This window comes from Pseudophryne corroboree, chromosome 4 (genome assembly GCF_028390025.1).
Source record: "Pseudophryne corroboree isolate aPseCor3 chromosome 4, aPseCor3.hap2, whole genome shotgun sequence".
In the NCBI taxonomy this organism is placed as follows: domain Eukaryota; kingdom Metazoa; phylum Chordata; class Amphibia; order Anura; family Myobatrachidae; genus Pseudophryne; species Pseudophryne corroboree.
The window spans coordinates 338,210,370-338,787,085 of NC_086447.1; the positions used below are offsets into that span (position 1 = coordinate 338,210,370).

At 44.7% G+C, this 576,716-nt stretch overlaps 1 protein-coding gene and 3 pseudogenes across 1 annotated transcript; 1 reads left to right on the forward strand and 3 right to left on the reverse strand.

Annotated features, from left to right (window-relative positions):
- Positions 1–12,487: 12,487 nt before the first annotated feature.
- LOC134909505 (probable cation-transporting ATPase 13A4) lies at positions 12,488–344,915 on the reverse strand. The gene is made up of 30 exons (XM_063916442.1): positions 344,806–344,915; positions 315,453–315,626; positions 308,504–308,638; positions 305,015–305,085; positions 304,848–304,928; positions 304,255–304,324; positions 287,517–287,651; positions 287,342–287,414; positions 283,024–283,155; positions 280,507–280,677; positions 279,966–280,123; positions 275,303–275,491; positions 260,242–260,303; positions 231,874–232,024; positions 229,457–229,543; positions 186,428–186,584; positions 165,718–165,835; positions 161,897–162,021; positions 125,961–126,130; positions 124,553–124,684; positions 119,691–119,770; positions 119,398–119,440; positions 81,208–81,317; positions 78,998–79,094; positions 77,615–77,687; positions 77,314–77,488; positions 75,336–75,505; positions 56,086–56,174; positions 31,595–31,675; positions 12,488–13,006 (listed from the first exon to the last, which is right to left on the reverse strand). Exons 1-30 carry the CDS (start codon positions 344,851–344,853, stop codon positions 12,746–12,748), a joined length of 3,618 nt encoding a protein of 1,205 aa, XP_063772512.1. The 5' UTR covers positions 344,854–344,915; the 3' UTR covers positions 12,488–12,745.
- LOC134913107 (5S ribosomal RNA) lies at positions 136,624–136,742 on the forward strand (annotated as a pseudogene).
- On the reverse strand, positions 183,074–183,191 carry LOC134912223 (5S ribosomal RNA; annotated as a pseudogene).
- A 133,733-nt stretch (positions 344,916–478,648) lies between the features above and the next one.
- On the reverse strand, positions 478,649–478,767 carry LOC134912786 (5S ribosomal RNA; annotated as a pseudogene).
- Between the last annotated feature and the right edge of the window lie 97,949 nt (positions 478,768–576,716).

Sequence of the window (576,716 nt, forward strand, 5' to 3'; positions counted from 1 at the left end):
ATAATATAACGTACAGTGCACACTTTTGCTGCCAGAGTGCCAGCCACACTGCCATTGTTTGTGACCACACTGACCACCAGTATAATATATATTGTGATTGTCTGCTTAGGACTCAGGAGTACTACTTGCAAGTTGCTGATAGTGTGACCAGTGACCTGACCACCAGTTTAATAATCACCACCAGTTTATGAGTTTAATATATATTATATATATATATATATATATATAATTGTATATAATATATATATAATATTGTATACCACCTAGCACCTACCCGTGTTTTTTTTTTTTTTTCTTTCTTCTTTATACATACTACTATAGTAGCTTACTGTAGCAGTCTGCGGTGCTGCTGAGCTGACAGTGTCCAGCAGGTCCGTCATCAGTCATTACATAATAAATATATAATATATATACCTGTCCGGCTGCAGTACTAGTGATATTATATATACATATATATTGATTTCATCTCATTATCATCCAGTCTATATTATCAGCAGACACAGTACGTTAGTCCACGGCTGTAGCTACCTCTGTGTCGGCACTCGGCAGTCCATCCATAATTGTATACCACCTACCCGTGGTTGTTTTTTTTTTCTTTCTTCTTTATACATACTACTATAGTAGCTTACTGTAGCAGTCTGCGGTGCTGCTGAGCTGACAGTGTCCAGCAGGTCCGTCATCAGTCATTACATAATAAATATATAATATATATACCTGTCCGGCTGCAGTACTAGTGATATTATATATACATATATATTGATTTCATCTCATTATCATCCAGTCTATATTTTCAGCAGACACAGTACGTTAGTCCACGGCTGTAGCTACCTCTGTGTCGGCACTCGGCAGTCCATCCATAATTGTATACCACCTACCCGTGGTTGTTTTTTTTTTCTTTCTTCTTTATACATACTACTATAGTAGCTTACTGTAGCAGTCTGCGGTGCTGCTGAGCTGACAGTGTCCAGCAGGTCCGTCATCAGTCATTACATAATAAATATATAATATATATACCTGTCCGGCTGCAGTACTAGTGATATTATATATACATATATATTGATTTCATCTCATTATCATCCAGTCTATATTATCAGCAGACACAGTACGTTAGTCCACGGCTGTAGCTACCTCTGTGTCGGCACTCGGCAGTCCATCCATAATTGTATACCACCTACCCGTGGTTGTTTTTTTTTTCTTTCTTCTTTATACATACTACTATAGTAGCTTACTGTAGCAGTCTGCGGTGCTGATGAGCTGACAGTGTCCAGCAGGTCCGTCATCAGTCATTACATAATAAATATATAATATATACCTGTCCGGCTGCTGTACTAGTGATATTATATATACATATATATTGATTTCATCTCATTATCATCCAGTCTATATTATCAGCAGACACAGTACGTTAGTCCACGGCTGTAGCTACCTCTGTGTCGGCACTCGGCAGTCCATCCATAATTGTATACCACCTACCCGTGGTTTTTTTTTTCTTTCTTCTTTATACATACTACTATAGTAGCTTACTGTAGCAGTCTGCGGTGCTGCTGAGCTGACAGTGTCCAGCAGGTCCGTCATCAGTCATTACATAATAAATATATATACCTGTCCGGCTGCAGTACTAGTGATATTATATATACATATATATTGATTTCATCTCATTATCATCCAGTCTATATTAGCAGCAGACACAGTACGGTAGTCCACGGCTGTAGCTACCTCTGTGTCGGCACTCGGCAGTCCATCCATAAGTATACTAGTATCCATCCATCTCCATTGTTTACCTGAGGTGCCTTTTAGTTGTGCCTATTAAAATATGGAGAACAAAAATGTTGAGGTTCCAAAATTAGGGAAAGATCAAGATCCACTTCCACCTCGTGCTGAAGCTGCTGCCACTAGTCATGGCCGAGACGATGAAATGCCAGCAACGTCGTCTGCCAAGGCCGATTCCCAATGTCATAGTACAGAGCATGTAAAATCCAAAACACCAAATATCAGTAAAAAAAGGACTCCAAAACCTAAAATAAAATTGTCGGAGGAGAAGCGTAAACTTGCCAATATGCCATTTACCACACGGAGTGGCAAGGAACGGCTGAGGCCCTGGCCTATGTTCATGGCTAGTGGTTCAGCTTCACATGAGGATGGAAGCACTCAGCCTCTCGCTAGAAAAATGAAAAGACTCAAGCTGGCAAAAGCACCGCAAAGAACTGTGCGTTCTTCGAAATCCCAAATCCACAAGGAGAGTCCAATTGTGTCGGTTGCGATGCCTGACCTTCCCAACACTGGACGTGAAGAGCATGCGCCTTCCACCATTTGCACGCCCCCTGCAAGTGCTGGAAGGAGCACCCGCAGTCCAGTTCCTGATAGTCAGATTGAAGATGTCAGTGTTGAAGTACACCAGGATGAGGAGGATATGGGTGTTGCTGGCGCTGGGGAGGAAATTGACCAGGAAGATTCTGATGGTGAGGTGGTTTGTTTAAGTCAGGCACCCGGGGAGACACCTGTTGTCCGTGGGAGGAATAGGGCCGTTGACATGCCTGGTGAAAATACCAAAAAAATCAGCTCTTCGGTGTGGAAGTATTTCACCAGAAATGCGGACAACATTTGTCAAGCCGTGTGTTGCCTTTGTCAAGCTGTAATAAGTAGGGGTAAGGACGTTAACCACCTCGGAACATCCTCCCTTATACGTCACCTGCAGCGCATTCATAATAAGTCAGTGACAAGTTCAAAAACTTTGGGCGACAGCGGAAGCAGTCCACTGACCAGTAAATCCCTTCCTCTTGTAACCAAGCTCACGCAAACCACCCCACCAACTCCCTCAGTGTCAATTTCCTCCTTCCCCAGGAATGCCAATAGTCCTGCAGGCCATGTCACTGGCAATTCTGACGAGTCCTCTCCTGCCTGGGATTCCTCCGATGCATCCTTGAGTGTAATGCCTACTGCTGCTGGCGCTGCTGTTGTTGCTGCTGGGAGTCGATCGTCATCCCAGAGGGGAAGTCGTAAGCCCACTTGTACTACTTCCAGTAAGCAATTGACTGTCCAACAGTCCTTTGCGAGGAAGATGAAATATCACAGCAGTCATCCTGCTGCAAAGCGGATAACTGAGGCCTTGACAACTATGTTGGTGTTAGACGTGCGTCCGGTATCCGCCGTTAGTTCACAGGGAACTAGACAATTTATTGAGGCAGTGTGCCCCCGTTACCAAATACCATCAAGGTTCCACTTCTCTAGGCAGGCGATACCGAGAATGTACACGGACGTCAGAAAAAGACTCACCAGTGTCCTAAAAAATGCAGTTGTACCCAATGTCCACTTAACCACGGACATGTGGACAAGTGGAGCAGGGCAGGGTCAGGACTATATGACTGTGACAGCCCACTGGGTAGATGTATGGACTCCCGCCGCAAGAACAGCAGCGGCGGCACCAGTAGCAGCATCTCGCAAACGCCAACTCTTTCCTAGGCAGGCTACGCTTTGTATCACCGCTTTCCAGAATACGCACACAGCTGACAACCTCTTACGGCAACTGAGGAAGATCATCGCGGAATGGCTTACCCCAATTGGACTCTCCTGTGGATTTGTGGCATCGGACAACGCCAGCAATATTGTGTGTGCATTAAATATGGGCAAATTCCAGCACGTCCCATGTTTTGCACATACCTTGAATTTGGTGGTGCAGAATTTTTTAAAAAACGACAGGGGTGTGCAAGAGATGCTGTCGGTAGCCAGAAGAATTGCGTGACACTTTCGGCGTACAGGCACCACGTACAGAAGACTGGAGCACCACCAAAAACAACTGAACCTGCCCTGCCATCATCTGAAGCACGAAGTGGTAACGAGGTGGAATTCAACCCTCTATATGCTTCAGAGGTTGGAGGAGCAGCAAAAGGCCATTCAAGCCTATACAATTCAGCACGATATAGGAGGTGGAATGCACCTGTCTCAAGCGCAGTGGAGAATGATTTCAACATTGTGCAAGGTTCTGATGCCCTTTGAACTTGCCACACGTGAAGTCAGTTCAGACACTGCCAGCCTGAGTCAGGTCATTCCCCTCATCAGGCTTTTGCAGAAGAAGCTGGAGACATTGAAGGAGGAGCTAACACAGAGCGATTCCGCTAGGCATGTGGGACTTGTGGATGGAGCCCTTAATTCGCTTAACAAGGATTCACGGGTGGTCAATCTGTTGAAATCAGAGCACTACATTTTGGCCACCATGCTCGATCCTAGATTTAAAGCCTACCTTGGATCTCTCTTTCCGGCAGACACAAGTCTGCTGGGGTTCAAAGACCTGCTGGTGAGAAAATTGTCAAGTCAAGCGGAACGCGACCTGTCAACATCTCCTCCTTCACATTCTCCCGCAACTGGGGGTGCGAGGAAAAGGCTCAGAATTCCGAGCCCACCCGCTGGCGGTGATGCAGGGCAGTCTGGAGCGACTGCTGATGCTGACATCTGGTCCGGACTGAAGGACCTGACAACGATTACGGACATGTCGTCTACTGTCACTGCATATGATTCTCTCACCATTGAAAGAATGGTGGAGGATTATATGAGTGACCGCATCCAAGTAGGCACGTCACACAGTCCGTACTTATACTGGCAGGAAAAAGAGGCAATTTGGAGGCCCTTGCACAAACTGGCTTTATTCTACCTAAGTTGCCCTCCCACAAGTGTGTACTCCGAAAGAGTGTTTAGTGCCGCCGCTCACCTTGTCAGCAATCGGCGTACGAGGTTACATCCAGAAAATGTGGAGAAGATGATGTTCATTAAAATGAATTATAATCAATTCCTCCGTGGAGACATTGACCAGCAGCAATTGCCTCCACAAAGTACACAGGGAGCTGAGATGGTGGATTCCAGTGGGGACGAATTGATAATCTGTGAGGAGGGGGATGTACACGGTGATATATCGGAGGATGATGATGAGGTGGACATCTTGCCTCTGTAGAGCCAGTTTGTGCAAGGAGAGATTAATTGCTTCTTTTTAGGTGGGGGTCCAAACCAACCCGTCATTTCAGTCACAGTCGTGTGGCAGACCCTGTCACTGAAATGATGGGTTGGTTAAAGTGTGCATGTCCTGTTTATACAACATAAGGGTGGGTGGGAGGGCCCAAGGACAATTCCATCTTGCACCTCTTTTTTCTTTCATTTTTATTTGCGTCATGTGCTGTTTGGTGAGTGTTTTTTGGAAGGGCCATCCTGCGTGACACTGCAGTGCCACTCCTAGATGTGCCTGGTGTTTGTGTCGGCCACTAGGGTCGCTTATCTTACTCACACAGCTACCTCATTGCGCCTCTTTTTTTCTTTGCGTCATGTGCTGTTTGGGGAGGGTTTTTTGGAAGGGACATCCTGCGTGACACTGCAGTGCCACTCCTAGATGGGCCAGGTGTTTGTGTCGGCCACTAGGGTCGCTTATCTTACTCACACAGCTACCTCATTGCGCCTCTTTTTTTCTTTGCGTCATGTGCTGTTTGGGGAGGGTTTTTTGGAAGGGACATCCTGCGTGACACTGCAGTGCCACTCCTAGATGGGCCCGGTGTTTGTGTCGGCCACTTGGGTCGCTTATCTTACTCACACAGCTACCTCATTGCGCATCTTTTTTTCTTTGCGTCATGTGCTGTTTGGGGAGGGTTTTTTGGAAGGGACATCCTGCGTGACACTGCAGTGCCACTCCTAGATGGGCCCGGTGTTTGTGTCGGCCACTAGGGTCGCTTATCTTACTCACACAGCTACCTCATTGCGCCTCTTTTTTTCTTTGCGTCATGTGCTGTTTGGGGAGGGTTTTTTGGAAGGGACATCCTGCGTGACACTGCAGTGCCACTCCTAGATGGGCCCGGTGTTTGTGTCGGCCACTAGGGTCGCTTATCTTACTCACACAGCTACCTCATTGCGCCTCTTTTTTCTTTGCGTCATGTGCTGTTTGGGGAGGGTTTTTTGGAAGGGACATCCTGCGTGACACTGCAGTGCCACTCCTAGATGGGCCAGGTGTTTGTGTCGGCCACTAGGGTCGCTTATCTTACTCACACAGCTACCTCATTGCGCCTCTTTTTTTCTTTGCGTCATGTGCTGTTTGGGGAGGGTTTTTTGGAAGGGACATCCTGCGTGACACTGCAGTGCCACTCCTAGATGGGCCCGGTGTTTGTGTCGGCCACTAGGGTCGCTTATCTTACTCACACAGCTACCTCATTGCGCCTCTTTTTTTCTTTGCGTCATGTGCTGTTTGGGGAGGGTTTTTTGGAAGGGCCATCCTGCGTGACACTGCAGTGCAACTCCTAGATGGGCCAGGTGTTTGTGTCGGCCACTAGGGTCGCTTATCTTACTCACACAGCTACCTCATTGCGCCTCTTTTTTTCTTTGCGTCATGTGCTGTTTGGGGAGGGTTTTTTGGAAGGGACATCCTGCGTGACACTGCAGTGCCACTCCTAGATGGGCCAGGTGTTTGTGTCGGCCACTAGGGTCGCTTAGCGTAGTCATCCAGCGACCTCGGTGCAAATTTTAGGACTAAAAATAATATTGTGAGGTGTGAGGTATTCAGAATAGACTGAAAATGAGTGGAAATTATGGTTTTTGAGGTTAATAATACTTTGGGATCAAAATGACCCCCAAATTCTATGATTTAAGCTGTTTTTTAGTGTTTTTTGAAAAAAACACCCGAATCCAAAACACACCCGAATCCGACAAAAAAAATTCGGTGAGGTTTTGCCAAAACGCGGTCGAACCCAAAACACGGCCGCGGAACCGAACCCAAAACCAAAACACAAAACCCGAAAAATTTCAAGTGCACATCTCTACTTCAAATATTTTTTTCTAGAACTGTATATGGGCAATGCTGTACTAGCATCTCATTGCGCTATTTAAAATACACAGCGGCAGTGGGGACAATTGAGCTCTGGGCTATGTACAGTGAATAGTCCCATAGACAAATCAATAAATAAAAACAGTGTATACAGTACAGATGCAAACTAACGTGTTAAAGCTATGGTCCATTGACATTAGGGATATATGAGCGTCCACGTCCCGTAGACAAACCAATAAATAAAAATAATGTATACAGATGCAAACTAAAGTGTTAAAGCTATGGTCCATTTACATTAGGGATATGTGAGCATCCAAGTACCGTAGCCAATACCGCATAAAAAAAAAACAATTGGAAGGGATTACTGCTTACATTTACATATGAGCTTGCATCTCTGTCACCAGGCATTGTGGCCTAATGGTGAGGTGTGCAGCGCCCCATGCTCATAGTCCCGGATTTGATTCCCAAAGTGCGAATGAGCGGGTTAACATAATGGCTGAGCGGGTTAACAAAGCTGGTTAACAAAATGGCTGACTAGCATGTGTCATGAGCCACTGCTGTGGCTCATTCCTGTTTGTATTCTGTTTATGTATTTTATATTATATTTCTGTTTGCATGCCAGGTTTTCTCATGTGCTTGTTTAGAGTACTGTTGTGGGATGTCTATGGTGAGTCTGTGTAACTGCAGCCTGTCTCCTGTATGTGTGGCCTGTGCAGACTCACCTGTCAGATAATTAGGCCATTATGTGGTGAGTTTGTGTAACTGCAGCCTGTCTCCTGTATGTGTGGCCTGTGCTGTCTCACCTGTCAGTTAATTAGGCCATTACCTTGTGTCTGGCTTCCAGTCATCCTGATTGGGGCGTGCTTCCTTTATTACCCAGCCTGCCCTTCAACTGACAGCGGTGTTAGATACATGTTCCTGTTTGTACCTGTGTCCAGGCCCTGTCCTATGGTGGAATCTTGAACCTGTAAGCTCGAGACAGATCCTGTCTATCTATGTTGTACTCGTGACCTGGAGACCTTGCTCGATTGATCACCTGATCAGTTCCAGCCAGCCTTGTATCAGGTTTTTGCTAAGCAGTGTGTGGAGTTTCCACACTCTGTCTTGCTTACATTTCTGTATTATAACATCTTAGAGCATTCAGTGAGAACATATCAGCTTGTATTAGATACTGTCTGCCTGTGTTGAACCTGTGACCCGGAGACCTTGCCAGATTGATTACCTGACAAGAACCAGCTAGCCTTGTACTCAGGTTTTTGTGGAATTTCCACACAGACACTGATTGCCTGTATTTCTCTATTATAACATCTTCATGCATTGTTGCATTCACAATCACTCATATATTCAGTGTCTTAGCTTTCAACACTCTGTGCCTTGGTCCCTATGTTGGGATTTCAGCAACCACGCCGCATTAATCTGTTAATCATCCTTTCTGTATTTTCTCCCGTTGGTAGTCACACTAGTCTTAGTTTTCCCCTTATTCACTGGCAGTCTTAGTTGGTGCCTTGTTACCTCATAGGACCTGGGGACATCGGAGTCTGGGCGGACCTAATTTGCCCATTCAAACACGACTGCTATAGGAGAAGACTAGCTCTGCAGGCACCAACTGACCACTGGGGGGAGTAATGGAGCCAGGGGTTAGAGTAGGCATTGCTGCTGTCATTCATAACTGCCACCAACTCCCCAGAGTTCCAGGTACTCAGTTTGTAACAGCATGAATCAGAGCCTCATGGAAGCTCACAGCTGTGGAGCGAGCGATGGCATAGGTTTTGCATTAATCAGGGCATTGCTGTACAAGCATCTCATTACGCTATTAAAAATACACCATGGCAATGGGGATAAGTGAGATCTGGGCAACATATAGTATATAGTCAACATCAATGGACTATTGCTTTAACACATTAGTTGCATCTGTATACACTATTTTTATTTACCGATTTATTGGTATTTTTTTGAGGTTCCGACAGAGAATTAATATTTTATACAGCATCCCTGAAGCCCAGCATTCACACAGTATTGTAGGCAGGCTACACACTCCACTGTTTAACCCCCACCTCCCCCCTTCCCCCATCTCCCTCCCCTTGGAGACTGCTCATTTCAAAGACAGGGAGGACAGCTTTCAGTAAATAAATTGACAACACATTATGTAAATTAAGGGCTAATACTATTGTTGCTTTGGTTAGGTGAAGGGACTAGAGAGACCAGGAGTGAATGTACATTCAACAGTACTTTAAGTGCTTATACTGCATGAAGTACAGTACTGTGCTACGGATTTTGTTGGGCAGATGCTCAGACATTTAGTTATGGAAACTGGTCTTTTCCTGTGTGCATAATTCTATTGAATGTAAGGTTTTTAAATATATGAATGTTAAAAGAATCAAATAATTAATGAAGTGTAAAAAAAAAGGCAATAGCACTTTGGGAATCGAACCCAGGACTATGAGCATGGGGCGCTGCACAGATCACCATTAGGCCACAACACCTGGTGATAGAGATGCAAGCTCATGTGTAAATGTAAGCAGTGATCCCTTCCCATTGGTTTTGCTTATGCTGCATTGGCTATGGGACTTGGATGCTTACATATACCTAATGTCAATCAACCACAGCTTTAACACGTTAGTTTGCATGTGCATACACTATTTTATTTATGATTTGTCTATGGGACTTGGACGCTCACATATACCTAACGTCAATGGACCACTGCTTTAACACATTAGTTTTGTCTGTGTACACTATTTTTATATATTGATTTGTCTATGGGACTTGGACGCTCACATAACCCCAATGTCAATGGACCATTGCTTTAACACATTAGTTGCGTATGTATACACTATTTTTCTTTATTGAGTTATTAGCTTATATTTTTTATAGACTCTCTCCGTCTGAGCATTGGTCTGTGTGTACAGTGTAGCATTATAGTTGTCACTGGCCATTTGCCAGAGCTTGTATATCCATCTGCCACTATTCACTCCACAGTACAGGAATAGTGGAGCATTTACCACCTAGTGGTGAAGATGTGTATTGCATGCTGTGTATGTTGTCATGCCTCAATGCGCCTGTCCGTGCAAAAACTCAACAACCTGAGCTATTGCCTAGGTGTGACTAATCCTCCATTTAGGCGGAGAAACAGCAATGTTTAGGGAGGATCCATCTGTATGTATAATTTTGAGCAGGGAAGGGAAAGTGGGGACATAATAGAAACTTTCAAATATATCAAGGGTTTTAACAAAGTCCAGGAGGGAAACATTCTTCAAATGAAGAGACATAATAAGATACAAGGACATGCACTGAAACTGGAGGGAGGTGGGTTCAGGGGAAATTTGAGGAAAAATGTATTCACAGAAAGTGTACTGGACAAGTGCAATAGCCTCCCATCAGAGGTGGTAGAGGCTAAGACAGTAGAGCAATTTAAACATGCATGGGATAGACATAAGGATATCCTTACAATCAAATAAGGCTTGAGGTAAATATATGGCAAAAAAGGGGCAGACTAGATGGGCCAAGTGGTTCTTATCTGCTGTTAAATTCTATGTTTCTATGATGGTAACTGACCATCGCATCAAAATAATTCTATAGAGGAAAAAAATAATATGGTTAGCGCAAAAAAAGTCCTCTTTGCGCATGCTCAACCCTCTGCAGTATGGTGGTCAGGGAAGTGACTTGGGGCGGAACCATCAGTACACCATCAAATGTTTACCATTTCATGGCGGCAAACATTGGAATGCCACCATCAAATGGTAAAACCACTACCATAGCAACAAAAACATTGATGGTTGCAAACCATAGTGATGCGATGTCCATCCCTATGCTGTACCCCAGTGTACTATACAATTTTTATTTTCATGCTCATACATGTATTGTGTGACACTTTGGATGAAGGTGTTACCACAGTAATACATTTTCATACTTATACACATATTTTGCTACACTGTGTGGTGAAGGTGGTACCACAGTAATATATTTTCATGTCATACATGTATTGTGCGACACTGTGGGTGAAGCTGGTACCACAGTAACCTATTTTGATACTCACACACGTATTGTGCGACACAATGGGTGAAGATGATACCACAGTAATATATTTTATTTCATACTCATACACGTATTATGCAACACTGTTGTTGAAATTAAACCACAGTGTTTGATTACTATTTGTGACTCATACACGTATTGTGTGACATTATAGGTGAAAGTAAACTGTAGCATTAGATTATTATCTCTGAGTCACACGTAGGTGGTACATTTTTTGCACAAATTGTCAGTGTGTGCTGTACCCCACATGGTTCATGTTTGTTGATAGATATGGAGGATGAACAACTGAGAGTAGATGCAGGTGGTTCCAACAGATGATACAAGTCCGTCAATGTTATCTACTAAGGCCGATGCCCAAGGGCATAGACAGCTTAAATCAGGGCATGTAAAATCAAAGAACAAGTAAAAGATTAGTAAAAGTCAGATTAGTGCAATAACCAATAAAAATTGTTGCCTATGCAAATAAAGACCGTCACCAATGCACCCAATAATTAATTTACATTTTTAAAATAAAAAAATAAATGAAATTACTAATCAATCCTTCCTTCCACTACATACATACTCTACCTCATTTGGGCCCCTAATCTAGTTAAAAAATACAAAAATGAGTTGCGTATATTGGTCAAAAACATACATATTTACAACATGGTACATACTGTGTGTAAAACTGGCTGAGGCAACCTGAGGCGCTCCACCCATTGCTGACAAACAACTTCCAGCAGGGCCGACAACAGCATGGATCCTTGGAGTTATATTTCAGCTGGAGAGCAAGAGGCTGCAAATCTTGGTACTATTATCCCCAACAACCACCCAGAGCTCAAAATAAACATCTGAAAACAAGGCCACCACCTTTCTATTAGATGTACAAAAATATATAGCATACTGTAGCTATCACTTATTCACACTGGGAGCAGCCATTTGTGGTCTGCTCCTTATGGTTATCAATATTCATGAGGATGTGACATAAAATGGCTGCACACACTGTGTGTTAGTGACAGGTGCTCTGTAGATGTCACTCAGATGATCATGTTTTAGATGTTTTGTTTTTTTAAAGTTAGGATTAGACACAACTTGGCTTCAGTGAGCTTACTCCAATATACGCCCAAAACATCTCTGCGCAATGGAACAAACAAATCAAACACTGCATGATATCTTCTGACAAACTCTCTACACTTAATTAGCAAACCTCCTGCAGGTCAAAGATATTTTTCAGGAATAGAAGAACTTGATTCTATGTTGAAAATAATTTTAACAGATGATTAGCGATCCTTCTCCAGGTCAAAGATATCTTTCAGGAACAGAAGAACTTGATCCTACTTTGAAAATCATTTTAACGGATGATTAGCGAACCTTCTCCAGGTCGAAGATATAATTCAGGAACAGAAGAACTTGATCCTGCTTTGAAATAATTTTAACAAATAATTACAGCATCTACAAAATGCCCACTGTTGTCGCTTAACTTAGTCATCTGGCTATCTCGGTGCAACCTTTTTGCTTAAACTGGATGAAAACAATATTGTGAGCTGTGAGGTGGTCAAAAATGTCTGGAAATGAGTGGAAGTGAATGTTATTGAGGTTAATAATACTGTAGGAACTAAAACAGGCCTAAATTCTTTTATTTTAGCTGTTTTTATGATTTTTTAAAAAAAAATTACAGATCCAAAACTAAAACTCGGAAAGGGCAGTATTAGCAATACCAATACAGATCCAAAACACAAAGGAAATACAGATCCAAAACACAAAGGAGATACACTTCCCTAGCTGTAGTATATATAAATATTATATTTGATGACAAGTATATTGAATGAACTTCAGCAAAGAGTATTTCTGATATTATTACAATGCTTAAAAGTATTCAGTTGTTACTGAATAACAGAATTAATCACAATCACATCAATTCTAAGTTTTTTGTAAACTTTGCAATCACATCATCGTTACAAATGTCTGTTCTGATGGAGATTCTTTTACATTACGTCGGGGTGTACAGTAAATTGGGTTACTGTACACAACAGCGTCACAGTCCTTTACAGGAACAGCCTGCATTGCATAGTCTGTTCTGCTCTGAAGAGGCCAATCTGTCTCTTTCTGTAATTTCCTTTGCAATTTTCTGTACTGACTTTTCGACTTGTAGTTAAATAGTCTCTTTATCCAGAGCCAGAGATTTCTGTTTTCAATGAACCCTTCCTAGAATAAAAGACACAGGGATAATTGTTAGGAAACTTTGCAGTGTAGTATTTTTACTATTACTGACCTTCTTTAACTTTTAAAGGTTTATTTACTAAGCAGCAGCTTGTAAATTCTGCCACATCCACATGGCCGTAATTTAAAATAGGATTTTAATTGCCTACCGGTAAATCCTTTTCTCGTAGTCCATAGAGGATACTGGGGTCCATTTAGTACCATGGTGTATAGACGGGTCCACTAGGAGCCATGGGCACTTAAAGAATTTGATATTGTCTGATGGCTCCTCCCTCTATGCCCCTCCTAGCAGACTCAGTCTGGGAAACTGTGCCCAAGGAGACGGACATACTTTGAGGGTAGGATAGATAAGGATAGTGGTGAGATTCCGAACCAGCACACACAAACCAGAGGAAAGCTATGCTAACCCAACATTAAACAGGAATAGCAACAGCTGATCCAACACTACTTAACCAAGTAACAGTGCAGGAAGATAGAAGCACTGGGCAGGCGCCCAGTATCTTCGACGGACTACGAGAAAAGGATTTACCGGTAAGTAATTAAAAAACTATTTTCTCTTATGTCCTAGAGGATACTGGGGTCCATTTAGTACCATGGGGATGTACCAAAGCTCCTGAACTGGATGGGAGAGTGCTGAGGTTCCTGCAGAACTGATTGACCAAACTGAAGGTCCTCAGAGGCCAAAGTATCAAACTTGTAGAACTTAGCAAACGTGTTCGAACCAGACCAAGTAGCTGCTCGGCAGAGCTGCAAAGCCAAGACACCCCGGGCAGCTGCCCAGGGAGAACCCACTGACCTAGTCGAGTGGGCCTGTACAGATTTTGGAACCAGCAAACCTGCCGTGGAATAAGCATGCTGGATAGTAAGCCTGATCCAGCGTGCAATGGACTGCTTTGAAGCAGGACATCCAATTTAATTGGGATCATAAAAAACAAACAGGGAGTCCGATTTCCTGTGACAAGCTATTCGCTTTACATACACCTTCAAGGCCCTCACAGCATCCAAGGACTTTGAAGTAGCAGAGGTGTCGGTGACAACCAGAACCACAATAGGTTGGTTGACGTGAAAAGCAGACACCACTTTAGGAAGAAATTGCTGACGAGTTCTGAGAGGAGCTCTGTCCTCATGGAAAATTAAATAGGTGCTTTTTTGAGACAAAGCCCCCAGTTCCGACACACGTCTTACCGAAGCCAAGTCCAACAGTGTGACTGTCTTCCACGTAAGATATTTTACGTCTACCTCCTGTAACGGTTCAAACCAGTCCAAGTGGAGGAACTGCAGCACCACATTGAGATCCCAAGGTGCCGTAGGAGGCACAAAGGGAGGTTGGATATGCAGAACACCTTTCAAGAACGTCTGGACCTCAGGGAGAGAAGCCAATTGTTTCTGAAAGAAATTGGACAAGGCCGAAAACTGGACTTTTATGGTTCCCATACATAGGCCCACATCCACACCTGCTTACAGAAAAAGCAGGAAATGTCCCAGATGAAATTCCTCCGCAGAATAATCTCTGCTCTCACACCAAGAGACGTATTTGTTCCAAATACGGTGGTAATGTTTAGACGTTACCCCCTTCCTGGCTTGGATCATAGTCAGGATCACCTTGTTAGGGATTCCTCTCCTGGCAGGAATTAGCCGATCAACTTCCATGCCGTCAAACGTAGCAGCGGTAAGTCCTGATAGACGAATGGGCCCTGTTGCAGAAGATCTTCACGAAGAGGTAGAGGCCACGGATCTTCGAGGAGCATCTCCAGAAGGTCTGCGTACCAGGCCCTTCTTGGACAGTCTGGAGCAATGAGTATTGCTTGAACCTTTTCCCTTTTTATTCTCTTAAGAATCCTTGGGATGAGAGGAAGTGGAGGAAACACGTACACCATCTGATAGACCCATGGAGTCGTCAGGGCGTATACCGCCATTGCCTCTGGGTCTCTCGACCTGGAACAATACCACTTGAGCTGCTTGTTGAGATAAGAGGCCATCATGTCAATCTGTGGATATCCCCATTGACATGTCAAGCACCTGAAAACTTCTGGGTGAAGGCCCCACACCCCCGGGTGCAGGACGTGTCTGCTGAGGAAGTCTGCTTCCCAGTTGTCTACTCCCATAATGAAGACCACTGACAATGCCACGGCGTGTTTTTCTGCCCAGAGGAGAATTCTGGACACCTCTGACATTGCTGCTCTGCTTTTCATTCTGCTCTGCCAGTTAATGTACATCACTGCCGTCACATTGTCCGACTGGACCTTAATGGCCTGATCTTGAAGCAGAGAGGAGATGTGCAGAAGGGCGTTGTATAAGGCCCTGAGTTCCAGAATGTTGATTGGAGTGATGACTTTCTGACTTGACCATCTTCCTTGAAACTGCACCCCCTGTGTGACTGCTCCCCAACCTCTAAGGCTTGCGACTGAAGTTAACAGAATCCAGTTCTGAATCCCGCACGTCTGACCCTCAACGAGGTGAGAAGTCTGTAGCCACCACAGAATGGAGATCCTGGCTTTTGGCGACAGACAGATCCTAACATAGAAACATAGAAACATAGAATTTGACGGCAAATAAGAACCACTTGGCCCATCTAGTCTGCCCCTCTTTTTTATCCTTTAGGCAATCTCAACCCTTTTTGAACCTTAATTCTTTGTAAGGATATTCATATGCCTAGCCCAAGCATGTTTAAATTGCTCGACAGTCTTAGCCTCTACCACCTCTGATGGGAGACTATTCCATTTATTCACTACCCTTTCTGTGAAGTAATTTCTCCTTAAATTTCCCCTGAACCTCCCCCCCTCCAGTCTCAGTGTATGTCCTCGAGTTCTAAGATTTCTCTTCCTTTGAAGAATGTTTCCCTCCTGAACTTTGTTAAGACCCTTGATATATTTGAAAGTTTCTATCATGTCCCCCCTTTCCCTTCTCTCCTCCAAACTATTCATATTAAGATCTTTTAGCCTTTACGGGCATGTTTTGTGCTGTAGGCCATGCACCAGGGACGTGCAGTCAGCGGAGGCAGGGGAGGCAGTGCCTCCCCTGTCATAATGATTACAATAATACAAAGAAGATACTAAACACTACTTTGTATTATTTTAATCATTTTTAACTGACACTGCAGCAAAATCTCTATGGGAGGCAGCGAGAGCGCTGCCTCCCAGTGACAGTAATAAAGTGTCTGAAGAGGGGGGCGGGCAGGGGGCGGGGCCAAATCGCGGGCTGGAAAAGCCAATTGAAATACTAGTGGAAAGCGGCACCACCACAATTGCCTCATTGACAGGGGCTGTGCCTTTAGCTCACATCAAGGCACACCCCTGTCAATAATTGGACAGCGGCAGGGGGTGGGCTAGAACGAACGGCAGCCCTCTTACCACCACTTCCTAGTTTGATGCACAACACAGCAGCAGCCAACGGATAGCATAATCATTCAAAAGAGCTGTTCACTCTCTCCACAATCCTGCAGTGAACTGGCTTGGCTTAGGTCGCGTCCTTTCCCTTATCTTTATTTTACCACCAGCTTCAGCTCTTTTGAATGATTGATTAGGCTGTCGTCGGCTAACGCTGTGTTGTGCACAGAACTCAGAAGTGGAGGGAGGACGGCTGCACTTGTCTGCTCACATGCACCAGAGGACTACAGAACAGGTGATTGCAGGGTTGCTAGGAGCAAAAAACACGTATTGCCCTATAGGTTACTTCTTTACCCTGCACATTGAGGGTACCTATCTATCTATCTATCTATCTATCTATCTATCTATCTATCTATCTATCTATCTATCTATCTATCTATCTATCTATCTATCCTGTCTGTCTGCCACAATGTGTAAAAAGGGGGACGGCTGCCTTAATGTATAAAAAGGGGACGCTGTCTGCCGTAGTGTGTAAAATGGGGACGCTGTCTGTCGTAATGTGTAAAAAAGGGGGACCGGCTGCCTTAATGTATAAAAAGGGGATGCTGTCTGCCGTAATGTGTAAAAAGGGGGACGTGGTCTGCCGTTATGTGTAAAAGGGGGACGCTGTCTGCCGTTATGTGTAAAAAGGGGGACGCTGTCTGCCGTTATGTGTAAAAATGGGACGCTGTCTGCCGTTATGTGTTAAAAGGGAACGCTGTCTGCCGTTATGTGTAAAAAAGGGGATGCTGTCTGCCGTACTGTGTAAAAAGGGGACGCTGTCTGCCGTAATGTGTAAAAAAAAGGGGGACTGTCTGCTGTAATGTGTAAAAAAGGTACGCTGTCTGCCGTAATGTGTTAAAAAGGGGACGCTGTCTGCCGTTATGTGTAAAAATGAGACGCTGTCTGCCGTTATGTGTAAAAAGGGGACGCTGTCTGCCGTTATGTGTAAAAAGGGGACGCTGTCTGCCGTTATGTGTAAAAAAGGGGATGCTGTCTGCCGTACTGTGTAAAAAGGGGACGCTGTCTGCCGTAATGTGTAAAAAAAAAGGGGGACTGTCTGCTGTAATGTGTAAAAAAGGTACGCTGTCTGCCGTAATGTCTAAAAAGGAGACGCTGTCTGCCGTAATGTGTAAAAAGAGGAATCTGTCCGCCGTAATGTGTAAAAGGGGCTCTACCTGGTGTAGTGGTGCTACTGTGCGGCATAATTTGAATAATGGAGACTACTGTGCACCGTTATATGAATTGGTATTATTTTGTGGCCACGCCCCTATATTTTTTGCGCGCGCCTGCGGCGCGCACTGCCCCTGTTTTGCATAGAGGGGTGGGGGTCTCCAATGCCATTTCTTGCACACACCACTAAAATGTCTAGTTACGGCACTGTTGCTAGGTATCCATTTCCCTGGGGTACAATGGTACTGTGTCTCTTTACATTGAAGTGGGTGATAGTGATATATCCATCTACTGCTGCAAGTACAGTAAGTGCAGGGACATGTGAACAAATTGTACAGAGGGTGCAATAAATGAAACAATAGTAGATGCAGATTAATATAATACTTTAGGATGATGGCCTTTTTTTTTAATTGCCAAGACCCTAAAAGAGTCATAAAAATTAAACATTACTATTAATGCCCCATTAATTCCACAAATAGTGCTGTCATTCTGTCATGGTTTTATATTTATTGCACATGGTTTTTTTTTATAGCTCCTGCACAAGCCAGGCACTGATTCCGGGGCAAGGGCAGAGGGTTAGCTGCTGCAAGTTCAGCTTGTAGAGCATTTGCAGCCATGTGGAGGCAGGGTGGCTTCATGTATTCAGAGTTGCATTCTTCACAATTGAATTGCGATCACATCGGTGCCCGCCATTAGCATGTTGGGTGGCCTTGACCTGTGCTGGGCGGCCCCCAGCATTGAAGTGATAGCAGTTGCAGTATTGCTATTTTAGCAAAACTGCAACAATGCTGAATAAGGCCCCTAGTATAACACCTCCTGTCATAGCTTCTAGGAAACCTCTGGCTGTAACGGAAAATAACTTCCCCATCGCTGTTTATATACATGTGCTGCTGCTCAGTTTAGCCAGTGCCTCCCCAGCCATTTACCTCACCGCACGTCACTGCCATGCACCATTTTAGTTGCCCTTCTTTGTACACACTAATGTATTTATATCCTTCTGGAGATATGGTCTCCAGAACTGGACACAGTATTCCAGATGGGGCCGCACCAATGACCTATACAGTGGCATTATCACTTCTTTTTTCCTACTATTGATTCCTCTCCCTATGCAACCAAGCATCTGACTTGCCTTTCTCATTGCTTTGTTGCATTGCTTTCCTGCCTTCAAGTCACTTGAAATAGTGACTCCTAAATCCCTTTCCTCCTCAGTAGTTTCCATTATAGTACCCTTGATACTATATTTAGCCTTTGGGTTTTTAAGACCCAAGTGCATGATTTTGCATTTTTTAGCATTAAACTGTAGTTGCCACGTTCTTGACCATTTCTCAAGCCTACCTAGATCATCAATCATTTGTTTTACCCCTCCCGGTTGTCTACCCTGTTGCATATCTTTGTATCATCTGCAAAAAGGCATACCTTCCCTTCAATACCATCTGCAATGTCACCAACAAAGATATTAAAGAGAACTGGACCAAGTACAAATCCCTGGGGTACTCCACTGGTAACATTTCCCTCCATAGATTGCACTGTATTAACTACAACTGTCTGTTTTCTATCCTGCAACCAGGTTCTTATCCATTTAACTGTTTTATAATCCACACCCACACTTTCAAGTTTATTTAGCAGTCTGCGATGTGGGACAGTGTCAAATGCCTTACTAAAGTCTAGATATGCAACATCCACAGCTTTCCCCGTGATCTATTATTTTCGTCACAGAGTCAAAAAAGTCAATAAGATTTGTTTGGCATGATCTCCCACCAGTAAATCCATGCTGTTTTGGATCCTGTAAGTGGTTTGATTTAAAATATTCCACAACTCTTTCTTTTAATAGTTTTTCCATTACTTTCCCTACTACTGATGTAAGGCTTACTGGTCTGTAGTTACTTGCTTCTTCCTTGCTTCCACTTTTGTGCAGTGGAACTACATTTGCTCTTTTCCAGTTCTCTGGAATAGCACCTGTATTAAGTGACTGATTAAATAATTCTGTTACACATCTTTTAGCTCTTGAGTATCTTTGGGTGTATCCCATCTGGTCCCATTGATTTATCCACTTTTAGTTGTAAAAGTTCTGTTAGGACCTTCTCCTCTGTAAATGTACTTTCATCTACCTTATTTTTATGAATGTCCTTGCAACTTAACTGTGGCCCCATACCTTCTTCTGTAGTAAATACTGAGCAAAAATAATTATTTAGGTGATCTGCTATTGCCTTGTCTCCCTCCACCAAATGCTCACTCTCTGTCTTAAGTCTTATTATTCCTCCATTTGATTTTCTCCTTTCACTTATATACTTAAAAAAAGTTTTGCCCCCTTTATCTACTAACTGGGCCATTTTCTCCTCTGGTGCATGTGAAGAAGTGATCCATACCATTTGTCCAACAGATCGAGCTGGAAGGGTCTTGCATGAAATCTTCCATATTGAATAGTATATCGTAATAGGCCACCATTTTCCCCATAAGGCGAATGCAAAGATGCACCGATATCCGGGTTGGCTTCAGGACATCCCGATTCATCTACTGGATTACAAATGCCTTTTCCAACGGAAGGAATACTTTCTTGACTCCGTGTCCAGTATATTCCCAGGAATGGGAGCCTCTGTGTTGGCACTAGGTGAGATTTCAGAAGGTTCAGAATCCACCCGTGATCCTGGAGAAGTTTGGTTGAGAGACCAATGCTGTCCAGCAACCTTTCCCTGGACGGTGCCTTTATCAGGAGATCGTCCAGGTTCGGAATTATGTTCACTCCCTGTTTTTGGAGTAGAAACATAATTTCTGCCATAACTTTGGTGAACACCCTTGGTGTAGTGGAGAGACCAAATGGCAGGGCCTGGAACTGGTAGTGACAGTCCTGTAGTGCAAACCGTAGACAAGCCTGATGAGGTGTCCAGATCGGAATGTGAAGGTACGCATCCTTGATATCCAGAGACACTAGGAATTCCCCATCCTCCAGACCTGAGATCACAGCTATCAGAGACTCCAGCTTGAATTTGAACACTTGTAAGTACGGGTTCAACAACTTGTGGTTCAGAATCGGAAAAGGAATCTGACCCCTCAATAAGGTTACCCGACCATTTAACAATGGCTTTTGTGATCCACGCACATGTTAAATAGTGGGTCTCTGGGCCACCCCAGCAGCTGTGTACAATGATTTGAGTGTAGTCTCAATTTGCCGATCAGCCGTGTCTTTTAGGGAGGCTGCTCCAGGAACAGGCAATACAATTTTCCGTGATAGCCTAGAGACTGATGCGTCCACTAACGGTGGATTTTCCTATTTCTTCCTATACTCCAGAGGAAAAGGAAAAGATGAGAGCAAACTCTTAAGGATTTAAAATTTCTTATCAGAATTAACCCACGGTTCTTCAAAGAGGGTATTCAGTTCCTTTGACACAGGAAAAGTGACTGAGGATTTCTTTTTTTACATTAAAATAAGATTCCTCACACTCCTCTGACACCATATCAGGAATATGTAAAACATCTCTGATAGCCTCTATCAGACCCTCTATTCCCTGTGACAGAGCCACATCACCACCCTCCAGGGGTGTCTCTAGAGAGAAGGGGACGCGTGTGCAGACTCCGTGTGTTACCGTCACGCTGCTGATAGCGCTCTCAGCGCTCTAGACTCTGGCAAAGTGCTAGAGTCTACGGCGCATGCGCAGGACTACGAAAAATGGCCACCGCTCCATTTTTCCGGAGTCCTGCACATGCACTGCAGACTTTGGCACTGTGCCAAAGTCTCTAGTGGTCAGTGCGCTAGCAGCGGTGCGATGGCTACAGTAAAGGAGGGGGCCCACACACAGTCAGCGATGGACTCCGGAAAGGTAAGTATAGGAGAAATGGGTGCAGTGTGGCTCCCCCGGGACTCAGGGGTCCACGTGCACCGCACACACTGCACCCATTATAGAAACGCCAATGCCCCACCCACATCCACCTCACCCTCCTCCATGTCTGACCCGTCAGCATCAGAGTCAGACTGCGGGATATGGGCCAGAGATCGTTTTTGCGGACAAATGGGAGGGGATTGAGATGCTGTTTTGGGGACTGAGTCTCTGTTCATCAATTCATCCACAGTTTGTCTTAAGTATTGAGTCTCTTTCTCATTGCGGGACAATTTTCGTAGAAATATTGGAGATCATTCCTTTAAGGGAATTAACCCACTCCGGTTCAGTCCTGCTATTTTTGGACGGTGCACTGCCCTGAGTACCCAGTAGTGAGCCCCCTGGTGAAGTGAAACACTTCGCTGTACAAGAAATACACTCTTTGCCTGATATAATGTAAATGTGACAGCACACACATGCACAGGAAAAGGTTAAGCACAATTAACCCACAAAAAGCCCTTCAGGGAGACACAGAGTAGTTCGGAGCAAGCCCCCACCGCGCCCTTATCGCTAATGCCAAGCCTAGCTGGGTCGCAGACTAAGTACCCTGATAGGGGACTTAGTATACCAAAAATTGCTCCCCCCTTGCTATGACCCCCTGGTACCACTGAGGTTATTTGGAGTCACACTGGTGGAACTACGCGTCCCTTTCAGTCAGCGTCTGTGTCCATTGCAGAGGGAAAATGGCGCTGGTGAGCTGCTGGATCCTCCCATAGTAAAGCCCCGCCCCTTCAATGGCGCGCGGTCTTCCCGCTTTTTTATACTCGCTGAGGAATTTGGTGCTTAAAATGGAGAGAAAACCGTTTTAAGGCTGTTTTTTGCCAGTGTGGGTACTGTGTACTGAGACGCAGCTGTTTACTGTACCCTCATGCCGCCATAATGGCCAGCGCCCCACTAACTGGGACGAGGGCTTAGTGCTCACCACTCTTCTTTCTTCTGGATCTGTTAGAGGTGACGGCGTGCCATGGGAATGTACGCTCGCCATGGTGGGGCTTGCGAATAGTTCCCTCAGGAGCTCAGTGTCCTGTCAGCGGGGAACGGGACCATTAACCCTTCAAGAGGTGGGCCATTCCCCCCCTAAGTCCCACGAAGCAGGCAGGCTGGTGCCATTCAGACCTGCCTGAAAATAACAAACAGAAAAATAAATGCATAAAACTCTTCAGGAGCTTCCATAAGCGTGACCGGCTCCTCTGGGCACATTTTCTAAACTAAGTATAGTAGGAGGAGCATAGGAGGAGAAGCCAGCCCACACTATCAAATTCTTAAAGTGCCCATGGCTCCTAATGGACCCGTCTATACCTCATGGTACTAAATGGACCCCAGTATCCTCTAGGAAGTAAGAGAAAGGGGCAATGACCCTTTTAAATTTTAGCCTTAAACACATCGGAAAGCAACAGCTTTTACATACCATCGCTTAGTAAATAAACCCTTTACTGTACATTTTCTGAACACTTAATAATGACTGGCCAATTTTGGCATCAATATAAAAAACAAACCACTCCCCTCCCCCCATCTTTTATGAGTTCCTCTAAGATATTTATCACAGTAACTTTACATTCATCCCCAACTCAAATGTCTAATTTTTGTAAAGATAACAATGACCTTACACAACAAAAGGCTCAAATTCAAAGAAAGCATTCCAGTTACTTCAGTAGAATATGTCTGTAATTTTAATAAAGGACTTGGACAAAATGTTGTCCTTAAACTGCAGGTGAATTTAGGTTTGCATGTCAGTTTAGCAGTTACCTACTCAACCCTGAAACAGCGTATAAAGGAAATGAGCTCCCGTCTCCTCTTTTTCTCACAAATGTCTATTTTTCCTTCCAAATGTTCTCTCCTTTTGGTATGTTCTTAATATAAGTTATACTCTTAATTTGAGAGTAGGAGAAAGAGAGAAAGCCAGCACATGTTCCTATTGGTGAAATCCAAATGGACCAGCATGACGTGAATTTGATATAGGATGGAAAGCTCAAATTATTAAGCCCTGCAAGATAAATCTATGAAATCGGGTGTGGATCATTAGGTCGACAGTGTCTAGGTCGACAATGTTTAGGTCGACCACTATAGGTCGACAGTCACTAGCTCAACAGGGTTGGAAGGTCAACAGGGTTTCTAGGTCAACGGGTCAAAAGGTCAACATGAGGTTGTTGTTTTGTTGTGTCGTTTTCTTCGTAGAGTGACCGGGAACCCCAACAAGTGCACCGTGTCCCCTCGCATGGCTCGCTTCACTCGACATGCTTTGGGCAGATTACCGTTCCAATCGTAGTCCACGCCGATGGTTAAGTATGAAAAATTAAAAAAAAAGAAAAAAAATGTGAAAAACTCATGTTGACCTTTTGACCTAGCACATGTCGACCTTCCAACCCTTTTGACCTAGTGACTGTCGACCTATAGTGGTCGACCTAAACATTGTCGACCTAGACAGTGTCGATCTTCAGACCGCATCCCATGAAATCACGTGCAATGCCCACGTATGTATGTTTACCAATCTTCAATCTGTACAGAGCAGAAATGTTTTATCAGATGAGGGAGCTCATATGCGGTCTACGTGCAGGTCCCCTCGCACTGGCGCATGTGCTGAGAAGACTCTAGCACTGTGCCAATGTCTTATTGCGCATGCATCTAATTCTGGGAAACTATCACCAGTGATATCTGCAGAGCTGGTAAAAAGGCAAGTGGGTACAGGGTGAGCTGTGTGAACCCCCCTTGACTCTTGTAACACCTGGCAGATGTAGTTTTATTAAGTAGCCCAGCAGGGAAGAGTGCTGACCATCCCACAATAATGCTAATTGCAGTGCTCAAGTCTTAGGGGCCTATTTATTAACATTATTTTTACTAAAATAATGTGAAAAAGTATGTTTTCACACCCTACATTATTTTAGTACTATTGAATGTATTAAAGGGTATTTAGAGAAGTTTTCGTGAAAAACTGCCCCAAACCCTTTAATTGTAATTTTTTTTAGTAACCCACATCGCATTTCCCATACTTACTGTACAATGGGAAATGCCGAATTTAGTAAAAAAAAAAAGTGGACATTTTTTTTCAGTATGCCCTGTGATATTGCCAGCTCAGGCAGGTGAAATCACAGGGAAGCACTGCGATCTGCAGCCTTTTGCCCAGCTTTCTCTGCCCATTAGCAGAAAAAGCTGTGCAGGACCCGGCTGGTGTGATCAGCTCTGTGTTGGACACACAAGCTGATCACCTTTAAAAAAAAAATTCAAAAAATCATACTTACCAGTGCCAAAAGCCAGGGATCGGTGCTCCCGTGAGCACTGCCGGGCACTGGGGATCCTCCATGTGCTGCGCTGTGACCCCTGTGCAGTAAAGTGACGCTGCAAAGTGACAGCTCACTTAACCGAACCGGAGGTCATAGCACAGAAGCAGGACCCAGCACCCGACAGCCTCCTGGAGCAGCGGACACTGGCTCCTGGGACTGGTATATATAAATCTGTCGAATGCTCTTTTGTGGTGCGGTCGTACCAGCGGGGGGGACCCGGCAGCGGTGGTAGTGATGGAATGCAGCACATGCGCAACAGGACATGGGGGATGCAGGGCATACTCTACCCCAGGCCCCCATTTGTCATGGGACCCTCTGGCCAGAAAACACTGATATCATGATCTTTCCCTCATAAGCTGAAGTAGAACCAGCAGACAGAATGCGAGCAGGACCATATGAGGTGCAGGCTTAGACACAGGAATATCATCTTTTATGAGCTACCGACAGAGCTTTCTAACCAGAGAGCTAGGAGGGTGGAGAGAGCTGTAAGTGACACAGGAATCCCAGCTTTTCCTCCTTCCTGCCTGGGTAAACTGTTATGCGACTAAACCATATGGGCCTAGAGATAGAGACACACACACAGAGTCCTCCTTAGTCCTGTACCAGTGTGTAAGTAGTACAGAGGCTGCTGCTATTCTTGCATGTGACAAGATAAATGATTTTATTTTTCTATGTACAATTTAAGATTAAGTTGTCTTTGTTCCACTACAAGAAAAGTTTATAAAATAGTTGTCTTTTAATTAGGTGGAGCTATAAACAGTACCAAGGCATTATTAAACTATAAATTAAAACTAGAGATGAGCGGGTTTGGTTCGTCAAGATCCGAATCCCCCGAACTTCACCTATTTTACACGGGTCCGAGGCAGCCTCAGATCTTCCCGCCTTGCTCGGTTAACCCGAACGCGGCCGAACGTCATCATCCCGCTGTCGGATTCTCGCGAGATTCGTATTCTATATAAATAGCCGCGTGTCGCCGCCATTTTCACTCGTGCATTGGAGATTGAACGGCGAGGACGTGGCTACGTTCTCTGTCTAAAAAGCTCCATATCTGTGCTCAGTGCGCTGCAAATATCTGTTCTCAGTGTGCTGCAAATATCTGTGCTCAGTGTGCTGCAAATATCTATGTTCTCTGCCTGAAAAGCTCCATATCTGTGCTCAGTGTGCTGCAAATATCTGTGCTCAGTGTGCTGCATTTTGGTGACCAACAGTATATAGTTGTACAGTACAGTAGGCCATTGCTGTATCTTGCAGCTCCGTGTCACTGCAAGTATCCATTCCATATTTGTGCTGCATTTTTGTGAGCAGTATATATAGTAGTACAGTGCAGCATTTTGGTGACCAGCAGTGTATAGTTGTACAGTACAGTAGGCCATTGCTGTATCGTGCAGATCCGTGTCACTGCAAGTATCCATTCCATATCTGTGCTGCCTTTTTGTGAGCAGTATATATAGTAGTACAGTGCAACATTTTTGGTGACCAACAGTATATAGTTGTACAGTACAGAAGGCCTTTGCTGTATCTTGCAGCTCTGTGTCACTGCAAGAATCCATTCTATATCTGTGCTACATTTTTGTGAGCAGTATATATAGTAGTACAGTGCAGCATTTTGGTGACCAACAGTATATAGTTGTACAGTACAGTAGGCCATTGCTGTATCTTGCAGCTCCGTGTCACTGCAAGTATCCATTCCATATCTGTGCTGCATTTTTGTGAGCAGTATATATAGTAGTACAGTGCAGCATTTTGGTGACCATCAGTATATAGATGTAGAGTACAGTAGGCCATTGCTATTGATATAATAATATTACTGGCATATAATTCCACACATTAAAAAATTGAGAACAAAAATGTGGAGGTGAAATAGGGAAAGATCAAGATCCACTTCCACCTAGGGCTGAAGCTGCTGCCACTAGTCATGGCAGAGACGATTCAATGCCATCAACGTCGTCTGCCAAGGCCGATGCCCAATGTCATAGTAGAGAGCATGTAAAATCCAAAAAACAAAAGTTCAGTAAAATGACCCAAAAATCTAAATTAAAAGCGTCTGAGGAGAAACGTAAACTTGCCAATATGCCATTACGACACGGAGTGGCAAGGAACGGCTGAGGCCCTGGCCTATGTTCATGGCTAGTGGTTCAGCTTCACATGAGGATGGAAGCACTCATCCTCGCGCTAGAAAACTGAAAAGAGTTAAGATGGCAAAAGCACAGCAAAGAACTGTGCGTTCTTCTAAATCACAAATCCCCAAGGAGAGTCCAATTGTGTCGGTTGCGATGCCTGACCTTCCCAACACTGGATGGGAAGAGGTGGCTCCTTCCACCATTTGCACGCCCCCTGCAAGTGCTGGAAGGAGCACCCACAGTCCAGTTCCTGATAGTCAAATTGAAGATGTCACTGTTGAAGTACACCAAGATGAGGATATGGGTGGTGCTGGCACTGAGGAGGAAACTGATGAGGAGGATTCTGATGGTGAGGTGGTTTGTTTAAGTCAGGCACCCTGGGAAACACCTGTTGTCCGTGGGATTTATAAGGCCATTGACATGCCTGGTCAAAATACCAAAAAAATCACCTCTTCGGTGTGGAATTGTTTCAACAGAAATGCGGACAACTGGTGTCAAGCCGTGTGTTGCCTTTGTCAAGCTGTAATAAGTAGGAGTAAGGACGTTAACCACCTAGGAACATCCTCCCGTATACGTCACCTGGAGCACATTCATCAGAAGTCATTGACAAGTTCAAAAACTTTGGGTGACAGCGGAAGCAGTCCACTGACAACTAAATCCCTTCTTCCTCTTGTACCCAAGCAGTGCAAACCAAACCACCAACTCCCTCAGTGTCAATTTCCTCCTTAGACAGGAACGCCAATAGTCCTGCAGGCCATGTCACTGGCAAGTCTGATGAGTCCTCTCCTGACTGGGATTCCTCCAATGGATCCTTCAGTGTAACTCCTACTGCTGCTGGCGCTGATGTTGTTGCTGCTGGGAGTCTATCATCATCCCAGAGGGGAAGTCGGAAGACCACTTGTACTACTTCCAGTAAGCAATTGACTGTCCAACAGTCCTTTGCGAGGAAGATGAAATATCACAGCAGTCATCCTGATGCAAAGCGGATAACTCAGGCCTTGGCAGCTGTGTTGGTGTTAGACGTGCGTCCGGTATCCGGCGTTAGTTCACAGGGACTTAGAGAATTTCTTGAGGTAGTGTGTCCCCGGTACCAAATACCATCTAGGTTCAACTTCTCTAGGCAGGCGATACCGAGAATGTACACAGATGTCAGAAAAAGACTCACCAGTGTCCTAAAAAATGCAGTTGTACCCAATGTCCACTTAACCACGGACATGTGGACAAGTGGAGCAGGGCAGACTCAGTACTATATGACTGTGACAGCCCACTCGGTAGATGTATTGCCTCCCGCAGCAAGAACAGCAGCAGTGGCACCAGTAGCAGCATCTCGCAAACGCCAAATTGTTCCTAGGCAGGCTACGCTTTGCATCACAGCTTTCCATAAGAGGCACACAGCTGACAACCTCTTACGGAAACTGAGGAACATCATCGCAGATTGGCTTACCCCAATTGGACTCTCCTGGGGATTTGTGGCATCGTACAACGCCACCAATATTGTGCGTGCATTACATGTGGGAAAATTCCAGCACGTCCCATGCACATACATTGAATTTTTTTAAAAACGACAGGGTCGTGCAAGAGATGCTGTCGGTGTCCCGAACAATTACGGGCCACTTTTCGGCATTCAGCCACCGTGTGCCGAAGACTGGAGCACCAGCAAACACTCCTGAACCTGCCCCGCCATCATCTGAAGCAAGAGGTGGTAACGAGGTGGAATTCAACCCTCTATATGCTTCAGAGGATGGAGGAGCAGCAAAAGGCCATTCAAGCCTATACATCTGCCTACGATATAGTCAAAGGAGGGGGAATGCACCTGACTCAAGCGCAGTGGAGAATGATTTCAACGTTGTGCAAGGTTCTGCAACCCTTTGAACTTGCCACACGTGAAGTCAGTTCAGACACTGCCAGCCTGAGTCAGGTCATTCCCCTCATCAGGCTTTTGCAGAAGAAGCTGGAGAGATTGAAGGAGGAGCTAAAACAGAGCGATTCCGCTAGGCATTTGGGACTTGTGGATGGAGCCCTTAATTCGCTTAACCAGGATTCACGGGTGGTCAATCTGTTGAAATCAGAGCACTACATTTTGGCCACCGTGCTCGATCCTAGGTTTAAAGCCTACGTTGTATCTCTCTTTCCGGCAGACACAAGTCTGCAGATGTTCAAAGACCTGCTGGTGAGACACTTGTCAACGCAAGCGGAACGTGACCCGTCAACAGCTCCTCCTTCACATTCTCCCGCAACTGGGGCTGCGAGGAAAAGGCTAAGAATTCCGAGCCTACCCGCTGGCGGTGATGCAGGGCAGTCTGGAGTGAGTGCTGACATCTGGTCCGGACTGAAGGACCTGCCAACGATTACTAACATGTCGTCTACTGTCACTGCATATGATTCTGTCACCTTTGAAAGAATGGTGGAGGATTATATGAGTGACAGTATCCAAGTAGGCACGTCAGACAGTCCGTACAGATACTGGCAGGAAAAAGAGGCAATTTGGAGGCCCTTACAGAAACTGGCTTTATTTTACCTACGTTGCCCCCCTCCAGTGTGTACTCCGAAAGAGTGTTTAGTGCAGCCGTTCACCTTGTCAGCAATCGGCGTACGAGTTTACTTCCAGAAAATGTGGAGATGATGTTCATCAAAATGAATTATAATCAATTCCTCCGTGGAGACATTCACCATCAATTGCCTCCAGAAAGTAAACAGGGACCTGAGATGGTGGATTCCAGTGGGGACGAATTAATACTCTGTGAGGAGGGGGATGTACACACAGTAAAAGGGGTGAGGAATCGGAGGATGATGATGAGGTGGACATCTTGCCTCTGTAGAGCCAGTTTGAGCAAGGAGAGATTGATTGCTTCTTTTTTTGGTGGGGGCCCAAACCAACCAGTCATTTCAGCCACAGTCGTGTGGCAGACCCGGTGGCTGAAATGATGGGTTTGTTAAAGTGTGCATGTCCTCTATACAACATAAGGTGAGGTGTTCAGAATAGACTGTAAATGAGTGGAAATTATGGTTATTGAGGTTAATAATACTATAGGATCAAAATGACCCCCAAATTCTATGATTTAAGCTGTTTTTGAGGGGTTTTTGAAAAAAAAACACCCAAATCCAAAACACACCCGAATCCGACAAAAAAATTTCAGGGAGGTTTTGCCAAAACGCGTCCGATTCCAAAACATGGCCGCGGAACCGAATCCAAAACCAAAACACAAAACCCGAAAAATTTCCGGTGTACAGCTCTAGTTAAAACTAATATACACCATTGGTTTAAATTGAATATACACAATCTATACCTCCCACCATGAGCCATTCCGTGAGGGACAAAATGCTCTCTCTACCTGGACTTCCTTCTTAATTTATGATTGCAGTCACCTGTGTTGAAATACCTTTCTTAACAATTATGTATAAATAAAATATATTAAGTGGGAAGTCCAGGTAGATAGAATTTTGTCCTTCCTGGAATGGGACATGTTGGGAAGTATGCACAATTTAATATACATCCTCCACCGTCCACAGGGGCCCCCTATCTTAAGTGTCCCAGGCACCCCCAAGGTTTAATCGAGCCCTGTACCACGATGATGCTGCGGAGAGGCATCGCAGGGACATATATATCCATGCAATGTACTCAATTATCGCATTGCGAGTTTGGGTGATTTTATTACACAGCATCCGCATCATCGGATGTGGATGGTAATAAATCGGCCCCTTAGTGTGCTAGACTGTAAGCTCACTTGGGTAGGAAACTAGTTATTTTCTTTATATTATTTAGCTTATTAATAGACATGCTCTTACATATACAGTATTAATGCTAATACATATATTAATGACTAATACCCCTATCATACATGCATCTAAATCCCAGGGTTTTGCACATGAACGCGCATCAACCCAGGATTCCTGCATGTGTGAATGCAAATTACTTGGGACCAGTGGTGTAAGTAGAATTTTTTTCTAAGTGGCACTGATAGTAAAACTGGGCATGGCCACGTGTCATGGGGGAGGGGGGGGGGGGCTTACACAAAACTAGTGGAGTGGCTACATGACAATAGGGGCATGGCCACATTATGCCACACACGTAATGCCCCGTAGACATTATGCCAAACACCGTAATGCCCATTAGACATTATGCCACACACGTAATGCTTATTGCACATTATGCCACACACTGTAATGACCATTACACATTATGCCACACTGTAACACCCATTACACATTATAACACACACCGTAATGCCATTACACAATATGCCACACACCGTAATGCCTATTACATATTATACCACACACCGTAATGCCTATTATATATTATGCCACACATAGTTATGCCACTGACACTGTTTTACAAAAATGCTCCTTATTAATTATGCCCCAGTGGTGGGCTGGTGGTACTATATTTCTTAATGGTACTCCGTACCACCCTACTTTCAGCACTGCCTGCGACTAAGTCTTGGGTTCCAGACCCTGCTCTTTACGAGGGTCAGGGATGAAACCCAGGAATTTGTCGGCTTGCTAGACCCGAAAAATTCCCGGGTAATAAGTCTGAAAGGGGTATCAGTGGCTCTGCTAGGTCATTAGCAGCAGAAGCCAAAAAACATTTTTAAAATATAGTCTTTAATTCAAGGTATTGTGATGGTTAGCAGGCATAAGTATTGGTATGTTACTATATTTTGTGGTTTAACCAATGTTGTGTATTAGTATGCATTTTGTGTGAATGTCACGGTATGTACTGTAGTATTTTATTTGCTTACACCACTGCAAGGAAAATATTTACCTCTGCCACGTAAGACACAACGAACTGAACAAGGGCCATAATGAAGATATTCACTCTCCAGTAATATGGGGTGCACGCAAGCTACATGATTAAAACAAACAAAACCGTAAATATGCATTTCTTTCAGAAAATATGCAAAGAAATGACATTGTAAAAGCAAGAGAAATGTAGACAATAGTGCCCATACTGCCATACTGTAAAATGGTTAAACATCACAAATTATTTTTACCTTGACAACAGGGAAAATGTTGAAGCAGACACAATATAGGACATCTTTGGGATATTGCAGGAAATATTACAGAAATCAGAATAAAACCTTTTAGATGGAGCTGAATTATTTTCCATGGAATGAGTGCTGCTGTCATACTGTAGTGGAACCAGTTCAAAATGAGGTTAACTATTTTTTTTAAATACATATTAAAGGAGCTGTCCAAAAGGGACAAATACGATATCCCAAAAGACAGGATGCTGGCTGTCACTATACCGCCAGCAGCATCCCGTCTGCCGGCAGCAAGTCCCCTTGTACACGATCGGGCCACGCATCAGGCCTGGTGGCTCGCTTAGCTCGTCACAGGTTCTAGTCCCACTCAGTTGGTGGCGTGGACCTATCAACCGAGTGGCCAGTGGCGTAACTACTGTGGGTGCAGGGGGTGCAGCTGTGGGGCCTGAGCTGCTTCCAGGGCCTGCTGCTCCCCTTGAACCCAAGCATTGGCTGCCTCCAAGCCCAGCTGCTCCCCTTTTACCCCCCCGTCCACGGTAAGAACAGTGGCTGCAGCCGATAACACCCTCCTCCCTCGCAGGCAGGGCCGGCGCTACCATTAGGCAGCTGTCTATGGGTGCCAGCGCTTGAAGGGCGGCACTGAGTGCAAAGAAAAAAAAAAATATGAAATGACTAAGCTCATCATGAGGGATGTGAGTGGGACACGTTCCCTGCTCACCCAGTGTTTCATCTGCTGGTTAGAGACACTTTTCCCGGGGCTGTTCCCACCCCCCCCCCACCCCTTCTGTATCACTCGCTCGCTCTCAAGACTCCCCCACCTACGGCCGACCTGATGACGTGTAGCTTATGATTTGGTCCTGCTACTGGGACCACAAAGCATGTAACTAGGCCAAGGAGCTGCTGGAGCCCGAGGAGGAGGCTGGGTGCCAGTGCTGTTAAGGAGATTATTTATAATGCTGCCCGGCACCCAGAGGCAGAATTTTCTTTAGAGGATGACTGTGACTGTCTATTAGCCGGCTCCAGTGCACATCGCTGGGGCCGGCTAAGCTTACCATACACTTCCAGATGGCTGGTTGACCCCTCCCAGGGACCAGCGGCCACCTCTCTTCAAAAGCTCCTCTGACTCCAATCATTCATCACAGATGTGGAAGGCAGTGATTCCGTCCTGCACAGGACCTTCCACGGGGAGTGGACATTTCAGGAGCCCTAGCATTGGATACAGGAGGAAGGGGGCACCGGGACTGCTGCTGCTTCAGGTCAGTCACTGTCTGAGCTCTATGCCCTACAATCAGAGGTGTAGCTAGGTGTCATGGTGCCCAGAGCAAGGGTTTGTTTTGGCGCCCCCTCCCCTGTACTGAATTGGGGGCCTGGCCAATATGTAGTGGCATGTTACACAGGGCCGGTGCTAGGGTGTTCGGCGCCCCACTGCAAACTATAAATTTGCGCCCTCCCATATTTTACAAAGGGACAGTGTGCGGCAAAAATGGATGTGGTTTCACAAGAAAGGGCATGGCCACACAATAGTACCCCCATTTCAAATTACGCCACATAGAAGCACAATCTTATTCACATTACCCCGCACACAGTAGTGCTATTTATACACATAATGTCCCCAGTATTGGCGCCAGTTATACACATAATACCCCCTGTAGTAGCGCTGCTTATACACATAATAGCCCCTGTAGTAGTGCCGCTTATACACATAATAGCCCCTTTAGCAGTACCGCTTATACACATAATAGCCCCTGTAATAGCGCTGGTTATACACATAATAGACCCTGTAATATCGCTGGTTATACACATAATAGCCCCTGTAGTAGCACTGCTTATACACATAATAGCCCCTGTAATAGCGCTGGTCATACACATAATAGCCCTTGTAGTAGCGCCGGTTACATATAATGCCCAGTGGTCGAAGTGGAAATTTTGAAGTGGGAGTATGGAATGAAGGTTGCAATTCTACGCGCTCCGGAAAAGGGGGCATGGTCACTCAAAAGGGGTCATGTCCATAAGTGTAGTGTACCACACCATATACCCCTTATACACACCTTATACACATTATGCACCACAATAGTAGGACCCCTTATACTATCTAGTACTGGTGCCCCTTTCACATTATACCACACAGTATGAGCCGAAATTCACATTATACCACACAGAATGAACCGAAATTCACAGTATAGCACACAGAATGAGCCAAAATTCAGAGATCATCTCTGCGCCGCCTCTCCCTATGCAATGAACAAGTCCTGGGTCGCATTGACTCGGGGAACCCGTTCACACTGCACCTGACCCAGTAATAATCCGGGAATAACACTTCCTTATTCCTGGGTTAAATTACCTGGTCAGGCAATATACTGGATTATTTGTACGTTGTGAAAGGGGTATAAATGATCAGGTGGTGACTGTGGAACTTATAAGACATGCCATGTCACATATTTTCACCTGAGGATCCCTGAATTTTGGTAGTGGTGGTGGGGGGTTGGGGGGGAGGGTGCTGTCGATTTGCCTACGGTGGTGACAATCCTTGCTGCGGCCCTGCCCGCAGGATGCAGCTTATGCTGAGGCTGTAGAGTGGTCAGCTCCAAGTCCCGACGGCCGGTGCCACGATTCACGGACATTTAGGGGTCGGGGCCTAATTCAGTGACATGCCCGCCTCCATCAGAGACCTCTGCTGGGTTTCTGGAGGTACAGGTAATATATCTCCTGCTAGCCCCCCATCTCTCTCTCTCTCTCTCTCTCTCTCTCTCACTCTCCCTGACACACTCTCACTCTCTTTTTGAGACTTCCTCTCCCTGATACTGTCTGTCTGTCTGTCTGTCTCTCTCTCTCTCTCTCTCTCTCTCTCTCTCCCTTATAGTGTCCCCCAGTGCTGCAAGTATGGCAGTACAGGGTGGTACTGCGTACCGGTAAGAAATTGCCAGCCGGCACGCAGTACTGCCGGACCGACTGCCATGCTTGCAGCTGCTGCTCTGCTGTGTGTGAGGGGAGGAGAGCACAGCGCGCACCTCTCCTGCCCCCCCAGTGTTCAGTCCTGTCTCCGGCGATGTCGGTGGCATGTATCTCTAATAAGGCGCCGGTTCGTTAGTCAATCAGAGCTTGGGGACCAGCAGCTGCAGCTCCTGATTGGCTGCCAGATCTCAAGCTTTGATTGGCTTACAAACCGGTGACTGATTGGAGATACATGCCGGCGTTGACTGTACTGAGCACTGAGGGGCAGGAGAGACGAGTGATACGCTCTCCTACCCTCACAGACAGCAGCCAGTACCAGCAGCGTGGTAAGAAGCACTAAGGAGAGGGGGTGTACTTGGCACTGTGGGGGCATATGTGTATCTGGCACTGTGGGGAATATGTGTATTTGGCACTGTGGGGCATATGTGTATTTGGCACTGTGGGGCATATGTGTATCTGGCACTGTGGGGCATATGTATATCTGGCACTATGGGGGCATATCTGGCACTGTGGAAGCATATGTGTACCTGGCAATGTGGGAGCATATGTTTATCTGGCACTGTGGAGAATATTTGTATTTGGCACTGTGGGGCATATGTGTATCTCGCACTGTGGTGGCATGTGTGTATCTGGCACTGTGGTGGCATATGTGTATCTGGCACTGTGGTGGCATATCTGGCACTGTGGGGGCATGTGTGTATCTGGCACTGTGTGGGCATATGTGTATTTGGAACTGTACTACTAGGGGCATGTGTGTATCTGGCACAATGGCGGGCATATGTGTATTACACCCCCATTTTCAATGGCCACGCCCCACGTGGCATGCGGCCACACCCATTTTTTGTCATGCTTGCCTTCGGTGCGCACACACAGTACCACTAAGGATTTTTTTTACTTGCACCAATGCTGTCGCCCCCCCCCCTGACACTTTCTGTGTCTCTCACTGACACTGTCTCTCTTTCCCTCCTGACACTGTCTCTCTCCCCGACACTATCACTCTCCCTCCCTCTCTGACACTGTCTTTCTCTCCCTGATACCTCCTCTCTATCTAGCTCCTCTCTCTCTTTCTCCCCACCAGCACCCCGTGTGTGTGTGTGTGTGTGTGTGTGTGTGTGTGTGTGTGTGTGTGTGTGTCTCTTACTCCCCTCACTCTCTCTCTCTTTCTCCTGCTTCCATAAGGGGTATTGTAGTGAAAATAGTGGGGGGGAAGGGGGCCCTTTCAAGATTTTACTATGGGGCTAGTTAAGTTCTAGTTACGCCCCTGCGAGTGGCAATAAAGAGCATTTATTGGGATTCCAGGTGTTGGTATTTCACCGGCTGTTGGGATTCCGGTGTCAGCCTCCTGAATGCCAGGATCCCGAATGCTGGATTATTGACTGCATCCCATCCAAAACATTAGTAAACAGTGCTCCACTTCTATAAATGAAGAATACATGTGCCAGCATTTTATTACACATTAATGTTTAGTAACACTTTTATATAAATTCTAAATATTGTAAGTAGTGACCCGTTATATAATTAAAAATATTATGTCTCCTTTATATGAATAAAAAATTTGCATTGATACCTCTTTATAAAACTAAAGCAAACTGACCTTATATTTGTTTTTCTTCATAAAGAGTCACTATTCATCATGTAGGGCAAGTGCCATTCATCATTATGATAAAGTGGACACCTATTTATGTTGTTAATTAGGAGACACTACAAGCTATCAGTGCATGCTGGCATCTGTAGTGCCACATATTCTTGCAGTAGATTTTTTTATTTTTTTTTATTTGATACATACTGGCAAGAGGTACAAGAAGGAGCTACTCAGCATTTCATCTCTAGTTGCAGGGGCCTGATCATTTCTTTGGGCCCCACCTAAAAGACTATGGACCTGATTCAGCATGAGTTGTAGTTACTACAGCTCATTCCACTAACATGCGGGGGGCAGCCAGCACAGGTCAAGGTCACCCCACATTTGAGTACTGCTCCTCCCGCTAAAATGCGAGCTCTTCACTACACTGCATAGTGCTCGCATTTTTAGGGAAGTCTCCGCAGCCTAGCTGCGAAGGCAGTCTCCGGGATGCCATGTTTGGGTTGCAGTGACTGCGTGTGACATCACACAGCCACCATGGCCCACCCCCAGTGCCGTAACTAGGCATTTTAGCGCTGTGTGCAAGAAACGACATTGGCGCCCCCCCATGTAAGATAGGGGCAGTGCGCGCTGCAGGGGGGCGAAAAATATATAGGGGCATGGCCACAAAATAATAGCAATTCATACTACGGTGCACAGTGGTCTCCATTATTCAAATTACGCTGCACCGTAGCGCCACTACACCAGGTAGAGCCCCTTTTATACATTACAGCAGACAGCGTCCCCCTTTTTACACATTACAGCAGACAGTCCCCCTTTTTACACATTACGGCAGACAGCGTCCCCTTTTTACACATTACGGCAGACAGCGTCCTCTTTTTACTAGAGATGAGCGGGTTCGGTTCCTCGGGATCCGAACCCCACTGAACTTCACCCATTTTACACGGTTCCGAGGCAGACTCGGATCTTCCCGCCTTGCTCGGTTAACCCGAGCGAGCCCGAACGTCATCATCCCGCTGTCAGATTCTCGCGAGATTCGTATTCTATATAAGGAGCCGCGTGTCGCCGCCATTTTCACTCGTGCATTGGAGAAGATAGCGAGAGGACGTGCAGCGTTCTCTCAGTTTCTGTGTTCAGTGTGCTGCAAATATCTGTGCTCAGTGTGCTGCAAATATCTGTGCTCAGTATGCTGCAAATATCTGTGCTCAGTTTGCTGAAAATATCTACGTTCTCTGCCTGAAAAATGCTCCATATCTGTGCTCGATTGTAGTATATAGTAGGAGGACAGTGCAGAATTTTGCTAACCACCAGTATATATATAGCAGTACGGTATAGTAGTACATTGCTCTACCTGTGTGTCGTCAAGTATACTATCCATCCATACCTGTGCTGCATTTTAGTTGTGCACAGTATATAGTAGGAGGACAGTGCAGAATTTTGCTGACCACTAGTATATATATAGCAGTACGGTACAGTAGTCCATTGCTCTACCTCTGTGTCATCAAGTATACTATCCATCCATACCTGTGCTGCATTTTAGTTGTGCGCAGTATATAGTAGGAGGACAGTGCAGAATTTTGCTGACCACTAGTATATATATAGCAGTACGGTACAGTAGTCCATTGCTCTACCTCTGTGTCATCAAGTATACTATCCATCCATACCTGTGCTGCATTTTAGTTGTGCGCAGTATATAGTAGGAGGACAGTGCAGAATGTTGCTGACCACCAGTATATATATAGCAGTACGGTACAGTAGTCCATTGCTCTACCTCTGTGTCGTCAAGTATACTATCCATCCATACCTGTGCTGCATTCATTGTAGTTGTGCGCAGTATATAGTAGGAGGACAGTGCAGAATTTTGCTGACCACCAGTATATATATAGCAGTACGGTACAGTAGTCCATTGCTCTACCTCTGTGTCGTCAAGTATACTATCCATATCTGTGCTGCATTCATTGTAGTTGTGCACAGTATATAGTAGGAGGACAGTGCAGAATTCTGCTGACCACCAGTATATATATAGGAGTACGGTACAGTAGTCCATTGCTCTACCTCTGTGTCGTCAAGTATACTATCCATCCATACCTGTGCTGCATTTTAGTTGTGCGCAGTATATAGTAGGAGGACAGTGCAGAATTTTGCTGACCACCAGTATATATATAGCAGTACGGTACAGTAGTCCATTGCTCTACCTCTGTGTCGTCAAGTATACTATCCATCCATACCTGTGCTACATTCATTGTAGTTGTGCGCAGTATATAGTAGGAGGACAGTGAATTTTGCTGACCACCAGTATATATATAGCAGTACGGTACAGTAGTCCATTGCTCTACCTCTGTGTCGTCAAGTATACTATCCATCCATACCTGTGCTGCATTTTAGTTGTGCGCAGTATATAGTAGGAGGACAGTGCAGAATTTTGCTGACCACCAGTATATATATAGCAGTACGGTACAGTAGTCCATTGCTCTACCTCTGTGTCGTCAAGGTCAAGTATACTATCCATCCATACCTGTGCTGCATTTTAGTTGTGCGCAGTATATAGTAGGAGGACAGTGCAGAATTTTGCTGACCACCAGTATATATATAGCAGTACGGTACAGTAGTCCATTGCTCTATCTCTGTGTCGTCAAGTATACTGTCCATATCTGTGCTGCATTTATTGTAGTTGTGCACAGTATATAGTAGGAGGACAGTGCAGAATTTTGCTGACCAACAGTACATATATAGCAGTACGGTACAGTAGTCCATTGCTCTACCTCTGTGTCATCAAGTATACTATCCATCCATACCTGTGGTGCATTTTAGTTGTGCGCAGTATATAGTAGGAGGACAGTGCAGAATTTTTGCTGACCACCAGTACATATATAGCAGTACGGTACAGTAGTCCATTGGTCTACCTCTGTGTCGTCAAGTATACTATCCATATCTGTGCTGCATTCATTGTAGTTGTGCGCAGTATATAGTAGGAGGACAGTGCAGAATTTTGCTGTCCACCAGTATATATATAGCAGTACGGTACAGTAGTCCATTGCTCTACCTCTGTGTCGTCAAGTATCCATCCATACCTGTGCTGCATTTTAGTTGTGTGCAGTATATAGTAGGAGGACAGTGCAAAATTTTGCTGACCACCAGTATATATATAGCAGTACGGTACAGTAGGCCATTGCTATTGATATATTACTGGCATATAATTCCACACATTAAAAAATGGAGAACAAAAATGTGGAGGGTAAAATAGGGAAAGATCAAGATCTACTTCCACCTCGTGCTGAAGCTGTTGCCACTAGTCATGGCCGAGACGATGAAATGCCATCAACGTCGTCTGCAAAGGCCGATGCCCAATGTCATAGTAGAGAGCATGTAAAATCCCCAAAAAAAAAGTTCAGTAAAATGACCCAGAAATCAAAATTAAAAGCGTCTGATGAGAAGCGTAAACTTGCCAATATGCCTTTTACGACACGGAGTGGCAAGGAACGGCTGAGGCCCTGGCCTATGTTCATGGCTAGTGGTTTAGATTCACATGAAGATGGAAGCACTCATCCTCTCGCTAGAAAAATGAAAAGATTTAAGCTGGCAAAAGCACAGCAAAGAACTGTGCGTTCTTCTAAATCACAAATCTCCAAGGAGAGTCCAATTGTGTCGGTTGCGATGCCTGACCTTCCCAACACTGGACGGGAAGAGGTGGCGCCTTCCACCATTTGCACGCCCCCTGCAAGTGCTGGAAAGAGCACCCGCAGTCCAGTTCCTGATAGTCAAATTGAAGATGTCACTGTTGAAGTACACCAGGATGAGGATATGGGTGTTGCTGGCGCTGAGGAGGAAATTGACAATGAGGATTCTGATGGTGAGGTGGTTTATTTAAGTCAGGCATCCGGGGAGACACCTGTTGTCCGTGGGACGAATATGGCCATTGACATACCTGGTCAAATTACAAAAAAAAATCACCTCTTCGGTGTGGAATTATTTTAACAGAAATGCGGACAACTTGTGTCAAGCCGTGTGTTGCCTTTGTCAAGCTGTAATAAGTAGGGGTAAGGACGTTAACCACCTAGGAACATCCTCCCTTATACGTCACCTGGAGCGCATTCATCAGAAGTCATTGACAAGTTCAAAAACTTTGGGTGACAGCGGAAGCAGTCCACTGACCACTAAATCCCTTCCTCTTGTAACCAAGCTCCTGCAAACCACACCACCAACTCCCTCAGTGTCAATTTCCTCCTTAGACAGTAAAGCCAATAGTCCTGCAGGCCATGTCACTGGCAAGTATGACGAGTCCTCTCTGGCCTGGGATTCTTCCGATGCATCCTTGAGTGTAACGCCTACTGCTGCTGGCGCTGCTGTTGTTGCTGCTGGGAGTCGATCGTCATACCAGAGGGGAAGTCGGAAGACCACTTGTACTATTTCCAGTAAGCAATTGACTGTCCAACAGTCCTTTGCGAGGAAGATGAAATATCACAGCAGTCATCCTGCTGCAAAGCAGAAAACTCAGGCCTTGGCAGCTGTGGTGGTGTTAAACGTGTGTCCGGTATCCACCGTTAATTCACAGTGAATTAGAGAATTTATTGAGTTAGTGTGTCCCCGGTACCAAATACCATCTAGGTTCCACTTCTCTAGGCAGGCGATACCGAGAATGTACACAGACGTCAGAAAAAGAGTCACCAGTGTCCTAAAAAATGCAGTTGTACCCAATGTCCACTTAACCACGGACATGTGGACAAGTGGAGCAGGGCAGACTCAGGACTATATGACTGTGACAGCCCACTGGGTAGATGTATTGCCTCCCGCAGCAAGAACAGCAGCGGTGGCACCAGTAGCAGCATCTCGCAAACGCCAACTCGTTCCTAGGTAGGCTACGCTTTGTATCACCGCTTTCCATAAGAGGCACACAGCTGACAACTTCTTACGGAAACTGAGGAACATCATCGCTGAATGGTTTACCCCAATTGGACTCTCCTGGGGATTTGTGACATCGGACAGCGCCACCAATATTGTTCGTGCATTACAAGTGGGCAAATTCCAGCACGTCCCATGTTTTGCACATACATTGAATTTGGTGGTGCAGAATTTTTTTAAAAACGACAGGGGTGTGCAAGAGATGCTGTCGGTGGCCCGAAGAATTGCGGGCCACTTTCAGCATTCAGCCACCGTGTGCCGAAGACTGGAGCACCAGCAAACACTCCTGAACCTGCCCCGCCATCATCTGACGCAAGAGGTGGCAACAAGGTGGAATTCAACCCTCTATATGCTTCAGAGGATGGAGGAGCAGCAAAAGGCCATTCAAGTCTATACAGCTACCTACGATATAGGCAAAGGAGGGGGAATGCACCTGACTCAAGCGCAGTGGAGAATGATTTCAACGTTGTGCAAGGCTCTGCAACCCTTTGAACTTGCCACACGTGAAGTCAGTTCAGACACTGCCAGCCTGAGTCAGGTCATTCCCCTCATCAGGCTTTTGCAGAAGAAGCTGGAGAGATTGAAGGAGGAGCTAAAACAGAGCGATTCTGCTAGGCATGTGGGACTTGTGGATGGAGCCCTTAATTCGCTTAACCAGGATTCACGGGTGGTCAATCTGTTGAAATCAGTGCACTACATTTTGGCCACCGTGCTCGATCCTAGATTTAAAACCTACGTTGTATGTCTCTTTCAGGCAGACACAAGTCTGCAGAGGTTCAAAGACCTGCTGGTGAGAAAATTGTCAAGTCAAGCGGAACGTGACCCGTCAACAGCTCCTCCTTCACATTCTCCCGCAACTGGGGCTGCGAGGAAAAGGCTAAGAATTCCGAGCCCACCCGCTGGCGGTGATGCAGGGCAGTCTGGAGCGAGTGCTGACATCTGGTCCGGACTGAAGGACCTGCCAACGATTACTGACATGTCGTCTACTGTCACTGCATATGATTCTGTCACCATTGAAAGAATGGTGGAGGATTATATGAGTGACCGCATCCAAGTAGGCACGTCAGACAGTCCGTACGTATACTGGCAGGAAAAAGAGGCAATTTGGAGGCCCTTGCAGAAACTGGCTTTATTTTACCTAAGTTGCCCCCCCTCCAGTGTGTACTCCGAAAGAGTGTTTAGTGCAGCCGGTCACCTTGTCAGCAATCGGCGTACAAGATTACTTCCAGAAAATGTGGAGAAGATGATGTTCATCAAAATGAATTATAATCAATTCCTTCCGTGGAGACATTCACCAGCAATTGCCTCCAGAAAGTACACAGGGACCTGAGATGGTGGATTCCAATGGGGACGAATTAATAATCTGTGAGGAGGGGGATGTACACAGTGAAAGGGTTGAGGAATCGGACGATGAGGAGGAGGTGGACATCTTGCCTCTGTAGAGCCAGTTTCCGTAGAGCCAGTTTGTGATTGCTTCTTTTTTGGTGGGGGCCCAAACCAACCAGTCATTTCAGTCACAGTCATGTGGCAGACCCTGTCGCTGAAATGATGGGTTTGTTAAAGTGTGCATGTCCTGTTTATACAACATAAGGGTGGGAGGGAGGGCCCAAGGACAATTCCATCTTGCACCTCTTTTTTCTTTAATTTATCTTTGCATCATGTGCTGTTTGGGGACTATTTTTTGAGGTGCCATCCTGCCTGACACTGCAGTGCCACTCCTAGATGGGCCTGGTGTTTGTGTCGGCCACTTGGGTCGCTTAGCTTAGCCATCCAGCGACCTTGGTGCACCTCTATTTTTCTTTGCATCATGTGCTGTTTGGGGACTATTTTTTGAAGTGCCATCCTGTCTGATATTGCAGTGCCACTCCTAAATGGGCCAGGTGTTTGTGTCAGCCACTTGGGTCGCTTAGCTTAGCCATCTAGCGACCTTGGTGCACCTCTTTTTTTCTTTGCATCATGTGCTGTTTGGGGACTATTTTTTGAAGTGCCATCCTGTCTGACACTGCAGTGCCACTCCTAGATGGGCCAGGTGTTTGTGTCGGCCACTTAAGTCGCTTAGCTTAGTCATACAGCGACCTCGGTGCAAATTTTAGGACTAAAAATAATATTGTGAGGTGTTCAGAATAGACTGGAAATGAGTGGAAATTATGGTTATTGAGGTTAATAATACTATGGGATCAAAATGACCCCCAAATTCTATGATTTAAGCTGTTTTCGAGGGTTTTTTGTAAAAAAATACCTGAATCCGACAAAAAATTTTCAGGGAGGTTTTGCCAAAACGCGTCCGAATCCAAAACACGGCCGCAGAACCGAATCCAAAACCAAAACACAAAACCCGAAAAATTTCCGGTGCACATCTCTACTTTTTACACATTACGGCAGACAGCGTCCCCTTTTTTACACATTACGGCAGACAGCATCCCCCTTTTTTACACATTACAGCAGATAGCGTCCCCATTTTTACACATTACTGCAGACGGTATCCCTCTTTATACACATTGCAGCAGCCAGCGTCCCCCTTTTTACACATTGCGGCAGCCAGGCCCCTTTTTTACATATTACGGCAGACGGTGTCCCCCTTTTTACACATTGCAGCAGCCAGTCCCCCTTTTTACACATTGCGGCAGCCAGGCCCCCTTTTTATACATTACGGCAGCCAGTCGCCCTTTTTACACATTGCGGCAGCCAGTCTCCCTTTTTACACATTGCGGCAGCCAGGCCCCCTTATTACACATTGCGGCAGCCAGGCCCCCTTTTTACATATTACGGCAGATGGTGTACCCCTTTTTACACATTGCGGCAGCCAGTCCCCCTTTTTACACATTATGGCAGATGGTGTCCCCCTGAGAGAGAGAGAGAGAGAGAGAGAGAGAGAGAGAGAGAGAGAGAGAGAGAGAGAGAGAGATACTTACCATCTCCCCGCTGACAGGCTCCTCGTGCTGGTAGCTCCCTCGGTGCAGGTATCGGACAAGGAGGAAGAGGGAGGAGGACTGGAGCCGCAGCAGCGCTATTTCATTGGTAGTAAGCGCCGCTGCAGCTGTCCCCTCTCCTTCCGTATTGGCTGCCCGGCGCTGCTGTGGATGCTGGGATGTGGTTCCTCCATCCCAGCATCCACAGCAGCGCCGGGCAGCCAATACGGAAGGAGAGGGGACAGCTGCAGCGGCGCTTACTACCAATGAAATAGCGCTGCTGCGGCTCCAGTCCCCCTCCCTCCTCCTCCTTCTCCGCTTCCCAGCGCTGCTCTCTTCTCCCTCCACAGCGCGGCGGCGCACGGCACCCAGCAGAGGCGGCATGTAATGAGTCAATTTGACTCATTACATGGCGCTGGCCGTGCGCCCTCAGGGCAACTGCACTGTGTGCCAGGCCCACTTGGCACACACGTAGTTATGGCCCTGCCAACCCCAAACATGGTCCGGGCATATCTGCATTTTCCAGACCTCGGCCCCACCCCAATGCTGCAATGTCACCCCAAAAACACATTGTCAACGCCCCTGCCCGCTCTGCAAAAATGCTTCTGCCTGTCATTCAAGCAGAGACGTTCGCATAAGTGAGATACCATCACATCTCACTGTGTGCGCATGCGCAGTGTGGCTCCTGCGTATGAGCACACTGCACAAGGGCTACAGCATGCGACCGCATTCAGGGGCAACTGCAGGATTTATAAGGGGAGTTTTCCATGTGTGCTTTGCTATGTTGTTGCTGCATATAACAGCGTTTAATAGCAACACTGCGATGCGTATGCATCATGGTATGCCACGCTCAGTCGAAGTTAATGGATAGTGGGAACATGCATCCTACATTATGAATGACGCAATGTGGCAACAACATAGCAGGACACATCTGTATACAGTATTTATACAAACGGGATCCCGGCGGTCAATATACCGATGCCGGGATCCCGATGGAGGACACCATCCTGGCATCAATGTACTGACATGAAACGGGATGCCGGCGTCAAAATACAAACAGCCTGCATCCCAAACATCCGCACAGCGGGACGCACTGGAAGGGGGGAGGATAGGTTCAGGCAGCAGAAGGGGGGTTAGGCTTAGGGTACACTCCCGGGAAGGTTACGGTTAGGGTCCGGAGAGGGAGGATTAGGCACATATAGGGGGAGGTTGGGTTAGGCACCTAGCGGGGCGGGTTAGGTTTAGGCAGCGGGGAAGGGAGGGTGAGGGTTAGGCACCAATGGAGAGGGTTAGGGTAGGGAAATCATGAGGGTTAGGGGCAGTGGCGGAACTAGCGAGCGGTGGGCCCAGGTGCGACAAAATGCTTTGGGGCCCCCCCCCCCACATCCCCCCCACACACATCCCATCCAAGTCCACCCCCTCACCCCTGGAGAGGATCTGGTGAGGGGGACCTGCTCAGGGCCAGAGAAATGGATACCTAGCAACAGTGCCGTAACTAGACATTTTAGCACTGTGTGCAAGAAACGGCATCGGAGCCCCACCCCTGCATGCAAAACAGGGGCAGTGCGCGCTGTAGGCGCGCGCAAAAATACATAGTGGCGTGGCTTCGTGGGGAAGGGGTGTGGCCACAAAATAATACCAATTCATAAAACGGTACACAGTAGTCTCCATTATTCAAATTACGCCGCACAGTAGCACCACTACACCAGGTAGAGACCCTTTTACACCTTACAGCGGACAGATTCCTCTTTCTACACATTACAGCAGACAGCGTGCACTTTTTACACATAACGGCAGACAGCGTGCCCTTTTTACACATAACGGCAGACAGCGTGCACTTTTTACACATAATGGCAGACAGCGTGCCCTTTTTACACATAACGGCAGACAGCGTGCCCTTTTTACACATAACGGCAGACCGCGTGCCCTTGTTACACATAGCGGCAGACAGAGCCGGCCTTAGGCATAGGCAAACTAGGCAGTTGCCTAGGGCATTTGGTATGCTTAGGGGCACCAGCAGCTTCTGCTGATTAAAATGATATGTGGCATGCCTATATTCTGTGTGTGACTGCGGCTGTATCTACATACAAAATGCTACGTTGCAGTGTAGTCCTGGAAACCACTGTAATATAGCATTTCATATGCAGATACAGCCGCAGTCACCCACATAATATAGGCATGCTGCATATCATTTTAATCAGCAGAAGCTGCATGTGCATCCTAGCCACATAGTAATGCAAATAAGATGCATTTTTATAAACAAAAGGCGCCCGACATTAGCAGAGCTACCAGATGACTCATGCCATTATCTCCTGCAGAACTAGCGGCGGTGCTAGGGGGCACCAGCCAAAATCTTGCCTAGGGCATCATATTGGTTAGGGCCGGCTCTGGCGGCAGACAGCGTCCCCTTTTTACACATTACGGCAGACAGCGTGCCCTTGTTACACATTACGGCAGACAGCGTCCCCATTTTTACACATTACGGCAGGCAGATTCCCCATTTTTACACATTGCGGCAGGCAGATTACCCCTTTTTACACATAGCGGCAGGTAGATTACCCCTTTTTACACATAGCGGCAGGCAGCAGTCCCCCATTTTTACACATTGCGGCAGGCTGATTCACCCTTTTTACACATTACGTCAGGCAGTCCCCCCTTTTTACACATTGCGGCAGGCTGATTCCCCCTTCTTACACATTACGTCAGGCAGTCCCCCCTTTTTACACATTGCGGCAGGCTGATTCCCCTTTTTACTCATAGCGGCAGGCAGTCCCCCATTTTTACACATAACGGCAGGCAGGCCCAAGAAAAAAGAAAGAGAAAGAAAGAAAGAAAGAAAGAAAGAAAGAAAGAAAGAAAGAAAGAAAGAAAGAAAGAAAGAAAGAAAGAAAGAAAGAAAGAAGAATTATACTTACCCTCTCCGCCGGCTCAGGCTCCTCAGTGCAGCCGCGTCAGACGATTCCCGGGCAGTAGAGGAGGTGGAGGACGGAGGTGAAGAAGGGAGCTGCAGCAGAGCTTTGTTACTGGTGGAGGCGCTGCTGCTGCTGCCCCTCTGCTTCCCTATAGGCTGTTCTCGGAAGACAGCCTATAGTGAAGCAGAGGGGCAGCAGCAGCAGCGCCTCCACCAGTAACAAAGCGCTGCTGCGGCTCCCTCCTTCACCTCCCTCCTCCTCCTTCCCCCGTCCGTGCCGCTGCTCCTCTCCTCTCCGGGCGGCTGTGCGCTGCGGGCAGCGGTTGCCTGCAGCGCACAGCGGCATGTAATGAGTCAGTTTGACTCATTACATGCTTGGGCCCCTGGACAGAGGCGGGCCCCAGTGCAACGCACTGCTTGCACTGCCGGTAGTTCCGCCTCTGGTTAGGGGGCTAAATGTGGGGCTGTCAGGATTATAATAGATGGGATGCCGCTGTCGGTATACTGGCAGCTGGCATCCCATCTAGCGGGAACTTATACTGATCCCATATAGATAGATATATATAATGGAAACCAGTCGATAGATAGATAGATAGATAGATAGATAGATAGATAGATAGATAGATAGATAGATAGATAGATAGATAGATAGATGTAGAATCCAGATAGAAAGATAATGTAGATAGAAATGTAGAAGCCCTAGAGAGCAAAAATAGGATTTTAATACCTACCGGTAGATCCTTTTGTCCTAGTCCGTAGAGGATGCTGGGGTCCACTTCAGTACCATGGGGTATAGACGGTTCCGCATGAGCCATGGGCACTTTAAGACTTTTCAATGGTGTGAACTGGCTCCTCCCTCTATGCCCCTCTTCCAGACCTCAGTATAGGAACTGTGCCCAGGGAGAAGGACATTTCGAGGAAAGGATTTACTTTTAATTTAACGGTGAGATTCATACCAGCTCACACCTCAACCATGCCGCACAACATGGCATTCAACATAACGCACGCCAACAGGCATGAACCATTTGCAGCAACATGCTGAAAATAATTGTAACACAACACTTGTGTAACTACAACAAAGTAACTACTGCAGGTAAAGTACGCACTGGATCGGGTGCCCAGCATTCTCTACGGACTAGGAGAAAAGGTTTTACCGGTAGGTATTAAAATCCTATTTTCTCATACGTCCTAGAGGATGCTGGAGTCCACTTCAGTACCATGGGGTTATACCAAAGCTCCAGTGCGGGCGGGAGAGTGCGGATGACCCTGCAGCACCGATTGACCAAACTTGAGGTCCTCATCGGCCAAGGTGTCAAACTTGTAGAACTTTGCAAACGTGTTTGACCCTGACCAAGTAGCTGCTTGGCAAAGTTGTAATGCCGAGACCCCCTGGGCAGCCGCCCAGGATGAGCCCACCGTTCTAGTAGAATGGGCATTTACCGACTTCGGTATCGGCAATCCTGCCGTGGAATGAGCGTGCTGAATCGTCCCTCTGATCCAGCGCGCAATAGTCTGCTTAGAAGCAGGACACCCAATCTTGTAGGGAGCATACAGGACAAACAGAGCCTCTGTTTTCCTTATCCGAGCTGTTCTTGCGACATAAATTTTCAAAGCTCTGACCACATCAAGAGACTTTGACTCAGTGAAAGTGTCAGTAGCCACTGGCACCACAATAGGTTGGTTCATATGGAAAGACGAAACCACCTTTGGAAGAAATTGTTGGTGAGTTCTCAACTCTGCCCTATCTTCATGAAAGATCAGGTAAGGGCTCTTGTGAGACAAGGCCCCCAACTCAGACACCCGCCTTGCGGATGCCAAGGCCAAAAGCATCACCACTTTCCAAGGGAGAAACTTCAATTCTATCTCCTGTAGAGGTTCAAACCAATCCGATTGAAGGAACTGCAACACCACATTAAGGTTCCATGGTGCCACTGGAGGCACAAATGGAGGCTGGATGTGCAGCACCCCTTTCACAAACGTCTGAACTTCTGGAAGGGCGGCCAATTGTTTTTGAAAGAAAACTGACAAGGCCGAAATCTGGACCTTGATTGAAACCAATCTTAGGCCCGCATCCACACCAGCCTGCAGAAAATGGAGAAAACGTCCCAACTGAAACTCCTCCGTAGGAGCCTTCTTCGATTCACACCAAGACACATATTTTCTCCAAATACAGGGGTAATGTTTAGACGTTACTCCTTTCCTGGCCTGAATAAGAGTGGGGATGATTTCTTTGGTAATAACCTTTCGGGCTAGGATCCGGCGCTCAACAGCCATGCCGTCAAATGTAGCCGCGGTAAGTCTTGATACACACACGGCCCCTGCTGCAGCAGGCCCTCACGAGGAGGAAAAGGCCGAGGATCTTCTATAAGCAACTCCTGAAGATCTGAATACCAAGCCCTCCTTGGCCAGTCTGGGGCAATGAAGATTGCTTGAACCCTTGTTCTTCTTATGATTTTTAGAACTTTTGGTATCAGTGAAGACATATACCGACCGAAACACCCACTGGGTCACCAGTGCATCCACTGCTATTGCTTGAGGGTCTCTCAACCTGGAACAATATCTCTGAAGCTTCTTGTTGAGACGAGATGCCATCATGTCTACTTGAGGAACTCCCCAAAGACTTGTCACCTCTGTGAAGACTTCTTGGTGAAGGCCCCATTCTCCTGGATGGAGATCGTGTCTGCTTAGGAAGTCTGCTTCCCAGTTGTCCACTCCCAGAATGAAAATTGCTGACAGACCTCTTGCATGCCTTTCTGCCCAGAGGAGGATCTTTGTCACCTCTGCCATTGCCGCTCTGCTTTTCGTTCCGCCTTGACGGTTTATGTACGCGACTGCTGTTACATTGTCCGACTGGATCTGCATGGGTTGATCTTGAAGAAGATGTACCGCTTGTAGAAGGCCGTTGTAAATGGCTCTCAATTCCAGAACGTTTATGTGAAGGCAGGTTTCCTGACTTGACCATTTTCCTTGGAAGCTTTCCCCCTGTGTGACTGCTCCCCAGCCTCGGAGACTTGCATCCGTGGTTATTAGGACCCAGTCCTGAATCCCGAACCTAGTAGGTGAGAACTGTGTAGCCACCACAAGAGCGAAATCCTGGCTTTGGAGGACAGGATTATCTTCCGGTGCATGTGTAGATGGGATCCGGTCCACTTGTCCAACGGTACCCACTGGAATACTCTGGTATGGAATCGGCCAAACTGTATGGCCTCGTAGGCCGCCACCATTTTCCCCAACAACCGAATGCATTGATGTATTGACACTCTTGTTGGTTTCAAAATCTGTTTGACCATTCTTTGGATTTCCAGAGCCTTTTCTTCGGAAAATTCATGATCCAACTGTGTTGTTGGAGTACAGACAGGGAGAGTGCAATGTTCTGCATCAACCCTGGATCTCGCTTTTATCAGGAGATCGTCCCAGGTAAGGCATTATATTGACTCCTTGTTGTCGAAGGAGGACCATTATCTCTGCCATAAACTTGGCAGGAGATCGTCCCATGTAAGGCATTATATTGACTCCTTGTTGTCGAAGGAGGACCATTATCTCTGCCATCACCTTGGTGAAAACCCTTGGTGCCGTGAAGAGTCCGAACGGCAACGGCTGGAACTGGTAATGGCAATCCTGTACTGCGAATCTCAGATAAGCTTGGTGAGGAGGATAAATGGGAACATGCAAGTAAGCATCTTTTATGTCTACTGACACCATGAATTCCCCTTCCTCCAGACTGGAAATCACTGCCCTCAGAGATTCCATCTTGAACTTGAACCTTTTGAGGTAGAGATTCAGATTTTTTAGGTTTAAAATTGGTCTGACCGAGCCGTCCGGCTTCGGAACTACGAAAAGGCTTGGATAAAAACCTTCTCCTTGCCTTGACAAGGGTACCAGGACAATGACTTGATCCTGACATAATTTTTGAATTGCAGCTGTTACGACTTCTTGTCTGGAAAAGAAGCTGGCAAGGTCAATTTGAAAAATCGGCATGGGGGGACGTCTTGAAACTCCAGTTTGTATCCATGGGACACTAATTGTCAGACTCATGGGTCCAGGCCAGATTGAAGCCAGATCTGACTGAAAAGTTTCAGACGTGCTCCCACCCGAGCGGACTCCCGCAAGGGAGCCCCAGCGTCATGCTGCAGATTTGGCAGAAGCAGGGGTTAATTTCTGCTCCTACAATCCTGGAGACGCTGCGGATTTCTTTCCTCTTCCCCTTCCTCTACCTACAAAGAACGGGGGAACCTTTGGCCTTTTTGTATTTGTTGGGCCGAAAGGACTGCATGTGAGAGTGCTGTGTCTTTTTCGCCGGTGCAGGAGAATAAGGCAAGAATGTCGACTTACCTGCGGTAGCCACAGAGACTAACGCATCCAGCCCATCTCCAAACAAGGCCTCATCTTTATACGGGAGAGCCTCCATATTTCTTTTGGAATCTGCATCAGCATTCCACTGGCGAATTCACAACGCCCTCCGAGCTGATACTGCCATGGTAGCGGGTTTTGAACCCAAGAGTACAATATCTTTCATGGCTTCTAGCATGTATCTTTGATATGACCTAACGTTAGGAGTATCTCGTTTCTATCTATCGAGTCAATTTCCGATGACAAGTTATATGACCATTTTTCGATAGCCCTACTCACCCACGTGCAAGCAATGGTGGGCCTGAGCAATGTACCATTGGCCACATAAATAGATTTTAACTTGCGGTCTGCCAACTCCTTCAGTGAAGCCATCCCAGGTGCAGGGAGAATCACCTTTTTAGTTAACCTTGACAGGGCACTGTCTAAAACGGGGGGTGACTCCCATCTTTTCCTGTCCTCTGCCGGGAAAGGATAAGCAACCTGAATCCTTTTGGAAATCTGAAATTTCTGTCGAAGTCGGAAAATATTACAGTACACACATCACGAACAAACTCCACACAGATGGCCTCCGTGCGCGTACTTGTTCTGCCGTGCATGCACATATCCGCAAGTTGCGTATGACCGCTCATGCGGTCCTACGTATTAGCGCGTAGTATGAGTAATTACGGTAGCATTTGTACTCGCATGGAAAAGCCACAAAGACATATCACATATTTAATCCACATTGGGGGTCATTCCGAGTTGTTCGCTCGTTGCCGATTTTTGCAACGGAGCGATTAATGCGAAAATGCGCATGCACATGGTACGCAGTGCGCATGCGCTAAGTATTTTAGCTCAAAACTTAGTAGATTTACTCACGGCAGAACGAAGAATTTTCACCGTTGAAGTGATCGGAGTGTGATTGACAGGAAGTGGGTGTTTCTGGGCGGAAACTGGCCGTTTTCTGGGAGTGTGCAGAAAAACGCAGGCGTGCCAGGATAAAACGCGGGAGTGTCTGGAGAAACGGGGGAGTGGCTGTCCGAACGCAGGGCGTGTTTGTGACGTCAAACCAGGAACGAAATGGGCTGAGCTGATCGCAGTGTAGGAGTAAGTCTTGAGCTACTAAACTGCTAAGAGTTTTCTGCTAATCTTTTGTTCGCAATTCTGCTAAGCGAAGATACACTCCCAGAGGGCGGCGGCCTAGCGTGTGCAATGCTGCTAAAATCAGCTAGCGAGCGAACAACTCGGAATCACCCCCATAGTGCACAATGAATACATAGCCCACATGCACCACACCAGCAATTCATACTTGTTTAAATGGTACAACAACAAAGGGATTCACCTTTACAGGATATGAGGGGACAGCATTAGGTTATGAGGTGGTGTTTGGTATCCAGCTGTAGGGTATTTTAAGGGCAACATTCCGGTAGCAGTTTGCAGAAGATAGCACGCTCCTGCGCATAATTATGCGCAGGAACAGAATATTACTATTATACTGTATTTACTGTACTCTGATATTCAGCGGGAACCCAGTGGAGACCAACTGCAAGCACACCTGGAACAGACATCGCCCACCTATTCAAACCAACCTATGACCCCTCCTGTACTGTAAATGACCAGCCCTTTGACCTATGGATGAAGAGGTTACAGTTTCCATTGTATTGTGTTTTTACCAACTGTATAAAAGCCAAAGCTGCCTAGCCAGTCACTCTCTCTCTGAAGGTCATCTTGTTTGATTGATCTGAGCACTGGACCGTGTGGCGCTGGCGAAACCAAACGTATGTACCATTGTATTGTAGCCTCTTTTCTCTTATTGTAATTGTATATCTGTTGTAACCCCCTTTCAGCAATTATATGTTGGTGGGTCGGATCCCAACATCTTAAATACAATTGGTGTCATGTCTCCTCCCTGCTAAGGTTATAAGTGTACTTCAGACATACGTGTAGCTGCATTGTGCTCACGGCGTGTCAGTGTGTGTGTACGCTAAGTTAGTAAAAAGTATGTATGTTAAAGATTACTTCCAGCAGCCACAGCTGCTCGAATTTCAGTGTAAAATGTATTGCTTTTTCTGTCCTGTATCCAGCAGCCACAGCTGCTCAAATTTCAGTGTAAAAGGTATTGCTTTTTCTGTCCTGTATCCAGCAGCCACAGCTGCTCGGATTTCAGTGTAAAAGGTATTGCTTTTTCTGTCCTGTATGTTAATCAGCATTCACATTTCTTTTCAGGGTTTACCCAAACTCCCTCAAATAGATTATTAAGCTCATGAGAAGGAGGGAAAGTTACGTTCATTTTTCTTTTTTTATAAAAATAAGCCTTCTCCTGAGGTACAGGAGGTGCTTCCGTAACTTCCAAAACTTCCTTTATAGCAACAATCATATATTGAATGCTTTTTGCCAATTTAGGATCTATCCCCCTGGAATCACTATCGTCGACACAGGAATCAGAGTCTGTGTTGGTATCAGTATGTACTATTTGTGCAAATGGTCTCTTATGTGACCCAGAGGGGTCGCCTGCGGATGAAAAGGTAGAACTATGAAAAATCACATCTTCCACTGATTTTCTCCAGCTCTCTCCATGAGACTCAGACTTATCTAATCTCTTACTGATATGATTCACACTATCACGTAATTCTTTCACCCATTCAGGCTCGTAGTGTGCCGGCAGCGCCACCACATTACAACTCTGTGTCCCTAAAATGGCTCCCTCAGGGGAAGAGCTCCCTGCCTCAGACAAGTCACACACGTGCACAAACACACCACAGACATTCCGGGGCTTATAGGGGACAGACCCACAGGAAATTCTGTCTGAAGGACACAGATAGGATTTGCCAGTTCACAACCCAGCGCCAGTAATAAATTGTCTGTGAAACACAAAATGCCCACTGGTAATCACACAATATATAGCACCAAATTTCACTGTGCCCCCCCTGTTTTGCACCCTGATACTTGGTTCAGCAGTGGAGGAGGACCAGCGTTCTTCTCTGCAGCCTGGAAGGAGAGAAAATGGCACTGAGCAGTGTGCTGGCTGACTGAGGAAGCCCCGCCCCCGTAATGGCGCGTTTCTCCTCAGCATTTATGAGGTCATTTTTTATACTGGCGGGGGTAGGACTGTGCCTCAGCATCTTATGTCCCTTTATTTGACAGTTTTACTAGGTTTCATGCTGCCCATGGCGCCTCCGTGACCTGCACCCTGCAGTGCCTGTGTATGAATGGGTAGCATAGCGCACAGCATTCCCGACCGCTGCGCGGTACCTTTTAGCCATCATGATGTCTGAAGATTTCTTCTTACACTCACATGTCTTCTGACTCCTGGCTCTGTAAGAGGGGTGATGGCGGACTGTGGGAGTGAGCACATAACCACAGCTAACGTTCAGTTCCCTTCAGGAGCTAATGGTGTCCTGTCAGCCAGAAGCAGAGCCATGAGACTATTCAGGAAGTTGGTTCCTACTTCTGCCCCCTAAGTTTCACGAAGCAGGGAGACTGTTGCCAGCAGTTCTTTGTGAAAATAAAAAACCTAACATAAGTCTTTTCAGAGAAGCTCAGTAGAGCTCCCCTGGAGTGCATCCAGTCTGCCTGGGCACATTTTCTAAACTGAGGTCTGGAGGAGGGGCATAGAGGGAGGAGCCAGTACACACCCTTGAAAAGTCTTAAAGTGCCCATGGCTCCTGCGGAACTGTCTATACCCCATGGTACTGAAGTGGACCCCAGCATCCTCTAGGACGTATGAGAAAGAGACACTGTAGATAGATAGAAACCCCCTAGAGAGAGATAGAGACTGTAGACAGATAGAGACAGAGGGAAACAGAGTGAGAAACTGTAGATAGATCACACACAAAGCCAAACCTACTCTTCCTCTGTAGGATCCCAGCTCCTGAGTGTGATCTCTGGAATCCCCTGTGTCAGGTCTCTCCCCGACACTTCGTACTTCTGCCTCTGAGCGGCATGCCTCATTTCAGCTCAGCGTTCAGTTTGTGCTCAGGGACGATTTCTTGCAGCGTGGACAGCACAAATGGAGATGAGGGCCTCTAGAGGCACCCATCAGTACTGCACTCGGCAGTGGCACTGAATGATAGCTGCTCTCTGTCAGTGTCCGGCCGGCTCATAACAGTCGTCCTCAGGTCAGCGATGCAGACAGAGTGTCTGATGGCCAGCACTGATCGGGGGGAGGGGGGGGTTCTGGGTACTCAGAAACCCCCCTGCATGCGCTACTGCCATTGCAGATTTCTTTCATCCTGAATTAGGCCCTATGCACAATGTTGAATAGTATTGGGATTGTCTAGAATGTAATGAATTGTCTGTTCTTTTATAAGTTTGATTGGTTTTTTTTTCTCATATGAATCATGTTTATTTTCTTTAATCAGAAGTGACATTTTCCATGTGATTTTGCAAACCACCCTATAATATTTGGGACAGTTTGCATACTTCTCATATATGAACATTTGGCGGTGAAATAGGGCTGATTTAAGTGCAGTTTTAGCTTTAGTAACAAATCGTACTTAGAAACAGCAAAAAATATCCTATGTACAGTACAATACATCTCTCCTAGGATCGATTTTCTTTTCTTTTTTTATGTATTTATTCCACTATTGCAAAATAAACTTGCCTGTGAAGTGATAATGAAGGTGTTCATTGAAATTAACATTTTATTGACAATGTTGTAATTAGGTGAGTGTGTACAATAAAATACTATACCTCCATAGTAGCATACACAGACTCAATATCAGCAAAGAGGAGAAATACAAAGACTGCCACTTGTGCAGTGATCAAAAAGGAATACAGATCTGCAAAACAAAGATGTATCATTATTTATGGAAACACATGAGTAGAGTGAATATTTTAATCCATTTATAATCTGTAAACTAGGAAATGCCTAATCCATGCACAAACCTATATATAATGGATTTAGCAGTTATTCGTAAAGGGCCTCATTCTAAATCGGAAGCTTCTGTGGTTGCTTTTATGTTTGCCCGCAGCACCTGCTTTCTGCCTTACTCTGCATAGATGAGCAGATAAATGCATTATATCTGTCCATGTTCATGCTGAATGTTGTGTTGCACACTGGTTTTCCATCAGCAGCTCTGATCATTAGTATTGGGACCTACATCCACTACATTTTGGGTGAAAGAGATCCGTCACTAACAGGTCATCCCATTTCAATTCACGCACCACAAATGAGCATACAGTAGTAGTCGGCCTACATGCTCACGACACTACAACTAGTGATGAGCGGGTTCGGTTCCTCGGAATCCGAACCCCCCCGAACTTCACCCTTTTTACACGGGTCCGAGGCAGACTCGGATCCTCCCGCCTTGCTCGGTTAACCCGAGCGCGCCCAAACGTCATCATCCCGCTGTCGGATTCTCGCGAGATTCGGATTCTATATAAGGATCCGCGCGTCGCCGCCATTTTTCACTCGTGCATTGGAAATCATAGTGAGAGGACGTGGCTGGTGTCCTCTCACTTTGTTTCAGGGGGCTGCAGTGCAAATATCTTTATTCTGGGGACCAGCAGTATTATAGGAGGAGTACAGTGCAGAGTTTTGCTGACCAGTGACCACCAGTATTATATGTTGTCTGCCTGAAAAACGCTCCATATCTGTGCTCAGTGTGCTGCATATATCTGTGCTCACACTGCTTTATTGTGGGGACTGGGGACCAGCAGTATTATATAGGAGGAGTACAGTGCAGAGTTTTGCTGACCAGTGACCACCAGTATACGTTGTCTGCCTGAAAAACGCTCCATATCTGTGCTCAATGTGCTGCATATATCTGTGCTCACACTGCTTTATTGTGGGGACTGGGGACCAGCAGTATTATATAGGAGGAATACAGTGCAGAGTTTTGCTGACCAGTGACCACCAGTATTATATGTTGTCTGCCTGAAAAACGCTCCATATCTGTGCTCAGTGTGCTGCATATATCTGTGCTCACACTGCTTTATTGTGGGGACTGGGGACCAGCAGTATTATATAGGAGGAGTACAGTGCAGAGTTTTGCTGACCAGTGACCACCAGTATACGTTTTCTGCCTGAAAAATGCTCCATATCTGTGCTCTGTGTGCTGCATATATCTGTGCTCACACTGCTTTATTGTGGGGACTGGGGACCAGCAGTATCATATAGGAGGAGTACAGTGCAGAGTTTTGCTGACCAGTGACCACCAGTATACGTTGTCTGCCTGAAAAACGCTCCATATCTGTGCTCAGTGTGCTGCATATATCTGTGCTCACACTGCTTTATTGTGGGGACTGGGGACCAGCAGTATTATAGGAGGAGTACAGAGCAGAGTTTTGCTGACCAGTGACCACCAGTATTATACGTTCTCTGCCTGAAAAACGCTCCATATCTGTGCTGCATTGTAGTATATAGTAGGAGTACAGTGCATAATTTTGCTGACCACCAGTATATAATATATAGGAGTACGGTACAGAAGGCCACTGCTCTACCTACCTCTGTGTCGTCAAGTATACTATCCATCCATACCTGTGGTGCATTTCAGTTTTGCACAGTTTGCTGACCACCAGTATATAATATATAGCAGTACGGTACAGTAGGCCACTGCTCTACCTACCTCTGTGTCGTCAAGTATACTATCCATCCATACCTGTGGTGCATTTCAGTTTTGCACAGTTTGCTGACCACCAGTATATAATATATAGCAGTACGGTACAGTAGGCCACTGCTCTACCTACCTCTGTGTCGTCAAGTATACTATCCATCCATACCTGTGGTGCATTTCAGTTTTGCACAGTTTGCTGACCACCAGTATATAATATATAGCAGTACGGTACAGTAGGCCACTGCTCTACCTACCTCTGTGTCGTCAAGTATACTATTCATCCATACCTGTGGTGCATTTCAGTTTTGCACAGTTTGCTGACCACCAGTATACAATATATAGCAGTACGGTACAGTAGGCCACTGCTCTACCTACCTCTGTGTCGTCAAGTATACTATCCATCCATACCTGTGGTGCATTTCAGTTTTGCACAGTTTGCTGACCACCAGTATATAATATATAGCAGTATGGTACAGTAGGCCACTGCTCTACCTACTGTACCTCTGTGTCGTCAAGTATACTATCCATCCATACCTGTGGTGCATTTCAGTTTTGCACAGTTTGCTGACCACCAGTATATAATATATAGCAGTACGGTACAGTAGGCCACTGCTCTACCTACCTCTGTGTCGTCAAGTATACTATCCATCCATACCTGTGGTGCATTTCAGTTTTGCACAGTTTGCTGACCACCAGTATATAATATATAGCAGTACGGTATAGTAGGCCACTGCTCTACCTACCTCTGTGTCGTCAAGTATACTATCCATCCATACCTGTGGTGCATTTCAGTTGTGCGCAGTATATATAGTAGTAGGCCATTGCTATTGATACTGGCATATAATTCCACACATTAAAAAATGGAGAACAAAAATGTGGAGGGTAAAATAGGGAAAGATCAAGATCCACTTCCACCTCGTGCTGAAGCTGCTGCCACTAGTCATCGCCAAGACGATGAAATGCCATCAACGTCGTCTGCCAAGGCCGATGCCCAATGTTATAGTAGAGAGCATGTAAAATCCAAAACACAAAACTTCAGTAAAATGACCCAAAAATCAAAATTAAAAGCGTCGGAGGAGAAGCGTAAACTTGCCAATATGCCATTTACGACACGGAGTGGCAAGGAACGGCTGAGGCCCTGGCCTATGTTCATGGCTAGTGGTTCAGCTTCACATGAGGATGGAAGCACTTATCCTCTCGCTAGAAAAATGAAAAGACTTAAGCTGGCAAAAGCACAGCAAAGAACTGTGCGTTCTTCTAAATCACGCAGTCCAATTGTGTCGGCTGCGATGCCTGACCTTCCCAACACTGGACGGGAAGAGGTGGCGCCTTCCACCATTTGCACGCCCCCTGGAAGTGCTGGAAGGAGCACCCGCAGTCCAGTTCCTGATAGTCAAATTGAAGATGTCACTGTTGAAGTACACCAGGATGAGGATATGGGTGTTGCTGGTGCTGAGGAGGAAATTGACAAGGAGGATTCTGATGGTGAGGTGGTTTGTTTTAGTCAGGCACCCGGGGAGACACCTGTTGTCCGTGGGACGAATATGAACATTGACATGCCTGGTCAAATTACAAAAAAAAATCACCTCTTCGGTGTGGAATTATTTTAACACAAATGCGGACAACAGGTGTCAAGCCGTGTGTTGCCTTTGTCAAGCTGTAATAAGTAGGGGTAAGGACGTTAACCACCTAGGAACATCCTCCCTTATACGTCACCTGGACCCCATTCATCAGAAGTCAGTGACAAGTTCAAAAACTTTGGATGACAGCGGAAGCAGTCCACTGACCACTAAATCCCTTCCTCTTGTAACCAAGCTCCTGCAAACCACACCACCAACTCCCTCAGTGTCAATTTCCTCCTTACACAGGAAAGCCAATAGTCCTGCAGGCCATGTCACTGTCAAGTCTGACGAGTCCTCTCCTGCCTGGGATTCCTCCGATGCATCCTTGAGTGTAACGCCTACTGCTGCTGGCGCTGCTGTTGTTGCTGCTGGGAGTCGATCGTCATCCCAGAGGGGAAGTCGAAAGACCACTTGTACTACTTCCAGTAAGCAACTGACTGTCCAACAGTCCTTTGCGAGGAAGATTAAATATCACAGCAGTCATCCTGCTGCAAAGCGGATAACTCAGGCCTTGGCAGCCTGGGCGGTGAGAAACGTGTTTCCGTTATCCACCGTTAATTCACAGGCAACTACAGACTTGATTGAGGTACTGTGTCCCCGGTACCAAATACCATCTAGGTTCCATTTCTCTAGGCAGGCGATACCGAAAATGTACACAGACCTCAGAAAAAGAGTCACCAGTGTCCTAAAAAATGCAGTTGTACCCAATGTCCACTTAACCACGGACATGTGGACAAGTGGAGCAGGGCAGACTCAGGACTATATGACTGTAACAGCCCACTGGGTAGATGTATTGCCTCCCGCAGCAAGAACAGCAGCAGCGGCACCAGTAGCAGCATCTCGCAAACGCCAACTCGTTCCTAGGCAGGCTACGCTTTGTATCACCGCTTTCCAGAAGAGGCACACAGCTGACAACCTCTTACGGAAACTGAGGAACATCATCGCAGAATGGCTTACCCCAAATTAACTCTCCTGGGGATTTGTGACATCGGACAACGCCACAAATATTGTGCGTGCATTACATCTGGGCAAATTCCAGCACGTCCCATGTTTTGCACATACATTGAATTTGGTGGTGCAGAATTATTTAAAAAATGACAGGGGCGTGCAAGAGATGCTGTCGGTGGCCCGAAGAATTGCGGGCCACTTTCGGCATTCAGCCACCGCGTGCCGAAGACTGGAGCACCAGCAAACAGTCCTGAACCTGCCCTGCCATCATCTGAAGCAAGAGGTGGTAACGAGGTGGAATTCAACCCTCTATATGCTTCAGAGGATGGAGGAGCAGCAAAAGGCCATTCAAGCCTATACATCTGCCTACGATATAGGAAAAGGAGGGGGAATGCACTTGACTCAAGCGCAGTGGAGAATGATTTCAACGTTGTGCAAGGTTCTGCAACCCTTTGAACTTGCCACACGTGAAGTCAGTTCAGACACTGCCAGCCTGAGTCAGGTCATTCCCCTCATCAGGCTTTTTCAGAAGAAGCTGGAGACATTGAAGGAGGAGCTCAAACAGAGCGATTCCGCTAGGCATGTGGGACTTGTGGATGGAGCCCTTAATTCGCTTAACCAGGATTCACGGGTGGTCAATCTGTTGAAATCAGAGCACTACATTTTGGCCACCGTGCTCGATCCTAGGTTTAAAGCCTACGTTGTATTTCTCTTTCCGGCAGACACAAGTCTGCAGATGTTCAAAGACCTGCTGGTGAGACACTTGTCAAGTCAAGCGGAACGTGACCCATCAACAGCTCCTCCTTCACATTCTCCCGCAACTGGGGCTGCGAGGAAAAGGCTAAGAATTCCGAGCCCACCCGCTGGCGGTGATGCAGGGCAGGCTGGAGCGAGTGCTGACATCTGGTCCGGACTGAAGGACCTGCCAACGATTACAGACATGTCGTCTACTGTCACTGCATATGATTCTCTCACCATTGAAAGAATGGTGGAGGATTATATGAGTGACCGCATCCAAGTAGGCACATCAGACAGTCCGTACGTATACTGGCAGGAAAAAGAGGCAATTTGGAGGCCCTTGCAGAAACTGGCTTTATTTTACCTAAGTTGCCCACCCTCCAGTGTGTACTCCGAAAGAGTGTTTAGTGCAGCTGCTCACCTTGTCTGCAATCGGCGTACGAGGTTACATCCAGAAAATGTGGAGAAGATGATGTTCATCAAAATGAATTATAATCAATTCCTCTGTGGAGACATTCACCAGCAATTGCCTCCAGAAAGTACACAGGGACCTGAGATGGTGGATTCCAGTGGGGACGAATTAATAATCTGTGAGGAGGGGGATGTACACAGTGAAAGGGGTGAGGAATCGGATGATGAGGAGGAGGTGGACATCTTGCCTCTGTAGAGCCAGTTTGCGCAAGGAGAGATTGATTGCTTCTTTTTTGGTGGGGGCCCAAACCAACCAGTCATTTCAGTCACAGTTGTGTGGCAGACCCTGTCGCTGAAATGATGGGTTTGTTAAAGTGTGCATGTCCTGTTTATACAACATACGGGTGGGAGGGAGGGCCCAAGGACAATTCCATCTTGCACCTCTTTTTTCTTTCATTTTTCTTTGCATCATGTGCTGTTTGGGGACTATTTTTTTGAAGTGCCATCCTGCCTGACACTGCAGTGCCACTCCTAGATGGGCCAGGTGTTTGTGTCGGCCACTTGTGTCGCTTAGCTTAGCCATCCAGCGACCTTGGTGCACCTTTTTTTTTTTTTTTTTGCATCATGTGCTGTTTGGGGACTATTTTTTTTAAGTGCCATCCTGTCTGACACTGCAGTGCCACTCCTAGATGGGCCAGGTGTTTGTTTCGGCCACTTGGGTCGCTTAGCATAGTTACACAGCTACCTCATTGCGCCTCTTTTTTTCTTTGCATCATGTGCTGTTTGGGGACTATTTTTTTGAAGTGCCATCCTGTCTGACACTGCAGTGCCACTCCTAGATGGGCCAGGTGTTTGTGTCGGCCACTTGAATCGCTTAGCTTAGTCATCCAGCAACCTCGGTGCAAATTTTAGGACTAAAAATAATATTGTGAGGTGCGAGGTGTTCAGAATAGACTGAAAATGAGTGGAAATTATGGTTATTGAGGTTAATAATACTATGGGATCAAAATGATCCCCAAATTCTATGATTTAAGCTGTTTTTGAGGGTTTTTTTTAAAAAAAACACCCGAATCCGACAAAAAATTTTCAGGGAGGTTTTGCCAAAACGCGTCCGAATCCAAAACACGGCCGCGGAACCGAATCCAAAACCAAAACACAATATCCGAAAAATGTCCGGTGCACATCACTAACTACCACTAGACAGATCTGTTCTGTGCAATTACATGGCCACTGCCCATTTGCTGCACAGTAACACCCATTAAAAAGATATACTGTAGTTATCCATCAAGGGATGAATCACATCATCAGCTCTTTCAGTCTTCATCCATATGTGTATGCATGGTGCAGTGCATGTGCAGTCTGTAATCAATTTGTACGGCATATGCACAGTTTACAGATATCTACAGGATCTGTCTGTATTTGAACTTAGGTCCAACTCAGAATCAGCCCCATACTAAGAATAAGGAGATCTATGGTAGACTTACCATAGTTAAATCTCTTTCTGCGAGGTACACTGGGTTCCACAGGGAATACATCAAGGTGTAAAGTTGGATCTTGATCCAGAGGCACCAACAGGCTAAAGCTTTGACTGTTCCCAGGACGCATTGCATGACCTCCTCTATAACCCCGCCTCCGGACACTGGAGCTCAGTTTCGTTAACCAGTCCAATGCAGTAGCAGGTAAAAGAGAAGGCAGATGTTAGTCACATAGAAACACATTCTCACGACAGGAGAAGGGACCAGCGGTTAATGCCATACAAATCCAAAGAAGCTAAGTGCGTCAGGGTGGGTGCCCTGTGGAACCCAGTGTACCTCGCAAAAATAGATTTAACTATGGTAATTCTACCATAAATCTCCTTTTCTGCAGCGGGGTACACTGTGTTCCACAGGGTATATATCGGAGATGTCCTAAAGCAGTTCCTCATGAGAGGGGATGCACCGTAGTGGGTACAAGAACCCGGCATCCAAAGGAAGCATCCTGGGAGGCAGATGTATCAAAGGCATAAAATCTAAGGAACGTGTTCACTGAGGACCACGTATCAGTGGCGTGCGGTGAGGACAGTGGCTGGTGAGGCATAATGTCCGTCGAGTCCCGCCAATGTTTCGAACCACCGCAGGGCCAATGCCCAATACTGCTGCTGTTAATGGGTGCTGCCCCTGCCAACGGCCTACAAAATCACCACCATCATCTGCCCGGCCCTCAGCTGCTAATCTACATCTCAGTCTGATGCTGCCGCCATTGCCCACAGCCTGCCTTCTCATCAAACTTATGATGAGCAGGCGTCTAATATATTGTCAATTTTTATAAATGTATGGGAGAGGTGGAATATGGGAAGATAGGAGAGAGAGGAGAAATATGGAAACGGGAGGAATAGGGGGAGACTGGAGAAATAGGGAGGAGGAGCAGGGGGGCAGACCGGGAGTAGTAGTGGAAAGTGGGGGACAGGATTGGAGTAACAGTAGTGCAGAGTAGGGGGTCAGGCAGGGGGTAATAGACGGGGGGCAGGATGGGAGTAGTGGTGGGAAGAAGTGGGCAGTATGGGAGTGGCAGGGATTCGGCGACATTAAAATAAGCTGAAAATGGATCTCACCTCCTCTTAGACAGCTCCTGGGTCCCAGCCACCATTGCTCCCTCCATGCTGATAGCAGGCTCACACAGGACGGACAGCCTGAGTGGAAGCGATGGGTCCCGCTCCTCTGGAAGCTCACACCAGTCTCTTCCCTGCATGGTCCAGGGGAGCTTGGACGGGTTGGGTATGCATGACGCCGGAATCCCGGCTTGCAGATGGCCGACAGGGGAGGGGTGGGGGGAGCGGAACGAAGCCCCTTGCGTCTCGCTGTGCTAGCCACATTGCGGGCTCGGTATTCATGACTGTAAGGGGGCGGGTTTCCGGCATCGGTATTCTGACCGCCGATCACATAACTGCCTCCTGCTTGGACAGAGTGGTGGATGTGATCGGGTAGGATGTGGTGGCAGTACATGATAAGGCTCTTTATGTTTAATGCCTGGCTGGCTGTAACAGTGCCCTCCTCATTACTTGTGACAGACAAAGTTTGTGTGCTGCAGCCTACAGACATTCCCCTGAGCACGCTGGTGCTGTCTGTCCAAGCTCCCTTTGTGTCAGCGGCGGTGGTGGGTGACGTTGGGAAGAGGGCATAACCTCTTCTGCAGCCCCTGCTCTCACTGCATATGTCGCAGCAGTAAACTCCAGTGGCAAAGTGGGGGGCACTATCAGCCACCACTATTGTAAACACAGCGAGGTGGGGGGTGGTTAATAACCGCGGAAGTCTGCCCGGCAAAGGGGGTGGTTTTTTGAAGAGCAGCCCCAGATGAGTCAACATGACGGGGCGGCGCCGGGTGACGCTGGGAAGAGGGCAGCCCCAGATGAGACAACGGGACCAGCCAATCCCACTTTTCCAAATAGCAAAATTGTACATTATTGTGTCCAACAAACACAGGTTTCACTTAGTGTCAAGGAAAATATGTACCGTATATACTCGAGTATAAGTCGACCCGAATATAAGCCGAGGCACCTAATTTTACCCCAAAAACCTGGGAAAACTTATTGACTCGAGTATAAGCCTAGGGTGGGAAATGCAGCTCTAGCCGTACACAGCCCTCAGTGCCAGATATGCCCTCATACTGCCAGATATGCCCCCACAGTGAAAGATATGCCCCACAGTGCCAGATGTGCCAGATATGCCCCACAGTGCCAGATGTGCCAGATATGCCCCACAGTGCCAGATGTGCCTGATATGCCCCACAGTGCCAGATATGCCCCACAGTGCCAGATGTGCCAGATATGCCCCACAGTGCCAGATATGCCCCACAGTGCCAGATATGCCCCACAGTGCTAGATGTGCCAGATATGCCCCACAGTGCCAGATGTGCCAGATATGCCCCACAGTGCCAGATGTGCCAGATATGCCCCATAGTGCCAGATGTGCCTGATATGCCCCACAGTGCCAGATATGCCCCACAGTGCCAGATATGCCCCACTGTGCCAGATGTGCCTGATATGCCCCACAGTGCCAGATATGCCCCACAGTGCCAGATGTGCCAGATATGCCCCACAGTGCCAGATGTGCCCCACAGTGCCAGATGTGCCCCACAGTGCCAGATGTGCCTGATATGCCCCACAGTGCCAGATATGCCCCTCAGTGCCAGATGTGCCTGATATGCCCCACAGTGCCAGATATGCCCCACAGTGCCAGATGTGAAAGATATGCCCCACAGTGCCAGATGTGCCCCACAGTGCCATATATGCCCCACAGTGCCAGATACTTACCCTCCGTCGCTCCCGCGCTGTCTTCTGAAGGAGGGACACGGAGAGCGCAGTGTGCGGCTCTCCTGTGTCCCTCCTGCGTCTCCGGCGGCAGCGGCGTGTGTTAAAGGAAGTGCCGGTTCGTGCACTTCCTTTAACACACACACCGCCGGAGATGCAGGAGGGACACAGGAGATCCGCGCGCTGCGCTCTCCGTGTCCCTCCTAACGCTGACTCGATTATAAGCCGAGGTGGCTTTTTCAGCACAAAAAAACGTGCTGAAAAAGTCGGCTTATAATCGAGTATATACGGTAAGTGTTCCGGTCTGCACTTGGCTGGACTTGTTGTCTCATCAGAGTACCCCCCACTCTGCCACTGGAGTTTACTTCTCGGCATATGCAGTGAGAGCAGGGGCTGCAGCAGAGGTCATGCCCTCTTCCCAGCGTCACCCACCGCCGCTGCTGCCTAACACAAAAGGAGCCCCAAACAGCGCCAGCCGATCTGCCCCTGCCGCCGCCGCCGCTAACTCAATCATAAGGAGCCCCAAACATCGCCAGTCGATCTGCCCCTGCCGCCGCCGGCGCCGCTGCCGCTAACTCACTCATAAGGAGCCCCAAACAGCGCCAGTCGATCTGCCCCTGCCGCCGGTGCTGAGCACAGCTTTGCAGCTCGGCTGGACTGGTCCTGCCCACTGCCCAATCACATCTAATTCAGTGACAGGGGCGTGCTTTCAGCTCATATGAAAGCACACCCCTGTCACAGAATTAGATGTGATTGGGCAAAGAGGCACTTCTAGAGGTGCCGCTTACATACCTTTTTTTAATGGGCTTTTACTGCCCAATGCTTGGCCCGCCCCCCCCGCTTCCTGCCCTCTCACAAATGACAGCAGGAGGCACCGAGAGCGGTGCCTCTGACACATTTAAAACGTTTTTTTTTAACACCATAAAATTGATTAACATAATATAAAGACTAGACTACATACTTATAACACAGTAGCTGTGTCATAAGTATCTTATTTGAATTATTTTGATCAATAGACAGGGTAGGCACTGCCTCCCATGACTGCACGTCCCTGCCACGTATCCGCATTGCACAATTGTTCATCGGACGCGCCTCGGCGGACCGCCCAAAAAGATCCAAAAACTGAGTAGAATGGGCTTTGATAGCAGCAGGAGCTGGAAGACCAGCCTGTGCATAAGCTACTGCAATCACCATTCTAATCCATCTGGCCAAGGTTTGCTTATTCGCAGGCCAGCCACGTTTGTGAAAACCAAAAAGTACAAAAAGGGTACCTGAGAGAGGCAGTTCTCTCCACGTAAATACGGAGAGCCCGTACCTCATCCAAAGATCACTCTTTGGAGGACAATCCAGAAGAGATAAAAGCCGGAACAATGATCTCTTGGTTAAGGTGAAAAGATGACAGCACCTTAGGCAATTAACCAGGGCGAGTTTGAAGAACTGCCTGGTCACAGTGAAATGTCAGAAAGGGCAGACGACAGGACAAAGCTCCTAAGTCCGACACGCTCCTAGCAGAGGCAATAGCCAGCAGAAACACAACCTTAACTGTAAGATATGTAAGGTACACAGACTCAAGAGGTTCAAATGGAGACTCTTGTAGAGCATTCAAGACAACAGACAGATCCCATGGAGCCACAGGAGGGACATACGGAGGCTGAATCTGTAAAACGCCTTGAGTGAAAGTATGAACATCAGGAATAGACGCAATCTTCCTCTGAAACCACACCAACAAGGTAGAAATATGAACCTTGAGGGAAGTCAGACGAAGGCCTAAGTCTAGGCCCTTTTGCAGAAAAGCTAAAAGTCTGGAAGTTCTGAAATTGTATGCATCGTAATTCTTAGCAGCACATCAGGTGAAGTAAGAATTTCAAACCATGTAATAAATCCGTGCATAAGCTGGTGTGCAGGCCTTCAACATAGTTTAGTTAATCGCCTCGGAGAATCCTTTCGCCCTCAGGAGTGAAGCTTCAATAGCCACGCCGTTAAGCCAGTCTGGCCAGGTCTGGGTAGACACAAGGGCCCTGAATGAGGAGGTCTGGGAATTGAGGAAGTAGAAGAGGACACTTGATCGATAGACCCTGCAGGTCTGAGAACCAATGCCACCTGGGCCACACTGGAGCGACTAGAAGTAGTATTCCTCCTTCTTGCTTGAACTTCCTTAGTACCCTGGGAAGGAGTGACACTGGAGGGAACACGGATGGCAGCCGAAAGTTCCATGGATTTGCTAGTGTGTCCACAAACGCTGCTTGAGGATCCCTTGTCCTTGATCCGAAGACCGGAACCTTGTGATTGTGTCGAGACGCCATCAGGTCTACATCTGGTAGGCCCCACTTGTCCACTAGGAGTTGAAAGACTCCCGGATGAAGACTCCACTCTCCGGCATGTACGTCCTCATGACTGAGGAAATCCGCTTCCCAGGTGAGGTCTCCGGGAATGAACACCACCGATATTGATGGCATTCCACCCAACGAAGGATTTTTGATACTTCCGTCATTGCCATGTGGGTTCGAGTGCCGCCTTCATGATTTATGTATGCCACCGTGAACACTGCCCGCAATTCTAGAATGTTTATCGGGAGGAGAGATTCCTCCTTGGTCCACTGACCCTGGAGAGAGTGTTGCTCTAACACCGCGCCCCAACCCCGCAGACTGGCGTTCGTTGTCAATAAGACCCAATCAGAGACCCAGAAGGGCGGCCCCTGCTCAACTGTTGATCCTGTAGCCACCCAGCTCAGTGACAAATGAACCTCCGGAGTCAAGGAGATCATTTGAGACCTGATCCGATGGGGCAGGCCATCCCACTTGGCAAGCATTAACCTCTGCAGAGGGTATAAATGAAATTGAGCGTACTCTACCATGTCAAAAGCCAACACCATGAGGCCTAGTACTTGCATCGCCGAATGTATCGACACCGTTGAGTGAGAAAGGCAGTATATGATCCTGTCCTGAAGGTTTGGGACTTTCTCTGAGGACAGAAACAGTCTTTGTCTGTGTGTGTCCAGCAGTGCCCCCAGGTGCACCATGCCCTGAGCAGGGACCAGCGAGGACTTCTTCCAGTTGATGAGCCACCCGTGGGCTTGTAGTAATTGGGCCATCAGGTCCAGATGACTGAGGAGAACATCTTGGGAGTTCGTCAGGATCAGCAAGTCGTCCAGATACCGGTAGGATCCTGATTCCCTGATGACGGAGAAGGCCCGTCATCTTGGCCATGACCTTGGTGAAGATCCGAGGGGCCTTGGCCAGTCCAAATGGCAGAGCCTGGAATTGATAATGTATGTTGCTAATAGCAAACCACAGATATTGCTGATGCGATATGGCAATAGGTATATGCAGGTATGTATCCCGTATGTCCAGGGATACCATATAGTCTTCGTGTTCCATGGCCAGTACAATAGCGGGCAGCATTTCCATATGGAATTTGGATACTCTCACAAATTTGTTCAATGATTTGAGGTTGAGTATAGACCGGGACTAGAAACAGGGTCAAATAGTTTCTCCTGCCTCTTTGGGACAGAGGTACTGGCACTACTACTCCTGTGTCCAGGAGGAATCACACAACCAGGTGTAGAGCTTGCGCTTTCAATGGATCCGTAGGAATAACCCTCATGCAGAACTTGCGAGGGGGACGTCTCTTGAAAGAGACAGTGTACCCATGAGAGACAAATTCCCACACCCAGGCGTATGAAGTGGGCCTTAACCAGACCTGGCTAAATTGTAGAAGTCGGCCTCCCACCCTGGGATCCCCCAGGGGGAGGCCCGGCCCATCATGCAGCAGGCTTGTCTTGTTTGAAAGCAGACTGATGGGCAGCCCAGGATTGTTTAGGTTTGGGCTTAGTGGTTTTGGAAGCATGAGCCTGTCTCTGGTACACCTGACCCTTTGCTTTCCCTGGAGGTCGAAAGGAACGAAAAGTGGTACTCTTAGCCTTTGGCGCAGAAGGATTAGTATTTGGGAGAAACACAGTCTTAGCAGTTGCCAAGTCAGTCACAATCTTGTTCAGATCCTCCCCAAATAGGATGTCTCCCTTAAAAGGGAGCACCTCAAAGGTCTTTTTGGAGTCCAGGTCCATATATGCCAGTATAGACATAGTAGATGCCTTTGCCGCCATTACACCCGCCTCGGAGCTCTTTTCAGGGCTGCCTAGCACAGCCCCCCCCCCCCCCCCCCCTCTGTTAAGTGACCTACTCTGCAGGCACCAACTTACAAACTGATCTCCAGTGTCCGTAGGCGGGTTATAGAGGAGTTCATACAATGCATCCTGGGAACAGTCAAAGCTTTAGCCTGTTGGTGCCTCTGGATCAAGATCCAACTCTACACCCTGATGTATTCCCTTTGGAACACAGTGTACCCTGCTGCAGAAAATTTCATTTCTTCAGTCTTAAGGTGTGTACACACTGTGTGATTTCTCCTTTCAATTTTGACTATATAGTCAAAATCGCAAGGAAAGTTAGTGGAAATCATAAGGTGTTAGGCAGCTTGCAATACCAATTCTTTCCCAATGCGCAGTCCCATGGGGTCGGTATCCCAAGGCTAGATAGACTGTGCAGGCAAGTCAATCTTGACTAACTAGTGTACTATCTAGTACAAAGTATAGACAAAATTGGCACTCAGTCAAAATCTTACATAGACAAAATCGAAAGTGCAGATAGTCAAAATTGGTGGTTTTGGGCTCTGGGCGAGTTCAAGGGAAATTGCATAGTCAAAATCGGGCATAGGAAGGATCTCACCATGTGTATTCACCTTTACATTTCTCTCCTACTGGTATTCAACATAGTAGCACACATTATTTCACGCAATGTCCTTAAACAAATGCATTGTGTTTTGCAAAGCTCCATATAGATATTCCCTGCACAGGGCTGTAACTAGGGGTGTGTGAGCACTGCCACCACCAAGGTAAAGGGGCTTGGGGATGGTACTGTTGCTGCCCCAGAGGCACCTGTATTTGGCTGGCATGGAGCCGGGAATGGCACCTTGCAGCCTGGACAGCTGTTGCACAGTTGTCTAGCATGCATTTGGACAATCCTGATGCTCAGGTGTTTCTGATCCTGGTGACCACAACCCATCATTGTGGTAACATGATGTCTGGACTGGCCCAAGGTGCATTATCACCTTGCTATGGTCATTTTCCTTCAATACATTTTTCTGCACCAGATGGTAGACTTTGACAACACTGTAGTGCACATAACAGATGAGTGAAAAAATAAGAATTTACTCACCGGTAATTCTATTTCTCGTAGTCCATAGTGGATGCTGGGGACTCCGTAAGGACCATGGGGAATAGACGGGCTCCGCAGGAGACTGGCCACTCTAAAAGAAAGATTAGGTACTATCTGGTGTGCACTGGCTCCTCCCTCTATGCCCCTCCTCCAGACCTCAGTTAGGGAAACTGTGCCCGGAAGAGCTGACACTACAAGGAAAGGATTTGGAATCCAGGGTAAGACTCATACCAGCCACACCAATCACACCGTATAACTTGTGATAACCATACCCAGTTAACAGTATGAACAACAACTGAGCCTCAATCAACAGATGGCTCATAACAATAACCCTTTAGTAAGCAATAACTATATACACGTATTGCAGAAGAAGTCCGCACTTGGGACGGGCGCCCAGCATCCACTACGGACTACGAGAAATAGAATTACCGGTGAGTAAATTCTTATTTTCTCTGACGTCCTAGTGGATGCTGGGGACTCCGTAAGGACCATGGGGATTATACCAAAGCTCCCAAACGGGCAGGAGAGTGCGGACGACTCTGCAGCACCAAATGAGCAAACTCAAGGTCCTCCTCAGCCAGGGTATCAAACTTGTAGAACTTAGCAAATGTGTTTGAACCCGACCAAGTAGCAGCTTGGCAAAGCTGTAAAGCCGAGACCCCTCGGGCAGCCGCCCAAGAAGAGCCCACCTTCCTTGTGGAATGGGCTTTTACTGATTTTGGATGCGGCAATCCAGCCGCAGAGTGAGCCAGCTGAATCGTGCTACAGATCCAGCGAGCAATAGTCTGGTTCGAAGCAGAAGCGCCAACCTTGTTGGCTGCATACAGAATAAACAGCGAGTCAGACTTTCTGACTCCCGCCGTTCTGGAAACATAAATTTTCAAAACCCGGACTACGTCCAGCAACTTGGAATCCTCCAAGTCCCTAGTAGCCGCAGGCACCACAATAGGTTGGTTCAAATGAAACGATGATACCACCTTAGGGAGAAATTGGGGACGAGTCCTCAATTCTGCCCTGTCCATATGGAAGATCAGATAGGGGCTTTTACATGACAAAGCCGCCAATTCTGACACACGCCTAGCCGAAGCTAAGGCCAATAGCATGACCACTTTCCACGTGAGATATTTTAGCTCCACGGTCTTAAGTGGCTCAAACCAGTGGGATTTCAGGAAATCCAACACAACGTTAAGATCCCAAGGTGCCACTGGTGGCACAAAAGGAGGCTGAATATGCAGCACTCCCTTTACAAACGTCTGAACCTCAGGCAGTGAAGCCAGTTCTTTTTGAAAGAAAATGGATAGGGCCGAGATCTGAACCTTTATGGACCCTAATTTGAGGCCCATAGTCACACCTGACTGTAGGAAATGCAGAAAACGACCCAACTGGAAGTCCTCTGTAGGGGCCTTCCTGGCCTCACACCAAGCAACATATTTCCGCCATATGCGGTGATAATGCTTTGCTGTCACATCCTTCCTAGCTCTTATCAGCATAGGAATTACTTCATCCGGTATACCCTTTTCCGCTAGGATCCGGCGTTCAACCGCCATGCCGTCAAACGCAGCCGCGGTAAGTCTTGGAACAGACAGGGCCCCTGCTGCAACAGGTCCTGTCTGAGAGGCAGAGGCCATGGGTCCTCTGTGACCATCTCTTGAAGTTCTGGGTACCAAGTCCTTCTTGGCCAATCCGGAACAATGAGTATCGTTCTCACTCCTCTTTTTCTTACTATTCTCAGTACCTTGTGTATGAGAGGAAGAGGAGGAAACACATAAACCGACTGGAACACCCACGGAGTTACCAGTGCGTCCACAGCTATCGCCTGAGGGTCCCTTGACCTGGCGCAATATTTTTTTAGCTTTTTGTTTAGGCGGGACGCCATCATGTCCACCTGTGGCCGTTCCCACCGATTTGCAATCTGCTCGAAGACTTCTTGATGAAGTCCCCACTCTCCCGGGTGGAGGTCGTGCCTGCTGAGGAAGTCTGCTTCCCAGTTGTCCACTCCCGGAATGAACACTGCTGACAGTGCTTGTACGTGATTCTCCGCCCAACGAAGAATCCTTGTGGCTTCCGCCATCACCACCCTGCTTCTTGTGCCGCCCTGTCGGTTTACATGGGCGACTGCCGTGATGTTGTCTGACTGAATCAGCACTGGTTGGTCTCGAAGCAGGGGCTCCGCTTGACTCAGCGTGTTGTATATGGTCCTTAATTCCAGTATGTTTATGTGCAGACGAGTCTCCTGACTTGACCACAGCCCCTGGAAGTTTCTTCCCTGAGCGACTGCCCCCCATCCGCGGAGGCTTGCATCCGTGGTCACCAGGACCCAGTCCTGTATGCCGAACCTGCGGCCCTCGAGAAGATGAGCACTCTGCAGCCACCACAGAAGAGACACCCTGGCCCTTGGGGACAGGGCGATCAGCCGATGCATCTGAAGATGCGATCCGGACCACTTGTCCAACAGATCCCACTGAAAGATCCTGGCATGGAACCTGCCGAAAGGAATGGCTTCGTATGACGCTACCATCTTTCCCAGGACTCGCGTGCAGTGATGCACCGACACCTGCTTTGGTTTCAGGAGATCCCTGACCATGGTCACTAACTCCTGAGCCTTCTCCCCCGGGAGAAATACCTTCTTCTGTTCTGTGTCCAGAATCATGCCCAGGAAGGGCAGACGCGTCGTAGGAATCAGCTGTGACTTTGGAATATTCAGAATCCAGCCGTGCCGTAGCAACACCTCCTGAGAGTGCGCTACGCTGACCAACAACTGCTCTCTGGACCTTGCCTTTATGAGGAGATCGTCCAAGTACGGGATAACTGTAACTCCTTGCTTCCGGAGAAGTACCATCATCTCTGTATTATCAGACTGTATTATGTGTCTTTTTTATGCCAAAGGTATTCTTATTGCTGCCCAGGGCGCCCCCCCCCCCAGCGCCCTGCACCCTACAGTGACCGGAGTGTGTGGTGTGCAGTGGGAGCAATGGCGCACAGCTGCAGTGCTGTGCGCTACCTTAATGAAGACAGGAGTCTTCAGCCGCCGATTTCATCACCAACTTCTGATCTTCTGGCTCTGCGAGGGGGACGGCGGCGCGGCTCCGGGAACGGACGACCGAGGACCTTTGCCTGTGTTCTAACCCTCTGGAGCTAATGGTGTCCAGTAGCCTAAGAAGCGCAACCTAGCTGTGAACAGGTACGTTTGCTTCTCTCCCCTCGGTCCCACGTAGCAGTGAGTCTGTTGCCAGCAGATCTCACTGAAAATAAAAAACCTAACATTACTTTCTTTACTAGCAGGCTCAGGAGAGCCCACTAGGTGCATCCAGCTCTGGCCGGGCACAGATTCTAACTGAGGTCTGGAGGAGGGGCATAGAGGGAGGAGCCAGTGCACACCAGATAGTACCTAATCTTTCTTTTAGAGTGTCCAGTCTCCAGCGGAGCCCGTCTATTCCCCATGGTCCTTACGGAGTCCCCAGCATCCACTAGGACGTCAGAGAAATATACAGATACAAATATACAGATAAGTGAAAAATATGCAGCACATGTGTACTCTGCATTGTGACTCAAGTCACTCTGCTCACATGTGTAACGTCATGTGTGTCTCTCAGAAGATGGAGGGACAAGTGCTTATGTGTGACTCCTATGCTTGCCAACTTTATAGTGATACCCTCCAGGAGGGAGAGGTCTAGGTGTGAGTAGTGGGGGTATGTTGATTTCCAGCATTACACATTCGAGGGTGGCCATGATGATGTGATTTACAGCAAATATCATCATCATGCCCTGATCCACTTTACTGGAGAAGTGGAAGGGACACTGGAGGGGATGTGGTTAAAGTGCCAGCTGTCAGGAATCCGGTGTTTGAGATACCGATGCCGGAATCCCAACATGACACCCATAGAGGGAGAATATAACCTGTGGCGAGTGCAGTGAGCAACCGTGCCCACAAGGGGCTTTCTAGTGCTCACACCACTGCCGGCATATTGGCGGCCGGGATGCCACTGTCGGTATCTAGACAGCCAGCATCCCGGCCATCGGTAAAGTGTATGTATTTCCCACAGGCATGTGGTTTTTGTATTGACATATATACAACATAACCTTCATTTTCAAAATGGTACTAAAAAGCAAAAGTATCTTGTCAGTGGTTCACACATGAATGTTTCACTTTCTCATTTTACATGCTACTTACAGTTGGTATACAGGCGCTGTCTGAATGGTCTGCCTTTGGAGAACACAAATTCTACAATAATTAGGTTGAAGCATGTGACAGGAAACATTGTAGTGGTATAATAATTCTCTGAAAATCCTTGTTCCCTCATTGTAACATTTTCTGTGCTGAGGTTTAAGGGAAGACATGCACTGTGGATCAAGGAAACAAAGAGTTATACAACTGCTCGAGGAGTTCATGATGTTTCAGGAACATGTCTTATTTGTATTCATTTGTTATTGTGACAGCATTGCCATGCAATACTTCTTTTGGGATGATAACTTTATAAAGGCAAACACGGTGGGGAGGGGGGGGGGGGGGTTACAGTTGCCCGGAAATCCCCATGCCCCACAGCCTGGCCAGCGGCCACTACATGCAGTACACATGCCCAGTAGCAGATTTTCCTACCAAGTCTGTTGTGTGTGTCTGTGGGGAGCGCAATCATTTCCCCAGAGAGAGAATCTGGTTAGTGGCTTACCGTATGCATTAGGCCTGCATGTGTCTGACCTACTGTATTACATAAACTGCACTATGTTTAGGGCAGACTCTAGCTTGTTACATGATAATTATGAATCCTTCATGGACTTATGATAATCGCTCTATGATTAAACATTTGGAAACCCCCCCTTCTTTCAGAAATCCTGTGTTTGCTGCTGCTTTGTGTTAGTAAAAGAACAGCAAAGATCATCTGCTAATAACGCAATACGCAGACTGTTTGCACCGACTTATCTGCCTAATGCACTGTGCAGCACTTCTCAACCTGTGGCCCTTGGTGTATTGCGCACGATAAAAGGTCAAAAAAATGTCAGCCAATATTCCTTATGCTCCACTGGATACTGCGTTGGCTCCTGAAGTGACTAGCTACAAATGTAAGGAGTGGAGCATTGGCACAACAAAACCCACAGCTGCCATGTGGGGGGCAGACCCCACAGCAGGGTCATAACTAGGGCAGAGTAGGCTTTCCAAAATAGGACCCATCTACCACCTGGCAGACATCTCAGCACCATGACATCTGTCATGGACAAAAGCTGGGAGCAAGCAGCCGTTGGCTCAGTAGAAATGGAGACTAAGAGGAACGGAATAGTAAAGATGCCCTATAGTAAGTAAACTACAATGGATAAGAGAACAGGGGGTAGTTGGTATGTAAAGAACTACTGGTAGTGTGTGCTTTGGGTACAGACAGGTTTATTTACATTCATTTTTATAGCTTTCAGATTTTGTGTCACATGTGTGGAAGGATGTCACTCTTCAGTGGGTCACTGCAGAAAAGTTTGAGAACCACTGCCTAGTGAATCATACAAAGGTGTAAGTCATCCCCAACCACCATCCACTAGTGTGAAGACAGATCCCATGCAAAGAATCTATGTGACCGTGTAAGGGATTGCACTTGTAAGGCCACATTCCTCATTAACATGTCCATTTTTCTCCTAATGTACAGTACTATTAGTCCAAACCTCATGCATGCCTTACATCATTGCATATACATGATATTGAGACTGTATGTGTTCTATGTGTTTCATTAGTAGCTTTTAAAACCCATTGACAGTGGGGATGCCCAGTTACAGACACCTCCAAGAACATGAACTCACTTTTCATGCAGGTAGGCTTGCTTGCAACCCACAGCAATAGATCACAGTCTAACTTGTACATTATCTAGCCTCTAAAGCTTTTAAAATTCATCTAGAAATTGATCTTGTTGTAGAACACAGTAACAGCAACATGTGAGCTAAACCATTTGTGCTAAAATAAGTGAATGGTCTCCAATAACTGCATTGGCACTTCAAGCCTCCAAGTTATCAGCTTTGAGAAAAGCCTTACATTATGTCAGCAATGCAGGGATCTGTATGCTATGCAAAGAAATTTAGTCTGCTGGCCTGAAACCAGACATGCTTCCGTAAATGCCATAAATGCTCATCAGATGAAAAAAATAAGGGAATTCTACAGTGGATATAGCTCTTACCTGAACACGTCAGTTTCACTGAACCATGGCTGCTGCTGAAGCAGGAGGAAAGCAGTAATCTGTACTACCATGTTGAAAATAAAATGCATCAGAATTGAGAGTAACAAAGGAGGAGAAAGAAGATGTCCTGATGGTCGGTGTCGAGCAAGCTTCGGTGCAGGAGCATTCAGACTCACTAGAGGAAGAACAGAGCAGAAACATTGCTGCAGATCACTTGTGCTATTAGGCTGTTCTCTGCTCTAGTTCTCTGGATCTGGACAAAAATAACAAGACGCTAATAGAAAAGAAAAAGAATACTTACTAGTTAAGGTGACTGAAAAGCTTATAGACAAATCTTGCACAAGGAACTGATTGTTTCCAAGAAGGGTTTGTTTCTGATAGAAGGAAATTACAAGTGAGATTATGTACTGTATGTATGAATACAGCTTAAAGATCAAGCACTTTAGACTTAAGGGGCCTACACACTGGGCAATATCTTGAAAGATATGAACGATATCATACATAATTGAATGATAAATTGTTCATATCTTGCAGTGTGGATGCATCAACGATGCCCGCAATCGTTCATCATTGATCTCGATTTGGACGATATAGATGTATGTACTCTCATGTCATCAAAATTGACCATCGATATCGTCCAGTGTGTAGGTAAAATCGACCATCAATAATATCATTGGATGATAATATCGATTGTCAAAAATATCGCCCAGTGTGTAGGCCCCTTTAGTTATATGCATTATAATAAATGACGGTACGTGCACAAAATTCTGTCTATGATTCTATCAGAGTACATGTAATACCCAAATATATCAGGCAATGGAGGGCTAACAAGGTTTGGCCTGTCACTGTGTAGCTATAAAAACAAAATATAGTTACTGCGTTGATATAGAAATAATAATATTGCCGTGGTAGAATGAGCATCAGCACACATTTATATTTTAAACACTTAGGGTGATAAAAAGTAAAAACAGTGATAAAAGTGGAGAAGTGAGCCAGTGGAGAAGTTGCCCATGGCAACCAATCAGCTGCTCTGTATAGTTTTATAGTATGCAAATTCTAAATGTTACGTGAATGCTGATTGGTTGCCATGGCCAACTTCTCCACTGGCTCACTTCTCCACTTTTATCACTCCTCAGTACATGTCCCCCTTAATGACAATGAAAATGTATATGTCAATTTCATATTTAATACACAATGGGCTAAAGGCCTAATTCATACCTGATCACTATAGAGTGAAATTGCAAGGCGGACAGTTATTGGATGACTGCACATGCGTACGGATTGTAATGGGCAGGTGCGAGGTCAAACTGCGTTTTTCTCTTTATTGCTAGGCGAATGCAGGTTGATTGACCGGAAGCAGACGTTTGGGGGTAGTAACTGGCCATTTTCTAAACATAAGCATGTACAGCAGCTCTATTGCCAATGGTTTATATTCCTATCTATCTAATGTAATTATGTGCTGCAGTTAATTATTTAATGCAGGCAATAAATGAAGCAGTAAAATTAGTGAAGCCCAGAGAACACAATTCCAAGCAGAATATAATGAGCAGGTGAAAGTATTATAGCTATGATAAACCTTTCATCTTAGTAACATTTAAATAAATAATACTTTCTTTTTGTTGTGCTTAACAAACATCAACATCATTGGATGGTACTTCTATGGAGGGTAGAATGATAGCCATACCCAAAAGAGAAGCATAGTGCAAGGTAAAACAATCAGGGTGTGCATCGTCAAGAATTTAAAGAGGGAGAATGATGTAACAAGCGTATTCCGGCCTTCCCTGCCAGAGAAAACAACATGTTGGTTAATAGTCATATACAGTATATTTAGCTTCATAATTCACTACAAAGATGGATAAAACCAGAGATGGCCCTGACCAATTTGTAGCCCTAGGTATGATTTTAGCTGGTGCCCCTTAAATTGCAGCTAATTCTACCACCAAGAATTGTATTTCTACTGCTGATGCCACCTGGAGCAATGGCACCCTAGAGATAGTCTATTTGGCCTATGTCCAGGGCTTACTCTAGGTTCTACTATGCATATAGATAAATATCGACATTTAGTTTTTAGAATGCAATGCAGATGCAATTAGTATTCATACCCAAAGGGCCTTATTCAGGTTTGTTAGCAAACCAAGAAAGTTAGCAATTGGGCAAAACCATGTGCAGTGCAAGTGGGACAGATGTAACATGTGCAGAGAGAGTTAGATTTGGGTGGGGTGTGTTCAAACTGAAATCTAAATTGCAGTGTAGATTAAGCAGCCAGTATTTACCCTGCACAGAAACAATATAACTCACCCAAATCTAACTCTGGCTGCACATTTTACATCTGCTCCTCTTGCAGGACAACATGATTTTGCCGAATTGCTAACCTTTATGGTTTACTAACAAACAGTGTCGGACTGGGGCATAAACCTCCCACCGGGGGAATGCAGTGTTAGGGGCCCATACTTAAGGTTGTGGCCAGCCTACAAAGGGAGTGTGGCCAGCATCCACAGAGGCTTGAAATACACAATAGTCTAGTGCAGAGTAATGCAACATATCCACCATGTATAATACAAGTGCACAGTCTGGAACCTGATACCTAAAGGAAGCAGAGGCAGAACTCTGGGAGGCAACGGAGTCATCTGCCGCCGGGCTTCTGCTCTGAAGGGGGGCACCTCTCCTCCCATTCTGTGACACCATTGAATTAAGTTAATTGATAGCTGCCGCTATCTCTTCAGTGGCCGACTTCCTCACTGGTCCCTGCACCTTACAAATCACACCCTCTTTATTATACTGAATATACACATTTTACAAGTGTCATACCCAGGATTAGAAACCACGACCTATTACACTGGAAGCAGACACCTTACTGATGAAGCTATTTGCTCCTGTATCGGAAATATGAGAATTCTAACTATATGAAGATACTTCTCTGACAATTACACGTAACTTCATATAGTTAGAATTCTCATGCTTCCTCTACAGGAGCAAATAGCTCCATCAGTAAAGTGTCTGCTGCAGTGTAACAGGTCATTGATTCTAATCCTGGATATGACTGCTAAGAAATGTGTAATTTAAAACAAAAGACAATTAAATGTATAAATATAGTATATACTTTTTTTCCAGAACACTCCACACACACACACACACACACACACACACACACACACACACACACACACACACACGTATATATATATATATATATACATACATATATATATATATATATATATATACGCACACATACATACATATATTTATCTTAATATAGGAAATAGGGGGGGTTCCAATATTTTTCTTGCATCCGGGCAACTGTGACGAACTTACGCCACTGAAAGGAAGGAGTGGGCATTCAGGCAGTGGGGCTTACCAGTGGTTTCCCTGGTACCCCTGTGGACCAGTCCGACCCTGCTAACAAACCTGAATAACCCCTAAAGTGCGCTAATGTATATACCCAGACAAATCATGATGAGAAGCAAGTTGGTGTTTTTGCATTCACACACAATACAGCTTTATTTTCACAGTTAGATTTAATGTTTTGTTTATTTTTTGGCAGTTTTGCAATGGGAATTATGATTTTTTTACGCATTCCATGCTTTTTATCTACCTGCAAAATCACATTATGATAACTCCTTAGAGTTAAAAATAAGATGCACCCTCTCAAAAATCCAAATATGTCAACACAGTTTAAATATAAATGAGGTTCCCTTTGTCAAGACTTCAATGAAACAGTGGTTATAGACTGTGAATTACACAATACAGTATAATACATTGAGACGTTCTTGCTTAGTTATAGTATCTTTTAGACACAGTAATACTTTATTTTTATTTATTTCAAGTCAAAAACAGTTCCCAACATTCTAGGTTGTATAACTGTTGCAGATGAAGGACAGAAGGACAACTTACTTGATGAGCTTTGGAACACATGTAATATTAGGAATATTTGAAGTGAAAGGAGATGCAACAGATGCTTCTAACTCTGACAAAGAAATTCCAGCATGTGCCATTTTAAGTGCCTTTAAAAGAAAATGTATTAAGTATTATGAGATTGAATAAACAAAATGATTCTGTATCCATATAATTTCATACATACATGCTGTATGTGTGAGAGCGTTTGCTTACAAAATAATATAAGACGTATTGAAAACAAAGGCGTTAATGGCTAAATCTGTGCCCACTTTGCCATTAATCATTGAGAAATAGCTGGATTGCATATGGCCAATAAATACGGTCAAATGTGAAAAGATGTCAGATTGTCATAGTTTTGTAAAAAACATGCAAGCTCAGGGAGGTTTCATTTTACATCAATGCACATATTTGCCTTTCATATACATACAGTATATAGGTACACCAGTGATGTACTGTGAGATAAATGGCTCAAGAGGCACTGGCTAGTACCAGAGCCAGAATTACACACAACATATGAGCCAAAGGGTTCATGTGGGCATTATACACAGGTATACTGCTGGAAATTTGATGCGTTCTGACCAGAGATGTGAAACCTGTCACAGACTTTTTACTCCACAGTTTTCACTATAAAGATGATTAGAATAATACAAAGAAGATATTTCTAATTTATTCTTTGTATTTGTCATATAGTTTATATAGTTAAAACTCTGGTGTATATGTTAGTATGACAGGAAAGGCTCTGCCTTACCTCACCGCATGTCACTGAGGTACACGTCCAGATTCTGGTTTTGAAAATTGCCACCAGAAAATGAGTATGGCCTAATTTTGGGGGATTGCTGGTCCCATTGGAAATGCACATGGTGGAAAAAGTAAAATGTAGCTTCATAGTCCATTCTGCTGCCAATTTACGACTACCTCTTTATTAATTTCAGATGCTCTATTTTCTCCAAAATACAACTCAGATTAGTCTAGATTTTTTTTTTAATTATTCATGAGAATGAGTTTATGCAATGTGTCACTTATATACTGTCAAAGTCAAATTGCATATTTTGATATTTAGAATACACTATGGCATTTACTAATGGATGCATCTACGATACATGCGTCAAATATGCGTACTATAAGGTAGGGCATAAATGACAGTAACGGCAAGTTACTGTGTGCATTACGGTAGAAGACGCATTTGTTAATATATATCATACTGTAACACAATAGCAAATATTTCTTACTTACAGAAAATATACTGTACACTCAAATGTATTACAGCCAGAAATACAAATTCCTATAGTATCCTAAAACATACAGTATCAGATTGCTCTGTCCAAACAAGCATTGTGTCCATGGAAGATAGAACTTTGACTGAGTTAATGTGTAAATACCGTTGTTTGCCCCAATTGTTAACATGAACAATTGAGGCTTGGTAATGTTCCCATTTATTCCGTGTTACCATTGTCTCTAACAAACAAGAAGCCAGATACGATACAACAGCTAAAGATATGCAGATTCTTGATTGTGTGCTTCCATGCACATGAGAATCCTGTGTGTTTATATTCAATAAAATACAGACCAGATATTGATACTTGAATTACTAGTGATATGTCATATGTATTCTGGCTTATGGTTTACACAGCACTGACCTGTCCCCTACACAATGTGTTATACATAAGACAACTGGTCAACTGCAAATAAATATATATATATATATATATATATAAAAAGGTATTTTTCCATTAAATATCAAGCCATACGTGTAGTTCAGTGATTGCGAGGATATTGTCAGATATTGTGGCAACAAGTTATTAGCGATACCGGATTCATGTATATTCCTGTATGATAGTGTGGTCAGTTTAAACTAGAGATGTGCACCGGACATTTTTCGGGTTTTGTGTTTTGGTTTTGGATTCGGACGCGTTTTGGCAAAACCTCCCTGAAATTTTTTTGTCGGATTCGGGTGTGTTTTGGATTCGGGTGTTTTTTTTTCAAAAAACCCTCAAAAATAGCTTAAATCATAGAATTTGGGGGTCATTTTGATCCCATAGTATTATTAACCTCAATAACCATAATTTCCACTCATTTACAGTCTATTCTGAACACCTCACAATATTATTTTTAGTCCTAAAATGTGCACCGAGGTCACTGGATGACTAAGCAAAGCGACCCAAGTGGCCGGCACAAACACCTGGCCCATCTAGGAGTGGCATTGCAGTGTCAAACAGGATGGCACTTCAAAAAATTGGCCACAAACATCACATGATGCAAAAAAAGAGGTGCCATTTAGAATATCAAAAATCGTTTTTCCTCTAAGTACTTTAATAAAACTAATGATAATCACAGGAAGTGATGTCATCATTAATCACCTCCTTTGGGCATAAATAGAGCAAAGCCTGCTCAGTGTGGTCATCCCCTTGATGAAGTCCTGTTGCTGACGGACGAAACGCGTTGGGAGTACCTGCAGACATCTCCTTTTATGGACAGATAAGCTTCAAACTATTTTAAATTCTGTATGCATGCATTCCAGCCATTGTTATGGACAGATAAGCTTGATATAATTTTTTATTCTGTACGCATGTTATCCAGCCATTTTATGTGTATTTTTATGTGATTATGTGTATTAAATTCTTTGTATTTTTAATATATACACTGCTCAGGCTATATATTGATCTCATTTGGGAATAAGCTAGTTCCCTAATTAGGCCTGTGAAACTAAGCAGTAACACAATACGAAATTCAAACGGTATACACTATGTTAGTTTTCTTCTGTTTTATCCGCATGTTTTAAGCCACAAAAGAGTGCTGCTTGAGCTGAGCTTCTCTTTACCAGATAAGTGTTTTAAGCGGATCCTTATCATCCCTTTCTTTATACCTTCTCTCCCCCTGAATTTAATCACTACACTCTTGGGCGCTTGTTTTCACTAATTCTTGCAACAGATTTTATATGCATGCCAAGCATATGTTTATGTATTACAAGCTGCCACTCAAATAATTTATTGAGAAGTGTTTTTAAAAAAAGGTTTTTTTTATTATATTTTTATAATTTTATACTTATGGTATAATTATCACAAAACTGCACCCGAGCGCCGTAGTCTTCAATTCTATATATATATATATATATATATATATAAACAAATGTAGAACTCAGCGGCACTCACGGCTCCCAGTCAGGGAATGAAAGAAGACACAGGCGTTGTGTACCAGTCAACGTTTCAATGTTATTTAGGTAAACATTTTCCTCAGGTTTACCTAAATAACATTGAAACGTTGACTGGTACACAACGCCTGTGTCTTCTTTCATTCCCTGACTGGGAGCCGTGAGTGCCGCTGAGTTCTACATTTGTTTATGGATATCCATCACTGGGATATTACCGGGAAAGCACCGGCTGTATTTTACTACTTATGAATGAATGGAGTGCTGCTGACTACTACATTACACACTATATATATATAAAGGTATTTTTCCATTAAATATCAAGCCATACGTGTAGTTCGGTGATTGCGAGGATATTGTCAGATATTGTGGCAACAAGTTATTAGCGATACCGGATTCATGTATATTCCTGTATGATAGTGTGGTCAGTTTAAACTAGAGATGTGCACCGGACATTTTTCGGGTTTTGTGTTTTGGTTTTGGATTCGGACGCGTTTTGGCAAAACCTCCCTGAAATTTTTTGGTCGGATTCGGGTGTATTTTGGATTCGGGTGTTTTTTTTTCAAAAAACCCTCAAAAATAGCTTAAATCATAGAATTTGGGGGTCATTTTGATCCCATAGTATTATTAAGCTCAATAACCATAATTTCCACTCATTTACAGTCTATTCTGAACACCTCACAATATTATTTTTAGTCCTAAAATGTGCACCGAGGTCACTGGATGACTAAGCAAAGCGACCCAAGTGGCCGGCACAAACACGTGGCCCATCTAGGAGTGGCACTGCAGTGTCAAACAGGATGGCACTTCAAAAAATTGGCCACAAACATCACATGATGCAAAAAAAGAGGTGCCATTTAGAATATCAAAAATCGTTTTTCCTCTAAGTACTTTAATAAAACTAATGATAATCACAGGAAGTGATGTCATCATTAATCACCTCCTTTGGGCATAAATAGAGCAAAGCCTGCTCAGTGTGGTCATCCCCTTGATGAAGTCCTGTTGCTGACGGACGAAACGTGTTGGGAGTACCTGCAGACATCTCCTTTTATGGACAGATAAGCTTCAAACTATTTTAAATTCTGTATGCATGCATTCCAGCCATTGTTATGGACAGATAAGCTTGATATAATTTTTTATTCTGTACGCATGTTGGCCCTCATTCCGAGTTGATCGGTCGCAAGGCGATTTTAGCAGAGTTACACACGCTAAGCCGCCGCCTACTGGGAGTGAATCTTAGCTTCTTAAAATTGCGAACGATGTATTCGCAATATTGCGATTACTAACTACTTAGCAGTTTCAGAGTAGCTCCAGACTTACTCTGCCTGTGCGATCATTTCAGTGCTTGTCGTTCCTGGTTGACGTCACAAACACACCCAGCGTTCGCCCAGGCACTCCCACCGTTTCCCCGGCCACTCCTGCGCTTTTTCCGGAAACGGTAGCGTTTTCAGCCACACGCCCCTGAAACGCCGTGTTTCCGCCCAGTAACACCCATTTCCTGTCAATCACATTACGATCGCCGGAGCGAAGAAAAAGCCGTGAGTAAAAATACTTTCATCATAGTAAAGTTACTTGGCGCAGTCGCAGTGCGAACATTGCGCATGCGTACTAAGCGGATTTTCACTGCGATGCGATGAAAAATACCGAGCGAACAACTCGGAATGAGGGCCGTTATCCAGCCATTTTATGTGTATTTTTATTAGAGATGAGCGCCTGAAATTTTTCGGGTTTTGTGTTTTGGTTTTGGGTTCGGTTCCGAGGCCGTGTTTTGGGTTCGAACGCGTTTTGGCAAAACCTCACCGAATTATTTTTGTCGGATTCGGGTGTGTTTTGGATTCGGGTGTTTTTTTCCAAAAACACTAAAAAACAGCTTAAATCATAGAATTTGGGGGTCATTTTGATCCCAAAGTATTATTAACCACAAAAACCATAATTTACACTCATTTTCAGTCTATTCTGAATACCTCACACCTCACAATATTATTTTTAGTCCTAAAATTTGCACCGAGGTCGCTGTGTGAGTAAGATAAGCGACCCTAGTGGCCGACACAAACACCGGGCCCATCTAGGAGTGGCACTGCAGTGTCACGCAGGATGTCCCTTACAAAAAACCCTCCCCAAACAGCACATGACGCAAAGAAAAAAAGAGGCGCAATGAGGTAGCTGTGTGAGTAAGATTAGCGACCCTAGTGGCCGACACAAACACCGGGCCCATCTAGGAGTGGCACTGCAGTGTCACGCAGGATGGCCCTTCCAAAAAACCCTCCCCAAACAGCACATGACGCAAAGAAAAAAAGAGGCGCAATGAGGTAGCTGACTGTGTGAGTAAGATTAGCGACCCTAGTGGCCGACACAAACACCGGGCCCATCTAGGAGTGGCACTGCAGTGTCACTCAGGATGGCCCTTCCAAAAAACCCTCCCCAAACAGCACATGACGCAAAGAAAAAAAGAGGCGCAATGAGGTAGCTGACTGTGTGAGTAAAATTAGCGACCCTAGTGGCCGACACAAACACCGGGCCCATCTAGGAGTGGCACTGCAGTGTCACGCAGGATGTCCCTTCCAAAAAACCCTCCCCAAACAGCACATGACGCAATGAAAAAAAGAGGCGCAATGAGGTAGCTGTGTGAGTAAGATTAGCGACCCTAGTGGCCGACACAAACACCGGGCCCATCTAGGAGTGGCACTGCAGTGTCACGCAGGATGTCCCTTCCAAAAAACCCTCCCCAAACAGCACATGACGCAAAGAAAAAAAGAGGCGCAATGAGGTAGCTGTGTGAGTAAGATTAGCGACCCTAGTGGCCGACACAAACACCGGGCCCATCTAGGAGTGGCACTGCAGTGTCACGCAGGATGTCCCTTCCAAAAAACCCTCCCCAAACAGCACATGACGCAAAGAAAAAAAGAGGCGCAATGAGGTAGCTGACTGTGTGAGTAAGATTAGCGACCCTAGTGGCCGACACAAACACCGGGCCCATTTAGGAGTGGCACTGCAGTGTCACGCAGGATGTCCCTTCCAAAAAACCCTCCCCAATCAGCACATGATGCAAAGAAAAAGAAAAGAAAAAAGAGGTGCAAGATGGAATTATCCTTGGGCCCTCCCACCCACCCTTATGTTGTATAAACAAAACAGGACATGCACACTTTAACCAACCCATCATTTCAGTGACAGGGTCTGCCACACGACTGTGACTGATATGACGGGTTGGTTTGGACCCCCCCCAAAAAAGAAGCAATTAATCTCTCCTTGCACAAACTGGCTCTACAGAGGCAAGATGTCCACCTCATCTTCACCCTCCGATATATCACCGTGTACATCCCCCTCCTCACAGATTATCAATTCGTCCCCACTGGAATCCACCATCTCAGCTCCCTGTGTACTTTGTGGAGGCAATTGCTGCTGGTCAATGTCTCCGCGGAGGAATTGATTATAATTCATTTTAATGAACATCATCTTCTCCACATTTTCTGGATGTAACCTCGTACGCCGATTGCTGACAAGGTGAGCGGCGGCACTAAACACTCTTTCGGAGTACACACTTGTGGGAGGGCAACTTAGGTAGAATAAAGCCAGTTTGTGCAAGGGCCTCCAAATTGCCTCTTTTTCCTGCCAGTATAAGTACGGACTGTGTGACGTGCCTACTTGGATGCGGTCACTCATATAATCCTCCACCATTCTATCAATGTTGAGAGAATCATATGCAGTGACAGTAGACGACATGTCCGTAATCGTTGTCAGGTCCTTCAGTCCGGACCAGATGTCAGCATCAGCAGTCGCTCCAGACTGCCCTGCATCACCGCCAGCGGGTGGGCTCGGAATTCTGAGCCTTTTCCTCGCACCCCCAGTTGCGGGAGAATGTGAAGGAGGAGATGTTGACAGGTCGCGTTCCGCTTGACTTGACAATTTTGTCACCAGCAGGTCTTTCAACCCCAGCAGACCTGTGTCTGCCGGAAAGAGAGATCCAAGGTAGGCTTTAAATCTAGGATCGAGCACGGTGGCCAAAATGTAGTGCTCTGATTTCAACAGATTGACCACCCGTGAATCCTTGTTAAGCGAATTAAGGGCTGCATCCACAAGTCCCGCATGCCTAGCGGAATCGCTCCCTTTTAGCTCCTTCTTCAATGCCTCCAGCTTCTTCTGCAAAAGCCTGATGAGGGGAATGACCTGACTCAGGCTGGCAGTGTCTGAACTGACTTCACGTGTGGCAAGTTCAAAGGGCATCAGAACCTTGCACAACGTTGAAATCATTCTCCACTGCACTTGAGACAGGTGCATTCCATCTCCTATATCGTGCTCAATTGTATAGGCTTGAATGGCCTTTTGCTGCTCCTCCAACCTCTGAAGCATATAGAGGGTTGAATTCCACCTCGTTACCACTTCTTGCTTCAGATGATGGCAGGGCAGGTTCAGTAGTTTTTGGTGGTGCTCCAGTCTTCTGTACGTGGTGCCTGTACGCCGAAAGTGTCCCGCAATTTTTCTGGCCACCGACAGCATCTCTTGCACGCCCCTGTCGTTTTTAAAAAAATTCTGCACCACCAAATTCAAGGTATGTGCAAAACATGGGACGTGCTGGAATTTGCCCATATTTAATGCACACACAATATTGCTGGCGTTGTCCGATGCCACAAATCCACAGGAGAGTCCAATTGGGGTAAGCCATTCCGCGATGATCTTCCTCAGTTGCCGTAAGAGGTTTTCAGCTGTGTGCGTATTCTGGAAAGCGGTGATACAAAGCGTAGCCTGCCTAGGAAAGAGTTGGCGTTTGCGAGATGCTGCTACTGGTGCCGCCGCTGCTGTTCTTGCGGCGGGAGTCCATACATCTACCCAGTGGGCTGTCACAGTCATATAGTCCTGACCCTGCCCTGCTCCACTTGTCCACATGTCCGTGGTTAAGTGGACATTGGGTACAACTGCATTTTTTAGGAGACTGGTGAGTCTTTTTCTGACGTCCGTGTACATTCTCGGTATCGCCTGCCTAGAGAAATGGAACCTAGATGGTATTTGGTAACGGGGGCACACTGCCTCAATAAATTGTCTAGTTCCCTGTGAACTAACGGCGGATACCGGACGCACGTCTAACACCAACATAGTTGTCAAGGACTCAGTTATCCGCTTTGCAGTAGGATGACTGCTGTGATATTTCATCTTCCTCGCAAAGGACTGTTGAACAGTCAATTGCTTACTGGAAGTAGTACAAGTGGGCTTACGACTTCCCCTCTGGGATGACCATCGACTCCCAGCGGCAACAACAGCAGCGCCAGCAGCAGTAGGCGTTACACGCAAGGATGCATCGGAGGAATCCCAGGCAGGAGAGGACTCGTCAGACTTGCCAGTGTCATGGCCTGCAGGACTATTGGCATTCCTGGGGAAGGAGGAAATTGACACTGAGGGAGTTGGTGGGGTGGTTTGCGTGAGCTTGGTTACAAGAGGAAGGGATTTACTGGTCAGTGGACTGCTTCCGCTGTCACCCAAAGTTTTTGAACTTGTCACTGACTTATTATGAATGCGCTGCAGGTGACGTATAAGGGAGGATGTTCCGAGGTGGTTAACGTCCTTACCCCTACTTATTACAGCTTGACAAAGGGAACACACGGCTTGACACCTGTTGTCCGCATTTCTGGTGAAATACCTCCACACCGAAGAGCTGATTTTTTTGGTATTTTCACCTGGCATGTCAACGGCCATATTCCTCCCACGGACAACAGGTGTCTCCCCGGGTGCCTGACTTAAACAAACCACCTCACCATCAGAATCCTCCTGGTCAATTTCCTCCCCAGCGCCAGCAACACCCATATCCTCCTCATCCTGGTGTACTTCAACACTGACATCTTCAATCTGACTATCAGGAACTGGACTGCGGGTGCTCCTTCCAGCACTTGCAGGGGGCGTGCAAATGGTGGAAGGCGCATGCTCTTCACGTCCAGTGTTGGGAAGGTCAGGCATCGCAACCGACACAATTGGACTCTCCTTGTGGATTTGGGATTTCAAAGAACGCACAGTTCTTTGCGGTGCTTTTGCCAGCTTGAGTCTTTTCAGTTTTCTAGCGAGAGGCTGAGTGCTTCCATCCTCATGTGAAGCTGAACCACTAGCCATGAACATAGGCCAGGGCCTCAGCCGTTCCTTGCCACTCCGTGTGGTAAATGGCATATTGGCAAGTTTACGCTTCTCCTCCGACAATTTTATTTTAGGTTTTGGAGTCCTTTTTTTACTGATATTTGGTGTTTTGGTTTTGACATGCTCTGTACTATGCCATTGGGCATCGGCCTTGGCAGACGACGTTGCTGGCATTTCATCGTCTCGGCCATGACTAGTGGCAGCAGCTTCAGCACGAGGTGGAAGTGGATCTTGATCTTTCCCTAATTTTGGAACCTCAACATTTTTGTTCTCCATATTTTAATAGGCACAACTAAAAGGCACCTCAGGTAAACAATGCAGATGGATGGATTGGATACTAGTATACAATTATGGACGGGCTGCCGAGTGCCGACACAGAGGTAGCCACAGCCGTGAACTACCGCACTGTACTGTGTCTGCTGCTAATATATAGACTGGTTGATAAAGAGATAGTATACTCGTAACTAGTATGTATGTATAAAGAAAGAAAAAAAAACCACGGTTAGGTCACTGGTATATACAATTATGGACGGGCTGCCGAGTGCCGACACAGAGGTAGCCACAGCCGTGAACTACCGCACTGTACTGTGTCTGCTGCTAATATATAGACTGGTTGATAAAGAGATAGTATACTCGTAACTAGTATGTATGTATAAAGAAAGAAAAAAAAACCACGGTTAGGTGGTATATACAATTATGGACGGGCTGCCGAGTGCCGACACAGAGGTAGCCACAGCCGTGAACTACCGCACTGTACTGTGTCTGCTGCTAATATATAGACTGGTTGATAAAGAGATAGTATACTCGTAACTAGTATGTATGTATAAAGAAAGAAAAAAAAACCACGGTTAGGTCACTGGTATATACAATTATGGACGGGCTGCCGAGTGCCGACACAGAGGTAGCCACAGCCGTGAACTACCGCACTGTACACTGGTTGATAAAGAGATAGTAGTATACTCGTAACAACTAGTATGACGACGGTATAAAGAATGAAAAAAAAACCACGTTTAGGTGGTATATAATACAATTATGGTTGGACGGACTGCCTGCCGAGTGCCGACACAGAGGTAGCCACAGCCGTGAACTACCGCACTGTACACTGGTTGATAAAGAGATAGTAGTATACTCGTAACAACTAGTATGACGACGGTATAAAGAATGAAAAAAAAACCACGGTTAGGTGGTATATAATACAATTATGGTTGGACGGACTGCCTGCCGAGTGCCGACACAGAGGTAGCCACAGCCGTGAACTACCGCACTGTACACTGGTTGATAAAGAGATAGTAGTATACTCGTAACAACTAGTATGACGACGGTATAAAGAACGAAAAAAAAACCACGGTTAGGTGGTATATATTATAATACAATTATGGATGGACGGACTGCCTGCCGAGTTCCGACACAGAGGTAGCCACAGCCGTGAACTACCGCACTGTACACTGGTTGATAAAGAGATAGTAGTATACTCGTAACAACTAGTATGACGACGGTATAAAGAACGAAAAAAAAACCACGGTTAGGTGGTATATATTATAATACAATTATGGATGGACGGACTGCCTGCCGAGTGCCGACACAGAGGTAGCCACAGCCGTGAACTACCGCACTGTACTGTGTCTGCTGCTAATATAGACTGGTTGATAAAGAGATAGTATACAATACTACTAATATACTGGTGGTCAGGCACTGGTCACCACTAGTCACACTGGCAGTGGCACTCCTGCAGCAAAAGTGTGCACTGTTTAATTTTAATATAATATTATTTATCATGTACTCCTGGCTCCTGCTATAACAACCTGCAGTGCTCCCCAGTCTCCCCCACAATTATAAGCTTTATATACAATACATTGATGTGCAGCACACTGGGCTGAGCAGTGCACACAGACTGAGTCACTGTGTGACTGTGTATCGTTTTTTTCAGGCAGAGAACGGATATATTAAATAAAACAAACAACTGCACTGTCTCTGGTGGTCACTGGTCACTGTGGTCGTCAGTCACTAAACTCTGTCTGCACTCTGCACTCTCTTCTAATCTACAGTATCACAGCAATCTCTCTCTCTCTCTCTCTCTTCTAAATCTAATCTAAATGGAGAGGACACCAGCCACGTCCTCTCCCTATCAATCTCAATGCACGTGTGAAAATGGCGGCGACGCGCGGCTCCTTATATAGAATCCGAGTCTCGCGAGAATCCGACAGCGTCATGATGACGTTCGGGCGCGCTCGGGTTAACCGAGCAAGGCGGGAAGATCCGAGTCGCTCGGACCCGTGAAAAAAAAAGTGAAGTTCGTGCGGGTTCGGATTCAAAGAAACCGAACCCGCTCATCTCTAATTTTTATGTGATTATGTGTATTAAATTCTTTGTATTTTTAATATATACACTGCTCAGGCTATATATTGATCTCATTTGGGAATAAGCTAGTTCCCTAATTAGGCCTGTGAAACTAAGCAGTAACACAATACGAAATTCAAACGGTATACACTATGTTAGTTTTCTTCTGTTTTATCCGCATGTTTTAAGCCACAAAAGAGTGCTGCTTGAGCTGAGCTTCTCTTTACCAGATAAGTGTTTTAAGCTGATCCTTATCATCCCTTTCTTTATACCTTCTCTCCCCCTGAATTTAATCACTACACTCTTGGGCGCTTGTTTTCACTAATTCTTGCAACAGATTTTATATGCATGCCAAGCATATGTTTATGTATTACAAGCTGCCACTCAAATAATTTATTGAGAAGTGTTTTTAAAAAAAGGGTTTTTTTATTATATTTTTATAATTTTATACTTATGGTATAATTATCACAAAACTGCACCCGAGCGCCGTAGTCTTCAATTCTATATATATATATATATATATATATATATATAAACAAATGTAGAACTCAGCGGCACTCACGGCTCCCAGTCAGGGAATGAAAGAAGACACAGGCGTTGTGTACCAGTCAACGTTTCAATGTTATTTAGGTAAACATTTTCCTCAGGTTTACCTAAATAACATTGAAACGTTGACTGGTACACAACGCCTGTGTCTTCTTTCATTCCCTGACTGGGAGCCGTGAGTGCCGCTGAGTTCTACATTTGTTTATGGATATCCATCACTGGGATATTACCGGGAAGGCACCGGCTGTATTTTACTACTTATGAATGAATGGAGTGCTGCTGACTACTACACTACACACTATATATATATAAAGGTATTTTTCCATTAAATATCAAGCCATACGTGTAGTTCGGTGATTGCGAGGATATTGTCAGATATTGTGGCAACAAGTTATTAGCGATACCGGATTCATGTATATTCCTGTATGATAGTGTGGTCAGTTTAAACTAGAGATGTGCACCGGACATTTTTCGGGTTTTGTGTTTTGGTTTTGGATTCGGACGCGTTTTGGCAAAACCTCCCTGAAATTTTTTTGTCGGATTTGGGTGTGTTTTGGATTCGGGTGTTTTTTTTCAAAAAACCCTCAAAAATAGCTTAAATCATAGAATTTGGGGGTCATTTTGATCCCATAGTATTATTAACCTCAATAACCATAATTTCCACTCATTTACAGTCTATTCTGAACACCTCACACCTCACAATATTATTTTTAGTCCTAAAATTTGCACCAAGGTCACTGGATGACTAAGCAAAGCGACCCAAGTGGCCGGCACAAACACCTGGCCCATCTAGGAGTGGCACTGCAGTGTCAGACAGGATGGCACTTAACAAATTGGCCCCAAACATCACTTGATGCAAAGATAAATTAAAGAAAAAAGAGGTGCAAGATGGAATTGTCCTTGGGCCCTCCCACCCACTCTTATGTTGTATAAACAGGACATGCACACTTTAACAAACCCATCATTTCAGCGACAGGGTCTGCCACACGACTGTGTCTGAAATGACTGGTTGGTTTGGGCCCCCACCAAAAAAGAAGCAATCAATCTCTCCTTGCACAAACTGGCTCTACAGAGGCAAGATGTCCACCTCCTCCTCATCGTCCGATTCCTCACCCCTTTTACTGTGTACATCCCCCTCCTCACAGATTATTAATTCGTCCCCACTGGAATCCACCATCTCAGGTCCCTGTGTACTTTCTGGAGGCAATTGCTGGTGAATGTCTCCACGGAGGAATTGATTATTATAATTCATTTTGATGAACATCATCTTCTCCACATTTTCTGGAAGTAACCTCGTACGCCGATTGCAGACAAGGTGACTAGCTGCACCAAACACTCTTTCGGAGTACACACTGGAGGGGGGGGGGGCAACTTAGGTATAATAAAGCCAGTTTGTGCAAGGGCCTCCAAATTGCCTCTTTTTCCTGCCAGTATACGTACAGAATGTCTGACGGCCTACTTGGATGCGGTCACTCATATAATCCTACACCATTCTTTCAATGGTGACAGAATCATATGCAGTGACAGTAGACGACATGCCAGTAATCGTTGGCAGGTCCTTCAGTCCGGACCAGATGTCAGCACTCGCTCCAGACTGCCCTGCATCACCACCAGCGGGTGGGCTCGGTATTCTTAGCCTTTTCCTCGCAGCCCCAGTTGTCTCACCAGCAGGTCTTTGAACATCTGCAGACCTGTGTCTGCCAGAAAGAGAGATACAACGAAGGTTTTAAATCTAGGATCGAGCACGGTGGCCAAAATGTAGTGCTCTGATTCCAACAGATTGACCACCCGTGAATACCGGTTAAGCGAATTAAGGGCTCCATCCACAAGTCCCACATGCCTAGCGGAATCGCTCCGTTTTAGCTCCTCCTTCAATCTCTCCAGCTGCTTCTGCAAAAGCCTGATGAGGGGAATGACCTTACTCAGGCTGGCAGTGTCTGAACTGGCTTCACGTGTGGCAAGTTCAAAGGGTTGCAGAACCTTGCACAACGTTGAAATAATTCTCCACTGCGCTTGAGTCAGGTGCATTCCCCCTCCTTTGCCTATATCGTAGGTAGCTGTATAGGCTTGAATGGCCTTTTGCTTCTCCTCCATCCTCTGAAGCATATAGAGGGTTGAATTCCACCTCGTTACCACCTCTTGCTTCAGATGATGGCGGGGCAGGTTCAGGTATGTTTGCTGGTGCTCCAGTCTTCGGCACGCGGTGGCTGAATGCCGAAAGTGGCCCGCAATACTTCGGGCCACCGACAGCATCTCTTGCACGCCCCTGTCGTTTTTTTAAATATTCTGCACCACCAAATTCAATGTATGTGCAAAACATGGGACGTGCTGGAATTTGCCCACATGTAATGCACGCACAATATTGGTGGCGTTGTCTGATGTCACAAATCCCCTGGAGAGTCCAATTGGGGTAAGCCATTCTGCGATGATGTTCCTCAATTTCCTTAAGAGGTTGTCAGCTGTGTGCCTCTTATGAAAAGCGGTGATACAAAGCGTAGCCTGCCTAGGAACGAGTTGGTGTTTGCAAGATGCTGCTACTGGTGCCGCCGCTGCTGTTCTTGCTGCGGGAGGCAATACATCTACCCAGTGGGCTGTCACAGTCATATAGTCCTGAGTCTGCCCTGCTCCACTTGTCCACATGTCCGTGGTTAAGTGGACATTGGGTACAACTGCATTTTTTAGGACACTGGTGACTCTTTTTCTGACGTCTGTGTACATTCTTGGTATCGCCTGCCTAGAGAAATGGAACCTAGATGGTATTTGGTACCGGGGACACAGTACCTCAAGCAATTCTCTAATTCCCTGTGAATTAACGGTGGATACCGGACACACGTTTAAAACCACCGCAGCTGCCAAGACCTAAGTTATCCGCTTTGCAGCAGGATGACTGCTGTGATATTTCGTATTTCTCACAAAGGACTGTTGGACAGTCAATTGCTTACTGGACGTAGTACAAGTGGTCTTCCGACTTCCCCTCTGGGATGACGATCGACTCCCAGCAGCAACAACAACAGCGCCAGCAGCAGTAGGCGTTACACTCAAGGATGCATCGGAGGAATCCCAGGCAGGAGAGTACTCGTCAGACTTGCCAGTGACATGGCCTGCAGGACTATTGGCTTTCCTGTCTAAGGAGGAAATTGACACTGAGGGAGTTGGTGGTGTGGTTTGCAGGAGCTTGGGTACAAGAGGAAGGGATTTAGTTGTCAGTGGACTGCTTCCGCTGTCACCCAAAGTTTTTGAACTTGTCAATGACTTCTGATGAATGCGCTCCAGGTGACATATAAGGGAGGATGTTCCTAAGTGGTTAACGTCCTTACCCCTACTTACTACAGCTTGACAAAGGCAACACACGGCTTGACACCTGTTTACCGCATTTCTGTTAAAGTAATTTCTCACCGAAGAGGTGATTTTTTTTTAATTTGACCAGGCATGTCAATGGCCATATTCGTCCCACGGACAACAGGTGTCTCCCCGGGTGCCTGACTTAAACAAACCACCTCACCATCAGAATCCTCCTTGTCAATTTCCTCCTCAGTGCCAGCAACACCCATATCCTCATCCTGGTGTACTTCAACAATGACATCTTCAACTTGACTATCAGGAACTGGACTGCGGGTGCTCCTTCCAGCACTTGCAGGGGGCGTGCAAATGGTGGAAGGCGCCACCTCATCCCGTCCAGTGTTGGGAAGGTCAGGCATCGCAACCGACACAATTGGACTCTCCTTGGGGATTTGTGATTTAGAAGAATGCACAGTTCTTTGCTGTGCTTTTGCCAGCTTAAGTCTTTTCATTTTTCTAGCGGGAGGATGAGTGCTTCCATCCTCATGTGAAGCTGACCCACTAGTCATGAGGAACATAGGAGAGGGCCTCAGCTGTTCCTTGCCACTCCGTGTCGTAAATATATTGGCAAGGTTACGCTCCTCCTCAGATGCTTTTAATTTTGATTTTTGGGTCATTTTACTGAACTTTTGTTTTTTGGATTTTACATGTTCTCTACTATGACATTGGGCGTCGGCCTTGGCAGACGACGTTGATGGCATTTCATCGTCTCGGCCATGACTAGTGGCAGCAGCTTCAGCACGAGGTGGAAGTGGATCTTGATCTTTCCCTATTTTACCCTCCACATTTTTGTTCTCCATTTTTTAATGTGTGTGGAATGGATACGTACACTCAGTGACACAGAGCTGCAAGATACAGCAATGGCCTACTGTACACAACTATATACTGTTGGGTCACCAAAATGCTGCACTGTAATACTATATATACTGCTCACAAAAATGCCGCACAGATATGGAATGGATACGTGCACTCAGTGACACAGAGCTGCAAGATACAGCAATGGCCTACTGTACACAACTATATACTGTTGGGTCACCAAAATGCTGCACTGTAATACTATATATACTGCTCACAAAAATGCCGCACAGATATGGAATGGATACGTGCACTCAGTGACACAGAGCTGCAAGATACAGCAATGGCCTACTGTACACAACTATATACTGTTGGGTCACCAAAATGCTGCACTGTAATACTATATATACTGCTCACAAAAATGCCGCACAGATATGGAATGGATAGGTGCACTCAGTGACACAGAGCTGCAAGATACAGCAATGGCCTACTGTACACAACTATATACTGTTGGGTCACCAAAATGCTGCACTGTAATACTATATATACTACTCACAAAAATGCCGCACAGATATGGAATGGATACGTGCACTCAGTGACACAGAGCTGCAAGATACAGCAATGGCCTACTGTACACAACTATATACAGTTGGGTCATCAAAATGCTGCACTGTCTGTAATACTATATATACTGCTCACAAAAATGCCGTACAGATATGGAATGGATACGTGCACTCAGTGACACAGAGCTGCAACATACAGCAGTGACCTACTGTACTGTACTACTATTATACTGGTGGTCCCCAATCCCCACAATTAAGCACACTGAGCACAGATATTTGCAGCACACTGAGCACAGATATGGAGCGTTTTCAGACAGAGAACATAGATATTTTCAGCACACTGAGCACAGATTATTTGCAGCACACTGAGCACAGATATTTGCAGCACACTGAGCACAGATTACGGAGCTTTTCAGGGAGAGAACGCTGCCACGTCCTCTCCGTTCAATCTCCAATGCACGAGTGAAAACGGCGGCCACGCACGGCTTCTTATATAGAATACGAATCTCGCGAGAATCCGACAGCGGGATGATGACGTTTGGGCGCGTTCTGGTTAACCGAGCAAGGCGGGAGGATCCGAGGCTGCCTCGGACCTGTGTAAAATAGGTGAAGTTCAGGGGGGTTCCGATCCAGAGGAACCGAACCCGCTCATCTCTAGTTTAAACTGGTCTTTAGGTGGGAGCCCAGAGGTAAACAACTGTAATCACATTACAAGATTAGGTATTGCCCAGTGTTCGAGCTGACCAATCACCCACGGTGTACTGAATATGTCCCACCCCTGGACCAATGGAAGAAGATCTTACATTCCCCATTGAACTGTTATTGGAACATTGTATAAAAGGACGCACCTGGCCCAGGTTTCAGTCACCTTTCTCAGAGGTCATCTTGTAAGACGACTGAGGCCTGGAATCCAGTGGCGCAGCGTATGTATGACGGTAACTGTTACTATTGTATTGGTATAGTTGTATTGCTAATTGTACTCGCATTTATTTCCCCTGTGTCTGTTGTATATTATTGTATGTATTATTGTATCTTTGAATTGTATTGTGTTGCCACAGTGTAGTATTGTTATCCTCTTGTGTCCGCTAGGGACTAATATATAAGGTTATTGGGTTGGACCTTTGATTCAAACTTACCCGTCTGTCTCGACTTAGTTATTTTGTTAATCTGGCGAAGCATCAGGGATGCTTCCAATTAGAGATAAGCGGGTTCAGTTCTCCGAGATCCGAACCCCCCCGAACTTCACCTATTTTACACGGGTCCGAGGTAGCCTTGCTCGGTTAACCCGAACGCGCCTGAACGTCATCATCCTGCGGTCGGATTCTCGCGATATTCGTATTCTATATTAAGAGCCGCGCGTCGCCGCCATTTTCACTCATGCATTGGAGATTGAATGGAGAGGATGTGGCTGGGTTCTCTCCCTGAAATGCTCTGTATCTGTGCTCAGTATGCTGCAAATATCTGTGCTCAGTGTGCTGCAAATATCTGTGCTCAGTGTGCTGCAAGTATCTGCATTCTCTGCCTGAAAACGCTCCATATCTGTACTCAGTGTGCTGCAAATATCTGTGCTCAGTGTGCTGCATTTTGGTGACCAGCAGTATACATATGGTACAGTACAGTAGGCCATTGCTGTATCTTGCAGCTCTGTTTCAAGTATACTATCTCTGTGCTGCATTATTGTGAGCAGTATATAGTAGGACAGTGCAGCATTTTGGTGACCAGCAGTATACATATAGTACAGTACAGTAGGCCATTGCTGTATCTTGCAGCTCTGTGTCAAGTATACTTTCTCTGTGCTGCATTATTGTGAGCAGTATATAGTAGGACAGTGCAGCATTTTGGTGACCAGAAGTATACATATAGTACAGTACAGCAGGCCATTGCTGTATCTTGCAGCTCTGTGACAAGTGTACTATCTATGTGCTGCATTATTATGAGCAGTATATAGTAGGACAGGGCAGCATTTTGGTGACCAGTAGTATACATATAGTACAGTACAGTAGGCCATTGCTATTGATATATTACTGGCATATAATTCCACACATTAAAAGATGGAGAACAAAAATGTGGAGGGTAAAATAGGGAAAGATCAAGATCCACTTCCACCTTGTGCAGAAGCTGCTGCCACTAGTCATAGCCGAGATGATGAAATGCCATCAACGTCGTCTGCCAAGGCCGATGCCCAATGTCATAGTAGAGAGCATGAAAGTCCAAAAAACAAAAGTTCAGTAAAATGACCCAAAAATCTAAATTAAAAGCGTCTGAGGAGAAGCGTAACCTTGCCAATATGCCATTTATGACACGGAGTGGCAAGGAACGGCTGAGGCCCTGGCCTATGTTCTTGGCTAGTGGTTCAGCTTCACATGAGGATGGAAGCACTCATCCTCCCGCTAGAAAAATGAAAAGACTTAAGCTGGCAAAAGCACAGCAAAGAACTGTGCATTCTTCTAAATCACAAATCCCCAAGGAGAGTCTAATTGTGTCAGCGGTTGCGATGCCTGACCTTCCCAACACTGGACGGGAAGAGGTGGCGCCTTCCACCATTTGCACGCCCCCTGCAAGTGCTGGAAGGAGCACCTGCAGTCCAGTTCCTGATAGTCAAATTGAAGATGTCACTGTTGAAGTACACCAGGATGAGGATATGGGTGTTGCTGGCGCTGAGGAGGAAATTGACAAGGAGGATTCTGATGGTGAGGTGGTTTGTTTAAGTCAGGCACCCGGGGAGACACCTGTTGTCCGTGGGACGAATATGAACATTGACATGCCTGGTCAAATTACAAAAAAAATCACCTCTTCGGTGTGGAATAATTTTAACACAAATGCGGACAACAGGTGTCAAGCCGTGTGTTGCCTTTGTCAAGCTGTAATAAGTAGGGGTAAGGAAGTTAACCACCTAGGAACATCCTCCCTTATACGTCACCTGCAGCGCATTCATCAGAAGTCATTGACAAGTTCAAAAACTTTGGGTGACAGCGGAAGCAGTCCACTGACAACTAAATCCCTTCCTCTTGTAACCAAGCTCCTGCAAACCACACCACCAACTCCCTCAGTGTCAATTTCCTCCTTAGACAGGAAAGCCAATAGTCCTGCAGGCCATGTCACTGGCAAGTCTGACGAGTCCCCTCCTAACTGGGATTTCTCCGATGGATCCTTGAGTGTAATGCCTACTGCTGCTGGCGCTGCTGTTGTTGCTGCTGGGAGTCAATTGTCATCCCAGAGGGGAAGTCAGAAGACCACTTGTACTACTTCCAGTAAGCAATTGACTGTCCAACAGTCCTTTGCAAGAAAGATGAAATATCACAGCAGTCATCCTGCTGCAAAGCGGATAACTCAGGCCTTGGCAGCTGTGTTGGTGTTAAACGTGTGTCCGGTATCCACCGTTAATTCACAGGGAATTAGAGAATTGCTTGAGGTACTGTGTCCCTGGTACCAAATACCATCTAGGTTCCACTTCTTTAGGCAGGCGATACCGAGAATGTACACAGAAGTCAGAAAAAGAGTCACCAGTGTCCTAAAAAATGCAGTTGTACCCAATGTCCACTTAACCACGGACATGTGGACAAGTGGAGAAGGGGAAACTCAGGACTATATGACAGTGACAGCCCACTGGGTAGATGTATTGCCTCCCGCAGCAAGAACAGCAGCGGCGGCACCAGTAGCAGCATCTCGCAAATGCCAACTCGTTCCTAGGCAGGCTACGCTTTGTATCACCGCTTTCCATAAGAGGCACACAGCTGACAACCTCTTACGGAAATTGAGGAACATCATCGCAGAATGGCTTAACCCAATTGGACTCTCCTGGGGATTTGTGACATCGGTCAACACCACCAATATTGTGCGCGCATTACATGTGGGCAAATTCCAGCACGTCCCATGTTTTGCACATACTGTACATTGAATTTGGTGGTGCAGAATTATTTAAAAAACAACAGGGGCGTGCAAGCGATGCAGTCGGTGTCCCGAAGAATTGTGGGCCATTTTCGGCATTCAGCCACCGCGTGCCGAAGACTGGAGAACCAGCAAACACTCCTGAACCTGCCCCGCCATCATCTGAAGCAAGAGGTGGTAACGAGGTGGAATTCAACCCTCTATATGCTTCAGAGGATGGAGGAGCAGCAAAAGGCCATTCAAGCCTATACATCTGCCTACGATATAGGCAAAGGAGAGGGAATGCACCTGACTCAAGCGCAGTGGAGAATGATTTCAACGTTGTGCAAGGTTCTGCAACCCTTTGAACTTGCCACACGTGAAGTCAGTTCAGACACTGCCAGCCTGAGTCAGGTCATTCCCCTCATCAGACTTTTGCAGAAGCAGCTGGAGAGATTGAAGGAGGAGCTAAAACGAAGCGATTCTGCTAAGCATGTGGATCGAGCCCTTCATTCGCTTAACCAGGATTCACGGGTGGTCAATCTGTTGCGAGGAAAAGGCTAAGAATTCCGAGCCTACCCGCTGGCGGTGATGCAGTGCAGTCTGGAGTGAGTGCTGACATCTGGTCCGGACTGAAGGACCTGACAACGATTACTAACATGTCATCTACTGTCACTGCATATGATTCTGTGACCATTGAAAGAATGGTGGAGGATTATATGAGTGACAGTATCCAAGTAGGCACGTCAGACAGTCCGTACGTATACTGGCAGGAAAAAGAGGCAATTTGGAGGCCCTTACACAAACTGGCTTTTCGTTACCTAAGTTGCCCCCCCTCCAGTGTGTACTCCGAAAGAGTGTTTAGTGCAGCCGGTCACCTTGTCAGCAATCGGCGTATGAGGTTACTTCCAGAAAATGTGGAGTAGATGATGTTCATCAAAATGAATTATAATCAATTCCTCCATGGAGACATTCACCAGCAATTGCCTCCAGAAAGTACACAGGGACCTGAGATGGTGTATTCCAGTGGGGACGAATTAATACTCTGTGAGGAAGGGGATGTACACAGTGAAAGAGGTGAGGAATCGGACGATGAGGAGGAGGTGGACATCTTGCCTATGTAGAGCCAGTTTGTGCAAGGAGAGATTAATTGCTTCTTTTTTGGTGGGGGCCCAAACCAACCAGTCATTTCAGTCACAGTCATGTGGCAGACCCTGTGGCTGAAATGATGGGATTGTTAAAGTGTGCATGTCCTGTTTATACAACATAAGAGTGGCTGGGAGGGCCCAAGGACAATACCATCTTGCACCTCTTTTTTTTATTTATCTCTGCATCATGTGATGTTTGGGGCTAATTTTTTTAAGTGCCATCCTGTCTGAAACTGCAGTGCCACTCCTAGATGTGCCAGGTGTTTGTGCCGCCCACTTGGGTCGCTTAGCTTAGTCATCCAGCGACCTCGGTGCAAATTTTAGGACTAAAAATAATATTGTGAGGTTGGAGGTGTTCAGAATAGACTGGAAATTAGTGGAAATTATGGTCATTGAGGTTAATAATACTATGGGATCAAAATTACCCCCAAATTCTATGATTTAAGCTGTTTTTGAGGGTTTTTTAACAAAAAAACACCCGAATCCAAAACACACCCGAATCCGCCAAAAGATTTTCAGGGAGGTTTTGCCAAAACTCGTCCGAATCCAAAACACGGCCGCGGAACCGAATCCACAACGAAAACCCGAAAAATTTCCGGTGCACATCTCTATTTCCAACACTATACTAAGGTTTAAGTGTATTATATTGCTGTAGCCATATATAATCACCAAGGTACTGTATTACGAGAGCATCACAAATGCTCAAAAGGTACACTAAGTGTCGATACGCATAGGTACGCCTGTAGCTAGGAATAAAGCGTAAACAATTAGCGTAACATTGAGGAAACTGCACAACTGACTTATTGTCCATCGGTCTACTTTAAAACAGAATTTAATACAGGTTGAGTATCCCATATCCAAATATTCCGAAATACGGAATATTCCGAAATACGGACTTTTTTGAGTGAGAGTGAGATAGTGAAACCTTTGTTTTTTGATGACTCAATGTACACAAACTTTGTTTAATACACAAAGTTATTAAAAATAATGTATTAAATGACCTTCAGGCTGTGTGTATAAGGTGTATATGAAACATAAATGAATTGTGTGAATAAACACACACTTTGTTTAATGTACAAAGTTATAAAAAATATTGGCTAAAATGACCTTCAGGCTGTGTGTATGAGGTGTATATAAAACATAGATGCATTCTGTGCTTAGATTTAGGTCCCATCACCATGATATCTCATTATGGTATGCAATTATTCCAAAATACGGAAAAATCCAATATCCAAAATACCTCTGGTCCCAAGCATTTTGGATAAGGGATACTCAACCTGTAATATGTTTGAATGTTTCTGCATTGGTTGAAATATACTGAACCAAGAAAGTCCCACATAAAGTTGTATTGGGATGATCAAAAGGAATCTCATGAAGAGACTTCCCAGGGACATGAAAAAAATATTTTTTAACCATTTCCTTTCCAACCAGTCTATCCATTACTCTAAATACACCTAGCAATCTCCACAAAATGCCATACATTCCTCATTCATAATCTTTATGCTTTGAAAACCGTGCGTAATGATGTGCACCGGAAATTTTTCGCGTTTTGTGTTTTGGTTTTGGGTTCGGTTCCGCGGCCGTGTTTTGGGTTCGGACGCGTTTTGGCAAAACCTCACCGGAAATTTTTTGTCGGATTCGGGTGTGTTTCGGATTCGGGTGTTTTTTTCAAAAAACACTAAAAAACAGCTTAAATCATAGAAATTGGGGGTCATTTTGTTCCCATGGTATTATTAACCTCAATAACCATAATTTCCACTCATTTTCAGCCTATTCTGAACACCTCACACCTCACAATATTATTTTTAGTCCTAAAATTTGCACTGAGGTCGCTGGATGGCTAAACTAAGCGACATAAGTGGCCGACACAAACACCTGCCCCATCTAGGAGTGGCACTGCAGTGTCAGGCAGGATGGCACTTCAAAAAAATAGTCCCCAAACAGCACATGATGCAAAGAAAAAAAGAGGCGCAATGAGGCAGCTGTGTGACTAAGCTAAGTGACCCTAGTGGCCGACACAAACACCTGGCCCATCTAGGAGTGGCACTGCAGTGTCAGACAGGATGGCACTTGAAAAAAATAGTCCCCAAACAGCACATGATGCAAAGAAAAAAAGAGGCGCAATGAGGTAGCTGTGTGACTAAGCTAAGCGACCCTAGTGGCCGACACAAACACCTGGCCCATCTAGGAGTGGCACTGCAGTGTCAGACAGGATGGCACTTGAAAAAAATAGTCCCCAAACAGCACATGATGCAAAGAAAAAAAGAGGCGCAATGAGGTAGCTGTGTAACTAAGCTCAGCGACCCAAGTGGCCGACACAAACACCTGGCCCATCTAGGAGTGGCACTGCAGTGTCAGACAGGATGGCACTTGAAAAAAATAGTCCCCAAACAGCACATAATGCAAAGAAAAAAAGAGGCGCAATGAGGTAGCTGTGTGACTAAGCTAAGCGACCCTAGTGGCCGACACAAACACCTGGCACATCTAGGAGTGGCACTGCAGTGTCAGACAGGATGGCACTTGAAAAAAATAGTCCCCAAACAGCACATGATGCAAAGAAAAAAATAGGCGCTATGAGGTAGCTGTGTGACTAAGCTAAGCGACCCTAGTGGCCGACACAAACACCTGGACCATCTAGGAGTGGCACTGCAGTGTCAGACAGGATGGCACTTGAAAAAAATAGTCCCCAAACAGCACATGATGCAAAGAAAAAAAGAGGCGCAATGAGGTAGCTGTGTGACTAAGCTAAGCGACCCTAGTGGCCGAAACAAACACCTGGCCCATCTAGGAGTGGCACTGCAGTGTCAGACAGGATGGCACTTGAAAAAAATAGTCCCCAAACAGCACGATGCAAAGAAAAAAAGAGGCGCAATGAGGTAGCTGTGTGACTAAGCTAAGCGACCCTAGTGGCCGACACAAACACCTGGCCCATCTAGGAGTGGCACTGCAGTGTCAGACAGGATGGCACTTGAAAAAAATAGTCCCCAAACAGCACATGATGCAAAGAAAAAAAGAGGCGCAATGAGGTAGCTGTGTGACAAAGCTAAGCGACCCTAGTGGCCGACACAAACACCTTGCCCATCTAGGAGTGGCACTGCAGTGTCAGACAGGATGGCACTTGAAAAAAATAGTCCCCAAACAGCACATGATGCAAAGAAAAAAAGAGGCACAATGAGGTAGCTGTGTGACTAAGCTAAGCGACCCTAGTGGCCGACACAAACACCTGGCCCATCTAGGAGTGGCACTGCAGTGTCAGACAGGATGGCACTTGAAAAAAATAGTCCCCAAACAGCACATGATGCAAAGAAAAAAAGAGGCGCAATGAGGTAGCTGTGTGACAAAGCTAAGCGACCCTAGTGGCCGACACAAACACCTTGCCCATCTAGGAGTGGCACTGCAGTGTCAGACAGGATGGCACTTGAAAAAAATAGTCACCAAACAGCACATGATCCAAAGAAAAAAAGAGGCACAATGAGGTAGCTGTGTGACTAAGCTAAGCGACCCTAGTGGCCGACACAAACACCTGGCCCATCTAGGTGTGGCACTGCAGTGTCAGACAGGATGGCACTTGAAAAAAATAGTCCCCAAACAGCACATGATGCAAAGATAAAAAGAGGCGCAATGAGGTAGCTGTGTGACTAAGCTCAGCGACCCAAGTGGCCGACACAAACACCTGGCCCATCTAGGAGTGACACTGCAGTGTCAGGCAGGATGGCCCTTCAAAAAAATACTCCCCAAACAGCACATGATGCAAAGAAAAATGAAAGAAAAAAGAGGTGCAAGATGGAATTGTCCTTGGGCCCTCCCACCCACCCTTATGTTGTATAAACAGGACATGCACACTTTAACGAACCCATCATTTCAGCGACAGGGTCTGCCACACGACTGTGACTGAAATGACTGGTTGGTTTGGGCCCCCACCAAAAAAGAAGCAATCAATCTCTTCTTGCACAAACTGGCTCTACAGAGGCAAGAAGTCCACCTCATCATCATCGTCCGATTCATCACCCCTTTCACTGTGTACATCCCCCTCCTCACAGATTATTAATTCGTCCCCACTGGAATCCACCATCTCAGGTCCCCGTGTACTTTCTGGAGGCAATTGCTGCTGGTGAATGTCTCCACGGAGGAATTGATTATAATTCATTTTAATGAATATCATCTTCTCCACATTTTCTGGAAGTAACCTCGTACGCCGATTGCTGACAAGGTGAGCGGCTGCACTAAACACTCTTTCGGAGTACACACTGGAGGGAGGGAAACTTAGGTAGAATAAAGCCAGTTTCTGCAAGGGCCTCCAAATTGCCTCTTTTTCCTGCCAGTATACGTACGGACTGTCTGACGTGCCTACTTGGATGCGGTCACTCATATAATCCTCCACCATTCTTTCAATGGTGAGAGAATCATATGCAGTGACAGTAGACGACATGTCAGTAATCGTTGGCAGGTCCTTCAGTCCGGACCAGATGTCGCACTCGCTCCAGACTGCCCTGCATCACCGCCAGCGGGTGGGCTCGGAATTCTTAGCCTTTTCCTCGCACCCCCAGTTGCGGGAGAATGTGAAGGAGGAGCTGTTGACGGGTCACGTTCCGCTTGACTTGACAATTTTCTCACCAGCAGGTCTTTGAGCCCCTGCAGACTTGTGTCTGCCGGAAAGAAAGATACAACATAGGTTTTAAATCTAGGATCGAGCACGGTGGCCAAAATGTAGTGCTCTGATTTCAACAGATTGACCACCCGTGAATCCTGGTTAAGCGAATGAAGGGCTCCATCCACAAGTCCCACATGCCTAGCGGAATCGCTCTGTTTTAGCTCCTCCTTCAATGTCTCCAGCTTCTTCTGCAAAAGCCTGATGAGGGGAATGACCTGACTCAGGCTGGCAGTGTCTGAACTGACTTCACGTGTGGCAAGTTCAAAGGGTTGCAGAACCTTGCACAACGTTGAAATCATTCTCCACTGCGCTTGAGACAGGTGCATTCCACCTCCTTTGCCTATATCGTGGCCAGATGTATAGGCTTGAATGGCCTTTTGCTGCTCCTCCATCCTCTGAAGCATATAGAGGGTTGAATTCCACCTCGTTACCACCTCTTGCTTCAGATGATGGCAGGGCAGGTTCAGGTATTTTTGGTGGTGCTCCAGTCTTCTGTACGCGGTGCCTGAACGCCGAAAGTGGCCCGCAATTCTTCGGGCCACCGACAGCATCTCTTGTGTCGTTTTTTAAATAATTCTGCACCACCAAATTCAAGGTATGTGCAAAACATGGGACGTGCTGGAATTTGCCCAGATGTAATGCACGCACAATATTGCTGGCGTTGTCCGATGTCACAAATCCCCAGGAGAGTCCAATTGGGTTAAGCCATTCTGCGATGATGTTCCTCAATTTCCGTAAGAGGTTGTCAGCTGTGTGCCTCTTATGGAAAGCGGTGATACAAAGCGTAGCCTGCCTAGGAACGAGTTGGCGTTTGCGAGATGCTGCTACTGGTGCCGCCGCTGCTGTTATTGCTGCGGAAGGCAATACATCTACCCAGTGGGCTGTCACAGTCATATAGTCCTGAGTCTGCCCTGCTCCACTTGTCCACATGTCCGTGGTTAAGTGGACATTGGGTACAACTGCATTTTTTAGGACACTGGTGAGTCTTTTTCTGAGGTCTGTGTACATTTTCGGTATCGCCTGCCTAGAGAAATGGAACCTAGATGGTATTTGGTACCGGGGACACAGTACCTCAATCAAGTCTCTAGTTGGCTCTGAATTAACGATGGATACCGGAACCACGTTTCTCACCGCCCAGGCTGCCAAGGCCTCAGTTATCCGCTTTGCAGCAGGATGACTGCTGTGATATTTCATCTTCCTCGCAAAGGACTGTTGGACAGTCAATTGCTTACTGGAAGTAGTACAAGTGGTCTTCCGACTTCCCCTCTGGGATGACGATCAACTCCCAGCAGCAACAACAGCAGCGCCAGCAGCAGTAGGCGTTACACTCAAGGATGCATCGGAGGAATCCCAGGCAGGAGAGGACTCGTCAGACTTGTCAGTGACATGGCCTGCAGGACTATTGGCTTTCCTGGGTAAGGAGGAAATTGACACTGAGGGAGTTGGCGGTGTTGTTTGCAGGAGCTTGGTTACAAGAGGAAGGGATTTAGTGGTCAGTGGACTGCTTCCGCTGTCACCCAAAGTTTTTGAACTTGTCACTGACTTATGATAAATGCGCTGCAGGTGACGTATAAGGGAGGATGTTCTGAGGTGGTAACGTCCTTACCCCTACTTATTACAGCTTGACAAAGGCAACACACGGCTTGACACCTGTTGTCCGCATTTGTGTTGAAATAATTCCACACCGAAGAGCTGATTTTTTTTGTATTTTGACCAGGCATATCAAGGGCCAAATTCCTCCCACGGACAACAGGTGTCTCCCCGGGTGCCTGACTTAAACAAACCACCTCACCATCAGAATCCTCCTTGTCAATTTCCTCCACAGCGCCAGCAACACCTATATCCTCATCCTGGTGTACTTCAACAGTGACATCTTCAATTTGACTATCAGGAACTGGACTGCGGGTGCTCCTTCCAGCACTTGCAGGGGGCGTGCAAATGGTGGAAGGCGCAAGCTCTTCCCGTCCAGTGTTGGGAATCAGGCATCGCAACCGACACAATTGGACTCTCCTTGGGGATTTGTGATTTTGAAGAACGCACAGTTCTTTGCTGTGCTTTTGCCAGCTTAAGTCTTTTCTTTTTTCTAGCGAGAGGATGAGTGCTTCAAGCCTCATGTGAAGCTGAACCACTAGCCATGAACATAGGTAAGGGCCTCAGCCGTTCCTTGCCACTCCGTGTCGTAAATGGCATATTGGCAAGTTTACGCTTCTCCTCAGACGCTTTTAATTTTGATTTTTGAGGCATTTTACTGATCTTTTGTGTTTTGGATTTTACATGCTCTGTACTATGACATTGGGCATCGGCCTTGGCAGACGACGTTGATGGCATTTCATCGTCTCGGCCATGAGTAGTGGCAGCAGCTTCAGCACGAGGTGGAAGTGGATCTTGATCTTTCCCTATTTTTTTAACCTCCACATTTTTGTTCTCCATATTTTAATGCGCACAACTTAAAGGCACCACAGGTATACAATGTAGATGGATGGATAGTATACTTTATGGATGACGAGTGACGACACAGAGGTAGGTACAGCAGTGGCCTACCGTACTGCTATATACAGTATAATGGACCTGGTGGACACTGTCAGCAGACTGCTAAACTACTAGTATAAAAAAAAAAGCCACCACAGGTATACAATGTAGATGGATGGATAGTATACTTTATGGATGACGAGTGACGACACAGAGGTAGGTACAGCAGTGGCCTACCGTACTGCTATATGCAGTATAATGGACCTGGTGGACACTGTCAGCAGACTGCTAAACTACTAGTATAAAAAAAAAGCCACCACAGGTATACAATGTAGATGGATGGATAGTATACTTTATGGATGACGAGTGACGACACAGAGGTAGGTACAGCAGTGGCCTACCGTACTGCTATATACAGTATAATGGACTTGCTGGACACTGTCAGCAGACTGCTAAACTACTAGTATAAAAAAAAGCCACCACAAGTATACAATATAGATGGATGGATAGTATACTTTATGGATGACGAGTGACGACACAGAGGTAGGTACAGCAGTGGCCTACCGTACTGCTATATACAGTATAATGGACCTGGTGGACACTGTCAGCAGACTGCTAAACTACTAGTAGGAAAAAAAAAAGCCACCACAGGTATACAATGTAGATGGATGGATAGTATACTTTATGGATGACGAGTGACGACACAGAGGTAGGTACAGCAGTGGCCTACCGTACTGCTATATACAGTATAATGGACCTGGTGGACACTGTCAGCATACTGCTAAACTACTAGTATAAAAAAAAAGCCACCACAGGTATACAATGTAGATGGATGGATAGTATACTTTATGGATGACGAGTGACGACACAGAGGTAGGTACAGCAGTGGTTTACCGTACTGCTATATACAGTATAATGGACCTGGTGGACACTGTCAGCAGACTGCTAAACTACTAGTATAAAAAAAAAGCCACCACAGGTATACAATGTAGATGGATGGATAGTATACTTTATGGATGACGAGTGACGACACAGAGGTAGGTACAGCAGTGGCCTACCGTACTGCTATATACAGTATAATGGACCTGGTGGACACTGTCAGCAGACTGCTAAACTACTAGTATAAAAAAAAAAGCCACCACAGGTATACAATGTAGATGGATGGATAGTATACTTTATGGATGATGAGTGACTACACAGAGGTAGGTACAGCAGTGGCCTACCGTACTGCTATATACAGTATAATGGACCTGGTGGACACTGTCAGCAGACTGCTAAACTACTAGTACAAAAAAAAGCCACCACAGGTATACAATGTAGATGGATGGATAGTATACTTTATGGATGACGAGTGACGACACAGAGGTAGGTACAGCAGTGGCCTACCGTACTGCTATATACAGTATAATGGACCTGGTGGACACTGTCAGCAGACTGCTAAACTACTAGTATAAAAAAAAAAGCCACCACAGGTATACAATGTAAATGGATGGATAGTATACTTTATGGATGACGAGTGACGACACAGAGGTAGGTACAGCAGTGGCCTACCGTACTGCTATATACAGTATAATGGACCTGGTGGACACTGTCAGCAGACTGCTAAACTACTAGTATGAAAAAAAGCCCCCACAAGTATACAATGTAGATGGATGGATAGTATACTTTATGGATGACGAGTGATGACACAGAGGTAGGTACAGCAGTGGCCTACCGTACTGCTATATACAGTATAATGGACTTGGTGGACACTGTCAGCAGACTGCTAAACTACTAGTATAAAAAAAAAGCCACCACAGGTATACAATGTAGATGGATGGATAGTATACTTTATGGATGACGAGTGACGACACAGAGGTAGGTACAGCAGTGGCCTACCGTACTGCTATATACAGTATAATGGACCTGGTGGACACTGTCAGCAGACTGCTAAACTACTAGTATAAAAAAAAAGCCACCACAGGTATACAATGTAGATGGATGGATAGTATACTTTATGGATGACGAGTGACGACACAGAGGTAGGTACAGCAGTGGCCTACCGTACTGCTATATACAGTATAATGGACCTGGTGGACACTGTCAGCAAACTGCTAAACTACTAGTATAAAAAAAAAGCCACATGAGTGTTTTTCAGGCAGACAAACGTATACTGGTGGTCACTGTCAGCAAAACTCTGCACTGTACTCCTGCTATAGCTGCTCCCCAGTCCCCACAATTAAGCAGTGTGAGCACTCAGCACAGATATATCATGCAGCACACTGAGCAGTGAGCACAGATATGGTATGGAGCGTTTTTTTCAGGCAGAGAAGAGAACGGATAAAAAACTGGTGGTCACTATCAGCAAAACTCTGCACTGTACTACTCCTAACAGCTGCTCCCCAATCCTCCCCACAATAGTAAAATAAACAAGCAAAGCAAAGCAATCAGATCAACTGTCTCGTATATAAACGGAGAGGACGCCAGCCACGTCCTCTCCCTATCAATCTCAATGCACGTGTGAAAATGGCGGCGACGCGCGGCTGCTTATATAGAATCCGAATCTCGCGAGAATCCGACAGCGGGATGATGACGTTCGGGCGCGCTCGGGTTAGCCGAGCAAGGCGGGAGGATCCGAGTCTGCTCGGACCCGTGTAAAAAAAGGTAAAGCTCGGGTGGGTTCGGTTTCTCGGAAACCGAACCCGCTCATCACTAGTGTGCATCTGCACATGTGTGCCAGAAACAGCCTCAGCTTATATAACCCACATGGGCCAGTAATTTAGGGCTCACATACAAAGTGCATTCCCAGATGTTATTGATAGTGCAATTGGGTGCAGTACTGACACAAGGCTTCCATCTCTATGGCATAATGGGGGTGATTCCGAGTTGTTCGCTCGCTAGCAGATTTTAGAAGCAATGCACACGCTAGGCCGCCACCCTCTGGGAGTGTATCTTTGCTTAGCAGAATTGCAAACGAAAGATTAGCAGAATTAAAAATAAATAATTTTTAGCAGTTTCTGAGTAGCTCCGGAACTACTCACGATTAGTAATCAGTTCAGTCAGTTTCGAACCTGGGTTGACGTCACAAACACGCCCTGCGTTCAGACAGCCACTCCCCCGTTTCTCCAGACACTCCCGCGTTTTTCCCTGACACGCCTGCGTTTTTCCGCAAACGCCGTGAAAACGCTGAGTTTCCGCCCAGAAACACCTACTTCCTGTCAATCACACTACGATCACTTCAACTATAGAAATTCTTCGCTCTGCCGTGAGTAAATCTACTAAGTTTTGAGCTAAAATACTTAGCGCATGCGCACCGCGTACCATGCGCATGCGCATTTTCGCATTAATCGCTCCGTTGCAAAAATCGGCAACGAGCGAACAACTCGGAATGACCCCCAATGTGCTCAGTAGACAGACTGCTAAATGGTTAAACTAAATATCTGCTTTTAAGCTTTGGAGGAAGCTTATCTACATTATTACAACTGTACAACAGTATTTGTTTTATTAACAGTTATTTATATAGTTATTTAGACTCAGGCAATGTTGGGAAGTATGAAGTCATATATAAAGGAGCTGTGATATAAATTATGTTCAAGTGGCTCATAGAGCACATTGCCTAGTGTGTATCCACCTTATGAGAGTGGAGCAGCATGGTGAATGTTAATGATCATATGCAGCAGTAGTGTTTTCCAGGAATTATACTGGTGTATCACTGAAACCTCAGAAAAGCCTACTGGAGAAAAACACCTCACATTTATTATATTGCTGTGACCCAAATTACTCCCTAACCCCACTTTCCTCATGATGTTACAGCCAGAGCCCTCATATGTCCTGGGCAATGTATTCTACTACTTAGGGACTTCCTTCACGGTATCCATTCTTTTATTTTTATCTTAATGAATAAGACTTATAATGTATGAGTAGTTTCCTATTCTGTAGATCAGAAAAAATGACAGAAATCAAAGTGTTATGTTTCCCTGCCATATTCAGATTCAGCTACAGTTTGTGGTGTTGGACACAGCTGCGCCAACATTTGTCCATATCGCAGATACCAGTATGCCATCAATTTCAGAAGAAGAGGTAGAAAAATGTAATGTTTGAAGAGAGAAAAGATATAATAATGGGGAGGGGGAAGGTAGAGCACAAGAGGAAAAGTGGTTTGTGAGGGCGCACAATGGAAAAGGGAGTGTTGCCCATTGGTAGAAGAAGGTTTGGGGAAAGACATGATAAGAGAGGTAAATGGGACGGACTCATAAATGGTAGAAATAAAGGACAGACAACCATGGGGTTGTTAAAGAGAGAAAGGTAAACAAACAAAATATAGGCAGACCAACAGATGTGGAAAGATAGGAACATACACATAGAAGAGGAGACAGATGCAGAGACACACAGAGGGCCCTGCCGCAGACTCCTGTGAAACCAGGCAATCTGGGGGAGGGCTTAGAAGGAGAAGAGAAGCTGAATGCTTTGTCCCGGGCAGAGGTGGCTCTGAAACGCACAACGCTGCTGATCCCTGTGGAAAGGCAGCTAGCACATATATTACACACAACCATAGGTGTTTCTATAATGGGTGCAGTGAGGGCGGTGCACACGGGCCCCTGGGTCCAGGGGGGACCCACACTGCACACACTGCACCCATATATTATACTGATCCCTCCATTGTCCTAAGACAGCAGCCCTGCACTGTGGACCGAAATCCCTCAAAAAATGTCCGCCACTGCCATTTCCAAGTAATTTGCGCATGCGCACTGGAGATTTCTCCGTGAACAAGGCGCGGGCGCTATGTTTCAGGAGACCTGTGCATGCGCAGTGGACTATGGCATTATGACAGAGTCTACTGCTGCTGGAGAGGAGGGGGCCCGCAATAGAGGGTGCATGCGGGTCCCTTCTTCTCTTAAAATGCCCCTGCATACAACGTTGCATGTATGTTTATATGTGCTAAACATCTCCCTCCCCCCCTCCCCTCCATGCAATGCGTGGTCTGTGCAGCAGTCCATGGGCAGCTGCCATCACTGGCAGCAATGGATGAAGGGTTTGTATACATGTCCGTGAGTGGGCTGGAAACCAGGTAGTAAAATAATCAAGAAAGCAGGGAGGAGAAGTGCATAAGAGAACCACACACCCATTGGAGTAGGAGTCAGGGTCACAAGCTGACACTATATGGCAATAGGAAGAATGTGCAGAGATGGTGGGAGAGACAGAAAGGAGCTTTATGGGTGGAAAGTGTCACACAGGAGATTTACTGAGAGGTGTGGGGGAGGCAGGAGGTATGCAGAGGAAAAGATGCATGCAGGAGTTTTACTGACATAGTGAAATAATAAAATGTTATGTTGATAAGGAGAGCCACTAATTAGGGTTAGGGGGATTTGGGGATTAGGGCTAGTCTCGTTACCACCTTGTTGTCAGAATCCTGACTTTTGGGATGCTGCTGTCAGTATTTTGACTGCCGGCATCCCAATCGTTGGGATCCCGATACCATCCCACATAAAAAATAACAATATCAAAACTTAATGTTATCACAACATAAATTGAGGTGTTTTCTTATCTATAATAATAATAATAATAATAATAATAATAATAATTTTATTTATATAGCGCTCTTTCTCCAATAGGACCCAAGGCGATTAACAGATACATAGCATAATATAGTACAGAAAATAATGAAGTACATTTTCATAAAATACAGAAGCATGTAGATACTAAGGGGACATGGAAATGCTTGAGTAAACAGGAAAGTCTTGAGTATACTTTTGAAGGATTCTATAGTTGGGGCCTCTCGCACTGTGCGGGGAAGTGAGTTCCATAGAGTTGGAGCCGCATGACTAAAAGCTCGACCCCCAGATGAAATACGGTAGATTCTAGGTACTGCTAAAAGTCCTTCATCTACAGATCGCAGTAATCGAGTGGGGCAGTATGGGGTCAGAAGCTGTTTCAGGTACCTTGGGCCCTGGTCATGTAGTGCTTTGAAATTCAGTAAGCCAATCTTGAAGATGATTCGCCATCTTACAGGCAGCCAGTGAAGGGTGTAGAGGATGGGTGTTATGTGGCTAGAACGGGGCTGGTTGGTTAACAGCCTGGCAGCTGTGTTTTGCACCAGCTGTAAGCGTTGCAATTCTTTTGCTGAGAGACCAAAGTAGAGGGCATTACAGTAGTCTAATCAAGAGGATACAAATGCATGTATGACTTTTGGCATATCATCTGAGGGAATTAAGTGCTTGATTCTGGCTATGTTCCTCAGGTGAAAGAATGAGGATTTGTTTGTGGCTGATATCTGATGTTTAAGTGTCAAGCCACCATCCAGGACAACGCCAAGATTCCGCACACGATCACTGGTCTGTAATTCTGAATCCCCGAGTGTAAGTCCAGTTGGTTGGCTATGCTGCAGTCTTGTCCTTTGATGTTGCGGTCACATCATAAGGACCTCTGTTTTATCCGGGTTCAGTTCCAGCCAACTGGCGCTTATACACTCCTGTAGCTCAGCTAGACAGCCATTTAGGGTTGCTATTGGGTTATCAGTGCCAGGAGCAAAGGACAAGTACAGTTGTGTATCATCTGCATAGCAGTGGTAGACCAGGCCATGGCGCCTGATTATTTCACCCAATGGCAGCATGTATACTGCAAAAAGCATGGGGGATAGTATAGAACCTTGTGGGACACCACATGGCAATGGCACTGGTGGTGATGAGTATAATCCAGACGATACTCTCTGTGACCTGCCTGTGAGAAATGATTTGAACCTGCTTAGGACTGTGCCATCCAGGCCACAAAAATGTATCAGTCGCTCAATCAGAAGCCTATGGTCCACGGTATCAAATGCTGCAGAGAGATCCAGAAGGATTAATATTGAACAGTCACCTCTGTCTCTTGCCATCAGAAGATCATTTAACACACACACCAGGGCTGTTTCAGTGCTATGTCTTCTCCTGAATCCTGATTGAAATGGATCATAAATATCATGGGTTGTCAGGCGGGTTTCCAGTTGATTTGCAACCACTTTCTCAATAACCTTTCCTAGGAAAGGAAGGTTTGATACCGGTCTGTAGTTGGTCGTGCAGTCGGGATCTAAATTAGGTTTCTTAAGAAGCGGTCTAACAATTGCTTCCTTTAGGGGTACAGGAAAAATGCCTGTCTGCAAAGAGCATTGAATAATTTTTGCAAAGACAGGACCAATTATATCCATACAACCTATTAGAAGCTTGGTTGAGGCCGGGTCCAGATCACAGGTGGTGGGACGCAAAATCCGAGCAATTTCAGCAGTGTCCTTTACATCCACTGGGTCAAAGCTGGCCCATGAAGGCAGGTAGCTTATATTGGCAGGCTTTGTAATTTGGTACTCCTTTGATGGCACTGTGGAGATTCCAGCCCGGATGGTGGATATTTTATCTGCAAAGAAGTATGCAAACTCGTTGCATCTTGCCTGGGAGAGGGTTTCATCAGTCTGCAGGCATGCTGGCTTGCAAAGCATCTCCACTGTGCGGAAAAGGTGAGCTGGCCTATTGTTTGCTGCTGTGATCTCATTTGACAGGAACTGTGATTTCTTACGAGTGATTGTCGATTGATATTCTTCGTTATGCTGTATTAGTTTTATTTTGTCATCCACTAGGTTAGTCTTCCTCCATCACCTTTCCAGTCTACGCCCCCTTTTCTTGAGCTCACTAACACTGATGTCGAACCATGGAGCTTGACGTTGTGGTTTACGAGGTCTTATACGCACAGGGGCGATAATACCAATTGCAGCCATAACATCCTTATTATAATAACGAACTAGGGAACAGGGATCTTCACAGGCACCCAGTATAGCAGAGAGATACAGATTTGCTGCAAGAGCCTGGGGAGTCATACCCCTCCTTGGACGATACCTGGTCAACTCCACGGGCAGAGATCTTATTTGAGGGGTTGCAACTGAGAACCAAAGGGAGTAGTGGTCTGACCAGATGACTGGGTTTATTTTCAGGTCAGTGACTTCTAATCCAATCTGAAAGACAAGATCGAGAGTGTGACCACCTTTATGTGTAGCAGAAGGAATGACCTGTGTGAAGCCCAGACCATTCATTGTGCACAGGAGGTCTTGGCCAAGGCGTGAGAGCTCATCATTCACCCATGCATAGAAATCCCTGAGGATGAGCCATCTTTGATCTTCCAGAACCAGGCCAGCAACAGTGTCTGCAATTTCTTGTAGAAATATCTTTCCATCTCCAGGTGGCCGGTAATGAGAAGTACTCTGAAACCTAATCCTGTCGAACTCCGAGCAGCAATGCACTCAAATGAGCGAGTAATTTCAATAGGGTGGACCCTAAGTGTAATTTCTTTTTTGAAGCAGATAGCCACCCCGCCACCCCTGCGGTCCAGTCTTGGGTTGTGGATGACAGAGTAGTTTTTTGGTACTGCAGCCTCCAAAATAGGTGCTGCATTTTCATCTAGCCAGGTCTCTGTAATACAGGCTAAATCTGCAGATTCAATAAGGTCAGCAATTGTTGCAGTCTTGTTTCTTATAGATCTGGCATAACAAAGGACTGACCTGATTGGGCATACCAGAGGGCCTTCAGTTTTCTTTATGTTAAGTGCAGGAGCTCTGGGTATGGGGGTCACAAAGCGAGAGTTGACAGTTCTGTTCTTCCAAACACAGGGCCGTCTTTTGGGTATCACTTCTATTTGATTGTTCTTTGAATATGAGGGTGAGCAGGTGGGCAAAGGACTTAGGTGGTTATCAGGGGAAATACATTTCTGGCCTGTTCGCTACCCATGAATGCGCCTGTGTTTTCTTTTTAAAATGTCAAGGGATTGGAGAGCAGTAGCCTGTGATAGTGTGATAGGAACTGCAGAACGTGGTGGGTGGAGTGAGAGAATGAAGCTGGAGGAATACGTATACATTTGGTCATCAATGACAGATTATTATAAGTATGAGCTGCATATGATGATGAGAGAGGGAGAGAAAGCAGTGTTTTTTTTTGTTTGTTTGTTTGTTTTGTTTTTTCCTTTTTGTGTTTTGTTTTCACCCAATTCAGTATGTGATCCAAAATTATAATGGGTTTATGAACAAAGTTATTGCTATAACCTATTGGGTATATTTGAAGCAAGCGATACATAAAATAACTGCTGATTTAGTCAATTATCCTAGGATAGGCAGTCTTTTGGACAGGTGTTAGAAGCCGATTCCTACTGTGTAGGTGTGAAAAGTCTCAGTGTGAGAGGCCTTTGAAGTATATTTCTTTAATATTTATAATATTTGCTTACCCCACAGTCATTTGCTCCATCTCCACACATCCCAACCAAGTATCTAAAACAATGAAAGCTTGTATAAATAGTAGTTCAGACACATTTTACTTTTAATCTTTTCCTTTTATTTGTTTACTAATGTTTTAGTTTAGTAGTAAAGCAGCTATAGCACAAGGGTTATTTTACATGGAAAATGTTAGTCAACAGATTTTGGAAAACCAGGAAAGGGACTCAATCACAATAGTCAGTAACATCATGTAGGTTTATATAACAACTAGAATGCTTAGTTGTAACTTTATCTTTACACTTACTCTAATTTTTGAAGTTCTTCAATAAGATTAGATTTTTGACTCGGGGTCATTCTAGCAAAAATGGTTCCATTTAGCAGTATCTTCAAGACAGAAAAGTGTCAAAAAGGATGAGCAAAAGTGCAACATGCTAAGTTCCAATACACTACATCTAATATATCCATTACTACTCAGTTTGTTATGAAGCACGTGTTACTGAAGCAGTACTTCTGATGTTGGCAGGAAGTAAGTTTCTTGCAAAAACAAAAAAAATCATGTAAATAACCGCAATGTACAAACCTGGGACTACTTGATCCCGGTTATCTGAATTAGCTGCAGACCACTGCATTCAATGTAACTCCATGCACAGTATGCTGTCCATGAGGCACCAGTGGGGAATATGTAAAACCTTCTATAAAGTACTAAGTTGTTCATACCAACCAATCAGCTTCTAAGGTCCATACACTGGATTTACTGGCAGTGGCTTCCCAATGGAAGCATTATCTGCTCATCACATGCCATTCAGGCACTCCCAGGAGAAGGTGTTTTCTCCACATTGGATTGTTTGTCCAGTGTGTAATGAAAGTGATGCCAGTGGGAAGCCCTCCCCTGTCTTTCTGTCAGCCATGCCATGCTTCTCAGGGCTGGCTGACCTCTCTTATCTTTTGTGCAAGCACAATGGGTCTGGCAGGTGCCACAGCCATCTGAACCCCCAACTGGACTGCAGCTTATTCAGTCACCATCACTCTAAATGGTAGTAGCCACCACTGCTCTCTAATGCTTTTTTTATTCTATAAATACATAAGAATGAAACGTCTGCTTTGATACAGTAAATGTGATATCTTAAAATTTTTTAATTCTGTTTGATAAATGATGTCCTGAGCACCTTTATGAATAGTCTGAAACACCCAGGACTTAATAGGAAAAAGGTGGAATTTGCCATGACTCATCCAGAGGGGATTAGTACGTAATCCCGCTGGACGGGATCCCGGCGGTCGAAATACCAACGCCGGAATCCCGACCACACAATCCCGACAGGGGTGGCGATGATGTCCTGAGCACCTTTATGAATAGTCTGAAACACCCAGGACTTAATAGGAAAAAGGTAGAATTTGCCATGACTCATCCAGAGGGGATCAGTACGTAATCCCGCTGGACGGGATCCCGGCGGTCGAAATACCGACGCCGGAATCCCGACCACACAATCCCGACAGGGGTGGCGAGCGGAACGCAGCCCATTGCGGGCTCGCTTCGCTCGCCACGCTGCGGGCACGGTGCCTCGCTACGCTCGGCACACTATTATATTCTCCCTCTATGGGTGTCGTGGACACCCACGGAGGGAGAATATGTCGGGATTGTGGAGGTCGGGATTCCGGCGTCGGTATTTCGACCGCGGGGATCCCGTCCAGCGGGATGTTGACCGCATCCCATCCAGAGAGAGGTCCCACCACTTTTTTTCCTAGTAACGGAGCCAAAAGCTTGAGTTGCTTGACCAACGTGATTCTCAAATGGGGAACAAGTTGTACCAGGAAAAGAGAAAACAGTAAGTGCATCTCTTAGGATACAATTGCAGTTACCACTATGTATTATTCAAATCATGTGGGCCCACTATTGATACATTTGCTAAGGGCCAACTCATAAAAGAGGGCCTGGTGATATAATTTTTTATTCTGTGCCACTATACAGTGTGATTACGTAAGTCATATTATCATGTCATGCAGAAAGTAAACTGTATTTTTCAGATATTTTCAGAGGGTATAATAAGTATTAAACACATCAACACTTTTCTCAGTAAATATATTTGTAATGGGGCTATTGTAATGACATTTTCACCAAATGTCAGTAACAACCCATGCAATCCACTCAAAGAAAATTAAACCATAGATGTCCATAAATTACGTTATGTATAATAATGTGAAATGACACAGGGAAAAAGAATTGAACACATGAAGACAGGGAGGTGCAAAAAGGCATGGAAAGCCAAAACACCAGCTGAAATCTGTCAGTAATTAGAAAGCAACCCTGCCCCTTGTCAGTGCAAATTAATATAAGCTGGTTCAGTCCCAACTCATGGCCTATTAAAAGGTGTCTCATTACCAAGGTGTCACACAAGAAACCTCTCATGATGAGTAACAGCAAAGAACTCTCTCAAGACCTTTGCGACCTTATTGGGCAGCACAGATGGTGTAATGGTTAGTATTACTGCCTCACATCACTGAGGTCATGGGTTCGATTCCCACCATGGCCCTAACTGTGTGGAGTTTGTATATTCTCCCTGTGCTTGCGTGGGTTTTGTCCAGGTACTCCGGTTTCCTCCCACAATCCAAAAATATACTGGTCCCTACATATTAACCTTAGCGTGAATGTGTGTGCATGTATGTGTGGTAGGGAATATAGATTGTAAGCTCAACTGGGACAGGGACTGATATGGCCAAATACTCTCTGTAAAGTGCTGTGGAATATGTGTGCGCTATATAAATAACTGGTGGTAATAATAATAATTGTTGCAAAATATACTATTGGCATTGGAGCAGAAGGATTTCTAAACTTCTGAATGTGCCAGTGAGCACTGTTGGGTCCATAATCCAGAAGTGGAAAGACTGGCGATTCTATAATGGGTGCAGTGTGTGCGGTGCACACGGGCCCCTGAGTATAGAGGGGACCCACACAGCACACTGCGCAGTTGAGAAATCACTGAGAAAATGGCCACCACACCATTTTCCCGGAGATCTGCGCAGGCGCAGTAGAGTCTAAGCCCTCTAGTGCTCAGACTCTAGAGCACTCCTGCAGAGAGGAGGGGGCCTGTATGGAGGAGGCAGCACATGGGCATTCTCCTCTCTTAAAGCGCCCCTGAGTGGAAATAACATTATTTCACCATAAACCGGCCATGACCAGGTGCTTCTCGCAAGATTTCTGACAGTGAAGTAAAAAGAATTATCATAAGAGTTGTCCAAGAGCCAATGACCACTTGTGGAGATCTTCAGAAAGACCTGGTATTAGCAGGGACAATTGTTTAAAAAAAACAAATCAGTAAGTAATTCACTCAATCGCAATGGCCTGAATCACCATGTAAGACTCCATTGCTGAAGAAAAAGCATGTAGAAACTTGTTTAAAGTTTGCTGCAAAACATTTGGACAAGCCTGTGAAATATTGGGAGATTACAGAGGGTCATTCCGAGTTGATCGCACGTAGCAACTTTTTGCTGCCCATGCGATCAACTAGACACCGCCTATATGGGAGTGGATTTTTGCATAGCAAGGCTGCAAACGCTTGTGCAGCCCTGCTATGCAAAAAAAGTTTACGGTAAAAGAAGACCATGGTATGAGTTACCCTGTGCGATCGATCCAGCAATGCAGATCCCGGAATTGATGTCAGACATCCGCCCTCCAAACGCCTGGACACACCTGCGTTCGCCGAACCGCTCCAGGAAATGGTCAGTTGACGCCCTGGAACGCCTTCCTCCTGTTAATCTTCTTGCAGTTGCCGCTGTGACCGCTTTCTTCGTTTGCAGCATCGCTGCCTTGCAACGGGCGTCACGGACAACGACGCGCCTGCACAATGCGGCCGCAGTGCATGCGCAGTTCCGACCCAATCGACGAAGAAGTGCAGTGTGCGAACGGGTCAGAATGACCCCCATAGTCTGGTCAGATGAGACCAAAACTAAACTCTTTGGAAGCCATAAAAATCTGCTGCCATCTACTAGGATGCTGAAGATGAAACAAGGGTGGACAGTTCACCAAGACAATGATCCCAAAACACAGCCAAGGACACTCTCAATTGGTTTCAGAGAAAAAAAATAAAGCTGCTTGAATGGCCCAGCCAATCACCTCACTTGAATCCAATTAAAAATCTCTGGAAAGAACTAAAGATCAGAGTTCATAGAAGATGCCCAAGGAACCTTCAAGATTTGAAGACTGTGTGGAAGAATGGGCCAAAATCACACCTGACCAATGCATGCAAATAGTTTCTCCCTGCAGGAGGCATTTTGAAGCTGTCATCAACAAAGATTCAATACAATACAATTTCCCTGTGTTATTTCTTATTATCACACATAACTTAATTTATGGACTTCTGTGATTTGATTCCTTTGCATGTGTGAATTACATGGGCTGTTGCTGACATTTGGTGAAAATTTAATTACAATAGCCTCATTACAAATATACTGTATTTTATTTAAATGTTGATATACTTATTTTACCCACTTGCATACATAATATAGATAGATAGATAGATAGATAGATAGATAGATAGATAGATAGATAGATAGATAGATAGATAGATAGATAGATAGAATATGGTTTGGGTATTTTGCCTCATTTTAATGTAATTTAATGCAATATTTTAAATTTCACTTGCACTCATCTAATATAAATAATAAGAGATGAATGCATTAAATATTCTTGTTACAGGACTAGTTTCTATGATGCTGCTAGTACATATTCTTACAGAGCTCACCATTTAGTCCAGGATTTCCTTCAATAATACCAGTATATTATCCAAGTGCTCTCCTGACAACCTAATTAAGGTGTGATAATCCTCACAATACAGTAGCCAATGGTAAGGCATGTGTATGACTTCAGTGGGAGCAGCATATAACATCATCTGAAGGTGTGGTGAGATCCAGAAAGGTCCAAACGTATGACGGGGGCAGGCAAAGAGGTTGCAGATGTCATGCACTATGTTGTTTGAGGAGTCATATATAAAGGTGCTTATGACTTTAATATATTTGCCCCTTAAGATGCCCATGGTGGCATATGTAAAGCCACCTGTGTAAAAGATAGCATAACTTAATAAAATATTGGGGTCCCGATAAAGTTTGATTTACCCATGTACAGTAGCAACATGCAGAGTATACAGTTAATGAAAGTTAAAGTTCTATACTTACCTTTGGTAGTACATTGTAAAAGTGTTCAGCTATAATCGCGTAGGACTTTCCAGTCAGTACAAAGTGAAAGTTCCCCAAAATAGAGGAGTTTTTTTTATTTATCCACTCATCACTAACAGCAATACGGGAATCCTGAAAACAATATGCAGTCCTATTATCAAAGCAATTAAGTCACTAGTTATTGACATCAAGACAATTATTACCAATAAAGCTATTAAATATAAAGCATGTATATGCATCAATTCTGGGATGGAAACCAACATGTATATGCATAAATTCTGGAATAGAAACCACAATGCTCTACAATGCCCTTGGCCAAGGCCTTTTAAGGGATATGCAGCAAACCATCTAGGAGCGATAAAGTGTAGAAGTTGCCCATAGCAACCAAGCAGCTTTAACCTATTATTTATCTAGCACAGTTTAAGAGATGACAGCTACTGTAGAATCCAATTGGTTGCTATGGGCAACTTCACTTTATCTTGGAGGTTTGCTAATTCTCCCTCATGCATTATAAAATACCATAATCATCCTACCGGACAAAACCTTTTCATAAAAATGATTTGTCCAGGCAGAGGTGCCAACAGCTCCGCTGGGCCCTGGTACTGGAAGGGGGCATGGCCAACTCAGCACTTCCCCTTTTCTCGGCGCCACTGTGTCCAGTATTAGTTCTTCCAGGGGATTTCCCTCATTACTGATCTCACCCTGCATACTACAGTATAGCATCAAATCCAGAGCAAAGTTTCAATATGAAAAGCTGGCAGTCGGGATGCCGGTAGTCAGTATCCTTATGCTGGCATCCTGATCACAGCAATGCCGACAGGGGTGCATTAGGTACCGTAACCTTCCTCCCCTAATCCCTAACCCTAACTCTCCCTGTCCACAGCCTAACCCTAAACTCCCGTATTGGTGCCTAACCCTAACCTCCCCCGGTGGTACCTGAACCTAACCCCCCTTTCCCACAGCCTAAGCCTAACCCTCCTACCTTAGTGCCCAACCCAGTGGTGCCTAACCCTAACCCACCCCCTCCTCTCTGCAGCCTAACCGTAACCTTTACCACCCCGCAGCATAGCCCTGACCCCTCCTGGAGTGTACCTAATTCTAAGGCAGCTATTAATACTTACCTTTGGGATCCTGATGTCGGGATTCCATTGTCATGATTCTGATCCTTTCGGGATTCCATCGTCAGTGTTCGAAAGGCTGTCGGGATTCTGGTGTTGGTATTACAGCTACCGGGATCCCAACAGCCGGGATCCTGAACATATGCCCAGAGCAATACAAATAGCAGAAAATTGGATTCTGGTAATGAAAATCATATAACGCAAAAGTAGTTAAGCAAATTAAGTCTGCCATTAAATTATACTGACTGTGCTGCCTTAATAAGTTATTTTATGAAAAGTACAAAACATACTTTTGGTTTTGAAAGGTTTCCATCAGTTTGGTTTTCTGTCATGGATTTCCAAGTAAGTGATGCCGGTAAATCTTTATCAGGTTCACAGGCCTCCAACATAATGATGTTACCGTTATCAGGAATCATCCCTGAATTTTTCCCAACTGTTACAGCTGTTTGAAGGTTATCACCTATAATAAGACAGGATATATGGTAGTGTGTACAAGTAGTAACCATATTTATTTGTATGAAGAGATTTTTCTTTTAGCAAAAGCACACTGGAACTGGCCATATCAGCATGAAGAGGTATGTAGAGCCATTGAGAGTAGGGACGGGATGGGGTACAAGGTGCGGCCTTATCATGGAGACATGGCCACTCCCTCTACACAAAATGGGGGAAAACAGTAGTATGTGCGGCACTTTGAAGTGCCACAGTGCTTTACAGAGGGGGGCATTGTGTGCCACTGTAACACCCAGGTGTCACAACTGAGGGCCTGAGCTGACGGGAGGCAGCCTCAGTTGTAGGGGCTGAGATGTACCGGAACCTGGGAGGTTGTATCAGACCCCTGGACATGTAAGTAACATGAATAATAACTGCCCGAAGGCGTGACCACGACAACTTAGATAAAAGTCAATGATGTTTATTATGACAACTCCGCATCACAGCAGCAATAAAAGAAAACGTAAAAGTCAGCAAAGAATAAATACAGTTCCTGAGTACTACAGCATGGCAGGAGCCACAGGGCACTGGTAGTGTGAGATAGTTCTTATGATCTTCTAGATGGAAAGTCCTTACCAGGCCCGGCTGTAGCAATGGAGATAACCCAGGATTGTACCAGCTGGTGTTCCAGGAAGAGCTGGGTTGCTGAAGGTAAAACAGCTGCTGTGGATACTGGCTGGAACCAGACTGTTGTTAGCACGGAGTGGATACTGGCTGGAACCAGTTAAATAATAAATGAACTTTGGGAGCGATGAAATGTGAACTGAAATGTAGAACTTGAGAGCGGAGAAATAATAATTCCGGTGGAGAGTGGTAAAGTGTAGAAAGGACACCGGCCCTTTAAGGGAAGCTGTATTCTGCTGGAAGCTGAGGCTGGAAGCAGGTAGTGTTGTAGCTGGAAACAGATGAATCCACAATGGATTGGAGAGTCAGGCTACACCGCAGGTGGAATGCTGGTGCGGGTCTCTATGGTGGAAGTCTTGAGACAGGAGCTGGAACCTGGAAGACAATCATAGAAGAGAGACAAACAGGAACTAGGTTTGACAACCAAAGCACTGACGTCTTCCTTGCTCAGGCACAGCTTACTTATACCTGCAGCAAGGAAGGGGTTGGCTAGGCAATTATGCAAATCAACAATACAAACAGCAGATTGGTGGAAATGATCAGATGACAGAATCCAAGATGGCTGCGCCCATGCAGACACTTGGAGGGAAGTTTGGTTTGTAATCCATGTGGTCTGGGAAACAGTAATGGCGGCGCCGGCCACCGGAGACAGGAGATGCCAGGCTGATAGATGCACATTTAACCACGCGGGCACAGCGGAGGCCGCGGCTGATGAAAACACCACTCTGACACTCTGCATGTGGAAACTCAGGAACAGCGGAATCTGGTCCTGGAACGCTGAGCCCGCCTTAGGAGGCATCTGAAGGGTAAGTAATGGCGTCCAGATACCCGGATCGTGACAGCACCCCCCCCTTTAGGAGTGGCCCCAGGACACTTCTTAGGCTTTAAAGGAAACTTTGCGTGGAAATTTCGGACCAAGGCAGGAGCATGGACGTCAGAGGCATTGGTCCAAGAGCGTTCTTCAGGACCATAGCCCTTCCAGTCAATGAGATACTGAAGTTGACCGTAACGGTGACGTGAGTCCAGGATCTTGGCCACTTCATACTCAACGCCTCGTTGAGTTTGGACTTTCGGAGTTGGTGGAAGTGAGGAATGAAACCGATTCAAGATTAGCGGTTTCAACAGGGAAACATGGAATGTCCTGGGTATTTTTAAGAAGGGAGGTAACTGGAGTCTGTAAGCAACAGGATTGATGACTTGATCAATTTTAAAAGGACCGATGTAGCGAGGTGCAAACTTCATACTGGGAACTCTTAACCTCAAATTCTTCGTGGATAACCATACCCGATCACCCACCTTGAGAGCAGGAACTGCTCGACGCTTCTTATCCGCAAACTTCTTGTACCTGAACGATGCCTTGAGCAGAGCTGATCGTACGCTCTTCCAGATATTGGCAAACTGATGCAAGGTGATATCCACTGCGGGAACAGAAGTTGCTGGAAGCGGTTGGAACTCAGGGACTTTAGGGTGGAATCCAAAGTTGGTGAAGAATGGTGTTGAAGAAGATGAAGAATGATACTGGTTGTTATGACAGAACTCGGCCCAGGGAAGTAATTGAACCCAGTCATCTTGAGAGGAGGACACATAGATGCGGAGGAAGGCCTCCAAGTCCTGATTCACCCTCTCAGTTTGACCATTGGTCTGAGGATGGTAAGCCGTGGAAAACTTTAACTTGACTTGGAGGACTTGACATAAACTTCGCCAGAATTTGGCTGTGAATTGAACTCCTCGATCTGAGATAATTTCTTCTGGAAGACCGTGGAGTCGGAAGATCTCTTGTATGAATACTTGAGCCAACTTGGAAGCTGACGGAAGACCGGTGAGAGGAATGAAGTGTGCCATCTTGGTGAACCGGTCAACTACCACCCAGATGGTATTGAACTTGTTGCACATGGGCAAATCTGTAATAAAATCCATCGACAAATGGGTCCATGGTCGACGGGGAACAAATAGTGGAACCAGTTGCCCCGCAGGCGACTGGCGGGATACTTTATGTTGAGCACACTTTGGGCAAGATGCAATAAACTCCAAAACGTCCTTTTTCAGAGTTGGCCACCAATAGGACCTAGAGATAAACTCCAGGGTTTTTTGGATACCTGTATGTCCGGCAAAACGGGAAGCATGGGCCCAATGCATGAGCTTCTTCCTTAGTGTCGGCTTCACAAAACTTTTCCCTGATGGGGGCGTAGAGTCCATCCCTACCGTGGAGAATGCCAACGGATTTATAATAGGATGCTTGTCTGAAGACTCTGACTCATTTTCTTGCTCCCATGAGCGGGAAAGGGCATCGGCCTTGCGATTCTGAGAGCCCGGACAGAACTGGAGTTTAAAGTCGAACCTGGAAAAGAAAAGTGCCCATCTGGCCTGACGAGGGTTGAGACATTGTGCGCCTTTTAGATATAGAAGGTTCTTGTGGTCTGTAAGGATGGTGATTGAATGAGAAGCTCCCTCCAACAGATATCTCCACTCCTCTAGAGCGAGCTTGATGGCTAGCAACTCCTGGTCGCCAATGGCATAGTTGCGCTCCGCTGGGGAGAACTTCCGTGAGAAGAAACTGCAAGGATGTAAATGGCCATCTTTAGCCCTCTGAGATAACACCGCTCCTACTCCAACGGAGGAGGCATCCACCTCTAAGATGAAAGGAGAGTCGACGTCAGGCTGTTTCAGGACAGGTGCAGAGATGAACCTCTGTTTTAAAAGATGAAAAGCTTGCATGGCTTCTTCAGACCACTTGGACGGGTTAGCACCCTTCTTGGTGAAAGCAGTAATAGGCGCCACAATGGTGGAAAAGTCTCGTATAAACTTTTGGTAATAATTGGCGAACCCTAAGAACCTCTGGACCCCTTTGAGGGTTAAGGGTACTGGCCAATTCTGGATTGCTTGTAGTTTCTCAGGATCCATCTCTAGTCCGGAACCGGACACAATGTACCCTAGAAATGGAATGGACTTGACTTCAAAGACGCATTTCTCTAATTTGCAGTAGAGACGATTGACACGGAGACGGGACAGAACCTCCTTTACCCAGAAACGATGTTCCTCTAAATTGTTGGCAAAAATGAGGATATCATCTAGATAGACCACGACATGACGGTATAGAATGTCTCTGAAGATCTCATTGACGAAATGCTGGAAGACAGCTGGAGCATTGCTCAATCCGAAGGGCATGACGAGGTACTCATAATGTCCGTCACGGGTGTTAAATGCGGTCTTCCACTCGTCACCCTCACGGATCCGGATGAGATTGTATGCACCTCTCAGGTCCAGCTTTGTAAAGATGGTAGCTCCGCTAACTCTGTCAAAGAGCTCAGTAATCAGGGGTAAAGGATAACGGTTCTTGATGGTAATGTCGTTCAACCCTCTGTAGTCGATGCACGGCCGCAGACCACCATCTTTCTTCTTTACAAAAAAGAAGCCTGCGCCGGCTGGAGAAGAAGAAGGTCGAATGAACCCCTTTGCTAGGTTCTCTTTTATGTATTCCTCCATAGAATGCGTCTCGGGGAGAGACAACGGATAAGTTCGGCCTCGAGGTGGAACCTTCCCTGGAACGAGATCAATCGGGCAGTCCCATTCTCTATGAGGGGGAAGGATATCAGCAGAAGCTTTACTGAACACATCCGTGAAATCTTGATATGGAGGAGGTGGAACATCAGACGACCTGGGGGAGGAGGAACAGACAGGCAACACTTTAAACAAACATGTCTTAGTACAGGAGGAACCCCATGCCAGGATTTGCGTAGTCGTCCAATCAATTGTAGGATTGTGAAGACGGAGCCATGGAAGGCCCAGGACCACAGGATGTGTGGCTCTTGGAATCACTAAAAGTGAAATAAGTTCGGAATGAAGAACTCCCACTCTCAGACGAACTGGTAGAGTCCTTAGAGAAATAACTGTATCAAAAATTTTACTGCCATCCACAGCAGTTAAGGAAAAGGACGAAGGAAGTCTCTCGGTGGGTAGGGACCACCGTTTAACATAGGCTTCGGTAATAAAGTTCCCAGCTGCTCCGGAATCCAGGAGGGCAATGACGTTCTGATAACGTTGAGCAACTTGAAGCGAGACTGGGAGGTTACAATCTTGAGGAGATGGAGAGGAGATCATTACTCCTAGCCGGCCCTCTCCTTGGCGAGCTAGGATTTGGAGTTTCCCGGACGTTTGGGACAGGCATTAATGGTGTGAGACGGAGCTGCACAGTACAAACAGAGAAACTCGGAGAGACGTCTTCGGCGCTCAGCAGGAGTTAAACGGGAACGGCCAATTTGCATGGGTTCATCTTTAGTTGGTGACAGTTGGCGAGGAGGAGGAGCAGAAGATTTTGGAGCAGATGATCTTCCACGCTCAGTTGCTCTCTCTCTGAAACGTAAGTCAACTTTCGTACAAAGTGAGATTAACTCATCTAACTTGGAGGGTAAGTCTCTGGTAGCTAACTCATCTTTAATACGCTCAGATAAACCATGCCAGAATGCAGCATACAGGGCCTCGTCGTTCCATGCCAGTTCGGATGCCAGGATCTGGAACTGTATAAGATATTGTCCTACAGTACGTGATCCCTGGCGTAAACGGAGAATCTCAGACGAAGCTGAAGTTACCCGGCCTGGCTCGTCGAAGATGCGCCTGAATGTTGACACGAATGCAGTGTAAGAATATAGCAGGGTGTCGGACCTCTCCCATAACGGTGATGCCCAATCGAGGGCTGAGCCACTGAGAAGAGAAATAATGTAGGCAATTTTTGTACGGTCACTGAGGAAATTGCCAGGTTGTAGCTCAAACTGAATCTCACACTGGTTGAGAAATCCCCTGCAGAATCTTGGAGATCCGTCAAATTTTGCTGGCGTTGGAAGATGAAGACGTGGAGCAGGAATGGGTAAGGTGGGTGGGGTTATAGCTGGAGTCACTGTGGTTGACGCACCAGACGCGCCTGATCCACGGAGAGTGGTCTGAATCCCATCCAGCCGAGTAGAGAGATCCTGGAGACAGCGGATGATGTGGCCCTGTGCAGCCTCCTGATGTTCTAGTCGGGCTGCCAGTTCTTGCATCGGCCTGGCCGCTTGATCCTGGCCTCCGGCTGGATTCATTAGGTCAGTGCTTACTGTCACAACTGAGGGCCTGAGCTGACGGGAGGCAGCCTCAGTTGTAGGGGCTGAGATGTACCGGAACCTGGGAGGTTGTATCAGACCCCTGGACATGTAAGTAACATGAATAATAACTGCCCGAAGGCGTGACCACGACAACTTAGATAAAAGTCAATGATGTTTATTATGACAACTCCGCATCACAGCAGCAATAAAAGAAAACGTAAAAGTCAGCAAAGAATAAATACAGTTCCTGAGTACTACAGCATGGCAGGAGCCACAGGGCACTGGTAGTGTGAGATAGTTCTTATGATCTTCTAGATGGAAAGTCCTTACCAGGCCCGGCTGTAGCAATGGAGATAACCCAGGATTGTACCAGCTGGTGTTCCAGGAAGAGCTGGGTTGCTGAAGGTAAAACAGCTGCTGTGGATACTGGCTGGAACCAGACTGTTGTTAGCACGGAGTGGATACTGGCTGGAACCAGTTAAATAATAAATGAACTTTGGGAGCGATGAAATGTGAACTGAAATGTAGAACTTGAGAGCGGAGAAATAATAATTCCGGTGGAGAGTGGTAAAGTGTAGAAAGGACACCGGCCCTTTAAGGGAAGCTGTATTCTGCTGGAAGCTGAGGCTGGAAGCAGGTAGTGTTGTAGCTGGAAACAGATGAATCCACAATGGATTGGAGAGTCAGGCTACACCGCAGGTGGAATGCTGGTGCGGGTCTCTATGGTGGAAGTCTTGAGACAGGAGCTGGAACCTGGAAGACAATCATAGAAGAGAGACAAACAGGAACTAGGTTTGACAACCAAAGCACTGACGTCTTCCTTGCTCAGGCACAGCTTACTTATACCTGCAGCAAGGAAGGGGTTGGCTAGGCAATTATGCAAATCAACAATACAAACAGCAGATTGGTGGAAATGATCAGATGACAGAATCCAAGATGGCTGCGCCCATGCAGACACTTGGAGGGAAGTTTGGTTTGTAATCCATGTGGTCTGGGAAACAGTAATGGCGGCGCCGGCCACCGGAGACAGGAGACGCCAGGCTGATAGATGCACATTTAACCACGCGGGCACAGCGGAGGCCGCGGCTGATGAAAACACCACTCTGACACTCTGCATGTGGAAACTCAGGAACAGCGGAATCTGGTCCTGGAACGCTGAGCCCGCCTTAGGAGGCATCTGAAGGGTAAGTAATGGCGTCCAGATACCCGGATCGTGACACCAGGTAAGTATCATGAAAGCTACACCTTGCTGGTTTTTGTTAACTCAGCTCAGTCAATTAAAGTTTTAATGCACTGTAACTTGTCGGTGAAGTCTTTACTTGCTGTAAAAGCTTTGTAATGTATCACTTTACCTTATATACATTACTCATCACAGTAGTACTCCTTGTTCACATTACATCACACTGAATTGATCCTTATTCACATTACACCACACCATATTGCTCCTTATTCACATTAGACCACACAGTAGAGCACCTTATACACATAATGCCACACAGTAATGCTTTTATACACATAATACCACAGAGTAATGCCTCTTACACATATGACACACATTATTAATGTTCTTTTAAACATAATGCACCTTACACATTATGCCAACCTTTATTATTGACACACATAATGCCCTTACACATATGCTGCACATTATTAATGAATTATTACATGTGACACAAATATGCCGAACGCTATTGCACAACCATTGTACCCAAACACAGCACTCACACGGCCGCTAACCCTGTGACATCTGCCTCTGCTTGAATACAGATTTGTCCTCATACATCTTGCCTGAATATGCCATGCAGCTCCCGTCCATCTCTGCTAATGATGGCCGCCTTTTTTTGCAGAAAATGCCTCTTATTTTTACTGCTATGTGACTAGGACGCACAAGCAGGTTCTGCTGACTAAAATGATCATTAACATGCCTATATTCTGTGTGCTACTGTCGCTGTATCTGCATACAAAATGCTACATTACAGTGATTTCCAGGAATACACTGTAATGTTGTATTTCGTATGCAGATACAGTCACAGTCACACATAGAATATAGGCATGCCGCATATCATTTTAATCAACAGAATCTGCTTGTGCCCCTAGGCATTCCAAAGCCCTAGGCATTTGCCTAGTTTGCCTATACCTAGGACCGGCTCTGGCTGCAGGTCTCTGCTTACACTATATACTCTTTCTACGCTGCTGTGCTTTAGAGGTGCTGAAAGAGGACTGCTATTGCAGCTGTAGTCAACTTGCTGTGCTGGGCCTGGTAAGCCTGTGTAACATTGTTTAGTAAATACTCTGTGGAGTCTATAGTTCGATCTTGAGGAATGAGGAATAATAACTGGGGCTCTCACTGCTTGTAATAAGCGCCTGTGAGCAGTTGTGCATCTGTCCTCTGACTGCCGTTGCCACACTTCCTTCGCTCTGGTCCCCAGGAACACCGCTGAATTGGGTAAGTTACTGCACAGCCCCCCTGCTCCAATTTGCTGCTCGGTGTCCTCATAAGATAGCCAATGCCCAACTGCCAACTATCCCGGCACATGGCTGTAACTGCCACACCACAAGCCTTGTCTCTCCCTGAGATCCATAAGCCTCTTGCTGACTCGTCAGTGTCCATGTGCCAGACGCAGCACTCAGGGCACAGTTAACCGTTTCCCTGCCACAAGTTTAATAGTGTCCAGCCAGGGATGCAGTTACCAGGGAAAGGGGCACAAAAGTTGCACTAGAGTTCATGGCAGGTGCCACACCCCTCAGCTAGAGGCAGATCTGGGGGTGGGGGGCAGTCATTGCAATCACTCCCACCTATACATCATGCAAGCAGAGGAAACCGATGCTTCTCAGTGGCAGCAGCCTCCCTGGATGACCCATAGCGGCCCAGTATACAGCAGCCTGTGCTTGTCTGAGGAGAAAGGCTGCTGCCACTTACAGGTTAAAATGGGAGGGCAGCAGACCTGGGCACCTTCAACAACAAGCCTGGGCCAAGGTAATTAGTATCCATTTCCTCCCATCTTGGTGCCCCTGAAGGTACGTAACAGTGGTCAAACTCCTAAGGTTTAATTAAGGCATGGAGAATGGAGACATGATTGTTGCAAGTCATCCTCTGGTATTTTCACGGCAACTACACCATATGTGTAAACAAATAATTTATTCCAAACTCACAGTATATTGAACAAAATAAGGAAAATGGTGAAAGTTGCAATCACAGACATTTACCCACACTTTCCACTGCTGATTGACTGTCAGTGAATCTTTTGGTTTTGGATCTCTAATAACTTTGTGTTTTGATTTTGGTTTTGATTTGGATTTGTATGGGTTTTTTTTCCAAACATTTATAAAAACTGCTAAAATCACATAATTTGGGCCAGTTTTTGGTCCTACAGTATTATTAACCTCAATAACATTAATTTCCAGTCAATTTTGATCACCTAACAGCTCACAGTATTGTTTATATCCAGTTTAGGCGAAAGGCTGCAAGAGTGCGGGTTGTTGACTGAGTAACAGAGCAGCGGCACAAACAGAGCAGCGGTATACAGTATACTCGTTTGTCCCTGTGTACTTTTAATGAAGCTTTAACTTACATACTGTCAATTTGACCTTATTAATAGGCTACCTGCCTCCCCCCTTTTTATTTTGTTAACACTGCAAAACGTGCACTTGGTTAAGTTACTGCCTCCAGCAGCATACCAGCGGGGAGCACGTATGTCAGGATCCTGAACGTTGACAACGGGATTGTCATTTAACTGCCACTGTTCATATCCACCATTGATTTATTAATAAATGTTTTGGTGCATTACTCAGTCCTATATAGTATATGGGATGGGTTAACACTGGTATTCACAGAATCTCTTGCTTACATTGGTAGACAATTTATTTAGACCTATACCAATAGCCATATCCATGCTTATTATGTCATTTGACTAACCGAAATTTGAACTGATTGCATATTGCATTTTTTGTATAGTTACAGTGAGGTATACACCTATTGGCCCTCATTCCGAGTTGTTCGCTCGGTATTTTTCATCGCATCGCAGTGAAAATCCGCTTAGTACGCATGCGCAATGTTCGCACTGCGACTGCGCCAAGTAACTTTACTATGAAGAAAGTATTTTTACTCACGGCTTTTTCTTCGCTCCGGCGATCGTAATGTGATTGACAGGAAATGGGTGTTACTGGGCGGAAACACTGCGTTTCAGGGGCGTGTGGCTGAAAACGCTACCGTTTCCGGAAAAAACGCAGGAGTGGCCGGAGAAACGGTGGGAGTGCCTGGGCGAACGCTGGGTGTGTTTGTGACGTCAACCAGGAACGACAAGCACTGAAATGATCGCACAGGCAGAGTAAGTCTGGAGCTACTCTGAAACTGCTAAGTAGTTAGTAATCGCATTATTGCGAATACATCGGTCGCAATTTTAAGAAGCTAAGATTCACTCCCAGTAGGCGGCGGCTTAGCGTGTGTAACTCTGCTAAATTCGCCTTGCGACCGATCAACTCGGAATGAGGGCCCTTGTTTGGTACTTTTATTCCACCTGTCTGCATGGGTTTATTCATCTTGTTCATAAATACCCATATTTAGTTTTCTTACTACCTTTCTGGATTCTCACCAGCGATCCATAGGTATATGGGTGGTTCACCTTTTATACCCTTGCCTAACGCTGGCAGCAGAGCCGACTAATTTTCTATATTTTCTGATCTTTTCTCTTACTCCTATTTTTCACAAACTTTTCATTTCTGTGAACTCTCATCAGCGATCCTAGAGTAATAAGGGTGTTTGTACCCCTACTATCATACCACACTGTAAACACCTGATTCCGTCCGAACGTGGAAGCTAAGCAGTGTTGGGCTTGGTCAGTACTTGGATGGGTGACCCCCTAGGAAGACCGAGTTTAGTAGAAGTTGAGCGCATACTCTGTGCCTTACGCTGACAGCAGATTCATTGTCTTTTTCTATTTTTTCTTGCAACAAGACGTATGATTGCCTAGATTGTTCTGTGAAATATGACATCAATGGCTAATTCAGTTCAAACGCTGATTTTTTCATATGTGGAATTGTTCCATTTTTCATGTTCAGTTATCTTTAAGACTAATTTTGGATATTGACCAGTAATCACACCCGTGAGTTCACACAATATTGACCGATTTGGGGTTTTGATGACCACCACTTACCACTAACATCACATATCTGGTCCCCCTATTTAGTGCTACTATATGCCTAACTATCAAGCGAGTGACCAACTATGTGACGTTTTTAACCATTTTGTTTGTTTATTTGCCTAGGACACATCAACTGTAACAATTTTTAATGATGGATTAATAAATCGTTTTAAATTTTCAACACTTTACTTTCCTTTGACTAAATCTAAGAGTGCACCCACACAAGAGTCTTCTTTTTCTCCACGTGTAACTGTTCAGTACAATACTGACTCAGGGTGCACCACCAATATAAACATTGAGAGGAATTTACTCATGTACTTGTTTAAATTTTGGTTTGTTTATGCTGGTTAGCAAAGTATCATTGGTCAGTGCGGTATTCCCTACAATTGTCATGGATAGACACTCGACAGGTGCGTCAGCAGCACTGGAGCAGATGGTTACACTGAGAGCACAGGAGTGAATGGACACAGCTCAGCACTGAGCACAGGAGAAGCCACTGGAGTGTATGGATGGAGCAAATCATAGCAGCACAGGAGCAGCCTCTATATTGAATGTACAATGGAGTTGGCGGACACAGAAGCAACACAGCTAAGCAGAGTGCGCAGCAGTGTGGGTGAGGGGAACTGGCACAAGAATCACAGCTGCAGGGTCTTATATAGAATACAAAACTCGGCTGATGACATTTTACTTTGATCTGAAGTCTGGTGGGGAGATCCAAGCGGCAGGTCTGGATTTCCCAAGATTAGGTACGTTAGGGTGGGCTCGATCTTTGAGATGCAATCCCCCTCATGGCTAATATTCAGGGAAATAGACCTGTTTACCTTTGAATAGCTGTTATTTACTACCCCCTCCCCTCCCACCAATTTCAATTACAACTTTGCTTCCTAGCTCCCTCACTTCCTCACTTTCTCTCTTCCCTCCATTATCTTAGGTGACTTCATAATCCGAATAAATATCCCACAAAATCCCCTGCCTCTAAACTCCTCAATCTTAACCTCCCACGTGGGTGTGCACTCAAATGATCTGGTCTTCAACCACCGTTGTGATATTTTCGAATACACCTATCCCCCATTCCGATCTGTGACCATCTTCTTCTCTCTTTTAACTTGTCCCTCTCTCCTTCTCGACCTCAGCGACCTAAGGCTACCAATACTAAGTGTAACATTCATGCTATCAACATGATATCCTTAGCATACTTGCTCAACTCACTTCTCTCCCCTCTCCTATTCTCTCTCTCTCTCTCTCTCCCTCCTGTCCTGAGCAAGCCACTTCCCTATACAATGCCTAACTTTTTTCTGCTCTTGACTCTATTGCACTGGAGACCACTATTCACTCTTCCAGATCCATACCTCAACTCTGGCATTCTAGACACCTGCAAAAGTGTTCACATATCATCGATCTAAAGCAGAGAATATCATTCTCTAAGGCTGACTCTATTTCAAATTTATACACTCATCCTACAGTGCTGACTTTTCTCTCTCTAAACAGTCATATTTAAAAAAGGTCATCCTCTCCCAGTCCTCAAACTCTAATGTCTGTTTGCCATTTTAAACTCTCTCCCTTGCCCACTCCCTCCTCGCCTTCTCTCCAAACTCTCTGCCATTGACTTTGCCACCTACTTCACAGCTAAAAATTGCTCTATATATCACATCCTCCCAGACCATCAGTACCCCACCCCCTCCTTTCACAGACTACTCCTCCCCATGTACTCACTAACTCTGACTTATTTTTCATTAATATGGTGATGAAGTCATGACCATAATCTGGTCTTCACTCCTTCCCCCCTTCTTTTTGATCCAATCCACTCCACCTCCTACTTTAACTCTCTACTTCTGCCAGTTCCCAACTTGTCCACCTCCTCAATCTCTCCCTTCCATCAGCCATTGTTCCCTCTGCATTCAAGCATGCAACCTATTCTTAAAAAACTACCCTTGATCCCAACTCTCTCCAACTACTGACCCATCTCTCTAGTTCTCCCCTTTGCCTACAGTATCCTTGAGCACATTGTTTACAACCACCGTACTGCCTTTTGTTCCTCACACTCCCTGCTTGACCCATTTCAGTGTGGCTTCCATCCTCTCCACTCCACTGCAACTGCCCTCATGAAAGTCTGCAATGACCTCCTTGCTGACAAATCCAATGGCCATTACTCTGCTCATTCTACTTGACCTACCTGATGCTTTTGACACTATGGACCACCCTTTCCTTTTTTAAACCCTTTACTCACTTGGCCTATGTAATACTGCCCTCGCCTGGCTGTCCTCTTACTTCTTCTATCATTCCTTCTCAGTCTCCTCTCATGATCAACCTCCCCCCCACTTCCACAAACAGTTGATGTCAACCAAGGTTCTATTCTGGGACCTCTTCTACTCTCCCTCTATTTGTCCTCTTTTGGTGAATTCATAAGCTCTTTTGATTTTCAGTATCATACCTACACTGATGATACTCAGATATACCTTTCCTCCAATGACCTTTCCCGCGCTCTCCTCACTCATATCTCCAACTGTCTCTTTTCTATATTTTCCTTGACATCCCAGGAATTTCTTAAACTAAACATGTCTTAGCCAAAGCTGATCATATTACCTCTCTAATACACAACCTCTCTTCCCACAATTTCATTATATATTATATTACCTAAATGTACTCTCTTAAAGTTATCCTTGATTCCTCAATCTTCTTCAAACCACACATCCAGTATCTTTCACAGTCTTGCCATTTCCCGCTCAAAAATGTTTCTAGGATCACACGCTCTGTCACCCTGGATGCTACTAACACCCTCATCCAGAGGCAGAACTCTGGGAGGCAACGGAGTCAGCTGCCGCCGGGCTCCTGCTTTGAAGGGGGGCACCTCTCCTCCTGTTACATGTGTTCAGCGACATTAACCAATTAAGTTAAATGGCAGCAGCCGGTATCTCTTCCGTAGCCGACTTCCCTACTAGTCACTACACATTACAAATCACACCCTCTTTATTATAGATACACTGAAAGCAGATACCTTATTGATGTAGCTATTTGCCCCTATAAAGGAAGCATGGGAATTCTAACTATATGAAATTATTAATGAGACAATTACAAGTAACTTCATATACTGTAGTTAGAATTCTCATACTTCCTATGCAAGAGCAGATATCTCCATCAGTAAGGTGCATGTTTCCAGTGTAATAGGTTGTGGGTTCTAATCCTGGATATGTCACTTGCAAATTAATTGTCAGAAAAATGATCAGCATTGTGAGTGACTGAGCAGATCTATGTAGTGTGTGGCTGGACCCCTACATAGATCTACCTAGTTGCAACGGTTTTGTAGTAGTTTCATATAGTAAGAATTTGCAGGCTTGCAATGCAGGAGCAAATATGTGTGTATATATATTAGTGATGTACACCGGAAATTTTTTGGGTTTTGTGTTTTGGTTTTGGATTCGGTTCCGCGGCCGTGTTTTGGATTAGGACGCGTTTTGGCAAAACCTCCCTTAAAATTTTTTGTCGGATTCGGGTGTGTTTTGGATTCAGGTGTTATTTTTCAAAAACCCATCAAAAACAGCTTAAATCATAGAATTTGGGGGTAATTTTTATCCCATAGTATTATTAACCTCAATAACCATAAGTTCCACTCATTTCCAGTCTATTCTGAACACCTCACACCTCACAATATTATTTTTAGTCCTAAAATTTGCACCAAGGTCGCTGGATGACTAAGCTAAGCGACCCAAGTGGCCGGTACAAACACCTGGCCCATCTAGGAGTGGCACTGCAGTGTCAGACAGGATGGCACTTAAAAAAAATTGGCCCCAAACAGCACATGATGCAAAGAAAAGAGAAAAAGAGGTGCACTGTGGTTGCTGGATGGCTAAGCTAAGTGACACAAACACCTCAATATCACAGGAATTATTAGTTCTAATCAATGGTATTATTGGTCCAAATCACTAGAAGATAATGACAAAATCACAGGAATTATTCGCTCTAATCAATTGTATTATTGGTCCAAATCACTGGAAGAAAATGACAAAATCACAGGAATTATTTGTTCTAATCAATGGTATTATTGGTCCAAATCACTGTAAGAAAATTACAAAATCACTGGAATTATTTGGCAAGATCACTGTAATTAATAATTATAAATCACTGATATTAATTGGTAAAATCTCGCTATCGCCTGCCTAGTGAAGTGGAATGTAGATGGGATTTTGTACCGGGGACACAATAACTTCATCAATTGTCTAAATCCCAATGCACTAATGGCGGAAAATAGGGACGCACGTCTAACAGCGCACTGATTATACTGAGAACTGATTATACTGATCACTGATGATACTACGGAGAACTAACACTTAGCAGCGAGAACAGCACTGGACTATTGTACTGTAGTATACTGGTCACCACAATGCAGCACTGACACTGAGCACAGATATTAAGCACTGATCAGGATACTAGAAGTGACACGGTGCAGCAAGATAACGCTATGGCCTACTGTACTGTACTACTATATACTGGTGGCCACCACAATGCAGCACTGTACTACTATATACTGGTCACAACAATGCAGCAGATATTGAGCACTGATCAGGATATTAGAACTGAGTCTGACACGGAGCTGCAAGATACAGCAATGGCTTACTGTACTGTACTATTATATACTGGTGGTCACCACAATGCAGCACAGATATTGAGCTTTTCAGGCAGAGAACATATCCACGTCCTCTACGCTCAATCAACAATGCACGAGTGAAAATGGCGGCGACGCGCGGCTCTTTATATGGAATCCGAATCTCGCGAGAATCTGACAGCAGGATGATGACGTTATCCCCTGTTCGGGTTTTGCATGTTAGGCGGGAAGAACCGAGGCTGCCTCGGACCCATATAAACCACGTGAAGTTCGGGGGGTGGTCTGGATCTCGACGAACTGAACCCGCTCATCTCTAATATATATATATATATATATATATATATTTTTTTTTATATATATATATATATAAAAAACAGTTCAAAGTGCACTCACCAATCCAATATAGCTTCATCAGAGTTTTATTTGTGGCAAATAGGCATAGACATCATTCCGACATTTCGGTCCCCCCTTGGGACCTTTGTCAAGGTTCAGGTGCTATGTACAAACTGCCCCCCTATATACCCCAACCCCCCATAAAACATATAGCGATCCCAAAAACATGACATGAATCGGGATCCACTATCACCAAACAAACCTGGACAAACAATTCATATGCATAGATAAATATACCAGATATAACTGGTCCATTTCCAGCTCTTACCAGCGACTACAAAAATCTCTTAGATCTCACCTGTAAAATCATATACACGCGCGTCCCGCTGGTGGAACGCACGCAACCGGAAGTAAGCCGAGCGGTGAACCACATGGTACTTCCTGCAGTATCATCAACAGAGGGGGAAGGCATCATTCCCAAAATGCCTTCCCCCTACAACATATCACCACAGGACAATAGTCCACATGTATAAATGTATTACTTATTAAGCAGCACGTCTATCGATAAGTGCATAACTAATCCTGATATAATCACATATAGTTCAATATAATAGTAAACAAACAATGGTTATGAGCTGAAAATATGACCAGAAAAGTAATAAAGAAATAATAATAAAAAATAAAAAAATATATAAAATAAAAATAAAGTGAAAAATAAATAGAAGGCACTAACTAAGAACTATTATAGAATACAACCTCAGATATATTATATATGAAATATCAGCGGCCTATTTACAGCTTCATTATGGACACAACACTGCACAGCTCCACCGATCGCCCCACACTTCAAAAATATCATATATATATATATATATATATATATATGTAAAGAGCACATATATACATACAAAACACAAAGTAAAAAAAAATCAAAAAATCAAAAAGATGTGTAAATGAGAGTGATTCACCCCATTAAGATATCACATGCTTATAGAGGTCCGGACATGTCACAGGAAAATGCTCCAATGAATTGTATCATTCAAACCTTTTGGCCACACAGTATCAAGTCTGTGTATCCAATATGCTTCTCTACGCAACAGGATTTTCGCACGGTCACCCCCTCTCGACAATGGAGGTATTCTGTCAATTAACATGTATCGCAATGATGACAATTGATGCTGTTGTTGGACAAAATGCTTTGCCACAGGTTTGTCGGAGTTACCAGACTTCAATGCCAGACGTATATTGGATCGGTGGTTGGATTTCCTTTCACGGAATGATGTTGTTGTTTTGCCCACATATATCAATGAACACGGGCATATTAATATATATACCACAAAATCTGATGTGCATGTCAATCGGTGCCGGATTTGTATCCTCTGACCACCATGTGGATGAGGGAAGGTGTTACCCATTATCATACTTCTGCATGTGACACAATTCGGACATTTGTAGCATCCCAGCTTTGCAGAGGGTAACCGACCCTCTTTTTCTTTACCAATAGACATGTCGGGGCGCATAAGTATGTCACGAAGATTCGAACCCCTTCTGTATGCAATAAGGGGTCTTTTAGGGAGTGACTTCTTGAGGACATTGTCAGTGGCCACAATATCCCAATTTTTCTTAATAGCAGATCTTGTTGCATAACTTCAAGCATCGAATGTAGTGAGAAATACAAATCGATCACTCTCCTTACCATTGCCAATTTGCCTAGCCTGGCAGTCTTTATGCCGATTTTTGGCCTTCTTTAGGCATTGTTCAATAACATCAGGGTGATATCCTCGAGCCAGAAATCTATGTTGCATTTCCAGCAATTGAATATTCATTATTTCCTCATCAGAGTTGTTTCTCATTACTCGAATAAATTGTGAAATGGGTAGGCTTTGTTTTAACGGTTTAGGATGATAACTGTTATATTGCAAGAGTGTGTTGCGATCGGTGGCCTTTCTGTACAGCTTGTGTCCATACCCCCCATTGGTGGCGAATACAGTCACATCAAGGAAATTAATTTGTCTATGATCACATTCCATTGTGAAGCGGATAGGTGTGTCTAATGAGTTCAAGCTCATTACCATATTCTCAACTGAGGTCCTATCTCCTGACCACAGGAGGAATATGTCATCTATGTAGCGTTTATAGTAACCGATACTACCCCCAAACCTCGGGAATATATAGTTCTGTTCATATTCATCCATATATAAATTAGCATACGCCGGGGCTATATTACTCCCCATCACGGTCCCAGAGGTCTGGAGGTAGCATCGGTCACCAAACTTAAAATAATTGCATACAAGGGTCATTTCTAATAATTCCAGCAGGAAATCTATGGGTGGTCGTTGTTGGTGATTTTTCAGGAGAGCTCTACGAATAGCTGCGATTCCAGCCTCATGTGGTATCAATGTAGCTTTGTATCCCTTTCACACAAGGTTGGAGATATGTGTCCAGATAGCGAGCTACTGGTTGGAACAGTGATCCCCTGGCCGATATAATCGGTCGGCAAGGGGGATCATTCATGCTTTTATGTACTTTCGGTAACGTATATATTATCGGACATATTGGAAAGTCCAATATATATATATATATATATATAGTAGTGATGTGCACCTGACATTTCACGGTTTTGTGTTTTGGTTTTGGATTCGGTTCCGCGGCCTTTTTTTGGATTCGGACGCGTTTTGGCAAAACCTCCCTGAAAATTTTTGTCGGATTCGGGTGTGTTTTGGATTCGGGTGTTTTTTTTACAAAAAACCCTCAAAAACAGCTTAAATCATAGAATTTGGGGGTCATTTTGATCCCATAGTATTATTAACCTCAATAACCATAATTCCACTCATTTCCAGTCTATTCTGAACACTTCACACCTCACAATATTATTTTTAGTCCTAAAATTTGCACCAAGGTCGCTGGATGACTAAGCTAAGCGACCCAAGTGGCCGACACAAACACCTGGCCCATCTAGGAGTGGCACTGCAGTGTCAGACAGGATGGCAGATTAAAAAAATTGGCCCCAAACAGCACATGATGCGAAGAAAAAAAGTGGCGCAATGAGGTAGCTGTGTGACTAAGCTAAGGGACCCAAGTGGCCGACACAAACACCTGGCCCATCTAGGAGTGGCACTGCAGTGTCAGACAGGATGGCAGATTAAAAAAATTGGCCCCAAACAGCACATGATGCAAAGAAAAAAAGTGGCGCAATGAGGTAGCTGTGTGACTAAGCTAAGGGACCCAAGTGGCCGACACAAACACCTGGCCCATCTAGGAGTGGCACTGCAGTGTCAGACAGGATGGCAGATTAAAAAAATTGTCCCCAAACAGCACATGATGCAAAGAAAAAAAGAGGCGCAATGAGGTACCTGTGTGACTAAGCTAAGCCACCCAAGTGGCCGACACAAACACCTGGCCCATCTAGGAATGGCACTGCAGTGTCAGACAGGATGGCACTTCAAAAAAAGTAGTCCCCAAACAGCACATGATGCAAAGAAAAAAAGAGGTGCAATGAGGTAGCTGTGTGACTAAGCTAAGCGGCCCAAGTGGCCGACACAAACACCTGGCCCCTCTAGGAGTGGCACTGCAGTGTCAGACAGGATGGCACTTCAAAAAATTAGCCCCAAACAGCACATGATGCAAAGAAAAATGAAAGAAAAAAGAGGTGCAAGATGGAATTGTCCTTGGGCCCTCCCACCCACCCTTATGTTGTATAAACAGGACATGTACACTTAAACCCATCATTTCAGCGACAGGGTCTGCCACACGACTGTGACTGAAATGACTGGTTGGTTTTGGGCCCCCACAAAAAAAGAAGCAATCAATCTCTCCTTGCACAAACTGGCTCTACAGAGGCAAGATGTCCACCTCCTCCTCATCCTCCGATTCCTCACCCCTTTCACTGTGTACATCCCCCTCCTCACAGATTATTAATTCGTCCCCACTGGAATCCACCATCTCAGGTCCCTGTGTACTTTCTGGAGGCAATTGCTGGTGAATGTCTCCACGGAGGAATTGATTATAATTCCTTTTGATGAACATCATTTTCTCCACATTTTCTGGAGGTAACCTCGTACGCCGATTGCTGACAAGGTGAGAGGCTGCACTAAACACTATTTCGAAGTACACACTGGAGGGGGGGGGGCAACTTAGGTAAAATAAAGCCAGTTTCTGCAAGGGCCTCCAAATTGCCTCTTTTTCCTGCCAGTATACATATGGACTGTCTGACATGCCTACTTGGATGCGGTCACTCATATAATCCTCCACCAATCTTTCAATGGTGACAGAATCATATGCAGTGACAGTAGACGACATGTCAGTAATCGTTGGCAGGTCCTTCCGTCCGGACCAGATGTCAGCACTCGCTCCAGACTGCCCTGCATCACCGCCAGCGGGTGGGCTCGGAATTCTTAGCCTTTTCTTCGCAGCCCCAGTTGCGGGAGAATGTGAAGGAGGAGCTGTTGACGGGTTACGTTCCGCTTGACTTGACAATTTTCTCACCAGCAGGTCTTTGAACCTCTGCAGACTTGTGTCTGCCGGAAAGAGAGATACAACGTAGGTTTTAAATCTAGGATTTAGCGGTTGCCAAACTGTAGTGCTCTGATTTCAACAGATTGACCACCCGTGAATCCTGGTTAAGCGAATTAAGGGCTCCATCCACAAGTCCCACATGCCTAGCGGAATCGCTCCTCCTTCAATCTCTCCAGCTTCTTCTGCAAAAGCCTGATGAGGGGAATGACCTGACTCAGGCTCGCAGTGTCTGAACTGACTTCACGTGTGGCAAGTTCAAAGGGTTGCAGAACCTTGCACAACGTTGAAATCATTCTCCACTGCGCTTGAGTCAGGTGCATTCCCCCTCCTTTGCCTATATCGTAGGTAGCTGTTTAGGCTTGAATGGCTTTTTGCTGCTCCTTCATCCTCTGAAGCATATAGACTGTAGAATTCCACCTCGTTACCACCTCTTGCTTCAGATGATGGCAGGGCAGGTTCAGGAGTGTTTGCTGGTGCTCCAGTCTTCGGCACGCGGTGGCTGAAAGCCGAAAGTGGCCCGCAATTCTTCAGGCCACCGACAGCATCTCTTGCACGCCTAGGAACGAGTTGGCGTTTGCGAGATGCTGCTACTGGTGCCACCGCTGCTGTTCTTGCTGCGGGAGGCAATACATCTACCCAGTGGGCTGTCACAGTCATATAGTCCTGAGTCTGCCCTGCTCCACTTGTCCACATGTCTGTGGTTAAGTGGATATTGGGTACAACTGCATTTTTTAGGACACTGGTGACTCTTTTTCTGACGTCTGTGTACATTTTCGGTATCGCCTGCCTAGAGAAATGGAACCTAGATGGTATTTGTTACCGGGGACACAGTACCTCAATCATTTCTCTAGTTCCCTGTGAATTAACGGTGGATACCAGAAACACGTTTTTCACCACCCAGGCTGCCAAGGCCTGAGTTATCCGCTTTGCAGCAGGATGACTGCTGTGATATTTAATCTTCCTCGCAAAGGACTGTTGGACAGTCAATTGCTTACTGGAAGTAGTACAAGTGGTCTTCCGACTTCCCCTCTGGGATGACGATCGACTCCCAGCAGCAACAACAGCAGCGCCAGCAGCAGTAGGCGTTACACTCAAGGATGCATCGGAGGAATCCCAGGCAGGAGAGGACTCGTCAGACTTGCCAGTGACATGGCCTGCAGGATTATTGGCTTTCCTGTCTAAGGAGGAAATTGACACTGAGGGAGTTGTTGGTGTGGTTTGCAGGAGCTTGGTTACAAGAGGAAGGGATTTAGTGGTCAGTGGACTGCTTCCGCTGTCACCCAAAGTTTTTGAACTTGTCAATGACTTCTGATGAATGCGCTCCAGGTGACGTATAAGGGAGGAAGTTCCTAGGTGGTTAACGTCCTTACCCCTACTTATTACAGCTTGACAAAGGCAACACACGGCTTGACACCAGTTGTCCGCATTTCTGTTGAAATATTTTCACACAAAAGAGGTGGGTTTTTTTGTAATTTGACCAGGCATGTCAATGGCCATATTCGTCCCACGGACAACAGGTGTCTCCCCGGGTGCCTGACTTAAACAAACCACCATCAGAATCCTCCTTGTCAATTTCCTCCCCAGCGCCAGCAACACCCATATCCTCATCCTGGTGTACTTCAACAGTGACATCTTCAATTTGACTATCAGGAACTGGACTGCAGGTGCTCCTTCCAGCACTTGCAGGGGGCGTGCAAATGGTGGAAGGCGCCACCTCTTCCCGTCCAGTGTTGGGAAGGCAGGCATCGCAACCGACACAATTGTACTCTCCTTGGGGATTTGTGATTTAGAAGAACGCACAGTTCTTTGCTGTGCTTTTGCCATCTTAACTCTTTTAAGTTTTCTAGCAGGAGGATGAGTGCTTCCATCCTCATGTGAAGCTAAACCCCTAGCCATGTACATAGGCCAGGCCCTCAGCCTTTCCTTGCCACTCCGTGTCGTAAATGGCACATTGGCAAGTTTACGCTTCTCCTCAGACGATTTTGATTTAGATTTTTGGGTCATTTTACTGAGCTTTATTTTTTTGGATTTTACATGCTCTCTACTATGACATTGGGCATCGGCCTTGGCAGACGACGTTGATGGCATTTCATCGTCTCGGCCATGACTAGTGGCAGCAGCTTCAGCACGAGGTGGAAGTGGATCTTGATCTTTCCCTATTTTACCCTCCACATTTTTGTTCTCCATTTTTTAATGTGTGGAATTATATGCCAGTAATATATCAATAGCAATGGCCTACTACTATATATACTGCACACTACTTAAATGCACCACAGGTATGGATGGAATAGTATACTTGACGACACAGAGGTTGGTAGAGCAGTGGACTACTGTACCGTACTGCTATATATTATATACTGGTGGTCAGCAAAATTATGCACTGTCCTCCTACTATATATATACTGCGCAAAAATTAAATGCACCACAGGTATGGATGGATAGTATACTTGACGACACAGAGGTAGGTAGAGCAGTGGACTAATGTACCGTACTGCTATATATTATATACTGGTGGTCAGCAAAATTCTGCACTGTCCTCCTACTATATATACTGCGTACAACTAAAATGCACCACAGGTATGGATGGGATAGCATACTTGACGACACAGAGGTAGGTAGAGCAGTGGCCTACTGTACCGTACTGCTATATATTATGTACTGGTGGTCAGCAAAATTATGCTCTGTCCTCCTACTATATATATACTGCGCAAAACTTAAATGCACCACAGGTATGGATGGGATAGTATACTTGACGACACAGAGGTAGGTAGAGCAGTGGACTACTGTACCATACTGCTATATATTATATACCGGTGGTCAGCAAAATTCTGCACTGTCCTCCTACTATATATACTTCTCACAACAAATATGCACCACAGGTATGGATGGGATAGTATACTTGATGACACAGAGGTAGGTAGAGCAGTGGCCTACTGTACCGTACTGCTATATATTATATACTGGTGGTCAGCAAAATTATGCACTGTCCTACTACTATATATATACTGCGCACAAAAACTTAAATGCACCACAGGTATGGATGGATAGTATACTTGACGACACAGAGGTAGGTAGAGCAGTGGCCTACTGTACCGTACTTCTATATATTATATACTGGTGGTCACAAAATTATGCACTGTCCTCCTACTATATATATACTGCGCAAAACTTAAATGCACCACAGGTATGGATGGGATAGTATACTTGATGACACAGAGGTAGGTAGAGCAGTGGTCTACTGTACCGTACTGCTATATATTATATACTGGTGGTCAGCAAAACTATGCACTGTCCTCCTACTATATATACTGCGCAAAACTTAAATGCACCACAGGTATGAATGGGATAGTATACTTGACGACAAAGAGGTAGGTAGAGCAGTGGACTACTGTACCGTACTGCTATATATTATATACTGGTGGTCAGCAAAATTATGCACTGTCCTCCTACTATATATATACTGTGCAAAACTTAAATGCACCACAGGTATGGATGGATAGTATACTTGACGACACAGAGGTAGGTAGAGCAGTGGACTACTGTACCGTACTGCTATATATTATATACTGGTGGTCAGCAAAAATTATGCACTGTCCTCCTACTATATATATACTGCGCAAAACTTAAATGCACCACAGGTATGGATGGATAGTATACTTGACGACACAGAGGTAGGTAGAGCAGTGGACTACTGTACCGTACTGCTATATATTATATACTGGTGGTCAGCAAAATTATGCACTGTCCTCCTACTATATATATACTGCGCAAAACTTAAATGCACCACAGGTATGGATGGGATAGTATACTTGACGACACAGAGGTAGGTAGAGCAGTGGACTACTGTACCGTACTGCTATACATTATATACTGGTGGTCAGCAAAATTATGCACCTTCCTCCTACTATAAATATGTTGCGCAAAACTTAAATGCACCACAGGTATGGATGGATAGTATACTTGACGACACAGAGGTAGGTAGAGCAGTGGACTACTGTACCGTACTGCTATATATTATATACTGGTGGTCAGCAAAATTATGCACTGTCCTCCTACTATATATATACTGCGCAAAACTTAAATGCACCACAGGTATGGATGGATAGTATACTTGACGACACAGAGGTAGGTAGAGCAGTGGACTACTGTACCGTACTGCTATATATTATATACTGGTGGTCAGGAAAATTATGCACTGTCCTCCTACTATATATATACTGCGCAATACTTAAATGCACCACAGGTATGTATGGATAGTATACTTGACGACACAGAGGTAGGTAGAGCAGTGGACTACTGTACTGTACTGCTATATATTATATACTAGTGGTCAGCAAAATTATGCACTGTCCTCCTACTATATATATACTGCGCAAAACTTAAATGCACCACAGGTATGGATGGATAGTATACTTGACGACACAGATGTAGGTAGAGCAGTGAACTACTGTACCGTACTGCTATATATTATATACTGGTGGTCAACAAAATTATGCACTCTCCTCCTACTTTATATATGCTGCGCAAAACTTAAATGCACCTCAGGTATGGATGGGATAGTATACTTGACGACACAGAGGTAGGTAGAGCAGTGGACTACTGTACCGTACTGCTATATATTATATACTGGTGGTCAGCAAAATTATGCACCTTCCTCCTACTATAAATATGTTGCGCAAAACTTAAATGCACCACAGGTATGGATGGATAGTATACTTGACGACACAGAGGTAGGTAGAGCAGTGGACTACTGTACCATACTGATATAATACTGGTGGTCACTGGTCAGCAAAATTCTGCACTGTCCTCCTACTATATACTACAATGCAGCACAGATATGGAGCGTTTTTCAGGCAGAGAACGTATAATACTGGTGGTCACTGGTCAGCAAAACTCTGCACTGTCCTCCTACTATATAATACCTGTGGTCCCCAGTCCCCACAATAAAGCACACTGAGCACAGATATTTGCAGCACACTGAGCCCAGATATGGAGCGTTTTTCAGGCAGAGAACGTAGATATTTGCAGCACACTGAGCACAGATATTTGCAGCACACTGAGCACAGATATTTGCAGCACACTGAGCACAGATATTTGCAGCACACTGAACACAGAAACTGAGAGAACGCCAGCCAGGTCCTCTCACTATCATCTCCAATGCACGAGTGATAATGGCGGCGACGCGCTGCTCCTTATGTAGAATATGAATCTCGCGAGAATAAGACAGCGGGATGATGACGTTCGGGTGCGCTCGGGTTAACCAAGCAAGGCGGGAGGATCCGAGTCTGCCTCGGACCCGTGTAAAATGGGTGAAGTTAGGGGGGGTTCAGTTCCGAGGAACCGAACCCACCCATCACTAATTTTTATATATGCAAATTGTTTGGCATCTTATTTATTATGTCTATAAATAGGACCACATGTCCTCAAACAAAACAGGCCCACCGGGGATCTTCCCTGTAGACCCTATGGCCAATCCGCCTCTGCTACTACCTATGCAGCATTCATGAACTTAACTTGAGAGCTCTTTATTATTCAGTCACACTGTCCTTTATTACATTTCAAGATGTTGACATACATGGGATTCTAGAGAATTCTAAGTATTTGAAAATTAACTTGTACTTTGTGAAAAAATTATTAGCATTGCAGCAGAACAGATCTCTGCAGTGTGTAGCTGCAAGGGATTGGATGTGTGGCTGCATACTACAAAGAACTATTCAACTGCAATGCTGAATTTTTTTTCCAAAGTACAAGTACAGTAGCTTCATGTAGTTAGAAATCTCAGTTTTTATGCAGGATCAAATAGCTGAATCAGAAGTGTGTTTGACTGGAGTGCAACAGGTTATAGGTTTGAAATCTGTGTATGGCAGTATATTAAAATGTGTTATTTATTGGGGGCATGGCCTGACTGGAGAAGCAGCAGGAAGCGGCGAGACTGAGCTCCTGCTCCCAAACGTGCCTATTGCTGTATAACTGGGCTTTCAATATCCCCTGTGACCCCCATCTAAGTCCCTGTACGAACGGACACCCTGGTGTGTGGTTACTGAGCCATGGGGCTGTTATTTTGGCCTCTGCAGGTTGTGGCCTACACTGGGACTGAAGCCGTGGCCTAAATTTCTACAGCTTCCCCGCAGGGAGGCTCTGTATGGCGCAATCTCCACTGCGCTCCCCTTGACCGGGCAACCCCTCTACAACCTCCTCACAGCCTACCTTGCCTTCCCCAGGGTCTCCCCAGTGCTGCTGCTGATGGCCCACGAGCAGTGTGATCAGGTCCCGGCGGATGAAGCTGGGAGAGGCAGCGGGACCGCGCTTCCATGGGGAGCCATCTCATCGAGGCTGCATGAGTGTCGCCCGCCCTGACATAGCTGGCGTGGAGCCGCCCGCAATAGCTGGCCTTGGCCCGTCCCATTGGAGTTGCCTTGCACTTGCTCACCTTGGCCAGCCAGGAGACACCTTATCGGAGCTGCGTGCGGGACGCCAGCTACAGCCAACCATCCATTCTGATCTTGTCCTGTCCGGGAGCGTGTCACTATGACCAGCGGTGACTCTTCTCGGTGTAACCATCTGGGATGGTTGGGTGGTACGTACCAGTGGAAAACTACCTGTACCTTTGCTCCCCCCCTTCCTCACCCATCCTTTTACTTAGGAAGACGCAGCGGTGCAAGGCTGCTTGCAAGTAGCGACAGTGCCTCATTGAAGCCCACCTTGTCCAGTTTTCAGCTAGCTGACATCTACCTCCTTAGCCCGCTGATATTCTCTCTCGGGTCCCGAAAAGGTTAGTGGCCCAGGATTGGAGGGCGAGATCTATTGTATCAAGAACCGTCATAGGTTTTCTGCAACCCCACCGTGGGTAAGAGGCCGTGTTTGATTCAGAGCAAGTTTGAAAAGCACGCAAAGATGTAATTGTCTCATTATGCTCCCTCCCTTGCTACCAATTTTTTTTAAATCACTCCCCTGCACATGTGATCATGCATTGAGAAAGTATTTCCTTTCCTACCCCACCGATTTCATCATTAGACATTAACTCTTGTATCCCTAACTATGCCTCCTAAACGTCAGAAGGACCAGACCTCGGTCCCCACTGTGAATTTCTTCAAACATTCCCCGTCTGAGCAGAATTCAAAAGCCACTGGAAAAAGTGACACAGGTTCAAAACTTACACAGGAACACTGCTCCAAAATGGATTAATTTCTTACAGATCATTCAACCAAACGTGATCAAGGAGATGACTCACCGCTGACGCTTGGTCTCATGAAACAACCTTTTGCATCGTTCAAATCGGACATTGTAGCTGACTTTACGGCCGCACTACAGACTTGTCAACAGTCTGTGGACGCAATTGGACAATGAACAGATCATCTCAAAAACAAACTTGAGGAAGTGTTCAAGTCACATAATGATCTGATCGACAAATACAACGATTTGCAATCTGAAGTCACAGAACTCAGACGAAAAACGTGCGCCTTAGAAGACCGATCGTGATGTCAAAATATTAAAATCAGAGGAATCCCTTAAGACATCTCAAACTCTGACTTACCACAATTTGTCATTGATATTTTTATGAAGCTACTTCCTACGGTGACGATATACAAATTTTTGATAGACCGCATCTATAGATTATCAAAGGCAAGAAACACTCCGAGGGATGTCCCAAGAGACACCTTGATGAGAATGCACTATTTTCATATCAAGGAGAAAATTCTCAGAGCAGCTCTTCCTTTGGATACTTCATCCGCTATCCTGGGTGACCTTCAAATATTTGGTGACCTCTCTGCGGCAACACTTGCTTTACGGAGATCCTATTAACCGGTCACTAAAGCGCTCCGAGCAGCGGATATACCTTACAATTGGGCTTCAATTACCACCCCGTATGCGGGTATTCAGCCTTTGGCAGCCTGGAACTTGACCTACGTCTCCACTAAATCTCCCCGAAACCTCAAAGTGGAACAAGACTGGGAAGTAGCAGGCAGCCCGAAATGATCCCTGCTTCAATCTCTCAGGTCGTATGATCCAGAGAACTTGTTGTATATTGCTTCTCTTTCAGGCATAGACTTTACCTGAAACTGTTTGAAATGTACCTGGACTCATATAACTCCATAATTTCAAACCTAGGATCTGTTGTCCTCTCTTCCTCTTTTCCTTAGTTACAGGGAACTGTTAGAAATATGTTAATTCCGTTTTACTGTATGTTTTATGTATATGCTGACACACTAGATCCAGATTGCATTGTTTGCCGGTTCCTCCACCTTGCATAACGTATATGTTTTTATGCCCTCAGGCTATTTGGTCGCTAACCTACTTTTTTATACCTTTGTTCACGATGGGTCCCTCTGCCTGTTGGATGCCACAAATGGCTGTATCTATTTAGACAGTTGCTTTATTCAAGGTGCTGAATTGGACTTAACACTTACATTGGGTTAGGATGTTTGTCCATAATTTGGGCCATACTTCCAGACATATGTCAGATATACTCAATTTATCCGGTCTAGAAGTTAAAGTATTTGTTACTGGTAGCAAGGGGTTACACTTGCAATGTTGACTATTATGTAGCGAGGGTGGGCTTATATCCCCAACACATCCCCGTTGTTTTGCCCTCGCTGGCAGCCCATAGTGGCACTTACCTGGTGCCTTTTTTTTCCCTCTCCCCCTTTCCCCCCCCCCCCCCACTCCCTGCATGTGATAGATTTAATACTTGCACAAGAGACTTTGTTATAATTGTTGTTCAGCTCATTATACTCTTTATTGTAATCATTTCCACTACAGGAACGGCTCGGTTCTCATTCTTTAGCAACTCTCTTTTTAGGTGTCAATATGGTTAATATACTTTCAATTAATGCTAAGGGTCTAAATTCCCCAAATTAATGCAAAATAGCCTTGAATCATTTCGCAAAACAAAAAGACCACATAGTGGCAGTACAGGAAACTCACTTCATAAATTCTGTCACCCAATCATTTATTAATAGCAAATTCCCTAACTGTTATTCAGCGAACGGCCCCTCCAAGAAAGCGGGGTAGCTGTTCTCATATCTAACTCTTGCAACTTTGTTCTAGATAAATAACATTCTGGTCTGGAGGGTAGATACATATACAGGGGAAACTAGAAGATAAATCTATCACTTTAGCTTCTGTATATGTCCCCAATACCAAACAAATACCTTTTCTTGGAAATTTTGTAAAGTTCTTCAGTAAAATGTAGTGGGGTCCCTCTTAATATTAGGCGACTTTAACATCGCTCCCAATCCACTGCTGGATAGATCATCTACTCATTGCCTGTTGTGCCCGACCACAACATATGATGGTTCCCGAGCCTTTCAACATATTCTTCACGAATATGAACTGTATGATATATGGAGGGCTAAAAATCCTTCCGGTAGGGACTATACCTTTTTTCCCCGGTCCATTCCTCTTTCTCAAGAATCGATCTAGCCATTTCCAACAAGTGGACCTTACAACAGGTAAAAAATGCCTGTATCTTGCCAGTGTTCTTGATGGATCATTCAGCCCTTTTCTTAAAATTTTTAACTTCTCCCTCTAAAATACCCAACCAGAATATGGCGCTTTGGAGATTACTTACTGGAAGACTTAGTAGCCAAGCAATCCCTTACTCTAGCCATCTCTCAATACTTAGAGATGAACCATCCTGAGGATACGTCTCAATTTAATAATTGGTGTGCTTTGAAGGCAGTGGTCAGGGGTGTGGCTATTCAGGCTGCTGCACATATTAGAAAAATGTCCCTTCAGAAAATTTAGAAAATAAACTTAAATTATCTCCAGATAATAAAAAGATTTATCGAACTCTCATGACTGCCAGAGAAGAAATGAATAAGATATCACTTCATGAGGTCCATAAAAATCTAAAATCTATTTAAATTAAAGCAAAAATTCTACACCCACGGTGACAAAGCAGGCACAATGCTTGCAAGAAAACTGAGGGGGAAAGCTGCTAGAGACCGTGTGAAATCAATAAACACCTTAGTCTCGATAAAGTTATCTGATCCCTCAGACATAGAAAATGCCTTTGCTGAATACTATTCATCCGTATATAACTTAAAGGAAGATCCCTTGACCCCTCAACCCACTATACCTTTAATTGATAACTTTTTAAATGGAATTAAACTCCCGAATCTAACTGAGGATACTTTGCAATTCTTAGCATCACCATGGTCTCAAGAAGAAATTTCTGCTGTTATTGATTCCCTCCCATTGAATAAATCCCCAGGCCCCGATGGGTATACTAATAACTTCTACAAAAGCTTTAAGGAAGCCTTGGTTCCTCCCCTGACTGCTGTCTTTAACCATGCATATGAATATGGCTCATTCCTGGATGAGATGTTAGAAGCCCGTATAATTGCCTTCCTAAAACAGGATAAAAACCCGGTGTTTATGTCTAGCTACCGCCCGATCGCCCTTTTGAACACGGACATTAAAATTTATGCGAAACTTATATCAAACCGATTGTGTCCTCATCTTTCCTGGTTTGCTACATAGGATCAGGTTGGATTCGTCCAAGGGAGACAATCCTCTGACAATACTAGATGGATTATTGACCTGATAGACATTTATTCAAACACTAACTCTCCCCTCTTGCTGTTATCATTAGACGTGAAGAAGGCATTTGACCATGTTCATTGGGGCTACATGCGAGCGGTGTTGGGTAAGTTCGGATTCACTGGTAGAATCCTATCCTCCATATTAGCCCTTTACACTAACCCATCAGCCAAGGTGTATGTAAACGGCATGCTTTCACAGAAATTTCCTATTACAAACAGGACACGCCAAGGATGTCCTCTTTCTCCATTGGTGTTTGCACTACTGATCAAACCCCTAGCAGAAAAAATCAGATCACATCCTAATTTAAAATGACCAGAATTATTTGGTAAAGCTTACAAAATCTGTCTTTTCGCTGACGACGTATTACTCACATTAGTTGACCCTCCCTCTGCGCTTTCCCATATCTTCCCCATACTGGAAGAATTCTCTATAGTTTCATATTATAAATTGAATAGTACTAAAACTGAAGCTTTGCCTATTAACCTTCCTGTGAATGAGATCCATAATTTGAAAGCTATATAAACGTTCGACTGGCAGGATAGAGCTCTAAAATAGTTGGGCATACAGATTACACCGAATGTTTCAGATTTGATCTCAGCTAATTATTTACCTCTGTTATGACAAATCACACAATTGACAATGGATTGGATGATGTACCTTGTGTCGTGGTTCGGGTGTGTGGCAGCCTTACAGATGATGATCCTCCCCAAAATCCTATACCTCTTTCGAACTACTCCTAGAACTACTCCTATCCTCCACCCCAACTACCTGATAGATAAACTTTAGTCTGTTTTCAACAAATAAGTCTGACAAGGTAAAAAAGCAAGATTGTCGAGAAAAATTATGTCTTTTGCTAAATCAGATGGGGGCTTGGCTTACCTGGATCTTCATAAATATCAATCGGCATGTATATTAGCACAACTAGGTCCCTACTTTACTCTAGATAACCCCATGCTTTGGGCCAAACTAGAACGTGATAAGCACTACCTCTGGCAGACTTCTGTGGCTCCCATCAGCTGAGGGAAAATCCTTAACTAACAGACTACACTCTGTGAAGGTTTCAAGGAAAATCTGGTTAAACTTTGTACATAAATCCGGGGACGTATTTTTAAATTTCTCCGATTTATCTTTAATTGGCTTGGCGTCCCTCATACCGGATCTCAGACTTGATGACTGGGTTTCTCGTGGAGTGCTTACCCTGAGTGAAATTATGGGAGGTTACTCCCTCGCCTCATTCTCTAAAATTAACTCCCAATATTCAGTGTCCCATAGAGATTTCTTTACATTTTTACAAATATGACACTGGTGGAAGCAGACATCACCATATCCCCATAAACCCTCTTCTATCCCTATTTATATTTGTGAATTACTTAGCAAAAGCGGTACTAGGGGTTTTATATCATGTTGGTACACTATTTTGAATGCAACTTAGAGCCAGCATAAATTACCCTGTCAAACTAAATGGGAGGTAGATTTGAATTGTGGTATAACAAATGAAGAATGGGAATTGCTGTTTCAACAAGCCCAATGAATATCGAAATGCACCAACCATATTGAAGAATTCTATAAACTTTATTTATCTATTATTTATTTATTAGCAGTTTCTTATATAGCGCAGCATATTCCATTGCGCTTTACAATTTAAACAACAATTATGGAACAAAACTGGGCAAAGACAGACAGACATAGAGGTAGGAAGGCCCTGCTCGCAAGTTTACAATCTATAGGGAAAAAGGCATTAATACACAAGGATAGATGCTACCTATTGCATAATGGTCCACGAGATTGCTAGGTTCTTAATGGGTTGTATGATATGATCACCCAGCAATGTTGGAAGACAAAATGTGAGGTTATGTGGACTGTACAGAGAGGATGTAATTGGATAGGGAAGCATTGAAGGTTATGTGTGTGGGTCAGGAATTTGGTAGGCTTGTCTGAAGAGATGAGTTTTCAGGGAACGTTTAAAGGTTTGGAAACTAGAGGAAAGTCTTATTGTGCGTGGGAGGGCATTCCACAGAGTGGGTGAAGCCCGGGTAAAGTCCTGTAATTTTGAGTGGGAACAGGTAATGCATGTGGAGGAGAGACGCAGATCTTGTGCAGAGCGGAGAGGTCTGGTAGGGAGATATTTTGAGATGAGTGAGGAGATGTATGATGGTGCAGTTTGGTTAATAGCCTTGAATGTAAGTAAAAGTATTTTATATTTAACACGGTAGAATACCGGTAACCAATGGAGGGACTGACAGAGCGGATCAGCAAACTTTTACGCAGAGTATATTTAACTCCAATTCGGTTACATAAAATGAACAGTGACATATCACGTAATTACTGTCGAGAATGTGGCAATATAGGATCTTTATCACATATCTTCTGGTCATGCCCAGCTATCATTAATTTATGGATCTCAGTATTCTCCCTTATATCTAAAGTGTTACGCTTTGGGGTATCCCCTCACCCCAAATTAGCCCTCCTACTAATCTACACAGGACACCTATCGAATAATGACAGATGCATAATGAATCATATCTTAATTGCCCTTACCCCTACCCTTTTTATTTCTGTACCCCCATTTTCCTTTCTATTACACATGTTAAAACCTCAATAAAAATTCAATTTGAAAAAAAAAGTGTTATTTATTAAGGTGTATTGTAACTGAATAACAGCAAGCTCTCAAGCTAAGTGCATGAATATGGTATAAAGAGGATTTGTGTCCTAATCTGTTTTCTTGCAGTGTTCTATAAATGTCTGTGTATTATATATATATATATATATATATATATATATATATATATATATATATGGAGATCAAATAAGGCGGCACTCAGGAGACTGTATACATGTGAAACAAGCGGGTGCTTTATCAACGTTTCGGGGCACTGAACCCCGTCTTCGGGGTTCAGTGCCCCGAAGACGGGGTTCAGTGCCCCGAAACGTTGATAAAGCACCCGCTTGTTTCACATGTATGCAGTCTCCTGAGTGCCGCCTTATTTGATCTCCTTGTATGTACGGACCACCAGCCCGGAGGGAGGGCACCGGAGCACATTTACCACTTGCTGTACACATTTGTGAGTGCCGGACCAGTTCTTCATATATATATATATATATATATATATATATTAGCCCACTGCACCCCAACCTGGGGTTGGGAAGTACATAAGTGCACCCCTCTCCTGGGAATGGCGAGTGCAGTGGATTCCCGTACTGTATGTGTATAATAGGGTCAATTTTTAATTGGCCCATTTGTGATCATATCTCTCTCATGCACCCCTAAGCTCATTGACTTTTAACCTGGTCAGCTGCTGTTTAGGTGTGTTGGTGGCTGTCTCACTTTGAAAGCCAGAAGTCAGTTGGCAGGTGAGCCATAAGTGCGGCAGGTAAGCTTTAAACCAGGTAAGAACATTTGCCCCTATAAGACAGCAGTAGACAGGTCCTTAAATAAATCTAGGTGAAAGTTTATGTGACAAAGTAGGACTTGCGGTGAAATGGGGTCCCGTGGAGTGGGCCGCAAGCTTACATGCATTGTACAATTCATAAACCATTACTCCATTGTTTATTCAGATGTATACTAAAGAATTAAGGTGAATGAAGCTGCTAAGGAGATTGCAGGGTTCTCTGTATGTATGTGTGTGTATATATATATATATATATATATAAATATATATGAAGGGGTATCTTAGCATGGGCTTTCTCTTTTTGTCATGTCCCTTCCTCATTAAGCATTTGCATCATGTCCCTATTAGAAAAAAGTGAGAGGGGGATATGGGGGGGGGGGGGGGGGGGCGCGTGCCTATTCTCTTTTTGGCACAGGTCCCCAAATAGTCTAGTTATGGTTCTGAGTCGCAGGATAAAGTTGTTGTCAACTGTTAAAAAAAATGAAAAAAGTAGAAAAAACCCACTTGTGTGTGTTCAGGACAAGGCCGTGCCACTGCGTTAATATAAGCGCTGTGAGTCTCATTGTAAAGTTGTTGTCAATTGTCAAAAAACAATTTTAAAATAAAATCCAAATAAAAAAAATAAAAAAATTGGATGTGTGTAGGGACAAGCCATGTCGCCACACTAATAATATTTAAGCACTGTGAGAGTAGCAGTATAAAGTTGTTGTCATTTGTTAAAAAAAGATGTGCTGTAGATGTGATATAAATTTCTTTGTGTTTGTTCTGCTGCTCTGACACTTAGGGCCTAATTCAGATCTGATCGCAGCAGCAAATTTGTTAGATAATGGGCAAAACCATGTGCACTGCAGGGGGGGGTTGATATAACATGTGCAGAGAGAGTTAGAGTTGGGTGTAGTGTGTTCAAACTGAAATCTAAATTGCAATGTAAAAATAAAGCAGAAAGTATTTACCCTGCACAGAAACAAAATAACTCACCCAAATCTGACTCTGTCTGCACATGTTATATCTGCCCCACCTGCAGTGCACATGGTTTTGCCCATTAGCTAACAAATTTGGTGCTGCGATCATATCTGAATTAGGCCCTTAGTAATCAGCCAGCTCGCTCCAGCCTTTGGTCATTATTGGTGAACAAAATATTATGAGCTGTGTTGTGGTCAAAATTGACTGGAAATGACTGGAAATTAATGTTATTAAGATTAATAATACTGTAGGAACAAAAACAAGCCCATCTTTTGTGACTTTAGCAGTTTTTATTAATAAAAAAAAAAATACAGATCCAAAACATGTGAGGGCAGTTTTGGTGAAACCAAAATCCAACAACGACTTTAAACCAAACTACAGAGGTTGGCACACATCTCTAGTAATAATGATGGGTCATCATTAAACTAACTTGTAGAGTTATACAATTGTTCAGATTTATAACATGTATTGAATTCTAACGCCTACCAGTCTAAAACTACAGTTCTTATTATCAATTACAATAAATATATGAATAAATATATACAGTACCTGTCACCATCACAGTTCTAATGTTGGCTTCGTTGAGCTCCTGCAATACCGCATTTGTCTCTGGCTTAAGTCTGTTTTCTAGGATCAGTAAGCCTAGAAATATGAGGTCACACTCAACTTCTTCCCTTTAAAGAGATATCAAATTTTCAATATAAATGAAATGCAAGCTACAGATCAACTAGCAGTCACACATATAGGATATCTACATTCTATACATGATGCAAAGAATGTGCAGGATTATTTACCCCATTCTCACATAAAAAAAAAACATATGAATGGCATTACAGTTAAGCTGGGTACACACCTTTACAATTATCGGATTGATCACCCGATTTCGGCTTACCTGATAGGTACAGGTGAAACTCAGAAAATTTGAATATTGTGCAAAAGTTCATTTATGTCAGTAATTCAACTTAAAACTAAGGTGAAACTAATATATTATATAGACTCATTACATGCAAAGTGAGATATTTCAAGCCTTTATATATGTTATAATTGTGATGATTGTGGTTTACAGCTTAAGAAAAACCCAAATCCAAAATCTCAGAAAATTAAAATATTACATAAAATTCATTTAAAAAAAGGATTTTAAATAAAGAAATGTCAGCCCTCTGAAAAGTATAATCATGCATATGTACTCAGTACTTGATTTGGGCCACTTTTGCATGAATTACTGCCTCAATGCGGCGTGGCATGGATTCTATCAGCCTGTGGCACTGCTGAGGTGTTATGGAAGACCAGGATGCTTCAATAGCGGCCTTCAGCTTTTCTGCATTGTTTGGTCTCATGTCTCTCATCTTTCTCTTGGCTATGCCCCATACATTCTCTATGGGATTCAGGTCAGGCGAGTTTGAGGCAGCAATTCATGTTCAAACCAAGTACGGAGTACATACGCATGATTATACTTTTCAGAGGGCCAACATTTCTGTATTTAAAATCCTTTTTTTATTGATTTTATGTAATATTCTAATTTTCTGAGATTTTGGATTTGGGGTTTTAGTAAGCTGTAAGTCACAATCATCAAATTATAACAAATAAAGGCTCAAAATATCTCACTTTGCATGTAATGAGTCTATATAATACACTGCTCAAAAAAATAAAGGGAACAATTAAACAACACATCCTAGATCTGAATGAATGAAATATTCTTATTAAATACTTTGTTCTTTACATAGTTGAATGTGCTGACAACAAAATCACACAAAAATTATCAATGGAAATCAAATTTATTACCCCATGGAGGTCTGGATTTGGAGTCGCACTCAAAATTAAAGTGGAAAAACACACTACAGGCTGATCCAATTTTGATGTAATGTCCTTAAAACAAGTCAAAATGAGGCTCAGTAGTGCGTGTGGCCTCCATGTGCCTGTATGACCTCCCTACAATGCCTGGGCATGCTCCTGATGAGGTGGAGGATGGTCTCCTGAGGGATCTCCTCCCAGACCTGGACTAAAGCATCTGCCAACTCCTGGACAGTCTGTGGTGCAACGTGGCGTTGGTGGATGGAGCGAGACATGATGTCCCAGATGTACTCAATTGGATTCAGGTCTGGGGAACGGGCGGGCCAGTCCATAGCATCAATGCTTTCGTCTTGCAGGAACTGCTGACACACTCCAGCCACATGAGGTCTAGCATTGTCTTGCATTAGGAGGAACCCAGGGCCAACCGCACCAGCATATGGTCTCACAAGGGGTCTGAGGATCTCATCTCGGTACCTAATGGCAGTCAGGCTACCTCTGGCGAGCACATGGAAAGCTGTGCGGTCCCCCAAAGAAATGCCACCCCACACCATTACTGACCCACTGCCAAACCGGTCATGCTGGAGGATGTTACAGGCAGCAGAACGTTCTCCTTGGCATCTCCATACTCTGTCACGTCTGTCACATGTGCTCAGTGAGAACCTGCTTTCATCTGTGAAGAGCACAGGGCACCAGTGGTGAATTTGCCAATCTTGGTGTTCTCTGGCAAATGCCAAACGTCCTGCACGGTGTTGGGCTGTAAGCACAACCCCCACCTGTGGATGTCGGGCCCTCATACCACCCTCATGGAGTCTGTTTCTGATCAATTGAGTAGACACATGCACATTTGTGGCTTGCTGGAGGTCATTTTGCAGGGCTCTGGCAGTGCTCATCCTGTTCCTCCTTGCACAAAGGCTTGAGGTAGCGGTTCTACTGATGGGTTGTTGCCCTCCTACGGCCTCCTCCACATCTCCTGATGTACTGGCCTGTCTCCTGGTAGCGCCTCCATGCTCTGGACACTACGCTGACAGACACAGCAAACCTTCTTGCCACAGCTCGCATTGACGTGCCATCCTGGATGAACTGCACTACCTGAGCCACTTGTGTGGGTTGTAGACTCCGTTTCATGCTACTACTAGAGTGAAAGCACCGCCAGCTTTCAAAAGTGATCAAAACATCAGCCAGAAAGCATAGGAGCTGAGAAGTGGTCTGTGGTCACCACCTGCAGAACAACTACTTTATTGGGGGTGTTTTGCTAATTGCCTATAATTTCCACCTGCTGTCTATTCCATTTGCACAACAGCATGTGAAATTGATTGTAAATCAGTGTTGCTTCCTAAGTGGACAGTTTGATTTCACAGAAGTGTGATTGACTTGGAGTTACATTGTGTTGTTTAAGTGTTCCCTTTATTTTTTTGAGCAGTGTATATTAGTTTCACCTTTTAAGTGGAATAACTAAAAAAAATTAGATTTAGGACGTGAGAAGGGAGGGTTTGGGGGTTAGGGGGGTTAATTAGAATTGTTTCTCATTACCTTGCACGGCGCCGTATGCGATATTGTCTAATTGGCCGTGCAACACGGCTGGCCGGACAATATTGCATGCAACACTTTAATATAATATTTAAAGTTAGAATTATGTGGATAACATGGTTTAGCGAATATTACTACAGTAACATGTCGGCATTGTCCCTTCTGCATTATACTGTCGACAGCATAAATGTTGAAAAACATATGTATCCCATTTATAAAACATGTTACATCCTAACTTGCCAAACTATTGTTCTAAGAAGTTAAGCAAGTAAAACATAGAGATAAAAGAAATGAAAGGCCTTGCCTAATACAAAGACTAAAGAACAAAAAGAAAAAAAAAATTACCGATTGGACAATTGGGGAAAAGTGTTCTTGCTAAGGATCCAATTGACTGAAACGCTCAGTTACATAAATGGTAACTGATTGATAGTTACTATTACTACAGCAGGGCAATTATTACAGTATGTTCCTTTGGACCAGATGGTAGATATAAGACCCTAACTCTTGTCTGGAGGGGATCGGGCCAGGATCTTGATGGTCGGGATCTCGGCTATCACAATACTGACGTAAGAATCCCAACATGGATCAGAATGCCAGCGCTGGCATCCCAAATAGGAGGGTTAAGGTTATGCTGCAGGAAGGGATGGTTAGGTTTAGGATGTGGGGAGGGGGGATTAGGTTTAGGCACCCCCATAGGAGGGTTAGGGTTAGGCTGCATGGGTGTGGAGGAGGTTAGGTTTAGGCTGTGGGAAGGAGGGTTAGGGTTAGTCACCACTGGGGAGGGTTAGGCAAAGGGGGGGGGGTCAGAGGGGGGGCAGAGGGAGTTACGTTTAGACTGCGAGAAGGGAGGGTTAGGGGGGGTAATTAGAATTGTTTCCCAACCCCTGTTGGGATTCTAAGAATCAGGATGCTGCAGCTGTTGTTATGACAAGTTTTTGTACAGCAACCTACTCACCTCAGTAAACACCAGTGGCGGGAGGCTGCTTGGAAAGACAATGCAATATGATACTTTTTATTGATCCCAGTAGTATAAAAATCGATATAACTTTTACCTGTCTATGTCTAGTGAATCTGGAAGTCCATTATTCTGCAGTGATCGATACGCCAATCCAATAACTCTGAAACCTTGCTTTGTGTAGAAGTCAAGCATCTTGGAAAAACCTCGTGGAACTATTTAAGAAACATGACAGGTTTATGTCTTAATTAAGTGCAAAACTAGTTGCCAGTATTGGAAACAACAGGGGGTTAATTTATCACCCATTGTCAGTGAAATTGCCCTTCAAAGTGTTAGATTTATTATCCAGCATTTAGGAATGTCAAAATTGAATTTGCTAGCAATGTACAGTGGAAAAGAATCCTCTAACCTCCGGACCCACCCACAAAACCTTCAATGCCTCCCTATCTAATTACATCCCCTCTGTACAGTCCACACATATCCACACATATTTTGTCTTTCTTCACTTTCACATCCTCCTGACCCCTGGGCGAACATTGCCTGGTGACCGTGTCATACAGTCCATTAAGAACCTTTGCAATCTGGTGGACCATTATGAAACAGACAGCATTTATCCTTGTGTATCAATACATAGGGCCTAATTTAGATCTGATCGCAGCAGCAAATTTGTTAGCTAATGGGCAAAACCATGTGCACTGAAGGGGGGTCAGATATAACATGTGCAGAGAGAGTTAGATTTGAGTGTGGTGTGTTCAAACTGAAATCTATATTGCAGTGTAAAAATAAAGCAGCCAGTATTTTCCCTGCACAGAAACAAAATAATCCACCCAAATCTAACTCTCTCTGCACATGTTATATATGCCCCACCTGCAGTGCACATGGTTTTGAACATTAGCTAACAAATTTGCTACTGCGATCAGATCTGAATTAGGCCCCTAGTTTCCTATAGATTGTTAGCTTGTGAGCAAGGCCTTCCTACCTCTATGTCCAGTGGCATATCTATAATGGGTGCAGTGTGTGCAGTGCACACGGGCCCTTGGGTCCAGAGGGGGCCCACACCGCACCCATTTCTTCAGTACTTACCTTTCTGGTGTCCGTGCATGGGCTCCCTCCACTCCCATCACCATAGCCAGCAGCAGCACTGTTAGCACTCTATCTGAGCACTAGAGACTCTGGAAAAGTGCCAGAGTCTACAGCAAATGCTCAGGTCTCCATATATATGGCCGCTGTGTCATTTTTTCGGAAACTTGCGCATGCGCTGTAGACTCTGGCACTGTGCCAGAGTCTCTAGTGCTTAGACAGAGCGCTAACAGCGCTTATGCCGGCTATGGTGACGGGAGAGGAGGGGGCCCACACCCAGAGACTGAACACGGGTCCCCTCCTGTCTAGATTCGCCCCTCTCCATGTCTGTTATTACCCAGTTATGTTCTCTTACGGTTGTTCCAATCGTAAAGCACAACGGAATTTGCTGTGCTTCATAAGAAACTGTTAATAAATAATAAATAAAATAACTCACATATATCTTAGTGATTTACATGCAGTTTATGGTAGAGATGAGCGGGTTCGGTTCCTCGGAATCCGAACCCCCCCGAACTTCAGCCTTTTTACACGGGTCCGAGGCAGACTCGGATCTTCCCGCCTTGCTCGGCTAACCCGAGCGCGCCCGAACGTCATCATCCCGCTGTCGGATTCTCGCGAGGCTCGTATTCTATTGCGAGACTCGGATTCTATATAAGGAGCCGCGCGTCGCCGCCATTTTTCACACGTGCATTAAGATTGATAGGGAGAGGACGTGGCTGGCGTCCTCTCCGTTAGAATAGATAGAGACACTTGAGTTGATTACTTAGTAATTTTGGGGAGCATTAGGAGTACTCAGAGTGCAGAGTTTTGCTGATAGTTAGTTACTAGTGACTGACCACCACCAGTTTTATTTATTATTTAATATAATCCGTTCTCTGCCTGAAAAAAAACGATACACAGTCACATACCATATCTGTGCTCAGCCTCAGTGTGCTGCATGATAATATCATCTATGTATATCTGACTGTGCTGAGTGCTCACTGCTCACACAGCTGAATTGTGGGGGAGACTGGGGTGCAGTTATAGCAGGAGTACAGTGCACACTTTTGCTGCCAGTGTGACTGACCAGTGACCACCAGTATATTGTCTGCCTGAAAAAGTTAAACACTCCTGTGGTGTTTTTTTTTTTTTATTCTATAAACGCATTCTGCTGACAGTGTCCAGCAGGTCCGTCATTCATTATATTATATAAATATTTACCTGCAGTAGTGTTATATTTTTTTTGTTCATCTCTATCATCTTTATCATCTCTATATTAGCAGACGCAGTACGGTAGTCCACGGCTGTGGCTACCTCTGTGTCGTCAGTGCTCGTCCATAATTGTATACCTACCTGTGGTGGGGTTTTTTTTTCTATCTTCTTCATACTAGTAGTTTAGGAGTCTGCTGACAGTGTCCAGCAGGTCCGTCATTATATTATATATACCTGCAGTAGTGATATATATATATTTTTTATATCATTATCATCTCTATACTAGCAGACGCAGTACGGTAGTCCACGGCTGTAGCTACCTCTGTGTCGTCAGTGCTCGTCCATAATTGTATACCTACCTGTGGTGGGTTTTTTTTTTCTATCTTCTTCATACTAGTAGTTTAGGAGTCTGCTGACAGTGTCCAGCAGGTCCGTCATTATATTATATATACCTGCAGTAGTGATATATATATTTTTTATATCATTATCATCTCTATACTAGCAGACGCAGTACGGTAGTCCACGACTGTAGCTACCTCTGTGTCGTCAGTGCTCGTCCATAATTGTATACCTACCTGTGGTTTTTTTTTCTATCTTCTTCATACTAGTAGTTTAGGAGTCTGCTGACAGTGTCCAGCAGGTCCGTCATTATATTATATATACCTGCAGTAGTGATATATATATATTTTTTATATCATTATCATCTCTATACTAGCAGACGCAGTACGGTAGTCCACGGCTGTAGCTACCTCTGTGTCGTCAGTGCTCATCCATAATTGTATACCTACCTGTGGTGGGTTTTTTTTTTCTATCTTCTTCATACTAGTAGTTTAGGAGTCTGCTGACAGTGTCCAGCAGGTCCGTCATTATATTATATATACCTGCAGTAGTGATATATATATATTTTTTATATCATTATCATCTCTATACTAGCAGACGCAGTACGGTAGTCCACGGCTGTAGCTACCTCTGTGTCATCAGTCACTCGTCATCCATAAGTATACTAGTATCCATCCATCTCCATCCTTTTAGTTGTGCCTATTAAAATATGGAGAACAAAAATGTTGAGGTTCCAAAAATAGGGAAAGATCAAGATCCACTTCCACCTCGTGCTGAAGCTGCTGCCACTAGTCATGGCCGAGACGATGAAATTCCATCAACGTCGTCTGCCAAGGCCGATGCCCAATGTCATAGTACAGAGCATGTAAAATCCAAAACACAAAATATCAGTAAAAAAAGGACTCAAAAATCTAAAATAAAATCGTCGGAGGAGAAGCGTAAACTTGCCAATATGCCATTTACCACACGGAGTGGCAAGGAACGGCTGAGGCCCTGGCCTATGTTCATGGCTAGTGGTTCAGCTTCACATGAGGATGGAAGCACTCAGCCTCTCGCTAGAAAAATGAAAAGACTTAAGCTGGCAAAAGCACAGCAAAGAACTGTGCGTTCTTCGAAATCACAAATCCACAAGGAGAGTCCAATTGTGTCGGTTGCGATGCCTGACCTTCCCAACACTGGACGTGAAGAGCATGCACCTTCCACCATTTGCACGCCCCCTGCAAGTGCTGGTAGGAGCACCCGCAGTCCAGTTCCTGATAGTCAGATTGAAGATGTCAGTGTTGAAGTACACCAGGATGAGGAGGATATGGGTATTGCTGGCGCTGGGGAGGAAATTGACAAGGAGGATTCTGATGGTGAGGTGGTTTGTTTAAGTCAGGCACCCGGGGAGACACCTGTTGTCCGTGGGAGGAATATGGCCATTGACATGCCTGGTGAAAATACCAAAAAAATCAGCTCTTCGGTGTGGAAGTATTTCAACAGAAATGCGGACAACAGGTGTCAAGCCGTGTGTTGCCTTTGTCAAGCTGTAATAAGTAGGGGTAAGGACGTTAACCACCTCGGAACATCCTCCCTTATACGTCACCTGCAGCACATTCATCATAAGTCAGTGACAAGTTCAAAAACTTTGGGCGACAGCGGAAGCAGTCCACTGACCTGTAAATCCCTTCGTCTTGTAACCAAGCTCACGCAAACCACCCCACCAACTCCCTCAGTGTCAATTTCCTCCTTCCCCAGGAATGCCAATAGTCCTGCAGGCCATGTCACTGGCAATTCTGACGAGTCCTCTCCTGCCTGGGATTCCTCCGATGCATCCTTGAGTGTAACGCCTACTGCTGCTGGCGCTGCTGTTGTTGCTGCTGGAAGTCGATGGTCATCCCAGAGGGGAAGCCGTAAGACCACTTTTACTACTTCCACCAAGCAATTGACTGTCCAACAGTCCTTTGCGAGGAAGATGAAATATCACAGCAGTCATCCTGCTGCAAAGCGGATAACTGAGGCCTTGGCATCCTGGGCGGTGAGAAACGTGGTTCCAGTATCCATCATTACTGCAGAGCCAACTATAGACTTGATTGAGGTACTGTGTCCCCGGTACCAAATACCATCTAGGTTCCATTTCTCTAGGCAGGCGATACCGAAAATGTACACAGACCTCAGAAAAAGACTCACCAGTGTCCTAAAAAATGCAGTTGTACCCAATGTCCACTTAACCACGGACATGTGGACAAGTGGAGCAGGGCAGACTCAGGACTATATGACTGTGAGAGCCCACTGGGTAGATGTATTGACTCCCGCCGCAAGAACAGCAGCGGCGGCACCAGTAGCAGCATCTCGCAAACGCCAACTCTTTCCTAGGCAGGCTACGCTTTGTATCACCGCTTTCCAGAATACGCACACAGCTAAAAACCTCTTACGGCAACTGAGGAAGATCATCGCAGAATGGCTTACCCCAATTGGACTCTCCTGTGGATTTGTGGCAACGGACAACGCCAGCAATATTGTGTGTGCATTAAATATGGGCAAATTCCAGCACGTCCCATGTTTTGCACATACCTTGAATTTGGTGGTGCAGAATTATTTAAAAAACGAGAGGGGCGTGCAAGAGATGCTGTCGGTGGCCAGAAGAATTGCGGGACACTTTCCGCGTACAGGCACCACGTACAGAAGACTGGAGCAACACCAAAAACGCCTGAACCTGCCCTGCCATCATCTGAAGCAAGAAGTGGTAACGAGGTGGAATTCAACCCTCTATATGCTTCAGAGGTTGAAGGAGCAGCAAAAGGCCATTCAAGCCTATACAACTGACCACGATATAGGAGGTGGAATGCACCTGTCTCAAGCGCAGTGGAGAATGATTTCAACGTTGTGCAAGGTTCTGCAACCTTTTGAACTTGCCACACGTGAAGTCAGTTCAGACACTGCCAGCCTGAGTCAGGTCATTCCCCTCATCAGGCTTTTGCAGAAGAAGCTGGAGACATTGAAGGAGGAGCTAACACTGAGCGATTCTGCTAGGCATGTGGGACTTGTGGATGGAGCCCTTAATTCGCTTAACAAGGATTCACGGGTGGTCAATCTGTTGAAATCAGAGCACTACATTTTGGCCACCGTGCTCGATCCTAGATTTAAAACCTACGTTGTATCTCTCTTTCCGGCAGACACAAGTCTGCAGGGGTTCAAAGAACTGCTGGTGAGAAAATTGTCAAGTCAAGCGGAACGCGACCTGTCAACATCTCCTCCTTCACATTCTCCCGCAACTGGGGGTGCGAGGAAAAGGCTCAGAATTCCGAGCCCACCCGCTGGCGGTGATGCAGGGCAGTCTGGAGCGACTGCTGATGCTGACATCTGGTCCGGACTGAAGGACCTGACAACGATTACGGACATGTCGTCTACTGTCACTGCATATGATTCTCTCACCATTGAAAGAATGGTGGAGGATTATATGAGTGACCGCATCCAAGTAGGCACGTCAGACAGTCCGTACGTATACTGGCAGGAAAAAGAGGCAATTTGGAGGCCCTTGCACAAACTGGCTTTATTCTACCTAAGTTGCCCTCCCACAAGTGTGTACTCCGAAAGAGTGTTTAGTGCCGCCGCTCACCTTGTCAGCAATCGGCGTACGAGGTTACTTCCAGAAAATGTGGAGAAGATGATGTTCATTAAAATGAATTATAATCAATTCCTCCGTGGAGACATTCACCAGCAGCAATTGCCTCCACAAAGTACACAGGGAGCTGTGATGGTGGATTCCAGTGGGGACGAATTGATAATCTGTGAGGAGGGGGATGTACACGGTGATGAATCGGAGGATGATGATGAGGTGGACATCTTGCCTCTGTAGAGCCAGTTTGTGCAAGGAGAGATTAATTGCTTCTTTTTTGGTGGGGGTCCAAACCAACCCGTCATTTCAGTCACAGTCGTGTGGCAGACCCTGTCACTGAAATGATGGGTTGGTTAAAGTGTGCATGTCCTGTTTATACAACATAAGGGTGGGTGGGAGGGCCCAAGGACAATTCCATCTTGCACCTCTTTTTTCTTTCATTTTTCTTTGCGTCATGTGCTGTTTGGGGAGTGTTTTTTGGAAGGGCCATCCTGCGTGACACTGCAGTGCCACTCCTAGATGGGCCAGGTGTTTGTGTCGGCCACTAGGGTCGCTTATCTTAGTCACACAGCTACCTCATTGCGCCTCTTTTTTTTCTTCTTTGCGTCATGTGCTGTTTGGGGAGTATTTTTTGGAAGGGCCATCCTGCGTGACACTGCAGTGCCACTCCTAGATGGGCCAGGTGTTTGTGTCGGCCACTAGGGTCACTTATCTTAGTCACACAGCTACCTCATTGCGCCTCTTTTTTTTCTTCTTTGCGTCATGTGCTGTTTGGGGAGTATTTTTTGGAAGGGCCATCCGGCCTGACACTGCAGTGCCACTCCTAGATGGGCCAGGTGTTTGTGTCGGCCACTAGGGTCGCTTAGCTTACTCACACAGCTACCTCATTGCGCCTCTTTTTTTCTTCTTTGCGTCATGTGCTGTTTGGGGAGTGTTTTTTGGAAGGGCCATCCTGCGTGACACTGCAGTGCCACTCCTAGATGGGCCAGGTGTTTGTGTCGGCCACTAGGGTTACTTATCTTAGTCACACAGCTACCTCATTGCGCCTCTTTTTTTTCTTCTTTGCGTCATGTGCTGTTTGGGGAGTATTTTTTGGAAGGGCCATCCTGCGTGACACTGCAGTGCCACTCCTAGATGGGCCAGGTGTTTGTGTCGGCCACTAGGGTCACTTATCTTAGTCACACAGCTACCTCATTGCGCCTCTTTTTTTTCTTCTTTGCGTCATGTGCTGTTTGTGGAGTATTTTTTGGAAGGGCCATCCGGCCTGACACTGCAGTGCCACTCCTAGATGGGCCAGGTGTTTGTGTCGGCCACTAGGGTCGCTTAGCTTACTCACACAGCTACCTCATTGCGCCTCTTTTTTTCTTTGCGTCATGTGCTGTTTGGGGAGTGTTTTTTGGAAGGGCCATCCTGCGTGACACTGCAGTGCCACTCCTAGATGGGCCAGGTGTTTGTGTCGGCCACTAGGGTCACTTATCTTAGTCACACAGCTACCTCATTGCGCCTCTTTTTTTTCTTCTTTGCGTCATGTGCTGTTTGGGGAGTATTTTTTGGAAGGGCCATCCTGCGTGACACTGCAGTGCCACTCCTAGATGGGCCAGGTGTTTGTGTCGGCCACTAGGGTCACTTATCTTAGTCACACAGCTTCCTCATTGCGCCTCTTTTTTTTCTTCTTTGCGTCATGTGCTGTTTGGGGAGTATTTTTTGGAAGGGCCATCCGGCCTGACACTGCAGTGCCACTCCTAGATGGGCCAGGTGTTTGTGTCGGCCACTAGGGTCGCTTAGCTTACTCACACAGCTACCTCATTGCGCCTCTTTTTTTCTTCTTTGCGTCATGTGCTGTTTGGGGGAGTATTTTTTGGAAGGGCCATCCGGCCTGACACTGCAGTGCCACTCCTAGATGGGCCAGGTGTTTGTGTCGGCCACTAGGGTCGCTTAGCTTACTCACACAGCTACCTCATTGCGCCTCTTTTTTTCTTTGCGTCATGTGCTGTTTGGGGAGTGTTTTTTGGAAGGGCCATCCTGCGTGACACTGCAGTGCCACTCCTAGATGGGCCAGGTGTTTGTGTCGGCCACTAGGGTCGCTGAGCTTAGTCACACAGCTACCTCATTGCGCCTCTTTTTTTCTTTGCGTCATGTGCTGTTTGGGGAGTGTTTTTTGGAAGGGCCATCCTGCGTGACACTGCAGTGCCACTCCTAGATGGGCCAGGTGTTTGTGTCGGCCACTAGGGTCACTTATCTTAGTCACACAGCTACCTCATTGCGCCTCTTTTTTTTCTTCTTTGCGTCATGTGCTGTTTGGGGGAGTATTTTTTGGAAGGGTCATCCGGCCTGACACTGCAGTGCCACTCCTAGATGGGCCAGGTGTTTGTGTCGGCCACTAGGGTCGCTTAGCTTACTCACACAGCTACCTCATTGCGCCTCTTTTTTTCTTTGCGTCATGTGCTGTTTGGGGAGTGTTTTTTGGAAGGGCCATCCTGCGTGACACTGCAGTGCCACTCCTAGATGGGCCAGGTGTTTGTGTCGGCCACTAGGGTCGCTGAGCTTAGTCACACAGCTACCTCATTGCGCCTCTTTTTTTCTTTGCGTCATGTGCTGTTTGGGGAGTGTTTTTTGGAAGGGCCATCCTGCGTGACACTGCAGTGCTACTCCTAGATGGGCCAGGTGTTTGTGTCGGCCACTTGGGTCGCTGAGCTTAGTCATCCAGCGACCTCGGTGCAAATTTTAGGACTAAAAATAATATTGTGAGGTGTGAGGTGTTCAGAATAGACTGAAAATGAGTGGAAATTATGGTTATTGAGGTTAATAATACTTTGGGATCAAAATGACCCCCAAATTCTATGATTTTAGCTGTTTTTTAGGGTTTTTTGAAAAAAACACCCGAATCCAAAACACACCCGAATCCGACAAAAAAAATTTGGTGAGGTTTTGCGAAAACGCGTTCGAACCCAAAACACGGCCACGGAACCAAACCCAAAACCAAAACACAAAACCCGAAAAATTTCCGGTGCACATCTCTAGTTTATGGGAAAGTGCTATTATTAGTGTAACAAAAAGCATTCCTTAACATTGCCACGTATTGGTGAATAATTAAATGTGTGTACCCAGTATTTGTAAAATGCTAAATAATTATTAGTATATTCAATACTTAAAAAAATATATGAATTTGTCTCTGTACAGTTACATACTTACCTACTGTTTTTTTTTTTGTCTTAATAACATGTGATACATGGGTATCACATTTTAATGAAGATAGATCTCTGATCAGAGATTTTCAATGTGAAGAGTCAACATCCGCGTGCTCATCTATGTCAGAGATGAGAGACCGCACCTAGATTATCTGGCCGCCTTTTAGGTAAGCAGGCTCCTGGATATTTGCTCAATCTAATGTGTTTTTTTTTTACATCCAAGGATATTTTGGGTGCAGCAAGGGCATATCAGAAGCACTAGGCAGTGGCGTAACTAGGGGTCCGCAGCCACTGCGAGCACTTGGAGGCGCGCAGGGCAGTGGGGCGCCCTAGCTGCTGCCACTGATTCTATTTTGTGAAGGAGGGACACGGAGGGCACAGCATGCGCCTCTCCTGTGTGTCCCTCCTGGGTCTCCGTCTGCAGCGGCGTGTCTGTTTAATGAAGTGTCCGTTCATGAGCCAATTAGAGCTCACGAACGGGCACTTCATTAAACAGACACGCCGCTGCCACCGGAGACCCAGGAGGGACACACAGGACAGGTGCGCGCTGTGCCCTCCGTGTCCATCCTTCACAAAACAAACAGCACAGCAGCGGGGAAGCCCGGAGGGGACTGGAGGGATGGGGGTGTACCTGGCACTGGGGGGGAGCATATTTGGGCACTGGGGGAGAGCATATTTGGGCACTGGGGGAGAGTATATTTGGCACTGGGGGGAGCATATTTGGGCACTGGGGGAGAGCATATTTGGCACTGGGGGGGAGCATATTTGGGCACTGGGGGAGAGCATATATGGGCACTGGGGGAGAGCATATATGGGCACTGGGGGAGAGCATATTTGGCACTGGGGAGGAGCATATTTGGGCACTGGGGGATAGCATTTTTGGCACTGGGGGAGAGCATATTTGGGCATGGGGGGGAGCATATTTGGGCACTGGGGGAGAGCATATTTGGCACTGGGGGTCCAGGGGCGGATCCAGGAAAAAATTATAGGGGGGGCAACTTGTCACGCCGAAGGCGCGTGGTCCTATGAAGGTGCGCGTGGCATCACAACAAGGTGACCTAGCAACAAGGGTCATGGCCTCAAAGGGAATGTCGAATTCGTAAGACTGGAAGAGGGTGACACTTTGGAGAGGCAGAGGGTGACAGGAGAGAGAGGGTGATGGGTTTATAGTGACGCAGGGAAGAGGCAGAGGGTGAGGCAGTGGGTGAAGGAAAAAATAGTGCTGCTGCCTGGCTCATCTTCCTCACCAAACGCACTACGTCCACCTCCCCTCTCCTACAGGCCCTTCACTGGCTTCCCTTCCCTTTCAGAATCCAATTCAAACTTCTCACACTCACTTACAAAGCCCTCACCAACTCCTCTCCCATTTACATCTCTGACCTTATCTCCCTTTACTCTCTCACCCGTCCTCTTCGCTCTGCTAATGCACGCCGACTCTCCTGTCTTCTGATTACTTCCTCCCACTCCTATCTCCAAGATTTTTCACGTGCTGCTCCCTTTCTCTGGAATTCTTTGCCTCTCCCCCTCAGACTCTCCACCTCTCTACAAAACTTCAAACGGGCTCTAAGACCCACTTCTTTACCAAACCCAGCCAAATCTCATCCTAACCCTCTGTTCCACGCTCTCTATGTACCCCATCTGTGTCACCCCTGTCTGTCTACCCCTTAGAATGTAAGCTCTCACGGGTAGGGCCCTCTTCCCTCATGTGCTTATACTTTTCTTACTTTAATAATCCTCAAGTGCTCAAATCCCGCAGTTTTTTGGCCACCTGGAACTCATCTCTACGTCATTTACTGGTGTAGATATGCTTAGTTACCCTGTACTTGTCCTATATTGTCTTCAACTGTAAGTCACTGTTTTCCTGTTTTGATTATGTGCATATGTACTCTGTAATTGGGTGCTGTGGAACCCTTGTGGCGCCATATAAATAAAGGATAATAATAATAAATAATAATAGTGGGAGACGGAGAGGCAGTGGGTGACAGTGAGAGGCAGTGTGGGTAACACCAGGAAAAGGGTGACGAGAAAAAGTGGGTGATGCCAGGGGGAGGTGGCAGTGGGTAACAAGGAGAGGGGGACAGGGAGAGGCAGTGGGTACCTAAGGTCTCTGTAGGAGTAGGAGGGAGTAGTGAAACATTTGTAGTGAGGTTTACAGAGACATGAAGGGAAAGTATCACTGGGGAAACAGACAGAAGAAAACATGGGAGCTTAACACAATAGCTGAGAGGAAAGGGAACAAGAGAGGGAGAGAGAGAGAGAGAGAGAGAGAGAGAGAGAGAGAGAGAAAGAGGAAGAGAGAGAAAGGGAAAGGGAGAGAGAGAGGGGGGGGGGAGAGGCAGGGGCTCCTAATCCCAGCAAACAGCCTAATATATCCTATCTAAGAATTAATAAAGCACAAGTGTATCCTGGCACTGCAACTGAGTGCCAGGTAAATTTATATATATATATATATATATATATATATATATATGTATAACTTGTGGTGGGTCCGGCACTCCAATAACTGAAGAGAATGTGTCCTGTTGCCTTCACTGTCCAAATGGGTAAATACAATCAAGCGATGTGCGGCACTCAGGTATTGAAATAAATAGTCACCACTATCTGTCCGTCTTCAACGTTTCAATTTTTACTCAAAAAATTGTCATCAGGAAGCATGTACATACAAAAACTACTCACCTTATATCCCCCACCATTGTGCTCGTGTGATGCGCCCGTCCGGCGGAGTCCGTCCGGCGCCTGTAGCGCTGAAAGATGACGTCATCGCGTATAGCGTGATGCACGTCCAAGTGTACCCATCACCATGGTAACCCGGTGACACTCTCCTGTATACATATAAACAAAGTGATGTACTGCTGGCAATGTGAAAAGTGCAGACATCTAGTCCAACAACAGTAGCTTAAAAATAAACTATGGAAGCAATGTGTGAGAAGGGGATCATGATATCCGTCATATATAAATAATGCATTACAACACCTGTAATGCAGGGAAATAGTAAGCTAGCTCTGCCCGGATACATGTAGTATTTCTGTGATATTCCCAGATACTGGGTGCATTATACATAAAGCTGACAGTAAATAAAGGAATATCCTCCTACAGTCTGTATACTGAGTAAATGCTCCTTACGGGCTATAAGCTGGAATGATGGTGAGAAAAAATATAATTATAATTGACTGAAAATCAGAAAAAGCGTAATTAAATAGCTAATAAATTAGAAAATGCAGGTGGGGCCACTAATCAATGGTGGAAAAACCATAAAGTCAGATCAAAAAAATCAAGTAATCAAAAAAATCAAAAAAATATGAAAAATATTCAAACAAATATATATAATGAATTTTCAAAAATGTTTTTTCAGAAAAAACATGCTAATGATACAGCTTCATTTAGTCCTCTTGGTGTGATCACATCCATCTTTCTGATCCATCTGATCTCACATCTGAGTAAGGCCTTGTGCCTGTCCCCGCCTCTGGTTCTCATAGGTATATGATCGATCATTCGATACCTTAAACTAGCTAAGGGATGTTTCATGGTGGCAAAATGGCGTGCCACTGGTTGATCACTGGTTCCTTTGGTGAAGGCCAATCTAATCGCTGATCTGTGTGCCGTCATTCTTTCCTTGAACTTCCTCATTGTTTTACCAATATAGCTTAAGCCGCAGGGGCAAATTATTTGGTAAATCACGTATGTCGATTCACACGTTAAATGATGTTGAATGCGGATTTTATAGCCAAGGTGTGGATGGCAAAAGGTGTCCCCAGTAATGAGGTACTGGCACGTCGTGCAGGAACAGCGGAAGCAGCCCATCTTGCGTGTTGGTAAAAAGGTATTGCTGGGCGGTTTCGTTTTCTCAGATATGTCCGTTTTAACCAAGATGTCTCTTAGGTTTTTAGAGCGCTGATAACACGGCATGATGTCAGTATCTTGCATGTTAAGTTTTTTGTCTGTTTGAATAAGGTTCCAATATTTTTTAGTTGCTTTATCTGTCTCTTGTGATGCAATGTTGAATACACTCTTCCAAGGGAATTTGGATCTTGATGTATCTGAGGTTTTCTTCTGTAGGAGTTGACTTCTTTCCATTGATAACACCTTAGATTTAGTAATGCTGAGGGTTTTGGGATCATAGCCTCTCAAAATAAAACGGTTGATCAGTTCGTCTATTTGGGCAGCTGCTATAGAAACATCTGTATTTATTCTGAGGATCCTAATCATTTGTGAGTAAGGCAAGCCTCGTTTTAGCCCTTTAGGGTGACAACTCGTGTTATGAAGGAATGTATTACGGTCTGTCGGTTTTGTAAAGACAGTAGTATTGATAGATGAGTTAATAATGGATATCTTGACATCCAAAAAATCAATGGTGTTCTGATCCATTTTATAAATGAGTTTCATCCAGTAGCCCCGTGAAACTCATTTATAAAATGGATCAGAACACCATTGATTTTTTGGATGTCAAGATATCCATTATTAACTCATCTATCAATACTACTGTCTTTACAAAACCGACAGACCGTAATACATTCCTTCATAACACGAGTTGTCACCCTAAAGGGCTAAAACGAGGCTTGCCTTACTCACAAATGATTAGGATCCTCAGAATAAATACAGATGTTTCTATAGCAGCTGCCCAAATAGACGAACTGATCAACCGTTTTATTTTGAGAGGCTATGATCCCAAAACCCTCAGCATTACTAAATCTAAGGTGTTATCAATGGAAAGAAGTCAACTCCTACAGAAGAAAACCTCAGATACATCAAGATCCAAATTCCCTTGGAAGAGTGTATTCAACATTGCATCACAAGAGACAGATAAAGCAACTAAAAAATATTGGAACCTTATTCAAACAGACAAAAAACTTAACATGCAAGATACTGACATCATGCCGTGTTATCAGCGCTCTAAAAACCTAAGAGACATCTTGGTTAAAACGGACATATCTGAGAAAACGAAACCGCCCAGCAATACCTTTTTACCAACACGCAAGATGGGCTGCTTCCGCTGTTCCTGCACGACGTGCCAGTACCTCATTACTGGGGACACCTTTTGCCATCCACACCTTGGCTATAAAATCCGCATTCAACATCATTTAACGTGTGAATCGACATACGTGATTTACCAAATAATTTGCCCCTGCGGCTTAAGCTATATTGGTAAAACAATGAGGAAGTTCAAGGAAAGAATGACGGCACACAGATCAGCGATTAGATTGGCCTTAACCAAAGGAACCAGTGATCAACCAGTGGCACGCCATTTTGCCACCATGAAACATCCCTTAGCTAGTTTAAGGTATCGAATGATCGATCATATACCTATGAGAACCAGAGGCGGGGACAGGCACAAGGCCTTACTCAGATGTGAGATCAGATGGATCAGAAAGATGGATGTGATCACACCAAGAGGACTAAATGAAGCTGTATCATTAGCATGTTTTTTCTGAAAAAACATTTTTGAAAATTCATTATATATATTTGTTTGAATATTTTTCATATTTTTTTGATTTTTTTGATTACTTGATTTTTTTGATCTGACTTTATGGTTTTTCCACCATTGATTAGTGGCCCCACCTGCATTTTCTAATTTATTAGCTATTTAATTACGCTTTTTCTGATTTTCAGTCAATTATAATTATATTTTTTCTCACCATCATTCCAGCTTATAGCCCGTAAGGAGCATTTACTCAGTATACAGACTGTAGGAGGATATTCCTTTATTTACTGTCAGCTTTATGTATAATGCACCCAGTATCTGGGAATATCACAGAAATACTACATGTATCCGGGCAGAGCTAGCTTACTATTTCCCTGCATTACAGGTGTTGTAATGCATTATTTATATATGACGGATATCATGATCCCCTTCTCACACATTGCTTCCATAGTTTATTTTTAAGCTACTGTTGTTGGACTAGATGTCTGCACTTTTCACATTGCCAGCAGTACATCACTTTGTTTATATGTATACAGGAGAGTGTCACCGGGTTACCATGGTGATGGGTACACTTGGACGTGCATCACGCTATACGCGATGACGTCATCTTTCAGCGCTACAGGCGCCGGACGGACTCCGCCGGACGGGCGCATCACACGAGCACAATGGTGGGGGATATAAGGTGAGTAGTTTTTGTATGTACATGCTTCCTGATGACAATTTTTTGAGTAAAAATTGAAACGTTGAAGACGGACAGATAGTGGTGACTATTTATTTCAATACCTGAGTGCCGCACATCGCTTGATTGTATATATATGTATATATATATATATATATATATATATATATATATACAAACGGAATGTGCGTATATACAGTATATATATATATATATATAAATACACAGACGATGTGACAATGATCCACAAAAACCAGCACACCTTGTGTAGCAATAAACAATTTACTGAATTCTCATTTTAAAGTGCACCATGCAAAAGGTAGTACAAATCGTATACTTAGCAGTTCAATTCACAATGGTAACCCTGCATATTGGCAACTCCACAAGGTGTGCTGGTTTTTGTGGATCATTGTCACATCGTCTGGATGTTAATATTTGACCGAGCACCCTGCCAAAACGATTGAAGGCGTGTGCGTTCCAAATTTGCATATATATATATATATATATATATATATATATACACAAACAGTGTGTGTGTGTGTGTGTGTGTGTGTGTGTGTATATATATATATATATATATATATATATAAATATATTTATATGGCTGCAGCAGAGAAAATAGTAAGTGCTGCCCACTTCCCTATCCTGAAACCCACTCACCGACCTTATGCCCATGAGGGCTCCTGCTGCCCCTCCGAGTCGAGGTGCTGGTGAGTCACCTGCATGATTCATGTACGGCGAGCAAAGCACCAGCGGCTGCCGGTCAGTGACCCCTTCGGCAGTTCGCATGTCGCTTGTGGCTGGACCATGTAGGAGGGAAGGAGAGAGAAGGGGAAAGCCTCTCCTCTCCTCCGAGTCTTCCGGCTTTACTATAGCTGGCTGCAGCATACTGTAATGAGTCAGTCTGACTCATTGGTACTGCTGCCGCCACTACTAGTTCCTTCATCGCGGTGGGCGCCAGTGAACTGCACCGTCTGCGCCATCGCTTCTTTTTTCAAGAGACTGCTGTTTTTTTAAAGTGTCAGACATGACAGGGGAAGCCCAGGCCCACGTAACCCCCCCCCTGGATCCGCCACCAGGGGGGCATATTTGGCACTGGGGGGTATATGTGTACCTGGCACTGGGGGGGGGGGCATAAATGGCACTGGGGACATATGTGTACCTGCCACTGTGGGGGAATATCTGGCACTGGGAGCACAGCCTTAGCAACACGCATTACCCCCTGGTTACAAGCACAACACCCAGCTCATGAAATCCCTGGCTACAAGCATTACCCTAAAAGGGGTTGGTGGAGTCTGCACAGGATCACTCAGTCTAAGTGCTTGGTACTTTAGATGATATCAATTAAAGCTATAGCTCTAATTTAAACCAACGTATGGCCATATATCAAACAAATAATTGGTATTCGGCACTGGGTTGGCGGTGCTCCCAGAAATAGTTCAGTAAACTAGTTATAAAAAAGTGTATGGTTCTTGTATAGTACAGGAGCCAAAAAGAAAAAAAGAAAGACTATTTGTCTCTTCTGGGGCACACTTTTATTGAAAATTATGTGGTCTTGTAATACTTAAAATATAACTTTTATTAGTAACCCTCTTAAAAAAATGGCTATAAGGCAAAAGAAAAATAATAATAATAATAATAATAATAATAGCAACAATTATCATAAAGTTTGTCTATCCAAATAGATATCAAATTTGGTAATACAAGTTTGACATGATGGCTCTTTGGGCGAAATTATGTATGTGTCTCTGATGTTAGAGAAAATATGTCTTCTTCCGAATTTGTAACAAAATCAACTATAACTATAATAGAAATAGAAAAATCCCAGAAGGAAAAGGTATTATTCAATCTAATATATACCGGGCTCCACCCTGATAGTTGATAGTATGTGAAATTCCAAAATTTGGATGGAAAATAATACTTTGGTTCTAGGTCCTATGTCCTGGATTTGGATATAAATACCTGCAGCACCAGGTATTCTCTGGTGGTCTCCCACCCAGGTACTGACCTGGCCCACAGTGCTTGGCTTCCAAGATCAGACGAGGTTGGGCATACTCAGTGTGGTTTGACCGCAGGTAGGTATATCCCACCTGGTGACACCTGGAACCATGTATTAAGGCTCTGTGAGAAATCCCAAAGTTTTTTGATGAGATTGCTGGATGCTCCTGAATCAAGATACTGGCGGTACCTGATATTCGCTGATGGTCTCCAAAATCAGGTGCTTCACCGGCCCCCTGGGCTAAACTTCAAAGAGATAGGATGAGGTTGGGCCTCTTCCGTATTGTTGACCTTGGGTGAATAAATAGCACCTGTGGCTATTAGAGGTCAATAGGGAAACAAAATTGGCTGGGGGCTAATTGAATCTGATCTGAGGTGTATATGGGGACTCCCCAGATTTTAAGAGGAGTACTGAGTAGATGATAGTGTGACACTGCTGTGAAGAAATTTGAGTATAGGAGAATGAGTATCGGAGAAACAGAGAATCAGGTCTAGGTTAAACACCACTTCTGCTTTTTGATCATCTGCCCAGATATTTTGTTTCCCTATTGACCTCTAATAGCCACAGGTGCTATTTATTCACCCAAGGTTGAGATGTTATGGGTAGAAATTGCATGCGGGATAAAGGAATAAAGAAGTTGGTATTGGGGTTATGCTACAGGCCGCCTGGTATTAATGTGTCTGATAAGGAATTGTTACTGAAACAAATTGAAAGAGCAGCAGGAGTAGGAGACCTATAGGGTAGTAGTGATGGGAGATTTTAACTATCCAGAGATAAATTGAAAAAAATGATTCATGAGATACTGCTAGGGTAATATGTTTTTAAACATGCTAAATGATAACTACTTAGTTCAATCAATCGAGGAATCAACTAGGTACAATGTAATCTTAGACCTGGTATTAACAAACAATGGGGATTTCGTATCAAATATTATAGTAGGGGAGCCCATAGGAAACAGTGACCACAATATGGTCACATTCAATATCAGTTTTCATAAGTAGTCCTATACTGGCTCAACTAGGACTCTAAACTTTAGCAAAGCCAACTTTGACATGTTGAGAGAAGCTTTTAGGGACATTGAATGGGGAACTATGTTTCAAGAAAAAAATACAACAGAGAAATGGGATGTATTAAAATCACTGCTAGTTAAAAATACTCGCAACTTTATTCCCATGAGCAGCAAAAGAAGGAATAAAAACCCCAAACCAATGTGGCGTAACAAAAAGATAAAGGAACTAACGGGAAAAAAAAGTCGAGCATTCAAAAAATACAAATCTGAAGGGAATGCAGAGTCATTTCAGCACTATAAGGATTGTAACAAAATAAGCAAAAAAGAAATAAGAGCGGCAAAAGTAGAAACTGAAAAAACTAGTAGCAAAGGAAAGCAAAGCAAATCCCCAATTTTTTTTTAAATATATCAACAGCAAGAGATTAAAGAAGGAGTTTATAGGCCCTTTAAAAGACAAGTCGGGAGTCTTAAGCAAAAATGATAATGACATAGCGAACAAACTAAATGATTTTTTTTTCAGTGGTATTTACCAGAGAGGACCAAAAGCACGGTCTAACACACAATCTCAACAAAGATAATGTCCCACTACTAAGTGCTTATTTAAGTGAGGAGGTAGTCTGTGACCGATTAAAAAATGTAAAGATTAATAAGTCACCTGGTCCCGATGGAATTCACCCAAGGGTTCTTATGGACCTTCACTCTGAACTAGCAAGACCACTATTTTTGATCTTCAAAGATTCATTTCTATCAGGTATGGTTCCCAAGGACTGGCATATAGCGGAGGTAGTGCCAATATTCAAAAAGGAAAGTAAAGCTGAACCTGGTAACTAAAGACCAGTAAGTCTTACATCTATAGTGGGAAAAGTATTGGAAGGTATTCTAAAGTATAGTATTCAGAAGTTCCTTGAAGCCAATAAGGTCATTATAAGGAACCAACATGGTTTTATGAAGGACAGATCATGTCAAACCAACTTACTTGGCTTTTGTGAAACAGTAAGTGCAAACCTTGATCAGGGTAAGGAGGTGGATGTAATCTTTTTAGACTTTACATAGCTTTCGACACAGTACCACACATGCGACTTATCTATAAGCTACAAGAAATAGGGCTAGGGAGCACAATATGCACTTGGGTCAGAAATTGGTTAGATAATAGGGAGCAGCGCGTTGTGGTTAATGGATCTTTTTCAAATTGGACTGAAGTGCTAAGTGGTGTGCCACAAGGGTCTGTACTTGGACCACTATTGTTCAACATTTTCATTAACGACTTAACTGTAGGTCTAGAGAGCATGGTGTCAATTTTTGCAGACGATACCAAATTGTGTAAGGTTATAAATATGGAGGGGGATGCAGAGTATCTTTAGAATAACTTAGTTAAACTAAATGCATGGGCAGCAAAATGGAGAATGAGATTCAATACAGACAAGTGTAAGGTAATGCACTGTGGTAGCAAGAACAAAAATAACACCTACATACTAAATGAGGTAATATTAGGAGAGTCTGTACTGGAAAAAGACTTAGGTGTTCACATACAGTAGATAGCAAACTAAGCAGCGGCGCCCAAAGTAGGATGGCAGCGAAGAAGGCTAATAAGATATCAGAATGCATAAAACGGAGAATTGATGCAAGGGACCAGAATGCTGTACTCCCATTATATAAATCACTAGTAAGGCCACATCTTAAATACTGTGTACTATTTTGAGCACCATACTACAAAAAGGATATCCTGGAGCTAGAAAAAGTTCAGAGGCGGGCGACCAAACTAATTAAGGGCATGGAGACGCTGGAATACAAGGAAAGGCTTGCAAGGCTAGGCATGTTTACACTGGAAAAGAGGAGACTAAGAGGGGACATGACCAACATCTACAGATATATAAGGGGACCATACAAAGAGCTTGCGCGGGACCTGTTTTTGATAAGATCTGCACAGAGGACACGTGGACATTCTCTTAGGTTAGAGGAGAGAAGATTCCGCACAATGCAGCAAAAAGGTTTTTTCACAGTAAGGACAATACGTGTTTGGAATTCCCTGCCTGAGAAAGTAGTAACGGTGGACTCAGTCAACACCTGTAGTTATTAAAACACAATGGCTGACATTGAAGCACAACTGCTGACATCAGCATCAGGCAAAATTTGTCCTAAATTAAAACTGCATAGGAGACCACAAATGGGTTGATCTTAATGGACAAATTGTCTTCTTTCAACCTTAGATACTATGTTACTATGTTACTAATTTCATTATGATGCTACATTTTAGCATTAGCCTTTTTTACCTTTATATTATCTTTTGCTTATGTTGCTTTATTACCTGTTTCAGGCTTACAGTAACGGATGACCATTTCTGGTGCACCTTTCATGAACAATGCCAGGTTTCTTTCGCCAATAACCTGAGTGATCACAGACATGCGTTGCAAATTGGAGGAGAAGGGGAACTGATGCAGAATGGTGATTCCTTCCACTGGCACCTAAATGATTAAAAAATAATATAACATGAACTTATTATGGAGACTATCGATCAATACCACAAAAGAGGCCAGTTACTTATCATTGGCTACTCAAGAAACCTTCCTGTGAACCTTGAACAATACTTTTATAGAATTTATACACATCAACTATTTTGGTATGTAAATTACCTTAAGAAATTCCTTAGAATCTTTAAAGTTTTCTACAAAGATTAGAATTGTGTTTGCAGGTAGCAGGATAGAGCCAGCACTAAAATTTAAAGACTTACCTGATCCCCTTGTTCTGATAAGTATTGGCCATCCACACAGACTCCTGGCTATGCTAGTAGTGAGTCTGTAAGATTCACTATTGTTAGCAGTGGATTGGATTACAATGGTAGTTTAAATTTTGGGACTGTGAGCCAATCTGGGCTGGCAATGTTACCACCTCGCCTACAGTACTTGCAATATCTAGCATTCTGATAATTGAGAACAGAAAAAGAGTAGCTCCAGTGAAGAGTAAAAGCCACAAGACATCACAGAAGGAAGAAGAAGCAGCATGATCTGGAAAGAAGATTCCAGAGAACAAGGTAAAAGTTGCCAGAGAGAGGATCGGTTAGGGCCTCACCTGGGTGTCATTCAAAGTCTGCATCAAATGCAGATACAAATGTATCCATGCTTATCTTACTGCAATGCGGCATGCTGCATGATGTGCCAGGCTGTGATTATTCAGAGCTGGTGATTAGTCCATTAATTCCATTAGAAATTTATGGAGAGATTACCAGCTGCGAATAGTCGCAGCCTGGTGTGCCATGCAGTAAGCTTTACTGCAATGTGCGGCACTGCAGCAAATATGAGCATGGCTACATCTGTAAGCTAAATCTTTTTGTCATCCAGGTGCACTAGGCCACCAGGGTGGAATCCTCCTAGATCAGGCATTCCCAACCACGGTCCTTAAGGAACATTAACAGTGCAGGTTTTAGTGATATCCAGGTTGCAACACCGATGGTTAAATCAAAATAACTGAGCTATTAATTAAGTCACCTGTGCTGAAACCTGGATATCACTAAAACCTGGACTGTTAGTGTGCCTCGAGGACCGTGGTTGGGAATGCCTGCCCTAGAGGCTCAGCCCTAGACAATTAATAGCCCCAATGTCTGTGCCACACTGCCATGCAGGGGCACTGCCCCAACCCACTATGCTGTGAACAATTAGAGCCTCTGTGCTCCTATTACCATGTGCATGCAGGTAGTCTTTTTGTCAACACAGATACTAGGCCTTGCATGTGTTCTCCTGTATTGATTTGACCTGGGTACTTAGTGTCCACTGTGCCCCCATTCACTAACCTACTTTACAAAGTTAGAACAACAAAATTAAAAAAATACCAAGCAGAGAGGTGAAGAGACAACTACAAGCTCTAAGATCACAATTACAAAAAATCTTCACAGAGCGAATGCAAGTACAAAACTAAAATGATATATACATTTTATACAGCAGCTACTAAGGTGGGAAAAATGTTTGCTTTGAAGCTAGGGGGGCAAAGAGCAAGAAATAGGATTCACCATCTACAGGATGATGAGGGTAGGAAGTCATACAACCCACAATGTATCACTAATGTTTTTGCAGAATACAATGCAAAGTTACATAATTTAGCAGCTGATTCGTTAACTCCCCAACCAAATCAAGATACTATATCAATATTTTTCTAACATTTAGACCTACCAACTCTAACTCTAGATGATCTTTCTTTGCTTATCTTTCTTTGCTGAATTCTGCATGGTCGGTTGATGAGATAACATCAGTTATTAAAACACTACCTAAGGGTAAAGCCAAGCGGTCAGATGGCTTTTATAGTGACTTCTATACTTCTTTCTCGAGTACTTTTGACCCTATTTTGACCAATCTATTCAATGCAGCAACTAAAACGGGGTATTTACCTAAGGAACTTTTGGAAACACACTGAATATTCCTAAACTAGGTAAAGGGCACTCAGAATGTAAAAACGCATACCCATAGCCCTTCTTAATAATGATATTAAAATATTTGCTTGTCTTATTTCAAATAGGCTATCCACAATATCCCTAGATTAATACATCCAGATCAAGTGGGTTATATGAAAGGACGAAAGCCTCAGACAACACGCAAAGATTCATTGATATTATTCGATTGTCATCTAGAGCACAAGATCAGTTAGTATTACTATCATTGATGCAGAAAAGGCCTTTGATAGACTTAACTGGCAATATATGTGACTTTTGTTGTTAATTTATGGATTTATTGGCCCTATTTTTGAATCAATATTGGCTTTATACCAAGCACCCAGTGCAAGAGTTTTTAATAACGGTTTTCTTTCAAGCTCATTTCAGATCAATAATGGTACAAGACAAGTGTGCTCTCTTTCTCCATGGATCTTTATCTTAGCAATGGAACCCTTGGCTCAGAAAATAAGAAATCCAGGAGACTTTCCGGGATTCCCCACTGTAAATGGTACTCATAAGCTATGTCTCTTCACAGATGATGTTTTATTATTTGCCAATAAGGGGCCAATCAGCTCCTAACTGTCATTTTTCAAACCTAGCCTGTGACAAGCCACTTTATCTCCATCCAAGGCTTAGTAAATAGACCCTTAAACCTCTTATGTCACAACCCACCTTAGATACTATATTAGGTAAATTCTGTAAAATGTCATATTACAAGATTAACACATCAAAGTCGGAAACATTACCAATTAACATCCCTCCAAAAACTATGACATTACTCAAACATCCCAGTGTACATGGAAGTCTATGTACTGTATCTTACATATTTGTTACTAAATATTCCTGCTAATACTAGAGATGTGTTTAAGGTTAATATGAACCCGATGCTGAAATATTTGTCCCAACTAAAACATACATGGGACTCCTATGAGATTTCTTGGTTGGTGAGAATAGCTGCCTTTAAGATGATACTATTACCTAAACCAGAGATTTTCAACCTTTTACAACTCGTGGCACACTGAACAAGATTTAAATATTGCCAATGCACACTCAAATATAATGGTGATGCATGGTGCAGTTGCGTTTCCTAGGATGTTATGTTGCAGCTTCTCCATAGGTAACACCTGAGCCACATCTAAGAAAGCCAGAAGAGCCCAACACTGCCTAGGCCCAAAAGTAGAACTGGCTCTGCAACCACTAAACCCAATGGTATTGATCGTTCCAGGGCCTCAGTAGCGGCAAAACACTGACGGGTCTGGCTCTGCTTCTCTGGCGGCACACCTGGAGACTGCTCAGGGCACACTAGTGTGCCACGGCACAGTGGTTGAAAAACACTGACCTAAACTAATGTATCTTTTCAGAACAATTCCTTATATATGTCCATCTCATTATCTCTTAAAATGTAGATGGCTTATGTGTCTTATGTGTGGAAAAATAAGCCTCCTAGGTTAGGAACACACACTATGACATTATAGCAGAAATATTGGGGTCTTAAACGTTCAGATTTACAGCAATACCAATACACACGGCTCCTAGCACAACTACATAACTGGTCTCTCCCTACTGGAATGAAGCCATGGGTAGATGTGGAGTCTGCAGCTACAGCAGGCTTTCCATTAATAGATTTATTGTGGATACCAAAAACAGACCGCCTTTGTATTAAGAACAATTTACATACAATCACAGTTGTCTTAATGGTCTAGGAGAAAGTGATAGTTACGAGAGCAGAGTTTGGGTTATCATCTGGAAACCTATTGATCAAGGCATTGAACACCCTGATCCCATATCTCTCACTGGAGAGGTGGATTATACAGGGAATTAACACTCTAAGTGACCTGTAAATTGGTAACACATTATTACCCTTTTCTCACTTGCAGTTTTATTATGGACTCCATAACTCAGCACACTATTAATTTTTTCAAGTCGCTCACTGGTTTTGTACTATGGGCAAATTGAGTAAAGCTTTTTAAATGCCTGAAACAATAATTATGAGTTGAATATCTCAGCAAAACTTACAGAGAGATATTTCTTTCTGGTACTAACACATACAATTAAAACCACTACTAAATTCCGTTCCCAACTTAGATGGGAAACAGATGTGAAGTGTGCATTTACCCCATTACAATGGGATAAGATCTTTGCTAAAGCTGCCTGTAGCTTTATCTTACAAACCATTGAGAAATGTATCTTAAATTGCTTCAGAGACTGTATCTCACGCCAAATAAATGGCATAAAATGTGGACCTCTTGCTCAAAATATTGATGGTTGCAGTGCATAGAGTAAGGACCGTTGGGGCAGATGTATTAAACCTGGAGAAGGGATAAAGAAGTGATAGAGCAGTGATAAGTGCAAGGTGATAAAATACCAGCCAATCAGCTCCTAACTGTCATTTTTCAAATCTGTAATGATTGGCTGGTGCGTTATCACCTTGCACTTATCATTGCTTCATCACTTCTTTATCCCTTCTCCAGGTTAATACATCTGCTACATTATTTGTTGGGCTCCTTCAATTATTTCTAAAAGAGAGAGATACTGTACCTGACTGGGCAGATATTAGTAGCAGCCAGGATGACCCTAGCCCAGAGATGGAAATCTCATATTCCACCCACTGTAACAAAAGTAATTGATAAGATACAGCAGAAAAAGGAATCATCAGAGACATACGTATTTTATCAAGCCTCCCCTCCTTCTGCTGCAATAACAAGAAAGTGGTAATTTTGGTTGGCATTTATCTTACTGATAGTGAGAGCTCTAATGGGTCTAGAACAGAAGGTAGTGCAGCTACACGGAGAGCTATCTCACCCAACTGAGACAAGGCTTGAGGATCGGAGCAGGGTATACTAGATAATTGCTAAAAGTAACACATATGAAACCATTTCCTAGATTTATATTAAGCTTCTGAATGAAGTTTGTTAAGAGCTCTGAAGATGTGCTGCTAATCAATTATTTTTGAATGCAAAATAACCTGTAGCAAATAATATGTATAAATACTGCGTATTGATTGCCTGCTAACCACCCCCTCCCCTTTTATTTTTTTTTTTCTCCCTTTATTTTGGTATGTTTAATATTTTAGTTTTTTACATGTAAGGAAAAACCAATAAAAATAATGTTGTTAAAAAAATGTCAACAATGAAAAAAGAAATGTCGACAGTAAAAATGTCATCAGTCATAAGGTTGACAACCAAAATATAGACAACAGTTAAAAAGTCATCAGTCATAATGTCAACAGCCACAATACATAAAATAACACTGCTATATGTTGTACAATACTGGTTGTATTTGGGACCCCCCATTTATTGGGGGGTCCCAAATTTGTGAGGTATTCCAGCCCTGGGTTGACCAATTTGGGGCAGGATAATATTATGCCTGGGCATACCATGTATGTGTCTCCCTGCTATAGCGATATCCCCCTAGCTGGTTCAGCCGGGTGCTGGTTATTGGAAAATAAGGGGAACCCCACGCTGTTTTTCCCCCCAACTTTCCAATACCAGGGCAGGCTGAGAGATCTGGGGCTGGTTCTTGATTTTGGGGGGACCCTACACATTTTTCTTTTTAAATTTAACTATTTAGCTGCTCCTAGCCTAGCATCTGAGACACCGGCTATTAGCAGGCTGAGACCCCAGCTTTTAGCAGTGGCTGTATTATTTATTTATTTATTATTTTCCATTTCTTAAGTCATCAGAGCATATACATGACATATCACATGGTAAGACAAAGATCAAAATTATAATAAGTACATAAATACTTTAAGGAAAGCAACAATACAAAAGGGATCCACAGAAACCATTTGAAAAATAGTAATGTGCAAATACTATAAATCAGTAAAAAGAATGCAGTACCCCCACCTAGGCATGGTTTGCAGTCTTCCCCCTCTCGCCCAGGTTATATTCTCTAAATACAGAGCATAATTTATCTTGAGGGTCGCTCAACAAAATACGTGTCTCATACCAAGATGTATATCGGAAGTAGTTATATATTTGGCATTGAGGGGTTAAAGAATCTATAAAGCCTTCCCACAGCTGAAAGAAGGAAGACATTTTGGATTCTTTATGCATAGTAGCTTCAAGCCAATCCATGTGAAATGCATGGTCTAATTTATTCCTAAATAAGGAGAAAGATGAAGGTTTGACACTTTTGTAGTATGCATTTGCGTGCAACCACTGAAATTACCAGTAACAATTTTCTACTTTCGCCCTGTGCTTGGAAAATCAGAGGCATAAGGCCCAGTATAGCACATTCCGCCGATAAAGAGGGTAACTCACTAGATACAGTGCATCCAGAAAGTATTCACAGCTCTTCACTTTTTCCACATTTTGTTACAGGTTTATTCCAAAATGGAATAAATTAATTTTTTCCCCCCAAAATACTACACACAATCGGGGTCATTCTGACCCGATTGCACCCTGCAGTTTTTCGTAGCGGTGCGATCGGGTCAGAAATGCGCATGCATCGGCGGATGGCCGCCCATCGCTGCACTACGATCGTCCCTGCCTGATGGGCGGGAGGGGGCGAAACAGCGGCGTTTGGCTGCCGTTTCGTGGATGCGGTCCGGCCAGTGCAGGCGTGGCCGGACCATGCGGGGAGTGGCCTGCAGCAACTACGTGACATCACAGGAGCTACTCTTGAAGTGCAAAGGCATCACCGCTGTGCGATGCCTTTGCACTTCTGCAGGGGGTAGGCGGCACTGACATGCAGGGCGGACTAGCCCTGCACTGAGCATCCACCCGCATGTCTGAGTTCATGATCGTAGCTGTGCTAAATTTAGCACTGCTACGATCAACTTAGAATGACCCTCAATACCCCATAATGAAAATGTGAAAAAAGTTTTTTTTTGTGATTTTTGCAAATTTATTAAAAATAAAATACTAAGAAACATAAGTATAAACAGCCTTTGCCATGAAGATCAAAATTGAGCTCAGGTTCATCCGATTTCCACTGATCATCCTTGATATGTTCCTACAGCTTAATTGGAGTCTACCTGTGATAAATTCAGTTGATTGGGCATGATTTTGAAAGGCAAACACCTGTCTATATAAGGTCCCACACTTGACAGTGCATGTCTGAGCACAAAGCAAGCATAAAGTCAAAGGAATTGTCTGTAGACCTCTGAGACAGGATTCTCTTGAGGCACAAATCTGTGGAAGGGTACAGAAAATAATCTGCTGCTTTGAAGGTCACAATGAGCACAGTGTCCTCAATCATCCGTAAATGGAAGACGTTCAGAACCACCAGGTCTCTTCCTAGAGCTGGACCGTCTAAACTGAGCGATCGGGGGAGAAGGGCCCTAGCCAGGGAGGTGACCAAGAACCCGATGGTCACTCTTTCAGAGCTACAGCATTCCTCTGTGGAGAGATGAGAACCTTCCAGGAGGACAACCATCTCTGCAGCAATCCACCAATCAGGCCTGCATGGTAAAGCAGCTAGACAGAAGCAACTACTTAGTAAAAAGAACATGGTAGCCCGCCTGGAGTTTGCCAAAATGCACCTGAAGGACTCCTAGATCACGAGAAACAAAATTATCTGGTCTGATAAGACAAAGATTGAACTCTTTGGCGTGAATGCCAGGCGTCATGTTTGGAGGAAACCAGGCACCGGTCATCACCAGGCCAATACCATCCCTACAGTGAAGCATGGTGGCGGCAGCATCATGTTGTGGGGATGCCTTTCAGCGGCAGGAACTGGGAGACTAGTCAGGATAGAGGGAAAGATGTATACAGCAATGTACAGAGATATCATGGATGAAAACCTGCTCCAGAGCGCTTTTGACCTCAGACTGGGGCGACAGTTCATCTTTCAGCAGAACAACGACCCTAAGCATACAGCCAAGATATCAAAGGAGTGGCTTCAGGACATCTCTGTGAATGTCCTTGAGTGGCCAAGCCAGAGCTCAGACTTGAATCCAATTAAACATCTCTGGAGAGATCTGAAAATGGCTGTGCACCGATGTTTCCCATCCAACCTGATGGAGGTTGAGAGGTGCTTCAATGAGGAATGGGTGAAACTGGCCAAAGATTTGTGTGTCAAGCTTGTGGCATCATATTCAAAAAGACTTGAGGCTGTAATTGCTGCCAAAGGTGCATCAACAAAGTATTGAGCAAAGGCTGTAAATACTTACAATCCTGTCTCGTAGTTCTACAGACAATTCCTTTGACTTCATGCTTGGTTTGTGCTCAGACATGCGCTGTCAAGTGTGGGACCTTATATAGACAGTTGTGTGCCTTTCCAAATCATGTCCAACCAACTGAATTTACCAAAGGTGGACTCCAATTAAGCTCTAGGAACATCTCAAGGATGAACAGTGGAAACAGAATGCACCTGAGCTCAATTTTGAGCTTCATGGCAAAGGCTGTGAATACTTATGTACATGTGATTTCTTAGTTTTTTATTTTTTATAAATGTGCAAACATCACAAAAAAACTTTTTTTACATTGTCATTATCGGTTATTGTGTGTAAAATTTGGAGGGAAAAATTAATTTATTCCATTTTGGAATAAAGCTGTAACATAACAAAATGTGGAAAAAGTGAAGCGCTGCAAATACTTTCCAGAAGCACGTAAGTACAAGCAAATCAGTTAAGCGATGTCCAAAATTGCCATGTCAAAGGCTGCCAAATACATAAATGCCCCCGGCAGTGCCAGATACATATGCCCCCAGTGCTGCCAGATACATATGCCCCCAGTGCTGCCAGATACATATATGTCCCCAAGCTGCCAGATACATAAATGCCCCCAGCGGTGCCAGATACATAAATGCCCTCAGCAGTTTTAGATACATATGCCCCAAGTGGTGCCAGATACACAAATGCCCCCTGCGGTGCTCACCCTCCTCTGCTGCCACCAATTCCCATCTCTGATGCTGAGGGGAGGAGAGCGCAGCGCGCTTCTCTCCTGTGCCTCATCTCACTCACTGTGTCCCTGGCTGTCAGCCAATCAAAACTCACGGGCCGGCAGCCAATCAAGAGCTGGTCCGCAATCTCTGATTGGCTGAAGGCCAAGAGACATTTTTAATGACTGCCAGAGACGGGGACACAGTGAGGGGCAGGAGAGCCATGTGCTGCGCTCTCCTCCCTTTAACTTCAGAGACGGGAATTGGCGGTGGCAGCAGCAGAAGGCGTGTGTGGGGATGCCGGACATTAGGGGGTGCCTGTGCGCACCAGGCACCCCCCGTGCACGTGCCTATGAAAGTGGCTTTGGAAGCACCACATTAAGGCAGCTATCAGTGTCAGACGATCCCATCACAAACCTGCGGTGGGGAGAAAGATACCCATTGTGGTAAATATTATAGAACATTTCCCTATACATACACGAGTAAAGCACCAGTTGAGAATAACACAATGACAGGAACAATTTGCCCACTGAAAATCAACCATGAGTCAACCTATACTGGTGATGTGGCAAGATATTTGATATAACGGCTTGAAGCCGATTGGCTATTATTTGCTGTGTTATTTTATAATGACTGGTGACATTTTGACTGTCAACATTTTGACACTGTCTATATTTTGACTGTCTACATACTGATTATTGATATACTGTCCATTTCAACATTACAGGTGTCTAAATACTGTACCTGTTTACACTATGATGTTTATGGCTCATTTATGTGCAATTTACTTACAACCCAGTGAAAAAGAAAGTACACCCTCTTTAAAATTTGTGTAAAACTAGATTATAATTAAATATGTTCTAACGTTAAAAAAAAATTTTTTTTTAAAGAAGCTACACTGTAATTTTTATAACTATGGATAGAAAATTAGCGCTCATGCAGTATAAGCTGCTTTTCTCTGTCTTGCATAAGTTAGACAATGAAAGAAAGGGCCTGATTGGTTGCTATGCTTTAGTGAATATTTGGTTTGTAAATATATATATCTTAAATAATTTGCTCTAATTCACCTATGTTAATCATGAATAGAACACTTAGTGGATCATGGGTGTATACCAGAACAGCTCTAGTATATTCTTTTATTCAAGCAATGAGTGAAATATTAAACTGCCCATATTATTTGTACATTACCATAATTCTAAGAAAGTCTGTCCCACATCTATAATAATTGTTTTTCTTTAACAACAAGACTGCAGCATAGCCAACCAACAGAACTTACACTTGTGGGTTCAACATTAAAAATCACTCATCATGTACAGAATCTTGGCATTGTCCTGGATGGTGACTTGACACTTAGGGGAACATTTACTAAGCAGTGATAAGAGCGGAGAAGTGAGCCATTGGAGAAATTGCCCCATCAACCAATCAGCAGCTCTGTATCATTTTATAGTATGCAAATTATAGATGTTACTTCAGTGCTGATTGGTTGCCATGGCCAACTTCTCCATTGGTTCACTTCTCCGCTCTTATCACTGCTTAGTAAATGTTCCCCTTAAACATCAGTTATTAGCCACAATCAAATCCTCAATTTTTCACCTGAGGAACATATCCAGAATCGGGATCATGACAGCCGGCATCCCACCTGCCGGGGAATTGTATGTATGTATTCCTGCATCAGTGCTAATGCCAGTGCATACATTGCTTGATATATATATATATATATATATATATATAGAATTGAAGACCTCGGCGCTCGGGTGCAATTTATGTGGTAATAGTGCACAGTAAAAAAGTATTATATATTAAAACGTAGTAAATATAATAAAAAATTTTTTTAAAAAAAGGATACGTGAGGTAAAAAATCCCTATTTCATATAAAAGCACTTCTCATTAGATTATTAGAGCGGCAGCTTGTAATACATATAAATATGCTTGGCATGCATATAAAATTTGTTACAGGAATTGGAAGAACAAGCGCCCAAGAGTGAAATTATTAGGGTTAGGGAAAATGAAGGTATAACAAAATATATGATAAGAATCGATTAAAAAACTTATCTGGCAGGTAGAGACTTGACTCAAGTAGTGGTCTTTTTGAGGATTAAGAACATGCGGATAAAACAGAAAAAACTAACATAGTGTGTACCGTTTATGTTGCATATTATGTTACTGTTTAGTTTCACAGGCCTTATTAGGGAACTTAGCTTATTCCCACAAAGCAACAATTTGTAGCCTGAGTAGTATACGGTTTAAAAATACAAACAGGTTTTTAATAACATAATCACATAAAAACACACATGAAAATAGCTGTATAACATGCGTACAGGATAAAAATTAAATCAGGCTTATCTGTCCATGAAATGATTAAAATGCATGCGTACAGGATTTAAAATAGTTTTAGGCTTATCTGTCCATCAAGAGGGGGTGTCTGCAGGTACTCCCAACGCGTTTCGTCCGTCAGCAACAGGACTTCATCAAGGGGATAACCACACTGAGCAACCTTTGCTCTATTTATGCCCAGAGGGAGGAAATTGACCATGACATCACTTCCTGTGATATTCATTAATTTAGTTAAAAAATTCGTATAACTACAATCTAATATGCACTCAAAACAGTAGGACATAATTAGAGTTGTAGTGAGGTAAGAAAGAACCAAAACTTTAATGTAGAACATGAATCAGTAGTGAAAAGGGTGAAGGATTATATATTTTCCGTCGGAAATGATGGTGGAACGCATGTGGAACGCATGCGTCATTTCCGGTCCGGCGTGATATGGGTTTATATAGTGAGTTAGTTATACTATTTATAATAGCCCAGTGGAGTGCTAAATCACAGGGAGAAGAAGAGGTGGTGATTGGCGGTGTGTACCGCTACAGCAGCCACCCCTTATCCGTGAGAAGCACGGAGAGGAGCGCAGTGCGGCGGTGGAACGCACCGCCATTAAATGAAGATAGCGGTGGAACGCACCGCTATGACGATACACGGAAGTGGGCTCAGTCGGACGGTGGAACGCACCGCCATTGTAAAAGAAGGAAATATGACATCGCGATGGAACGCTATGCCGCTGACGTCACTTCCGTGAGCGGCGCGATGCGGAAGTGATATACTATGGAACGCACCTAAATCTAGTGGCGTTAATAGGTGCATAATTTTAATAGGGTACATTTATCAGTGAACAAGATGTGAAAGATTCTATGCATGTATATATATACACACATTTCATGTATGCACATATATACATACAAGTGGATACATACACATATCTAACATATGTGATAATTACTAAAGGTGACAGTGCCCTGGAATAATTTATATTTAAGGTGCAAGTGTTGTGCTAATTTATTTTGAGTGCAATTGGATGTTTAAAATTAATATAAAAATTTTTTTTAAAAAATAAATGTGTGTAATTTTTATGCTTCATAAAAAATAGTTTTTTTTTTTTTTTTATAAAAAATATTTTTTTTTTTTTTTTTTATAAAAAATAAAGAGAAAGAAGAAAAATTCTTCTATATCCGGGACAGTCATGTGGATTAATTCTTCTTCAGTCTTTATAGAAGATGTCCATAATTTTTGTTGTATCAATAAACTCAGTCTTATTCATCGCTTGTTTAAGTCTTGTGGTGCTTTTCATATTTGTTAGCGGAATTGTCCATTGAATACTTCAACTGGAAAAGACCATAAAAATGGCTTATGTCTTAAATCAATACCGATATACAAGAACCAATTTCATAAATCAAGAAAGGTATATTAAGAAAGGTATATTAAGAATTATATAGATATAATGTGATAAAAGGTGATAAAAAAGGGGGTAAGACTAATGTGATAAGAGAATACAAGGATGAATTATCAGAGGAAAGGGGCAATTTCAAACACCTCATTAAGTCCTAGTGGGGATAGGGTCTTGAGTTCATATATCCAAAACATTTCCCGTCTCGACAACTTGTTTAGGACATCACCTCCTCTTTCTCCAAGTTTAACCAATTCAATAGCTTTGAACGAGATGTCTTCAGGGTTGGATTTATGTTTTTCTGTGAAGTGTTTGGAGACGGTGTGGTTGTCTACCTTATTTTTAATATTTCTGATGTGTTCTTGGATTCGTAGCTTAAGAGCTCGTTTTGTCTTTCCGACGTATTTTAATCCACATGTACACTCCAACAAGTATACTACCATGGTTGAGTTACAATTAAGGAAATCCTTAATGCTGTAGTCTTTGGTGCCGTCGTGGTTACTGAATTTCTTCCTATTCGGGTGAAGAAATTTGCAGATGTTGCAGCTACCACATTTGTAACATCCTTTGCAATTAATGAATGTGTTATTCCCGGATTTATTCTTACTCTGTAAATGACTTGGAGCCAGAATGTCTTTCAGGCTGCTAGTTTTTCGAAATACAATGTCTGGTTTTGATGGAAGAATGTCTTTCAGTATTGGATCCATTAGTAGGATGTTCCAGTGTTTGTTAATGGATTTTTTAATGATGCGTTCTTGGTTACTAAATGTAGTGATGAACGGAATGAACTTGTCAGATTTCTTTTGTGTTTGTTTTTTGAATAAATCCGTTCTTTGTACATTAGCCGTCTTCTCCAACGCTTCACTTATCACGTGTTCCGGGTATCTCCTTTCCTTGAATCTTGTAGCATAGGTTGGTAGTTGGTTCTTGCAATCCTGTTCGTTACTACAATTGCGTTTAATGCGATGGAACTGAGAGTAAGGAATGTTTGTTTTCCAATTCCGAGCATGGCAACTTTTGAAATGAAGGTAGCTGTTAGTGTCTACTTCTTTTATGTGATTACTGGTTATGACCATTGAATCGGCACTTGAAAGGGTAAGATCCAAGTAATGCACACTGTCTTTACTGATCTCGTAGGTGAATTTCAAGTTATATTGGTTTGCAGTAAGTATTTCAAAGAAGTTTTTGAATGTTTCTTCGTCTCCTTCCCAGATGATCAATATATCATCTATATACCGTTTATAGATGATCAGATTTTTCAAGAATGGATTGTTGTTGTAGATGCACTCATCTTCCCATGAGCCCATTAGTAAATTAGCAAAACTGGGAGCAAATGATGTGCCCATGGCTGTTCCACAGATTTGTAAATAAAAAGTCCGCTGGAATGTGAAGTAGTTGTGACTTAAAATAAATTTTATAAAGTCACAAATTGCATTCCTATGATTTATTGATAGTTCAAGATCTTTATCCAGGAATCTTCTGCAGGCTTCTATTCCTTTATCATGGATAATGGAAGTATATAAGCTTTGCACATCAATCGTAATCCATAGGTAGGAATCTTTCCATTCCACTGTGGACAGTATGTTGATCGCGCTGTTAGTATCCTTCAGAAATGATGGTAAATTGGTCACATATTTACACAAAAATATGTCAACGTATTCTGATAGGTGGCTGGTGAGGGAATCAATCCCTGCGATGATAGGTCTGCCAGGGGGTTTGGAGAGATTCTTGTGTATCTTTGGTAAGTGATAGAAAGTTGGTATTACCGGTGTTGTTGTCATAAGATACTGGAATTCATTCTTATCAAGGGTATTTTTTTGGAAGTAGTGTACCAGTAGTATTCTGAGTTCTTCTACAAAAGGATTAGTAGGATCTTGTGGAAGCTGTTTATAGGATGAGGCATCATGTAGAAGACGTAAGGCTTCGCATTCGTATGCCTCTCTGTCGAGGATGACAATACCACCTCCTTTATCTGCTTGTTTTATGATAATATCATTGTTGTCTTGTAATTTTTTAAGAGCTTCTTTTTCTTTATTCTTTAAATTTGAGAAGGTGGATTTTTTAAACTCGACATCACAAAGGTCCTTTCTTACTAATTCCTGAAACACATTTATGTGATTCCCTTTCGATTCAAGAGGATAGTACTTCGATTTCCTTTTTAGTCCTGATTTTGATGGTTCCATTAGATCCGGTTGTTGTTCTTTCTTTGCAAAGTGTCTCTTTAAGGTGAGTGCCCTTGAGAACTTGTTAAGGTCTATGAATGTATCGAATTTATTCATCTGTTTGTCAGGTGCAAATTTTAATCCTTTGCTTAAAAGTGATATCTCTGCTTCATTAAGGATGTAGCCCGAAAGGTTAAATATCCCTTGTTCCATCGGGTTCTTTATGGTTGATAGCGTCTTTTGTTTGTTCTTCCTGTGCCCGCCCCTTGTCCCTCTTCTTCTTGGAGGCTTCTTTTCATGGGGGAATTCCCTTTCAGTCTCTCTCTGAAGAATGTTTTCCTTGTGGAGAAGATGTTGTCTGTTGTCGGGTCCGGGGATAAAAAATCTGAGTCACTATTTGATTCTAATCTTTGTAGTGCTGAAAATCTGTTGTATGTGGCCGTAGTTTTTGAAGTTGTAGGATAAGTTCTTTCTTTTTCGTGGTGTATTTGTTGTCGATTTTGATTATGATAATTTTTATTCCTATATGGTGTCTTTTTCCATTTTCTCGCTCCTGGGTCCTGATATACAGGAATGTGCTGGTATTGCTTGTCTTGGAATCTGCTCCAGTTTTGTATTTTGTTGTGCAGATAATCATGCTTATCTCTTAAAAATTTCTTTTGTTTACCTTTAATGACATCCTCCTCAATGTGTTCAAGTTTCTTTGTTAATGTAAGATCATTTGCCTTAAATTCCTCCTTGTCTTTATGTAAGACTAATTGTTGTTCCTTCACTTTGAGTTCGTCCTCAATTTTAGCCAGAATTTTTTGTTTTTCTAGGATTATGAGATTCATCAGGTTAATTGAGCAATTGTGCAGAATCTCATCCCACTTAGATATAAATTCGATGTTGTCTAGGCCAAAGGTAGGCCTTTTTATTAATCTCAGGCCTCTTGGAATCCTGTTGACCTTTATATATTGTTCAAGACCCTTTATTTCCCACCATGCTTTAGTCTCTTTGGTGAGAAGTCTTTCTGCTTCCCAGAATAGGGAATCTATATCAGTCTCATTATGAGTATTTGTATCAACATTTGTGGAACCTTCATTAAATATTTGGTGACAGAGATCATTCCTTTTCTCATGACCTCTGTTTTTAAACATTTTTGGTAGATACACACAAGAAAAGCCCCAGCTGCCGACAGAAAAGAACCACAGAACTAGAATATAGAATTGAAGACCTCGGCGCTCGGGTGCAATTTATGTGGTAATAGTGCACAGTAAAAAAGTATTATATATTAAAACGTAGTAAATATAATAAAAATTTTTTTAAAAAAAAGGATACGTGAGGTAAAAAATCCCTATTTCATATAAAAGCACTTCTCATTAGATTATTAGAGCGGCAGCTTGTAATACATATAAATATGCTTGGCATGCATATAAAATTTGTTACAGGAATTGGAAGAACAAGCGCCCAAGAGTGAAATTATTAGGGTTAGGGAAAATGAAGGTATAACAAAATATATGATAAGAATCGATTAAAAAACTTATCTGGCAGGTAGAGACTTGACTCAAGTAGTGGTCTTTTTGAGGATTAAGAACATGCGGATAAAACAGAAAAAACTAACATAGTGTGTACCGTTTATGTTGCATATTATGTTACTGTTTAGTTTCACAGGCCTTATTAGGGAACTTAGCTTATTCCCACAAAGCAACAATTTGTAGCCTGAGTAGTATACGGTTTAAAAATACAAACAGGTTTTTAATAACATAATCACATAAAAACACACATGAAAATAGCTGTATAACATGCGTACAGGATAAAAATTAAATCAGGCTTATCTGTCCATGAAATGATTAAAATGCATGCGTACAGGATTTAAAATAGTTTTAGGCTTATCTGTCCATCAAGAGGGGGTGTCTGCAGGTACTCCCAACGCGTTTCGTCCGTCAGCAACAGGACTTCATCAAGGGGATAACCACACTGAGCAACCTTTGCTCTATTTATGCCCAGAGGGAGGAAATTGACCATGACATCACTTCCTGTGATATTCATTAATTTAGTTAAAAAATTCGTATAACTACAATCTAATATGCACTCAAAACAGTAGGACATAATTAGAGTTGTAGTGAGGTAAGAAAGAACCAAAACTTTAATGTAGAACATGAATCAGTAGTGAAAAGGGTGAAGGATTATATATTTTCCGTCGGAAATGATGGTGGAACGCATGTGGAACGCATGCGTCATTTCCGGTCCGGCGTGATATGGGTTTATATAGTGAGTTAGTTATACTATTTATAATAGCCCAGTGGAGTGCTAAATCACAGGGAGAAGAAGAGGTGGTGATTGGCGGTGTGTACCGCTACAGCAGCCACCCCTTATCCGTGAGAAGCACGGAGAGGAGTGCAGTGCGGCGGTGGAACGCACCGCCATTAAATGAAGATAGCGGTGGAACGCACCGCTATGACGATACACGGAAGTGGGCTCAGTCGGACGGTGGAACGCACCGCCATTGTAAAAGAAGGAAATATGACATCGCGATGGAACGCTATGCCGCTGACGTCACTTCCGTGAGCGGCGCGATGCGGAAGTGATATACTATGGAACGCACCTAAATCTAGTGGCGTTAATAGGTGCATAATTTTAATAGGGTACATTTATCAGTGAACAAGATGTGAAAGATTCTATGCATGTATATATATACACACATTTCATGTATGCACATATATACATACAAGTGGATACATACACATATCTAACATATGTGATAATTACTAAAGGTGACAGTGCCCTGGAATAATTTATATTTAAGGTGCAAGTGTTGTGCTAATTTATTTTGAGTGCAATTGGATGTTTAAAATTAATATAAAAAAATTTTTTTAAAAATAAATGTGTGTAATTTTTATGCTTCATAAAAAATAGTTTTTTTTTTTTTTTATAAAAAATATTTTTTTTTTTTTTTTTATAAAAAATAAAGAGAAAGAAGAAAAATTCTTCTATATCCGGGACAGTCATGTGGATTAATTCTTCTTCAGTCTTTATAGAAGATGTCCATAATTTTTGTTGTATCAATAAACTCAGTCTTATTCATCGCTTGTTTAAGTCTTGTGGTGCTTTTCATATTTGTTAGCGGAATTGTCCATTGAATACTTCAACTGGAAAAGACCATAAAGATGGCTTATGTCTTAAATCAATACCGATATACAAGAACCAATTTCATAAATCAAGAAAGGTATATTAAGAAAGGTATATTAAGAATTATATAGATATAATGTGATAAAAGGTGATAAAAAAGGGGGTAAGACTAATGTGATAAGAGAATACAAGGATGAATTATCAGAGGAAAGGGGCAATTTCAAACGCCTCATTAAGTCCTAGTGGGGATAGGGTCTTGAGTTCATATATCCAAAACATTTCCCGTCTCGACAACTTGTTTAGGACATCACCTCCTCTTTCTCCAAGTTTAACCAATTCAATAGCTTTGAACGAGATGTCTTCAGGGTTGGATTTATGTTTTTCTGTGAAGTGTTTGGAGACGGTGTGGTTGTCTACCTTATTTTTAATATTTCTGATGTGTTCTTGGATTCGTAGCTTAAGAGCTCGTTTTGTCTTTCCGACGTATTTTAATCCACATGTACACTCCAACAAGTATACTACCATGGTTGAGTTACAATTAAGGAAATCCTTAATGCTGTAGTCTTTGGTGCCGTCGTGGTTACTGAATTTCTTCCTATTCGGGTGAAGAAATTTGCAGATGTTGCAGCTACCACATTTGTAACATCCTTTGCAATTAATGAATGTGTTATTCCCGGATTTATTCTTACTCTGTAAATGACTTGGAGTCAAGTCTCTACCTGCCAGATAAGTTTTTTAATCGATTCTTATCATATATTTTGTTATACCTTCATTTTCCCTAACCCTAATAATTTCACTCTTGGGCGCTTGTTCTTCCAATTCCTGTAACAAATAATATATATATATATATATATATATATAGGGATGGATTAGGAGTTGTGGGGCCCCCAAGACAAGCTTAGCTACACAGGGAGTCATTCCGAGTTGATCGCTAGCTGAATTTGTTCGTGTCAGTATCCGGGGTCTTACCGGTACACTGGGGCCACGGGGCTGGCTTTGCAGGCGGCTTACGGGCAGCGGCGGAGGAGGGCTGCCGCGCCAGGTCCGTGGGCAGCGGCACCGGCGGCGAGGGGGTCCGCTCCTGATGGCGGGACGCCGCTGCAGCGGGTCTCTCCTTGCCAGGGCGGTTGCTAGGAGACATGGGGCAGTGCACTGTGTGGCCTTACAGGGAGGTCTGCATTACAGGGTGCCGCCATGTTGGAGACCAAAGTTTGAGGCATAGTTCTGGCTTCCTGTCCCTTCCAGCCAATCCAGGGAGAATTCTCCTTATTAAAGGGGGCTGGTTTATGACAGGGAGGCCAGTGTTTCAAGTTAAAATCCTGTTGTAGGTGCTTTAGCCCTGTGATCCAAGGATTCTTGCCGTATTCTGGTTACTCCTAACCTGCTTAGCCGGTTCTCAGTTGCTGCTGCAGGCCTGGCGTTCCTAACCTACAGCTTACTGTGGAAGCGCTCCTGGAAACCCCGGTCCAGTAAGACCCTTTGGGCATGGACGGCCCCGTGCTTTCTGCCTCGTCTTTCAAGCCACAGTCCGCAGATCTTTGTCTCCAGCCACGTCTCTGAACCACCGCCCACAGTCCGCAGTTCATTATCTACAGCCTCGTCTTTCAAGTCACAGTACACAGTTCTTTGTCTCCAGCCTTGTCTTTAACCACCATTCACAGTTCCGCAGCTCATTATCTACAGCCTCGTCTTTCAAGTCACAGTCCACAGTTCTTTGTCTCCAGCCACGTCTTTAACCACCATTCACAGTTCCGCAGTTCATTATCTACAGCCTTGTCTTTCAAGCCACAACCCACAGTTCTTTGTCTACAACTACGTCTTTAAGTCATCGTTCACAAGCCACAGTTCTCTACCTCAGGCTCATTCTCAAGAACTACAACTCACTGACTCTTAGCTCCACCTGCCTTCATCACTGCCCCCTTGTCCCATGAGAAGAAACTATATCCATCCCTCTCGTCTTATTCATCCGCAGACAACTACTTCCTTGGGCAAGTCTCAGCTGCCGGATCCTCAAACCTTGCTAGGCATGACAGTAAGCACTGGCCCCATGGATTCGACAGGTGATCAGGCCTCAGGAGGTGATTCAACTGCAGATATCTGGTCTCGCTTGAGTAAGCAGGAGGCCACACAATCTCAAATTGTGCAGTTCATGCAGAATATGTCCGAACGTCTTGATTCTCTCTGTGTTGCCATGACTGCCCCTCAAGTATCTACGGCTGCTCCCACTTTAGCACCCCTGGTCCCACTTCCTCCATTACCAGTACCACTTCCATGGTTACATTTGCCATCACCCAGTTCGATGGGAACCCAAAACATTGCTGCAGGTTTCTCAACCAGTGCGAAATCCAGTTCGAACTACAGTCTGCCAACTTCCCATCAGCACGAACCAAGGTAGCCTATATAATTTCTTTGCTTACTGGGCAAGCGTTGGCATGGGCTTCACCTTTGTGGGAGAAGACGGATCCCATCCTGTCTAACTATTCAGAGTTCGTGGCCACCTTTCGAAGAATCTTCGACGAACCGGGCAGGACTTCTGCCGCCTCATTGGAGATCCTGCGCCTGCGTCAGGGCACACGTACGGTCAGTCAGTACGTGATCCAGTTTCGTACACTCTCCTCAGAACTGAACTGGAATGAGGAGGCTCTCATTGCAGCTTTCTGGAGTGGTCTCTCCGAAACGATCAAAGATTACCTCGCAACTCAGGACGTACCTGATAAGTTGGATAAGTTAATTTCCCTATGTAATAAATTAAACCTGAGGTACAGAGAACGCTGTATGGAGAGATCGTGGTCAGATCGTCCTAAGCCTCGAGTCGTTCTCTCACCATGACCATTATCACCAACTGCCGAAGAACCCATGCAGATCAATCGTTCCCGTCTCTCCAACGAAGAACGTCAGAGACGGCGACAAGGGAACCTATGCCTGTATTGTGGTGCATCTGATCATTTTGTCAAATCCTGCAGTCAACGTCCGGGAAACGCCTGCTCCTAGCCTGTGCCGGAGAGGTCAAGCTAGGAGAATTCTCAGAATTACTTGCCAAGAAAGAGTCTGTCTTGTTAACTCACCTGGAGCTCCCTTCTTCCTCTCTTCTCATCCCTGCACTACTCGACTCCGGAGCCGCCGAAAGCTTCATTACATCAGCTCTGGTTAAACCGATCTGGAATACAAATGATCTGTTTGGATCGTACCATTTCAATTACTGCGGTGGATGGAAGTCATATTCCTGAGGAAATCATATCCTTTCGTACTGTTCCTCTCAAGATGAAGGTCGGAGCTCTTCATTGGGAAAATATCTCTTTCCTTGTAATTCCTAAAGCCTCTCACAAACTGATCCTAGGATTTCCATGGTTAATAAAACACAATCCCCACATAGGGTGTAGTACTGCTGACCGGCGGTCAGGAGACTGCCGGTCAGCTTACCGACGCCAAGATCCCGGCAGCATACCGACGCCGGGATCCCGGCGGGGAGGGGCGAGTGCAGCAAGCCCCTTGCGGGCTCGCTGCGCTTGCCACGCTGCGGGCTCAATGGCGACCTGCGGTCGCCATTGGTTCTATTCCCACTCTATGGGTGTCGTGGACACCCACGAGTGGAAATAGTCCCTGTTGGTCGGCATGCCGACCATCGGGATAGTGAGCCGTTGGGCTGGTGGAGGAGGTCATGTGACTGTCGGTCAGCTGACCGGTGGTCACATGAATACCACCCCCCACATAGACTGGCAAACCACGGATGTTCTTTCTTGGGGACGAGACTGCTTCCAGAACTGTTTGCCCTCAGTAAGACCCCTCTGTTCTTCCAGCCCTTCCAGCCTTCCTGTGGAATACCAGGCCTTTCAAGATGTTTTCAGTAAGCATGGGGTGGACACCGTGCCTCCGCATCGCACTTGGGATTGTCCCATTGATCTGGTACCAGGCAAGACTCCTCCCTGAGGTCGAACCTACCCTCTCTCACTCCCTGAGACACAAGCCATGTCGGAGTATATCCGGGAGAATTTTGATAAAGGGTTCATCAGGTCTTCCACCTCTCCGGCCGGGGTGGGGTTTTTCTTTGTCAAAAAGAAGGATGGGGGTCTGCGGCCCTGTACTGACTATAAAGGTCTCAACGACATAACAATTAAGAACAGATATCCGTTGCCTCTAATTCCAGAACTATTCGACCGTGTTAAAGGAGCTACGTTGTTTTCCAAATTGGACTTACGGGGGGCCTACAATCTTATACGTATTCGCCCAGGTGACGAATGGAAGACGGCATTTAATACCCGTGACGGGCATTCCGAATACCTGGTATTGCCTTTCGGCCTGTGTAACGCCCCAGCTGTCTTTCAAGCAATCGTTAACGAAATTTTCAGAGACCTCCTCTATGACTGCTTGGTAGTGTACTTGGATGACATCCTCATCTTTTCTAGGGATTTGAAGACCCATCGAGAACAAGTCAAGGAGGTTCTAACTTGTTTACGGAGGAATCAATTATTCTGTAAATTAGAGAAGTGCACCTTCGAAGTACCCACGATTCCATTCCTCGGTTACATCCTCTCAGGACAGAAGTTACAGATGGACCCCGCTAAAGTCCAGGTGATCCAGGATTGGTCGCTTCCAGCTACCCTTAATGGAGTTTAACGTTTTCTGGGTTTCGCTAACTTCTACAGAAGATTCATACAGAATTATTCTTCTGTCATAGCCCCCATTACCGCATTAAGTAGGAAAGGATCAGATCCTGCCAAGTGGTCTCCGGAGGCTTTAGAAGCCTTTTCATACTTAAAGGAAGCCTTCATGACTGCTCTTGTCCTTCGACAACCCGATCTCAGCCGTCTGTTCCTGGTGGAGGTTGATGCCTCCACTGTAGGAGTAGGAGCAGTATTGTCCCAGCTCTTCGAGGACAAAAAGGTCCATCCTTGTGCGTTCTTCTCGTGAAGATTTTCTCCCGACAAACAGAATTATGCTATTGGGGAACAAGAATTACTAGCAATTAAGTTAGCCTTTGAGGAATGGAGGTATTTGTTGGAGGGAGCTCAGCATCCATTCTCGGTAACCATGGATCACAAGAACCTCCTATATCTACAGTCAGCTCGATGTCTGAATCCACGCCAAGCAAGATTGGCACTCTTCTTTACCCGTTTTAACTTTAAACTTAGTTATCGACCAGGTTCCCTCAACAAAAAGGCAGATGCATTATCCCGTTCCCTAAGCTCTAAAGAACCCTTTGATCGTTCAAAAGGACAATTTATCTTGGAGTCCACCTCTTTCTCAGCAACTACTGCTTCTCCACTTCCTCCTTCTGGAAAAATATTCGTTGCACCAAATCTATGCAAGAAACTTCTTACGTGGGCTCAGTCCTCCTCCTTCATGGGCCATGCGGGTGGTCATAAAATGTTAAAATTCATTCAGCGCTCCTACTGGTGGCCTCATCTCAGGACTGACGTTCAGGAATTCATGGGTGCTTGTCTGAAGTGTGCTCAACATAAAAGTCCCAAAGGTCCTCCAGCCAGGTTACTCCATCCATTACCTGTGCCACAAAGACCATGGACGTATATTTCTATGGACTTTATTACTGATTTACCTGCGTCTGGCAGAAGAAATACCGTGTAGGTCATTGTTGACCGGTTCTCTAAAATGGCACACTTCGTTCCTCTGGCTGGTCTTCCATCAGCATCCCAGTTAGCAAAATTGTTCATAGCAGAGATCTTCCGACTCCATAGTCTACCGCAGGAAATCGTATCTGATAGAGGTACTCAGTTTGTGGCCAAGTTTTGGAGATCCCTATGTTCTGCTCTCGGCGTGAAATTGAATTTCTCCTCTGGATATCATCCCCAAACTGATGGACAAACAGAGAGAGTGAACCAGGACCTGGAGACATTTCTACGTTTATTCATGTCCTCCTCCCAGGACGACTGGCTGGACTTTCTCCCATTTGCAGAATTTGCCAATAACAATCTCTATCATTCTGCTACAAAGTCTTCTCCATTTTTCATAACTTATGGTTATCATCATCGAAAGTTCCAGACTTCCAACTTCTACCTATGCTTGAGGTTCCTGCCGCAGAATCAGCACTTCGACAATTTACCAAAACTTGGAGACAAGTTCACGATGTCTTGCTTAAGACATCTAAGAGGTATAAGACCTACGCGGATCTGAAGCGAAAAGCTGTACCAAGCCTTAAGGTGGGAGATCGGGTTTGGGTTTCCACACTAACCTAAGGTTGAAGGTATCTACTAAAAAATTTGCTCCCAGATTTATTGGGCCCTACCCAATTGAGAAAGTATTAAATCCTGTGGCTTACAAGGTGAAGTTGCCTCCGCATTTGAGAATCCCTAATGCATTTCATATTTTTTAAATCCGCTGGTACTTAACCGACTCAGAGCTGTTCTGCCTAAACCTCCCAAGATCCAATCAGCACAAGGAGACGAATTTGAGAATCAAAAGATCCTCGACTCTCGCAGACGATATGGTCGCCTCCAGTACCTTGTAGATTGGAAAGGATATGGACCTGAGGAAAGGTCTTGGATAGGAGCAGAAGATGTCTATGCTCCAAGACTTCTTCGGGCATTTCATGACAAGTTTCCAGCTAAACCATATAGGTGTCCAGAGTCCACCCGCAAAGGGGGGTTACTGTCAGCGTCCGGGGTCTTACCGGTAAACTGGGGCCGCGGGGCTGGCTTTGCAGGCGGCTTACGGGCAGCGGCAGAGAAGGTCTGCCGCGCCGGGTCCGTGGGCAGCGGTAGCGGCAGCGAGGGGGTCCGCTCGTGGTGGCGGGACACGACTGCAGTGGGTATCTCCTTGCCAGGGCGGTTTCTAGGAGACCAGGGGCAGTGCACTGTGTGGCCTTACAGGGAGGTCTGCATTACTGGGCGCCGCCATGTTGGAGACCAAAGTTTGAGGCATAGTTCTGGCTTCCTGTCCCTTCCAGAGAATCCAGGGAGAGTTCTCCTTATAAAATCGGGCTGGTTTATGACAGGGAGGCCAGTGCTTCAAGTTACAACCCTGTTGTAGGTGCTTTAGCCCTGTGCTCCAAGGATTCTTGCCGTATTCTGATTACTCCTAACCCTGCTTAGCCGGTTCTCAGTTGCTGCTGCAGCCCTGCCGTTCCTAACCTACTGCTGCCTGTGGAAGCGCTCCTGGAAACCCTGGTCCAGTAAGACCCTTTGGGCATGGACGGCCCCCGGGCTTTCTGCCTCGTCTTTCAAGCCACAGTCCGCAGATGTTTGTCTCCAGCCACATCTCTGAACCACCATCCACAGTCCGCAGTTCATTATCTACAGCCTCGTCTTTCAAGTCACAGTCCACAGTTCTTTGTCTCCAGCCTCGTCTTTAACCAGCATTCACAGTTCCGCAGTTCATTATCTACAGCCTTGTCTTTCAAGCCACAACCCACAGTTCTTTGTCTACAACTACGTCTTTAAGTCATCGTTCACAAGCCACAGTTCTCTACCTCAGGCTCAATCTCAAGAACTACAACTCACTGACTCTTAGCTTCACCTGCCTTCTTCATTGCCCCTTGTCCCATGAGAAGGAACTATATCCAACTCCCTCGTCTTATTCATCCGCAGACAACTACTTCCTTGGGCAAGTCTCAGCTGCCGGATCCTCAAACCTTGCTAGGCATGACAGTTCGCAGTGCAGCATTCAGGCTAAAAATTGGCAGTTCTGCGCATTCGTATGCGGCACAATGCGCATGCGCAATGTATGGGCACAACGAACGATGTCGTTTTGCACAGGGTCTAGCGATGCATTTCAGTCACACTGCTTGCCGCAGAGTGATTGACATGAAGTGGGCGTTTCTGGGTGCCAACTGACCGTTTTCAGGGAGTGTGTGGAAAAACGCAGGTGTGCCAGGAAAAATGCAAGTGTGGCCGGGTGAACGCTGGGCGGGTTTGTGACATCAAATCCTGAACTGATTAGCCTGAAGTGATCGTAAGCGCTGAGTAGGTTTTGAGCTACTCTGAAACTACACAAAAAAAATTTGTGGCCGCTCTGCAATACAACCGTTCGCACTTCTGCTAAGCTAAAATACACTCCCAGTGGGCGGCGGCAGTAGCGGATCTTGCCACGGGCAAGCAGGACTTTTGCCCGGGGCGCCGCCTTCCGGAGGGCGCTGGCGCCTTCCGGAGAGCGCCGCACCATGGCAAGATCTGCCACTGATGTGCCCTCCGCTGCCCGCTGTGTCCCCCGTCTGTGCCTCCTGTGACGGGAACTAGACGCGTAGCATCTAGTTTCCCTTCGTGGAGAGTACCTTTGCTGAACGGTGCGCGATTACGTCATCGCGCACCGCACAGCAAAGGTCCTCTCCACGAAGGGAACTAGACGCTACGCGTCTAGTTTCCCATCGTGGAGAGGACCTTTTGCTGTGCGGTGCGCGATGACCTCATCGCGCACCGCTCAGCATTCAAGCGGCGCTACTAATGTACAGGGGGCGTAACCAACCACGCCCCCTGTATTAAGACACGCCCCATTTCCTGCCCGGGGTGCAGAGCGGGCTTGAACCGGCCCTGGTCGGCGGCATAGCGTTTGCATGGCTGCTAAAACTAGCTAGAGAGCGATCAACTCGGAATGACCCCCACAGTCAGGTACTAATTAAGCAGAACCAGTTTATTGCTGTCTCACGTCTGTGTCCCATCCAGACCATGCATACACAAGTCAGGCAAGCTGCACAATTCTGTCCGGGATTGTCAACGCATCATGCAAATGAACTGTATAATTGTCTCTGTACCACTTGCCTAATAGTGTGCCCTTGGAAACAGGTATTAATTCACAAGCGCTGCTTAGTATAGTCATTCATCATATCAAAGAATACAGTATGTTGAATGTTCATTTGGTGGTAGCTGCATAACAAAGTTTTCAGAGATTCTCCAGGATACTTTCCATTGCACTCCTGTGTGCATCACTACAGTAGGTAGTGTACTCAGGGACGTGCGGTGAGCTAAATTACTCAGGAGGCACTGGCAGGCCCCAGAGCCAGAATTCCATGCAATATATGAGCCAAAGGGTACATCTGGGCATTATACACAGGTGCAGCAGTTTAAACTCCTGGAATTTGGTGATATTTGATCAGATATGTGCGGAGAAGATAAGCAGGTGAGGCACTGCCTCACCTGCCATAGACTTTTTACTCCAGAGTTTTGGCTATAAAAATGATTACAATAATGCAAAGAAGATATTTCAAAAAAATAATTTGTATTTTTCACATACTTTATACAGTCAAAACTCTGGCACAAACGTTAGTTAGGCTCCGCCTCACCTGCTTCACCCCACCGCACGTCACTGATGTACATTATAATGAGAATAGTAATTCCATGTATACATAAACTTTTCTTAAATCCTATGTGTACATTTTAATTAATGTGTGCTGCTAGAACAAAATATAGTTCTAAGATTTCTTTGCTTTGACATGTAGAAGAGATACTGTAAATACCAAGCTACAGTAGCTGTTCTACTCCTAGAATAAATACATTAAAGTGGCAGTGCTACTCTCTCTTACTATTCTATAACAGGGTAACGCCACAGAGCTTATGTAAATTGCTGGCCAGTTGCTAACATTATAGAAATGTATTACTGTATATACTGTAGACTGCAGATTTTTAGATTGATACTATACACAGGAGAAAACTAGTGGTAAAACATGAAGTATAACCAATATGCTTGCATTTTAACGTTTTTGTGCTGCATCAGGTTCACTAATGACTAGAGAAGAGCGTGTTTGGGGGGTCATTCCGAGTTGTTCGCTCGGTAAAAATCTTCGCATCGCAGCGATTTTCCGCTTAATGCGCATGCGCAATGTCCGCACTGCGACTGCGCCAAGTAAATTTGCTATGCAGTTAGGATTTTTACTCACGCCTTTTTCATCGTTCTGGCGATCGTAATGTGATTGACTGGAAATGGGTGTTACTGGGCGGAAACAGGCCGTTTTATGGGCGTGTGGGAAAAAACGCTACCGTTTCCGGAAAAAACGCAGGAGTGGCCGGAGAAACGGAGGAGTGTCTGGGCGAACGCTGGGTGTGTTTGTGACGTCAAACCAGGAACGACAAGCAGTGAAATGATCGCAGATGCCGAGTAAGTGTGGAGCTACTCAGAAACTGCTACGAGGTGTGTAATCGCAATATTGCGAATACATCGTTCGCAATTTTAAGATGCTAAGATTCACTCCCAGTAGGCGGCGGCTTAGCATGAGCAAATATGCTAAAATCCGCTTGCGAGCGAACAACTCGGAATGACCCCCTTGGTTCCCTGAGAACTGAACCCTACCGGACTTCACTGCCCGAGACAGAATCCGAGTCAGGCTCGGGTTTTCCCACCTGACTCGGAAACCAGAATGGCGCAAAACGTCATCATCCCGCTGTTGGATTCTTGTGGGGTTTGGATTACATTTTCACTCCGGCATTGGAGAGTGTAGAGAGAGGACGTGTCTCCGTCCTCAGTGTCCTGCATCAGTACAGTGGTAGTGTCTTGTTATGCATCAGTCCAGTAACAGTGGTGGTGTCCTCTGCTGCCATATGTCCAATGCTGCTGTATAAGTCCAGTCCAGTGGTGCTGTATTGTGCTGCATCAGTTCAGTGGTGGTGTATTGTGCTGCATCAGTCCAGTCACAGTGGTGGTGTCTTCTACTGCCATATGTCCAGTGCTGCTGTATAAGTCTAGTCCATTGCAGTGGTGCTGTGTTGTCCTGCATCAGTACAGTGGTAGTGTCTTGTGCTGCATCAGTCCAGTCACAGTGGTGGTGTCCTCTGCTGCCATATGTCCAGTGCTGCTGTATAAGTCTAGTCCATTGCAGTGGTGCTGTGTTGTCCTGCATCAGTACAGTGGTAGTGTCTTGTGCTGCATCAGTCCAGTCACAGTGGTGGTGTCTTCTACTGCCATATGTCCAGTGCTGCTGTATAAGTCTAGTCCATTGCAGTGGTGCTGTGTTGTCCTGCATCAGTACAGTGGTAGTGTCTTGTGCTGCATCAGTCCAGTCACACTGGTGGTGTCCTCTGCTGCCATATGTCCAGTGCTGCTGTATAAGTCCAGTCCATTTAAGTGGTGCTGTGTTATCTGTGCATCAGTCCAGTGGTGGTGTCCCTGTGCTGCTGTATATGTCCAGTGGGACTACCGTATATGTCCAGTGATACTGCCGTATATGACCAATGAAACTGCTGTATATGTACAGCGGTACTGCCGTATAAATCCAGTGATACTGCCGTATATGTCCAGTGGTACTGCCATATAATTCCAGTGATACTGACATATATGTCCAGTGGTACTGCCATATAAATCCAGTGGTACTGTCGTATATGTCCAGTGGTACTGGCGTATAAATCCTGTCCAGTGATACTGCCGTATATGTTCAGTGATACTGCCATATATGTCCAGTAGTACTGCCGTATAATTCCAGTGGTATTGCCATATAATTCCAGTGATACTGCTATATAATTTCAGTGGTACTGGTGTATAATTCCAGTGGTAATGGCGTATAAATCCAGCCCAGTGATACTGCCGTGTATGTCCAGGTGTACTGCAACATAATTCCAGTGATACTGCCATATATGTCCAGTGGTCATGCCGTATAAATCCAGTGGTATTGGCATATAAATCCAGTTCAGTGATACTGCCGTATAAATCCAGTGGTTCTGGCATATAATTCCAGTGATACTGCCGGATAATTTCAGTGGTACTGGCGTATATTTCCAGTGATACTGCCGTATTATTACAGTGATACTGCCGTATAATTCCAGTGGTACTGTCATATAAATCCACTGATACTGCTGTATAAATCCAGTACAGTGATAATGCCGTATAAATCCATTCCAGTGGTACTGCCGTATTAAGTGCCATCCTGTCTGCCACTGCAGTGCCACTCCTAGATGGGCTAGGTGTTTGTGCCGCACACTTGTGTCGCTTAGCTTAGTCATAGAGCAACCTCATTGTACCTCTTTTGCTTCTTTGTATGATGTGCTGTTTGGGGACTAGTTTTTTAAAGTGCCATTATGTCTGACACTGCCGTACAAGTCCAGGGGTACTGCCGTATAAGTCCAGTCCAGTGATGCTGTATTGTGCTGCATCTGTCCAGTGGTGGTGTCCTGTGCTGTATATTATTTACTCCAAACAAAAGGGTTATATACATTACTTATAGTATTATCCAAATCATTTTTACAGGGTTTGCCCTGTGTGGTGTAGGGGTATGCTTGCCTGTGCTGCATATTATTATAATAGCTCCAAATAAAAGGGTTATTATTATCCAAATTAATTTTACAGGCTTTGCCGTGTGTGTGTGTGGCTCTCCTGTGCCACCAATATTGTGCGTGTATTACATCTGGGCAAATTCCAGCATGTCCCATGTTGTTTGTGCCACACAATTGTGTCGCTTAGCTTAGTCATAGAGCTACCTCATTGCACCTTTTTTTCTTCTTTGCATGAAGTGCTGTTTGGGGCCTAGTTTTTGAATAGTGCCATCCTATCTGACACTGCAGTGTCACTCCTAGATGGGCCAGGTGTTTGTGCCGCACACTTGTGTTGCTTAGCTTAGTCATATAGCTACCTCACTACACCTCTTTTACTTCTTTGCATGATGTGCTGTTTGGGGACTATATTTTTTTTAAGTGCCATCCTGTCTGCCACTGCAGTGCCACTCCTAGATGGGCCAGGTGTTTGTGCCGCACACTTGTGTCACTTAGCTTAGCCATGCAGCTACTTCATTGCACCTCTTTCTCTTACGTCCTAGAGCAGGGGTGGCCAACCAGTCAGTGACAAAGAGCCAAAAACCTTGTTAGGTACGTCAAAGAGCCGACATCGAGCCAATGGCACGCATGCAAAATTGGAATGTGGCCTTGTGCTTGCTTGACCACACCCCTGGTATAAAATACATTGAAAAAGCCAGAACGACATAAAATAATTTTTTTAAAGCCAGATCCATTGACAAAGCCACTTTCAAAAAAATAATTGAAAAAGCCAGATTCAAATAATAAACTTCAGCTCCCCCATGTGTCACTCCAGCCAACACCCTCCTGTCACTCCAGCCAGCTCCCCCATGTGTCACTCCTGCTTGCACCCTCCTATGTCACTCCAGCCAGCTCCCCCATGTGTCATCCCTGCTAGCACCCTCCTATGTCACTCCAGCCAGCTTCCCCATGTCACTCCTGCTAGCTCTCCGATGTGTCACTCCAGCCAACACCCTCCTGTCACTCCAGCCAGCTCTTCCATATGTCACTACTGCCAAGACCCTGCTGTGTCACTCCAGCCAGGTCTCCCATGTGTCACTACTGCCAAGACCCTGCTGTGTCACTCCAGCCAGCTCCCCCATGTGTCACTCCAGCCAACACCCTCCTATGTCACTACAGCCAGCTCTTCCATGTGTCACTCCTGCTAGCTCCCTCCTATGTCACTCCAGCCAGCTCCCCTGTGTCACTCCAGTCAGCTCTCTCATGTGTCACTACTGCCAAGACCCTGCTGTGTAACTCCAGCCAGGTCTCCCATGTGTCACTACTGCCAAGACCCTGCTGTGTCACTCCAGTCAGCTCCCCCATGTGTCACTCCAGCCAACACCCTGCTGTCACTCCAGCCAGTTCTCCTATGTGTCACTCCTGCTAGCACCGTCCTATGTCACTCCAGCCAGCTCCCCCGTGTCACTCCTGCTAGCTCTCCCATGTGTCACTCCAGCCAACACCCTCCTGTCACTCCAGCCAGCTCTTCCATGTGTCACTCCAGCCAACACCCTCCTGTCACTCCTGCTAGCATCGTCCTATGTCACTCCAGCCAGCTCCCCCATGTCACTCCTGCTAGCTCTCCCATGTGTCACTCCAGCTAACACCCTCCTGTCACTCCAGCCAGCTCTTCCATGTGTTACTCCTGCTAGCACCCTGCTATGTCACTCCAGCCAGCTCCCTCATGTGTCACTCCTGCTACCACCCTCCTATATCACTCCAGCCATATCTCCCATGTGTCACTACTTCCAGCACCCTCCCACGTCACTCCTGCCAGGACCAGAGCCGGCCCTAACCAATATGAGGCCCTCGGCAAGATTTTGGCTGGTGCCCCCTAGCACCACCGCTGGTTCCGCCTCTGACCTTGCACCTCTTTCCCAGCACCATCACCCCTCACCCATAGCAGTCCTTGTACCCCCTATATTTTAAATAGGAACAGTTCGCACATTTGATGCACAGCCCAAAAAGGGGCATCTTCTTGCTGGGAAGGGACATGGCCACACAATAGTAACCCCAATTCCAATTCAGCCACACAGTACTGCAACTTTATTCACATTTTATCTTGCGATAGTGTCCATAATTCATATTACATCCCACAGTAGTATCACTTTACCTTATAAACGTTACTCCTCACAGTAGAGCCCCTTATTCACATTACATCACACTGAATTGCTCCTTATTCACATTACACCACACCTTATTGCTCTTTATTCACATTAGACGACACAGTAGTGCCCTTTCTATTTGCAATGCCACATAGTAGAGCACCTTATACACATAATGCCACACATTAGTAATGCATTTATACACAATTCCACACAGTAATGCCCCTTACACATATGAGACACATTAATGTCCTTATAAACATAATGCACCTTACACATTATGACAACCTTTATTAATGCCCTTTTACACATAATGTCCCTTACACATATGCCGCACATTATTAATGCCCTTATACACATAATGACACACTTAGTGCCCCCTACAGATTTGCTGCACATTATTAGTCCCCCTATGCACATAATGACACACATACATTAGTACCCTATTACACATATGCCGCACATTATTAATGCCCTTATACACATAATGACACATATAGTGGCCCTTTACACATATGTTGCACATTATTAATGCATTTTTACATGCCACACATAATGCTCCTTACACATATTCTAAACACTACTGCACAACCAACCCACTCACATGCACACAGCACTCACACTGCCACTAACACTGTGACCTCTGCCTCTGCTTGGATACAGATGTGTCCTCACAAATCTTGCATCAATGCTAACGTCGGGCACTTTTTTTTATGAAAATGCATCTTATTTGCATTGCTATGTGGCTAGGATGCACAAGCAGCTTCTGCTGATTAAACTGATATGCAGCATGCCTATATACTGTGTGAGACTGTGGCTGTATCTGCATATGAAATGCTACATACAGAATATAGGCATGTCGCATATCATTTTAATCAGCAGAAGCTGATGATGCCCCTAGGCATATCAAATGCCTAAGGCAATTGCCTAGTTTGCCTATGCCCGGCTCTGGCCAGGACCCTCCTGTGTCTCTCCAGCCAGCTCTGCCATGTGTCACTCTAGCCCACCCTCATGTATCACTACAGCCCCCAACATCAACTCATGCCATTGCAGCAGTCCCTAATGTGTCCTCTGTTTGCTTGTGGGTGTCTCACCTCTAGTATCTGGCTCCTTCAGTTTTCAGTCCCTGTAGTGCTGTTGCGTGTCTGGCTGGAGTGCAGCGGTTTCTGTATCTGTTGTGGTCACATGATTTAGAGTGTTGGGAGCCACATTTGAATAAAGAAAGAGCCACAGGTTGGCCACCGCTGTCCTAGAGGATGCTGGCGTCCATTTTAGTACCATGGGGTATAGACGGTTCCGCAGGAGCCTTCGGGACTTTAAGACTTTTCAACAGTGTGAACTGGCTCCTCCCTCTATGCCCCTCCTCCAGACCCCAGTTTAGAAAATGTGCCCAGGAGACTGGATGCACAGTAGTGAAGCTCTGCAGAGCTTTGCTGGAAAAATACTTTCTTAGTTTTTTATTTTACGGGGAAGGTGCTGGCAACAGCTTCCCTGCTTCGTGGGACTTAGGGGGGGAAGTAGGAACCAACTTCTCAATTAGTTAATGGTTCTGCTTCCGCTGACAGGACACCATTAGCTCCTGAAGGGTACTGAACACAGCCCAAGCCTGGCCAGCATTCACTCCCACAGCACTGCCACCACCCCCTAACAGAGCCAGAAGTCAGAAGGCTGGTGAGTATATTACCGGAGTCCTGCAGAGAGGGGATCATCGTTGGCGGCATACAGGTACACGTGCAGCGCGTGCCATGTCTCTCAGCACAAGGGTGCAGAGCCCGTGGGGGATGGGCGCTCTGAGGGCATGTTTTAAAACCTTACTCTCACTGGCAAAAAGGGTACATACATGTACAGCCGCTGATGTGCCATCCCCAGCCAGTATAAATATTACATTGTTGAGGCTGAAGGGAGGGGCTTCTCCTCAGACTTGCCAGAACACTCACTGGGTGCCATTTTCTCCTGCAGAAACTCCAGTGTGAAGCTCCTGAACGCTGTTTCTCCTCATGACAATGCTGATACAAGTACAGGATGTTATAGAAGGGGCAGAGAGTGTTCATTATAATTAGGTCTGTGGGCCTATTATTGGTATATGCGCTATAAGTGGGTAATATTTCCATAATTCACAATAAGGCACAGTGTGTGCACTGGCAAATCCCTCTGTGTCTCTCTGACAGACTTTATTGTGGGTCTGTCCCCAATAGCTCCCCTGTGTGATAAGGGTGTGTGTGCACAAGTGTGTAACATGTCAGACATTGGGGAGGGTTCTTCCCAGGAAGAACCCATTTTAGATGCACAAGAGGGTAATGTGGTGGCCCTTCCCTCTCAGAAGGAGCCGGAGTGGGTGAGAATGTTGCAAAAGAATATGTCAATGCTTGCAAAGAAATTCTCTGAGTCTGAACAACAGACTAAATATTGGAGGCAGTCTGTGGAGGATGCACTGTTTACTGACCCCTCCATATCATCCACTCGGGTCCCATCCAGTTCCCAGAAAAGGTCTCTGGCCCAGATAATGCAAGGGGACACAGACACAGATTCCGACTCTGACATCGACACTGGGTATTTGAGAGGGGTAGACCCCAAATTAGCCAAAAGCATACAATGTATGATAGTTGCTATAAAGTAAGTGTTGGAGTTTCCTGAAACAACACTGGTCCCAGAGGAAAAGGATTATTTTAAATTAAATAAAAAGCAGGTTGTCACTTTTCCTCCTTCAAAGGATTTAAATGCGTTCTTTGAAGAATCCTGGGCTAACCCTGATAGACACCTCAGTTTCTCGGCTGTCTAAGAAAATAGTTTTGCCTGCCCCTGGTTTAGCCTCGTTAAAAGATCCAGCTGACCGTAAATTAGAAACATCCCTAAAATCCATATATACGGAACAGTGCTCAGGCCCACCATTGCTTGTGCGTGGATAGGTAACGCTGTGGAAAAATGGTCTGACAACTTGCTTTTTAACATAGACACAGTTGACAGGGAATAAATAGTCCAAACTCTCGCCCATATCAAGGATGCTGCAGGTTACTTAGTTGAAGCTATGAAGGATATTGAGTTGCTGAGTTCAAGATCCTCCGCTATGGCGATTTCAGCCCGCAGGGCGCTAAGGATCCGCCAATGGAATGCTGATGCGAAATCAAAAAAGAATATTGAGGCGCTTCCTTACAATGGAGAAGCCCTCTTTGGAGACAAGATGGATGCCATGATTTCAACAACTACATCAGGTAAGTCAGCATTTCTGCCTTCCGCAGCTGCTCCACCTAGGAAAGGATTTAATTCTCATGCGATGCAATCCTTTCGGCCCAACAAGTCCAAAAAGACAAAGGGTACCCCCTTCTTTGCAGGAAGAGGTCGAGGAAGAGGTAAAAAATCTACAACACCATCAGGCTCGCAGGAACAGAAGTCAACAGCTACTTCTGCTAAAACCTCAGCATGACGCTGGGGATCACCTGCGGGAGTACGATCGGGTGGGGGCATGTCTACTGTCTTTCAGCCAGGTCTGGGTTCACTCAGATCTGGATCCTTGGGTATTGCAGATAGTATCCCATGGGTACAAATTGGAATTTCACGACCTTCCCCGTGCCGATTTTTCAAATCAGCCTTACCAGCTTCTGTTCAGGACAGAGCAAAGTGCTGAATGCAATACAGAAATTATGTCAAGACAACGTAATATCCTTAGTTCCTGTGTCACAACAGTAAAAAGGGTTTTATTCAAGCCTGTTTGTAGTGCCGAAACCAGATGGCTCAGTCAGACCGATTTTAAACTTAAAGACTCAGAACCTTTATTTGAAAAGGTTCAAATTCAAGATGGAATCCCTGAGAGCGGTGATCTCCAGCTTAGAGGAAAAGGAATTTTCTGGTATCGATGGACATCAAAGATGCTTATTTACATGTTCCCATCTACCCGCCGCATCAGGCATACCTGAGGTTTGCGGTGCAGGACTGCCACTACCAGTTCCAAACATTGCCTTTCGGCCTCTCCACGGCTCCGAGAATATTCACCAAGGTGATGGCGGAGATGATGGTTCTTCTTCGCAAGAAAGGAGTCAAAGTCATCCCATACTTGGACGATCTCCTCATAAAAGCGAGATCCAGGGAGAAACTAGTGCAGAACATTGCACTTTCCCTGACGGTGCTTCAACAGCACGGTTGGATCATAAACCTTCCAAAATCAATTGTAACCCATAATGAGGTTATAATTTCTGGGAATGATATTGGACACGGAAGCACAGAAAGTATTCCTACCGGTGGAAAAGGCTCTGGAGATCCAGAGGATGGTCAAACAAGTTTTAAAACCAGCACGCGTATTGATTCATTAGTGCATCCGCCTGCTGGGGAAGATGGTGGCGGCCTACGAGGCTCTACAATTTGTCCGATTCTACGCCAGGGTGTTTCAATGGGACCTACTGGACAAGTGGTCCGGATCACACCTACACATGCACCAGAGGATAATCCTGTCAACAAAAGACAGTATTTCACTCTTGTGGTGGCTTCAAAGTTCTCACCTCCTGGAGGGACGCAGGTTCGGGATTCAGACTTGGATCCTGGTGAACATAGATGCAAGCCTCCAAGGTTGGGGAGCAGTCACGCAAGTGAAAAGCTTCCAAGGAAGATGGTCAAGTCAAGAAGTACTCCTTCACATAAACATTCTGGAATTGAGAGCTGTGTTCAACAGCCTTCATCAAGCGGCACACCTTCTTCAAGGTCGTCCCATACAGATCCAGTCAGACAATGTAATGGCAGTAGCTTACATAAACCGCCAGGGTGGAAAAAAAAACAGAGCGGAAATGGCAGAGGTGACAAAGATACTCCTCTGGGCAGAAAGACATGCAAAAGCTCTGTCAGCAATTTTCATTCCGGGAGCGGACAACAGGGAAGCAGACTTTCTCAGCAGACACGATCTCCATCCAGGAGAATGGGGCCTCCACCCTGAAGTCTTTGCAGAGGTAGCAGATTGTTAGGGCGTCCCTCAAGTAGATATGATGGCATCATGTCTCAACAAGAAGCTTCAGAAATATTGTTCCAGGTCGAGAGACCCACAAGCAATAGCAATGGATGCACTGGTGACCCAGTGGGTGTTTCAGTCGGTGTATCTGTTCCCTCCACTTCCACTAATACCAAAAGTTCTCAAGATCATCAGAAGAACAAAGGTTTGAGCAATTCTCATTGCTCCAGACTGGCCAAGGAGGGCTTGGTATCCAGATCTTCAGGAGTTATTACTGGAAGATCCTCAGCCTCTTCCTCTTCATGAGGACCTGCTTCAGCAGGGGCCATTTGTTTATCAAGACTTACCGCGGCTGCATTTGACAGCATGGCTTTTGAGCGCCAGATCCTAGCCCATAAGGGTATTCCCAATGAAGTCATTCCCACACTTATTCTGGCCAGGAAAGGGGTAACGTCCAAACATTACCATCGTATTTGGAGAAAATATGTATCTTGGTGTGAATCCAAGAAGTCTCCTGCGGTGGAGTTAAAATTAGGACTTCTTTTCCTATTTCTACAGGCGGGTATGGATGCTGGCTTGAGATTAGGGTCTATCAAGGTCCAAATTTCGGTCTTGTCCATTTTCTTTCAGAAACAGTTGGCTTCCCTTCCTGAGGTCTAGAAGTTCGTGAGGGGGGTTCTGCGCATCCAACCTTCCTTTGTGCCTCCTGCGGCACCAGGGGATCTTAATGTGGTGTTGCAGTTCCTTAAATCGGACTGGTTTGAGCCTCTACAAGAGGTAGAGTTGAAGTTTCTCACTTGGAAAGTGGTCATGCTGTTGGCCTTGGCCTCAGGCAGATAAGTGTCTGAATTAGGACCTCTGTCACACAAGATTCCTAATTTAATTTTTCATGAAGATAGAGCTGAACTGCGGATGTGTTTTACAGGTTTGACACCTTGGCTGCTGACGACCTTTCGTTTGGTCAGTCAGTTCTGCAAGAACATTAGCACTTTCCCGCCCTTACTGGGAGCTTTGGTACATCCCCATGGTACTAAAATAGACCCCAGCATCCTCTAGGACGTAAGAGAAAATAGGATTTTAATTACCTACCGGTAAATCCTTTTCTCGTAGTCCATAGAGGACGCTGTGCGCCCACCCAGTGCTCATTTTTCCTTCAAATTATGTTTTGTCTTTTTACACAGGTTCTCATGTGTTAAGATGTTTTACAGCAGTTGCTGTTACATTATGCATGCACGTTAGCATGGGTTATGTTAAAGGCCATGTTAGGCGACATGTTTTTGGTATGGTGTGAGCTGGTGTGAATCTCGCCACTAGTTTAATGTAAATTCTTCTAAGTTGTCCGTCTGCTCGGGCACAGTTCCTATACTGGGGTCTGGAGGAGGGGCATAGAGGGAGGAGCCAGTTCACACTGTTGACAAGTCTTAAAGTGCCAAAGGCTCCTGCAGAACCATCTATACCCCATGGTACTAAAATGGACCCCAGCATCCTCTACGGACTATGAGAAAAGGATTTACCTGTAGGTAATTAAAATCATATTTTTTCTTCTTTGCATGATGTGCTGTTTGGGGCCTAGTTTATGAATAGTGCCATCCTGTCTGCCATTGCAGTGCCACTCCTAGATGGGCAAGGTGTTTGTGCTGCACACTTGTGTCGCTTAGCTTAGTCATACAGCCACCTCGGTGCAAACTTTTGGCCTAAAAACAATATTATGAGGTGTGAGGTGTTCAGAATAGACTGGAAATGAGTGGAAATTAATGTTATTGAGGTTAATAATACGGTAGGATTAAAATTACCCCCAAATTCTGTAATTTTAGCTGTTTTTATGGGTTTTTTTCCAAAAATCATCCAGATCCAAAACCAAAACCAAAACACTAAAGGGTGGTTTTGACAAAACCAATCCAGATCCAAAACACGAGCATGGAACCAGAACCAAAACCAAAACACAAAACATGAAAAGTGCTCTCCGCACATCTCTAATAATGACTGTGTACTAACCTTGGCTGCAGAGTTTCTTAACCCAATATTTTGTACAGTTCCCTTCGTTGACTAATTAAAACACATTTTATCTTTCGCTGAACACGTATTAGGTATTAAACCTGAAAAAGGTATAATTTGCCTTTTTTAAAACCAGTAAATTCTTAAACAAGTTATCAGAACTAGAGATGAATAGGTCCAGTTCTCTGAGAACTGGATCCACCCGAACTTCATGATCCGAGTCGGGTTCTGAGTTCTGCATGGGTGTTCCCTCCTGACTCAAATCCCAAAATTAGGCAAAACGTCATCCACTATCTGCCAGATTCTCACGGGTTTTGGACTCTATATTAGGCCCATGGGAATCGACGCCATTTTACTCCTGGTGTGAAGCTTGTATAGTGCAGAAGTATCCTGCTTGTCTGTCCAGTTGTGCTGTGTTGCCATATAGGGGTGTTACAGTGTTGTCCATCAAGGGGATGTAGCTGTGTTGTCCATCCAGGGGTGCTGCAGTGTTGTTCATCCAGGGGTGCCTCAGTGTTGTCCATCAAGAGGCTGGAGCTGCTAAGGGGTACTCTCTCCATGCTGTGTCCATCCAGGGGTGCTGTGTTGTCCATGCAAGGGTGCTCTTTCAAACTCAGGGTGCGACCCCAATGTAAAAAAAAAAGAAAGGCAAAAATATAATTTGAAAAAATATAAATATATTTCTTTTTGTGCTATACTCCAGTGTACTATACTTTATCTTTCTGTGACACTGCCGGTCAGACTGCAGAGTATCACACACATATTGTGTGACACTGTAGGTGGTCCGTCCACAGGGGTGCTGTGTTATCCATTCAGGGGTGCTCTGTCAAACTAGGGGTGTGACCCCAGTATAAAAAAAATGTAAGCCAAATATACAGTATCATTGGAAATTTTTATATATATATTTATTTTTGTTCTACACCCCAGTGTTCTATACTATTATTTTTCTGTGACACTTTCGGTTAGACTGCAGTGTATCATACACATCTTGTGTGACATTATGGGTGGTCCATCCCCAGACGTGCTTTATTGTACATAAAGGGGTCTGTGCCAGACAAGAGATTGCTGTGTTCATCCAGGGGTCCTCTGCCAAACTAGGAATGTGACCCCAGTGTGCAAAATATTAAAGCCAAATATATAATTGGGGAAAAAATTATATATATATATATATATATATATATATATATACAGCAAAAAAAGAGAGGCGGCACTTCCAGGCTTGTAAAAGTGAAAAACTTCACTTTTACAAACCTGGAAGTGCCGCCTCTCTTTTTTTGCTGTACATGTGGGAGTCAATATCTCTGGGAAGGCACTCCAGTAAGTTTTTTCACTTGGGGCCACGCTGTCCCTTATGAGTGCCGGGTTTTGCACATGGATATATATATATATATATATATATATATATATATATATTTGTGCTATACCCCAGTGTTCTATACTATTATTTTTCTAGTGTCAAGCCATCTGTTTCCTTCGTAAAGCCCTAGTAAGTGGAGGTAGGGACCGTAATCATCAAGGACTGATTCCTCTCTTATCCGGGCATACTGAGAAAGATCCTTGAGTGCTATGCCATCTGCTGCTGCAGTGAGTAACCTTCCTCCTTGAGGCGACAAGGAACACTTAGTCATTTAACAAAACAATTGACTATTAACCAATCCTTTGTTGAATGAGGTGGAACAAGTATGACAGCAGTCACCCAGTTGCACAGCGGATTGCTGATGTCACAACAGCTATGCTGGCATTAGATGTGCTATCTGCCATTAATGCAGTGGGTTTTAGACAGCTAATTCAGGTCCTGTGTCCCTACTACCAAATCCCATCTAGATTCCATTTCACTAGAAAAGCAATTCCTAGTATGTACAAGGACTTTAAAAAAACCTAATTAGTGTCCACAGATATGAGAACAAGCAGAACGGGGCAAACTAAAGATTACATAACTGTGACAGCCCACTGGGTAGTTGTATTGCCTTCAGCAGCACCAACAGCTGCAGCAGCATCTTACACATGCCAGCTCATTCAGATGCAGGCTACTCTCTGTATCACTAGTTTTATCAACAGTCCCTGCTTGGACAATAATCAGGATTTGTGATTTTGGACAATGCCACAAATATTGTGAGAGCAGTACAGTTGGGTTAATTCCAATATTTCCCCTGATTTGTTCACACAATTAATTTGGTTGTGTAAATTTTGTTTAAAAATGACAGGAGCATGCAGGAGATGCTCTATGTGGCCCCAAAAAATGTTGGGACATTTTTGACATTCAGCAAGGGCATGGCGAAGATTGCAGTACCTGCAAATACTGCTGAAGCAAGAGGTAGTAAATAGATGGAATTCTAGCTTTACGTGCTCCAGCGGATGGAGGAGCAGCAAAAGGCCATCCAAGGCTACACAACAACCTATGACATAGGGAAAGGAGGGAGGATGTACCTTACTCAAGCACAGTGGAAAATACTGAACATGTGCAAGGTTCTCAAACCCTTTGAAGTTACCACATGTGAAGTTAGTACAGACAGTGCCAGCTTGAATCAGATAATTCCTCTTATTACACTCACAGAAAAGCAGCAGGAAAAACTGAAGGAGGAACTGAAATTAAGCAATTCTGCTAAGTTCTTCATTCGCTTTCCCATCTATATTTTGGCAACCATACTTGATCCTACGTTTAAATCGTACGCTTTGTCCTTTTTTCCAACAGACACAAAGCTAAAGAGATGCAAAGAGCCATTGGTGAGAAAATTGTCAGCTCAAGTAGAACATAACATGGCAACATCTACTCCTTCAGTTTCTCCAGCAACTTCGGCTGCCAGGAAAAAAAAATTTTTTTTAAGAAACCCACTGGTGGTAATGCAGATCAGTCAGCAAAAACCTATGCAATCGGCGGAGGACACTTCCTCAAAATGTGAAAAGAAAATGAATTACAAATTCCACGAGGAAGACATTTACCAGCAATTATGTCCAGAAAATACTGAGGCACCTGTAATGGTGGATGCCAGTGAGAATTAATTAATACTGTAGTTTGTGAAGAAGAGGATAAACACAATGATGGGGGTGAGGAATCAGACAATGGTGACAACATCTTGCCTATGTAGAGCCAGTTTGTGAATGTAGAGACCATTGGCAGCTTGTTTTATGGCAGACCAAACAAACCAATCATTTTAGCCACAAGTGGCAGACTCTTTCGCTGAAGTGATTGGTTTGGTAAACTGTGCATGCCCTGTTTAATATATACAACATAAGGGTGGGTGGGAAGGCCCAAGGACAATTCCATCTTGCACCTCTTTTCTTTGCATTATGCGCTGTTTGGAGCATTGCTGACTGTCTTCTTGTGTAGATGACAAACATGTTAATAGTTTATTAAACTGCCACCATGTCTTCCACTGCAGTGCCATTCTGTTTCCTAGATGTGCCATGTTGGAAGTTTAAGTGCCACATGTTTGTGCCACCCATTGCTGTTGCTCAGCTTAGTCGTCCAGCTACCTTGGTGCAATCTATTGGCCTAAACTGGATGAAACCAAAACCAAAATCCACAAGGACGGTTAAGGCAAAACCAAATACAAATCCAAAACACGACACAGATACAGATTCAAAACCAAAACCCAAGATTTAGGCTGGTGCACATCCCTAAATTTTATCCACTAGAGTTTCTGACAATAGCCGCCCTGACTACTAAATGAAGGTCAGGACATTATATATCACAGTACTCTATGGGTTAAACAGTTTCATGTAAGTTTACTTATTTATTCAGTTTAAATCACATGTGCTTGCCAGGCATTTAGTAACAAAAGCACAATAAAAAGATTATGTTGAAAATTTAAAATCAAAATCTGCCGAAAAATGCATGCAGTGCATGTAAAAAAATTAAGGCAATATATATTGTACATTATATAAAAATACACATTTGACTTGCCTTTTTAGCTCTTGGTCCAGGTTTTACCATTGTGCAACTAAGCATATGACCATCTTCATTAACTGTAGCCTCATAATTTTCAAGTTCCTGTGACAAGTGATGACAGCAAAAGGCAAATTTATATCTTTATACTGTAGCTCTTCAACAGAGTGTAACATTTATCCGTTGATATGCCATTCATGGGGGGGGGGGAATTGAATTGCCTCCGATGATCTAGCCCAGGCAAGTCTGCACGACACCAGCCACACTTTACAGTGGTGGGATCTTGCACAAAAGTGTTCACTATCCCATAGGGTGGCAAGCACTTTTGAGCAAATCAGGGTACTCATTGGTCAGACGAAGGGTGTGACCTGTCTAACGCAGATCGACTTTAAACTACATTCTAATCTGGAAACCATTTCACTGACTCCAGCACTGCACTCCATTTCCCTGATTTCACTTTAGAATTTTTAATCTCCACTCATCTATTTCCCCCCACCTTACTATACCACCAATAACCTACTAGTCAAACCCTTTTGCTGGGTGAACTCTCATGAGTGATCCCAGAGGGGGCAAAACAATTACTTGAACCTACTATCACACCAAACTGCGTAAGCCCGATATTGTCCAATCTTGGAAGGTAAGCAGTGGTGGGCTTGGCTAGTACTAGGATGGGAGATCTGCTGGGAATACCGAGTTTATAGGTTTTGAGAAACTAAGATACTCTGACCCTAAAACTGACAGCAGATTCACCACTTTTCTTCCTTCACACTGAGACTTAGCATCAGTGTCGGACTGGGGCATGCAGGGCCTACCAGGGGAATGCAGCGATAGTGGCACATGTTTAGGGGTGTGGCCAGTCTTAAGAATAACCATTAGAGAGTGCATGCTCTGGGCCCTTTGATAAATATATATAGTAAATACTGCCAGTGTATACATGATAATGTACCAGACTAATAATTGCAATGCACTGTAGAAACTACACCATAGTCCTGTGAAGTATAAGGTAATATGCATAATGTATAATTTAAGTGCACAGTCTGGAACCTGATCCCTAGATGAGTAGGTAGGCCCGCAGGCAGTGAAGCCTTCCGAGAGTTTACCTTGAACCCTGTAGGCCAATCCAACCCTACCTAGCATTGGCACATCTTGGCATAATCTTGGCAATACCGACCTGTCACCTACCAACATTCATTGTTATCATAATAAATTGTAATTTGGAGAATAGCTAACTTCAAATATAAATCCTAGAGTGTTTTTGAAAGCAGTAATTATAATACTCTATGGGGCCCTTTCTGAATTATCAACCCAATTTGGGTAGAATCAATTGAACATTCACTTTACTTGTAGTTCCATTTAATGCAGTACTTTTACCATCAGCTATGATACTGTAGGTGGCCAAACATAGTATTTTATTCTTGTTTCATCATATTTATACACACAATATATCTGTATAAGATATAAGATACTGGATCTATTGAAATTTCTGTTTTGATTATTGTCAAATTTAACTGAATTTCCTTTTTGAAAAGTAAACCCACAAGAGTCTAAGTTTTCTTTTTCTTGTAGTTACAGTGAATGTATGTGTTCAAGCTTTTCCAAATCAAATTTGTCCAACTTTTTCTTGCAGTTTTATTTTAAAGTATGTACTGTTAAATATGCTGCTATTTAAATAAATGACTCATCATTAGATAAATGCACGATCTGTGAACATATTTTTGCTAATTGTATGTTTGCCTTCTCTCCTGGAGTGTCCAGAAGATTCTCAAATTTAAGGATTTCACAAACTTGCATTAGAAATATAGAATTTGACAACAAATAAGGACCACTTGGCCCATCTTGACTGCCCTAAACACATATACATGCATACACTTACACACTAGGGTTTTTCTTTTTCAGGAGCCAGTTAACCTTCCAGTATATTTTTGGATTGTGGGAGGAAACCAGAGTACCTGGAGGAAACCCACGCAAGCAAGGAAAGAATATACAATCTCCATACAGTTAGGGCCATTGTGGAAATCGAACCCATAACCTCAGTGCTGTGAGGCAGTAATGCTAACCATTACACCATCCGTATTGCCCTCATTGAAAGCTATGTCTTGCTAATACTTTATCCAATTGTAAAATGTATACTAATAAAATGTGACTGAGTTTATTCTTAGTTAGTGCAGGGCCTTAACCTGTGGAAGCAGAGCTTGACAAACTTGTATAGAAGCATGTGAAACATATAGCTCTTTTTCACTAAACTCCCAGGATCAGCCCAGGATTTTGAACGCGGTCTGAACCCGAGCCAGACCCTGTTCACTCCACACCTTCAACTCAGGTTATTCCCGGGTCGACCCCGTTTACACTGCACCTGTTTGTAGTCTCTCTGTTCTGTCGGCACCTGAAGATGATATCATCCATTGAATGATCCATGTTATTTTTCTATCACTTACCCAACCAGTTACTTCAAACATCTTCAAGTCTAGTGGATCTCCCTGTAATTTTCCATCCAGCATGATAAGTGAATGACAGGTAGTCATTGCTTTAAGTATGTGGGACCAGGTCAGAGTATGAAAAGAATTGAACAACATCACATCCTGAAAACTGAAAAAATGTGTGATGAATATTATCTGGCGGTGTAAGTATAAAATCCTGAAAGATCACCGAGATGTAATGACGCCCGAGTCCGGTGGCTATGCGGGATGCAGGCCGAACTCGGACATTTTTTGAAAGGGGCAAACACTCATGAGACAAAACCATGCCTTGTAAGTAATTGCCCCTTTTAAAAAACGTCCGGGTTCGGCCGGCAGCCCGCACAGTCGCCGGGCTCGGGCGGCATTACATCCCGCCGCATATCTGATTTTGTATAAAACTGAAATATTATATAACTGACTAGGAATCAAACAGAAACCACCATGAAGAACATTATAATTGACCTTCAAATAAGTAAAGAGCATCCATTTACTATTAGAATATGGAAAGACCTTTCCAGCCTTGTCCATGTTTGAAAAACAACACAAAGAAATATATTGTAACTATTTACATTAACTAAAATGACAATCTACACATTATAAACAACATTAAGTTTATGATGTATTTCTTTTATGTCTTTTAAATCTACAGTATTTGCCCTTTCCATCTTTGCTCCCCTCTATGGGGTTGACCCAATTAGGTGTGAGTTGGGTTCTGCAAGCTGCTCCCACGACGAACTGTAATACAATTCCAAATTCACATTTGCTTTTTTAGAGGAAATTTGTGTCCCTGAGGGTGTGAAAAGGAAGAGAAAATTTGTAATTGAAGGTAAAATTAAGGGACTTATTTCAGAACCCCTTGGCCAGGGGCGCTGGCCAAGGAGGGTGGGGGTGGAATGGGTGCCGGCCAACATGACAGCCTGTCAACAGGATAGAACTATTTCTCCCTCTAGTCGAAGTGCCTGCCTCTCTATGTTATCCGCTCACAAATGTATCTTCTTCCCATTACTTCCATTGGCCACGTGCTGCTCAAGAAATGTGAGCTGATGCTGTGGCTGTACTGCACTGCCAGTTGTTCATGTTTAAACCGTGAGGTGTACACTCTTCGCCACTGCCCCTCCCCCTTAAAATCTGCCAGCCTCTGCCCAGCATATACTTTTCCCAGGCAGTATTGTGCGAGGTCCCACCTTCTTGCTCCCCCAAGTCCCTACCCCCTCCCACTCTCATACTCCGCTCGGCTAGTCCTCCCATGCAGCGATGTGTAAGGACCCCTCCTGCCCATCCCCTTCCAGAGTTCCACACCTTCCCTCTCTCCAGCTCTGCAGTCAGCATGCCTGGTCCTTCTCCTACCCAGCAGCAATGTGTGAGGAACCCTCTCCCAGTCCCCTCTCTCTCCTGTTCTGCCTGGCTCGTCCTTCTCCCCCAGCCTGCAGCCAGTGTGAGGGAACATAGGGCCTATTGCAAGACTCAGAGCATAAGTTATGTTCCTGGGGTAGACTGTGTATTTATTCATATTATTTGGGAGGTGTAATGTATCTCAGGGGTCTATTCTTGTATTATATGGGGAGTGATGAGGATTGGGGATATAGTAATGTAACCCTTGCAGCTGTAAATAGAATTGTCTGTCAAATAGGAAATAAGTCCTACATAATGTCAACTCTAATAATGCAAGGAACAAGTCAGGATTGAATAAAGAACAATGCGAGAAGTTATTTAAAAACTCCCTCATTGCTATCATACCTCCATTGTGAGGTATAGATGTGTACAAGCTGGACACATCCAAATAACACATACATGTATTAGAGGGAACCTCTTTAAACTCCAACAATTTGTTGAGAAAAGTAGTTGTGTTCTCTGTCACTGCTGCCCTGCAGTCAATAATATGAACCCCTCCCACCTGTGTGCAATTGACACTCCTGTGGAACGCAAAAAACGAGCCCTGTGAAACGCAACTGCGGCGGTTCCCATGGTATCCCAGGTCCATGAAACCGGAAGTGCGGCTACTTGATCAGCGGAGAGGGGGTTACCTGATTTTCTGCATGGCGGCAGGTAAGTATCTTGTTTGGGGGTATTTAGGAGTGGGGTTTTCTTATTGTGTATGTGTTACTGGTGTGGTCCTGAGAAATGGGCTGTGTCCTTGAAAACATTAGACTGTTTGCCAGGTCTAATACAGATCTTTTGCACATGTAAGTCTCTAGAGTATAGCAAGACACTACAAGGTCAGAACTATCACGGGAATTTATTTTGACAGCAATCAATTATATACTTACGCACAATTATTTTCTGTTCGACACACAATATTTTTCACAGCTACACGGGACCGCCATGGGGACCAGGTTCGCTCCGAGTTTCGCCAACCTCTATATGGGACTATTTGAGGAACGTCTCATTTGGGGTGGCGGTTTCGGGGCGAGCCTGGTCCTTTATGGTAGGTTCATAGATGATTTGTTTTTATTTGGGATGGGGATTTTGAATCTATTACACGATTTGTAGAGCACCTTAATACTAATGATTTTGGATTGAAGTTCACCAGTACGTGTAGTGACACGGTTTTGAATTATTTGGATATATCGATAAATATAATTGACGGTAAGATTTGCACGTCAACTTTCACAAAAAGTGTAGATTGTAATAGATATTTGAATTTTCGAAGCTGTCACCATAAAAAATGGAAGGAAAATATCCCGAAGGGACAGTTTCTTCGTTTAAAAAGGAACTGTTCCAGACAGGATATTTTCAAAACACAATCAGATGCATTATATAAATCCTTTGTGGAGCAAGGGTATCCGGATCATCTCCTTCAAAGAGCAATTAAAGATATAGAAAAGGTAGAAAGATCAACACTGATCAAAGATAAGACACCTAAGAAAATTAAAGCCAATAGCACGATGTCCTTTGTAACCCAGTATAATTCAGCGGCATATCAGATAAAAAATATTGTAGAGAAGAACATGGTGCTATTGAAACATGACAGAGTATTAGCCCCCTTGCTAGAAGACCAAAGGAAGGTAGTGTTTAGAAAGTCTAGAAATTTAAAGCAAAAATTGGCACCCAGCATGCTACAACGAAAGAAAACAGTTAACCCGTTGACAAATACATTGCATTGGCTACCTCCAAAACCTAAAGGATTCTTTAGATGTGGGAAAAATGGGTGCATAACCTGTCCACATGCAGAACATAGGAGTACGGTTATTGTGTCAAATACGGATGGAAATTCTTATCCTTTGGAAGATTTTATGAATTGCCAATCCTCTTATGTTATCTATGTTCTGACATGTGGATGTGGAATCCAGTATGTAGGTAGGACAATTCGTACTTTGAACGTTAGGTTTCTGGAGCATAGGAGGGGGGTTATCAATGGGTCTAAGATCCACAATCTACCAAGACACCTTTTGAATTGTAATAAGGGTAAGATTGGAGACTTGAAAGTAAAAGCAATTGAACAGGTAAAGGTTACTGCTAGAGGAGGGGATAGGTATCGGGAGCTATGCAGGAAAGAGGCATTCTGGATATTTAGGTTGGGATCTTTAGAACCACATGGTTTGAATGACACCATAGAATTAAATAATATATAGGGTAAATAACAACTAGTAGTTGGGAGAATATAGAGGATATAGATATGCTTTGAGGTAATGAAAATACCAATTGATCAACAACTGGGGTTTTAGTGTTAGGTGGGGATTATCTATAATAGTGTTAGTGAAACTATGAATTTTCATGGTATGTTTAACAATTTATCATAAGATGAACTAAGCATGGATATGTGGGATTATAGAGCTCCATGCGCGTATACAAGGATGTGCATATATATTACATGTACCTTTGTTTTTAGGTATATGGTAAGAAATTAGCACCATGTGTCTCCATATGTAATAAGGCTGTGTGATATACTAGTCTGATGAAAGGCCTGTGTATTCATTTCTGTATAATTAAATTAAATTAGAAGAACTGAACAAAAGAAAAATAACAAATGAGATACTTGTTTAATATTATATCTAGTACTGTCTGTCTCTATCCTAAGAAGTTGGAAAAAATATGAAAAAATATAAAAATATATGAATTTAAACAGATGTAATTTGATATATGCAGTGTGCAATCTAGCACATTCTGAGTGATATATATTTTCTTTTCTCCCTCTTTTTCTGAATTAAATAAACAGAATAAAAATAAAAATAAAAACAAAAACAATAGTATAATTAAATGTCTGTTTTTTTGGGAAGCAGTAGATTTTAATTATCTACAGCTGCATTAGAATCTCTATCTCTAGTCTGCTTTGATAAACGGTAAAAGAATATAACGACTATATCTGATAAATAGAATTTGGTATACATAGTGTGCATTTATAGTGATGCAAGTAGTAAATAAATAGATATCTCTCCTTTTTTCTGAACTATATTAACAGGATGAAAATAATAGTATAATTAAATGCCTGGGTCTGAGGGAAATAGTAGATCCGTGATTATTTGCAGCTGTATCAGATTCTTAATTATTTGAGCCTGCTTTTACAAATGGTAAAATAACAGGACTATTATAATTGGAGTAGTTAGTCACCATTTTGAATGGATAAATTATGTTTTGTGTGTGTCGGTTATTCTAAACAAACCCTAATGAATAATGAGTATAAATATGTGTTAGAAATTTATAAATAGGTTTTATTGTGGTTAAACACGTTTAAATGCATTATAATCAAAGGGTTAAAATAAACTAATGAGGTGCTGGGTGATTGGTACACCTGGTAGATAAAAGAAGTAGATGGGAAAGGGAGTGTATTCTTCTGAGGAAACAGCCGTTGTAATTTGGCTGAGAAACGCGTCAAGAGTTGCTCCCGAGCAGTGTGGACATCAGTCTTTTGAAAGCGGCATAGGAGCCTCCAGCACGGGCATTCATCTTGCCATTCCAAGCAGACCTGACATCGTGAGCCCAGCCGAGGATACAGCCGTCTGTCCAGAGGTTTTGCAGTGAATGCTGTTATCACGACCGGGGCAGCGGTAGGCGGGCCACTACACTTTGGAAGGCAGTAAGGTGCTTCTATAGACGGAGCCCAAAGATCTAGTAAGAGGCGCAACCGTAGAGAATATCCTGCCGAACATCACGAGGTGGTCGCTGGATCACTAACGGCAGAGAGACGATGCAGTGCGCACGGAATAGAACTTCATGCCTGACAGGAGGCGCACCGCTAAATGCATGGTGAGACACAACCATTTATTCTATACAGCCTGATAAAGAACTACAATTATCAAGGAGCATGATAAATGATCTCTCTAAAAGTGGAACCTAGATAAAATATTTGTACAATTAATACACGGGGACGCCCGTGGGAAACATCAGAGTCACCTGGTGAGAGTACCCCCGGTGAGGAAAATTCATTGATTGGCAAACGTTTAATGCTCCAATTAATTAGTATGTTCTAATTCCAGTGATATTGCTGAATGTCTGGAGTTATATGATCTTCCCAGTGGAAGGATTCAAGCGATAATAAATCATCATATATCTATACAAATATAACTGGGACTGTGACCTATTGATTATACAATTTTAGGAAGTTATAATTTATATTGAAAGGCTGTTGATTAGAATATTTTAATTGATGCATATTGGGGTGGAATATTTGTAGTAATACTCTTATGAGCCACAGATACAAATGTTGCTTTTTAATGAGGTATATTTGTTATAATAAAATTGTATCCACTGTGCACAGTTGTGTTTCTAAAAAGTACTGCAAGGACAAAAGCAGTCTTTGAAATACTTTATGTCCATTGTCAGACTTATTAACCACAGAGACCTTTTGGATTAGTATTTAATGTGGATGTATTTAATTTTGTTGTTTTTAAGAAAATTCTTTTAATAAAATACTCTTTAAAATTGGACAGCGCTTTCAATAAATTTTCTTCAAGTCTCTAGAGTGCCTTTATTCATTGGATGTATATATATATATATATATATATATATATATATATTTAAATATATATATATATATATATATGTAAATATATATATATATATTTAAATATTTATATATATATGTATGTATGTATGTATGTATGCATGCATGCATGTATGTATATATATATATATATATAATCCCAATAGAAGACAGCGGCACTCAGGGATTTTGGAATCAAATAGATGTATTCAAAATGTGCAAAAAAGCTGACGTTTCGGGGCTCACCTGCCCCTTTGTCAAGGTGTGTAACAGTGAATAAGAACAAACACATACCTTATATCTAGAAGAAGCCCGCCAGTGCTCTGTGCGTGACCGGAGACGCGGCTTCCCACTGTGCTTCCGGTCCCTCTGTGATGACCTCACCCCGGCTGCGCCTTGCGGTTATCTAGGCAACCTGGACGCTCCTCTGAGTACAGGTCTAGCTGTGAAATAAAAAATCATTGACAGTCGTGCCCTCACAGCCTCTAAGAACCCACCACCTTACTCTATGTTATTAGTACACCTGTCATTACACCATAATGGTGGCCCGGCCCTACTATATCAATTAGAGCAATAAACTTACGCATTTAAAAAAACGGAGTCCCTAAGAGAACGGGTACTGTTAGTGCAAGTCTGAGAAACCCATAGCATAAAAACTGTGCAAAATTATTGAGTAAAACTATGTTGTGTACATAAGAGTCCCCATGTGTCAGGACAACGATATGAAATAGCAGGTGTGAAAAATTAAAATATATGCAAAGAGTATATATTATGTGTATACAATATGTGTAAAAAAAGTGCATAATACAGGCTAAAAAATTTACATGAAAGATAACTAATATTTGTACGTTAAAGACTCAGTTGCGTGCAATCAGAAAAAGCTCTATATGTCACTCCCTCTAGGTGGACAATATTTTAAAAAATACTAGAATGGGTGAAAAAGAGGTTAAACACCCTTAATACGTAATTAAATTGACTATAGTATAATAAATTAAGGTCTCAAAGCGGAGGCCCTAGTACACATGTGCAAAATACGGACTCCATCAAAAACCGATGATCCATTATATAAGTCTCTACATAGATAATTAATTAACAAGTAAGGTTAAAAACCTAACGGGCCCCCTTAGGGACATGAGAGGTGTACCCAAAGCAAACAACATTCAATGAACTATGGTTCAAACCGACAGGTATCATATAAAGCGGCTGGAGATCCCCCACTAAGAAATTAACGATTAAGAATTAACTTGAAGCCACTAGTCACAGACTCAAGTTTCCATGGCATGCTAAAGACTCTATAGTGTCCCCAAGTGTCCAATTCCACTGGCTTCCCAAATCTCTCTTAACATTAACAGAAGACTGATCAACATTAAAATAATAGGAGCAGCCACTGGACTGTGCTTTCAGGCAGACGCTCTTTACAAAAAGACATTCCACGAGAACTTCTCATTCAGTCCACCCAGACTGACGGTGCCCAACTCATGGATCCACTTGGATTCGATTTGTAATAGTTTGTGGCCACGATCGCCTCCTCTGATATTCCTAGGAACGTGGTCGATGATCTGATGTTTCATGTCATTGAGGGAATGGCCGACAGTCGCATAATGACGTGCCACCGGCTGTTCAGATGCTATACCTAATAGAGCTTGCTTGATTGCCGACCTATGCAAGGCCATCCTCTCTCTCATCGTCCTTATAGATTTACCAACATAGAGCATCCCACAAGGGCATATTAGTAAATATACTATATGCGTCATAGTACACGTCAATACATGCCTAATCTGGTATGTTTTCTCTTTGTGGGGATGTTTAAAGAATGTCCCAACTATCATACTAGCACAAGTTGTGCATTTGAGGCACTTATAGCACCCTGGTGCTTTGGTCAAAAAGGAAGAGGATTTTTTCTCCACCTCTCCTTGGAATCCCGTAATATCAGTATGAACTATGGTATCTTTGATGTTTTTACCCCTGGAGAAACACAGCATAGGTCTTTTATCCTTCAATGACGGTAGCGACTTGTCTGTTGAGATGATCGGCCACAAGGCCCTAGCCACTCTTTGAACCTCTGGGCTTGCAGTATTGAAGGTGTTTACAAACGGGATCACTGCCTTAGTAGGCTTGAGGGTGGATTTAAGGAGTGTTTCCCTCTGGATCAGAATAACCTCTGCCTTTTGTTGTTGTAGTCTACGTGGATCATAACCCCTCTGTACGATCTTCTTCACCTCTAACTCCTGATCCAGGAGGGAACGGTCACTAATTATTCTAGAGGCTCTAATCATTTGTGACCTTGGAAAGCCATCTTTGAGCGGCTTGGGATGGTGACTATTGGCCCACAATAATACGTTTTTATCAGTTGGCTTAGAGTACAGACTGGTTGACAGTCTGCCTTCTGTTAAAGTCACTCTGACGTCCAGATAGTTTAATGTCACCCCATTTATTTGATAAGTATACTTGATTGTTGACTGTCTGTTGTTGGTATCCGCCATCAGGTGTTCAAAGGCCTCCCGGCCCCAGTCCATAGCAGGAACAGGTCGTCTATGTACCTGGTAAACATCAATATATGTTGTACTATTGCCCTGTTGTCGAAGAATACTGACTGTTCTTCCTGGAACATAAATATATTCGCAAATGATGGGGAGACGTTGCTCCCCATCGCGCAGCTGGTTTTTTGGTGATAGAACTTGCCGTTAAAGAGAAAGAAGTTCTTTTACAGGGTCATGGCTAAAAGCTCCATGAATAAGTCTGTATAATAAGTCTAATAACATAGAGTAAGGTGGTGGGTTCTTATAGGCTGTGAGGGCATGACTCTCACTGATTTTCATTTTCACAGTGAGACCTGTACTCGGAGGAGCATCCAGGTTGCCTAGGTAACCGCAAGGCACAGCAGGGATGAGGTCATCACAGAGGGACTTGAAGCACAACGGGAAGCCGCGTCTCCGGTTGCGCACAGAGCACTGGCGGGCTTCTTCTAGATATAAGGTATGTGTTTGTTCTTATTCACTTTTACACACCTTGACAAAGGGGCAGGTGAGCCCCGAAACGTCAGCTTTTTTGCACATTTTGAATACATCTATTTGATTCCAAAATCCCTGAGTGCCGCTGTCTTCTATTGGGATTCTACAAACTGTTACCAGAGGGCACCGGGGTATACTAAAGCAGTTGGGATGAGTGCCGGCCCATACACAATCTATCCATTTTGAGCAGGACAGGGTTTCCTGCTGCTCAGCCGGGGGCAAGGCACCGACGTCTTCACAGAGACTTTTCCTTGTTATGAAAAATACCCCTTCTAGAGGTGAAGTTTTCCAGACACTAGCACTGTTGGCACTTGAGCACTTTCACGGTTAATTTTTTAAAAATATACCTCCAGCAACCATGGAATCCACATCCACCACAGCGTACCATGATGATATTCCAGGATGCAGGGGCATGCAGTCAGTCCTGGGGGAATCCTTCAGTTTTACAGATGATGACGCGGAGCGTCTACTGTTTAAAGAGAAATTGGGAGTAACAGAAAGGACGGGTGGCATTGAGGACATTTACCATCAGCTTCTCAAGCTTAAGCGGCGTGAATGCGACTACCTACTACATGGGATATCTTTATCCGAATACCATCGGGAGAAACTGATACCCAGAGGGTTCAGAGTGAAAAACGTCCCCACAATTGGCCGGTATAATCCGGATTTCTGCAAAAAATGGGTGGGCATCCTAAATAAATGCAGACTAGACCTTATTCTGCTGGTGGTGGAGGAGGCAGGCCGAGAATTGAAGTTAACCAGAGAGAAAGTTTCCAGACTTGAAAATGAACATAAAAATGTATTACAGTCTGATTCTAATCAAGAATGGTTACTCAAATTGCAGAAACAATGTGAGGACTACAGAAAGGCTCTCATTAAATTTAAACGCAATAAACATCAGATTGTGAAAGAGGACTATGACCTGAATAAAGTGTATAGGTGGCTGATGGGAGGTGAAGGGGGCCAAAGTACCGCCTACAATCCCAGAGGCAAGCACAGCTGGCGGAAAAGGAGAGAGATGCGTTTTAACGCCACAGGTACTTCTAACAGCGATAGTGATAATGCCCCCCCCCCCACTTTAAGTGCACTAGTCCCTTTAGGGACACCCGCGGGGACCCCAAGAGAAAAAGGAAGAAGGGGATGCCCACCCGCCGGGGCGGGCAGTGTACACGAATCAAGAGGGCGGTCGGCCAACAAGAATCGCTAATATATAACCTTTCTAGCAGATCCTTTTCTGAGGTGGAACTCAGGGTTCTGGAAAAGGGTCTTTCTTTCGTCCCCACCAAACCATTCAATGATCTCAAATGGCAGGTGGAGTTGCACTGTTTTTCTCGCAAGCTGTGACTACAGGAATTCTTCCAGCGATCTAATTTGGAAGGGAATATGAGTACGACCGTCGATCCTCCACATGAGAAATTTTAGAATACACGTCACAAATCATCTTTTGACCCACCCTCCACTAATCCGTCAATACAGTCTTTTACTAGACTACTGAATGACTCAGTCTTGAAATACACGGCAGCCTCGGCAACCACACATCAGAATCTATCAAGGTCTGAACGGGTGGCGCTCAAACAGCTTGGTGCATATCGGGACGTGATATTTCGTCCCGCAGACAAGGGGGGTGGCCTTGTAATTTTAAACCTCACTGATTTCATCAATGAAATTGATAGCCAACTAGCAGTGATGGATACATATGAGGAACTGGTGCAGGACCCGACGGCCGGATACCAACAGGAACTGTTTCGGCTCTTAGATCAGGCAAAATCCAACGGTCAGCTATCTACCAAATTGTGTGAAGCGCTCAAGCAGGATCATCCATTGGTCCCTATTTTCTATACAGTACCCAAGATACACAAAAGTGCCAGTGCACCACCGGGAAGGCCGATAATAGCAGCCAGGGACTCAATCTTTCAGCCAATTTCAATTTTACTCGACGGCATTTTACAACCACTCATCTTGAAACACCGTAAATTCATTAAAGATACCCCCAGCTTTCTAGAACGGATTAACAGCATGGGGCTAGTGCCGCCAGAAACCTTGATTTGCGTCATTGACGTTAATAGCTTGTATACAAGCATCCCCCATGAGGCAGGTCTATGTGCCATGAGGAACTTTTTTGTTGCAGAAAAAATGGAAGTCATCAATATAGACTTATAAATGGAGCTTTTAGCCATGACCCTGGAAAAGAACTTCTTTCTCTTTAATGGCAAGTTCTATCGCCAAAAAAACCGGCTGCGCAATGGGGAGCAACGTCTCCCCATCATTTGCGAATATATTTATGTTCCAGGAAGAACAGTCAGTATTCATTGATAACAGGGCTATAGCACAACATATATTGATGTTTACCAGGTAGACGACCTGTTCCTGCTATGGACTGGGGGCCGGGAGGCCTTTGAACAACTGATGGCGCGGACACCAACAACAGACAGTCAACAATCAAGTATACTTATCAAATAAATGGGGTGACATTAAACTATCTGGACGTCAGAGTGACTTTAACAGAAGGCAGACTGTCAACCACTCTGTACTCTAAACCGACTGATAAAAACGTATTATTGCAGGCCAATAGTCACCATCCCAAGCCGCTCAAAGATGGCCTTCCAAGGTCACAAATGATTAGAGCCTCTAGAATAATTAGTGACCGTTCCCTCCTGGATCAGGAGTTAGAGCTGATGGTGAAGAAGTTCGTACAGAGGGGTTATGATCCACATAGACTACAACAACAAAAGGCAGAGGTTATGCTGATCCCGAGGGAAACACTCCTGAAATCCACCCTCAAGCCTACTAAGGCAGTGATCCCGTTTGTAAACACCTTCAATACTGCAAGCCCAGTGGTTCAAAGAGCGGCTAGGGCCTTGTGGCCGATCGTCTCAACAGACAAGTCGCTACCGTCATTGAAGGATAAAAGACCCATGCTGTGTTTCTCCAGGGGTAAAAACATCAAAGATACCATAGTTCATACTGATATTACGGGATTCCAAGGAGAGGTGGAGAAAAAATCCTCTTCCTTTTTGACCATTGCACCAGGGTGCTACAAGTGCCTCAAATGCACAACTTGTGCTAGTATGATAGTTGGGACATTCTTTAAACATCCCCACAAAGAGAAAACATACCAGATTAGGCATTTATTGATGTGTACTATGACGCATATAGTATATTTACTAATATGCCCTTGTGGGATGCTCTACGTTGGTAAATCTATAAGGACGATGAGAGAGAGGATGGCCTTGCATAGGTCGGCAATCAAGCAAGCTCTATTAGGTATAGCATCTGAACAGCCGGTGGCACGTCATTATGTGACTGTCGGCCATTCCCTCAATGACATGAAACATCAGATCATCGACCACGTTCCTAGGAATATCAGAGGAGGCGATCGTGGCCACAAACTATTACAAATCGAATCCAAGTGGATCCATGAGTTGGGCACCGTCAGTCCGGGTGGACTGAATGAGAAGTTCTCGTGGAATGTCTTTTTGTAAAGAGTGGCTGCTCCTATTATTTTAATGTTGATCAGTCTTCTGTTAATGTTAAGAGAGATTTGGGAGGCCAGTGGAATTGGACACTTGGGGACACTATAGAGTCCTTAGCATGCCATGGAAACTTGAGTCTGTGACTAGTGGCTTCTCGTTAATTTTTAGGGGTATATGCAATTGCCGGCGAATTGCCGCAAAAATCGAAAAACAGGCCATTTTCGACAAAAAAAGCATGTTGAATTGGATTCGACAATGCAATGTAGTGCTTTTCGACAAAAAAACGGACGTTTCAGATTCGACTTTTTGCAATTCGACATTTTTTAAATTCGACATGTCTGCAGTGGTAAAAATGCGGCTTTTCGACAAAAGTATATTCAATTGAAGAATGTCGATTCGACAACGGTGCTTTTCGACAGTATTTTCGTCAATTTCATTCCACCTCACTTTGATGGCGGAATCTAATAAAAAAAAAATAAAACATGTTTTTTTTGTGTTTTTTTTTTATTGCTAATAGCATATTTATTTACATTGGAAGGGATTATGTACTTGGTTTGTCTATTAGGAGACACAAGTATTATTTATATATTTTTTTAAATTTTTTTTTTTAATGGAATGGGTTAAAATCCCGGAAACAAAATGCGTGGAGTTCCCTCTCCTAAGCATAACCAGCCTCGGGCTCTTTGAGCTGGTCCTGGTTGTAAAAATACGGGGGAAAAAATAACAGGGGATCCCCCGTATTTTTAGAACCAGCACCGGGCTCTGCATCCGTTCCTGGTGCAAAAAATACGGGGGACAAAAAGCGTAGGGGTCCCCCATATTTTTTACACCAGCACCGGGCTCCACTAGCTGGAGAGATAATGCCACAGCCGGGGGACACTTTTATACCGGTCCCTGCGGCCATGGCATTAAAACCCCAACTAGTCACCCCTGGTCGGGGTACCCTGGAGGAGTGGGGACCCCTTCAATCAAGGGGTCCCCCCCTCCAGCCACCCAAGGGCCACGGGTGAATATTGTTTTTTTGCAGCAAAACTACAAGTCCCAGCAAGCCTTCCCCACAAGCTGGTACTTGGAGAACCAAAAGTACCAGCATGCCGGGGAACAACGGGCCCGCTGGTACCTGTAGTTCTACTGCAAAAAAAATACCCAAATAAAAACAGGACACGCACACCGTGATAGTAAAACTTTATTACATACATGCCGACACACACATACTTACTTATGTTGACACGATGTTTGGTCCACTTCTCCAAGTAGAATCCATGGGGTACCTGAAAAGAAAATTATACTCACCAAAATCCAGTGTAGATCGGTCCTGTTCTTTTTTGTAATCCACGTACTTGGCAAAAAAACAAACCGCATTTACCCGATCCACGAACTGAAAGGGGTCCCATATTTACACATGGGACCCCTTTCCCCGAATGCTGAGACCCCCCGTGACTCCTGTCACAGAGGGTCCCTTCAGCCAATCGACGTGGCGCTCCCTGATTGGCTGAAGGGACCCTCTGTGACAGGAGTCACGGGGGGTCTCAGCATTCGGGGAAAGGGGTCCCATGTGTAAACATGGGACCCCTTTCAGTTCGTGGATCGGGTAAATGCGGTTTGTTTTTTTGCCAAGTACGTGGATTACAAAAAAAAAAGAACAGGACACTGGATTTAGGTGAGTATAATTTTATTTTCAGGTACCCCGGATTCTATCGACAGATGGAGACGTGGCCAGAGTCGGTGTGTCCACATAGGTAAGTATGTGTGTGTCGGCATGTATGTAATAAAGTTTTACTTTCATGGTGTGCGTGTCCTGTTTTTATTTGGGTATTTTTTTTTTGAAGAAGAACTACAGGTACCAGCGGGCCCATTCCCCCTGCATGCTGGTACTTGTGGTTCTCCAAGTACCAGCTTGTGGGGGAGGCTTGCTGGGACTTGTAGTTCTTCTGCAAAAAAAAACAATATTCTTGGATTTTACACAAGGCTATCAGCCCCCCATCCGCAGCCCTTGGATGGGGTGGACAGCCTCGGGCTTCACCCCTGGCCCTTGGGTGGCTGGAGGGGGGAGACCCCTTGATTTAAGGGGTCCCCACTCCTCCAGGGTACCCCGGCCAGGGGTGACTAGTTGGATATTTAATGCCACGGCCGCTGGGACCGGTATAAAAGTGTCTCCCGGCTGTGGCATTATCTCCCCAGCTAGTGAAGCCCGGTGCTGGTTTAAAAAATACGGGGGACCCCTACGCTTTTTGTCCCCCGTATTTTTTGCAGCAGGACCGGACGCAGAGCCCGGTGCTGGTTCTAAAAATACGGGGGATCCCCAGTCAATTTTCCCCCCATATTTTTACAACCAGAACCGGCTCAAAGAGTCCGAGGCTGGTAAAGCTTAGGAGGGGGGACCCCACGCAATTTTTTTCTGTGTTTTTTAACCATTTTTGCGCCATCGGAAAAGTCGAATCCAGGACGCACTTTATCCGTCAATTGATCCGATTTTCGACAGCGGGACTGTCGAATCCGTTTTTTATTGAATATGTCGAATTCCGGCCCCGGCGGCCGGAATTCGACAGTCGAATTGTGTCGAATTTAAAAACGGTCGAATTCCAGCCGGAATTCGACCGCAATTGCATATACCCATATATCGCTAATTTCTAAGTGGGGGATCTCCAGCCGGTTTATATGATACGTGTCGGTTTGAACCATAGTTCATTGAATGTTGTTTGCTTTGGGTACACCTCTCATGTCCCTAAGGGGCCCGTTAGGTTTTTAACCTTACTTGTTAATTAATTATCTATGTAGAGACTTATATAATGGATCATTGATTTTTGATGGAGTCCATATTTTGCACATGTGTACTAGGGTCTCCGCTTTGAGACCTTCATTTATTATACTATAGTCACTTTAATTACGTATTAAGGGTGATTAACCTCTTTTTCACCCATTCTAGTATTTTTTAATCTTTAACGTACAAATATTAGTTATCTTTCACGTTAATTTTTTTAGCCTGTATTATGCACTTTTTTTTACACATATTGGGGGTAATTCCAAGTTGATCGCAGCAGGATTTTTGTTAGCAGTTGGACAAAACCATGTGCAGTGCAGGGGAGGCAGATATAACATGTGCAGAGAGAGTTAGATTTGGGTGGGGTGTGTTCAATCTGCAATCTAAATTGCAGTGTAAAAATAAAGCAGCCAGTATTTACCCTGCACAGAAACAAAATAACCCACCGAAATCTAACTCTCTCTGCACATGTTATACCCGCCCCCCCCCCCCCCTGCAGTGCGCATGGTTTTGCCCAACTGCTAAAAAAAGTTCCTGCTGCGATCAACTCAGAATTACCCCCATTGTATACACATAATATATACTCTTTGCATATATTTTAATTTTTCACACCTGCTATTTCATATCGTTGTCCTGACACATGGGGACTCTTATGTACACAACATAGTTTTACTCAATAATGTTGCACAGTTTTTATGCTATGGGTTTCTCAGACTTGCACTAACAGTACCCGTTCTCTTAGGGACTCCGCTTTTTTAAATGCATAAGTTTATTGCTCTAATTGATATAGTAGGGCCGGGCCACCGTTATGGTGTAATAAGAGGTGTACTAGTAATAACTAGTGATGATCGGGTTCGGTTCCTCTGAATCCGAACCCCCCTGAACTTCACCCATTTTACACGGGTCCGAGGCAGCCTCGGATCCTCCCGCCTTGCTTGGTTAACCCGAGCGCGCCCGAACATCATTATCCCGCTGTCTTATTCTCGCGATATTCGTATTCTATATAAGGAGCCGCGCGTCGCCGCCATTTTCACTCGTGCATTTGAGATGATAGGGAGAGGACGTGCAGCGTTCTCTCTTCTGTGTTCACTGTGCTGCAAATATCTGTGCTCAGTGTGCTGCAAATATCTGTGCTCAGTGTGCTTGCAAATATCTGTGCTCAGTGTGCTGAAAATATCTACGTTCTCTGCCTGAAAAATCCTCCATATCTGTGCTCAGTTTGCTGCAAATATCTGTGCTCAGTGTGCTTTATTGTGGGGACTGGGGACCACCAGTATTATAGTAGGAGGACAGTGCAGAGTTTTGCTGACCAGTGACCACCAGTATTATACGTTCTCTGCCTGAAAAACGCTCCATATCTGTGCTGCATTGTAGTATATAGTAGGAGGACAGTGCCGAATTTTGCTGACCAGTGACCACCAGTATTATATCAGTACGGTACAGTAGTCCACTGCTCTACCTACCTCTGTGTCGTCAAGTATACTATCCATCCATACCTGTGGTGCATTTTAGTTGTTGTGTGCAGTATATATAGTAGGAGGACAGCGCATAATTTTGCTGACCACAAGTATATAATATAGAGCAGTACGGTACAGTAATCCACTGCTCTACCTACCTCTGTGTCGTCAAGTATACTATCCATCCATACCTGTGGTGCATTTAAGTTTTGCGCAGTATATATATAGTAGGAGGACAGTGCATAATTTTGCTGACCACCAGTATATAATATATAGCAGTACGGTACAGTAGTCCACTGCTCTACCTACCTCTGTGTCGTCAAGTATACTATCCATCCATACCTGTGGTGCATTTAAGTTTTGCACAGTATATATATATAGTAGGAGGACAGTGCATAATTTTGCTGACAACCAGTATATAATATATAGCAGTACGGTACAGTAGTCCACTGCTCTACCTACCTATGTGTCGTCAAGTATACTATCCATCCATACCTGTGGTGCATTTTAGTTGTTGTGCGCAGTATATATAGTAGGAGGACAGTGCATACTTTTTCTGACCACCATTATATAATATATAGCAGTACGGTACAGTAGTCCACTGCTCTACCTACCTCTGTGTCGTCAAGTATACTATCCATCCATACCTGTGGTGCATTGAAGTTTTGCGCAGTATATATATAGTAGGAGGACAGTGCATAATTTTGCAGACCACCAGTATATAATATATAGCAGTACGGTACAGTAGTCCACTGCTCTACCTCTGTGTTGTCAAGTATACTACAAAAGTTCAGTAAAATGACCCAAAAATCAAAATTAAAAGCGTCTGATGAGAAGCGTAAACTTGCCAATATGCCATTTACGACACGGAGTGGCAAGGAACGGCTGTGGCCCTGGCCTATGTTCATGGCTAGTGGTTCAGATTCACATGAGAATGGAAGCACTCATCCTCTCGCTAGAAAACTGCAGTGCCACTCCTAGATGGGCCAGGTGTTTGTGTCTGCCACTTGTGTCGCTTAGCTTAGCCATCCAGCGACCTTGGTGCACCTCTTTTTTTCTTTGCATCATGTGCTGTTTGGGGACTATTTTTTAAATCTGCCATCCTGTCTGACACTACAGTGCCACTCCTAGATGGGCCAGGTGTTTGTGTCGGCCACTTGGGTCGCTTAGTTTAGTCATCCAGCGACCTCGGTGCAAATTTTAGGACTAAAAATAATATTGTGAGGTGTGAGGTGTTCAGAATAGACTGGAAATTAGTGGAAATTATGGTTATTGAGGTTAATAATACTAAGGGATCAAAATGACCCCCAAATTCTATGATTTAAGCTGTTTTTGAGGGTTTTTTGTAAAAAAACACCCGAATCCAAAACACACCCGAATCCGACAAAAAATTTTCAGGGAGGTTTTGCCAAAATGCGTCCGAATCCAATACACGGCCGCGGAACCGAATCCAAAACCAAAACACAAAACCCGAAAAATGTCTGGTGCACATCACTACTAATAACATAGAGTAAGGTGGTGGGTTCTTATAGGCTGTGAGGGCACGACTGTCACTGATTTTTTATTTCACAGCGAGACCTGTACTCGGAGGAGCGTCCAGGTTGCCTAGGTAACTGCAAGGCGCAGCTGGGGTGAGGTCATCACAGAGGGACCGGAAGCACAGCGGGAAGCCGCGTCTCCGGTCGCGCACAGAGCACTGGCGTGCTTCTTCTAGATATAAGGTATCTGTTTGTTTTTATTCACTGTTACACACCTTGACAAAGGGGAAGGTGAGCCCCGAAACGTCGGCTTTTTTGCATATTTTGAATACATCTATTTGATTCCAAAATTCCTGAGTGCCGCTGTCTTCTATTGGGATTCTACAAACTGTTACCAGAGGGCACCAGGGTATACTAAAGCAGTTGGGATGAGTGCCGGCCCATACACAATCTATCTATCTATCTATCTATCTATCTATCTATCTATCTATCTATCTATCTATCTATCAATGATTTGTTGTTAAATACTTGCACACTCCAATGTTCCAGCATTTACGGTGCGCCTTTAAGTCTGTTCCATTGTGGTCCAGATAAACAAAAAAGGTTGTAGAAAAGGGCACTCACTCAATTCTATAGTTATACTTTTATTATCACCCACAATCGGGCATATCGATGAATGAACAACAAACCACGGTGGCTCAGCATTGAATATCAAAAAAATATAATTCCAACAACTGTGGCATCTTCAATGCCTACGTAGTGTTTTCCATAATAATATATCACATAAGCAGAATTTGATGACTTAGCTGTCCGTCGACCTCGGTCACTAAATGACCGTTCAAGACTATCACATCATGTCACTGCCACCATGCTTAGTGTAGAGCCTTCTGTGTATGAACACCACAACACCCCACCTAAATACCCAATATTAAATATCAATAACTTACAGGTGAGCTGGCCGTCCGTCCCTTTTCGCCCAGCGTGCGTTCCACCCATCTGCGCCTGCGCTAATATAGCCTCAATGCATTCCGACTCACATGACTCCTCTGCGTTCCACTGGGCTAAATGTTTCCTGGTTATGCGCCGCAGATCCCGCTACGTCACTTCCGGTGACGAGCGCTGGGCGCACCCACATCAGGAGTTAGAACCAAGTCATCTCCATGGAAACAGGGTGCCGTGAGCGTCAGGTTCCCACCTGCACATCACTGCCCTGCACTCCAGATCTCTTCATGACTGTCATACACTCTGCCCATATTGAATATGCATATATATTCTTCAGTAATACATCAGTAGTTAATAAATAAATTGTTAATAGTGCTGAGGCATTGTCATGGGGTCATATGCAAAATGGTCAAGTATAGCAAAGACAGGGACCGCACTAGCCTCAGGGTCATCAGGGACCACCTGCGCCAATCTCAGCTGCAGTCATATATTAATAAACTTCCAAAACCAACATCTGATATAAGTAATGAATGTAGTCGTGTCCACACACAGAAGGCCACACCATATGTGTTCATCACCAAATGCCCACCGCAATATTGACAAACACATATATACTTTGGTTCAATCAATTATACAAATTACATATACAAAACCTAATGGGGCCATACTGAAAAATCTCTCAATGGCCCACACAGGCAGGACACTACAATACTAACAAACATGTAAACAAACATAAAAACATAAAACAGGTATCGAATAATCAGTGTCAACCCTATTTGTTCTTATAAAAAACACTTCATATCGATGTTTTCATTTAAACCCCTGGGTACCTTAGTACCAAGCTTATATATCCATCTGGACTCACTTTGAAGAAGTTTCCTACCACGGTCACCACCCCTCACCAATTTAGGAACATGATCTATGATCATACATTTGAGTGTTGCCAGTTGGTGTCCATTGGTCAAAAAATGCAGAGCCACCGGCTTGTCACTTTGTTTGTTGATAAACGCTTGCCGAATCGAAAGTCTATGGTTTGCCATTCTTTCCCTAAATGTGGTAGTGGTCTTTCCAACATAATAGAGTCCACAGGGGCACATCAGGATGTAAATCACATAATCTGTGGTACAAGTGACATGATGTCTGATAGCAATCTTCTGGCCAGTATGAGGATGGGAAAACGTTTTGCCAGTAAGCATACTGTTGCAAGTTGTGCACCCTAAACAACGACAACAACCAAGTCTGTTAGACCTAAACCAAGTGGTCTTGGATTTATTCCTATTATCAAAATTCTTCATTGGCTGCATTAAGAACTGCTTCAAATTCGGACCTCGTGCAAATGATATTAATGGTTTCTTAGTTATATTCTTGAACGTGGTGTCTGTAGCAATGATAGGCCAATGTTTTCTCACCGAGCTTGCAAATGACGGGGCTTTCACATCATACTGTGTAGTGATAACCATTCTATCATTCTTCTGTGTTTTAGGCTTACTCCCCTCATGGGCAAAGATGTATCTAGCCCTCTTTAATGCCTTTTTCACCAAATTTTTGCCATAGCCTCTCTGTTCAAATCTGGACGCCATTTCAACAAGTTGTTGTTCTCTTAGCTCACTTTCTGAATTATTACGCATTACGCCAAGAAACTGTGAAATGGGAAGTCCATTCTTAAGTGCCCTGGGGTGGTGACTAGTGGAATATAAAAAAGTGTTCCTGTCAGTCTTCTTTCGATATAAAGTGGTTCCTAATGAACCCTCCTTTTTAAATATACACACATCTAAAAATTCTATTTGGTCGGTCTGAATGTTGTGTGTAAAACGGATCGGGCTATCCAGCCCATTCAATTCCGTTACCATCTGCACAAAGCTATCACGAGTGTTACCCCACACTATAAACACATCATCAATAAACCTATAGTAGTGCAGAATGCTGGGACCATATCTGGGATAAATGTTCACACTTTCATAATGCGTCATAAAGATGTTAGCGTAAACCGGCGCCAAATTTGATCCCATCGTGGTCCCAGCATTCTGCACATAATAGGCATCAGCATAATGGAAATGATTCTGGGTCAGAATGACCTCAATCATCTCACACACAAAATCAATCGGGGGTCCCACAAAATCAAAATTAGACAACGCCAATCTTACTGCCAAAATACCCTGGTCATGGGGTATTACTGTATACAAGGATGGTACATCTATAGTAGCAAACAAACAATCTGTGGGTAATGAACCAATAGAAGTAAGTTTATTCAAAAAATCTCCGGTGTCACGTATATAGCTCCTGCTACTTGATACTACCGGCTGCAGCAGAAAATCAACATATTTGGCTAAAGGTTGCAAAACCGATTTCTCTGCTGACACAATTGGGCGACCTGGGGGTCTATCAAGGGACTTGTGGATCTTAGGTATACAATATAATATTGGACAGACTGGATGATCAACAGTCAAAACCTTCACCAAACGTACATCCAACAGGCCCCCTGATAGACCCCGGTCCAGCAATTGGTCAACACTGTTCTTAATCTCATACATCGGATTGTATGACTTCCTCGTATACGTAGCAATGTCACTCAGTTGAGATCTAACATCATCATCATGATACTGGTAATCCAGTATCACAACTCCTCCCCCTTTGTCCGCCATGCGGATAACAATCTCATGGTTATTCTGAAGCGATCTAATCGCCTCTCTTTGTTCATAATTAATGTTTTGATAACAGCCAGAATTTCTAGAGGACACTTTGAGATCCTCATCCACCATCCTCAAGAAGGTTTTAATACTTGGGTTGGCAGACGGGGGGTCAAAGTCACTAGAGCCTTTCATTGTAAACGTGTTACTGTCAACAACGGTATTGCCTGTATCCTTAAAGAATTCACGTAACCGTAGCTTACGTCCCATCTTGTACATATCGAGTTGCGTATCAAATTCCTCACGCTTAAAAGTGTGTGCAAAGGAAAGTCCCAAAGACAAAACAGAGGTTTCAGCTGATGTTAATGTATGTCTGGACAAGTTGAAAATATTCTCAATTATCACTTCCTTCTTCTTCCCCTTCTTCCCCTGGCCCCTCCGCGTGCGGCCCTTCTTTCTAAACTGCCACCTATCCCCTTGGGATCCAGTTGTGCCCCTAAAAAATTCTGACCACTGGGGGGCAATGTATCATTATTTTCTGCTTCAGATGAAGAATATGAGGAATCCACGGAATAAGGTACCCTGTGTCTATTATCAAAATTTCTATGCCTCGGTACTCTCGCCACCTCATCAGTTAGCCGTCTGTATACTGCATGATTCCTATAATCATTCTGTACTGTCTCAAGCTTATTTTTCTTAAAAGTAATCAAATCTTTTTTATACCGGTCAATTTGTGTAGTTAATTTTTCAAGCCATTTTTCAGACTTATCCTCAATCAATTTAGGTTGTAACTGTGACCTAAAGAGAGGCGATTAGATCGCTTCAGAATAACCATGAGATTGTTATCCGCATGGCGGACAAAGGGGGAGGAGTTGTGATATTGGATTACCAGTATTATGATGATGATGTCAGATCTCAATTGAGTGACATTGCTACGTATACGAGGAAGTCATACAATCCGATGTATGAGATTAAGAACAGTGTTGACCAATTGCTGGACCGGGGTCTATCAGGGGGCCTGTTGGATGAACGTTTGGTGAAGGTTTTGACTGTTGATCATCCAGTCTGTCCAATATTATATTGTATACCTAAGATCCACAAGTCCCTTGATAGACTCCCAGGTCGCCCAATTGTGTCAGCAGAGAAATCGGTTTTGCAACCTTTAGCCAAATATGTTGATTTTCTGCTGCAGCCGGTAGTATCAAGTAGCAGGAGCTATATACGTGACACCGGAGATTTTTTGAATAAACTTACTTCTATTGGTTCATTACCCACAGATTGTTTGTTTGCTACTATGGATGTATCATCCTTGTATACAGTAATACCCCATGACCAGGGTATTTCGGCAGTAAGATTGGCGTTGTCTAATTTTAATTTTGTGGGACCCCCGATTGATTTTGTGTGTGAGATGATTGAGGTCATTCTGACCCAGAATCATTTTTGTTATGCTGATGCCTATTATGTGCAGAATGCTGGGACCGCGATGGGATCAAATTTGGCGCCGGTTTACGCTAACATATTTATGACGCATTATTAAAGTGTGAACTTTTATCCCAGATATGGTCCCAGCATTCTGCACTACTATAGGTTTATTGATGATGTGTTTATAGTGTGGGGTAACACTCGTAATAGCTTTGTGCAGATGGTAACGGAATTGAATGGGCTGGATAGCCCGATCCGTTTTACACACAACATTCAGACCGACCAAATAGAATTTTTAGATGTGTGTATATTTAAAAAGGAGGGTTCATTAGGAACCACTTTATATCGAAAGAAGACTGACAGGAACACTTTTTTACATTCCACTAGTCACCACCCCAGGGCACTTAAGAATGGACTTCCCATTTCACAGTTTCTTGGCGTAATGCGTAATAATTCAGAAAGTGAGCTAAGAGAACAACAACTTGTTGAAATGGCGTCCAGATTTGAACAGAGAGGCTATGGCAAAAATTTGGTGAAAAAGGCATTAAAGAGGGCTAGATACATTTTTGCCCATAAGGGGAGTAAGCCTAAAACACAGAAGAATGATAGAATGGTTATCACTACACAGTATGATGTGAAAGCCCCGTCATTTGCAAGCTCAGTGAGAAAACATTGGCCTATCATTGCTACAGACACCACGTTCAAGAATATAACTAAGAAACCATTAATATCATTTGCACGAGGTCCGGATTTGAAGCAGCTCTTAATGCAGCCAATGAAGAATTTTGATAATAGGAATAAATCCAAGACCACTTGGCTTAGGTCTAACAGACTTGGTTGTTGTCGTTGTTTAGGGTGCACAACTTGCAACAGTATGCTTACTGGCAAAACGTTTTCCCATCCTCATACTGGCCAGAAGATTGCTATCAGACATCATGTCACTTGTACCACAGACTATGTGATTTACATCCTGATGTGCCCCTGTGGACTCTATTATGTTGGAAAGACCACTACCACATTTAGGGAAAGAATGGCAAACCATAGACTTTCGATTCGGCAAGCGTTTATCAACAAACAAAGTGACAAGCCGGTGGCTCGGCATTTTTTGACCAATGGACACCAACTGGCAACACTCAAATGTATGATCATAGATCATGTTCCTAAATTGGTGAGGGGTGGTGACCGTGGTAGGAAACTTCTTCAAAGCGAGTCCAGATGGATATATAAGCTTGGTACTAAGGTACCCAGGGGTTTAAATGAAAACATTAATATGAAGTGTTTTTTATAAGAACAAATAGGGTTGACACTGATTATTCGATACCTGTTTTATGTTTTTATGTTTGTTTACATGTTTGTTAGTATTGTAGTGTCCTGCCTGTGTGGGCCATTGAGAGATTTTTCAGTATGGCCCCATTAGGTTTTGTATATGTAATTTGTATAATTGATTGAACCAAAGTATATATGTGTTTGTCAATATTGCGGTGGGCATTTAGTGATGAACACATATGGTGTGGCCTTCTGTGTGTGGACACGACTACATTCATTACTTATATCAGATGTTGGTTTTGGAAGTTTATTAATATATGACTGCAGCTGAGATTGGCGCAGGTGGTCCCTGATGACCCTGAGGCTAGTGCGGTCCCTGTCTTTGCTATACTTGACCATTTTGCATATGACCCCATGACAATGCCTCAGCACTATTAACAATTTATTTATTAACTACTGATGTATTACTGAAGAATATATATGCATATTCAATATGGGCAGAGTGTATGACAGTCTTGAAAATATCTGGAGTACAGGGCAGTGATGTGCAGGTGGGAACCTGACGCTCACGGCGCCCTGTTTCCATGGAGATGACTTGGTTCTAACTCCTGATGTGGGTGCGCCCAGCGCTCGTCACCGGAAGTGACGTAGCGGGATCTGCGGCGCATAACCAGGAAACATTTAGCCCAGTGGAACGCAGAGGAGTCATGTGAGTCGGAATGCATTGAGGCTATAGTAGCGCAGGCGCAGATGGGTGGAACGCACGCTGGGCGAAAAGGGACGGACGGCCAGCTCACCTGTAAGTTATTGATATTTAATATTGGGTATTTAGGTGGGGTGTTGTGGTGTTCATACACAGATGGCTCTACACTATGCATGGTGGCAGTGACATGATGTGATGGTCTTGAACGGTCATTTAGTGACCGAGGTCGACGGACAGCTAAGTCATCAAATTCTGCTTATGTGATATATTATTATGGAAAACACTACGTAGGCATTGAAGATGCCACAGTTGTTGGAATTATATTTTTTTGATATTCAATGCTAAGCCACAGTGGTTTGTTGTTCATTCATTGATATGCCCGATTGTGGGTGATAATAAAAGTATAACTATAGAATTGAGTGAGTGCCCTTTTCTACAACCTTTTTTATATATATATATATATAAACAAACACGAGGAACCACTGCACTCGCCATTCCCAGGGGTTGGGGTGCGGTGGGCTGTGACCACCGAACTCAAATATACACAAACAGAAAACCCTGCACTCTCCTAAGCAGTTGTTATTTGTGTTGGTTTTTATAAAATCTATGTGAAAGTTTATGTGATAGAGTAGGACTTGCGGTGAAATGTGGTCCCGTGGAATGGGCTGCAAGCTTACATGCATTGTACAATTCATAAACCAAAACCCCATTGTTTATTCAGATGTATACTAAAGCATTAAGGTGAATGAAGCTGCTTAGGAGAGTGCAGGGTTTTCTGTTTGTGTGTGTATATATATATATATATATATATATATATATCCAATGAATAAAGGCACTCTAGAGACTTACATGTGCAAAAGATCTGTATTAGACCTGGCAAACAGTCTAATGTTTTCAGTGACACAGCCCATTTCTCAGGATCACACCAGTAACACATACACAATAAGAAACCCCCCCTCCTAAATACCCCCAAACAATAGACTTACCTGCCGCCATGCAGAAAATCAGGAAACCCCCTCTCCGCTGGTCAAGTAGCCGCACTTCCGGTTTCATGGACCTGGGATACCATGGGAACCGCCGCAGTTGCGTTTCACAGGGCTCGGCTTCCGCGTTCCACAGGATATATATATATACAGATGGAGACGTGCTCATCTGAGGAGGCTCCAACACATAGCAGCGTTCCCGGTGTGACTAGGCAATCCGTCTGCCTAGTCACGCTGGGAGTGCACAGAGATGCTACCGTTCAAATGAATGGGGCACATGTACATCATGGACGCAGTGGAAGGCAGGCCCAGGCACAGATGGAGCCATGATTAGCGTGGATCAATCTGTATATATATATATATATATATATATATATATATATATATATACAAACACACACATACATATAAACACATACTGTACACACACACTCACACATGCACATTCTGGAGTCTCACCTTGTAGCAGTGTATTGTAGATACTGAGGGAAGATAGTGAGCACAACATTAAGGACTGCCCCCTCAGGGCAAAATGACGCAATTGATGGATACATCAGGAGTGGGCGGGGCTAAAATTACATAATTCTAATGGAATCTAGTCATATTGGCTCCGCCCCCTCCCCGGGAATCGTGGCAATTTGCTGTGAGTGGGCAGAGCTTTGTAATATTGTTTCTGTTCTCTCTTGTCTGTCGGGGAAGGGGGGTTCTATGTACTCAGAATCCCCCCCCCCCCTCCCTGTATGCGCTACTTAGTGGAGGATCCATTCAATTCCATTAAACTCCTATTGCAAATGTGTGGTGGCCATTTTTTTATTGCAACTGGAATTCCGGCTAGGGACTCTGGAATGGAGTAATAAAACATGAGTGCAATGTGTGCAATGTGGGCCCCCCTGGACATGGGTGCAATGTTTGCACCGCACACATTGCATCCATTATAGTAATGCCAATGAGTATAGTGTATAGAGGGGCCAGTGAAGTAGTGTAGGGTATAAGGATATTTGAATTGGGTGTACTATGGTGTGGCCATGCGTCTTCCGCATGCTATCATGCCCCTTTTTTGGTGCACAATGAAAATATGGGGGAGCCAGTCCTTTACTTTGACAGGGGCGCTCAGAACCCTAGATATACCCCTGCCCCTTGCCGCCTCCCCTAATGACTAATTAGGCATTTGGAGGGTTCTAATTAGCTTAATTGTTACATGTCATTATTGTGGGTTAAAAAAAATGGCCTCAAATTACTCCAAAATCAACTTCTCTTATGTGTATGCATCCTAAATGTAATTATATATTTCAATGAAAAATAATTCAATCTGCCATATGACACCTTTTAAGAGCAACCAATACTTTCCTTGTGCCCAGTAACAGCCTGCTGTATGATTCTTGTAACAAAGTTGTCACATTTTTTGGAGTCCAGGAAGTTCTTCCCAGTTTGTCATGCACTTCTCTCAGTTCGTATTTTGTAGAAAATGTGCACATTCTCGATTTCCACGAATTGGCATTTCTACTTAGAGCTCATATTTCTTGGTTATGCGCATTTGTCTGCTTTTCATGAAACAAACTCACATTAGCAGACTCACACCTAACTGGATCAAGTCCTATGTCTCCAACCATAGCTCCTGTAGAATGTAATATCTTTGTGAGTTCCTTTTGTGGTCTATATATAATTGTTTAATATGCATATTGTAATTATGTATAAATTTAACTTTATAAACTTGTCTATTAAATGTCCTTTATGACCTCACATGTTTTGTAATGTCACTGTATGTTCTACACAATGTCTAGGTCGACCACTATTGGTAAACAGTAAGTAGGTTGACATGGTTTACAGTTCGACAAGGACTCTAGGTCGACATGTACTAGGGCGACATGACAGAAGGTCGACATGAGTTCTTGCACTTTTTTTGGTGTTGTTTTCTCCGTACAGTGACCGGGATCCCCAATTAGTGCACCGTCTCCCCTTGCATGGATCGCTTTGCTTGCCAAACCTCGGGCAAGGTTCCCAATTGTAGTCCACGTGGATCGTAAAGTATGAAAAAGGTAAAAAAATGAAAAAATGTGAAAAACTCATGTCGACCTTTTGTCATGTCAACCTAGAACATGTCGACCTAGAGTCCGTCGATCTACTTACTGTCGACCAATAGTGGTTGACCTAGACAGTGTCGACCTAAGTGTGGTCAACCTAGAGACTGGATACCGTGTCACCATACCAGAAAATTGACAGTTAATAATAACAATAACAGAAAGAATAAGGATTGTGGGATCATCTGTTACATATTTTCCTATTGATTAATTACCTGAAACTTACCGACTGTTATCACAAGGAAGAATGCCATATAAATCTAAGATGTCTTCTGTCAAAGTGCCTGTCTAGGAAAATATAAAAAGATACATTTTATTTCATTAAAGTTGATACTCCATTGTATGTATTATAGTGTAGTTTAGACTTTTACCATATGCCCACTATTACTATTACTATTCATATAGTTGCTCATTGTGAGAAGCTTGCATTCTAAAGTGTTGGCTTGGCTTTTTAAGTTAATTGTGAGTTTGAAACAGCAGCAGGCAAGTTAGAATACAGAAAAAGGTGAGTTTTATAATACAGAAACAGGAACACAAATCTTTGGCAATTCCATTAACATCTGATACAATGTTTGGGATAGTGCAGTGCAATGGATATGGGGGGTCATTCCGAGTTGATCGCTAGTTGCATTTGGTCAGAGGGATCAGGCTAAAAACTGGCAGTTCTGCGCATGCGGCGCAATGCGCACACGCGACGTACGGGCTCAACGAACGATGTGGTTTTGCACAGGGTCTAATGATGCATTTCAGTCGCACTGGGTGCCGCAGAGTGATTGACATGGAGTGGGCGTTTATGGGTGGCAATTGACCGTTTTCATGGAGTGTTGGAAAAAATGCAGGCATGCCAGGAAAAACGCAGACATGGCTGGGCGAACGCTGGGTGGGTTTGTGATGTCAAATCTGGAACTGAATAGTCTGAAGTGACTGCAAGCGCTGAGTAGGTTTTGAGCTAATCTAAAACTACACAAAAAAATTCTGTCGCCGCTCTGCGATGCAGGAGTTCACACTTCTGCTAAGCTAAAATGCACTCCCAGTGGGCGTATGCTAAGAGTTGTGAAGGCAGCAAGAAAAGATGGGGGGATGGATGTCATTGTCCACCTAGGGACAAATGACCCGGCTAATGCTGAACTCATGGCCATAAAAGATTTATTTAGGGGCAAATGTATTAAGCCTGGAGAGAGCATAAGAAAGTGATAAACAAATGATAAGTGCAAGGTGATAAATGCAACAGCCAATCAGCTCCTAACTGTTGATTTACATATTGGAGCTGATAGGATGGTGCGTTTGTCACCTTGCAGTTATCACTGGTTTATCACTTCCTTATGTCTTCTACAGGTTAATACATCTGCCCCTAATTTAGGTAGGCTGACCATATTATCCCTTTAACCTGGGACACTCATGAATTGCACAGGTTGTGTGGATGCTTAAAACTAGGTGAAATGCAGGCTTGTAGTCAGCCAGCCACAGAACCTGTGTAATTCATGAGTGTCCCAGGTTAAAGGAATAATATGGTCAGCCTAAATTTAGGATGTTAGGGACTGCTCTGAAGCAGGTGGCAACCACTGTAACTTTTACTGAAACATTGCCAGTACACAGAGAGGAAGACAGAACTCATTGCATCAGAAACATCCATGTTTCGCTAAGGACATGGTGCAATGAGGAGAAATTTAGAAAGGAATTATAAGCCATAGTCACACCATCTGGCAAGATAGGAGCTTATACAAAAGTGATGGCCTTCACCCATCTTCAAGGGGAATGAGAATACTAACTAAACAGTTTGGATGCTTCATCAAGAACTATTTAAACTAACAGAGGGGGGCAGTGAACCAAATTGGAATAAAGAAATCTGTTCCCCAAGCCCAGAGGTGTGGTTTCTGCAGGAAGAGGGAATAGGAAGCATATCAACAGCAACAGAAGATAATTCAAATCAAACCCAAATAAACATAGGCAGAGAGAAGAAAATACTGTAGCTAAGAACTCCTGTCACACAAAAACAAAGGTGTTGGATTTTTAGAAATGCTGACTTTGCAAAAATGGGGAGATGTTTAAGTGATTCATTGGCGGACTGGAGGAACTTGGAAGGGGTGCAGGAGAGGTTGAAAAAACTGAAAAGTGCAATACTAAGGGCAACAGACCTTTTGTATCAAAAGGGTTAGGAAACGCACCAGGAAAAGGAAGCCAGTGTGGTTCACAAAAGAAGTATCAACTAGTGTTAAAGCAAAAAAGATGGCTTTTCGGAAACACAAACAGACTCAAAATAATAATGACAGAGAGATGTATCTTGACAGACGGAAGGATTCTAAGAAAGGGATCAGACGTGCAAAGGCAGAAGCTGAGGAGAAAATGGCCCAGTCAGTAGATAAAGGGGGAAAAACTTTTTTTAAGTATATAAATGAAAGGAGAAAATCAAATGGAGGAATAATAAGACTTAAGACAGAGAGTGAGAATTTGGTGGAGGGAGACAAGGCAATAGCAGATCACCTAAATATTTATTTTTGTTCAGTATTTACTACAGAAGGAGAAGGGAAGGGGCCACAGTTAAATTGCAAGGACATTCATAAAAATAAGGTAGATGAAAGTACATTTACAGAGGAGAAGGTCCTAACTGAACTTTCAAAACTAAAGGTGGATAAATCAATGGGGCCAGATGGGATACACCCAAGGATATTAAAAGAGCTAAAAGATGCGCTGGTGGCACCATTAACAGAATTATTTAACCAGTCACTAAATACAGGTGCCATTCCAGAGGACTGGAAAAGAGCAAATGTAGTTCCACTGTACAAAAGTAGAAGCAAGGAAGAAGCAAGTAACTACAGACCAGTAAGCCTTACATCAGTAGTAGGGAAAGTAATGGAAAAACTACTAAAAGAAAGAGTTGTGGAATATCTTAAATCAAACAACTTACAGGATCCAAAACAGCATGGATTTACTGGTGGGAGATCATGCCAAACAAATCTTATTGACTTTTTTGACTCTGTGATGAAAATAATAGATCAAGGGGTAGCTGTAGTTGTAGCATATCTAGACTTTAGTAAGGCATTTGACACTGTCCCACATCGCAGACTGCTAAATAAACTTGAAAGTGTGGGGGTGGATTATAAAATAGTTAAATGGATAAGAACCTGGATGCAGGATAGGAAACACAGTTGTAGTAAATGGAGTGCAATCTATGGAGGGAAATGTTACCAGTGGAGTACCCCAGGGATCTGCACTCGGACCAGTTCTCTTTATTATATTTGTTGGTGACATTGCAAATGGTATTGAAGGGAAAGTATGCATTTTGCAGATGATACAAAGATATGCAACAGGGTAGACACACCAGGAGGGGTAAAACAAATGATTGCTGACCTAGCTAGGCTTGAAAAATGGTCAAGAACATGGCAACTACAGTTTAATGCCAAAAAATGCAAAATCATGCACTTGGGTCTCAAAAACCCAAAGGCTAAATATAGTATCAAGGGTACTATAATGGAAACTACTGAGGAGGAAAGAGATTTAGGAGTTACTATTTCAAGTGACTTAAAGGCAGGAAAGCAATGCAACAAAGCAATGAGAAAGGCAAGTCAGATGCTTGGTTGCATAGGGAGAGGAATCAGTAGCAGGAAAAGAGAAGTAATAATGCCACTGTATAGGTCATTGGTGCGGCCTCATCTGGAATACTGTGTCCAGTTCTGGAGACAATATCTCCAGAAGGATATAAATACATTAGAGAGTGTACAAAGAAGGGCAACTAAAATGGTGCATGGCCTACATCACAAAACTTACCCGGAAAGGCTAAAAGATCTTAACATGTATAGTATAGATGACAGAAGGGAAAGGGGAGACATGATAGAAACTTTCAAATATACCAAAGGTTTTAACAAAGTTCAGGAGGGAAACATTCTTCAAAGGAAAAGAAGTATTAGAACTCGAGGACATACACTGAAACTGGAGGGAGGCAGGTTCAGGGGAAATTTAAGGAAAAATTATTTCACAGAAAGGGTAGTGGATAAGTGGAATAGCCTCCATCAGAGGTGGTAGAGGCTAAGACTGTAGAGCAATTTAAACATGCTTGGGATAGGCATATGAATATCCTTACAAAGAATTAAGGTTCAAAAAGGGTTGAGATTACCTAAAGGATAAAAAATAAGGGGCAGACTAGATGGGCCAAGTGGTTGTTATCTGCCGTCAAATTCTATGTTTCTATGTAAGAACAGGAAAAGCACAAACAAAACTCTAAAAGCTATGTGTGCAAATGCTAGGAGCTTAGGAAATAAAATCCCAGAACTAATTGCAATAACAACAAGGGATGATCTAGATATTGTGGCAATTACAGAGTCATGGTGCAATGAAAATCATGACTGGGACATAGCTATACTGGGATAAACTTTATTAAGGAAGGACAGAATGGGAAAAATTTGGAAGAGGGGGAGTAATGTATGTAAAAAAAAATCATAAATACTACCTTATTACAAAGTTATTAAAGAGGCTCTTTGGGTGACCATATAAACAGGGGAGAAGTCAATTCTTTGTATTGGCGTGATATACAGGCCACCAGGTCAGAACTGGACAAGAACCTTTTCAATGACATAACTAAAATGGCATTGAAAGGAGAGGTAATAATAATGGGAGACTTTAATCTTCCTGGTAAACTGGGAAGTGTCTGTTGCTAGTTGAAATAGAAGTAGGGACATTTTAAGTTACCTTCAGGCAGTATCCCTCCAACAATTGGTGAGGGAGCCCACACAGAAAGATGCAATATTAGACTTAATACTTACAAATGGAGACAGAATAACACAAATGGATACAGAATATTGGAGGTAAAAGTGGGTAAAAACCTGGGTTAAAAGCATGGTTCAGCATAAATACAGAGACTGACTCATCCCATACAAAAACAAAGGTGTTAGATTTTAAGAAGGCTGATTTTGTAGGAATTGGAAAATGTGTAAGCAAGTCTTTGGCAGAGTGGAGGAACTTGGAAGCAGTGCAGGAGAGGTGGGAAATATTAAAAAGTGCAATAATAAAGCCAACAGACCTTTGTATCAAAAGTGTTAGGAAAAACACAAGGAAAAGGAAGCCAGTGTGGTATGCGAAAGAAGTAGCAAATATTATGAAAGCAAAAAAGATGGCTTTTAGGAAATATAAGCAGACACAAAATAATGAAGACAAAGAGATATATCTTGTTAGAAAGAAGGAGACTAAGAAGGTAATCAGATGTGCAAATGCACAAGCTGAGGAGAAAATGGCCAAGTCAGTGGGTAAAGGAGGCACAACTTTTTTTAGGTATATAAGCGGGATGCGGTCAAGATGCCGCCGGCCGGAATCCCGGCGGTCGAAATACCGACGCCGGAATCCCGACCACCACAATCCCGACATATTCTCCCTCCGTGGGTGTCCACGACACCCATAGAGGGAGAATATAATAGTGTGACGAGCGTAGCAAGGCACCGTGCCCGCAGCGTGGCGAGCGAAGCGAGCCCGCAAGGGGCTGCGTTTCCGCTTGCCACCCCTGTCGGGATTGTGTGGTCGGGATTCCGGCGTCGGTATTTCGACCGCCGGGATTCCGGCCGGCGGCATTTAGTACTGATCCCATATAAGCAAAAGAGGAAAAACAAAAGGTGGAATAATAAAACTAAAGACAGAGACTTGGAGTTTTGTTGAGGGAGACAATGTAATAGCAGATCACCTTAATAACTATTTTTGCTCTGTAGTCAATACTGAAAGAGAGGGGAAGGGATCACAGTTAAGTTGCAGGGATATTCAGGAAAACGAAACAAGTACATTTACAGAGGAGAAGGTCCTAACAGAACTCTCAAAGATGCAAGTGGACAAATCTATGGGGCCAGATGTCCAGTCCACCCTGCATGTCTGCCCCCCCCAAGGGTACAAAAGCATTGCACAGTGGCGATGCTTTTCAATCAGCTGAGTAGCTCCCTGCCAGTGCAGATCCTGCACTCTGGCAGGCCACTACTCCTCACGTCCCGGGTTGTAGCAGCTGCATGTGACATCACGCAGCTGCCGTGGCCCACCCCCGCAAAGGTCCGGACACACCTGCGTTGTCCAGACCTCATCCCTCCAAAGGCGTTCTAACACCGTTGGCATGCCCCCTCCCTACCCTTGACAGCCTCTGCCTGTCAATCAGCCAGAGGCAATCACAGCCCTGAGATGCTCTTATCATCTCACTGGGCTCCCGAGCACTCGCTCAGCAGGTGTACTCCACAAAAGGATTTAGACTACATTAGCTGCCGCTGCAGCGATCCAGTCTGAATTAGGCCTTTTGTTCCACATCGCATACTGCTAAATAAACTTGAAATCTTGGGATTGGATACTAAGGTTATTGAATAGATAAGATCTTGGTTGCAGGATAGAAAATAGAGAGTTGTGGTAAATGGAGTACATTCACAGGAGTGAAATGTTGCCAGTGGAGTATCCGAGGGATCTATACTTGGACCAGTGCTTTTTAATATCTTTATTGGTGACATTGCAAATTACATTAAAGGGAAAGTATGCCTTTTTGCAGATGACACAAAGATACAGTATGCAACAGGGTAGACACACCAGGATGGGTAAAACAAATGATTGCGGATCTAGATAGACTAGTGGAATGGTCAAGAGGGTGGCAATTACAGTTTAATGCCAAAAAATGCAAAACCATGCACTTTGGTCTCAAAAATCCTAAGGCTAAATATAGTATTAATGGCACTATACTGGAAACTACTGAGGAGGAAAGGGATCTAGGAGTCACTATTTCAGGTGACTTAAAGGCAGGTAAGCAATGTAACAAAGCAATGAGGATGGCTAGTAAGATGCTTGGCTGTATTGGGAGAGGAAAGAAAGAAAGAAAGAAAGAAAGAAAGAAAGAAAGAAAGAAAGAAAGAAAGAAAGAAAGAAAGAAAGAAAGAAAGAAAGAAAGAAAGAAAGAAAGAAAGAAAGAAAGAAAAAGAAAGAAAGACAGACAGAAGTAATACTGCCACTGTATAGGACATTGGTACGGCCTCATCTAGAATACTGTGTTAAATTCTGGAGGCCATATCTTCAAAAGGATATTAATACATTAGAAACTGTACAAAGAAGGGCAACTAAAATGGTGCATGGCCTACATCACAAGACATACCCAGAAAGACTACAAAATCTCAATACGTATAGTTTGGAGCAGAGAAGGGAAAGGGGGGACATGATAGATATTTTCAAATATATCAAGGGTTTTAACAAAGTCCAGAAGGGAAACATTCTTCAAATGAAGAGAAGCAGTAGGACACGAGGACATGCACTGAGGCTGGAGGGGGGGAGGTTCAGGGGAAATTTGAGGAAAAATTACTTCACAGAAAGGGTAGTGGACAAGTGGAATAGCCTCCCATCAGAGGTGGTAGAGGCTAAGACAGTAGAACAATTTAAACATGCATGGGATAGACATAAGGATATCATTACACAGAAATAAGGATCAAGTGGTTCTTTTCTGCTGTCAAAATCTCTGTTTCTATGTTTAAATAATTGTAGTGCTCTGAATGATGATTTACTAATATATTCTGATTTAAAGCTGTGTGCACACTAGAAAGATATATCATTTGTACAAGTGATGAACAATATATCTGTAGTTGATCAGCTGGTGTGTACACCCGAAATGTTTGTGAACGATGCCGATCACAGACTTATCAGGTCGGTCCTGCATCTCAGACAATGTGAAATATCTTGAAGATCCTGTACATCGGCATGTCTGACTGTGAGTATGACCGTCCCATATTCCAGCGACAGGAACCACCGAGAGTGACATCACTGCTGGCCGCCAAATTGTGGTGTCTGGCCTGACATAGCAAGCGGCCGATTGGTAAGTGTTTATGTTTACCAAATTGGCTGACAGCGTGTCAGCGGAGCCGGCAGTTGGTGGAGAAGTCAGCCAGGTGTATACTCAGCATAAGACAAGTCAGTCTGTTTATCATAGGAAGAAAAGCCCTAAGGCACGCATATAAAGCTAATATTGTTCTTAAATCAAATGTGTGCAGTTGTGCGGCTGGCTCTGAACCCAAAAGTAAAATTATCCCATATGCTCATGTGACTGATAGTGATGAGCGGGTTCGGTTTCTCGGAAACCGAACCCCCCCGAACTTCACGCTTTTTACACGGGTCCGAGGCAGACTCGGATCTTCCCGCCTTGCTCGGCTAACCCGAGCGCGCCCGAACATCATCATCCCGCTGTCGGATTCTCGCGAGGCTCGTATTCTATCGCGAGACTCGGATTCTATATAAGGAGCCGCGCGTCGCCGCCATTTTCACACGTGCATTGAGATTGATAGGGAGAGGACGTGGCTGGCGTCCTCTCCGTTTAGATAGAGAGTGAGACACTTGATTTACTGGAGCATTAGGAGTACTCAGAGAGTGCAGAGTTTTGCTGATAGTTATACTAGTGACCACCAGTTTTATTTATTATTTAATATAATCCGTTCTCTGCCTGAAAAAAAACGATACACAGTCACATACCATATCTGTGCTCAGCCTCAGTGTGCTGCATGATAATATCATCTATGTATATCTGACTGTGCTGAGTAGTGCTCACTGCTCACACAGCTTAATTGTGGGGGAGACTGGGGAGCAGTTATAGCAGGAGTACATATTTAACAGCGCACACTTTTGCTGCCAGAGTGCCAGTGTGACTGACCAGCAGTGACCACCAGTATATTGTCTGCCTGAAAAAGTTAAACACTCGTGTGGTGTTTTTTTTTTTTATTCTATAAACGCATTCTGCTGACAGTGTCCAGCAGGTCCGTCATTCATTATATTTCTATCTTCTTCATACTAGTAGTTTAGGAGTCTGCAGTGCTGACAGTGTCCAGCAGGTCCGTCATTATACAATATATACCTGTCCTGCAGTAGTGATATATATATATTTTTTATATCATTATCATCCAGTCTATACTAGCAGACGCAGTACGGTAGTCCATGGCTGTAGCTACCTCTGTGTCGGCAGTCACTCGTCCATAATTGTATACCTACCTGTGGTGGGTTTTTTTTTCTATCTTCTTCATACTAGTAGTTTAGGAGTCTGCAGTGCTGACAGTGTCCAGCAGGTCCGTCATTATACAATATATACCTGTCCTGCAGTAGTGATATATATATATTTTTTATATCATTATCATCCAGTCTATACTAGCAGACGCAGTACGGTAGTCCACGGCTGTAGCTACCTCTGTGTCGGCAGTCGCTCGTCATCCATAAGTATACTAGTATCCATCCATCTCCATTGTTTACCTGAGGTGCCTTTTAGTTGTGCCTATTAAAATATGGAGAACAAAAATGTTGAGGTTCCAAAAATAGGGAAAGATCAAGATCCACTTCCACCTCGTGCTGAAGCTGCTGCCACTAGTCATGGCCGAGACGATGAAATGCCATCAACGTCGTCTGCCAAGGCCGATGCCCAATGTCATAGTACAGAGCATGTAAAATCCAAAACACCAAATATCAGTAAAAAAAGGACTCAAAAATCTAAAATAAAATCGTCGGAGGAGAAGCGTAAACTTGCCAATATGCCATTTACCACACGGATTGGCAAGGAACGGCTGAGGCCCTGGCCTATGTTCATGGCTAGTGGTTCAGCTTCACATGAGGATGGAAGCACTCAGCCTCTCGCTAGAAAAATGAAAAGGCTTAAGCTGGCAAAAGCACAGCAAAGAACTGTGCGTTCTTCGAAATCACAAATCCACAAGGAGAGTCCAATTGTGTCGGTTGCGATGCCTGACCTTCCCAACACTGGACGTGAAGAGCATGCGCCTTCCACCATTTGCACGCCCCCTGCAAGTTCTGGAAGGAGCACCCGCAGTCCAGTTCCTGATAGTCAGATTGAAGATGTCAGTGTTGAAGTACACCAGGATGAGGAGGATATGGGTGTTGCTGGCGCTGGGGAGGAAATTGACCAGGAGGATTCTGATGGTGAGGTGGTTTGTTTAAGTCAGGCACCCGGGGAGACACCTGTTGTCCGTGGGAGGAATATGGCCATTGACATGCCTGGTGAAAATACCAAAAAAATCAGCTCTTCAGTGTGGAAGTATTTAAACAGAAATGCGGACAACATTTGTCAAGCCGTGTGTTGCCTTTGTCAAGCTGTAATAAGTAGGGGTAAGGACGTTAACCACCTCGGAACATCCTCCCTTATACGTCACCTGCAGCGCATTCATCATAAGTCAGTGACAAGTTCAAAAACTTTGGGCGACAGCGGAAGCAGTCCACTGACCAGTAAATCCCTTCCTCTTGTAACCAAGCTCACGCAAACCACCCCACCAACTCCCTCAGTGTCAATTTCCTCCTTCCCCAGGAATGCCAATAGTCCTGAAGGCCATGTCACTGGCAATTCTGACGAGTCCTCTCCTGCCTGGGATTCCTCCGATGCATCCTTGCGTGTAACGCCTACTGCTGCTGGCGCTGCTGTTGTTGCTGCTGGGAGTCGATGGTCATCCCAGAGGGGAAGTCGTAAGACCACTTTTACTACTTCCACCAAGCAATTGACTGTCCAACAGTCCTTTGCGAGGAAGATGAAATATCACAGCAGTCATCCTGCTGCAAAGCGGATAACTGAGGCCTTGGCATCCTGGGCGGTGAGAAACGTGGTTCCGGTATCCATCATTACTGCAGAGCCAACTAGAGACTTGTTGGAGGTACTGTGTCCCCGGTACCACATACCATCTAGGTTCCATTTCTCTAGGCAGGCGATACCGAAAATGTACACAGACCTCAGAAAAAGACTCACCAGTGTCCTAAAAAATGCAGTTGTACCCAATGTCCACTTAACCACGGACATGTGGACAAGTGGAGCAGGGCAGACTCAGGACTATATGACTGTGACAGCCCACTGGGTAGATGTATTGACTCCCACCGCAAGAACAGCAGCGGCGGCACCAGTAGCAGCATCTCGCAAACGCCAACTCTTTCCTAGGCAGGCTACGCTTTGTATCACCGCTTTCCAGAATACGCACACAGCTGAAAACCTCTTACGGCAACTGAGGAAGATCATCGCAGAATGGCTTACCCCAATTGGACTCTCCTGTGGATTTGTGGCATCGGACAACGCCAGCAATATTGTGTGTGCATTAAATCTGGGCAAATTCCAGCACGTCCCATGTTTTGCACATACCTTGAATTTGGTGGTGCAGAATTATTTAAAAAACGACAGGGGCGTGCAAGAGATGCTGTCGGTGGCCAGAAGAATTGCGGCACACTTTCGGCGTACAGGCACCACGTACAGAAGACTGGAGCACCACCAAAAATGCCTGAACCTGCCCTGCCATCATCTGAAGCAAGAAGTGGTAACGAGGTGGAATTCAACCCTCTATATGCTTCAGAGGTTGGAGGAGCAGCAAAAGGCCATTCAAGCCTATACAACTGAGCACGATATAGGAGGTGGAATGCACCTGTCTCAAGCGCAGTGGAGAATGATTTCAACGTTGTGCAAGGTTCTGCAACCTTTTGAACTTGCCACACGTGAAGTCAGTTCAGACACTGCCAGCCTGAGTCAGGTCATTCCCCTCATCAAGCTTTTGCAGAAGAAGCTGGAGACATTGAAGGAGGAGCTAACACAGAGCGATTCCGCTAGGCATGTGGGACTTGTGGATGGAGCCCTTAATTCACTTAACAAGGATTTACGGGTGGTCAATCTGTTGAAATCAGAGCACTACATTTTGGCCACCGTGCTCGATCCTAGATTTAAAACCTACCTTGGATCTCTCTTTCTGGCAGACACAAGTCTGCTGGGGTTCAAAGAACTGCTGGTGACAAAATTGTCAAGTCAAGCGGAACGCGACCTGTCAACATCTCCTCCTTCACATTCTCCCGCAACTGGGGGTGCGAGGAAAAGGCTCAGAATTCCGAGCCCACCCGCTGGCGGTGATGCAGGGCAGTCTGGAGCGACTGCTGATGCTGACATCTGGTCCGGACTGAAGGACCTGACAACGATTACGGACATGTCGTCTACTGTCACTGCATATGATTCTCTCCCCATTGAAAGAATGGTGGAGGATTATATGAGTGACCGCATCCAAGTAGGCACGTCAGACAGTCCGTACTTATACTGGCAGGAAAAAGAGGCAATTTGGAGGCCCTTGCACAAACTGGCTTTATTCTACCTAAGTTGCCCTCCCACAAGTGTGTACTCCGAAAGAGTGTTTAGTGCCGCCGCTCACCTTGTCAGCAATCGGCGTACGAGGTTACATCCAGAAAATGTGGAGAAGATGATGTTCATTAAAATGAATTATAATCAATTCCTCCGTGGAGACATTCACCAGCAGCAATTGCCTCCACAAAGTACACAGGGAGCTGAGATGGTGGATTCCAGTGGGGACGAATTGATAATCTGTGAGGAGGGGGATGTACACGGTGATATATCGGGGGATGATGATGAGGTGGACATCTTGCCTCTGTAGAGCCAGTTTGTGCAAGGAGAGATTAATTGCTTCTTTTTTGGTGGGGGTCCAAACCAACCCGTCATTTCAGTCACAGTCGTGTGGCAGACCCTGTCACTGAAATGATGGGTTGGTTAAAGTGTGCATGTCCTGTTTATACAACATAAGGGTGGGTGGGAGGGCCCAAGGACAATTCCATCGTGCACCTCTTTTTTCTTTCATTTTTCTTTGCGTCATGTGCTGATTGGGGAGTAGTTTTTGAAAGGGCCATCCTGCGTGACACTGCAGTGCCACTCCTAGATGGGCCAGGTGTTTGTGTCGGCCACTTGGGTCGCTTATCTTAGTCACACAGCTAACTCATTGCGCCTCTTTTTTTCTTTGCGACATGTGCTGTTTGGGGGGTGTTTTTTGGAAGGGCCATCCTGCGTGACACTGCAGTGCCACTCCTAGATGGGCCAGGTGTTTGTGTCGGCCACTTGGGTCGCTTAGCTTACTCACACAGCTACCTCATTGCGCCTCTTTTTTTTCTTCTTTGCGTCATGTGCTGTTTGTGGGGTGTTTTTTGGAAGGGCCATCCTGCGTGACACTGCAGTGCCACTCCTAGATGGGCCAGGTGTTTGTGTCGGCCACTTGGGTCGCTGAGCTTAGTCATACAGCCACCTTGGTGCAAATTTTAGGACTAAAAATAATATTGTGAGGTGTGAGGTGTTCAGAATAGACTGAAAATGAGTGGAAATTATGGTTATTGAGGTTAATAATACTTTGGGATCAAAATGACCCCCAAATTCTATGATTTAAGCTGTTTTTTAGGGTTTTTTGAAAAAACACCCGAATCCAAAACACACCCGAATCCGACAAAAAAAATTCGGTGAGGTTTTGCCAAAACGCGTTCGAACCCAAAACACGGCCGCGGAACCGAACCCAAAACCAAAACACAAAACCCGAAAAATTTCCGGTGCTCATCACTAGTGACTGAAGGACCATACATTCCCCTAAAAAATGATTTCTTATTGGAGCAATTTGCGCATATACAGAGTGACAAGGATTAATCAGAGGTGAAATACTGTAAGTGTCTTCTTACCGCTACGGTATTGGTGGAGAGATTTTCCGTAGCTGACATAGGGGGTCATTCCGAGTTGTTCGCTCGTTTGCCGATTTTCGCAACGGAGCGATTAAGGCGAAAATGCGCATGGTACGCAGTGCGCATGCGCTAAGTATTTTAGCACAAAACTTAGTAGATTTACTCACGTCCGAATGAAGAATTTCCATCGTTGAAGTGATCGGAGTGTGATTGACAGGAAGTGGGTGTTCCTGGGCGGAAACTGGCCGTTTTCTGGGAGTGTGCGGAAAAACGCAGGCGTGCCAGGATAAAACGCGGGAGTGTCTGGAGAAACGGGGGAGTGGCTGGCCAAATGCAGGGCGTGTTTGTGACGTCAAACCAGGAACGAAACGGGCTGAGCTGATCGCAGTGTAGGAGTAAGTCTCGAGCTACTCAGAAACTGCTAAGAATTTTCTATTCGCAATTCTGCTAATCTTTCATTCGCTATTCAGCTAAGCTAAGATACACTCCCAGAGGGCGGCGGCCTAGCGTGTGCAATGCTGCTAAAATCTGCTAGCGAGCGAACAAATCGGAATGACCCCCATAAGCAGTAGTAGAAAAGTTATACTGTGCTATCATCACAAATTAATAGAGACCTAGATCTACTAAACTGCTACTGTTGTTTTATGTAATCTTACAATCTACACTAAAGCATGGCAGCAAATGTCAGTTCTGTTAAAGTGGATGAGCAGTTATAACTGGCACAAGAAGCGATCATGAGTAGATATTACTGTCATGTAACTGGCTCATGTACATTCATGTGTCACCGCTGCTGCAGAAATAATGAATCCTTTAACATTTAGGGTCTGATTCTGAGTTGCACGCTATGCCAATATTCGTGCAAATGGTTGATGTTTTCACCTGTGCATGTGTCTACGTTTCTAGCATGCATCCTACGTTTTGTACGCACAGAGTTGTAGTAGCAGGTTACATACTATTTACCGGAGGGCAGGATGCCAGCTGTCAAGATCCTGACAGCAGTAGCCTGACCGCAAGGATCCCAACAGCTGGCAAATTGATTGCATCCCATAGTAGCACTTGATGAGTATTTGTATTGGGCATCCCTGGAAGGTGGCTATTCAGACATACAGAGATGCCCTGACTTGCTATGGGAGTGTCGCAGGCATGTCGCATAACTCAGTTGCTTAATCACGCACACTGGAGGCCATTCTCTAATGGAGAATCTGCAGCTAGCATGAGGCTGGTGAAGTGTTCAATGGTAGCATTTAAAGATGCACACAATAGTATTGCTGCATATGGACCCTCCCTCTAGTGCCTAACACTAACCCCAACTCCGGTACTTACCTCTGGGATGTGACGGGATTAGGGCCGTCTGGATCCCGACTGCTGTAATTATGACCGCATACCACCGGCATCCCAGTTCTTACATTCAGATGTACACATGTACACCAGTAGAAGGACTGATACTCGCATAAGTATAAAGTTGCAGACTTGACTAAAACTATCACAACAGCGTGCGACTCTAAATCTACACATTATGCCTGGTTCATGTATTTCTGCATCATTTACTACATGCAGAATTGTATTTTCTGGATTTCCTCCTTGGGCTAGGCTAGGCCTTTGTTATCTTTGTTTATCACATACCTGTGCTAAATTCTGTACTGCAGACACAGTCAAGAGGCATTCTATATACAAAGCCCCAATAAAAACATATCTGCCCCATTATATAAAAGTATTTACAAATGGAAATAACAAGTCCACAAAAACTTAAGGAATGTGCTCAGTGAAAGACTCAGCAGGGCATGTCCAAGATGATGGAAATTGTCTATGGAATGTGTTAAATGACACAATAAGATTAAACTTACTTTATCAAAACACATGAGATTTAGTTGCCCGGCTAAATTAATCCTTTGAGGACTGATGCAGAAAATGCCCAGCTTCTTCAGCCTCGTCTGAGCATAGAGAAGAGCCAGCGTAAGAGAAGCAGGAATAGCTGCATTCACCGTAACGGTTGGCATCAAAAATGACATCAATACTATGTCCTGAACACTGGCCTAAGGGTTAAAAAGATGTGAAAGAATTGTTAATCTATGGTTAGCATTATTTTCATTATTAATTTACAGTATGCACTGTTTTTAGGCCATATTTGTTTAAATCACATAAGCAAAAGATGAATATATAAGTATAGACAATTTAAAAAATATTGGCACACAAAATGGGAAAAAAATAGTACATAGTTTTGTTTTTATGTCATTAGGGAAACATGGGTACCTAGCTAAATACCTGAGATAATTGTAAACATTTATTATGTATTACTATTATTATTATTATTATTATTATTATTATTATTACAGGTTGAGTATCCCCTATCCAAATATTCCGAAATACGGAATATTCCGAAATACGGAATTTTTTGAGTGAGAGTGAGATAGTGAAACCTTTGTTTTTTGATGACTCAATGTACACTAACTTTGTTTAATACACAAAGTTATTAAAAATATTGTATTAAATGACCTTCAGGCTGTGTGTATAAGGTCTATATGAAACATAAATGAATTGTGTGAATGTACACACACTTTGTTTAATACAGAAAGTTATAAAAAATATTAGCTAAAATTACCTTCAGGCTGTGTGTATAAGGTGTATATGAAACATAAATGTATTCTGTGCTTAGATTTAGGTCCCATCACCATGATATCTCATTATGGTATGCAATTATTCCAAAATACAGAAAAATCCGATATCCAAAATACCTCTGGTCCCAAGCATTTTGGATAAGGGATACTCAACCTGTATTTGTTGTTGTTTTTGTTATTATTAGTATTATGATTAGAGTTTTGTATCAATTGATAGGTGTCTACTAATGAGTTTTTCAAACCAAAGCATTGAAATAGCAAACAGAATAATGTGATATTTAGCTTCATGGTACATGAGTGTGCATGGTAGGAATAGGTACACAAATGTAGTGAGCTCTTGGGATGGGTTGGGCATTGCCCTTTTATACAGTAACATGAAAAAGGCAAGATGAGACAAACTTCTTGTGACATGTCAGAACAAGAACACAAAAATATGCAGAGCAGTATGTTGCAGTGAACCCTTCCCTTATACCATTATCTGGACAGATAATGTAACTTACTGTACAAACTAAATATATGCTACATACGAGGGGTGTGCAATAAGTTTCCTGGATGCACAAAAAAGTATTAAATTTAACATCAAAGTGAACATTACATTTTTTCAACGTTTTTGCCAGGGGTGTCTATGCAAAGTTGTATGGGCTCAAACCACTTGCTGAAGCAGCTGGACCAGTCTGAAGCAGGTATGTCTTCTACATGCTGGATGAAGGTCTCCACTGCAACTCAAAATAAATCCTATGCATCATTGGTTGGAATACCAGTCAGCTGCATAGCTGAGCTAAGCTATTCATGGAGTATTAAGTGGATGGATCCTGATGAGATGCCTATCTCCTTTTCTAACTGAGCCACGGTCATCCTGTCATCTACCTCAACTATGGCACGCACAGCAGCAATGTTGTCCTCGTTATGGAGGACACAGGCCGGCTGCAGTGCTCCTTATCTTAAAGGGACCATCTCCCATGCCAAATTTCAGCAAACCACACAAGCACAGTGGGTTTGGGATGGTGCTTCCTTCCCAAAAGCAGCTTGCAGTTGGTTGTGTAAATGCCAAATTGCTTTCTAACAAATATTTAAAATGCCAGCTCTAATATATACTGCGGATGCCAGGTGCATCTTATTACCATATACGATAAAAGTGCGCTGTACGTCGCAAAACACTACATCCCTTAAGAGAAAACAATACACCCACACATTGTCTGAGTTCCAAAGCTCATTGATGTATATATTTGTTATTAAAAGGATATGTATTCAATATATCACAATGTACAGTATATATATATATATATATATAGTTACATGGTTACAATTTATACAGTAAGCAGTTAATACAAACTAAATCAAATACATACAGTTACAGGCCAGCGATACAATTACCATATTTTGCTCAATGCTTTCTACGCTCCAGTTCCTCCTTCTTTAGCTCTCAACTCCAGTTAACAGAAGCAAAATATTACCAACACTCGATCTCGCTCAGGACCCAGGGGAAAAAGGGCAGAGACTTCTGTGTGTCTCATCAGCAATGTACTATGTAGTTTGGGGGAGTGCACAGACTAGTCTAAGGGAGGGAACTTTCTCATTCATGATGAGTCACTGGTCAATTCATATGCAAACGAGGTTCAGCCTTGATGGACAAATTACAGGAGATAGCCACTGGTCAAGCATGCTGTTTTCCAGGAAATCCATTGTTGTAATAAGAGTGACTTTAGCTTTCATACATTTAATCATATCTACTTGTTGCAATAAGCTACATCTTAATAACAGGCATCAAATTGATATACACATTAATCTGGTTGCTTTAATACCAAACACGACATGTCTATCTTGCTTTGTTCCAATAATACACATACATGATGTTACTCCATTAAATACATTTAAAACATTATGATGTCTGGCGCTTGATATGTTCAACTTATGTGCTGTATGAAATATGTGTTGAATCTATCTCTGTGGCATGTCTGTGTAAATGCGTATGGTACCGTATATTGCTGTGCTCGCTGCGCGTATTTGCAAGCATAGCGACTCATATGTGTGGAGTCTGTATGTTCTCTCTATGTAATATTTTTGACTTTGACAGTCGGTACTCTCCAGCTCTCATAAACTACTCTTGTAGTCATAGAAGATCATGGTGCTCCATAATGAGTTTGTGAAGTAAGTGAACATGCTGACTTATTCGGTGCGCAGTGCTACTTATGTACAGTACTGCTCTGTGCCTTTACATTTCACAAGAACTTTAGTCAGATATTACAACCAGACAGTCAGATTGTGTCTACTCTACCTATGCACTGCACATCTGGAAACTTACTGCACACCCCTCGTATACAGCAGTTTCAATATTTTTGTACAGCTGCATAAATTTTGACATATTCCGGGCAAAGTGAACATCTCATATGCAGACAGAGGGTTACTGAGAAATGAAGTGGTATCATACCACCATGGGAAGTCTGCGTTCAGCTCAGGCTCCTCGCTATGAATGGCCACATCAGATTAGTGTCACAGCATCGTAAGCTGGACAGTTCCACCAATAGTAACTATAAAAGTTGCCTAGGGCATTATAGCAGGAAGAACAATGCAGGGGTTGATTTTCTTATTTCTTCTATTTATATTAATAACACATTGTAAACTTTTGCTCAAAATTAAATGTTAAGGAACTAGTAATGACCAAGTCAGGTAAGTAATCTATATTTTAACAGGTATACATTCAGGATCCCGGGATACTGACAGCCAAGATCCCGAAGGTAAGTATACATAGGACAGTTAGGATTTGGATGCTGGGGGGTAGTGTTAGTTATAGACACTACCCGGGGGGGATTAGGGTTAGACTGTAGGAGGAGAAGTTAGAGTTAGGCAGTGGGGGGGGGGGGGGGGGGTAGGGTTAGGCACTACTGAGGGGGGTTAGGTTTAGGAACTAATGGGGGAGGGTTAGGGTTAGTCTGCAGAAAGGTAGGGTTAAGGTTAGGCACTAAGGGGGAGGTTAGGGTTAGGCTACGGTAAAAGAGTCTTAGGGGGTTGAGGGGGTAGAATACTTACCTCACACCTGTCGGGATCATGAACATCAGGATGCCGGAGTTGGTATTGTGACCGCTGGCATCCCATCCGCCGGGATCACATACCGATTCCATTTTAAAATCTAAATTTGTTTTGTTCATTGCGTACCAACATCACTATTCAAAATATTGACTAATACAATGTTCTGCTAAGCATCCCAGACCTTTATTATATCTAATATTACTATACAAATGTGGGTGTTGTTTTCAGTTTTTGTGGTATCTTTACTAAGCCTTGGATGGAGATAAATTGGACAGAGATAAAGTACCAGCTAATCAGCTCCTAACTGTCATGTTACAGGCTGGGTTTGAAAAATGGCAGTTAGGAGCTGGTTGGTTGGGACCATGGGGTCTATTTCCTAAACCCTGGATGGAAATAAATTGGGCGGAGATAAAGTATCAGCCAACCAGCTCCTAACTGTCATTTTTCAAACCCAGCCGGTAACATGGCAGTTAGACACTGATTGGCTGGTACTTTATCTCCGTCCACCTTATCTCCATCCAAGGCTTAGTAAATAGACCACTATATTTGTTGTTACATATATTTATAAATGTAACTCCATTAAGAAAGATTAGGGAACACAGAGAAGGATTAGCTTTGCTGAATACATACTTTTAGGCTCATTTATTAATGAGTGATACATTTCACTGTGAGTGATACATTGCACCAGCCAATCAGCTCCTAACTGTTATTTATCAAACACAGTCTGTAACATGGCAGTTAGGAGCTGATTGGCTAGTGCAATTTATCACTCAAAGTGAAATGTATCTCTCATTGATAAATGAGCCTACTTATGTATTGCATGTACAATTTGCACCGACTTGTTTGTATGCACAGGAACACTTACCTCATTCTTTGTGAAGACAATCGCTGTATAGATAACTCCAATAATAGCAATACCCACGAGTCCCATGAGGAACCTAATGGCATCTCTGTGCAGCTTCACATCGACTGGCTTGTTATATAGAATGGATCTCACTAGGTCTCCCTTTGCTGTATTAAATCCTAATTAAAGATGTTTTATGTTATTGACATCTGTTATTCACACCACTAGATTTTGCTAAATAATCACTTCACAATAATACAAATGTTGCATTCCTTTTAAAATCTAATGACTAAATAATTATAGACAGTGTATCATAAATCAGAATCAATCGCTTTGAGACAATGAAGCTGTGTTGTATTGTGTAACAGCAGTAACATCAGTAGTGGCATACTAGTTATTAATTATGTGCAATAATTAGTCCTCTTCACTGGATGTTGTTTTGTGACACAAAGTTGACTGTAATAATACAGTGTGACTTGTGTAGTATATGCAGTATTTGTAAATAGGTCTCTTTAAGTGTTTCACTCTTCCTGCGACTAATTGTTAGAATAGGAAAACCCACCAGTTTGTAGGACAACAGCTTTCACAAGTTCTTGACCACTTCCCTTGGTCTGGATGACCTCAGTTCCACAAAAGAGAATATGTTTCTTGTAATCATCACCGCTGTGTGTTATCCATGGGATGCAGTTGTTTATATTAGGTAGTGTAGTCTTTGTCACTGGAATGCTTTCTCCTTAAATTTGAAAAATTATATTAGTAAATGGAGAGAAAAGTAGTTCACTAGGTTAATATTAGACGCTATAGGCCTAATATGTATAAAGATGTCACTGCATGTTTGTTTTTTAAGCATTGAAGTTCCAAAGGTTCCTGTGATCAGTGAATAAGAATTCATTTTAATGACCAATGCCAATTTCAAGTGCAAATATTAGGGCATTCCTGTTTCAAGTCATGAAGGCCACTAAAAAGTCACACCATTTGCCAATGTGTTGTTCACTGAGGGCCTATTCACTAGAAAAGTCCATAATTGATAGAATATTGCTATGGTTAAGTGGTTAACAGCCATACTACAATGCAAGTTGTAAATAATAATGCAAGTTTCCCCCTCTAACCACAAGCTCAATTGGGGCTGCCCCCTGTGATTTTACCAATTTAGCGGTTCCCACCATAGAAATGAATGGAGCCGAGCGTCTCCATTAATTCCTGTGGGCAAACAGTGAGAGGCTGTGCCATGGGAGAGCAAAGCCAATAAGGAAGCTGTTGCTATGGCAGCAGCTCTTAATTGACTGGCGGGTCCCCTCTAGTGACAGTCAAGTAGAGGGTACACATTCACGTAGTAGAAGTGTTTGTGTAAACATACACTTTTACTAGTCCATTCTGGTTCGGGTTTGTTTTGGTTTGTTATTTATAACCCTGTGGATGCTTACATGGAATGAAAAGGACCAATCTACACTGGAAATAGGTGAGTATAGGATTTTTTTTTTTTTTTTTTACAGATACCCTATGGATTCTACATGGACATTTATTTATTATTTATTACCAGTTATTTATATAGTGCACACATATTCTGCAGTGCTGTACAGAGAATATTTGTCCATTCAAATCAGTCCCTGCCCCAGTGGAGCTTACAATCTATATTCCCTATCACATGTACACAAAGACACATTCACGCTAGGGTTACTTTTTGGTGGGAGCCAATTAACCTACCAGTATATTTTTGGATTGTGGGAGGAAACCGGAGTATCCGGAGGAAACCCAAGCAAGTACGGGGAGAATATACAAACTTCACACAGTTGGGGCCATGGTGGGAATAGAACCCATTACCTCAGTGCTGTGAGGCAGTAATGCTAACTGTTACACCATCCGTACTGCTCCCCATGGGCATGGGGACAAAGTGGCTCCGTGGGAATGTAGGTATGTATAGTATATGTAAGTGTGACTGTGAGTGTGCATTTATGTTTTATTAAAGTTTTCGTTTGTACGGTGTGTATGTCCTTTACTGTGTTACTACAGATGCCAGAAAGGCGCTTTAATGCACCTCATGATGGTACTTGTGGTTCTCCAAGTACCAGCATGCAGGGGAGGCTTGCTGGGACGTATGGTTCCACTGTAAAGGTCAATACTTTATTCTCATTTTGCACTTAATGGCTGTCAACCCGGCACCCACTGCTCTCTTCCCCCCTCTCCCCCCGTATTGTTGGAACCAGGACCGGTCCAAGAGCCGGGTGCTGGTTCTTAAAAAACTGTGGACCCCTACACAAATTTTTCCCAGTATTTTAAGAACCAAGACTGCCTCAAAGAGCCCAGGGGTGGTCATGCTTAGATTGGGGGACCCCACACAATTTCTGTTCTGATTTTTAGCTATTTCAAAACTTCACACAATGAAGCCCTGCATGGATCTCATTGATCCGACCAGGCTTCATTGTGTCATGTTCAGTAGTGTTTTACTAAAATCCCCCGTAAAACACTGCTCTGCATTACAACTCACATTGACATAAGAAAGCTCGAATGATAGAAACACGGGAGCTTAGTAAATTAGTTTCGTTTTTTCAAAAAGTTGCAATAAAAAATGGCCGATGTCAGCCGAGATTGATCTTGGCTAAAATCGTCAAAAACATAAATCTTAGTAAATTTACGCACTTGTGAGGGACCTAATAAATATGTTATTTGTTAAGGAAACAATCCCTTAAAAATCTTTAAAAGGAAAAACAGACTATCTTAATAATGAAACAATTAATATACATTCAGAAAGAAGAAGGCAATGACTTAAGAGACCAATATATCAGGGGAGAATTGGGACAATTTCCCATTCTACCGATGCCTGGGTAAGGGGAACAGGAAAATCCAACATGTTGGAAATCCCCAATTCTCTGATTCTGACCAACAAATGGTCAGGATTGGAGAGTCAGGGATTTTTAACATGCTGGATTTTGCTGTTTCTCAGATGGATCGCCGATCATCCAAATCTACTGATTGGTGGACAGGAGCGAAGTCGGGGAATCAGGGAATTTCCCAGCTGATGTATGGCCACATTATTATCTATAATATGATAATTTTTTATAAAACTAGGGAATGAAAATACCTGTTAACATTGCTTCATTCACAGTGCATCCTCCGCTAAGTAAAATAGCATCACATGGCAAAAAAAGCTTTGTTCCACCAATAACAATCACATCACCGGGAACCAGCGACTGAGACTGAACTTCTTCAAGGTCTGTATAAAATGGGAATTACACAGATTCATTAACATTACTGATTAATAAACAACTGAAACAACTTTATGGAAATATCCGGTAATGGAAAAGTATATTTGCTAGGAGTGTTTAATAATTGACAGCATTGCTTTTTGTGGTGGTATTCAGGGATACACAGCACATTTTTTTGCCCAAATTTTAATTCTTATAACTAGTTCCAGAAACCTGAGTCAACATGAGTAAATCAGTGAAATAATTTAAAAAAAAATTAATAAAATAGGAGTCTTAACGCTTGCTGTATCCATAGCGTGGAAGCTCCTCTAAACTGTGTATCAACTTGCAACTTTAGGTGAAGTCCTATACCTCTTTTCTGTGTACAGCCTCCTAATAACAGGTCGGGATAATACTTAGCCTAATACTTGCTCTGGAAGATTAAGTACACAGTGGTGAAAATCACATCGTATATGGTTCAGTGGTTTCAGAGTTTATCTCAATCAAACAAACAGGCGTTCCTGTTTCTAAGATGCATAGATTTATAACCCAAGGCAAATATGATTCTGTGTCTCTATTTTGTCGGAGATAATAAAAAGAAAAACTGCGCCAAGAAAATAAAATATATTAAACAGAAGAAGGAACAGAACTGAATAGAAAAAACAAAGGGGGTAATTATAAAAAATTAGAAAGTGGGCAGTGTAATGTGGTGAAGGTCTTCCCATGCAGTGGCGCATGCCAGGAGGGGTTTCTGAGTCCCAGAAACACACCACTGACAAACGGCAAGAGCGGAAAGTGCGCTGAGGGAAATAATATTTGGCTGTCACCTGTATGTCCTTGACTGCAGTACTTCTGATTCGAGTGGGCAGCGGCCATCTTGCAGCTTCTGGCTTGCTACTCAGGGTCCTGACTAACCTGTATTACTTCCCTCAGCATACTGTACCCCACAACACTGACTGGCACCCACTTGAATTAGCAAAGAAGGTAATATAAACTTTTCTAATAAAAACGGTACTTGCAGATGATGAATATTATTAAGCTGTACATGTACAAGTGTTGGCTACTAGAGAGGGTTCCAAAAAGTAAATGTGTGGTAAAAAAAAATGATATTCATTATCAAATTTTCCAATTTCTAATTATAAATAATAATAATAATAATAATAATAATAATTATTATTATTATTATAGAATTGAACCCTGATAAAAATTAGGTCATCATGTTTGCATGACAGCATAACTGTAGATGTGGTGAGCTCATGTCACACCCTATCTCCTACTGCATTTGCATGTGATAGCAACAGGACAGAAGAGGACAGGAATATGTAATTTAGGATGGGAGAAGGAGGGGCGTGGCCGGACCGTTCGGGGGCGGGAGCGACAAGTAACTCCCGGCCAGCCGCAGGAGCTGCGCTGGCCGGGAGTTACTCCTCAAATACAAAGGCATTGCCTCTGTGCGATGCTTTTGTATTTGTGCGGGGGTGGGGCGGCACTGACATGCGGGGTGGACTCGCCCTGTGCTGGGCATCCCCCCGTATGTCTGAGTTTACGATCGTAGCTGTGCTAAATTTAGCACGGCTACGATCAACTCGGAATGACCCCCTTTATGTTTAAGAACAAGAGAAGACATTAGAAATGAATTTTTCCTTGTATGGTAACAGCTTCAATCTGTAATAAATTATAATTGGCTAGAGACAACTCTTCATACTGGTACTTGGGGGCAGGGCTGTCATTAGAAGTTATGGGGCCAGAGACTGTCAAAATAAGCCCGGGATGAGGGGCATGACAAGAGGAAAAATGGTTGTGAAGGGCACAAGTGGGTGGTAGAGACACTGGGAAAAGGTGGGTGCTGGGGGATAAACGTCAGAATTTGGTAGGGGACAGATAAAATAAGAGGTGTAATTGGAGATGCAGGCAAAGAAAGGAGGGAAAAGAAAGGCCAGAAACACAAACACAATATATTGGGCAACTCCTAATTGGCTGTTGGTCTGCAAGCTCTGATTGGCTCACATCTGTCTCCAAATTCAAAATGCTGATAGTGCTGTTTCTGCATGGCTGCCTGCCAATGTGCTTGCTACAATCAGCTGGTGACACCAATCCACACCCCTGGCAGTACCAATCCACACCGCTGCTACCCAGACCCCCTCTCTGTCCAGGCTTGGGACTCCAGGCCTGGCAGTCCTACCCTGATAGTGCTCCTACTTGGGGGTAAGAAAGCATGCTTTCAGGCTCTGTGATCTGGGAAAGCCATATTGGAATTTGTACTTATGGATTTAATTGTAACTAAAGATTTTCTTATTTAAGGAGTTTCTTCATTTATCCTGGGCAAAGAGAAAACCCAAGGGACTTAAGGGGAGATTTACTAAGCAGTGAAAAGACTGGAGAAGTAAGCCAGTGGAGAAGTTGTGCATGGCAACCAATCAGCTGCTTTGTATAATTTTATAGTATGCAAATTATAAATGTTCCTTCAATGCTGATTGGTTGCCATGGGCAACTTCTCCACTGGCTCACTTCTCCACTTTTTTAATTTCTTAGTACATCTCCCCCTAAGAATGCAATATTGTCGACTTTAGGCTACAGTGGCGAAAATGGCTAATGCCATCCAAAGATGGTATTAGCTATGGGTGCCAGCTCCACAGAGCTAAGCTTTTTGGATCCTGGTAAATTCACAGTTCTAATAGAAAGCTGCGCTGAATACTTTTGCTAGTGAATATAGACAGAGGCGTAAGTTCATATCATGTGCCCGGAGACACTATTGACAGTGGTGCCCCCCCCCCCCCCGAACAGCAACGGTGACCCCCATATACTACTGGCAGCATCAGTGACCCCCGTTTACCATAGACAGCATTGGTTACCCCCATATACTGCAGACCGCATTTGCTGTATCCCTCAATCTAATTAAAAAAACAAACTTTCAAAAGTATTGATTTATCTTGGACTGACAGGCCAAGAAAATTAAATTGCACACTGGACACACAAGACAGATACACACACACATACATACATATATACATACACACACACACACACACACACACACACACACACACACACACGAATAGATATAAATACACACATATATATATGCACACACACACACACACATATATATATATATATATATATATATATACACAGATAGATAGAATCAATGCAGGGGTGTCCTCCTAATGAGTGTATAAATGGCAATCATCCTGGGACCATGGCATAGTCCATTACGGAAAAAACAGAGCCGGCACTCCATGGGCTTCCATATTAATACTGTATTAAGGTCCAGGAGGATTGCCACTTATATATGTTGAGTATAACAGACCTCTCAAGTATGCTGGCTTGGAGAGCTGTCGCTGGCTCCAGTGGGACTCCAGAGACATAGACCTCCGCGATCCAGTGCCAAACCTCCTCCTAGCCTCCCTTGCGGGCAGCAGAGCTGAGGAGAGTGAGAGGGACAGCTGCAACGCCCCCTCTGTCACATGGACCAATGGCAGCGCAGCGGTGAGACGGGCTCCCGGGACTCTGCTGTGATGACTGCAGCAGCAGCAGCAGGTGTACTACTGCTCGCTGCAGAAGTCATCACCAGCGCGCCTAGCACACACAAGTAGTGGTTATACATGGATTCATCTATAATCTCCAGTGTCCGTTGTCCGGTGCCTGCTCCTGATGGCTAACGCCCGGCGGCAAAAGTCTCCACTGCCTTCGGGAGTTACGCCACTGAATATAGAGGTATATCTCTAACATCTGCAACGGTACCCTCCTAGTAAATAAATAAATAAAGCAGCAATCCTCCAAAAACCTTTCACTGAATGCAAAAGCTGTGTAATAAATACAGCGGCGCTGAGAAGGGGGAGAACCAGGTACTAATTAACTGTTGAAGAGGCCCAGCGGGTCCTGGGTTCTGGTGAGTCCAGGGAGGCTGCTGCTGCTGAGTGCAGCAGTCTCTTCTGCCTGTAAGGGGGGTTAGCAGCAATCGCACTGATCGCGCCCCCCCTTCCCTGGATCTGTGTCTGGCTGAGGGGTGCAGGCCAGCGATGCTCTGCATCATGTTAGCAGTAGGCTTTTCATGTGTTTTTACCAGGGCCCGGCAAATCAAGATAGACAGTCTGTGATCTCTCTGCTCTAAGGTATCTTTATCCCTTTCCAGAATGCTAAGGTTTTCCGCTGTAAAACAGTTTTGCTCACTAGTATTACAATAAACGTATGTCATGTATCCTTCTCTTTTACCTCCATTTTCATGAAGTACGGTAACCATAATGCTGTTATAGGATGCTGACATTTTGTGCAGTTTGACAGATTGCTAGGGAAAATGAAAACAAAAACATCTTAGATATTTTATACTTTGTGCAGGAAATAATTGAATAAAACATTTATCATCTAATATTATAGATTAGATACATACCACTCTTAGATTGTATACGGTTGCAGCAATAGACAATAGGGTCATGGCCAATATAGCCAAGCTATATTCAAGGTATGATATAGCTATCCATATGCTTATAGAGTAAGCTTGAAAAACATAAAATGGATTGAGAACCTGCAAAACAAATGACACATGAGTAATAACATATGTTGTAGATAATCACTTGTATAACAAAACCTTGGTAAAGAGTTCAGTGGGAAAAAAAGGAATATGAGCACCAAATCACATCATCAGTCCAAGATGCACATGGTCCACCGGTCACATAACTGCAACCCCACATGCATACAGTAGGAACCTGAAGGCTCTCGTTACTGAATCCCTTATACAATATGGGTACAGTTATTTGACATTACATTATATATAGTATACATAGAAACAGAAATGCCAATAATACAGTGCATGAGTAAGAGCTTGTTTTGCACACAGAGGAAGATAAATCCGGATTATGGGGGTAATTCAGATCTGATTGCAGCAGCAAATTTGTTAGCAGTTGGGCAAAACCATGGGGGTCATTCCGACCCGTACGCACGCAGCGGTTCTTCTCTGCGGTGCGAATGGGTTGGAACTGCGCATGTGCGGCATGCGCATTGCTCACGCGCAGCGTTGCCTGGCGATGGATGTTACCAGGCAACGGAGCGCCCAGCGAAAAAATGACGCAGCGCTGGAGGCGTTCCGGGGCGGATACTCACCATTGAAGGCCGTTTTCGGGGAGTGGTTAGAAGAATGCAGGCATGTCCAGGCGAACGGAGGGCGGATGTCTGATGTCAGGACCGGGACCTTCATCGCTGGATCCGTCGCACAGGGTAAGTAGCTGCAGGGCTGGTCTTGTTTTGCAGAAAACTTTTTAAGCATAGCAGGGCTGCACAAACGATTGCAGCCCTGCTATGCTAAAATACACTCCCCCATAGGCGGGGATTAGTTGATTGCAGCAGCAGCAAAAAGTTGCTGGCTGCGATCAACTCGGAATGACCCCCCATGTGCACTGCAGTGGGGGCAGATATAAAGTTTACAGAGAGAGTTAGATTTGGGTTGCAGGGGGTGCAGACATAACACATGTTATGTCTGCCCCACCTGCAGTGCACATGGCTTTGCCCAACTGCTAACAAATTTGCTGCTGCGATCAACTCTGAATTACCCCCTATGTCTGAAAAATAATAATTAATAATAATAATTTTATTATATAGCACTCTTACTCCAATAGGACTCAAGGCGCTTAACAGATACATAGTATAATATAGTACAAAAAATAATAAAGTACAGAAAAGCTTTTCATAAAATTGTAGATACTAAGGGGACATTATGGAAATGCTTGAGTAAACAGGAAAGTCTTGAGTCTACTTTTGAAGGATTCTATAGTTGGGGCCCCTCGCGCTGTGCGGGGAAGAGAATTCCACAGAGTCAGAGGTGCATGACTAAAAGCTCGACCCCCAGATGAATTACGGGAGATTCTAGGTACTGGTAAAAGTCCTTCATCTACAGTTCGCAGTAATCGAGTGGGGCAGTATGGGGTCAGAAGCTGCTCCAGGTACCTTGGGCCTTGGTCATGTAGGGCTTTGAAACTCAGTAAGCCAATCTTGAAGATGATTCGCCATCTTACAGGCAGCAAGTGAAGGGAGTAGAGGATGGGTGTTATGTGGCTAGAACAGGGCTGGTCAGTTAACAGCCTAGCAGCTGTGTTTTGCACCAGCTGTAAGTGGTGCAATTCTTTTGCTGGGAAACCAAGGTAGAGGGCATTACAGTAGTCTAATCGAAATGATACAAATGCATGGATGACTTTTGGCAGATCATCTGAGGGAACTAAGTGCTTGATTCGGGCTATGTTCCTCAGGTGATAGAATGAGGATTTGATTGTGGCTGATATCTGTTGTTTAAGTGTCAAGCCACCATCCAGGACAATGCCAAGATTCTGCACACGATCAGTGGTTTGTAATTCTGAATCCCCGAGTGTAAGTCCAGTTGGTTGGCTATGCTGCAGTCTTGACCTTTGATGTTGCGGTCCTATCATAAGGTCCTCTGTTTTATCCGGGTTCAGTCGCAGCCAGCTGGCACTCATCCACTTCTGGAGTTCAGCTAGACAGCCATTTAGGGTTGCTATTGGGTTATCAGTGCCCGGAGAAAAAGACAAGTACAGTTCTGTATCATCTGCGTAGCAGTGGTAGACCATCCCAAAAATAAAAAAAATAAAAAAATAAAATGTGGTTCAGAATATGTTCTAACATTGTATTCTTGTTAGAGATGAGCGGGTTAGGTTCTGCGAGAACTGAACCCCCCCCAAACTCCACATGGTTTACACGGGTCCGAGGCAGGCTCAGTTGTTCCCGCTTGACTCAGAAAACCCGAACGAGGCAAAACGTCATCATCCCGCTGTCGGATTCTCGCGAGATTTGGATTCCATATAAAGAGCCGCGCGTCGCCGCCATTTTCACTTGTGCATTGTAGAGAGAGCAGAGAGGACGTGGCTACATTCTCTCAGTGGCAAATCTCAATATCAGTGCTCAGTATCAGTGCTTATTGCTGCTCAGTGATACAAGTACAGTGTCTCTCTTGTGCTGCATCTTGCTGCTCAGTGTCAGTTCTCAGTAGTATCATCATCAGTGCTCAGTATCACTGCTCATTGTTTTGTGCTGCATTGTGGTGCTCAGTAATACTACAGTACATTACTAATATACTAGTCCAGTGTTGTGTGCTGCATCTTGCTGCTCAGTGTCAGTTCTCAGTAGTATCATCATCAGTGCTCAGTATCACTGCTCATTGTCTTGTGCTGCATTGTGGTGCTCAGTAATACTACAGTACATTACTAATATACTAGTCCAGTGGCTTATGCTGTATCTTGCTTCTCAGTGTCAGTTCTCAGTAGTATCATCATCAGTGCTCAGTATCACTGCTCATTGTCTTGTGCTGATTTGTGGTGCTCAGTAATACTACAGTACATTACTAATACACTAGTCCAGTGTCTTTTGCTGCATCTTGCTGCTCAATGTCAGTTCTCAGTAGTATCATCATCAGTGCTCAGTATCACTGCTCATTGTCTTGTGCTGCATTGTGGTGCTCAGTAATACTACAGTACATTACTAATATACTTCTTCAGTGTCTTGTGCTGCATCTTGCTGCTCAGTGTCAGTTCTCAGTAGTATCATCATCAGTGTTCAGCACCACTGCTCATTGTCTTGTGCTGCATTGTGGTGCTCAGTAATACTACAGTACATTACTAATATACTAGTCCTGTGTCTTGTGCTGCATCTTGCTGCTGTAGGGTGCTGTGGTAGTGTCCTGTCACTGTGCATAGGTCATCATCATTCCAGTCACAGTGGTATCTGGTATCTATCTAGTGGTATCTAATTCCAGACATTACTGCCGTCTAATTCCAGATATATTACTGGCATATAATTCCACACATTAAAAAAATAAGATTTTACTTACCGGTAAATCTATTTCTCGTAGTCCGTAGTGGATGCTGGGGACTCCGTAAGGACCATGGGGAACAGACGGGCTTTGCAGGAGACATGGGCACTTTAAGAAAGAATTTAGATTCTGGTGTGCTCTGGCTCCTCCCTCTATGTCCCTCCTCCAGACCTCAGTTAGAGAAACTGTGCCCGGAAGAGCTGACAGTACAAGGAAAGGATATTGGTAATCCAGGGCAAGATACATACTAGCCACACCAATCACACCGTATAACTTGTGATAAACTTACCCAGTCAACAGTATGAACAACAACAGAGCATCAGTTCAACCCTGATGCAATTATAACATAACTCTTATTGCAGCAATAACTGTATACAAGTATTGCAGAAGAAGTCCGCACTTGGGACGGGCGCCCAGCATCCACTACGGGCTACGAGAAATAGATTTACCGGTAAGAAAAAATCTTATTTTCTCTAACGTCCTAGTGGATGCTGGGGACTCCGTAAGGACCATGGGGATTATACCAAAGCTCCCAAACGGGCGGGAGAGTGCGGATGACTCTGCAGTACTGATTGAGCAAACACAAGGTCCTCCTCAGCCAAGGTATCAAACTTATAGAACTTTGCAAAATTATTTGAACCTGACCAAGTAGCCGCTCGGCACAGCTGTAATGCCGAGACCCCTTTGGGCAGCCGCCCAAGAAGAGCCCACCTTCCTAGTGGAATGGGCCTTAACTGATTTTGGCAGCGGCAATCCAGCCGCAGAATGAGCCTGCTGAATCGTGTTACAGATCCAGCAAGCAATAGTTTGCTTTGAAGCAGGAGCACCAAGCTTGTTGGAAGCATACAGGATAAACAAAGACTCTGTTTTCCTGACCCTAGCCGTTCTGGCTACATAAACCTTCAAAGCCTTGACCACATCAAGCAACTCGGAATCCTCCAAGTCAGTAGTAGCCACAGGGACCACAATAGGTTGGTTTATATGAAAAGATGAAACCACTTTCGACAGGAATTGTGGACGGGTCCTCAATTCTGCTCTATTCGCATGGAAAACCAGATAGGGGCTTTTATGTGATAAAGCCGCCAATTCTGACACACGCCTAGCCGAAGCCAAGGCTAGCAGCATGACCACCTTCCACGTGAGATATTTCAATTCCACCGTTTTGAGTGGTTCAAACCAGTGGGATTTCAGGAAACTCAACACCACGTTAAGATCCCAAGGTGCCACTGGAGGCACAAAAGGGGGTTGAATATGCAGCACTCCCTTTACAAACGTCTCAATTTCAGGTAGAGAAGCCAGCTCTTTTTGAAAGAAAATGAATAGGGACGAAATCTGGACCTTAATGGAACCCAATTTTAGGCCCAAAGTCACTCCTGACTGTAAGAAGTGAAGGAAACGGCCCAGCTGGAATTCCTCCATAGGGGCATTCCTGGCCTCACACCAAGCAACATATTTTCGCCATATACGGTGATAATGTTGAGCTGTCACGTCCTTCCTAGCCATTATCAGCGTAGGAATGACCTCATCCGGAATGCCTTTCTCTGCTAGGATTCGGCGTTCAACCGCCATGCCGTCAAACGCAGCCGTGGTAAATCATGGAACAGACAGGGCCCCTGTTGCAACAAGTCCTGTCTTAGAGGAAGAGGCCACGGGTCCTCTGTAAAGAATTTATTGCAGATCTGGATACCAAGTCCTTCTTGGCCAATCAGGAACAATGAGTATTGTTCTCACTCCTCTTTTTCTTATGATTCTCAGCACTTTGGGTATGAGAGGAAGAGGAGGGAATACATAAACCGACTGGAGCACCCACGGTGTCACCAGGGCGTCTACAGCTATCGCCTGAGGGTCTCTTGACCTGGCGCAATACCTCTGTAGCTTTTTGATGAGGCGGGATGCCATCATGTCCACCTGTGGCAGTTCCCACCGACTTGCAATCTGCGTGAAGACTTCTTGATGAAGTCCCCACTCTCCCGGGTGGAGGTCGTGCCTGCTGAGGAAGTCTGCTTCCCAGTTGTCCACTCCCGGGATGAACACTGCTGACAGTGCGCTTACTTGATTCTCCACCCAGCGAAGAATTCTGGTGGCTTCCGCCATTGCCACCCTGCTCCTTGTGCCACCTTGTCGGTTTACATGAGCCACAGCGGTGATGTTGTCTGACTGAATCAGAACCGGTAGGTCGCGAAGCAGGGTCTCCGCTTGACGTAGGGCGTTGTATATGGCCCTTAGTTCCAGGATGTTGATGTGAAGGCAAGTCTCCTGGCTTGACCACAGACCTTGGAAATTTCTTCCCTGTGTGACTGCTCCCCACCCTCGGAGGCTTACATCCGTGGTCACCGGGACCAAGTCCTGAATGCCGAATCTGCGGCCCTCAAGAAGGTGAGCACTCTGCAGCCACCACAGGAGAGACACCCTGGCCCTGGGGGATAGGGTGATTAACCGATGCATCTGAAGATGTGATCCGGACCATTTGTCCAGTAAGTCCCATTGAAAGGTCCTCGCATGGAACCTGCTGAAGGGAATGGCCTCTTATGATGCCACCATCTTTCCCAGGACTCGAGTGCAGTGATGCACTGACACCTGTTTTGGTTTTAATAGGTTCCTGACCAGTGTCATGAGTTCCTGAGCTTTCTCTATCGGGAGATAAACCCTTTTCTGGTCTGTGTCCAGAATCATGCTCAGGAAAGGCAGACGAGTCGTAGGAATCAACTGCGACTTTGGAATATTTAGAATCCAGCCGTGTTGCTGTAACACTTCCAGAGAACGTGCTACGCTGATCAGCAACTGCTCTCTTGACCTCGCTTTTATGAGGAGATCGTCCAAGTATGGGATAATTGTGACCCCTTGCTTCCGCAGGAGTACCATCATTTCCGCCATTACCTTAGTAAATATTCTCGAAGCCGTGGAGAGACCAAACGGCAACGTCTGAAATTGGTAATGACAATCCTGTACCACAAATCTGAGGTACGCCTGATGAGGTGGATAAATGGGGACATGAAGGTATGCATCCTTTATGTCCAGAGACACCATAAAATCCCCCCCTTCCAGGCTTGCGATGACCGCTCTCAGCGATTCCATCTTGAACCGGAACCTTTTCAGGTACATGTTCAGGGATTTTAAATTCAATATGGGTCTGACCGAACCGTCCGGTTTCGGTACTACAAACATGGTCGAATAATAAGCCCTTCCTTGTTGAAGGAGGGGAACCTTGACCACCACCTGTTGAAGATACAATTTGTGAATTGCAGTTAACACTATTTCCCTCTCGAGGGGGGAAGCTGGCAGGGCCGCTTTGAGGTATCGGTGAGGGGGCATCTCTTCGAATTCCAGCTTGTATCCCTGAGACACAATATCTATTGCCCAGGGATCCAACTGGGAGTGAACCCACTTGTGGCTGAAATTTCGGAGACGCGCCCCCACCGGGCCTAGCTCCGCCTGTGGAGCCCCAGCGTCATGCAGTGGATTTTGTGGAAGCCGGGGAGTACTTCTGTTCCTGGGAACTAGCTGTGTTGTGCAGCTTCTTTCCTCTGCCCCTGCCCCTGGCAAGAAAGGACGCACCTCGGACTTTCTTGCTTTTCTGTGATCGAAAGGACTGCATTTGGTAATACGGTGCTTTCTTAGGCTGCGAGGAAACATATGGCAAAAAAATTTAACTTTCCAGCAGTAGCTGTGGAGACCAGGTCCGAGAGACCCTCCCCAAACAATTCCTCGCCCTTGTAAGGTAAAACCTCCATGTGCCTTTTTGAGTCGGCATTGCCGAGTCCACAGGACCCTTCTGGCAGAAATCGACATAGCATTTATTCTAGAACCCAGTAGACTAATGTCTCTTTGAGCATCTCTCATATATAGGACAGCGTCTTTTATATGCCCCAGGGTCAATAATATAGTATCCTTGTCTAAGGTATCAAGTTCCTCCGACAGGGTGTCCATCCATGCTGCTACAGCACTACACACCCAGGCCGACGCGATCGCCGGCCTCAGTAAGGTACCTGAATGTGTATAAATGGACTTCAGGGTACCCTCCTGCTTTCTATCCGCAGCATCTTTGAGGGTAGCCGTATCCTGTGAAGGCAGGGCTACCTTCTTGGATAAGCGTGTTAAAGCTTTGTCCACCCTAGGGGAGGATTCCCAGCGTAACCTGTCCGTTGGCGGGAAAGGATATGCCATAAGAATCCGTTTGGAAATCTGCAGTTTTTTATCTGGAGATTCCCAAGCCTTTTCACATAACTCATTTAGCTCGTGTGAAGGGGGAAAGGTTACAACCTGCTTCTTTTCCCCATACATATGAACCCTCTTGTCAGGGACTGGGGTTTCCTCTGTGATGTGCAACACATCCTTAATTGCTATAATCATATAACGGATGGATTTAGCCAATTTTGGCTGTAACTTTGCATCATCGTAATCGACACTGGAGTCAGAATCCATGTCGGTATCTGTGTCAACAATTTGGGATAGTGGGCGCTTCTGAGACCCTGACGGTCTCTGCGACATAGGATCAGGCACGGGCAGAGACCCTGACTGTCCTGAGGCTTCAGCTTTTTCCAACCTTTTATGCAAGGAATTAACATTATCATTTAAAACCTTCCTCATATCCATCCAATCAGGTGTCGGCGCCGTCGGCGGAGAAACCACATTCACTTGCTCCCGCTCTGCTTCCACATAGCCTTCCTCGTCAAACATGTCGACACAAGCGTACCGACACACCACACACACAGGGAATGCCCTTTTTGAAGACAGTTCCCCCACAAGGCCCTTTGGAGAGACAGAGAGAGAGAGTATGCCAGCACACACCCCAGCGCTATAAACCCAGGAATAACACAGTAACTTAATGTTAACCCAGTAGCTGCTGTTATGTTGATTTTTGCGCCTAATTATGTGCCCCCCCTCTATTTTTACCCTCTTCTACCGTGTATCTGCAGGGGAGAGCCTGGGGAGCTTCCTCTCAGCGGAGCTGTGGAGAAAAAATGGCGCTGGTGAGTGCTGAGGAAGAAGCCCCGCCCCCTCGATGGCGGGCTTCTGTCCCGCTTAAATATGCATTTTCTTGGCGGGGGCCCATACATATATACAGTACCCAACTGTATATATGTTCACCTTTGCCAAAAAGAGGTCCAAATGCTGCCCAGGGTGCCCCCCCCCCCCCCCCCTGCGCCCTGCATCCTTACAGTGACCGGAGTATGTGAGGTGTGTGGGAGCAATGGCGCACAGCTGCAGTGCTGTGCATTACCTCAGTGAAGACCGGAGTCTTCTGCCGCTGATTTCGAAGTCTTCTTGCTTCTCATACTCACCTGGCTTCTGTCTTCCGGCTCTGCGAGGGGGACGGCGGCGCGGCTCTGGGATCGGACGACGAGGGTGAGATCCTGTGTACGATCCCTCTGGAGCTAGTGGTGTCCAGTAGCCTAAGAAGCAGGACCTAGCTTCAGAGAGTAGGGCTGCTTCTCTCCCCTCTGTCCCACGATGCAGGGAGTCTGTTGCCAGCAGAGCTCCCTGAAAATAAAAAACCTAACAAAATACTTTCTCACAGCAAGCTCAGGAGAGCTCACTGAAAAGCACCCAGGTCGTCCGGGCACAGATTCAAACTGAGGTCTGGAGGAGGGACATAGAGGGAGGAGCCAGAGCACACCAGAATCTAAATTATTTCTTAAAGTGCCCATGTCTCCTGCGGAGCCCATCTATTCCCCATGGTCCTTACGGAGTCCCCAGCATCCAATAGGACGTTAGAGAAATGGAGAACAAAAATGTGGAGGGTAAAATAGGGAAAGATCAAGATCCACTTCCACCTAGGGCTGAAGCTGCTGCCACTAGTCATGGCAGAGATGATTAAATGCCATCAACGTCGTCTGCCAAGGCCGATGCCAAATGTCATAGTAGAGAGCATGTAAAATCCAAAAAGCAAACGTTCAGTAAAATTACCCAAAAATCTAAATTAAAATCATCTGAGGAGAAGCGTAAACTTGCCAATATGCCATTTAAGACACGGAGTGGCAAGGAACGGCTAAGGCACTCTCCTATGTTCCTCATGACTAGTGGTTCAGCTTCACATGACGATGGAAGCACTCATCCTCCCGCTTGAAAAATTAAAAGAGTTAAGCTGGCAAAAGCACAGCAAACAATTGTGCGTTCTAAATCACAAATCCCCAAGGAGAGCCCAAATGTGTCGGCGGGTGCGATGCCTGACCTTCCCAACACTGGACGGGAAGAGGTGGCTCCTCCCACCATTTGCACGCCCCCTGCAAGTGCTGGAAGGAGCACCCATAGTCCAGTTCCTGATATTCAAATTGAAGATGTCACTGTTGAAGTAAACCAGGATGAGGTGTTGCTGGCGCTAAGGAGGAAATTGACGAGGAGGATTCTGATGGTGAGGTGGTTTGTTTAAGTCAGGCAACCGAGGAGACACCGGTTGTCCGTGGGATGATTAAGGCCATTTACATGCCTGGTCAAAACACCAAAAAAATCACCTCTTCGGTGTGGAATTATTTCAACAGAAATGCGGACAACAGGTGTCAAGCCATGTGTTGCCTTTGTCAAGCTGTAATAAGTAGGGGTAAGGAAGTTAACCACCTAGGAAAATCCTCCCTTATACGTCACCTGGAGCGCATTCATCAGAAGTCATTGACAAGTTCAAAAACTTTGGGTGACAGCGGAAGCAGTCCACTGACAACTAAATCTATTCTTCCTCTTGTACCCAAGCTCCTGCAAACCACACCACCAACTCCCTCAATGTCAATTTCCTCCTTAGACAGGAACGCCAATAGTCCTGCAGGCCATGTGACTGGCAAGTCTGACAAGTCCTCTCCTAACTGGGATTCCTCCGATGGATGCTTGAGTGGAACGCCTACTGCTGCTGGTGCTGCTGTTGTTGCTGCTGGGACTCGATCGTCATCCCTGAGGGGAAGTCGGAAGACCACTTGTACTATTTCCAGTAAGCAATTGACTGTCCAATAGTCCTTTGCGAGGAAGATGAAATATCACAGCAGTCATCCTGTTGCAAAGAGGATAACTCAGGCTTTGACAACTATGTTGGTGTTAGACGTGCGTCGTGTATCCATTGTTAGTTCACAGGGACTTAGAGAATTGCTTGAGGTAGTGTGTCCCCAGTACCAAATCCCATCTAGGTTCCACTTCTCTAGGCAGGCGATACCGAGAATGTACACAGACGTCAGAAAAAGAGTCACCAGTGTCCTAAAAAATACAGTTGTACCCACTGTCCACTTAACCACGGACATGTGGACAAGTGGAGCAGGGCAGACTAAGGACTATATGACTGTGACAGCCCACTGGGAAGATGTATTGCCTCCCGCAGCAACAACAGCGGTGGCACCAGTAGCAGCATCTCGCAAACGCCAACTCGTTCCTAGGCAGGCTACGCTTTGTATCACCACTTTCTATAAGAGGCACACAGCTGACAACCTCTTACGGAAACTGAGGAACATATTCGCAGATTGGCTTACCCCAATTGGACTCTCCTGGGGATTTGTGATATCAGACAACGCCACCAATATTGTGCGTGCATTATATGTGCGCAAATTCCAGCCCGTCCCATGTTTTGCACATACAAATAATTTGGTGGTGCAGAATTTTCTGAAAGACGACAGGGGCGTGCAGGAGATGCTGTCGGTGGCCCAAAAAATTTTGTGCTACTTTCGGTATTCAGCCACCGCGTGCCGAAGACTGGAGCGCCAGCAAACACTCATGAACATGCCCTCCCATCAGCTGAAGCAGGAGGAGATAACGAGGTGGAATTCAACCCTCTATATGCTTCAGAGGATGGAGGAGCAGCAAAAGGCCATTCAAGCCTATACATCTGCCTACAATATAGGCAAAGGAGGGGGAATGCACCTGACTCAAGTGCAGTGGAGAATGATTTCCATGTTGTGCAAGGTTCTCCAACCCTTTGAACTTGCCACACGTGAAGTCAGTTCAGACACTGCCAGCCTAAGTCAGGTCATTCCCCTCATCAGGCTTTTGCAGAAGCAGCTGGAGAGATTGAAGGCGGAGCTAAAACGGAGCGATTCCGCTAGGCATGTGGGACTTGTGGATGGAGCCCTTCATTCGCTTAATCAGGATTCACGGGTGGTCAATCTGTTGAAATCAGAGCACTACATTTTGGCCACCGTGCTCGATCCTAGGTTTAAAGCCTACGTTGTACAGTATCTCTCTTTCTGGCAGACACAAGTCTGCAGATGTTCAAAGACCTGCTGGTGAGACAATTGTCAAGTCAAGCGGAACGTGACCCGCCAACAGCTCCTCCTTCATTTTCTACTGCCACTGGAGCAGGCAGGAAAAGGATAAAATTTCCAAAACCACCCGCTGGCGTTGATACAGGGCATTCAGGAGCAAGTGCTGACATCTGCTCCGGACTGAAGGACCTGCCAACGATTACTGACATGTCTACTGTCACTGCATATGATTCTGTCACCATTGAAAGAATGGTGGAGGATTATATGAGTGACCGCATCCAAGTAGGCATGTCAGACAGTCCGTACGTATGCTGGCAGGAAAAAGAGGCAATTTGGAGGCCCTTGCACAAACTGGCTTTATTTAACCTAAGTTGACCCCCCTCCAGTGTGTACTCTGAAAGAGTGTTTAGTGCAGCCGGTCACCTTGTCAGCGATTGGCGTAGGAGGTTACTTCTAGAAAATGTGGAGAAGATGATGTTCATCAATATGAATTATAATAAATTCCTACGTGGAGACATTTACCAGCAATTGCCTCCAGAAAGTACACAGGGACCTGTGATAGTGGATTCCAGTGGGGACGAATTAATACTCTGTGAGGAGGAGGATGTACACAGTGAAAGGGGTGAGGAATCGGGGGATGAGTATGAGGTGGCCATCTTGCCTCTGTACAGCCAGTTTGTGCAAGGAGAGATTGATTGCTTCTTGTTTGGTGGGGGCCCAAACCAACCAGTCATTTCAGCCACAGTCGTGTGGCAGACCCTGTCGCTGAAATGATTGGTTTGTTAAAGTGTGCATGTCCTGTTTATACAACATAAGGGTGGGTGGGAGGGCCCAAGGACAATTCCATCTTGCACCTTTTTTTATTTATCTTTGCATCATGTGCTGTTTGGGGACTATTTTTTTTAAATGCCATCCTGTCTGACACTGCAGTGCCACTCCTAGATGGGCCAGGTGTTTGTGCCGTCCACTTGGGTCGCTTAGCTTAGTCATCCAGCGACCTCGGTGCAAATTTTAGGACTAAAAATAATATTTTGAGGTGTTCAGAATAGACTTTAAATGAGTGTAAATTATGGTTACTGAGGTTAATACGACTATAGGATCAAAATTACCCCTAAATTCTATGATTTAAGCTGTTTTTGAGGGTTTTTTGAAAAAAATCACCCGAATCCAAAACCCACTCAAATCCGTCAAAAATCCAAAAGGGTGGTTTTGCCAAAATGCGTCCGAATCCAAAACACGACCGCGGAACCGAATCCAAAACCAAAACACAAAACACGAAAAATGCCTGCTGCACATCTCTAATTCTTGTGTAGAACTAATTATTTTTTCTTTTCAGCAGATTGATATTCATCAGCTGTACAAAGTGTAATATGATCTAAGCTTTCAAAAAACTATTTATTCTTTCTTGACCATATAACCTTTTTTAAAGTACAAGCAAAACATATAGGTCAATTTTATTATGGTAAAAAATAATTTGCAAGTTTATGATCTGCCAATTGTCTCACTTTTGGGCACATTTATAAAAATCTTCAGAAAAAAAGCTGTATTTAGAAGATAGTACTGTACCTGCAAAAATTGAGTATCCCCAGATATTAAGTATCCTCAAATAGGGGAGCCTGAGTTATAGGATGCGGGGATTTTGAATGTATAAAGCTGGAGTGATAAGAGGTACACCTTAACAGGTGTGATCTGACCCAACCAGGAGATGTAAAGGGGTATCAATTCATCTAATTAAGCTTTAATTGTAGAGAGGCATTGGGGGATGATAGCTGAGAAAGTTGAAGGGTGATGAAGCGACACCATTGACTGACACCTTTGCAGTAAGGAATTGACATACTGTAAGGCCAAGATCCCTGGGAGGAATAGCTTATCGAAACCCATCCATCTGAGCACTGTGCTCAGGTCAGGAGACATAAAAAGCTTTTCCTGCATCAAACATCATAACCATCAGATATCTAGGGCCTGATGGCCAAGGATAGAAACATACTTAATCAGATGAATCAAATGGGAAAGGGAGAAAATCTATTAGCTAATATTTTTGGCCAATAGTTAGTACATGAGGTGGGGTCCAACCCAGTTTGGGTATTATAATAATTTTAGCTAGTGATGCTGCCTGGTCTAAAAGGGCATCCTCCAAGATTTTGTTAAAAAATTCAGTTAGTACAGGGGACAGAACATCAACAGATTTGTTTGTAATACAAGGGGTCCCAGTCTCTTCAGGCAACATTTACTAAATGTTTGGTTCTAAATTCTTGTGAATTTGCAGAGGTATTGCTAACCTGCGATTTATTAAGGCCAAAACAATTGTGAAACCACCAAGAAAATACAATTTACGCAAAACGGGTCTTGTGCCTGCACAGATCAACAACCATCGTATTTGTACGCAATCCAACAGGTTTGCATACAAATTTGAATTAGTCCCTTTACACACATATTTGTTTTCTCTTTTTTTATTCTGGTTCGTGTCGATCTTTTTAAATTTCTGAAAGCTAATTAAGAGGCTTCTCACATAATTTCACCTTAAACTCTTATGGGGATATCCTATTAGCAGCGTTACTTTACAGCTGCTAATAGGATTGCCGAAGGCTATTCTATTAGCCCCGATGCGTGTATCCTTTTCCCCCGATGCCAGCACTTATTGAGGATTATGCCCATATAATCCCTGATAAGCAGCCACCGGAGCCGCAATAACACATGGAATCGGGGACTTATCCCTGATCCTATGTGTTATTCATTTATTAACAGTTTTATATATATACTAGCGTAGAAAGCCCGGCACTCCTCCAAAATGACACTTGCCCCGGTGCCTTCAGTGGAGAAAGTAGCAATATTGAAGAAACAGCTGCGGCACTCAGGGTCTTGTGAAAAAGTCGAATTGTATTGTTACATCACAACGTAAAACACCAACGTTTCGGGGTGTCTAGCCCCTTTGTCAAGATGTGAGAGTGTGTGTGTAAAAGAAAAGACTTACCCATATAGAGACAGAGCCCGCCAAACTGAAAGAGGAAAGCCGCCCGTGGCTCCGGCGTGTGTGCTGTGCGGCGATATGTGATGACGAGTGAGTGTGTCAAAGGGAAACCTGTGCCGGTCCGTTGCTAGGCAACGGTCGAAGCACTTGAGGGCCGGATACCGTGCGGCTGTGTGAACAAACAAATGATAGAGAAACACCACTAGGTTAAATGCCATGCAAAGAAGCCCACAGAGAGAACATATACATAGCAGCTGGATAGATTAAAAAACGTAATGTGCACACAAAGAATGGTACAAATAGAAAGACAGTCACTGGGACAATTAACCCAATGCGAACCGTGACCTATAGGTAGTACTAATAATCCAGAGCTAGAACCATAAATCTAGATATAAGGCGTGTTGGAAGAGCCCAATCTAAACAACTAGACAGGCAAGCATGATAGCTTGAAAATAGAAAAAGAGTAAGGGGAAGCAGCATAACAAAGAATAACAAAAATTTGATATAATATTATATATACAGCAGCAGCAATGTTTAAGCATAGAGCCAGTGTGTAAATTTACGTTGTGATGTAACAATACAATTCGACTTTTTCACAAGACCCTGAGTGCCGCAGCTGTTTCTTCAATATATATATATATATATATATATATATATATATAGTGCAGTGAATTCCATTGCGCTTGACAACTGGACACAATGATAAGATACAACTGGGTGATAAACTGTCATAGAGGTGGGAGAGCCCTTCTCGCAAGCTTACAATCTATGGTGAAAGAGTGTTATCGTGCGATCGGGGGTCCAATTTCCTCCATTAAAAATGGTGTCTAATTGGATACCGCAATAATGACCATTAGTCATAAATCGCAACATCCAGCCATTTTTAATGACTAAAATGGCATTGGGGCTAATTGGATACCCCCCTTATTTGTTATTATATTATTATCATCAAAAGATACTTGAACTCTACTTATCTTTTGGCATTGGCCTGACTGTACTATGCTTGTACTAGCCAGAGCTTGCACATGTGAATCCAGGCTAGCAAGACGCACTAGTTTGTAACAGCAAGAAGAATCAGAATCCTTGTGAGTCACCATAAGTTATTTTTCATTGTCTTTGATATATTTTATTATTTTAATTTACATTTTTAGTAAATAATTAAAATTCTAAAATGTATTTGTAGATTTAGATTTTTGAAGAATTTAGGACCTATTTAAGACCTATTAATTCAAGGAATTAATAATGAGCGGATTCGGTTTTACTCGGTTTTACTCGGTTCTCAAAACCGAATCTTATTGGCTATCCAAAACACGTGACATCAGTGAGCCAATAAGATTCGGTTTTGAGAACCGAGTAAAACCGAGTAAAACCGAATCCGCTCATCACTAGGAATTATCACAAGAGATTGGGGCCCCCAATATACAGTATACAAAAGACCTGGTTTTACTTATGCATATTAAGATTCTCTGAAGGAGACAGCCTCTTGGTGTGTAGTGTATAATGTATAGCACTAGTGTCATTCTAAGACCTGTGCAGTGGAGAGATGAAGCAAAAACTGGTTACAGTACAAAAACACATGGCAATCTTACCTACAGTAGGTGATAAATCATCCCTCCAATAAATGCCTTTATTATACATGAAATCATAGGACAGGTGAACCTGGCTTGGTGTCATCCTGTGTGAGATTGAGGAAGTGGGACAAGATGTATGATGATACAGTTGCATTACCATTCCCCTATGGGAGGCCATGTGCATCATACAGTTTGTGTCTTCATTGCACATCTTCACCCACATTGCATGTCAGTGGGAGCTCCTCCAGGATCTTTACCTGATTTCACGGGAGGTCTCCCATTGATCTAATAGTCTCTTGGATATATACCAAAACTATTGTAGTAACTGTGAAATGAATGTCCTTTCATCAAGTCCCATGTTATCTTGATTTTGCAATTGATCGACCAGCATTGTGGACTAATGCGTAAACCAGTTCTACTATGGAAATGTGTCTGTGTTTACCTTTTTATAAAATCATGAGTGACAGGTATAATCTTTAGGACTATTGCAAAATCCCTGTGTCTATGTGGAATATACAGAATATTGATACATTGCTGGTAACCAAATTGAATGTGCGCACACAGAGGTATTTCTATAGCATTAGTCCATATTATGATCCTACCTCTTTGACCAGTAGTGTCCAGATTGGCGTGATCTTCACTGTGATTGTGTTGAGCCCACAGATTTGTCGTCTGCCCAAACATAAGATGAAAAATAACTGTACAACAGTTGCAGAAAAACATTCATAACATTAGCAAAGCTGGTAAAAAGAGAAGGTCCACTATAATTATCCTTTATCTATATTTTGCAAGCAAATTACGTAGATTTTAAAGCCAGAAATGTTTTTATACATCTTAAATCCTTTCTCATTGGAGTTTGATACAAAATTTCTCTACTACAGGGAGTAGGACCCAGGAACCTGGAGAAAGCCCACAAGAACATTGGTAGAACATACATTCTCTATGCAAATATCTCCATGATAACAATGGAACCCGAAGCCCCAGTATTGGCCGACAGCAATGGGGGAAATGTACTAAAAATTCTAAAAATGAAACTATAATTTTCCAAGATGCAGCAGAGAAAGATAGATCAGTCTATATGGGTGAAACCTCCAGATATTAAATCTACCCCCATGTCTTTGTGTGCTCCTCATTATTAATATCCAGAAAATAAGATAACGTGACTGCATATTAAGGTATGTAGAATGTTTCATACCTGATGTCTTGTTCTTCTTTGGAGAGACCAATACCATATTTTGAATGGATGTCTGAGCATGAGAGGCTATCATCTAGAACTCTGGGACAAAACACCACATAGTTATCCTTACAATATGGATTTGATGCATGAATCTCTATTTCACATTTTAATTCCATTTGACTCACCCAATTTTTGTAAACTTGAATTCAGGAGGGACCCATACATAGCGTATTTTTTGTACTTGTATGTAGCGCACCTAAAAGTTATTCATTTTTTCTTATTAATCAGTTCATTGAAACAAATAAGGCATCTCTTATTAATCAGTTCATTGAAACAAATAAGGCATCTGCTGCATGGTATCTTTAAAAAACGAAAAGAAAAAAAAACCTAACTATATACGTGTTTCACTTTCTACCCTTCTACCCTTCTGTGAATTTTTTCAAATGTGTTGTTTAAATGATTATCTTATTGTGATGATGGCTGTTACATCACTGAACTTTTTATATGGTGTAAAGAAATTACTGTATGGCAGAACAATATAAGTACAGCCATTCATATTGAAAATTCCAAACAAGGGGGCTATTCAATTAAACACACTACCGAACAGCATTAGGTTGAGTGCCTGGAGCTATTCAATTAACCACAGATTTCTGCTCGCAGCCTCCTGAAGTGATCAAACAAAACTAGCACAACAATGTGACTTGTTGGCTTACCGTCCGCGCTAACAGCATCACACCAGGCACTTAAGACGTAGAATTCTGTTTACTGCACCTAAACAGCATTCTTTAGGAGCAGTAATTTGCATCTCCCTACTCAAGTGTGGGGTACAGCTAATGTAATACAGCAGCTACCGGCACTCATTCCCAACGCTATTATATAGCACGTTTATTTGAATTCCTCCCACGGTATGTTCTTTGTATGCAATAAATTATCATCATAGGTTTTGTTACAAGGGAAGATAAATCCTCAAGTCCATGACATATACTATACTGTATTTCCATTAATGCTGGCATTGTAAGTAAGAATTTTATTCAGCTTACAAACCATCTGCATATTAAGAATGTTGCAGAGTTTCAATAGTCTATATGGATATTCTATACTAGAATAGCAAAAGTGTGGTAAGATCAAGTTCATTTTATATTACTCTCACAAAAGACACTTTAAGTGGAATGTGATAGGTTGCAATTTGTAAGGATAAGCGAGTTTTCCACAAAAAAACATGCAAGTTTGTAATAGGCTTCGAGACTATAGGGGGTAATTCTGAGTTGATCGCAGCAGGATTTTTGTTAGCAGCTGGGCAAAACCATGTGCACTGCAGGGGAGGCAGATATAACATGTGTAGAGAGAGTTAGATTTGGGTGGGGTGTGTTCAATCTGCAATCTAAATTGCAGTGTAAAAATAAAGCAGCCATTATTTACCCTGCACAGAAACAAAATAACCCACCCAAATCTAACTCTCTCTGCAAATGTTATATCTGCCTCCCCTGCAGTGCACATGGTTTTGCCCAACTGCTAACAAAAATCCTGCTGCGATCAACTCAGAATTACCCCCATTGTAAACACATCAAATTTACAAAAGGCATTCTCGCACCAGCAAATCACGGAAACTTGGAAAAAAATTGGTATTTAAAAAAAAAAAAAAAAAACTCTGAAAAAAATAGACTTGTTTACGGTTAGTGAGATAGCCTCAGCAGCAGTGTGTTTAGCAAAGGCCTGGACAGATCAGTAAGATCTGTGCAGACTTCTATCTGTTAAATGTTAATGAAAGTGTTATAAAAACAAAAACAAAAAATAACAAATTTCGGGCTCTGTGAGCCGGCTCTGGTTGTAAAAAATATGGGGAGAGGGGAACAAAGGGGTCCTCCATATTGTCATCAACCAGCACCAGGCTCTGCAAGCCCGGAGCTGGTTATGCTTTATTGTTTTATTTTTTTAACACTTTCATTAACTTTTAACACATAGATCTCACGGATCTCATTGATCTCATTAATTTTACTTACCGTATATACTCGAGTATAAGCCGACTTTTTCAGCACTTTTTTTGTGCTGAAAAAGCCCCCTCGGCTTATACTCGAGTCATTGCAGTGGGAAGGAGGGACACGGAGGGCACAGTGCGTGCCTCTCCAGTGTCCCTCCTGCGTCTCCGGCAGCAGCGGCGGGTCTATTAAATGAAGTACCCATTCGTGAGCTCTGATTGGCTCACGAACCGGCACTTTATTTAACAGACCCGCCGCGGCCGCTGGTGACGCAGGAGGGACACAGGAGAGGCGCGCACTGTGCCCTCCGTGTCCCTCCTTCATAAGACAGCATGGGAGCGGCGGAGAGTAAGTTATACCAGGCACTGGGGGAGCATATTTGGCACTTAGGGGGGGGGGGGGGGGGCATATGTGACACTGAGGGGGCATGCATATCTGGCAGTATGAGGGCATATCTGGCACTGTGGGGGCATATCTGGCACTATGAGGGCATATCTGGCACTGTGGGGGCATATCTGGCAGTGTGAGGGCATATGTGGCACTGAGGGGGCATGCATATCTGGCAGTATGAGGGCATATCTGGCACTGGGGGGCATATATGGCACTATGAGGGCATATCTGGCACTGTGGGGGCATATCTGGCACTATGAGGGCATATCTGGCACTGTGGGGGCATATCTGGCACTATGAGGGCATACAGTATCTGGCACTGTGGGGGCATATCTGGCACTGTGAGGGCATATCTGGCACTATGAGGGCATATCTGGCACTGTGGGGGCATATCTGGCAGTATGAGGGCTGCGTACGGCTAGAGCTGCGTTTCCCACCCTAGGCTTATACTCGAGTCAATACGTTTTCCCAGGTTTTTGTGGTAAAATTAGGTGCCTCGGCTTCTATTCGGGTGGACTTATACTCGAGTATATACGGGTACTCCAATTAGCAGGCTATTACACACTGTGAGCTATGAAACAAACGCACATTATACTAATAGCTAGATGATGTGAGTCCATTCTCGCATAAAAAACTTGACACTATTACATTAACCCTTGTAAATGAATGCTTTGAAAACCATACCAACTTTTGTTAATAATATGGCAATATGGATAGTGTAATGGTTAGCATTTCTGCCTCACAGCACTGAGGTCATGGGTTCGATTCCCACCATGACCCTGTGTGGAGTTTGTATGTTCTCCCCGTACTTGCATGGGTTGCCTCCCACAATCCAAAAATATACTGGTTGGTTAATTGGATCCCAACAAAATTAACCCTAGCGTGAATGTGTGTGCGTAAACATGTGGTAGGGAATATAGATTGTAAGCTCCACTGGGGCAGGAATTGATGTGAATGGCTAAATATTCTCTGCAAAGTGCTGCGGAATATGTGTGCGCTAAATAAATAATAATATTTAACGTTTAGATTAGTTTTCAGTGGTGGGAATAAGCCCATAAGAAACTGAAAATCATAATTCATTTGCAGATCTTAGACATACGAATGTATTTTCAAATCAAAGCCTTTAAAACATTTTGCGCTACATTTTCTCAGTGGGTTGGAGCTGAAAATTCAAAGCCATACTAACATTTAGTGTAAAGCACACCGCGCGTGTCAACTCCAACCAGCCTGAGAAGTAGCAGCATACAAAAGATGCTGCTTTGAAAAGATAGCCCCTTTAATAGTTTAATCCTGGGCAAAAAAAATTACCTTGCTGTCTGGCTTCAGAATGGATTTGCTTATAACTGAATTTTTATCACGGACAATCAGATGACCTGTTTTTTTGCTGGCTACATTAATATTGGTCTCTTTCACAGGTTTTCTTATGTACTCCTTACTTTCACCCTGTGCAAAGATTGAACCATTGTATTATTATGCATGTTCAACATAATACATTCAGAAAGCAATGGGAGAAAAATCACATTGAATGATCTGCATACAATATGTCCTAATAGTTTCTTTTTAAAATTAGATTAATACATTATTAGCAAACTGATAAAATGTAACTAAAAGTTATTTTTTCTTTTTGAGACAAAGTTGCTTTGAAAATGTATTTGCTGCAGGGGCGGAACTACTGGCGGGGCAGGCAGTGCAGTGCACTGGGGCCCCGCCGCACTAAAGGGCCCACAGCCGCCGGCCGGCATTTAGAACAGATTAACATGCGGACGAACGTCCGCATGTCAATCTGCGGTCTCCTCTCCCTCCCTGCTGTGGTGCCTGCTCCCCCCCCCCCCCCCTCCTATGTGTTGGAGGGACACGAGCGCATCGCGCGTCTCTCCTGTGTCCCTCCTGGCTCTCCCCCGGCCGATCTAAGGAAGCATGTGCCGTTCGTGAGCTCTGATTGGCTCACGAACGGCACTTCCTTCATTAGACCGGCCGGGGGGAGAGCCAGGAGGGACACAGGAGAGACGCGCGATGCGCTCGTGTCCCTCCAACACATAGAGGGGGGAGGGGGGGGCCGGGGGAGCAGGCACTGCGGCATATACCTGGCACTGGGGGGACAGATCTGGCACTGGGGACATATACCTGGCACTGGGGACATATACCTGGCACTGGGGGGGCATATACCCGGCACTGAGGGCATGTACCTGGCACTGGGGGGGCATATACCCGGCACTGGGGGGGGGGGGGCATATACCTGGCACTGGGGGCATGTACCTGGCACTGGGGGGGGCATATACCTGGCACTGGGGGGGAGGCATATACCCAGCACTGGAGGCATATACCTGGCACTGGGGGGGAAGCAGGCACTGGGGGGGAATATCTGGCACTGGGGGCATATACCCGGCATTGGGGGGGCATATACCTGGCACTGGGGGCATATACCCGGCACTGGGGGGGGAAGCAGGCACTGGGGGGGAATATCTGGCACTGGGGGCATATACCTGGCACTGGGGGCATATACCTGGCACTGGGGGGGAATATCTGGCACTGTGGGAGAATATCTGGCACTGGGGGGGCATATACCCGGCACTGGGGGCATATACCCGGCACTGGGGGGGAAGCAGGCACTGGGGGGGAATATCTGGCACTAGGGGCATATACCTGGCACTGGGAGCATATAACTGGCACTGGGGGGGGGCATTGACCTGGCACTGGGGGCATATACCTGGCACTGGGGGGGAATATCTGGCACTGTGGAAGAATATCTGGCACTGGGGGGGCATATACCCGGCACTGGGGGCATATACCCGGCACTGGGAACATATACCTGGCACTGGGGGGGAAGCAGGCACTGGGGGGGAATATCTGGCACTGGGGGCATATACCTGGCACTGGGGGCATATAACTGGCACTGGGGGGGCATGTACCTGGCACTGGGGGCATATACCTGGCACTGGGGGGGAATATCTGGCACTGTGGGAGAATATCTGGCACTGGGTGCATATACCTGGCACTGTGGGGGAATATCTGGCACTGGGAGCATATGTGGCACTGGGAGCACGGCTCTAGCAACAAGCACTACCCACTAGCAACGAGCATGACACCCAGTGCATGAAACCCCTGGCAACGAGCATGACATCCTGGCACCGTGCATGGAACCAAGTGCATGAAACCCCTGGCAACAAGCAGGTAATTTAAAAGTAATTGGAAGCCTTACTGTAGAACTTAATGTGTAATGGGCATTACGGTGTGTGGCATAATGTATCACGGACATTGCGGTGTGTGTCATAATGTTTCAGGCATTACGGTGTGTTGTATACTATATCACGGGCATTGTGGCATGTGGTATAATGTCTCAGGATCATTGTGGTGTGTGTCATACCGTGTCACAGACATTGTATGTGCTATAATGTATCAGGGGCATTGCAGTGTGTAGCATAATGTATAACGGGCAATGCGGCGCACGCATTTTTCTACCTTTGCTAGTGCCAATTACGGGGTGTATGGGGGGGGGGGGCGCCGAAGGATTTTTTGGCTTGGGGGAGAAAAATTTCTAGTTACGCCACTGGTCACAATGACTCATTGTATGTCATGCCACAGCCGCACACCAGCGCTCCCGTGACCCGCCCGTCATAAGGAACGATTCTGGCCACCCGCACACGAAGGAGGGAGGTGGGTCCGTCCGTCCCTCCCTCCCTCATATACAAACAGGTCACAGTCTCTCAGTGAAGGAGAGAGCCGCAGCAGCGCTTTGTTACTGGTGGAGGCGCTGCTGCTGCTGCTCCTCTGCTTCACTATAGGCTGTCTCTGAGAACAGCCTATAGGGAAGCAGAGGGGCAGCAGCAGCAGCGCCTCCACCAGTAACACAGCGCTGCTGCGGCTCCCTCCTTCACCTCCCTCCTCCTTCTTCTCTACTGCCCGGGAAGCTGCACCGAGGAGCCTGAGCCAACAGAGAGGGTAAGTATAATTCTTCTTTCTTTCTTTCTTTCTTTCTTTCTTTTTCTTTTTTTATTTGTTGGGACTGCCTGCCGCAATGTGTAACGAGGGCACGCTGTCTGCCATTGTGTAAAAAGTGTATGCTGTCTGCCGCTATGTGTAACGAGGGCACGCTGTCTGCCGTTATGTGTAAAAAGGGGAATCTGTTCGCTGTAAGGAGTAAAAGGGTCTCTACCTGGTGTAGTGGTGCTACTGTGCGGCGTAATTTGAAGAATGGAGACTACTGTGCACCGTTTTATGAATTGGTATTATTTTGTGGACACACCCCTTCCCCACGAAGCCACGCCACTATGTATTTTTGCGCGCGTCTACGGCGCGCACTGCCCATGGGGTGGACTTGGATGGGATGGGGGGGGCCCAAAGCATTTTGTTGCACCTGGGCCCACCGCTTGCTTGTTCCGCCACTGGCACTGGGGACATATACCTGGCACTGGGGGGGCATATACCCGGCACTGAGGGCATGTACCTGGCACTGGGGGGGCATATACCCGGCACTGGGGGGGGGGCATATACCTGGCACTGGGGGCATGTACCTGGCACTGGGGGGGGCATATACCTGGCACTGGGGGGGAGGCATATACCCAGCACTGGAGGCATATACCTGGCACTGGGGGGGAAGCAGGCACTGGGGGGGAATATCTGGCACTGGGGGCATATACCCGGCATTGGGGGGGCATATACCTGGCACTGGGGGCATATACCCGGCACTGGGGGGGGAAGCAGGCACTGGGGGGGAATATCTGGCACTGGGGGCATATACCTGGCACTGGGGGCATATACCTGGCACTGGGGGGGAATATCTGGCACTGTGGGAGAATATCTGGCACTGGGGGGGCATATACCCAGCACTGGGGGCATATACCCGGCACTGGGGGGGAAGCAGGCACTGGGGGGGAATATCTGGCACTAGGGGCATATACCTGGCACTGGGAGCATATAACTGGCACTGGGGGGGGGCATTGACCTGGCACTGGGGGCATATACCTGGCACTGGGGGGGAATATCTGGCACTGTGGGAGAATATCTGGCACTGGGGGGGCATATACCCGGCACTGGGGGCATATACCCGGCACTGGGAACATATACCTGGCACTGGGGGGGAAGCAGGCACTGGGGGGGAATATCTGGCACTGGGGGCATATACCTGGCACTGGGGGCATATAACTGGCACTGGGGGGGCATGTACCTGGCACTGGGGGCATATACCTGGCACTGGGGGGGAATATCTGGCACTGTGGGAGAATATCTGGCACTGGGTGCATATACCTGGCACTGTGGGGGAATATCTGGCACTGGGAGCATATGTGGCACTGGGAGCACGGCTCTAGCAACAAGCACTACCCACTAGCAACGAGCATGACACCCAGTGCATGAAACCCCTGGCAACGAGCATGACATCCTGGCACCGTGCATGGAACCAAGTGCATGAAACCCCTGGCAACAAGCAGGTAATTTAAAAGTAATTGGAAGCCTTACTGTAGAACTTAATGTGTAATGGGCATTACGGTGTGTGGCATAATGTATCACGGACATTGCGGTGTGTGTCATAATGTTTCAGGCATTACGGTGTGTTGTATACTATATCACGGGCATTGTGGCATGTGGTATAATGTCTCAGGATCATTGTGGTGTGTGTCATACCGTGTCACAGACATTGTATGTGCTATAATGTATCAGGGGCATTGCAGTGTGTAGCATAATGTATAACGGGCAATGCGGCGCACGCATTTTTCTACCTTTGCTAGTGCCAATTACGGGGTGTATGGGGGGGGGGGGGGCGCCGAAGGATTTTTTGGCTTGGGGGAGAAAAATTTCTAGTTACGCCACTGGTCACAATGACTCATTGTATGTCATGCCACAGCCGCACACCAGCGCTCCCGTGACCCGCCCGTCATAAGGAACGATTCTGGCCACCCGCACACGAAGGAGGGAGGTGGGTCCGTCCGTCCCTCCCTCCCTCATATACAAACAGGTCACAGTCTCTCAGTGAAGGAGAGAGCCGCAGCAGCGCTTTGTTACTGGTGGAGGCGCTGCTGCTGCTGCTCCTCTGCTTCACTATAGGCTGTCTCTGAGAACAGCCTATAGGGAAGCAGAGGGGCAGCAGCAGCAGCGCCTCCACCAGTAACACAGCGCTGCTGCGGCTCCCTCCTTCACCTCCCTCCTCCTTCTTCTCTACTGCCCGGGAAGCTGCACCGAGGAGCCTGAGCCAACAGAGAGGGTAAGTATAATTCTTCTTTCTTTCTTTCTTTCTTTCTTTCTTTTTCTTTTTTTATTTGTTGGGACTGCCTGCCGCAATGTGTAACGAGGGCACGCTGTCTGCCATTGTGTAAAAAGTGTATGCTGTCTGCCGCTATGTGTAACGAGGGCACGCTGTCTGCCGTTATGTGTAAAAAGGGGAATCTGTTCGCTGTAAGGAGTAAAAGGGTCTCTACCTGGTGTAGTGGTGCTACTGTGCGGCGTAATTTGAAGAATGGAGACTACTGTGCACCGTTTTATGAATTGGTATTATTTTGTGGACACACCCCTTCCCCACGAAGCCACGCCACTATGTATTTTTGCGCGCGTCTACGGCGCGCACTGCCCATGGGGTGGACTTGGATGGGATGGGGGGGGGCCCAAAGCATTTTGTTGCACCTGGGCCCACCGCTTGCTTGTTCCGCCACTGGGCAGAGCTCAGGTTCACAGATGTTTTCATGTACAATGATAACCTATTTCTCTTGGATATGGATAGAACACTTGCACAGCATGTAATACTGGTCACAATCTTTTAGTAGTAGTGAGCAGGAGATGTAGGGAATATCACAGACATGTCCCATGACTGGCTATTTACAGCTGTAGTTTGTTTACTCCTACATGGTGATTCCTGAACTGCTAAAGATGTGACACTGAGTACAATCAGCTAAGATGTGGTCTATATCAGACCCTATTGTGTCTTATAGAATTGACCACTGGTCAGTGCATTGCTGGATGCTGGCTTATGGTGTTACCAGTGGGCTGTGACCTATGTGAGGCCTATGATGAAGCCTGTGACTCATTACCAGGGTCCTGGGTATAAACTGTTGACCAATTGGCTTATTCATCCTGGGTAAGCTAGCATTGGGTCTACAACCACGATCAGCAACATCTTCCACAGTGACAATACAATTTCCCCCAATGTTCACTGAAGTCTGGACTGCACCAAAACACATTTACTATCTCTAATATGGGGTTTTTAGGGTTCCCCACCCACTGTCCTAAATTATGTATGTAGATCTAGTCAACTTGTAATACCCCTTTTACACTCGCATGAAAATCCCGGGATTTTGCACGTGAACGCGCATCATCCCGGGTTTTATCTCAGTGTAAAAGGGTACAGGGTCAATTTCCCGGGACGAGCATCCCGGGATTTCAACCCAGGTCTCATCCAGGGTTGGTCCCGGGACCGTCCCGGGAAGCTGTGTAGTGTGAAAGGGCCCGTCCAGGGATTCACTATCCCGGGACTGTTAAAAGGCCTCGGATTGGAGCTTTCTTGGGCTCTGAAAAGATAAAGTCATCTTTCAGAGCCCTGGGGAGCGTCCAGGAAGCGTAAGAGAAAGCCGCTGAGGCCGCTATACTCTGTACGCAACCTACGTACTTTGTACACCGTTTGCGTACAGAGTCCTGTACCGTGTACGGACTTTGTGTACAAACGCCGCGCTGGGGGTACAAAGTACACACAGCGCAAAAAACCCAGAGATACACCGCAAACCCTATAAAAATAACAAAAATTTAATTCGCCAAACATGTTGTGTTGATTCTTCTTCACTCCTCCCTTTTGTTGACTAGTGTGACCTCATCCATGTGAGCCAGAAAAGGCCATTTCTAATGACATACATATGCATTTGCAGGGATATTCCGGGATCAGTGTGAATGGGGCTGTCCCAGGTCGATCCCAGGTCTTAGTGCAGTGTGAAAGGGGTCAGTCCCGGGAAGCATCCCGGGAGTGACCCGGGAGTGCGAGTGTAAAAGGGGTATAAGTGCCTGTTCTCTTATAGGTTTCATGTCTACTACTAAATCCTATTAATCAACTCTATTTTTGATAAATATCTAAGAAAAGCGGTAACATAGAAAAATATGGTGTACATTATAAAGGGGGTTGTTTAATACACAAGAACTTATGCTAATTTTGCTGTCCTTATCTGATCTAAACTATATTAAAATGTTAACAAAATAAAACATGCCCTAAGAGCGTGGTAAAAAAACAAAGCAAATACTGGCTAAGCAACACACTGAAGGGCTGTGTAAACATAAAGATACTCACTGTGGTTCTGAGCAAGACAACGTTAGCTTCAGCCAAACTGCAAGGTACGCAGTGACACCAAACATCCATCTCTGTCTTCCAATAGAAAAGGAGTCTAAGAAACCCCAGAGAGAAAATGTAACCTAGAATACACAGAACCTTGCGCCACCTCTCTGTCCTGAATCCAAACAGTTCCTGCAAAACAGGTATAGAAATATAGCTGAAAAAAAGTTTAAAAAAGTTATCACTGTTACATAGAGAAGTTAGAACTGGAATACTATTTGTTTTCTGAAAATTGAAAATGATCAATCACATGCAATTACATAATTATACAGGGTACCCAAGTCGTCGCCCCCCCTTACCTGGCAGTAGCCAGGTTCTCTACTGCCTTGAGTGTACTATCAAACTAACTTCATGTGTTACAATGAGTCTATCCACGGCCAGCCCTGCTCTCTCTGCTGTTATCTGCAGCAGACAGAACATGCAGAATTTCACAAGCACAATAGAATTAGGTTATCATCACATTTTAATCTATACAATAGAATAAATATATTTCAGGGTAATCCAAACAGTATAATGATATAGAATTCAGATATTAAAATGTAATCCTCCAGATTAACATTATTAAAGGTCAATGTTTACATTGTCCCATTTAGCTACTAAGGTGAAGCTGGTTTTTAACATGCCCAGTCCCATTCTCAGTTATGGATTCCATATGAGATTTCAGCATGGTTATTCCAGCAAAGATTCAGTTTAAACTAGAGATGAGCGGGTTCGGTTCCTCGGAATCCGAACCCGCCCGAACTTCAGCTTTTTTCTCACGGGTCCGAGCGACTCGGATCCTCCCGCCTTGCTCGGTTAACCCGAGCGCGCCCGAACGTCATCATCCCGCTGTCGGATTCTCGCGAGACTCGGATTCTATATAAGGAGCCGCGCGTCGCCGCCATTTTCACACGTGCATTGAGATTGATAGGGAGAGGACGTGGCTGGCGTCCTCTCCGTTTATAGAGAAGAGACTAGAGTAGAGAGAGACACAGTATTTAGTAATTTTGGGGAGCATTTTTAGGAGTACTACTATTTGCTGAAGTGTAGTGTGACTGTATATGTATATCTGACTTGTGGGGGAGACAGTGGGGAGCAGTTAGAGTCTGAGAGCAGGAGTACATATTTTAACGTACAGTGCACACTTTTGCTGCCAGAGTGCCACACTGCCATTGTGACCACACTGACCACCAGTATATTGTGATTGTCTGCTTAGGAGTACTACTTGCAAGTTGCTGATAGTGTGACCAGTGACCTGACCACCAGTTTAATTAATCACCACCAGTTTAATATATATATATAATTGTATATATATATAATTGTATACCACCTACCCGTGTTTTTTTTTTTTTCTTTCTTCCTGATACATACTATAGTAGCTTACTGTAGCAGTCTGCGGTGCTGAGCTGACAGTGTCCAGCAGGTCCGTCATCAGTCATTACATAATAAATATATATACCTGTCCGGCTGCAGTACTAGTGATATTATATATATATATATATATATATATATATATATTAATTTCATCTCATTATCATCCAGTCTATATTAGCAGCAGACACAGTACGGTAGTCCACGGCTGTAGCTACCTCTGTGTCGGCAGTCGCTCGTCCATCCATAATTGTATACCACCTACCCGTGGTTTTTTTTTTCTTTCTTCTTGATACATACTACTATAGTAGCTTACTGTAGCAGTCTGCGGTGCTGAGCTGACAGTGTCCAGCAGGTCCGTCATCAGTCATTACATAATAAATATATATACCTGTCCGGCTGCAGTACTAGTGATATTATATATATATATATATTAATTTCATCTCATTATCATCCAGTCTATATTAGCAGCAGACACAGTACGGTAGTCCACGGCTGTAGCTACCTCTGTGTCGGCAGTCGCTCGTCCATCCATAATTGTATACCACCTACCAGTGGGTTTTTTTTTTCTTTCTTCTTGATACATACTACTATAGTAGCTTACTGTAGCAGTCTGCGGTGCTGAGCTGACAGTGTCCAGCAGGTCCGTCATTACATAATAAATATATATACCTGTCCGGCTGCAGTACTAGTGATATTATATATATATATATATTAATTTAATCTCATTATCATCCAGTCTATATTAGCAGCAGACACAGTACGGTAGTCCACGGCTGTAGCTACCTCTGTGTCGGCAGTCGCTCGTCCATCCATAATTGTATACCACCTACCCGTGGTTTTTTTTTTTTTCTTTCTTCTTGATACATACTACTATAGTAGCTTACTGTAGCAGTCTGTGGTGCTGAGCTGACAGTGTCCAGCAGGTCCGTCATTACATAATAAATATATATACCTGTCCGGCTGCAGTACTAGTGATTTTATATATATATATATATATATTAATTTCATCTCATTATCATCCAGTCTATATTAGCAGCAGACACAGTACGGTAGTCCACGGCTGTAGCTACCTCTGTGTCGGCAGTCGCTCATCCATCCATAATTGTATACCACCTACCCGTGGTTTTTTTTTTTTCTTTCTTCTTGATACATACTACTATAGTAGCTTACTGTAGCAGTCTGCGGTGCTGAGCTGACAGTGTCCAGCAGGTCCGTCATTACATAATAAATATATATACCTGTCCGGCTGCAGTACTAGTGATATTATATATATATATATATATATTAATTTCATCTCATTATCATCCAGTCTATATTAGCAGCAGACACAGTATGGTAGTCCACGGCTGTAGCTACCTCTGTGTCGGCAGTCGCTCGTCCATCCATAATTGTATACCACCTACCCGTGGTTTTTTTTTTTCTTTCTTCTTGATACATACTACTATAGTAGCTTACTGTAGCAGTCTGCGGTGCTAAGCTGACAGTGTCCAGCAGGTCCGTCATTACATAATAAATATATATATACCTGTCCGGCTGCAGTACTAGTGATATTATATATATATATATTAATTTCATCTCATTATCATCCAGTCTATATTAGCAGCAGACACAGTACGGTAGTCCACGGCTGTAGCTACCTCTGTGTCGGCAGTCGCTCGTCCATCCATAAGTATACTAGTATCCATCCATCTCCATTGTTTACCTGAGGTGCCTTTTAGTTGTGCCTATTAAAATATGGAGAACAAAAATGTTGAGGTTCCAAAAATAGGGAAAGATCAAGATCCACTTCCACCTCGTGCTGAAGCTGCTGCCACTAGTCATGGCCGAGACGATGAAATGCCATCAACGTCGTCTGCCAAGGCCGATGCCCAATGTCTTAGTACAGAACATGTAAAATCCAAAACACCAAATATCAGTAAAAAAAGGACTCCAAAATCAAAAATAAAATTGTCGGAGGAGAAGCGTAAACTTGCCAATATGCCATTTACCACACGGAGTGGCAAGGAACGGCTGAGGCCCTGGCCTATGTTCATGGCTAGTGGTTCAGCTTCACATGAGGATGGAAGCACTCAGCCTCTCGCTAGAAAAATGAAAAGACTCAAGCTGGCAAAAGCACTGCAAAGAACTGTGCGTTCTTCGAAATCCCAAATCCACAAGGAGAGTCCAATTGTTTCGGTTGCGATGCCTGACCTTCCCAACACTGGACGTGAAGAGCATGCGCCTTCCACCATTTGCACGCCCCCTGCAAGTGCTGGAAGGAGCACCCGCAGTCCAGTTCCTGATAGTCAGATTGAAGATGTCAGTGTTGAAGTACACCAGGATGAGGAGGATATGGGTGTTGCTGGCGCTGGGGAGGAAATTGACAAGGAGGATTCTGATGGTGAGGTGGTTTGTTTAAGTCAGGCACCCGGGGAGACACCTGTTGTCCGTGGGAGGAATATGGCCGTTGACATGCCTGGTGAAAATACCAAAAAAATCAGCTCTTCGGTGTGGAAGTATTTCAACAGAAATGCGGACAACATTTGTCAAGCCGTGTGTTGCCTTTGTCAAGCTGTAATAAGTAGGGGTAAGGACGTTAACCACCTCGGAACATCCTCCCTTATACGTCACCTGCAGCGCATTCATAATAAGTCAGTGACAAGTTCAAAAACTTTGGGCGACAGCAGAAGCAGTCCACTGACCAGTAAATCCCTTCCTCTTGTAACCAAGCTCACGCAAACCACCCCACCAACTCCCTCAGTGTCAATTTCCTCCTTCCCCAGGAATGCCAATAGTCCTGCAGGCCATGTCACTGGCAATTCTGACGAGTCCTCTCCTGCCTGGGATTCCTCCGATGCATCCTTGCGTGTAAAGCCTACTGCTGCTGGCGCTGCTGTTTTTGCTGCTGGGAGTCGATGGTCATCCAAGAGGGGAAGTCGTAAGCCCACTTTTACTACTTCCACCAAGCAATTGACTGTCCAACAGTCCTTTGCGAGGAAGATGAAATATCACAGCAGTCATCCTGTTGCAAAGCGGATAACTGAGGCCTTGACAACTATGTTAGTGTTAGACGTGCGTCCGGTATTCGCCGTTAGTTCACAGGGAACTAGACAATTTCTTGAGGTAGTGTGCCCCCGTTACCAAATACCATCTAGGTTCCACTTCTCTAGGCAGGCGATACCGAGAATGTACACGGACGTCAGAAAAAGACTCACCAGTGTCCTAAAAAATGCAGTTGTACCCAATGTCCACTTAACCACGGACATGTGGACAAGTGGAGCAGGGCAGGGTCAGGACTATATGACTGTGACAGCCCACTGGGTAGATGTATGGACTCCCGCCGCAAGAACAGCAGTGGCGGCACCAGTAGCAGCATCTCGCAAACGCCAACTCTTTCCTAGGCAGGCTACGCTTTGTATCACCGGTTTTCAGAATACGCACACAGCTGAAAACCTCTTACGGCAACTGAGGAAGATCATCGCGGAATGGCTTACCCCAATTGGACTCTCCTGTGGATTTCTGGCATCGGACAATGCCAGCAATATTGTGTGTGCATTAAATATGGGCAAATTCCAGCACGTCCCATGTTTTGCACATACCTTGAATTTGGTGGTGCAGAATTTTTTAAAAAACGACAGGGGTGTGCAAGAGATGCTGTCGGTGGCCAGAAGAATTGCGGGACACTTTCGGCGTACAGGCACCACGTACAGAAGACTGGAGCACCACCAAAAACGCCTGAACCTGCCCTGCCATCATCTGAAGCAAGAAGTGGTAACGAGGTGGAATTCAACCCTATATATGCTTCAGAGGTTGGAGGAGCAGCAAAAGGCCATTCAAGCCTATACAATTCAGCACGATATAGGAGGTGGAATGCACCTGTCTCAAGCGCAGTGGAGAATGATTTCAACGTTGTGCAAGGTTCTGCTGCCCTTTGAACTTGCCACACGTGAAGTCAGTTCAGACACTGCCAGCCTGAGTCAGGTCATTCCCCTCATCAGGCTTTTGCAGAAGAAGCTGGAGACATTGAAGGAGGAGCTAACACGGAGCGATTCCGCTAGGCATGTGGGACTTGTGGATGGAGCCCTTAATTCGCTTAACAAGGATTCACGGGTGGTCAATCTGTTGAAATCAGAGCACTACATTTTGGCCACCGTGCTCGATCCTAGATTTAAAACCTACCTTGGATCTCTCTTTCCGGCACACACAAGTCTGCTGGGGTTCAAAGACCTGCTGGTGAGAAAATTGTCATGTCAAGCGGAACGCGACCTGTCAACATCTCCTCCTTCACATTCTCCCGCAACTGGGGGTGCGAGGAAAAGGCTCAGAATTCTGAGCCCACCCGCTGGCGGTGATGCAGGGCAGTCTGGAGCGACTGCTGATGCTGACATCTGGTCCGGACTGAAGGACCTGACAACGATTACGGACATGTCGTCTACTGTCACTGCATATGATTCTCTCCCCATTGAAAGAATGGTGGAGGATTATATGAGTGACCGCATCCAAGTAGGCACGTCAGACAGTCCGTACTTATACTGGCAGGAAAAAGAGGCAATTTGGAGGCCCTTGCACAAACTGGCTTTATTCTACCTAAGTTGCCCTCCCACAAGTGTGTACTCCGAAAGAGTGTTTAGTGCCGCCGCTCACCTTGTCAGCAATCGGCGTACAAGGTTACATCCAGAAAATGTGGAGAAGATGATGTTCATTAAAATGAATTATAATCAATTCCTCCGTGGAGACATTGACCAGCAGCAATTGCCTCCACAAAGTACACAGGGAGCTGAGATGGTGGATTCCAGTGGGGACGAATTGATAATCTGTGAGGAGGGGGATGTACACGGTGATATATCGGAGGATGATGATGAGGTGGACATCTTGCCTCTGTAGAGCCAGTTTGTGCAAGGAGAGATTAATTGCTTCTTTTTTGGTGGGGGTCCAAACCAACCCGTCATTTCAGTCACAGTCGTGTGGCAGACCGGGTCACTGAAATGATGGGTTGGTTAAAGTGTGCATGTCCTGTTTATACAACATAAGGGTGGGTGGGAGGGCCCAAGGACAATTCCATCTTGCACCTCTTTTTTCTTTAATTTTTCTTTGCGTCATGTGCTGTTTGGGGAGTATTTTTTGGAAGGGCCATCCTGCGTGACACTGCAGTGCCACTCCTAAATGGGCCAGGTGTTTGTGTCGGCCACTAGGGTCGCTTATCTTACTCACACAGCTACCTCATTGCGCCTCTTTTTTTCTTTGCGTCATGTGCTGTTTGGGGAGTGTTTTTTGGAAGGGCCATCCTGCGTGACACTGCAGTGCCACTCCTAGATGGGCCAGGTGTTTGTGTCGGCCACTAGGGTCGCTTAGCTTACTCACACAGCTACCTCATTGCGCCTCTTTTTTTCTTTGCGTCATGTGCTGTTTGGGGAGTGTTTTTTGGAAGGGCCATCCTGCGTGACACTGCAGTGCCACTCCTAGATGGGCCAGGTGTTTGTGTCGGCCACTAGGGTCGCTTAGCTTACTCACACAGCAACCTCATTGCGCCTCGTTTTTTCTTCTTTGCGTCATGTGCTGTTTGGGGAGTGTTTTTTGGAAGGGCCATCCTGCGTGACACTGCAGTGCCACTCCTAGATGGGCCAGGTGTTTGTGTCGGCCACTAGGGTCACTTAGCTTACTCACACAGCTACCTCATTGCGCCTCTTTTTTTCTTCTTTGCGTCATGTGCTGTTTGGGGAGTGTTTTTTGGAAGGGCCATCCTGGGTGACACTGCAGTGCCACTCCTAGATGGGCCAGGTGTTTGTGTCGGCCACTAGGGTCGCTTATCTTACTCACACAGCTACCTCATTGCGCCTCTTTTTTTCTTTGCGTCATGTGCTATTTGGGGAGTGTTTTTTGGAAGGGCCATCCTGCGTGACACTGCAGTGCCACTCCTAGATGGGCCAGGTGTTTGTGTCGGCCACTAGGGTCGCTTAGCTTACTCACACAGCTACCTCATTGCACCTCTTTTTTTCTTTGCGTCATGTGCTGTTTGGGGAATGTTTTTTGGAAGGGCCATCCTGCGTGACACTGCAGTGCCACTCCTAGATGGGCCAGGTGTTTGTGTCGGCCACTAGGGTCGCTTAGCTTACTCACACAGCTACCTCATTGCGCCTCGTTTTTTCTTCTTTGCGTCATGTGCTGTTTGGGGAGTGTTTTTTGGAAGGGCCATCCTGCGTGACACTGCAGTGCCACTCCTAGATGGGCCAGGTGTTTGTGTCGGCCACTAGGGTCACTTAGCTTACTCACACAGCTACCTCATTGCGCCTCTTTTTTTCTTCTTTGCGTCATGTGCTGTTTGGGGAGTGTTTTTTGGAAGGGCCATCCTGCGTGACACTGCAGTGCCACTCCTAGATGGGCCAGGTGTTTGTGTCGGCCACTAGGGTCGCTTATCTTACTCACACAGCTACCTCATTGCGCCTCTTTTTTTCTTTGCGTCATGTGCTGTTTGGGGAGTGTTTTTTGGAAGGGCCATCCTGCGTGACACTGCAGTGCCACTCCTAGATGGGCCAGGTGTTTGTGTCGGCCACTAGGGTCGCTTAGCTTACTCACACAGCTACCTCATTGCGCCTCTTTTTTTCTTTGCGTCATGTGCTGTTTGGGGAGTGTTTTTTGGAAGGGCCATCCTGCGTGACACTGCAGTGCCACTCCAAGATGGGCCAGGTGTTTGTGTCGGCCACTAGGGTCGCTTAGCTTAGTCATCCAGCGACCTCGGTGCAAATTTTAGGACTAAAAATAATATTGTGAGGTGTGAGGTATTCACAATAGACTGAAAATGAGTGGAAATTATGGTTTTTGAGGTTAATAATACTTTGGGATCAAAATGACCACCAAATTCTATGATTTAAGCTGTTTTTTAGTGTTTTTTGAAAAAAACACCCGAATCCAAAACACACCCGAATCCGACAAAAAAAATTCGGTGAGGTTTTGCCAAAACGCGGTTGAACCCAAAACACGGCCGCGGAACCGAACCCAAAACCAAAACACAAAACCCGAAAAATTTCAAGTGCACATCTCTAGTTTAAACCTGATTTTTCTAAAGAATCTGTCCACTTTTAGGAAATCTCTACCAGCTCTGCAGCGATGCCCATTCTTATGTAGTATGTATATTAGTGATGAGCGGGTTCGGTTCCTCGGAATCCGAACCCCCCCAAACTTCAGCCTTTTTACACGGATCCGAGGCAGACTCGGATCTTCCCGCCTTGCTCGGCTAACCCGAGCGCGCCCGAACGTCATCATCCCGCTGTCGGATTCTCGCGAGGCTCGTATTCTAACACGAGACTCGGATTCTATATAAGGAGCCGCGCGTCGCCGCCATTTTCACACGTGCATTGAGATTCATAGGGAGAGGACGTGGCTGGCGTCCTCTCCATTTAGATTAGAAGAGAGAGAGTGAGAGTGAGACACTTGATTTACTGGAGCTTAGGAGTACTCAGAGAGTGCAGAGTTTACTAGTGACTGACCAGTGACCACCAGTGCAGTTTTATTATATTATTATTTAATATAATCCGTTCTCTGCCTGAAAAAAAACGATACACAGTGACACAGTAACAGTATATCATATCTGTGCTCAGCCTCAGTGTGCTGCATCATCTATGTATATCTGACTGTGCTGAGTGCTCAGTGCTCACACAGCTTAATTACTGGGGAGCAGTAGCAGGAGTACATATTATTTAACAGTGCACACTTTTGCTGCCAGAGTGCCACTGCCAGTGTGACTGACCAGTGACCACTGTCTGACCACCAGTATATTGTGATTGTCTGCCTGAAAAAGTTAAACACTCGTCGTGTGGTGTTTTTATTCTATAAACGCATTCTGCTGACAGTGTCCAGCAGGTCCGTCATTAATTATATAATATATACCTGTCCGGCTGCAGTAGTGATATATATATATATTTTTTATATCATTATCATCCAGTCTATATTAGCAGCAGACGCAGTACGGTAGTCCACGGCTGTAGCTACCTCTGTGTAGGCAGTCGCTCGTCCATCCATAATTGTATACCACCTACCTGTGGTGTTTTTTTTTCTTTCTATCTTCTTGATACTAGTAGCTTACTTTAGGAGTCTGCAGTGCTGACAGTGTCCAGCAGGTCCGTCATTATAATATATACCTGTCCGGCTGCAGTAGTGATATATATATATTTTTTATATCATTATCATCCAGTCTATATTAGCAGCAGACGCAGTACGGTAGTCCACGGCTGTAGCTACCTCTGTGTCGGCAGTCGCTCGTCCATCCATAATTGTATACCCCCTACCTGTGGTGTTTTTTTTTTTCTATCTTCTTGATACTACTAGTAGCTTACTTTAGGAGTCTGCAGTGCTGCTGACAGTGTCCAGCAGGTCCGTCATTATATAATATATACCTGTCCGGCTGCAGTAGTGATATATATATATTTTTTATATCATTATCATCCAGTCTATATTAGCAGCAGACGCAGTACGGTAGTCCACGGCTGTAGCTACCTCTGTGTCGGCAGTCGCTCGTCCATCCATAATTGTATACCACCTACCTGTGGTGTTTTTTTTTTCTTTCTATCTTCTTGATACTACTAGTAGCTTACTTTAGGAGTCTGCAGTGCTGCTGACAGTGTCCAGCAGGTCCGTCATTATATAATATATTCCTGTCCGGCTGCAGTAGTGATATATATATATTTTTTATATCATTATCATCCAGTCTATATTAGCAGCAGACGCAGTACGGTAGTCCACGGCTGTAGCTACCTCTGTGTCGGCAGTCGCTCGTCCATCCATAATTGTATACCACCTACCTGTTGTGTTTTTTTTTTCTATCTTCTTGATACTAGTAGCTTACTTTAGGAGTCTGCAGCGCTGACAGTGTCCAGCAGGTCCGTCATTATATAATATATACCTGTCCGGCTGCAGTAGTGATATATATATTTTTTTTATATCATTATCATCCAGTCTATATTAGCAGCAGATGCAGTACGGTAGTCCACGGCTGTAGCTACCTCTGTGTCGGCAGTCGCTCGTCCATCCATAATTGTATACCACCTACCTGTGGTGTTTTTTTTTTTCTTCTATCTTCTTGATACTAGTAGCTTACTTTAGGAGTCTGCAGTGCTGCTGACAGTGTCCAGCAGGTCCGTCATTATATAATATATACCTGTCCGGCTGCAGTAGTGATATATATATATTTTTTATATCATTATCATCCAGTCTATATTAGCAGCAGACGCAGTACGGTAGTCAACGGCTGTAGCTACCTCTGTGTCGGCAGTCGTTCGTCCATCCATAATTGTATACCACCTACCTGTGGTGTTTTTTTTTTTCTATCTTCTTGATACTACTAGTAGCTTACTTTAGGAGTCTGCAGTGCTGCTGACAGTGTCCAGCAGGTCCGTCATTATATAATATATTCCTGTCCGGCTGCAGTAGTGATATATATATATTTTTTATATCATTATCATCCAGTCTATATTAGCAGCAGACGCAGTACGGTAGTCCACGGCTGTAGCTACCTCTGTGTCGGCAGTCGCTCGTCCATCCATAATTGTATACCACCTACCTGTTGTGTTTTTTTTTCTATCTTCTTGATACTAGTAGCTTACTTTAGGAGTCTGCAGTGCTGACAGTGTCCAGCAGGTCCGTCATTATATAATATATACCTGTCCGGCTGCAGTAGTGATATATATATATTTTTTATATCATTATCATCCAGTCTATATTAGCAGCAGATGCAGTACGGTAGTCCACGGCTGTAGCTACCTCTGTGTCGGCAGTCGCTCGTCCATCCATAAGTATACTAGTATCCATCCATCTCCATTGTTTACCTGAGGTGCCTTTTAGTTGTGCCTATTAAAATATGGAGAACAAAAATGTTGAGGTTCCAAAAATAGGGAAAGATCAAGATCGACTTCCACCTCGTGCTGAAGCTGCTGCCACTAGTCATGGCCGAGACGATGAAATGCCAGCAACGTCGTCTGCCAAGGCCGATGCCCAATGTCATAGTACAGAGCATATAAAATCCAAAACACCAAATATCAGTAAAAAAAGGACTCCAAAATCTAAAATAAAATTGTCGGAGGAGAAGCGTAAACTTGCCAATATGCCATTTACCACACGGAGTGGCAAGGAACGGCTGAGGCCCTGGCCTATGTTCATGGCTAGTGGTTCAGCTTCACATGAGGATGGAAGCACTCAGCCTCTCGCTAGAAAAATGAAAAGACTCAAGCTGGCAAAAGCACAGCAAAGAACTGTGCGTTCTTCGAAATCACAAATCCACAAGGAGAGTCCAATTGTGTCGTTTGCGACGCCTGACCTTCCCAACACTGGACGTGAAGAGCTTGCGCCTTCCACCATTTGCACGCCCCCTGCAAGTGCTGGAAGGAGCACCCGCAGTCCAGTTCCTGATAGTCAGATTGAAGATGTCAGTGTTGAAGTACACCAGGATGAGGAGGATATGGGTGTTGCTGGCGCTGGGGAGGAAATTGACCAGGAGGATTCTGATGGTGAGGTGGTTTGTTTAAGTCAGGCACCCGGGGAGACACCTGTTGTCCGTGGGAGGAATAGGGCCATTGACATGCCTGGTGAAAATACCAAAAAAATCAGCTCTTCGGTGTGGAAGTATTTCAACAGAAATGCGGACAACATTTGTCAAGCCGTTTGTTGCCTTTGTCAAGCTGTAATAAGTAGGGGTAAGGACGTTAACCACCTCGGAACATCCTCCCTTATACGTCACCTGTAGCGCATTCATCATAAGTCAGTGACAAGTTCAAAAACTTTGGGCGACAGCAGAAGCAGTACACTGACCAGTAAATCCCTTCCTCTTGTAACCAAGCTCACGCAAACCACCCCACCAACTCCCTCAGTATCAATTTCCTCCTTCCCCAGGAATGCCAATAGTCCTGCAGGCCATGTCACTGGCAATTCTGACGAGTCCTCTCCTGCCTGGGATTCCTCCGATGCATCCTTGCGTGTAACGCTTACTGCTGCTGGCGCTGCTGTTGTTGCTGCTGGGAGTCGATGGTCATCCCAGAGGGGAAGTCGTACTCGTAAGACCACTTTTACTACTTCCACCAAGCAATTGACTGTCCAACAGTCCTTTGCGAGGAAGATGAAATATCACAGCAGTCATCCTGCTGCAAAGCGGATAACTGAGGCCTTGGCATCCTGGGCGGTGAGAAACGTGGTTCCGGTATCCATCATTACTGCAGAGCCAACTAGAGACTTGTTGGAGGTACTGTGTCCCCGGTACCAAATACCATCTAGGTTCCATTTCTCTAGGCAGGCGATACCGAAAATGTACACAGACCTCAGAAAAAGACTCACCAGTGTCCTAAAAAATGCAGTTGTACCCAATGTCCACTTAACCACGGACATGTGGACAAGTGGAGCAGGGCAGGCTCAGGACTATATGACTGTGACAGCCCACTGGGTAGATGTATGGACTCCCGCCGCAAGAACAACAGCGGCGGCACCAGTAGCAGCATCTCGCAAACGCCAACTCTTTCCTAGGCAGGCTACGCTTTGTATCACCGCTTTCCAGAATACGCACACAGCTAAAAACCTCTTACGGCAACTGAGGAAGATCATCGCAGAATGGCTTACCCCAATTGGACTCTCCTGTGGATTTGTGGCATCGGACAATGCCAGCAATATTGTGTGTGCATTAAATCTGGGCAAATTCCAGCACGTCCCATGTTTTGCACATACCTTGAATTTGGTGGTGCAGAATTATTTAAAAAACGAGAGGGGCGTGCAAGAGATGCTGTCGGTGGCCAGAAGAATTGCGGGACACTTTCGGCGTACAGGCACCACGTACAGAAGACTGGAGCACCACCAAAAACGCCTGAACCTGCCCTGCCATCATCTGAAGCAAGAAGTGGTAACGAGGTGGAATTCAACCCTCTATATGCTTCAGAGGTTGGAGGAGCAGCAAAAGGCCATTCAAGCCTATACAACTGAGCACGATATAGGAGGTGGAATGCACCTGTCTCAAGCGCAGTGGAGAATGATTTCAACGTTGTGCAAGGTTCTGCAACCTTTTGAACTTGCCACACGTGAAGTCAGTTCAGACACTGCCAGCCTGAGTCAGGTCATTCCCTTCATCAGGCTTTTGCAGAAGAAGCTGGAGACATTGAAGGAGGAGCTAACACAGAGCGATTCCGCTAGGCATGTGGGACTTGTGGATGGAGCCCTTAATTCGCTTAACAAGGATTCACGGGTGGTCAATCTGTTGAAATCAGAGCACTACATTTTGGCCACCGTGCTCGATCCTAGATTTAAAACCTACCTTGGATCTCTCTTTCCGGCAGACACAAGTCTGCTGGGGTTCAAAGAACTGCTGGTGACAAAATTGTCAAGTCAAGCGGAACGCGACCTGTCAACATCTCCTCCTTCACATTCTCCCGCAACTGGGGGTGCGAGGAAAAGGCTCAGAATTCCGAGCCCACCCGCTGGCGGTGATGCAGGGCAGTCTGGAGCGACTGCTGATGCTGACATCTGGTCCGGACTGAAGGACCTGACAACGATTACGGACATGTCGTCTACTGTCACTGCATATGATTCTCTCCCCATTGAAAGAATGGTGGAGGATTATATGAGTGACCGCATCCAAGTAGGCACGTCAGACAGTCCGTACTTATACTGGCAGGAAAAAGAGGCAATTTGGAGGCCCTTGCACAAACTGGCTTTATTCTACCTAAGTTGCCCTCCCACAAGTGTGTACTCCGAAAGAGTGTTTAGTGCCGCCGCTCACCTTGTCAGCAATCGGCGTACGAGGTTACATCTAGAAAATGTGGAGAAGATGATGTTCATTAAAATGAATTATAATCAATTCCTCCGTGGAGACATTCACCAGCAGCAATTGCCTCCACAAAGTACACAGGGAGCTGAGATGGTGGATTCCAGTGGGGACGAATTGATAATCTGTGAGGAGGGGGATGTACACGGTGATATATCGGAGGATAATGATAAGGTGGACATCTTGCCTCTGTAGAGCCAGTTTGTGCAAGGAGAGATTAATTGCTTCTTTTTTGGTGGGGGTCCAAACCAACCCGTCATTTCAGTCACAGTCGTGTGGCAGACCCTGTCACTGAAATGATGGGTTGGTTAAAGTGTGCATGTCCTGTTTATACAACATAAGGGTGGGTGGGAGGGCCCAAGGACAATTCCATCTTGCACCTCTTATTTCTTTCATTTTTCTTTGCGTCATGTGCTGTTTGGGGGGTGTTTTTTGGAAGGGCCATCCTGCGTGACACTGCAGTGCCACTCCTAGATGGGCCAGGTGTTTGTGTCGGCCACTAGGGTCACTTAGCTTAGTCACACAGCTACCTCATTGCGCCTCTTTTTTTTCTTCTTTGCGTCATGTGCTGTTTGGGGACTAGTTTTTTGAAGGGCCATCCTGCGTGACACTGCAGTGCCACTCCTAGATGGGCCAGGTGTTTGTGTCGGCCACTTGGGTCGCTTATCTTAGTCACACAGCTACCTCATTGCGCCTCTTTTTTTTCTTCTTTGCGTCATGTGCTGTTTAGGGAGTGTTTTTTGGAAGGGCCATCCTGCGTGACACTGCAGTGCCACTCCTAGATGGGCCAAGTGTTTGTGTCGGCCACTTGGGTCGCTTATCTTACTGACACAGCTACCTCATTGCGCCTCTTTTTTTTCTTCTTTGCATCATGTGCTGTTTGGGGAGTGTTTTTTGGAAGGGCCATCCTGCGTGACACTGCAGTGCCACTCCTAGATGGGCCAGGTGTTTGTGTCGGCCACTTGGGTCGCTTATCTTACTCACACAGCTACCTAATTGCGCCTCTTTTTTTCTTTGCGTCATGTGCTGTTTGGGGAGTGTTTTTTGGAAGGGCCATCCTGCGTGACACTGCAGTGCCACTCCTAGATGGGCCAGGTGTTTGTGTCGGCCACTTGGGTCGCTTATCTTACTCACACAGCTACCTCATTGCGCCTCTTTTTTTCTTTGCGTCATGTGCTGTTTGGGGAGTGTTTTTTGGAAGGGCCATCCTGCGTGACACTGCAGTGCCACTCCTAGATGGGCCAGGTGTTTGTGTCGGCCACTTGGGTCGCTGAGCTTAGTCATCCAGCGACCTCGGTGCAAATTTTAGGACTAAAAATAATATTGTGAGGTGTGAGGTGTTCAGAATAGACTGAAAATTAGTGTAAATAATGGTTATTGAGGTTAATAATACTTTGGGATCAAAATGACCCCCAAATTCTATGATTTAAGCTGTTTTTTAGGGTTTTTTGAAAAAAAAAACCCGAATCCAAAACACACCCGAATCCGACAAAAAAAATTCGGTGAGGTTTTGCCAAAACGCGTTCGAACCCAAAACACGGCCGCGGAACCGAACCCAAAACCAAAACACAAAACCCGAAAAATTTCCGGTGCTCATCACTAATGTATATAGGTCCTTATTCAGTATCGCATTGATGCAAAAGCCTCTGCCAGACAGGAGTGGCGATGCAGAGTTGCGGGGACATAGCGACGGGAACACAGGTGGGTCAAGGCCCTTTTCGGGGTGGCCGTGTGATATCACATGCGGCTGCTGAGAAGCAAAACATGGCTGCGGAGCGCCTGCCTTCACAATAATATAACACGGGGCACCCCAGAGACAAAGACTTGTTTGAGGGAACCCCATATAAAAAAAATCAGTGAGGTAGCAGAAAAAATAACTGATGAACCTTTTCAGATATAAACCCCAGCTTTAACAAGGCTTGGACTCTAGTCATAGGTTTTTCCTGAGTCATCACCCTTCACACCTGTGTTGTCACCCTTCCTGTGAACCTGGTCTTCCGTATAGCAGAGGATGCTTGGCACTGACCCAGGTTGCAAGTCCCAAGAATAACCTTTTTGATTGCAGGGTCACAAACCCGGGATTGTCAATCCGGGTCTGACCCTTTCTGACATAAGCAGGACCTGAGTCGGTTTGCCGTGTCCTGGCAAATTCCAGGTTTTTGCTCATGTCTTAAAGGGCTATAAGAGTAACATTGATGGCATAGATCATTTTTATTTTTAAGTGACTTAACATAATTTCAGCTGATGGCAGGAGTGTTAAAGAAGTATTTAAAAAAAGCATTCAAAATGTATTTCATACTATCACTGCATGTAGGGCAGAGCTTCTGGGGTCCCTGCACATTCATTTATCATTTTTCTATAAACAATAGTGTGTGTGCATGTGGTATTCATCTCTGTTATATTGATGTTGGCACACGTCTCTTTTTTGTTTCAATATCAATGCACAGTAAGTATACACCCAAAATTTTAAAGAACAGTTTTCAGCGGGTGACATTTCTTTCAAATTGCAGAGTTCGCCACCAACCCTAGTTGCGCCTCTGACAGTGGCAAGGTATTTCTCAGTGTAGCATCGCCTGAAGAAGAGTCAGGGGAGATGAGTCCTACCACCTCTTTAGGATCAGGGCCCACGACAGGGAGGGTCAAAGGGGACACCTGTACCAGACCCCAAGACTAAGAGGGGCCCCAAGGATGTGATGTGAGCCATCTTGTCCAAATAGAAAAGCGAGCTATAGGCGGAGTGACAGTAGCCTCTCACACACAGTAACTGTGCAGCGTGAGTGTGCACCCACTCTTCCAGGAACAGCTCAGTTATGGGACATGACAGCTCCCTGGCCAGAATTCCCGTGCCCTGCACCGGCATCTACTTGTGGGGTGTGAGGGCTGCATGGTACCTGCTGTGCAGTGTTCGGGTCTTGGTACTAGGGGGTGCAGCTCAGGTGAGTCTTTCCCGTTGTTAAGAGTGGCTTATATAAAATCTGAGGGGGTCCCAGAGATATCACTGTACCAGGCCCAAAACGGTCTGTTGCCGGACATGTTTAGGTTCACTTTATTTATACCTGTCTTTTATATACATTAAATGAGCTTCAATCCTATGCTGGATCTAAAAAGAGGGTGACAGTTTCATTTTGCATAGGCATTCCTGTTTGTAACCTGATTGTTTCCATAAGCTTGCTGCTGTCACAAGTTTAGCAGGCGCTGCTGTCTATGAGAATACGGGTGAGCTCTCTAAAGGGGAACGGAGAGGGCAAAAGCAATGTTTAATGAACTCACTGGGACCAACATCTGAACTGAGATGGTCCTCAGTAGATCTCCCAAACAACCCTGACCTTGGTGTGATGACACCACCATGTTATATTTGACTACCATCACAAATTTGTAACTGTATTACTATGCCGGATTTAAAGGTACACTGATTAGGTTGCAGCACTAAGCGGTATCCACCACTAGTAAGCAGGAGCGCACTAATAGCAGGAGGAACGCACTCAGGGTACCCACCCTCCAAGGCCAGCCTAACGCTTTTCATAGGCATCAGTCGGCCAGTCACCCACTGCTGCATCTTATCAAGAAGCAGTAAAAGCAGTGGAGGATTGTGGATATGCACAAATACTCACTGGTACTGAGGATTCTGAGACCTTATGGACTACAATTCACAGCATCCTTCATGGGCAGTCATCATCCATTGTGTTGCTGTTGTATCTGTGCATGCAGGATCCCACTTTCTAGGGGTTGCTGCTGTACCATGGCATGGCATGGCATGACTGATGCTTGTCCATGTCAGCATCTAGCTGTATGAAACTGCTACTTCTTAGTATGGGTGACCATCAATTTGACATTGTGTTCATTATGCTCTGTGACTTTGCATAAAATAAATGTAAGGAAACTCCTGGGAGTACTGTCATAATGAGTCATGATGGGTAACTGTGACACTTCTCATATCACTTTTGGGTCACTCGTATAATGAGGACTAACTCTGGTGTAGTGTAAAAATTCTGGCATAACACCACCAGTGGCATACCTCTACCTGGTAGTAACAATAGTGATAGCAGTCTATGCATCATTGCCTGAGAGAGACTAGGCCACTGGGAGCATGGGACAGTTGCCGTTGGGCCGGCACCATGCCCCCATTCAATAGCTTGCCACAGACCCTAGCAAAAAGGGCATATGAGGGGAGACCTGGCAATGGTTTTCCCCTTCTGGCATTGATGGCTGGTACAGTAAAGTTTTTTTTGTCTATTGTGGTGCAGTGAGTATGACATCATGACATCACATGCTCCACATTGATGGGAAGCATATAGAGCTGGAAGATGCAAGATAAGGTAAGTGGCTGGAGCTGGAGGGATGTAAGGAGCCAGAGCTGAAGAGACAGATGGGGGCTGGAGAGACAGTAGAGGGCTGGAGAGAAAGAAGAGGACTGAAGTTAGAGAGATACAATGAGGCTGGAGTTAGGGAGACAACAGGGGGACTGGAGAGAAGCAAGAGTGGCTGGAGCTGAGGAGACACTGAGAGGATGGAGAGACACAAGGTGCCTGGAGAGACACTGGGGATGATGTAGCCACATTGCGTTAAAGTTACAGACACAACAGCTGTATAAAATGCAGGGAAGGTCACGACTGCCTACAGCTAAGAATCAGGAGGAGTTAGTATCTGCCCCCCTCAATAGACCCTTCCTCCTCAACAGATCTGTTCCATTAGGGCTGCTTCCAGAAATTTCCTTGGCTGGTTTCCATCCCAGTGAGCCACTGAACACTGCAATCCAATAATGCTGCAGAAAATCATGGATGCTTGTCCATTCCTGCTTTGTTTGTGACTGCAGAAGCATCAGAATAATGTTACTTTTTAAGGACAGGTAAACTCTGATTCCAGAGGGCTTCATCTATTCTTTAGCCTTTAACTCTTAGGAGGGCATGTATGAAGCAGTGATAAAAGTGGAGAAGTGAGCCAGTGGAGATGTTGCCCATGGCAACCAATCAGCTGCTCTATATACTTATAGTTAGAGATGTGCACCGGAAATTTATTGGGTTTTGGTTTTGGATTCGGTTCTGCGGCAGTGTTTTGGATTTGGACGCGTTTTGGCAAAACCTCCCTGAATAATTTTTGACGGTTCGGGTGTGTTTTGGATTCAGGTGGGGTTTTTTTTACAAAAAAACCTCAAAAACAGCTTAAATCATAGAGTTTGGGGGTCATTTTGATCCCATAGTATTATTAACCTCAATAACCATAATTTCCACTCATTTCCAGTCTATTCTGAACACCTCACACCTCACAATACTATTTTTAGTCCTAAAATTTGCACAGAGGTCGCTGGATGACTAAGTTAAGCGACCAAAGTGGCCGACACAAACACCTGGCCAATCTAGGAGTGGCACTGCAGTGTCAGACAGGATGGCACTTCAAAAAATAGTCCCCAAACAGCACATGATGCAAAGCAAAAAAGAGGTGCTCCAAGGTCGCTGGATGGCTAAGCTAAGCGAACCAAGTGGCCGACACAAACACCTGGCCCATCTAGGAGTGGCACTGCAGTGTCAGACAGAATGGCAGATTTAAAAAATAGTCCCCAAACAGCACATGATGCAAAGAAAAAAAGAGGTGCACCAAGGTCGCTGATGGCTAAGCTAAGCGACCCAAGTGGCCGACACAAACACCTGGCCCATCTAGGAGTGGCACTGCAGTGTCAGACAGGATGGCAGATTTAAAAAATAGTCCCCAAACAGCACATGATGCAAAGAAAAAAAGAGGTGCACCAAGGTCGCTGGATGGCTAAGCTAAGCGACCCAAGCAGCCGACACAAACACCTGGCCCATCTAGGAGTGGCACTGCAGTGTCAGACAGGATGGCAGATTTAAAAAATAGTCCCCAAACAGCACATGCAGCACACATATGGATAGTATACTTGACGACACAGAGGTAGAGCAATGGACTACTGTACCGTACTGCTATATATATACTGGTGGTCAGCAATATTCTGCACTGTCCTCCTACTATATACTGCGCACAACTAAAATGCAGCACAGGTATGGATGGATAGTATACCTGACGACACAGAGGTAGAGCAATGGACTACTGTACCGTACTGCTATATATATACTGGTGGTCAGCAAAATTCTGCACTGTCCTCCTACTATACTGCGCACAACTAAAATGCAGCACAGGTATGGATGGATAGTATACTTGATGACACAGAGGTAGAGCAATGGACTACTGTACCGTACTGCTATATATATACTGGTGGTTTGCAAAATTACGCACTGTCCTACTACTATATAGTATATACTGCGCACAACTAAAATGCAGCACAGGTATGGATGGATAGTATACTTGATGACACAGAGGTAGAGCAATGGACTACTGTACCGTACTGCTATATATATACTGGTGGTCAGCAAAATTCTGCACTGTCCTCCTACTATATACTGTGCACAACTAAAATGCATCACAGGTATGGATGGACAGTATACTTGACGACACAGAGGTTGAGCAATGGATTACTGTACCGTGCTGCTATATATATACTGGTGGTCAGCAAAATTCTGCACTGTCCTCCTACTATATACTGCGCACAACTAAAATGCAGTATAGGTATGGATAGATAGTATACTTGACGACACAGAGGTAGAGCAGTGGACTACTGTACCATACTGCTATATATATACTGGTGGTTTGCAAAATTCTGCACTGTCCTCCTACTATATACTGCGCACAACTAAAATGCAGCACAGGTATGGATGGATAGTATACTTGACGACACAGAGGTAGAGCAATGGACTACTGTACCGTACTGCTATATATATACTGGTGGTTTGCAAAATTCTGCACTGTCCTCCTACTATATAGTATATACTGCGCACAACTAAAATGCAGCACAGGTATGGATGGATAGTATACTTGATGACACAGAGGTAGAGCAATGGACTACTGTACCATACTGCTATATATATACTGGTGGTCAGCAAAATTCTGCACTGTCCTCCTACTATATACTGCACACAACTAAAATGCAGCACAGGTATGGATGGATAGTATACTTGACGACACAGAGGTTGAGCAATGGATTACTGTACCGTGCTGCTATATATATACTGGTGGTTAGCAAAATTCTGCACTGTCCTCCTACTATGTACTGCGCACAACTAAAATGCAGCACAGGTATGGATGGATAGTATACTTGATGACACAGAGGTAGAGCAATGGACTACTGTACCGTACTGCTATATATAAACTGGTGGTCAGCTAAATTCTGCACTGTCCTCCTACTATATACTGCGCACAACTAAAATGCAGCACAGGTATGGATGGATAGTATACCTGACGACACAGAGGTAGAGCAATGGACTACTGCACCGTACTGCTATATATATATACTGGTGGTCAGCAAATTTCTGCACTGTCCTCCTACTATACTGCGCACAACTAAAATGCAGCACAGGTATGGATGGATAGTATACTTGATGACACAGAGGTAGAGCAATGGACTACTGTACCGTACTGCTATATATATAATGGTGGTCATCAAAATTCTGCAATGTCCTCCTACTATATACTGCGCACAACTAAAATGCAGCACAGGTATGGATGGATAGTATACTTGACGACACAGAGGTAGAGCAATGGACTACTGTACCGTGCTGCTATATATATACTGGTGGTTTGCAAAATTCTGCACTGTCCTCCTACTATATAGTATATACTGCGCACAACTAAAATGCAGCACAGGTATGGATGAATAGTATACTTGATGACACAGAGGTAGAGCAATGGACTACTGTACCGTACTGCTATATATATACTGGTGGTCAGAAAAATTCTGCACTGTCCTCCTACTATATACTGTGCACAACTAAAATGCAGCATAGTATACTTGATGACACAGAGGTTGAGCAATGGATTACTGTACCGTGCTGCTATATATATACTGGTGGTCAGCAAAATTCTGCACTGTCCTCCTACTATATACTGCGCACAACTAAAATGCAGCATAGGTATGGATAGATAGTATACTTGACGACACAGAGGTAGAGCAGTGGACTACTGTACCGTACTGCTATATATATACTGGTGGTCAGCAAAATTCTGCACTGTCCTCCTACTATATACTGCGTACAACTAAAATGCAGAACAGGTATGGATGGATAGTATACTTGACAACACAGAGGTAGAGCAATGGACTACTGTACCGTACTGCTATATATATACTGGTGGTCAGCAAAATTCTGCACTGTCCTCCTACTATATACTGCGCACAACTAAAATGCAGCACAGGTATGGATGGATAGTATACTTGATGACACAGAGGTAGAGCAATGGACTACTGTACCGTACTGCTATATATAAACTGGTGGTCAGCCAAATTCTGCACTATCCTCCTACTATATACTGCGCACAACTAAAATGCAGCACAGGTATGGATGGATAGTATACTTGACGACACAGAGGTAGAGCAATGGACTACTGTACCGTACTGCTATATATATACTGGTGGTTTGCAAAATTCTGCACTGTCCTCCTTCTTTATAGTATATACTGCGCACAACTAAAATGCAGCACAGGTATGGATGGATAGTATACTTGATGACACAGAGGTAGAGCAATGGACTACTGTACCGTACTGCTATATATATACTGGTGGTTAGCAAAATTCTGCACTGTCCTCCTACTATATACTGCGCACAACTAAAATGCAGCACAGGTATGGATGGATAGTATACTTGATGACACAGAGGTAGAGCAATGGACTACTGTACCGTACTGCTATATATAAACTGGTGGTCAGCCAAATTCTGCACTGTCCTCCTACTATATACTGCGCACAACTAAAATGCAGCACAGGTATGGATGGATAGTATACTTGATGACACAGAGGTAGAGCAATGGACTACTGTACCGTACTGCTATATATATACTGGTGGTCAGCAATATTCTGCACTGTCCTCCTACTATATACTGCGCACAACTAAAATGCAGCACAGGTATGGATGGATAGTATACCTGACGACACAGAGGTAGAGCAATGGACTACTGTACCGTACTGCTATATATATACTGGTGGTCAGCAAAATTCTGCACTGTCCTCCTACGATACTGCGTACAACTAAAATGCAGCACAGGTATGGATGGATAGTATACTGGATGACACAAAGATAGAGCAATGGACTACTGTACCGTACTGCTATATATATACTGGTGGTCATCAAAATTCTGCAATGTCCTCCTACTATATACTGCACACAACTAAAATGCAGCACAGGTATGGATGGATAGTATACTTGATGACACAGAGGTAGAGCAATGGTCTACTGTACCGTACTGCTATATATATACTGGTGGTTTGCAAAATTCTGCACTGTCCTCCTACTATATACTGCGCACAACTAAAATGCAGCATAGGTATGGATAGATAGTATACTTGACGACACAGAGGTAGAGCAGTGGACTACTGTACCGTACTGCTATATATATATACTGGTGGTCAGCAAAATTCTGCACTGTCCTCCTACTATATACTGTGCACAACTAAAATGCAGCACAGGTATGGATGGATAGTATACTTGACGACACAGAGGTAGAGCAATGGACTACTGTACCGTACTGCTATATATATACTGGTGGTCAGCAAAATTCTGCACTGTCCTCCTACTATATACTGCGCACAACTAAAATGCAGCACAGGTATGGATGGATAGTATACTTGATGACACAGAGGTAGAGCAATGGACTACTGTACCGTACTGCTATATATAAACTGGTGGTCAGCCAAATTCTGCACTGTCCTCCTACTATATACTGCGCACAACTAAAAAGCAGCACAGGTATGGATGGATAGTATACTTGATGACACAGCGGTAGAGCAATGGACTACTGTACCGTACTGCTATATATATACTGGTGGTCAGCAAAATTCTGCACTGTCCTCCTACTATAATGCGCACAACTAAAATGCAGCACAGGTATGGATGGATAGTATACTTGATGACACAAAGGTAGAGCAATGGACTACTGTACCGTACTGCTATATATATACTGGTGGTTTGCAAAATTCTGCACTGTCCTCCTACTATATACTGCGCACAAATAAAATGCAGCACAGGTATGGATGGATTGTATACTTGACGACACAGAGGTAGAGCAATGGACTACTGTACCATACTGCTATATATATACTTGACGATAGTATACTTGACGACACAGAGGTAGAGCAATGGACTACTGTACCGTACTGCTATATATATACTGGTGGTTTGCAAAATTCTGCTCTGTCCTCCTACTATATAGTATATACTGCGCACAACTAAAATGCAGCACAGGTATGGATGGATAGTATACTTGACGACACAGAGGTAGAGCAATGGACTACTGTACCATACTGCTATATATATACTGTTGGTCAGCAAAATTCTGCACTGTCCTCCTACTATATACTGCACACAACTAAAATGCAGCACAGGTATGGATGGATAGTATACTTGACGACACAGAGGTAGAGCAATGGACTACTGTACCGTACTGCTATATATATACTGGTGGTCAGCAAAATTCTGCACTGTCCTCCTACTATATACTGCGCACAACTAAAATGCAGCACAGGTATGGATGGATTGTATACTTGACGACACAGAGGTAGAGCAATGGACTACTGTACCGTACTGCTATATATATACTGGTGGTCAGCAAAATTCTGCACTGTCCTCCTACTATAATCTGCGCACAACTAAAATGCAGCACAGGTATGGATGGATAGTATATTTGATGACACAGAGGTAGAGCAATGGACTACTGTACCATACTGCTATATATATATACTGGTGGTTTGCAAAATTCTGCACTGTCCTCCTACTGTATAGTATATACTGCGCACAACTAAAATGCAGCACAGGTATGGATGGATAGCATACTTGACGACACAGAGGTAGAGCAATGGACTACTGTACCATACTGCTATATATATACTGGTGGTCAGCAAAATTCTGCACTGTCCTCCTACTATATACTGCGCACAACTAAAATGCAGCACAGGTATGGATTGATAGTATATTTGACGACACAGAGGTAGAGCAATGGACTACTGTACCATACTGCTATATATATACCGGTGGTCAGCAAAATTCTGCACTGTCCTCCTACTATATACTGCGCACAACTGAAATGCAGCACAGGTATGGATGGATAGTATACTTGACGACACAGAGGTAGAGCAATGGACTACTGTACCGTAACTGCTATATATATACTGGTGGTTAGCAAAATTCTGCAATGTCCTCCTACAATATACTGCGCACAACTAAAATGCAGCACAGGAATGGATGGATAGTATACTTGACGACACAGAGGTAGAGCGATGGACTACTGTACTGTACTGCTATATATATACTGGTGGTTTGCAAAATTCTGCACTGTCCTCCTACTATATAGTATATACTGCGCACAACTAAAATGCAGCACAGGTATGGATGGATAGTATACTTGACGACACAGAGGTAGAGCAATGGACTACTGTACCGTACTGCTATATATATACTGGTGGTCAGCAAAATTCTGCACTGTCCTCCTACTATATACTGCGCACAACTAAAATGCAGCACAGGTATGGATGGATAGTTTACTTGACGACACAGAGGTAGAGCAATGGACTACTGTACCGTACTGCTATATATATACTGGTGTTCAGCAAAATTCTGCACTGTCCTCCTACTATATACTGCGCACAACTAAAATGCAGCACAGGTATGGAGGGATAGTATACTTGATGACACAGAGGTAGAGCAATGGACTACTGTACCGTACTGCTATATATATACTGGTGGTCAGCAAAATTCTGCACTGTCCTCCTACTATATACTGCGCACAACTAAAATGCAGCACAGGTATTGATGGATAGTATACTTGACAACAGAGAGGTAGGGCAATGGACTACTGTACCGTACTGCTATATATATACTGGTGTTTAGCAAAATTCTGCACTGTCCTCCTACTATATACTGCGCACAACTAAAATGCAGCACAGGTATGGATGGATAGTATACTTGATGACACAGAGGTAGAGCAATGGACTACTGTACTGTACTGCTATATATATACTGGGTGAAGTTCTGGGGGGTACGGATCCCGAGGAACCGAACCAGCTCATCTCTACTTATAGTATGTAAATTTTAAATGTTATGTCAATGCTGATTGGTTACTATGGGCAACTTCTCTACTGGATCAAGTCCCTTTTTTTTCACTGCTTAGTACAGGTACCCCTAATAGTCTTTAATCAGGCCCTGCTGTTTAGTATAACAGTACTGTATATCATTATAAAGATGGTAGGGCACAGAGCTGATCTAAAGCGCTGTCATTTCTAACTCCCTTGCCTCATTTTTATACCATCAAGTGTAAATCATATTCTAGCAATCTAAACAGACCTACTGTACAGTGGCGTGAAAAAGTGTTTGTCCCCTTCCTGATTTCATCTAATTTTGCATATTTGTCATATTTAATTGTTTCATATCTTAACACAGAGTTTAAAATAAGAGAAAGACAACTTGTTTAATCACAAATTACAGTTTTTAAAATATCATTTCATTTATTAAAGGAAAAAATGTATAAAATATCAACTGCTCCTGTTTTTAATAGTAATTGTCCCCTTATACCCCTTTCACACCAGAAATGCAGGGGTCTTATACGGGAATACGGTCCCTGGATCATGCAGGGACATTCCCGGGTAAGACCCCTTGCATACTGCAGTCAGTAGCCCAGCATATTGCCGGGTTGCTGACGTCAGCGGTAATGCTGCGGGGGCGGCGCAAGAGATCACATGATCTCCAAGTGCTGCCTGCTACATAGAAAGTGAACTGGAGCCGGGGCGCATTGACCCGTCTCCCGTTCACACAGACCCGGTTCTCGGGAGCATCCCGGGACCAACCCTGGTCGATTGCAGGGTTGAAATGCCGGTGCAGGAATCCCGGGATTTTGACCCTGTACCCTTTCACACTGAGAAATTTCTCGGGTTGGTGCACGTTCATGTGCAATAACCCAGGAAATTTTGGGCTGTGTGAAAGGGGTATAAGTTACTTATTCAACCAATGAACCAAATTGACTGGGTTCAGTTACACTAGACACAATCAGGCTTAATTACTGCCAGCCCTGTTGAATCTAAACATCACTAAAATAGAACCTTTCCAGTAGTGATGAGCGGGTTCGGTTCCTCGGGATCCGAATCCCCCCGAACTTCACCCATTTTACACGGTTCCGAGGCAGACTCAAATCTTCCCGCCTTGCTCGGTTAACCCGAGCGCGCCCGAACGTCATCATCCCGCTGTCGGATTCTCGCGATATTCATATTTTATATAATGAGCCGCGCGTCGCCGCCATTTTCACTCGTGCTTTGGAGATGATAGCGAGAGAACGTGGCTGCGTTCTCTTAGTTTCTGTGTTCAGTGTGCTGCAAATATCTGTGCTCAGTGTGCTGAAAATATCTGTGCTCAGTGTGCTTGCAAATATCTGTGCTCAGTGAGCTGAAAATATCTATGTTCTCTGCCTGAAAAACGCTCCATATCTGAGCTGCATTGTAGTATATATTAGGAGGACAGTGCAGATTTTTGCTGTGACCACCAGAATATATATAGCAGTACGGTACAGTAGTCCACTGCTCTACCTCTGTGTCGTCAAGTATACTATGCATCCATACCTGTGCTGCATTTTAGTTGTGCGCAAGTTGATAAGCTGACAAGTTGATAAGCAAGACTGGAACACAAACACAGTGGTTGCTACTGGCAACAACAGAAATGCATGACAATAGAATACAGACAGGGAAAGCAGAACAGACATACAAACACAGAATGCTCTATACCAGTGGCTGTTACTCCTGGCAACTGCAGTACCAACACAAAGGAGCAGATAAGACTGAGATAAGGAAATATATAGAGGGCAGACTAATAGGACTATGACAATGTACACAGATAAACAGGCCAGAGAGAGACTGTATTGGAATGGGACCGTGGAAATAGAGACAGGTGGCGGTATATGTAAAGCAGCTGTATGTAAATGAAAAATGATACTGGATAACAGAAACCCCAAGATACAGACAAGACAAAGAATAAGTATAGAGTGGAGAAATCCCCACTGCAGTTAAAGCCTAAACAGACAGGAACCAGACAGGACTGGGTCTGACAAGGACACTATAGCACAGGATCTCAAAGGACAAGAATATCAAACAGAGAGCCAAAGGCTCATGCAGCAAACAGGATGTATGACCAGCAGGGAGTTATGGGCAGAATGGGAATATAAAGGGAGTACTAACCAATGACCAGGTTCAGTACAGACAAGCCCCCTTTAATTACTAACTCAGTGGAACTGTGCTGCTGCACATCCACCAGGCTCCTGACTTTAACAAGAAACCACATGCTGGAGTAAGGTAACAAGGCATCTCCCATCAGGTGTGCTGCTACAGCAATTAAACAGACAGAATAGAGCTGCAATTAAACTGACAGAACAAAATTGCACACAGCACATGTAACAGAAGTAGAATCTGATTGGTTGCCATGGGCAACATCCCATCTTAAATAGAACTCCCATCATAGTACATTTACCATTGTTGTAAGATTTTCTTTGGATGATGCTGATTGCCATATACAGTATTTACTTCAGTTCAGACACATCTAAAGTATACATTAGACTTAATACACTTCATTTTAAAAATGCATGTAACTCAAAGCACAGCCAGGTAATACTGTATGTGTACTGACTCATATTGGTGCATATGTAAAATGACATCCTTACTATACTGTATTTAACTCTAAATCATCTTATATTGTGTATTTATTACATCATCTTGTTTAGAAAATTCAAGTCACAAAAATGCTTGCAATAAAAAAGAATAGTCAGGCAAGATCAGATTATGTGAAAAATGAGCAAGTTACATAACTTTCACAATCATCTTATCTATGGGATATAAGTTTATTATCACAATACAGGTACTGTAGCTGTTGTGTGTAGGGGTACCACCTCATCCCTTTAATTCTGGACACATATTAATTACACAGGTTCTGTGGCTGGCTGACTTCAAGACTCCATTTCATCTGGTTTTAATCAGCCACAGAACCTGTGTAATTAATATGTGTCCAGAATTAAAGGGATGAGGTGGTAACCCTAGTTGTGTGTATACACTTGTATTTAAAAATCCCAGAAACAAATAAACCCTAAGAGTAAGAGTAAACTCACCATTTCATTGTCTTCCCCCTGGTTAAGGATGGCATGGTTCTCTGCCATTTCTTCATGAACAAGTACAGCTGAGCATGGGAATGTGGCAGTACCTAATCCCTCCTGATCTGCAGTGTTTCTCACTGTGATACTTTTATTCCCTGAAAGTACATCCTTCTCATTTGCCTAAGGACTCTGATTGGAATATGTACAACACAGGAGACATTATTAATATTTACAAATATATAAAGGGACATTACAAGGATCTATCAGGAGATTTGTTTATTGAAAAATCTCTACACAGGACACGTAGACACCCTCTGAGGTTAGAGGAGAGAAAATGTCATACCCAATGAAGGAAAGGGTTCTTCACAGTAAGGGCAGTAAGGATTTGGAATTCCCTGCCTGAGAAGGTAGTATTAGTGGACTCAATCAATATGTTTTAAAATGGATTAGATAAATTCCTAACTGAAAGAAATATCCAAGGTTATAGCATTTTAAGTGAGTGTATTTCAAATTATAGTGTTAGTTAGAATTAGTAACTTAACTTCATCTGGGTCAGTATCAGAGGGGATTAAGATCTTAGGGGGCCCTAAGGAAAACACAGATTTGGGGCCCTCTTCCTCAAACAATCCATAGCACTATAGTTTTGTTTCTGATTTATGCCCCTCACAATATTTGTTAGCTGTGTATGTGTCTATCTCTACAGCTACTACTATATAATAATATGTCAATTGTAAAGTGCAATGGAATATGCTGGCGCTGTATAAGTAATGAGGTTGGGACCTGCCAATACCCCTTTTCCACTAACTCTAAAAACACGGGTAAATGCGCAGGGGTGCACATTTACCCATGTTTTTTTCTAGTGGAAACTGTTTCCCCTGCAAATACCCTGATCAAGTGATCGGGAAATCCTACCCGGGTAGCTTGCCGGGTTGAACACATGTTCAACCCGGTAAGCTGTGTAGTGTAAACGGAAGCCGTGTCGATGTGACACGGCTCCCGTTCACAGTCTATGGAAGGGCAGCGCTGGGAGATCATGTGATCTCCGAGCGCCGCCCCTACCACGTCACCAGAGCGTCACCAACCCGGCAATATGCCGGGTTGGTGAGTGCAGCGTAGAGGGGGGCTCTAGTACGGGTCGCAGCCGTGTCAGGCTCCCGGCTGCGACCCGTGCTAGATAGTGAAAAAGGGGTATAACAGGTGAAGGGGTAAATTTTCAAAATGTTTTATACATTTTGCGCATGTGCACATCTGCAAAAACAAGCCAGTAAAGTAGGAAGTTATCCCTTTCTGTCAACCCTGTACAGCCTGGCTGACTCTTAAAGTGACAGTAGCCTTTTATCCCCCCCACCCAAAATGTTGCAGGCAGGCTCCTCACAGTCAGTGCATGCCGCCCTACCCTGTTAAACATTTCCACTCAACCTTCACTGTCACACATTCCCACTCACCGCACACCGTCACTCATTCCCACACACAGCACACTGTTACACATTCCCACTCACACATTCCCACCCCTCACACCGTCGCACATACCCACTCACCCTTCACTGTCACACTTAGCCACTCACTGTCACACATACGCACATACCCCTCCCTGTCACACATACTCACTCACCACTCACTGTAACATTCCCATTTACTCCTCCCTGTAACACATTCCCACTCACCCCTCCCTGTCACACATACCCACTTGCCATCATACATACTCACTCGCCACTCACTATCACATGTACACACTCACCATCACACATACCCACTCACCGCTCACCGTCACAAGTACCCACTCGCCGCTCATGCATACCCACTCACCACTCATTGTCACACTTTCCCACTCACCCCATACTGTCCCACATTCCCACTCACCACCCACTGTAACACATTCCCACTCACTGCTCACCATCACACGTACCCACTCACCCTCACACATTCCCATGCAGCCCTCACTGTCACACATACCCACTCACCACTCACTGTCACACTTACCCACTCACCATCACACATATGCAGTCGCACTCACCGCTTACTGGCACACATACCCCTCACTGTCACACATCCCCACTCACCCCTCCCTGTCACCCATTCCAACTCATGGCTCACTATCACAAGTACCCACTCACCCTTCACTGTCACACTTACCCACTCACCGTCACACATACGCACTCACCGCTCACTGTCACACATTCCCACTCACCACTCACCGTCACAAGTACCCACTCACCCCTCACGCATACCCTCTCAACACTCACTGTCACACATTCCCACTCACCCCTCACTGTCCCACATACCCACTCACCCTTCATGTCAGACATTCCCACTCACCCCTTACAGTCACACGTACCCACTCACAGCTCACACATACCCATTCAACCTCACAGATTCCCTCTCTCCCCTCAGCATCACACATACCCACTCACCCCTCACTTTCACATGTACCCTCTAACCATCACACATTACCACTAACCCCTCATCATCACACATTCCCACTCACCCATCCCTGTCACACATTCACACTCACCCCTCCCTGTCACACATTCACACTCACCCTTAACTGTCACACATTCCCACTCAACCCTCCCTGTCACACATACCCACTTACCCCTCACTGTCACACGTACCCACTCACCGCTTACCGTCACACATTCCCACTCACTGTTACATATACCCACACACTGCTCACCATCACACATACCCACTCACTGTTACATATACCCACTCACTGCTCACCATCACACATACCCACTCACAGCTCACCATCACACATACCCACTCACCATTCACCGTCACACATACCCACTCACCGTCACACATACCCACTCACCGTCACACATACCCACTTGCCGCCACACGTACCCACTAATCCCTCACCGACAAACAAACCCACTTGCCACGCACAAATACCCACTCACCATCATACATACCCACTCACCATTCACTGTCACACGTACCCACTCACCGTCACACATACCCACTCACTGTCACACGTACCCACTCGCCGCTCACCGCCACACATACCCACTTGCCATCACACGTACCCACTCACCACCACCTCTTGTTAAGACCAGCACCCACTTAGGTTAGGGGAGAGGAAATTCCACACACAGAGGCGGGAAGGTTTTTCACAGTAAGGACAATATGAGTTTGGAATTCCCTGTCTGAGAAAGTAGTAATGGCAGACTCAGTCAATACTTTTAATAATGGCCTAGATAAATTCCTAATGGATAAGGATATACAGGGTTATGGTGGATAGATCACGTACCATAGTCAGGGCCGGATTAAGAATGGGGCGGGTGGAGCTGCAGCTCCAGGCCCCCCATGAAAAAAGGCCCAGATGACATTGGTGACAAGAAAAAAAATAAAAATTTCTGTAACTATCGTCAGTGGCCGTCTGAATCCCCGCCCTCTACCTCCCTCGCCCCTCCACCCCACCTAGTGTCCGACTACACATACACTTCATAGTGCGGCGCAGCTAAATGGCCTCCCTGCGCCTCTGTGTAGATGCACTGCAGTGCAATACTAGGAGGCTGGCCGCGGGCTGAGGCTATCCGGCCTCTCCCCTCCACTCATGTCATGTCACCTACCCCTGCTCCTCTCAGCCGCTGCCGCTGCTGAAAGCCACGAGATCCAAACGATGGGGACCCATTGCTGCCTGCTCCACTGATGGGGACCCGCTGCTGCCATCGCCTCTGATGCGGAGCCGCTGCTAATGCGGACCCGCTGCTGATGGGGATGCGCTGCTGCCGGCGCCTCTGATGCGGACCCGTTGCCCCCACCGATGGGGACCCGCTACTATCGAAGGTGCAGAGAGGGGATGCCTGGTCACATGTTAACAAAGTGCCACCTGTTTGGGGGTTAGGGGATGCCTGTCTCAACCCTTTCACTGTGCCCCCCCTTTTTTTCCCTCTGTCTCCTCCCCTCTCTCTCTCTCCCTTCTCTCTGTGTGTGGGTCTCCCCCTTCTCTCTCTCTCTCTCTCTCTCTCTCTGTCTTTCTCTCTGGGCCCCCCCTTCTCTCTCTCTCTCTCTGGGTCTCCACCTTCTCTCTCTCTCTCTCTCTCTCTCTCTCTCTCTGTGGGTCTCCCCCTTTTCTCTCTCTCTCTCTGTGGGTCTCATTTTCTCCCTCTCTCTGTGGGTCTCCCCCTTTTCTCTCTCTCTCTCTCTGGGTCTCCCCTTTTCTCCCTTTCTCTCTCTCTCTCTGGGTCCCCCTTTTCTCTCTCTGGCTCTCTCTGTGGATCTCCCCCTTTTCTCTCTTTTCTCTGGGTCTCCCCTTTTATCTCTCTCCGTGGATCTCCCCCTTCTCTCTCTCTCTCTCTCTCTCTCTCTCTCTGTGGGTCTCCCTCTTTTCTCTCTTTCTCACCTTCCCTGTGTCTGCACCCTTCTCTTTACTGTCTGTCTCACCTCTTCTCTCCCTCTCTGTTCCCTCACTCTCTCTGTCCTTCCTTCTCTCTCTATCTGTCTCCCCCTTCTTTCACTCTCTCTCCGTGTGTCCCCCTTCTATCTCTCTGTGTCTACCCCTTCTCTCTCGCTCTCTGTGTCTCCACCTTCTCTCTCTCTCCTCTTTCTCTCCCTCTCTGTCCCCCTTCTCTCTCTGTCACCTCCTTCTTTCACTCTCTCTCTGTGTCTCCCCCTTCTCTCTCTCTCTCTGTGTCTCCCCCTCTCTCTCTCTCTCTCTCTCTCTGTCTCCCCCTTCTCTCTCTCTCTCTGTGTCTCCCCCTTCTCTCTCTCTCCCCCCATTCTCTCTCTCTGTCTCTCTCTCCTTTCTCTCTGTCTCTCTCTCCCTTCTCTCTCTTTCTGTGTCTCCCCCTATTCTCTCTCTCTCTCTATCTCCCTCTTCTCTCTCTCTCTGTCTCTCACACTCTGTTTCCCCTTCACTCATCACCCCTCTCTCCCTTTCTATCTCTACCACTTCTCGCCCTCTCTCTATCTCCCACTTTTCCCTCTCCCATGTCTCCCGATTCTTTCTCTCCCTCTCTGTCACTCTCTTCTCCCTCACCCCCTCTCTGCATCTTCCCCCTTCTCTCTCTCTCTTTGTGTCCCCCTAATCTCTCTCCCCTCTCCCTCTGTGGCTCCTTCCATTCTCTCTCTCCCCCCCTTTCTCTCCCCCTCTTTCTCTCTCTCTCCTCTTGCTCTCCCCCTCCCTTCCTCTCTCCTTCTCTCCCTCTCACCCCCTCTCTGTTTCTCCCTTCTCTCCCTATCTCCCCACTTCTCTCTCTATATATATATATCTATATGTATCCCGCCTTCTCGCTCTATCTCTGTGTATCCCCTTCTCTCTCTTCCCACTGTCTCCCATCAACCCACTCTCCCCCTTTCTATCTCTACCACTTCTCCCCCTCTCTCTGTCTCCCGCTTTTCCCTATCCTCTTTCTCACCCTTCTCTCTCTGTCTCCCCCTTTTTTCTTTCTCTCTGTTTCCCCCTTCTCTCTCTCTCTCTCTCTCTCTCTTTCTCTCTCCATATGTCCCCTTCTTTCTCTCTCTGTCTCCCCACTTCTGTCTCCTCTCCCCCTCTCACCTCTCCTCCTCTCTCTCTCTGTCTCCCCCTTCTCTCTGTGTATCTCTCCATTCTCCTTTTGTGTCTCCTCCCCTTCTCTCTGTCACCCACTCTTTCTCTCTGTCTCCCCTTTGTCTCTCCCCCTTTCTCTCTCCTCTCTATCGCTCTCTCTTTCTCTCTCACTCCCTCTCTGTCTCCCTGTTCTCCCTCTGTCTATCTCTCTCCCTGTATCTCCCCCTTCTTTCTCTCTCTGTCTCCCCCTTCTTTCTCTCTCTGCCCACACCTTCTCTCTTTGTGTCTCCACCTTCACTCTTTCTGTGTGTCTCTCTATGTACCTACCCCCTTTCTCTCTCCCACGTCTCCCCCCTCTCTCTCACCATATCACTAGTCATGCGACCACAGCACTGGTCACACCCCTGTGGGGGCACACAACAGGCCCTTCAGCCATTTCAGCTCCAGGCCCATGTGGACCTTAATCTGGCCCTGACCATAGTTATAATAAAATGAGGAAATACAACACAACAGCCGACTTTATCAACAGATAAAATTACTCCTGAAAATAATACAGAGTAGGAGAACACAAATAGGTTGAATTCGATGGACAAATTGTGTTTTTCAACCTCACAAATTATGTAACTATGTAACCAGTCATACCCACTCCCTGTCACACGTACACACTCACCGCCACACATACCCCTTCACCGCTCATCGCCACACATTCCAACTCACTGTAGCACTTTCCCATTCACCCCTCATTGTAACACATATTCCACTCACTCCCTGAGACCCCAGGATAACCACACAGTCATACAGTAGTATCCTCCCTCCTCTCCTCCAAAGCAACAAATGCTTCCTCTGCCCATCTAGAGTACATCCAGGTGTCTCTCCACCTCCCTCTCACCTTGCACCAGCATGACAGTGTCAAAAGCTTCACCAAGTCAAAAGCGCTTCTTCCGGACACAGGCGCATCATGGCTCCCAGCAACGGCAGGCTCCCAGCAGCGGCAAGCTCCCAGCAGTGGCAGTCACACTGCGTCCTGGCAGGCTGCTCTCTAAATGCATGTGACATCATATACATGTGTGTCATGAAAGTCACAAGCACAACACCTTATTTGGAATGGAAGGTCACAGGCAAGCGCAGGAGGAGCACTGGCAGGCACCCGGCAGCTGTCTAAACACTGACAGCCTGCCAGAGCCTTTAAAGCAAGCTAGTGCAAGCAGATTTTTTTTAAAGCTGAGAGTCAGCCAGGCAATTTCGGTGGGCTCCTGGGACCCACCTTGTCCTAGGCATCCGCTTTGGATGGCTTGTGGTAAATCTGTCACCGGTCAGTATAGTTAAACTACAGTAGTGTTACATACAGATTAGTATTAGAATTATAATAGAGGTTGAACTAGATGGACATTTTGTCCTTTTTCAAACTCAACAACTATGTTACTATGTTACAGCTGTTTTCCAATACATGTAGAGTAGGGGTTATTCAGGTCTAGACCTACACAGCTAGACTCACCCTACAAACAACACTCAGTAGAAGTGTATATCTAGATTTCATCTTTCTTTTTCTTATCACTTTGGGGCCTATTCATTATACTAATTACACTACTCAACCGCCATTTTGCATCTGACATGAGATATATCAATTTCCAGGTAATTTTGTGCGTGAAATCCAAATATACCATCAGTAAATTTGATCTCACGTAAGGTGTTTAATGTAACCCTACCCTCAATACCTTGAACGAGAGCTGTCTATGTATTCTATTAAGGGATGGTTACCTAATAGCTGTGCCTCCACTCAAGCTATGTGTAGTATTTAACTACCGTTAAGGCTTGCTTGAGTAAGCCTGATCTCTATCCTTAGGGGATAATTCACTTATATCATAGATATATTATCTAATATACCTGTCTCTTTCTTCCAGGATCTTCAGATCAACTTCCAGACGGACCAGACACACATGGAAAGTATAACACTTTAATGACCAGTACCAAATGGATTAAGTATACATTAACATTTCATCAATTACACATTCCCCTTTAAGTCATTAATCCATGCTAACCCCCTGTCAATTAGGCCTATACACAGTACCTGCATGCAATACAACAAATCCTTTTTCTTTTCAAGACACCCTTAGGTGTTAGAGTGACCCGGGTACTCTTAATATGATAGTGCACTATAAGGGCCCATAAACTTCCTAAAAATAACAGCAGTTAATACAGAATGTCTGACACTCTGTTTTAGTATCAACTATCAGTTCTCCCTTCAGTTAAATAAAAAGATGTTTGGCTCAGTCTACTTATGGTAGCGATTACTTTCTCCTATAAGGTTACTTATAGTTCCTCCTTGGCAGATAACAGAAAGTATCTATTTAGCTCATAGATAGTAACATCAACAGTTGATTACCAAGGAATCTGTATCCTTTCCTCAGTAAAAATGTTACCGTAGTTGTCCAGTATTAAACTAAACTCCTAAGAAGCTGGTATGATAAACCTTTGTTATGCTGCGTCCTTGTGTCCATTTGAAGTAGCTGATGCTTTCTATATTTCAGAGCATATATATCTTTTCGATTCCTGTATGCCTCAAATTATAGTTGTCTCTTAGGATGAGTCTATATTAAATATATCTGCAAGAGATGGTTTCTCTTATCATAGTCACAGCGAGCTCAAATCCTTTAACTTTAAAACTAATAGTCTCTTACGTGTCAGTCCTTCTTACGGGTTCACGAATATACATATAACACAGTTGTATTAAAGTGCCACAAGCTAGTCCTTGAATCGGGATGATATTCTAATCCTTTGTGGCTAAGAGGCTTTAACATCCATCCAATGTCACTGTAGTATGGCTACCTTTAATGTCCTTGACTCTAATTCTGCTAATTCAGGGGCATAAATACACATATTAGGTGGCAGCTTTTAGGTGTTACTTTCTTTTTAGCGCTGCGGAACAATGTCTCTGGCTCTCCTTTGACTGATGTGATGCTGATATATGGGGGAGCTTTAAAACTATTTATGAAGCGTTAAACAGTTCAAGTTTCACTCCACTCCTCCTGTTACATATATATACGCAGTGCTTTCTACCTTCTCCTTAGCACTATCATTAAGCCATACATGGAACTGTAATTATAGGCACTCTGACTACTGTGACCCATTACTATCCTCCTGCTTAATAGCCATTATTGCGGCCTAGCCCTGGAGTCCTTAGTCCCAATATGAAATTGACTATGTACCATAGTCACCTATGGCTTGCTGTGCTTAGTGTAGGGGTAATATAAATGGCTGGATTATGCACTCACACTTCTACGATCTAGTGATGCTGCTGCAGGCTGCTCCCCCGACTCCTCCCTTACACTTACAGTCACACAGAATGGAGCCTCTGCTGCTGGTCCTGGCTTCTTTGTTGTGGCTGTCAGAGTTTGTGCCGGTAATAGGTAGGAAGGAACCCTCTCTGCCTCCCTGTCATAGATGCGCCCTTCCAATACTGCTGGGTGAGTTGACTAGCGCTGATGCCGGGTTCTATGAACAGTGCTGAGTCTCAATGCTGCTGTCACCACCTTTACAGTAAGGAAGCTCTGTTCTGGCTACACACACTAAGCCCCCTCCGGCTGCCGCAATGTATACCGCTCAGCTCTAATGCGGGCGACGGCCGGAGCAGCAAAAAACTATGTCCTCTCACCAAGGGATATGCAGTCTCTCCCTCAGCTATACTCACAGCACCTCTCCACCCCTCTCTAGTAGTCACATGACCCACTCTGAGGTGATGCCCCGCCCACTGGCAATCACCCCACTAGGTGATTGACAGTTAGGAACACAAGGACATTAACCCTTTAGATACACTGTGAAACCATAAAATAAGCCTTAATTGTATTCACCACTACATTTACATCAATGTACATACAATTACATATATGTGAACTGTATTATTTACCTCAAAACATGCATACAGTATTACAACATCCATTAACTTTTATATGAATAATATATATGCTTATACTCCATTTTAGTCACCATATTATAACTACCTCAGTATAAGTGTTGTTTAAACCCTAAATCAGGGTTACATTTCTCCCCATGGTGCATTGTCACTGTTTAACATCTTTAGGTGCCAATGCACCTTCTACCTTACTCACTATGCTAAAATAGTATATATTCATTCACATCCATTAGCAAGCCACCTCATCTCAACCATTTTAACTGTTGGCCAAATAGGGAGGGATGGAACTACATAGCCTTCATGCCTCCCAGGGATAGTGTTCTCTTATCGTGCTGGTTTCCCTAGCTCTTCTACACCTGATTTATTGACTTCTTTTAGTACTGGACTTCGGATGGAAGATTTAAGAGATTGTGCTAGGGTAAAGTTATCATGTACCTCACTACGATTGTCACTGAGACTAGTTTCTTTCTCTGACGAAGCTTCTAAAGTTATCAAGTCTTCAGCATCTGAATTTTCCGTTTCTTGATCCTGGGACTGATTTAATCTACCATTGAATCTCGAGAGAGGTCGGTAATGTAAGGTTGTAGAAGGATGACATGGAGCTGGATCTCTCCCTTGCCTTTGTTCTGAATATGCACTTCCTTCATCAACCGCTTTTTCTCGTGGTTGATAACAATAACTGTATGATCCTCGTCGGTTTGGAGCAAATCGACTCCCTTTCACTGGTACTCCACCTATGCCAGTCACATTTGCTGCATGTACACCCTTTTCCCCTTCCAACACTTCAAATTCTACTTTCTCTCCATCTCCTACACTGTACAACAGTTTTAGGGGGTTATTCTTCGTTATGGATGTCCAATGTACAAATATGTCTTCTCCGGTGTCATGCCTTTTAATGAAGCCATAGCCTTTCTTCACATGGAACCATATTACTGTGCCAGTCATTTTAAGAGACATATACTGTGTCCCTTTACTATCAACTTTATTCATAGAAGATTGTCTCAGCAATATACCATCCACTACCTCAGTCTGTAATGCTATGTCCATAGTATCCGGTCGCATAGAAAATTCATGGATACGGTCTTCAGGACAGTTGTTTAGGAAGTTGGCATCCTTGAGTATTTTATTCTCAGATTCTAGCTGAGACAGTCTTTCTTTCATTTCATTCAGACGAATATGATCCTCCTTTTCAGTTTCTTTACCCACTTCCAATAATTCAGACAACTCAGTTATTTTTGATTCCAGAGAATGAATATTGTCTTCCTGCTGCTGGTACATTATCAACTTTTGTTGCTCCTGATCCACTCTGGTTTGTCTTTCATCAGATGCCATGGTTTCCATCTCTCTCTGTATAAACCAAAGTTCTCTTTCAAGCTCTTTGTTCCTCTCATCAATTTTGGTGTTAAACATCTGTTCTTCTTTTAGCTTCCATCGGGTTTCATCTAGAACCTCCAACAACTGATAAATATGTTTAGACCTGTCCAGTGCTATATGTCTTATCACCTCTATCGGGGTCTGTAGATCCACTGGGCTATCTCTTCTTGTTGGTTCCTCAATGGAAGTTGGAAACAGGGAAAGCAGGTCCTTCTGTTGATCTTTTGGCAGAGCTAATACTAATTGTCCATGTTTCTTATAATCCTCAGCTATTTGCTTTAGCACAGTTTCTAATTTCTGTATACCTACATCTATCTTCACTTTCCCTGGAACTCTCTCTTTCAGTGGTAGAACATTCTTATCTCCTTTCATTCCATAATCCATGTTAGCGACCAAAGTATGAGCAAGGTTGTCACTAACACCTCCCTCACTATCCTTTAGGTGGGGATCAAGTCTGACTTTCTTGTCCTTTGATTTTTTCTTTCTCTTCTCCAACTCTACAGGGACATCTAATATTTTTTCATTTTTCTCACCTAGGTTATTTACAAAAGTTCCCACAAACTTGCATGTCACCTCTTCCTTTAAGCCTGGTCCCTTATGGTACTCTTGTTTGTCCATACTTTTACATTCTCTATTGGCTTCAACTCTCCCAACTGATACAGCAATGGCTTTATGTCCAACCTTCTCCCTGTTCCTTTGCTTCTTTCCCATATTTGTATTTTATTTTTAGGGATGTGAGGACTTTATCAATAATAATTAATGGCAGCTGACACCTGTGGTGTAACAGGGCCTGAGTGTAACTTCTATCTCAGCAGTGCCTCCAAATGTAACCCTACCCTCAATACCTTGAACGAGAGCTGTCTATGTATTCTATTAAGGGATGGTTACCTAATAGCTGTGCCTCCACTCAAGCTATGTGTAGTATTTAACTACCGTTAAGGCTTGCTTGAGTAAGCCTGATCTCTATCCTTAGGGGATAATTCACTTATATCATAGATATATTATCTAATATACCTGTCTCTTTCTTCCAGGATCTTCAGATCAACTTCCAGACGGACCAGACACACATGGAAAGTATAACACTTTAATGACCAGTACCAAATGGATTAAGTATACATTAACATTTCATCAATTACACATTCCCCTTTAAGTCATGAATCCATGCTAACCCCCTGTCAATTAGGCCTATACACAGTACCTGCATGCAATACAACAAATCCTTTTTCTTTTCAAGACACCCTTAGGTGTTAGAGTGACCCGGGTACTCTTAATATGATAGTGCACTATAAGGGCCCATAAACTTCCTAAAAATAACAGCAGTTAATACAGAATGTCTGACACTCTGTTTTAGTATCAACTATCAGTTCTCCCTTCAGTTAAATAAAAAGATGTTTGGCTCAGTCTACTTATGGTAGCGATTACTTTCTCCTATAAGGTTACTTATAGTTCCTCCTTGGCAGATAACAGAAAGTATCTATTTAGCTCATAGATAGTAACAACAACAGTTGATTACCAAGGAATCTGTATCCTTTCCTCAGTAAAAATGTTACCGTAGTTGTCCAGTATTAAACTAAACTCCTAAGAAGCTGGTATGATAAACCTTTGTTATGCTGCGTCCTTGTGTCCATTTGAAGTAGCTGATGCTTTCTATATTTCAGAGCATATATATCTTTTCGATTCCTGTATGCCTCAAATTATAGTTGTCTCTTAGGATGAGTCTATATTAAATATATCTGCAAGAGATGGTTTCTCTTATCATAGTCACAGCGAGCTCAAATCCTTTAACTTTAAAACTAATAGTCTCTTACGTGTCAGTCCTTCTTACGGGTTCACGAATATACATATAACACAGTTGTATTAAAGTGCCACAAGCTAGTCCTTGAATCGGGATGATATTCTAATCCTTTGTGGCTAAGAGGCTTTAACATCCATCCAATGTCACTGTAGTATGGCTACCTTTAATGTCCTTGACTCTAATTCTGCTAATTCAGGGGCATAAATACACATATTAGGTGGCAGCTTTTAGGTGTTACTTTCTATTTAGCGCTGCGGAACAATGTCTCTGGCTCTCCTTTGACTGATGTGATGCTGATATATGGGGGAGCTTTAAAACTATTTATGAAGCGTTAAACAGTTCAAGTTTCACTCCACTCCTCCTGTTACATATATATACGCAGTGCTTTCTACCTTCTCCTTAGCACTATCATTAAGCCATACATGGAACTGTAATTATAGGCACTCTGACTACTGTGACCCATTACTATCCTCCTGCTTAATAGCTATTATTGCGGCCTAGCCCTGGAGTCCTTAGTCCCAATATGAAATTGACTATGTACCATAGTCACCTATGGCTTGCTGTGCTTAGTGTAGGGGTAATATAAATGGCTGGATTATGCACTCACACTTCTACGATCTAGTGATGCTGCTGCAGGCTGCTCCCCCGACTCCTCCCTTACACTTACAGTCACACAGAATGGAGCCTCTGCTGCTGGTCCTGGCTTCTTTGTTGTGGCTGTCAGAGTCTGTGCCGGTAATAGGTAGGAAGGAACACTCTCTGCCTCCCTGTCATAGATGCGCCCTTCCAATACTGCTGGGTGAGTTGACTAGCGCTGATGCCGGGTTCTATGAACAGTGCTGAGTCTCAATGCTGCTGTCACCACCTTTACAGTAAGGAAGCTCTGTTCTGGCTACACACACTAAGCCCCCTCCGGCCGCCGCAATGTATACCGCTCAGCTCTAATGCGGGCGACGGCCGGAGCAGCAAAAAACTATGTCCTCTCACCAAGGGATATGCAGTCTCTCACTCAGCTATACTCACAGCACCTCTCCACCCCTCTCTAGTAGTCACATGACCCACTCTGAGGTGATGCCCCGCCCACTGGCAATCACCCCACTAGGTGATTGACAGTTAGGAACACAAGGACATTAACCCTTTAGATACACTGTGAAACCATAAAATAAGCCTTAATTGTATTCACCACTACATTTACATCAATGTACATACAATTACATATATGTGAACTGTATTATTTACCTCAAAACATGCATACAGTATTACAACATCCATTAACTTTTATATGAATAATATATATGCTTATACTCCATTTTAGTCACCATATTATAACTACCTCAGTATAAGTGTTGCTTAAACCCTAAATCAGGGTTACATTAAGATATTATGAAAAATTATAATTTGAAAACTAAAGTATTCAATCACAGAAAGTTATCAGTAAGACCGTTCTGCCTGCGCTACAGGGTGCACATTCTGCCCAGACTCCTCATCCTCTCTGTCACCAGAATCTCCCCTTCATATTCCTCATTCTCCTCCATGTGCTGGTCCTGGGGCAGAACCCTCCTCTTAGCACTGGATGCCATGTTGCTTGTTGGCTCCTGTCCCACTATATCACAAAGAAGTGACCAGAGAGAGAAACCTATGTTGCTGGAGAGAAAAACCCAAGTACACTCCATTGGATAAGCCACATAAAATCATTTTACCTCCTCTTAACATTAAGTTGAGCCTACGGAAGAATTTTGCGAAAGCTCTGGATACAGAAGGCCAGGCTTTTAGTTTTCTGAAGAAAATGTTTCTGAAGATATGTGAAGCAAAGCTAAAAGAAGGCATATTTGTTGGCCCCCAATATAGCAAACTGCTTACAGATTAAATATTTAATGCTAGATTGACTGCTAGATTGATGCATGGAGTAAACAACACACACAGGTCAAGGAGACAGGGAGGTTGCTCCGCCAGTGGGTCTAGGGATTATAATGCTTCTGCAGCCCTGGAAAATTAGGCCCAGTGTTATCAAGCCTTGGAGACTGATAAACTGCACGCTGATAAAGCACCGGCCAACCAGCTTCTAGCTGTCATTTTTCAAACACAGCCTGTGACATGGAAGTTAGGAGCTGATTGGTTGGTACTTTTTCACTTTCCAAGGCTTGATAGGTGGGGGCCTTAGTTAATTAACACAAGTAAAAAAACATACAGTCAGCATGCAGCTGCAGCCCAGCCCCTAGCCCCTCCCAGTCCCTCCCAGCTCCACACTGAGTGATGCAGTAGTCCCCCCTCCCACCTTCTGAGCATGGCAGAGCAGGTACAGCCCAACCTGTAGCACTGCAGGACATGCAGCACCTCGGCAGCCAGACCAGACAGGAGGAGAGAGAGTCCAGAGTCAGTGCCACACAAGGCTGCAAAGTTAAAGAATTTCTGCGTGAATAAACCTGCGCGCATGTGTGAAACATTGATGGTAGGAACCAACGATGGCATGCCATAGCATGGTTTCATGTCATCGATGGTTCCTCTCTTGTTCTCCATCGATGGGAAATCATCGACTGAAAACACACCAATGGCCATCCCTAATTCTGACAATGCAGTATTGCTACCAAGGACGCTGCACCCCTGCAATGATGGGGGACTACTGCTGGTTCATTTTAAAGACACAAATGAGCCACTGCACATAGGGAAAGCATCAACAGCTACTGAATTCAGCTCCCTAAATTAACCGAAAACACATATTCACAAGACTGATGCAGAGAACGTTTTAAAAATTTGTTGAGTAGTGTTATTGTGGCCGGGTGTGGTCCCCGATAATTAAGTTTTTAACTTGCCGCAGGGTGCCTGAGTAATTTATAATTGCTCCGGCATGGAGGCAGCTGATCCAAAAGTCAATTGTCCCAGTGAAACTGTCAAGTCTCACCTCAGCAGCGCTACTGCACATGTGTAGCCATGGGTTCTTGCATGTGTGACCTCAGGCAGAAGAAAGCCAGACTCCTACCAATAGGTAATTGGAGATGGCAAATGTTCCTGCAGTCAAGCGTGAAAATATTGTATTTTTGGAGTTTGATAAATGTACAGTAGTTCCCCATACTAATGTTAATGTAAGCAGGAGGCATCCATGATACATATCTCTTGTGATACCTTTTTAATTAATAGCCCTGACTCTTAATTTACTCAAAAGTAAGTGAACATTTCACCTGCTCTTGTATATATTAAGTGATGATGAATAGACCCCTATGAGGGAAGAGTGTTCTCACTAAATAGTGCCATCATATTGCTAGTTATTTTTCTAACCATTATATTATTCTATCAAACAATACACAAATAAAACTAAGGGCCTCAATATACCAATATTCACGCAGATAGACAATGTTTTAAGTACTGCACATACGTCTGAGTCACACTGCACATGCGTCCTAATTGTTACCACAACAAGACTCGACATAAATTTATATGCAGTTGGTTTATATGACAGTTTGGTTTTTTTGGGCCTTCCTGGGAGGTAACATGGGGGATGACCAGACTGAAGCGGCATGTAGTGGGCATGTCGCACAATCACTAGCACAGGACACCGTACTTGGACGAAGAAGCTGCACCTGTCATAAGGCTGGTGAAAGCATCTGATCATGCATCTAAAACTGCAGAAAGTGGGAAACTTCGTGTTCACAAAGTTTGTTTATGCATTAGCATAAAGACGCAGACACGACTACAGCAAAAGATGCAGCTATGGCCGCATCTGCATGCAATTCAGAAAAAGGCCCAAAACCTGGGTACACACTTTTACCATAATACATGAAATGTGATTGTTATTACAATTTCACTGATGACTGAAAGTCCAGACGAACATACAGATTCATGTATACACACTATTACACTCTACCTTGTGATTTGTGATCCTCATCTTTTAAAACCATCTGCTGAAAAGTTGGTAATTTTGTACACACTATTTGACCATTGCGTGCACACTTCCAGGTTTGCTTGACATTGGTAGTCATTTCGAGTTGATCGCAGCCAGCAACTTTTTGCTGCTGCTGCGATCAACTAGTCCACGCCTATGGTGGAGTGTATTTTAGCTTAGCAGGGCTGCGATCGCTTTGCAGCCCTGCTAAGCTAAAAAAATGTCATGCAGAGCAAGAGTAGCTCTGGACATAATTACCCAGCATCGACCTGTGCGACCATCTCTGCGATGCTGGGGCCGGCTTTGACGTCAGACATCCGCCCTCCGTTCTCCTGGACACGCCTGTGTTTTCTTCACCCCTCCCCGAAAACAGCAGGCAACGGACTGATAACGCCCAGGAACGCCTTCTTTCTGTCATTCTTCTTGCAGTCGGCTCTGCGACCGCTTTCTTCGTTGGCCGCGACGTAACCTGGCGACCCCTGTCGCGGGGCAACAATGCGCGTATGCAGTGCGGCCGCCGCGCATGCGCATTCCAGACCCATTCGCACCACAGAGACAAACTGCTGTATGCGAACAGGTCGGAATGACCCCCATTGTACAATCATTTTGCAGAAATATCGAGACAAACATAAAAGCAAATCTATAGACACAACATGCTTTATTGAGATAAAACATGATCTTGTGTGCTTACACTCAACAGGCTGAGTCATATGTTCTGCAAGAAGATTGTTTAGGTATGTACACAGCTTTAGGACAGATTCAATCAGTAATGTTTTTTTCCAGTATTAACCCGATATGTGCTCAGCCATACATCATGCTGTTGAAGTATAAAGTGCACTACTGCGCTATCACCAGGAATGCTACTTTACTGAAGCATTTTCTTTAGCAAGATGGCCACTGTTAGGACTTCTGTGCCATTATGTCAACTGTGTTAGAGAACAAGAGTGGGACATGGATAGGTTCCACTTAGCTCCAAAGACCCTGAGAATATTCTGCTGAATCCGGCACTCCAAATGATGCATTACTGCACTTCTACCCTCAATATAACACTGGCAGGTGCTCTGTATGTTCCTGAGCTAAAAAGTTATACCAAGTGGCATGAGATGCTTTGCTTAGCAGCTGCCTCTGAAAACCGGGGAAGTCACTCCCACAAGGGCCCTCATTCCGAGTTGTTCGCTCGCTAGCTGCTTTTAGCAGCCGTGCCAACGCTAAGCCGCCGCCCTCTGGGAGTGTATCTTAGCTTAGCAGAAGTGCGAACGAAAGGATTGCAGAGCGGCTACAAACTAATTTTGTGCAGCTTCAGAGTAGCTCCAGACTTACTCCTAGCTTGCGATCACTGCAGACTATTTAGTCCTGTTTTGACGTCACAAACACGCCCTGCGTTCGGCCAACCATGCCTCCGTTTCCCCAGCTGCGCCTGCATTTTTATCTGGCACGCCTGCGTTTTTCCGCACACTCCCTGAAAACGGTCAGTTGACACCCACAAACACCCACTTCCTGTCAATCACTCTGCGGCCAGCAGTGCGATTTAAAAGCGTCGCTAGCCCTTGTGTGAAGCTGCAATGGCTTTTGTGAAAGTATGTCGCGCGTGCGCACTGCGCATCATATGCATGCGCAGAAGTGCCGATTTTTTTGCATGATCGGTGCGCTGCAAACGAAAGCAGCCAGCGATCATCTCGGAATGACCACCAATATACAAAGAATACAGAAAATAACAAAAAGGAGGCTGCGCTATAGTATATCAATAAAAGAGCCAATGTACCAGAGCGATTTAAGTACTCTAATTATATAATTTATTATTGCAAAAAAACAGATCAATATTAAAAATGATAAAACATTAAATTGCATGCATGCCACTATGTTTTAAAAGTATGAATTCATACACTTATAATAAGATATTACCCAGTCAGGAACAAAGTATTGTGCACTAGAAGGAGTTCGTTCCATTAGTATTCCCCTGTATCAAAGATATGTGTCCAAGTAAGAGTGTTCCTGCAAATGTGTAGAGAAATCCAGTGGGAGGTAAGGAATTCACCGTTAGAGGATGGTATGCTCCGATTTCTTTAGGATGAGCTACTCATGCAACACGGTATAAAGAGTCCTCCTAGGTGCAAACAACTGTATACTTGTTATCCACGGCCTGGTCAGCAAGTTTGCAGTAATCAGGGGATGGTCTGGTCCTATCTATTATGTTCCTGACTGTGGTATAAGAATCCCTGACACATTTTGCTGCATTCAGCTGGCAGCTTTTTCAAAGGTATATGCTGTTAGTACAAATGGGGTCTATATATTTTATTCAATATGGTGTCTGAATAGCACCTGGTGACATAATTATCTATTCAAATGACAGTATACATGTAAACTAGTGATGTGCACTGGACATTTTTCAGGTTTTGTGTTTTGGTTTTGGATTCGGTTCCGCGGCCGTGTTTTGGATTCGGACGCGTTTTGGCAAAACCTCCCTGAAATTTTTTTGTCGGATTCAGGTGTGTTTTGGATTCGGGTGTTTTTTTTACAAAAAACCCTCAAAAACAGCTTAAATCATAGAATTTGGGGGTCATTTTGATCCCATGGTATTATTAACCTCAATAACCATAATTTCCACTCATTTCCAGTCTATTCTGAACACCTCTCACCTCACAATATTATTTTTAGTCCTAAAATTTGCACCGAGGTAGCTGTGTGACTAAGCTAAGCGACCCAAGTGGCCAACACAAACACCTGGCCCATCTAGGAGTGGCACTGCAGTGTCAGACAGGATGGCACTTCAAAAAAATAGTCCCCAAACAGCACATGATGCAAAGAAAAAAAGAGGCGCAATGAGGTAGCTGTGTGACTAAGCTAAGTGACCCAAGTGGCCGACACAAACACCTGGCCCATCTAGGAGTGGCACTGCAGTGTCAGACAGGATGGCAGATTAAAAAAATTGTCCCCAAACAGCACATGATGCAAGGAAGAAAAGAGGCGCAATGTGGTAGCTGTGTGACTAAGCTAAGCGACCCAAGTGGCCGACACAAACACCTGGCCCATCTAGGAGTGGCACTGCAGTTTTCTAGCGAGATAATGAGTACTTCCATTTTCATGTGAATCTGAACCACTAGCCATGAACATAGGCCAGGGCCTCAGCTGTTCCTTGTCACTCTGTGTCGTAAATGGCATATTGGCACGTTTACGCTACTCATCAGATGCTTTTAATTTAGATTTTTGGGTCATTTTACTGAACTTTTGTTTTTTGGATTTTACATGCTCTCTACTATGACATTGGGCATCGGCCTTGGCAGACAACGTTGATGGCATTTCATCGTCTCGGCCATGACTAGTGGCAGCAGCTTCAGCACGAGGTGGAAGTGGATCTTGATCTTTCCCTATTTTACCCTCCACATTTTTGTTCTCCATTTTTTAATGTGTGGAATTATATGCCAGTAATATATCAATAGCAATGGCCTACTACTATATATACTGCGCACAACTTAAATGCACCACAGGTATGGATGGATAGTATACTTAATGACACAGAGGTAGGTAGAGCAGTGGCCTACTGTACCGTACTGCTATATATTATATACTGGTGGTCAGCAAAATTATGCACTGTCCTCCTACTATATATATATACTGCGCAAAACTTAAATGCACCACAGGTATGGATGGGATAGTATACTTGACAACACAGAGGTAGTTAGAGCAGTGGCCTACTGTACCGTACTGCTATATATTATATACTGGTGGTCAGCAAAATGATGCACTGTCCTCCTACTATATATATACTGCGCAAAACTTAAATGCACCACAGGTATGGATGGGATAGTATACTTGACGACACAGAGGTAGCTAGAGCTGTGGCCTACTGTACCGTACTGCTATATATTATATACTGGTGGTTAGCAAAATTATGCACTGTCCTCCTACTATATATATACTGTGCAAAACTTAAATGCACCACAGGTAAGGATGGATAGTATACTTGACGACACAGAGGTAGGTAGAGCAGTGGACTACTGTACCGTACTGCTATATATTATATACTGGTGGTCAGCAAAATGATGCACTGTCCTCCTACTATATACTACAATGCAGCACTGATATGGAGCGTTTTTCATGCAGAGAACGTATAATACTGGTGGTCACTGGTCAGCAAAACTCTGCACTGTCCTCCTACTATATAATACTGCTGGTCCCCAGTCCCCACAATAAAGCAATTAGCACACTGAGCACAGATATTTGCAGCACATTGAGCACAGATATGGAGCGTTTTTCAGGCAGAGAACGTAGATATTTGCAGCACACTAAGCACAGATATTTGCAGCACACTGAGCACAGATATTTGCAGCACACTGAGCACAGATATTTGCAGCACACTGAACATAGAAACTGAGAGAATGCCAGCCACGTCCTCTCATGATCATCTCCAATGCACGAGTGAAAAATGGCGGCGACGCGCGGCTCCTTATATAGAATATGAAACTCACGAGAATCCAACCACGGGATGATGACGTTCGAGCGCGCTCGGGTTAACCGAGCAAGGCGGGAGGATCCGAGTCTGCTCGGAACCGTGCAAAAAAGGGTGAAGTTTGGGCGGGTTCGGATCCCGAGGAACTGAACCCGCTCATCACTAATGTAAACCAAATAAAAATATACAAGAGACAGACCCATTCCCCAAAGGATGGACAAAATATGTATATAATTCAATTTTAAGTATTATTTTTCAATTTCTTAGTACGTGTTGCTAGGCAACTTATGTAAACAGGAAGGTGTATTAAGTATTTTAAACCAATCATAAAATTTGTTGTCACTGTCGTCTCTATAGAAACGTTTCCTGATTCCTTTTGATTGTTTAGTGATGTGTCAGATGAGGGCATTACAATCCATGCCTACTGAGTACATCATCAAAAGTCCTGGTCACGTGACCATCTTCTGGTCACATGACCACATCATCAGAGTCACGATCACGTGACCGCGCTTAGTGGAGACTGAATAGATCAAAAAGCCTGTGTATACAGGTCAACTGAGTGTGTCCTCGGTCACGTGACCGCATCCCGGTCATGTGACCCACTTCTCAAAGTTATTTTATTATTCTAGGTACCAGGAATGCTACTTTACTGAAGCATTTTCTTTAGCAAGATGGCCACTGTTAGGACTTCTGTGCCATTATGTCGCTGTGTTAGAGAACAAGAGTGGGAAATGGACGTGTTTCACTTAGCTCAAAAGACCCTGAGAGTATTCTGCTGAATCTTGCACTCCAAATGATGCATTACTGCACTTCTACCCTCAATATATCACTGGCAGGTGCTCTGTATGTTCCACCCAAGCTAAACCCATCCAGAAGACTTAAGTGTATAACATTGAGTATAATAGAAAGTTCTTCTGCTACAGTTCATATACTGTAAACCAAACGGATGTGGATTATTAGAGCCACACTAAAAAGGTCTACAGTCAATAGGTCTACCACTAATGGTAGACATGCATTAGGTCGACAGGGTGAAAAGGCCAACATGATCAAAAGGTCGACATAGAATAGGTAGACAGTAGGAAAGGTCGACAGGATCAAAAGGTGAACATGTAAATGGTCGACACAAAAAAGGTAGACACAATTTTTATTTTTTGGGGGGGTGTTTTGTCACTTTTCTGCCACAAAAAAGTCCCATTAGTGTACCACATCCCCTTGTATGTCTCGCTCTGGCAAGGTTACTATTCCCAATCACAGTCCACGTGGATGGTAAAGTATGAAAAAGTTGAAAAAAATTAAAAAAACTTGTGTCTTCCATATGTGAGTCGACCATTGTCATGTTGACCTTTTGACCATGTCGACCTTTTGAACTATCTTCATTTTACATGTAGACCTTTTGACCCTGTCGACCTAATGCATGTCTACCATTAGTTGTAGACCTATTGACTGTAGACCTTTTTAGTGTAGATCTATAGTCCGGATAATAAACCAAACACATGGTTAAGAACAGCTGTTTTGTGCCTCTAGTCTCTGCTTGTGTTGCAATTACAACCTACATTTCATTATCAATAGCACATGCATACAGTATCAACAGGTTATGTGCTCAGCATGCTTCAGCTGAGTACCTAAACACTGGAGACATTAGACGCCAGAAGAAAAGTCAAATGTTAGCAAGGATTGTCAGCATAAAGTTAACCAGATAAGTTAATCAGTGAGACTACACAACTGTTTTCACTGCACAGCATGTACACAGAAGCTGCATCCATGACGGCCTTATTAAACTGAGTGGTTCAGAGAATTACACAATATGGAAATTTGCAATTGAGATGAAATTGAAGAGTGAGAGGTTACAGAGACTTACAGTTGACCCAGGTGACAGTCCAGACCCAGGTGACAGTCCAGACCCAGACAACATAGAGAGAGCTATGGGAACAATAGGCTTAAGTGTTGAAGTGTAGTGTATTCTATTATACATGGGAAAATGTCAGCTAAATATATGTGGACAGCACTGTAAGCAGCATATAAGGACATGGGTCTGATTAGAATTAATATGAGTCATGTATTGTTTAATAGTAAGTTGAGTGAATGCATGAGTTTGAGTGACTACATTCATAATATGTAACTGTAATAGCCTCTGAGTTACAGAGGTGTGGGACTTATGTGCGAGTCTGCCCATTTTTATAAAGCAGCAATCATTTGCAAAACCAGTGTGGTTTAGCTTGTGATTGCTGCTTTAAAAAAATGTCTTGACTCGCACAAAAGTCCCACACCTCCAGCAGTTAACATCTGTAGGAGTCCAAATCAATGATGAAGAGATCGCCATGGTGATGCTACAGTACTTAATATTTGAATTTGATTTCCTGGTAGTAGCATTAGAAGCTAACACAGCAAAGCCATCTTTAGAAATGATCAGGACAAAACTGTTACAGTTCCAAGAATGTGTGCCAGTTGAGTTAAATGCAGAGAAAACTGCATTACATACTAAGGGGTAAATTTACTAAAGATCGATTTTGCAAATAAGAGATTTACTAAACTCAAAACCAATGTGAAATTGGACACAAAAAAACCCCACACACTTTAGGACAAGTTAGAACATTGGACCAATAAACAATACTTTTTCATAAACATCTATAAAACGGTCTGTTTCAAAATTGACCAAAAACCAAAAGCAAAATTTACCAAACATTAGACTTTGACTGACAGTACACCTGACTTCTAAACCAGCTTCTATTGGCCCAAATTTCTTTATGATACATTTAAAAAGAGACACAAACATGTGGACATGTGGTGCATTCTGGTTGTTGGAAAAAATGGCATTAGAAGGCAATGGTGTGCTCTGCAGTTTCTTAAGATATGCACATCATCACTTGACTGAGAGGACCCAGGTGCCTGAATCAGATGAACAGCAGCAGCTTATTGAGGTGCCATTGAGCCTATGAAGGTCTACGTTCTTTCATGAGCAGATAATTCTCAAGGCATTTTCTGCTAGAAGTGATATACAGATGTTCTGCCTCAATCATTTCAACATGCTGTATGACCTTGTCAAGACTCAGCTTGAGCCACACACTGCTCGGTTACATGCCGTATCTTTCCTGCACAAGCTACTGTATGCTCTCCATTTATTTGTAACAGGCTCCTTTCAGGCAGTTTCTGGTAAAGTGCTAGGCATATCGTAGGCTACTTTTGGCAGACACCTCACACAGGTCATGGGAGCTCTCATCCTCTTAAAGACCTACATCTGCTTTCCCAGGCAGGAGTCATAGTGAGGGTAACCTTAAATAATATTGCAGGCATGCTAATGTCTTGGGATCTATAGGCCACAAACACATAGGGCTGAGACCACCTAGAATAGTACTCATCTATACATCAATAGGCACCATGCCTATTCCATGAATGTGCAGGAGGTTTGTGATGCAAAAAAAAAAAAAGAGTGTACTAACTGGTTATGCTGATTCTTGTCATGCTGCCTACATCCTCAGTATGTCATCTGTCTGTGCTAAAGTTGGACCAAACACCCAATGGTTAGCTGCTGGGTAAGGAAAGTATATTACATTTTAAAAACTTACATCTGAAATGATATATGTTGTATATTAGTATGTGTTCTACAGAGAGGATTTAAGTTATGGCTGTTTCTCCTGTTTCAACAATTTAGAAATATTTGTGTAACATGGAGAAGCTTACAATGAGCAGGGGTGTTGTAGTATGGAGTATGATACTGCACTACGTATCTCCAGGAATGCTACTTTATTGATCCATTATACTTTACCAAGATGGCTAACTGATCTTCTGGCCATGGGCAGCAACATCTCGCCACTGTGTTAGAATGCCATAATGAGACAATGACATCTTCTACTTAGCTCCTAAGTCCCTGGTATGGGGGGGCAGGGTGCCATCTGCCTCCCAGGCAAGTACAATTCTGCCAATGGGGGGCCGCTCCTGTAACAGCTATCAAACTCACTGTCCTCCGGATGGCTAGCCTCATCTGTCCCATGAAAGAAACCACTAGCAGTCATGGAACTATGGGTAATGTCTCATGGAATGATGAGATATTATCTCATGAGACTTAATCCATAATAGTGAAGGATGGAGCCGGCCCGGACTCACTGGAAACTCAGGGCGGTAGCCTCAGAGTGATGTAGAGATTAAGAGACTGCTGATGCCTACCTATCTACAGTTAATCTCTACATATGTACAGTAAATACAGCTTTCTGATTTTTTTCAATATAAATGTGCATGATAATGTAATATTTATAGTTTTGTAGTAATATATAGCATATACTGTATGTGTGTGTGTGTGTGTGTGTGTGTGTGTGTGTGTGTATAGATAGATATATAGATATAGCAAACAATAATGAGTGTGCGCCCCAAATTTCTAAGATTTCTGAGGTCAACCTTGGGCCTACCTAGCTCCAAGGGATACAATCAAAGTTCCTGTACACCTTAATTCACAGAGGCGGTATTTACCATAATATAATTTATTAAAACTAATTCATATAAAAATTGTATAAAAATGTTATTATGCAGAAAGTTTCCAATGTTCATTTTTGACAAAAATTCTACTTCTCCGCTTCTTGTTACTGAAGACTGGGGATCACAGAAAACAAGATTAACCCAATGCGTTTCATCTCGTACAGAGACTTCATAAGGGATACATCTATAAACATAGAATATATAATTTAAATTTGTACATTACATGTTAAATATATACATGACAAGAACAATGGTAGAACAACAACACATCCTGGCTAGGATAATGGAAAATGAGCAAGAACGTGAGTAAAGGAGGGGAGAAAAACAGGAATAAAATGATTCGATGTGACTGAAATAACCCTGTCCTCGGCTACAGTGAGCATGCGCAGGTAGCATCCTGCACATGCGTGGCCGCCGAATGCATTTGGGTTGCAGCTGGTGCGAACTCCTCAGCCTAAATGACAGGCAGAGGCATTTGCTGGAGCGGGCAGGGTACAGCGACAGAGCATTGTGGGGATGGCGTGGGGAAAATGGTGGTGGGTTGGTGGCATTTTTGGGATGGCTCTGTGATATCATATGCAGATCCCCAATGGGAAAAATGGCCGCTGACCGCCTGCATATGCAGCCTAGCTGCGGCTGCAGGGGGTCATCCACAATTGCTGCAACCACAATGTTATGATCGAAGCTGGTGGCCCTTTTCAGCATAATTTGCAGTCCGTACTGAATAACCCTCTTAGACCTCACAGGGACCTAAGCAAGATAACGATTTAGGGACCTCCTCCCTCAAACAATCCATAGTACTATATTTCCATTCCTGATTAATGCCCATGGCCGGATTAAGGCAGGGGCGACAGAGGCAGAGGCAACCATCCTGGGGTCCATCACCCCCCCCCCCCTCCCCCACATTAGGAGACCCCACAGAGTGCGTTTTTACACAGAGAAGTCTCCCTCTAGAGGCACAGCAGTTTATTAACAGCGGCTGCAGAGGAGCCTCCCCGTGACAGTCTCGCGGGATGGTGAAACAGTGACTGTGAGCCGTCTGCTATTCCGGCGCTGTTCTGTGACAGCTAGGTACTGTGTAGTGTGCGTGAATCTTATAATACTTATTTGTACACTTAATCACATTAGTGTTGATTGCATTATACATAAGTGACGCCCCCTACTGATTGGAGCAGACTAGCGAGTCCCCATCCCTTATCATACTATTATTACACCCCTCAGTCAGTGTGACGGTATTTATTATATATCAGTGTCCCACTGATTGTAGCAGGCATCTCTTGTACACAGTAGTATTAGTAAAATAGAGTATTATAGTATATTGATCACTAGTCAGTGTAACATACATAGTAACATAGTTTCTGAGGTTTAAAAAAGACAATTTGTCCACGGAGTTCAATCTGTTAGTGATCTCCTATACTGTAATATTTTTAAGACTAATTTCTTTTTAACTGTGGTGAATGTTTAGCCATTATGTCAATTCCTCTTTTTTTTTTCATTTAGTATTTTATTTTATTACCATAGTTCATGATTTACCCACCATAACCCTGTATATGCTTATCCATTAGGAATTTGTCTAGCCCATTCTTGAAAGTAATGACTAAGTCCACCATTACTACTCTCTCAGGCAGGGAATTCAAAGTACGTATTGTCCTTACTGTGAAGAAACCGTCCCATCTTTGGGCGGGATTCAAATCTTTAATTGTCCCCGATCTCCCATCTAAAGTGAAAGGAGATCATGTGGCATTATTCTATGACCCCCCGTTATCGCACTGTTTGCACCCATAAGAGACAGGTTTAGCTGCATAAAGCAGCTAAACCTGACTAAAGACATGGGCGCGTTTGTGAAAAGTCCCATTTGGGCATCCAAACGGGTCACTTTTTGTGCATTTCAGCTCACCACCCCTGGGGGAGGTGACCTGAAATGCTGTTATCGCACCCATCGGCAGTAACATTTTTACTGCCGGCAGGCGCGATGGGGGCGGGAGGGTAGCTGCAAGATTAGAATCCCGACCTTTGTGTGCGAAATCTCCTCACCTCTAACCTAAGCTGGTGTCCACGTGTCCTTTGTGGCGATCTTCCAAAAAAAAAATCCCCCATTAGCTCTGTAAATGTTAATCATGTCCCCTCTTAATTTCATTTTTTCCAGTATGTGCCTCCCCCACCACGATTGTAGCAGGTGGATGTTATACACTGTATTTAAAATAACACTATCCACCGTCTGATTGGAATTTGAAGTAGGTAGTAGTTATACTGTAATATAGTACACTGGAATAGGATAATATACCGTATACATACACAGTGCATCCGGAAAGTATTCACAGCGTTTAACTTTTTCCATATTTTGTTATGTTACAGCCTTATTCCAAAATGGAAGAAATTAATTTTTTCCCTCAAAATATCCCATAATGACGTGAAAAAAGATTTTTTGAGATTTTTGCAAATTTATAAAAAAAAAAAATAACAAATCACATCTACATACTGTAAGTATTAAGAACCTTTGCCATGAAGCTCTAAATTGAGCTCAGGTGTATCCTGTTTCCACTGATCATCATTGAGATGTTCATACAGCTTAATTGGAGCCCCCCTGGGGTAAATTCAGTTGATTGGACATGATTTGGAAAGGCACACACCTGTCTATATAAGGTCCCACACTTGACAGTGCATGTCTGAACACAAACCAAGCATTAATTCAAAGGAATTGTCTGTAGACCTCCGAGACAGGATTGTCTCGAGGCACAAATCTGGGGAAGGGTACAGAAAAATATCTGCTGCTTTGAAGGTCCCGATGAGCACAGTGGCCTCCATCATCCATAAATGGAAGAAGTTCAGAACAACCAGGACTATTCCTAGAGCTGGCCAGCCATCTAAACTGAGTGATCGGGGAAGAAGGGCCCTAGTCAAGGAGGTGACCAAGAACCCGATGGTCACTCTGTCAGAGCTACAGCATTCCTCTGTGGAGAGAGAAGAACCTTCCAGGAGGACAACCACCTGTGCAGCAATCCACCAATCAGGCCTGTATGGTTGAGTGGCCAGATGGAAGCCACTCCTTAGTAAAAAGCACATGGCAGCCCACCCGGAGCTTGCCAAAATGCACCCGAAGGACTCTCAGACCATGAGAAACAAAATTCTCTGGTCCTAGAAGACAAAGATTGAACTATTTGGTGTGAATGCCAGGCGTCATGTTTGGAGGAAACCAGGCACCGCTCATCACCAGGCCAATACCATCCCTACAGTGAAGCATGGTGGTGGCAGTATCATACTGTGGGGATGTTTTTCTGCGGCAGGAACTGGGAGACTAGTCAGGATAGAGGGAAAGATGAATGCAGCAATGTACAGAGACATCCTGGATGAAAACCTGCTCCAGAGCGCTCTTGAACTCACACTGGGGTGACGGTTCATCTTTCAACAGGACAATGACCCTACGCACACAGCCAAGATATCAAAAGAGTGGCTTCAGGACATCTCTGTGAATGTCCTTGAGTGGCCCAGCCAGAGCCTAGACTTGATACCGATTGAACATCTCTGGAGAGATCTGAAAATGGCTGTGCAGCGAAGCCTCCCATCCAACCTGATGGAGCTTGAGAGGTGCTACAAAGGGGAACGGGCAAAACTGCCCAAATATTGGTGTGCCAAGCTTGTGGCATCATATTCAAAAAGACTTGACAGTGTAATTGCTGCCAAAGGTGCATCAACAAAGTATTGAGCAAAGGCTGTGAATACTTATGCACGTGTGATTTCATAGTATTTTATTTTTAATACATTTGCAAAAATCTCAAAAAAACCAAAACCTTTTTCATGTTGTCATTATGGGGTATTGTGTGTAGAATTTTGAGGGGAAAAAAATAATTTATTCCATTTTGGAATAAGGCTGTAACATAACAAAATGCGGAAAAAGTGAAGTGCTGTGAATATTTTCCGGATGCACTGTGTATATATATATATATATACATATATATATATAGTGGCGAGATCAGCACCCTCCATGGGGCTTTGTGTGCGTATTGACTGGAGGGGAAAGGATGTGTGTGCGCAGTGACTGGAGGGGACAGGCTGTGTGTGTCTGCGTAGTGACTGGAGGGGACAGGCTGTGTGTGTGTGTGCATAGTGACTGGAGGGGACAGGCTGTGTGTGTGTGTGTGTGTGTGTGTGTGTGTGTATAGTGACTGGAGGGGACAGGTTGTGTCTGCGTAGTGACTGGAAGGGACAGGCTGTGTCTGCGTAGTGACTGGAGGAGACAGGCTGTGTGTATGTGCGTGGTGACTGGAGGGGACAGGCTGTGTGTGTGTGTAGTGACTGGAGGGGACAGGATGTGTGTGTGCGTAATGACTGGAGGGGACAGGCTGTGTCTGTGTGTAGTGACTGGAGGCAATAGGCTGGGTGTGTGTGTTTGTGTATGTGATAGGCTGTGTATCTGTGTTGTGACTGGATGGGATAGGCTGTGTTTCTGCATAGTGAATGGAGGGGACAGGCTGTGTGTGTGCGTAGTGACTGGAGGGGAAAGACTGTGTGTGTGTACCTGCGGAGTGACTGGAGGGGAAAGGCTGTGTGTCTGCATAATGACTGGAGGGGACAGGCTGTGTGTGTCTCTGCATAGTGACTGGAGGGGACAGGCTGTGTGTCTGCTTAGTGACTGGACTGGACAGGCTGTGTGTGTGTCTGCATAGTGAGTGGAGGGGACAGGCTGTGTGTGTGTCTGTGTAGTGACTGGAAGGGACAGGCTGTGTGTCTGCGTAGTGACTGGAGGAGACAGACTGTGTGTGTATCTGCGGAGTGACTGGAAGGGACAGGCTGTGTGTCTGCATAGTGACTGGAGGGGACAGGCTGTGTGTGTGTGCATAGTGACTGGAGGGGACAGGCTGTGTATATGCGTAGTCACTGGAGGAGACAGGCTGTGTGTCTGCGTATTGACTGGAGGGGACAGGCTGTGTGTGTCTGCGTAGTGACTGGAGGAGACCGGCTGTGTGTGCATAGTGACTGAAGGGGACAGGCTGTGTGTATGCGTTGTGACTGGAGGGGACAGTCTGTGTGTCCGTAGTGACTGTAAGGGACAGGATGTGTATCTGTGTAGTGACTGGATGGGAGAGGCTGTGTGTTTGTCTACTTTTTACACAGTTAGCGTACAAATGCCCGTACCCTGTACGCACTTTGCGTACTTTCGCCGCGACGGACGTACAAAGTACACGCAGTGCACACACACATACACACGGACACGCTGAGAGCACAATGCAGCTACACGTGTGATAGAAATGCACCTAGCAGGTGGTTACAACAATAATACAATACATTAAGAGAAAAAGGCTACTGTCAATGGTACATATGTTTGTTCACCTGCGCTTCCCGGTCCGGTCCTCAATCATCAAGGTAGACGATCTTCAGAGATTGTGTGTGACCGGGCCTGCAGCTGGCTTTTTATACATTTGTCCAAAACCTAACACAATGGAAACTGTAATCTCTTTGTCTATTGGTCACTGTGATGGTCATTTACAGTACAGGAGAGGTCATAGGTCAGTTTGAATAGGTGGGCGATGTCTGGTCAAGGTGCACTTGCAGATGTTCTCCACTGGGTTCCCACCGAATATCAGGAGTACAGTAAATACAGTTGATATTAATATTCTGCTCCTGCGCATAACTATTTGCAGGAGCGTGCGATCTTCTGCAAACTAACACTGGAATATTGCTCTTAAAATACCCTACAGCTGGATACCAAACACCACGTCTTAACCTAATTCTGTCCCCTCCTATACTGTAAAGGTAAATCCCTTTGTTATTATACCCTTTTAGCAAGTATAACTCGCTGGTGTGGTGAATGTAGACTATGTGTACATTGTGCACTATGTGGATTAAATATGTAATGAGTTTTTATGGCTTTTCCATGCGATTACAAATACTACCGTAATTACTCATAACACACACTAATACGCAGGACAGCGGGAGCGATCATACGCAAATTGCGAATATGTGCACGCACGGCAGAACAAGTACGCGCACGGAGGCCATCTGTGTGTAGTTTGTACGTGCTGTGTGTACTGAAATATTTTCGACTTCGACAGTGTAGGGATTGGAGAGGACAGGCTGTGTGTGTGTAATGACTGGAGGCAATAGGCTGGGTGTGTGTGCTTGTGTTTGTGCATGTGATAGGCAGTGTGTCTGCGTAGTGACTGGATGGTATAGGCAGTGTGTCTGCGTAGTGACTGGAGGGGATAGGCTGTGTTTCTGCGTAGTGACTGAAAGGGACAGGCTGTGTGTGTTCGTATTGACTTGAGGGGACAGGCTATGTGTCTGTGTAGTGACTGGAAGGACAGACTGTGTGTCTACATAGTAACTGGAGGAGACAGGCTGCGTGTGTGTGCATAGTGACTGGAGGGCACAGGCTGTGTGTATGCATAGTGACTGGAGGGGACAGTCTTTGTGTGTCCGTAGTGACTGGAAGGGACAGGATGTGTGTCTGCATAGTGACTAGAGGGGACAGGCTGTGTGTGTCTGCGTAGTGACTGGAGGGGACAGACTGTGTGTGTACCTGCGGAGTGACTGGAGGGGACAGGCTGTGTGTCTGCGTAGTGACTGGACTGGACAGGCTGTGTGTGTGTCTGCATAGTGAGTGGAGGGGACAGGCAGTGTCTGTGTCTGCATAGTGACTGGAAGGGACAGGCTCTGTGTCTGCGTAGTGACTGGAGGGGACAGGTAGTGTGTCTGCATAGTGACTGGAGGGGACAGGCTGTGTGTGTGTGCATAGTGACTGGAGAGGACAGGCTGTGTGTATGCGTAGTGACTGGAGGGGACAGGCTGTGTGTCCATAGTGACTGGAGGGGACATGCTGTGTGTCTGCATAGTGACTGGAGGGGGCAGGCTGTGTGTAAGCGTAGTGACTGGAGGAGACAGGCTATATGTGCATAGTGACTGAAGGGGAAAGGCTGTGTGTATGCAAAGTGACTGGAGGGGACAGGCTGTGTGTGTGCATAGTGACTGGAGGGGACAGGCTGTGTGTATGCGTAGTGACTGGAGGGGACAGGCTGTGTGTGTCCCTAGTGACTGTAGGGGACATGCTGTGTGTCTGCGTAGTGACTGGAGGGGACAGGCTGTGTGTGTCCCTAGTGACTGTAGGGGACATGCCGTGTGTCTGCGTAGTGACTGGAGGGGACAGGCTATGTGTGCATAGTGACTGGAGGGGACAGTCTGTGTTTGTCCGTAGTGAAGGAAAAGGGATATAATGTGTGTCTGCGTACTGCCTGGAGGGGACAGGCTGTGTGTGTGTCTGCGTAGTGACTGAAGGGGACAGGCTGTGTGTCTGCGTAGTGACTGGAGGGGACAGGCTGTGTGTGAATCTGCGGAGTGACTGGAGAGGATAGGCTGTGTGTCTTCATAGTGACTGGAGGGGACAGGCTGTGTGTGTCTGTGTAGTGACTGAAAGGGACAGGCTGTGTGTGTGTCTGCATAGTGACTGGAGGGGACAGGCTGTGTGTATGCATAGTGACTGGACAGGCTGCGTGTGTGTCTGCATAGTGAGTGGGGGGGCAGGCTGTTAGTTTGTGTCTGCGTAGTGACTGGAGGGGACAGGCTGTGTGTGTCCGTAGTGACTGGAGGGGACAGGCTGTGTGTCTGCGTAGTGACTGGAGGGGACAGGCTGTGTGTGTCCGTAGTGACTGGAGGGGACAGGATGTGTGTCTGCGTAGTGACTGGGGACAGGCTGTATGGGTCTGCGTAGTGACTGAAGGAGACAAGCTGTGTGTGTGTGCATAGTGACTGGAGGGGACAGGCTGTGTGTATGCGTAGTGACTGGAGGGGAAAGGCTGTGTGTGTTCGCAGTGACTGGAGGGGACAGGCTGTGTGTCTGCGTAGTGACTGGAGGGGACAGGATGTGTCTGCGTAGTGACTGGAGGGGACAGGCTGTATGGGTCTGCGTAGTGACTGAAGGAGACAAGCTCTGTGTGTGTGCATAGTGACTGGAGGGGACAGGCTGTGTGTATGCGTTGTGACTGGAGGGGACAGGCTGTGTGTGTCCACAGTGACTGGAGGGGACAGGCTGTGTGTCTGCGTAGTGACTGGAGGGGACAGGCTATGTGTGTGTGCATAGTGACTGGAGGGGACAGGCTGTGTGTATGCATAGTGGCTGGAGTGGACATCCTGTGTGTGTCCGTAGTGACTGGAGGGGACAGGATGTGTGTCTGCGTAGTGACTGGAGGGGACAGACTGTATGGGTCTGCGTAGTGACTGAAGGAGTCAAGATGTGTGTGTGTGCATAGTGACTGGAGGGGACAGACTGTGTGTATGTGTAGTGACTGGAGGGGACAGGCTGTGTGTCCCCGCAGTGACTGGATGGGACAGGCTGTGTGTCTGCGTAGTGACTGGAGGGGACAGGCTGTGTGTCTGCGTAGTGACTGGAGGGGACAGGCTGTGTGTGTGTCTGCGTAGTGACTGGAGGGGACAGGCTGTGTGTGTGTCTTCGTAGTGACTGGAGGGGACAGGCTTTGTGTGTGTCTGTGTAGTGAGTGAAGGGGACAGTCTGTGTGTGTGTGTGTGTGTGTGTGTGTGTGTGTCTACTTAGTGACTGGAGGGGACAGGCTGTGTGTCTGCGTGGTGTCTGGACGGGACATGCTCTGTGTGCGTATTGACAGGCTGTATGTGTGTAGTAACTGGAGGGGACAGGCTGTGTGTCTGCGTAGTGGCTGAAGGGGACAGGCTGTATGTGTCTGTGTAGTGACTGGAGGGGACAGGCTGTGTGTGTCTGCGTAGTGACTGGAGGGACAGGCTGTGTGTGTGCATAGCGACTGGAGGGGACAGGCTGTGTGTGTGTCTGCGTAGTGAGTGAAGGGGACAGGCTGTATGTGTGTGTCTGCGTAGTGACTGCAGGGGACAGGCTGTTTGTCTGCGTAGTAACTGGAGGGGACAGGCTGTGTGCGCGTATTGGCTGGGAGGGGAAAGGATGTGTGTGCGCAGTGACTGGAGGGGACAGGCTGTGTGTGTCTGCGTAGTGACTGGAGGGGATAGGCTGTGTGTGTGTGCATAGTGACTGGAGGGGACAGGCTGTGTGTGTGTGTAGTGACTGGAGGGGACAGGCTGTGTGTGTGCATAGTGACTGGAGGGGACAGGCTGTGTGTGTGCGTAGTGACTGGAGGGGACAGACTGTGTCTGAATAGTAACTGCAGGAGACAGGCTGTGTGTGTGTATATAGAATTGTTTGCATTTTCATACAATTAAGGAGCGCTTTTAAAATAGTAGAATTTATTAAACACATAAAATAGGGGAAAGGCTATGTGTGTGTATGTCTGCGCAGTGTCTGGAGGAAACAGGCTGTGTGTCTGCGTAGTGACTGGAATGGACAGGCTGTGTGTGTGCATAGTGACTGGAGGGGACAGGCTGTGTGTATGCATAGTGACTGGATGGGACAGGCTGTGGGTGTCCATAGTGACTGTAGGGGACAGGCTATGTGTCTGCGTAGTGACTGGAGGGGACAGGCTGTGTGTCTGCGTAGTGACTGGAGGGGACAGGCTGTGTGTCTGCGTAGTGACTGGGGGGGACAGGCTGTGTGTGTGTCTGCGTAGTAACTGGTGGGGACAGGCTGTGTGTCTGCGTAGTGACTGGAGGGGACAGGCTGTGTGTGCATAGTGACTGGAGGGGACAGGTTGTGTGTCTGCATTGTGAATGCTGATGACAGAAAGCTATACCTTAATTCACTTACCGAATTCGCAAACCGAAGACAAATTCCTAGTATACGTAAGTATACCTGGCCAATAAAGCTGATTCTGATTCTGACTTTAATACGAGCCACTGCGGCCGCGGTATGTAATCCTTACCCTACGTACTTTTTACACAGTTAGCGCACAAAGGCCCGTACCCTGTACGCACTTTGCGTACTCTCGCCGCGATGGACGTACAAAGTACACACAGTGCATGCACACACACACGAACACGCTGAGAGCACAATGCATCTACACGTGTGATAGAAATACACCTTAAACCTTTAGCAGGAAATCGGACACGACACCAATTGTATTTCAAAAACTATGTTGGCGTCCGACCCACCAACGGTTATTTTTACTAGCAGGGGGTTACAACAATAATACAATACATTAAGAGAAAAAGGCTACTGTCAATGGTACATATGTTTGTTCGCCTGCGCTTCCCGGTCCGGTCCTCAATCATCAAGGTAGATGATCTTCAGAGATTGTGTGTGAGCGGGCCTGCAGCTGGCTTTTTATACATTTGTTCAAAACCTAACACAATGGAAACTGTAATCTCTTTGTCTATTGATCACTGGGATGGTCATTTACAGTACAGGAGAGGTCATAGGTCGGTTTGAATAGGTGGGCGATGTCTGGTCCGGGTGCACTTGCAGATGTTCTCCACTGGGTTCCCGCCGAATATCAGAAGTACAGTAAATACAGTTGATATTAATATTCTGCTCCTGCGCATAACTATGCGCAGGAGCGTGCGATCTTCTGCAAACTAACACCAGAATATTGCTCTTAAAATACCCTACAGCTGGATACCAAACACCACCTCTTAACCTAATTCTGTCCCCCTCCTATCCTGTAAAGGTGAATACCTTTGTTATTATACTCTTTAAGCAAGTATAACTCGCTGGTGTGGTGAATGTAGACTATGTGTACATTGTGCACTATGTGGATTAAATATGTAATGTGTTTTTATGGCTTTTCCATACCGTAATTACTCATAACACGCACTAATACGCAGGACCGCGGGAGCGATATGTGCACGCACGGCAGAACAAGTACGCACACGGAGGCCATCTATGTGTAGCTTGTACGTGCTGTGTGTTCTGAAATATTTTTGACTTTGACAGTCCACCCTTTGGCAGTCATCAATAACTGCTACACTTTACTACTAAACAGAAAATATTATCTACACAATATATACAAGTTTGGATGATCGGGGGAGAGTTGTAGGGGGGAAATGTATAACCTAGTGGGATAGTAAAAAGCATGTATGTATGAATCAATGTCTGAGGGGCATGTATCTTCGTGCCGTATATGTTCTAAATATGCTTCGAGGTATTGCGAAGTATACATTAAATCCTTCTCATCCCATATTAAGCGTCTGTAAATAGGCAAACAAAAACTACCAAGCTCTTTTCGGCTTCTAATACCAATAAATGGGGAGCACATTTAGTTGATGATACATGTAGGGGGAACATATGTGAGTGCTAGTATATGTGGATAACACCTATCGACTATGTGTGCCATTAACTGGAGGTTGCAGAGATGAAGAGTAGACACATATATAAAAATGCATTCACATAAACATTGGGTAGGGCTGACGTCTTTTCCGGTTGGATGTTTCTGGGTAAAGGGGGAAACAGAGAAAAATGGTGAAAGAAACATGCCATGAAATTCATTTGCAATCCTTATCATAACACTGTATCTATGGATGGATCATAAATCAAATCTGCTGCTGTAACAACACCCTCGCTCCTTAGACTCATCAAATTTGTGCTGCGCTTGCGCCGTGTCAGAATTCGAACACACCTGAATATCAAACCAATAATTATGACGACACCTAGGATACACAGGAGAAACTTTCCTACACTTGCAATTACATTCTGCACCCACTCTCCTAATCCAGAAAACCATTTGAGTGTGTTTAACCATGAGACCCAGCCGGTCAATTTACCCACAGCTGTCAAGGTAAGATTGTGTCTCCTCTGGAACTCCCACTTCAACTGCAAGATCTCGTCCATCCTTTGATCGATGATCTCCGTGGGGTCATCAGTGCTGTTCGTAATGTATGTACAGCACTTCACACCATATTGAGTTGCCAAAGTGACACATTACCCACCCATCACAGCCGTGTCATAATTCAGGACCATCCTGTGCTGGACCAACTCCGTCTTGTATGCTTGTAACTCCCTGCCCGTATACCTAAAGGTGTCATCATATATCTCAGTGATATTATCTATCAAGTTCGCAAGCTCATGGATGTACTTAAAATCTATAATTCCTCTGGCAGTACGGGTGATGTCTAATGCGAGAAGAATTTGAATCCCGGTGGATTCATGGATCAAATCAGAGGCTGCGTACTCTGCCCTATCTATGATGTGTCCATAGTGGGTATGAGTATAAGGAGTCTGAGCGTTGCGATTACTGTCTTTCATTTTATCATGCACTAAGGTCATGACCTCTGGTAGTACCCTTCCAATGTAACACAACCCCTCAGAGCTCGGAGTGAGCCACTTGTACGCTTTCCTCCCACATATGAAATAGGCATCATCTTGGAGAACATAGGGGACAGAGTGTAACAACACCATATTGCAAATTTTCCAGGTAAAGAAACCAATCCCCAGTTCTCTCATCTGCTCAGTACAAGTATCAGGTTGGATGATGTGGGCACAAAACCCCGGCGATACTTTTCCAACCCACATGGTCTTGCTCCCACATGTATACCTATACCGAAAATATCTCCCACTGTTGGCTATCTTGTGTACAAGTTCAGAGTCAATAGGTATTTCTATCAGCTCTGTGTGAGAAGGTCATTGTCTCGTTATTCCAGGTTACTTCCCAATTTCCAGGTTTTCGGAAATTGGAAACATTAAAGCATATTTGTGATCTATCTACATGATACTGGTGGAGCTTTAAACTAGGGGGCCTAGATATATTGAATTTCTTGTCCACCGGTCTCCCACCCCGTAATTTGAGTACCTCATCTAACGTTAAAGGATATGGCACTAATCCAGACTTACTCTGCCCTTGAGCTACTTGGGAGCACATCCAACATTCTGTCTGGTTTAAGACCTTACCCACTAATGAGTAGTAATCACTCAACGGATGTCGGTCCAGGTCAATATTAAAGTTGGACTGACATCTCTGGATGCACTGTGTTCTTGCAATATCTACAAATGCAATATTCATCAGACAATAACCCCTCACATTGCCTCCGAGCTCCATGACTACCAGAGCGCTTACTGATACCAGCCTTTACTCGAGTTATGTGCTGCTCCTGAGATCCTACAAATTCGAACTCACCATCAGAACCCATTCCAGATCCTTGCTCGACTTCTCTGGGACTCTCACCAAAACAAATTGTCCTGAGCAAAAACAGTATTACTAGCAGAACCCGAAACGCAGTCTCTTGTGATAGATCCATTTCGTTAGGGGAAAGAAGGAAAATAAGGAGGAGAAAAGAAAAGAAAATGCGGGGGGGGGGAGAAAATGGTGCGACAACTGTCCTTGATCTAGTTGCTCTCTGTGCTCAGGTGCTGTTCAACAGCCCTGCCTCTCAGCTTTCCCAGGAATAGACTCTCTAGTGATATGAGGTTCTCTTCACCTTGGTCTTTGTCATGAGTTTTCTCCGGGTCAGTGACCTTCTTGCAGTGGGATGAGTGGACCCAAGTCTCTCTTTCGACGACCTTTAATGCTGTAGTGCTGCTTAACAAGACTTGGTACGGTCCTTCCCACCTGTCTATGAGGCAACCTGAGCGTAGAAAATTTTGTGTCATCACATACTCCCCAGGTTCAATGTCATGACAATTACTGTTCGGTAGGTCAGGAATCAACAGCTTTAGATTTCTTTGTTGATTTCTCAGCTGCTGGCTCATACTAACCAAATATTTCACAGTTATTTCATTATTGCATTTCAAACCATCCTGGGGGTCTATCATTACATGAGGTTGTCGACCAAAAAGAATTTCAAAGGGTGATAAATTAAGCGGTGACCTGGGAGTGGTTCTGATGCTGTACAACACTAGTGGCAAAGCTTCTGGCCACAACAATCCAGTTTCAGCCATCACTTTGCTCAGCTTGTTCTTAATAGTGCTGTTCACTCTCTCTACCTTCGCACTCCCCTGTGGTCGGTACGGTGTGTGTAGCTTGCTTTTAATTCCCATCAGTTTGCACATGACCTGAAAGACTTCACCTGTAAAATGGGTACCCCTATCACTTTCAATCATTCTAGGGATACCATATCTGCACACAAATTCCTGCACAATTTTCTTTGCAGTGAACGTAGCAGTATTTGTGGCAGCAGGGAACGCTTCTACCCAGTTGGAAAACACATCAATACATACTAACACATATTTCAAATTCCTACAAGGTGGTAACTGTATGAAGTCGATTTGTATTACCTGAAAAGGTCCGTCTGCAGGAGGGATATGGGATGGCTCTGTTGGTATTATCTTACCAATATTCTTCCTGAAGCAAGTAAAACATGTCATTGCTCTCTTACCTGCATGAGAAGAGAATCCTGGCACACTGCAGTAGGTTCTTACCAGCTTGCACATACCCTCTTTGCCCAGATGAGTCAGACCGTGTGCCGCCTCAGCTAGACTTGGAAGATATGCTCTGGGGGCCACTGGCTTACCGTGTCCATCTGTCCAAAGTCCTGAGGACTCCTGACCATACCCCTTCGACTTCCAGACCTCCTTTTCCTGTAGGGAACACAAATTTTCATTGCAATTTACTGTCGTCTGTTATCAGTTGTGTGAAGTAAACCGTCTCTGGATGAGAGAAGAGAGGGGAATAATAATTAAAAAAAAGAAAAATGTCAGGTTTGGCATTCACCAACAGGCTGTCACACCATCATGCATATCGGTGTCTGTACACAGTCTCCCTTCACCAGTATTCTCATTCTCCACCCTTTGTGCATGACCAGGCACACTGCAGTAATACTGGTGTCCTTGTGCTGGTGAGATATACTGGATTTTGGCAGAACTCTGAAGGACCGAGTAGGTGTGTGGCGTTTGAACTGTAATCGGGTCCATGTATTGTACCCTCCTGTCGGTGAACGTAAGATGAAGAGGAAACTTGTGAAGAATAAAAAATCACATAGAAGTTAGTGACAGATAAGTTTGTAGAGATAAACAGAATTTGACAACTGGATTGGGCACTATGGGGAATGACTTCTCTACTTGGTCTACTCCCCTTAAAACTTGTGCATGCTGTGTCACTACTGGAACTATCCCAGCCATCAATCCAGTGTCCTGTCCATCCTAAGTTCATAGGGAACCCGGTATCTGTGAGATAATTTTCTCTACCTGTGATGGACATGAATCTAGAACAGTGAAATGTAACATTAGTCTTTGTGGGTGACTAAAATACTTTGTACTTCCTGAGCGGGAGCACATTATGTATATCATATTTAACAAAGCTCCTGTTAAGTTAATCAGGGGCCATTTCTGCTAGGGAAAGAAGTAAAAGTTTAGAGGCCCCATCTTAACCCCAGCAAGTTTTGTCAAAGGGTAATGTTGCATATATTCCATTCTTCCCATTAACCGAATCTGTGTTTTCTATATGGCTCATGATTCCTTACTATATGTCCCTTGGTCCCGTCTATGTGTTTAATAATGTGGCTTGTGTTTTCTGTCTAGGGGGTCTATATTGACTATGTGTCCTACTACTCCTACAATCTATGGCAAAATGCCCTTCCTTCCTACAAGTGTAACATATTATTAACCTTGGCTTATCATTAGGGGTCTGGGGTTTGGGCTGATGAGTCTTTCCTGTAAGAGCCTGTATACTTACCGTCCTCAACCTCCCCTCCTGTTGTTCTCTGCGCCTAGAGATATTCTTGTGATGTTCAATAGCGCACTCTCTAAGATAAGCTACTGTGACCCCCCTCCAATTAGGCAAAGATGTTTGCACCCTGTCCCTTAATGCCTTATTGAGCCAGTCCATTAGCACAGGGACAGCCACCTCCCTGTAATTTGCACTGTTCCCTATATCCGATACCCCAATGTATCTAGCCATTATTTGCAAAGCCCGATGGAAATATTCAGGTGCCATTTCATTTTCTCTCAGTTTTATGGAGAACATTTTTCTCCACCTAACAGTAGTGGGGAAATATAACCCTAGTTGCATGTTAATTCGTTCCACGTTCTCCTGATTGTGTTCGTCAGTCATAGGACCATCCGACTCTAATTTACAATCTGTAATACATTTTTTGGTTCCAATATTAGGGGGTAGGCACGCTTTCAAGTATGTCCGCCAATCTTTGTTTGCAGGTTCATGGGCATTACCCAGGTCCCTGATAAACTTCTGACATCTGGCTAAATGCTTCTGGGGATCGGGGAATTCTGAAATGATTGACCGCAGCTCTGATCTGGCCCACGGGCAATACATTGCATTATTCCTGGTGAGGGTTACTCTCTGACTATCGGTTCTCCCATTGGGAGTTACTATTTCCAAGACAGGATATAACTAGAGATGAGTGGGTTCGGTTCTCCGAGATCCGAACCCCCCCGAACTTCACCTATTTTACACGGTTCCGAGGCAGCCTCGGATCTTCCCGCCTTGCTCGGTTAACCCGAATGCGCCCGAACATCATCATCCCGCTGTCGGATAGATTGCGCCCGAACGTCATCATCCCGCTGTCGGATTCTCGCGAGATTCGTATTCTATATAAAGAGCCGCGCGTCGCCGCCATTTTCACTCGTGCATTGGAGATTGAACGGAGAGGACATGGCTGCATTCTCTCCCTGAAAAGCTCTGTAATCTGTGCTCAGTGTGCTGCAAATATCTGTGCTCAGTGTGCTGCAAATATCTGTGCTCAGTGTGCTGCAAATGTCTACGTTCTCTGTCTGAAAATGCTCCGTAATCTGTGCTCAGTGTGCTGCAAATATCTGTGATCAGTGTGCTGCATTGTGCTATGTGTCAAGTATACTATCTCTGTGCTGCATTATTGTGAGCAGTATATAGTAGGACAGTGCAGCATTTTGGTGACCAGCAGTATACATATATAGTACAGTACAGTAGGCCATTGCTGTATCTTGCAACTCTGTGTCAAGTATACTATCTCTGTGCTGCATTATTGTGAGCAGTATATAGTAGGACAGTGCAGCATTTTGGTGACCAGCAATACACATATATAGTACAGTACAGTAGGCCATTGCTGTATCTTGCAACTCTGTGTCAAGTATACTATCTCTGTGCTGCATTATTTAGAACAGTATATAGTAGGACAGTGCAGCATTTGGTGACCAGCAGTATATATATATATAGTACAGTACAGTAGGCCATTGCTGTATCTTGCAGCTCTGTGTCACTTCTAGTATCCTGATCAGTGCTCAATATCTGCTGCATTGTTGTTACCAGTATGTATACTGTACTGTGCGACATGTGTTATACACCTGGTGATTTTATACATCCTGTAATTTGTACTGAGCGATGTGTGAGATACACCTGGGGATTATACACCCTGTATACTGTACTGTGCAACGTTTGTGATACACCTGGTGATTATACATCCTGTAATCTGTACTGAGCGATGTGTGAGATACACCTGGGGATTATACACTCTATATACTGTACTGTGTGATGTGTGAGATACACCTGGGGATTATACACCCTATATTATTATTATTATTATTATTATTATTATCCTTTATTTATATGGCGCCACAAGGGTTCTGCAGCGCCCAATTACTGAGTACATAAATAATCAAAGAGGAAAACAGCAACTTACAGTTGATGACAGTATAGGACAAGTACAGGGTAAATAAACATAGTTACATCAGCAGATGACACTGGAATAAGTATCAGGTGGCAGAAGACTGCTGGATGTGGAACAGTTGAAGATTATTAAAGTAAGACAAAGGATAAGCACATGAGGGAAGAGGGCCCTGCTCGTGAGAGTTTACAATCTAAAGGGGAGGGGTACATAGAGAACGTGGCACAGATGGAGTACATAGAGAACGTGGAACAGAGGGTTAGGATGAGATTTGGCTGAGTTTGGTAAAGAAGTGGACCCCCAGAAGGCACAAGTCAATACTTAACATTGCAACATTTTACTGGGCTATGCAGGAGAAAATTAAAAATAGGGGAAAAAAAAAAAAGAATCGATAACTTCTACCGCTTTCAAAAAGGTCAATGGAAGCTGAAATAATGGACAACTACCTCATGGAAGACAGAAACAGTATACCAAACAGTACTTAGCAGCAGAGGCAGAACTCTGAGAGGCAACGGAGTCATCTGCCGCCGGGCTCCTACTCTGAAGGGGGGGGGGGCACCTCTCCTCCCATTCTGTGACACCATTGAATTAAGTTAATTGATAGCTGTCGCTGTCATTTCAGGGGCCGACTTCCTCACTGGTCCCTGCACCTTACAAATCACACCCTCTTTATTATACTGAATATACACATTTTACAAGTATCACACCCAGGATTAGAAACTACAGCCTATTACACTGGAAGCAAACACCTTACTGAGGAAGCTGCTTGCTCCTGTATAGGAAATATGATAATTTTAACTATATGAAGATACTTCTCTGACAATTACACGTAACTTCATATAGTTAGAATTCTCATGCTTCCTCTACAGGAGCAAATAACTCCATCAGTAAAGTGTCTGCTGTTAGTGTTCTAATCCTGGGTATGACTGCTAAGAAATGAGTAATTAAAAATAAAAGACAATGAAATGTATAAATACAGTATATAATTTTTTTTCTTCAGAAAACTCCACACACACACACACACACACACACACACACACACACACACACACACACACACACACACACACACACACATACATACATTTATCTTAATATAGGAAATAGGGGGGCACCAATATTTATCTTGCCTCCGGGCAACTGGGACAAACTTACGCCACTGCTTAGCAGAGTTAGGAATGAGTGTTTATGAAATACAGTAACATTTTGTCATAATATTTCAGAAACTACATGGCTGGTCTCTTGCACTCTTTTGCTCTAATACACCACCTGCTTTAGGATTTATATTCAAAAACATTATGTCTCCATAATCCCAAAAACGTCAGTCTTCTTGGAAAGTGGTTTATTCCTTTGTAAAGGAAAGAGAACAAACGTTCTCAAACAACGGTTTCTCAATTTCTTTTTCCTCTGGGAAGGGATTGTGGATTCGCAGAAATATCTGAGCATTTCTGTAATCACAAAGCAGCGACTTTCTACAAATGTTTACGAATAATTCCAGTGATTTTGTCATTTTCTTCCAGTGATTTGGACCAATAATACCATTGATTAGAACGAATAATTCCAGTGATTTTGTCATTTTCTTCCAGTGATTTGGACTAATAATACCATTGATTAGAACGAATAATTCCAGTGACTTTGTCATTTTCTTCCAGTGATTTGGACCAATAATACCATTGATTAGAATGAATAATTCCAGTGAATCTTCCAGTGATTTGGACTAATAATACCATTGATTAGAACGAATAATTCCAGTGATTTTGTCATTTTCTTCCAGTGATATGGACCAATAATACCATTGATTAGAACAAATAATTCCAGTGATATTGAGGTGTTTGTGTCGCTTAGCTTAGCCGTCCAGCGACCACAGTGCACCTCTTTTTCTCTTTTCTTTGCATCATGTGCTGTTTGGGGCCAATTTTTTGAAGTGCCATCCTGTCTGACACTGCAGTGCCACTCCTAGATGGGCCAGGTGTTTGTGCCACCCTCTTGGGTCGCTTTGCTTAGTCATCCAGCGACCTTGGTGCAAATTTTAGGACTAAAAATAGTATTGTGAGGTGTGAGGTGTTCAGAATAGACTGGAATTGAGTGGAAATTGTGGTTATTGAGGTTAATAATACTATAGGATCAAAATTACCCCCAAATTCTATTATTTAAGCTGTTTTTGAGGGGGTTTTGAAAAAAACACCCGAATCCGACAAAATAATTTCAGGGAGGTTTTGCCAAAACGCGTCCGAATCCAAAATACGGCCGCGGAACCGAATCCAAAACCAAAACACAAAACCAAAAAAATTTCCGGTGCACATCTCTAGATATAACCCTACCATTCTATTACTAATCTGCTCACTGTGAGGTGTTAATGTCTCTGTGTAATGAACAGTCTCACACTTACCAATGTCTGTGATCTCACCAGTCCTTTCAGTGAGGGATACTGTTACTGCTCTTAATGGTTGGGCAGGGCCCACCTGAATTTCCTGTAAGGCGACTGCCTGGATGAGGGCTGAGAGTGGGATGGATGCATCATTTTCCTCTGACCTATGACCTTGGAGAGAATTCAAAACAGGATACAACTTGCAAGGGTTAAGGTTAACACATTGATTCTGCATTTTTCTATCATTTACAGATATACCATTGATTGTAGCCACTTTCTCCCCTTCAACCTGTGTCGGTAATGGTGTGTTTGTGTCCACATTCCTGTTAGGTCTGGAATTTGCTGTGAGAGCCAATTCCCTCTGCACATTCCCCTCTTGCTGCCACAAGTTTAAACAATCATTATGTCTGATCCTTCATTTTCTAGATTTGATCAGGCATATTCTACTACCTACATTCTTCAGTACCTCTGGTTCAAAGCTGCCCATCCTAGGGAATGATACCCTATCTTCCGCAATCATACGTACCCATTCGTCACAATAAGTTTCTGCGTGTGGACCATATTTCCCACACATAATAAACCTCGCTGACCCCTTGGGCTGCGGCTTTCCAGCCTGAACCCTTGCTACTATACGTCTCTTACTTGAGCAACTGGCTCCCATTGTGGGTCCTTTTCCCACAAACACCACCAAAATACACAATGCAAGCAGACGGTGAAAGTTCTCTGAGCGCTCTTCACCCGCTCTCGCCCACGTTGGCCAGTACAACGGTACACTGTCGATAGTGGATCGCAATGTACCCAACTTAGGGCCTCTAACTGGCTTCTATTCACTGGAAGTTTTTAGGAGTGATTTACCTTTTCCAGTGAATATCTACTGTTGGAGATTTTCCTGAGAGAGACCAGCGAAAACTCCCTTTGCACTTATACACAAATCACGCTTGTGTATGCTCTACACGGCACTAATGATACCGTGGTTTTGTGCAAAAAGTTCGCACAAGGGTATCAAGTTGCATCACGTATCGCACCCACAAACGTGCGGTACAATCGCACAGCGTATAGGTACTTGTTACCTATCCGCTCTACGACCACTGGAGTCGAATTCACAAGCTGCGATCCTCAGCTGGAGCGTAACAAAAAACCTCTTTACTTCAATACTACACAATGCACAATTCCCTATTACGCTCCTCTGCAAATCTCCTCACGATTTGCGTACTTTACTATCTATACTAACGTGAGTCAGCCGCCTCATGCAGCCAAGCCTCCACTTAATTGGTGTACCAACGACGGGAACCCGAATTCACGGGGTTCAAATACACTCACTCTTACTTTCAGCTCACACAAATACACAGTGTTTTTCTGTACAGAAAATTTCCACTCTTTCTGATCGGCAGCTTTACCCCAGAGGCAGTACAGTTTAGACAAAAGTCTTATACTAATCTGCTTTTGAAATCGGATAGTTATGTGCTATTTGTATTTAAGGTAGACTATCCCACCTTTTAATTGAACAAACTATCGTGTGATTTGTACTTAGCATCCGCACTCTTACACAACCTTGCTTAAACACGCGACCGTGCGTGCCTTTTATGCCACGTGCGCGGTCCTGTACTTTGTCCGGCCCATGTGTACAAAACGTGCGTCCGCGATAAAACAAACCACACAACCTCTATAAATGTGAGCAATAAAACTACTATCGCCCACTAAACACAACCCACACTTGTTCTGTGTAAACTTTTACAACCAGGCCAGAACTGCGTTTTGTGTTTTTATAATTATTTCCTTAACACACTAATTCAAATTTATCTATATAGCAACCAATGTATCCGATTTCACACAGATCTAAACTGATCTAAAAATCTATACCTTGTGGCAACAATATGTGAGAGGGTATGCAAAGTATCGGTACCCTTTGTGTACGCTTTTGGCACCAAAAAAAATTACACCGATATTTAAATAGCTTTTCCTGTTTACCTACGGGTTCTTTCAGCACCTCTGCAGACCAGACAGAGCAGACGCAATCTAACAGCACACCAATAGGGTTTTAAAACATCCAGCAACCAGAAAAAGGCTTAAGGTAAAGATGTATTTCTACCCTTTGCTGATAGATTAAAGTCTGCTCTGATCTGCTAGCCTTTGAGTGTGTGAAAAAACAGATCGAGCCCCCAGTTGTGAATGCTGATTATTTTACAGGACAGAAAGCTATACCTTGATACACTTTAATACGAGCCGCTGCGGCCGCGGTATGTAATCCTTACCCTGCGTACTTTTTACACAGCGTACAAAGGCCCGTACCCTGTACGCACTTTACGTACTCTCGCCGCGACGGATGTACAAAGTACACGCAGTGCATACACACACACACACGGACACGCTGAGAGCACAATGCAGCAACACGTGTGATAGAAATACACCTTAAACCTTTAGCAGGAAATGGGACACGACACCAATTGTATTTCAAAAACTATGTTGGGGTCCAACCCACCAACGGTTATTTTTACTAGCAGGGGGATACAACAATAATACAATACATTAAGAGAAAAAGGCTACTGTCAATGGTACATATGTTTGTTCGCCTGCGCTTCCTGGTCCGGTCCTCAATCATCAAGGTAGATGATCTTCAGAGATTGTGTGTGACCGGGCCTGCAGCTGGCTTTTTATACATTTATCCAAAACCTAACACAATGGAAACTGTAATCTCTTTGTCTATTGGTCACTGGGATGGTCATTTACAGTACAGGAGAGGTCATAGGTCGGTTTGAATAGGTGGGCGATGTCTTGTCCAGGTGCACTTGCAGATGTTCTCCACTGGGTTCCCGCCGAATATCAGAAGTACAGTAAATACAGTTGATATTAATATTCTGCTCCTGCGCATAACTATTCGCAGGAGCGTGCGATCTTCTGCAAATTAACACCAGAATATTGCTCTTAAAATACCCTACCGCTGGATACCAAACACCACCTCTTAACCTAATTCTGTCCCCTCCTATCCTGTAATGGTGAATCCCTTTATTATTATACCCTTTAAGCAAGTATAACTCGCTGGTGTGGTGAATGTAGACTATGTGTACATTGTGCACTATGTGGATTAAATATGTAATGTGTTTTTATGGCTTTTCCATGCGATTACAAATACTACCATAATTACTCATAACACGCGCTAATACGCAGGACTTGCGATCTTAAGCAAATTGCGAATATGTGCACGCACTGCAGAACAAGTACGAGCACGGAATGCGAGACTGAATTTGAAAGTGAGTGTCTTTCTAATTACGTTGAATCATCCTGAAGACCCCATTGGAACAGCTCGCATAACAGCTTAGTCAGACGTTTTATATAACGGTGTTTATTGTTTTTATTATAAAACAGTAACAGCGCTGGTTTTTATCTCTCTTTTTACATCTGTGTGTAGTTTGTACGTGCTGTGTGTACTGAAATATTTTCGACTTCGACAGCGTAGTGACTGGAGAGGACAGGCTGTGTGTGTCTGCATAGTGACTAGAGGGGACAGGCTGTGTGTGTGTCTGCGTAGTGACTGGAGGGAGCAGGCTGTGTGTCTGCATAGTGACTGGAGGGGACAGGCTGTGTGTGTGTCTGTGTTGTGAGTGAAAGGGACAAGCTGTGTGTGTGTGTCTGCATAGTGACTGGAGGAGGCAGGCTGTGTGTGCGTAGTGACTGGAGGGGACAGGCTGTGTGTGTGTTTATAGAGAATTGTTTGCATTTTCAAACAATTAAGGATCGCTTGTAAAATAGTAGAATTTATTAAAAACATAAAATAGGGGACAGGCTGTGTGTGGGTATGTCTGCGCAGTGACTGGAGGGGACAGGCTGTGTGTCTGCGTAGTGACTGGAGGGGACAGGCTGTGTGTGTGTGCATAGTGACTGGAGGGGACAGGCTGTGTGTAAGCGTAGTGACTGGAGTGGACAGGCTGTGTGTGTCCGTAGTGACTGGAGGGGACAGGCTATGTGTCTGCGTAGTGACTGGAGGGGACAGGCTGTGTGTCTGCATAGTGACTGGAGGGGACAGACTGTGTGTATCTGCATAGTGACTGGGCAGGACAGGCTGTGTGTGTGTCTGCGTAGTGAGTGAAGGGGACAGGCTGTGTGTGTGTGTCTGCGTAGTGACTGTGGGGAAAGGCTGTGTGTCTGCGTAGTGACTCGAGGGGACAGGCTGTGTGTGCGTAGTGACTGGAGGGGACAGGCTGTGTGTCTGCGTAGTGACTGGGGAGGACAGACTGTGTGTGTCTGCGTAGTGACTAGAGGGGACAGGCTGTGTGTGTGTCTGCGTAGTGACTGTAGGGGACAGGCTGTGTGTCTGCACAGTGACTGGAGGGGACAGACTGTGTGTGTGTCTGTGTTGTGAGTGAAGGGGACAAGCTGTGTATGTGTCTGCGTAGTGACTGGAGGGGACAGGCTGTGTGTGTGTGTGTGTGTGTGTGTGTGTGTGCATATTGAATGGAGGGGACAGGCTGTGTGTGTGTGTGTGTGTGTGTGTGTGTGTGTGTGTGTGTGTGTGTGTGTGTGGTGACTGGAGGGGATAGGCTGTGTGTGTTCGTAGTGACTGGAGGGGATAGGTTGTGTGTGTGTGTGTGTGTGTGTGTGTGTGTGTGTGTGTGTGTGTGTGTGTGTGTAGTGGCAGGAGGGGACAGGCTGTGTGTGTCTGGATAGTGACTCGAGGGGACAAGCTGCGTGTGTGTGTCTGCATAGTGACTGGAGGGGACAAGCTGTGTGTGTGGACAGGCTGTGTGTCTGTGTAGTGACTGGAGGGGACAGTCTTTTGTGTGCCTAGTGACTGGAGGAGACAGGCTGTTTGTCTATGTAGTGACTGGAGGGGACAGGCTGTGTGTGCGTAGTGACTGGAGGGGACACTCTGTGTGTGCATAGTGACTGGAGTGGACAGGCAGGGCCGGTTCTAGACCTTGTGGCGCCCAGAGCGAAAGTTTCCTGTGGCGCCCCCCCCTTCCAAGTAAAATACAGTTGGTGCACGCCCCAAAACAGGGGCGTGACTTCTTCATATGGAAGGGGCGTGGCTTCTTCATAGGAAAGGGACATGCCCAGTTATCCCCCTGTACTTGTGCCCCGCTGTAGCTGTGCCCCCAGTAGTTGTTCCCCCAGCAGCTGTGCCCCTAGTTAATTTTCCCCCAGTAGCTGTTCCCCCTGTATCAGTGCCCCCTTTGGTAGTGCCCCATGTAGTTGTGCCCCTTGTAGCTGTGCCCCCAGTAGCAGTGCCCCTTATAGTAGTGCCCCCAGTAGCTGTGCCCCCAGTTGATTTGCACCCTGTAGCAGTGCCCCCAGTATGTGCCCCCTGTAGTTGTGTCCCCAGTAGTTGTGCCCCCTGTACTTGTGCCCCCCTGTAGATTTGCCCCCAGTAGTTGTGCCCCTGTAGATTTGCCCCCAGTAGCTGTGCCCAGTAGTTGTGCCCCCAGTCAATTTGCCCCCAGTAGCTGTTCCCCCTGTAGCAGTGCCCCCTGTAGCAGTGCCCCCAGTAGCTGTGCCCCTTGTAGCTGTGCCCCCAGTTGATTTGCCCCCAGTTGCTATTCCCCCTGTAGCATTGCCCCAGTATGTGCCCCCTGTAGTTGTGCCCCCTGTAGATCTGCACCCCAGTAGCTGTGCCCCCTGTAGTAGTGCCCCCAGTATGTGCGCCCATTAGTAGTGTCCCCTTTAGTAGTGCCGCTTTGAAACCTTAAAAATAAAAAAAAACAATACTTACCAGCCTCGCTCTTGTTTCCGGACCGCTGCTGCCGCTGCTGTATCCGGGCGCCAGCTACTCTCTATGGGAGAGACGTCATGATGTCTCTCCCATAGCAGCGCCGCACTGACACAAGGGGTCAATTATTACCTCTATTGTCTGTCAGCGACGCTGGCTGCAGCGGGCGCACACAGCGCTCGCTGCAGCCGGGGACCGGGGAGGGAGTGAGGGTAGATTAGATGCGGCTTTTGCCACGGTGGCGGCAGCACCCTCAGGGTAGCGGTGCCCCGAGCAAAAAGCCTGCTTGCCCATGGCAAGAGCAGCTACTGTGGACAGGCTGTGTATCTGTGTAGTGACTGGAGGGGGCAGGCTGTGGGCAGGGGTGGGTCTGGGGGTAACAGGTAGCGTGTGTAGTAACTGAAGGGTACAGGCTGTGTTTGCAGTGACTGGAGTGTGTGTGTGGGGGGGGGCTGTGTGTTTCGGTGGTAAAAGGCTGTGTGTGTGTGTGTGTGTGTGTGTGTGTGTGTGTGTAGTAACTGAAGGGGACAGGTTGTGTTTGGAGTTACTGTCGGGGGACGGGACTTGGGAATAGGTTGTGTGTGTGTGTGGACAGACTCTGGGTTCCTCACATTGGCAGCCATGCTCAGACAGGTGATCTGCATGTTAAACTATGTGCACAGTGAGGGGCTGTGTTAGTGGCGTTGGAGTGGAGTCACAGCTGTGAGGGTGCTGAAAGGGCCACTAATCGTCCCGTTCGGGGGATCCTGCTCCCCTCAGCAAACACTGCCTCCATTGGGGCTGCTTACAGAAGTTTCTCTGGCTGGTTTTCCTTGCCATCCCTCCCCTGGCAGCTGCCAAGCTTAGCTCCGGGAAGCAGCCCGGGAGATTGTGACTGATGTGTCTGGCTGCTGCTGATTGCTAAGGAAAGCCGGGATGAATTGCTGCTGCAGACAGAGGCACACATCTCTGACCAACTGTAAGTTATACCACCAGCCAGCTGGCATACATATATAACTGCACTGACAGAGCGCTTGGCACCACAACTCCACAAGCCCATACTCAAAGCCGGACATCTAGCTATCATCCCTAGGACACTACTATACAAGTGTTCCCTCAGCAGACTTCTACTGACCGCCAGCGACCCCCACATCCGTACCTGTCTTTACACGCTTACCTCACAAACTCACCCTGAGTACTGTCAAATGTTTCATGTTGTATGTGTTGCATACACATTACATCATACACACTTCTGTTAGACACTGGCCAGCACCTACTGTACACCAACAACCAAAGACCCAGATTTATAAAGCCTTGGAGAGTGATAAATTGCACAGTGATAAAGTAGCAACCAGCCAATCAGCTCCTAACTGTCATGTTACAGGCTGGGTTTGAAAAATGACAGGAGCAGAATGGTTCGTAGTTTATCAGTGTGCAATTTATCACTCTCCAAGGTTTGATAAATCTGGGCCATAATACGTATTTTTAGATTGTTTTGATATTCACTCCACTGAACACTAGTAGCAGACTCTAGTACTAGTACTGTTGCTGGTCACACCCCCTTCGGCGGTACACAATAGGCCCTCCATAAATTTCAGCTCCAGGCTCATGTGGTCCTTAATCTGGCACTGCCCGCGGGCAGGGGGGACAGTTGGGAGAACCAGTGATCACTGCTGCTCTGCTCTGCAAAGCAGCCGATGATCACCGAATAGATGCGCACGGCATCTGAACAGTCTGGGAAGGAGAGGAAGGCGCTGCCCAGCTGCTCGGGGAGCGCTGGGCATGCCCCCAAAGTATAAAAAAATGGTGGTGGTAGCGTGATGCCCCGCCCCTTCTCACGAGGCTCCACCCATTTCTGCAAGGTCACGCTCCTTTTTCATCTGTTTACATGCCTTTGACGCGGCATGTTCCGCACTGACAGTTACAGAAGTTGGGAGGTATATATATACCGAAGGCGTGCGCCGCAAACGGGGTGTGGCCTTGCTGAAATGGGCGTGGCTTTTCATAAAGGGGCATGGCATTGCAGGAAAAGCCTACCTTATACTCCAGTTTTGCAACCTGCACGCCCAGACGTTGGTCACCACAGGAAAAAAAAGAATCCTGATTCATGCCCCTTACATTATTTGTCATTTTCCTCCATATAGTAATACCCAGTATACATTATGCAACATACTGCAATGGCCCTTAGACATAATGCCACACACAATAATGCCCATGACACAATATGCCACACACCATAATGCCCCAGACACATTATGCTACACTCCGTAATGCCTGTGACACATCATGACAGGCATCACAATGCCCATTATACATTATGCTACACACTGCAATGCCCCTGATACATTATAGCACATACAATGCTTGTGACACATTATGACACACACCGCAATGTCCGTGATACATTATTCCACACACTGCAATGCCCCTAAGACATTATACCACATACCACAATGCCTGTGATATAGTATGCCACACCGTAATGCCTGTGACACATTATGACACACACCGCAATGTCCGTGATACATTATGACACACACCGCAATGTACGTGATACATTATGCCACACACCGCAATGCCCATTACACAATAAGTCCTACACTAAGGCTTCTAATTACTTTTAAATTACCTGCTCATTGCCAGGGGTTTCATGCTCTTGGTTCCATGCACAGTGCCAGGGGTTTTCATGCTCAGGGTGTCATGCTTGTTGCCAGGGGTTTCATGCGGTAGGTGTTATGCTTGTTGCCAGAGGTATCATGTGCTGGGTTTCAAGCTTGTTGCCAGGTGGTAATATTCGTTGCCAGGGGTTTCATACACTGGGTTTCATGCTCGTTGCTAGGGGGTAATGCTTGTTGCCAGGGATTTCATGAGCTGGATGTTGTGCTTGTAACCAGGGGGTAATGCGTGTTGCTAGGGCTGTGCTCCCAGTGCCAGATATTCCCCCACAGTGCCAGGTACACATATGTCCCCAGTGCAATTTATGCTCCCCCAGTGCCAGGTACACATATACCCACACTGCCAACTATGCCCCCCCTCCCAGTGCCAGGTACACATATACCCCCCAGTGCCAAATATGCCCCCCTTATGCTCCCCCAGAGCCATATATGCTCCCCCAGTGCCAAATATGCTCCCCCAAGTGCCAAATATGCCCCCCAGTGCCAAATATGCTCCCCCAGTGCCAAATATGCCCCCCAGTGCCAAATATACTCCCCCCAGTGCCAAATATGCTCCTCCCAGTGCCAAATATGCTCCTCCCCAGTGCCAGGAACACCCCCATCCCTCCCCTCCAGGCTCGGAGGTACTTCATTAAACAGACACGCCGCTGCCTCCGGAGACCCAGGAGGGACACACAGGAGAGGCGTGCGCTGTGCCCTCTGTGTCCCTCCCAGCAGAAATCAGTGGCGGCTAGGGAGCCCTACAGCCCTGCGTGCCTCCAAGCGCTTGCAGGGGCTGCAGGGCCCTAGTTACGCCACTGGGATTGGTCCTTAAAGTCACCGGGGAGTTTCCCTGGAGGCTAAGCTGGAGTGTGGGGCCGAATGCAGCATGTGGCCCCGCCCCCAGTGGCTTGTGAGTGACACTTGCTATAATTCCCGACAGACATAGGCAGCCCGTCGGGACATGTCAGAGACAGCAGCTTGAAAGACCTCAGTGTTTCTGCAGCTGTGAGACACTGGAGACAGAGCTCCTCCAGTCCACGGCCGGCACCCGCCCAGACATAACAGCGCAGCAGAGACTGACACATGGCCATGCACTGCAGTGAGTGGCCGCTCTCTCTCCTTCCTGTCACTCTAGTCCAGGCCCACTTGCTTACTCTCCTCTCCACCCTCATTTCTTCTTTCCTGCTCTGTTATCTTCCCCCCTCCTACTGCACCAAAAGCTCCACGACACCACCTCCCACATATTCCCCGCACAGCTCCAAACCCCTTCCCCATTCACGGCACCCTCGACCTCCCCTCCCCCCACAGGCTACCCTCAAAGGCATCTCTCCCCTCAGAGCCCCAAACCACCCGTCCCCCCATTCGCTGCACCCGCGACCCCCCTCCCCCCCACAGGCTACCCTCTCCTGTATCTCTCCCTTCAGAGCCCCAAACTCCCCCCTCCCCCCATTCGCGGCACCCACAACCCCCTCCCTCACAGGCTTCCCTTTCCTGTGTCTCTCACTTCAGAGCCCCAAATCCACCCCTCCCCCAATTTGCGACCCAAGCGACGCCCCCCCCTCTCCCCACAGGCTACCCTTTCCTGTATTGCTCCTTTCCGTGCCCCAAACCCACCACTCCACCATTTGCAGCACCCATGACCCCACCCCCTCCCCCCACAGCTTATGCTCTCCTGTATCTCTCCCCTCAGATCCCCACACAGGCTACCCTTTCCTGTAATTCTCCCATCAGAGCCCCAAACCCACCTCTCCCCCCATCTGTGGCACCTACGACCCCCCCCCCCCCCCCACACACACACAGGCTACCCTTTCCTATATCTCTCCACTCAGAGCCCCACCCCCCCTCATTCGCTGATACCGAACCTCCCCTTCCCCATCGCGCACACACACACACAGTGCTGCCATCAAAGGGGGACTGCGGAGACTTCTGTCCTGGATAGAGATGGGGCTCCACATCAGATCGTGGACCATCAGTCAGCGACATCATTTTAAATTTGGAGCCGTAAGGCAGTCGCATCTCCCGGACCCACAGCCAATCCAAGTGGCCGCCTTGATTAGTTGCCAGTCCATGAGCTGCGATTGGCTTACGGTCGGTGCTGGGACGAGGGATCTGTTTTCTACCTGCAGTGTTGCAGTTGTGCTAGTCATTTTCAAGGCAGCTTACACCTTTTCCTGTCTGCAGCTCCAGCTGCCCAGTTCGATCAGTAACATCAGAGACCACAGCTTTAGTGCTGCTCAGTCTCCCAAGTGAGAACCTCATGCCTGACCTCTCACAGGCACCGACCCGTTACTCTGGGAGGAGCAGAGTAAAGGGAGGGAGAGGAGCCCCGCACCTCGGCATCTAGCATGTTTCCATCAACCACCGATTTCAGTGTAAGTTGAAAGCAGTTCGGCGGGAGATCCATGTTCCTGCTGGCTGCTTCCACACTGAATTGGAGCAGCACTGAGAGAACGCTGTATAGGAGGAACTCACTGCTGCTACATGCAACAGGCAGCTATGCTCACTTACAAGTTCCATCATCTGTACTGCAGAAGCAGTAGCAGGGTGAGTCCCCGCTGCCATGTATGGGGGTACAGCAGGGTTGGACAGGGGTACAGGGGAAACCACCGGTGGGCCCTACTGCCTGGGGCCCCACCCCCTCCTCTAGGGATCAGGTTTCAGACTGTACTGTTACTAATCTAGAACATTATCATGCATGCACTACAGTATTTACTGTATATATTTGTCTAGGGGACCAACACTTGCAAAATGGTAAGGCAAACCAATGTGGTGGCTGAGCACACCCCCTCTAGAGACTGTCTACACCCATAAACATGTGCCCCTACCACTGCATTCCCCCGATGGGCCCTATATGCCCCAGTCCGACACTGGGGTACAGACACGCACAGCGGGCATTCAGGTCTGAACTGCACGTTTGCAGGGCAGGAGGGGGCGGGCCGGCTGCGTTTGGCCACGGTTTTTGGGGACGCGGTCCAGGCAACGCAGGCGGGCCCGGACTGTGTGGGGGGCGGGCCGCAGCAGCTGCATGATGTCACAAGCAGCCACTGCGATCCAGGAAGCAGTGACAAGTAGATCCCTGCCAGCGCGCAGGAGCTGCCCTGGTAGGGAGCTACTCCGCCGGCGTGCAATGCTTTTGTACCTGTGGGGGGGGGGGGCAGAGCCAGACATGTGGGGCGGACTAGCCCTGTGCTTGACGTCCCCCTGCATGTCTGTGAAACGGATCGTAGATGTGCTACAGTATATTTAGCACATCTATGATCAGGTCTGAATTAGGCCCATTGTGTGATGTACTGTTGCAATGAGCCTTTTTTCCTGTGTAATCATTGTGATATTAACATAGTGGCACCACACAAGTCCAGGAATGCTGGAGCTTGTTGTGCCTCAACTTTACAGCCACAATTTCCACCATGCCTGAATGGTTTTGTGAGGTCTGGGATGTAATGGGGATAGGTGTTGATAGTGGGGTTACATGATGGATGCAGTGATCCCCTACAGAGGTGGTACTTTACTGTAATACCTGCTTTGGAGCACACTATCACAATAATTTATCATTTGATGGGCAGTACTAGTGGCAGCTGTAGCGTAGGTTATAGAGTGGTCAGTAGCATAGGGTATAGAGAGGTCAGTAGTGTACGGTATGGAAGGGTCAGTAGTGTAGGGTGTAGAGGGGTCAGTAACGTAGTGTAGGGTGTAGAGGGGTCAGTGATGTAGTGTAGAGTAGTCAGTAATGTAGTGTAGGGTGTAGGGGAGTTAGTAATGTAGTGTAGGGTGTAGAAGGTTCAGTAATGTAGTGTAGGGTGTAGACGGGTCAGTGATGTAGTGTAGAGGAGTCAGTAATGTAGTGTAGGGTGTAGGGGAGTTAGTAATGTAGTGTAGGGTGTAGAAGGTTCAGTAATGTAGTGTAGGGTGTAGACGGGTCAGTGATGTAGTGTAGAGGAGTCAGTAATGTAGTGTAGGGTGTAGAGGGGTCAGTGATGTAGTGTAGAGTAGTCAGTAATGTAGTGTAGGGTGTAGGGGAGTTAGTAATGTAGTGTAGGGTGTAGAAGGTTCAGTAATGTAGTGTAGGGTGTAGACGGGTCAGTGATGTAGTGTAGAGGAGTCAGTAATGTAGTGTAGGGTGTAGAATGGTCAGTAGTGTAGGGTGTAGAGGGGTTAGTGATGTAGTGTAGAGGAGTCAGTAATGTAGTGTAGGGTGTAGGGGAGTTAGTAATGTAGTGTAGGGTGTAGAAGGTTCAGTAATGTAGTGTAGGGTGTAGATGGGTCAGTGATGTAGTGTAGAGGAGTCAGTAATGTAGTGTAGGGTGTAGAATGGTCAGTAGTGTAGGGTGTAGAGGGGTTAGTGATGTAGTGTAGAGGAGTCAGTAATGTAGTGTAGGGTGTAGGGGAGTTAGTAATGTAGTGTAGGGTGTAGAAGGTTCAGTAATGTAGTGTAGGGTGTAGACGGGTCAGTGATGTAGTGTAGAGGAGTCAGTAATGTAGTGTAGGGTGTAGAATGGTCAGTAGTGTAGGGTGTAGAGGGGTTAGTGATGTACTGTAGAGGAGTCAGTAATGTAGTGTAGGGTGTAGGGGAGTTAGTAATGTAGTGTAGGGTGTAGAAGGTTCAGTAATGTAGTGTAGGGTGTAGACGGGTCAGTGATGTAGTGTAGAGGAGTCAGTAATGTAGTGTAGGGTGTAGAAGGGTCAGTAGTGTAAGGTGTAGAGGGGTTAGTGATGTAGTGTAGAGAGGAGTCAGGAATGTAGTGTAGGGTGTAGAGGGTCAGAAATATAGGGGTGGAGGGTATAGAAGGGTCCCTTATGTAGTGTATGGTGTAGGGGGGTCAGTAAAAATACTAATCCCAAGTACTTAGCACACTGTGATTGAATTAAGATTCAAAATGCAGGAAAAGTACACAATCTGGGTAAAAAAGGCAAAAGGTTAGAGATTCGATATGTGCCATGTGTTGCGCCATGTATCATTATGCTCACATGGAGATATGTTAAATTTTTTGTAGTGGGGGTTCAAAGGAAATATTCACTCTGGGCTCTGCTTGGCACTGATTGACATCACAGTAGTGTGCAGTCACTGAATACGCTGTGTGGTAGGACACTGTTTGGGTTCAGGTACAGAACATGGGACCCCCAAGATTAGCATTACTAATACCCCTTTCACACCGCAAACCCGGGTCCGACCCAGTATTTTGAACCCAGGTCCAACCTGGGTCGGACACGGGTTAGGCCGTTTCACACTACACTTTCAACCCGGGTTATTTCAGGGTTGGCTCCTTTTAACTCAACCCGGGTCAACAATTAAAACACCATGGATTTCATTTTAAATGGACTCTTTTTGGCTCAGAAAGATGGGTGTCAGAAGGGGACAAAATGAGAGGGTGGGGACAGCTCACAGCATTGCAGGAATCATGGCGGACAGAGCTATGTTTTTATATACATTTGTATCTTTAACTGTTCCAGTAACATACCTCCCAACTGTCCCGATTTTTGTGGGACTGTCCCACTCATGGCTCGCAGTGTTCCACTGTGGGGGGGAGGGCAGTTGGGAGGCTAGTGTCACTGCTGCACTGCTTAGCAGAATAGCGGTGAATTGACGCTGTGCACATGCGCACGGCGTCTATTCACAGGTGACAGAGGGAGAGGGGGCATGCCCCCTCAGTGATGGTACAAGGGGGGTGTGACTCGCAATCGCGGCTCTGTCACAAGACCATGCCGCTTTCATATAGGCTATGCCCCCTTTTCTGGCACGCCCCAAGGTCCCTCTTTGTACTTTTAATAAGTTGGGAGGTATGCAGTAAGCTGCCTAGCAATCTCTGCCTCACCCTTCTAATTCTTAACAGCTCTAATTCTTAATGCTTTCTGTTCTTTCCTGTGTAGCAGGGGTCAGGCTGCTGACATCATCAAGGCACACAAAGAACAGCCAATCAGCACTTTTACATGAATGCAGGGTTGAATAACTCGGGTTGGACACTTTATACCCCTTTCACATTGCCAATGCCGGATCACACTCGGGAATTGGAAACGGGTCCTTCCCAGGTGGGATCCGGCATTGGCCACTGCTGCAGGCTTCCCAGACCCAGCAATATGCCAGATGGGTTGCCATAGCAGCGGGGGCAGAGCCGGCGGCGGGGGTGGAGGTTGAGGCGGCGCTGGGAGATGAGATTATCTCCACGCCGCCTCTCCCTGCTGTAGTAATGGGTCCTTTTACGCAGCCACTAGGCAAACTAGGCAATTGCCTATGGCATTTGGTATGCTTAGGGGCACCAGCAGCTTCTGCTGATTAAAATGATATGCGGCATGCCTATATTCTGTGTGTGACTGCGGCTGTATCTGCATACAAAATGCTATGTTGCAGTGTAGTCCTGGAAATCACTGTAATGTAGCATTTCATATGCAGATACAGCCGCTGTCACACACAGAATATAGGCATGCTGCATATCATTTTAATCAGCAGAAGCTGCATGTGCATCCTAGCCACATAGTAATGCAAATAATATGCATTTTTATAAACAAAAGGCGCCCGACATTAGCAGAGCTGCCAGCTGACCCATGCCAGGCATCTCCTGCAGAACTAGCGGCGGTGCTAGGGGGCACCAGCCAAAATCTTGCCTAGGGCATCATATTGGTTAGGGCCGGCTCTGAACCCGAGTATAACACTGCTTTATTCCTGGGTTGAATTCCTGGGACAGGCTACCCGGGATTTCGGCTATGCCCCTTTCACACCGCACGCCAACCCGTGTCGACCCGGCAATATGCCAGGTCGATACCGGGTTATTTGTGCTGTGTGAAAGGGGTATTAGAGTGCACACTGACCTGGGTCCAACCCGTGTATAACACTGGTTTTATACAGGGTTGAAATGCAGGTTTACTCGACCCGAGATATTTAAAAGTGGTGCTTTTAGACTGCACCTCGACCCGGGTTGAGCTGGCTCGACCTGGCAATATCCTGGGTTATATTTGTGGTGTGAAAGGGGTATAAACTAGAGATGTGCACTTGAAATTTTTCGGGTTTTGTGTTTTGGTTTTGGGTTCGGTTCCGCGGCCGTGTTTTTGGTTCGACCGCATTTTGGCAAAACCTCACCGAATTTTTTTTGTCGGATTCGGGTGTGTTTTGGATTCGGGTGTTTTTTTCAAAAAACACTAAAAAACAGCTTAAATCATAGAATTTGGGGGTCATTTTGATCCCAAAGTATTATTAACCTCAAAAACCATAATTTCCACTCATTTTCAGTCTATTTTGAATACCTCACACCTCACAATATTATTTTTAGTCCTAAAATTTGCACCGAGGTCGCTGGATGACTAAGCTAAGCGACCCTAGTGGCCGACACAAACACCGGGCCCATCTAGGAGTGGCACTGCAGTGTCACGCAGGATGGCCCTTCCAAAAAACACTCCCCAAACAGCACATGACGCAAAGAAAAAAAGAGGCGCAATGAGGTAGCTGTGTGAGTAAGCTAAGCGACCCTAGTGGCCGACACAAACACCTGGCCCATCTAGGAGTGGCACTGCAGTGTCACGCAGGATGGCCCTTCCAAAAAACACTCCCCAAACAGCACATGACGCAAAGAAAAAAAGAGGCGCAATGAGGTAGCTGTGTGAGTAAGATAAGCGACCCTAGTGGCCGACACAAACACCGGGCCCATCTAGGAGTGGCACTGCAGTGTCACGCAGGATGGCCCTTCCAAAAAACACTCCCCAAACAGCACATGACGCAAAGAAAAAAAGAGGCGCAATGAGGTAGCTGTGTGAGTAAGATAAGCGACCCTAGTGGCCGACACAAACACCGGGCCCATCTAGGAGTGGCACTGCAGTGTCACGCAGGATGGCCCTTCCAAAAAACACACCCCAAACAGCACATGACGCAAAGAAAAAAAGAGGTGCAATGAGGTAGCTGTGTGAGTAAGCTAAGCGACCCTAGTGGCCGACACAAACACCTGGCCCATCTAGGAGTGGCACTGCAGTGTCACGCAGGATGGCCCTTCCAAAAAACACTCCCCAAACAGCACATGACGCAAAGAAAAAAAGAGGCGCAATGAGGTAGCTGTGTGAGTAAGATAAGCGACCCTAGTGGCCGACACAAACACCGGGCCCATCTAGGAGTGTCACTGCAGTGTCACGCAGGATGGCCCTTCCAAGAAACACTCCCCAAACAGCACATGACGCAAAGAAAAAAAGAGGCACAATGAGGTAGCTGTGTGAGTAAGATAAGCGACCCTAGTGGCCGACACAAACACCTGGCCCATCTAGGAGTGGCACTGCAGTGTCACGCAGGATGGCCCTTCCAAAAAACACTCCCCAAACAGCACATGACGCAAAGAAAAAAAGAGGCGCAATGAGGTAGCTGTGTGAGTAAGATAAGCGACCCTAGTGGCCGACACAAACACCGGGCCCATCTAGGAGTGGCACTGCAGTGTTACGCAGGATGGCCCTTCCAAAAAACACTCCCCAAACAGCACATGACGCAAAGTAAAAAAGAGGCGCAATGAGGTAGCTGTGTGAGTAAGCTAAGCGACCCTAGTGGCCGACACAAACACCTGGCCCATCTAGGAGTGGCACTGCAGTGTCACGCAGGATGGCCCTTCCAAAAAACACTCCCCAAACAGCACATGACGCAAAGAAAAAAAGAGGCGCAATGAGGTAGCTGTGTGAGTAAGCTAAGCGACCCCAGTGGCCGACACAAACACCGGGCCCATCTAGGAGTGGCACTGCAGTGTCACGCAGGATGGCCCTTCCAAAAAACACTCCCCAAACAGCACATGACGCAAAGAAAAAAAGAGGCGCAATGAGGTAGCTGTGTGAGTAAGATAAGCGACCCTAGTGGCCGACACAAACACCTGGCCCATCTAGGAGTGGCACTGCAGTGTCACGCAGGATGGCCCTTCCAAAAAACACTCCCCAAACAGCACATGACGCAAAGAAAAAAAGAGGCGCAATGAGGTAGCTGTGTGAGTAAGATAAGCGACCCTAGTGGCCGACACAAACACCGGGCCCATCTAGGAGTGGCACTGCAGTGTTACGCAGGATGGCCCTTCCAAAAAACACTCCCCAAACAGCACATGACGCAAAGTAAAAAAGAGGCGCAATGAGGTAGCTGTGTGAGTAAGCTAAGCGACCCTAGTGGCCGACACAAACACCTGGCCCATCTAGGAGTGGCACTGCAGTGTCACGCAGGATGGCCCTTCCAAAAAACACCCCCCAAACAGCACATGACGCAAAGAAAAAAAGAGGCGCAATGAGGTAGCTGTGTGAGTAAGCTAAGCGACCCCAGTGGCCGACACAAACACCGGGCCCATCTAGGAGTGGCACTGCAGTGTCACGCAGGATGGCCCTTCCAAAAAACACTCCCCAAACAGCACATGACGCAAAGAAAAAAAGAGGCGCAATGAGGTAGCTGTGTGAGTAAGATAAGCGACCCTAGTGGCCGACACAAACACCTGGCCCATCTAGGAGTGGCACTGCAGTGTCACGCAGGATGGCCCTTCCAAAAAACACTCCCCAAACAGCACATGACGCAAAGAAAAATTAAAGAAAAAAAGAGGTGCAAGATGGAATTGTCCTTGGGCCCTCCCACCCACCCTTATGTTGTATAAACAGGACATGCACACTTTAACCAACCCATCATTTCAGTGACAGGGTCTGCCACACGACTGTGACTGAAATTACGGGTTGGTTTGGACCCCCACCAAAAAAGAAGCAATTAATCTCTCCTTGCACAAACTGGCTCTACAGAGGCAAGATGTCCACCTCATCATCATCCTCCGATATATCACCGTGTACATCCCCCTCCTCACAGATTATCAATTCGTCCCCACTGGAATCCACCATCTCAGCTCCCTGTGTACTTTGTGGAGGCAATTGCTGCTGGTCAATGTCTCCACGGAGGAATTGATTATAATTCATTTTAATGAACATCATCTTCTCCACATTTTCTGGAAGTAACCTCGTACGCCGATTGCTGACAAGGTGAGCGGCGGCACTAAACACTCTTTCGGAGTACACACTTGTGGGAGGGCAACTTAGGTAGAATAAAGCCAGTTTGTGCAAGGGCCTCCAAATTGCCTCTTTTTCCTGCCAGTATAAGTACGGACTGTGTGACGTGCCTACTTGGATGCGGTCACTCATATAATCCTCCACCATTCTTTCAATGGGGAGAGAATCATATGCAGTGACAGTAGACGACATGTCCGTAATCGTTGACAGGTCCTTCAGTCCGGACCAGATGTCAGCATCAGCAGTCGCTCCAGACTGCCCTGCATCACCGCCAGCGGGTGGGCTCGGAATTCTGAGCCTTTTCCTCGCACCCCCAGTTGCGGGAGAATGTGAAGGAGGAGATGTTGACAGGTCGCGTTCCGCTTGACTTGACAATTTTCTCACCAGCAGGTCTTTGAACCCCAGCAGACTTGTGTCTGCCGGAAAGAGAGATCCAAGGTAGGTTTTAAATCTAGGATCGAGCACGGTGGCCAAAATGTAGTGCTCTGATTTCAACAGATTGACCACCCGTGAATCCTTGTTAAGCGAATTAAGGGCTCCATCCACAAGTCCCACATGCCTAGCGGAATCGCTCCGTGTTAGCTCCTCCTTCAATGTCTCCAGCTTCTTCTGCAAAAGCCTGATGAGGGGAATGACCTGACTCAGGCTGGCAGTGTCTGAACTGACTTCACGTGTGGCAAGTTCAAAGGGCAGCAGAACCTTGCACAACGTTGAAATCATTCTCCACTGCGCTTGAGACAGGTGCATTCCACCTCCTATATCGTGCTGAATTGTATAGGCTTGAATGGCCTTTTGCTGCTCCTCCAACCTCTGAAGCATATATAGGGTTGAATTCCACCTCGTTACCACTTCTTGCTTCAGATGATGGCAGGGCAGGTTCAGGCGTTTTTGGTGTTGCTCCAGTCTTCTGTACGTGGTGCCTGTACGCCGAAAGTGTCCCGCAATTATTTTGGCCACCGACAGCATCTCTTGCACGCCCCTGTCGTTTTTTAAAAAATTCTGCACCACCAAATTCAAGGTATGTGCAAAACATGGGACGTGCTGGAATTTGCCCAGATTTAATGCACACACAATATTGCTGGCGTTGTCCGATGCCACAAATCCACAGGAGAGTCCAATTGGGGTAAGCCATTCCGCGATGATCTTCCTCAGTTGCCGTAAGAGGTTTTCAGCTGTGTGCGTATTCTGGAAACCGGTGATACAAAGCGTAGCCTGCCTAGGAAAGAGTTGGCGTTTGCGAGATGCTGCTACTGGTGCCGTCGCTGCTGTTCTTGCGGCGGGAGTCCATACATCTACCCAGTGGGCTGTCACAGTCATATAGTCCTGACCCTGCCCTGCTCCACTTGTCCACATGTCCGTGGTTAAGTGGACATTGGGTACAGCTGCATTTTTTAGGACACTGGTGACTCTTTTTCTGAGGTCTGTGTACATTTTCGGTATCGCCTGCCTAGAGAAATGGAACCTAGATGGTATTTGGTACCGGGGACACAGTACCTCCAACAAGTCTCTAGTTTTCTCTGCAGTAATGATGGATACCGGAACCACGTTTCTCACCACCCAGGATGCCAAGGCCTCAGTTATCCGCTTTGCAGCAGGATGACTGCTGTGATATTTCATCTTCCTCGCAAAGGACTGTTGGACAGTCAATTGCTTGGTGGAAGTAGTAAAAGTGGTCTTACGATTTCCCCTCTGGGATGACCATCGACTCCCAGCAGCAACAACAGCAGCGCCAGCAGCAGTAGGCGTTACACGCAAGGATGCATCGGAGGAATCCCAGGCAGGAGAGGAATCGTCAGAATTGCCAGTGACATGGCCTGCAGGACTATTGGCATTCCTGGGGAAGGAGGAAATTGACACTGAGGGAGTTGGTGGGGTGGTTTGCGTGAGCTTGGTTACAAGAGGAAGGGATTTACTGGTCAGTGGACTGCTTCCGCTGTCGCCCAAAGTTTTTGAACTTGTCACTGACTTATTATGAATGCGCTGCAGGTGACGTATAAGGGAGGATGTTCCGAGGTGGTTAACGTCCTTACCCCTACTTATTACAGCTTGACAAAGGCAACACACGGCTTGACAAATGTTGTCCGCATTTCTGTTGAAATACTTCCACACCGAAGAGCTGATTTTTTTGGTATTTTCACCAGGCATGTCAACGGCCATATTCCTCCCACGGACAACAGGTGTCTCCCCGGGTGCCTGACTTAAACAAACCACCTCACCATTAGAATCCTCCTTGTCAATTTCCTCCCCAGCGCCAGCAACACCCATATCCTCCTCATCCTGGTGTACTTCAACACTGACATCTTCAATCTGACTATCAGGAACTGGACTGCGGGTGCTCCTTCCAGCACTTGCAGGGGGCGTGCAAATGGTGGAAGGCGCATGCTCTTCACGTCCAGTGTTGGGAAGGTCAGGCATCGCAACCGACACAATTGGACTCTCCTTGTGGATTTGGGATTTCGAAGAACGCACAGTTCTTTGCGGTGCTTTTGCCAGCTTGAGTCTTTTCATTTTTCTAGCGAGAGGCTGAGTGCTTCCATCCTCATGTGAAGCTGAACCACTAGCCATGAACATAGGCCAGGGCCTCAGCCGTTCCTTGCCACTCCGTGTGGTAAATGGCATATTGGCAAGTTTACGCTTCTCCTCCGACAATTTTATTTTAGATTTTGGAGTCCTTTTTTTACTGATATTTGGTGTTTTGGATTTTACATGCTCTGTACTATGACATTGGGCATCGGCCTTGGCAGACGACGTTGCTGGCATTTCATCGTCTCGGCCATGACTAGTGGCAGCAGCTTCAGCACGAGGTGGAAGTGGATCTTGATCTTTCCCTAATTTTGGAACCTCAACATTTTTGTTCTCCATATTTTAATAGGCACAACTAAAAGGCACCTCAGGTAAACAATGGAGATGGATAGATACTAGTATACTTATGGATGGACGAGCGACTGCCGACACAGAGGTAGCTACAGCCGTGGACTACCGTACTGTGTCTGCTGCTAATATAGACTGGATGATAATGAGATGAAATCAATATATATATATATATATATATAATATCACTAGTACTGCAGCCGGACAGGTATATATATTTATTATGTAATGACTGATGACGGACCTGCTGGACACTGTCAGCTCAGCAGCACCGCAGACTGCTACAGTAAGCTACTATAGTAGTATGTATAAAGAAGAAAGAAAAAAAAACCACGGGTAGGTGGTATACAATTATGGATGGACGAGTGACTGCCGACACAGAGAGGTAGCTACAGCCGTGGACTACCGTACTGTGTCTGCTGCTAATATAGACTGGATGATAATGAGATGAAATCAATATATATATATATAATATCACACTAGTACTGCAGCCGGACAGGTAGATATATTTATTATGTAATGACTGATGACGGACCTGCTGGACACTGTCAGCTCAGCAGCACCGCAGACTGCTACAGTAAGCTACTATAGTAGTATGTATAAAGAAGAAAGAAAAAAAAACCACGGGTAGGTGGTATACAATTATGGATGGACGAGCGACTGCCGACACAGAGGTAGCTACAGCCGTGGACTACCGTACTGTGTCTGCTGCTAATATAGACTGGATGATAATGAGATGAAATCAATATATATATATATAATATCACACTAGTACTGCAGCCGGACAGGTAGATATATTTATTATGTAATGACTGATGACGGACCTGCTGGACACTGTCAGCTCAGCAGCACCGCAGACTGCTACAGTAAGCTACTATAGTAGTATGTATAAAGAAGAAAGAAAAAAAAAACCACGGGTAGGTGGTATACAATTATGGATGGACGAGCGACTGCCGACACAGAGGTAGCTACAGCCGTGGACTACCGTACTGTGTCTGCTGCTATTATAGACTGGATGATAATGAGATGAAATCAATATATATATATATAATATCACACTAGTACTGCAGACGGACAGGTAGATATATTTATTATGTAATGACTGATGACGGACCTGCTGGACACTGTCAGCTCAGCAGCACCGCAGACTGCTACAGTAAGCTACTATAGTAGTATGTATAAAGAAGAAAGAAAAAAAAAAACCACGGGTAGGTGGTATACAATTATGGATGGACGAGCGACTGCCGACACAGAGGTAGCTACAGCCGTGGACTACCGTACTGTGTCTGCTGCTAATATAGACTGGATGATAATGAGATGAAATCAATATATATATATATAATATCACACTAGTACTGCAGCCGGACAGGTATATATATTTATTATGTAATGACTGATGACGGACCTGCTGGACACTGTCAGCTCAGCAGCACCGCAGACTGCTACAGTAAGCTACTATAGTAGTATGTATAAAGAAGAAAGGAAAAAAAAAACCACGGGTAGGTGGTATACAATTATGGATGGACGAGCGACTGCCGACACAGAGGTAGCTACAGCCGTGGACTACCGTACTGTGTCTGCTGCTAATATAGACTGGATGATAATGAGATGAAATCAATATATATATATATAATATCACACTAGTACTGCAGCCGGACAGGTAGATATATTTATTATGTAATGACTGATGACGGACCTGCTGGACACTGTCAGCTCAGCAGCACCGCAGACTGCTACAGTAAGCTACTATAGTAGTATGTATAAAGAAGAAAGAAAAAAAAAAACACGGGTAGGTGGTATACAATTATGGATGGACGAGCGACTGCCGACACAGAGGTAGCTACAGCCGTGGACTACCATACTGTGTCTGCTGCTAATATAGACTGGATGATAATGAGATTTAATCAATATATATATATATATATATAATATCACACTAGTACTGCAGCCGGACAGGTAGATATATTTATTATGTAATGACTGATGACGGACCTGCTGGACACTGTCAGCTCAGCAGCACCGCAGACTGCTACAGTAAGCTACTATAGTAGTATGTATAAAGAAGAAAGAAAAAGAAAAAAACCACGGGTAGGTGGTATACAATTATGGATGGACGAGCGACTGCCGACACAGAGGTAGCTACAGCCGTGGACTACCGTACTGTGTCTGCTGCTAATATAGACTGGATGATAATGAGATGAAATCAATATATATATATATATAATATCACTAGTACTGCAGCCGGACAGGTATATATATTTATTATGTAATGACTGATGACGGACCTGCTGGACACTGTCAGCTCAGCAGCACCGCAGACTGCTACAGTAAGCTACTATAGTAGTATGTATAAAGAAGAAGAAAGAAAAAAAAAAAACGGGTAGGTGGTATACAATATTATATATATATTATATACAATTATATATGTATATATATATATTAAACTGGTGGTGATTATTAAACTGGTGGTCAGGTCACTGGTCACACTATCAGCATTTAGCAAGTAGTACTCCTAAGCAGACAATCACAATATATATTATACTGGTGGTCAGTGTGGTCACAATGGCAGTGTGGCACTCTGGCAGCAAAAGTGTGCACTGTACGTTATATGTACTCCTGAGTCCTGCTCTCAGACTCTAACTGCTCCCCACTGTCAGTGTCTCCCCCACAAGTCAGATATACATTATACAGTCACACTATCTATCTATCTATCACTTCAGCAAGTAGTAGTACTCCTCCTAATGCTCCCCAAAATTACTACTGTGTCTCTCTCTACTCTAGTCTCACTCTCTTCTCTATAAACGGAGAGGACGCCAGCCACGTCCTCTCCCTATGAATCTCAATGCACGTGTGAAAATGGCGGCGACGCGCGGCTCCTTATATAGAATCCGAGTCTCGCGATAGAATCCGAGCCTCGCGAGAATCCGATAGCGGGATGATGACTTTCGGGCACGCTCGGGTTAACCGAGCAAGGCGGGAAGATCCGAGTCGCTCGGCCCCGTGTAAAAAAAAATGAAGTTCGGGCGGGTTCGGATTCCGAGGAACCGAACCCGCTCATCTCTAGTATAAACTGCTTCAAAACATTTAAACCTGTTCAGAACATTAAAAGGTGTACCCTCGCGGGCTTGCTCTGCTCACCACAGGTTACTACTATTCCCCATAGATGTCCATGTGGATAGTAAACTGATAGCCCAGACCAGGGCTCCATGTTCTGAAATTGAGCCCAGTGTTTGATATCACAGCGTGATTTGCTATTATTCCTAGTTATGTAGTCACTGAAAAAGCTTTGTATTGAGACAGTTTTCAAAATCAGAGTATGATTTGCTACCTGGGCTGACAACAGGGGGCCCTGTCTATTTTGTCAGTCCCGGGCCCCACAATTTCTAATGGCAGCACTGCACACACAGGCTACCCTCTTCTGTATTCTCTCCTTTCACAACCCCCTTCCCATTCGCTCACCTGCGACCATAGGAGTGTGCACGGGGTGTGCATTGTGTGCACAGGCACACTCTAATGCCGGCCATATCAGGGTTGGATTAATGGGAGGTGAGGGGGGCAGGGCGGGTGACAGTGATATGCATGGTGCTGCCCATTTACTTGGCGGGCAGCCATAGAGATAGAGACATCACCATTGGCACTTCAAACGTGGCACCGTCCACCAGCTAATCAGAGCTTGTGGACCAGCAACCAATCAGGAGCAGCCACATCTAATTGGCTGCTTGTCTGCGAACTAGCCTCCAATTGGCTGAAGGCCCGCACCACATTTGAAGTGCCACTGGTGAAGTCTCTGTGGACTGTTGACCAAGCAAGTTAACGCTGCAGTGTAGGCTCCACACACTCCTAGTACCTGTTGGGTGAGAAGATTGAACAGGAGACTGGGCTACAGAAGAGCCGTGCACCAATACAGACGACCATCACTGTCTGCTTGGGACTCTCCGCACTCAAATAAGAAGAAATACAGAGGAATTTTGCTTTACAGTGGTGCACATATGTACGGTTGATAAAATATAACCTTTAATTCATATTATATTAATTAATATAATATGAATTAAAAGTTATATTTTATCAACCGTACATATGTGCACCACTGTAAAGCAAAATTCCTCTGTCTTTCTTTTTATTTGAATTTATACTGTTGCTTGTGGTATCACCCCCCATCTCTTTATGTTGAACATGACAATTTACATGAGATAAATAGGGGGTAATTTTCCTGATATAAGTCTACCTCTGCGACTGACAATATAACGTTCTAGGCTCCCCGCACTCTGCAGCCTTAAGGGAGAAATCACAGAGACCACACCACTTGTATCCTGGCACCGCTAATAGGTAAAGGTAGGGACAGCTGCAGCACCTTCTTTTCTCTGCAGTGACAGCACGGCTCCAGTTACTTCTTCCAAACTACTACTGTATACTGTATATACATTTAAACTGTGTGTGTCATTTATGTGTTATAGTGTGGTTCTTACTGCTGATTGGCATAATGTGTATAATGGCTCTCTTGTGTGGAGTACTGTGTATAAGGGTTCTGCTATGTGGTGTAACATGTATAAGGGCTTTGCTGTCTGGCGTAACGTGTATAAGGGCTCTATTGTCCGGCATAATGTGTATAAGGATTAAGGAGTACTACTGTGTGGTGTAATGTGAATAACGGACACTACTGTGCGATGTAATGTGCAGTGAATTTGTGCCGCTGCTCTGTCACTTAAGGCCCATACACACTAGAAGACTTGAAAGATGTGAAAGATGAACAATGTGGATACTGTATGTGCAATTTCCCTTGAACTCCCTGACAAATGAGATTGATGTACACACTGAGCTTTTTTAGAAATGATTTGATCGACGAATGATCTGCTCTGCTGGGATTGAGGAGATTGAGCTGTATGCGTGGACGACTGGCAACCTGCTTCTAACATGCATCGTTCATCATTTGCTGTGTACACACTAGAACGATCTGAACGATTTGATCATTCACACAGTCGCTATCACTCATATCTATGGTAAATATCTTCTAGTGTGTATGGGCCTGTCTGGCGCACATCTCCTATGTGCTGCCCTCAGGACATTTTGTGACGGCATGTGTCACACCCCTCTAGTTATGGCCCTGTGTACTATTCCCGCCTACTTTGGTGTTGGTTCCGCCTATCATTTATTTGGTGCTGAGCACGAGGCCCCTTTATAATTTTTTTCCAGGGCCACTTTTAGTTCCCAATCCGCCCCTGAACATATGTATAATGTATAATTCAAATGCACAGTCTGGGTCCTGGTCCCTAGAGAAGGGGGTGGGGCCCCAGGCAGTTGGGCCCACCGGGGGTTCCCCCTGTACCCCTGTGGGCCAGTCCGGCCCTGGTGGAGAGTGCCATAGGCTACAATTGCTGACACCATCTGATGATTTCAGCATTTATCTAGGATGCTGCTGTCCCCCATACATACATTGAGATGGAACTTCATATTTGCGGGTAGTCCCTGAAAAGTATATCCAACAAATATATATATTTTTTTTTTAATAATTTTTTTATTGAAGCATCAGGTATCATATACATACACATTTTAAGGAAAAAAGGTGCGATTATTAAAGACAATGGTGTAATATATAGAATACATCAGGGCACAATTTTAAATCAGCCGCTGGCCCATCAGCCAATCAGCGCTCGCGGACAGGCAGCGGCTGCTGCTGCAGGACCGCGGGCTTTGACTGGCTGACAGACCGGAGGCTGATTTCAGGCAGGGGACTGCAGGAGATGGGACTGAGAGGCAGCAGAGGTGCATGCTGTGCTCTTCTCCCCTCACACAGCAGCAGCAGCGGAGGTGGCTGTAGCAACGGGAGCAGCAGGAGAGGCCGGCGGCAGTGAGCAGCACTACAGGGGGCATGTGTATCTGGCACTGTGTGGGGCACGTGTATCTGGCACTGTGGGGGGGGGGCACGTGTATCTAGCACTGGGGGGGCACGTGTATCTAGCACTGGGGGGGCATGAGTATCTGGCACTGGGAAGGGCATGTGTATCTGGCACTGGGGGGCACGTGTATCTTTCACTGGGGGGCATGTGTTTCTGGCACTGGGGGGTGCACATGTATCTGGCACTGGGGGGCGCACATGTATCTGTCACTGGGGGCACATGTGTATCTGGCACGGGGCAACGTGTATCTGGCATGGGGGGGTACATGTATCTGGCACTGGGGGAGGCATGTGTATCTGTCACTGGGGGAGGCACTCATATCTTGCCCTTTGGGGGCATAGTATGTGTATCTGGCACTGTGGGGGCATATTATGTGAATCTGACAATGTGGGGGCACTCTTGAGGGCACGTGTATCTGGCACTCAGTGACATGGACCAATACAGATGGTGACAAATCAGGGGAGGATTGGTAGATTTGACTATCATCTATGTACAGATGATACTGAATACAGAAGAGCTGATTAGTTTGCCAAAAGCCATGGTATAGATTGAGAAAAACAGAAGGACAAAGATTGAGCCTTGTAGTACTCCAACTGATGAGGAGGAGGATTCAGAGAAGCAGACACTAAAAGAGCAATTAGATTGGTAGGATGGGAACCAAGAAAGGGCTGTGTCCTGAAGACCTAGGGCAGCTGTCACCAACTCATTGCTCGTGAGCAACTGGTAGCTCACCACCACAATCAGGGTAGCTCGACCCCTGGGGTGCTGATGGCCAACCTCAGGAGTATTCCACAATTGACTCCCCCGAGTCCGCCTTGGATAAGACAGACACTAGAGGTCAAGTATGACCTCTAGCATCTGAGAGGGATCACTGTGCTACAGCATTACTCAGAAGTGCCAGGAGCGCTCAGCACTGGGAGAAGATGTACTTTCTGCAAAGCTCATGTATGTATCCTTTGGCTGCTATATCTGTGTATATCTGTCTCTGGTTCTAGTCAGTGCCTCCTGAGCCATTAATCTCACCGCATGTCCCTGGATTACAGATTTTAGTTAAGTACTTGCCTGGCATGGTTGCATTAGATGTGACCACACCAGCAGGTGCTTTATCTGATCTATTGTTTACAAATTTAAAAAAAATTATGAAAATTGATATTTATGATTTTTTTTTTTTACTAAAATCATTTTGTATAAGGTTAAAGACATGTTCTTCACCTAATTCACTCATTAAAAGAAACCTGACAATTTCTAAGGTTGTTATTTTTTTTTTTTTTGGGGGGGGGGTGGAATAGTCAGTTAAGTGGTCAAGGTTGGGAGAGCACAGGAGACAGAGCATTATTTATTTTGTGTGGGTGTAGGATCAAGAGTAGAGGCAGTAGAGTAGATGGATGAGAAGGGGGTTTATACTTCATATACATTTGTGGGATCAAATGAAGAGACGGTGCCAGAGGGTCCAGGTAAGGAATTGAGCAGGTCACTGGCTGAGGAAGAGCATAACATTTAATTTTGGATCTTATCGATTTTGTTCTTGAAGTAGGAAGCAAGATCTTGCACACTGATAGTGGCTGGTGGGTTGGATGAGGGTGGGTTGAGAAGTGATTTAAATGTATTGAAAATTTACTTGCAGTTAGAGGCTTGAGCAGAGATGAGACTATGGAAACATGTTTGGTAGTGTCCAGGGCATTATGATAGGAGTCAGAGGCGTCGGAATGGGGGGGGGGGCGAGGGGGCAGCTCGCTCCCCCCAAACATAAGAGAGGCGCCGATATGCGAAATCCTGCGTACTGGCCTCTGCGCCGGAGATCAGAGCCGCCCGACTCCTTCAGCGGCTTTGGCACCCTCTCTCCTCCAGCAGCGCCACTATGCGCTCCGTGGGGGGTGAAGCAGAGGTCGGCCTCTGCATCTCATCTCCGGGCACAGTTCCAGGAGTGCCCTCCTTGACAGTGGCGGATCCAAGGAAGGGAGGTGGTGGGGGACTGTCAAAGTCAGAAAAATATCACGCTACACGTTGCCATATATGCACCTCATGCGCGTGCCTGCTGCACGTGCACATTCTCTCCCGTGCGTGTGGATATACGCAGCCGCGTGATGGCGCCTCGGCCATGCGCTTGAGCGCGTGGTATGTGCATTTACGGCAGACTTTGTGTGCGTCTAGCGGGCGACTCAATCGTTTAATAATAGAACCAAATAGCTTGTTTTATAGATAATGTTCCCCTTAATGATAACTGTAAGTTTGGTTAATGTGACTTGTTCACGGACTTGGGAATCCCTCTTTACGTGGTACAAAGGGTCTGATTAAGGTTGAACAGCTGTGTCTGGTACCTAACTGAAGAGTATTTTAATAGCAATAATCCGGTGTTGGTTAGGTAAAGATTAAACGCTCCTGCGTGTAGTTATGGCCATTAGTAGTTTCTGGACATATTCTATATTTGCAGTTCATTATCCATGCGGCGGGAATCCGGAGATTCCCACCCACCTGAGCTGTTTAAAATAGTCACAGCCCACCTGTTCAAACTAACCTATGACCTTTTGATATGATGCGAGGAGACATTCCTGTGTCCAATGAACAATGAGATTGTAGGTCCCTTTGTACCCAGTGTATATAAGATCAGCCAGCCTGAACAGCTCTCCCACTCTCTCCACAAACGGTTTTCATATTGACAAACTCGGGGCTGGTACCAGGCTGTGCTGCGATCGTTCCCAGTGTGTGTGTAAGTAATTCTCTGTGATTATCTCGCTCTTTGTTTGTATTGGCCACATTTTCTCTCTCTCTCTCTGTTTAGTTTAAGATTGTAACGTTATTGTATATTTCTGTCTAGATATTCTGTTAGAATTATATGTTAGTATGTAGTGTATGACTTGTAACTGTTTTACCCCTTTTCGATATAACTAAAAGCTTGTTAGTAAAGGTGTTGGATCCTTAGCACGGTATCGTGTGTTCATTACATTGCAGAGAGTAATAGGAGCGTCTCGATCGCTCAAACAGCTTTAGTGTTAACAAGGTTAAGCAGCATTATATCGCTACAGTGTTTCAATACAAGGTTTACAGCATAAGAATATCCTTTCTGTGTGTTACATTCAAGGTTTACTGATTGTCATCTTGTGAGCGTCAGCGCCGCTCGTGATCTCCTCGTGGTCTCGAGCGTCCGCTACGCTGATAGCGTAGCATTACGGTTGTCACTCGCCTATAGCGTGCTCGACACCACGCATTAAGCTGTGAGCGAGCGTGCCGCATGTGCGTCTCGATCACGGCCTAGCGTATGCTACGCTAAATACGTACCCTTATGGTACCCCATACGCCAATTGCGTACTGTGTCTCTTACCCATTATTGTGAAGTTATAAGGTAATCTAAATCAGCATTATCAATTGGCGGCTCGTCCGTCCTCCACATATCCGCACTAGTGAAAACAAACGTTATCCGTCAGCAAGGGCGGGAAGGCAGTATCCCTTCGTATCGGGATACAGTAGTGCTGACTAGATAAGCGTCTGTTTCGCTAGATTGAAGGAGTGCTGGTGGGATCCGGAACCGGAGGTAAGAACAATACGCTATTGTTTTTTTTAAACTGTTTATTTCTGTTTTGCGTACACACGCATGCACACATACAACTGTATCTCTTTTCATTTGTGTATTTTCACATATCACCTTCCTGTTTGCCATTTCACAATTGATAACGTGCTGAGAAAGATTTGTTGCTATTGGTAGTTAAAAGTTAAAATTAATACTTAAAGGAGTAATTATAAAAAACACGCACACAGCCTGGCCTAGTTAAAGGTTGATACAGTGGAATCTGTGTGGTGTTCGGTAAATGATTATAGCTAAATATCATTTGCATTGATAGACACGTGTTATTTGTGTTACTGCGGACGTGTCTGGCCTGTGTACACGTGTCTCTAACAAGGGGCAGAACGAGTGTACGCGACGCAAGGGTCGACGCACGGAGCGTATATTACGCAACGGAGCGTCTGGGTACGCCCACATAATACAAATCACACGATAGTATTATTTTAAATAGGCGAAAAAGGAGGCAACGCGATAATAGCGCAAGTCAATTTCAGTGTCCAAAATTTTAAGCTAATAGATCCTTCTCTAATTTGCAACCCATCTGGACTAGACTGTGTTACTGAATGAAAGGGATTTCTGCGCAGAAACGAAAGTAAAGTGTATATGAGGTGAAAGAGTGTGTATACATATATATATAAGTTTCTAATTTTTGGGGTTGAACCAAAGGAAATCGAGTTCTCGTGAAGGTACATACGTGTAAGTGACTGCATGGTGGCTTGGGAGGCATCCCTTGTTAAACATTAAAAAAGAGCATTAGAGTATAGCAGACCAGGAGGTCTACTGTAGCACAGACCAGGAGGTCCAGACAGACCAGGAGGTCCAGGTACAGCAGACTAAGAAGTCCGCTATAGATAAAGAGTAGCACAACACCAGTAAGGGTTGGTGCGGAACCCATATAGGCCATTAAGCTCAGGCTGAAGGAATTCGCAGCCACAATTTTCGATTCCACTGGTCGCTCCGCACATAAGATTAGTTGCTTATGTGCAGAACGATTGTACCGCACGTAATTGTGTGCATTAGTTAGTAACTTGACCCAGTACCATTTGCGTACGCTAGAGGGGTCATAAACGCTATTTGTACATTCTAACGTGATTTGTGTAATATTTTTTTATTTTAAGGGAAGTTCGCTAGTCACTTGGGAACTATCCAACAACCAATAGTTACTGGAAAGGGTTAATTGCTCTTCGGATCACACCCACATGTTCCAGTAAATAGAGGTTCAGGTCGCAGGGGCCCTAGGTTGAGTACGCCAGCGCTAAGGCAGTGTGTGGGCGTATTGGTCGACGTGGGCGAGTGAGTGGAGTACTCGGTAAACTTCGCCGCCGGCCTACCCCGGACATCTTGGTTTTCTAGGGGTTTGCTGAAGACCCTGATTTGAAGGTCAGAGGTAGTGAAAGCAACACCTGCAAGGTTGGGGGCCAGTTGTTCAGGTAGGGGGCGATCAACCTCAGTTCGGGTTGACTTAATAAACCGACCAATCGGGTCGGCAAGGTATGTAATGTGTGAGAAATACGGATCACACACAGAGGTTTTGTGTGATGAATGGGAAAGAATGACTGTGCACGATGGGGAAAAGTTCCCACGGGTAGGCAGTTTTAGCCCAGATGTGTTGCAAAATCTAAGGAGAAGGATATGTCTCATTTAATCTGCAAAGAGACGAATCAAACATTATGACTATTTACAGTTATGGCAGCAGGAGGGTGAAATACAGAGAGGATTGGCTCAGGCGGCTGGATCTAACCCTATCAAGAAACTGATAGCCACGGCGCCACCGCCACCATACATAACAGGAGAGCAGGTGGTCACAGAGAATGGCACACTGGTGAATGATAAACATGCACTTAGTAACTGTATAAATGTTAAGAATAATGTGACTAAGATTATCGATGCAAATACTAACCCGTGCAAGCTGTACCCTGTTTTAAACTTTCCCCAGGAGTGTGATCAAGAGGATGAGCCAACAACAATATCGGCACACTCTCTAGCAGCCACCATAGCAGAAACAACCGTGGGCACGGCCCAACCCGTAAGATTAGCGTCAAAGCCCCCTAGCGGAGGGACAGGTGAGGTCGTATCATCTGGTAAGTACGGCACCATACACTATGCTGAAACCATTTCACCACATATTGTAGAATCTACTCAGAAAGATGTTATTGGACTTAATCCCGTTAGGGTAATAGCAGTGCCAAATGGGAAAACTGACACTTCAGGAATCACTCCTGTCAGAAACATCGCCATGCACTGCCCCTTTTCCCGAATGGAATTAAGAACAATGGTGTCTGAATTCCCTGATCCTAGGAAAGATCTAGCTGCTAGTCAGAAATACATTAGAGATCTAGGAAATACTGTGGAGCCCAATAACAAAGACTGGCAGATATTGCTGAGGGCATGTTTACCCTCCAATGTCGACTCAGCAAGATTTTTAGCTGACTGTAAATTAGATGAAGATGTACCCCTTACGGATGTGTACAATCAAGATAATGTAAAGAGAATACATTTACAGTTAAAAGAGTATTTTCCAGCTGTTGCCAAATGGAATAAAATTTTTACCATCAAACAAAAAGAGGGAGAAACAGCTGCTGATTATTTTCATCGGGCACTACAGGAAATGGCTAAGTATACAGGCATAGAAGATATTTCGACAAATGTAAATCATAGAGCAGTAGCAGTATCTGTATTAATGGAAGGTTTAAAAGAAGTATACAAGACAAGGGTACAGACCACCCAACCATGTTGGCGAGGTCTGTCGGTGGCTACTTTGAGAGAGGCTGCTGTTGATCATGAACGGAATATCACCAGACACAGGGAGTCACAAAGTGATAAGTTAATGGCCGTAAGTATACAGGCCCTGACCACAAGGCCATCTCTGTATAAATCTCCGACCCCTGTGGGTAAGTCAAATGTGGTAACTTGTTATTATTGTCATAAAGAGGGACATTTTGCACGAGACTGTAAATCAAAGAATGCACAAAGATCATACCAACCCCCTAGACAACGACATGACACACGAAATTGGGAGCAAGGACCGCAGAGACGGAGTTATGAGCCACACGCAGGGGAAACAAAAAGGTATCCCCCAAAAAAAGACTGGCAAGTCACTGATAGATCCCATTTACCCCCTTCACAGGTAATAGCTGCCAGCGCAATACAGGGAGGCCACCACGCACCATAGGGGCGAGACCACACCTGTAATCTGCAGCCAGTGAAATTAATTGCGAACCTTGGAAGTGAACCCGAGGTCACAATTGATGTAGCTGGTAAATCTCTAAATTTCCTTGTAGATACGGGGGCGGCCAAGTCAGTGATAAATTCGACCGTGGGCATGAGAACCACTGGTAAAACAATTCCAGCCATGGGAGTAACAGGAGTAGTACAGCACTACCCTTTAAGCAAACCCGCAGAGATTACGATAGGGCCTTTGCATACCAAGCATTCTTTCCTGCTGGCTGCATCGGCTCCGACTAATCTCTTAGGGAGAGATTTACTGTGCAAAATGGGATGCGTCATATACTGTACTCCTGAAGGTGTGTTCTTGGACATACCCGAAAACCACGCTCAGGAAGCACAAGATATGCTAGACTCCCCAACAAGATTAATGTCACACACTGTTATTATAAATAGGTGTCCATCCAAGGTAGAAGAAATTATTTCCCAGATACCGGAGTCACTTTGGACCAAAGATGGACAAGACACTGGATTGATGGCAAATGTAGCCCCAGTAGTTGTGCAAGTAAAAGATGGTAGGATAGCTCCAAAAATCCCACAATATCCTCTGAAGCCAGAGGTGGAGTTAGGAGTTTACCCTGTAATAGAGCGCTTGCTACAACAGGGCATTCTGGTAAGGACGTCCAGCACTGCAAATAGTCCCATCTTCCCTGTTAAAAAGAGTGGGGGGAGGGGCTACCGATTAGTGCAGGATCTAAGAGGGATCAACAAAATAGTTGAGAGTCAATTCCCCGTAGTGCCAAATCCAGCTGTCATCCTAATGCAAATCCCTCCCACTGCCAAATTTTTCACTGTGATTGACCTCTGCTCCGCTTTCTTCTCGGTACCTCTGCACCCTGACAGCCAATACTTATTTGCATTCACATACAGAGGAGTTCAATATACATGGACTCGCTTACCCCAAGGTTTCATAGACAGTCCAAGTATTTTATCACAAGCCCTGCATGATTGTTTACAGTCTTCCAACCAGTGAGTGGATCAGTATTGATACAGTACGTGGACGATTTACTACTGTGTTCAGATTCATTGGAAGCGTCCCTGAGAGATACGAAACAGCTCCTGTCTCATCTTTCAGACACAGGACACAAGGTTTCCAAAGACAAGTTACAATTATGCCTGACTCGTGTGAGGTATTTGGGACACTGTCTAACACAAGGACTGAGACACCTTACCGCTGACAGAATTCAAGCAATTCGTGACATGACCCTGCCACAAACCCAGCAACAGATCAGAACGTTTTTAGGAATGTGTGGGTATTGCCGTAACTGGATCATAGGTTTTTCCATACTAGCCCTACCTTTGCAGGAGATGGTCTCATCAAGTAAACCTGATCGGATCTCGCACACAGACGAATCCGAGATGGCATTTGAGAGACTTAAACAGTGCCTAACGCAGGCACCGGCATTAGGTATGCCTGACTATCGAAAACCCTTTGAGCTGTACGGAACAGAGAGTGCTGGTTGCGCAGCAGGTGTCCTAACCCAGAAGCATGGTGATGCCAGCAGGCCGGTAGCCTACTACAGCGCTCAGCTAGATACGGTAGCGCGATCCCTCCCCACATGCTTGCGAAGCGTTGCAGCGATGGCATTGCTAGTTACAAAAAGCGAAGATGTAGTGCTAGGACACAACCTCACAATCCATACACCACATGCAGTGTCAGCCTTACTAAATTCTGCCCAAACCAGACACGTCTAATCAGCGCGGTTTACAAGATGGGAATTGGCACTGATGACCCCCGTAAACATTACCATAAGGAGATGCAGCGCATTAAATCCTGCAACGTATCTCCCAGGTGTGCCTGGACAGGCACAAAGGGTGGAGGATGAGAGTAATGGTGAAGGAGGATTTAATACAGAGGATGACACACATGATTGTATGGAATATTTGACCCAAAATTTCACGGCAAGGCCTGACATCAGTGACAACCCACTGGAAGATGTAGATTTTATTTTCTACACTGACGGTAGTTGTCACAGACAGACGGACTCGGGAGACTTGTGTACTGGATACGCAGTCGTAGATGACCAAGGTACCATAGAAGCAGAACCGCTAGGCCCACCTCACTCAGCACAAGTTGCTGAACTGGTTGCCCTGACCAGAGCATGTGAATTGGCTAAGGGCAAGTAAGCCAATATCTACACAGACTCTAGGTACGCATTCGGAGTAGTCCATGATTTCGGAGCCCTATGGTGCCTCAGAAATTTCATGACGGCAGCTGGCACACCCGTAGCGCATGCAGCCCACATCAAAAGACTTCTAATAGCGATACAGGAACCCGACAGAGTGGCTGTTATCAAGTGTAAAGCTCACACATATAGCCAAGACCCGGTATCACTTGGTAACAGCCAAGCAGACGAAGCTGCTAAATTAGCAGCTGGTAACCCCATACAAACAGATAGTACACGACTGATGGTATTTAACACTGTAAACACACAGAAATTGTGTGAAATGCAAAATTTGTGTTCTCCACAGGAAAAGGCAGTTTGGAAGTCAAAAGGATATGACCAGGAGTCCTCAGGACTCTGGACAGATGGACATGGTAAACCAGTGGCACCCAGAGCATACCTTCCAAGTCTAGCGGAAGCAGCACATGGGCTGACTCATCTAGGCAAAGAAGGGATGTGCAAGCTAGTAAGAGCTTATTGGTGCGCCCCAGGATTTTCTTCCCATGCGGGTAAGAGAGCGATGACATGTCTCACCTGCTTGAGGAAGAATATCGGAAAGGCAATACCGACAGAGCCATCTCATATCCCTCCAACAGATGGCCCTTTCCAGGTGATACAAATTGATTTCATACAATTGCCACCTTGTAGAAATTTAAAGTATGTTTTGGTCTGTATTGATGTATTTTCAAATTGGGTCGAAGCATTTCCTGCGGCCACAAATACCGCTGTATTTACTGCAAAGAAAATTGTGCAGGAATTTGTGTGTAGGTACGGTATCCCTAGAATAATTGAAAGTGATAGGGGTACCCACTTTACAGGTGAAGTCTTTCAAACAATGTGTAAGTTGATGGGAATTAATAGTAAGCTGCATACTCCGTATCGCCCCCAGGCGAGCGCGAAGGTGGAAAGAGTTAACAGCACTATTAAAAATAAATTGAGCAAGGTAATGACTGAAACAGGACTGTTATGGCCTGAAGCTTTGCCAATCGTATTATACAGCATCAGAACCACTCCCAGGTCCCCTCTAAATCTGTCTCCTTTTGAAATTCTGTTTGGTCGACAACCCCATGTTATGATTAATCCCCAGGATGATTTGAAATGTAACAATGAAGTAACAGTAAAGTACTTGGTTAAGATGAGTAAGCAATTGAGGAATCAGAATGATAATCTAAAGTTGGTGATTCCTGATTTGCCAGACAGTAATTGTCATGACATTGAACCTGGGGATTATGTAATGATACGGAATTTTCTACGCTCAGGTTGCCTTATTGACAGATGGGAAGGACCATATCAAGTCTTATTGACCAGCACAACTGCTTTGAAGGTTGCCGAGAGAGAGACTTGGGTCCATTCGTCTCATTGTAAAAAGGTCACTGACCCAGAGAGGTCCTGTGATAAAGAACAGATGGTAGAGGTTGTATCACTAGAGTGTCTGTTCAGGGAGGATTGAGACGACACCTGAGTGCTGAGAATAACAAGACCGGAAGCTTGTCGAGCCAGATTTCTTTTTCCCATTTGTTATTTTCTCCAGTTCCCACCTCCCTCCTATTTCCTTTCCCCCTTCTTATTGTTCCCCTTTTACTCCTCAAAGATGGACTTGCCCCAAGAGACTGTGATCCGGATTTTCCTGTTGACCATGATGTTGACCAGAGCAGTCTGTTTCGGTGAGAGTACCATGGAGGTCGAGAAAGGATCAGGAATGGGTTCTGATGACCAGGATGCAGGCGTAGATTTCCAAGAACAACATAATCTCCGAGTAAAGGCGAGTATCAGAAAACGACCTGGTAGCATTGACAATAGAAGGAATTGTGAAGGATTGTTAGCTGAAGAGAACTGCATCTGTAGGCATTGTGACAATATAGTTGAGGATGGGTGCATAAAGAAATGTCAGTCCAGTTTTAATGTCCACATGGACCGGCATCCATTGAGTGACTATCACTCCTTAGTGGGTAAAGTGTTAAATCAGACAGACTGTTGGGTATGCTCTCAAGTACCTCAAGGCCATAGCAAATCAGGACTAGTACCATTCCCTTTAACGGTAGGAGAGGTACTTGAGCTAAGTGGTGGGAGGCCGGTGGACAAGAGATTTAATATCTCTAGTCCTCCTAGTTTGAAGCTCCACCAATATCATGTGGATAGGTCTTTAGTGTGCTTTAACATTTCCAATCCCCGAAAGCCGGGAAATTGGGAAGTGTCATGGAGTAATCAAACCATGACATTCTCACATAGAGCCGACAGATTGCCCATAGACACAGAACTTATACGCCAGATAGCCTTCCATAGGAAATTCTTTCGGTATAGGTACACCTTAGGAAGTAGGATCATGCGAGTTGGAGAAGTATCACCAGGATACTGTGCACAGATCGTACAAACTGATACGTGTACTAAACAGATGGAAGAATTAGGGCTAGGAGAGTTCACATGGAAAATTTGTAATATGGTTATGTCACATTCCGTCCCATATGTTCTCCCCGATGATGCATACTTCATATTAGAGATGAGCGCCGGAAATTTTTCGGGTTTTGTGTTTTGGTTTTGGGTTCGGTTCCGCGGCCGTGTTTTGGGTTCGACCGCGTTTTGGCAAAACCTCACCGAATTTTTTTTGTCGGATTCGGGTGTGTTTTGGATTCGGGTGTTTTTTTAAAAAAACCCTAAAAAACAGCTTAAATCATAGAATTTGGGGGTAATTTTGATCCCAAAGTATTATTAACCTCAAAAAACATAATTTACACTCATTTTCAGCCTATTCTGAACACATCACACCTCACAATATTATTTTTAGTCCTAAAATTTGCACCGAGGTCGCTGTGTGAGTAAGATAAGCGACCCTAGTGGCCGACACAAACACCGGGCCCATCTAGGAGTGGCACTGCAGTGTCACGCAGGATGGCCCTTCCAAAAAACCCTCCCCAAACAGTACATGACGCAAAGAAAAAAAGAGGCGCAATGAGGTAGCTGACTGTGTGAGTAAGATTAGCGACCCTAGTGGCCGACACAAACACCGGGCACATCTAGGAGTGGCACTGCAGTGTCACGCAGGATGTCCCTTCCAAAAAACCCTCCCCAAACAGCACATGACGCAAAGAAAAAAAGAGGCGCAATGAGGTAGCTGTGTGAGTAAGATTAGCGACCCTAGTGGCCGACACAAACACCGGGCCCATCTAGGAGTGGCACTGCAGTGTCACGCAGGATGTCCCTTCCAAAAAACCCTCCCCAATCAGCACATGATGCAAAGAAAAAGAAAAGAAAAAAGAGGTGCAAGATGGAATTATCCTTGGGCCCTCCCACCCACCCTTATGTTGTATAAACAAAACAGGACATGCACACTTTAACCAACCCATCATTTCAGTGACAGGGTCTGCCACACGACTGTGACTGATATGACGGGTTGGTTTGGACCCCCCCCAAAAAAGAAGCAATTAATCTCTCCTTGCACAAACTGGCTCTACAGAGGCAAGATGTCCACCTCATCTTCACCCTCCGATATATCACCGTGTACATCCCCCTCCTCACAGATTATCAATTCGTCCCCACTGGAATCCACCATCTCAGCTCCCTGTGTACTTTGTGGAGGCAATTGCTGCTGGTCAATGTCTCCGCGGAGGAATTGATTATAATTCATTTTAATGAACATCATCTTCTCCACATTTTCTGGATGTAACCTCGTACGCCGATTGCTGACAAGGTGAGCGGCGGCACTAAACACTCTTTCGGAGTACACACTTGTGGGAGGGCAACTTAGGTAGAATAAAGCCAGTTTGTGCAAGGGCCTCCAAATTGCCTCTTTTTCCTGCCAGTATAAGTACGGACTGTGTGACGTGCCTACTTGGATGCGGTCACTCATATAATCCTCCACCATTCTATCAATGTTGAGAGAATCATATGCAGTGACAGTAGACGACATGTCCGTAATCGTTGTCAGGTCCTTCAGTCCGGACCAGATGTCAGCATCAGCAGTCGCTCCAGACTGCCCTGCATCACCGCCAGCGGGTGGGCTCGGAATTCTGAGCCTTTTCCTCGCACCCCCAGTTGCGGGAGAATGTGAAGGAGGAGATGTTGACAGGTCGCGTTCCGCTTGACTTGACAATTTTGTCACCAGCAGGTCTTTCAACCCCAGCAGACCTGTGTCTGCCGGAAAGAGAGATCCAAGGTAGGCTTTAAATCTAGGATCGAGCACGGTGGCCAAAATGTAGTGCTCTGATTTCAACAGATTGACCACCCGTGAATCCTTGTTAAGCGAATTAAGGGCTGCATCCACAAGTCCCACATGCCTAGCGGAATCGCTCCGTGTTAGCTCCTTCTTCAATGCCTCCAGCTTCTTCTGCAAAAGCCTGATGAGGGGAATGACCTGACTCAGGCTGGCAGTGTCTGAACTGACTTCACGTGTGGCAAGTTCAAAGGGCATCAGAACCTTGCACAACGTTGAAATCATTCTCCACTGCACTTGAGACAGGTGCATTCCATCTCCTATATCGTGCTCAATTGTATAGGCTTGAATGGCCTTTTGCTGCTCCTCCAACCTCTGAAGCATATAGAGGGTTGAATTCCACCTCGTTACCACTTCTTGCTTCAGATGATGGCAGGGCAGGTTCAGTAGTTTTTGGTGGTGCTCCAGTCTTCTGTACGTGGTGCCTGTACGCCGAAAGTGTCCCGCAATTTTTCTGGCCACCGACAGCATCTCTTGCACGCCCCTGTCGTTTTTTTAAAAATTCTGCACCACCAAATTCAAGGTATGTGCAAAACATGGGACGTGCTGGAATTTGCCCATATTTAATGCACACACAATATTGCTGGCGTTGTCCGATGCCACAAATCCACAGGAGAGTCCAATTGGGGTAAGCCATTCCGCGATGATCTTCCTCAGTTGCCGTAAGAGGTTTTCAGCTGTGTGCGTATTCTGGAAAGCGGTGATACAAAGCGTAGCCTGCCTAGGAAAGAGTTGGCGTTTGCGAGATGCTGCTACTGGTGCCGCCGCTGCTGTTCTTGCGGCGGGAGTCCATACATCTACCCAGTGGGCTGTCACAGTCATATAGTCCTGACCCTGCCCTGCTCCACTTGTCCACATGTCCGTGGTTAAGTGGACATTGGGTACAACTGCATTTTTTAGGACACTGGTGAGTCTTTTTCTGACGTCCGTGTACATTCTCGGTATCGCCTGCCTAGAGAAGTGGAACCTAGATGGTATTTGGTAACGGGGGCACACTGCCTCAATAAATTGTCTAGTTCCCTGTGAACTAACGGCGGATACCGGACGCACGTCTAACACCAACATAGTTGTCAAGGACTCAGTTATCCGCTTTGCAGTAGGATGACTGCTGTGATATTTCATCTTCCTCGCAAAGGACTGTTGAACAGTCAATTGCTTACTGGAAGTAGTACAAGTGGGCTTACGACTTCCCCTCTGGGATGACCATCGACTCCCAGCGGCAACAACAGCAGCGCCAGCAGCAGTAGGCGTTACACGCAAGGATGCATCGGAGGAATCCCAGGCAGGAAAGGACTCGTCAGACTTGCCAGTGACATGGCCTGCAGGACTATTGGCATTCCTGGGGAAGGAGGAAATTGACACTGAGGGAGTTGGTGGGGTGGTTTGCGTGAGCTTGGTTACAAGAGGAAGGGATTTACTGGTCAGTGGACTGCTTCCGCTGTCACCCAAAGTTTTTGAACTTGTCACTGACTTATTATGAATGCGCTGCAGGTGACGTATAAGGGAGGATGTTCCGAGGTGGTTAACGTCCTTACCCCTACTTATTACAGCTTGACAAAGGGAACACACGGCTTGACACCTGTTGTCCGCATTTCTGGTGAAATACCTCCACACCGAAGAGCTGATTTTTTTGGTATTTTCACCTGGCATGTCAACGGCCATATTCCTCCCACGGACAACAGGTGTCTCCCAGGGTGCCTGACTTAAACAAACCACCTCACCATCAGAATCCTCCTGGTCAATTTCCTCCCCAGCGCCAGCAACACCCATATCCTCCTCATCCTGGTGTACTTCAACACTGACATCTTCAATCTGACTATCAGGAACTGGACTGCGGGTGCTCCTTCCAGCACTTGCAGGGGGCATGCAAATAGTGGAAGGCGCATGCTCTTCACGTCCAGTGTTGGGAAGGTCAGGCATCGCAAACGACACAATTGGACTCTCCTTGTGGATTTGGGATTTCAAAGAACGCACAGTTCTTTGCGGTGCTTTTGCCAGCTTGAGTCTTTTCAGTTTTCTAGCGAGAGGCTGAGTGCTTCCATCCTCATGTGAAGCTGAACCACTAGACATGAACATAGGCCAGGGCCTCAGCCGTTCCTTGCCACTCCGTGTGGTAAATGGCATATTGGCAAGTTTACGCTTCTCCTCCGACAATTTTATTTTAGGTTTTGGAGTCCTTTTTTTTCTGATATTTGGTGTTTTGGATTTGACATGCTCTGTACTATGACATTGGGCATCGGCCTTGGCAGACGACGTTGCTGGCATTTCATCGTCTCGGCCATGACTAGTGGCAGCAGCTTCAGCACGAGGTGGAAGTGGATCTTGATCTTTCCCTAATTTTGGAACCTCAACTTTTTTGTTCTCCATATTTTATAGGCAGAACTAAAAGGCACCTCAGGTAAACAATGGAGATGGATGGATTGGATAGTTTACTAGTATACAATTATGGACGGACTGCCACGGTTAGGTGGTATAAAAAAACCACGGTTAGGTGGTATATATTATAATAATAATACAATTATGGATGGACGGACTGCCTGCCGACTGCCGACACAGAGGTAGCCACAGCCGTGAACTACCGCACTGTACACTGGTTGATAAAGAGATAGTAGTATACTCGTAACAACTAGTATGACACTATGACGACGGTATAAAGAATGAAAAAAAAACCACGGTTAGGTGGTATATATTATAATAATAATACAATTATGGATGGACGGACTGCCTGCCGACTGCCGACACAGAGGTAGCCACAGCCGTGAACTACCGCACTGTACACTGGTTGATAAAGAGATAGTAGTATACTCGTAACAACTAGTATGACACTATGACGACGGTATAAAGAATGAAAAAAAAACCACGGTTAGGTGGTATATATTATAATAATAATACAATTATGGATGGACGGACTGCCTGCCGACTGCCGACACAGAGGTAGCCACAGCCGTGAACTACCGCACTGTACACTGGTTGATAAAGAGATAGTAGTATACTCGTAACAACTAGTATGACACTATGACGACGGTATAAAGAATGAAAAAAAAACCACGGTTAGGTGGTATATATTATAATAATAATACAATTATGGATGGACGGACTGCCTGCCGACTGCCGACACAGAGGTAGCCACAGCCGTGAACTACCGCACTGTACACTGGTTGATAAAGAGATAGTAGTATACTCGTAACAACTAGTATGACACTATGACGACGGTATAAAGATTAAAGAATGGAAAAAAAACCACGGTTAGGTGGTATATATTATAATAATAATACAATTATGGATGGACGGACTGCCTGCCGACTGCCGACACAGAGGTAGCCACAGCCGTGAACTACCGCACTGTACACTGGTTGATAAAGAGATAGTAGTATACTCGTAACAACTAGTATGACACTATGACGGTATAAAGAATGAAAAAAAAACCACGGTTAGGTGGTATATATTATAATAATAATACAATTATGGATGGACGGACTGCCTGCCGACTGCCGACACAGAGGTAGCCACAGCCGTGAACTACCGCACTGTACACTGGTTGATAAAGAGATAGTAGTATACTCGTAACAATTAGGATGACACTATGACGGTATAAAGAATGAAAAAAAAACCACGGTTAGGTGGTAGGTATATAATAATAAATAATACAATTCTGGTCGGACGGACTGCCTGCCGTGTGCCGACACAGAGGTAGCCACAGCCGTGAACTACCGCACTGTACACTGGTTGATAAAGAGATAGTAGTATACTCGTAACAATTAGGATGACACTATGACGGTATAAAGAATGAAAAAAAAACCACGGTTAGGTGGTAGGTATATAATAATAAATAATACAATTCTGGTCGGACGGACTGCCTGCCGTGTGCCGACACAGAGGTAGCCACAGCCGTGAACTACCGCACTGTACACTGGTTGATAAAGAGATAGTAGTATACTCGTAACAATTAGGATGACACTATGACGGTATAAAGAATGAAAAAAAAACCACGGTTAGGTGGTAGGTATATAATAATAAATAATACAATTCTGGTCGGACGGACTGCCTGCCGTGTGCCGACACAGAGGTAGCCACAGCCGTGAACTACCGCACTGTACACTGGTTGATAAAGAGATAGTAGTATACTCGTAACAATTAGGATGACACTATGACGGTATAAAGAATGAAAAAAAAACCACGGTTAGGTGGTAGGTATATAATAATAAATAATACAATTCTGGTCGGACGGACTGCCTGCCGTGTGCCGACACAGAGGTAGCCACAGCCGTGAACTACCGCACTGTACACTGGTTGATAAAGAGATAGTAGTATACTCGTAACAATTAGGATGACACTATGACGGTATAAAGAATGAAAAAAAAACCACGGTTAGGTGGTAGGTATATAATAATAAATAATACAATTCTGGTCGGACGGACTGCCTGCCGTGTGCCGACACAGAGGTAGCCACAGCCGTGAACTACCGCACTGTACACTGGTTGATAAAGAGATAGTAGTATACTCGTAACAATTAGGATGACACTATGACGGTATAAAGAATGAAAAAAAAACCACGGTTAGGTGGTAGGTATATAATAATAAATAATACAATTCTGGTCGGACGGACTGCCTGCCGTGTGCCGACACAGAGGTAGCCACAGCCGTGAACTACCGCACTGTACTGTGTCTGCTGCTAATATAGACTGGTTGATATTTAAAGAGATATTAGTAGTATACAACAATACTATACTGGTGGTCAGGCACTGGTCACCACTCCTGCAGCAAAAGTGTGCACTGTTAATTAATATAATTGTACTCCTGGCTCCTGCTAACAACCTGCAGTGCTCCCCAGTCTCCCCCACAATTAATTATAAGCTTTTAATTTATACATTGATGACTGTGCAGCACACTGGGCTGAGCTGAGTGCACACAGACTGAGTCACACTGTGTGACTGACTGTGCTGTGTATCGTTTTTTTTTTCAGGCAGAGAACGGATATAGCAGAGAGAAGTGAACGGATATATTATATTAAATAAAAGTTAACTAGCAACTGCACTGGTCACTGACTGTGGTAAACTAACTCTGTCTGCGACTCTGCACAATCTCTCTCTATCTAATCTATCTATCTCTATTCTAATGGAGAGGACGCCAGACACGTCCTCTCCCTATCAATCTCAATGCACGAGTGAAAATGGCGGCGACGCGCGGCTCCTTATATAGAATCCGAGTCTCGCGATAGAATCCGAGCCTCGCGAGAATCCGACAGCGTCATGATGACGTTCGGGCGCGCTCGGGTTACCCGAGCAAGGCGGGAAGATCCGAGTCGCTCGGACCCGTGGAAAAAAAAGTGAAGTTCGTGCGGGTTCGGATTCAAAGAAACCGAACCCGCTCATCTCTACTTCATATGCGGGAGGAAGGCGTATAAGTGGCTTGCCCCAAACTCAGAAGGGTTATGTTATATTGGAAAAGTACTGCCTGAGGTAATGACTGTATCCCACCCTAAAATGAAAGATATTCACCGTGGTGCCCAAGCTCCTTATACTCACACTCATTACGAGCACATCGTTAAACGGCACTTGATAGAAAGAACAGAGCATTCAGCCTCTGACCTGATCCATGAATCCACCGGGATTCAATTCCTACTCGCGTTAGATATCACTCGTACCGCTAGAGGAGTGATAAATTATAAATATATATCTGCGCTTGCAAATTTATTAGACAATATCACCGAAATGTATGACGACACCTTCAGGTACACTGGGAAAGAGTTACAAGCCTACAAAACAGAACTGGTTCAGCATAGGATGATTCTCAATTGCCTCACAGCTGTGACAGGCGGGTATTGTGTTACCCTGGCAACTCAATATGGAATCAAGTGCTGCACGTACATTACAAACAGCACGGAGGACCCAGCCGAGGTCATAGACCAAAATATGGATGACATTTTACAATTAAAATGGGAGTTCCGAAGGAAACACAATCTCACCCTGGCTGCTGTGGGTAATGAGCTGACCAGTTGGGTGTCATGGTTGAACCCACGAAATTGGTTCTCTGGTTTAGGAGAATGGGCCCAAGGTATTTGTTATGCACACCAGTGCCTGCAGAAAAGTACTGGTGTCAGAACTGTTATGCACTCCAGTGTCTGCAGGAATGTACTGGTGTTTGAACTGTTATGCAAAACAGATGGACTCACAGACAAACTGGGGGATATGACATAATGTACACAAAAGGTGATAGGGTAACAAAATACACACAAAGTGAACAGAGAAGCCCAGAGGCTAAGGAACTGGGTATCTCCCTTGTATGAGAACTGCTCAGATGGAAAAGCAAGATGTTGTGTTTTAATACGTAGAGAACCCGAAATGCTGTTGCTAAGGGCAACAGCAAAACCCTAAAGGGTTACCAACGGGTGTGGCAGTAAACTCCTTGGTCAGAGATGGAATGATAGACACAAGGAGAATCTCCACAATCCTAATTCTCACTTGCAGTGCACAGGTTTTAGCTTACTGCCACTAAACTGACCCCTGACACCTAGCACAGTGAGACAGGATTAGACAGGCAAGTCTTAGAATACAGCCGCAAACTTGCTAAGTTCACAGAGTAGTAACAGAACCCCAGCAAGCTAAACGACTGACTCCAGTCTTACTGCTAGGTCTGGATTGGCAGAGTGTAATACCAACTCCCCAGGCCTATTTGCAGTAAGCAACAAACAAATACAAAGCTACACAGTACTGGCTAACTTTCATGAACTGACTAACCAACAAAGATTCAGCAGCATCTGCTTACCCTGAAAAGAGGCCTTATAAAGCAGGTGCTGTCCACGCCCCACTCAGACCTCACAGACTGTGAGCACAAAAACCAGCACCGGATCCCCTGCCGTGCACAGAGCCTATAACCACTGCACAGCAAAAGACCCGAACCGGAGTATCAGCTGCGCTCAGGTTACTCCACTAGCACTTGTCTCCCGGTTGCCATGACGACGTGGCAGCACAGGGCAGGAGACCCTAACAGTACCCCCCCTCTGACGAGGGGTCAAAGAACCCCTACCACCGGGTTTATCGGGGAACTGCGAGAAGAAAGAGCGTATCAGTCTGGGGGCATGAAGATCACAACTGCGCACCCACGACCGCTCCTCCGGGCCATACCCCTTCCAGTGCACCAAAAATGACAGCCGACCCCGAACCACCTTGGAGTCAAGAATCCTTTCAACAACAAACTCCCTCTGGCCACGTATCAGAAGAGGGGAAGGTCTTCCACTGGAAGAAGGATTACTAATCGCCTGTTTTAAAAGGGAACAATGAAATGTTTTATTGATACCCAAAGAACGGGGCAGATCTAACTGAAATGCCACCGGATTGATAACCCTGGTGATCTTATAAGGGCCGATGAACCGGGGCCCTAACTTATGAGATGGCTGTCTCAACTTCAAATTCTTGGTAGACAACCAGACGAAGTCTCCTAATTTGAAGCTGCAGGGTCTTTTCCGCTTATCAAAAACCCTTTTGGTCACTAATGACACAGACACAAGGGCTTTCTTCACTTTCCGCCAAATACCTCTAAGGACCGAAACCACAGAGGAACCACCAGGCGTGGAGTCCAGGGGGTCAAAAGAATTGGCCTTAGGATGATGCCCATACACACAAAGGAAGGGAGAGATCCCTGTAGCAGAGTGAGCCGCGTTGTTATAGGCAAACTCCGCCATGGACAGATGAGCAACCCAGTCAGTCTGACACTTGGAGACATAACACCTGAGGAACTGCTCCAAGGACTGGTTCACCCTTTCAGTCTGCCCATTAGACTGCGGATGGTAGCCTGACGACAAGCTGACAGAAATCTGGAGATCGGAACAAAATGCCCTCCAGAATTTGGCCACAAACTGGGATCCGCGGTCAGAGACCACATCAAGTGGCAACCCGTGGAGACGCACAACATGCAGCATAAATAATTCAGACAGGCGTCTGGCTGATGGCAGCCCAACCAGTGGAACGAAGTGCGCCATCTTCGAAAACCTGTCAACGACAACCCAGATGGCTGTCATCCCCGAGGATTTGGGCAAGTCCACCACAAAATCCATTGAAATGTGGGTCCATGGCTTAGATGGGATAGAGAGTGGATGTAATGGGCCAACAGGAACCCCTCTAGGAGTCTTATTTCGGGCACAGATGTCACATGCCCGAACCCACTGATCCACATCCTTAGCCACAGAGGGCCACCACACCGCCCTAGATAGCAACTCCCGAGTTCTGGCAATACCCGGGTGACCTGCAGACTTCTTGGCATGGAATTCCAGGAACACTCGCTGTCTTAACCTAGGAGGCACAAACAAAAGACCTACCGGAAGGTCTGGAGGAGCCTGCTCCTGTGCTCTAAGGACTAATGATAAGAGGTCCTGGGTAATGCCCACTTTAATACATGATGGGGAAACAATGGGCAACGGCTCCTCGGTGGTCTCCTGGATTGGAGCAAAACTCAGCGAGAGCGCATCAGCCTTGATGTTTTTTGACCCAGGGCGATATGTTATCAAAAAATTAAAGCGAGCAAAAAACAAAGCCCATCGTGCCTGCCTGGCATTGAGACGCTTCGCTGACTCTAAATATGCCAGATTCTTATGGTCAGTGAGAATTGAGACCACAAACTTAGCCCCCTCAAGCCAGTGTCTCCACTCCTCGAGTGCATCCTTAATAGCCAACAATTCCCGGTTACCCACGTCATAATTCATCTCGGCAGGCGAAAATTTACGGGAAAAGTAAGCACAGGGATGAAGGCGATTATCAGACACTCCCATCTGAGAAAGCACTGCCCCAATACCCATCTCAGAGGCATCCACCTCCACCACAAAAGGACGCTCTGGATCTGGGTGTCGCAGCACCTTGGCCGAAACAAATGCCCTTTTGAGACGGGCAAAAGCCGCTTTAGCCTCACAAGACCAGTGAGCAACATCCGCCCCTTTCTTAGTGAGTGCCACCAAGGGCGCTACTATAGACGAAAATCCAGCGATAAATCGTCTATAAAAATTCGCAAAGCCCAGGAAACGCTGAAGCGCCTTCAAACTAGTGGGCTGCACCCAATCCAGGACTGCCTGTACCTTGGAACCCTCCATTTGGAAACCTTCTGGGGAGATAATATATCCTAGAAATGCGATTTGCTGAACTTCAAATTCGCACTTCTCCAGCTTCGCCCCAAGCCGGTGGTCTCTGAGTTTCTGGAGGACTAAGCGTACATGCTTCCGATGTTCCTCCAGGGAATGGGAGAAGATTAGGATGTCATCTAAGTATACAACTAAGAATCTATCCAAATATTCCCTGAGCACATCATTCATGAAATCCTGGAAGACTGCCGGGGCATTACAGAGCCCAAAAGGCATCACCAAATATTCATAATGCCCTGAGTGGGTATTAAAGGCAGTCTTCCATTCATCCCCCTCTCTTATTCGGATTAGATTGTACGCACCGCGTAGGTCAATCTTTGAAAAAATGGTGGCAGTACGAAGCTGGTCAAACAAGACCGAAATGAGAGGCAGTGGGTATGAGTTTTTAATCGTGATACGGTTCAATTCCCTGAAGTCAATGCAGGGTCGCAACGAACCGTCCTTTTTACCCACGAAGAAGAACCCCGACCCAACTGGAGACTGTGAAGGTCTGATAAATCCCTTAGCCAAGTTCTCCTGAATGTACTCTGCCATAGCCTGAGTCTCAGGACGTGACAGGGAGTACAACCTGCTCTTGGGAAGCTTAGCATTTGGCAACAAATCAATGGCACAGTCATAGGGGCGATGGGGAGGTAGTACCTCTGCAACTTTTTTGGAGAACACGTCCGCAAAATCTGCATAACACCCTGGCAATCCTGGCAAACTTAGCTGCGAGAGCCTGACTGGAAGGCTCAAGCAACTCCTGAAACAATCAGTACCCCAACTAAGAATCTCCCCAGAGACCCAGTCAAATTGAGGATTGTGGGCCCTTAACCAGGGTAACCCCAACACCAATGGGGCAAAAGTACAAACAGTCACATAAAAGGACAATTTTTCAGAGTGTGTGGCTCCAATAAACAAAGAAATCTGGCTAGTGCAAGAGGTAATTTTACCTTGGGATAATGGTTCCCCGTTTAACCCACAAATCTCAATTTCCGATGCCAAGGGTACTAAGGGAACAGAGTGTTTCAGGGCAAATTGGCGGTCCATAAAAACCCAGTCGGCCCCACTGTCCACAAAGGCCTCAGTCTTGACAGTTTGACCGAGGATCTTCAAGGTCACCGGAATGATAAAAGTCTTCTTGGGAAATTCTGACTTCTGGCCTGACAGGATATTTCCCATCACCCTCAGGCCCTGAAGTTTTCCGGCTTTTCTGGGCATGATACTACCACATGACCTTTATTCCCACAGTACAAACACAACCCCTGCTGTCTCCTCCGCGTCTTCTCACGCGAGGAGAGGCGGGTAGCCCCAATCTGCATAGGCTCCTCAGAAAATTCCTCAGAGTCTGAGGTTCCCTTGGGAAGAAAGGAAATCTCAGTCTCCCTTTCAAGCCTACGCTCTCTCAGCCGTCTATCCACCCGGATGGATAACTGCATGAGCTGATCCAAGCTATCAGGCAAGGGATATTGTACCAGTTGGTCCTTTATCTGGTTAGAAAGACCTCTTCGGTACTGGTGTCTCAGGGCTGGGTCATTCCACTGGGTATCATGGGCCAACCTCCGAAACTCCGTACAGTAAACCTCAACTGGCCTTCGCCCTTGCTTAAGGATCGAAATCTGAGCCTCGGCTGAGGCCGTCTTGTCAGGGTCATCATACAACATGCCCAGTGCCGTAAAAAAAGCATCAACACTTTTAAGCGACGGACAGTCAGGCTGCAACCCATATGCCCAGACCTGTGGGTCTCCTTGTAGCAAGGAAATCACTATGCCCACCCGCTGAATCTCCGACCCAGAAGACTGAGGCCTAAGCCGGAAGTATAGCTTGCAGCTCTCCTTGAAACAAAAGAACTGCGAGCGATCTCCAGAAAAACGATCCGGGAGATTTACTTTCGGCTCCTTAACCCCTGCAGGTGCTGCTGCTGCGGGAGCTCCGCCAGCAGCCTGGGAGGTGTGCATTTTAATGGACAAATCATTAAATTGTCGAGTCAGGACCTGCACCTGATCGACCACCTGTTGCAACGTATTTTGAGGGGTATGCTCCATATTCCCACAAAATTTCAACAGGAGTATTAGGCTGCTGAATATGTTATGCACACCAGTGCCTGCAGAAAAGTACTGGTGTCAGAACTGTTATGCACTCCAGTGTCTGCAGGAATGTACTGGTGTTTGAACTGTTATGCAAAACAGATGGACTCACAGACAAACTGGGGGATATGACATAATGTACACAAAAGGTGATAGGGTAACAAAATACACACAAAGTGAACAGAGAAGCCCAGAGGCTAAGGAACTGGGTATCTCCCTTGTATGAGAACTGCTCAGATGGAAAAGCAAGATGTTGTGTTTTAATACGTAGAGAACCCGAAATGCTGTTGCTAAGGGCAACAGCAAAACCCTAAAGGGTTACCAACGGGTGTGGCAGTAAACTCCTTGGTCAGAGATGGAATGATAGACACAAGGAGAATCTCCACAATCCTAATTCTCACTTGCAGTGCACAGGTTTTAGCTTACTGCCACTAAACTGACCCCTGACACCTAGCACAGTGAGACAGGATTAGACAGGCAAGTCTTAGAATACAGCCGCAAACTTGCTAAATTCACAGAGTAGTAACAGAACCCCAGCAAGCTAAACGACTGACTCCAGTCTTACTGCTAGGTCTGGATTGGCAGAGTGTAATACCAAATCCCCAGGCCTATTTGCAGTAAGCAACAAACAAATACAAAGCTACACAGTACTGGCTAACTTTCATGAACTGACTAACCAACAAAGATTCAGCAGCATCTGCTTACCCTGAAAAGAGGCCTTATAAAGCAGGTGCTGTCCACGCCCCACTCAGACCTCACAGACTGTGAGCACAAAAACCAGCACCGGATCCCCTGCCGTGCACAGAGCCTATAACCACTGCACAGCAAAAGACCCGAACCGGAGTATCAGCTGCGCTCAGGTTACTCCACTAGCACTTGTCTCCCGGTTGCCATGACGACGTGGCAGCACAGGGCAGGAGACCCTAACAGTATTATCATGGATGTAGTAAAATTTCTTTTGTGTATTCTGGGTGTCATCATATTGGTCGGTCTGATATTTAGATGCGTTCGGGTTTTAACGAAGTGTAAACGTAATGCCCGAGTGATGAGTTTAAGAAGCGAGGACACTGTATTAACAACGATTAATTTGATGTATGACCCAACAATAGAGACAATGTTGTGATGAAAATGTGATTCCACGGTCTGTTTCTTTCACCCGTTTCTCCTTTGTTTTCCTCCAAGGTACAAAGACATCCGCTTGGAAGAAGAATTTGACAACCTTTTACACAGACCATTGATGGACAATGCCATAGACCCCCATTTTCCCTAGTGACTCTAAAATTTTACGATAGCCCAACACTTCAAAGATTGTAAGTCTATGGACATTGAAAAAGCTTTTTGCTCAAGCAATTATAGCAAAAGCATCGGGAGACTACAGTCAACATGTACATCGAGACAAGACATCAGACAAGACCTCAAGCAACAAATGTACATTAAACTCACATAGTTTACGACTGCATTTACCATAATTGCTTCTTATCTTCATCTCTACAACCTTCAGGTAATGACACACATAGTCGATAGGGAATATAGGCACAGATATCAGCACTCACATATCCCCCCATTCATGTATCATCAACTAAAATGTGCTCCCCCATTTTGTTGCAACCAAAAGCCGAAAAGAGCTCGGTAAAGTTTGACAGCCCATCCACAGACCCGTACCACGGGATAGGAAGGAATTCGAATGTATACTTCGCAATACCTCGAAGCTTGATTTAAAACACGTACGGCAAGATGATACATGACCCCTCAAACATGGACTCATAAATACATGCTTCTACTATCTCACTAGGTCATACCTTTTTCCCACCTTCTTCTCTTCTCCCTTACCCAATCATAGAAATGTATTTTTACATGACATATATTTTTCTCTTTTTGAACTGTTTTCAGGAAGTGGCAGTTATTTGTGACTGCCAAAGGGTGGACTGTCAAAGTCAGAAAAATATCACGCTACACGTTGCCATATATGCACCTCATGCGCGTGCCTGCTGCACGTGCACATTCTCTCCCGTGCGTGTGGATATACGCAGCCGCGTGATGGCGCCTCGGCCATGCGCTCGAGCGCGTGGTATGTGCATTTACGGCAGACTTTGTGTGCGTCTAGCGGGCGACTCAATCGTTTAATAATAGAACCAAATAGCTTGTTTTATAGATAATGTTCCCCTTAATGATAACTGTAAGTTTGGTTAATGTGACTTGTTCACGGACTTGGGAATCCCTCTTTACGTGGTACAAAGGGTCTGATTAAGGTTGAACAGCTGTGTCTGGTACCTAACTGAAGAGTATTTTAATAGCAATAATCCGGTGTTGGTTAGGTAAAGATTAAACGCTCCTGCGTGTGGCCATTAGTAGTTTCTGGACATATTCTATATTTGCAGTTCATTATCCATGCGGCGGGAATCCGGAGATTCCCACCCACCTGAGCTGTTTAAAATAGTCACAGCCCACCTGTTCAAACTAACCTATGACCTTTTGATATGATGCGAGGAGACATTCCTGTGTCCAATGAACAATGAGATTGTAGGTCCCTTTGTAGTATACTGTACCTAGTGTATATAAGATCAGCCAGCCTGAACAGCTCTCCCACTCTCTCCACAAACGGTTTTCATATTGACAAACTCTGGGCTGGTACCAGGCTGCGCTGCGATCGTTCCCAGTGTGTGTGTAAGTAATTCTCTGTGATTATCTCGCTCTTTGTTTGTATTGGCCACATTTTCTCTCTCTCTCTCTGTTTAGTTTAAGATTGTAACGTTATTGTATATTTCTGTCTAGATATTCTGTTAGAATTATATGTTAGTATGTAGTGTATGACTTGTAACTGTTTTACCCCTTTTCGATATAACTAAAAGCTTGTTAGTAAAGGTGTTGGATCCTTAGCACGGTATCGTGTGTTCATTACATTGCAGAGAGTAATAGGAGCGTCTCGATCGCTCAAACAGCTTTAGTGTTAACAAGGTTAAGCAGCATTATATCGCTACAGTGTTTCAATACAAGGTTTACAGCATAAGAATATCCTTTCTGTGTGTTACATTCAAGGTTTACTGATTGTCATCTTGTGAGCGTCAGCGCCGCTCGTGATCTCCTCGTGGTCTCGAGCGTCCGCTACGCTGATAGCGTAGCATTACGGTTGTCACTCACCTATAGCGTGCTCGACACCACGCATTAGGCTGTGAGCGAGCGTGCCGCATGTGCATCTCGATCACGGCCTAGCGTATGCTACGCTAAATACGTACCCTTACGGTACCCCATAAGCCAATTGCGTACTGTGTCTCTGACCCATTATTGTGAAGTTATAAGGTAATCTAAATCAGCATTATCAGGACGTGGGCCTTTTTTAAAAGATCAGCAGTCTGTGCCACCTCCGTTTAATAGAGCCTGCGGGCACTAGGACCCGTCGCCAAAAGACGGAGCTAGTAGCGTCCGCTGACTCTGCAGAGGTACCCTCACCCATGAGTACCCTTTGACCCTGCGTGCAGTGCCGTGCACCTCCTTCTGCAGACTGCACCCGGCGTAGTACCACCCTGTCTGCCTGCATGCAGGCTCGGCGGACAGGTTTGTCGCGCTGGGCTGTGTGGTAGCTGTCCCGGCACTTCTGCTGCCTCCTTTACTGTTGTCATGGTGCAGAGCACGCCCACCCCCACCGTTCATTCTGACCTGCTGGAGATTATGAGCGGCATCCTATCTTTTGGACACAAGGCAGGGAGGCTGATAGTGCTGGAAGTGACAGAGCCGGTGAGTAGCTTGCGGAATGGGAGAGTTCAGCCCTGTGACCTCATGCCCCCCCGTGTGTCCCCTTGTACCATGCCTTGTGTGTGTGTGTGTGTGTGTGTGTGTGTGCCACCCTCTACCCCCCCTCAACCTGGTGTGTGGCCCCGTGTGTGTGTGTGTGTGTGTGTGTGTGTGTGTGTGTGTGTGTGTGTGTGTGTGTGAGACACTGATAATGTCGATTATCTAACAGGAATGAAAGCTATACCTTATACACACTTAGAATACACTTTACCATGGAACCGCTGCGGCCGCTAAACCTTGTACACACGCTACGTACTTTATACACTGTTTGCGTACGGAGTCCCGTATCACTGTACAGACGGCGCGCTGTGGATACAAAGTACACACAGCGCACACACACCCAGAGATACACTTTAAACCTTCACAGTAATGCAATGCAATGATAAAACACTTTAAACCTTAGCAGGGCAATGAAGACACGACACCAATTGTGATTTAACCGCTGGGTACAGACACCACAGTGGATTATTGCTGAAAGGGGGTTACAATACAAATAATACAATACAATTTAACAGAGTAAATGGCTACATTCAATGGTACATACTTGAGTGGACAAGCTTGCGCAACCCGGCCGGTCCCCGGTCATCTGATAGATAACTTTGTGAGTCTTGTGTGTGACCAAGCTGCAGCAGGCTTTATTTATACAATTCTTCCAAAAGCAATACAGTGGATACTGTAATCCCTTTGTCCATTGGACACAGGAATGCACTTTACAGTACAGGAGAGGTCATAGGTCGATTTGAATAGGTAGGCGATGTCTTTCCCAACTGCTCTTGTGGGTGGTCTCCTCTGGATTCCCGCCGCATACATAATGTACAGTAAATACAATTTATCTCTATATTCTGCCTCTGCACATAACTATCCGCAGGAACATGCGATCTTCCACAGACCAACACCGGAATGTTACCCTTAAAATACCCTACAGCTGGATACCAAACACCACCTTATAACCTTAGTCTGTCCCCTCTTATCCTGTAAAGGTGAATCCCTTTGTTCTGTTACCATCTAAACAGCTATTACTTTCTGATGTGATGCAAGGAGACTATGTGTACATTGTGCACTATTTGGATTAAATATGTAATGTGTTTTGATAGCTCTCCATGCGTTCACAAACTCTGCCGTAAATACCCATACCACGCGCTGATGCGCACGACTGCGGGAGCGACCATACGCAAATTTCGGATATGTGCACGCACGGCAGAACAAATACACGCGCAGAGGCCATCTGTGTGTGGTTTGTACGTGATGTGTGTACTGCAATATTTTTCGACTTTGACAGTCCACCCTTTGGCAGTCACCAATAACTGCCACTATCTAATCACTAAACAGAAAAATATCTACACAATATCTACAGAAGTTTGGATAGTCGGGAGAGAGGGGTAGGTAGGAAATGTATGACCTAGTGCAGAGGTTCTCAAACTCGGTCCTCAGGACCCCACATGGTGCATGTTTTGCAGGTCTCCTCACAGAATCACAAGTGAAATAATTAGCTCCACCTGTGGACCTTTTAAAATGTGTCAGTGAGTAATTAATACACCTGTGCACTTGCTGGGTTACCTGCAAAACATGCACTGTGTGGGGTCCTGAGGACCGAGTTTGAGAACCACTGACCTAGTGGGATAGTAAAAAGCATGTATGTATGAATTCATGTCTGAGGGGCATGTATCATCGTGCCGTATATGTTCTAAATAAGCTTTGAGGTATTGCGAAGTATACATTAAATCCTTCTCATCCCGTACTAAGGGTCTGTAAATGGGCCAACAAACACTACCGAGCTCTTTTCGGTTTCTTGTTAAAACAAATGGGGTGCCCATTTAGTTGATGATACATGGAGGGGGAACATATGTGAGTGCTAGTATATGTGGATATCACCTGTCGACTATGTGTGTCATTAACTGAAGGTTGTAGAGATGAAGATAAGACACATATCTAAAATACATTCACATAAACATTTACATAAATATTCTTGGGTAGGGCTGATGTCTTTTCCGGATGGATGTATCTGGGCAGAGGGGGAGACAAAAGAAAAACAGGTGAATGAAACAGGCCATGAAATTCATATGCAATCCTTATCATATCTCTGTCTCTATGGAAGGGTCATGAATTAAATCTTCTGCTATAACAGTACCCTTGCTCCTGAGACTCATCAACTTTGTGCCGTGCTCGCGCCGCGTCAGAATTCGAACACCCCTAAATATCAAACCAATAATTATGACGACTCCCAGGATACAAAGGAGAAACTTCCCTACACTCATAATAACATTTTGAGCCCACTCTCCTAAACCTGAGAACCAATTTCGTGGGTTCAACCATGAGACCCATAGTCGCCAAGGTAAGGCTGTGTTTCCTCCTGAACTCCCACTTCAACTGCAAGATATCGTCCATCTTTTGATCGATGATCTCTGTTGGGTCGTCAGTACTGTTCGTAATATACGTACAGCACTTCACCCCATTTTGAGTTTCCAGCGTAACACAGTACCCACCTGTCACGGCTGTGATATAATTAAGGCCCATCCTGTGCTGGATCAATTCCTTCTTGTAAGCTTGTAACTCCCTTCCCGTATACCTGAAGGTGTCGTCATACATCTCAGTGATATTATCTATCAAGTTCGCTAGCGCATGGATATACCTATAATTTATAATTCCTCTGGCAGTACGGGTGATGTCTAATGCGAGAAGGAATTGAATCCCAGTGGATTCGTGGATCAAATCAGAGGCTGCGTGCTCTGTCCTATCTATGAGGTGTCTCTTGACGATGTGTTCATAGTGAGTATGAGTATAAGGAGCCTGAGCACTGCGGTGAACGTCTTTCATCTTATCATGGGTTACGGTCATGACCTCTGGCAGTACTCTCCCAATGTAACACAATCCCTCTGAGCTCGGGGCAAGCCACTTGTACACCTTCCTCCCACATATGAAATAGGCATCATCTGGGAGAACATAGGGGACAAAATATAACATCACCATATTACAAACTTTCCAAGTGTAGAAACCCATCCCTAGTTCTCCCATCTGCTCAGTACAAGTATTGGGCTGGATGATATGAGCACAATACCCTGGCGATACTTTTCCAACCCACATGGTCTTGCTTCCACGAGTATACCTATACCGAAAATACCTTCCACTGTTGGCTATTTGGCGTACAAGTTCAGAGTCTATGGGTATCCTATCAGCTCTGTGTGAAAAGGTCATTGTCTGGTTATTCCACGTCACTTCCCAATTTCCCGGTTTTCGGTAATTGGAAATATTAAAACACAATAAGGATCTATCTACATGATACTGGTGGAGCTTCAAACTAGGAGGCCTAGAAATATTGAATTTCTTGTCCACCGGTCTCCCACCCCGCAATTCGAGTACCTCATCTATTGCTAAAGGGTACGGTACTAATCCTGACTTGCTCTGACCTTGAGTTACATGTGAGCACACCCAGCATTCTGTCTGGTTTAAGACCTTACCCGCTAGTGAGTGGTAATCACTCAACGGATGACGGTCCATGTCGATATTAAGGTTGGACTGACATCTCTGGATGCACCCATCCTCAACTATATTCTCATAATTCCTACAAATACAATATTCATCAGACAATAACCCCTCACAGTGCCTCCGAACTCCCTGACTACCAGAGAGCTTACTAATGCCAGCCTTTACTAAAGTGATGTGCTGATCCTGAGATCCTACAAATTCATACTTGCCATCAGAACCCATTCCAGATCCCTGCTCGACCTCTCTGGGACCCTCACAAAAACAAACTGTCCTTATCAAAACCAGAGTTACTAATAGAACCCGAAATGCAGTCTCTTGTGATCGATCCATGTCGTTTAGGGAAAGGAGGAAAATAAGAAGGGGAAAAGACAGGAAAATGCAGGGGGAGGTGAAGAAAAAAAAATGATACTACAACCGTTCTAGATCTGTGCTCGGATGCCCTTCAACAGTCCTGCCTCTCAACCTTCGCCGGAACAGACACTCCAGTGATACGAGGTTCTCTACACTATGCTCTTTGTCACGGGTTCTCTCCGGGTCAGCGGCCTTTCTGTAGGGAACATAAATCTTGCATTTCAATGTGTTTAACTGTTGTGTATTATCAGTTGTGTGAAGTAAACCATCTGTGGAAAGTGAAAAGAGAAAGGAAATAATAAAAAGAAAATTTTTCAGATTTGCGTTCACCATCAGGCTGTCACGCCATCATGCATATTGTTGTCTATGTACAGTCTCCCTTCACCAGTATTCTCATTCTCCACCCTTTGTGCATGACCAGGCACACTGCGTTAATACTGGTGTCCCTATGCTGGTGAGATATACTGGATTTGGGCAGAACTCTGAAAGACCGAGTAGGCCTGTGGCGTTTGAACTGTAACCCTGTCGGTGGACGTAAGAGATGAAGAGGAAGCATTGAAGACAAATCACATAGAGTTTAGTAACAGATAAGTTGGTAGAGGCAAAGAAGATTTTACGAAGTTTGACATCTGGATTAGGCACTAAGGGGAATGATTCTCTACTCGGTCTGCTCCCCCCAAAAAAAATCTATGTGTGTTATTTCTCTACTGGGAGAGCCATCAATCCAGTGTCCTGTCCATTCTAAATTCATAGGAAACCCGGTATCTTTGAGATAATTTCCTCTACCTGTGATGGACATGTATCTAGAACAGTGAAATGCAACCTTAGTCTTCGTGGGTATCCAACATAATTCGTACTTCCTGGGCGGGAGCACGCTATATGTATACCATCTCTAACAAAACTTCTGCTAAATTAATTAGAGGTCACTTCTGCTAGAGAAAGAAGCAGAAGTTTAGAGACGTCCTCCTAACCCCAGTAAGTTCTGTCAAAAGGGTAAAGTTGCATTTATTCCATTCTTCCCATTAACCGAATCTGTGTTTTCTATATGGCTCGTGACTCCTTACTATATGTCCCTTGATCCCGTCTATGTGTTTAATAACGTGGCTTGTTTTCTCTGTCTAGGGGTCTATATTGGCTATGTGCTCTACTACTCTTGCAATCTCTAGCAAAATGTCCTTTATTTATTTTTTACAAATGTAACAATTTCTCGGTCTTTTCTTACCACCAGGGTTTTTGGGGTTTAGGCTGATGAGACTCTGGTGTAAGAGCCTGTATACTTTCAATCCCCAGCCTCTCCTCCTGCAGTTCTCTACGCCTAGCAATATTCTTTTGGTGTTAAATCGCGCACTCTCTACGACAAGCTACTGTGGCCCCTCTCCAATCAGGGGAAAAAAATGTTTGTTCCCTGTCTCTTACTGTCTGATTGAGTCCGTCCATTAATACAGAAACAGCTACCTCCCTGTAATTCGCTTTGTTCCCTATATCTGATACCCCCATGTATCTATCTATTATTTGCAGGTCCTGATGGAAGTATTCAGATGTCATTTCATTTTCCCTCTTTTTTATGGAGAAAATTTTTCTCCACTTAACATTAATGGGGAAACACAACTCTAGTTGTCTATTAATTTGTTCTAAGTTCTCCTGATTGTTTTTTTCAGTCATAAGACTATCCGACTCTAACCTACAATCAGTGATACATTTTTGGGTGTCAATATTAGGGGGTAGGCACACTTTCAAAAATATCCACCAGTGTTTGTTTGTCGGTTCATACGCATTACCCAGATCTCTGAAACATTTCTGACATCTGGCTAAATGCTTCCGAGGGTCGGGGAATTCTGAAATGATTGATCACAGCTCATCTCTGGGCCACGGGCAATACATTGCATTATTCCTGGTGAGGATTATTCCCTGACTATCAGTTCCCCCATTGGGGGTTACTATTTCCAAGACAGGGTGTAATCCTACCATTCCGTTCCTAATCTGTTTACTGTGAGGTGTTGTTGTCTCTTTGCAGTGAACTGTCTCATACTTACCGGTAGCTGTGACCTCACCAGTTCTTTCATTGGGGAATATTGTTACTGCTCTACCTGGATGGACAGGCCCCACCTGAGTTTCCTGCAGTGAGGTGACTGCTTGGAGGAGAGCTGCGATTTGGCTGGATATATTTGTTATTAAAAAAAAGATATAGATTCAATATATATATTACAAAGTACAGTATACCTATAGTTACAACTCATACAGTAAGCAGTTAAAACATACAGTTACATACAATTACAGTTACAGGCCAGCGATACAATTACCATTCCCTCCAATGCATCTTATGTCTCTCTCTCTCTGTAAATAAATACAGGAACTGATCTGCCAGCAAGTCCATCATCCTCTTGTGACCTATAACCTTGAAAAGACTTTTAAAAAAAACCAGGATACATCTTGCAAAAAAAATAATTAGGGTTAATACATTGTTTTTACATACTACTATATTTTACGGATATACCATTGACTGTAGCCATCTTCTCCCCCGCAATATACGGTAGTGGTGGTGCGGTCGCCATTGTTTTCCTGCTAGGTTTGGAACCTGCTGCACGAGCTAATTTCCTTTGCATATCCCCCTCTTGCTGCCATAATTTTAAACAATCATTGTGTCTAATCCTTTGTTTTCTGGATTTAATCAGACATATCTTTAACCTTAAGTTCTGTAATACCTCTGGTTCAAAGCTGCCCACCCTAGGGAATGGTTCCCTATCATTGTTAGTCATACATATCCACTCATTGCATAAAACTTCTGTGTGTGAACCATATTTTTCACACATGATAAACCTTGCTGAGCCTTTTGGCCATAATTCTGCCTGAACCCTGTCTAATCATCTCTTACTTGAGCAACTGGCTCCCATATTTGTGGGTCTCTTCTAATATCTTTAAAAAATTCCCACAAACACCAAAATACTCAATATAAGTAGACGGTGGAAGTATACCTGAGCGCCTTCCACTCGCTCTCACCCACGCTGGCCAATACAACGATACACTGTTGATAGCGGATCGCAATGTACCCAACTTAGGGCTCCTATCAGACCTTACACCGTAATTTCTTTTGGTCGAAGTTCTGTTTGGAATATTTTCCTGAGAGAGGCAGTGAAAATTTCCTTTTCGGTATCTTTCAACTGGAATTGTTTGTAGGGTGAAAAACAGAGAAATTAGATAACTATCTTTCACCCTTTCCAGTGAAGCCCACCAGGGAGATTTCCCGAAGTTATCAAAGAAAAACCCCTTTGTCTATACAATCACGTCTGCGTATGCTCTTCCACAGCGCATATGACACAATAATATCACGTTGCTCTGTGCTGAACAAACGGACATGTGATGAAATAGCACAGCCTATAGATACTAGTTATCTATATGCCCTACGATTGCTGTAGACCACCTAGCTTAGACCACCTAGACCACTAAGAGTTGTATGGGATACCACTCAGTCCACTAAGACCACCTAGTTAATAACGCAGGGTTGCGAACCCTACGCCACCGGGCCTCTACTAACCCAGTGTGTCCACTTAGACCACCTAGACCACCTAGACCACTTAGACCACTTAGTTCTTGGGTTCAGTATCCACTCACTCCTGCATTCGCTCACTCACATACACGTTATTTATTTATTTTCTGTACAGAAAATTAGGATTCATTCAAGTTGGCAGCTTTACCCCAGAGGCAATACAGATTTTTTTTTAAACTAAATTTAGAGAACCTGCTTTTGAAATCTGATACTAATGTGCTATTGTATTATATGTCTACTATCCCACCTTTGAACTAAACGACACTATTGTATAATTTGTACTCAGCGCCCGCATTCTTACGCACTTTGCGCAAACACGCGACCGTGCGTGTCCCTTACTTTGTCCGAGACACGTGTACCAATGTGTGTACGCAATAAAACAACTCACACAATTTCTATAAATGTGAGCAATATTAACTATAATCGCTCACTTAACACGCCACACAGTTTCTTTCTGTATAAACCTTTATGCAGAACTGCGTTTGTGACTTTACGCTTACTTCCTTAAAATACTGTTATTTCAAATTTACCTATATATTTACCTATTGTTAGGCGCTGCGGTCCGGGACTTCCTCCCGGCCCGGCGCCTAGCAATTAGGGACGCCGAGCGCGCTGAGCCGCCGGGTCCCTAGCAACGCTAGGACGCCGTGCACGCTGAGCCGCCGGCTCCCTAGCAACGCTAGGACGCCGGGCGCGCCGAGCCGCCGGGACCCTAGCAACGGGAACGCCACGGACGGACCGCGTTCCCCGTTGCTGGGTTGATTATTTAACTGTGCACACATGTTTTCTGGTCGTGCAGCAAGGCAGCTGCACGACATTCATTGTAATCAGGCTCTGGACTCTGATTGGAGGATTCCCTGCTAAATACCTTCTCAGTGCCTCACACAGACGCCTGTGATAGTTTCCTGCATGCTGCTCATGTTGGTGAACGTCTGTTCCTGGTCTGCTGTGCCCGGTCATTCCAGTCCTCTGAGTTCCTGATTCTTAGTGTTTGTCATCTCATCCCAAAGAGTTCTCCTGGTCCTCATTTACCTGTGACAGTCTTTAGAGGATCTCGTTTGGTTTCGTGAGTGGCGGCTCTGCCGCGTGCTGCGGCCTAGGTCGCTTTATATTGTGTTCTGGTTTTGGAGCATTTGCGGAGGTATCCGCTTCCACAGTCCTCTCCGGAACTCGGCGGTGCCGTGTAGGAGAGTGGGCAAGTGGAGTGTTTTGGTTGTTCTTTTCCCTGGCGGTAATCCGCGCATACTTTAGTTTTAGGTTTGTTAGTAGCCCCTGGCCTTGTTGTTTAGTTAGAGGGCCCCTTGTTATCACCCTGTCTCGATTCACTCTTTGTCTCTCATTAAGACCTGAGGGGGCATCGGAGTTGGGCAGACATAATCCGCCCTTCAAACGCGGCTGCCATGGGCCCAAACAACCATAGTCTCGCAAGAGTGTACTGACAGCACGGGCGAGACAACGGAGATAGGGCGCCAGGGGCTATTCCCATTCCTTTCCCCTTTCCCAGCATTACGTTCTGGTATTCAGGTACTTTCATATAAGATCACCCAGACCTGAGTATTAGAATCATAACATTATCACCGGCCCAAAAACTTAAAAAAAAAGAAAAAGGGGTTTTTAATTTTTTCCCATTCAGTTTTGGCAAGAGTTAACCGGCTTCATGAATCCGGCAGGGTTAGGACCAAATCCCGGTCAACTTTTAGTTAACCAAATTCAAGAACTTACTCAGATGGTTCAGGACCTTTCTCTTCGGGTGAGATCGCAGGAAGATCTTTTGCGAGCCTCCCCGAGGGTGGTCCCAGAACCAAAGATGCATTTACCCGACCATTTTTCGGGTAACCGAAAAGATTTTTTTAATTTTAAAGAAGCTTGTAAGCTATATTTTCGTTAAAGGCCTAGTTCCTCTGGTACTGAATCTCAGCGGGTTGGGATTATTATGTCGTTACTCCAGGGGGATCCACAGACCCGGGCGTTTGGGTTAAAAGCTGAAGATCCTGCTTTGTTATCTGTAGACGCCTTTTTAAAATCATTAGGTCTGTTGTATGATGACCCAGATAGAGAGGGGTCAGCTGAGAGTCACCTGCGTGCTCTCAAACAAGGTAAAAATCCAGCAGAGGTGTATTGTACCGAATTTCGCCGCTGGTCGAACGACTGTGGCTGGAATGACCCGGCCCTGCGCAGTCAGTTTCGCCTCGGTTTATCTGAACTTATTAAAGACAGTCTCCTCCGGTACCTCGCTCCTGAGACTCTCGATAAACTCATGGAGCTTGCTATAAAAATAGATAGTCGTCTCCGAGAGCGGAGGGCTGAAAGAGGAACAACTGTTAGGCCTAGTCCTTGTGTTTATACCTTTCCAGAGGACGTCAAGGAGCCCATGCAGATGGGACTCTCCCGGCTGTCCCCAGAGGAAAGAACCAGAAGATTAAGTTCTGGTCTTTGTTTGTACTGTGGTGGTAAGGGACATATTGCTCGCAACTGCCCAAACAAGTCGGGAAACGCTCTGACCAAGTGAATTGTGAGGGGGTTCACTTAGGTCTGCAGCTTATCTCCTCAAATGACTCTCTCTTAGTCCCTGTTAAGATTTCCTTTGGCAGCCTCAGTTCATTGGTGTCGGCCTTTGTCGACAGTGGAGCTGCAGGAAATTTTATGGATTTAACTTGGGCTAAGGCCTTAGGCATTCCACAGATACCGTTGGATAAACGTATCACCATGCACGGGTTAGATGGGGGTCCGCTTTCCAATGGGATAATTACTCACCGCACACCTCCAGTATTACTTACAGTAGGAGCCTTACATTCTGAAGATATAGAATTCTACCTTACACATTGTCCGGCAGTTCCTGTAGTTTTGGGTCACCCTTGGCTTGCCTTTCATAATCCCACCATTGATTGGCGGTCCAGGGAGATTTCCCAATGGGGTCCTTTTTGTGTTAAGGAATGTATTTCTTATCCAGTCCAAGTTGCAGCAATCGTCCCAGAGCTTATTCCTGTGGAATATCAGGATTTTGCCGATGTGTTCTTCAAAGGCAATGCGGACATTCTGCCTCCCCATCGGTCCTACGATTGTGCAATTGAGTTAGTACCAGGTGCCACTTTGCCTAAGGGAGATTATATGCCCTGTCCGGGCCAGAAACCACGGCCATGAATAATTACATTCAGGAAAGCCTTAAAAAAGGTTTTATTAGGCCTTCAAAAGCTCAGTTGAGTGCAGGATTTTTCTTTGTTGAGAAAAAAGATGGGTCACTTAGACCATGTATTGATTTTAGGGCTCTGAATAAGATCTCTGTGAAAAACACCTATCCTTTGCCATTAATTTCAGTGCTTTTTGATCAGTTACGCTCCGCCGTGATCTTTTCGAAAATTGATCTTAGGGGAGCTTACAACCTCATCCGAATAAAATCTGGGGATGAGTGGAAGACGGCTTTCAGCACTCAGTCGGGTCACTATGAATACCTGGTGATGCCGTTCGGCCTGTCAAATGCTCCGGCGGTTTTTCAAGACCTCATTAACGATGTTCTCCGTGACTTCCTTGGGAAGTTCGTGGTCGTTTATCTTGACGACATTTTGATATACTCTGAGTCTATGGAACAACATGTTACCCAGGTGCGTCTGGTTCTTCAAAAATTACGAGAGAATCATTTATATGCCAAGCTTGAGAAGTGTGATTTTCACATCACAGAGGTGTCTTTCTTGGGGTACATTATTTCTCCCCAGGGATTTTTCATGGAACCGAAAAAACTCCAGGCCATCCTTAATTGGGCGCAACCCACTAATTTAAAAGCAATTCAGCGCTTTTTAGGGTTTGCTAATTATTATAGGCGGTTCATTCATACTTTTTCTGACCTGGTCGCTCCCATAGTAGCTTTGACTAAAAAAGGAGCAGATCCCTCCAATTGGTCGCTTGAAGCTGAGTTAGCCTTCCGGGCCTTGAAGCAGGCCTTTGTCTCAGCTCCTGTCCTCAGACATCCTAATCCGGAGCTTCCCTTTATTGTGGAGGTTGAGGCCTCAGAGGTTGGAGTGGGGGCTATCCTTTCTCAGGAAGATCCGGAGTCTCAGGAGTTACATCCTTGTGCCTTCATGTCCAGGAAATTCTCCTCCGCTGAATCCAACTATTACGTTGGTAATCGGGAATTACTGGCAGTAAAATGGGCTTTCGAGGAATGGAGGCATTGGCTGGAGGGAGCTAGGCATACTATTACTGTTTTTACTGACCATAAGAACCTGCAATATATTGAATCAGCTAAACGGCTTAATGCTCGGCAGGCACGTTGGGCATTGTTTTTTACTCGTTTCAGGTTTATAATCACCTTCAGGCCTGGTTCCAAGAATACGAAAGCTGATGCCCTGTCACGTTGCTTTCTTCCGGTTCACAATAGCAATCCTGTTACTACCCCCATAGTTCCATCTTCAGTCATCCGGGCAGGCCTCACATAGGATTTATTTACTCAGTTAAACCAGCTTCAACACCAAGCTCCTAGACTTACTCCTGCTGGTCGTCTTTTTGTCCCTGAATTTTTGAGAGGCACTGTTTTAACTGAGTTTCATGACAACAAAGTCTCGGGGCATCCGGGTATCACTAAGACCTTGGAGTTAGTCTCTCGCTCAGTGTGGTGGCCTAGTCTTTCTAAAGACGTTAAGGAATTCGTCCATTTCTGTCAGGTTTGTGCACAGCATAAGGTTCCTCGTTCGTTGCCTATCGGGCAACTTATGCCTTTAGCCGTTCCTCTCAGGCCATGGTCTCATATTTCCATGGATTTCGTGGTGGACCTTCCCCTTTCAGCCGGATTGCGAGTCATTTGGGTGGTAGTGGACCGTTTTAGAAAAATGGCTCATTTCATTGCTCTTCCCCGATTACCCTCTGCTCAAGGGTTGGCAGTTTTGTTCCTCCGCCATGTGTTCAGGCTCCATGGTTTACCCACTGATGTTGTCTCTGATCGGGGTCCACAATTCATCGCACGATTCTGGAAACATTTTTGTGCCTCTTTGAAGATGAAACTGTCTTTAACATCGGGTTACCATCCACAGTCTAACGGGCAAACCGAACGAGTCAACCAGTCATTAAAACAGTACTTACGCTTGTATTCGGCCAAACTCCAGAATGATTGGTCCGAGTTTCTTCCTTTGGCCGAATTTGCTTATAATAACTCTTGTCATTCCTCCACCAAGGAGTCCCCATTCTTTTCAGTCTTTGGTTTTCATCCTAGAGCCAACTCTTTTTTCCATCATTCTCCAGTTTCCTCGTTGACCTTAACCTCCCATCTCAGAGCAATTTGGAGAAAAGTGCACCTTGCCCTCAGAAAAGTGGCCTTCCGAAAAAAAGAAATTTTCTGATAGGCTCCGACGTCCTTGCACTTTTAAGGTGGGAGATAAGGTATGGATGTCAACTCGCAACATCAAGCTTCGACAACCCTCGGCTAGACTGGGACCCAAATTTATTGGACCATTTCTTATCATTAAGAAGGTCAACCAAGTTGCTTTTCGGCTACGCTTGCCAAGATCTCTCAGAATTGGGAATACTTTCCATTGTTCCCTGTTGAAACAATATGTTTCTTCCAGCAGATTTCCTCGGAGGACCTCCCAGGGTAAATCTCCAGTGGATGTGCAGGGACAACAGTAGTTCTTGGTAGAGAAGGTGTTAGATTCAAAAGTTTCCCGGGGCCGGCTTTATTTTTTGGTTCACTGGAAAGGCTATGGTCCGGAGGAAAGGTCTTGGGTCTTAGATAAGGATCTACATGCCCCTAAACTCAAGAGATTATTCTTTCAGGAATTTCCTCAGAAACCTGGCTTTAGGGGTTCGTTGACCCCTCCTCAAGTGGGGGGGGGGTACTGTTAGGCGCCGCGGTCCGGGACTTCCTCCCGGCTCGGCGCCTAGCAACTAGGGACGCCGAGCGCGCTGAGCCGCCAGGTCTTTAGCAACGCTAGGACGCCGTGCGCACTGAGCCGCCGGCTCCCTAGCAAAGCTAGGACGCCGGGCGCGCCGAGCCGCCGGGACCCTAGCAACGGGAACGCCACGGACGGACCGCGTTCCCCGTTGCTGGGTTGATTATTTAACTGTGCACACATGTTTTCTGGTCGTGCAGCAAGGCAGCTGCACGACATTCATTGTAATCAGGCTCTGGACTCTGATTGGAGGATTCCCTGCTAAATACCTTCTCAGTGCCTCACACAGACGCCGGTGATAGTTTCCTGCATGCTGCTCATGTTGGTGAACGTCTGTTCCTGGTCTGCTGTGCCCGGTCATTCCAGTCCTCTGAGTTCCTGAGTCTTGGTGTTTGTCATCTCATCCCAAGGAGTTCTCCTGGTCCTCATTTACCTGTGACAGTCTTTAGAGGATCTCATTTGGTTTCGTGAGTGGCGGCTCTGCCGCGTGCTGCGGCCTAGGTCGCTTTATATTGTGTTCTGGTTTTGGAGCATTTGCGGAGGTATCCACTTCCACAGTCCTCTCCGGAACTCGGCGGTGCCGTGTAGGAGAGTGGACAAGTGGAGTGTTTTGGTTGTTCTTTTCCCTGGTGGTAATCCGCGCATACTTTAGTTTTAGGTTTGTTAGTAGCCCCTGGCCTTGTTGTTTAGTTAGAGGGCCCCTTGTTATCACCCTGTCTCGGTTCACTCTTTGTCTCTCATTAAGACCTGAGGGGGCATCGGAGTTGGGCAGATGTAATCCGCCCTTCAAACGCGGCTGCCATGGGCCCAAGCAACCATAGTCTCGCAAGAGTGTACTGACAGCACGGGCGAGACAACGGAGATAGGGCGCCAGGGGCTATTCCCATTCCTTTCCCCTTTCCCAGCATTACGTTCTGGTATTCAGGTCCTTTCATATAAGATCACCCCAGACCTGAGTATTAGAATCATAACACCTATATAGCAACAAATGTATCCTATTTCACACAGATCTATAATGACTCTAGCAATAATCAATAATTTAAATGATATGATTCAGATTGGATAGCTATCTTGCAGAACATACACTGATATAAATATAAACATAATTATAATAATTATATATATGTACCATTCACTGGTCTCCTGAGACTCCTTTACCCATTCAGTGCTTCTAATTTGCATATGAAAGCTATGTGCTTTTGCCTGCCTGTAAAAGTGATTTTTCATTGCTAAGAAAAAGCAGTTACACAGGTTAATTTGCATTTCAATGGCTATCTTATAGCAAGCAGATTCTAACTAAATCCTAGAGGTAAAAAAACAAAAAAACTTTGTTTATATGTGTAATTCTTACATCAAGTATTTATCTTACTATTAACATTTCACTAGGCCCAGCTGAAACTATTTGTAATTGACTATGGCATGGGTTAAATAAATGCATTGGTAACTCATAAATGGTGATTGATGTGACCAAGGAGAGCTGATTATTCTGGGCAGTGAAAATCAGCCATTTAGAAAAATGACCTTCCCAAAATGGCCGCTGCTCCTCCCCCTTCCACATCCATGAGGGTTACACAAAATTGTGGACAGGCCATGTGGTTAGTCCAAAATGGAGGACAGACCATGCGGCTTCCTTTGTCACAAAGAAATCACACATCATACAAGCCCCTGAAGTTATTTTAGGCATGAGTTAAACATAAAAACTATATCAATGCTATGCAGCAACTATTAAATGTACTTTTAACTAGTGATGTGCACCGGACATTTTTCGGGTTTTGTGTTTTGGTTTTGGATTCGGTTCCGCGGCCGTGTTTTGGATTCGGACGCGTTTTGGCAAAACCTCACCGAAATTTTTTTGTCGGATTCGGGTGTGTTTTGGATTCGGGTGTTTTTTACAAAAAACCCTAAAAACTGCTTAAATCATAGAATTTGGGGGTCATTTTGATCCCATAGTATTATTAACCTCAATAACCATAATTTCCACTCATTTCCAGTCTATTCTGAACACCTCACAATATTATTTATAGTCCAAAAATTTGCACCGAGGTCGCTGGATGGCTAAGCTAAGCGACACAAGTGGCCGACACAAACACCCGGCCCATCTAGGAGTGGCACTGCAGTGTCAGGCAGGATGGCACTTCAAAAAAATAGTCCCCAAACAGCACATGATGCAAAGAAAAAAAGAGGCGCACCAAGGTTGCTGTGTGACTAAGCTAAGCGACACAAGTGGCCGACACAAACACCTGGCCCATCTAGGAGTGGCACTGCAGTGTCAGGCAGGATGGCACTTCAAAAAAATTGTCCCCAAACAGCACATGATGCAAAGAAAAATGAAAGAAAAAAGAGGTGCAAGATGGAATTGTCCTTGGGCCCTCCCACCCACCCTTATGTTGTATAAACAGGACATGCACACTTTAACGAACCCATCATTTCCGCGACAGGGTCTGCCACACGACTGTGACTGAAATGACTGGTTGGTTTGGGCCCCCACCAAAAAAAGAAGCAATCAATCTCTCCTTTCACAAACTGGCTCTACAGAGGCAAGATGTCCACCTCATCATCATCCTCCGATTCCTCACCCCTTTCACTGTGTACATCCCCCTCCTCACAGATTATTAATTCGTCCCCACTGGAATCCACCATCTCAGGTCCCTGTGTACTTTGTGGAGGCAATTGCTGCTGGTGAATGTCTACATGGAGGAATTGATTATAATTCATTTTGATGAACATCATCTTCTCCACATTTTCTGGAAGTAACCTCGTACGCCGATTGCTGACAAGGTGAGCGGCTGCACTAAACACTCTTTCGGAGTACACACTGGAGGGAGGGCAACTTAGGGAGAATAAAGCCAGTTTGTGCAAGGGCCTCCAAATTGCCTCTTTTTGCTGCCAGTATACGTACGGACTGTCTGACGTGCCTACTTGGATGCGGTCACTCATATAATCCTCCACCATTCTTTCAATGGTGAGAGAATCATATGAAGTGACAGTAGACGACATGTCAGTAATCGTTGGCAGGTCCTTCAGTCCGAACCATATGTCAGCACTCGCTCCAGACTGCCCTGCATCACCGCAAGCGGGTGGGCTCGGAATTCTTAGCCTTTTCCTCGCACCCCCAGTTGCGGGAGAATGTGAAGGAGGAGATGTTGACGGGTCACGTTCCGCTTGACTTGACAATTTTCTCACCAGCAGGTCTTTGAACCTCTGCAGACTTGTGTCTGCCGGAAAGAGAGATACAACGTAGGTTTTAAATCTAGGATCGAGCACGGTGGCCAAAATGTAGTGCTCTGATTTCAACAGATTGACCACCCGTGAATCCTGGTTAAGCGAATTAAGGGCTCCATCCACAAGTCCCACATGCCTAGCGGAATCGCTCTGTTTTAGCTCCTCCCTCAATGTCTCCAGCTTCTTCTGCAAAAGCCTGATGAGGGGAATGACCTGACTCAGGCTGGCAGTGTCTGAACTGACTTCACGGGTGGCAAGTTCAAAGGGTTGCAGAACCTTGCACAACGTTGAAATCATTCTCCACTGCGCTTGAGTCAGGTGTATTCCCCCTCCTTTGCCTATATCGTGGGCAGATGTATAGGCTTGAATGGCCTTTTGCTGCTCCTCCATCCTCTGAAGCATATAGAGGGTTGAATTCCACCTCGTTACCACCTCTTGCTTCAGATGATGGCAGGGCAGGTTCAGGACTGTTTGGTGGTGCTCCAGTCTTCTGTATGCGGTGGCTGAATGCCGAAAGTGGCCTGCAATTCTTCGGGCCACCTACAGCATCTCTTGCACGCCCCTGTCGGTTTTTAAATAATTCTGCACCATCAAATTCAATGTATGTGCAAAACATGGGACGTGCTGGAATTTGCCCAGATGTAATGCACGCACAATATTGCTGGCGTTGTCCGATGTCACAAATCCCCAGGAGAGTCCAATTGGGGTAAGCCATTCTGCGATGATCTTCCTCAGTTTCCGTAAGAGGTTGTCAGCTGTGTGCCTCTTCTGGAAAGCGGTGATACAAAGCGTAGCCTGCCTAGGAACGAGTTGGCGTTTGCGAGATGCTGCTACTGGTGCCGCCGCTGCTGTTCTTGCTGCGGGAGGCAATACATCTACCCAATGGGCTGTCACAGTCATATAGTCCTGAGTCTGCCCTGCTCCACTTGTCCACATGTCCGTGGTTAAGTGGACATTGGGTACAACTGCATTTTTTAGGACACTGGTGACTCTTTTTCTGAGGTCTGTGTACATTTTCGGTATCGCCTGCCTAGAGAAATGGAACCTACATGGTATTTGGTACCGAGGACACAGTACCTCAATCAAGTCTCTTGTTGCCTCTGAATTAACGGTGGATACCGGAACCACGTTTCTCACCGCCCAGGCTGCCAAGGCCTGAGTTATCTGCTTTGCAGCAGGATGACTGCTGTGATATTTCATCTTCCTCGCAAAGGACTGTTGGACAGTCAATTGCTTACTGGAAGTAGTACAAGTGGTCTTCCGACTTCCCTTCTGGGATGACGATCGACTCCCAGCAGCTACAACAGCAGCGCCAGCAGCAGTAGGCGTTACACTCAAGGATGCATCGGAGGAATCCCAGGCAGGAGAGGACTCGTCAGACTTGCCAGTGACATGGCCTGCAGGACTATTGGCTTTCCTGGGTAAGGAGGAAATTGACACTGAGGGAGTTGGTGGTGTGGTTTGCAGGAGCTTGGTTACAAGAGGAAGGGATTTAGTGGTCAGTGGACTGCTTCCGCTGTCACCCAAAGTTTTTGAACTTGTCATTGACTTATGATGAATGCGCTGCAGGTGACGTATAAGGGAGGATGTTCCGAGGTGGTTAACGTTCTTACCCCTACTTATTACAGCTTGACAAAGGCAACACACGGCTTGACACCTGTTGTCCGCATTTGTGTTGAAATAATTCCACACCGAAGAGCTGATTTTTTTTGTATTTTGACAAGGCATGTCATTGGCCATATTCGTCCCACGGACAACAGGTGTCTCCCCGGGTGCCTGACTTAAACAAACCACCTCACCATCAGAATCCTCCTTGTCAATTTCCTCCCCAGCGCCAGCAACACCCATATCCTCATCCTGGTGTACTTCAACAGTGACATCTTCAATTTGACTATCAGGAACTGGACTGCGGGTGCTCCTTCCAGCACTTGCAGGGGGCGTGCAAATGGTGGAAGGTGCAAGCTCTTCCCGTCCAGTGTTGGGAAGGTCAGGCATCGCAACCGAAACAATTGGACTCTCCTTGGGGATTTGTGATTTAGAAGAAAGCACAGTTCTTTGCTGTGCTTTTGCCAGCTTAAGTCTTTTCATTTTTCTAGCAAGAGGATGAGTGCTTCCATCCTCATGTGAATCTGAACCACTAGCCATGAACATAGGCCAGGGCCTCAGCCGTTCCTTGCCACTCCGTGTCGTAAATGGCATATTGGCAAGTTTACGCTTCTCATCAGATGCTTTCAATTTTGATTTTTGGGTCATTTTACTGAACTTTTGTTTTTTGGATTTTACATGCTCTCTACTATGACATTGGGCATCGGCCTTGGCAGACGACGTTGATGGCATTTCATCGTCTCGGCCATGACTAGTGGCAGCAGCTTCAGCACGAGGTGGAAGTGGATCTTGATCTTTCCCTATTTTAACCTCCACATTTTTGTTCTCCATTTTTTAATGTGTGGAATTATATGCCAGTATCAATAGCAATGGCCTACTACTATATATACTGCGCACAACTGAAATGCACCACAGGTATGGATGGATAGTATACTTGATGACACAGAGGTAGGTAGAGCAGTAGGCTTCCGTACCGTACTGCTATATATACTGGTGGTCACTGTCAGCAAACTGCAAAACTAAAATGCACCACAGGTATAGAATCTAGATGGATAGTATACTTGACGACACAGAGGTAGGTAGAGCAGTGGCCTTCCGTACCGTACTGCTATATATACTGGTGGTCACTGTGTCAGCAAACTGCAAAACTAAAATGCACCACAGGTATAGAATCTAGATGGATAGTATACTTAATGACGACACAGAGGTAGGTACAGCAGTGGCCATCCGTACCGTACTGCTATATATACTGGTGGTCACTGTGTCAGCAAACTGCAAAACTAAAATGCACCACAGGTATAGAATGTAGATGGATAGTATACTTAATGATGACACAGAGGTAGGTACAGCAGTGGCCTTCCATACCGTACTGCTATATATAGTATACTGGTGGTCACTGTGTCAGCAAACTGCAAAACTAAAATGCACCACAGGTATAGAATGTAGATGGATAGTATATTTAATGATGACACAGAGGTAGGTACAGCAGTAGCTTTCCGTACCGTACTGCTATATATACTGGTGGTCACTGTGTCAGCAAACTGCACAACTGAAATGCACCACAGGTATAGAATCTAGATGGATAGTATACTTAATGACGACACAGAGGTACGTACAGCAGTGGCCTACTGTACCGTAATGCTATATATTATATACTGGTGGTCACTGGTCAGCAAAACTCTGCACTGTACTCCTCCTATATAATATTATACTGGTGGTCCCCAGTCCCCACAATAAAGCAGCACACTGAGCACAGATATGGAGTGTTTTTCAGGCAGACAACGTATACTGGTGGTCACTGTCAGCAAAACTCTGCACTGTACTCCTGCTATATAATACAGCTGCTCCCCAGTCCCCACAATTAAGCAGTGTGAGCACAGATATATGCAGCACACTGAGCACAGATATGGAGCGTTTTTTTCAGGCAGAGAACGGATAACTGGTGGTCACTGATCAGCAAAACTCTGCACTGTACTCCTCCTATATGGGTGTGGTTCGTTTTATCGACAGTGTCTAGGTCGACAATGTTTAGGTCGACCACTATAGGTCGACAGTCACTAGGTCGACATGGATGGAAGGTCGACAGGGTTTCTAGGTCGACATGTGGTAGGTCGACAGGTCTAAAGGTCGACATGAGGATTTTTTTTTTTGTGTCGTTTTCTTCGTAAAGTGACCGGGATCCCAAATTAGTGCACCGCGTCCCCTCGTATGGCTCGCTTCGCTCGCCATGCTTCGGGCATGGTGCCTTCGCTCCGCTACCGCTTCGCTCGGCACACTTTACCGTTCCAATCGTAGTCCACATGGATCGTTAAGTATGAAAAAATAAAATAAAAAAAAATGTGAAAAACTCATATCGACCTTTAGACCTGTCGACCTAGCACATATCGACCTAGAAACCCTGTTGACCTAGAAACCCTGTCGACCTTCCATCCATGTCAACCTAGTGACTGTCGACCTATAGTGGTAGACCTAAACATTGTCGACCTAGACACTGTCCATCTTCAGACCGGATCCCCTCCTATATTATACAGCTGCTCCCCAGCCCTCCCCACAATTAAGCAATAATGCACAATCAAGTTCAACAGTAACGGAGAGGACGCCAGCCACATCCTTTCCCTAACATTTCCAATGCACGAGTGAAAATGGCGGCGACGCGCGGCTGCTTATATAGAATCCGAATCTCGCGAGAATCCGACAGCGGGATGATGACGTTCGGGCGCGCTCGGGTTAACCGAGCCATACGGGAGAATCCGAGTATGGCTCGGACCCGTGTAAAAAGGGTGAAGTTCGGGGGGTTCGGTTTCCGAGAAACAGAACCCGCTCATCACTACTTTTAACCCTACTTAACAGATAAGCAATCCGATCTGAATAAAACACAACATGACTTATTTGAACCTTGTTTTGCAACAATGTGAGAGAGTATGCAAAGTATGGGTGCCGTGTACGCTTTTTGGCGCCAAGAAAAAATTCACAGATTTTAAATAGCTTTTTTCCTGTTTACCTTACGAGTTCTACCAGCATCTCTACAAACCATACAGATCAGACTCCATCTAATCAGCAATCAAGTAGGGTTTTCAGTGCATCCATCGACCAAGAAAAGGATACGTAGGATAACTTTCCACCCTTTGCTGATAGATTACGTCTGCTGTGACCTGTTAGGTAGTAAGTATGTGGAAAACCGGAGAGCCCCCAATTGATAATGCTGATTATCTAACAGGAATGAAAGCTATACCTTATACACACTTAGAATACACTTTACCATGGAGCCGCTGCGGCCACTAAACCTAGTACACACGCTACGTACTTTGGGGGTCATTCCGAGTTGTTCGCTCTGTATTTTTTTCTCGCAACGGAGCTATTAGTCGCTAATGCGCATGCGCAATGCCCGCAGTGCGACTGCGCCGAGTAAATTTGCTATGCAGTTAGGTATTTTACTCACGGCATTACGAGGTTTTTTCTTCGTTCTGGTGATCGTAATGTGATTGACAGGAAGTGGGTGTTTCTGGGCGGAAACAAGCCGTTTTATGGGTGTGTGCGAAAAAACGCTACCGTTTCTGGGAAAAACGCGGCAGTGGCTGGAGAAACGGAGGAGTGTCTGGGCGAACGCTGGGTGTGTTTGTGACGTCAAACCAGGAACGACAAGCACTGAACTGATCGCAGATGCCGAGTAAGTGTGGAGCTACTCAGAAACTGCTAAGAAGTGTCTATTCGCAATTCTGCTAATCTTTCGTTCGCAATTTTGCTAAGCTAAGATTCACTCCCAGTAGGCGGCGGCTTAGCATGTGCAAAGCTGCTAAAAGCAGCTTGCGAGCGAACAACTCGGAATGACCCCCTTTATACACTGTTTGCGTACAGAGTCCCGTATCACTGTACGGACTTAGCGTACAAACGCCGCGCTGGGGGTACAAAGTACACACAGCACGCACACACCCAGAGATACACTTTAAACCTTCACAGTAATGCAATGCAATGATAAAACACTTTAAACCTTAGCAGGGCAATGAAGAAACGACACCAATTGTGATTTAACCGCTGGGTTCCGACACCACAGTGGATTATTGCTGAAAGGGGGTTACAATACAAATAATACAATACAATTTAATAGAGTAAATGGCTACATTCAATGGTACATACTTGAGTGGACAAGCTTGCGCAACCCGGCCGGTCATCTGATAGATATCCGCAGGAACATGCGATCTTCCGCAGACCAACACAGGAATGTTACCCTTAAAATACCCTACAGCTGGATACCAAACACCACCTTATAACCTTAGTCTGTCCCCTCTTATCCTGTAAAGGTGAATCCCTTTGTTCTGTTACCATCAAAACAGCTATTACTTTCTGATGTGATGCAAGGAGACTATGGGGTATATGCAATTGCGGTCGAATTCCCGAAATTGTCGAATTTCGGGACTTTTTCGCCAAAAAAAAAAATCGACAATGCAATTCAGTACTTTCCGTCAAAAAAACGGACTTTCAAAATTCGACTTTTTGAAATTCGACTTTTGTCAAATTCGACTTTTCTGCAATGATACAAGTGCTGCAATTCGACCAAAGTATATTCAATTGAAGTTTGGAAATTCGACAACAGTGCTTTTAGACAGTAAATTCGTCATTTTCAATCCGCCACACTTTGGTGGGTGAAACTAATAAAAAAAATTTAAAACAAGTTTTTTTTGTGTTTTTTTTTCTTGGTAATAGCATATCTATTTATATTAGAAGGGATTAGGTACTTGGTTTGTCTTTTTTGGAGGCACAAGTATTATTTATATATTTTTAAAAATAATATTTTTTTATTTTTTATTTTTTTAGATGGAATGGTAAATTCCCAGAAAAAAATGGCGTGGGGTCCCCCCTCCAAATCATAACCAGCCTCGGGCTCTTCAAGCTGGTCCTGGTTCTAAAAATCCGGGGGAAAATGGACACGGGATCCCCCGTATTTTTAAAACCAGCACCGGGCTCTGCGCCTGGTGCTGGTGCAAAAAATACGGGGGACAAAAAGAGTAGGGGTCCCCCGTATTTTATACACCAGCATCAGGCTCCACTATCTGGACAGATAATGCCACAGCCGGGGGTCACTTTTATACAGTGCCCTGCGGCCGTGGCATTAAATATCCAACTAGTCACCCCTGGCTGGGGTACCCTGGGGGAGTGGGGACCCCTTCAATCAAGGGCCCCCCCCCCAGCCACCCAAGGGCCAGGGGTGAAGCCCGAGGCTGTCCCCCCCATCCAAGGGCTGCGGATGGGGGGCTGATAGCCTTGAGAAAATGACATGAATATTGTTTTTCCCAGTAGTACTACAAGTCCCAGCAAGCCTCCCCCGCAAGCTGGTACTTGGAGAACCACAAGTACCAGCATGCAGGAGAAAAACGGGCCCGCTGGTACCTGTAGTACTACTGGGGAAAAAATACCCAAATAAAAACAGGAGACACACACCTTGAGAGTAAAACTTTATTGCACACCTGCCGACACACACATACTTACCTATGTTGACACGAAGCAGTCGGTCCTCTTCTCCAAGTAGAATCCACGGGTACCTGAAAATAAAAGATAATTATACTCACCTGATCCAGGGTCCAGAGATAAATCCTCGTACTTGTCATAACAACAAAACGAACACCCGACCAGCGGACTGAAAGGGGTCCCATGTTGACACATGAGACCCCTTTCCACGAATGCAGACACCCCTGTGACAGCTGTCACAGAAGTGTCTCTTCAGCCAATCAGCGAGTGCAACGTCCTTGCACTCTGCTGATTGGCTCTGTGCGCGTCTGAGCTGTCAGACAGCGCATCGCAAAGCCTCTCCATTATATTCAATGGTGGGAACTTTGCGGTTAGTGGTGGGGTCACCCGCGGTCAGCGGCTGACCGCGGGTAACCCCGCCGCTGGCGGCAAAGTTCCCACCATTGAAAGTAATGGAGGAAGCTGTGCGATGCGCTGTCTGAGCTCAGATGCGCACAGCCAATCAGGTGAGTGCTACGACGTGGCACTTCCTGATTGGCTGAAGGGACCTCAGTGACAGCAGTCACGTGGGGTCCCGGCATTCGGGGAAAGGGGTCTCATGTGTCAACATGGGACACCTTTCAGTCCGGTGGTCGGGTGTTCGTGTTTTTTTTTTGCCAAGTACGAGGATTTTATCTCTGGACGTGGATTTATCTCTGGACACTGGATCAGGTGAGTGGTTTTTTTTCACAGGTACCCCGGATCGTCGGAGTCGAGACGTGGCAGTCGGCGTGTCAACATAGGTAAGTATGTGTGTGTCGGCAGTGTGTAATAAAGTTGTACTTGTCACGGTGTGTGTCTCCTGTTTTTATTTGGGTATTTTTTTCCTGTAGTACTACAGGTACCAGCGGGCCCGTTTTTATCCCGCATGCTGGTACTTGTGGTTCTCCAAGTACCAGCTTGCGGGGGAGGCTTGCTGGGACTTGTAGTACTACTGGAAAAACCAATATTCTTTCAATTTTTGACAAGGCTATCAGCCCCCCATCCGCAGCCCATGGATGGGGGGGACAGCCTCGTGCTTCACCCCTGGCCCTTGGGTGGCTGGGGGGGACCCCTTGATTGAAGGGGTCCCCACTCCCCCAGGGTACCCCGGCCAGGGGTGACTAGTTGGATATTTAATGCCACAGCCGCAAGGCACTGTATAAAAGTGACCCCCGGCTGTGGCATTATCTTTTCAGCTAGTGGAGCCTGATGCTGGTGTAAAAAATACGGGGGACCCCTACTCTTTTTGTCCCCCGTTTTTTTTGCACCAGCACCAGGTGCAGAGCCCAGTGCTGGTTTTAAAAATACGGGGGATCCCCTGTCCAATTTTTCCCCGGATTTTTAGAACCAGGACCAGCTCGAAGAGACCGAGGCTGGTTATGCTTTGGAGGGGGGACCCCACGCCATTTTTTTTTTTCGTTTTTTGCCTGTTTTTTTTAAATTGCGGCAAAAACCGTCAAATCGGCCGTTTTTCGCCCGCGGGACTGTCGAATCCGTTTTCCATTGAATATGGTGAATTTCGGCAACCACTTGCCGAAATTGGACGGTCGAATTGTGTCGAATTTAAAAACGGCGATAATTTGCAGCGATTCGCCGCTAATTGCATATACCCCTATGTGTACATTGTGCACTATTTGGATTAAATATGTAATGTGTTTTGATAGCTCTCCATGCGTTCACAAACTCCACCGTAAATATCCATACCACGCGCTGATGCGCACGACCGCGGGAGCGACCATACGCAAATTGCGGTTATGTGCACGCATGGCAGAACAAATACACGCGCAGAGGCCATCTGTGTGTGGTTTGTACGTGATGTGTGTACTGCAATATTTTTCGACTTTGACAACACCTTGTGCCCTCCTGCCCCGCAAACCCCTGTATGTGGTCTTATATGTGTGTGTCATCCTCTACCCCCCCTCACCCTTGTATGTGGCCTTGTGTGTGTGTGTGCGTGCGTGTGTGTGTGTGTGATGCCTTGTGCCCGACTGTCCCTTACCCCACTGTTTGTCCCCCTGTACCCTCCACCTTGTGTATGTGACACCCTCTAACCACCTCACCCTATTGTCAGGCCCCCCTATGCCCTCTGACTTTGTGTGTCACCCTGTGCCCCCCTACCCCTGTGTGTATGACATTTTTTGCTCTCCGTGTGTGGTGCACTGTGCGTTCCCTGCTCCTGTGTTTTTGACACCATGCGCCCCATCTCCTCTATGTTTAATGCATTTCGCACTCCCTGCACCTCTGTTCGTGTGAAACCCAATGCCCCCTCCCCGGTGTTTGACACCCAGTGCCTGCTGCCTTTGTGTGTGTATCACTCTTTGCCCCCCTGTGTCTGGCGACTCAAGCACCAGATTCCAAACTATCCAGACATTCTGGTCTGCAAGTAAGCGCATATATTGTGATTGTATTATAATACCCCTTTCACACCGCACAAATAACGCAGTATCAACCAGGCATATTGCTTGGTCGACACGGGTCTCTGTGCCGTGTGAAAGGGCCCATGGCAAATTCCCAGGTCACCTAATAAAATAAACAAGAGAGGATATAACTTGCGCCTATGGAGCAGCTTTGTACTAAAACTCTTGGATACACCACATCCAATTCTATATTCACAACAACACAATTTTTGAGTAGTCCACAAGCGCTACCACATTACAGACTATTTTATATATATGTGTGTAAGAATCCTTTCAAGGATCTGAGTCCTCAACATCTAGGGTGAGCTTTTTTTCCGTGGTTCGCACCTCCGGACTGACCTCCTGTCAATGGGGGATGTTCCTCAAAAGGTTTCTTTTAGGCCCCTCTGACACGTCTGGTCCCTGGGATCTCACCCCTCCTAGATAAAGGACGCTCACCTTATGTATATGCCCTATGTGCCTTGAAAGGTTTCTTTCCTTCAATTCGTTTCTCTCAAAGAACACTCTGTGTATATCTCATCGAAGCAGATCTTATCCCATATATACCATGCTCACCTTAGTATAAGGCCCTATGTGCCTTAAAAGGTTTCTTTCACCGTCTGTCCTCCACGTTCTTTTCTACTCCTCCGTTGGTCCTCATATAGTATTTCAGAACAAGTAAAAAGTCCAAAATCCGAACTTATATTAAAAAAGTTCAAAAATTTATTTCCAACAAAACATAAAATTCCATAAAAAAGGGTAATGATAACCTCTTAAAATATGCCCCTAAACGACAGTGGCCAAAGGTTCATCCCACATTAAGCCCCTCGGAACCCGACAGGGAGTAGTATATTACCCTGGTTTCAAAAGAAAAATGGATCTAGGAATCCCTTCCAAAATCCCGGTTCCTTATCTAGGGGAGAAAAATATGAGAAGACCTTACCACTTGGGGTCAAAAAGATAGTGCCAACGCGTTTCGGATAACAAATCCTTCCTCAGGGCATAATGTGGGACCAACCTGGTAGGCCTTTTATACTTTACTGAACTCTCCCCTGGTTCCTCAAACCAATCAGGAATCACAGTGATCGAATCTTCTAAAAGACCATACCTATTTTCCCAACCTCCACTTCTACTTATCCTTATATCAATCATATATTAAATGATGAATAGACATGTTTATAAAACATACATGGTGAGTATAATAAATATGTTTAAACATAAATTGGTATAATATAATATCAGGTCCGGAATGGCGGATCTTCAAATCTTTATGTTCTCTCTTTGTATATTTACTCCCGGATCCAAATTCATTTGTCCATGTTTTTTGGCTTTTACTCCAATCGCACTCCCGCCAATGATCTCCGGGGATCGCTCTACTTCCTGTGTATGGGTCCATCATTTCTTTTGCTCCCCTCATACATCTCCGAGGTTCCTATCTATACCGGAAGTGTGTTGTTCGTCGTTATCGACGGCTGTAACGGACTTCCGGTCTTTGGCACGCAAACAGGAAATGTGCCTGGAGCGCACCCGTACATTCTCATTATTCTTGTGTCGGAACTCTTGCGCAGGAGCATATAGATGAATGAAAAACAGTTTGTTAGGAGGAGATATTCAAGGAAAGACTTCATTTCTTATCTTATAGCATTAAAAAATCATAATATTTATAAACGGGGCATAGAAAGACTGCACTAATTTATTAGGTTGATTATACGTCATAATACCCATATTAGATAGCTAATCCAGCATATAATTTCTGTATCCTTTGGTCTCATTCTATGGGTTAATATAAATTTTAAAGGTAGCTCTCTGGATTTAACCCTATAAATTGATAGTATTCTAATTGGTTCTCATTTTGACGTCTCAAGCGGTTCAAAGAAACCACTTGATTTCAAAATCAATATTAAGCCCTTTTGGGGCCATGGTGCCCAATTCATAAATGGCTCTCATCTCCGCCCTCGCTAACTGTGCCTCCCCATTTTTTATTCTCCAGCTGGGGGTTATCACTTTAATGCCACAGAACTTAACTAGATGGCTGATATTACATTCGTGGGTTTTACCAAAATGAGATGAAACACTGTGGGATTCTAGGCCTTTTTTAATATTACGAGCATGTTCTGCCATTCTTACTTTGAGCATTCGTGTGGTTCTTCCCACATATTGTGAGCCACACGAACATTCCAGCAGGTATATACAATTTTTGCTATTGCAGGTAATAAAGTCTTTAATACTGTAGACCTTATTAGTTTGTGTGGACTTGTATTGCGTGATTTTGTTCTCTTTACTTTTGCACGCCTTGCACATAATGCATAGGCCGCATCTAAAGAAGCCCTTGGATATATTCCTAGTAAGCATCCTGGGGGCAGTTACTACACTGTTCACCACATTTTCTTTTAAATTTTTTGCCCTCCTATAAATGAATTTAGGGGTTTTTGTTATAGACCCTTTCAGAGCAGGATCCCTGTCTAAGATGGACCAATGTCTTCTTATTATGCGTTCGACCTGCTTATGTTGGCTATTATAGGCCGTAATGAAGGGTACCTCCCCAGATAACTCATCTCTTTTTTCTGGCTTCTTACTTAGCATCTCACTGTAATTGTTATTACCAGTGGTTTCCATAGCTTGCTGTACCATTTTTTGATCGTATCCCTTAACCTCAAATTGTTCCCGTAAGGTTTGCGCCTGTTCCCAATATACTTCAATATCTGTGCAATTCCTTCTAACTCTTTGAAATTGACTGGCTGGAATACTCCGCAACCAGTTTTGATGATGATTACTGGAGTAATCTATAAAAGAATTGCAGTCTGTCGATTTTGCATAATTACTGGTCTTAATTTTGTCTTCTTCTATATATATACATAGGTCTAGAAAATTTACCTCCACTTCACTGATGTTAAAAGTTAGATGTATATTGTTTTTATTAGCATTTAAATGTTCACAAAACGTGTCCAATGAAGGACGATCTCCACTCCATATAAAGAGTACATCGTCGATGTAACGATTCCACGACACCAGGCTGGCGCCAAGCTCATGGCCACTCCATACTTGTTGATCCTCCCAATGTGCCATGAACAGATTCGCATAACTTGGAGCCAGCCTGGTGCCCATAGCCGTACCCCTAAGTTGTAAGTAGAACGAACCATTAAACCAAAAAAAGTTGTTAAACAAGATTAACGATGTCCCTTCCAATACAAAATTACTCCTTTCAAGTGAGAAGCCTTCTTTTTCCATGAAGTATGTCAGGGCCTCCAAACCCGTCTGGTGCTCAATCACCGTATAAAGAGATGTGACATCAGCCGTCACCAATAGGTAACCTGGCTTCCAATCTACCATCATTAATTTGTTGATGGTGGTAATAGTGTCCTTTAAATAGGAACGGGTGGTCTTAACCATAGGTTGTAATATATGGTCTATAAAACATGATAGATTGGATAACCCAGAGTTGGTCCCTGCTACAATTGGACGTCCAGGGGGTGTTTCCCTACTTTTATGTATCTTAGGTAAGATATATAGTACAGGTATAGATGGGTTCTCTATAGTCATATACCTGTACTCCTCTTCCGTGATTGTTCCTAGTCCAAGATATAGTCCCAAAAAAACCTCTAGTTTTTTCTCTATACTATCACTGGGATTCCCCCTTAGTTTTTGGTAGGTGTTACCATCCCCTAACTGCCTCATGATTTCCTTGTTATAATCGTCAAGATTCATGATGATGATGCTGCCCCCTATGGGTATTATGACGTATAATCAACCTAATAAATTAGTGCAGTCTTTCTATGCCCCGTTTATAAATATTATGATTTTTTAATGCTATAAGATAAGAAATGAAGTCTTTCCTTGAATATCTCCTCCTAACAAACTGTTTTTCATTCATCTATATGCTCCTGCGCAAGAGTTCCGACACAAGAATAATGAGAATGTACGGGTGCGCTCCAGGCACATTTCCTGTTTGCGTGCCAAAGACCGGAAGTCCGTTACAGCCGTCGATAACGACGAACAACACACTTCCGGTATAGATAGGAACCTCGGAGATGTATGAGGGGAGCAAAAGAAATGATGGACCCATACACAGGAAGTAGAGCGATCCCCGGAGATCATTGGCGGGAGTGCGATTGGAGTAAAAGCCAAAAAACATGGACAAATGAATTTGGATCCGGGAGTAAATATACAAAGAGAGAACATAAAGATTTGAAGATCCGCCATTCCGGACCTGATATTATATTATACCAATTTATGTTTAAACATATTTATTATACTCACCATGTATGTTTTATAAACATGTCTATTCATCATTTAATATATGATTGATATAAGGATAAGTAGAAGTGGAGGTTGGGAAAATAGGTATGGTCTTTTAGAAGATTCGATCACTGTGATTCCTGATTGGTTTGAGGAACCAGGGGAGAGTTCAGTAAAGTATAAAAGGCCTACCAGGTTGGTCCCACATTATGCCCTGAGGAAGGATTTGTTATCCGAAACGCGTTGGCACTATCTTTTTGACCCCAAGTGGTAAGGTCTTCTCATATTTTTCTCCCCTAGATAAGGAACCGGGATTTTGGAAGGGATTCCTAGATCCATTTTTCTTTTGAAACCTGGGTAATATACTACTCCCTGTCGGGTTCCGAGGGGCTTAATGTGGGATGAACCTTTGGCCACTGTCGTTTAGGGGCATATTTTAAGAGGTTATCATTACCCTTTTTTATGGAATTTTATGTTTTGTTGGAAATAAATTTTTGAACTTTTTTAATATAAGTTCGGATTTTGGACTTTTTACTTGTTCTGAAATACTATATGAGGACCAACGGAGGAGTAGAAAAGAACGTGGAGGACAGACGGTGAAAGAAACCTTTTAAGGCACATAGGGCCTTATACTAAGGTGAGCATGGTATATATGGGATAAGATCTGCTTCGATGAGATATACACAGAGTGTTCTTTGAGAGAAACGAATTGAAGGAAAGAAACCTTTCAAGGCACATAGGGCATATACATAAGGTGAGCGTCCTTTATCTAGGAGGGGTGAGATCCCAGGGACCAGACGTGTCAGAGGGGCCTAAAAGAAACCTTTTGAGGAACATCCCCCATTCCCAGGTCACCTGACCCAGTAATTCAACCCGGGAATAAAGCAGTGTTATTCCCGGGTTGAATACCGGGTCAGTGGCAGCGTGAACGGGTTGCTGGGTCGATGCCAGGACCCGTTTACTATATAGGGAGAGGCTCATCTCCAACGCCACCCCAGATGATGCTGCAGTCCCCGCCCCAGGATAGCAACCCGGCCTGGCAATATGTCAGGTTGGGATGGCAGCGCGTAGGGTCAAATGCTGGGTCCCACCCGGTAAGGACCCATTTCCAATTACTGTGTGGGATCCGGCATTTGCGATGTGAAAGGGGTATTAGAAAGGTGGTGTTAATTAATGTACTGATGTTTTTTCATATATGTTTCTTATTTTCAGTTATGTGAGATTAATTACAAGAGACTACATGTTGCCTAAGATTCTGTACTTAGCTACAAAGTGCTACAGTGTTTACAAAGATACAGTAAGTGCAATATATGTAACTGTCTCTTCACTGGATACATTGGGGAAAATTTACTAAGATGGTATATTGCCCATAGCAACCGATCAGATTCCAGGTATTATCTTCTAGAAGGTGCTAGATAAATAAGAAATAGAATCTGGTTGTTATGGGTAACATCCCATCTTAAATAGAACTTCCATCTTAGTAAATTTACCCCACTGTTTCTATCAGAGTTCATACACATATCAGCTCTGAGACATTTTAAAGTATTTTTGGTGGATGGTTGTCTGTCACTGTAGTAGCTATAGGGTTTTTACTATTTATTACATTTTGTTTCTTTTTTATTGGCTCTGGTGTATACTTAAAATAATTTGAATTATCATTATTTAATATAGTTGTATCCATTCTTTTTATGCTCTCTCCTTGTTTTTTTGTTTTTTTTTTGGGGGGGGGTTGGCTATCCCTTGTGTATGAGAGGGCAGCAGTACCCTATGTATGGGGGCATTATGTGTAAGAGGCCATTAATAATGTGTGGCATATGTGTAAGGGTCATTACTGAGTGGCACTATGTGTATAATGACATTACTAATGTGTGGCAATATGTGTATAAGGTGCACTACTGTGTTATGTAACATGTAGAAAGGGCACTACTGTGTGGTGTAATGTGAATAAGTAGTAATATGGTGTGGTGTAATGTGAATAAGAGGCACTACTGTGTGGAGTAACGTACTACTATGTGATGTAACCTGAATACTGTACACTATTGTGTGATATAATGTAAATAAGGTTGCACTACTGTGTGACTTAATTTAAATTGGGGGTACTATTGTGTCCACGCCCCTTCCCAGCAAGAACATGCCTCTTTTTCAGGGTGCGCGCTGAAGGCATACGCTATTCCTATATATATATATATATATATATATATATATATGGGTGGGGGCACCAATGCTCTTACTGGCACAAGGCACCAAAGTGAGGACTGCTATGGGTGATTGGAGATGGTGCTGGGAAATGGGTGCAGGGTAAGAGGCAGAACTAGCGGCGGTGCTGGGGGCACCTGTCAAAATCTTGCCTATGGCATCAAATTGGTTAGGACTGGCTTTGCTCCCCCCTCCCGCCGACTGACTGAGACACACAGACCGTGTATTTGATCTTCCGCCAGGAAGGAGGCAGCGGAGCTGTGCTGCTGACTGAGGGAAGCATGTCTTGCTACTCTGATTGACTGTATGGAGGGGTGGATCCCAGGACAGCAATGGGGGAACAGATTGCACGTCCTTCTTGCCCACACGGGAGCAGCTCAGTGAGAGGCTGGTCCTGCTGCTGGTGTCACTGCTTGAGATCAGGCTTTTCTGCGGAGGAACACCAGGGGAAGCTGGGGGACAGAGACCTGCCAGTAGACGCTGCACGTCCGGATAGCCTGGACAAGTATCTGTTGCTGGGGGCGCTCTGTAAGGAAGGGGAGAAAAAAGAAGGCTCTTGTGTGGGCGCACTCTTATCTAATTGTAATCACTTAAGGTGATTATCCAATTAATTATACAAAATGCTGATAAAACATAATTTTATTAAGGTATTCATTAAGATCAATGTAATTGCCCATTATCAAGAATGTACATGATCCAAGGGGAGTTTTTTACACACATAAGGTTAAATTAGAAAAATGTAATAAAATGTTCTGGTCCTGCCTCAGGAAATGAGATAAGAAAGGATGTAGACACTACAAAGTCATACACCCATTTCAACCCGACCAGTACAGGCAATCTGTATTAATGAGACCGATTTGGTCAATTTAAGTAACAAGTCTGTCAACAATCAAAAAAAATTATTGTCATTGACAGGACAGTACAAGGTTCATGATGTTTGTTGCTCAACTGCACAGATTATATTGGTAAGCTCTAGCTGTATATATACTAGGAGAACTAAGGTTGGTTCTCCAACCTAGAATATGCACCTTCCCAAAAGAAAAGTTGATGAGAATTTAGGAACAAATGGTGATGCTGCTGTTGATGTCACATACCACACATCATATGAAATGATTGTTACTCTACAACACTGAGTATTCCCTGTGAGTCTCCTCTTCAGGTACTGGCCCAGCCCAACACTGTTTCGCTTCCAAGATCGAACGAGATCGGGCATTAGCAGTGTGGTTTGATAGTAGAGAAGGAGGGTCAGACTCCAATGAGAGTGCACCTAAATAAGAGAGGGTGACTGTTTTTGTCACAAAAGTAAAGTGTGGATCTGCTTTCTATGTTAGGCAGGAGACATCAAATCCCACATTGGTGGTGTTGTGTTCCTGGATCATAAATGAGAGTCCACGGAAGGAAAAGTAATGAAGGAAAGAACACAATTTATTATTTAATTGCTATGTTGAATACGATAATAAAGCAGCCATATATTGCTTATAATTGGACCATTCAAAGCTCGGGAGGTGCAATCACAAGGTTACTGTTACTGCAGCTAGAAAATGCGGAGAATACTAGCTGAACTGGAATTCATGTAGTATGCAGAATCACTCAGAATGATGCTAGTGCCGAGTAACAGCTAAACTTGAAATTCATATGATGTGCAGAATCGCTCTGAATGATGCTAGTGCAGATTGTGTATATGATTTAAATATTTCTGCATGCAAGAAGAATACACTTGTACAGAGATTAGAAGCACAAAGAAATCACTATAATCATATAAAATGACAATAATGTGGATTGCTAATACTGGTACATGAAGTTGAATCTTAGTGAAAATGCACCAAGGAATACTTCTGCATGCAAGAAGAATACACTTGTACTGAGATTAGAAGCACAAAGAAATCACTATAATCATATAAAATGACAATAATGTAGATTGCTAATACTGGTACAAGAAGTTGAGTCTTAGTGAAAATGCACCAAGGAGTCACTATAATCACATGAAAATGACAAAAACTGTAAATTGCTACTACTGGTATATGCAGCTGGATCTTAGTGAAAAATGCACTATTATAAGCTGTGGCTGAGATCAGAAAGACAGTTGTAGCCACATAATGGAGTACCTGACCTGAGTATATTCAGGGATAAAGAGCAGTTTTCTTATGCAGCGGCTGAGACCAGTAAGCTGGATTGGAAATCTTGTACTGCGGCTAGGACCAGGGATCCAGTGTAACTGGATTGAAGGGACCCACTGTAACTAGATTGGAAAACGCGTTTCACCCCATAGGGCTTGCTCACTTCCTGGGTCTCTGCTGGGGGCGCTCTGCCTGACGTTTGGAGCGTAGATCAGCTTTAAATTTGCCACCAAAACTGTCATTTACCTGCTGAACCACTGTTGTCCAGTCACCTAATAATACAGTAATGATGCACCCACACATATGATTAGCATGTCACCCACTGTTGCAGTGTTCTGGGAAGCTAGGGGCGCCAAACCGAATTTATATCTTGCCCCCCAACCTAAAAATGTTCTGACACCCCTGATAGGAGTGGTACATAAGGGGTCATTCAGATCTGATCGCTAGGCAACGATTTTTGCAATCCTGCGATCAGACAGTTGCAGCTTACAGGGGGAGTGTATTTTCACTGTGCAAGTGTGCGATCGCATGTGTAACAGAGCTGCACAAACTGATTTTGTGCAGTCTCTGCGCAGCCCAGGACTTACTCAGCTGCTGTGATCACATCAGGCTTTTTGGGACTGGATTTGACGTCAGACACCCTCCGTAAAAACGCTTGAACCCACCTGCATTTTTCCAGACACTACCTAAAAACAGTCAGTTGCCACCCACAAACGGCCTCTTCCTGTAAATCTCCTTGCGAACGCCGCAGACCGGCGATCCCCAAAGCAGCCGTGCAATGCTCTGGCACAGTGTATATTAGTGATGAGCGGGTTCGGTTCCTCGGAATCCGAACCCCCCCGAACTTCACCCATTTTACACGGTTCCGAGGCAGACTCGATCCTCCCGCCTTGCTCGGTTAACCCGAGCGCGCCCGAACGTCATCATCCCGCTGTCGGATTCTCGCGAGATTTGTATTCTATATAAGGAGCCGCGCGTCGCTGCCATTTTCACTCGTGCATTGGAGATGATAGGGAGAGGACGTGCAGCGTACTCTCAGTTTCTGTGTTCAGTGCGCTGCAAATATCTGTGCTCAGTGTGCTGCAAATATCTGTGCTCAGTGTGCTTGCAAATATCTGTGCTCAGTGTACTGAAAATATCTACGTTCTCTGCCTGAAAAACGCTCCATATCTGTGCTGCATTGTAGTATATAGTAGGAGGACAGTGCAGAATTTTGCTGACCAGTGACCACCAGTATTATATAGCAGTACAGTACAGTAGTCCACTGCTCTACCTACCTCTGTGTCGTCAAGTATACTATCCATCCATACCTGTGGTGCATTTTAGTTGTGCGCAGTATATATAGTAGGAGGACAGTGCAGAATTTTGCTGACCACCAGTATATAATATATAGCAGTACGGTACAGTAGTCCACTGCTCTACCTACCTCTGTGTCGTCAAGTATACTATCCATTCATACCTGTGGTGCATTTTAGTTGTGCGCAGTATATATAGAAGGAGGACAGTGCAGAATTTTGCTGACCACCAGTATATAATATATAGCAGTATGGTATAGTAGTCCACTGCTCTACCTACCTCTGTGTCATCAAGTATGCTATCCATCCATACCTGTGGTGCATTATAGTTGTGCACAGTATATATAGTAGGAGGACAGTGCAGAATTTTGCTGACCACCAGTATATAATATATAGCAGTACGGTACAGTAGTCAACTGCTCTACCTACCTCTGTGTCGTCAAGTATACTATCCATCCATAACTGTGGTGCATTTTAGTTGTGCACAGTATATATAGTAGGAGGACAGTGCAGAATTTTGCTGACCACCAGTATATAATATATAGCAGTACGGTACAGTAGGCCACTGCTCTACCTACCTCTGTGTCGTCAAGTATACTATCCATCCATACCTATGGTGCATTTTAGTTGTGCGCAGTATATATAGTAGGAGGACAGTGCAGAATTTTGCTGACCACCAGTATATAATATATAGCAGTACGGTACAGTAGTCCACTGCTCTACCTCTGTGTCGTCAAGTATACTACAAAAGTTCAGTTGTTTGTGTCGGCCACTTGTGTCGCTTAGCTTAGCCATCCAGCGACCTTGGTGCACCTCTTTTTTTCTTTGCATCATGTGCTGTTTGGGGACTATTTTTTTTAATCTGCCATCCTGTCTGACACTGCAGTGCCACTCCTAGATGGGCCAGGTGTTTGTGTCGGCCACTTGGGTCGCTTAGATTAGTCACACAGCTACCTCACTGCACCTCTTTTTTTCTTTGCATCATGTGCTGTTTGGGGACTATTTTTTAAATCTGCCATCCTGTCTGACACTGCAGTGCCACTCCTAGATGGGCCAGGTGTTTGTGTCGGCCACTTGGGTCGCTTAGCTTAGTCACATAGCTACCTCATTGCACCTCTTTTTTCTTTGTTTCATGTGCTGTTTAGGGACTATTTTTTAAATCTGCCATCCTGTCTGACACTGCAGTGCCACTCCTAGATGGGCCAGGTGTTTGTGTCGGCCACTTGGGTCGCTTAGCTTAGTCACACAGCTACCTCATTGCACCTCTGTTTTCTTTGCATCATGTGCTGTTTAGGGACTATTTTTTAAATCTGCCATCCTGTCTGACACTGCAGTGCCACTCCTAGATGGGCCAGGTGTTTGTGTCGGCCACTTGGGTCGCTTAGCTTAGTCACACAGCTACCTCATTGCACCTCTTTTTTTCTTTGCATCATGTGCTGTTTGGGGACTATTTTTTAAATCTGCCATCCTGTCTGACACTGCAGTGCCACTCCTAGGTGGGCCAGGTGTTTGTGTCTGCCACTTGGGTTGCTTAGCTTAGCCATCCAGCGACCTTGGTGCACCTCTTTTTTTCTTTGCATCATGTGCGGTTTGGGGACTATTTTTTAAATCGGCCATACTGTCTGACACAGCAGTGCCACTCCTAGATGGGCCAGGTGTTTGTGTCGGCCACTTGGGTCACTTAGCTTAGCCATCCAGCGACCTCGGTGCAAATTTTAGGACTAAAAATAATATTTTGAGGTGTGAGGTGTTTAGAATAGGCTGGAAATGAGTGGAAATTATGGTTATTGAGGTAAATAATACTATGGGATCAAAATGACCCCCAAATTCTATGATTTAAGCTGTTTTTGAGGGTTTTTTGTAAAAAAACACCCGAATCCGACAAAAAATTTTTAGGGAGGTTTTGCCAAAACGCGTCCGAATTAAAAACACGGCCGTGGAACCAAATCCAAAACCAAAACACAAAACCCGAAAAATTTCCGGTGCACATCACTAGTGCATATGCATGCGCAGTTCGGATCTGATAGCCAGCTGTGTGAAAACGCACAGCAGCGATCAGATCTGAATGACCCCCACAGTCTTATATGTTAGAAAGTCACTTGGAGTATGAGATTTATGCCATTTACATTTAACTTTACGTATCAGTTTTTAAAGGTGTCTTGTTAATTTAAAGTGCCACAATTGACATCTAGGCCTATGTGGTGTGTGATGGGTAGCTGGAGCCACTGAGTGCTGATTCAGGTGTGACATAGCCATTTCAGGAGAAAGGAATGCATAAATTGGCGAGAGCAGTTGTTGCAGAGCGGAGGAAAGATCTTGAAAGGTTTAGTGGTTCTGCCAAACAAATGAAATGTCAGTATTATTTTGTTTTAGCTGCCACCACAGCAGCTGAATGTAACATTATGTAAGGAAAGGAGAGACAACAGAGGTGGTCATTCCGAGTTGATCGCTCGTTGCCGATTTTCGCAGCACAGCGATCAAGTGAAATAATGGCAATTCTGCGCATGCGCATGGTACGCAGCGCGCATGCGCTAAGTACTTTCACACAAAACTTTGTAGATTTACACAGGCTCGAGCGTTGTTTTTTCATCGCTCGAGTGATCGTAGTGTGATTGACAGGAAGTGGGTGTTTCTGGGCGGAAACTGGCCGTTTTCAGGGAGTGTGCTAAAAAACGCAGGCGTGCCAGGTAAAAACGCAGGAGTGGTTGAAGAAACGGGGGAGTGGCAGGCCGAATGCAGGGCGTGTTTGTGACGTCAAACCAGTAACTAAACGGACTGAGGTGATCGCAGTCTAGGAGTAGGTCTGGAGCTACTCAGAAGCTGCAGGGAATTATTTAGTAGCAGTTCTGCTAATTTTTCGTTCGCTATTCTGCTAAGCTAAGATACACTCCCAGAGGGCGGCGGCCTAGCGTTTGCAATGCTACTAAAAGCAGCTAGCGAGCGAACAACTCGGAATGAGGGCCCGAGTCAGGTTACATTGAAAATCAGCCACAACCACACAATATTGTTTAGTACAGTGGTTCCCAAACCGTGTGCCTAGTCATCCTGGGGTGCCGGGATGCTCTTGCAGGGGTGCCTCGGGTTGGTGGTCCAGGACTACATCAAATTATTTATGGTCAAAGTGATAGGCAAAACCAGTAATAGTGACTGCCAATCATAAAACATGTGGACAGATGCACAGTTGTACACCACTGCATAATGTAACCGGGCCTAAGGATGACAGGTAGGTATAATTTACTTAATTTAATATTTTCCCATATTTATCAATTAGAAACTTTTATTCTACGGGTGCCGTGAAATAAATGCTGATTCTCTAGGGCACTGTGATTCAAGAAAGTTTGGGAACCACTGGTTTAGTAGCTTTATTGTGCCTTGTAATGACTTGCCTCAGGAGGGCTGGAACCAGACAAAAATGACAGGGGGTGAACACCACAATTAAGATGGGGTGGTGGGGTTGTTGCCAGGTGTATAAGGGAATGTGGTGCCTCATGTAAATATAGGGTTCACGCTACCACGCTAACACAGTGATACTTTCACTATAGTGTTATGTACTAAGGATCAAAAACAGTGACGTGTGGTGGGGTGAGGTAGGTGAGTCAGGTGAGGCGGAGCCTTTCCTGTCATACTAACATTTGTGCCAGAGGTGTGACTATATAAAGTATATGAAAAATACTAAGAATATGTTAGAAATATATTTTTTGCTTTTTTGTAATCATCTTTATAGCCAAAACTCTGGAGTAAAAAGTCTATGGTAGGTGAGGCAGTGCTTTTCTTTTCCACTCATCTCTGATCAAAACTCACCAAATTTCCAGGAGTTTATACTGCTGCACCTGTGTATAATGCCCATATGCACCCTTGGGCTCATATATTGCGTGTAAATCTGGCTCTGGTGCTAGCTAGTGCCTCCTGAGCCATTTAGCTCATCGCACGTCCCTGATCAAAACGATCTATGCTGAAGGACAAATTTACTCTCTTAGGGACTGCGTGTATTTTACCAATACCTTCCTACCATTACCTCAACAACAAAAAAAAATTACCTCTAGTATCATCTACTGACATTATTAATTTTTCTAACATATAAAGACACACTCTTTGCTATCAGCAAAAATGGAAAGAGAGGTAATGATGGCGCTGGCAGGCCTGTGTATGTGTGCACCCTGGGATTAGCTGCCACCTGGTGAGGAGGTAGCCGGCCTCCTCAGCAAACAGAGCAATTAGGAAAAATTACCAGGTAGGCGCTTAATACCAATTGGTGGACACAATGATAAAAAATTAAACCAATGTATTAAATAATTTAACAACAGATAACAAAAAACACATAAAAGTAAATAAAAATAAACAAGACCACAATACAATAATAATATAAAACTGAGGTTCCGGAGACCTCTAGGTTGAACAATGAATTAAACCTTAATTAAATATACTCAGAGGGCCGTCACAGTACCTAGATATTAGAGAATAATTCTTTAATAGCTATTTAGCTATATGGAGTTTCTTGCCCAGATGTAAAAAGATACAAGAGTACTTGGCACAATTGTGCATGTGGGTGTCCTCACATTATATATTAGATTCCAATTAGGAAAGAGTTCATCACTTGCCGATTTTAGTATAAACGGTGCAGAGGTAGGCAGTAGAAAGATAGCTGTTACTCACAGACTGGACGGTGTTTTCTTTTATTGTACCGCAATGGTACCGGCGTGCATAGCCGCTCTCTATCACCCTTAGCACGGGTGAGACATCCGTCAGCGGCAGGACTTGTCCGTGGTGTGAGCAGTTTGTAGCATCAGCTGAAAGACCGCTCTCTCCTCCGTCAGAGTGTGAGTGTACCGGTACAGCGTGCTCCACCCCCAGTGCTGGTGGAATGATGTTCACCACAATAAATCACTAGGCGTTCCCAGTGTGATCCAAGGGACTAAATAAATCGGTCACGCTGAAGATGTAACAAATGCCGGCAGTAGTTTAGATGAGCTGCTGGGAGGACACACTTAAGTTCTTGTTGGCAATAGGTACTGGGGCTCCTTCTCTCTGTACCCTCAACGCGTTTCTCCGCACCCCAGGCGGCTTCTTCAAGAGGCAGAGTGTTCTACTCAGAGCATTGCTTCTCACTCTTTTATACCTTATCAGTTCTAATTAGTGAGAGCAGGTGTATATGAAAATTCAACAGGTGCATTCTCATTTGCACTTTCATATAGTAATGCTTAACTTAGAGTGTTAAAAGTGGTCCATATAAAATATACAACAATAATTGACATTTAAAAACTTAATATTAACATATTAATAGTATTGCGATGCGGACAGAATGCGGACAAACTGTGATACTTTATATTTTCCAATTGTAAAGCAGGATATTAACTATTTTAATAATAAACAAGTCAATATTACTACATTCTTTATCACATATGAATTTCTCAATTGGATAGATCACTCATGTTTAAATTACTTTGTTTATATTGTTATTTTCATTTTAATTTTTGTTTCTATTTATATTTATATTTTTATTTTTATATTTATTTTTACATATACATAGCTGTAATGCCAAGACATCTCAAACTCTATATTTTTACACATACATTCACAGTATATAAAGTGGAGGACTCTGTTACTATGTGATTTTTACTAGCATATATGTTTTTAAAAAACATTCTAAACATTTTCTCACTAGGGGGGCCCAATTGAAAAGTACATGGATAGTCAGATAAAATGTTTCAGACTGACATATAGACTGATACTCAAAAACGTGAGCAGACCAGGGAACTGACATGTCGCTAGCAGTATAGAGAGAATGTCAGGTCCACCCACGATCATGGGCATCAGCCAACTTATTCTCTTTCATCCAAGGCTACCCCTTTGGACGTAATGTTATTTGAAATGGAGAACTATGGAAATAGGAAAAAATCGGAAAATGGATGATAAGGAAAAGGGAAAGGGAACAGAAATAAACCATCTAGAGGAAGAGATTTACAAATATCTAAAAGAGGCTATATGAATTCAAGATCTATTGTTTCATTTAGCCCCTGTGGCTTTAGGGATTGTAATCTCCAAATCCAAGCAGCTTCTTGTCGACATAAAGTCCTAAAGCGATCCCCTCCTCTTGGAGTGACTTTAATCTGTTCTAGACCAATTAACTGCAAACATGCAGGGTTGCTAGCATGGAATTCAGTATAGTGACGGGAAACACTGTGATTCATGTAGCCTTTGAGGATATTCCTCCTATGTTCCATGAATCGCAATTTTAGTGCTCTGGTAGTGCGTCCCACATAATATAAATGGCAAGAACAACGTAACAAGTAGATTACAAAGTGTGAGTTACAGTTGATAAATGATTGAATCCTGAACTCTGTTTTTAAATCCGGTGCAAATATATGTTTAGTCTTATTAACTACATGATTACACGTTGTGCATTTATTGTGATTACATCTAAAGAAACCAGTAACTTTTGGGCCTACCAGAGTTTGTTGTCCACTCGGGGCTATATTTGTACCTGATCCATTAAAGAAGCTGGGAGCCAATATATTCCTCAAATTTCTAGCTTTTTTAAAAATTATTGTAGGATTTGCAGGGAGGGTAGCATTCAGAATCGGATCAGTCATTAATAGTTTATAATTCCGTTTGATTATGCAGGAAATTTTGTTAGCTTTTACATTAAATTTAGATTTAAATGCCAAATTGTAGTCGTTTGTTTTCCACAATTTTTTCCTCTTATTACTATGATTATTATTGTTAGTTTTGGTATTAAATGCAGTTTGTTTGCTTATTTTAATGGGGGGAATATCAGGTACTGATAGATGATCCACATATTCATTGATATCCCCTCTCTCAATCACTGACTCTATCCCCTTATTTTTAAAGATTAAATCTCTATCTAATGTATGTGAATAGGCAATAGCCTCTTCCAAAATATTCTCAGGGTAATCACGTTCTCTCAAAGATGTAATAAGACCCTCAGCTTGTTCTGCAAATGTACAATCCAATGTGCAATTACGTCTTATTCTGTAAAGTTGGCTTTTCGGAACATTATTTAGCCAACTTTTTTTATGATTACTCGTATAGGGAATAAAGCTGCAAGTGTCGACCGGTTTTTTATAAGTCGACACCAGTAGTTTTTCCTCAACCACCTCCACCATAACGTCTAGAAAATTAATTTGTGAAGGGTGGTGTACACAAGTGAAGGACAACCCATAATCATTAGTGTTTAAAAATTCAACAAAATTAGTAATAGTGACAGTGTCTCCCCTCCAAATAAAAAACAAATCATCAATGTAGCGACAGTAGAGGACCAGGTTCGCCGAGTAAGGACCCTCCCATATATAGGTCTGCTCAAGGTCACCCATATAGATATTAGCAAAACTCGGTGCGAACCTGGTCCCCATCGCCGTACCGAGTGTCTGTAGATAGTGAACGTGATCAAACAAAAAGTGGTTATGTGTTAAAATAAAATTAATAGCAGAAGTGATAAAATTGCGTTTCATCTCTGAATCCATGCCGATCTTAATGAGTGCATTGTCCACAGATTGTACCCCTTTAGCGTGTGGGATATTAGTGTACAAAGCTTGTACATCACAAGTAATTAGAGTATAATCAGGGGCCCAATTGTGGCCTTCCACCAATTTAATGAATTCTGTAGTGTCTCTAATATGAGATTTCAGAGATGTCGCGCACGGTTGCAAAAAGTGATCAACATAATGGGATAAATTAGATGTCAAACTCCCAATACCAGAAATAATAGGACGCCCCGGGGGTGTGTGCAAGGATTTGTGAATTTTGGGAAGGTGATAATAAACCGGGACGATAGGGTGGAGGGGGCAGAGGAAATTATACTCATCACGAGTAATAACCCCTGTAGTTTGAGCAGTTTCTAATAGATTTTTTAATTCTAACTGATATTTAAGGGAGGGGTCTGAGACTAGTATTTGATAAAATGATTTATCTGACAGTTGACGTTTAGCTTCTCTAATATAGTCACACGTGTCCTGAATCACTATCCCCCCCTCCCTTGTCTGCTGGCTTGATTGTTATAGAGGTGTCATTTGCTAACTGTCTGAGGGCTTTTTGTTCTTCGTTTTTTTGCTATCACTCACTTTCTGCCCTCTCATCGGCCTAATCTTAGCCGACAGCAGAAGCAGGGCAGACCCCTCATTAACAATTCACTACCCTTGTGGTACATGGCTAACAGTAGAAGCCAACAACCAGTACTCACACTGTATGGTTTCCCCACTTTACTTTATTTCTATCTACGAAACATTGAATACGTTTGCATGATTTACATCACATATGTTACCCATTGTTTATGAGTACGTGCCCTTCATGCAGTGGTTTCAATACTATCAAACAGTTACGGTACAGACTTGATTTATTTAATGACTATAGATAACATTCTGTTACTAATTAACCACACTAAGGAGATAATATTCTGTTACTAATTAACCACACTAAGGGGGTTATTCAGAGTTGAAGGCAGGCCAACTAACACTGTTCAATTTACCCAGAATGTAACTGTAACTGCCAGAAGTCAACATTTGTTTCTTTGTTTCTGAGAAGGTTTATTTATGTTTCTAGTGGATTGTCAATATCGATACCCTTCCTAAAAGCTGTTTATACCATTCAGTATAGTGTATTAAAGAGTTCAGTATGATTTGCCTGCTGTCTGGATCCCGGCAGTCAGGAGACCAACGCCGTCAGCGAGCGCAGTGAGTTCCCTCGCAGGCCCTCTGCACTCGCCACGCATCGGGCCCAGTGGAGAGCTATCACTATTATATTCCCCCAATTTGCCCATATGTTAAGATGGCCCTGACTAGATGCACCCATCCATGTTCAGAAGTAAACCACAGGGGGAACAGGTACATGATTAAAATCTTCAACAGCAGAACCTGGGAATGACTCAACAGGATAGAGCCAGCATCTCTAACACATATGGCGCTATCCTATTAGATGCATACATTTACCACACGGTATTAACAGGCTTTTTAGCTCAATAATGCTATCGGGTTATCCAATTACTGTACAGCCTGTTTTTTACCATGTGGTATATCACCCACTATCGGCCGATAACACACGGGATCCATGATAAGATTGCGGATCCATGTATTACCGTCTGATAACGGGTCTCCTGGGGCTGGTTATCAGCCATTCTGCTTTACGTGCCTGAGACATGCCTGACTTAAAGCAAAGTAATGATCACGTTGTTTAAAGCACCATATCATATAATCTTTATGCACACCACAGCCAGTGCTTAAAGTGGTCCTAGAGAGGTGGTGGAACTCACCCCCCTCCCCACAGCACCCAGTAACAAAGGTATTGCACCACATAAAAAGGGTCATGGTCTCAAAAAGAAAGTGGTGTGGTCACACAATAGTAATAATGCCCACAGTAGTAGCACCCCATAATACACATAATGCTCACAGCAGTAGCGCCTCTTATACAATGCTCACAGTAGTAGAGCTCCTTATGCAATGTCCACTGTAGTGGTAGTGCCCACAGTGGTAGTGCCCCTTATATAGAGTCCATAGTAGTGGTGCCCCTTATGCAATGCCCGCAATAGTAATGCCCCTTATGTCTCCAGGAGTGATGCCCCTTATGAAGTGCCCCTTTTACAATGCCCTCATTAGTAGTGCCCCCAGTAGTAATGCCCTTAATGGTAATGCCCCTGTGTAGTATTGCCCCCAGTAGTAATGTTGCCTGTAGTAATGCCTCAAGTCGTTTAGCCCCCTGATGTTTAGCCCCAGTAGTTATGCCCCCAGTGGTAATGCCCCTGCAGTTATGACCCCAGTAGTTTACCCCCCCTTTAGTTTAGCCTCCCAGTGGTAATGCCCCCAGTAGTTTAGCCCCTTGTAGTTTAGCCACCAGTAGTAATGCCAGCAGTAGTAATCCCCCCCCTGTAGTTTGCACCCTTGTGGTTTAGCCCCTGTAGTTATGCCCCCAGTAGTTTAGCCCCTGTAGTTATGCCCACTTGTAGTTTAGCCCCAGTAGTAATGCCTCAAAGTAGTAATGCCCCCAAGTAGTAATGCCCCCAGTAGTTTAGACCCTGTAGTTATGCCCCCAGTAGTTTAGCCCCCAGTAGTAATACCCCCAAGTAGTAATGCCCCTGTAGTTACGCCCTCAGTAGTAATGCCCCTGTAGTTACGCCCCCAGTAGTAATGCCCCTGCAGTTTGCCCCCAGTAGTAGTGCCCCCAAATAGTAATGCCCCTGTAGTTATGCCCCCAAGTTGTAATGCCCCTGTAGTTATGCCCCCAGTAGTAATGCACCTGTAGTTTATGCCCCCAGTTGTAATGCCCTCCTGTAGTTTGCCCCCAGTAGTTAGCCCTCAGTAGTTAGCCCCCTTGTAGTTTGCCCCAGTAGCTTGCCTCCTTGTAGTTTGCCACCTTGTAGCTTGCCCAGTAGTTTGCCCCCAGTAGATGCCCCCCAGTAGTTTGCCCTCAGTAGATGCCCCCCAGTAGTAATGTCCCCCAGTAGTTTGCCCCCAGTAGATGTCCCCAGTAGTAATGTCCCCCAGTAGTTTGCCCCCAGTAGATGCCCCCCAGTAGTAATGCCCCCAGTATTTTGTCCCTAGTAGATGCCCCTCAGTAATAATGCCCCCCAGTAGATGCCCCCCAGTAGTAATGCCCCCAGTAGTTTGCCCCTAGTAGATGCCCCTCATTAGTAATGCCCCCCAGTAGATACCCCTCAGTAGTAATGCCCCCCAGTAGATGCCCCTCAGTAGTAATGCCCCCAGTAGTTTGCCCCCAGTAGATGCCCCTCGGTAGTAATGCCACCCAGTAGTTTGCCCCCAGTAGATGCCCCCCAGTAAGATGCGCCGCTACACAAATTAAAAAACAAACAAACACAACACACCATACTCACGAGCCCCGCTCCCGCGTCTGACCGCTGCAGTCCTCTGGGCGTCCGCTCCTGAGCACTATGAGAGAGACATCATGACGTCTCTCCCATAGTGCACACTGACATAGCCGGGCGCCCGCTAGTAACACACCTTCAGCGGGCACCCAGCATCTCCCTGCAGCGCCGGCACACATCGGGTTAGGTGAGCCGGAGGAGGCAGAACGGCGTTCCGTCTCCAAGTGCAACTGACGGAACGCAGTTCCGCCCATTCCGGCTCACTTTAACCCCTGACCACAGCACATTATCAAACCAACGGTTTAATACCGATAGGGGTTGAGCGCTATATCCAGTATATATTTATTCCTCAATTATGATACTTTTTACAAAATTTTGCATCTTAGTTCTCATATACAGTAGGTTTCTATTCATGAAGCAGTGAAAAGAATGAAGAAGTGAGCCTGTGGAGAAGTTGCCCATGGCAACCAATCAGCTGCTCCGTACAATTGTATAGTATGCAAATTATAAATGTCACTTCAGTGCTGATTGTTTGCCATGGGCAACTTCTCCACAGGCTCACTTCTCCACTCTTTTCACTGCTTCATGAATAGACCCCATAGTACATTAGGTACTTAAGGTTAGTGTTGTTTTTAGGAATTAATATAAAGTCACAGATACTGTAAACCATAACAATGCATGGTGCTGATCACTCATATGGGATATGTCTTCTTCTGTTTACAGTGACTGAAGACATTTTCCTCAGTTTTGCTACTTTTTCATCTTACTCTGCTTATGGAGGGTCATTCAGATGTGGTTGGAGTAGCAGCAGCCATAGCTCTGTATGGTAATGCAGCAGGAGGCATCTAGGCGCCTACTGTTGCAGTAGTTATCAGACCTGCATCACTCACTCACCACTGGGCGGCAGAGAGAAGGTCATTTTTGACCATAGTGTGGGCAGTATTCGATAATCTGAAAATAGAATCTGACCATTTGTCTAAATTAATTAATAAGTGTTTACATTAGCATTCCCACCCACTTTCAAGAGTTAATACTTGGCAGACAATCCTTTAACAGAGTCTGTTTGGGGAAGTGTTTATCAGTTTTGCAAATCTAGACACTGCTATTTAATCCGATTCTTCTTTGTAACTGCTCATGCTTCATCAGATTGGGCGGTGATTGTCCGTGGACAGCCATTTTGAGCAACAGGTGCTCGATTGAGTTGAGCTCTGAGCTTTGACTAGGCCACTAGGGACATTCACTTTGTTGGTGTGAAGCCCCTCCAGTGTCCAGTGACCTTTGCAATACGCTAATTTCTGCTCCAGGATTTCTCTGTAATTTGTTCACCCATTTTCAAATCTCCAGTCCCTGCCGCAGATTAATATAATGCTGTCACCGCCATGCCTCTTTGTGATGTGCAGTTAGGTTTGCATCAAGCACATCTTTTAACATTGTGGGTGAAGAGATCAATTTTGCTGTTATCAGAACCATAGAATATTTCTCTACATTGTCACGTACTACATGTCTTTGGGCAAATTGTACCTGGTCTGATGTTTGTTTGCTTCAATAAAGGCTTTTTCTTACCGCCCCCTCAACCCGAATTTATAAAGTCTGCATGCTATTGTTGTCCCATGCATAGTTATGTCCATTCGGGAAGACGGTTTCCCCTTTGGACTGGAACGCCTTATAGTTGCCATTGGCTTCTTGTTGGCCTCCATACCTACTGCTCCCCTTGCCGAGACACCCAGTTTTGTAGGTTGGACTGTTCTAGGCAGTTTCTCAGTTGTGACTTATTTCTCCATTTATTCATGATAGACTTAACTGTGCATCGGGGTATATCAGTGCCTTGGATATATATTTGTACCCTCTTCCCTGATTGATTGGTACTTCTCAGTGTCATTGTCACAATCTGCCTATATTGATTTTTGTCTTTATTTTGTAGTTTTTGCATGGGATGGAGCTCGCAGAGTCAGGTGTGTTTATGCTGCAATTATTTGTGGACGCCAACAAACTATATACATGTATATATATATATATATATATATATATATATACATACATGATAAGTCCGTGAACTCCGCACTGCAAACTCAATAGCATATGATTGCCTGATGCCCTCTCATACAATAGTGCTTGTATCCATATATACATTCGTGAGCGGCACTCTACGCACTTTGTATCATAAACAGGCCAGTTTTGAGCAGCATATATATATATTTTGTGAAGTAAGTTCATTATGACAGGTATATAAGTAAATGTTGATAATATATAAATACATTGAGTGAGATGTAATTCCGCCCGAGTTCGGTGGCCATGCAGGATGCCGGTGGATCGTGAACATTTTTTTAAAGGGGCATGGTTTTGCCTTGTACGTGAATGCCCCTTTAAAGAAACATCTGAGTTCGGCCGGCAACAAGCAAGAATGCCAAACTTGGGCAGCATTACATCCCCATGTGTTGATTAGGTGAAATTCATTTCACGTTAATCCACCATGGTTCCATGTTGCAAGACAAATTGTGGAAAAGTCTGTGTGGGGGGCAGTGCCGTCATTAGACATTTTAGCGCTGTGTGGAAGAAACAGCATTGGCATCCCCCATGATATTTAAAATAGGGCCAGTGCAAACCTTAGGTGCGCAACAAAAATACAGGGGCATGGCTTCATGGGGAAGTGACGTGGCCACAAAAATATACCAATTCATATTACACTACACAGTAGTCTCCATTATTCAAATTATGCTGCACAGTAGCTCCACTTACACACATTACACCAGGTAGAGTCCCTGTCACACAGTTCATTACACCAGGTAGAGCCCCTGTCAAACATTACGCCAGGTAGAGTCCCCTTTTACACATTACGTCAGGCAGTGTCCCCATTTACACATTACGGCAGGCAGAGCTCCCTTTTACACATTACGGCAGGCAGAGTCTCCTTTTACACATTACAGCAGGCAGAGCTCCCTTTACACATTAAGGCAGGTAGAGTCCCCTTTTACACATTATGACAGGCAGAGCTCCCTTTTACACATGACGACAGGTAGAGTCCCCTTTTACTCAGTACGGCAGGTAGAGTTCCCTTTTACACATTATGGCAGGTACTGCAGAGTCCCCTTTTACACATCACGGCAGGTAGAGTCCTCTTCTACACATTACGGCAAGTAGAGCACCTTACATCCCCCCTACCCTTAGTGTAGTATACTGTAATGTAGTGTACTGTAGTGCAGTGTAGTGTACTATAGTGTATTCTACTGTAGTGTAGTGTAGTATGGTATAGTGTAATATAGTGTAGAATAGTGTAGTGCAGTGGTTCACAACCGCGGCCCTCAAGTACCCCTAACAGTTCATGTTTTCCAAGTCACCCTGCAGGTGCACAGGTGTATTCATTACTCACTGACACATTTTAAAAGACCCACAGGTGGAGCAAATTATTTCACTTGCAATCTGTGAGGAGACCTGGAAAACATGAACTGCTGAAGGTACTTGAGGACTGCGGTTGAGAACCACTGGTGTAGTGTGTAGGCACTTACATAATTTCTCCATTCTGCCTGCGTTGTTGATGGCTCCTGACCTGGAACTTACACTTTATTTAAGATGCCCTTTCTCTCTACAAACAACCCCACCCCCCTTTCTGCACAGACACACAGCTGCTGTCTTCTGGGAGCACAGAGACACTGGGTAAATTCAGATCTGATCGTAGATGTGCGTAATTTAGCAAATCTATGATCAGGTTCTCTGATATGCGGGGGGACAGCCGGCACAGGTCTAGTCTGGCCCGCATATCAGGTCCTACCCACCCCCACAAGGGTGCAAAAGCACCGCACAGTGGCAATGCTTTTGCAACCAGCGATTAGCTCCCTGCCTGCGTAGCTTAGCTGCGCTGGCAGGTGGCTACCCGCTGCGTCCTGGGTCACAGCGGCAGCCAGTGTGAAATCATGCAGCCACGGTATTGCTATTTCCAGATTTTTCTTATATGGTGGCAATGAAACGAAGGGAATTTGCCCTGGCTTGTAAGAAATTATTCGAAATGGGATGTAGCTTCTCACTCATGTATCCTGCAAAACTTTGTGTATTTCACAATGTCAAACCCCACTTTCTCGAGTTGCCACAGGTGGCTAAGAACTTTGTGGACTCTCTCTCTTCGCGATCATTGCCTCACAAATTGGATGAAGACTGAAGTTAAGTGGTATCAGGTGCATTCTTATCTCTGAGACTTTTTCCATTCAAGTTTTCTACTTTACTAACAGTTCTTTGGGATATAAATATTTGTTTCTTATTATGTGTCAGAGAATGGTTGACGGAGAGATATGATCAAAGTTTTACTGGGTTGTATCCTTTCTTATTCATTCTTATTCAGATATTTCTATTTGAGCGATTGACGTATTTTTCCTTATGTACTTAGTGCTGGGCTATTACTGAATGTATATTTCTATTCTATGTTTTCTATGTATTCCCTTCGACCCTCCTCCTCTGGCCCTTCTATATGCTTTTACGATCTAGGCATTCCGCTGGATTGCCCTATTGGGTTCTGAAAATGTTTATGCTGTATTGTCACTTGTTTATTTGTTTTTTTGTTCTATTTTCTTTGTGTATATATGCAGGTCTAACACAACACCCTAGGTATATATGTTTTTGTCCATGCCCGCTCGCTGGGACGGGACGGACACAGCTACATATAAATATATTGACTATTTTATGGCCTAGGGTGGGCATAGGATAACATGGTCACTTTGGTTGATAGCTCCACGAGGGTATAATCCTCAATTAAATTTGTCTCATGGAATGTAGAGGGGCTTAACTTCCCTATCAAGAGATGCAAAGTGTTACCATATTTAAAACGTCTCGAACCAAACATTGCATTCTTACAAGAGACCCACTGGGATGTGAAAGACCCTAATGCAGGCTTGGACGGGCCCACAAGGGTACAGGGGAAACCACCGGTGGGCCCTACTGCCTGGGGCCCCACCTCCTGCTCTAAGTATCAGGTTCCAGACTGTGCACTTGAATTATACATTAGACATATGTTACCTTATACTGGACTATGGTGTATTTGTTATTAATCTGGTACATTATCATGCATGCAGCAGCTGAATTTACTGCATATATTTAAGAAGGGGCCCAGACTTTGCACTCTCTAATGGTTACTCAAACCAATGAGGTATCAGGCCACACCCCCTCTGCAGACTGGCCACACCCCTAATATGGGCCCCTACCACTGCATTCCCCCGGTGGGCCCTACATGCCCCAGTCCGACACTTCGGGGACCTTGGATTGGTGAATTTAAAATGGCTTCATTCACAGCCAAGCAAAGGGGAGTTTTAATTTTGTTTAGAAAACACTTGCCATATACCATTAGAGATACCTGGTCTGATCCAGACGGCCACTTTCTTTTTATTAAAATTTCTCTTCTAGGTTCCCTGTACACATTGGCAGTGATATATGCCCCAACGGGCTCCACTTAGTAATTTTTAACCAATTTATATTCTAAATTACAATCTTGGGCAGACGGGGAAATATTGCTAGGTGGTGATTTTAATTGTGTTATATCTAGGGGCTTGGATAGATCCTCTGGCCTGGGTGTGGGCGGCGATGACTCCTCTTTGACCTTGTTGATAGATTCATTGAGGCTGTGTGATCCATGGAGATGCCAAAACCCGATTTCACGCGAGTATACATTCTATTCCCACCCACACCATACGTCTTCATGGATAGATTTTTGGCTACTCTCGGATACATTATACAATAGAGTAGTTGCTATGGGTATAGATCTTATTGCACTTTCTGACCATGCCCCGGTTTGGGTTACCCTTTCTATTAAAGACCACCTGTCCACCTCTTACAATTGGAGGTTTCCTGCCTATCTCGCTCAGTCTACTGATTTCCATAATCACTTGGTAACAGCATTTTGTAATTATGAGAAGGATAATGAAGGTCATCTAGGCGACATTCATTTGTTGTGGGCAGCGGCAAAACCGGTGATTCGAGGCCAAATCATGGAATATGTGGCAAGGAAATGTAAATGGCCTTCGAAGGTGATTGAGGAACATAGTAGATCATTAACAGTTGCATACAATGCTATGCTATTGTCGGATTCTGCTGAATCTCGACGAGAATACTTAGATGCAAAGCAGTTGTACGATGCTCTATGTACTGAACGGGCCCAATTCACACATGATATTCAGCGTAGTAAGTACGTAGCAATAAATCAGGGAAATTGCTTGCTAATTTAGTTCGCTCACACCACCCCCTCACGTATTCTTCAAATCACCCTCTGGCTGGCACCCCCAGTCACAGATTAGTTAGGTTTTTTCAAATCAATTTCGGACCTATTACCAACAATTGTATGATTCTCCATCTGACTATCCATCAGAAGGTTCCCAATTTCTTTCTAGAGCTGACCTGCCTGTTCTTACTGATACAGAAAGGGACTTGCTGACTGCAACAGTAACAGACACGGAATTGTCCTTTTTGATTAAATCCTTAACAAAAGGCACATCCCAGGGCCCAGATGGTTTTGGAGCAGAATATTATCAACCACTTCAGGACCATCTGTTACCACACCTACTCACATTATTTAATTCCCTACATACTGGAGAGCAACCTCCCTCAAATTTTACCAAGGCTCGGATCATAGTTTTCCCAAAACCGAAACCAGGAAAGGACCCCATGCTGGTCCAATCTTATAGTCCTATCTCCTTATTAAATCAGGACTTGAAATTATTTACCAAATTATTGGCGCAGCGAATGCAAAACTTTCAACCTTGGATACTGCATCCAGCCCAGAACGGTTTTGTAAAGGGCAGGACTTTGGTGCATAATGTATGTATGTTGGTGGCTGCTCTGCACTGCTATCAACAATTGGGTAATCGGGAACCCATAATTGTCAGTTGTGACGCCGATAAGGCTTTTGATAGAGTTTTCTGGTCACATATATTGCAGATACTCCACGCTCAACAGTTTGGCCTGGATTTTGTAGGAATATTCAAAATGTTGAATTCATACCCAATGACCCATTTGACAATTAATGGATTGAATTTGTTGCCTTTCACATTGTCCAGGGGAACTAGCCAGGGCTGCCCCACGTTCGCCACTCCTATTTAACTTGGCATTAGAGCCGCTAATCAGAGTGTTTTTCAAAGATGTGACATGGCAAGGTGTTCAGCTTGTTGCTACAAAGATAAAAGTATCGGCTTTCGCAGACGACTTACTTTTGTATCCCAGCAACCCGAAACAGGCGTTTCCTAGTCTACAAGGCATTCTAGCCGATTTCCAGCTAGTGTAAGGTTTTCTTATTAATTTTAATAAAACAGAAGCCTTAGCGCTACATACTGATGCCAAGTTGGGTTGGGGCTCCTCGTTTCCTTTTCGCTGGGCTCAGGGCCATTTAATATATTTAGGTTTGAGGTTCCCTAGTGATTTAACTAGTATCTATTCAACCAATTATTAAAATTTTATAGCCCAAATGTTCAAAGATTTTGAAAAATGGAAACACCTACTATTATCTTATATTGGACCCTGCCATTTATTTAAAATGATATCCTTTCCCCGGTTTTTATACCCGGTACAAATGCTGCCCTACCTTTTGAACAAAAATTATATTGCCTCTATTAACAGGGCATTATCCAAATTCATATGCGAGGGTAAACGCCCTAGATCTCGTTAATGAAACTGCAGCAACCATTACTGCTGGGGGGGGGGGGGGGGTATAAATCTCCCCAACATTCAGGATTATGCTATAGCTTCAAATTTAAGGTATGCATTGGACTGGGTAGGAAATGGCAATAATCTCGTTCACTTAGGTATGGATTGGGCTTTCCTTTCAGATGGCAACCCACTGTTATATAATCCCTGTATGACCTGGCGAATCTCTCATCAGCGGATGGGCTTATCTTATACTTGCACAATTTTTTCCCCATTGCTGTATAATCGGAACTTTCAAAAGGGTAGCCCAGATGAGATCTTTCAGACTTGGCATCTCCATGGATTTAGCTTAGCTTATCATTTTATAGATGATAGTCTTTCCTTTGCCCACACCCTGGAGAGACTTACAGAGCGGTTTCCCAAGGGACAGATCCCCCTCTTTGCTTATTTCCAGGCTCGTAGTTTTGTTACAAAATTACTAACTGATCTCCAGCTTCCACATCAGCTTCATGTTTTAGATGTCTTGATAAAAGGCCACCTGAGTACCTCTTTTCCTATCTCACTATTATATGAACAGGTCAAGAAGAGATTAGATCTTACTACTATGACTACGGGTATGGCTAAGTGGAGGGACTCTACTTCTGGTCTCCCCTTGCAAACCATTGTTAAAGCTTCTGTTATTTTAAATAAGCAATTGATTTCTTCTTCATTTGCAGAAATTCAATATAAGATCCTTCATAGGGCATATTATACTCCAAAGCTTAGACTCATTACAGGAGTAGCGGATAACTCGAATTGTTTTAAATGCCGACACCCGGATGCCGATATAACAGAAAATTTTCTAGTACTAAAAAAGAAGCTTATAGGTCATGCAAAGTATTCGTTTAATCCTTCTCATCCCGTATTAAGGGTCTGTACATGGTTCAACAAACATTACCGAGCTTATCTAGACAAGGGCATTCCTAAGAAATGAATACTTCTTATGTGGTAATTAAAAAGAAGTACCCTGGGGGTTACCCCTTCTCTGTTCGCTTTCATACTGGTAAATACTAATGTGCGGACAGGATATTCTCCATTTCTGACATTACTTTCCTGATTTGTATTTTTTTATTTTTTGGGTCTTACTATATACAGTATGTACTTGAATGGCTCCATACTTACCAGTTCCACTGGTCTCAGCCACTTCCCCTGCAGGCTATAGCTTCTCTTTTACTGGTTGGATATTACTCTTCTGAGTGCATGAGAAATGGCTAAAACCAGAGTTGGGTCACCATCTCCTCCTAAATAAAACTTTTGACATTCATTAGTACATATTATAGGTTACATTTATATTTTTCATATTTTTATTTTTATTTTGTATAGTTCGTGTACTGGATGTAACTGCTTCCACATCCACTATGGCGGTGGTGATGTACTTGCTTTCTCTTTTTACTTCCTCATTGTTGCTACGAATTCAAACAGTTATTATGTTTTCGTTCTTGTCTTATATGACTTTGGTTAAACATATTTGTTTTCATACTACCTGCAATACCTCAGGATCAAAACCACCAATCACTGGAAATTATATTTCACTCATTTATCGTCATTTTTACCCAATCATTACAAAAGCCTCTGCGTATGGACCATATTTCCTTTGCATAATATAGCTAGCGGACCCCTTTCGCCCCTGCTCCTCAGCCTGAACCCTGGCTCCTGAACATCTCTTGCGTGCACACTTGGCTACCATTGTGAACTTTTTAAACACAAACACCAAATGGCCAACACAAGACGACGGTGAAAAGTCCTTTGAGCGCTTTTCACCCGCTCCTTTTCCGCTGGAAAGTACCACGGTCCACTTCTGTAGTGAATGCCGCGTACCCAGTGAGGACCCCAACAGACCCCTCAGCACTGGAAGTATGAAGTATTAACAGCAATAAATTAATACCCCGCCTTTTTCAGTGGAGGTTACAGGCCTGCTACTTTTGAGTTTCTATCCAGGTGTAATCAAGAAAATAAACTATAAATAAAATATGTATAATTAAAAAGGAACATTGATAAAGAGAGGAATATGCATATCAAAATATGATCATAGTGTCCATATTTGAACAAACTGAGGTTGTATATAACAATAATGATTTTATGAGTTATAGAGAAAACTACTCTCATACTTTCTTGTACATTATTTGAATTTTACTTATTTATAACATCACACACCACATATTATAATAATGGTTGTCTGCTGAATCACTCCATAATCAGTTGACCAATCAGTATATTTGTACTTACTTCTAAATAACAGCTCTCTGTTTATTTTGAAAAGCTGTAACATTCGTAAAGGGTAAGGACTTTAATTGAGCCAATTATTGTGCCTATATTGAGAAAAAGACCAAATTTAAATATATAAAATAATTTATTTTATATATTAGCTTATTTATCATAACACGTCTTTATTTTAATATACTTACTAGAAATTGTTTATAAAATAGATTAGAAAACTTGAGGAAGAAGACTCCCATAATATGACGACATTTATTGGGGTTCCTTATTATAGGCCACCATACATAGAAATATGAATATATAAATACATCCTTAGGGTTTGATTTAAAAATTTTCAATAATGTAATTATCTAATAAAAAATTCCACAATACTTACTAGTGAATTATACTTTTCTCCCAAATGTGGATATATTAGTTGTTTATCAAGCCTCATTAGATTTATATTCCTAACAAGAACAGGGCAATAATTTTTTTTCTCCTACTAACCGTAATAAATTAAGACCAAAAAGTTTTTTTAAACATAGCTTACCCGCAATTTTTCTAAATGTCTGTATAGCACAAAAGGAAAGATCCACCTATGGACTGGATGTAAATGATTCCCTTTTGATTTCCTATTAAGAACAATATACACTATTACTTAATATCTTATTCTTGTCCAAACTGAAATAAAGTCAGAAAGTAGCCATAATTGCTTACCAGCAGTAGTCCTATAGGTGCAGGTGCATAGGGATCCAATAATGGAATGAAGACTGAGCTCACAGTCTCCCTATTTAAGCTCCTCAACCTGTTACATCACTTGCTATCATAGCTTGTTAATTGCTTAATTGATGTATTTAATCAGAACATTTATTTTATGCTTTAGATTGAAATAAAAGAGCCTTTATTCAATGAAATAATTTTATTAGTAATTCCTGATTCGAGTCACAGTGTTAAGCGGGATTAAAAAATAGTACAAACTTAGATCCAAATTGAAGTTAAATTGGCATCACAGGAACAAAGAGATGCTTCCTGTATGTGTTCCAAGCCTCCCTGTGGTGGGCGTGATGTCATAATGCACGTTCGGTTGCCTAGCGACTATTGGAGTATCCATTAGTAGTTCTTATGTGTCACAGGAGTGGAGAACCGCTTCCTGTGTGCATTCAAACCACGGGCGTGACGTCAGAGCGTATGTCCCTTTACTTAGCAACCGCATACAGGATGAGCACTGCTCGGAGCGCATCCTGTACGTGGTCACCTAGCAACCATGTTATACATGCAGGATAAGCACTGCTCAGAGCGCCTTCTGCATGCGGTTACCTGGCAACAATGTTCTACATACAGGATAAGCGCTACTCAGAGCGCTCCCCGTATGTAGTCCCCAGGGCCGTCTTTTCGTATGGGCTCAATGGGCTCTTGCCCAAGGGCCCCAGGAGTATAAGGGCCCTAGTATGATAGCTGAGGGTCCCCTCTTTCCAGGGATACCAGATTTTTTAAAATCGGCCCTAGGGAACCAGAGATATCCGACTTCAAAGCAGTGGTCCCCATCCAAGCCTGTTAATTGCTCTTCCCAGCCAGATATCTCGGGCTCTGTATAACTTAGAGTTTTTCTGAGGGTACATTTGAAAAGCTGGGGCTCTTCACTTTCGGTGGACACTGGCAGCTTGTCTCTACTATGCCCAGAACCAGAGATATCAGCTTTCAAGCAGCTGGTCCCTGCTCAAGCTCCACACACCTAATATGCAGTTTTATATATTTGTTGGTGGATTGCACTGGCTCCTGAACTCTAGTATCCAAGTCTCCAGTTCCTCCTTACAGGTGTCCCCAGTACCTCCTGACAGGTGTCCCCAGTACCTCCTGACAGGTGTCCCCAGTACCTCCTGATAGGTGGGACACTAATTTTTATCCCATTCAAAGCTAAGAAATCTTTTTCCAGGAACTTGAGATATCTGCAGTCAAGCAAGCTGCCCCCACCATAAAATGATGAAAATTAAGCCCACTCCACTATCAACCCCTCCCTTATGTATTAAACACCCCATAGCACCCTGGAGTCATGTATCGGGGCCCCTTCATTCAGCCCAATGCCCCCTTCTACAGATTAGTGATCTCCCTCCCGCCCCATCTGTGCAGTAAAGGAGTAATTAGCAGAAATTACTGCTCCATGTCCTACATGCTGAGCAGAAGATAGTACACCCCCTACTGCCTGCGGGACATCAAAACTGCCGCTAATAGCACCCCCACCCATGGAGGATGGGTAGGGGCCCCAGTGTATTGCTGTGCCCAGGGGCCCACACTGCTGCTAAGACGGCCCTGGTAGTCCCTGTCTCCCCACAGAGTGTTAAGTATTATTAAGCATGCTCAGACCCACTCCAAACAAGTTATGAACACATCATTGTAATAATTATGTATTATCAGAGACTAAACCCGGATTGCTTCACAATAATTTAAAAACAGGGGCTATAACTAAGATATATCATAGTTATAAACTTATGGGGGTTATAATCAAAATTAACTAGATATTAATTACTTAAATGATTTTTAATGACCTCACAAAGTATTAATTGAAACATATTGACTTAATATAATTATAGCTATATATTAATTGATTATTTTAACACTAGTGATTGAATTATTAAATATTAAACTAGTATACCTAATTATAAACTATTGATTTAATTTTATACAATTTTTCATTTGTTACTTATTGTGATCAAATAATTATATTATATAAAGTGTGATAATGTTGAGTAATAAAGTTTAGTAAAAATTACATATGTAAGCCCTATTATAATTAAATCCTTACTAAAGTGTTCGCTAATAGTGAATGAATTCCCTTTTTATTTTATTTTCTGTAACGTCCTAGTGGATGCTGGGGACTCCGTAAGGACCATGGGGAATAGCGGGATCCGCAGGAGACTGGGCACTCTAAAGAAAGATTTAATACTATCTGGTGTGCACTGGCTCCTCCCTCTATGCCCTCCTCCAGACCTCAGTTAGAATCTGTGCCCGGCCGAGCTGGGTGCTCCTAGTGGGCTCTCCTGAGGTTGCTAGATAAGAAAGTATTTTGTTAGGTTTTTATTTTCAGAGAGCTTCTGCTGGCAACAGACTCTCTGCTACGAGGGACTGAGGGGAGAGAAGCAAACCTAGTCACGGCAGCTAGGTAGCGCTTCTTAGGCTACTGGACACCATTAGCTCCAGAGGGATCGAACACAGGTACCTAACCTTGATCGTCCGTTCCCGGAGCCGCGCCGCCGTCCCCCTCGCAGAGCCAGAAGAACAGAAGCAGCAGAAGCATGAAGACATCGAAATCGGCGGCTGAAGACTCCTGTCTTCACTTAAGGTAGCGCACAGCACTGCAGCTGTGCGCCATTGCTCCCACAGCACACCGCACACTCCGGTCACTGTAGGGTGCAGGGCGCAGGGGGGGGGGTGCCCTGGGCAGCAATTAAATACCTTTTTTGGCAAAAAGAGGCATATATACAGTCTGGGACTGTATATATGCCAGAGCCCCCGCCATTTTTTATACATTTAAGCGGGACAGAAGCCCGCCGCTGAGGGGGCGGGGCCTTCTTCCTCAGCACACCAGCGCCATTTTCTCTTCACAGCTCCGCTGGAAGGACGCTCCCCAGGCTCTCCCCTGCAGTTGCATTAGAGGGTAAAAAAGAGAGGGGGGGCACATAAATTTAGGCGCAGTATATATACATATATTAACAGCAGCTACAGGGTAAACACTAAGGTACTGTGTAATCCCTGGGTTATATAGCGCTGGGGTGTGTGCTGGCATACTCTCTCTCTCTGTCTCCCCAAACCTTTTGTGGGGTCCTGTCCTCAGTCAGAGCATTCCCTGTGTGTGTGCTGTGTGTCGGTACGCCTGTGTCGACATGTTTGATGAGGAAGGATACGTGGAGGCAGAACAAGTGCAACTGAGTGTGGTGTCACCACCGACGGTGCCGACACCTGATTGATTGGATGGATATGTGGAAGGTGTTAAATGATAATGTAAACTCCTTGCATAACAGGTTGGATAAAACTGTAACCGGGGGATAGGCAGGGTCTCAACCCATGCCTGCTCCTGCAGCGCAGAGGCCCTCAGGGTCCCAAAAGCGCACACTATCCCAGATAGTTGACACAGATGTCGACACGGTGTCTGACTCCAGTGTCGATGACGATGAGGCAAAGTTGCAGCCTAAAATGACTAAAATGTATGGGGAGAAAAAGCATGAAGTGACTTTTCCCCCTTCCCATGAATTAAATGAATTATGTGAAAAAGCATGGGATGCCCCTGACAGGAAGGTGATAGTTTCCAAGAGATTACTCATGGCGTATCCTTTCCCGCCAACGGACAGGTTACGCTGGGAATCCTCCCCTAGGGTAGACAAGGCATTGACACGCTTGTCTAAAAAGGTGGCCCTGCCGTCTCCGGATACGGCCGCCCTAAAGGATCCTGCTGATAGAAAGCAGGAAGCTATCCTGAAGTCAGTTTATACACATTCTGGCACACTGCTGAGGCCAGCAATTGCTTCGGCCTGGATGTGTAGTGCAGTAGCTGCATGGACGGATTCTCTGTCTGAGGAGTTAGATACCCTGGACAGGGACACTGTTCTACTGACCCTGGCACATATCAAGGACGCGGTCCTATATATGCGGGATGTTCAGAGGGATATTTGCCTGCTGGGCTCTAGAGTTAACGCTATGTCCATTTCTGCCAGAAGGGTCCTGTGGACTCGGCAATGGACAGGGGATACCAACTCTAAAAAACACATGGAGGTTTTACCTTATAAGGGTGAGGAATTGTTTGGGGACGGTCTCTCGGACTTCGTTTCCACAGCTACGGCTGGGAAGTCAAATTTCTTGCCTTATGTCCCTCCACAAACTAAGAAAGCACCGTATTACCAAATGCAGTCCTTTCGTTCTCAGAGGAGCAAGAAGGTCAGAGGTGCGTCCTTTCTTGCCAGAGGCAGGGGTAGAGGAAAAAAGCTGCACCACGCAGCTAGTTCCCAGGAACAAAAGTCTTCCCCCGCTTCCACTAAGTCCACCGCATGACGCTGGGGCTCCACAGGCGGAGCCAGGAGCGGTGGGGGCGCATCTCCGACATTTCAGCCACCAGTGGGTTCGCTCACAGGTGGATCCTTGGGCTATACAAATTGTGTCTCAGGGATACAAGCTTGAATTCGAGGTGATGCCCCCTCACCGTTTCCTGAAATCGGCCTTACCAGCTTCCCCCATGGAAAGGGAGATAGTGGTGGAGGCAATTCACAAGCTTTTTCTCCAGAAAGTGGTGGTAGAGGTCCCCCCCCTTCAACGGGGAAGGGGCTACTATTCCACTATGTTTGTGGTACCGAAACCGGACGGTTCGGTCAGACCCATTCTAAATTTAAAATCCCTGAACTTTTATCTGAAGAAATTCAAGTTCAAAATGGAATCGCTCAGAGCGGTCATTGCAAGCCTGGAGGAAGGGGATTTTATGGTGTCGCTGGACATCAAGGATGCTTACTTGCATGTCCCCATTTATCCGCCTCATCAGGAGTAACTCAGGTTTGTGGTACGAAACTGTCATTACCAATTCCAGACGTTGCCGTTCGGCCTGTCCACGGCACCGAGAGTATTTACCAAAGTGATGGCGGAGATGATGGTGCTCCTTCGGAAGCAAGGGGTTACAATTATCCCATACTTGGACGATCTCCTCATAAAGGCGAGGTCCAGGAAGCAGTTGCTGATCAGTGTAGCACACTCTCAGGAAGTGTTGCATCATCACGGCTGGATTCTGAACATTCCAAAGTCGCAGCTGATTCCTGCGACCCGTCTGCCCTTCCTGGGCATGATTCTGGACACAGAACAGAAGAAGGTGTTTCTCCTGGAGGAGAAGGCTCAGGAGCTCGTGACTCTGGTCAGAGACCTCCTAAAGCCAAAACGGGTGTCAGTGCATCACTCCACACGAGTCCTGGGAAAGATGGTGGCGTCTTACGAAGCCATTCCCTTCGGCAGGTTCCATGCGAGGATCTTTCAGTGGGACCTGCTGGACAAGTGGTCCAGATCGCATCTTAGGGTCATCGAATGATCACCCTGTCCCCCCAGGGCCAGGGTGTCTCTTCTGTGGTGGCTACAAGGTGCTCACCTCCTCGAGGGCCGCTGATTCGGCATACAGGACTGGGTCCTGGTGACCACGGATGCAAGCCTCCGAGGGTGGGGGGCAGTCACTCAAGGAAGAAACTTCCAAGGGTTGTGGTCAAGTCAGGAGACTTGTCTGCACATCTATATCCTGGAGCTAAGGGCCATATACAACGCCCTGAGTCAAGCAGAGCCTCTGCTTCGAAACCAACCAGTGCTGATTCAGTCAGACAACATCATGGCAGTGGCCCATGTGAACCGCCAGGGCGGCACAAGAAGCAGGGTGGCAATGGCAGAAGCCACCAGGATTCTTCGGTGGGCGGAGAATCACGTACTAGCACTGTCAGCAGTGTTCATTCCGGGAGTGGACAACTGGGAAGCAGACTTCCTCAGCAGACATGACCTCCACCCGGGAGAGTGGGGACTTCATCAGGAAGTCTTCACACAGATTGCAAATCGATGGGAACTGCCACAGGTGGACATGATGGCGTCCCGTCTATGGCGAAAATATGTTGCTTGGTGTGAGGCCAGGATGGCCCTTACAGAGGAATTCCAACTGGGTCGATTCCTGCACTTCCTACAGTCGGGGGTGACTTTGGGCCTGAAATTAGGGTCCATAAAGGTCCAGATTTCGGCCCTATCCATTTTCTTTCAAAAAGAACTGGCTTCACTGCCTGAGGTTCAGATGTTTGTTAAGGGAGTACTGCATATTCAGCCTCCTTTTGTGCCACCAGTGGCACCTTGGGATCTTAACGTGGTGTTGAGTTTCCTGAAATCCCACTGGTTTGAGCCACTTAAGACGGTGGAACTAAAGTATCTCACGTGGAAAGTGGTCATGCTGTTGGCCCTAGCCTCAGCTAGGCGTGTGTCAGAATTGGCGGGTTTGTCATGTAAAAGCCCCTATCTGATTTTCCATATGGACAGGGCAGAATTGTGAACTCGTCCGCAGTTTCTGCCAAAGGTGGTGTCAGCTTTTCATCTGAACCAGCCTATTGTGGTGCCTACGGCTACTCGTGACTTGGAGGATTCCAAGTTGCTTGATGTAGTCAGGGCTTTGAAGATCTATGTTGCTAGGACGGCTGGAGTCAGGAAGACTGACTCGCTGTTTATTCTGTATGCATCCAACAAGCTAGGTGCTCCTGCTTCAAAGCAAACCATTGCTCGCTGGATCTGTAACACGATTCAGCAGGCTCATTCTGCGGCTGGATTGCCGCATCCAAAATCAGTAAAAGCCCATTCCACAAGGAAGGTGGGCTCTTCTTGGGCGGCTGCCCGAGGGGTCTCGGCATTACAGCTTTGCCGAGCTGCTACTTGGTCGGGTTCAACACATTTGCAAAGTTCTACAAGTGTGATACCTTGGCTGAGGAGGACCTGGTGTTTGCCCATTCGGTGCTGCAGAGTCATCCGCACTCTCCCGCCCGTTTGGTAGCTTTGGTATAATCCCCATGGTCCTTACGGAGTCCCCAGCATCCACTAGGACGTTAGAGAAAATAAGAATTTACTCACCGGTAATTCTATTTCTCGTAGTCCGTAGTGGATGCTGGGCGCCCGTCCCTAGTGCGGATTTTCTGCAATACGTGTATATAGTTATTGCTTGATAAAGGGTTATGTTATGTTGGCATCCATTGGTTGATGCTCTGTTGTTTTTTCATACTGTTAACTGGGTAAGTTTATCACAAGTTATACGGTGTGATTGGTGTGGCTGGTATGAGTCTTACCCTGGATTCCAAAATCCTTTCCTTGTAATGTCAGCTCTTCCGGGCACAGTTTCCTTAACTGAGGTCTGGAGGAGGGGCATAGAGGGTGCAGCCAGTGCACACCAGATAGTATTAAATCTTTCTTTAGAGTTCCCAGTCTCCTGTGGAGCCCGCTATTCCCCATGGTCCTTACGGAGTCCCCAGCATCCACTACGGACTACGAGAAATAGAATTACCGGTGAGTAAATTCTTATTTTTTTTATATTTTTTAATCCTTAATGGATACTTCTATGGTACTGATTATCTTATAGTGTTCTACCTTGTAAGTCTTATACTATGTATAAATCAATTATTATTAGCTACTTAGAGTCTTAATAAAGTTTTACTGAAGTCTTTCGAATAACACAATTTCCCATAAAACTGGTTGCCTTTTTAGTATCCTGCCCCTTATTGTTGATAAAGTATATAAATTAATTATCGTTTTCCCCTTAGTACTTTAATATAATTTTACTGGAGTCATTCAAATGACAAACATTTTCCAAATGGGTCAAATCAATATATAAAAAGAAAAAACCAAACCACAGAAATGAAACTAATTACACCAAATTATCCTGTTATCACTTCATTAGTTTATGATAACCAAAAATATATAGAGCTAAACAAGACCAACAACATATCCATATTACAGAAATGAGACAATGTCTATTCTCTCATTCATTCCATAAGGAATAAGGGTATTTAAGGTGAAAATCCAATAAGATTCTCTTTTGGATAATTGTAATTCTCTATTGCCCCCTCTTTCATTTTCTGTTTTGTGTTCCAGTATAGTAAATTTTAAGCTTTTGGTATCAGAATTATGAGCTTCTGAGAAGTGCCTGGGTACACTATGTGTAGTGATCTTGTTTTTTATGTTTCTCAGGTGTTCTTGAATCCGAACCTTAATCATGCGTTTGGTTTTGCCTATATAGGCTTTCCCAAATCCACAGGTAATTCTCTAGATAACGAAAGTGGAATTACAGGTATCGATCCCTTTTAAACTATATGATTTTTTATTCAATTCATCATAGATTACTGGTGATTTTTCTATAAATTTACAACAAATGCATCTGGTGCACGGAAAACACCCTGATTGCATTAGAAAATTTCCTGGTTTGTGGTTGGTTTTGTCTAATGATCTTAAATTACTCTGAGCTACCATATCTTTCAAGTTAGTTGCCTTTCTAAAAATAAGGGTAGGTTTCTGGGAAAGGTGGGGACCCAAGATAGGATCTCTTTGTAAAATGGGACAGTTGTTTTCAATAATTCTTTTAATCTGTATATGTTCTTTATTAAATTGGGTAATGAACGGCCTATTCCTTATAATGCCTTGATCTTTATTCATATTTGGTTTCAATAGTTCTGTTCTATTTCTTTTGAATGCTTTAATTCTGGCTTCTTCTATTTTTTCTTTACAATATCCTCTTTCGAGGAATCTTGTCACTAATTTTTCTGATTGTTCCCAATAGCTACTGTCCTCACTGCAGTTCCTTTTAATTCTAAGGAATTGTCCAAATGGAACATTGTGTTTCCAGATAGGGAGATGACAGCTATCAGCAGGAATAAAACTGTTCATATCGGTATCTTTAAAGAATGTGGAGGTTTCTATTTTCCCTGATACAGAACCCTTCAATATTAAATCCAAATAGTCGATTTTCTCAATATCGGTTTGTAGGTAAATTTCAAATTATAATCATTAATGTTGATATATTCTATAAATCTAACGATGCCCATCTGGTCTCCCATCCAAATAATATTCAAGTCATCAATATATCTTTTGTATAATGCAAAATGATTTGTCTCCCAATCAGTGTCATATATATAGTTCCGTTCCCAGTCTCCCATGAGTATATTTGCATATGCGGGTGCAAATTTGGTTCCCATGGCGGTACCTTGACTCTGTAAATAAAATTCACCTTCGAATTTGAAATAATTATGATTTAATATGAATGAGATACTGTCAAGTATAAACTGACGTTCTTTATTCGATATTTCACTATCCTCCAATAGTTTTTTTTCCACAGCTTCAAAACCCTTCTGATGTGGGTTTGACGAATATAATGATTGGGCATCTATTGTTAACCATTTATAGTTTGAATTCCATGTGGTTTCATTTAAAATATTAAGGATATTCATAGAATCCTTAATATAAGATTTAAGGTTCTTTACATATTTCTGCAGCTTTAGATCAATATAATGCGACAAGTTTGCCGTTAAGGAATCCATTCCAGATATGATAGGCCTTCCAGGGGGACAGTTCTTATCTTTGTGTACTTTAGGTATATGATATAGAGTGGCTATACATGGATGTTTCATATACATATACTCAAATTCCTTTTAATTAATTAAGCCATCTATTTTTGCTGTATTGAGTATTTGAAATAATTTGTTCTGATATTCTGTTGTAAGGTCTTTTTTTAATTTTCTATAAGTGTTTTTATCATTCAGAATTTTGTATGCCTCTAAGAGATATTGCTCTCGATTCTGAATTACAACTGCCCCCCCTTTATCAGCTTGCTTTATCACAATAGTGTTATCAGTTTTTAGTTATTTTATTGCTTGTTTTTCTACAAGTTCAAGATTACAATCTTTAAACTTTTTTGTATTAATCTTAAACTTTTTAAACTCTTCCTTAACACAGTCATAGAAAATATCTATATGACTCCCCTTGGACTCGACTGGATAGTATTTGGATGGGAGTGAAACTAGTGGGTTTTTTGGGGGTTCGTAGGCTAATTTTGGCACAGGATTTTTTAAGAAATGTCTTTGTAAAGTCAAATTATGGACATATTTATTTAGATCAATATATAAGTTAAACCGATTTGTGTGTGAATCAGGGGCAAATTTTAAACCTTTTTCTAATATCTTGCTTTGTGGATCTGATAATTGCTTGTTGGATAAATTGATGACTCCTGTCGGTTTTCCTCTACAGGGTTTCCCTCTCACTCAGTTGTATCAGTGATATTATTCTTGAGGCAAATACAACTGAGTGAGAGGTGTATGCACAATTAGTGTCAGTGGGTCTAATTATTATAGCGATAGACAGCTTCTTGAGAATATTTCGCTACAATCATTCCAATATTTGGTAATATATATATCTATGTAGCCACCTCGAGAGGATTACACAGTAGTAATCACACGTGGACACGTTTTTTAATACTTTATTCACAATTTTCTTTTTTTCAATTCACGTATATGTTTGTCTTTGTGATTTTAACCTCTATGTTTCACTGTAGTCTGGGATATTAAGAACAAATACATATCCTAGTTTAATATATATCTAATAAAGGTTATATTTTATGATAAAATACTTCTGTCTAGTGTGTCGACAATACAGATTTCTTCTTGTTTCTCCCTCTCAAATACTAAGTCTAAAACAAATCATGGAAAAACGTTCTCATCTGTGTGTATCACACCAAGCTAAGTATTAATCTCACTATTAAGCTCACTAGGCCTAATTGAAACACTATTTATAATTTACCATGGCATGGGTTACTTAAATTCATTGGTAGCTTTTAAATGGTGATGGACTTGTACATGTATATTGTTTACATTATGACAAAGGCTACAGATTGTTTAATAATGGCTTTCAGGAACAGCTGAAAGTCAGCTGTTAGCTAGGTGGGTAGGGAGTGACCTTAAGACCAATATAGATTGTGCAGTTGTAACTACATTAAACCTAAAATGGCCACTGCTACTCCCCCTTCCAAGCCATGTGCTTGGACACAAAATGGAATCCATGCCATTCAGTCAGTTTCACAAACACTAGCTCTATCCTTTGTCACAAATAAATCCCAAGTTATACAAGCACCGGAAGTCGCCCTGATGGACAATTTCCACTGCATGGTAACAAAGTTTCCACATGGTGCTTTTTCAGTGCGAATGAAGCTTTCTTACTTCAGGCCTGTGTTAGCACTATGCGAATAGGATGCAGCATGCTAACACAGCTATATCCGTACTATGCGAATTAGATGCATTCACCAACTTTTAAACGCTCTTTAAATTTACTTAACAGATAAACAATCCAATCTGAATCAAACACAATATGACTTATTGACCCTCGTTAGCAACAATAAAGAATATGCTGTAACATTTCTAATATTGTGCATTTTTGTCACACTCACAGGCAACAAAGAAATCTATTGTCCCTTGATTCATATCAGTGCCTTACTGGTAACGCAAAAAAATGGATGTGGTTCATCGGCATTTAGATGCGTCCATCCTTAGCTGGTAGACCACAGCGTGTCTGTACTGTGCATCATTAAGTACGTAATATCCCTGATGTAGCCCCCAACTGTGAATTTCCATTATTTCTAATAACCATTTCAATGCCAGTGTTAATATATACTGCGGACGCAAGCTGCATCTTATTACCATATACGATAATAGTGCGCTGAACGTCGCAACACTATATCCCTTAAGAGAAAGCAAGTAGTCACACACATGGTATACTGAGGTCCAACGCTCAGAGGTATTTATACTGTATGTATTTGATATTAAAAGTTATGCATACAAAATAACATACGTACAGTATATCATTCAGTATAACATATATATGCCTAGGGAAGTGGTACACAGTTATAGTTACATAAGAAGCAGATACAGCCAACATACGTCACACTGTCCCATAGAACTTTCCTCCATCTCAGCAACAGCAACTAACTATATCTTTGAAACTGCCTATATCAAACAGTGGGCGTTAACAGTCTGTTGGTTTCGGTCTCCTTCCATTGGTCCAGGAGAGGGAGGTCTCTCATTCCTTGTGTGTTATTGGTCAGTTCATATGCAAGCAATGTCCAGTTTGAAGATGCAGGAAGTCTTTTGTTCTCATAGAATGTGACTTTATATTTCATACATTTGTTCATAACTAATTGTTGCAATGAGCTACAATTTACTCATAGCTATCAAATTAATCCACACATTCTCCTGATCATTTTGATACTAAGCATGATATAATTAACTTGTTCCATCCCAATAATACAAATATATCTGGTTTTACACTCTATTATATAAATACAATTTAATACAAGCCTGGTGCTAAACATGTTTTGTCTATGTGTAATCTATGTGTTGAATATGTCTTTGTGGCTTCTCTGTGCTAATGCGTATGCTACCGTATATCATGTGCACGCTGCGTGTATGTGCACGCACGGCAGTAACGCACATGAATGGAGGCCACTCTGGAGTTTATACGTGTGTGTGTGTGTGTGTGTAATATTTTTGACTTTGACAAGGTCTTCCCCAGCAGTGATTTTTTGTAAAATGATCTTCTTCTGTTTCCCTTTTGTTTACAGTAACTCCAGTATAATGCTGAGTACAGACCTATACAATCATTGACCCGTTCACCAGATATTGGGTGAACAGGCCAACAATTCAACTGTGTGCTGCCCATGAGAGTTTACAAATTTAGTAGTGGAGTGGACAGTTGGAGAGTGAACTGGGAGGAACAGCAGAGAGATAAGCAGAGCTTTAGGAGAAGGTGTCTCACTTGAAGAGGAACTGCATTCTGGAGGAGAAGCAAACAGGAGAAAGCTTGAAGGAGGGCATAACAGGAGGGTATTAGTGTGGAGGTGAGATAGCAATCAGTTGAAAAGTGGAGGGTATGCGTGGGAGTGTAGGCAGAGATGTTGTAAATTTAGGAGGAGAGGAGCGATTGAGTGATTTGAGGTAGAGTGATTTAAATAAGAGATTGAGGTGTATGAAATTATTCTTTTTTGGACATGGACTGGAGCCGGTGAACAGTTTGCAGAGGTGTGAGGTTGTCATTGCATAACAAGAGAGGAAAATTTGTTGAAAAGCAGTGTTCAATATAGACTGAAATGAGGAAAAGTGGGTTTGGTGGAGGCCATAAATGATAAGGATACAGCAGTTGAGTGGCAGGTAAGTGCTTGGATGAGAGTTTAAGAGGTCTATTTACTAAGCCTTTGATGGAGATAAAGTGGATGGAGACCAAATACCAGCCAATCGGCTCCTGTCATTTTTAAAAACCAGACTGTGACATGGCAGTTAGGGACTGATTGGCTGGTACTTTATCTCCGTCCACTTTATCTCCATCCAAGGCTTAGTAAATAGACCCCTAAGTTACATCAGAGATGAGAAAGGGCCTGATCATAAAGATACTGCAGAGTAAGCAATATTTTAACTGGGAGATATGAAGAAGAGGGAGAAGTCAAGGATGGAACCCAGACAGCAGACTTGAGGGTCAGCAGGGAAGCAGATGCTATCAACAGAAATATATAGCGGTGGGAGATGAGAGGCCCCTGGATGGGGGACAAACAAAGAGATTGGTTTAGGTCAGGTTTGAGAAATTGGGAGTTATTCAGGATGGAGAGACATGAGAAAGGATGAAGGGGATATCAGGTCAGCAGACAGCTCTAACAGAGAAAATTCAGAAATGAACATTGGCTTTGGCAATAAAAGGCTAATTGATGACCTTAGTGAGGGCAGATTCTGAGATCTGGATGGTCAGGAAGGGAATGGAATACAGGCATGTAGTGCATCAAAAATAAGTTATGGTAGACTTACCGTCGATAACTCTATTTCTCCAAAGTCTACAGTATCCACAGGATGAAGCCAAAAAATGAATGAAATTACACCTGGCGATAATATAAATTGTCTCCAGCAAATCCTAATGATAAAATACCAGTTTAGATATAATTTTAATAAGCAGCAGGAGAGTCCTGACTTGGGATTAACAAGTCAAATCAAGCACCGGAATTACCAGGTGCAGATAGCCAACATACTCAAACGAATACCCTCTTGTGCTATATTTAAAATACAATATGGCTGAAAGTCCAACAAATCCAAACTTTGTATTTTATATATAATATAAAATGTATTATAAAGAATAAAAATATTTCACTAATATAAAACTTGACCGGTCTTAAAAATAGTAATATACAATAACATGCAATGCATTAAACACTCTAAGGAGGTGGATCCAAACATATTCTGTGCACAAAAAGTGTATAATAATGTATACGATTAAAACTCAGTCTGTAGACTCAGATTCGTTTATATATTCCATAAAATCAGTGATGATTTGGGTTAAAACCCCATGTATCAGTTGGATTCCTAAACAATTACATTGTAGCAAAGTTCCTCTGTAACTTGCCACCCAGCAGTAAGTAATGCAGTATGCCAAACCGCTCCACACTGTAGCCTTATGTGCGGCTTCCGCTGGCGGTGTCAGCAAGGGAGAGTCCCAGAAACAAACAAGGTGGTCTCTGGCTGTGGGATCCGGCACCTGTGCTGGTGCCTGCTGTTTTTAACGTTTCCCAACCTCAAGGCTCTGTGAGTCCTAACCTCTGTGTGCTACGTGCAAGCACCGATGTGCGGTCTCTCTCCTCCCGGTTCCTATTCGGCTGGTGGTCAGTAACAATAGCAGTGACAAGATAGAGGTCCAATATTGTTGCAGGGGTCCAATATTTCTGACGCGTTTTGCTCCTATTACAGGGGCCGGATCCCGCAGCCAGAGACCACCCAGATGATGAAGTTCTGCCCACCTTAACGTGCGGCTTACTTCCTTCATTGCATTTTGGCTGCGAGTTCCTCCCTGATGATTGAGGAATGCTACTGCTGTCGCACTGTCCGAGCGAATCTGAACCGGTTTTCCTTAAAGAATGTTGTTTGCCTGAGTGAATGCCATACATATGACCCGAAGTTCCAATATATTTATTGGCAGGCAACTTTCTTCCTTGGTCCACTGCCCCTGGAAGCAACACTTTTCTGACACTGCTCCCCATCCCAGAAGACTGGCATCTGTTGTTAGAATCTCCCACTCTGAGATCCAAAAGGGTCGCCCTTTGTCCAGAAGACATGTCTGTAGCCACCAGGCTAATGACCTTGGTACTTCCTGAGGAAGGACCATAGTCTGGGTTTTTATCATCTGATGCAGTCCATTCTATTTGAAAAGCATCAGACGTTGAAGGGGCCTCGAGTGGAATTAAGCATATTCCACCATGTCGAATGTTGATACCATAGATCCCATCTCTTGCATTGCTGCATGAATGGATACTCTTCAACTGTGTAGTAGCTCCTGAATACGTGTTTGTATTATGGATATTTTGTTCAGAGGTAGAAAAACTTCTGAAGCCTGGAATCCAATACAGCCTCCAGGTGCGTCATGTGTTGTGACGGAACCAGGGAGGACTTTGCCCAATTTCTCATATGTCCTAGAGGATGCTGGGTCCACTTCAGTACCATGGGTTATAGACGGTTCCGCAGGAGTCATGGGCACTCTAAGACCTTTCAAGGGTGTGAACTGGCTCCTCCCTCTATGCCCCTCCTCCAGACCTCAGTTTTAGAAATGTGCCCAGGCAGACTGGATGCACTCCCGAGTAGCTCTACTGAGTTTCTCTGAAAAGACTTATGTTAGGTTTTTTATTTTCAGGGAGAACTGCTGGCAACAGTCTCCCTGCTTCGTGGGACTGAGGGGGCAGAAGTAGGAACCAACTTCCTAAAGCGTTTCATGGCTCTGCTTCTGGCTGACAGGACACCATTAGCTCCTGAAGGGAACTGAACGCTAGCCGTGCCTAGATGCTCACTCCCACAGCACGCCGTCACCCCCCTCACAGAGCCAGAAGTCAGAAGACAGGTGAGTGTTAGAAGACAGATCTTCAATCAAGAAAGTGACGGCTAAAGGCACCGTGCGGCTGGCGGGAGCACAACACGCCATGTTGTCCACACATACACAGGCACTGCAGGGTGCAGGGCGCGGGGGGTGGCGCCCTGGGCAGCATGAAACCTATGAAAACTGGCATAAATAAGGAGCATAAGTTGCTGAGGCACAGTCCTACCCCCACCAGAATAAAAAATTACCTCATAAAAGCTGAGGAGAAACACACCATTGAATAGTGGAGCTTCCTCCTCAGTCAGCCAGCACACTGCTCAGCGCCATTTTCTCTCTCTCCTCAGGCTGCAGAGACAACGCTGGTTCTCCTCCACTACTGAACAAGTATCAGGGTGCAAAACAGGGGGGGCCACAGTGAATTTGGTGCTATATAATTGTGTGATTAGCATTATAAAAGCGCTGCATGTCAGTGGGCATTTTGTGTTCACAGATATTGTCTTACTGGCGCTGGGTTATGAACTGGCAAATCATATCTGTGTCCCTCTGACAGATTTTACTGTGGGTCTGTCCCCTATAAGTTCCGGAGTGTCTGTGGTGTGGTTGTGCACATGTGTGACATGTCTGTGGCAGGGAGCTCTTCCTGTGTGGGAGCCATGTTAGAGACAAAGAGGTTTAATATGATACCAAGAGCCTGACTGGGTGAAAGGTTACATGATAGTGTGAATCCTATCAGTAAGAGGTTGGACTGAATCTCATAGAGAAAACTGAATAATCTGTGGAAGATGTGATTTTTAATAGTTCTGCCTTTCATCCACAGGGACCCCTCTGGGTCACATACAAACAAGTAGTACAAACGGACTCTGATTCCCGTGTCGACGCTAGTGATTCCAGGGGAATAGGTCCTAAGTTAGCAAAAAGCATCCAAAACATGTTTTATCTATAAAGGAGGTGTTAGAAGTTACGAAGCCCCCTCTTTTACCACAAGGAGAGGGTTTACTTTAGTAAGGAAGTAATGTAATTTTCCCTCCACCTCAGGAGTTGAACAGTCTCTTGGAGGGAGTCTGATTTAACCTGAAAAGAAATTTCAGAATCCCAAAAGCAATTCAGGCAGCTTACCTTTTTCCAAAAAAGGTGGGAGTCACCCCGCATTTTAGACAGGGCCCTGTCATAAAAGAGAAAAGGTGTTTCTCCCTACGCCTGGAATGGCTTCACTTAAGGAGCCAACAGACCGCAAGTGAGTGTGGTGATCTATTGATGTGGCCAACGGGACACTACTCAGGCCTACCATTGTCTGTGAGTGGGTGAGTAGTGCCATTGAAAAGTGGTCAGAAAACTTGTCATTAGACATTGACACAATAGATGGAGACGAGATACTCCTAACGTTTGGTCATATCAAAGACGCTGCTGCGTACGTACTAGAAACCATGAAATATATTGGTTTCTTGGGATCAAGAACCGCTACCATGGCAGTATTGGCTCGGAGGGCGTTGTGGATTCGCCAGTGGAATGCTGATGCAGATTCCAAAAGAAATATGGAGGCTCTCCCGTATAAAGGTGAGGCCTTGTTTGGTGATGGGCTGGATGCATTAGTCTCGGTGGCTACTGCAGGTAAGTCAACATTCTTGCCTTATGCTCCTACACCGGCAAAAAAGACACATCACTCTCACATACAGTCCTTTCGGCCCAACAAATACAAAAGGGCCAAAGGTTCCCCCCTTTTTTTTCAGGTAGGGGAAAAGGAAAGAAATCCGCAGCGTCTCCCGGATCGCAGGAGCAGAAGTCCACCCCTGCTTCTGCCAAATCTGCAGCATAATGCTGGGGCTCCCTTGCGGGAGTCCGCTCGGGTGGGAGCATGTCTGAAACTTTTCAGCCAAATCTGGATTCAATCTGGCCTGGACCAATGGGTCTTACAAATAGTGTACCATGGGTACAAACTAAAGTTTCAAGACGTCCCCCCATGCAGATTTTTCAAATCGACCTTGCCAGCTTATCTTCCGGGAAGAGAGGCAGTAACAATGGCAATTCAAAAATTATGTCAGGATCAGGTCATTGTCCTGGTACCCTTGGCACAGTAAGGAGAAGGTTTTTTATTAAAGCATCTTCGTAGTTCCGAAGCCGGACGGCTCGATCAGACCGATTTTAAACCTGAAAAATCTGAATCTCTACCTGAAAAGGTTCAAGTTCAAGATGGAATCCCTGAGGGTAGTGATTTCCAGTCTGGAAGAGGGGGACTTCATGGTGTCAGTAGACATAATAGATGCTTACTTGCATGTTCCCATTTATCCTCCTCACCAAGCTTATCTGAGATTCGCAGTACAGGATTGCCATTACCAGTTTCAGATGTTGCCGTTCGGACTCTCCACGGCACCGAGGGTATTCACCAAGGTGATGGCGGAGATGATGGTCCTCCTTCATTAAAAAGGAGTCAGTGTAATTCCTTATCTGGATGATCTCCTGATAAAAGCGAGATCCAGGGAACAGTTGATGCAGAACATCGCACTCTCCCTGTCAATACTCCAACAACACGGTTGGATCATGAATTTTCCAAAGTCGCAGTTGGAACCAACGACAAGATTGTCCTTTTTAGGGATGATTCTGGACACAGAAGTACGGAGAGTATTTCTTCCAGTGGAAAAGGCTCTGGAAATCCAGAAAATGGTCAAACAAATATTGAAACCAACAAGCGCGTCGATCCATCAATGCATTCGGTTGTTGGGGAAAATGGTAGCGGCCTACGAGGCCATACAGTTTGGCCGATTTCATGCCAGAGTATTCCAGTGGGACCTGTTGGACAAGTGGTCCGGATCCCACCTACCCATGCACTGGAATATAATCCTGCCCCCAAAGCTAGTATTTCGCTCCTGTGGTGGCTACACTGTTCTCACCTACTAGAGGGACGCAGGTTTGGGATTCAGGACTGGGTCCTAATAACCACGGATGCAAGTCTCCGAGGCTGGGAAGCTGTCACACAGGGGGAAAGCTTCCAAGGAAAATGGTCAATTTAGGAAGCCTGCCTTCACATAAACGTTCTGGAATTGAGAGCCATTTACAACAGCCTTCTACAAGCGGTACATCTTCTTCAAGAACCCGTGCAGATCCAGTCGGACAATGTAACAGCAGTCGCGTACATAAACAGGCAAGGCGGAACGAAAAGCAGAGCGGCAATGGCAGAGGTGACAAGGATTCTCCTCTGGGCAGAAAGACATGTTAGAGCTCTGTCAGCAATTTTCATTCCGGGAGTGGACAACTGGGAAGCAGACTTCCTCAGCAGACACGATCTCCATCCAGGAGAGTGGGGCCTCCACCAAGAAGTCTTCGCAGAGGTGACAAGTATTTGGGGAGTTCCTCAAGTAGACATGATGGCAGCTCGTCTAAACTAGAAGCTTCAGATCAGAGATATTGTTCCAGGTCGAGAGACCCTCAAGCAATAGCAGTGGATGCACTGGTGACCCAGTGGGTGTTTCGGTCAGTATATGTTTTCCCTCCACTTCCACTGATTCCAAAAGTTCTCAAAATAATAAGAAGAACAAGAGTTTGAGCAATCTTCATTGCCCCAGACTGGGCAAGGAGGGCTTGGTATCCAGATCTTCAGGACTTGCTCACAGAAGATCCTCGGCTTCTTCCTTCTCGAGAAGATCTACTACAGCAGGGGCCGTGTGTGTATCAAGACTTACCGTGGCTACGTTTGACGGCATGGCTGTTGAGCGTCGGATCCTAGCCCAAAAGGGTATTCACAAGGAAGTCATCCCCACTCTTATTCAGGCCAGGAAAGGAGTAACGTCTAAACATTACCACCGTATTTGGAGAAAATATGGGTCTTGGTGTGAGTCCAAGAAGGCTCCTATGGTAGAGTTTGAGTTGGGACGCTTTCTCCATTTTCTGCAGGCTAGTGTGGATGCGGGCCTTAGATTGGGTCAATCAAGGTCCAGATTTTGGCCTTTCAGTTTTCTTTTAAAAACAATTGGCCTCCTTTCCAGAAGTTCAGACGTTCATGAAAGGGGTTCTTCACATCCAGCCTCCATTTGTGCCTCCAGTGGCACCATGGGACCTTAATGTGGTGTTGCAGTTCCTTCAATCAGATTGTTTGAACCTCTGCAGGAGATAGAATTGAAGTTTCTCACTTGGAAAGTGGTGATGCTTTTGGCCTTGGCATCCGCAAGATGGGTGTCTGAGTTGGGGGCCTTGTCTCACAAGAGCCCTTACCTGATCTTCCATGAAGATAGGGCAGTGTTAAGAACTCGTCAACAATTTCTTCCAAAGGTGGTTTCGCCCTTCCACATAAACCAACCTATTGTGGTGCCAGTAGCTACTGACACTTTCACTGAGTCACAGTCTCTAGATGTGGTTAGAGCTTTGAAGATTTATGTCGCAAGAACAGCTCGATTACGGAAAACAGAGGCTCTGTTTGTCCTTTATGCTCCCAACAAGATTGGGTGTACTGCTTCTAAGCAGACTATTGCGCGCTGGATCAGAGGGACAATTCAGCACGCTCATTCTACGGCAGGATTGCCGGTACCGATGTCGGTGAAGGCCCATTCTACTAGGAAAGTGGGCTCATCCTGGGCGGCTGCCCAGGGGCGTCTCGGCTTTACATCTTTGCCTAGCAGCTACTTGGTCAGGGTCAAACACATTTGCTAAATTTTTTAAGTTTGACACCTTGGCCGATGAGGACCTCAAGTTCGGTCAATCGGTACTGCAGGGTCATCTGCACTCTCCCGCCTGTACTGGAGCTTTGGTATAACCCCATGGTACTGAAGTGGACCCCAGCATCCTCTAGCATGTATGAGAAAATAGGATTTTAATACCTACCGGTAAATCCTTTTCTCCTAGTCCGTAGAGGTTGCTGGGCACCCGACCCAGTGCATACTTTACCTGCAGTTTGTTCTTTATAGTTACACAAGTTGTGTTTCATTTGTTTTCAGCATGTTGCTGTAAATGGTCCATGCCTGTTGGCGTGTGTCATGTTGAATGCCATGTTGTGCGGCATTGTTGAGGTGTGAGCTGGTATGAATCTCACCATTAGTATAAAAGTAAATCCTTTCCTCGAAATGTCCTTCTCCCTGGGCACAGTTCCTATAACTGACGTCTGGAAGAGGGGCATAGAGGGAGGAGCAAGTTCACACCCTTGAAAGGTCTTAGAGTGCCCATGGCTCCTGCGGAACCATCTATACCCCATGGTACTGAAGTGGACCCCAGCATCCTCTATGGACTAGGAGAAAATGATTTACCGGTAGGTATTAAAATCCTATTTTATGAGCCATAATTGGCTTTGTAAACAGGCTATTGTCATTTGTAGATGGCACTGGAGAATTTCCTGAGATTGAGTCAGGATTAATAGGTCGTCCAGCTATGGGAAAATCCTTATCCCCTGACGAAGGAGATAGGCCGCCATCACCACCATAATTTTGGTGAACATTTTTGGAACTGTATCCAGTCCAAATGGTAGGGCCTGAACTGAAAATATTGCCGGAAGAATGCAAACCTGAGATAACACTGATGGGACAGTGCTGTAGGTATATGTAGGTAAGCATTCTGGATATCTAGAGATACCATAAAATCCTCCAGCTCCAAGGCCAAGCTAATGGAACGTAAAGTTTCCTTATGAAAATGATGCAATCAATGTATCTGTTCAGAGTTTTGAGATTGAGAATGGTCCAGTATGACACATTCGGTTTATGTAGTAGAAAACAGGTTGGAATAGAAACCTTGTCCCTGCTGAGCAGGAGGAACCGGTACTATCACCTCTGAACTGCCTCCCATAAAGCCCTGGCCTTCCTTTCCATTGAAGATGGTCTGGTACAAAAAAATCCTTGCGGAGGGTATTTCTTAAACAGAAATAACCAATCAAATTGGAAGGGGCGCTCAAGCTGTGGCTCCAATTAATGAGTGTTTAGCAGCTGTCTAGATAGGCTAGTCACACCTATAACATCATACAAACAAGAATAACCAAAATAAGACAGCGCTGACTGAGATGGATTGTCAAAATAATTACAGTGTTATTTAATGATTAAAATTACAATAAAATAGCAAATAAAATAAAATAGATCTCACTGCACTGATGAGCTCATAGTCACCATACATATGATGTTATCCACTTGCCGCTTGGTCAAATGTCCCCATATGATCCGCACATTCAAATGTCCCTTATCCTGGGGTTGTGACACAATCCCCGGGCCGAAAGATTTGTAATAACAGCGCTGGAGGAATAGCTGTCCCAGTAGTGTGGCAATACAACAGGAAGGTCCTCACCAGTAATGCGTAGTAGTCATAGTATTCGGTCCTTGTTAGTGGATGTGGGTGCAAATAGCGCTATTTTGCGGAGTCCTTAGAGGTTCAAGCGGTGGTAGATATCCAGTGAAGGTGACACAGGCTCACACCTGACGCGTTTCACAGCTGACTGCTGCTTTATCAAAGGTGACTGTGGTCTTTACTGGCAGTGTATTTATACCTAAGTTAATTACTCTATTCATTACAGCTGATTAGGCAATCCATCTCATAACATGTGTATAAAATATTAAAAACATCATTATATGTGGATAGACTCAAGGCAATATAGGAAATACAGTATAATCCATGAACTATAGTACCTTATTAGTTTAAAAACTGTACTTAAATTTTGTCCGCTGGTGCTGGAACGCACGCGGACTACCGGACTTCCGGCTAATGACCCGCATTCGTTACCATGGGGACGGATCTTCTCCAATTGTGTATCTCGGACAAGATTATGTTCCGGTCCGTGACGCACACAGGTTACCGTGGTGATAGAGTCCGTCTCCCCTCCAATTATAAAGTGAGTGTAAGGTCACGTGACCGGCGCTCAGTGGGGCGCATAGTGTATTAAATTATTTCTGGTCCGTGACCCGCACAGGTTGCTATGGAGAGAGTATCCCTCCCTCCTCCAATCGTATTGCGTGCACACTACCACGTGATCGGCACCAGTGGAACGCATAATATACCGAGAAGTCCATTCATGTTAGTCTTATTGGTAGCTTAATGCAGTTTAGATCAATTACAAATCAATTATATTAACAGAAACAAAAGGAGTTTTATTTGGTAAAATATAAAGAGAACGATCCTATCTGGCTAATAACATTATATAATTATATAGATTATCTATTTCCCATCATTATTGCAAGTGTGGGAAATTATCTTATCAGTCCTCCAATGATTTAGCCGTTGATATAAACAAAGTGCAGATACTTCATACACTGATCAAGTGAATATCTATGCATAATAATCTTAAAGCATATCGGTAGGTATACAGACATATCATGAAGAACATATCTAATTACCAATTAGTGTGTAGTTTCTAGAGGGCATAGGGCAGATGGTTCTTATATCAATTATGTTTAGAGAAAAACTCATAGGTTATAGCAGTAGATTCTATTCTATCGATAAAACCTGTTACTATATCGGTTGTAATTATTAACACTGAGAGAACATGGGATGTGAATAAGGGAGGGGTGGAAAGAGAAAATGGTGGAAAAAGAAATAAGGAGTTAATTGCATATCGGGCAGGTATCTATGGTTTAAATCACACAGTTGAGTTCTACCGACTCGTTTAAACCTGCCGGAAAAATACTATTCATTTTAAGCATCCAGAATACTTCTTGTTTACAGAGGGTCTTATATCGATCTCCCCCTCTTATCGTCTTACTAATAAATTCTAAGCCTGTCACCCTCAGACATTTGGGGTTTCCTTTATGGAAATCCGCATAGTGTTTTGATACACTATGTGTTAGCACTTTTTTCAGGATATTCCTGCGGTGTTCAAGGAATCTTACTTTTAAGGGACGTGTAGTCCTACCAATGTATTTTAGATTACAACCGCAGGTCAACATATAGATTACATAAGATGTATTACAGTTCATATATGTTTTTATTTCATATGGTTTCTCTTCCCCATCTGTGTTAACTATTATAGTACGGTCAGCTGTAAAATTGCAGGTTAGGCATCTATTCCTACCACATTTGAAGAACCCTTTGGTTTTATTTCCCAACTGTGTGAGCCAATCTGTTCTTTCTGTGTTTATTTTAGGGTTATTCTTCTCCTCAATTCTTTTAAGGTGGCTGGGGGCCAATATATTTTTGAGAGATTTATTCTTTCGAAAGATAAAATTTGGTGCTTTCGGAAGAATATTTACTAATATATTATCTTGTTTTAGTATATTATAATTTTTCGATATAATTTCTCTTACTTCTGCATGACGGTTGTTGTAAGTTGAGATGAATGATATATCTGAAGACGGGTTCTCCTCTCTAATATTTTTATTTTTATTTTTAGAATTATCTTTAGATGGATTTAGGAGTTGGTCTCTTTCGATATTTTTTAACTTCGTTCAATGCTTTTTCTAATATATGACTTGGGTACCCTCTGTCTGTAAAGGAGTTTATCATAGTTTTTGCTTGAGAGTCAAAGGAGGTCATGGTGGAACAGTTTCTTCTGATACGTAATAGTTGACTCTTGGGGATACCTTTTTTCCATGATGAGTGGTGTGCACTATTAAAGTGTAAGTAGGCACTAGTGCCAGTCTCTTTTACATAGTTACATGTAACTATTTCATTATTTATCACTTCTAATGAAACATCTAGAAAGTTAATACGGGAAGTGTTAAATGAGTGAGTGAAAGTGAGGTTATATAGATTCTTATTCAGATGTGTGACAAATGAAAGTGCTGATGCATAATCCCCATCCCAAATAATAAATAAATCATCTATATATCGCCCATAGAGGACCAGGTGCGCGCCGAACCCGCCACCCCACACGAGCTGGTCTTCCACCTCGCCCATGTAGAGATTGGTGTAGCTCGACGCGAACCTGGTCCCCATGGCTGTGCCCATCACCTGGAGGTAGAAAGTGTCCAAAAATAAAAAGTAATTATGCTTTAGAATAAAAGAGATAGAATCCAAAATAAACTGTTTGTGTTTCTCCCTGAGGTCCCCATCCTTTTCCAGTCGGTTAGCAATCGTATGTATACCGATATCGTGGGGGATATTTGAATATAGACTCTGTACGTCTAATGTCAGAAACGCATAAGAGTCCTCCCATTTTATTCTTTTTATCATATTTAAAAAATGTGTGGTGTCTTTGATGTGGGACCTCAGGGTAGAAACACGTGGTTGTAAATGTGAATCAACATAATGGGATAAATTAGAAGTAAGGGAATTAATACCAGAAATAATAGGACGACCAGGAGGTGAAGTGAGGGATTTGTGTATCTTAGGGAGGTGATAGTAGGTGGGTACAATTGGATGAGAACAAAAAAGAAACTGATATTCTTCTTTAGTAATAACATGCTCCTCAACTGCGGCTGAAAGGAGATGTTGAAGTTCTGTTAAGTATTTCTCTGTTGGATCAGTTGATAGTATTGAGTAAAAGGTTTTATCTCCTAACTGTCTCTCCGCTTCCTTTATATAATCTGTCCTATCTTGTATAATGAGATCCCCCCCCCCTTATCAGCAGCCTTGAAAATAATCGAACTATCTTTGGTGAGTTTTCTTAAAGCTTTCTTTTCCCATTTATTTATATTCTGTTTTTCTTTGTAATTTTAGTATTGTCTGCACATAGTGTTTTAAAGTCATCTAGTGTAGTTTTATAAAAACTCTCTATGCTTACACCCTTAGATTTAATCGGATAGAAATCTGATTTATTTTTAAAAGATTTCCGCTCCCCTGTGATGTCAAAAATCTTCTCGGGGGAAGATCTTTCTGGGTTCTCCTCTAGGAGTTCAGTGAGTATCTGTATGGCCGCTGTGTCCCCCGTGTCTAATAGTATGGGGTATGCTTCTTCTCCATTATTCAATAAATTTTGTTTTGCGAAATACTTTTTGCGACATAGGGTTCTTACAAACCGGTTTAGTTCTACAAATAAATCAAAAATATTTGGTGGTGCCGTGGGGGAAAATTTTAATCCTTTAGCTAATATTTGAATTTCACTTTCTGATAGTTTTTTTGATGATAGATTAAATATATTTTTTCCTTGGTTCTTTCTCTTGAGAGCTTTTACTCTCTTGAATGTTTCTTTCTTGCCTCCTCTTCTTCCTCTAGACTTGGGTTTCTTCCTCTCTTTTGGGAATCCCTTTGCCACTCTGTCCCTGTCCCAGGTCCCCTGTTTTCGTTGTTCTAAAAAACTCTCCTTATTGTTAGTTGATATTAATTCCTTATGTTTTGGCCTTGCTCCTGGTTCTAGGGTTGTTCTTTTTTTATATTCTGATGTTTCTATTCTATTTTCTCTCTCTAATGTTCTATCCCTGTCAGAAAAACGGTAGTTAGTTTGTGAGCGGTATTGTTGTCTACCTCTATTCCTGAAATTTCTGGGACTGTCTGTCTTGAAATCATTAGATTGAATATGTCCCATGCCCTTGGTGCCATAGTTTCTCTTTACATTTTGACTTTTATCTCTATTTTTCTGATACCTATAGGTCCTAACATTGCCTGATCGGTAGTCTTCCAGATCTCGTTGGAATTTTTTACATTTGGTGTTAATCAGGGACTGTTCGAATTTAGTCACTTGTTCAGTTACAAATGAATCCCTCTCTTTATATTCCCTATCTTGGCAAAATGGTTCTAGATCGACTTTTAAAGCTTCAATTTCAGTTTCTAGTTTTTTTACTTTGGAACTTCTATACTTATTAACCAGTTCCATCAGTGAGAAAGAACATTTATCTAATATTACTTCCCATTTAGTTTGTAATTCTGTTACATCTTGGAATATGGAGGGTTTGAAAAGTCTGAGTCCACTTGGTATTAGCTTTTTATCTAAATTTTTTTGTAAGTTGACACTGTCCAGCCAGTGTCTGGACTCAGACTTTAACATATCCTCCAATTTCCTGAAATCATTCCTAAGTTTATCATCAAATGTTCCTTCTTTGTTTTTCTCTAGAGGCATATCCCATTTTGAGAGATATGATTGCCTTCTATTGAGTCTATCCTGAAAATTGGAGAAACAGCTCATGCTGCCCCTTTAGGACTATGTGTGTATGCAAAAACAGAAATAACCAATCAAATTGGAAGGGGCGCTCAAGCTGTGGCTCCAATTAATGAGTGTTTAGCAGCTGTCTAGATAGGCTAGTCACACCTATAACATCATACAAACAAGAATAACCAAAATAAGACAGCGCTGACTGAGATGGATTGTCAAAAAAATTACAGCGTTATTTAATTATTAAAATTACAATAAAATAGCAAATAAAATAAAATAGATCTCACTGCACTGATGAGCTCATAGTCACCATACATATGATGTTATTCACTTGCCGCTTGGTCAAATGTCCCCATATGATCCGCACATTCAAATGTCCCTTATCCAATTGCAATTTTACAGCTGACCGTACTATGATAGTTAACACAGATGGGGAAGAGAAACCATATGAAATAAAAACATATATGAACTGTAATACATCTTATGTAATCTATATTTTGACCTGCGGTTGTAATCTAAAATACATTGGTAGGACTACACGTCCCTTAAAAGTAAGATTCCTTGAACACCGCAGGAATATCCTGAAAAAAGTGCTAACACATAGTGTATCAAAACACTATGCGGATTTCCATAAAGGAAACCCCAAATGTCTGAGGGTGACAGGCTTAGAATTTATTAGTAAGACGATAAGAGGGGGAGATCGATATAAGACCCTCTGTAAACAAGAAGTATTCTGGATGCTTAAAATGAATAGTATTTTTCCGGCAGGTTTAAACGAGTCGGTAGAACTCAACTGTGTGATTTAAACCATAGATACCTGCCCGATATGCAATTAACTCCTTATTTCTTTTTCCACCATTTTCTCTTTCCACCCCTCCCTTATTCACATCCCATGTTCTCTCAGTGTTAATAATTACAACCGATATAGTAACAGGTTTCATCGATAGAATAGAATCTACTGCTATAACCTATGAGTTTTTCTCTAAACATAATTGATATAAGAACCATCTGCCCTATGCCCTCTAGAAACTACACACTAATTGGTAATTAGATATGTTCTTCATGATATGTCTGTATACCTACCGATATGCTTTAAGATTATTATGCATAGATATTCACTTGATCAGTGTATTAAGTATCTGCACTTTGTTTATATCAACGGCTAAATCATTGGAGGACTGATAAGATAATTTCCCACACTTGCAATAATGATGGGAAATAGATAATCTATATAATTATATAATGTTATTAGCCAGATAGGATCGTTCTCTTTATATTTTACCAAATAAAACTCCTTTTGTTTCTGTTAATATAATTGATTTGTAATTGATCTAAACTGCATTAAGTTACCAATAAGACTAATATGAATGGACTTCTCGGTATATTATGCGTTCCACTGGTGCCGATCACGTGGTAGTGTGCACGCAATACGATTGGAGGAGGGAGGGATACTCTCTCCATAGCAACCTGTGCGGGTCACGGACCAGAAATAATTTAATACACTATGCGCCCCACTGAGCGCCGGTCACGTGACCTTACACTCACTTTATAATTGGAGGGGAGACGGACTCTATCTCCACGGTAACCTGTGTGCGTCACGGACCGGGACATAATCTTGTCCGAGATACACAATTGGAGAAGATCCGTCCCCATGGTAACGAATGCGGGTCATTAGCCGGAAGTCCGGTAGTCCGCGTGCGTTCCAGCACCAGCGGACTAAATTTAAGTACAGTTTTTAAACTAATAAGGTACTATAGTTCATGGATTATACTGTATTTCCTATATTGCCTTGAGTCTATCCACATATAATGATGTTTTTAATATTTTATACACATGTTATGAGATGGATTGCCTAATCAGCTGTAATGAATAGAGTAATTAACTTAGGTATAAATACACTGCCAGTAAAGACCACAGTCACCTTTGATAAAGCAGCAGTCAGCTGTGAAACGCGTCAGGTGTGAGCCTGTGTCACCTTCACTGGATATCTACCACCGCTTGAACCTCTAAGGACTCCGCAAAATAGCGCTATTTGCACCCACATCCACTAACAAGGACCGAATACTATGACTACTACGCATTACTGGTGAGGACCTTCCTGTTGTATTGCCACACTACTGGGACAGCTATTCCTCCAGCGTTGTTATTACAAATCTTTCGGCCCGGGGATTGTGTCACAACCCCAGGATAAGGGACATTTGAATGTGCGGATCATATGGGGACATTTGACCAAGCGGCAAGTGAATAACATCATATGTATGGTGACTATGAGCTCATCAGTGCAGTGAGATCTATTTTATTTTATTTGCTATTTTATTGTAATTTTAATCATTAAATAACACTGTAATTTTTTTGACAATCCATCTCAGTCAGCGCTGTCTTATTTTGGTTATTCTTGGAGGGTATTTCTTGAAGGCAAACGTATCACCGTGAGATACCGTTTCTTGCACCTAGGTATATGTGATGGACTGCTACCAGTTCTGTGCAAATAAAATAAACCGGTCTCCCACCCTGGGTGCACCCAGGTGGAGGCCCATGCCATCAGGCTGATGGCTTATCTTCTGGTTTGGAAGCAGGCCACCTGGCAGCCCAATGCTTTTTAGTTTTTACAGACCTATCTGATTGGGACTGTTTCCGTAACCCTTTCCTTTCACTTTTCCTTGGGTCCAAAAGGACCGAAAAGCTGTAAACTTAGTTTCAGACTTGTTAACTGAAGGAAACTTCACATTTTTAGAGTCTGCTTCAGAGACCAGAATATTGTTTTAATTCTTTACCAATAAGAATATCTCCAGTAAAAGACAGGGCCTTAACTAGGTGTGTGCAGAAGGTGCATTGCCCACAGCGCATTTGCCCTGTGGGCGCACCTTCCACATACATCCTGATCGGCCGCCTCTTGCCCCTGCATGCTCCGCTGATTGCCGATCTGGCTGCTCTTCCAGCTCCCGCACCCCTGTGTGCTCTTCGTCCAATGGCCGCAGCCCAGTGGCAGGAAAAGAATGCTTACCTGCCACAACTGGAGTGGCCAGCTTTCTCTTGCTGCCTCCCGGCCGCTAGCTGTCACCGGGCTATACACAATTTCACTGCCAGCCCAGGAGCTGTCAGCATCTGTGGTCACACTGCGGCTCCACTGCTGGGTGATACAAGTGTCGATTGGTGGATGGCACTGGCTTGATCCCATCCATCAAACACTGATTGGTGGATAGCTAATGCTATCCACCAATCAGGTTAAACTGGAGTGTAAGCGCACTTGCACAGTGAGTGAGCCGCTGCCAGCCAGAGTGACACTGTCTGTCACTGAAGGGAATGCGACACTGCAGCACTGGAGGAGGGTGAGTAGAAGTAATGTGACTGATTGGGTAGTACAGTCTGCTCTGGGGTCACATTCTAGCAATAACATATCTTCTGTCTATATACAGGTTGAGTATCCCTTATCCAAAATTCAAAATCCCACATTTTTGGATCCCCTACTGAGATAATGACATGTATATTATATATTATGTGTATATATACTGTGTCTTGGCTTGGCACTCCAGATATACGTGTAAAAACTCAGGTGCCCTCCTGGAGAAATTAATAGCTGCTAAGATCTCATCATAAGGGAAGAAAGAGGCAGCACTCTGATGTTCCAAATTTTCACGTGGCTTTAGTGAAACTTCATTACATAGTTGTTAACATTTCAAAGTCCGCAGACCTTTTCGTCAGGACATTACAACAGTGAAAAATGAAAGCAAACAGACCTGTGAAAGTGTCTTAACTTTATAAGGTGTAAGTGTCCAAATACATCCGCCATGCTGTTCTCACCCGTGCGGCAGAAGGAGGGCCTTCCGGGGTCTGTGATCTCACTACCCCTAATGCCGGTGGCCAAGTTCCCATGGCAACCGCGTCCGTTCTGAAACAACCATGTCTGCTTTGGGAGAGAACAGCATCGCGCCTGCCCTTAATAGACACCACAAAAATGTTTATACATTCAAGTGCATATCAAATATATAAGAACATAGCTAAAAGGTGTAATAGGATGCATGTATCTGTGACAAGTGTAAAAAATAAACAAAGTTAAAAAATGTAAAAACCGACTATTGCTGAAACCAGTAGTGTAAATATCATAAACATATCAAACACAGTATATATGTGTAAATATAAACATTTAGTATTTCATTACAAAAGATTTATGGTAAGAACTTACCTTTGTTAAATTTCTTTATGCGAGGTACACTGGATTCCACAGGGAATAACATTGGGACACCCCCAATGTTATTCCCTGTGGAATCCAGTGTATCTCGCATAAAGAAATTGGATCTTGATCCGAGTAGGATCTTGATCCGAGGCACCAACAGGTTAAAAGCTTTGACTGTTCCCAAGATGCTCAGCGCCGCCTCCTCTATAACCCCGCCTCCATGCACAGGAGCTCAGTTTTGTTTTACAGTCCAATGCAGTAGCAGGAAAAGAGACGACAACCATTAGTAGCCATGTACACCACATTCTCACGACAGGAGAAGGTATCAGCGGCTAATGCCATACCAACTCAAAGAAGCTAAGTGCGTCAGGGTGGGCGCCCTGTGGAATCCAGTGTACCTCGCAGAAAGAGATTTAACTATGGTAAGTTCTTACCATAAATTTCCTTTTCTGCAGCGGGGTATACTGTATTCCACAGGGAATAACATCGGGGCTGTCCTAAAGCAGTTCCTCATGGGAGGGGACTGTAGCGGGCACAAGAACCCGGCGTCCAAAGGAAGCATCCTGGGAGGCGGAAGTATTGAAGGTATAGAACCTTATGAACGTGTTCACTAAGGACCACATAGCCGCCTTGCACAATTGTTCAAGGGTCAAACCACGGCGGGCAGCCCAAGAAAGTCCAACAGACCGAGTAGAGTGGGCTTTGATGGTAGCAGGAGCTTAAAGACCAGCCTGACCGTAAGCATGTGCAATCACCATTCTAATCCATTTGGCCAAGGTCTGCTTGTTAGCAGGTCAGCCACGTTTGTGAAAACCAAACAGTACAAAAAGAGACTCAGACTTCCTAATGGAGGCTGTCCTCTTCACATAGATACGGAGAGCCTTAGCACATCCAAAGATTGCTCTTTGGAGGACAATTCAGGAGAGACAAAAGCCGGGACCACAATCTCCTGGTTAAGGTGGAAAGAAGACACCACCTTAGGTAGATAACCAGGTCACGTCCTAAGAACCACCCAGTCACAGTGAAAAATCAGATAGGGGGACTTACAAGACAATGCACTCAAGTCTGATACCCGTCTAGCAGAGGCAATAGCCAGCAGAAACAATACCTTAAGAGAAAGCCACTTAAGGTCCGCAGATTCAAAAGGTTTAAACAGAGACTCTTGTAAGGCCTCCAGAACCACCGACAAATCCCAAGGAGCCACAGGTGGAACATAGGGAGGTAGAATCCGCAAAACACCCTGAGTGAATGTACGAACATCAGGCAGAGTCACAATTTTTCTCTGAAACCATACTGACAAGGCAGAAATATGAACCTTGAGGGAGGCCAGATGAAGGCCTAAGTCCAGGCCCTGTTGTAAGAAGGCCAAAAGTTTGGCCATACTAAACTTGTAAACGTCATGATTGTTAGATGCGCACCAAGCAAAGGTCGAATTCCAGACCCTATGGTAAATCCGAGCAGAAGCCGGCTTATGGGCCTTCAACATAGTCTGAATGACCGCCTCAGAAAAACCTTTGGCCCTCAGTACGGAAGATTCAAGAGGCACGCTGTCAAAGCCAGCTGGACCAAATCCTGGTAAACACAAGGGCCCTGAACAAGGAGGTCTGGTCATTGTGGAAGCAGTAGAGGACGCTCTAACGAGAGACCATGCTGGAGCGATCAGAAGTAGGATTCCTCCTTCTTGCTTGAACTTCCTTATCACCCTGGGCAGAAGTTACACCGGAGGGAACAAGGACGGCAGCCGAAAGTTCCATGGAATTGCCAGAGTGTCCACAAACGCTGCTCCGAAGTCCAAAACTTGTGATTGTGTCGAGACGCCATCAGATCTATGTCTGGTAGGCCCCACTTGTCCACGAGGAGTTGAAATACTTCTTGATGAAGGCTCCACTCTCTGGCGTGTGCATCCTGACGACTGAGGAAGTCCGCTTCCCAGTTGAGGACTTCCAGGATGAACACTGACGATATGGCTGGTAGAAGGCGTTCTGCCCATTGAAGAATTTTTGACACTTCCATCATTGCCATGCAGCTTTGAGTGCCACCTTGATGATTTATGTATGCCACCATGGTGGCGTTGTCCGACTGTACTTGAACAGGCCTGTTCTGTACCAGAAGCTGGGCCAGTTTCAGGGCATTGAACACTGCCTGCAATTCTAGAATGTTTATTGGGAGGAGAGATTCCTCCCTGATCCAGCGACCCTGAAGAGAGTGTTGCTCCAAAACCACACCCCAACCCCTCAGACTGGCATCTGTCATCAGAAGGACCCAGTTGGAGATCCAAAAGGGACGACCACTGCTCAATCGTTGGCCCTGTAGCCACCAGGTCAGTGACAGATGAACCTCCGGAGACAAGGAGATCATTTGTGACCTGATCCGGTAAGGCAGGCCAGCCCATTTGGCAAGAATCAGCTTTTGCAGAGGGCGTGAATGAAATTGAGCGTACTCCACCATGTCGAAAGCTGACACCATGAGGCCTATTACTTGCATCACCGAGTGTATCGACACACGTGGACAGGAGAGGAAGCAACGTATCTTGTCCTGAAGCTTCAGGACTTTCTCCTGAGACAAAAACAATCGCTGGTTGTGAGTAACCAGTAATGCCCCCAGGTGCACCATGCTCTGGACAGGGACCAGGGATGATTTATTCCAGTTGATGAGCCACCCGTGGGCTTGCAGAAGCTGGACCGTCAGATCCAGATGACGGAGGAGAACTTCTGGTGAGTTGGCCAGGATCAGCAAGTCGTCCAGATACGATAGGATCCTGATGCCCTGACGGTGGAGTAAGGCCGTCATAACCGGGGGTTGCCAATAGCAAATTGTAGGTATTGTTGAGGTGACATGGCAAAAGGGATATGCAGGTAAGCATCCTGTATATCCAGGGATACCATATAGTCCCCCTGGCTCCAAAGCCAGAACAATAGAGCGAAGGGTTTCCATACAAAACTTGGAGACCCTCACAAACTTGTTTAAAGATTTGAGTTTGAGAATGGACCGAGAGGAACCATTCGGTTTGGGGACTAGGAACAGCGTTGAATAGTACCCCCTGCCCCTCTCAGCCAGGGGCACCGGCACCACCACTCCCGTGTCCAGGAGGGATTGTACCACTAACCGGAGGGATTTTGCCTTCACTCGATCTGCAGGGGCATCTATCAGCCAAAAGCGAGGAGGGGGACGTGTCTTGATGGATATAGTGTATCCGTGAGTGATGACTTCCCATACCCAGGCGTCTGAAGTGGTCTTCAACCATGCCTGGGTCAGGGCCGGATTAAGAATGGGGCGGATGGAGCTGCAGCTCCAGGCCCCCCATGAAAAAAGGCCCAGATGACATTGGTGACAAGAAAAAAAAAAAAATTTCTGTCACTATCGTCAGTGGCCGTCTGAATCCCCGCCCTCTACCTCCCTCGCCCCTCCACCCCACCTAGTGTCCGACTACACATACACTTCATAGTGCGGCGCAGCTAAATGGCCTCCCTGAGCCTCTGTGTAGATGCACTGCAGTGCAATACTAGGAGGCTGGCCGCGGGCTGAGGCTATCCGGCCTCTCCCCTCCACTCATGTCATGTCACCTACCCCTGCTCCTCTCGGACGCTGCCGCTGCTGAAAGCCACGAGATCCAAACGATGGGGACCCATTGCTGCCTGCTCCACTGATGGGGACCCGCTGCTGCCATCGCCTCTGATGCGGAGCCGCTGCTAATGCGGACCCGCTGCTGATGGGGATGCGCTGCTGCCGGCGCCTCTGATGCGGACCCGTTGCCCCCACCGATGGGGACCCGCTACTATCGAAGGTGCAGAGAGGGGATGCCTGGTCACATGTTAACAAAGTGCCACCTGTTTGGGGGTTAGGGGATGCCTGTCTCAACCCTTTCACTGTGCCCCCCCTTTTTTTCCCTCTGTCTCCTCCCCTCTCTCTCTCTCTCCCTTCTCTCTGTGTGTGGGTCTCCCCCTTCTCTCTCTCTCTCTCTCTCTCTCTGTCTTTCTCTCTGGGCCCCCCCTTCTCTCTCTCTCTGGGTCTCCACCTTCTCTCTCTCTCTCTCTCTCTCTCTCTCTGTGGGTCTCCCCCTTTTCTCTCTCTCTCTCTGTGGGTCTCATTTTCTCCCTCTCTCTGTGGGTCTCCCCCTTTTCTCTCTCTCTCTCTCTGGGTCTCCCCTTTTCTCCCTTTCTCTCTCTCTCTGGGTCCCCCTTTTCTCTCTCTAGCTCTCTCTGTGGATCTCCCCCTTTTCTCTCTTTTCTCTGGGTCTCCCCTTTTATCTCTCTCCGTGGATCTCCCCCTTCTCTCTCTCTCTCTCTCTCTCTCTCTCTCTCTGTGGGTCTCCCTCTTTTCTCTCTTTCTCACCTTCTCTGTGTCTGCACCCTTCTCTTTACTGTCTGTCTCACCTCTTCTCTCCCTCTCTGTTCCCTCACTCTCTCTGTCCTTCCTTCTCTCTCTATCTGTCTCCCCCTTCTTTCACTCTCTCTCCGTGTGTCCCCCTTCTATCTCTCTGTGTCTCCCCCTTCTCTCTCGCTCTCTGTGTCTCCACCTTCTCTCTCTCTCCTCTTTCTCTCCCTCTCTGTCCCCCCTTCTCTCTCTGTCACCTCCTTCTTTCACTCTCTCTCTGTGTCTCCCCCTTCTCTCTCTCTCTCTGTGTCTCCCCCTCTCTCTCTCTCTCTCTCTCTGTCTCCCCCTTCTCTCTCTCTCTGTGTCTCCCCCTTCTCTCTCTCTCCCCCCATTCTCTCTCTCTGTCTCTCTCTCCTTTCTCTCTGTCTCTCTCTCCCTTCTCTCTCTTTCTGTGTCTCCCCCTTCTCTCTCTCTGTCTCTCTCTCCCTTCTCACTCTCTCTGTCTCTCTCTCCCTTCTCTGTCTCTGTGTCTCCCCCTTCTCTCTCTCTGTGTCTCCCTATTCTCTCTCTCTCTATCTCCCTCTTCTCTCTCTCTCTGTCTCTCACACTCTGTTTCCCCTTCACTCATCACCCCTCTCTCCCTTTCTATCTCTACCACTTCTCGCCCTCTCTCTATCTCCCACTTTTCCCTCTCCCATGTCTCCCGATTCTTTCTCTCCCTCTCTGTCACTCTCTTCTCCCTCACCCCCTCTCTGCATCTTCCCCCTTCTCTCTCTCTCTCTTTGTGTCCCCCTAATCTCTCTCCCCTCTCCCTCTGTGGCTCCTTCCATTCTCTCTCTCCCCCCCTTTCTCTCCCCCTCTTTCTCTCTCTCTCCTCTTGCTCTCCCCCCTCCCTTCCTCTCTCCTTCTCTCCCTCTCACCCCCTCTCTGTTTCTCCCTTCTCTCCCTATCTCCCCACTTCTCTCTCTATATATATATATCTATATGTATCCCGCCTTCTCGCTCTATCTCTGTGTATCCCCTTCTCTCTCTTCCCACTGTCTCCCATCAACCCACTCTCCCCCTTTCTATCTCTACCACTTCTCCCCCTCTCTCTGTCTCCCGCTTTTCCCTATCCTCTTTCTCACCCTTCTCTCTCTGTCTCCCCCTTTTTTCTTTCTCTCTGTTTCCCCCTTCTCTCTCTCTCTCTCTCTCTCTCTTTCTCTCTCCATATGTCCCCTTCTTTCTCTCTCTGTCTCCCCACTTCTGTCTCCTCTCCCCCTCTCACCTCTCCTCCTCTCTCTCTCTGTCTCCCCCTTCTCTCTGTGTATCTCTCCATTCTCCTTTTGTGTCTCCTCCCCTTCTCTCTGTCACCCCCTCTTTCTCTCTGTCTCCCCTTTGTCTCTCCCCCTTTCTCTCTCCTCTCTATCGCTCTCTCTTTCTCTCTCACTCCCTCTCTGTCTCCCTGTTCTCCCTCTGTCTATCTCTCTCCCTGTATCTCCCCCTTCTTTCTCTCTCTGTCTCCCCCTTCTTTCTCTCTCTGCCCACACCTTCTCTCTTTGTGTCTCCACCTTCACTCTTTCTGTGTGTCTCTCTATGTACCTACCCCCTTTCTCTCTCCCACGTCTCCCCCCTCTCTCTCACCATATCACTAGTCATGCGACCACAGCACTGGTCACACCCCTGTGGGGGCACACAACAGGCCCTTCAGCAATTTCAGCTCCAGGCCCATGTGGACCTTAATCTGGCCCTGGCCTGGGTAAACTGTAGAAGTCGGCCTCCCACCCTGGGATCCCCCAGGGGGAGGCCCGCCCCATCATGCAGTAGGCTTGTCTGATTTGGAAGCAGGCTGACGGGCAGCCCAGGCACGTTTAGGCTTGGGCTTGGTGTTTTTGGAAGTGTGAGACTGTTTCGGATACGTCTGACCCTTTGCTTTACCTGGAGGGTGAAATTAATGAAAGGAAGTACTCTTAACCTTCGAAGCCGAAGGAGCAGTACTAGGTAGACATGCAGTCTTAGCAGATGCTAAGTCAGCGACAATCTTGTTGAGATCCTCACCAAAGAGGATGTTACCTTTAAAGGGGTGCACCTCCAGGGTTTTCTTAGTGTCCAAGTCTACTGACCAGGACCGTAACCAGAGAATACGATGAGCCAAAATGGATGTCATAGCAGCCTTGACCACCAGAACATCTGCATCTGAGGCTGCTTCTTTAATGTAATGAGATGCCGTGACAATATAAGAGAGACATTGTCTGGCATGTTCAGAGAAATTGGATGGAAACTCAGCCTCAATTTCTTGAGCCCACGCCTCAATGGCTTCTGCGGCCCAAGTAGCCGCAATGGTGGGCCTATGAGCAGCCCCTGCAAGGGTATAGATAGCTTTTAAGCAGCCCTCCACCTGCTTATCCATTGGCTCCTTGAGAGAAGTGACGTTAGTGACAGGCAGAGCAGATGACACCACCTGCCGAGCAATTTGCGAATCCACCAGCGGTGGCATTTCACAATTTTTACTCAACTCAGCCGCAAGGGAATAGCAAGCTAGCATCTTCTTGTACAGGGTGACTTTCTTTCCTGGATTCTCCCCGGTTTCTTGACGTATGTCAACCAAGTGGTGAGAATGAGGTAAAACTAATTTAGTAACCTTCTGACGTTTGAACCTGTCCAGTTTTTTTGATGTAGTAGCAGGCTCAGGATCATCATCAATCTGAAGAATGAGCTTGATAGCTTCTAATAGATCATATGTATACAAAAAAGGAGAACAAAGTTGCCTATTTGTGATGCACACTACTAATAATAAAAATTAACTTTTAATTTGTATCAATAAAATCGTTGCGAAATATAAGATAAAATATGAAGAGATGAAAGGATAGAAAAGAGTCTTTAAAATATATGACTTCCTGCACACAGGGCGTCCGCTAGGCTGTGGATTCTGTATAATGTACGAATATCTATACGTCTCTCCGTATGTATGGGTAGACGTTATATAATCTTCAGCAGTGATTCGGATCTTATTTTATGTTGATGAGCAAATATGCAAATATTAGCAATTTATGTCTTGTTTTCTATTACCTTTATTGGCAATTTATTGTTCATAAATTTCCAGTGTGGCTGTTGTAAATCGTATATAGCAGAATAAGCTGCCACTCAATCCATGTGTAGGATGAACACTGTGCTGATCTCTCAAAAATCAATCTGCACGTAGGTAAAGCCCTAAAGTGTCGATCTATTTTAATTATGTCACTAAGAGATCAGAAAGGATTCAATATTGTTTTACAGTTTAATTGTGACTCATATAATTGCTCCTTATTATAATCAGTACGGTGGAATTGGATCCCTTTTACACAAGTGCTTATCTGCAAATATAATCCCCCAAAGTGTGTGTCCTTTGTTATCAGTAAGAGGTGACACAGTCTAATTGTTACTTGTATAACACTCGGAAAATTTTTCAATAGTGTAGCTGTTTCTCACAGATGTAGCCTATATTGGTACACTCAGTTATGGATTGATGTTGTTATACTGTATCTATTCCCTTCATTGGTAACAAGTTGTAAAATCTTGCTATGACTCATATAGTGTTGTGCCTATTACAATTCTGCAACAGTTTCAATAGGAATACCTCTCATGCACACAGCTATAAAGACATGAGACACAGTGCATGCTCTTCTCTGATTGTATTTTGTATCACGTATTGAATCTGCTACTATAGTATGCTGACAGTAGTAGGTAGTAAAAATCACTATTGTTCTGTCTCTCTATACAATGATTGTGTTCTTATAATACTGCTAGTATAATGAGTATTACTGTTTTACATGTCTGTTCTTCACCTGCAGTATTGTCACATAAATTGGTTATGACTTATATATTCCCGCATGTGTTTTACTGTTGTAGTTATTCCAATAGGATTAATTCCTGTCAGCGCAGACAGCTTTCAATGAATATAATTATACAGTGTCTATCTTTTATGATCAGCACAAGTCACACACAATCTGGCCGTGGCTCAGTGGTCCGTATTATTACTGTGTCTATAGGGATCGGTTATTATTGATTGTCCTTAATTGTCAGCACAGATCACAAGCACCGACATTGATCAGTATTACTACTGTTTCTAATGGACTCGGCTCCTATTGTTGGATATGGTTACACTGTATTTACCCTTTATTATCAACACAGGTTACATACAATCTGACCGTAGCTCAGTGGTCAGTATTGCTACTGTCTCTAATGAGCGCAGCTGCTGTTAATAGACGTAATTATACAGCATTTGCTCTTTATTATCAACACAAGTGATGCACACTGACCATAGGTATAATATATGCTAAACTATCTGTTTAAACACACTTTCTATCTGTGTAATTACACTCTTCAAGGGGTATGGTGTCTCGGTATCAGCCTAAAGCACTGGTATATTGGGTCACTGACACAGCTGTCTAAACACACTTAATATCTATGTGAATGCACCCTTCGAGGGGTGTGAAATCTCAATGTCCACCTAAACAAATAGCTTGCTAGATTGCTGTTTTGCACATCGCTATCCACATACACATTGGTCTGTCTAAATTGCTGTATTGCACATTGCTATCTACAGACACATTGGTCTGTCTAAATTGCTGTATTGCATATTACTATCTATATACGCATTCGTCTGTCTAAATTGCTGTATTCCACATTGCTATCTGCATACACATTTCTTTATCTAAATAGTCTCTCCCCTTCGGGAGTATGTTTAATGTGTGATTCACTGCCCCGGCATTTGGGTAATGGCGGACGCCGTTGTGCGCAGGGAGGCCTGACGCACGTTTCGCAAATGCTTCTTCTGAGGCCTGATAGCTTCTAATAGATCAGGAACATCCACCTGTGAAACAGATTCCCCATCAGAAACGTCGTGATCAGAGTCTGAGGGGTCAGTGTACACGCCATCTTCATCACGGATGCGTGGATTGAGAGGAAGGCACAGGCCGCGTAGAGAACTTCTTAGGTTTAGTCTTAGGTGGGCGAGGGTCAGGGACACTTTTGCCCAAAGAGTTATTAATTTGCTGTAACTGAGTGGACAGAGCTTCTGTCCATGGCGGATTAACCGCAGACACCATATAAGGCTGATAAGGCACAGGAGGTCCCATAGGGGGCGCAAGTCTAGTTACCAGCGTAGTCAGTAAATTAGAAAAGGCATCCCAAGGCGGACCTTGATGTGCCCCCATTTTTACAAACTGACTGGGGGGTACAGAAACCCCAAAACCTGATCCCTCCGCAACCATGTTATCCTCCAATGCATCTGGGACATCATAACTTCGCACAGCGGAATCAGCCCCCTGTAGCTGACATGATATGAAAGCGTAAACCACGGGTGACACAGTACAATATAAGCAAATATAATACCTAACACAACCCCCCCCCCCCACAACACAAACAGAGGATTTTTGAGGTAAAAAGTGAGTGAAAAACACAGAGAAAAATACCAATCACGTATATCCTGTGAAATACCTATATTATCTAATAACCATGACGCACAGAGCCCCTCAGGTTACAGAATATAGGAAAAGCAGTAGGAGTGAGATACATGGAGTAGAGATCACCCAGCAGCTATATGCACACACACACAGTTACATGTACAATGCAGGAATTATGACAAATAATAAAACTGCACTGGACTAGCAATACTATTACTGAGTAAAGCTATGTATATAAATAGATATATCAATGCAAAGTAAAAACTGGATGAATATCACAGGGTACTTGTACCAAATAACCCTGAAGTATGCACTTGTTCTTAACTAACACTGTCTAAATGACATGTAGAATACTTAAGTGTGACTTCCGGTAGGCGGGGCATCCAGCATGGCTGCTTTTTATCTCTCTCTGCACAGGGGCTCGAGTGATCCATAACAATCCTCCCTTCCCTACCTCCTTGGGAACATTTGCCATATAGGAGAGTGTTCCCCATGTGCTGAGGAACAATTTGCTACCATCCTCGCCCCTGTGGACCTATTGATCACCGAAGAAGAGCCGTTTATACAGATGGCATGGAAGGCTGCCTGCTTTTGGTGCGAACCCCGGGGGGAACGCGCCTTAAGACTCGGAGCGCCGATCACCCTGCTCCCTTCTCTTACCTCATATTGCTGACCCACTCCCTCCAAGGGATCATAGCAACAGACGTCTGTCAGAGTACCTTGGGAGGTGAGGTCCCCGTAGTGGAAGCCCGGCACGTAACCCGTGAACTCCCGGGGCTGCTCTCTGGTGTCCCGGACCGCTAGATGGAGGAATTCGCCGCTGGAGCATCGGGTCACCGCGGAAAGATCCCGGGTGCTGTGGTCTGGAGGCCTGATCTGCCGGACGGAGGATCCCCCTGGCCATGACGCCACGGTGTAGTCTGCTGAGGCTGGTGGTGCCGCGGTTTGCCAGACGGGAGACACTGCCATGGAGCTGCCTTCCTGTCTCTCCCCGGCGGCGGCTGGGGCGCGGCATGCACTGTCCCCCGCTGTGTGCCCGGACTGCTGTTCGGCTTGTAACACCTAGGATGACCTGCCTTGGCTGGCCTCTTCCCCATTGAGCCTACTAGTCTGCTGAATCCACCCGAAGCCTGTCCCTACTTGTGCCGCTGAGGGTGTCCGCTGGGGTTAGCTGTGTCCGTCCCTGCTGCTGGAGCCCGGAGAACCTGGAGGCTGCTTTTCTGGGACCATTTGCTGATCCAAGCTGCTGAGGTGGCTGACTTTGCCAGAAGTTACATACTCCCCTCAACACTCCAGGTACTAACTCTGTTTGTCCCCACCTCCACTTTTTACTAACAACCCCCCCCTCTTTTCTCTCTTTTTCATTACCCCTTACTTGGTACCGTCCTCCCTTTTGTGTGCTCCTCTTCCCCCTCTTGCAATATACCTCCCCCTTTCCCGATTACAGCTTCCCTCACTTGATCCCTTTTTCTTTTCTCTTATCGCATAAGCACTTGACACGCTGCATGTGTGCTGGGGTGTCTCCTTCAGTGCATGACACAGTTGGCCGCTGATCTGGACATTAACGGGACTTTATAGGGGATTGTTCATGCTCCCTGTGGATTGTATTGCTACACCTACTGTGCTCCCCCACTTATTTGTTTGCTGAGCCGACTGTTGTACTAGGGGGCAACTCACTGCACCGGCTGATACATTTCCCGGAAGCCCCATTGCTGGAAGGGAGCCCAGATTGCCCGCTGTTTGGCTGCAGGGTTCAGATCTACTCCACTGTGTGTTCGATTACCGGGTCCCTGACCACAAGCCCTAATTGCTGTTCTTGGCCCATTATCACATATTCTAATTGTATCTCTGCCATTTATTATTATTATTTTTTTCTCACATTATCGAGTATAATATTTTATTTCTCTCTCTCTTCTTGTGAAGAACTCAATGTGACGTTTGTTATTTTATACACACCAAAGCTTATATGCGATATATCTCTGTTTCTCTTATATGGGAACCTCTATGTGATGTTTGTTATTTTCTTCCTTCAGCGAATTCTGTGTGAGGTAATTTTCTGTCTCTATTCGCCCGCTGTGGCCTGTATGTGACGTTTGTTATTTTTATTCGCTAATTCTATTCTATATTGCTTGATGTATTCATACTAATAGTGCGATCACAACCGAATGTTTAGGCACCACGATCTGAACGCATCCGTGGTTCACTTACATGTGACATTTGTTATTTTTATTCGATAATTCCATTCTATATTGCTTGACATTATATATTGTTCTCAGATATGGGTTTGCGCCCCGGTTGAGGTCTCCCATGGTTTGTGGTCTGGGTCGCCTCACGGGCTCCCTCACAGGTTATAAACCATTGTAAATAATTGCAGCTTTCTTTTTCCTTCGTTGGGAAAGTTAATGTACTATAGTATGTTCTGAATAATTTGGTTGGTTTCACACTTCCGCTCGATCTCCATATGTAATTATTTTAGTTTTAGTATCATTGCCTGTACTTGCGGGACCACGGCCCATAAGAGACGCTGCCTGTTCCACATCTCATTCCCTGGGGTATGGACAAATACCTCGACAGAGCCATTCCCCCGAAACAATCCAACAGTTCTTGTAAGGCGGGGAAGGACGCTCCCCCTAAGTCGGGACCGCCCTCCCCAGCTGAACATGGGTCGGAATCCTCTAGTCTACCTAGTGATAAATCCTCTCCCCTGACGGAAAAAGGAAATTTCCGATTTTCTCATGCCCCTGCTTGACAAACGATTTAACGACTTACAGGCCCGCTTGGACACGGGCTTAGCCCGAATAGATTCCCATGTGACGCGCATAACCGCATTGGAGACGATGCTGAGTGACACTGAAGACGTGGTCCAGTCTTGTCGGGAGGGGGCATCGACCCAAGACAAATATATTCAACAATTGCAGGATAAGGTTGAGGACCTGGAAAATAGATCTCGTAGGAATAACCTCAGATTTAGAGGTATTCCAGAGTCCTTGACGGGCTCGGCTCTTTCCTCCTATCTTAGTGTAGATCTCCCGACCTCATTGGGAATTGTTGACGATATTGAAGTCCCACATATCGAAAGGGCACATAGGCTGGGAGCGATGCAGGACGGGGCGCCGCTACTTAGACTACAGGGCCAAGGAACAAATTCTCGCAGCTTACCATAAAAATAGAGAACTGTTAGTCAAGGGCCACAAGATCCTGATATTTCAGGACTTCTCGGCAGCGGTGGCTCAGAAAAGAAAATAATTTTCTGACGTCTGCTCCTACTTGCACAGTAAAAATATCCGGTTTGCCCTGCTATATCCAGCTAAATTGCGGGTCTTAGAGAACGGAAATCAGATGTTTTATACTGACCCAGAGGTGGCGCGGTCTCGCTTCCTGACTCACGGATCCCCATCAAGGTCGTCTATTAGTTAGGATATCAGTCAGCGAGGCGCAAAAGGTTGAACGATTTGGGTACCACCGCCTCGGGTGGATGTGTGTTAGCCTGCCTTATAAATTTTATATTTTCTTTTTATCTTTCTTATCCTAGTTGATTCTGTATTTACCTATAAGTACTTATCCTTACTAATTTAGTGATTATTTTTTATAGTGTTCAGTGTGCGCACCGCTAGGCTTAGCTGGTGCCCATCATAGTTTTGGTTGTTAGGAAAATGTTAGAAGGTATGAGACATTATGATACACAATTCATATCTCAGATACTAAGACTGTGCATTGCATTTCATGTTATACTGATGTTACTTCTGTCAAAATATTTGCTACCCTGGGGATCTTGGGTTAGGGGGGGAGCTGCCACTATATGTTTACTTATGCTGTTTACCCATCAGATTTTTCATTGCCCTGAGGGGATTGGGTAGCCATGCCGCCAGCAGATTCTTTCTCATCTGAGGTAATACCCCCAATGCCACTACAATTCATCTCGTGGAATGTGGGAGGACTTAATTCCCCTGTCAAGCGACGACGTGTGGTCACGCACCTTAAACGCTCTCACCCGGATGTGATTTTCTTACAGGAAACACACTGACTGGCGGGCGAGGAAAATGTATTGAAAGCCCCATGGCTTGGTCCTTGTATCGCTGCTCCTTTTCATACGAAATCCAGAGGGGTTGCCATACTTTTTCGAAAAAATCTTCCCGTCACTGTTTTGACAGAAATAATTAACCCCGAAGGCAGATATATCATAATGGACATAGAGCTTTTTCATTCCAAATTTACCCTTGTCAATTTATACACCCCGAATGTTAATACACACTTATTTTTTCAAGACATCTCCCACATCCTTCTAGGTAGAACTAATTATTCTCTAATAGTGGGTGGAGACTATAACATGGTAGACGACCCTACAGTTGACAGGTCACGGACTATGCCAAGAATCACTGACTCCCAGAGCAGACATTTACTGACATTTAGAGATTCCCTAGACATTTCTGATCCACGGAGATTGCTGCACCCAACCGACAAAACACATACCCATTTGTCACTGGCACATGGAACGTTGTCTCGTATTGACAGGTTCTTAATTGCTGATGACTTAATATCTCAGGTTGCTGGGGTGGATATACTTGACATATTGATCTCTGATCATGCCCCTGTCACGCTGGCATTAACCCACCCCCATATGCACTCGACTGATCGTATCTGGAGATTCCCACAATACTTGGCAGACTCTGAGGATTTTAAATTGTACCTTACATACCATTGGACTAATTATGTAGATGGAAATATAGATTACTGGGATAGACCTGACATCTTTTGGAACGCCTCCAAGGCAGTGATAAGGGGTCATATTATTAGCTATGTCTCCCGGAAAAAAAAGGGAATCCAAATTGGAATACACTGCATTAAAAGCGGCAATGTCCACAGCTTTTCAAACATACACTTCCACTCCAACAGAGCTTACTCTTACTGAATACAAACAGGCTAGGCGCCTGCTTGAAACTTATTTAGCCACCCAGGCGAAATACTCCTTAGACTTTACCAAAAATAAATTTTATAGATGGGGCAATAGGGCTGGTAGATTACTGGCGGTCATTTCCCGACCTCCCAAAAAATGACACGTTATCACCACTATACACCACCCCAGATCCGGTCGTATTATCACCAAATCTCAAGAAATAGTGGAACAATTTCAATCCTATTTTCAATCCTTGTTTCGCTCGACACAAATAGATACTGACATACAATCTCAGCTGCTTACAGATCAGGTACTGCCCCCTCTTGCTCGAGACCAGAGAGAAGCTCTTGTGGGAAAAATAACGACGGCGGAAATTAACACTGTTATCTCCAATTTACCTCATGGTAAATCTCCAGGTCCAGATGGTCTGTCGGGAGATTACTACCGCATGTTACAGGCCCATATTGTCCCTACCCTATTGGAATTGTTTCAAGCTATACATGAAAGGAGCTCTCCATCTCCTCTCTTTAATGAGGCATTTATTACACTTATCCCCAAACCGGGTAGGGACGCCAATTTTCTCTCCTCATACAGACCGATTAGTCTATTAAATGTTGACTACAAACTACTGGCTAAGATAATGGCGATGCGGCTCCAGTCCATTCTTCCTGATATACTCACCACAACACAAATGGGTTTTGTAACTGGTAGACATGCGGTTAAAGCAATACGCTTGGCGCTAGTGGCGGTGGCGGCATCCCAGCCTCCATGTGCAGATTCGAATATGCTCCTCAGCCTCGATGCCAATAAGGCCTTTGACATGGTCTTGTGGCCACATTTGTTTACTGTGTTGGAGAGAAGAGGCTTTGATACGGGCTTTATTAATTATGTACGATACATCTACGACAGACCATCTGCCTCTTTATTGATAAATGGGATCAGGGGTTCCTTTTGGAAAGGGGTACCCATCAGGGATGCCCTCTATCGCCGCTGCTATTTAATCTGGCCCTCGATCCGTTGCTTAGGACACTGCAAGATTGGTCAGTTTTTCGGGGTATAAAAGTGGGTGGACAGGAAATTAAGCTGTCCGCTTTCGCGGACGATATCTTTCTGTATATATCTGACCCTGAACATTCCCTTGATTTGATCCTAGACAAGATCCAATCATTTGGCCGCATTTCAGGTTTTAGTAACAATATGGACAAATCTAAAGCGCTATTGTTATATGGTAATGTGACATGTCCGAGTTGGACCTCACACTTTCCCCTACACTGGGTGTCCACTTATATTATATATTTGGGGGTTATGGTGCCACGCTATCTGTCTGAACTTTACAAAATCAATATAAGTAGGGCCATACATACTCTAACTGACGATATTAAGGGATGGGAACGTCTTCCACTGTCATATCTAGGCAGGGCTAACCTGCTAAAAATGGTGGCTATACTGCGCATATTATATCCACTGCAAACACTTCCCATACTGCTGACCAAACAGGACGTCCAAATGATTAACAAGCTAATCAGAACCTTTATATGGCAGGGAGGCAGGTCACGTATTGCTCTGCGTAAACTTGCTCAACCTAAGTCCAATAGCGGTATTAACTTTCCAGATGTAGTTGTTTATAACCACGCTGTGTTTCTGAGACACTTGAGAGATTGGCTGCAAAATAGCTCTGTATATACGAACACATCCCTCGAACAGAATTTTTTGGCACATGTGGATTTGACATGTTTTCTTCACCAACACGATTGGGAGATACCGGACCATATTAGGTCTAACCCACTTTTGTGGTCTACTAGGAAAATGTGGCACATATTGCGCCACAGTGCGAAATTGAATCAGTACTACTCCTTACATTTGCCCTTAATTAAAAACCCAGAGTTTTTGGATGGCATGGCTGTCCAGCCCTTTACAACATGGGGGGAGGCTGGTATAACATCTATTCGGTCATTGGTATCTGTGGAGGACCACCGTCTGCTCACCTTCTCAGAGGTTTCAACGAGACATGCTGTGGTCATCTCGTCCCCCCTTCCAGTTTTGCAAACACAATTTTACGTTAGGCATATTCTTACACATTTTGCAGAGGGGGATTGGACTAATCCTCTAGATAGCCTCTTATTGCACCCAGTACCGAGACACAAGGCCATATCCATACACTATACTTTTTTAAGGACAATATTAACGCTACTGTGACAGGTGGCATGTCCAAATGGTTGGCTCAATTTCCTGGACTGACCATACCAACAATGGAAAAAGCACTACTATACTCCCGGAAGGTCCTCCCAGCAAGCATGTACACTGAATTATTTCTTAATGTGTATCATAACACTTATCTATCCCCGCTACGTCGCTACCATATGGGAACATCGGAAACACACTATTGCCCAAGATGCCACCAGAGTGAGGCTGATACATATCATTGTTTGTGGGCATGTCCAATTGTACAATTTTTCTGGCATCTCATTAGGAGATATGCGGACGCTAATTTAATAACCTATGTGCCCTTTACCCCTGAATGGGCAGTTCTGGGTATCATTGATCCCACTCTTTGCATGCCATCGGAATGTAAAAAACTACTGATAGCCTTTAGTGCGGCCGGGAAAAAAACGATTTTACAAGGGTGGTTGGATAGCACGCCACCACAGATACCATTATTTTTGAGTAAACTACACCATATATTCAGGATGGATTGGGTGGAGGCTATTGTTGATAGAGGTAAACAAGTAGACAAGTTCTTCAATCTCTGGGAATCTTATATATCCACTTTGCCCCTCACTACACGGCTACACGTTCATAACAGCCTCAAGAACACTACGTGGTATTTAACTAGACTGGCTGCGCAAGATCAGCCTCTATCTTTGGTTTAGGAATGGACAATTGTGGCGGCTCCCCCTATAGATACGTCTATGATATATAACACCATCAATGTACTGACAGATCACTCGCTTCTAATGCAAAAGTCTTTGTGGTTTGATATATGTGATATTGCTTACAACCTCTAACTGTAATCCTCTTATGTTATTGTATTTTACACTCTTTGTACATCTTTATTGTATGATGCGACTTCAATGATGTCTCAATAAAAAGATTAAAAAAAAAGGAATACTTAAGTGTCCTGTAAATGCATAGCGCTGATTATGCAGGCGGCTTTACAGAGGAGGCATCACCCAGCAGTCACAGAATCAGCTCAGCTGTGTGTAATGGCACCCAAACGCTGACAGGGAGTGAGGGAGACAGAGAGATACAGCTCCAGGGCGGGAACATTTACTCTAAATGGTGCCCAGGGGCTGGGGGAGGGGCTACAGTTCAGAGCCTTATCCCCTTGCTGGACTTCACCACCGGGTGCTGCAGGCCTTAATAAAATGAATTATTGCCTAATCCGACCTGTGCCCTTGCCCTGGTGGTCTAATGGGGGTCCCTGTACTGCCACAGTGTCCATGCCAGCACGCACGGTCCGCCTCCTAATGGCAGTGACGGATCGCGATTTCCAGCGGGTCCCACCTGGCGCTGCTGGGGGAGGTGATGGAGCTGCAGCAGGAGATATCAGATTGATATCTAGCACTAGAGTGCCTCTGCTGCAGCCCCTGAAGTCGTCTATCTTCTTTAAAATATCTCTTCTTCGGGCTGCTGGAGCAGTCCTGCCTGTTAGCTGCCTGCACTGCAGGCACCAACTTACAAACTGAGCTCCTGTGCACGGAGGCAGGATTATAGAGGAGGCAGCGCTGAGCATCTTGGGAACAGTCAAAGCTTTTAGCCTGTTGGTGCCTCAGATCAAAATCCTACTCTACACCCCCGATGTTATTCCCTGTGGAATACAGTGTACCCCGCTGCAGAAATATAATTTATCTAGACAAAATGCTGCATTATTCCTATACCAGTAAACTACGGTGTTGTCATTCTTTAAATTCGTACACCAGTCAAATATCTGTTCTATTAATCCGGACCTAGGCCAATATTTACTAAAAAATCGAGTTTGTCCGATTTGTGTTTTTTTTTCTAAGTCCCAACACGGGAATTCACTAAGCACCAATCTCGGCAGTGTTTGGACTATTCGTAATGGTTTGAATGACAAAGTTCAGAAATACGAATGAATAGACCATCGGCCAAACGCGGCTGTTATTTCATACAACACGGGTATTCACTATTCATTCGTATTTGGGTGTTAGTCTCTGAATGCTCAAGTGCGGTCGTATTTTTTTGCGAATCGTTAAAAAAATAAGCAAAAAAATAGACCTGCTTTTTTCAGCCATGTTTACATGTGTTGACACTTACAAATCACTCACACCTGACTTATCATGCCTATAAAAGGGACACAAACTTGTCTCATCCAAAATAATTTATTGCCTTATGTTTGGTGGAGTAAATTTGGAGTTTTAAAAGTCAATACACATTTTTCAACATATATCCATTATTACACACATTAGTGTTAAAAGTTAATATCTTTTTCATTTTGTGGGTTGTGCCTCAGGTTTTTAAATATGATTACTCATTTTTTACACACACAAACATGCCACAACAAAAATGTCATTCATTTTGGTCATTAAAATTTAAAAATTTACACAAACATATTAGGACACTTTTACACAACTCTATTGTGTTTTTCTTGTAAAGTCGTCTACAGCAGAAATGTAAACCAGTTTTAATTCACATTGTAAGTTGCATTGGTCATGGATGATTATGCCTGGCTGCCAATTATTGTGTCTGCAGGATCTGAGACTGATTTGAATCTAGAAAGAGTAATGATTAGAAAAAAATCAAGTGGTCTGTTTACTTCCTGCTAAAGACATTCTGTCTGGCTGCCAATTATTGTGTCTGCAGGATCTGAGATTGATTGGAATCTAGAAAGAGTAATGATTAGAAAAAAATCAAGTGGTCTGTTTACTTCCTGCTAAAGACATTCTGGCTGGCTGCCAATTATTGTGTCTGCAGGATCTGAGATTGATTGGAATCTAGAAAGAGTAATGATTAGAAATAAATCAAGTGGTCTGTTTACTTCCTGCTAAAGACATTCTGGCTGGCTGCCAATTATTGTGTCTGCAGGATCTGAGATTGATTGGAATCTAGAAAGAGTAATGATTAGAAATAAATCAAGTGGTCTGTGTACTTCCTGCTAACATCTATGTGCAGCTCAAACATTTCCCTCCTCAAAAAATATTCAAAGATGGTAAAGAATAAATGTGCGTACAAATTTCCTGTTGTTGTTTGTACCACTTATAATTAATGATGTTGTACAAATTGTCAAGGAGCTAAGTGTTATATCTATTTTGACAAACATACACTTACTAAGTATTTTGATTTACTTCTCTGAAATTTAAAATGTGAGGTTTATTTGTTAATTTTTTGTGGGTGGCTGCTTGTCCTGCCCTTTGCCTTTAGCACTGTCATGTTGGCGTGCTCTGGTGGAGCGTCTTAGTGGTGATGACACTGGCGTGATATTTGGAGTAGTCGTACCAGAACTGCTGCTTGTTTGCTGTTGGTGTATGGATCTGAGTGTTTCATTGAGGTTAGTGAGGGTGGCATTGAGTTCACGTGTAGCAGCATTTTGATTGTCTACAGTTCGGAATAAAGTTTAATTTATCTTTTGATTGTTTTGAAAAATGTTCATATAGTTTTGCTGTTGTCTGTGCTGTTCTTCCATTAGTCTGTGCTGTTCTTCCATTATGCGCTGTAAGTTGCCCATGACCTGTGTAATGTCTGCACGCATGAGTTCCATGGTATTGCCAATTCTCGTGGTTTGTTCATTTTGTCTACTCATATTTCTGTTTAATCTTCTGAGGTGACATGGTAGGCTTGCAAACATTTGTGTCTGCCTATGCAGGCAATCTTCATTAGTGGCCTGCTGTCTAGCCCAAATGTTCCAAAACACGTGATCAGGGCCTTGTGTTACTGGTGTTGTTGGGCTGTGTTGTGGTGATGGTGTGCTTTGCTGTGGTGGTGTACTCACAGGTGCTGGGGGGCTGATTCCTTGGCTTAATGGCTGCATTTCTAACATGATTGTCTCATCCATGTCACTGTGTTGCTGTTGTTGCGGAGGGATGCTGTTACCAGGACTAGAAGCTGTAATTGTAAAAAAATATCTGTTAGTTATCCATATGTTTGAAAAATTAGAACAAATCACTAAACATGGAACACATGTCATTGACTGTTGCTTTCAGATATCCTGCCTAGCAACATCATCACTCATAACGTAAAAACATACATATGCCTGTTTGTGGCTAATGTGTCTGGTTACTTCATTGTGAAAGCAAACACATTATTTTTATTGTAGATCAGACATACTCTACCATAAAAACTCATTGTAATCCATAATGTGTTACCTTATAGTTTTTCAAAAACAAACATAGGAATGTGTTTATATGTATTTGGCAATGTTAGGTCAAACACACATGTTAAAATTTGTGAGACAACCTTACTATTTCACAAAATTACACGAGTTTCTGTTGCAGCATCTTACACACAATGTGCTACTGTATGGCTGAAGTGGACATACATATATTTACAGGATGTGGATAAGGCCATTTTGCTAGGATTCCATTTCATGTTTTAGTGACTTCGGTAAGTATATCATATTTTGATGTGTTTTGACTTAATGCGTTTAAGTGAAAATTTTATTACGATCTGAAATTTAATAATTTGTTTTTAGTTTGATACTCACAATCAATATGAGGGGAGTGTGGTTCTCGTCTTGGAGGTGTGTCCAAAATTTGGAGCGGGGGGACCGAACATACTGTCGATAATCTTCGTGGCGGGGTAGCCTGCTGTGTTTGGCCCTGGACATCAGACCTTGCTTTCTTTGCTGCCACATGTTTTATTTGGTGGTGTGTTACAGAAGTCCCACTTCTGCTGCTCCAGACTTCTTTTGATGGACCTAGTATTGAAAGTTAAATTTTGTTATGGCCATTCCTTTACAAACATACCCTATACTACAATGGACACTTTACCTGCTTCCGCAGCATCATCATCATCAGATGTCATGGGAGTTACTGTAGGACGACCAGTACTGCTTTTTTCCAACACTGTAAAACCAAAATAAGAAATCATGTAATCATGCTATTGTTGATACATCCACCCATTATGCTTATAAACATTAATTAATTAAAAAATGCTTGTTTTTTATTTAAAACAAACATAAGGACCGTAAACCAAAAAAACACTACATAAAACAATAAAGATTGTCCAATAGCCATATGCACTATGGAAAGTGCAACACAGGAAAACATGTACAGGACACAGACATAGGACACAAGTCAAAATACATACACTAACAACCAAAAACACACACATCTAAATTTTGTAATGAAAGGAAAAATAATACATATGCAATATAGAAATTGCTCTGTGATGTGGCACTCCAAACACACATTACCACTATATGAGGCAACCAAAAATAAAACCACAAAAAAAAAAGGAGACTGCAGTGTTGTGTCAGGGTACAAATACAGACTCAAACTGAACAAACAAATAGTGGGTTTTTTATAAAAATTATTACATTCAGTAATAATGACATTACACATGTAAGTGGTTTCCAAACCACTTTCCACTACTCCAGCCTCTAACATGACAACCACTGTTTTAGCAATATTGCACATGGATAACCTAAATATAAAACATAGTAGAAATTAAAAACTTAAAAATGTGCAAAAGGAACACATTATTGCTGGACAATTCAATGACACACCAAGTCCAAACTACACATGGAAAATATAGAGTAAAAAAACACATGACATACAATAAAGTAAGATGTTACATTGGCTTTTGTAGAAACCATTACCAAAAACAATGTATTTACTGACACACACTTGAAGATGGGAGTAATATGCAACGTCACATGACCCACATTTGAAAAAAAACATTAAAAAAACCCATAGATTGTTAATGCAAATACACATGCTCACCATTCTTCCTGGGCCTATCTGAATTCCGGACATGGGTTACAGAGACTACTTCAGGAGGTATTACACTCCGCATGGGCTCCTCATACTCCAGATATCTTGCAATATAGGGCTGGCCACCACCGGTTTTTCGAGCCGACTTCGCCTCCTTGGCCATTTTGGACTTTACACGTCGCTTTATGTCATAGTACCGTTTGCGGCACGTGTCCTCCGTCCGCTTGACCACCCCCTCACTATTGACAGAAGCAACAACTTTCGCCCACAACACCATCTTCTTCCGTGTTGGCACCTTGGCGGACTCAGGCCCAAATAGCTGCCGCTGATACTTCATCAGCTCCCGCACCAATGCCACATTTTCTGCATAACTAAACTTGACATTCCGCCCAGTCTTAGTAGTGGTGCGTGGCTGCGGAGCACTCTGACTGTCACTATCACTGTCACTTGAGGCTGCTGCAGCAACCTCACCCACCTCCTCCACCTCACTAACCTCACTCACACTCACCTCCTCCACCTGACCGACCTCCTCCCCCTCACTCACACCCTCCACCTCACCCACCTCTGAGTCCCACATAATTGTGTGTCTAAACACTTAACATAGAAAAATAAAAAGACAAACAACACACTCCTCCACTACCACTGCACAAATCACACACACACACACACACACACACACACACACACACACACACACACACACACACACACTGAGTGACAAGGGACTATAAATAAAAAATACTTGGACCAAAAATACTACAAGAATGACAAGACTACTTTCAAACACAATACTACACTCAGAAATCGCCCAAAAAACTCCTCACCAAATCCAACTTCTCACCAACCTCCACAGCACAACCTCCCTCCTCACCACTAACTAAACCCATGAGGTGCGGACAGTTTGGGGCATATTTATATGGTTGCGCACAACACTCCTACCATCTGAAACACAACCAATCACAAACTGGGATGAAAAACGAAACTAAAAATGAAAATGCGGCCGCGGGGAAAAAAAAAACCCTGCCGCGTTTAACTTAGAAAAAACCCCAGCAAAAACAACAAAAACACATACGCAAATGACAATGACGGCCGCAAATATGCCAAAAAAAAACGACTGGCATCGACATCGGAAATCACGAAAACCATAAAGTCGACTGCTTCGTAACTTGGCGTATATAGTTTCAAAAAGTTGCATGAAAATGCACCCGATACAAGACGAGTTTAAACACTACACAAACCGACTCAAACACGAATATTAGTAAATATTGGCCCAACTATGAGTCAGTTATTTACAGAGTTACAATATTGAAACTTGACTGTATCATTTTGTTTGTAACATGTTTGTATCTTACTCAGCAAAATTTACAGCAAGCTGAGCAACATATTCAGCAGAAACTCAGCTACATGTTAACTGAGAGAGATTCCTAATATCCAAATGCTCTTCTTACATCAAAGGCTGTCCATGAACAAATATAAACATAAGGACACATCTAAGTCACTATATGAGTGCTAACAAAAATACATGTAGGTGTTCATGAAAAGCTATAAAAATATATTCCAAGAAATTTTCTCATTTAAACCTTCTGGTGACACAGTGTCTTGAATATATATCCATTTGGACTCACATCGGATTTCTCACGGTCACCACCACGTATATCTATAAGAACGTGGTCTATGATCTTATATTTCATAGAAGTTAAAGAATGCGAAGCACTTTTAAAGTGCCTCACCACCGGTTGGTCACAATCTTTGTTTTCCAAAGTGGCCTTTATGGCCAAACAATGCAGAGCCATCTGTTCGCTAAAGGTCCGGGTGGTCTGACCTACATAGTAAAGTCCACAAGGGCAGATGATTATGTATACAAGATATAGAGAAGTACAAGACAAAACATGATTAATCTTACATTTTCGTCCTGTATGTGGATGTTTGAAATAGGCAGAGGCGTATCTAGCACGGGGCGAGCAGGGCACGTGCCCTGGGCGCCATGGCAGCCCCAACAGAGGGGGGCGCCACCGGCACCTGCACGGCCCACTCGCCCCATGCGGCGCTTTCCCTGTCTCCCCGGCTGCTGTGCCTGTCACAATAGACAGGCAGCGGCAGCCAGGAGCCTCCCCCTACTCCCCCCTGCAAAGTGACTGTGTGTGTACGCGATCGCGTGCGCGATCGCGACCGCGGAGGTGCGCGCATGCGCGTGCGCGACCTCGGGGGGGGGGGGGGGGGCGTGCGTGCGGCCCCTGCCCTCAGCCCTGACAGCAGTGAGTGGCGTGCAGGTGAGCGGGAAGGGGGTGCGGGACATTTTTTTTGTGTGTGTGTGTGTGTTAAGTGTGTGTGTGTCGGACAGTGTGCGTGTGTGTTGTGTGTGGGACATTGTGTGTGTGTGGGACAGTGTGAGTGTTAATTGTGTGTGTGGGACAGTTTGAGTGTGTGTAAATTGTGTGTGTGTGACTGCGTGTGTGTGTGTGTGGGACAGTGTGTGTGTGTTAATTGTGTGTGTGTGTCACAGTGTGAGTGTGTTAATTGTGTGTGTGGGACAGTGCGTGTTTGTTAATTGTGTGTGTGTGTGACAGTGTGTGTGTGTTAATTGTGTGTGTGTGTGTGTGTGTGTGTGTGTGTGACAGTGTGAGTGTGTTAATTGTGTGTGTGGGACAGTGCGTGTTTGTTAATTGTGTGTGTGTGACAGTGTGAGTGTGTTAATTGTGTGTGTGGGACAGTTTTGAGTGCGTGTTAATTGTGTGTGTGTGGGACAGTGTGCGTGTGTGTTAATTGTGTATGTGTGGGACAGTGTGAGTGTGTTAATTGTGTGTGTGTGTGGGACAGTTTGAGTGTGTGTTAATTGTGTGTGTGTGGGACAGTGTGCGTGTGTGTTAATTGTGTGTGTGTGGGACAGTGTGCGTGTGTATCAATTGTGTGTGTGTGGGACAGTGTGCGTGTGTTAAGTGTGTGTGTGTGTGTGTGTGTGTGTGTGTGGGACAGTGTGAGTGTGTTAATTGTGTGTGTGTGGGAAAGTGCGTGTTTGTTAATTGTGTGTGGGACAGTGTGCGTGTGTGTTATTTGTGTGTGTGGGACAGTGTGCGTGCGTGCGTGTTAATTGTGTGTGGGACAGTGTGCGTGTGTTAATTGTGTGTGTGTGTGTGTTAATTGTCCCGGCGGTTATTGGCGTCTGTAGTGTGCGCCCCATCCTCCTCCGCTGCCGCTGACAGGAGCGGCGGTGTGCGGATCTCCCCCTCCTCCGCCGGCTCCGTCCTCCCGTCGTGGCCCTGCAGTGTGTGCCGGTCTCCCCAGCAGCAGCAGCAGGTTAGTCTCTCCCCCCCCCTCTCTCTCTCTCTCTCTCTCTCTCCTCCTGTGGATTACAGTTTGTAAGTATCATTTTAATTTTTACAGGTACCCCTATTGAATTCTACTGGACAAGTGGACGTGATCGGCGTGGGATGTAGGTAAGTAATCTGTCTCTTATTTTTACAGGTACCCCTATTGGATTCTACTGGACAAGTGGACGTGATCGGCGTGGGATGTAGGTAAGTAATCTCTCTCTCATTTTCACAGGTACCCCTATTGGATTCTACTGGACAAGTGGACGTGACCGGCGTGGGATGTAGGTAAGTAATCTGTCTCTCATTTTTACAGATTCCCCTACTGGATTCTACTGGACAAGTGGACGTGACCAGCGTGGGATATAGGTAAGTAATCTGTCTCTCATTTTTACAGGTACCCCTATTGGATTCTACTGGACAAGTGGACGTGATCGGCGTGGGATGTAGGTAAGTAATCTCTCTCTCATTTTCACAGGTACCCCTATTGGATTCTACAGGACAAGTGGACGTGATCTGCGTGGGATGTAGGTAAGTAATCTCTCTCTCATTTTCACAGGTACCCCTATTGGATTCTACTGGACAAGTGGACGTGACCGGCGTTGGATGTAGGTAAGTAATCTGTCTCTCATTTTTACAGATTCCTCTACTGGATTCTACTGGACAAGTGGACGTGACCAGCGTGGGATATAGGTAAGTAATCTGTCTCTCATTTTTACAGGTACCCCTATTGGATTCTACTGGACAAGTGGACGTGATCGGCGTGGGATGTAGGTAAGTAATCTCTCTCTCATTTTCACAGGTACCCCTATTGGATTCTACTGGACAAGTGGACGTGACCGGCGTGGGATGTAGGTAAGTAATCTGTCTCTCATTTTTACAGGTACCCCTATTAAATTCTACTGGACAAGTGGACGTGACCAGCGTGGGATGTAGGTAAGTAATCTGTCTCTCATTTTTACAGGTACCCCTACTGGATTCTACTGGACAAGTGGACGTGACCGGCGTGGGATGTAGGTAAGTAATCTGTCTCTCATTTTTACAGGTAACGCTATTGGATTCTACTGGACAAGTGGACGTGACCGGCGTGGGATGTAGGTAAGTAATCTGTCTCTCATTTTTACAGGTACCCCTATTGGATTCTACTGGACAAGTGGACGTGACCGGCGTGGGATATAGGTAAGTATGTGTGAGTGTGTCAGTGTGCTTTAATAAATTTTTACTGTCACGGTGTGTGAGTTGTGTTTTTATTTGGGTATTTTTTCTGTTGTAGAACTACAGGTACCGGCGGGCCCGTTATTTCCCTGCATGTTGGTACTTGAGGTTCTCCAAGTACCAGCAAGCGGGGAGGCTTTCTGAGCCTTGTAGTTCCACAACAAAAAACAATATTCTTTTTTTACTTACATGGCTATCAGCCTCCCATCCACAGCCCATGGATGGGGGGGACAGCCTCGGGCTTCACCCCTGGCCCTTGGGTGCCTGGAGGGGGGGTGACCCCTTGATTTAAGGGGTCCCCACTCCTCCAGGGAACCCCGGCCAGTGGTGACTAGTTGGGGGGGTAATGCCACGGCCGCAGGGACCTACATAAATGTGTCCCCTGGCTGTGGCATTATGTCCCTGGCTAGTGGAGCCCGGTGCTGGTTTTAAAAATATGGGGGGACCCCTACATCTTTTGTCCCCCGTATTTTTGGAACCAGGACTGGACTAAGAGCCCGATGCTGGTTGTCTAAATACGGGGAACCCCTGTCCAATTTTTCCCCAGTATTTAAACAACCAGGACCGGCTCAAAGAGCCCGAGGCTGGTTATACTTAGGAGGGGGACCTCACGCAGTTTTTTTTTACATTTTTAACCCATTCAGACCCTTCTCCATTAAGTTAATGGAAACCCTGGACAACAAAATTGCATTCATGTCCTCCTCCCGCTCCCTTCCCAGTCCCAAACACTGATTATTATTTTTTTCTATAAAAATGTACAATATATCATAAGTATGATGAGCAGGCATGCAGCGGGCATTGGCGACTTTGGACTGAGTTGCAAATTAGTGGCGGAGGGCTGGGTCAGTTGATGGTGGGCGAGTTTGTAAGCCATTGGTGGTGGCAGCGGGCATCGGCTCAGAGGCAGTGGTGGGCATTGGCTCGGTGGCGGTAGGGTTCATCGACAGGATTCGGCGGACATTATGGCTGTAGTGCCTCACCGCACGCCACTGACCTCACCGCACGCCACTGGTGTGTGGGACAGTGTGCGTGTGTGTTAATTGTGTGTGGGACAGTGTGAGTGTGTGTTAATTGTGTGTGTGTGGAACAGTGTCAGTGTGTGTAAATTTTTGCAGTCCAGTGTGTGTGTGGGGGAGAGGAAAGTATGAGAATGTGTGTGTGTGTGTAGTCTGAGTGGGTGTGTGTAGGATTTGGGGGTGGCCAGTCTGTGTGTGTGTAATCAGTGTGTGTGGGATGTACTAATGGCCATTTACCGAAGAGAGATATGTATTAAACCACGGGCACTGAGATTACCTTCTCACTCACCATCCAGCTGGGTGGGCGAGCCGGGCGGGTGGAAAGCCAGCAGCAGGGGCAGCATGCCGGATATCAGCAGCCGAGGGTGGGGGCTGTAATGCACATGCGGAGCCCAAAGCCGGAGATCAGCAGCATGCTGACCGGCAATAAGCAGCTTCTGCTTCCGCGTTTAACATGCTGCTGATCTCCGGCTTTGGGCTACGCAGGGTTCGGGGGATGGGTGTCCTCTGCCGGTGTACTGCAGCTCCGGGGGTGCGGGCTCCGGAGGCTTTCAGCACTGTTGAATATCTAGCTGCCTCAAGTATGTACAGCCCGCACCCTCTGCTGCTGATATCCGGCATGCTGCTGCTGGCTGTCCCCCCGCCCGGCTCGGCCACACAGCTGTATGGTGAGAAGGGCATCTCAGTTCCTGAGGTTTAACACATATTCCTCAGAAAATGGCCTCTGCGGTAAACGATACTAATGCTTACCGTGACAGTAACAGCGGGGAGGAAGGCGCACATCGGGATCCTGCAGCATGAAACAAGAACCCCTTCGGAGCGCAGCAGGCCACACTGAAAAGGGTGCATACCCGGTGCGGTGCTCTGCATCCCGGGTGGTGCCGAAGATGTGGAGTGTCGGAGGTGGCAGAAGCGCCGCAGCTTGGGGTGAGAAACCGCTGCAGCCCTTCCGCTGCTAAACTCTGCAATTAGTCTATTAAGGGGGTGGGCTCCCCTCATCATAGTGCCCCACAGGCCATGTTAATTCTGGGGGTAGGATCCCCTAACTCTATAATGGGAATTTTGGCTCATATCATGTGCTGTAACGTGAATTTTGGCTAATACCGTGTGCTATAATGTGAATTTCGGCTCATACTATGTGGGGTAATGTGAATTTTGGCTCATTCCGTGTGCTGTAATGTGAATTTCGGCTCATACCGTGTGCTGTAATGTGAATTTCTGCTCATACCATGTGGGGAAATGTGAATTTTGGCTCATACCATGTGGAGTAATGTGAATTTTGGCTCATACCGTGTGCTATAATGTGAATTTCGGCTCATACCGTGTGCTATAATGTGAATTTTGGCTCATACCATGTGGGGTAATGTGAATTTCGGCTCATACTGTGTGCTATAATGTGAATTTCGGCTCATGCCGTGTGGGGCAATGTGAATTTCGGCTCATACTGTGTGCTATAATGTGAATTTCGGCTCATACCGTGTGCTATAATGTGAAAGGGGCACCAGTACTAGATAGTATAAGGGGTCCTACTACACTGAAGGACACGCCCCTTTTGAGTGACCACACCCCTTTTCCGGAGCGCGCGCGCCTTCGGCGCGCGCATAATTGCTATCTGCACTCTTTCATTCCACCTTCAAAAATTCAACTTCGACCAACGCACCTACATACACATACATACACACACACACACACACACACACACACACACACACACACACACACCCTGACATCTTTATATGCAGTGACACCGGTGGCGTCTGCACATACTTTCCTTTTGTATTTTTTTTTTTATTATCATTTTATTAATTTATTATTTTTATTAAGAAATTTTTTTTTATTTTTTTTTTTTTGGGGGGGGGGGGGCGCCATTATTGATCTTGCCCTGGGCTCCAAAAACCCTAGTTATGCCTCTGGAAATAGGCGCCAGGTTCTAAGTAGCCACGTGTGGTGCACAAAGTGCATCTACAGCATCCATTTTTCTCTCCTTTGGACCATAAAGGATGATTTGGGTATATTGGGAATATATTCAATGTTGGTTTTTACCAATAGATCTCTCAAATTTCTCCCTCTTCTATAGCAGGGCCTCAGGCATTTATGTTTAAAAATAGGTAACTCACTGTCCCCCGTCTCAATAGGCCAAAGGGCTCTAGTGGCTCGAGGTAAAACCTGACTAGCCAAGGTAAATTCAGAAATCAAAGGGATCATCTCTTTATTATTATTATTATTATTATTATTATTATTATTATTATTATTATTTGGAGTTTTATTGTCTAACAATTCCCATCTCGGAATGGTTAGGACCTGTTGTTTAGAATCTTTTAGAAGAGATCGTGGATAGCCTCTATTAACAAATTTCTCAGTTACATGATCTAAGGCAGGTTCTAAAAGCTCAAAACTGCTGGTAATTCAAGCTGCTCTTAGCATTTGCGATTTGGGTAGTGCTTTTTTTAAAGAAGACGGATGGCAACTGCTATGGTGTAAAAGGGTGTTTCTATCTGTTTGTTTATGAAAAACTTTGGTGGAGATTTTATTCTCATTAATTTTAACCCTCACATCTAAGTAGTTGATCTCTGTTTGACTGTACTGGAAAGTAAATTTAACCGGATGTTCCAAAGAGTTGATGTCAGTAATCAATCATGTCAACTCCTGCTCAGACCCTGTCCAAATTAAAAAAAAGGTTGTCTATATATCTAGTATATACCATGATGTTCTTTCTTATATCACGATCTAAAAAGAAAAAATTGCATTCTTGTTCAAACATTATGATGTTGGCTTACGAAGGGGATACATTCATCCCCATCGCACAGCCTGTGCACTGTAGAAATAATTTACCATTATGTAAGAAAAAATTGTGAGTAAGTACAAACTCCAATAATTCTAAAAAAGAGAAATCTTCAACATGTGTATATATAGATATAATATATAGATATATAATATAATATATATGTATATGTGTCATTATCTCAGTAGGGGAACCAAAAATGTGTGATTTTGAATTTTGGATAAGAGATACTCAACCTGTATATGATTCTTCTTTAAAAAAAATATTTTTTTTATTTCTTATGTTTTTTTATTTGACTGATTTTGAATATCTTTGGTCTGTTTATCCTTCTAAATGCAATCTGTGGTCTTTAAAATAAAATATACAACTTATATACAACTGGGCACCAATGACTTTCCCCCCAGCACACTCCATGCTACTGCTGGCCTCGGAGCGTGCTGGGGGGAAGTCATTGGTGGGGTAAGTGACATGTATGTTATTTTTTTGATGTGACACATTGTTTTTACTAGTGATGAGCGGGTTCGGTTCCTCAGTTATCATCGTCATCATCCCGCTGTCGGATTCTCGCGAAATTCATATTCTATATAAGGAGCCGCGCGTCGCCGCCATTTTCACTCGTGCTTTGGAGATGATAGCAAGAGGACGTGGCTGCGTTCTCTCAGTTTCTGTGTTCAGTGTGCTGCAAATTCTGTGCTCAGTGTGCTGCAAATATCTGTGCTCAGTGTGCTTGCAAATATCTGTGCTCAGTGTGCTGAAAATATCTATGTTCTCTGCCTGAAAAACGCTCCATATCTGTGCTGCATTGCAGTATATTTAGTAGGAGGACAGTGCAGATGCAGAATGTTGCTGTGACCATCAGTATATATATATAGCAGTACGGTACAGTAGTCCACTGCTCTACCTCTATGTCGTCAAGTATACTATGCATCCATACCTGTGCTGCATTTTAGTTGTGCGCAGTATATAGTAGGAGGGGACAGTGCAGAATTTTGCTGTGACCACCAGTATATATATAACAGTACGGTACAGTAGTCCACTGCTCTACCTCTGTGTTGTCAAGTATACTATTCATCCATACCTGTGCTGTATTTTAGTTGTGCCAAAACGCGTCTGAATCCAAAACACGACCGTGGAACCGAATCCAAAACCAAAACACAAAACCCGAAAAATTTCCGGTGCACATAACTAGTTTTTACACTGTCCCGAGGAAGGGAACTTGTTCCCCAAAACATTTATGTGCACAATAAAGGCACCCATGTTGGGGTTCATTCCACGCCTGATACAGTCTCCAAGTATCGCCTGCAGTTTGTTCTAGTATATTGTGGGGGCAACTACCCCCCAGGAGGGCACCAGAGCAAATCTCCCTTGAAGGAAAAGGAGTGCCGGGGATATGTTGCATTTTATATCATACGCCTAGCATAATGTGTATAATGGGCTCTACCTGGCGTAATGTGTGTAAGAGGCTCTACCTGGAATTATGTTTATAAGGGCTCTACCTGGCATAATGTGCATATTGTGCCCTACCTGGCGTAATGTGTGTAGGGGGCTCTACCTGGTGTAACATGTATAGGGACTCTACCTGGTGCAATATGTACAAGTGGCATTACTGTGTAGTGTAATGTGAATTGGTACTATTATGTGACCGCGCCCTGTTTTTTATGCGTGCCTTAGGTGCGCACTGTCCCTATTTTAATTATGGGGCGCGCCGATGCTATTTCTTGCACACAGCACTGAAATGTCTAGTTATGGCACTGGTAAAAGGCAAAGACTCTAGTACGCTTTTGGACTCTGAGTCAGCCTTCCATGTACAGTACATAGCCAGAATGTTCTGCGTGCTGCTAGTGCTGAGGCTGATGCTTAAGAAGCTACTGTACCCATATCCAAGGCTGCTTCTTATAAACATAGCTGCCTGTTTAATATGTGCATTATGGGACTTTTGTTCTCTAGTAGCCAATAAAAGATCATCTTCCAATACATCATCCCCGGCCGCCACTTTTCGCCATCCATGCTGTGGCCATGGCCAGCCTCACAACTTCCCCTGACAGGGAAAAACACTTTTTTTAAAAAAAATCTATTTTCCTATCCACCCATGCGTATCTACTTTGGGAGCAACCTCCCTATTCAAGCAATTGTCAGTCTGAAGAGGATAATGAGAACTCCATTTTTTTTTCTGAACTTCTTACTGGGTGTGACCCAAGCCTCTTGCCTGATTTCCGTCCCTCTTGCCTGATTTCCGTCAGCTGCTCTGACTCCGGAAATTCAGCCTGACTGTTTTGGGAAGTATAAACACAGGTGCCTTGAATTTTAACAAAGGCTCTGCTGCCTCCTCTAAGGATAGAATGGCTTTCATAGCATTAACTAGCTCAGGTATATCTACTGAGCTGGGACCTTCCTCCTCATCTCTGTATGCAGACACAGAATGTGAGGAATCATTTCTGAAGTGTCCCCTTCTGAAACATGTGTAGACTGTGAAGATGTTTCATGTCTGTGTGATTTAATTACCACAGGCCTTTCAGCCTGTTTTTGTTGAAAGGCTGCAGATTTCTGAACTGGATGTGTCATAATCCTGGGGAAATGTTGCAAATAAGAGTTAATAGGGAAACCTATACCTGGTAGTGGAGCTGGCACCATTCGCTCAGCTATATTAGATAATGTTTGTGCAAAAGATGCCCATGAAGGTTCTGCCTGAACCTGAGCCTGCATTGGCATGTTAAGGAGGATTTGATGGAAGCTATAACAATTTGCACATCACCCATTTTGAAATAGATCTTGAAGGGTTAACCCTACTTTGCATGACAATCATGATGTCAATGTAGGTACAGCTGTGGAGAGTGTATCCTCCTCACCCTTGCCTCTCTTTGACACAATAAACAAATCACACACCTGACTGGTGTTAACTACACAATTTGTTACTGAAATAACTTTAATGCTTGCTAAAGTGATATATAATCCGACCACTCCCTGCTTTGCACCAGCATTGAGCATCAGATATATGAGAAAGCAAAAGACAGAAACACAGTATAAGTCATCAGCCACACTAGCAATCAGTCACATTGTTATACATTAGTATACATTGGCAATATGAGCACATATTCAACTACAGATACATTTCAGGTATGTAGGAAAAACATATTACTGCATTCCCTTATATAGGATTTTTAACGTATTCAGTCACACAGGCGAAAGAAACAGCAGTAAACGTTTACAAGAGAGTGATGTGCACCGGACATTTTTCGGGTTTTGTGTTTTGGTTTTGGATTCGGTTCCACGGCCGTGTTTTGGATTCGGATGCGTTTTGGCAAAACCTCCCTGAAAAATTTCTGTCGGATTCGGATGTGTTTTGGATTTGGTTTTTTTTTACAAAAAACCCTCAAAAACAGCTTAAATCATAGAATTTGGGGGTCATTTTGATCCCATAGTATTATTAACCTCAATAACCATAATTTCCACTCATTTTCAGTCTATTCTGAACACCTCACACCTCACAATATTATTTTTAGTCCTAAAATTTGCACCGAGGTCGCTGGATGGCTAAGCTAAGCGACCCAAGTGGCCGACACAAACACCTGGCCCATCTAGGAGTGGCACTGCAGTGTCAGGCAGGATGGCACTTCAAAAAAATTGTCCCCAAACAGCACATGATGCAAAGAAAAAAAGAGGCGCACCAAGGTCGCTGTGTGACTAAGATAAGCGACACAAGTGGCCGACACAAACACCTGGCCCATCTAGGAGTGGCACTGTAGTGTCAGGCAGAATGGCACTTCAAAAAAATTGTCCCCAAACAGCACATGATGCAAAGAAAAATGAAAAAAAAAGAGGTGCAAGATGGAATTGTCCTTGGGCCCTCCCACCCACCCTTATGTTGTATAAACAGGACATGCACACTTTAACGAACCCATCATTTCAGCGACAGGGTCTGCCACACGAAAGTGACTGAAATGACTGGTTGGTTTGGGCCCCCACCAAAAAAATAAGCAATCAATCTCTCCTTGCACAAACTGGCTCTACAGAGGCAAGATGTCCACCTCATCATCATCCTCCGATTCCTCACCCCTTTCACTGTGTACATCCCCCTCCTCACAGATTATTAATTCGTCCCCACTGGAATCCACCATCTCAGGTCCCTGTGTACTTTCTGGAGGCAATTGCTGCTGGTGAATGTCTCCACAGAGGAATTGATTATAATTCATTTTGATGAATATCATCTTCTCCACATTTTCTGGAAGTAACCTCGGTACGCCGATTGCTAACAAGGTGAGCGGCTGCACTAAACACTCTTTCGGAGTACACACTGGAGGGAGGGCAACTTAGGTATAATAAAGCCAGTTTCTGCAAGGGCCTCCAAATTGCCTCTTTTTCCTGCCAGTATACGTACGGACTGTCTGACGTGCCTACTTGGATGCGGTCACTCATATAATCCTCCACCATTCTTTCAATGGTGAGAGAATCATATGCAGTGACAGTAGACGACATGTCAGTAATCGTTGGCAGGTCCTTCAGTCCGGACCAGATGTCAGCACTCGCTCCAGACTGCCCTGCATCACCGCCAGCAGGTGGGCTCGGAATTCTTAGCCTTTTCCTCGCACCCCCAGTTGCGGGAGAATGTGAAGGAGGAGATGTTGACGGGTCACGTTCCGCTTGACTTGACAATTTTCTCACCAGCAGGTCTTTGAACCTCTGCAGACTTGTGTCTGCCGGAAAGAGAGATACAACGTAGGTTTTAAATCTAGGATCGAGCACGGTGGCCAAAATGTAGTGCTCTGATTTCAACAGATTGACCACCCGTGAATCCTGGTTAAGCGAATTAAGGGCTCCATCCACAAGTCCCACATGCCTAGCGGAATCGCTCTGTTTTAGCTCCTCCTTCAATATCTCCAGCTTCTTCTGCAAAAGCCTGATGAGGGGAATGACCTGACTCAGGCTGGCAGTGTCTGAACTGACTTCACGTGTGGCAAGTTCAAAGGGTTGCAGAACCTTGCACAACGTTGAAATCATTCCCCACTGCGCTTGAGTCAGGTGCATTCCCCCTCCTTTGCCTATATCATGGGCAGATGTATAGGCTTGAATGGCCTTTTGCTGCTCCTCCATCCTCTGAAGCATATAGAGGGTTGAATTCCACCTCGTTACCACCTCTTGCTTCAGATGATGGCAGGGCAGGTTCAGGAATGTTTGGTGGTGCTCCAGTCTTCGGCACGCAGTGGCTGAATGCCGAAAGTGGCCCGCAATTCTTCGGGCCACCTACAGCATCTCTTGCACGCCCCTGTCGTCTTTTAAATAATTCTGCACCACCAAATTCAATGTATGTGCAAAACATGGGATGTGCTGGAATTTGCCCAGATGTAATGCACGCACAATATTGCTGGCGTTGTCCGATTTCACAAATCCCCAGGAGAGTCCAATTGGGGTAAGCCATTCTGCGATGATCTTCCTCAGTTTCCGTAAGAGGTTGTCAGCTGTGTGCCTCTTCTGGAAAGCGGTGATACAAAGCGTAGCCTGCCTAGGAACGAGTTGGCGTATGCGAGATGCTGCTACTGGTGCCGCCGCTGCTGTTCTTGCTGCGGGAGGCAATACATCTACCCAGTGGGCTGTCACAGTCATATAGTCCTGAGTCTGCCCTGCTCCACTTGTCCACATGTCCGTGGTTAAGTGGACATTGGGTACAACTGCATTTTTTAGGACACTGGTGACTCTTTTTCTGAGGTCTGTGTACATTTTCGGTATCGCCTGCCTAGAGAAATGGAACCTAGATGGTATTTGGTACCGGGGACACAGTACCTCAATCAAGTCTCTAGTTGCCTCTGAATTAAGGGTGGATACCGGAACCACGTTTCTCACCGCCCAGGCTGCCAAGGCCTCAGTTATCTACTTTGCAGCAGGATGACTGCTGTGATATTTCATCTTCCTCGTAAAGGAATGTTGGACAGTCAATTGCTTACTGGAAGTAGTACAAGTGGTCTTCCGACTTCCCCTCTGGGATGACGATCGACTCCCAGCAGAAACAACAGCAGCGCCAGCAGCAGTAGGCGTTACACTCAAGGATGCATCGGAGGAATCCCAGGCAGGAGAGGACTCGTCAGACTTGACAGTGACATGGCCTGCAGGACTATTGGCTTTCCTGGGTAAGGAGGAAATTAACACTGAGGGAGTTGGTGGTGTGGTTTGCAGGAGCTTGGTTACAAGAGGAAGGGATTTAGTTGTCAGTGGACTCCTTCCGCTGTCACCCAAAGTTTTTGAACTTGTCACTGACTTCTGATGAATGCAGTCCATGTGACGTATAAGGGAGGATGTTCCTAGGTGGTTAATGTCCTTACCCCTACTTATTACAGCTTGACAAAGGCAACACACGGCTTGACACCTGTTGTCCGCATTTGTGTTGAAATAATTCCACACCGAAGAGCTGATTTTTTTTGTATTTTGACCAGGCATGTCAATGGCCATATTCGTCCCACGGACAACAGGTGTCTTCCCGGGTGCCTGACTTAAACAAACCACCTCACCATCAGAATCCTCCTGGTCAATTTCCTCCCCAGCGCCAGCAACACCCATATCCTCATCCTGGTGTACTTCAACAGTGACATCTTCAATTTGACTATCAGGAACTGGACTGCGGGTGCTCCTTCCAGCACTTGCAGGGGGCGTGCAAATGGTGGAAGGCGCAAGCTCTTCCCGTCCAGTGTTGGGAAGGTCAGGCATCACAACCGACACATCTGGACTCCCCTTGGGGATTTGTGATTTAGAAGAACGCACAGATCTTTGCTGTGCTTTTGCCAGCTTAAGGCTTTACATTTTTCTAGCGAGAGGATGAGTGCTTCCATCCTCATGTGAATCTGAACCACTAGCCATGAACATAGGCCAGGGCCTCAGCCGTTCCTTGCCACTCCGTGTCGTAAATGGCATATTGGCAAGTTTACGCCTCTCATCAGACGCTTTCAATTTTGATTTTTTGATTTTTGGGTCATTTTACTGAACTTTTGTTTTTTGGATTTTACATGCTCACTACTATGACATTGGGCATCGGCCTTGGCAGACGACGTTGATGGCATTTCCTCGTCTCGGCCATGTCAGCAGCTTCAGCACGAGGTGGAAGTGGATCTTGATCTTTACCTATTTTAACCTCCACATTTTTGTTCTCCATTTTTTAATGTGTGGAATTATATGCTAGTATCAATAGCAATGGCCTACTACTATATATATTGCGCACAACTGAAATGCACCACAGGTATGGATGGAAAGTATACTTGACGACACAGAGGTAGGTACAGCAGTGGCCTACTGTACCGTACTGCTATATATATTATATACTGGTGGTCAGCAAACTGTGCAAAACTGAAATGCACCACAGGTATGGATGGAAAGTATACTTGACGACATAGAGGTAGGTACAGCAGTGGCCTACTGTACCGTACTGCTATATATTATATACTGGTGGTCAGCAAACTGTGCAAAACTGAAATGCACCACAGGTATGGATGGATAGTATACTTGACGACACAGAGGTAGGTACAGCAGTGGCCTACTGTACCGTACTGCTATATATATTATATACTGGTGGTCAGCAAACTGTGCAAAACTGAAATTCACCACAGGTATGGATGGATAGTATACTTGACGACACAGAGGTAGGTACAGCAGTGGCCTACTGTACCGTACTGCTATATATATTATATACTGGTGGTCAGCAAACTGTGCAAAACTGAAATGCACCACAGGTATGGATGGATAGTATACTTGACGACACAGAGGTAGGTACAGCAGTGGCCTTCTGTACCGTACTCCTATATATTATATACTGGTGGTCAGCAAAATTATGCACTGTACTCTATATACTACAATGCAGCACAGATATGGAGTGTTTTTCAGGCAGACAACGTATACTGGTGGTCACTGGTCAGCAAAACTCTGCACTGTACTCCTATATAATATACTGGTGGTCCCCAGTGCCCACAATAAAGCAGTGTGAGCACAGATATATGCAGCACACTGAGCACAGATATGGAGTGTTTTTCAGGCAGACAACGTATACTGGTGGTCACTGTCAGCAAAACTCTGCACTGTACTCCTCCTATATAATACAGCTGCTCCCCAGTCCCCACAATTAAGCAGTGTGAGCACAGATATATGCAGCACACTGAGCACAGATATGGAGCGTTTTTTTCAGGCAGACAACGTATACTGGTGGTCACTGTCAGCAAAACTCTGCACTGTACTCCTCCTATATAATACAGCTGCTCTCCAGTCCCCACAATTAAGCAGTGTGAGCACAGATATATGCAGCACACTGAGCACAGATAAGGAGCATTTTTTTCAGTCAGAGAACGGATAATACTGGTGGTCACTGATCAGCAAAACTCTGCACTGTACTCCTCCTATATTATTCAGCTGCTCCCCAGTCCTCCCCACAAATTAAGCAATAAAGTACAATCAAGTTCAACAATAAACAGAGAGGACGCCAGCCACGTCCTCTACCTAACATTTCCAATGCACGCGTGAAAATGGCGGCGACGCGCGGCTGCTTATATAGAATCCGAATCTCGCGAGAATCCGACAGCGGGATGATGACGTTCGGGCGCGCTCGGGTTAACCGAGCCATACGGGAGAATCCGAGTATGCCTCGGACCCGTGTAAAATGGGTGAAGTTCGGGGGGGGGTCGGTTTCCGAGGAACCGAACCCGCTCATCACTATACAAGACTCATATGTAATAGGCAATTATACAACTACTCGTACACCAATGGTAGGTAGAGACTCAGTGCTGTATCACATTCCTCAAGAGAGCGTGATACAAGGAGACTTAACCAGGATCGATCAATATGCTAGCAAACGCTATGTGGATCCAGATGTTAATAGTGAACACAGCACCTCCATTATCAGTGAACACTGATGCCCAAGTGAATAAAGACGCACCAGTGACATAGCCGCCTAAGCTGCAACTGGGTTAGTTAGTAGCTAGCATCTCAGATGGAAGTGGGAAATCAGTTCATGATGGGAAACTTGGAGGAAACTGGACATGAACCGGGAGGAGGGGTGACCAGTAGAGCATCTTACTTCCCACTGCTGACATCAACCCCAGGGATCGTGGCCTCATACTAACCCCTGGAGCCTATGATCCCTGAGGCCTAGCATTGGTGCACCCAATGCGACAGCCACGTCAGCAACTGTTCGGCAGTCTCCATCCCGAAAACAGTGCGGCTGTGTCTTGCGTCTCCCCCCGGTAAGCAGAACCAACGCCTTACCTTCTCCCCATGCTCCAGGCACAGCCTGGTAACGTCTGCTGGACTTGCTAGTATATCCTACACAGACGCCCGTCGAAACAGCACTGTAAACATGGGTAAGCATTGTCGTGGGCCAGCGGACAGTTTTTGGAGCAACTTTTACTAAGGTATGTATAAGACGCTTTTTAGAAAGATCGCTCAAAAAGAATAAAATAATAAAAAGCTTATGGCTGCTAAAAACCAGCAGCCCATTGACCATGGTCCGGCTCCTGCCGCACCAAACAAAAAACTGAATTGCATTAGCCAGGAGGCGTGGATATAGGAGTCTGGCCCGTTGCATTCTGGGACGCCAAAAGCTTTGATCAATTGGTGCCATTCTGCTGACGCTACCTTATATCCCAATGTTATCCTGTGGATAATCTGTGGACCCTGCAGGAGAAATAGACATTTCTCTTTAGGTGCTTGGAGGCATAGAAGAAGAGAGAGATAGGCTGCAGCTGGGTAAAGTAATTAGGAAAAAGCAGCATGTTCCAGCTGATTACCCCAGCTGGCACTGCTCTTCAAACAACAGCACCTCTGGCAGCTCTGTGGTACTGCAGGTCAGAGACACAATAGCAGCACCTCTGGCAGCTCAGAGGTACTGCAGATCAGAGACACAATAGCAACACTTCTGGAAGCCCAGAGGTACTGCAGGCAAGAACATGATAGCAGCACCCCTGGCAGCCAAGAGATAATGCAGGCAAGAACATGATAACAGCACCCCTTGAAGCCCAGAGGTACTACAGGCAAGAACATAATAGCAGCACCCCTGGCAGCCCAGAGGTACTCCAGGCAAGAACATAATAGCAGCACCCCTGGCAGCCCAAAGGTACTGCAGACCAGTATATAACAGATGGCAGAGTTCGTAACAGTAAAGCCACATACACATGGTGCGATTTGTCCTTATGATTTTCACTATATAGTCAAAATCATAAGAAAAGTTAGTGCAAATCACACCATGTGTATGCTCTTGCAATGCCCATGCATGCTCCTGTGGGATCGCAATGTGTGTACAGGGCTTAAGACTGGAGCAGGCTTCAGAAGAGTGAGGGAATGGAGCCCAGCAGACAGACAGGTGGAGAGGGAGATGATCGTTATAGGCCACGGATTTTGTCCCCAGTGGTGAAAGAGAAGAATGACAAGATGGAAAAGTAGACAAGGGTGGGGAGGGGATGAAAATGAGAAGTTTTGAGAGAGATGTGTTCAACATGCTTTACATTGAATGTTAGTGCCACTTTAAATTTTCAATTCCAACTCTCCACAAGGGATAAGAGGATTAGTTTGAAAACATAAGTTTCCATAGGATTGTCAAGTGGAATAGAAAAGGCATGAAAGGTCATGGTTTAGAAAATAAAGCAACCAGATAGTAAAGATTTCTAGGAATACTGTAGGAGGAGAGGCCATGGGAATGGTAAATCACTGCTAGTTTTCGTGGCTTCAGTGATTAATAGGGTAGATTTAGTAGAATTGAAAAAAAGACAGTAAGCTCAGGAGCTAGGATATGGAAAGTGCAGCCAAGGGACAGAAGGACTCCATAACTTTGCAAGTCATCTGGATGAGGGATGTGGGCAAGAGAACCCCACAAATGAGAAAACAGTGGAGAAATTGGTGTTGTACAATAGAGCCAGGTGGACTTGATGGAAGAATGAATACAAGAGTGAGTAGGCACCTAAATATTGTAGAATTCCAAAGTGTCAATTATGCTTTGGCTTTTGGGGCACTGCGAGCGACATACCAGACCCACATCTGAACATGTGCAGTGTGGCTTCTGCGCATGTACAGATCCAAAAACATTGAAGATCTGCATAAACATTGGATTTACAGAAATCTCTGAAGGAGGACCATTGTATACTAAATGCATATTATTGCTGTGATCTAGCTAATGCACCACAGTATACAGTAAATTATTTTCATATCTAAAAGACCCATTTCTACCTTACCATGTAAACATTAGAGATGAGCGCCGGAAATTTTTCGGGTTTTGTGTTTTGGTTTTGGGTTCGGTTCCGCGGCCGTGTTTTGGGTTCGACCGCGTTTTGGCAAAACCTCACCGAATTTTTTTTGTCGGATTCGGGTGTGTTTTGGATTCGGGTGTTTTTTTTCAAAAAACACTAAAAAACAGCTTAAGTCATAGAATTTGGGGGTCATTTTGATCCCAAAGTATTATTAACCTCAAAAACCATAATTTACACTCATTTTCAGTCTATTCTGAATACCTCACACCTCACAATATTATTTTTAGTCCTAAAATTTGCACCTAGGTCGCTGGATGACTAAGCTAAGCGACCCTAGTGGCCGACACAAACACCGGGCCCATCTAGGAGTGTCACTGCAGTGTCACGCAGGATGTCCCTTCCAAAAAACCCTCCCCAAACAGCACATGACGCAAAGAAAAAAAGAGGCGCAATGAGGTAGCTGTGTGAGTAAGATAAGCGACCCTAGTGGCCGACACAAACACCGGGCCCATCTAGGAGTGTCACTGCAGTGTCACGCAGGATGTCCCTTCCAAAAAACCCTCCCCAAACAGCACATGACGCAAAGAAAAAAAGAGGCGCAATGAGGTAGCTGTGTGAGTAAGATAAGCGAACCTAGTGGCCGACACAAACACCGGGCCCATCTAGGAGTGTCACTGCAGTGTCACGCAGGATGTCCCTTCCAAAAAACCCTCCCCAAACAGCACATGACGCAAAGAAAAAAAGAGGCGCAATGAGGTAGCTGTATGAGTAAGATAAGCGACCCTAGTGGCCGACACAAACACCGGGCCCATCTAGGAGTGTCACTGCAGTGTCACGCAGGATGTCCCTTCCAAAAAACCCTCCACAAACAGCACATGACGCAAAGAAAAAAAGAGGCGCAATGAGGTAGCTGTGTGAGTAAGATAAGCGACCCTAGTGGCCGACACAAACACCGGGCCCATCTAGGAGTGTCACTGCAGTGTCACGCAGGATGTCCCTTCCAAAAAACCCTCCCCAAACAGCACATGACGCAAAGAAAAAAAGAGGCGCAATGAGGTAGCTGTGTGAGTAAGATAAGCGACCCTAGTGGCCGACACAAACACCGGGCCCATCTAGGAGTGTCACTGCAGTGTCACGCAGGATGTCCCTTCCAAAAAACCCTCCCCAAACAGCACATGACGCAAAGAAAAAAAGAGGCGCAATGAGGTAGCTGTGTGAGTAAGATAAGCGACCCTAGTGGCCGACACAAACACCGGGCCCATCTAGGAGTGGCACTGCAGTGTCACGCAGGATGTCCCTTCCAAAAAACCCTCCCCAAACAGCACATGACGCAAAGAAAAATTAAAGAAAAAAGAGGTGCAAGATGGAATTGTCCTTGGGCCCTCCCACCCACCCTTATGTTGTATAAACAGGACATGCACACTTTAACCAACCCATCATTTCAGTGACAGGGTCTGCCACACGACTGTGACTGAAATGACGGGTTGGTTTGGACCCCCACCAAAAAAGAAGCAATTAATCTCTCCTTGCACAAACTGGCTCTACAG

What these genes read in the sequence shown, in the direction of transcription:
- LOC134909505 (XM_063916442.1), bottom strand. Translation starts at nt 344,853, where the DNA reads ATGGCAGAGAACCATGCCATCCTTAACCAGGGGGAAGACAATGAAATG. An exon ending in CTTCCTTGTGATAACAGTCG is followed by an intron (nt 232,025 to 260,241) that starts GTAAGTTTCAGG and finishes ACATTTTTTCAG; the next exon opens with TTTTCAGGATGTGATGTTGT. An exon ending in GAAGAACTTCAAAAATTAGA is followed by an intron (nt 119,441 to 119,690) that starts GTAAGTGTAAAG and finishes TCATTGTTTTAG; the next exon opens with ATACTTGGTTGGGATGTGTG.